This window comes from Colias eurytheme, chromosome 17, assembly GCF_061535395.1.
Source record: "Colias eurytheme isolate Ceu_HAF_F1 chromosome 17, ilColEury1 Martin Lab GWU primary, whole genome shotgun sequence".
In the NCBI taxonomy this organism is placed as follows: Eukaryota; Metazoa; Arthropoda; class Insecta; order Lepidoptera; family Pieridae; genus Colias; species Colias eurytheme.
In genome coordinates, this window is record NC_142996.1 from 9,618,481 (window position 1) to 10,195,196 (window position 576,716).

General features: G+C 34.4%; 37 protein-coding genes, 1 long non-coding RNA gene and 1 pseudogene across 49 annotated transcripts; 19 read left to right on the top strand and 20 right to left on the bottom strand.

Annotated features, from left to right (window-relative positions):
• Positions 1-11,027: 11,027 nt before the first annotated feature.
• Positions 11,028-13,745, bottom strand: LOC149901429 (zinc finger MYM-type protein 1-like; annotated as a pseudogene).
• On the bottom strand, positions 11,185-12,045 carry LOC149901430 (uncharacterized). Its single transcript, XM_090112017.1, has one exon. It carries the CDS (start codon positions 12,043-12,045, stop codon positions 11,185-11,187), a length of 861 nt encoding a protein of 286 aa, XP_089968143.1.
• A 4,702-nt stretch (positions 13,746-18,447) lies between the features above and the next one.
• On the top strand, positions 18,448-21,206 carry LOC149901431 (uncharacterized). Its single transcript, XM_090112018.1, has 4 exons — positions 18,448-18,562; positions 19,237-19,432; positions 19,830-20,047; positions 20,512-21,206. Exons 1-4 carry the CDS (start codon positions 18,448-18,450, stop codon positions 21,204-21,206), a joined length of 1,224 nt encoding a protein of 407 aa, XP_089968144.1.
• Positions 21,207-24,129: 2,923 nt separating this feature from the next.
• On the bottom strand, positions 24,130-25,847 carry LOC149901432 (odorant receptor 22c-like). Its single transcript, XM_090112060.1, has 2 exons — positions 25,819-25,847; positions 24,130-24,835 (listed from the first exon to the last, which is right to left on the bottom strand). Exon 2 carries the CDS (start codon positions 24,814-24,816, stop codon positions 24,130-24,132), a length of 687 nt encoding a protein of 228 aa, XP_089968186.1. The 5' UTR covers positions 24,817-24,835; positions 25,819-25,847.
• A 1,466-nt stretch (positions 25,848-27,313) lies between these two features.
• Positions 27,314-29,487, top strand: LOC149901433 (uncharacterized). The gene is made up of 4 exons (XM_090112019.1): positions 27,314-27,452; positions 28,116-28,311; positions 28,462-28,679; positions 28,802-29,487. The coding sequence occupies exons 1-4, from the start codon at positions 27,314-27,316 to the stop codon at positions 29,485-29,487; spliced, it is 1,239 nt and encodes a 412-aa protein (XP_089968145.1).
• Positions 29,488-29,838: 351 nt separating this feature from the next.
• On the top strand, positions 29,839-31,496 carry LOC149901434 (uncharacterized). The gene is made up of 4 exons (XM_090112020.1): positions 29,839-29,939; positions 30,059-30,254; positions 30,417-30,634; positions 30,811-31,496. Exons 1-4 carry the CDS (start codon positions 29,921-29,923, stop codon positions 31,494-31,496), a joined length of 1,119 nt encoding a protein of 372 aa, XP_089968146.1. The 5' UTR covers positions 29,839-29,920.
• A 64-nt stretch (positions 31,497-31,560) lies between these two features.
• LOC149901435 (cytochrome P450 4C1-like) lies at positions 31,561-45,672 on the bottom strand. 2 transcript variants are annotated; one of them, XM_090111503.1, is made up of 11 exons: positions 45,591-45,672; positions 42,325-42,484; positions 36,241-36,330; positions 35,780-35,890; positions 34,628-34,813; positions 34,197-34,393; positions 33,649-33,715; positions 33,194-33,395; positions 32,767-32,915; positions 32,146-32,322; positions 31,561-31,839 (listed from the first exon to the last, which is right to left on the bottom strand). In XM_090111503.1, exons 2-11 carry the CDS (start codon positions 42,482-42,484, stop codon positions 31,679-31,681), a joined length of 1,500 nt encoding a protein of 499 aa, XP_089967629.1. In that variant the 5' UTR covers positions 45,591-45,672; the 3' UTR covers positions 31,561-31,678. The 2 variants fall into 2 exon arrangements, with proteins under 2 accessions (XP_089967629.1, XP_089967631.1); XM_090111505.1 differs by lacking the exon at positions 45,591-45,672 and adding an exon at positions 45,451-45,521.
• An 11,727-nt stretch (positions 45,673-57,399) lies between these two features.
• Positions 57,400-59,243, top strand: jet (F-box and leucine rich repeat protein jetlag). 2 transcript variants are annotated; one of them, XR_016457683.1, is made up of 4 exons: positions 57,400-57,657; positions 57,721-58,187; positions 58,391-58,640; positions 58,730-59,243. XR_016457683.1 is itself a non-coding variant. In XM_090111680.1 (3 exons), the coding sequence occupies exons 1-3, from the start codon at positions 57,454-57,456 to the stop codon at positions 58,542-58,544; spliced, it is 825 nt and encodes a 274-aa protein (XP_089967806.1). In that variant the 5' UTR covers positions 57,400-57,453; the 3' UTR covers positions 58,545-59,243. The 2 variants fall into 2 exon arrangements, 1 of the variants encoding a protein (XP_089967806.1); XM_090111680.1 differs by having other exon boundaries at positions 58,391-59,243.
• Positions 59,244-61,251: 2,008 nt separating this feature from the next.
• Positions 61,252-80,752, bottom strand: enok (histone acetyltransferase enoki mushroom). Of its 2 annotated transcripts, none has more exons than XM_090111902.1 (11): positions 79,549-80,752; positions 78,494-78,655; positions 76,854-77,005; positions 75,219-76,150; positions 73,869-74,109; positions 73,065-73,462; positions 69,019-72,964; positions 68,641-68,741; positions 67,220-67,386; positions 64,210-64,318; positions 61,252-63,039 (listed from the first exon to the last, which is right to left on the bottom strand). In XM_090111902.1, the coding sequence occupies exons 1-11, from the start codon at positions 80,086-80,088 to the stop codon at positions 62,756-62,758; spliced, it is 7,032 nt and encodes a 2,343-aa protein (XP_089968028.1). In that variant the 5' UTR covers positions 80,089-80,752; the 3' UTR covers positions 61,252-62,755. The 2 variants fall into 2 exon arrangements, with proteins under 2 accessions (XP_089968028.1, XP_089968027.1); XM_090111901.1 differs by having other exon boundaries at positions 67,220-67,389.
• A 3,984-nt stretch (positions 80,753-84,736) lies between these two features.
• Adk2 (Adenosine kinase 2) lies at positions 84,737-92,689 on the bottom strand. Its single transcript, XM_090111675.1, has 6 exons — positions 92,520-92,689; positions 92,031-92,195; positions 90,542-90,685; positions 87,496-87,685; positions 86,798-86,968; positions 84,737-86,481 (listed from the first exon to the last, which is right to left on the bottom strand). The coding sequence occupies exons 1-6, from the start codon at positions 92,528-92,530 to the stop codon at positions 86,113-86,115; spliced, it is 1,050 nt and encodes a 349-aa protein (XP_089967801.1). The 5' UTR covers positions 92,531-92,689; the 3' UTR covers positions 84,737-86,112.
• Positions 92,690-93,017: 328 nt separating this feature from the next.
• LOC149901439 (heat shock protein 60A-like) lies at positions 93,018-95,102 on the top strand. Its single transcript, XM_090111579.1, has one exon. The coding sequence runs from the start codon at positions 93,165-93,167 to the stop codon at positions 94,881-94,883; it is 1,719 nt and encodes a 572-aa protein (XP_089967705.1). The 5' UTR covers positions 93,018-93,164; the 3' UTR covers positions 94,884-95,102.
• A 1,002-nt stretch (positions 95,103-96,104) lies between these two features.
• On the bottom strand, positions 96,105-99,914 carry LOC149901440 (tyrosine-protein phosphatase non-receptor type 13-like). Its single transcript, XM_090111655.1, has 2 exons — positions 99,690-99,914; positions 96,105-99,394 (listed from the first exon to the last, which is right to left on the bottom strand). Exon 2 carries the CDS (start codon positions 99,388-99,390, stop codon positions 96,196-96,198), a length of 3,195 nt encoding a protein of 1,064 aa, XP_089967781.1. The 5' UTR covers positions 99,391-99,394; positions 99,690-99,914; the 3' UTR covers positions 96,105-96,195.
• Positions 99,915-101,505: 1,591 nt separating this feature from the next.
• On the top strand, positions 101,506-106,996 carry LOC149901441 (vesicle transport through interaction with t-SNAREs homolog 1A-like). Its single transcript, XM_090111797.1, has 6 exons — positions 101,506-101,790; positions 102,183-102,241; positions 102,618-102,738; positions 103,095-103,300; positions 103,653-103,927; positions 104,431-106,996. Exons 1-5 carry the CDS (start codon positions 101,697-101,699, stop codon positions 103,800-103,802), a joined length of 630 nt encoding a protein of 209 aa, XP_089967923.1. The 5' UTR covers positions 101,506-101,696; the 3' UTR covers positions 103,803-103,927; positions 104,431-106,996.
• A 1,880-nt stretch (positions 106,997-108,876) lies between these two features.
• p115 (General vesicular transport factor p115) lies at positions 108,877-138,316 on the bottom strand. The gene is made up of 9 exons (XM_090111480.1): positions 138,096-138,316; positions 136,490-136,624; positions 135,126-136,072; positions 134,041-134,362; positions 132,972-133,116; positions 126,828-127,076; positions 124,275-124,441; positions 109,343-109,690; positions 108,877-109,077 (listed from the first exon to the last, which is right to left on the bottom strand). The coding sequence occupies exons 1-9, from the start codon at positions 138,171-138,173 to the stop codon at positions 108,985-108,987; spliced, it is 2,484 nt and encodes an 827-aa protein (XP_089967606.1). The 5' UTR covers positions 138,174-138,316; the 3' UTR covers positions 108,877-108,984.
• Positions 138,317-138,673: 357 nt separating this feature from the next.
• Positions 138,674-141,481, top strand: LOC149901443 (uncharacterized). The gene is made up of 6 exons (XM_090111557.1): positions 138,674-138,847; positions 138,932-139,181; positions 139,518-139,731; positions 140,128-140,206; positions 140,521-140,633; positions 140,805-141,481. The coding sequence occupies exons 1-6, from the start codon at positions 138,783-138,785 to the stop codon at positions 140,975-140,977; spliced, it is 894 nt and encodes a 297-aa protein (XP_089967683.1). The 5' UTR covers positions 138,674-138,782; the 3' UTR covers positions 140,978-141,481.
• Positions 141,482-141,527: 46 nt separating this feature from the next.
• LOC149901444 (serine/threonine-protein kinase RIO3) lies at positions 141,528-143,697 on the bottom strand. Its single transcript, XM_090111556.1, has 2 exons — positions 142,228-143,697; positions 141,528-142,058 (listed from the first exon to the last, which is right to left on the bottom strand). Exons 1-2 carry the CDS (start codon positions 143,560-143,562, stop codon positions 141,621-141,623), a joined length of 1,773 nt encoding a protein of 590 aa, XP_089967682.1. The 5' UTR covers positions 143,563-143,697; the 3' UTR covers positions 141,528-141,620.
• Positions 143,698-146,668: 2,971 nt separating this feature from the next.
• LOC149901445 (large ribosomal subunit protein eL34-like) lies at positions 146,669-148,739 on the bottom strand. The gene is made up of 3 exons (XM_090111544.1): positions 148,681-148,739; positions 148,483-148,554; positions 146,669-146,995 (listed from the first exon to the last, which is right to left on the bottom strand). Exons 2-3 carry the CDS (start codon positions 148,545-148,547, stop codon positions 146,701-146,703), a joined length of 360 nt encoding a protein of 119 aa, XP_089967670.1. The 5' UTR covers positions 148,548-148,554; positions 148,681-148,739; the 3' UTR covers positions 146,669-146,700.
• Positions 148,740-149,066: 327 nt separating this feature from the next.
• tkv (serine/threonine receptor kinase thickveins) lies at positions 149,067-248,921 on the top strand. 3 transcript variants are annotated; one of them, XM_090111500.1, is made up of 4 exons: positions 149,067-149,174; positions 203,552-203,642; positions 246,288-246,475; positions 246,862-248,921. In XM_090111500.1, exons 2-4 carry the CDS (start codon positions 203,576-203,578, stop codon positions 248,098-248,100), a joined length of 1,494 nt encoding a protein of 497 aa, XP_089967626.1. In that variant the 5' UTR covers positions 149,067-149,174; positions 203,552-203,575; the 3' UTR covers positions 248,101-248,921. The 3 variants fall into 3 exon arrangements, with proteins under 3 accessions (XP_089967626.1, XP_089967627.1, XP_089967628.1); XM_090111501.1 differs by lacking the exon at positions 149,067-149,174 and adding an exon at positions 190,168-190,298; XM_090111502.1 differs by lacking the exons at positions 149,067-149,174; positions 203,552-203,642 and adding an exon at positions 242,079-242,290.
• On the bottom strand, positions 183,401-192,663 carry LOC149901447 (uncharacterized). Its single transcript, XM_090112021.1, has 4 exons — positions 192,618-192,663; positions 185,764-185,799; positions 183,996-185,479; positions 183,401-183,911 (listed from the first exon to the last, which is right to left on the bottom strand). Exons 1-4 carry the CDS (start codon positions 192,661-192,663, stop codon positions 183,618-183,620), a joined length of 1,860 nt encoding a protein of 619 aa, XP_089968147.1. The 3' UTR covers positions 183,401-183,617.
• Positions 248,922-254,361: 5,440 nt separating the features above from the next.
• lark (RNA-binding protein lark) lies at positions 254,362-260,208 on the bottom strand. 2 transcript variants are annotated; one of them, XM_090111611.1, is made up of 5 exons: positions 260,046-260,206; positions 259,269-259,942; positions 258,770-259,038; positions 256,226-256,267; positions 254,362-254,637 (listed from the first exon to the last, which is right to left on the bottom strand). In XM_090111611.1, the coding sequence occupies exons 2-5, from the start codon at positions 259,932-259,934 to the stop codon at positions 254,589-254,591; spliced, it is 1,026 nt and encodes a 341-aa protein (XP_089967737.1). In that variant the 5' UTR covers positions 259,935-259,942; positions 260,046-260,206; the 3' UTR covers positions 254,362-254,588. The 2 variants fall into 2 exon arrangements, with proteins under 2 accessions (XP_089967737.1, XP_089967736.1); XM_090111610.1 differs by having other exon boundaries at positions 259,269-260,208.
• Positions 260,209-261,689: 1,481 nt separating this feature from the next.
• Positions 261,690-301,223, top strand: LOC149901449 (uncharacterized). Its single transcript, XR_016457654.1, has 3 exons — positions 261,690-261,830; positions 274,362-274,384; positions 301,194-301,223. It is a non-coding gene; the product is annotated as an uncharacterized LOC149901449 (long non-coding RNA).
• A 30,090-nt stretch (positions 301,224-331,313) lies between these two features.
• On the top strand, positions 331,314-366,322 carry bsk (mitogen-activated protein kinase dJNK). 2 transcript variants are annotated; one of them, XM_090111369.1, is made up of 11 exons: positions 331,314-331,374; positions 341,013-341,143; positions 341,736-341,890; positions 347,024-347,153; positions 348,404-348,601; positions 349,731-349,865; positions 351,572-351,701; positions 352,184-352,341; positions 352,802-352,927; positions 364,491-364,634; positions 365,956-366,322. In XM_090111369.1, exons 3-10 carry the CDS (start codon positions 341,745-341,747, stop codon positions 364,632-364,634), a joined length of 1,167 nt encoding a protein of 388 aa, XP_089967495.1. In that variant the 5' UTR covers positions 331,314-331,374; positions 341,013-341,143; positions 341,736-341,744; the 3' UTR covers positions 365,956-366,322. The 2 variants fall into 2 exon arrangements, with proteins under 2 accessions (XP_089967495.1, XP_089967496.1); XM_090111370.1 differs by lacking the exons at positions 331,314-331,374; positions 341,013-341,143 and adding an exon at positions 343,948-344,078 and having other exon boundaries at positions 341,749-341,890.
• Positions 366,323-370,033: 3,711 nt separating this feature from the next.
• Positions 370,034-371,542, top strand: Taf9 (TBP-associated factor 9). The gene is made up of 3 exons (XM_090111727.1): positions 370,034-370,537; positions 370,733-370,943; positions 371,386-371,542. Exons 1-3 carry the CDS (start codon positions 370,170-370,172, stop codon positions 371,503-371,505), a joined length of 699 nt encoding a protein of 232 aa, XP_089967853.1. The 5' UTR covers positions 370,034-370,169; the 3' UTR covers positions 371,506-371,542.
• Positions 371,543-371,873: 331 nt separating this feature from the next.
• Positions 371,874-376,005, bottom strand: LOC149901452 (hydroxyacyl-coenzyme A dehydrogenase, mitochondrial-like). The gene is made up of 5 exons (XM_090111856.1): positions 375,703-376,005; positions 374,895-375,170; positions 373,927-374,012; positions 373,001-373,215; positions 371,874-372,218 (listed from the first exon to the last, which is right to left on the bottom strand). The coding sequence occupies exons 1-5, from the start codon at positions 375,814-375,816 to the stop codon at positions 371,977-371,979; spliced, it is 933 nt and encodes a 310-aa protein (XP_089967982.1). The 5' UTR covers positions 375,817-376,005; the 3' UTR covers positions 371,874-371,976.
• A 507-nt stretch (positions 376,006-376,512) lies between these two features.
• On the top strand, positions 376,513-390,708 carry Ipk2 (Inositol phosphate kinase 2). Of its 3 annotated transcripts, none has more exons than XM_090111483.1 (7): positions 376,513-376,674; positions 383,686-383,763; positions 384,400-384,538; positions 385,365-385,610; positions 385,956-386,144; positions 388,972-389,161; positions 390,117-390,708. In XM_090111483.1, the coding sequence occupies exons 2-7, from the start codon at positions 383,698-383,700 to the stop codon at positions 390,592-390,594; spliced, it is 1,308 nt and encodes a 435-aa protein (XP_089967609.1). In that variant the 5' UTR covers positions 376,513-376,674; positions 383,686-383,697; the 3' UTR covers positions 390,595-390,708. The 3 variants fall into 3 exon arrangements, with proteins under 3 accessions (XP_089967609.1, XP_089967610.1, XP_089967611.1); XM_090111484.1 differs by lacking the exon at positions 376,513-376,674 and adding an exon at positions 382,685-382,769; XM_090111485.1 differs by lacking the exon at positions 376,513-376,674 and adding an exon at positions 383,525-383,548.
• LOC149901454 (putative 3-hydroxyacyl-CoA dehydrogenase B0272.3) lies at positions 376,746-380,905 on the top strand. The gene is made up of 5 exons (XM_090111486.1): positions 376,746-376,931; positions 377,283-377,555; positions 377,932-378,017; positions 379,065-379,279; positions 380,509-380,905. The coding sequence occupies exons 1-5, from the start codon at positions 376,821-376,823 to the stop codon at positions 380,742-380,744; spliced, it is 921 nt and encodes a 306-aa protein (XP_089967612.1). The 5' UTR covers positions 376,746-376,820; the 3' UTR covers positions 380,745-380,905.
• A 425-nt stretch (positions 390,709-391,133) lies between the features above and the next one.
• LOC149901455 (uncharacterized) lies at positions 391,134-406,392 on the bottom strand. Its single transcript, XM_090111363.1, has 9 exons — positions 405,930-406,392; positions 403,484-403,679; positions 402,983-403,122; positions 402,386-402,601; positions 400,238-400,547; positions 398,322-398,428; positions 395,432-395,726; positions 394,224-394,623; positions 391,134-393,323 (listed from the first exon to the last, which is right to left on the bottom strand). The coding sequence occupies exons 1-9, from the start codon at positions 406,108-406,110 to the stop codon at positions 393,255-393,257; spliced, it is 1,914 nt and encodes a 637-aa protein (XP_089967489.1). The 5' UTR covers positions 406,111-406,392; the 3' UTR covers positions 391,134-393,254.
• Positions 406,393-407,000: 608 nt separating this feature from the next.
• Positions 407,001-408,178, top strand: RpS26 (ribosomal protein S26). The gene is made up of 3 exons (XM_090111570.1): positions 407,001-407,100; positions 407,290-407,467; positions 407,989-408,178. The coding sequence occupies exons 1-3, from the start codon at positions 407,098-407,100 to the stop codon at positions 408,153-408,155; spliced, it is 348 nt and encodes a 115-aa protein (XP_089967696.1). The 5' UTR covers positions 407,001-407,097; the 3' UTR covers positions 408,156-408,178.
• Positions 408,179-410,111: 1,933 nt separating this feature from the next.
• LOC149901457 (PEST proteolytic signal-containing nuclear protein-like) lies at positions 410,112-411,710 on the bottom strand. The gene is made up of 4 exons (XM_090111892.1): positions 411,522-411,710; positions 411,232-411,390; positions 410,775-411,033; positions 410,112-410,585 (listed from the first exon to the last, which is right to left on the bottom strand). Exons 1-4 carry the CDS (start codon positions 411,547-411,549, stop codon positions 410,420-410,422), a joined length of 612 nt encoding a protein of 203 aa, XP_089968018.1. The 5' UTR covers positions 411,550-411,710; the 3' UTR covers positions 410,112-410,419.
• A 265-nt stretch (positions 411,711-411,975) lies between these two features.
• LOC149901458 (mitochondrial tRNA methylthiotransferase CDK5RAP1) lies at positions 411,976-417,060 on the top strand. The gene is made up of 7 exons (XM_090111493.1): positions 411,976-412,617; positions 413,020-413,170; positions 413,581-413,795; positions 414,657-414,787; positions 415,106-415,262; positions 416,237-416,364; positions 416,630-417,060. Exons 1-7 carry the CDS (start codon positions 412,080-412,082, stop codon positions 417,029-417,031), a joined length of 1,722 nt encoding a protein of 573 aa, XP_089967619.1. The 5' UTR covers positions 411,976-412,079; the 3' UTR covers positions 417,032-417,060.
• Positions 417,061-418,062: 1,002 nt separating this feature from the next.
• dgo (ankyrin repeat domain containing protein 6 diego) lies at positions 418,063-477,273 on the bottom strand. The gene is made up of 5 exons (XM_090111368.1): positions 477,099-477,273; positions 436,149-436,258; positions 421,747-421,848; positions 421,188-421,382; positions 418,063-421,038 (listed from the first exon to the last, which is right to left on the bottom strand). The coding sequence occupies exons 2-5, from the start codon at positions 436,242-436,244 to the stop codon at positions 418,390-418,392; spliced, it is 3,042 nt and encodes a 1,013-aa protein (XP_089967494.1). The 5' UTR covers positions 436,245-436,258; positions 477,099-477,273; the 3' UTR covers positions 418,063-418,389.
• On the top strand, positions 458,101-465,670 carry LOC149901460 (uncharacterized). 2 transcript variants are annotated; one of them, XM_090111794.1, is made up of 9 exons: positions 458,101-458,241; positions 458,719-458,867; positions 459,382-459,459; positions 459,649-459,731; positions 460,630-460,755; positions 462,087-462,264; positions 462,594-462,712; positions 464,583-464,740; positions 465,415-465,670. In XM_090111794.1, the coding sequence occupies exons 2-9, from the start codon at positions 458,789-458,791 to the stop codon at positions 465,638-465,640; spliced, it is 1,047 nt and encodes a 348-aa protein (XP_089967920.1). In that variant the 5' UTR covers positions 458,101-458,241; positions 458,719-458,788; the 3' UTR covers positions 465,641-465,670. The 2 variants fall into 2 exon arrangements, with proteins under 2 accessions (XP_089967920.1, XP_089967922.1); XM_090111796.1 differs by lacking the exon at positions 459,382-459,459.
• A 19,409-nt stretch (positions 477,274-496,682) lies between the features above and the next one.
• Positions 496,683-542,815, top strand: LOC149901461 (U5 small nuclear ribonucleoprotein 40 kDa protein). Of its 2 annotated transcripts, none has more exons than XM_090111861.1 (6): positions 496,683-496,764; positions 537,743-537,869; positions 538,271-538,474; positions 539,358-539,600; positions 540,454-540,632; positions 542,613-542,815. In XM_090111861.1, the coding sequence occupies exons 2-6, from the start codon at positions 537,776-537,778 to the stop codon at positions 542,790-542,792; spliced, it is 900 nt and encodes a 299-aa protein (XP_089967987.1). In that variant the 5' UTR covers positions 496,683-496,764; positions 537,743-537,775; the 3' UTR covers positions 542,793-542,815. The 2 variants fall into 2 exon arrangements, with proteins under 2 accessions (XP_089967987.1, XP_089967986.1); XM_090111860.1 differs by lacking the exon at positions 496,683-496,764 and adding an exon at positions 537,381-537,606.
• On the bottom strand, positions 518,788-525,329 carry LOC149901462 (nucleolar pre-ribosomal-associated protein 1). The gene is made up of 3 exons (XM_090111510.1): positions 525,040-525,329; positions 520,057-524,770; positions 518,788-519,831 (listed from the first exon to the last, which is right to left on the bottom strand). Exons 1-3 carry the CDS (start codon positions 525,251-525,253, stop codon positions 518,844-518,846), a joined length of 5,916 nt encoding a protein of 1,971 aa, XP_089967636.1. The 5' UTR covers positions 525,254-525,329; the 3' UTR covers positions 518,788-518,843.
• On the bottom strand, positions 525,976-533,033 carry Sting (transmembrane protein sting). The gene is made up of 9 exons (XM_090111627.1): positions 532,188-533,033; positions 532,058-532,074; positions 531,892-532,022; positions 530,923-530,973; positions 530,438-530,676; positions 529,640-529,900; positions 528,431-528,596; positions 527,782-527,895; positions 525,976-527,053 (listed from the first exon to the last, which is right to left on the bottom strand). The coding sequence occupies exons 3-9, from the start codon at positions 531,959-531,961 to the stop codon at positions 526,956-526,958; spliced, it is 999 nt and encodes a 332-aa protein (XP_089967753.1). The 5' UTR covers positions 531,962-532,022; positions 532,058-532,074; positions 532,188-533,033; the 3' UTR covers positions 525,976-526,955.
• Positions 542,816-543,443: 628 nt separating the features above from the next.
• On the bottom strand, positions 543,444-545,319 carry LOC149901464 (uncharacterized). Its single transcript, XM_090111633.1, has 3 exons — positions 545,083-545,319; positions 544,721-544,950; positions 543,444-544,308 (listed from the first exon to the last, which is right to left on the bottom strand). Exons 1-3 carry the CDS (start codon positions 545,174-545,176, stop codon positions 543,451-543,453), a joined length of 1,182 nt encoding a protein of 393 aa, XP_089967759.1. The 5' UTR covers positions 545,177-545,319; the 3' UTR covers positions 543,444-543,450.
• Positions 545,320-545,771: 452 nt separating this feature from the next.
• Positions 545,772-547,676, top strand: LOC149901465 (nucleoside diphosphate kinase 6, mitochondrial-like). The gene is made up of 3 exons (XM_090111921.1): positions 545,772-546,066; positions 546,579-546,739; positions 547,455-547,676. Exons 1-3 carry the CDS (start codon positions 545,840-545,842, stop codon positions 547,598-547,600), a joined length of 534 nt encoding a protein of 177 aa, XP_089968047.1. The 5' UTR covers positions 545,772-545,839; the 3' UTR covers positions 547,601-547,676.
• A 1,460-nt stretch (positions 547,677-549,136) lies between these two features.
• LOC149901466 (uncharacterized) lies at positions 549,137-552,488 on the bottom strand. The gene is made up of 4 exons (XM_090111720.1): positions 552,106-552,488; positions 551,322-551,939; positions 551,029-551,193; positions 549,137-549,905 (listed from the first exon to the last, which is right to left on the bottom strand). The coding sequence occupies exons 1-4, from the start codon at positions 552,137-552,139 to the stop codon at positions 549,745-549,747; spliced, it is 978 nt and encodes a 325-aa protein (XP_089967846.1). The 5' UTR covers positions 552,140-552,488; the 3' UTR covers positions 549,137-549,744.
• A 386-nt stretch (positions 552,489-552,874) lies between these two features.
• Positions 552,875-569,949, top strand: LOC149901467 (uncharacterized). The gene is made up of 8 exons (XM_090111515.1): positions 552,875-553,175; positions 553,476-553,640; positions 554,258-554,491; positions 554,902-554,965; positions 555,236-555,331; positions 559,019-559,152; positions 559,768-559,863; positions 569,801-569,949. The coding sequence occupies exons 1-8, from the start codon at positions 553,042-553,044 to the stop codon at positions 569,871-569,873; spliced, it is 996 nt and encodes a 331-aa protein (XP_089967641.1). The 5' UTR covers positions 552,875-553,041; the 3' UTR covers positions 569,874-569,949.
• The last annotated feature ends 6,767 nt before the right edge of the window (positions 569,950-576,716 follow it).

Genomic DNA, 576,716 nt, shown 5'->3' on the forward strand with positions numbered 1-576,716 from the left:
TCGCTAGTACTTTATCGAAGCTTATGTATTCCTCTACCATTGTATTATGTTTTGCCAAGTGGTTTCCTTGCAAGGTTATGACAAAGTGCGGAAGGTAGACAATCTATTGCTTCGTAATAAGTCAATGAGTATTGAGAAAACATTATAAGACATCATCATCAGCTAATCATCGTCACCTGTCTAATTGTCTATATTCATTTTAGGCTAGAAATGTTAGCCAAGTAAGGATTGATCCATGTCAAATTAAAATTGCTAAGGAAAGTTAATTGATTTTTACTTGAGAGGTGTCCATAGGCTTAACTTAATCATGTGAGGTACGCTAAGATATCGGAATTTCAATCTTATCTTTTATATATAAAAATGAATCGCAAAATGTGTTGGTAAGCGCATAACTCGAGAACGGCTGAACCGATTTCGATAATTCTTTTTTTATTATATTCCTTGAAGTACGAGGATGGTTTTTATGTAGAGAAAACGTAAATATGTACCACATGCGAAGCCGGGGCGGACCGCTAGTCTTATATAAATATTTTCTACTCAGTTTCGACAATTTCTTCTTGCTAAAAAATTTGTTTATTTCATTTTAAACTTTGCTATAAACTTAGCCAACATTTAACCAAATAAAAAGTTTTGATTAACTCGAAATAAATATCTAATTATATCGCCAATTCTTAATATCTATGGATATTTTTTATCTCTCCATTTTTGGGAACATCATTTCAAAATTCAACGTTATTTTCACATTCAGAGAGAGTCACCCTTTTAATCTTATCTCTATCAAACAAAGCATATGATGTAACCAATTAAAACATTACACTTTCATTACATTGAATGATTTTGAATGACCGAGGGGTCCTGGGTTCGATTCCCGTTGGAGACGAAGAAAAAAATGTCTTGGTCTGGTAGGACACAGAAGGAAGGATAGGCTGATCACCTACTTGTCCCTAAAAGAAAATCGATCAGTGAAACAAATGTATAATGCATCTGCCCCTTACCCCACTAGGGGACATGCAGGACTTCACACACATTGAATGACAACAACCATGAATATTTGATATTTCCAATCAAATTTCGGGATCAACTAATATCAAACTTATCTCCATGTTAAATAATTATAATGAAATAGGCTTATGTGAACGTAGTATAACCAATCGTTTAGTTTACGCGTGTACTGCTTTATTAATTTAACCTTACCGAGTCATAGACCATGCAGTGATCAATATGATAGAACTGAACGTTCATCGAATGTTAATGTGTTCTTCTATCAATACTATGAAATTATATTAGCTTTACATATAAATACTATACTAGCTTTCCGCCCGCGGCTTCGCCCGCGTTTTCAAAGAAAAACCCGCATAGTTCCCGTTCACGTGTGATTAAATCTATCCTTTGTGTTAATCAAAGTTACTGTGCTTCCGTGTACACGTGACACACGTGACACACAATATACTCAGTTCAGTAGTTTTTTCGTGAAAGAGTAACAAACATACACACACATATACATACATCCATCCTCACAAAGTATCGCATTTATAATATTAGTAGGAATAGGATAGGATAGTAGGATAGTTATTGGAAGGACTGGAGTTTCTATCAATATTCATGAGATTGACACGTTCAAACAAACAATAAAAGCTTTATAATATCAACTGATGTGTGTATATGATATAGTGTTGGACCTTCTGCGCAATTAGCCGGCATTTAATCGTCCTCTTTTCCAAAATCTGTGTTTATTTTAAAATTTAAGTGTTTATTTTATAAAACATTAAAAATAGTTCTCCCAATAAACTTGAAAATCCTAAATTTTTAAAGATTTTCATTAATTTGGAAATTTTTAAAGACTCATTAATTTTCATAAATTCATTAATTAATTCTAATAAATTTTATATTATAAGTTAGCTTGAAGAATCCAAATCATCCTGCTATTTCAGAATAGTTTAGAAAAGTATTAAAATAATCTAGTTATAATATTTTAATCACGCAAACAATGATCTCAAACCTTCCAAGAAAATAATACAGGTCAATTACGCTCCAAATTCCGATCTTGTAGCCATAAACAGATTATGCCGTATCTGAGAAATATTCTATGGCTTCAAAGCTTATACAAGATTATGTGGAATCCGCGCAATGAGCACAAAGACACGTCCAATGATTAATCACTTAATATTCAATACAAGAATTCCTTTATTACACACCTGTTTAACAATTACACGGGGAAAAAATTATGAGCAAAACCTTGCACTTATGATTGTAACTAACTACTGCTATGTTATGTTCGTAAAAGAGTAGGTACATAATATCCATACTAATATTATAAATGCGAAAGTAACTCTGTCTGTCTGTCTGTTACTCAATCACGCCTAAACTACTGAACCAATTTGCATGAAATTAGGTATGGAGATATTTTGATGCCCGAGAAAGGACGTAGGCTACTTTTTATTGCGAAATATGTACCACGGGCGAAGCCGGGGCGGACGGCTAGTTTACTATAAATTATTGAAGCTTCGTATAGTTAGTGTCTAGTCTAGTCTAGTACTTGTCTTTCGCCCGCCTAGTGAAAGGAAGTATGACTTATATTTTCAATATTTCCAGACTCTACAAAAGTCCGTTGCGACGTAAAAGAGAGACGAACAAACAAACAAACACAGTAGTAGGTACTTATACTAGCATTTCAGTCACTGTAACAAAATGTATACGCGCTTTCGGTTTTTCAATATTTACTTAATTACACCGCTCCTGTGACCTTTGCGTTTTGTAAATAATATAGTGCGTGCCAAATAGCCTTCCGTCTGTGCTTCCGTCCAAAGAGTCCTGAGTAATTAATGTTCACTAATATTTTAATTACAATCTTTATAGTTTTAAACATGAAACAACTTAAGTTGCCTATTCCACTTCCCTTCCACACATAATTTTATAATCCTAATAGAAATAACAGGCGGAATTCCAAACCAAGATTCGAAAATTCCGCATCCTTGCTATTTATTATTAGCAAAAACCTTTTACCATAGAAAACTTTAAGAAGTAGGCAATACAAATTATCATCATGATGTATATTTTGAAGCGTTAAATACATTGAGATAATATTACTACGTATGGAGGAGACACCACGAACAAAATCTGTGCGCCATTTTTTTGCTCTAACTAAGTTTTAAAAATTATTATTTAGTTAGGTACTTAACGATGAAAGTTATTCCTTTGCACTTTTCCGTATTATTTGTGCAATATCGTAACACACACGAAGGCATGTTTGATGCGTTTCACTTTAAAACCATTAAAAAAACCACTCAACATACGTCACATGACGTATGTTGAGTGGAACATAAGTGATGTAGGCGGTGTCGTCTCCTATTAATATTATCTCAATGGTTAAACATTAGATAAATAAATTGTAAAGACACCTTTTAAAACTTAATCGTCCCAAAATTATAAATTTATATAAATTTATGTCCCAAAATAGTATTAAAATCTTAGTATTACCATGGACGAATATTTATATTTGTCTATGGTATTACTTATATTTTAACATCACAAAGAAACAATTACAGGTATTTTAGATAAGGCGCGAGAAAACTAATATTTACTCAGGCTTTTTAAAGTTTTGAAGTCGTTTTATATTGTTAATTCGGTACTTTCATTGATAATTATTGAAGTTTGTAAAATTTTTCTAATTCTAATAAAAGAAAACTAAAAATGAATACCATAATATTTAAGTATCATAATTATTTGTTGTAACTACTACGAGAGATAATACCTACATATTTTCTGAAACAAGGCACAAAGCATACAAAGGTGAACAGATTTTCATATCAATAGCTAGACTTGTTTATTTTCCTGAGTGATATCTTCCCCATACGTTTCGTATTACGTACGGTTTACGCTCCGTATGAACATAATAGATAATACTTATGGAGGCCATATTTAATCCGTTCTGACTGTGACTTTTCGCGCGCCAAAACACGTGGTCGCGCCATTTTCTTTTTTTGTAAGGAATGTAGGTTCAACTTTTACCTCTTTATTTCTTCTTCCATAAATATAGTGTTTACCCCCTCTTTTTAAGGCATTGATGGACAGGATGTTTGTTATTAAAATAAGCTAGCGCAAAAACAACCGTAATAAAATATCAAGCCAATACAAATGAAAAGCTTTAGATGTTCGTATTTTTTCTCAAATATTATAAAATAAAATAGACCAATTTTTAAATCTTTTTAATTTCTCTTTTAAAAAAATATTATAATATTTTTTCTTTCAGTGAAATATTTATAGATATAAATTCCGTACATATGCACTCAATATTCCTATTATACATTAATTATAAGTGATTGACTATGTTAATGATAAATAATTATCATATTATATTGTTTTAAATTGGCTATTATAACAGATAAATACATAGTAGAATATTATAGAAATTAATTTTGATTTCCTTAATGCATACCAACACATACCGTCTAAAACATGACCTATGCATAGTGAAAATCTATCAATCTATAATATAAAATGAATCCCAAAATGTGTTGGTAAGCGCATAACTTGAGAACGGCTGAACCGATTTCGATAATTTTTTATATTCCTTGAAGTACGAGGATGGTTCTTATGTAGAGAAAACGTAAATATGTACCACGGGCGAAGCCGGGGCGGACCGCTAGTAGGTAATAAAAATACATTCAAAAACAAACTAAACGAATCCTCCTCTACAAAAAGTCTAACTCAATTAAATAGAGACTACTAAAATTTATATTCTTTCACCAAACATAAAAATCTAGAAGATTCGGCAATAAATCTGAATTGATTTGAACTTTATTAAAATAAAGCATTATAGCTAGATAAATACCACAAATAAAGAACCAAACGAGAATAAACGAGTTCGATAATATTATTTACAATGATCACACGAGGCTTGGAAACAAATATAGAAAGATCCATATCCCATTCGGATCCCGTGAACATTGGATTGACAGAGTAATTTATGATAACGTACGGGAAATATCACTAATTTTTATGACCTTTTGATATATTCCGGTTCACCAAAGATGCTACTTTATTTTAGGATAACACTGGAGATGAAACAACATTTCAAATAATTTTATAGATTTTATTAAGATGTAAAAAAAGGGACAACGTATATATATAAATCATATTAGACTAATTTTAAACAATATTATCACATTGTAACAAATACTTTTAGTTATATTCAATTAAATAATGGTGTGGTAAGCTTTTCGAAAGTTGTGTTTGTTTGAGTGTTTGAATCACATCCATATTTTTTCAGATTTTCCAAAATTCAGAGCAAAAGTTTTATGGCATGTCGGATTAAAAGTTAAAACCTATCACTTCATAAGAGAAAGCGTTCCTACAATAGGAAGAAAATTATCCTAAAGTTGGTTGCACACAATACATATTAGTATCTAAAACCGTATACACAAGGTTTGTATTCTTTAAAACGACATAATAATTAAGTCGCATTGCGCATATGTACATACGTAAGTATATAATAAATTCACTTCTGTAAACAGAACCCTCAAAAGTCAACGTCGAAACAAACAGCCCGAATTTCTATTTTAATGACGCGGTTTTACCCATAAATACGTGAAAAGTCACAAAACAAAGTTGTTTTATATTTATTATTTACCACATGTTGGGTTTGTCTTCGTGTCACACGATTTGGTACCGTGTTTATTAACTAGCAGTTTGTTGTTTCACCCGAGTTCAAAATAAAATAGAATTTTTATCAATGTATAATTAATCTGTACGAATAATTTCGTCAAAGTTCAAATCTATAAAAATCTACGAAGTTGTAACTAAAAAAGTTGTAAATTTTGCGTATACGTATAGGTAATAACTGTGAACACTTAAATTACAGGAACTATATATTTTCCTCTGGAATAAGAATAGCTGAGGCTTATCAAAATAGAATTTTAGGTGATTAATTTCTCGTTACAATATTATAACAAGATACCTTACCAATTACCATACAAACCTTAGAGATTCAAACAGATATATTGATCTTGAAACTTACTTCGATCATTCTGCAACCTATATTATCTATTTATTTTTCCAATCCTGATTCCAAGCTATCTCTACATCAAAAGTCTGTAACCAAAACTCCATCTTGAAAACAATGGAAACCTCAAAGTTAGTTGTATCATCTGTCATTCGATATGTTATCGCGACCTTAATATTATCCGAGTTCGCAATATCTATACATATCTATATATATGTATATTTGCGGAATCTTTAAGCAGTATTACTTCCAGCGTGGAAAAGAGACAGCGCTATATAGGTCGTATAGCGCCTTCCCTTTCCCACACTAGGAATAATACTGCTATAAGATGGTAACCAGGATTAGATCAACAAAACAATGGTTTGAGATGACACAAGTTTTATCTTGTTTGCACAGTTCACTCGACTTCGAGTTTTGTATTGCGTCGGATTTATAGTGGTTCAGTCATTGAGCTATACATATGGAGACGGCACCGCCTACATCACTTATGTTCCGCTCAACATACGCCATATGGCGTAACTGCACGCTCATTTTTTATTTGTTTTAAAGTGAAACGCATCAAATATGCCTTCGTGTGTGTTACGATATTGCACAAATAATACAAATAATACGGAAAAGTGCAAAGGAATAACTTTCATCGGTAAGTACCTAACTAGATAATAATTTTTAAAACTTAGAGCAAAAAAATGGCGCACAGATTTTGTACGTGGTGTCTCCTCCATACGTAGTAATATTATCTCAATGGGTTCAGTATACTATTTATCTGTGATCGTACTGTGGTATTTTGCGTAAGAAGATAGGTTTAATGCGTGTGTTTGCTTAAAGCTTGAGTTTAATTATATGATGTTTTAAAACTTTTCAGGAATAAACGTAATGTAAATCAACTAAAAGAAACCTTAATAGAGAATACAGGAAACAAGTTAGAAGACTAAATTATTGTAAAATATTATTTAATACTTAATTGGCATTCTTATTGCACATCAGTTTATATTGCACGCCTCATAAGCGAAGCGTTGAGGTGGGTACTACTGTCACTTCGCGCAAAACATCTGATTTTTCAAACTTAAAATGTCTTTATGTATCATACATTGCACTTGTAAGATAATACATACACACACATATTAAGAAAAAACACTATTTTTAACGTTCATGATATTTTTGATGTCATTTTTGTTATTTAAACTAGTTAAAAAACAGTTTAAAAAAGTTCTGTCTTGGACGTCCGTGTGTCTGTATGTGCGGATCCTTTTTCTTGTTAACACGATAGCGACCGAAATACTTTACTAATCGAGTCTTTTTTTTTCTCTTACGCTTGAGTATGCTCAGGAATAGAACCCTTTCATTTTTCAGGGTTTGATTCGATGTGGTTTAATTGTTATTAAATAAACAAAAATAATAATTAATAAATATTTATTTAAAAAAAATTATGAGGCGTGCACTTTTGGATTTTCCAAATTATTTATAACTACGATACTACTTTCTTAGATGACGATATTAGCACAACATCATCAAAACCTAAAAAATTAATTAAGTCCTCCTCAAAAAAACCAAACAACAAATATCATTTACAGCTACCACACCTATCTGATGAACCATAAAAGTAACAATCACATCTCAAACACAAAGGTAAAATTTATTACCACGAAAAGCTCAAAAACAATAGCTATTTGATTGCAGTATTGTGCGCGATCAAACGCGCAGCTCGCAATTTCCTACGTTCGCCAATAGCTCATTTCCGACTTGCCGCTTTACCTCCGTTTAATAGTAGAGCTATTAACTTTGGAGAAGGCAGTTTAGTTTGTGAGAAAGTGAATAGGCATCTGGTTTCCATAACACAAGCGAAAGCTTAGTATGGGATCAGATCGTGCTGTGTGTGAAAATTGTCCTGAAATATTTTATTTATTAGGTCAGCATTTTCAAGCGTAGAATGAACAGGTACCTTATAGGGAAGCGCGTACCATCTTTGACCACATCGCGTTGTATCAAGCGCTTCCCTATTCGCAATAATAAAAATAAATGCTCCATCCTAGACCACGCATGCCACTTTCCATCAGGCGAAGCGATGCTGCTGCTAGCCAGCAGTTTAAGCTAGATAATCTAGACTTTAAAAAATATTATATTAAACCAGAAAAATATAGGTCTTGATATGTATTCAAGAATGTGAATATGGTAAAAAAAATGATCATTAAATCATCAAGGATTAACAAGATTGTGACCGAAAATTTATGGTCACGTCCTGATGGTTGGTTTATATAATATGTTAAACTAACGAACTTTAAACCTATGGACAAAATGTGTAGATACGTCTACAAATACAACGATATCTTTGCAAATTCAACTTCAATGACTATAATTTCCCATCCGCATCACTGCTTAGTTTTTTTTTTATTGCTTTTGACAACGACTACTTAGTTTCTTGAAAGCCTTATTGTATTTGCAACCATGAAGACTTGCAAGAAATCTCTTGAACTATATTTGTTCCTTATTATTCGAATATTGTAATTCGTTTCTCAAGCAACTTACCAAACACCCCTTATTAAATAAAATTCACGCAGCATCCATTTTTTCCTACACCTCGTTCATAATATCGCTACAATACACCGTTTTGCGTTTGTGACGCGTCCGAGCCAACACCGATGATTGATCCTCCATTTATCATAGTTACCGAACTTATAGTCCAAGAGCCCGAGGGGAACCTACCTTCACCGATCTGATAACCACGTATTTTTGAAGTGAAACTTCTTTAAGCGCATTGACAATAAAATTTCAAGGTCACGTCACGGCAATACCTGCACGTCATAAAGCAAAGATTTTGGTAGCTTTGAATCTTGCCAAAAAAAGTTTCACTTTTGACGCTCAGCATACACATTACACGCATTTTTTATCAAAACAATTTATGATAACTTGCCTATCGAAAAGTGCTCATTTTTAATTAAATAAAAAGAAGGCTCAGAATGTCTATGGATAGTGACTTGCACTGTTTGAAGACCACCTGAGACGCTAATGTATGATATAAAGTGTTGAAAAAACATGGGTATAAAATATGTATGTTGGTGATATTTTGCTGATCGTACATTACTAATCGTCATGACTAAAAAAGTACTATTTAGAAATAAATATTAACATCATAATTAAATGCGATTCATAAAACGACAATTTGTACATTTTAACTAGTTAAAAGCACGGTAAAAATAGATACTACCTACCTTTAAAAACTTTATTCTTCTCTGGTTGCCTGGAAGAGATCAGTACTAAGTGATAAGGCCGACAGGCGACAAATACACTAAATTGCTTCTTATAAATAATACTATTATCGTGGTTAAAGTCTACTCAATACAATGAATAAAACAACGAATATTTTTTTCCTCATAAACCTCATTAGCAGATAGCAAAAAACGAATATTGATTTATAATAACGAACAAATGCAAAGAGACTTAACAATTAATTCACAGAAATAATAATGACGCCAATATTGTTTTAACAAATATTTGTTTCAATTGATCGTTTTGATATCTCACTATCTGGTACGGTCAGCAAAAATGATTAGTTGAATAAAATATATAAAAAAGTAATTATAATTAACGTTGAAAATGCTAGTCGATTTTCTAAAATATCAAAATGTACTTTTTATTCTGTTTCTTAAATATACAGGGTGTCCCACTATTGGTATACTAAGCGTGACTTGTAGTTTTGCATACACTGATCACGTAAAAAATACTTAAACAACAAAATTACGACAAAAATTTTTTACTAATTTTTTCCTGAAAATCCATGTTTTCTTCTCTAGCTTCGCGCAGGGGCATCATATACCGCTTCTCTAATGTGAGCATTTTGTCTATGAAAACATAATCTTAAACGATAGCTCACGTGCTGGTGGCAAAGTTGGGCGGGTTGCTTGTTTTGGGTGTACAAATAGAGTTTTAAGAATTCATATATTTGAAAAAAAATGCGTAGCTGGAATTTTATAAGTATTTTTTACGAACTCAGCGTATGCCAAGCTATAACCTCCTTTGAGCTTAGTATACCAACAGTGGGACACCCTGTATAATAACAACAAAAAAGAGTGTGTGCCGAGCACACATGACACATGTGAGAAGTAAAACTTCTTTGGCACTATTAAAAGATACCAATATGGTATGGTAATATGGTATTGCCATGAGGCGCCCTTAAAAAAGTTTCACTTCAAAAAATAAACGTTAAATCATGTAAAGTAACCGAAGTATTATAATATTATACCTACTCAAAAGGAAAATATGTTGCAATAAAGATTTTGCAATTTTGACGACTAAAATAGATAGTTAACCAATAATATAATGAAATACAATTGAGACTGACTATAAATGTAATTAGCTATAAATATTTTATCCCAGCCTTTTCCCAATCTAAATTAGAACAAGCGACTTGAAATTAATAATTCATTTAAACCTAACCTAATTAGGTCTGTCCCGTTTGTTTACAAAGAATCTTACAACTTATCTCTAAGGATAAAATTGTGTCTATTTTTAACACGCTTATATTATTAGCTTCACCTATATTTTAGTACTAGCGGTCCGCCCCGGCTTCGCCCGTGGTACCCTACATGTTTACGTTTTTTTTTTTCAAAGGAACCATCCTCGTACTTCAAGGAGATTCCGCAGCGCACGCGATGATATAATTTTAGTTAAGAAATTTTTTTACACCTTGGGTTACATTATTGCATTTTTGGTAAGGATCTCTAATTTTATTGAAAATGCAATATAGCCTATGTTGCTCAGTGAAGATACATATAACATACATACATACATATAACATAATTACAAACCTTTCCTCTTTATAATATTAATAATTATATAGATAATATAGATGTAATCTTTTGACTCGACTTTTAACGGACAGTTTAAATTCTAATTTTATACACATCGAGAATCGGTGACAATACATTAATTTTATCAGTTTATCTCAGTAAAACGTCTGTGTTTTACTAGCAGTTTGTAAACCGCGGTTTTACCCGCATTGCTCTGCTCCTATTCAGTGGCGTAGCTAGCATAGGTGGCACCCGGGGCGGATTTTATAGGTGTCACCCTAAAACTCAATCGAAACTGTTAAAATAAAAAAAAGTTATAATCATTTACGTTTTATTAAAATATGAGTACCTATTACAAATATTTGTTTATTATGTAAAACAAATTTAGTTTGTTAAAAATTAAAATTTCTTCCTTCTAGCTTTGACACTAGCGAACTCCGAAATCACGTCTTCAAAATTTATATTTTGTGTTGCTTCATGTTCTATCGTTAAAATACCAAGATTGTTTAATCTGGTTTCGGTCATTGTAGACCGCAAATAATTTTTAATTAATTTTAATTTGCTGAAACTTCTCTCACATGAAGCTACTGATGCACATATTGTTATAAATAACTTTAGTGCTACCGTTAGATTCGGAAGAGATTCTGTAAAATCCCATTCCACAATAAATTTCAAAAAGTCCAGTATCACCCAATTAGAGACAGTAATATTAGCCGCTTTTAAATGTCTTCTCAATCTTGGTATTTCTAAAAGGAGTTCTGTTTCTGATACTTCATCGTAAAGGTTAGTAAATTTTGATATAGCTAATTTTAACTGTTCAGTGTTTGCCGAAAGCAAGGTCTTTGACTGCACAACCTCAAACAATGAAGCTACGTCTTTAATGGACTTTACTCTTGTTTCGAGTTCAATATTGAATCTGTCAATGCATTCTAACATGTCCTTTTGAAGTTCCGCTCTAAGTGTAAGTCCAGCCTCGGTGGACGACGCTAACTCACCGGGCATGCGTTTCTTGCGACGAATTCGTCGTTCCATCGAAATGTTGTATTTTTCCGATTTTTGTACAGCAAAATCTATTGCCTCTTCTGCTAGATGCAACCGTTTCTCTCCAATGAATAGACGAAGTGCTTCTAGTTTTATGATTATTTCATCAACACATAAACCTTTACTTTGTAATGCGATCTGAGCATTGTTCACTTCCCTTAGCACATCATTCCAAAAGAAAAGAAAACAAAGAAATGAGAAATTGCACACAGCAGGCATAAGATTTTGTGCAGCACCTCTAGTTTCTAAATTTACGTCTTGGTCACATAGTTCCTCAATTGCAGATATTATCCCATCAAAATTTTCAGCCAATACTTTTACTGCACCGTAATGAGCACTCCATCGCGTTGTCGAAAGTCTTTTAACAGATGCTTTGCTGTGATTGAGGAGCACTTCCCAACGACTTGTGGAAGTTGAAAAAAAGTTAAATATTGTTTCCACTGCTCCGAAAAATGTAACACAAGTCACATTTTGTGCGAACGAATGTTGGCCGCATAAATTAATTGAATGATCTATACAACCAATAAAAATTGCTTTATTGTTTTTTTCTTTTATAATAGCTTGTGTGCCACTCCGTGTATACCACTCATAACTGCAGCATTATCATAACCTTGAGAACGACACATCATAATATCTAAGCCATCGTTTTCAAGCTTCTTTAGTATTTCAGCGCTTAAGTCAGCTGCTTTTTTTCCATGTAAAGGAAAGAATCCTAAGAATACTTCTTTGACTTCTACTTTTCTATTATTAATTTTTACATAACGAATCACTTCAGACATTTGATCAACATGTGAAACGTCAGGTGTGCTATCAAACATGATACCGAAATATTTTGCCGATTTAATTTCGTTTACAAGCTGACATTTTACATGATTAGCTAAAACATTTATGAACTCATTTTGTATTTCTGGCGATAAATATGTTACTTTAGGTGATTTTTCCTGCTCCAAATATAGTATATGTTCTTTGAGTACTGCATCATACTTTGACAGCAGTTTAACTAGTTCTAAGAAATTACCTTTATTAGACGACCCTTTGGTTTCATCATGTCCACGAAATGCTAGGTTTTGTTTAGCCAAAAACAATGTTATATCTAATAATCGAGATAAAAGATTTTTCCACTTCTGTTTTTCCGTATTCATTAATTGCAAGGCTGCATCATCTATTGTGGTGTGAGATTTTAATCTCATTTCCAAAGCGTTCCACTTTTCGAAATTTTCTAAATGTTCACATGAAGTTTCATGGTCCAATACTTTAGGATTTAGTTTCCACCACTTCTGAAATCCAGTTGTAAATGTTGTTTGTATGTTACTGACAGCAAATAAACGACAGCAAAAACAGTACAGGTTATTTGATATAGGAGAAAATACCATCCATGATCGTAGAATTTTTTCACCACTAGGCATCGGTTTATAAAACCATTCCTGTGAAAGATGACGAGAATCACCTTTAATCTTTGAACCATGACGAGATACAGTAGGAAACGGTCCTTCTTTGTTCTGGAAATGTTCACTGCCCTTTTTTATTATGTCAATGCGAACATTATCAGGTACCGGTAAACTCCAATGTGAAACATCTCTCAAGTGTTGAACTGATTCTTCAAAGCTAATGCTATCTCCGAAAGTAGCATTAACGGCGTCATTTTCATTATTTATTTTGATTCCGTCAAGGTCCTGGGTCGTCTTCATTGATTCTGTATTGTCGATGTTGCTATCTGAATGTGAGTCTCCAAGATGTGAATCATTACTTTCGTCAGCAGGAGACTCGGGTACTTTACTTGAACTTTGGCCGCTATCTGCTTTTGTGACATATTTGAAAAGAGAACCGGACATGCTCTGAATTTCATCCATTTTAGCCTTTTTGGCTTTTCTCTGTTGAAACCCGCTTTGTCTTTTCGAAGTATGAATTCCCCGAGGCATATTTCGTTCTGGGTATTCTAAAAAATATTTTTAGTTAGTAAGTGAAACGTTGATTTTATAAACTAATTATAACAGTAAATAAACACCTACACGTTACGTAACTAGCTTTGTGAAATATATTTTTCCCAGACGCAGGATTGTTAATTTATATTACCTAACAATCCTGCGTCTGGGTGTAAATATGTTTTTAAGTATTATTAGAAAAATATTAGTTAAAAACTCCACCGTTAATTGTGATATCCGTGCCACGAGTGCTCGAGCTGCTCATCTCGGAGCAAAATCAACGTACGCGAAGTTGTATGATATGATTATGATAACTTTCAATCAAAAATCTAAACTTAAGAGCCCCTTATACTGAAAGTTTAGGCATTTTAGGCACTGAGACGGCTCGCGCCCGCGTTGCGCAGGAGCCGGCGCGGCATGAACTCCGGTGACCTATGAAGGCGGGCGAATACGCCACAGTATAAATAAATCAGTAGTTCGATTTTATTTGCTATCGTAGGAATGTATTTGATAAATAAATTGACTACTTATCCTATACCATTAAACGAGCAATATTTGCATATTTATATATTTGTTTGTATATATACAGTGTGGAAGTTTTCGATGTGCCCTGAATGGAAAGTACTTGAAATACTAGGGGTAGCAAATTTTTCTGAAAGGTAACATTCCTTTTTCAAATTTTACTTTATTATTAAAATCGATAGAAACAATATAAAATATAATTTATTGTTAATTTTTCGTAAAAATATTTGCTCTTAGAAATAAAAATATCATGGAATCTAACATTTTTATTGTAGAATCAACATCATCTCAACATAAAGAACGCTTCTGGTTTATTGGTCTATTTTATACATACATTTAAAGTTTAAAATGAAACTCTCGTTCTGGATACATTAATTTATTTTCTTCTGAAAATATTGGTAATAATAATTAAAAGTAAAACAAATAAAAAAGGCAAAATAATATGTAATTGAATATAAGTATGTAATAAGTATGTTAGTGTATTCAACCAACTTAAAAAAGTGTATTTTACAACAATTTGAATAATAATCAATTAATGATTGAAAATGACACCCGTGACGAAAAGATGTAAAGTTTTCGTCCGCACCATCTTGAATTTTAGTTTTGACCTCATATTGGTTAATAGCTACCCCAATAACCATGAAAATGATACCCATGACGAAAAGATGTAAAATTTTCGTCAGCGCCATCTTGGATTTTAGTTTTGAGCTCATATTGGTTAATAGCTACCCCAAAAACCATGAAAATGACACCCATGACGAAAAGATGTAAAATTTTCGTCGGCGCCATCTTGGATTATTTTTTTGACCTCATATTCGTTAATAGCTACCCCAAAAACCATGAAAATGACACCCATGACGAAAAGATGTAAAATTTTCGTCGGCGCCATCTTGGATTATTGTTTTGACCTCATATTCGTTAATAGCTACCCCAAAAACCATGAAAATGACACCCATGACGAAAAGATGTAAAATTTTCGTCGGCGCCATCTTGGATTATTGTTTTGACCTCATATTCGTTAATAGCTACCCCAAAAACCATGAAAATGACACCCATGACGAAAAGATGTAAAATTTTCGTCGGCGCCATCTTGGATTATTGTTTTGACCTCATATTCGTTAATAGCTACCCCAAAAACCATGAAAATGGCACCCATGACGAAAAGATGTAAAATTTTCGTCGGTGCCATCTTGGATTTTAGTTTTGGCCTCATATTCGTTAATAGCTACCCCAAAAACCATGAAAATGACATTCATCACGAAAAAGTCAAATTTTCGTCGGCGCCATCGTGGATTGTTGTTTTATAAAAATAATATTTGTCATACTCATTGAATACAGATCAACCAACATCATAATAGTCTTTCTACTAGTACTTCAAAACTTTGCCGATATTCCTATTCAACAACCCATATAAAAGAGGATCTCAGGCAAGGTAATTTTTAAAACATTTTACAAGGTAATTTTTTTAAATCACTACATAGTATATAAAACAAAGTCGCTTTCACTGTCCCTATGTCTCTATGTCCCTTTGTACGCTTAAATTTTTGAAACTACGCAACGGATTTTATAGTTCTTTCGATTCCCGGTCGAAGAAAATGAATTTTTGAAAATCTTTGAATGCAGTTCTATTTCTTTTTAAAATAAAGGAAATTTGCTATCTCCAGTATTTCTAGTACTTTCACCCAGGGCCCATCGAAAATTTCCACACTGTATTTACAAACAAATATATTAATATGCAAATATTGCTCGTTTAATAGTATAGAATAAGAAGTTAATTTATATTTACAACAATAATCCTAGGATAACAAACAAAATCAAACTACTGATTTATTTATACCGTGACGTGCTCGCCGTTTTACTCGCCGCTCGGTTCTAATACGCGAGCGGCGACTACAACGTGGTCGGGAGCAAAACTAGCACAGGTCCTCCTTCGATGACGTCCGGCTGGACTCTGGCGGCACTGACGTGGTGCGCGCGAGTCGCATTTTACGTATTATATTTTATATAGAAAAAAATAAGGGCTAAATTATAAATCTATCCAAAAATTTCCCTGTAAAACCTGATTAGTAAATTAAATGTAAAATTTTCATAAACATAGCGTTCCCCTAATTCTCATAAAACTGATTATGCTTTCAAAATCGATGTTACTTCTGATTTTTTTTTGATCGAGTTAAATGTTTAATATTGTGTTTTTATCCAAAAAAGTCACTAGATCAAACGTTTATCTGTGCTATATATTTTTTTAGGATTTTAAATATGATGATTTCTATCCAAAAACCATGATTTAGAAACATACATTTTGAACAATGGGGCCTTAATGTATTCCGTTTTTGTAAACAAATCCCATTGCTATTAGATAGGAAAATATTAAGTAAGTTAATAATAAATAAGAATATTATTTACAATTAAACATTATTACCTAAAGTAATATCGTAAAACGTGTAGAAATATAAGTAAAATCTTTTTACACCAGCAAAGTCTTTAAAACCTATTTTAATAAATAAATACCTTTAGTAGATAAGTAATACTTGCCCAGGCTAAACAAAAAAATATTATTGCAATCCGTCTGAAATACCTTCTTTAGGTACCTATTTATCATTTAGGACGTCTCAATAATATAGTTTAAAATACACAGTAATTAAAAGAGAATAAAATTGAAGGGTTTTTCAAAATAATCTAAGATACTGCTATTAGAAACTAAATGGATAAAAAATGTAAGTATTACCTGTAATAACAAAAATAATTCACTTACCTTGTTTATTTTCTTCAAGAATCGACTTTTATACAAAAAATGTTGTTTATAATATCTAATAATTAACAAACACTTTGCACTAGACTTTCACACGTTCACGTAAGCGAATATTGAAATGAATGCGGTCGGAAACAAAAGAAGCCCAATCCACAATACAAGTGACGAGCGCTATATCGAGGGAATCCCCTGACTAGCGTTGGTTATGCGCGAACGGGGTATTAAATTTTGGGGGAATCCCTGATCGATTGACACTGTGCACATTGTTTTTTTTTAATATCAATTATTATGTTCGTGGTACGATATTATAGTTACCTAGATAATTTTATTAGTGGCGGTTATGCTCTCTGCCGCAGATTTACGATTTTTTATAAATAGAAAGAACTATAACTGATGGTCATAGTCGGGCTCGGGTGTCACCCCTAAACGGGTGACACCCGGGGCGGGCCGCCCCCGCCGCCCCCCCTTAGCTACGCCACTGCTCCTATATATTGGTCTAAGCATGATGATATCCTTATACTATAGCCCATAGCCTTCCTCGTTAAATGAACTATCTAATAGTGAAATAATTTTTCAAATCGGATCCGTGGTTCCTGGAATAAGCGCGTTCAAACAAAAACAAACATACTCTTTAGCTTTTAAGGCAATCTTGACTTCATCAGTTTCATAATACAAGGGGATGAGGAAGATAAATCACAAAGCTGACAGCTGAGGCTGAGACCTATTCGTTGACAAGGGGCTATTACACCATCAATTTACGAAAAATATGGTAATTATATTGCCTGTTTATAAAATGATTGTATATTCGAATCTTCATGGCAATTTAATTTTGTTACTTTATTTGGGTAGTAAAATATACCTACTATTTTACTACCCAAATAAAGTAGTACCCGAAGCTGTATTTTCGCTGACCGCCTAACCCCTCTTAAGGATGTTAATAAGTATAGTCTTAAATAAATTTTTTTTTTTTTTCAAACTTCCATTTTTACATACTTTTTATAAATTTGCAATTGCATACAAAGATTAATATTATTATCTAATAATATAAGCTATGCTGACCGTATTTCGCTTATAAAAACGATTGTCAGTATTAATTTTAATGGACATGAATCAAACGTCTGCTATGTTTTAAAGTGAAAAATGTTTTAATTAATATAATTATCAAAATTAACATTAATTTAGGGATCTTAATGATTCGATTTAAGTTGAAAATTGAAATTAAACAGCTTAAAATGATCCAATTATACAAATTATTTCATTAATTTCATACCTACTTATATTTTTTTTGGTCACTTAAAATGAAAGATAGCTATTTCAGAAGTTATATTTCTGGGGAGAGTGTGTGTTATATTGTGCATTTAATATAATCTGATAACCCATTGTATTCTTATACTTAGTAATATTATATTAAAAATTTAAAAGACTTCAATGATGAGTTTTCGTAAATTCGGTCTAGATTATTGTGATTTGCCAACAATGCTTGAAAATCTAGACATCCTGCTAAGAGTATTCAATGTTAAGATACATGAAAATAATGATGGCCGTAAGTCGATAACACTTATGAAATATTTTTACACACAATCTAGTTTAATTTTACACTGAGAAAATGTTATGATTATATTCAAAAAGGAGTAATTTTTTTAACTTTCTTATAAAATTCTTAAAAAATGAATTCTAATAATTAAATACCTATCAATATATTTAGCTGAGAACGATACGAGAACGAGTTTCTATTACCCCCAAAATATTTACTATACTATTCGATGCAACATTTATTTATGGAGAAATTAAATTATTGTACCCATTATTTAAAGACTAGCTTTCCGCTGGCGGCTCCGCCCGCGGTTTCAAAGAAAAACTCGCATAATTCCCGTTCCCGTGGAATTTCCGGGATAAAACCTATCCTATATTACTCGTGGATAATGTAGCTTTCGAATGGTGAAAGAATTTTTAAAATCGGTCCAGTAGTTTATGAGCCTATTCATTACAATCAAACAAACAAAGTTTTCCTCTTTATAATATTAGTGTAGACATGTTCATAACAACACAATGACTAAAGTAACTTACCTACCTATTACATTATAGCCTAATAATCGAATGCAACATTTTTGTCTTCTATATTTATTTACATTTTATCAGGGAATAAAATCCACTTTTTAATTTAAAATTCATTTTTTTTTACCATCATTATCAAATATATCCATCCTTTTATTCCAGCCATCAACATCTTCCTCTACATTCTCTGGATTATCAGTAACATCTGCTATTACTATGTATACGTGTTCTCTGTGTGTTGGTTTGTGATCGTCAGATGTCCTCAAACGGGGAACCTCATTGCTGCGTCTGTTGTGATCTCCCTGGCTATGTGCAGCCAGCCTTCCTTCATTAAAATGTTCTATATGATCATTTATAAGTGAGTCAAGTTTATTATAGTCATTTGCTGATATAACATTCAATCATTTCTGAAGAATATGGAAGAAATTTATCAAGTGAAACTTCTTTAGGCGCGTTGAGAGTTAAATTTCAAGTTCGCGCCTTATCAATACGGAAGGATTTTGGTATCTTTGAAACTTGCCAAAGAAGTTTCACTTCTGACACGTGTGTTCGGCACACACGCTTTTTTAATGGATTTGCGAATTACCTAAACTTTTTTAAAATCTCTGGAGAAATTCAAAAGCATTGGAATAAGTAATACTCTGAATACGCCATTAAACATACATAAAATGAAATTAAAATGTAGATAGTTAAATACAAGAATTTATTGCATTATTGCACGGAATTTAATAACACAGTACCTACCTTCCTTTCAGAAAAAAAGTTCAGAGCCTAATCCAAAACTATCTCCTACTGAACCAACTGGTGAAACCTGAAAGCTCATTCTCAAAGAACCTGCACATACAACTCCGATTTATCAAGAAACGTGCTACCACAGTATGGGCTACTATGGCCATCAATGGTATTTTGTACATTGCTGTACCTATATTTATGCCTGGACGACATTTGGCTGAGGATTTGCTTGTTATCTATGGTAATGTATTGATTTAATTCAGTTGCGAAAGTATTTAATTTGCGTTTTTGTTAATTTATTACTAAGTATATTATATTATGCCCATATACTGTTTTTATTTATGAGACTACTAGAGGTCCGCCCCGGCTTCGCCCGTGGTACATATTATTATTTCGCAATAAAAGGTAGCCTATGTCCTTTCTCGGGTATCAAAATATCTTCATACCAAATTTCATGCAAATTGGTTCAGTAGTTTAGGCGTGATTGAGTAACAGACAGACAGACAGAGTTACTTTCGCATTTACAATATTAGTATGGATTTATAAGAATAGAACACAAAATATAATAATAAGTTTCGATACACCTTTATTATGATATTGTATGTAAAAAATACTAGATTAAAATACTTTCACATTATATTTACCAATTAAATATTAAATTTTAAACCAAAAATCTAACTCTAAAACAATATTAAAACTTTCCAGGATTGGAACCAATGCTCGAATCTCCCAACTTCGAGATAGCATCCGCCATGATTGGAATTAGTGTGTACTTATGCGTGTGTTCTCTCGGCAGCATCACTGCTATGAATTTAATAATCTTAGGGTACAGCGAATCCCAAATGATATCCCTTAGTAAGGAACTCAATTATTTATGGCAAGACGCCAAAGACTTTACCACGTCACTTCAGAAACGCATAGTGTATAAATACGCTAAGAAAACCAGTATCATTAACGCATACATAACAGAGCGGCTAAAGGAAATCATATTCTTACATATAAGGAACATACAAGTCATAGAAGAATTCGAAAGCGTTTTTAGCATCACTAAAGCGATTGAGTTCATATTTTGCATACTGGCTATTATATCAGAACTGCTCGGAGGCATTGAGAACACATATTTACAGATACCTTTTTCATTTGTTTTGATACTGATGGAGTGTTTTGCTGGGCAAAAACTGATGGACGCTTGTGAAATGTTCGAAAAGGCAATTTATAATTGCAATTGGGAGAAGTTTAATGTCAGCAACAGGAGAACCATCTTAATGATGCTTGTAAGTGCTCAGAAAACCTTGAGCATATCAGCAGGAGGGATGGCTGTACTGAATTTTGCGTGTCTCCTATCAGTTATGAAGTTTAGTTATTCTACTTACAATACCCTGCGATTGATGGTGAATTGAAACTTGAAAGTTCTTAAGATTTTCTTCCCAAATAATGTATCAAATAATATTCAAAGTACATTCAGGATTTAAGACAAACAAAGAACATCATTATACAGGTTAAAATGATTCCCTGTTAGAACTTTTAAATGCAAGGAAGCTCGAAATAAAGAAAAGTTAAATACCGTTAACGAAACTTTGTACATTCGTTTGCAAAGTTTTTATCACCTTTGCATAAACAGAAACCTATTTCAGTAAGAATGAGAAATAAATAAATTAAACTTTCCGTTGTTTTTATTTAAGATACATTGAAATGACTGTTCAGAAGTTATTGGCAAACAATTTCCCCAAAATATGTGAATTATTAAATTTTCTCTGAAATAAATATATTTTTTTCTCAGGTTTATTTTTGTATCTCTTAGTATTTTCATCATCATCCCTTCATAGCTTTCGATGCCTTTGATTTTAAGATGGATTCTAAAAATTAGATTCAAAATCGAAATTTAAAGTTTTTGAGTTAACTTAATTAAGTAGTTAAAGCAAGCCATTTTTACGCTAAATCTAAATGATAATTGTCTATAGAATTTAAGAGAGAGCAAATAAGTTTTTATAAACCTAAATTTTTACCAAAATATACGCAGGCAATGACGTATTTTTTTATGTAACATAAAGTAACAATTAAAATTAATAATTGTTTTTCTACAACATTTTAAAGTCATTTTATGATTACATTTTTCCAAGTAAGAAAAAGGCCGAAAAGATAAAGTAAACGTATTTAAAACTTTTAAGCATTTCTTTGATGTTGCAGGAAAATTCATTGTGGAAGTTTTTGTTATAATTGTTAACTCCAAAAATCGAGAGACAGACGAGAGCGTGCATAAGTTACGCTGTTTTTTTTTTTCAAATGACAGTATCCATTTAACCACTGCTTTAAGGTGGTTTTCCACCAATAATGTGTGAGGATGTGTTGCGAGAAATATGTTTGTAAATAACCGATACTTTAAATCCAAATTCAAACTCAATGAAGCGATATGATTGTTTATTTACAAACACATGCGCTGCGGAACTGCACGATCTCGTTCCGCCATCCTCGTTCTTCCATCGATCGTCGAGGTGCACAGATTCTAGGCATCGCCATATGGTGGACGTTCCATGTACCCGGAGTAAGCGGTTCGGTTCCACATTCTTTATCCGAACCGCGAGGGACTGGAACATGCTTCCTGAGTCTGTGTTCTCCGACGAGTACAATTTGGGGGTCTTCAAGCGTAAAGTGAACAGGTACCTTCTAGGGAAGCGCGTTCCATCTTAGACCACATCTCAGCTTAACATAAGGCGAGATTGTGGTCAAGCGCTTCCCTATTACCAATAAAAAAAATAAAAAATAAAGACGGGTTGCACTCCGGGAGTGCCGGCAGAAGTGAAAACTTGATTATTAACGTTCAGCATGTTTGATATTTTGGAATGGTATCCGACTTACGCATGGAATATAAGGGCTTAAAAAAAACATCCGTCTTACGCTTTTTCGATCAGGCCACGTGTCCTGAAGCGAGTTTAAGATTTTATACCCAACGCCGCTAAAGAAGTTTTCACTTCAAAAACATTCCACATAATTAGTGGAAAAGCACCCTTAATCAATGACTATAAATGAATGACTTGAGAAAATCAATAAATCCAAAAATCTACACCGATTCTCATTAGCTAATCCACATTTGGCCAGGTCGATCATGAAACTACATAAGAAGTTATGCAGTCTGACGATTATGACGATGACGATGATAATAAAATACGAATTATATTTGCGTTTTCAAAGAAAAACCCGCATAGTTCCCGTTCCCGTGGGATTTCCCGGATAAAACCTACCCTATGTTGCTCAGTGAAGATGCAGCTTTCTAATAGTGAAAGAATTTTTGAAATCGGTCCAGTAGTTTATGCGTGAAAACCATAAATACATACATACATAATTACAAACCTTTCCTCTTTATAATATTAGTATAGATAGTATAGATTAAGGTATACATAGTCGAAAACAAACATTTTTAATATCACATTTATAGTATACCTTCGCAATAACAAAACAACTATTAATTTTAGAGCTTCTAAATTTATTGTCCAAAAAACAAATAAAAGAAAACTCAAAGAATAACGATGATACTTTGAAATGATCTTCCCATTAATGTATTTTGTAAACAAACTAATTAATCTGAGGACCGGGGTCAAATTATAATATACTAGCTGCACTCCGCGGTTTCACCCGCGTGGCTCCGCTTCTGTTAGTCTTAGCGTGATGATATAATATATCATTATAGCCTATAGCCTTCGTCGATAAAATGGGCTATCTAACACCGAAAGAATTTTTCAAATCGGACCAATAGTTCCCGAGATTAGCGCGTTCAAACAAACATACAAACTCTTTAGCTTTATAATATTAGTATAGATATAATATGGTATTCACTATTCAATTATTATTCATAACTATATAACTTTTATTTTTTTTGCAGTGATATTTTAGATACTTAATTTTAATTCATAGTTAGATAAATCTTAGTATTATTTTCTTGTTTGGCATCTGGACGACTTCATGACGTCATTTATTTTTTATATTGATTAGAAATACAAGGATCTTAAAATTAATTTAGATTCCTTATGGATGAAATTCATTGTTTTAACAAAACACGAAAACATGCAACCTTAATTTTTTAAGTAAAAATAACAATTATTGTAATATTATTTTGTCCATTTCGTTGCAATACATAAATAGTTTATAGATAGGAAGAGACAAACACATATCCCTATTATTCCTTAACTATTTAACTAAGACTACGAACATTTAAGTCATTTTGTTTCTGGTCTAAAACAGTGTTATCCTATTTAAAATTAATACACAGTACCCATAATTGAAACAGAATTTTCTTACTGAGTACAATGAATTAGATAGTTTAGGAGTCTAATTCATTGTACTCCGAAGCGTAGTATAAGCCGAATAAATAGACCTTAACACGGACATAAGGCAAGCAAAACTAAGCATCGTGATACCCCCCGCAGACAGCTTCAAAGTCTTCTGCGCATTTTGTAACATCAGCAGAACAATTTTAGCATTCTTTACATCAAAATTCTCCCACTTGCTGTCATAAACTGCCATAGCGAACGTAAAACTGGAATCCATCAGCCTCTGTCCTGTTATACAGTCCATTGCTACTTGCATCAATGCAAATGGCAGTTGTAAATATGTATTCTCTAAACCACCCAGCAGTTCTGCTATTAACGACACTATTAAAAGTAGAAACTCTATTGCTATCGCTCCTTGGAAAACATTTTCGATCCTTTTTATTAAATCTATGTTCATTGTGTGGCATTTAATTATTTCTATTAAACGTTTGTTTACGTTATTGTTTAGGATTTCAACTTGTCTTGTAGAATCTTCAATTTCATCCTGGTCAATAGTATTAAGAATATCTTTATTGGCATCATCCCATAAATGAATAAGATCTTTACTAATAGCTAACATTTGAGCTTCTGTATATCCAGCTATTATTATGAAGAATGCGCTTATGCTCGACGTTAAATAGCAGGTAAAGAAAACACCCATGGTATTAGCTAAAAAAGCAATTTGATAGTTTGGCGTCTCAAACATTGGTTCTAGTCCTGTAACAGAAATTCATTGTCTTCTTTACATTGCAAAAATTTCAGACTGCAGTTAGTGTTATTATTATCACTACATAGTATAAAACAAAGTCGCTTTCTCTGTCCCTATGTCCCGCTATGCGGTTTTTTTAATAGATAGAGTGATGCAAGAGGAAGGCTTTAGTATATAATTTATTATGTTTTAGACAAAGCGGGCGAAGCCGTGGGCGGAAAGCTAGTTTGCTATAAATAATATCTGCTCAACAATCTTTCTATTAAATTTGATATGATAATTTATACGTGGTGGTATTAAAGTTTTTAATTATCAGTAAAATCATACCTAAAAATATAAACGAGTCCTCCATGAAATGCCTTCCAGGCAGCAGGACAGCTTTTCCAATGTACACGAAACCATTACTGACGATAACACACCAAAACAGAATGGCCCGTTTTTTCACAGATCTAAGAAATTTTGTCAAGTAGTAGGATTTTCGACTGCCTGGGATCACTTCACTGTCCAAGGTTATATAACCTGCGACTATGTTCTTTATAGTTTCACTGAAATGAAAAATCATCTATATATTAATGTGGCTCTACTCTTGACTATTTCACATTTTCGTATTTAAATGCAATGAAAGCAAGATTCATTAAAAAGTAGTATAAATTCAAATACAATCAACCACACCGGTTGTTCTGTTATTCTTAATGTTACAATATGCCTTTAATAGAAATTCAGAAATTCAAATCCTAAAAAAGCTGATAATCTTGTTCTTCGTAATTATTTAGGTGCAGTACACAGAATACTAGAGCTAACGTTAGCAGTGATTCCAAATACAGAACCTTAACATACCTGTACATATACATATACAAGAGTTTAAAAGCAGCGATCTCACTAGCTATACCAAGTGAAAAGACCACGATCCCAGCGATGGTGTCACCAGTCTCCACACAACGCCAGAAAACGAACCAAACCATGGACACGATGTATACATAGAAGTAGCAAGCTGAAGCTACAAATGTCACTATGTAGGATATCAAGGGAATTTCTGAAAATGTTAAGTAAAAGAATCAACATACCTGATTATCAAAATATTTATGACAAACAAATTAATGAAGAAATATTAGAGATGAACTACCAAGTTAAGCAAATATTTTCATTGTTATAGATTTGTTAACGAAGTGTCTGTTTAAAATAAAGTATATAGAAGAATATTTATTGTTACTTACTGTTTTTATCTCGTTTATCAATATTAATCACAAGTAGGCGTAACAAAACAGACACATTCGCAATCATGGTCTGCAAGTCGCAGTGATTCAGTCCAAACTTCTTCAGTCGTTCCAACATCTCAGTCTATTTCTTTATATTTAGCAAATGCGCTTTCCTTTTTATTACTTCTTTCTTTGACTGTTACTTTAGTAATGGTTCTCTTTATTCTCGTGCCGAATTAAAGAGAGAATAAGGATCTTTATATATAATTTTCTGTGAGTTTTTCTATTAATCCAGGTCAAAGAAGTCACACTTTAATCAGTTTAAATTTTTAATCGCATAATTATCAAGCGTTTGCGACAATTTGATTGACATCGAAATTAGCATTAATTGATACACTTCATGTGAATCAAAATTATAGGTGAAAATTTTTACAAAGAATTTCATTAAGTAATTATCTTCGTATTTTTAATTATGGGTTGAATAAAAAAACAAGTTAGTACTATCTTTATTATATCATTTTTAACATGTTTTTATTTGAATACCATTTCAAAAACTTGACTACAAAAAATAACTGTTCCTTATAGTTTTGAAACACAACTGCCTTCGCATTCGTGTAATCAATGCATCATGTCATCATCGGTATAACTTCTGTTTATTTTACCGATTCTATCAGTTATTACTATACATTTGAGCTATAATAGGCCCTATTCAAGGTGCTATTTAGTTATAAACTTTCATATGTGCTTTTTCCTTTTACTCTTACCACATTACAACAGTTACAACACTTTAGTACAGCTTTAAAAACGGCAGAATTAAGTTTTATAATCAGGTATTTTGTTGTAAAAAGTTTAAGTCAGGTCTTAATAATCTACCACACTAGATATCATATCTCGTGACAATTAAGTTTGACCATACTTTGGATTCCTGTGATCATCATCATCATCATCATTAGCCCAGATAATATGTTCCCACTGCAGGGACACGGGCTGAAGGTTGAAGGCTTGAAGGTTGATACACAATTCGACTCAAAAACAAAAACACCACACAAATAGTGCAGATCTCTAAAATTATATTTCTTTCGTCCTTTACCTTTGATTGACAGTTTTAATGAAATAATTGCAATAGCTCAAGGAAAAAAGTTTTGAAAAATATATAAAAGAACAGAAAACTGAACTAAAATTAAACACTTTTAAATAGATCAAACAGAACCTTACACAATAACTTATTTGTTTTCATAAAAAGAACCAACTAGGGAAATCCAGAATTACCAGCCTAATAGTACATTTTCACCTGCAACATGACTTCTAGAATACAACGCATTATTGTTACATTAAAAACATACGGTGCAGATCACTGTGACTTAGAAACTATGTTTTTAAACATAGGTGCTTTGCTGCGACTAGTCAGCGTTAATATTTTCAAAAACAATCAAAAACGTAAGTCTATCATGTCTTTTGATGGAGCACTCAAATGCACGTATTTCACCTACAGATAATGCAGTTACCACCGCTGATACTTTTCTTAGTGTTTTTGTTTCAGATCTTTAAGCAATAAGATAAGTATTTATTTTAATGGTATATTTAAAAAACAAGCATGTGTGATCTGTTGACTTGTCACCGCCGCTTATATGTCGACAGTGCTTTTGTTTCACTTTCTTTAGAAGCGTTAATAAATACCAAATAATATACGTATGATTATTTTTCCGACCCAAATATCGACCAATAGAATTGCACCATTCGACGTCACGTGGTACAACCTACATGGTATTATACTGATAATTTTTTGAAAATTTTCTCTGGTCGTTGACGTCAAACTGAGAGGTTCAATTCAATTGTGAAATAATTGGCCGATATTTGGGACGGAAAAATAATCTCCCGAATACCACACGAGCTTCAAAATTATCTGGCATTTCCCTCAAGGTTCCCTGCAAACAAATAAAGTCGTCAAGTTTTTCAGAAAAAATCACTCGCGCTTCGCGCTCGTGATTTTTTAACCTTGACTAAAAACTTAACTCCTTCATTTGTTTGCAACGAACCTATCGGAAAATACCCGATAATTTTGAAGCTCTTGTGGTATTATAAGTGATTATTTATTCGTAGGTATGTACATCCTTTCCCACATTTTTGTCGTCATTGCTCTCTCTTGCTACATGTACGTTTATTTCTTCTCCGTATTGTGGTTTGTGTTTGTCCGGACGCCCCAAACTCAAGACTGGACAGCTGGTATGGTCGAGTTGTCCCTCGCCTTCTGTAGTGAAGTCTCAATAATCAAAATTGTGTACGCCATTCTCTTCGCGTAAGTCGTTTATAGAGAACTTTTTAACACCTAGTTATTTTTCCTCTGCTGAAGTATTATCTACGCCAGCATTACGGAAATACAAAACTACAATATACTACTACGTATATATACCTAATTACGTTATAGTCACATTTTACCATTTCGTAGAAAAAGAATCCAATCTCTTGTGGACAGCTATTTACAATTCGATGCTATGAAGCCTCCTGGACAAAGCTTTGCTATCAACCTGAGAATTAATTTAAGGAAAATAAAGAAACGTGTTATATTCATATGGTCAGCGTTGATAATTAACGGTGTAGCATACATTGTTATACCCTTAGTGACACCTGGAAGACACTTCCCAGAAGACTTATTTGTAGTTTACGGTACGTTATTTGTAGCTTGTAGCAAATCTTTTCTACTACATATTACATTACTTACTATATTTTTCAATATCCTCGGTTTATTGTTGAAATAATTATGAAACAACTCAATAATTTCCTTCCAGGCTTGGAACCAATGTTTGAAACTCCAAATTTTGAAATTGCCAACCTTATGATGAACATTAGCATAGTTTTTAGTGTGTTTTCCTTAGCTAACGTAACGGCACTTATACTGATCCTTGTTGGTTATACTGAAGCGCAAATTTTAACGCTTGGTGAAGAAATGTTAAATCTATGGGACAAAGCTAATCAACACACAGATGCTAAAAGAAAAATCGAAGGCGTAAATATAGACGATCTGAAAAATATTTTTGTGAAAACCCAGCTTGCGCAAATAGCTCATTTGCACGTAGTGAATATACAAAATATAAGAAAGCTAGAGTATACATTTCGTTTATCAAAAGCGTTGGAATTTTTGATCGGTATGAACTCCATAATAACTGAACTGCTTGGAGGCATTGAGAACACATTCATACAGATGCCGTACACGTTTGCATTAATTTATATCGACTGTGTTGCTGGTCAGAGGTTGATAGACGCTTGCCAGGTTTTTGAAGAAGCTGTCTATAGCTGTAATTGGGAGTACTTCAACGTTGAAAACATGAAGACTGTGAGCATAATACTGCAGAATTCACAAAAGACGTTGACCTTAACGGCTGGCGGTATAGCAGTCCTGGATTATGCTTGTATGGTGTCGTTTTTTAAATTCTGTTACTCAATGTATACTACTTTAAGGATGGTGGTAAATTAAAAAGTCTAATTAAAACGATATTTCAATTTCTTACCATTTTAATATCAAATCCTACATTGTTTTATGATTAAATTAGGGGGGGTTATTATGTACATATTCTCTGTAACATAAATTGAAAATGTTAACTCCTGATAATTTATTCTTAGGCTAAATTTTAAAATGTACTCGCTATCGCACCTTCTTTCATCAGTTGGTCGTTGATGGGATGAAGTAATATCCAATTTATTTAAATTATATATTTTTTTTAAACTATTTTTGTATACAATTACATTGTTCTAAAAGTTATATTGGAAACATATAGAGTAGTTCACCATGATTAAGAAAATATATTTTTAAACGGATGACCTTATCTGCGACTGTGTTTATATTTTAAAAATTACATAAAGTGAAACGTAAGTGTTGCTGTTTACGTTGGTGGGTGCTGCAAAGGAGCATGCACATTATCTGCAAATGTTAAGTAGTCGCCTCCGACACCTTTTCTATGAGCTTTTATTCCAAAGTTTTCTATCAAAGCATTAATAAATATCAAACTAACCTCAATATATGCGAATGACTGTTATTTTATTTGCAGCTATTCACATCTGTTCCCGCATCTTCGTCCTCTTTGCTCTCTCTTGCTACTTGTACGTGTATTTCTTCTCCGTATTGTGGTTTCTCTTCGTCCGGACACCCCAAACCAAAGACTGGACCACTGGCATGGTCGAGTTGTCCCTCGCCGGCTGTAGCCAGGTCTCAGTAATCAAGATTGTGTACGCCATTCTCTTCGCGTAAGTTGAAAATATGAGTGAACTTTTTTTAGTAAATATTATAAAAAGCTTGGGTCATAATGATTTTACTGCTCTAAAAACTCATGATATAGATGAATTATATACCAAATTTTAAGATATTAGTTATCAATCCGAATAGTGACATTTTTAACCATTTTGTAGAAAAAGAATTCAAACTCTAGTGGACAGCTATTTACAATTCGACGCTATGAAGCCTCCTGGAGAAAGCTTTGCTATTAACCTGCGAGTTAACTTAAGGAAGATAAAGAAACGTGTTATATTCGTATGGTCATCGTTAATTATTAACGGCATAGCTTACATATCAATACCCTTGATGATACCTGGACGGCATTTCCCAGAAGACTTATTTGTAGTTTACGGTACGTTACTTTCAGCTTGTTTCTAATATTTTCGCTTAAATGTATTCACACAACATTATAAACTGAATGCAACAGCTGTACAATCAATACTGTATTTATATTTTTACACACCTTTTTTATTTCGTTTTCACAATAATATTCACAGAATTATGTACCTACGCAATAATTCTTTGCAGGTTTGGAACCCATGTTCGAATCCCCAAATTTCGAAATCGCTAATTTCATGATGAACATAAGCGTAGTATTTACCGTATTTTCCTTAGCTAACGTAACATCACTTATACTAATCCTTGTTGGTTATACTGAAGCTCATATGCTAACTCTTGGTGAAGAAATGTTAAATCTATGGGACAGGGCTAATCAATATACAGATACAAATACGACAATCGAAGGAGTTCATATAGAAGATATGAAAAATATGTTTGTGAAGACACAGCTTGCACAAATAGTCCATTTACACGTTGTGAATATACAAAATATAAAAAATTTAGAGTACACATTTCGATTGTCGAAAGCGTTGGAATTTCTGATTGGCATGTACTCAATAATAACGGAACTGCTTGGAGGCATTGAAAACACATACGTACAGATGCCGTTTACATTTGCGTTAATTTATATAGATTGTGTTGGCGGACAGAGGCTAATAGATGCTTGCGAGGTTTTTGAAGAAGCTGTCTATAGCTGTAATTGGGAGAATTTTAACGTTGAAAACATGAAGACTGTGAGCATTATACTGCAGAATTCTCAAAAGACATTGACTTTAACGGCCGGCGGTATAGCAGTCCTAGATTATGCTTGTATGGTAGCATTTGTTAAGATGTGTTACTCAATGTATACTACTTTAAGGATGGTTGTAAATTAAAGAATCCAAATAAAATAAAATCTCACTTTATTACCATTTTTTACTTATCATACGATACATGGTTTTTAAATAAAGCTAGTAATAGCATAAAAAATAATATACATATTCTCTTAAATATAAGGCCGAGTTGAAATTCACTCGGCATAAATTATTATTAGCCTAAATTTTCAAATATATCTAGATCAATCTCGTAACCGTAGTTTCATTAGATGGCCGTTGACAGGTCGAAGTGCGAGGTCCAATTTGAATTCCATTTTGTTGAAAGTATCTTCGGATATAACTTCATACTCGCGAAGTACATGCACTAATATTGTCTTCAAAAACGCCATGGCATACCTCTTTCCTGTAAATAATATCAGTATTACTTTCCTTACCTAGCGCACCTAGTAAAATTTTATAAATTCTTAGAAATTAAAGTCTATTTTTTTTAATTTTTTGGAAATGATGGATTTGACCGTCCAACTTCCTCAAAGAAATATGTAGATCTAATGAGGTTTATTTTTTCTAGTAACTAGGCAAAAAATAGAGATAAAGGAGAGAAGAGATTAGAACTTTGCAAATTATACAATTTAAACTTATAGCCATGCTAATAGCTGAACTAAAATTACATTTGATATTGATCTAATTCCGAGCATGAATTGTTACTTGCCTATACAAGCCCTCTTGCCCGAGCTAAATGGAAGATGCGCGTAGACACTTGGATTGTTGGGAGGCAGCCATCTTTCTGGTTTGAACTCCTCAGCGTCAGATCCCCAATGCCTTGGTGACCTTGACACGCCCCAAAGATTCAGAACTATCGTGGTTCCCTTTGTTACTGTTACTGATTCTAAAATAAAGAAAGAAAATACGTTTATTCAACAAGACACAAACAAAAACAAAGAAAACTAGGGCATATATATAAATATAAAACAAAACAAGAAAAAGCAAATCTCAAAGAAATAATAACTTCAATCAGTTGATTAACCATGAAGCTATGAGTGTAAACACTTTAAAAAAAGACTTAAATTACATTCTTCGAATTGTACTGTGTACACACTCGAATTGAAATTTTAAAAGACCGTAAAATATGTAATTATTCAAATAACGAATCCAAATATCACAAATTTTAAAACATGTTGTAATCATAGGTATCTAAATATAAGGTAATCATTCAATATCAAGTCATCTTAAAAGATAGATTCATTTTAAACGAAACGTAACCATGTCTAATATCGACCACCAATGATCAAAGATAAGATATACTTCTCCTCTCATTAGAAATTCTACTTACTAAGCTTCAAATCATTATCAGCGTATCTCATCACACCAACAACTGGTGGATACAAGCGAAGACTCTCGTTAATAACAGCTTCGCAGTATGTTAGCTGCGCAAGATCTTCCTTTTGGACATCCTTCCTGTCACCCAGAACTCTTTTGATTCTAAAATGGAAGAAATAAATTATCAATTATCCTTATCTTTACTATCGTTACTAAATTATAAACACGAAATTCGTCCTTCTTTGATGTCGCAAGGGAGTGATCCTATTTTTGTCTGGAGATAGGAGACTAGAAAGTGACATAGGTTACTTTTGACCGAGAGCACATCTTATTCCCATGAAAATTTCCCTTAACTACGCGGGAAGTAAGCTAGTTCATTAAAACATATTTTATAGTCAATATGTTTTCTTTTGCTTGCAAAATATATGTGTATTTCTTACTCGTCATAAAGATTCTGCTGAACATCCTTTCGGCTTCCAATAACAAGAAGAGTATAAAACAGTGTAGTGGCAACTGTCTCCTGTCCAGCTAATATGATCGTATTGATTTCATCTATAATCTGACTTTCCGTAAAACTCGGGTCCTTTTCACTCATTTCGAGCATCAGGTCTATGAACGCTTTAATACTAGGCTTGTCTTCTTCTGAAAGTATAACAGAGAAAATTATTTGAAGTTAGAATCTTCATACAACAAGTTGTACCCGAGACTTCGTTCGTGCATGCATAGAGTGTAATTCAAATTATATTTTTCAATCTAAACTAAATTACATCTTACATATTGCCAAGGGCAAAGAAAATACAGATTCATTTTTTTGCGTGTAACCCGTACAACGGCGTTTTTATTATAGGACGATAATATATACTTACTTACTTTTATTACTTTTATTATTACTTACCATTCCTAGCTCCATCTTTGTTGGCACTCTCCTTAAGTTTTCTTGCAGTTTTCTTTTCTTTAATTACCTGCAATCATTTTTTGTACGTATTCAGTACTTTATAATAGATAACTATTAATTGAACTAACATAGAACATCCTTCTAAACTATAATGTTCATTGTACTGAATCTGAAGAATTTTTTAAATAAAGTTTCTTCTTCAAACATTTGAAACCTACTAACACTATCATATGAATATTACTTCCAATTTACGCCGAAATGAACTGACTGTATAACTGAACATATTTTTATATATTAGTTGGAAAAAACACAGATTACTTACTATTTAGCGAAATAACAATACTTGCAAAAGATGAAAATCATTAAAGGGGCTATTGATAAAAGCCTATCTATAATTTTCATAAAACTTTAAAATGTCGAAGACAGCTTTACTTACAGTACTCGACACCTTATGTAATAAAACGTTAAAATGTCGAAGACAGCTTTACTTACAGTACTCGACACCTTATGTAATAAAACGTTAAAATGTCGAAGACAGCTTTACTTACAGTACTCGACACCTTATGTAGCACAGAGACGCATTCCAACATTTCCTTGTGTGCTGCTGTGAGGCGGTAGATGAAGCCCCAATGCATGAATAGATTCAGGCCTCTAATTATAATCAGCTCTAGAGTGCGGTTAAAAGCCTTGTAATACGTGTCTGTGACGAAATTATCCGATATTTTTGACACACCAAGTCCCGCTTCTGTTGATAAATATATTTAATAGTTAGAATTTTTCATAGATTAGACTTAAGAGTATTATTGAGTATTTTTAGGAAAGATAATTAAAACTATGTTGGTAAGAAAGTTATGAATTATAATTATGATAAACATGCGGCACGATCTCATAATTTACCTTCTTTTTATACTGATAAAGAGATCAATTTTACACAGAAATACTATAAAGCCATTTTATAAGGGTATTTGAAAATACTAACGACATATTGTTTCCATCGTAGACAGAGAGAAGTGAGGCATGGAGTCAAAGAAGTCACCGTCGACTTCAGGTTTCAAATACTTGACCAACTTGTCCGCATTTTCATTGAAAATTATCTGATAGCTGTCTATAGCAGGACCGATGAACGTGCTGGCTATTTTCTTCACATTCTTCTTCCATATCCAACCTAAAAGTATGTACTTATTGGTTAAAAAAAGTAGAAAAAAATACCTGCACACCTAGCAGATATTTTTAAGAAGACTTTTGCTTTTATTCTCATAACTAGCTGCGCTCCACGGTTTCACCCGCTTGGCTCCGCTCCTGTTGGTCTTAGCGTGATAAAATATAGCCTTCTTCGATAATCGGGCTATCTAACACCGAAATAATTTTTCAAATCGGACCAGTAGTTCCTAAGATTAGCGCGTTCAAACAAATAAACAAACTCTTCAGCTTCATAATATTAAAAATAGTACAGATTAGAAATTAATGACATCGATGTAAAATTATTATCACGTCTGTTTTTCTTGTGATTTCCATAACAGATAAATAGTTCTTATGTCGAACTACATTGAAACGTGTTTATAGCTCTGCGTGGATTTAAGTGGTCCTTTCCTGTCACGTTTATAAACTAAACATATTGCTATAATGATCGTCATTTGTTTTTACGATTACCAAAACATAACAACATACTTGACAGTGACCATAAAAAGCATGACGGGTTTGACTTTAAAGCGTTTCTTCGTAACGATAGACAAAAGGCGGGTCAGTGTGCGTCGTGAAGCCGAGGCTCGGCATAGGAGCTTGTGACGTCATCTTTCTACATCCATAACCGAGTAGCTTCGCAAAGCAATTGCTTCGCGAGGCTGCTCGCTCTGTAGCCTAACCTAAGGGACCTTTTTACCAATAATGCGCGAAGATGTGTTTCGAAGAATGTGTTTGTAAGTAACCAATAGTTTCGCTTCAAAGTTCAAACTTAATAAAGCGATATGATTGGTTTTTTACAAACACTCCTCGCTACACATCCTCGCACATTATTTAGTGTAAAAGTACCCAAAAGATCCTAACTCTCGCTCTTAGAACAAAGCTTATTATTTCAAGTTGTAAAACAAAAACAGAGCATTCAAAGCTAATAGTTTTAGAGATAATTGCTCACCCGGCGCTGTCACTAATCCGTCTCCAAGCCACACTTTCGCGAAGCTGTAGTAATAAGGCTTATCCACGAACGCGTTGGATGCCACACGAATGTCGTCTGGGTCGTTGAGAACTGAAAACAATTAATTATTTGAATAAACACGAACTAGCTACCTTCTTTATCTGGGTTGGTGTAAGAAGATGAAAACTAGACGCTTTTTCCAACAGCGGGAAAGATATAAATACTAATATGGCATGCGATCTTATAGTTGATATATTAGAGTACCTAGTATAAATACTCTAAGCATACTTAAGATGTAGGTATCTTTCTAATGATAAATTGAAAGTATGATATAAAACACAACCTAAATAAACATTACATATTATAATACAAATTAATCGGCATATAGAAAATCCTTTTCAAGTACTACATGAACTTATCCGCCAGCCAAATATTCATTTGCTGTATTTTTTTAAACTCACACAAGCAGGGAACTGGTCCAAACCACAATGCAAACGGCATGTCAGTCTTCTCTGCTCTCTCCGTTATTTCAAGGAAACGTTTGAAAAAATCTAAAAACGAAAAAAACAACTAGTAAATATATTGCGCATTTTATAACGTATAACTAAACATAAGTTTGTTAATTCAAATTACGTCAATTATGAATTTATATAGTTACTAGCTTTCCACCCGCGGCATCGCCCGCGCAGTCAAAGAAAAACCCGCATAGTTCCCGTTCCCGTGGGATTTCCAGGATAAAACCTATCCTATGTCCTTTCTCGGGTATCAAAATGTCTCTATACAAAATTTCATGCAAATTGGTTCAGTACATAGAAATCTAAATAACAAGACACTAGAAGTCGTAAGCGTGCGTGACCTTGTCGCCACTCAGGTGATTTTCACATCACCAGTGCATTCGTCGCTGTTCAGTTGCTCTGGAGACGTATGAGTGTATACATGGTGTGTTTCAGCAATTCCCATTGCGGAAATTCTTCCACAAGTTGTAATTATACTTATAAAGGAATAATATTTCATCGGAAAATATTTTTTTTTAGAAATAATGCTGTTTTTCCTTAAAATTATAGAATATTTACAAGTATTACGAGTGTCACCATAGTAATCGAAATAACAATGAATGACACAGTCGACCATTCTTATTATCACGTTTGTTCGTATTGGAGCAAAAAGTCTCATATACTTAGGGATGTTATTCTAAAATAAACCGTAAATTCGTGCGTTAGGATACATATTCAAAAGCTTAATTTAATAGTTAAGTTAGTTTTCACTAAAATCAAGCTGTCCAATAAAAGGCATAGTTTACTTGTGTGTACTGTTTAGCTTTCGGTTTGAATGTGTTGATTTTGGCGACAGCGGTTTTCATACGAATTATGACATTATAGCACTTCTATGTGTCTTGTTATTTAGATTTCTATGGTTCAGTAGTTAAGGCGTGATTGAGTAAAAGACAGACAGACAGAGTTACTTTCGCATTTATAATATTAGTATGGATTTATCTTTAACTAGTGGTCCGCCCCGGCTTCGCCCGTGGTACATATTTCGCAATAAAAGGTAGCCTATGTCCTTTCTCGTTTATCAAAATATCTCCATACCAAATTTCATGCAAATTGGTTCAGTAGTTTAGGCGTGATTGAGTAACAGACAGACAGACAGAGTTACTTTCGCATTTATAATATTAGTATGGATAATTGATAGTTGTAATTGTCCTTTTTTTCCTTATACCCACCCAGTTCCATTCTACTACTAGCGTTAGCTACTATCTGTATTCGAACGGAAACCGACATTTCAAGGAATCAAAAGTTCGACGACATGTGTCATCCGCCAACTCGCATTTGGCCAGCGTAGTAGATTATGCCATGTTTTCTCATAGGAGGGCCGTGTCCCAGCAGTGGGAACGTGTATGGGCTGGTGATGATGATGATGATGAAGTATTCTGTGACTCAATTGGATTGCTAAAATACACCTACGTATGTCTTTATACGTGTTATTGAGAAGTCACTTATTCCTATAATGTGTTAAATAAGCTTAGTTCCAAGCTTCAGTAAAAACGAATAATATTTTTATTCCAGTTTTTAGACTTTTATTTGTTTACACAGGCTTTTAATGTATCCTTAATAGTCCCTTAAATTTGGGCACTATTATCGCAATTAGTATCTATTAACGTAGTATCGGATAAAACGGAAATTATTTGGTAAATTCAAATTATATTTTTTTATTTTTTTATTAATCAAACCATTAGTAAATGCTTTTCCACGACGCGGAAGAATTCTAACAAATACCCGCGGCCCCATCATTAAAGCGGCTCGACGGAACACAGTGGGGTTTTAGTCGGTAAGAATCCGACATAACCCACGGCTCCTTCCCCGGGGGCCGTGGGTATCTTTGGAAGATTGCCCCACTATAAAAAAGGGTGCTTTTCCACCAGAAATGTGCTTTGCTACATTGCTGTGGGTGCGTTTGATATCCTCCCTAAGGCTGATGAATAAAAGGAAAATTTTATATTGTGACATCTTTTAATATATAAAGTTTTTGTCTAATAGATTGCGTTCTGGGCACGCGTCATAGCATTGTCGCTCACTTTGACCACACTTTGATATTACCGCGTAGCACGACACAATTCGGCGTCATATTGCAGAGTCAGGTAAAGCTCTGACGCGCGCTAACTACGCGTGCTATCTGAAAAAAACTTTATATTGTATATGTCACAATATACATTTTTTCTTTGTGTTCGTCAGCCTTACTGACATACAATTTATACCTACTATGACATATAATTTACATTTTAATTGGAAAAAAAATCCAGAAAGAGTAATTAAGTAATACAATTAATATGTCAGAGCAAATCATGATATTTTTCAAATTAAGCACAATTATAATTTAAATGCTTAATAATCAGCTATTGTATAGGATTACAAGCAATGTTGCAACTGTCTTATAAAAAAGTGGTCAAGTGCGAGTCGCTTACATATTGCAATATTTTTCCATTCTCAAAGTGTCATAAATTTAATACCAAATATAAACCACAAGATATTATTAAAACATAAACCCGTTTCATTCAGATGACTAATAATAAAAAATGTGTTTGTTTTGTCTGTCCTTTTTTTAACGTCGCAACGGAGCGATGAGTATGACTAGATATGACCCCGGGTCCCGCATCGTGACCAATAAAACAAACAAACAAATAAACTGCTCAGTTTAAAGGTGCTCTTTCACCAGAGATGTGCCAGGATCCGGAGTGAGAGTGTTTGTAAAGAACCAATTAAGGCCTGAATCGGGTAGAATTCCCTTTTAATACCGAAAATTAACTCTAGTTATAACCGTTTTTTTCTTAGATTCTTAATATACACATCTAAAAAAAATGTATATTAAAGTTTCGAATATGATAAAGGGCATGGTTGTTTTAATTTGTTTATTTTACAATCAGGTTTTTTGGAAAAAAATCATGAACTGAGGTCGATTTTTGGACTTTAAACCAAAACGCTAAATCAATATAACGTCAATTATTGTAGTGTTTTTACAGTGTGTTTATGAAATTGAAACACAGGGCATGGTTGTTTTAAATTTTGATTCCATATACAAATATATTTTTAATAATTTTTATACGTACTTTTACTACGGTAGATTCGGGCCGCGGCCGGTCCCCCGATCCCGCCTTGTAAATAACCTAGCAAGGTCGCTAGCCCCTATTAAGGCCTTAAATCGCTTCATTTAGCGTAACTACTAGCTAGTTGAAGCGATACTATTAGTTACAAACGCATGCCTCGCTACGCATCCTCGCACATCTCAAGTGGAAACGTAGCCTTAAGCGCGTCACACACGGTGAAGATACTATAATATTTTATCTTAAGATACTGTTATATTTTATATATCTTAACGCATCCGGTATCAGCGTTCGGACCATCATTTTTCTTTTTGTCATTGCGTACTAAGACCCCTGTAGAACCGCCATCCTGTTACAAATGACGCGAAATTTTGTAGGTCATTTGTAACAGGATGGCGGTTCTACAGGGGTCTTAGTACGCAATGACAAAAAGAAAAATGATGGTCCGAACGCTGATACCGGATGCGTTAAGATACTGTGATATAAAATATAACAGTATCTTAAGATAAAATATTATAGTATCTTCACCGTGTGTGACGCGCTTTATACATTAGATTTTTGAGAAGCCTAGAGAATATATTTTACAGCGATCTCTAATCTCTAAATAGGAATTTCCTTTGACGACGAGCGAACCAATTCGCCTTGAAAAGCCACAATCTTTCCATGATCTTTATTTGCGGTTTGTTATTTAGATCCAAAAGTTAAACGGTAAAACCACACATTATACATTGTATACGTATTACTCACATATGAATGCGTAAAAAATAAACACACATTCCTTCGTTTTTTATTTTTTTATGCATTATATAAGTATTGTTTCTAAAATATTAACTTCCGCTTAAAACCCAAATACAATCTTAATCCTATTATAAAGGCGAAAGTTTGTATGGATGTATGGATGTATGGATGTTTGTTACTCTTTCACGTAAAAACCACTGAACCGATTACAATGAAATTTAGCACACATATAGAGGGTAACTTGGATTAACACATAGGATAGTTTTTATCCCGGAAATCCCACGGGAACGGGAACTATGCGGATTTTTCCTTTGCAAACGCGGGCGAAGCCGCGGGCGCAAATCTAGTGCTGTTATATATTTATTCCATTCAACAAAATATCATAATGTATAAAAAATGCTTTAAAAGTATAAAAACAGACTGTCTTACCAAAAAACTTTAGACAGGGTTTTGGTTTTGTCGTATATCATATACAGGGTGTAATCCAAAAAACTTTAAACTGATATTGAAAGCCCTTTAACTAATGAGTAAAATGACAATCATAACTTTTTAAAAATAAAACGATAAATATCTAAAAAATTTACATAAAACATCTCCCATACATTTAATTTCCCATACATTTTGCATTCAAAGCAAACGTTCAAAGTGACGTCCTCGTTTTGGAATACAATTGTATTCCGCATCGAACTCTATTTACAGTTTCTAAATGAATTTTCATTAAAATTTGCGAAGTAATTTAAGCACAAAACCAAATAAGAACCAAAATTTTCCTTATTACATGTTTGGGATAGTCATATCTCATACCAAATGTATGGGAGTGTTTTATGTAATTTTTTTAAGATATTTCCCGTTTTATTTTAAAAAAGTTATTATTGACATTTTACGCATTAGTTACAGGGCTTTCGATATTAGTTCAAAGTTTTTTTTTATATCTGCAATAGTTACGGAATAATCGCCTGTGCACGCTTTTACGATTACACCCTGTAGACAACTATAGTGACAGATCCCTGGTTTAAAGACTTAGATTAAGTTTAGACTGTGTTTAAATTGTTTTGTGGTAATACCAAGCATGTTTAAAAACAAAAGAATTTTTTTCGTAGTCAAGACATACAAAAAAATAGATTAATGCTAAGTCTTGTGATGTGCTGGTCATTAACTCATTAACTCGCTTAGGTATAATAATGAAATTTTTTGTGATTTAAATATTTAAATTTAAAATGTGTAAAATACTTGGAATTATATGAAATCACTATTTGCAATATTATTGTCGTTTTAAGGAAAACTTTATTTTATGGTGATTTTAAACTACATTGATCGTATTTCAAATATCTAGTAAAGATAATTATGTTCTTAATAAATACATATTTTTACTTTTCACAGAAATTATAATATACTACTAATATTATAAATGCGAAAGTTTGTGAGGATGTGTGTGTGTGTTTGTTACTCTTTCACGCAAATTCTACTGAACCGATTACAATCAAATTTAGTACACATATAGGGGGTAACTTGTATTAACATAAAGGATAGGTTTGATCCCGGAAATCCCACGGGAACAGGACATATGCGGGTTTTCTTTGAAAACGCGAAGCCGCGGGCGGAAATCTAGTTTGTTATATAACTAAAAATTAATTAAAAAGTTTTAAATCTACCAGAATGAACTGAGCACAGATATTTGATGAAATGTTACTTTTTTAATTTAATTTTTATACAACCAAAGTAGTTTTTTCCTCCAGTAGAAAAGGGGTACAATTTATCGGTATACAAGTTACAACATTTTTTAGTTTGTTGTTGTGCTGTTTTTGAACGAAGTCAAAATATAAATAGAGACTATGTATTTTAAAGCAGATTAAATTTAATTTTACTGTAACTTTTACTGAAAGCTTTCTCCGCTTTAAATAAATTATAAAGAGAAATTACTTAAAATATAAAACGCTCAATTTATAAGATTCAACTATGGTAATTAACATAGTAGTAGCTTTGCTTAAAAGTTGCCAAACAATATAATTTCATTGAAATGAATACATTCGAAATCATACATACAAATAAAAAAACTATGACTTGTCCAAAAAATCAAATGTTACTCAAAATTTTGGATCTAAAACTGAAATTTAATAAATACATTTCCTTAACAAAAGGTACATAAGGTTTCTATTTAATATCTTATTTTTTATTATGGCAGCACAATAAATAATAAATAATTACTCACTTTGTGTATCTCCATAAAATTTATAGATGGCTCCAATGATAGGATAGTTGGTATAGGTCGGTAAATGTGCATAATTCCTCTTTGCACGCCAGCTTAACGCCAGCGTGGTTAAATATATGCATACACATAAAATAACACACAAGTACACCCAGAGATACATCTGAAAAATACATTGTAAATAAACTAAGACATCACTTAAAAATACTTCAAATTTATAGAGACAAATACACATAATAATTGTATCTTAAAAAAAATACTTCTATAAGTTATTACATCTGGGCCCGTAGACAAAGTAACAATTAAAAAACGATAACGAAGTTAGAAAAGGAAAAATGTATGAGATTGAAGGAAAAATGTAAGGAATATGTGATATTTATCCATGTATGTTAGACGAGCAAGGTTGGATGAACCATCCCTACATCTTCTTCTTATATATAAAAATGAATCGCAAAATGTGTTGGTAAGCGCATAACTCGAGAACGGCTGAACCGATTTCGATAATTCTTTTTTTATTATATTCCTTGAAGTACGAGGATGGTTCTTATGTAGAGAAAACGTAAATATGTACCACGGGCGAAGCCGGGGCGGAGCGCTAGTACTTAGTATAAAACAAAGTCGCTTTCTCTATCCCTTAGTCCCTATGTATGCATAAATCTTTAAAACTACCCAACGGATTTTGATGCGGTTTTTTTTAATAGATAGAGAGATTTATGAGGAAGGTTTTATTATATATTTTATTAGGTTTTAGACAAAGCGGGCGAAGCCGCAGGCGGAAAGCTAGTAAAGAATATTTAAGTTAAACGTCATATCAAATACTAATATGATAAAGCATTTTCTTCACACATTCTTGTGCTAAATCTCTCTTTTTCACTAACATTTGTTTTAATTGGTAGCAAAGATTGCAAAAAAGATATTTTTTTTATTTGCGGACTTAAAAATATATGATTTTAAAAGAGCAACTATGGAGTTTCTTGCCGATTCTTCTCCATAGATACTGCTTTCCGAATCCGTGGTAAATGTTAAAAATACTTAAGTAATGACGATTCTAAAGTGCTACTTAATAGTAGTCTAATAATTGAATAAATGAATGTTTGAGTTTGAGTTTGAGTTTACAATGGTCGCGTAGACAGACTTTGCCTTTTTTTATAGTGGGGAAATCTTCCAAAGATACCCTCGGCCCCCGGGGAAGGAGCCGTGGGTTATGTCGGATTCTTACCGACTAAAACCCCACTGTGTTCCATCGAGCCGCTTTAATGATGGGGCCGCGGGTATTTGTTGGAATTCTTCCGCGACCAGACAGACTTTGCCTAGTGCGTCGTCCGCTGTTTTAATATAGCTAGCTTTTGCCCGCTTTGTCTAAAACCTAGTAAATTACATATATACTAAAACATGACTAAAACTTTCCTCAAGAACCACTCTATCTCATCAAAATCTATTGCGCAATTTTAAAGATCCAAACATACAGACACACAGTCTGCTTAATGCGACTTTATTTTATACTATTTAGTGATTTTTGAGCACCAGCATTTAGAGTAAAATTTTTTTATTATTTTCATTAAAATTTAAAGCAAATAAATATTTTTATTGTCATACAATTTGGCAAACACCGGATCTTTAAAATTTTACAACAACACAATGTCATCTCAAAAGTAAATCTCATCGGTTTTAATCACTTTATGTTTACATAATTTGAAGACAATTGTATGTTTGTATGCCGTGTTGTAATTTTGTACTTATTACATGTAACGTTGCCACAATATGTTTGATTCATTTTCAACTAAATTTATTACTTACTAGCTAACCGCCCGCGGCTTCGCCCGCTTTGGCTAATCCTACTACTATTATAAAGGCGAAAGTTTGTAAGTATGGATGTATGGATGTATGGATATTGCACGCCTCATAAGCGAAGCGTTGAGGTGGGTACTACTGTCACTTCGCGCAAAACATCTGATTTTTCAAACTTAAAATGTCTTTATGTATCATACATTGCACTTGTAAGATAATACATACACACACATATTAAGAAAAAACACTATTTTTAACGTTCATGATATTTTTGATGTCATTTTTGTTATTTAAACTAGTTAAAAAACAGTTTAAAAAAGTTCTGTCTTGGACGTCCGTGTGTCTGTATGTGCGGATCCTTTTTCTTGTTAACACGATAGCGACCGAAATACTTTACTAATCGAGTCTTTTTTTTTATTATATATTAAATAAACAAAAATAATAATTAATAAATATTTATTAAAAAAAAATTATGAGGCGTGCACTTTTGGATTTTCCAAATTTATTTGTTACTCTTTCACGTAAAAACTACTGAATGGATTTGCATGAAACTTTACCACAATATAGCTTATACATCAGAATAACACATAGGATAGGTTTTATCCCGGAAATCCCACGGGAACGGGAACTATGCGGGTTTTCCTTTGAAAACGCGGGCGAAGCCGCGGGCGGAAATCTAGTACCTAATAAATAATATACTAAAACCTTCCTCTTGAATCACTATATCTATTAAAAAAAACCGCATCAAAATCCGTTGCGTAGTTTCAAAGATTTAAGCACACAAAGGGACATAGAGACAGAGAAATCCACTTTGTTTTATACTATGTAGTGATGTTTAAATCTTGAATAGAAAAATAAATTTCAAATAAAGTAGATTTTGTATGACTACAGAAGTCCTAAACCCAATGATTTTTTGTAACACCGAAACAAGAAAAATAAACAATAAAATATCCATTTTTTATGAATAATTCAGTAATTCCTATGAAATTAGCATAAGTATTATTGATAGGTACGTAAGCTTCAAAAGTTTTTATATTCAATTGCTATAAGATCTATATCTCTATTTACTTATTATCTAGGTACATTTTTGGAAAATAACCATTGTTCAAGGTGATTTTTAAAAGTCAGTAAGTAAATATTTTAATGTAATGAATTTGGAAATTGACATTTTTTTACAAAAAATTGAATTATTAAGCAAAAATGAATGCTGCTCTTAAAATTTAAGAGAATTATAATAATATACATTTCTTAATTTAAAAATTATGAATAATACTATACTATTTCACGTGTATGAATGTCACCTTTTATAAAAATTATATTATTTCTCGTTGTCACACCTACCTTTTATCGGGGTGAAACTATAAAATTTAAAATTTTCCAGAATATATGAAACAATTTCTATAAATTAATCAACACAAGAACAAGTTCTATAGTTACAGATCTCTATATTAAATATCGTATACAAATTTTAATTTACTCACTTCTAGACGTTTTACTGTTCTAAACTTCTCAATAAGACTGCGTGCACTGTACTATATAACAAATAAAATATATCTAGTACTCTCGTGTCTGTACAGTCACTTATAGAATACAAAACTATTTTCATTTAATTTTAAATTTTTTTATTTTAACACACTTTTAATGTAAAAGTCAAAAATATTGAAGAAAACTAGGCTTTTACACTTTTTAATGTTATAATATGAATTATCTTACAAAATTTAATATTTTTTATTTCGTAAATTTATTCTATTTAAGTTGTGTTGTATTTAAGGAAAATGGGCACCGAATGAACTTCATTAAAATAAATAGTAGTTTGAACATGGTTTCCATTCTGACCTTAGAAAGAGGACAGCCTCTTTTGATTGAGGACATTTATACAAATGTAAACAAAAACGCCCTACATTTTAATAACTAGCTCGCGTGGATCTAAATTTTCCCGTAATAATGTAACTACATCTGCGATCTATGAAATGAAATATATCATATAAAAAAGATCATGAGCCGAGCTCACGTGTCAGAAGTGAAACTTCTCTGGCAAGATTCTAAATCTCGCCTTACTCCATGACGTGACGGTATTGCCATGACGCGACCTTGAAATTTTTTTTCAACGCGCCTAAAGAAGTTTCACTTTATAAACTATATTTCACACTAACGTTTCAATTTTTGTTTTGTGTTTAATGTATAATAAATTAATAACCTTACACAGCTTTATCGTAAAATATGTGTTGCAGATGTTTTTAATCATTAGGTATATTTATTACTTGTCTTCCTTAGTATTCTAAAATGTAAATATAGTTTTTCGTAGATTTCAGATATAAGTATGTAAAATATGTAAAAGAACATTTAAATTTTTGTTTTTTTTTGAAAACTTAAAGAAATAGAGTGATTAGTTTTTTAAAATACTTCTACGTGGGTACTTAAATCTACATTTCTCCAAATATTTATATTTCACTGAAGTATATTTATTTCATTTACAATTACAGACCTCCGCATTCGACTGTACTCTATACAAATTCACACTGAATTTAAATAATGAAACAAAAAATATATTTAAAGACAATAGGTACAAATCGCCTGTAAATTATTAAATAAATTACAATCGATTTGCGTGGTTTTTGCGACTATAGAAACAAAAAAAATACAATGAAGACAAATTTGTCATAAACACATATAAACACTCCAATTTTGTCTATCTTTTTACATACATATGCATTAATTTTATGCTATACTAGCTTCCGCTTGCGACTCCGTCCGAACGGATTTCGGTCTTCGCGTGGATGGTTTATTTCTCCATTTTGAGTAACTCTGACAATGACATCTTATAAATATCTATTGGACCCAAATACGGCTAGGCCTATAATAATACGCAACGTGTGTTCGCGGTTCTACAGAACAACGTCTATGGATAAAACTGAAAAATTAAGATTTATTTTTTTTCTACGTATTTTTCCAGGATAAAAAGGTATCCTATTTTACGCCCAGGATAATAAGGTATAATTAGTTCATCAAAATCGAACAGTTAGTTTTCCGTGATGTTTTCACATACAGACAGACAGACAGACAAAAATATTTTTAATAACATATTTGGGTTTGGTATCGATCCAGTAACACCCCCTGCTAGTTATTTTTTCAATATTTTCAATGTACAGAATTGACCCTTGTACAGATTTATTATAATATGTAACTACCTATAGATTTAGCTGTGGTCTGCTGCGTATAGTTTTACAAAGCTATTTTGTAGTATTGTTTTTATTTCAGTCAATTCGTGTCACTAATTTCATAACCATTTTCACGTTTTTAGCAAATATGAAATACGGTTATATGGGTAAAAACTATAAGGCTTTTTCAATCCAATGCAATTTTTTTGTCTATATGAATTACATTTTTTTCTGTACCTATATCTTCCTGCTTTTTTTCAAATCTATGAATGGGATAGAATTAATTTTATGGAACTTTAACTGCAACTATTTTTTTTTTTTGTAATATTCGTTCTTTGGAATAACTTAGGCTTAATTTGGAAACTAATTAAAACACTCAATTATCATAGACAAAGTCGCGGTCAGCATATAGTTAGTAATATTTTTAGTGTAGGTTTATACCATATATTCCATGGCTTAACCACTTACAAGGGTTTTAGGACTCGATACTAATGAAGGGAGGATAAGGGTAAGGGTAAAGTTAAATTAGTAATTAGCCCTAGGTTTATCCTAATTCACATTTTCCAAGGCTGAGGATCTAATCTAAACCATTATGGTTAATTTAAAAACCTAAATCATTAGTTCCGGCTCAGCCTGAGTTACATTTTTTTGGTTTTTAAAAAAAATCTCTGTACCCTTTCTCAGCAATGACCAGTTAATGTAGCTAGGCTTGCGTATAAATACCACCCAAAAAAGTACCTATTTTACTACCAAAAAAATTCTAAACGGTTACCAGAATGGATAAATGGTCACCAAATAATGTTTGGTGCAGAAAAACAGCATTACCAGGTTCTCGGGTGCGGGGTGCGGAGAATGGGGTTAAGAAATAAAGGTATACAATTGTAATTTTAGTCTTACATTAAATTAGTCTGGGGTCAAATAATGTATTTTGGACGACGACTTACTATTTTGGAGTAAGATTTTTGGTAGTAAGTAATATTAATCTTTGAGTTTGATAGAATTTGGTGACCGTTAATCCATTTTGGGAACCAAAAATAAAATTTGTGCGAGGTTTGCGATTTTTCTGATGTTATTTTATTTATTTTGTATCATAATATTATTTACTTTAGAGCCCTTTTAATAAAGTCAATTTATTTTTTTGGAGTTTTTTATTTTTTTTTGATGCCTCAGCTTAGAGTCCAAAAAATATTTTTGGTGATCGTCTAAATTATACCCATGTGGCTAACCCGACTTTCATAAAATTAGGTATTGTTTACTTTTAAGCTATTGCATAGTATCGCGGGCCTTGAGCGCGGGGACCGAATCGAGAAATTCCGTAACGAAAAAACCTCACGCTTGACACTCCGACGGGCACGGAGGTATGGCTTAAAGGCCTAGCATCTAAGCATAGCATGCAATAGCTTTACCGCGGCAGTCCTCGATTGCCACATGTCTTTTTTTATAATAAAAAAAAAGCAACGCACTATCCCCAGAAGGATACGGGGCTGCAACTTCCTCTATTTTATATAACATAACAATATTATATTAGATACTGATATAGAGATAGCACGAAAAAGTCTATTACTCCTGAGATTTGACGAATGACGACAGAGCCGATTGTCATATTTTTTCTTACCTTTTTTGCTTAGGCTTTTTTGATAGACATGGTCACCCATATATTTATTTTGAGATGCGTAATTCGCAGGGTCATAAGTTTAAAAAAAATCATCAAATGCGATGATGACGTTGATAATAATACGTATTAAGTTTTTGTACCTACTGTGTTGTTCGTGTGAAGTTTTTCTTTAGGCGAATTTTAATAAACGTCATCAATCACTTAAGAGTGACGTCATTCATACCCTTGTGTAATGCATTCACGTCATGAAATATCACATTATTTAGTTATTTATTAGGTAAATTAATAAAAAAATAAAGTCTAGTAACGGAAGACGGGATTTTTATGATTTATGGTTTGGTGGATTTGTCAAGATAATAACTGTAAAAGTATATAAGCTTCAAGTAAGCTTCCAAATGAAATGTGACCGGTCGGAGTCGGGGCTAATCTATATCACAGAATAATAACTAGTCTATATCTATATCTGTATAATCCATACTAATATTATAAATGCGAAAGTAACTCTGTCTGTCTGTCTGTTACTCAATCACGCCTTAACTACTGAACCAATTTGCATGTAATTTGGTATAGAGATATTTTGATACCCGAGAAAGGACATAGGATATGTTTTATCCCGGAAATCCTACGGGAACGGGTTTTTCTTTGAAAACGCGGGCGAAGCTGCGGGTGGAAAGCTATAGTATTTTATAAAAATGAAACCCGTTTTCCTTGATCACGGCATCCACGTGAACCGATTTCGATGATTCTTTTTTGATTATATTCCTTGAAGTACGAGGATGGTTTTTATGTGGAGAAAACGTAAATAAGTACCACGGCCTATGCCGAGGCGGGACATATTTCCCATAAAGCGGAAAACACTAACTAGATAAAGAATTAAAGATCTTATTTAAATTGACGAAATTATTGCCAACTCAGAATTCTACGTGTAAATAATAATGAATCCAGGATCTAACTCCAATTACATTGTGAATGCTAAAGATTTTATAATCTTTAGATAAGGAACTGCATTGAGGATAAAACTGACAAATAATTATCATCATTAGTGCAATTATCATTCAATACATAAATTAACCAGCCTATACCTACTCTGGTTGACAGTTATTAATGTTTAAAACTATTTTAACAATTTTCCCCTTGGGTTTTTACTTTTTATAAATGATCGTCATATCAAAGACTCTAAGGGCTTGTCCGCACTGCGATATAACACCGCGCGGATTTTCGCAATTTTTTAAACACATTGAATCGAAAGGACGTTTCCGCAGTGGTGGCAGAAAATTCGCGCGGAAAATAATTCTGATGTGCTGCAAATTGAAAGCGAAGCGGTGCGAACTATTTCGGCGCGAATATTTCGTGCAGTAAGGCCACAGTAAGTATGGCCACAGATAATATGAAGGCCAATTCAAAATAGAGCGGTATCCGCTACCGCCGTGGGTAGCCTATACCGCTCTTGTTTTTAATAGACCATAATACTGGTATGGCTATGTCTGCACTGGAATAAAATTCGCGTTTCGCTCAGCTGTGCTATAAGATCCATCCATTTTACACGTGTTTCTCAGCTGAGAACTGAATTCAACAAATGCATTCGCAGTGTGTGCTAGGTACAACTAAACGGAATTGAAGACACAAGAACAAAAACCTTCCGGTGAAATACCACTGTGCGGATACAGCCTAAGTCTCTATGTACGTAACCCTATTTACCTAGGTCATGGTTTAACGCGTAAGCGGCTCGACTGATTTCGCTTATTATTTTAACGTCGTATTAATTCTTATCAAAAGGAATATATATTAATAATTTAGAAATATATAGTAGAAGTTTTTAAGGCTATTTATATTTCCGCAAAAATGGTTAGCCAGTTAAGAAACAAAATTATGCATTTATTTACAATAGGTTATTAAAGGCATGACCGGAACTTTTGATATGCAGTCGGTAACTACTACCTATATTAATACAAATATGCCATCAATGACTTATAATATATGTTATTACGTGTACATGCTTATTAATTAAAAATTATACCCGTCTATATTGAAGTTATATTAAGCCCGTGCAAGTCACATTTTGCGAACCATGTGCAACAGTAATGACTGTCCACTTGACTATACACTATATTATTATTAATTTTAGTTATAGGTAATGGTGCTGTGCCTCAGTGGTGAGGACCTCGGTCTTCAAATCGATAAGTCAGGGGTTCGAGACCAGGCGAGCGTGCAGGAAATAGGAATACATGCATCGTGAGTAAACCGACATGTCGAAGAATCATCATAAGTTCGACGACATGTGTCAACTGTCAACCCGCACTTGGCCATCGTGGTGGATTATATATGGGCTGATGATGATATTAATTGTATCTTGGTGTACTTGAACACAAAGATTACTAACCTAAATAACAAAACCGAGTATCTATATTAATGAATTCCAAGAAATTATACGAAAATGGCATCGGCCGTGATTGCATATGGAAAAGTTAGTACTTATAATTAAACACTTTATGATAAAAAATATAATTAACTTGTTTGTCTACTTAATTTTTATAATTACTTGTGTTGGCGCCATAAATTGGACATTGATAATCTGTGCTAGTTACAGCGCCACCTGGCAACACTATTATTCGGGAAGAGATCTTTGATTTACATTTTACACGGCATTCTATACAATCCTTTTCTGTTATTTCTTTTTACATTTGTTACATGAAATAAAGTACATACTTGAGATTAATTGCTTTCTATTATACAACCCGACATACATAACAACTTGTTATCCATACTCACAGACATGTAGTGTCCATACTAATATTATAAATGCGAAAGTAACTCTGTCTGTCTGTCTGTTACTCAATCACGCCTAACTACTGAACCAATTTGCATGAAATTTGGTATAGAGATATTTTGATACCCGAGAAAGGACATAGGATAGGTTTTATCCCGGAAATCCCACGGGAACGGCACTGTGCGGGTTTTTCTTTGACTGCGCGGGCGATGCTGCGGGTGGAAAGCTAGTAAAATATATATCCCCATAAATCATATTCTAGTACATAATATTATCTTATGTATTAATAGCTTTTCGTAGACATAAATTACCTAAAACGTATCCAGCCGAATCGTTCAAAATAATATTTAATAAATCTTATATATAAAAATGAATCGCAAAATGTGTTGGTAAGCGCATAACTCGAGAACGGCTGAGCCGATTTCGATAATTCTTTTTTTATTATATTCCTTGAAGTACGAGGATGGTTTTTATGTAGAGAAAATGTAAACATGTACCACGGGCGAAGCCGGGGCGGACCGCTAGTCTTATATATAAAAATGAATCGCAAAATGTGTTGGTAAGCGCATAACTCGAGAACGGCTGAACCGATTTCGATAATTCTTTTTTTATTATATTCCTTGAAGTACGAGGATGGTTTTTATGTAGAGAAAACGTAAATATGTACCACGGGCGAAGCCGGGGCGGACCGCTAGTTCTAAATATAATCCGAAACTTAGGCTATTAATAAGACAGGGTATTAAAAATTCAAAATTTAATAAATAAATGCTGTTCGCAAATTCTAACAAGTTTTCCATGGAAAATTTCATCGTTGAACTATTTTGCATAAAAACACAAACATAGTTATGAGTAATGTCAATAATATTGTGGTTATAAATGTCGATAGACACTCATATATTCATAATTAATAGATTATAATATTCATAAGTTGATGCAATTATTTGGCTGGCTGTAAATAATTTGGTGCCGTGCAATTAATTAAATGGCAATCGCCATTCAATAAAGAGCCCAGCCTCTTAATAAAGATGAAAACCCATGGAGGGTTGTCGCGTAAAAACCACAGGACAGTTCTTTGGCATATTATGATATATGCAGTTACATATTTCGTAGAATTAAATTGTAATACAGACATGATATTTAAAAGAGCATCTATGGAGCCGGTTTTTCTCCATAAATACTGCTTTCCGAATCGGTTAATGACAATAATTCATAAGTGCTTCTAGAAGAATTCTAATTGAATAGATAATCATAAATGGTTGAGTTTGAATATGACTTGAAACAAGAAGACTTGAAATAATTGTTGACTACGGCATATCATCATATGCGCATATGCTAGGCATACATATATGTACATATATGTCGCATTTCACGCTTACAAACAAAATTGCACAATCGTTTGATATTTATAACTTGTTTATAACATTGTATTAAATAAGTTATTTCTTACAGACTGCTAGGAATGTGTTTACTTAAATTACTATGCATAGATATTTATCAATTTATGTTTAGTACAAATAATAAAATAGATACAAAAAAATAGTTATTTATTCATTTGTCACTGACAAAACAACAATAATTTGGGCTTCTCATTGTTAACTGAAAAAAAACATGTAGCACAAGGGAAAGTCAAATCACAATATTACTAGCTTATCGCCCGCGGCTTCTTCACATTTTGCGTCACAATGCTAGTTACCATACTCCTCCAAAACGGCTGGACCGATTTTCGTAAAATTTTGTATGTCTATTGGGTAGATCTGAGAATCGGCCAACATCTTTTTTCTTAATAAGTGACAAGAGTACGGCAGAATAACGTTTGCCGGGACAGCTAGTTTTATTCATACATAAATTGCCAACTTAACCCCATCAATTTATGTCGAGGCAAATAAGTCCTTTAATTTTTAAATCCTTAAAATTTATTAATTATATATAATATCAAAAATTGGTTGTAATATAAAAATTGGTTCCGTTAAGACGTTCTTTTATTTCGCGTCTCTGAAATGATGGGATTTATTATGGAAAAAACTAAAGCACGTTAATTAACTATAACATCCTATAGGTATAGCTGATTGCTGCACATACTTTAATACCTACTGCTCTAAACCTTTTTTTTATAGTGGGGAAATCTTCCAAAGACACCCACGGCCCCCGGGGAAGGAGCCGTGGGTTATGTCGGATTCTTACCGACTAAAACCCCACTGTGTTCCATCGAGCCGCTTTAATGACGGTGCCGCGGGTATTGGTTGGAATTCTTCCGCGACTACTGCTCTAAACCTAAGAACTCACTATGCCACTCGTAATAATTAGAAACAAATTTAAATCTATCGGTAACCTGTCAATAAATTGTTCAGAATTGTCTTGTAATTTATTTAAATGTTGCAACAAGATTTAGCAAGGATTTTACATTTATAAGTAATTATCTTAGCTCTGTTCTATTCAATAGTTTTTTCAGTAGGAAACACTTACCTTGTATATAAGAAGAAATTTCAGTTATTTTTGTAACGCATACAGCATAAACTTAACAAAAACTTTATAGTTTTAGTGCATAGTCGAATATCGCGGGTCAAAACTCAAAATCTCAACAGTATTGACCTACGCTACGCATATAAATAAAGACGTTTTTGCATCTTTACGACGGCCCACTAATCTGGCATAGTCAAAACACAGAGTAGACATAACCACAGGTCAATGGTCATAACGCATAAATATTACGCGAGTTATGATACGCAAAACAATTGTGAAGTGATATATTTGACAACATTTAATTCAACAAATAAAAGAAGTGAAGTCCCATATCCCCAAAAATGTAAAAATGACCAAAAAAAACATCACGTGATTAATGGATGGCCCCCAAGGAGGCGGTCGACCATCAAGGTGTGTTCATCAGACCTACGATTTAAATCAAAAACTACTTGACCGATTCCATAAATTCTAACAACATTAGAAATCTAAATTTTTGGCGAATAATATACTTCATACATTTATTTGAATATCAAAACACAAAAAAGGATAGATCTGAAGATCTAACAAATAACTGCGAAATTAGGTACTACACTACAATGTGTTTATTGTTATCATTTGTTATTTAAAAAAATGCCATTACAAAGTTCAAATACCATAATATGTATATAATAATTTTTATTCTCATCTTCTCATGATATAAAAAAATAATCCATAATGACAATAATCACTTGTTGCTCTATTGTTTTTGTGAGAGCGTGTTTATTGTGAGTGAAAACTGAAAACAATGTTGATTGTCATGTTATTGTTGTAAAATAATATAGTAGGTATTATTATTCATTATTTGGAGATGACACCTTTTTACTGTTTAAATTACTTAACTACACCAAGTTTTGTTAATGTATATTATTTAATCTTATATATAAAATTCTCGTGTCACAATGTTAGTCTGCATACTCCTCCGAAACGGGTGGACCGATTCTCATGAAATTTTCTGTGCATATCGGGTAAGTCTGAGAATCGGCCAACATCTATTTTTCATATGTACCACGGGCGAAGCCGGGGCGGGCCGCTAGTTATTATATGTATAATATGTACCTACTATTTACTACGTAAAGTTTTTAACGTTGCAAAAGAAGTATCTACTTTTACATCACTAATTTCTTATGGATTTATTTAAATATATTTATAGTATAAACCATAATTTATATATGAAAGAATAATTTAAGAATTTTCTTATAAATGTTATTAACTACTGGAAATAGGTAGTTATGCTAGTATGTCAAAAGAACAAAAAAAAAATATATTTTCATGCGAATACATGAATTTGAATTTGAAGGCTGAATTTTTGAGAAAAAACAACCTCTCGATTGAATTTTAATATGTTACTCTTGTATTGAATGCACCCTCATAGATATACAGGGTCATTTGTAAAACACCAGAAACCTCGCAGGATAAGATAGCTAACATCATAAGTAGGTAACAACATTTGTTCTACGACTATTGGCATAACGCAATATATTATTTTTAAATGATTTTTAAGCTTTTATTGTACTCTACTAACATTTATAAGTCTATGTTCTATTCATTATCGAAAGGACAACGCGACGCCCCCTTCCCCCTCTCGTTCACTTCTTGTTTACGTAATTTTTGGGATGACAGAAAATTAAATGAATATTTATTTTTGAATGAAAATAAAATCTAACAAATTATCAAAATTCGTAGAACAAAATGTTATTACTTATGATGTTACCTATCTTGTCCTGCGAGGTTGCTGGTGTTTTACAATTAAGTAACCCTGTATAATGTACATACATAAGTCTAAGCCTTGTAGGTCAATACAATCAAACAAATTATTGAAGTGAAACTTCTTTATCGGGGTTGGAATAAAATTTAGTGTAACATTTTTTCGTTACGCGTGACATTTTTCCGTTACGCGCCATCTTTTTCTTATCCTTACCACGCGTGATTCGACGTATTTCTGTAAAGTTGCATACTATAGTAAATTTTTTTTTTTTAAATAAGGTCATAAAGAAGTTTCACTTCTTAGGTGTGTACAGTGTACACTAGTACACGCACACATTTTTTTATTAATTGTATTGTGTTTTTACGCCAAAACAAATGATAAATTGTTCGTGTACATAAACCAGGTTGAAAATAAGTGTAACTAGGGCTTCCGACTGTAAAATAAGTTTTTGAAGAGAGAGAAACAGCGATACAAATTTAATAGGAACGGATGCTGGCAGTAACTGTCCTTTTCTTTACTTCTGTGCTTTACTCTTCGGAAACGGCTTGACCGATTTTTAAGAAATTTTCAATTTTAAATGTAAATTCAGTAGTTCCAACGAACTAGTAGAACAATGTTTGGTCAGCTAGGAATTATAATATGTTACTATGTGAAGAAAAAGATTAACGTTACCGGTTACGTGAACAGTCTGGGCAACTGGACAATACAGATATATATAATGATAACCTAGTCATTTATTACCCATCTGATACGGTATTTAAGTCTTTATATATGACAACCGTACATTATGAGTTCAATTTGAACTTACTCTACCACAAATAAGTGCACTCATGCATGAAATACGATCTAACTGGTGTAACACTTTTAAGAATAAATATTTAGTTTTATGTTTTTTCAGATTATCCAGGATGAGTTATAATAAAAAAAAATCCTTTCACAATATGTGAAAAACGTATGAATCGATGTAGAGGCTACAAGTTTTGGTGGTTCTAAGAAGTAATACATATTAAAACATGAAGTCTAGGACAAATAAATGAAATTTCTACTTAGCACTTCGAAATAAAATCAACAACATAAAAATATCTCTTTTGTGAGCATAATATTGTAGTTACTGCATTATGATTAATATTTGTTTGTAAAGTATTTCTTTGATATTGCATTTTAAAAATGCAGCAAAAATGCTTTTGTTTTCAATTAATTAATAAATATAATTAAAATAAAATGACACTTCAAAGATCTTTTTATAAAATCGCTATTGCATGCTCTGCCTTCAAGCCACACCTCCGTGCCCGTTGGAGTGGGGAGCGTGAGGTTTTTTCGTTACGGAATTTCTGGATTCGGTCCCCGCGCCGAAGGCCCGCTATAGAAGCTATGCAAAAGCCTTATTAAAGCTCGTAGTGAAAGAAACTTGAAACAATGAACGCACCCTGTTATGGACTTATGTCATGCCTTGTCAATGTGACAGGTAAATTGTAAATAGTCAAATAGACATTTGAACAAAAACACAAATGATCGATAAATCTGGAAATTGACCGAACTGCGAACATTATAAATATTTATTGTCCTATTTCTGTGCAAGCTGAATTGAAAATAAGACAAAATGAACAGGAAGAGGAAAACGCATTTATTTGATTTATATTGGGAAGACATCATAGTGGCCAAAATTATGCCCTTTCTTTCAATACAAGAATGTTTCATATTTCGATGTGTTTCACGGACTTGTCTTCAAATTGTGGATATGTATTTCTCGAAATTGAAGTCTCTAAAATTGATGAACAAAGGCTTCTCGCCTCACACATTCAATGTAAGTAAATTTTGAATGAAATGTAAATCTGTTGGATAAATAATAACAATGTAATATTTACAGGTTTTCGGTACCACTTGTACGAAGTTAAAACTGCTGAATTTAAGCAGATGTGCGACGATTACAGATGCTGAGTTGATACCGATGTTACGACGTAATACTGGGCTTATCAACTTGAATCTTAGTCAGTGCAATAACCTGAGCGCTAAAAGTCTACAGCCAGTGATCCTATATTGTGATAATTTGCAAATATTAAAGCTCGCACGATGCGCTTGGCTTACGACTGGTGCAGTGGAAGCTTTGGCCCTTCACCAGAGTAAATTGGAGGATGTAGATTTAGCATATTGTGTTTCAATTTCTGAGAGTTGTATTCTGATATTCATTAAGAAGTTTAGACAAATAAAGACTTTAAACTTAGAGGGTAATAAGCAAGTAACTGATAAGTGTCTATATACAATGTCCAAATATAGTAAATCGTTAAAACTCCTCAATTTGGGTGGATGTTGTGACATAACAGACAAGGGAGTGAGGTGAGATTACATTTAGTATTTTTAAGCACTCATATATATTTTTACATTGCAAGATGATATTGCAAGTTCTTATAACCTTGATAAAGTTAAAAACTATAGTTCCCTATTAATTAAATAACATAGAAGTTAGTTTGTTGATATTTGTTAGAAGTAATAGTAAAAGTTGAAACAATTATATAATTATTCACTTCTTAATTTTCCAGAGCTCTAGCACTCCATTTACCGCAACTAGAGGGCCTACTCGTGCGCGGCTGTACTAAAGTTACAGAGAATAGTCTCCGATTAATGAGAGACAGGGTCCACCTGGATCGGAGACCAGCTCAGGCTGTGCCGTTACCTGTTTATGTGCAAATTTGAATGGTTGTGCTATTTCTAGCGTTTATGCTTAGTGTGCAGGGTTCCTTGTAATTGATATTATTTTGGCCAACATGGTCGTCTATGTAAGCAATTGCCTATTAATCCGTCAGTCCTCGGATCACAGACACAATAGAAAATCTATTGTGTCTCGGCCCGATCGGGCCGCTCGGTGGTCAATGGGTTAATATTATGAAAATGTTTAGTGGAAAATTTCTATAATGAATATGAACTTTGCAAATGGGTTCAAATTCTCGGCATATAAGATTTAATTGCTTTGAAACATAGTTAAAAAAATGTTGTGTGGTTTTATGAAACCACGGTAAAAGTGAAACTGTTCGAACGGTTCCGAACACTACTTTGTGTAGCGCATGTCGCGTGACGGTCGGCTGCCGAGTAGGTATACCTACTCGGCAGCCGCGATACACGCGACATGCGCTACACAGACCAAAAAGTTTGAGACGATGTAATAAAAGTTTCACTTTAATAATGTTTATTTTTCCCAGTTATCATGTTGTTTTCTGAAAATTATCCTTATTTGTTGAAATGATTGATGAGTTGTGTCAACTAATATTTTATTATTGTAATTAGTGTATTCTACTTTTTGTGTTTTGTATAAGAAATAACTAGTCTTAATACTTTACTATAAATAATATATATAAGGAACCCTTGCAATGTGAGATGATATATTATAATAGTATTGTGGATAAAGTTTCTGTATTTTTTTTAATAATTTTTTATTGACTTTGGGAAGTTAAAATAATTATTTGATATTTTAAATGTCTAAATTCTGATTTTTATTTGTATTTGTAAAAATTTTAAGTTAAAAAAACATCCAATCTATGTCTTGTATAGATATTTTGCATTACAACTTTGTAAGATTTTTTTATGTTTAATGTAGTTAGGTACATTTTAGGTGGATTATAATAGATGTATTTAAGTTTCTCTTAAACATGGAAATTGGAAATATATATTTCTGCTCTATGTGGTGTTTGTTTTTTTGGCAAGAAATTTATCATCTTCTTGCCATAGAAAAGTAATTGAATAGCAGAGAATGTTACTAGTAAATGATTTATTTTGAAACTGTTTTTTGTTGTTATTAATTTGAGTGCATACACCAAATATCATAGAATGTTGACCTTACCCATAAAAAATATTTATCTTTGTTTTGTGTAATAAGTGTTGATTTTATTGAATAATATGTTGTTTTGTATTCATTTAGTTTCAAGTAGCTTTTCCGCCTGTTAGTTTTTATAACAATAGGCTTGAGATCTCAACTTTGTATATAGTACCTATAATTATTATGATGACAATATTTTTATTATATTATAGGAAATAAATAAATACAATGGACTCTTTTGTTTTATTTAATAATCGTTTAGTATACTTCTCTATCTGTATTCTGTACACGTAGGTACAAAAGTAAAATTTTATGAAATTATGCCAAAGTAAAAGTAGTTCAATGGAAATTTCCATGTCCTACAAAAGCAGAAAGCTAGTGAAATATAAAACTATTATTATCCACAATGTATAGAAATAATGACGAATGTATCTTGCATTATAAATATTATATATGAAAAAAATGTTTGTTTGTTGGTCTTTCACGTCGCAACAGAACGATTTTATGACGATTATTTTTATCTGGAGATAGGAGGCTCTACTTTATGTGAAAGTGAAACATCTCATTGTCATGGGCATGCACTAAGCGGAGGAAAAGCTAGGTATATTAGTTATGATTTTAGTTGGTTGACCAAATAAAATAAATAATACACATAGTATACATGTTTCGTCGAACTGTAGCAGGATTCAGTACCCCTAGTGTGAGTTTGATCGAGTACGAAACGTTATTATCGCGTCTGCGTAATAGCCGAATTAAGCGCGTCACACACGGTGAAGATACTATAATATTTTATCTTAAGATACTGTTATATTTTATATTACAGTATCTTAACGCATCCGGTATCAGCGTTCGGACCATCATTTTTCTTTTTGTCATTGCGTACTAAGACCCCTGTAGCACCGCCATCCTGTTACAAATGACGCGAAATTTTGTGGGTCATTTGTAACAGGATGGCGGTTCTACAGGAGTCTTAGTACGCAATGACAAAAAGAAAAATGATGGTCCGAACGCTGATACCGGATGCGTTAAGATACTGTAATATAAAATATAACAGTATCTTAAGATAAAATCTTCACCGTGTGTGACGCGCTTTAGTATGCACACACACACTTAGCACACTGAAGCGCAACTTTCTGGTTGTATTCAATGTCTCGAGCGTCCTGGCGTAATGGCTATCAAACCTAATTTTTGCCCTGGATAATGTATGTTCTACAAAATAAGTTGCCGCCATCGAGATAGTATGTAGTAGTACATATATCTCGATGGTTGCCGCTGAACTTACGCCCAGGCGAAGCTAAGATGGCATTGTGTCGTCAATAATTCAAATAGCAGGCGTAACAGTAACCATGCCGAACTTTGGCCACGTTACGCACACTTTCGTATGAATGAAGGTATGTAACGATGTTTGAACATTAAAAATCGATTATTTTATATTTCATATAAGAAATAATTTTATTCGCTTTTGAATCTACACAGCATGAAAAAGTAGTCGAGTCGTTATGCAGAATAAATTTTTCAAAAATAAAATGGTGAGGGTATGAGTTTATGTGGTAGTACACCAGGTATGAAATAAAACTGCACAAATTTTCACAAAATTATATTTTGTGTGATAACACCTGCTACAAGGTCTTAGTGTTATTGTATTTACAATATTCTTTATTCTACACATTAGTAACAAATAACATTCATAACGTAAGGAGCAGATCTTACAAATAATTTACTGTACGGACGCCTCGTCTCGCGACGACGCTCAACTAATCGTAACTTAAAATTTAATTACCGCGATTGTTAATAACATTTGGCAATAAATAACTAGGATAACACGAAAAATAACCCTTAAACGTAAAGCGTAAAAGAAATTAGCTTGTTAAAACTTATATTAAAAAAATATAAAATTAATCTTTAGGCCCGTTTCATATGAAATGGCTCACCAATCATACTCGCTAACGTGAACTAATGCTATCACATGGATAAAATTAAAATTATTATACAAATACACTAGCGTCATTGATCCTATGAATACAGCCTTGTGTTAAGTAAAGCGGTCCATTTACAATATCTTACACTGGAATTAAGCATAGTTTGGGACGAGAAAGAGGCACTTTTATGAACAGATCAGACGGACCTATGATAATATTATTACTATTCACGGACTGTACAGATAATGTATGTATATTACATCTCAATGGAAAAACAAAACAGCATATACACATAAAACATAAGCATTTTAAACAAATTTTTACATAAACGGTACAATTTCCGAATCGATTGCACGCAACTCTCATTAAAACACTTAATACTTATGATTTCTTTGGGAGTTATACAATATTAATTACATGATTTAACACGCCCCGATATATTACTGTCCGATCAAAAGATTATCACAGTTCATGTGCCGATATCTAAACTGTAAACGGATAAAAATTGCAATTGTATCCACACTTTATTGCACTATACAATTATTATGCTACATTTCATTGACGGTACAAATACAAAATAAGTCTTTAAATACATTTTTATTCAGTAATTTTGTACTTTTCTCAGCATTTCGTCAGTTTCCTCAGAGAGAATCTACATACACATTATTTTTACAAACATCGTTGCGAGTTGGGGTGGGGCCAAATTGTAGTGATCAATTCATAACAAAAACCTGAACAAATTGCCCAAAAATTAATAAAACATTACACTCTATATAAATTGATAAAATTATTAAAAATAATAAATAAACAGAAAACATAGTTACAATTACCATTTAAAAACATTTGGACGAAATTCGGAAGCATTTCATGACAGAATTATGCTATGTTAACAGCAATTAGCCCCACCCCTTACACATACGCCCTTAAACAAAAAGCTGCCCCAACTGAAACACTGACAAGGCAACTCAAGTGGTGTTACGTTTCCATATTTACACTAACATTATTTGTACTATAACTTAACACTTGTGGTCAATCAGTTCCCGCATAAGTCACAACGCAGTTAAATTTCGCGAAACCGTCCCAAACAAACGTCCGATACAATTCTTAGTACACAGTTTAATCACTATTTCTGCACTTTCACTGCACTATCACTTGCACTGTGTCTTCGGTCGAGGCTACCGACGCATGGTCGAATTTAAAGTTTGCATGGTCAAAGGTGGTGGGGGGTTGATATACCCCGCATAGGCGTACACATTAGGTTGTTGTGCCCTTGGATCTGGGGCAGGGTACTGTACACTTGGTTGTACGTTCATCATTTGCACGGGCAGGTTGTTGAACTGCTGCTGCGGAGGCACTCGGTAACCGTTTAAACTGTATTGATTGAGGAGATGCGTGTTCAAGTTCGGCGACATGCGCGAACCAGGGCCCATCGGCACGTGTTGGATTTGACTGAGGTTACCTGCAAGTATTGAAACATTATTATTGCAATTCAATTCAATATTGAAGTGAAAACTTCTTTAGCGGCGTTGGGTATAAAATCTTAAACTCGCGTCAGGACACGTGGCCTGATCGAAAAAGCGTAAGCCGGATTTTTTTTTTTTAGCTTTTATATTCCATGCGTAAGACGGATACCATTCCAAAATATCAATTGCTGAACGTTAATAATCAAGTTTTCACTTCTGCCGGCACTCCCGAAGTGCAACCCGTCTTTTTTAATTTATGGCAGTACTGCGTTGCCACAATTTTGCCAATGTCCTGTAGTGAATGGGTTTGTTCACGTCCAAAAAGTTCAAATTAGCTCCAACAGTTATTATTGCAAAGAATGAAGAATAGATTCCTTCTAGACAGACATTCAAGTAGACCACATAAATATTTCCCATCAGTTTGGATCAAGTTTGGATAGAGATTAAATATTCATTATAATAAAAATAAATAATAACAAATATGCAAAAATGATTCATTTCATAAATGCAGATAATTATATTGAAAACAAATTTACATAAGCTTTTTTCGCTTATTATGACAACAACAAAGGAAAAATACTAAAACTACAAATTTTCCATCTGCATTTTGTCTATTGAAAAATTAAATTAACAAATAGACAATTCATACATAACAATTTTTTTGTGCTTCAATTTTTTAACTCACATAAACATATGCATCCTAATAATATAATGTTAGAAATACGAAAGTTTATATGATGTTTATTTGTTTTTTGTTTGTTACTCCTTCAAGAAAAAAACTTTTGAACCGATTTTCGTGAAATTTGGCACTCATAGAGGTTAACTTGCATTAACACATAGGACAGTTTTTATGTCAAAAATCTTACGGCAACGGGAACTACGCGGGTTTTCCTCTGACTATGCGAACAAAGCTGCGGGCGAAAAGCTACTAAGTCATAACGTGAGAATTGTAAAAAAAGACGGGTTGCACTCCGAGAGTGCCGGCAGTGAAAACTTGATTATTAACGTTGAGCATGTTTGATATTCATCCGTCTTACGCTTTTTCGATCAGGTCACGTGTCCTGACGCGAGTTTAAGATTTTATACCCATTACAGAAAAAGTGCTCAACGCCACTAAAGAAGTTTTCACTTCAACAAAACAAAATAAATAAAACAGGCATACTAACTGGTAGCGTTTCTTGTGTTCCGTGGCGAGTCGAGTTGGTTATGCGCCGGCGCATAGTACTTCGGCGCGTGGTAGTGACCACTTGGCGGAGTACCCGCTTGTTGTCCGTACTGGAAGATAAGAATAAAAACATTTTTGTTAACAACTTCATAAGTACATTTATTTACACAGCAATTTTACTAGCACACATGCTTGGGTGTCGCTTCTTGTCGTGTTAGAGTATTTATTCTATGGTTTTACTGTATATCTATACTAATATGATAAAGCTGAAGAGTTTGTTTGTTTGTACGCGCTAATCTCAGAAAATACTGGTCCTATTTGAAAAATTATTTCGGTGTTAGATAGTCCATTCAGCGAGGTAGCCGCACACGGACTGCTTCAAGCAGTTGAGACCGACTGCTTGCCGCCTTAATACCAACATATTTTATCTCGTAAATATACTCCTATCTTTACTTCTGCATTTAGCACTAACTTTCGTCAAAACTCGTTTATTCTACGCGTAAACAATAACTTTAACAAGCTATCAAAACATGACTAAATCTAACGGATATTTTCCGGGACTTTTCCGGGCATTTTCCACGCTTATATCCGGAAAATGCGTGAAAATGTCCGGAAAAGCGTGGAAAATGCCTGGAAAATATCCGGAAAATGCCTGGGAAATCCCCGGGAAAATCCCGGAAAATGCCTGGGAAATGCTTGGAAAATCCCCGGAAAATGCCTGGTAAATTCCCGGAAAATGCGTGAAAATGTCCGGGAAAATCTCGGAAAATGCCTGGGAAATGCTTGGAAAATCCCCGGAAAATACCTGGGAAATTCCCGGAAAATGCCTGGGAAATGCCCGGTAAATTCCCGAAAAATGCGTGAAAATGTCCGGAAAAAGCGTGGAAAATGCCTGGAAAATGCCCGGAAAATATCCGGAAAATGCGTGAAAATATCAGGGACAAGCGTGGAAAATGCCTGGAAAATCCCCGGAAAATGCCAGGGAAATGTCCGGAAAATGTCTGGGAAATGCCTGGAAAATATCCGGAAAATGCCTGAGAAATGCTTGGGAAATGTCCGGGGAAATCCCGGAAAATGCCTGGGAAATGCTTGGAAAATCCCCGGAAAATGCGTGAAAATGTTCGGAACATGCGTGAAAATGTCCGGAAAAAGCGTGGTAAATGCCTGGAAAATCCCCGGAAAAAGCGTGGAAAATGCCTGGAAAATCCCCGGATAATGTCAGGGAAATGTCCGGAAAATGCCTGGCAAATATCTGGAAAATATCCGGAAAATACCTGGGAAATGCTTGGGAAATGCCCGGGAAAATCCCGGAAAATGCGCGGGAAATGCTTGGAAAATATCTGGAAAATATACGGAAAATGCGTGAAAATGTCCGGAAAAAGCGTGGAAAATGCCACTTCAAATTTGCGAAGTAATTAAAGCAGAAAACCAAAAAAAGAGAAGATCATTTTTTTGATATTTCTCGATTTATTTTTAAAAATTTATTACTGCCATTTTACTCATTAGGTTAAGTACTTTCGATATCAGTTTAAAGTTTTTTGTTATCTGTAATACTTACGGAAAAATCGCCTGTGCACATTTAACGATTACACCACAGTATTACCATTATTTCCTACAGTAGTGCGACGAATGTACTTGTGCAGAGAAACGGAGGGGAACTGGCGGTGGTCGGGCGACGCGGGCCGCGTAAAGCAAACACGCTTAGTTTGCTTTACCTAGCGCGAAAGGATGACGCAGTCGTATTTTTTGTGTAATAATTTTATTATACATAGGTACTTACATATTCTATTATGGCGCGCACAAACTGTTCGGTTTACGGATGTAAATCTACATTGAAATCCCAGAAGGAAACAATATTTCAGAAAGATTGTATTAATTGTATCTGTTGAATTAAAATCAAAGCTATGTATATATGTTGTCCTCATTATTTTCTAATCAGATTGTACATCCCAATGCGAATGCATTACTTAGTTAAATGTTATAATATACATTAAGAACATCCAAAAATAAAGTGTAGTCCAAATTTAGCAGTGCAATATCTGTAATTATATATTTATGAACAAATAATTACATCAGATTTAATAATCGCAATTATTTTGAATGTACATATGAATAAAGATTTCATCATAATATTAATAATCACAATTGTTTTATTTCCCATTTGTTGCAACCCTAGCGTATTTTCGTGTGGCAGCGTCATTACCTACGCTGGCGGCGGCATCGCGCGACATCAAAGGCGATTCCTTACTGTAGGAAATAATGGTAATACTGTGATTACACTCTGTATAGCCTATAACCTTCCTCGATAAATGGGCTATCTAACACCGAAATAATTTTTCAAATCGGACCAGTAGTTCCCGAGATTAGCGCGTTCAAACAAACAAACAAACTCTTTAGCTTATCTATACTAATATTATAAAGAGGAAAGGTTTGTAATTATGTATGTATGTATGTATGTATGGTTTTCACGCATAAACTACTGGACCGATTTCAAAAATTCTTTCACCATTAGAAAGCTGCATTTTCACTGAGCCGGTGACCGGAAATTCCACGGGAACGGGAACTATGCGGGTTTTTCTTTGAAAACGCGGACGAGGCCGCAGGCGGAAAGCTAGTATATTATAAGTATCAAGTTATCATTATTCACGCAATAGTAAACTAACGTATACAAAATTTTTGTTCAAGGGTGACACAAATCCAAACTATTTTCTACATCATAAACAGTTTTTTCTCGCTGTACGTAAAGTAGGTGAATCCATACTAATATTATAAATGCGAAAGTAACTCTGTCTGTCTGTCTGTTACTCAATCACGCCTTAACTACTGAACCAATTTTGCATGAAATTTGGTATAGAGATATTTTGATACCCGAGAAAGGACATCATAGGATAGGTTTTATCCCGGAAATCCTACGGGAACGGGTTTTTCTTTGAAAACGCGGGCGAAGCCGCGGGCGGAAAGCTAGTTGTCGATAAATAGATGTGTTTGATAAATAGATAGTTGAATATAACCTGCGCGGGCGGCGTGTGCGGCGGGTGCTGCGGCGCGTCGGCCATCTGCTGCAGCTTGGCGAGCGAGCACGACGGCGCCCAGCCCGCGTGGTACTGCTGCTGCTGCTGGAACCCCAGGTAGCCGCCCTGGTACCCGCCCCCACCACTCGTACTTGATTGCATCACGCCTGCTAAACATAATAATAAATAGTTTTAAAAAAAACGGGTTGCACTCCGGGAGTGCCGGCAGAAGTGAAAACTTGATTATTAACGTTCAGCATGTTTGATATTTTGGAATGGTATCCGTCTTACGCATGGAATATAAGGGCTAAAAAACGCTTTTTCGATCAGGCCACGTGTCCTGACGCGAGTTTAAGATTTTATACCCAACGCCGCTAAAGAAGTTTTCACTTCAAAAACTAAAAAACACGCTTTTTATAGAAAACCGAACTAAAAAATAGAAAATATTTTGCAAATTGAAAAATGGAATAATTTTATCCAAATTAGTGTATTATCATCGGTCCTCAATAAATCTACAAAGTTTGAACGAAATCTGGCCGTTTAAAGTGGGTCAAAATCTCGCCCAAAGAAGTCGGTTACAAACAAACTTACAAACATATAGGTGAAGCTAATAAAAAGCGTGTAAAAAGACGTGTGACATTCGAGGACTGCCGCGGTAAAGCTATTGTATGCTATGCCTTCAAGCCACACCTCCGTGTCCGTCGGAGTGGGGAGCGTGAGGTTTTTTCGTTACGGAATTTCTGGATTCGGTCCGCGCGCTCAAGGCCCGCGATAGAAGCTATGCAATAGCTCAAAAACAAACATTTATTTCATTCATTAGTTAACTTCTAGAAGCACTTTCGAATCATCAATCAGAAAAGAGCTTATTTATCCATAAATGGCCGGCAAAGCACCTGCAACACTTCTAGTGTTACAAGTGTTTATGGGCGGTGGTGACCACTAACATCAGGTGGCCCACCTGCCCCTGCCCCAAAAAAATCATACATGGTGTACTAAAGTTCGTAATTAGTGTAACGTAATAACTTAAAGTACACCATGTAAATGGTACAGACAAGTAGTGCATTCCAACAGTCTCAAGGAAATGAAAAACACACAACTGTGGAAAACGGTAAAATTATGTGGAAAATTACGATACGAAAAAGGTACAATTAAGTGGAAAAATGAAATGTTGAACATTGTACAATATAATATTATGTAGATGGAAAATTGTGATATATGTAAATTAAACCGCAGCCCGTGCTTGATTTCATCACAATTATGGAATTAGGTACAGTTAAGTGGAGAATTGCGATTTGCAGACCGAAGGATGTGAAAAGCAAAAAATTTTAATAGAGCATGAATAAACTTTTCAACAAAGTGCATATTTATTATTTTTAATTTGTTTATTATTTTCCCAAACAAATAGTAACTAAGAATCTTACCATGCGGCTGATGTGCGGGCGGCGTTGCACGATGTCTCGCGGGCGGCGTTGCCGCGCTGCGCATCGCTTTGCTCTCCGCGTTGCCGCTGGCTGAGCTGTTTCTATTTAAAGAAACAAGTCATAAATATCACGACACATTCACGAAAATATTATACATAATTGTAATTATAGAAAACTGATTTTGAAATAAAATATGTAAAGCAAGAAATTTACGAATTTATACACGTATCTATTGAATTATTTAAATAAAACTTAGGTTATATTTACTTTAGCTATAAACAAGCAACAAATACAAATTAGAATTTTTTATAGTCTACAGTTTTAAGTATATGCGAAAATATATTTTAATCATAACTGTACCAATAAAAATCAACTTACCTATTCCGATTATTGATCTTCTGTTGTTTCGGCGGCTGGTTGGGTTGGCTCATGATCGACGGTATGTGTATCGACGAGTGCGGGTACTGCGGGCTTGGCGCCGGGTGCATGTGCATCATGGAGCATGGAGACGCCAGGTCTGAGCCTATACTGGTCGGAGATTCCAGTCCCAACTGGCTAACATCTAATTCACAAGCCGGGTACTGCACTGAATGCACCGAGTTACTCGTAGAGTCCGGCGTATACACCCCCATAGACTGTAGAGCTGGACTAACAGACTCGCACATCTCTTCTTTACTGTTCTCTTTCGGAGACTCTTCTTTCTTCGAATGCTGGCGAGACTTCTTCTCGATTTCCTTCTCCTGTATGCAAGGTCCGTTCTGGTACGACTTGCAGCCCGGCGAGGTGAGAACTTGCGGGCTCTGTTGCCGGTACTCCGCGCAACTCGTCGCCACTTCGGGCTGCTTGTTCACTTGCCGCTGCATCATTTGCTTCATTTGAGCTTCGTTGTGCGACTGCGACTTCTTCGGCTCGCATTGCGTCTGACAACCGGTCGTGATTTTCGACTGTTTAGTTGGCTTGCATTCGTTCTTTTGGCTGCATTCAGACGCTTTGCTTGTCGGAGCTTTAGCCTCCTTATAGTGCGACAGCTGCGTCGTGTAAATGCTGCTAGAGAGCGCACTGTACGCGATATTGTGAAAATCTTTCTGGTTGAACTTTTGCGGCGACTTCTGCATTTGATCTAAATGCGGCAAGTTGAACCCTTGGAATTTGTCGAGGTAGGTTTTGTCGTTGTTCTTCATGTCAAGAAACCTGTTATGATCCCACGTGCTCTGCAACCTCGTCGGATCCCACGGCGGCCATTGTGGATATTGAGCGTGTGTTGTATGGTAGTTTGGGATTTGATTCATCGTATAGTCCGCCTTTGGAACGAGTTCATTGTCATATTTAAATTTCGGCAACATTTTGTTTAAATCATTTTGATCCGCTTTTAATAGCTGCGAGCTGCAAGTCTTGTCATGTTTAGCAGAAACGTTTTTTGTCTCGCATTTTGTGGTGTTAGATTTTTCTTTCTTAAAAAAATCTTGCTTCTTCGGCGCCTCACTGGATTTAGTATCAGATTTGCTCGTGACCGTGACGGAATTTATGACGTTTATTGGAACAGACGTCTCTGGCTTCCTTGCGTTTGCACTTTGGTCTGGAAAAAACATCTTCGGCTCCGGAGTGCTTCTTGGCGTATCATTTTTAGAAGGCTTTTTATCAGTTTTCTCTAATTTACTGTGCGCAGAGTTAACCCTAATGTCCCGAAGTTTACTTTTCTCTCTTGGCCTTTGGTTGGGATCGTTCTTATCTTGAGAACTTGTTTGTATTATGTTCATAGAGCCACTTAACGCAGTTTGTAGCGAGTTGTTTGCAAACGTATGATCCAAATCAGTTCTTTCCAAGCCCATATTGACAGCGGCGTTAGCGCTTTGACATCGCGGTAAAAAATTAATATCAGTCACGTTTGGGACTTTTGGTATTGATACAGGATTGACTACAGGAGATGATATAGGATGTGGAACTTCGAGTTTCGTCGTAGTTTTACTTATAACGGGTGTTGAGTCCGGCATACTTGTCATGACTCTATTTTGTTCACTAGTTTTAATAAGAACTTTGTCAGTTTGAACACCTTGCGATTCCTTAGTGACTGGCGGCCTATGATTCATATAAGTATGCTGCATCGAGTTAATAGGTTGAATTGTCATAGAATTGCTCATGGATGTTTGATAATTTTGCATGTTGGTCTCAATTATACTCCTGGATACGACAATCTCATCTTTACGAGTGTTTAATGTATCATTTCGAAACGTTATCTCACTTTCTTGGCTGGTAATCGGATTATGTAATTTACTTGTAATGTCTATGAATGAATCTGTTTTTGGTGGATCAGGCCGTTTCATACTTATAACATCTCTGTGAGGATCCAAACTTTGAATGATAGACTCAATTTTGTTGGGTGACCTTTTCTCTGTGTTTTTTGTGTCATCCATATTCTGATGTATTACAGTCTCTTTTCGTATTTCAAACTTTTTCTGTTCAGAAATACTATCAGCATTCATTTTTTCAGGTGATTTCTTTGCTTTTGGCGATTCACTTATGACGGTTTTATCGTTTTTCTTAGGAGAAATGCCTGTTTGAGGCGAATTAGGATTATCTGACTCTCCTTCCACAACTATAGTTTCTATTTGATGTATTTTAGCAACATTCGGTACAATAAGGTCTATTGATGATTTATTCCTGCTGATATCTTCAGGTCCTTTTGCATCTAAGACTATGTGCGCATTTTCTGTGGTCACTACAGGCATAACTTTGGAAGGACTTTCATTTTCTTGTATTTCCTTTGGTTTTGACTCACTATTTTGAACTGGTATGATATCATTTGCTTTAGGAGATGGAAGTGGACAACTTTGGCTATTATTATCGTCCGATTCTGAAATGATGATCGTGTCCTTATCATCTAGAACTGATTTTGCTGGTGATTTAATTTCTCCGTTCCTGGTCATTTCTTTCTCTTTTGGTTCAGGTTCACTGGCTTTGTTTTCGCTTTCATCAGCATTCACATTAAGGTTTTCCAGATTTTGTAGAGGGGGTTCACGGTCGCATTTATTATCTGTTGTTTCATTGATAACTTGATCTTTTTCCGCGATCGATTTTGGTGAATCCATGTGAATGCTATCAAGTTCCATATCACTGGTGTGGTTATCCGTACTGTTTTCCTCGATGGGTCGTGGCGTAGCGGGTTTATTTGCGACGCTCTTCCTATCTTCTCCTTCCTCAACATCCATTTCATCGTCCGCCTCACCTGACGAGTCTTCCGAACTCTCTTCCGAATTCTTAGCTTTCTCTTCAACTTTTTCATCATTGACCTGAACTGCAGTTTCTTTTTCAGGCACTGGTTCATCCTTATGATCAATATCATTCGATTTACATGTATCTTCATCGAGTTTTGTTTTCTTTGCGACGGGCGAATCGCTCCTTTTTTTGGCCTTGTTCATTCGTTGCCGCTTAGTTTGTCTTCCACGCCACACGAGTTTTCGCTTACTCTTTACTTTGCTAGCCGGAGTTACTCGCGTTTCCAAACTCTCCTGACTATCTTGACTGTCTGAAGCATACGCATCTTTACCACTCTGTACATTATTTTCAACAATTTCATTAGCTTCATTCTGTAAGACTCGCGATGATCGACGCGCCACACTTTTACTTCTCGGCCTTCTGACAACTTCGTCTTTCTTTTCTTCTTCAATTGTTTCCGATATTTTTCTGTTACTGTCACGTTTCCGTTTTCTTGTACCGTCACTAATTGTTGGCGTAGTTTGATACGTACTTTCACTGTACTTGAGCGGCCTCGTTCTTCTTCTACCTGAAGATGTAACTTCTACTTGGCTGTCGGGTGCCTTTTCCGTATTATTAACTGCACTATCCGCTTTAGATGGCATTTCAGGCTCTGTTTCAGTGTGTTCACTCTCTGTTTTCAAATCGCCTTCATCGTTTTCTGTTTCTTGGTCACCTGAATTCTCTTCTGGCGATCTGAAGGGATTCACTGTTGGTGCTAGTAGTGGAGTCCACCTTAGACATTCAGGATCAATTTCCAGTCGTGGTTTAGCCCTTAGCTTTTTCATGTGATTATCGACCCTATTCCAATCGACGCAAATGCCTAATTTGACAGTATCGTCACTTGGAACATATCTTACAAAACCAAGCAGCTGAAATGTGATAGCTATGTCATTCATATGCATTCCCGTTGTCAAGGCAATATCCTGAAATGTGAATGGCTTATCTCTATATTCATCAAGGAATTCCAGAATAACAGATTTCCAATAGGCGTGATACGATACTCTGCCTAAATCAGATAACGGTTTTTCTGGAGTTCCTGGCTGACCTTCTTCCTTCGACAGTAAATAACCTGTGAAAGAAATACCGAAATTAATACAAGTCCCATACAATTATACCCAAAAACAAATAACATTTCAGAATTAATAAAGAAAAATAATTTCACCACTCACTAAAATGTATCAAGAATCGTCCAAAGCCCTGTCTTTGATACTGCGGCATCGTCATGATGCACGACACGTTATACTTTTGCTGGCAATGTTTCTCCTTGGAAAAGTATCCAACTAGATGACATCCTTTGCTGTCATTTTTCGTCAACACATAGAAAAGGAAGGGTTCGACATCGTAGTACAGGGTTTTGTGGTCAAGGAACAATTTCGCCAAGAGACACAGGTTCTGGCAATAGCTCTTATTGGCATTTCCGTCCACTTCGAAGACGGAAATATCTCCACGTCGATATATCTCCGTGGCTGGGGGGTGTCTCCAGAGGCACTTGTCAAGATGCCGCACTAAAACTGCGCGGCTTTTCGCGTATTTAAGGCAGAACTCGCAAAGGAACAGCTTCGGTAATCTGCAAGAGGATTTTTGTAATACTTTAAGAAAAAATGTAGTAACAAAATTAAACCTAAGTTATTTCTTCTGCATTGTGTTAACTGTTTATTATCTTGTATTACAATTTAAATCTTTACACAATTAATGTCTAGTGTAACAAAAAAATTACGAACATATTTTATCCAATTCACTTTGACTTCACATTTCAAAATATTATTTACCTACTACATCACTACAAAGTCGCTTTCTCTGTCCCTATGTCCCTTTGTATGCTTAAACCTTTAAAACTACGTAACGGATTTTGATGCGGTTTTTTTTAATAGATAGAGTGATTCAAGAGGAAGGTTTTAGTATATCATTTATTAGGTTTTACACAAAGCGGGCGAAGCCGCGGGCGGTAAGCTAGTAATATACACATGACCCACCTCGCATACTCCTGCGGGAAAGGGCTCGAGTACCACGTCTCGATCTCCCACTGGCCAAACTCGATCGCCGAGGGGCACCTTGCCCCCGAACTTGCCCCTGTCCCTGAACTTGCCCCCAACCCTGCCCCCGAACTTGCCCCCAACCCTGCCCCCGAAGTCTCCTCCCCACCCCCTGCTGTTCTAGCAGCTGCAAATAATTCTGCATCCGCTTCTGTTACGCCGGGAGGGAGACGCTTCCCTTCTGTAAAATTATTTTACTTTTTTATGGTCGGTCTTTAAAAAAAGTTTTGGTACAAAAAGCTTCGATCGTTAATAACAACTAGATACACAAGCAAAGACAACGTCATCACCAAAAAAAAATAGTGAAGTTTTGGGTGCATTGTAAATTCGACAATATTTCATTTGACTCAGGTTGAATTTATTTTTTGTATATTGACCAGCATTTTTACGCTAAACTAGCGTTACAATTATCGTTTTGGTTCATTTTGTCAATATACAACAATGTTAATAAGCTTTATGTGCTTTAAAGTTTGATTCTTTGGATATAGGTACATATTTTAGGACAGTTTTAATTTCGTTTTTGTATAGGATTGAGTATCTAGTTGTTTTTAAAGATCAAAGACAGGAAGGGTTACATAAGAAAAAAAATACTTTATTTTTATATGTTCAAGTACAAAATAGTTATTGATATCATAACATCTTTTTAATTTACATAACTATTATGTGGCTCATGATTTTTAATGAGGATATTTTGTTACATAATAGGTTGTGAATATGAATGATGAGATGTATATGCAAATATTTAAGATTACAAATTCTTAGAGGAAACATGAAAAAGCCTGACAATATAAAGGTCTGAAAATAAATTGAATATATTGTGGCCACCAAACTGAACATAAAATATACATGCAGTTATTTCCACACACAAATAAAAAACATAAAATTAATAATAAAACACACACAGTAACAATATAAAGACGCGCGAGCGAAAGTGCATGTGTGGATACTGCCGAAGTGACACGTCCGAACAGAGAAAACGTACAACTCACCGTCCGAACAGGGAATAAAATAAAAGCGCAATTTAACGTAAAACACCGTCGCATTGGATCGTATCGCGACTGAAGCCCGACTCGCACGCGGCCGACTGCGAGACACCCATACCAGAACCGAGACGAGTCCATTGATATAGCGACAACATATCGAAACAGAGAATCAGAGCGCCCGCGCCGCTAAAGGCGTATATCAATGGAGGGATCGAGATCTCGCAATCGCGTCGCGCCGGCGGCCAACAATCAGAGCGAGACGGTCAGATCCACCGAACACTTTCACCGCGCCGCGAACCGATCTTACCCGTCTGATTGGTGGCCGCCAGCGCTAGGCCGCGCGATAGTTTGGCGTCCTCCGCCGCGCGCCCGCCGCCCGCGCGCTTGCCCGCCGCCAGGCTGCGCACCAGCGCGCTCGCGCTCAGCCGCACCAAGCCCCGCCCCCTCTCCTCCATCTCCCTCTCACCCTCCCTCTCTCTCTCGCCCTCCATCTCCCTCTCACCCTCCATCTCCCTCTCACCCTCCCCCTCGCATTTCTCCTTCTTTAGTGCCGCTTGATACCTCCGAAACGTACTCCGCGTCTCCTTCAACACCTGCCTGTCCTCCGCCTCCGGGCTCTCTTCGCGTTTCGGAGGCCGGGATCTGTGCCGCGATTGCGATCTAGACGCCGTCCGCACCGAATAGAATTCAGACAGGCCGTCGAATAGCGTCGAGAGCAGTCTATCACTGCATCTGCTGCGTCTCCTTTGCCGTATCTCTGCTAGATTAGGTCTCGAGGCCCGTGAACTCGGACGGGGGGAGCTCGTTCGGGGAGGGCTCGGTCGGGGAGGGCTCGGTCGGGGCGGCTCCTCCCGCAGGAGCGGCTGCTTCTGCGCTTCGGCCGCGAAGCCCCAGACGGTAGCGGGCTCGGTGGCGAGCCGCTCGAACAGGGTGGGCGCGGGCGGGGGCGGCTCGGGCTCCGGCGAGCGGCGCAGGCGCAGCTCGAGGCGCTGCACGCGGGTGACGCGCACGCCGCCCCACTGGCTGCCCTCCCAGCTGTCCTCGGACGACTCGCGCCGGCGCCGCTTGACGAGGTTGAACGCGGAGAATCTGAAGAACTTTTGTTTCTCCTTGGACATTCTCTGTTCGGACGGGACGCGGTATGGGGAGGCATTACCGTCGGACGGCTCGTCGTCGGAGTCGGCCCGCCGCGCCGCCGCTTTTGGTTTCCGTTTCTTGGGCGTCCCGCTCATTGTCATCCTGAAAATGATAAAAGTAATCCATACTGTGATAGCGACAAGTTTAACAAATTAAAAGGTGTATAAAGATTCTTTAAATAACCATTTTTTACTAGTTACAATGTTTGTAATGTGTAGATAAACTTAAAAATAAAGTGTATTTACTACTAAACTTGACAAACTAGAATAACCTATATCCCAAAATATATGCTGTTAGATTCAAGTACATCGTTAAACACGTAGTACTTTAATTTTACTCAACAAAAAAATCGTAACATTATCTTTTCTTTAAAAATTTATTCACTCGACCAACATTTAAAAAATAATATTTCACAGTTGCAAGTTACTTCATTTATCATCATTAAAAAAAATCTAAATCATTAACTCAAACATAATACAACAACAATACAATTCCATATTCATAACTAGACCAAATAGTTAATCACTTCTATCATTTTTCATAAACAAACAGCTGAAGATTTTTGACGGATTTTAAACGCGATTTATTCATTATATTATTTTCCCGACGTTTCGCACACTTTGCAGTTTACAAACCGAGACCGTCAAGACATATAACATTTCAGTCTCCCTGTGACCATGCTCGCTGCAAAATTTGCGAAACGTCGGGAAAATAATATGTATAATGAATAAATCGCGTTTAAAATTCGTTAAAAATCTATAATTTCTACACAAACAGCCGAAATTAATTAATTATACTCCCATACCTAGGCCTAGTCGCGCAGGTCTCGCACGTGAAGGGCGGCGGCGCGCAGCGCGGGTGCGCGACGCTGCTGCACGCCGAGCAGCGCGCCGCCCACTCGCCGCGCGCGCCGCACAGTGCGCACCGCGCGCACTCGCCGCAGCACCACCGGCCGCTCTACACACACAATATCGTTAAACTAGCTGCTTTGAGTTGCAAAATTAACCCATCGAGCCCCGAACGGCCCGATCGGTCCACGACACAATAGATATTCTATTGTGTCTGTGATTCCGGGGCCTGAGTTATATGTAAAACATTTTTAAAAATTGTACGGCACATGGCAGATCACAGCGGATCACTCCATACGTAATAAGTAATAACCCTTATAACCTGTGAAGAACAATAAATCATTTGATTTTGAATTTGAAAAGTTTGTATACAAATTATTATAGACCCTATTATATTATATCAGAATGGGCAGTTTTAGCCCAACAATTAATCGTCAAGGTTTGACATTATGGCGATTATGAATAATCATCTAAAATGATGTCCGATTATAGACATTTAGGCTACACTATCGTGATTGCCTCTGCTCGCTCATCGCTGCCCATCATGAAGAGGGCCAATGCGCCCAAACATAATGTTGTTTAACTAGATGATATAGTTTTCAGGGCAGATGACTACATCTTCATCAAAATTACATATACATAATGTTCAGAAACAAATTAAACTATTTATATAAAACTAACTAACCTGTCTACCCTCTTTATCAACAAATAATATAAAACCTTACTTGAATACCTCTCTATATACTACATGTCCTTAGCAGTTTTAAAAATCTAAGCATATTATATTATAGCAGGAAGAGACTTTGTTTTATGTAGTGATTTTATTTCATGATTAAAGCAGCATTGTTTTAATATGCATGTAATCTAAGAAAACAATTATGTAAATAATTGCATTACATTTTCCTGCACTGTGTATTGGAAATTGTATATATCAATCATTTGATTACATAGATTATAATAGATATTATATGTTGTTAAAAATAAACCTAACACATACTTTTGTAAATCATGCTTATCTTTATGCATTTGATGGCAATAATAATAATTAGTTTAATTAATCAAGTGAGGGATAAACAAATGATTTCTAAAAATAGATAATATTTTAGACTTAGCATTTAGTATCTGGCTGCTCAATTTAATAACTCAGGCCCCAGAATCACAGACACAATAGAAAATCTATTGTGTCGAGGACCGATCGGGCCGTTCGGGGCTCAATGGGTTAACAAAATATTTGTTGTTAAAAACCAACATTTAATTTTTTATACAAAAATAATCCATTCAATTATTTATTTTAAAGCATATTATATTGAACATAAGTGTATAATCTAAAAACCTGTTCTATTTAATTAGCATTTATGTTTTTCATTTTCTGATTCTTTTTATGGCTGTTTTATTGTTATAAAAATGTTTCAAAATACTTTTAATAAATGGTGCAATATACATTTGTATGTATATATTTGTATTACTACATAATATATGTATTCTACTAAGCATGTACTAAATAAATTAATTTAATAATATAGCATGTAAATTTTATTTTAACTCTTAAATAAATGCATTCAAATTTGAATCTTTATTAAATAAAACAAAAGCATACCTTAATAGTATTTAGGTTGACATATTCCAATAAATTCAAGCAAGTAGGGTGCGCATAGGACTTGCACTGGGTGCAGCAGATCAACGCCTCCGCAGAACCCAGGCGATTCCTTGCATCTGTCCCTAGACACTCTGCACAGACAGGCACTCCTCCAATTAGCTTCTGAAATATTGTAGTGTTCTTATTAATACTACAATATTACATATTGCACGCCTCATAAGCGAAGCGTTGAGGTGGGTACTACTGTCACTTCGCGCAAAACATCTGATTTTTCAAACTTAAAATGTCTTTATGTATCATACATTGCACTTGTAAGATTATACATACACACACATATTAAGAAAAAACACTATTTTTAACGTTCATGATATTTTTGATGTCATTTTTGTTATTTAAACTAGTTAAAAAACAGTTTAAAAAAGTTCTGTCTTGGACGTCCGTGTGTCTGTACGTGCGGATCCTTTTTCTTGTTAACACGATAGCGACCGAAATACTTTACTAATCGAGTCTTTTTTTTTCTCTTACGCTTGAGTATGCTCAGGAATAGAACCCTTTCATTTTTCAGGGTCTGATTCGATGTGGTTTAATTGTTATTAAATAAACAAAAATAATAATTAATAAATATTTATTAAAAAAAAATTATGAGGCGTGCACTTTTGGATTTTCCAAATTTTATTAATCTTGTTTTAATATTGTATTCACTTTTATCAAATTATTAACTCCATACAAGACAAAGTGGATATTGATTGTTATGAAATGGAAGTTACAGTAAATAAATAAAATAAAAGTAACTTGGGAATCTTTTTGATACAAATCCATGTGGATTGTTTGTTTATTAAAGTAAAAACCAAATGTAACTTAACTAAAAATTTTGAAAACAAAAATTACCTATAATGATATAAGTAAACAAAAACTTTAGTGAAAACATTTAGAACTTTAGTTTCACAATGCCAAACAACCAATGCTAACAAAAGTAAACAATGATTTCTAACATATAGTTTTTCTAATCAGATATTGTTTACAAAACTTTTGTTTACATTGTATCAGGTACTTACCTTTTCGGGTGACTCCGAGCTTTTCTTCAGTTTCTGACGCTCCACGCCAGCTGGACGGTCTGTGACCTGGTAGTTACCAGATACGTTGGTCAACAGCCCCCGAGCCACCGCACGCTTCGCGGCAGCTCGTAACAAAGCACGCACATCCGTGTTTTCCTCCACTGACACTTGGTATGCTTGCCGCAAATGTTTTTCAATTGTTTTCAAGTTGGAACCATCTCGTTCGCCCAACTCTCGGACCGCTTTAGCCACAACACGGGTGATATCCGCGTCTGCAGCTATCCGCAGAATTTTATTTTGCACTCCACATGGATCCTTGTACGTGCTCTGACCCTTATTATACACTTTTAACACGGCACCATCGCGCACGGCTCTCTCTAAACGCTCCGAAACAACATCTTCGTGATAGTTGTGATGCTGTCTTATCGCATGACAGATGCGTTCAACGCTCGGCCTCTGCTTTTGCGATCGTATTTTATGTATCGCTTCAAGAATCCATCGCTTCCACACTTCTTTTCCGACGTCGTCTGGTTCAATCATTTTTGTTTTAGATTATTTGTTACGGCCGTCTGAGTAACGGTACGGTATAGTCGCTTGAGATATGTCAACACCCATTGTATTTTGGCGCCCCGAGCGAAATTCCATTTTATAAAATGGAACCTCGCTGGAAGCGGCCGGAAAATTCGGCCGCGATACGAGACGCCAGCTTACAACATGCGCGCAAGGTGCTCACTCACGGATGACACATCGGGCCTCACAAGCGGGTTTTGGCGGAGCGAGTATCCAATGGCGGCCATCTTGTGGCAATTACAATTTACGTCTTGAATAAATCTACACACAACGTAAATAAAAGTCTTTATTCATAAATGCACAATCGTCCTTTTCCAGTTGGTTTTACATCCAAAACACTTTATATTTAAATCACTAAAAATAATACGTCATTACAATATTGAAATACACTTAGTAGTTGTTCCGGTTTTTTTTTCTCACAATGCGTCTTCACAAAACAAATAACACTGTTATTTTTGGCTAATGATTGCTCGTATTTAAATTTATTTTATTTTTTGTGCTTAATCAGTTGTCATGTATTTAAATTTCTGCTAATTTATCATAAAAACATTCACAAAACACCAACAAAAGGCTCTTCAAAATGGCTATCAAACCATCAATCAGATTTCTTGCTACATGAAAAAACAATTTTTATATCCTGTCGGTAATATTGTATTGCCATTTTAATTATAATTTACCATTATCTACACACTTTGTACTCGTATTTTGTTTATGGTCTAATCATTTGTTAGGTTTGTCTATGGTTATAAAAGATTAAAAATATTTATAGAATATCTGTGAATATTGTATACAAAGACGATCGTGTATTGTAATCACTTGTAATTTATTGTCCTCTATATTGCACGCCTCATAAGCGAAGCGTTGAGGTGGGTACTACTGTCACTTCGCGCAAAACATCTGATTTTTCAAACTTAAAATGTCTTTATGTATCATACATTGCACTTGTAAGATAATACATACACACACATATTAAGAAAAAACACTATTTTTAACGTTCATGATATTTTTGATGTCATTTTTGTTATTTAAACTAGTTAAAAAACAGTTTAAAAAAGTTCTGTCTTGGACGTCCGTGTGTCTGTATGTGCGGATCCTTTTTCTTGTTAACACGATAGCGATCGAAATACTTTACTAATCGAGTCTTTTTTTTTCTCTTACGCTTGAGTATGCTCAGGAATAGAACCCTTTCATTTTTCAGGGTCTGATTCGATGTGGTTTAATTGTTATTAAATAAACAAAAATAATAATTAATAAATATTTATTAAAAAAAAATTATGAGGCGTGCACTTTTGGATTTTCCAAACTATTTTTATATATTAATATTAATAAAATAACTGTTTATGTTCTTCAGACTATTCTTATCCACTCAAGTGCGGGAGCCATTTTGCAAAAATCGGGTCTTGTGCGGAACCGGCTCCCGGTGCCGCCGCAGTTGGGGTTTTTGGCGGTCCAATATTTTTTTAAAGTCGATTATCTCAGATTCCTTTATCTAGCACATTTGCAAGTATATATGTATATTCATAGATAATAAAATAGTCTATGCCTTGTCAAAACATGGTAACATTTAAATAAATAAAAACAACTTGTAAGTCAAAGCAAATGTACCCTTGTATAGTACGACATAAAAGAGATGAAATTAATTATTTTGGAACTAATTCGTTTTTCATTACCTGGCAACCCTGAATTGGCAATGTAGCTGTCAAGTTGAATAAAAATTTGTTGTTTTTTTCGTGAAGTGGAGAATTATTGAGATAAAATTGTTATTTAGAACAAGAAATTTAAATAAAAAAGGAGACATCATGAAAAAGGTTAAACGTAGCGGTGTCCGTGATGTGGTGTATAAAGTTTTTATTCGGTGTTTGTCCGGATTTCAAGCTGGAAATTTATTGACTGATTTGGAAAACGTTTACAAACGTACAGCAGAATATACCGGTGAGATTCCATTTATTTTTGCTCAGTACTACGTAAAATAGAATATTCCATTAGTAACGAGTGTTTAATGTATGTATGTATGGCGATTATTACGTTTTCGCAATTTAATTTGAGGTTATTTGTATGTAAACAAAAACTAGTTTTTATAGTGCGACCAGCACAATTTGAGTCAAGAAGTTATATCCAATCCAACCAGCCTCAAATAAAGTACCTAGTTTAGATTTTACTACATAGTATAGTGATAACTGTTTTCATACAGCTATCTATCTATTAATCAATCAAACCATAAGAAAAAAAAATCATTTACTGTATCATATTTACAGATACTGAAGATGTCCCGTACCCTCTTGCCAGTAATTCGAAACAGAGTGATGATCAGTCCTTTGAAGGAGTAGAATATTTAGATTTTGATGAATTATATTAATGTACAAAATTTATCTATAAAAAAAATAAAAATATGTGGTTTTCAAATCGCCTTGTTTTTTTCTACCCGACGGACCCAGAAAGAGGGTAATGTGTTTGAGCTGCATGTATGCTTGTTTGTTTGTATGTTTGATTCTATGTGCGCCTCTGCAGTCTAAACACTTGACCGATTTTTATAAAATAACTAATTCCAAATACATTTAAGTAAAATTTGACCTAGGTAGGTCAATTAAAATACTAATGTATTTTTGTCTTACACTATTGCTACAATGAAACAATTATAACGGTTTAAATCGCGGTATTTATTTTAGATTATATTATATAGATTTTTGGATTTTTATTCTATAGTATCAAGATCGCTTGCGTCGCAGTATCAGTGTTGCTATATGAGCGACGGTGGCGCCCTCATTTATTTTCATCTCTTTTGTGTCGCACTGTAATTTTTGTTACATTTTGTCTGCTAATAAAAAATTAAAACAGCTGTTCAGTGAGATTTTAATATTTATTGATCCTTTGTTACACTCTTCTTACGAGAAAATAAAAACATCATACCCTCCCATACATTTTTTTTACACATTCCTTGTTTATTTTTTTGTACAAAAAACTACCTACTCAATGTGTCATGAAAAGTGGGCCACTTAAATCATGTGGTTATGTTGTTATCTTGATTTATAGCTAGCCTGTTCTTTCCTTAACATGTCATATAAGTTAGAAAGAGGAAGGTTATTAGACCGTTTTATAAAGCGAACGCAAAACCCACGACTGTTGATCGACCGGGAGCCGGTCGCAACGCACAAGCCCCTGAATGTGGATCGACCGGCTCCCGGTCGTTCAGCACTTGAGTGGGTATTAAATTAAAAATAAACACACATAATTCAAATTGAAGTAAATTATGAAGATGGAAAATAAGAAACACAATGAACTCCTACCACAGAATACTTAATAGTAGCCGCCTCCTACGCTGAATATAATACTCATCCCACTAAAATTTACTTCTACTGTTACTTATAAATTTTATTCCTTTATACAAAATAAAAAAAAATTTTCACAGCCACATTAGTTCTTTTGAAGATTACTCCCAGTAAAAAGTACAAACAAACATGCAAACAATGTTAAAAAGTTTACCTTACTCTATACATATATAATTTAGAGTTTAATTAGTTAATGAAACAAGTATAGATTGAGAAAAAAAAATCGTTTCTTTTACGAAATCTATACCTACTAACTAAAATGATAAATGTGTTGAAAAGCGAGAATGGCTCGACCAATTCGGCTAATTTTATTTTAACATTTTTGTTAATGCACAAGGAAGGTTCTTATGGAGAAAAACACGAAAAGGGGGCAATAAATAGGATAGGTAGGAACAGCGTCGTGCCGGGGCAGCTGGTTCCTTAAAAAATCAGTTGAGCCCACGTTGAACCCATTGGTTTGGCCATAAGCTGAATTGGTTTGGGTTTTAAAATACATGCATGAACTGTAAAAAAAAGTCGTAGCTCTTCAATGCACACGTTGTATTGAACCTTTATTGAACAATGCATTTACTTCGTAGATTTATTAACATTATGAAGGTAGATCGAAATTTTGTTAGCCGCTCTTCAATAGACAAATTGACAACTGACAAGTATCATTAAATGACACTTGACAGAACGTTGGCGGTGAAATTATTTAAAAAATTCCGCACATTGCAGAATGCAGAGTTGCAATATTTCTTTTGGTAAATTTTGTCTCAACTATTTGTGGGTATTAATACAAACTTAAAAATATCAACATGGATTATCAATGATATAAAGGAAAGGATACGAAAAAAGTACTTATAAACAAAATAATATAACATATATTTTAAGTTGTAACTTCATAAAAAGTTATTTTATAAATTGAATTTTTTATTCGCCAAAATGCCTCGAAAGAATAGACGCAATATGAAACAACAAAGAATTGGGTGAGTGATTTGAAACTGTTGTTTTTAAACAAAGTTCTAATTTCGTAGTTTGAATTAGCCCTGAGATATGTAGAATGGTATTAAGCTCGGTGAAAATTTTATTTAATGCCTACTACTAAGAAGTAATTTGCGCCACAACCAATATGTACCTAATTTACTACCTTTTAAATGTCTAAAAATACAGTGGGCCATAGAACCTCCTTTCTTTTAAAAAAAAATTATGTACATACTAAATAATATTCTATTTAAATGTCTGTGTTTACCAGAGGGCAACATATTTAATTTTTAAACTACTAAAGAGAAAAGGAAAATAAAAATAAAATGTTCACTAGGAAAATTGTTTTATTCACATCAGCCATTATAAGTACAACCACATCTTTCTGATATCTTTTGAATATTATACTTAATATACAATTCATAAAGAATAACATATTGCCAAATATTACATAAACAATAACAATGTTTCTCAGTAGTAATTTATGCAATACATTTTCAGAAATAAAACCAAAAACGCCAAGAAGAAAGAGAAACAGGAAGCAGTCGAACAAGTACCACATTACTATTACACAATAAATCCAGACAGGAGAGTAACAAGACAGATAAGTAAGATTCTCCAAGCTATTAACAATTTTTCCTTAATAGAAGTGTATAGATGTATGCCCCTTTTGGGAGACGAGTATAACATTCCATATTGGGATGTCCATGCTGTGCGTTATTCTGTTGTTTTTGGTCATTAGTCTTATTTTCTGTAGTATTTTGACTTAAGCATTCCTGTTTTTATCCAATTTTTATACTAAGAATTACCATGCAAGGTAAAATTTGCCATATTTTTCATATAATATATTCTTGTTAATGTAGTTGTAAGCTAGTGGTAGTTTTCAATCAGTATTGCTTAGCAAAACTTTGTTAGTTCTTAAGCAAAACCTTACTTTAAGTCATTGTTGTGCCTTCATATTCTATTCGTTTAAAATGAATCTCAAAAAGTTGGTAATTTTTAAGTGTTTAGTTTTTGTAGCTGTATTTTATGACATACTTTTGTTAAATATAAAAAAACAACTTTAACTGACTGTTAAGTTTATAATGTGACAAAGTTATAAATATTGTGTTTATTTTTTCTCAAATACTTACATTTACTTTTGACATAAATGTTAACTTTTTTAAATTTTCTATCTTACATTAAAAAATAAAACATAACATGGTTATTTTATTTCTATCACTATGTATAGTTTAAAATTAATATTCACTTTTTATTCGAGTCTATGACTTTAAGATTTTATCCTCTTTATATATATAGGTACTTGAACTTGTCCAAACAAAACAAGTATTGCTGTATCATTGCATATTTCTGAAACCAGCCAGTAACAATGTTATCAAACTATATCTAAATCTATTGTCTATATTCATGCATTTTTCAATAATTATATTGGTAACATATTTAATTTAAATCTTATCCCATAATATTGCTTTAAATATTGCTCAATGAACAAATTTAGTGTAAATCTCAAACATATTTTTCAAATATGGAAGCTCGAATAGCTTTTTTCAAAACCACACACAATATTACTAGTTAAAAATTCTAAATTCAAATCATTTCAAATACAACCATTCCATCGTCTATGGTCACAAAATCCACTTACCAGTTACAACAAAACATGACAAACAATAGAGAAAAAAAATTGATTATTAAAAAAATACAATCATTAACTTTCTTGAAAGTCGCTGTCGCCGCTAAACGTACAACCGGAGTGTTGTATAATATGCGTTGCGCTGTAAATACCACATTTGACGCACGTTTCATACGATTTGTTCAGAACCATTTGGCTAAGAAAACCGCCCGCGAACGCGTCTCCCGCGCCATTTGTATCGACAATTTGTTCTCTAGTGAGGCAAATCACTGGAATGAACGTTACTTTAGTACCCTCTACTAATATAACGGGCTCTTTGCCTTGTGTGATTACTACGACACGTGGCCGCGCTTCGTTTTGTTTCGGTAGCGCTGCTATTTTCAACGCAATGTCTTTTACATTCGTTTCTGCTATGTCGAATGCTTTGGCGAACGCGTCGGCTTCCTGTAAAAATGTGAATAAAACAGGCAAATCAATGTACATGTAACTAGTATTGGAATTAAAGAAATAAAAATTTTAAACACATATTTCTATTTTTATTTATTAGGCAAGTTGATTCTTGGCATTTTTAATTTCCAATATAAGACACGAACAAGATAAAATATCAAGAATGGATTGAAAAGACAAAATTCTTTTTGATTTATTACTTATTCATTTCTTGATATTACATTTTTTTTTTTTTTGTAATACCCGTTCCCCCGTAAAATCTTAAAAACTATTTGCAACAAAAAATACGTTCACAGATTAAAAAACAACTCACCGATTCATTACCAAACAGTACATCCACATAGGGCATTATTTTCGCCAACGGCTCCTTATAGAACTGCGACACGAACGGCGCGCTCAAATTCATTATGAACGTGTGGTTGTTCGCGTTTGCGTGTTTGGCGAGCTGCATTATGGACTCAGGGGATACTGCTACGAAGAAACCCTGTAATTTTGTTAATCATTGTTATTTTAACATTAACCCTATTTTCACGAGAATTTCGCTATCTCTGATGTCAAATAGTGTGAATTTATTTTCATTTGTATTTTATTACAGTTTTTGATAAGAACATGTACTGATAGTCTATAGTCTATTCTGTCTTTCAAAAAGCATTTATTTTATATTTGACTATCACCGAGAGACATCTACATTTTTACTAACATTTAAGTCATTTTTTTATTTTCCCTGTTCAACTCTAGTAACCATGCAAATATACATAATATTGTCATAGACATTGGGGCCTTTAATAAAAGAGCTTATTTGTCCTTATAAGGCCAGCATAATACATGTAAAATCACCAGTGATAAAAGTGTATATGGGGTAAATAATTTAAATAATTTATTTTTCAGAATTTAAGTGCTATAGTTGGTTATTTACAATATAAAGGATCATTTTAAATTCATAAAAAATTATATAGCTTGCTCATATAGCTTGCTCTGAAAAAAAAATCGTTTCCAGTATTCAAAACTTACAGACGCATAAAAGAACCGCGCGCCCTCTATACTCTTCTTGCACTCGTCCTTCGCAAGATGATCAACTGTGAACTTCTGCGCCGCGGCCAGATTCGCGCACAGCGAGCGGTGCGTGCCCGTGACGAGCACCGCGCACGTGCCCGTCGGCGTGGTGTCGCATATCTGGTATTGGACTGATACGCCGTCCGCTCTGAAACGATGGGACTTGAGTATATCAGGTACCTTTCTAAATTAAAATTATGTTAAAATGACTGAAAAATTACTGAATCACGGTATTTTTTGATGACCTGTTTGATTACTTTTTTGTTATATCTCTGAAGGTGATCTTGGCATTATAAAATAAAGAAAAAATGGAAAATAATAGAAAAAATGTTGTGTGGTTTTATGAAACCACGGTAAAAGTGAAACTGTTCGAACGGTTCCGAACACTGCTTTGTGTAGCGCATGTCGCGTGACGGTCGGCTGCCGAGTAGGTATACCTACTCGGCAGCCGCGATACGTACGCGACATGCGCTACACAGACCAAAAAGTTTGAGACGATGTAATAAAAGTTTCACTTTAATAATCCTAACAAAAGTCCGTTAAAATACACGAATAATAACCATGCGATATTGTCGTTATTCAAACGGATAAAGTCTAAACACCCATTTTCTGTTCCTATCATATTAATAACATTACACAAACAGATAAGTATGTTAGTTGTTCAAATAATATGAGTATCTATGCGACTGAAAATGCTCAGACAAATAATATATGTACTATAATGTTATCAGCGAATAGATGAATTGCAAAGTAACCCATATTTGCACAACTGAAATGGTATCTATGAAATCATGTAATGTCATCAGTTTATCACACATCTAATATTATATCGGCTAAATATAACCAGTGCTGGAAATATGATGAGATATTTAAATATAAATATAGTGTTAATATGGTTTTATTATCAGTCATCTATACTGACTCGAAGGACCAAACGCTTCGACCATAATAAATAGCAAAGCGGTATCATGATGTTTAATCATTTAAATTATTGTGAATAAGAATTATATGGAAGTATCATGATTAAAATTCCAATCGTGGTATTTATAAATTACTGTGTATTGCACAGCTAGAATAAATTAGTATAAACGCTATCTTAATAAACAGCCAGTAGAACAGTGTCTACCGTATCTAATTAATATTGCTATTGGTATTAACTGTGGTGAATATATTACCACGTCTAATTCACGAACAATTTCCTTTTGTTGTTTTACGTTCAAGTATTATTCTTATCACCGTGAAAATTTTCGGAAAGGTCGGACGATAACTACTTCATTATCAGCGTAACTTAGTTACTATAGTGTGGATTATGAACTTTCTCTTAAATGCTGTTTATAAATAAAAATAATAAAAAAGATCTTTATTGACATAATAATAATACAGGTCTAGATAATGAATCCTTTGGCTCCCGAACTAGTTTAAAACTGTGTCTCAGGAGCCAGAGGCATGCAAGTAGATAATTTCTCTTTTATCTAGGGTTCGAGATCGAGAAGAAATAAAATTTTATCAACTATTTTCAGACCAAAAATGTCTTTGATAATACGAGAATTCATTCCGATAGAAGACATTTTTACAATTCTCAGATATTTTTTGAGACACGTAAAAATGACTTGCTTGGAAAAAGCAACGAAACAAATGTATTTCGTAATCATTTACTTGGAAAAGTTGCCGTACATTTATAAAATTTCAAACAATACATGGTTCAAGTTAACCAAAACCAAAGGAATGATGTAATTCGTCACGACAATGCGAGTGATATCTTGTCACGAACAAGATAAGACGGCCAAATGTTATCTCGATGGGATGATAAACAACTCCTTTAGAGAGACGCTTGTTAAGCAAGCGATATACGTGGAAATAACTTGTTTGTTTTTCACAGAAGCGTAATGTAAAAAGAGATAGTAATAATATTGCAGAGGAATAGTTCCACGCAGTATATTCAGAAGTCTACCTCTAAAAACTGCATAGTATTAATGACAGACTTTTGCGTTCAAAATTAGTAGATATCATCATATTTATTAATCTCCATTTTAATTATCTTAATAAATCTTTTAGTATCTTAACAAATATTTACAAAATATTCAGGTAAACATTTAAATTTACTAAAAATTGGTTGTTTGTAAAGTAGGTTTACGATCGAGATGTTTACGTGATTGGTACGTCTTTTTGGTGGCAGCGCTCGAGATGAGACGGGAGATCGGTCCGTCTCTCTCTCGTTATACCTGCGATCGCGCTCGTGAGGTTTTGGTGTGACACAAGTTTCTGAACATGTCACCCGACTAAAACGATTTTAAAAACATTATCACGTTAAAAAAAACATATTCTAGCAGTCTTTTTTGAAATAATAGTCTCTGTCATGTCGTGACTTTTTTTTCCCTCACATTAAATTTAATATTTAAACTACTCAGTTTACCTTTTTTATTGTTTATCTTTTGTTTGCGGTAATTAACACCTATCATTACGATAAACCTCACCTCATCTCACGAATTACCAAAATATGCCCACAAATACTAGGCCGATAATCAAAGATAACACCATCAATGCCTTATCAATCGTGTCTATCAATGGACGAGTCATTGAGTGTTCGGTTATCTTGATTGATGTGCGTCTAACATTAATGAATAATGTATTGTAAAGAAATTGTAGTATGAACTATATTAAGAACGTTTCGCTGAATCGAACATAATTTAACGCTATCTATATTTTATCTAATCTCAACTAATCCTAGGCTAAGCAAATCCTGTCCTAAGAAAACTAGAAGATATACATAGAGATATTATATAAATAATCTGTATGTATATAAAATTCTGATATTGCTTCAGAAGTGGGATCAAATGCACATTCTCTGTCAGAACATCAGGGTCTACACTCTGTCAGAACATACACCCTGATTTCAACACTAATTTCTTTGATATATGGCAATACTATACTTTATAAATAGTGCATAAAATATATTATCGCACCATAGACACCTTATAGATACGACATTTACAAAACTACTTACTCGGCTCTCTCCTTTAATATTTTGGCATAGTCATCATTTCCAACACAACCGAAGTATACACATAGCTTAGGCTTTTTTAGAATCCACTGAGCGACTCGTAGAGAGTTCTGTACACTGCCTCCAGCTATGAACTCGGCGTTATATCTGTAAAAAATATAGCAAAGTTTTGTAGACTAATTTAATAGAGACAGAAAATTACACTATATAAAATGAACGGAATACATCATAGATGGGAACAGAATCAGAATGAAATCCGAATCAGAAGCAGGGATAACATGTCTTAAAGCAGTATTATTCCAGGTGTGGGAAAAGGATAGCATTAGAAGACATCAGCTCTGTAATTTTTCCATACTGGAATTGTTACTGATTTAAGACATTGTGGTACTTAAGAAGAACAGAAAATTTTGAATTAATATTAATAATATTGGACATAAATCCCTAAACCGCTAATCCAACTTCGATCAAATTTTGGAACAGTGATAGACATAATATTACTGCATTCTGCCACTAAATCTTGACCTGATGCCAAAGAAAAAAGGATGGAAATACATACAGCTACGAGCAAAGGCACAGGAACAGCTTGTACAACACTAATATAATTTTTTGGCTATGCTGTAATACCCTACATACTTCAGATGAAGCCACTACGTCATGGATCAAAGTGCATATGAGATATAGAAATTCTCTTAAATTATAGACAAATGATTTATTGCCATTTAGATTGATACTTCTGACAATCAACGTACAACTGACATAGCAGCAAGAATACTGGGCGTTGAGCCAAGGAATAAATTGTTTGTTTGTATTTACTATTGAAACATTCAAATTAAACTCAAACTCAAACATTTATTGATTCAATAAGACTTCTTCGAGAAGCTCTTTTGAAACGTCAATACATATTTTTAACATTTACCACCGATTCGAAAAGCAGTATCTATGGAGAAGAACCGGCAAGAAAAAAATTCTTATATTTATTATAAATTTTTTATATTTTTCTTACATAAAATAATTATGACCATATATTTTTCAAATATAAAAATTTGTTATCAACTATTATAAAATATTTTTAAGTAATAATATTAAAGTTAAATGGTATCAAACAATCACGAATAACCATCATGACTATCCATGCACATAACAGAGCAATGAATAAAAAAAAATATTTTTTACTGAGTGTTAAAATATAAAAATTGTGATAAATTATTGAGTTATAGTGCATTTGAGGAATTCCAGATGTCAGGTAATTTGGAAAATATGAATACCACTTCAGGCATCGCATGAAAATAAATGGGTTTGATAACAATAATTATTCATATTTGTTTAATCAATCAATAGTTATGTTCATTTAACATTATTGCATTTACCTCGTCATCCGGAATTAACCTAATGCACCTTATAACAAAACTTATACTCTATGAACATCTATAGTAAAACGAGTACGAAAAAGTATTTCGGTCAATTAAAAAATAATAATAGAAATAAAACCTACTTCTCCATAAGTTCCTTATACAGCGGCATGTGTTTGTCCTCAGCCATGATAGCATCATCAGCTTGGAGGCCATATTTCTTGAGTAACGCTTCATCAACAATAGCAGATATATCCAACAAGGGATTACCAATGCCTACGAGGACTCCATCCCGAACACAAATGCAGCTGTAAATAATTCATATAGTAAAATATTATTGACTTTCTAAGTCTCTGTTTAATAAATCCGCCGATTTCGCAAGATTTAATAATATTTAATCTTATTTAAAATATAAGCGACAATTAATTAGGAAATAATATGTAAAAGCTGTGAAATAATATATGTATAACATAAACATATTCTAGTTTTCAATACAGATGACGTTAAAGTTCCTAGCGTGCACTTAAATTTGCTTTGTAGTGATAAAAAATTATCATTTAATTATAGTTCAATTTAAGCGAATTAATTATGGCCATCGCAAAAGGATGTCTAATAAATATGCAAAAAGTCACCTATTATCCATTATGTAATAATTGATCCCGAAGAAATAAACAGTAATCAAACGACCGAAAGCGTCGCTAGTAAGAAATACACTAAATTAAAAACAATATTAATAATTTTAGCGTAATGAAAATCACCGCATGTTTTTCTAACAAAAACGTGCTCTCAGACGTCTACGTAACTGAAGCACAGATTAAGTATTAGTTAAACTGAAGAATGCAAAAAAAAAACGAACATGAATTGTTGACATTATTGCTTTGACATATGACATGACAGCTGACATCGTTTATCTATTGGATTGCCATTGAAAATAAAAATTTCTGGGATAATATTCTAAATACTTTCTTTTAATTAAATCATATCTGTTTAATTGTTTTGTTAGAAATGCATACCAATTTTTAGAACATATTACAGATTTATAGTAAAAAGCTAGTATATAATTTAACCTTTGTATCAGAATTCTTATTGGTATTGGTATTATAAAAAGTTTATTCTACTCTATTGTCTCTGCTTTGTGACATAACCTAGAACCCGGTGCACAAAATCACGTTTCGCGATTCTTCATAGAACAGTGAGAATCTTCGAGAAGTGTGAGTTCGAAGTCTTCTGCGAAGTGCGAAGTCTGTTTTATCATTCCAGTTTAAGTTCACTTAAAAATGTTGCGCCTGCCTCGTGTTGTTCGTCAAAGCGTCTCCTTACAAAAATCGCACCAACTTTCAAGATTTTATGCCAAAGATGTAAGATTCGGTGCTGATGTAAGAGCTCTCATGCTCCAGGGTGTGGACGTCTTAGCCGATGCGGTTGCAGTCACAATGGGCCCTAAAGGCCGAAACGTGATTCTGGAGCAATCGTGGGGCTCACCAAAGATAACCAAAGACGGCGTAACAGTTGCCAAGGGAGTAGAATTAAAAGACAAATTCCAGAACATTGGAGCTAAGTTAGTACAAAATGTTGCAAACAACACAAACGAAGAAGCCGGTGATGGAACTACAACAGCTACAGTACTTGCCAGAGCTATTGCAAAGGAAGGTTTCGAGAAAATTTCAAAAGGCGCTAACCCGATCGAGATTCGCCGCGGCGTAATGATGGCCGTAGATGCCGTTAAGGACAAATTGAAGGCTATGTCGAAGCCTGTTACGACACCAGAAGAGATCGCGCAGGTAGCCACCATCTCTGCTAACGGTGATATTGCCATTGGCCAGCTCATCGCCGATGCCATGAAGAAGGTTGGACGCGATGGAGTTATCACAGTAAAGGACGGTAAAACACTCACCGACGAATTGGAAGTAATTGAAGGTATGAAATTCGATAGAGGTTACATTTCACCATATTTCATCAACTCTTCAAAGGGTGCAAAGGTTGAATTCCAAGATGCGCTCATTTTATTCTCTGAGAAGAAGATCAGCAATGTACAAACAATCATTCCTGCTTTGGAGTTGGCTAACCAACAGAGAAAGCCCTTGGTCATTGTTGCCGAAGATGTTGATGGCGAGGCTCTTTCCACATTGGTTGTTAACAGATTAAAGATTGGTCTACAGGTAGCTGCCGTGAAAGCCCCAGGCTTCGGTGACAACAGGAAATCTACACTCAGTGATATGGCCATTGCTGCTGGCGGTGTTGTTTTCGGTGATGATGCTAACCTGATCAAACTTGAAGATGTACAGTTATCAGACCTTGGCCAAGTAGGTGAGGTTGTCATTACAAAGGACGACACACTATTCTTGAAGGGCAAAGGTAAGAAATCTGACATTGACAGGAGAGCAGAGCAAATCCGTGATCAAATTCAAGAAACCACCTCTGAATATGAAAAGGAAAAGCTCCAGGAGCGTCTTGCTAGGCTAGCATCTGGTGTTGCTGTTCTACATGTTGGAGGTTCCAGTGAAGTAGAAGTAAATGAGAAGAAAGACAGGGTTAATGATGCTTTAAATGCAACCAGAGCAGCTGTTGAAGAAGGTATTGTTCCTGGTGGTGGTTCAGCCCTTCTCAGATGTATCCCAATGCTTAATGAACTGAAAACAAGTAACACCGACCAGGCCACTGGTGTAGAAATCATCAAGAAAGCTTTAAGAATGCCGTGCATGACCATTGCCCGTAATGCTGGTATCGATGGCTCCGTTGTTGTAGCTAAAGTAGAAGAACTTGGACCTGAGTTTGGATATGATGCCCTGAACAATGAGTATGTGAACATGATTGAGAAGGGAATCATTGACCCCACGAAGGTTGTGAGGACTGCACTGACGGATGCCAGCGGTGTTGCCTCGCTCTTGACAACAGCAGAGGCTGTCATTTGTGATATTCCACAAGAGAAGGAACCAAACCCCATGGCAGGAATGGGTGGTATGGGTGGAATGGGGGGCATGGGTGGTATGATGTAAGCCGTCTATAGCATTTGCAATTGCATTTAATAATAAAGGACAATTTTCTCCTAAGGTTGCAGTGAATGAGTTATGCAATTTATATGTGCAGTGAATGAATATATTTTTTATTGAGTCTGATTGTGTTAGATTAGAAAGACATCCGTCTTAGAATTATTTAGTTTAATGTTTGCTTCAGTGGAGCAAGGTGTTATTTTTAAAATACATAATGTTGTTAAATTTATGTCTTTTATTCTTCCTTCTAACCATCTGTATCATTTGACAAAAAAATATATTTTACCTTCTTATTATCTACTTCTACCTATCATGACAATGAGTTGAATTAATTTTATCTGCATGATGCATTAAAAATATAAATAGTTTAACTCCTAATATCCCTTTATTGTATTTTTTTGTACCTAGATTTATGTTTAAACTTATTTATTCGAATACCTATTATGTAATAACCGCGTGTTCGACAATAAATTAGGTATTAAGAGAAGTCAGATGGTAATGAAGTAGCTTTCTATTTAAAAAATATTTTTATGAAACGGTTGAATAGTCGCCAAGTTATAAGTAATACAAATTGAAATGCAATTTGTTGTACTTGGACAAAGTTAAAGCTCGCGATGTGTAATAATAGACTACTTAGCACATTCGGTCAATAACCCAGTAGTCAGCTATATGCAATTAGGTTCTTATATCAACCAGGAGATGGCGATAAATACATGCATACAGTCATTATTGATTAGGTAAACATAAAATATAATTGGATATCAACTTATAATCGAATAGTAGTGTTTAGCTACTATTATGTATTCTGTGCTATTAGGTAGGTCAAGGGGTAAATATTATGCCTACATGATAATGCTTTCGACATTATCTCATTGCGATAAAGCCTAAAACTCATTAGCATAATAATTAATACGCACTAGTTTGTCTCAAAGTAGAGTAGCTAGGTACCTACAATATGAATTATTACAGATTCCAATAGGTATTTACGTTACCTATGTAATACGATAAAGTATCTCAGTTAGATACCTACTTAAAATATAAATTAAATTGTCTTATAATGCTTATAACTTATCTTTTATTTCTTATCTGATACCTAGTTCATCATATAGTACGATTGTAATATTCTAATGACTTCTTATTTACCGAAAACTTTAGGTAGGTAGTAACTTAGGTATTCAAGAAAGCAATTGCTTGCAATAGAATTTAATAACAAATGAAAGACATTGGTGGTGTATAAGAATCATATTTATTTCTTAAATATTTGTCAATAAAAACTACACGTATATAATATGTACATTTATGTAAAAATAGTAAGGTACTATAAAAATATTTGATCTTCATCTGAATCACCAGTGCCGTAAACAAAATGCCTCGTCCGTACGACATCGCTGCTTACTGCTGTATTCTCAGTATTTGTATTTTTACAGGGAGTTACTGGATATTTTACTGGACCTAACCACCTTCTGCTCAACCCAAAATTACGGGGCAAAGCCACATTCTTCATAGAACCGCTATTGCCAGTCTTATCTACACTATTCAGTGAAGATTGTATAGATTTTAAAGAAGACTTCTTTAAAATATCACTGGTGTCATCTAAATAGTTATCAGGTAAATTAACATCGGACGGAATGCTTAAACTTAACGGTCGCCGCTTATACTTTGAATTAGGGACAATCCCGCGCCAAGAATTGAATTTCTGGTCATTTTTCTTAGCAGGCGAATTGTCCTGTGAAGATTGATCACCTAAATCAGATTCATCATACACTCTGTTCTCAGAGTAACATTTTTGCAAGTTACTTCTAACAGGTGTATTTTGTCTGCTAGACTTTTCTTTTATTCTATTCACAACTTTCTCTTTCGTTAACTTTATAAGTGCATATATTGTCTTCAAAGCTTCTTCATTTAAAAGTTCATCATCTGTCAGCTCAGCATCTAGAGACACAATGCTTTCTTTAAATTTGTTTTCTCTGCTTTTGCTTGTATCACTTCTGTCCTCTTGGTGTTCTGCAGTTGTACTTTTTAATGTATTTTGAAGAACTATTAATTCTACTACTTTGGGAGCCGATTGTAACAGAGATAAGGCTTTGTCATATTTTAAATTTAATAAAGTTTGTCCATTAACAGATATTATTTGGTCTCCAGGCAATAATTTCTTATTTAAATCTGCAGAACTATCAGGTGTGATAGATTTTATGTATACATTTCCATCAGAGCCCTCTGCAACCTGTAGACCTAAAGCATTATTATCATCTCTTTCTAAAACAGCTGTCACAAATACTCTTTCACCTTGAACACATTCCATATTGTCTAGTTTTTCAAAAATGGATGTATTTACACAAGATTCATTTCCCTCATTATAATTAAATACATCTGAATATACTTTTGGTGATTCCAATACATAAGCTGTAGGTGCTTGTGACATGTTTTGGCTATAAGCCCTTTCGGGTAACAGTTTCATGCTATTTACATTACAATGCTGTTTTTGTTCTGAGCTTAAGTCATCTGAATCACTCTGTGTTGCGACCAGGTCACCCTCAGAACGCATATACATATATTGTGGCGATCTTAAAGTGTTATTTAATCCTGATGATTTCATTCCATTGAAAACTCGTGTTCCCATTTTAACGCCATGCCTTCTTGGTAAGCTACTTTCAGATGATGATAAGCCATCATTAGAAGAACTACCATGACCAGGTGGACTATTTAAAATACTATCATCGCTATTTTGGGGCGACAATATTCGCCGTAACAATTCCTCAGTGTTAGGTTTTTCATTTTCTTTATTTTGCGCTTTTTTATCACCAAACAGATCTACTTTGAATCTTCGCCGTACAGGTCGTCTTACCCGCACAGGGTTTCTCACAGCTAGATTATAACTGTCCTGGTAATTGCTCACTTCTGCCTTCTTTGGGCTATCGGTTGTGAATGGACAACTTAATTCACTGGACAAATAACTGATAAAGTCTTCCTTAGCATAAAGTTTTAAATATAATCTATGATGAAGTGACGCTAGCCAGAATATAAAATAACTTTTATTGTCGGTCATTTTTAACTTATATTTAATTCCGATTTTTGATAGTCCTGAATATGCGTTAGGTACAATATAGAGGCTTTTCTTATTGTAGTAAAAATTGTGAATATGATGCCATGGTAAGCTTTGTAACACAATGCGGTTTGTACTGCTATTTGGTGAATCGAGAATCTGGCTTGTCCTTGAATATAGCGTAATTCCTCTAGGTCCTATTGACAACCAAACATCCCTACAAAACCCATCTCTCGTAGCCCAAATAGCTGAATAAAAGTGTGCACCATAATCACGAAAAGTTTGCGCAAGTGTTATATAATTTACGATTGCTCTATTCCTTTCTAAGCCCCTTCGAGATTCATGAGCTCTCTTCATCCGTAACTTAATATCTGCCATATCATTAGTGATCAGAGATTCCGGTAAATAATGTTCTAGTAAAAAATAATCTGCAGTGCCATGTTCTCTATATGAAAATTCACCAAACTCTATATGCAATGCATAACCAGCTAATAAAATGAGATTCTGTATCGTTGAGATCATTTGTCCTTCAACTGTTGCTCTCCTTAACTGCAAATATACACGATACCTCCATTCTCCGCCTTGAATATTACTGGCAATATTTTTAGGCAAGAAAAATTTAATTCTTAAAAATACTGTTAAAGAAATATCTTCATCTGCATTTTTGTGTTTCTTATTACTATTCTTATGCCAATTTTCAGGTGCTATTTTCTTTATTTTATAATCGTCGGGTAAAAATACAAAATCTCCTCCAATAAGTACAGCAATGCCTAACATGAAATTGTGCTCATATTTTTCACTATGAACAAGAGCTTCAAATATTTGACCAACTGTTACACTATTTGGGTCACATAAAATGTCTATCTTTTGTCCGTTTAATAGAACAACTGTTATTACTTTCTTATCACACAAAGCGGAAATTGTTAAATCTATACTTTTTGCAGGCTGTGATGCCCGAACAATAAATTCTGGGCCCACACAGCCATCCTTTCCTTTCAACGTCTCTGCTTTATATAAACGAGATGCTGCTCTTTGAACTGGTTTGGTTCTTCTAAAATTACTGTTTGAAAATTGCTTGTTTTTAACCAATTTCTCTTTGTGTAAGGCATTCATGGACACAGCATTTTGAGTATTAGATGTTTCTATTTGGGTGCTACAAGCAATATTCAATGTTGAGTGAGCATTGCTCAGTCCACCCATGCGTGGAGTATCAAAAAAGTTTAACACTGGTTTTCTCTGTTTGTTTGGTAATCTACAACTAGGGAATGGATCCTTTTCGTCTGGCGATTTCACGAGGTTAACATAACTCCTAGGTTTTGTACTCACTACCAAGTTAGTATCTGGAGGTTGTATATCATCTGATTTGTATGAAAGTGGCTGTTCGAAATGGTAATCGATAACAGGGCTTAAGGTTATAGACGCGGCGGAACATGAGCTGCGTCCAGAATCCTCTTCATAATTTCGCGGCATAATTCTGAAAAAAAAAATAGAATTATTTAACAATATTAATGATAATTAAATCCATAACAAAGAAACTCTAGAAACAAGAGGTCGTAAAATTACCATATACGGACAATCTATGATTTAATTATGCAAGTTAATAAGTTTAGTCATTCGCCATAGCGCAAGTAAAAGTACAAAGTTATGTAAATTTACATAAATTTAAAATCTCTGTAAATACTGAGAGTTCTCATAATAAATTATATCGCTTTACTATATCCTGATTATAATGAAATAAATCAATGAACGTTTAAAAATATTGAACTTACACATTCGTGAAACTTTTCAAACTTCAAAGAACTTCTCCAACGTATCTTGTTGTAAAGTAAATAGCAATTGTTTTATTTAATCTAATGAAACTATGAAATACACTTTCACATGGTTCTTCCGCATTGTTTACATTACAAATGATAATTTAAAGAAAAATTTATAACTAGTAAATACACCTGTTACTTTGTTTGGACGCACTTGTTCAGTTTATAAAAAAAATCCACTTGTAGTGAGCAGTGAGGAATTAATCATAGAGTTGCCAGTTGCCACTTGGCACTTGCCACTAGATAAGATTTAATCAAAAAATAATTGTTTTTAAAATATATTTAAATGCGCTTCTTTATTGCTATCATTTTAAGATTTTTTAATATTATATGGAATATGGATTAGCTTACGACATATAATTAATTACACTTCTAATAAATTAGTAATGCGAGTAATACCTAGTTGTCTATTATCAATACTTGTGGAAAAGAGAAGAACCACCGTCTTTGTACACCGTATTGCAGTGAAACTTTTTCTTTTATATATTTTAATAGATTACTAGTACTACTATACGCTACCAACGCGCGCCTAGCGCAACGCCATGCGCCATGCATGATCAACTAGTTAAAATCTTCGACTAGTCGATGTGTAAACTGAAACGAATTGACACGGTCGACCGACGCGCGACGGTATTGGTAATCGAACGTTCGTTACCTTGAACTGAGGTCTACACTCTACATGTAAAATTCCACATTCTTACCACGAAGTTATTACGAATTATAGATTTTCAAAGAATTCAATGTCAGGGTTGTCTCTAGTAAAGAAAAAGTCAGAGCTGTTTTTTAACAATTATATATTTATCACCTATCTATTACCAAGTTTTTGTTTATGTTTTAACTTGTCGTTTTAAGTCGTTAGTTATAGTCAATATTTTAACATTATTCAATATATTATTATAGGTAGGTAATCCTTATGATATGTAATAAATTAACTGAATAAAAAAATATCTTAGGTTTTTAAGACAATTCAATAATATCAAATTAATACAAATTAATCTCCTTTTTTTTCAATATTTCGAGCATTGATCATAGTAATCTCATTAAAAGTCAAACGGAATTATCGGTAAAAATATTGAACTATCAACTCGCGACGCGTCGCGTCGAAAGTTGGTAGTTGATACAAACGTGTCGACTGACGAGCCGTCTACGACGAGTCGTTTAGCCGTCTACGGTGGACTATTATACGGCCACGTCGAAGAGTTAACCGTCGCGGACGCGTTGACGATCGTTTCGACTCTTTTGTTTAGTCGTTGAATTCAACTAGTCCGTTGATGAACGATGGACTAGTCGAATCGTTGAGTGTACATAGACGGTTAATTTAACTAGTCCGTTGATTCAACGCCCTTGCCTAGTACTCTCTCCTAAGAGCGACGATTTTGGTATATTTCCGTATGTATTATATTAAATCCTGCCAAAGAAGTTTCACTTCTGACTCATGTGCTCGGCATAAAAACTCTTTTTAACGATAATTTTTCGGATAAAATATATTTATTATCACGCTATCCCATGATATTTTATTATTTCGAGAAATTATTAAATGAGTTCTTCCTACATAAAAGTCTGATCATTAAACAAAAGAAGATTGGAAGATTGACAGAATTGGGCAGAATCAATTAGAAAAAAATGAATTTGAAGTACTATATTATTATTTTTTAGCAATACATATCTTAACATCATCATCATCCATTCATCATCCGCAATCTTTGAGAATCGATGACTATTGGTTTTGGCTTTTGACATAATTTGTCAAATTAATGACAGCGGTCAGTGAGGTATTTTGATCGAGGATAGATCAAAATCTTCGAAATTTCTACAGCAAAATATAAAAATCGTTCTTAATTCGTATTAATTGCAATATAAATTTTATGAGATGCGATTGTAAGAATATCATTCCATTAATCACAATTGTGGCTTTGTGTATCGAATAATGTGTGCAGTTGTTAGTGTTTGCAATTAAATAAGATGGCTACTTTAATTCAATCATATGAACAACAATATTCAGTTTTAACTGCTGACATTACTGCAAAAATTGGTCGTCTGAAATCCGGAAACGACGGTACGTATTTATTTGATGAATATATTACATTTTTGCTTGTCGTTCAATAAATTTGTATTGTTAAATTTTAATCAACTTGGCAAATAAACTTTTGTTGATCTTAAAGTCTTAGAGGATTTGAATTTAGGGAAATTGAGTCTATTGTGTTGTAAACTATACAATAAATTCTAGTCTTTGTATGACTATCTTCCTTTATCTCAATTGGTAACTGTGAAAATTACAATTTGTGTTTTAATTGGATTTTTATCAGAGGCAGAAGAAACCATCTCTTAAACTAAGATAATAAGATTTAATTTGACCTAAGTTGAGCGAAGTATAAGTGATGTAGGCGGTGTCGTCTCCATACATAGTTATAGTATTAATGGTTCCAACTTATTTTTTTTTTCTTTCAGATGACCGTGATAAACTCTCCAGAGAGATTCAGTCTAACTTTGAAGAAGCCAATGATTTGGTAAGTACAAGAAAGAAAAATAAAACTCATTGTTGCGAATTTGTTTTATTTAATTTATGCCTTTATTTTTTATTTTACAAGGTGTTTTGGGAGAATTTTGCTTCTTCAAACTTTATATTTCGTTTTATTCATGCTATCAAATAGCGAATGATTTGATGACATTGAAAAAATGTCTTAATTCTGAAATTCAAATTCAAATTATATTTATTTGCAAGAATGTAGTTACAAATTATAAATTATAGATGTTTTAATTACAATATTATGTGGCTAATACATTCTACCCATTGATTGGGTGTGAAACGTAACAATTAGCTTTAAATATAAAAAAAAAAATATATATTAAATTTGTAAAACTGTATTTTTTTTTGCTTATAAGCTGGAGCAACTAGAGTTGGAGTACCGCGGCTCGGGCGCCGGGTCTCGCGTCGCTGCGTACCGAGCGGAGTTGCAGCGCGTGCGCGAAGAGTATCGCTCCGTGTTTAATAATTCGGCTACATGTGAGTTTTTTTGTTTGATTTCTGTAAATATTAATTTAAGAAAATAATACTACTGTGTGTGATAAAATAGTACTTGTAGTTTTATAGTAATTAACACTATTTGCAATTAATTATTATTTTATTAACGATTATGATTTTTTTCAAGGAAATATTCTATGTTATTATGCAATCATGTCCACAAACAGTAAAACAGCAGGTATTGTAGAAAAAAAAAGGTGTTTTAAGAACATAGACATGTTACGCCACGGCAAAAAATCTATGTTACCTAAATGTTAATATGACTCAAATAATAGAAATAAATTTGCCCAAGTGTAACTTACTACGACATTATATATTAATAACGCATCCATTCACAGATAATATAGACCCCGACGAGTACGAAGACTGGTCGACAGTGAACGAGCAGCGACGCAAGCTGCTCGACAACACTGAACGCCTAGAGCGAACCGGCAAGAACCTCAACGAGGGCTACCGGGTGGTTCTGGAGACGGAGCAGATCGGTGCCGCCGTGCTGCAAGACCTGCACAGCCAGCGAGAGACCATACAGCGGTCCAGGGGAAGGGTATGGACTTTATTTTTTGATTGAAAAAATTTAGTTTGTCTTTTAACAAGAAATTTTCAGTAGTATTGCGATTTTTAACATATAAAAATACAAAATTATTGAAAATTAAAAAATAAATAAAACCTCTATTCAGTTATTCTTTACTAGCAAGTAGCAACACTGCGATTGTGGTTGAAATCGGACATGACGCTCACACCAAGACGTCATTGAAGTACTGCACGGAGGAACTCTACACACTCATAACGGAAATGACCATCCTTGTAACTTTGGAAATCCTGGACGGCTTTATTCCAACAAAAACGTGCATTATTTGTACGAGTACGCGCATTAAAGCAGTACTTTTTTATTTTAGTTGCGTGAGACAGACGCGACGCTGTCCCGCTCCGGGCGCGTAGCACAGAGCATGCTGGCTCGAGCGCTACAAACGCGGCTGGTGCTGGGCGCCGTGCTGGTGCTGCTGGCGCTGCTGGCCGCGCTCGGGCTCTACCTGTACGTCACCTAGCTACGCCTGCTGCTGGGGCACTGCCAGGTGCGTGTGACATGGTGCTGGTGCTGCTGGCGCTGCTGGCCGCGCTCGGGCTCTACCTGTACGTCACCTAGCTACGCCTGCTGCTGGGGCACTGCCAGGTGCGTGTGACACGTGGTGCTGGTGCTGCTGGGTGACGTGTGTTGCCACTTGCCAGTGTAAAATTTAAAAAAAAAAACGTGGCTGTGGTGCTGAGCTGCTGGGTGACGTGCGACGGTGCTGCTAGTGTGAAAATAGAAAAAAATAAAATAAATTGCCAAAAAAATCAACTGTCATGTAATATGTCATGTCCTTTAAAGATTTGATAAAAAAAGAGCGTGCGCCAAGCATACGTGTAAGAAGTGAAACTTCTTTGACGTGACGGTATTGCCATGACGCGTCATTGAAATTTTACTCTCAACGCGCCCTAAGAAGTTCACTTCAAAAATTAATGAAAAAAAAAATAAACTAACTGTCGTGTATTGAATACATTATTTAAAAGATTTACTAATAAGGACAATTTTGTAAACCTTTATTTTTGTTTTCGTTAAACTTTCAAAACGCCTTAATTAAGAATAACGTTAAATTAATTTATTCTAATAAGTGATTTTTTTTTAATTTTCAGGAATATTTCTACCTGGATCACAGAGTCCTAGCACAGTGGATCTACTATCTCTACATGATCTGCACCAAGATATTGCCCACAGGTTTAAGGATCTTCCTGTTCGCAAAACTAGTACTTGCTATACTTCGTTTTAAGTATAAAGTTTTGCGCGGGTATTACTAGAACACTATCGTTATCTGTGCAAGTGTCAATGTCAAAAAAAAATGTGGAAGTTTTGCGCGGGAACAATATTTCTTGTCTGTGGTTGACATCGTTAAGTGACATTAAAATGTTATTAATTATTATCTGTGCAAACAAATGACAGATTTCAATTTTGCGCGGGCATTGCTGCGTAGAAAAAAAAAGCTGTTTTCACGATACAAAATAGTTTTTAACATTTTGCACACAACAGGCGTACTCAATTGACTGCAATATCTTGTAATTTGTAGATATTTTAAGAATTAACTACATACATTCTATATTCCTAACGAAATATTAGGAAATTTAATGAAATGTGTACATTCCTGGAGGCTTCACTGATCTCGGCTTTACGCATATAAATCTATAGAATCCATACTGTTTTCTTATATTTAGAACAATTGAAAAAAATAATCTTTATGCCATTGAGTTACTATGTACTGAGTTAATATGTATAACAATTTTAATCTACCATCAATATAAAAAGTAAAAATTTCTTTCGAATATTTATAAAATAATAATTATAAGATATGGATGAATGATTGAACTGGTACAGGCAATATTTGGAAGACCTTGGGGTGGATTATAGATACATATTAGAATAAGTGGGAACAAACTTAGTGAGTTTTTCAGTGTTTTACATGGTGTAAGGGAAAGTGATTGGCGTGTGATGAATTTGTACAGATCGTATAATAAAAATCATCGGTATATTTCGATAAATGACATGTAATCATAGATTTTAATCATTAAATATTAATATACTTATGTATTGGATGCATTGTGACTGACTGACATACCTACATAGGTATGAACGCACAGCCGAAACTATTAAATCGATCGTGCTGAAATTTGCCATGCTGATAGGCAGTATCATAGCAACCGCTAAGAAAGGATTTTAATGAATTCTACCCACAAGGGGATAAAATAGGGGATGAAAGTTTGTATCAAAACATTTTTTTGCGCGAGCAATGCTACTTGTATATAATCAAAGTGAAGATAGGGTGTTGGTGTCATTGTTTAAGTAATCCTTAATTAAAAAATATAATTTCGATAGTATACTTTCGCAGTAACATATTGTAATAAAGTTTATTTGGGTTAAAACTAGTTGTCATTGCTACAAAACCTAAACTATAAGAATTAATTTAATTTATCTGTCAATAAAACACACCAAAACAATGTATTTGCTTCCTTTTTGTCACGATATATACTGTTAATCATATATGTAGTAGTGAATTTAAATTATACGAATTTTTAAAATACATTCATAAAATCATCCTTATAGTCTAACCTTAGATCAGTAAGTAATGATCTAAGAGTCTAAGATACATACACTAATAGTAATAAAAATTGCTATAGGAATCATTTTTAATTCTAAATTGAAATGTTGCTTGAAATGTATTAATTTATTTATAGTACCTATACGGTTGTGCAATAAAAATGATATGTATGGCTTTAGTCTATTAGGTAACTATTTCGTTAGATGAGTATTTATTAATTAGTCTTTAGTACAAATTTATTTATCCTTTAAATTTTTCGCGACTATTTAGCCCAATTCTTATAAATCATGATTTTTTATTGTTTTACATTAAAATTAATTTTCTTTTTGCTTTTTTTTAAGGATACCTACTGTGCTATTTAAACTAATTTTTATTTTCATTTTAATTCGTTCGTTATTAAATGGTGCAGAAATATGTTTCTTTTTTTCATAATAAATCTGTAATGTTCTGTTCAATGTTAATCAAAAAATAGTATAAGTATCATTAAAATTCAATTAGAACCAGTACATTTTCATCTAGATAAACATATTTTTAACTTCATCAAAATATTTGCTTTCACCAATATTAAAACTTATCATATTTTATCGACGCGACATAATTACTGCAATCTAAATGGAAACTGACTGGAATGAAGAAGAACTATCATCTTAATTATACTCGCTAATACAATATGTACTTGTTAAGATGACTGAAATAAAATTTGTAATATGTATGTATCGTTCTTTCATCAACATGTGTTGAAACAAAAAACATTGTAAACTTATAACATAATGACTGTTAACATTAGCATATATTTTAAGAAATATTTTTCTGTTCAATACATCTCATATTATAATATCTACAATCGGATGATTAATTACTTAAACCTATACCTAGTATTATTAAAATAACGAAATGAAATTAGTCTGATACTTGAGCTATAGACCCTACAGATTCTAGTCAAGGCTTTTTATAACTAAGCTAGCCTTACACTATGCTTGCTGTCATCCTTCTTGTAAATAACACAATATTCACTATTTTATAATATCTTGATGTGAGACTGTCTGTAGTTTAGGTAGTAAATGTACTTATTGGCCTACCTTTTTCAATAAATGACTTATACTTATTCTGTGTTTTTATTTTGTTTCCTTTTCCTGATAAGTTAGGAGATTACTGCTGAAGAAATGAGTAAAAGCCGACTACAGTAGCAAGCTTGTGCATATAATAAAGTCAAAAGTGGGGTTCGATTCCCGTAATAAAAACCACCACAATTGCGGACTAAGCTTAAATTTATACTTATTTAATTTCATACTTCTATCTACATACAATAAAAAGAATGAAAACATTTATCCTCATAATGTCAATAAAATAAAACAGTAATTGACTCATAAAATATAGGGATTATTTTCTGTTCTACATATTATTATAATATTAAAGAGTAAAAAGTTAGTCAAAACACACCAATTTTGTTGCACAGTAAACGATAATGAGCATACCGAATGCTCACTATCAAAAATATGTGTGTTCTGAATTCAGAACATAAAAAACAACAAAGAAACAAAAACATGAAATGATAAAGATTTCTGCGATTGTTCGATGCTCTGTTCAGAGTAAGGGTGTTTTTCCACCAGAGATGTTCAATGCAGCTATGCTACGAAAATGTAATAGCTAATAGCTATGTTATGAAAGAATGTGACCGTTTCCACTGATACTAAGCTATGTAGCGGTGTGAGTAAGATGCGCTATGAAGATCCGTGGCTCGAGCTTAATTGTAAGGTATCAATTAATAGTAGGCACCGCACATAAGTACATAACTAAATCACTCGTGACAGCACACATCTATAGTATAAAATGGTATAAATAAGCAACCATAGCACACAGCACGCATCCTTTCATATACAGGGTGTAATCGTTAAGTGTGCACAAGCGATTATTCCGAAACTATGGATATTTCTCGTTGATGAAATGAATAATCATTAGGTAAAGTACTTTCGATATCAGTTTAAAGTTTTTTAATATCTGTAATAGTTACGGAATAATCGCCTGTGCACACTTAACGATTACACCCTGTATAAAAGTAGCTTAGCTGAATCCGTTTCCACCATTGCACCAATGAATATGATGGTGGATAACAAACGCATCCACAGCAACGTAGCATAGCACATCTCCGATCGAAAAGCACCCTAATGCCCACAAATTTAAAAATGACGAATGCTCGATGTTCCGTATAATGCTTTATTCATCAAAACCCTAATAGATTCAGAGTACTATTATATTGTATTTTTAACTAATAGTTTATGTAAGGCACAACAAAATGTTGAATGTGAAGAACACTCACACCGAGCGTCTAGTATTTGCAGGAACGTGACGTTACTTGAAAAAAAAAATATAGTACACTTCTATATCATATTCTTTACACTTGACTGAATTTAGCAGTTACACCAGGCAAAGCGCGGTTTAGTTTTGCCTGCCTTCAATACTTTTGCAAAAGTGTAACGGTGCATTTGCTAAGTCAAATTATTTTTGTGTAAACAGGCTTAGAGCATTCTTTTGTTGTTCAGTGTGTTCGAATAGATTATATGCAATGTTCTAATACTGAACAACACTGAATACGAGTTTTCGCTTTAGCTCTATGTTCGTTTGGTCTAAATGCATCAAGAACCAAAAAATACAATGCTTTACAAAATTATAGGAAGCCTTTTTTCATAAATAAAGTTAAAACCAGTAAATTAAGTCGATTACAAAAAATAACGCTACAGTTTAAACTCAGATAAGTGCACAGCTATAAGATCACAAGGATTATTTTTATGTCGTTAACTCAGTTCCTATTCATTTTGTATTCATAATTCATATATTTTATTAAAATATAGAAATATTTGATCTCAAGGCGGGATTCGAACCTGCATCTTTTGACCTTTTTGTCTTCATATTAATTAAATTTTTAGTTATTATATAATATATCCTAAGATTGTTCCTGGTTTTGGGAAATCGGGTCATTAAATAAAACACCAGATTAATAAATACAACATATATTAAAACATCATTTTATTATACATAGTGGATCGTAAAATAAATTTCTAACGAAAACGATAAATCTTATAATTTAATACATGTGTAGGCTCTACGTCAGATTGAGTTCCGTTTCCGCGGCTTCTTCATCTACATTTTGGCCCAAAGACATCAATCGCATTTTATATTCGTTTATTTTCAAATCCTGTAAAAAAAAATATTTGTAAGTGTAAAAGTTGACAAATTATTTTAGGGGTAAGAACATTTTTTCCCCGGATTTTATAAGATGTAAAAAGTGAATTTAAAAGAGCATGCAAGATTAAATAAATTCTCATTGGAGACTTATAAATGAAGTTTTGTACAGGAAAATAAACTTTCTACTCGCTTTCATAGTTTTTGCGTTTATTACAAACAAACAAAAAAGCTAGGTAATATTCTAAAGTCGGTCTAGATATTTCCAAAACACCAACCTGATCAGCGAGCAATTCCAGCAAGTCATCTTGATCCTTCCTCAATTTCTCCAACTCCTGTTCAGAATTTCTTTTCCCTTCTTCAGAACTATTCAACACCTCATTTAGTCTGTTCACTTCTGCATTCAAAGCTTGTATTTTGTTATCATATTCGACCAGAAAATCTTGGTTTGGGGCTACATGATTAGCTTGACTGGATTGGTGGGTTTGCCCCGGCGTGGCCTGGCTTGACTGACTCATTTGTTGTATTTGCATTTGGTTTGGTAATTTGGCGGAAACTTGCGCTTTTAGCAGCGTATTCTCGTCTTTGAGGAGCGAATTCGATGCTATCGAGTCGTTGAGGGCACCCTGGAAAAATAATTTATTTTAGTACGCAGCTTACAGAAACATTTTGACGATGCGTAAAGTGTCACGCAGCTTACAGCAACATTTTGTCGATGCGTGAAGTGTCACGCAGCTTACAGCAACATTTTGACAATGTCCCAAGTGGCACGGTACTAACAGCAACATTTTGACAATGCGCGAAGTGTCACGCAGCTTACAGCAACATTTTGACGATGCGTGAAGTGTCACGCAGCTTACAGCAACATTTTGACAATGTCCCAAGTGGCACGGTACTAACAGCAACATTTTGACGATGCGCGAAGTGTCACGCAGCTTACAGCAATATTTTGACGATGCGTGAAGTGTCACGCAGCTTACAGCAACATTTTGACAATGTCCCAAGTGGCACGGTACTTACAGCAACATTTTTACGATGCCTGAAGTGTCACGCAGCTTACGGCAACATGTTGACGATGTGTGAAGTGTCACGTAGCTTACAGCAACATTTTGACGATGTGTGAAGTGTCACACAGCTTACAGCAACATTTTGACGATGTGTGAAGTGTCACACAGCTTACAGCAACATTTTGACGATGTGTGAAGTGTCACACAGCTTATAATAACATTTTGATGATGGCCCAAGCGGCACGGTACTTACAGCAACATTTTGACGATGCGCGAAGTGTCACGCAGCTTACAGCAACATTTTGACGATGTGTGAAGTGTCACACAGCTTACAGCAACATTTTGACGATGTGTGAAGTGTCACACAGCTTATAATAACATTTTGATGATGGCCCAAGTGGCACGGTACTTACAACAACATTTTGACGATGTGTGAAGTGTCACACAGCTTACAGCAACATTTTGACGATGTGTGAAGTGTCACACAGCTTACAGCAACATTTTGACGTTGTGTGAAGTGTCACACAGCTAATAATAACATTTTGATGATGGCACAAGTGGCACGGTACTTACAACAACATTTTGACGATGTGTGAAGTGTCACACAGCTTACAGCAACATTTTGACGATGTGTGAAGTGTCACACAGCTTACAGCAACATTTTGACGATGTGTGAAGTGTCACACAGCTTATAATAACATTTTGATGATGGCCCAAGCGGCACGGTACTTACAGCACTATTTTGACGATGCGCGAAGTGTCACGCAGCTTACAGCAACATTTTGACGATGTGTGAAGTGTCACACAGCTTACAGCAACATTTTGACGATGTGTGACGTGTCACACAGCTTACAGCAACATTTTGACAATGTCCCAAGTGGTACGGTACTTACAGCAACATTTTTACGATGCCTGAAGTGTCACGCAGCTTACAGCAAAATTTTGACAATGTCCCAAGTGGCACGGTACTTACAGTAACATTTTGACGATGCCTGAAGTGTCACGCAGCTTACAGCAACATGTTGACGATGCGTGAAGTGTCACGCAGCTTACAGCAACATTTTGACGATGTGTGAAGTGTCACACAGCTTATAATAACATTTTGATGATGGCCCAAGTGGCACGGTACTTACAGCCACATTTTGACGATGCGCGAAGTGTCACGCAGCTTACAGAAACATTTTGACGATGTGTGAAGTGTCACACAGCTTACAGCAACATTTTGACGATGTGTGAAGTGTCACGCAGCTTACAGCAACATTTTGACGATGTGAGAAGTGTCACGCAGCTTACAGCAACATTTTGACGATGTGTGAAGTGTCACACAGCTTACAGCAACATTTTGACGATGTGAGAAGTGTCACGCAGCTTACAACAACATTTTGACGATGTGTGAAGTGTCACACAGCTTACAGCAACATTTTGACGATGTGTGAAGTGTCACACAGCTTATAATAACATTTTGATGATGGCCCAAGCAGCCCGGTACTTACAGCAACATTTTGACGATGCGCGAAGTGTCACGCAGCTTACAGCAACATTTTGACGATGTGTGAAGTGTCACACAGCTAACAGCAACATTTTGACGACGTGTGAAGTGTCACACAGCTTACAGCAACATTTTGACGATGTGTGAAATGTCACACAGCTTATAATAACATTTTGATGATGGCCCAAGTGGCACGGTACTTACAGCAACATTTTGACGATGCGCGAAGTGTCACGTAGCTTACAGCAACATTTTGATGATGTGTGAAGTGTCACACAGCTTACAGCAACATTTTGACGATGTGTGAAGTGTCACACAGCCTATAATAACATTTTGATGATGGCCCAAGCGGCACGGTACTTACAGCAACATTTTGACGATGCGCGAAGTGTCACGCAGCTTACAGAAACATTTTAACGATGTGTGAAGTGTCACACAGCTTACAGCAACATTTTGACGATGTGTGAAGTCTCACACAGCTTACAGCAACATTTTGCCAATGTCCCAAGTGGCACGGTACTTACAGCAACATTTTTACGATGCCTGAAGTGTCACGCAGCTTACAGCAAAATTTTGACAATGTCCCAAGTGGCACGGTACTTACAGTAACATTTTGACGATGCCTGAAGTGTCACGCAGCTTACAGCAACATGTTGACGATGCGTGAAGTGTCACGCAGCTTACAGCAACATTTTGACGATGTGTGAAATGTCACGCAGCTTGTAATAACATTTTGATGATGGCCCAAGTGGCACGGTACTTACAGCAACATTTTGACGATGCGCGAAGTGTCACGCAGCTTACAGCAACATTTTGACGATGTGTGAAGTGTCACACAGCTTATAATAACATTTTGATGATGGCCCAAGTGGCACGGTACTTACAGCAACATTTTGACGATGTGTGAAGTGTCACACAGCTTACAGCAACATTTTGACGATGTGTGAAGTGTCACACAGCTTACAGCAACATTTTTACGATGCCTGAAGTGTCACGCAGCTTACGGCAACATGTTGACGATGCGTGAAGTGTCACGCAGCTTACAGCAACATTTTGACGATGTGTGAAGTTTCACACAGCTTATAATAACATTTTGATGATGGCCCAAGTGGCGCGGTACTTACAGCCACATTTTGACGATGCGCGAAGTGTCACGCAGCTTACAGAAACATTTTGACGATGTGTGAAGTGTCACACAGCTTACAGCAACATTTTGACGATGTGAGAAGTGTCACGCAGCTTACAGCAACATTTTGACGATGTGTGAAGTGTCACACAGCTTACAGCAACATTTTGACGATGTGTGAAAAGTCACACAGCTTATAATAACATTTTGATGATGGCCCAAGCGGCCCGGTACTTACAGCAACATTTTGACGATGCGCGAAGTGTCACGCAGCATACAGCAACATTTTGACGATGTGTGAAGTGTCACACAGCTTATAATAACATTTTGATGATGGCCCAAGTGGCACGGTACTTACAGCCACATTTTGACGATGCGCGAAGTGTCACGCAGCTTACAGAAACATTTTGACGATGTGTGAAGTGTCACACAGCTTACAGCAACATTTTGACGATGTGAGAAGTGTCACGCAGCTTACAGCAACATTTTGACGATGTGTGAAGTGTCACACAGCTTACAGCAATATTTTGACGATGTGTGAAAAGTCACACAGCTTATAATAACATTTTGATGATGGCCCAAGCGGCCCGGTACTAACAGCAACATTTTGACGATGCGCGAAGTGTCACGCAGCTTACAGCAACATTTTGACGATGTGTGAAGTGTCACACAGCTTACAGCAACATTTTGACGATGTGTGAAGTGTCACACAGCTTATAATAACATTTTGATGATGGCCCAAGCGGCACGGTACTTACAGCAACATTTTGACGATGCGCGAAGTGTCACGCAGCTTACAGCAACATTTTGACGATGTGTGAAGTGTCACACAGCTTACAGCAACATTTTGACAATGTCCCAAGTGGCACGGTACTTACAGCAACATTTTGACGATGTGTGAAGTGTCACAAAGCTTATAATAACATTTTGATGATGGCCCAAGTGGCACGGTACTTACAGCAACATTTTGACGATGTGTGAAGTGTCACACAGCTTACAGCAACATTTTGACGATGTGTGAAGTGTCACACAGCTTATAATAACATTTCGATTATGGCCTAAGTGGCACGGTACTTACAGCCACATTTTGACGATGCGCGAAGTGTCTCGCAGCTTACAGCAACATTTTGACAATGTCCCAAGTGGCACGGTACTTACAGCAATATTTTTACGATGCCTGAAGTGTCACGCAGCTTACAGCAACATTTTTACGATGCCTGAAGTGTCACGCAGCTTACGGCAACATGTTGACGATGCGTGAAGTGTCACGCAGCTTACAGCAACATTTTGACGATGTGTGAAGTGTCACACAGCTTACAGCAACATTTTGACGATGTGTGAAGTGTCACACAGCTTATAATAACATTTTGATGATGGCCCAAGTGGCACGGTACTTACAGCAACATTTTGACGATGCGCGAAGTGTCACGCAGCTTACAGCAACATTTTGACGATGTGTGAAGTGTCACACAGCTTACAGCAACATTTTGACAATGTCCCAAGTGGCACGGTACTTACAGCAACATTTTTACGATGCCTGAAGTGTCACGCAGCTTACGGCAACATGTTGACGATGCGTGAAGTGTCACGCAGCTTACAGCAACATTTTGACGATGTGTGAAGTGTCACACAGCTTACAGCAACATTTTGACGATGTGTGAAGTGTCACACAGCTTACAGCAACATTTTGACGATGTGAGAAGTGTCACGCAGCTTACAGCAACATTTTGACGATGTGTGAAGTGTCACACAGCTTACAGCAACATTTTGACGATGTGAGAAGTGTCACGCAGCTTACAGCAACATTTTGACGATGTGTGAAGTGTCACACAGCTTACAGCAACATTTTGACGATGCGCGAAGTGTCACGCAGCTAACAGCAACATTTTGACGATGTGAGAAGTGTCACGCAGCTTACAGCAACATTTTGACGATGTGTGAAGTGTCACACAGCTTACAGCAACATTTTGACGATGTGAGAAGTGTCACGCAGCTTACAGCAACATTTTGACGATGTGTGAAGTGTCACACAGCTTACAGCAACATTTTGACGATGCGCGAAGTGTCACGCAGCTTACAGCAACATTTTGACGATGTGTGAAGTGTCAGACAGCTTATAATAACATTTTGATGATGGCCGAAGCGGCCCGGTACTTACAGCAACATTTTGACTATGCGCGAAGTGTCACGCAGCTTACAGCAACATTTTGACAATGTCCCAAGTGGCACGGTACTTACAGCAATATTTTGACGATGTGAGAAGTGTCACGCAGCTTACAGCAACATTTTGACGATGTGTGAAGTGTCACACAGCTTACAGCAACATTTTGACGATGTGTGAAGTGTCACACAGCTTATAATAACATTTTGATGATGGCCCAAGCGGCCCGGTACTTACAGCAACATTTTGACGATGCGCGAAGTGTCACACAGCTTATAATAACATTTTGATGATGGCTCAAGCGGCACGGTACTTACAGCAACATTTTGACGATGCGCGAAAAGTCACGCAGCTTACAGCAACATTTTGACGATGTGTGAAGTGTCACACAGCTTACAGCAACATTTTGACGATGTGTGAAGTGTCACACAGCTTATAATAACATTTCGATTATGGCCTAAGTGGCACGGTACTTACAGCCACATTTTGACGATGCGCGAAGTGTCTCGCAGCTTACAGCAACATTTTGACAATGTCCCAAGTGGCACGGTACTTACAGCAATATTTTGACGATGTGAGAAGTGTCACGCAGCTTACAGCAACATTTTGACGATGTGTGAAGTGTCACACAGCTTACAGCAACATTTTGACGATGTGTGAAGTGTCACACAGCTTATAATAACATTTTGATGATGGCCCAAGCGGCCCGGTACTTACAGCAACATTTTGACGATGCGCGAAGTGTCACACAGCTTATAATAACATTTTGATGATGGCTCAAGCGGCACGGTACTTACAGCAACATTTTGACGATGCGCGAAAAGTCACGCAGCTTACAGCAACATTTTGACGATGTGTGAAGTGTCACACAGCTTACAGCAACATTTTGACGATGTGTGAAGTGTCACACAGCTTATAATAACATTTCGATTATGGCCTAAGTGGCACGGTACTTACAGCCACATTTTGACGATGCGCGAAGTGTCACACAGCTTATAATAACATTTTGATGATGGCTCAAGCGGCACGGTACTTACAGCAACATTTTGACGATGCGCGAAAAGTCACGCAGCTTACAGCAACATTTTGACGATGTGTGAAGTGTCACACAGCTTACAGCAACATTTTGACGATGTGTGAAGTGTCACACAGCTTATAATAACATTTCGATTATGGCCTAAGTGGCACGGTACTTACAGCCACATTTTGACGATGCGCGAAGTGTCTCGCAGCTTACAGCAACATTTTGACAATGTCCCAAGTGGCACGGTACTTACAGCAATATTTTTACGATGCCTGAAGTGTCACGCAGCTTACAGCAACATTTTTACGATGCCTGAAGTGTCACGCAGCTTACGGCAACATGTTGACGATGCGTGAAGTGTCACGCAGCTTACAGCAACATTTTGACGATGTGTGAAGTGTCACACAGCTTACAGCAACATTTTGACGATGTGTGAAGTGTCACACAGCTTATAATAACATTTTGATGATGGCCCAAGTGGCACGGTACTTACAGCAACATTTTGACGATGCGCGAAGTGTCACGCAGCTTACAGCAACATTTTGACGATGTGTGAAGTGTCACGCAGCTTACAGCAACATTTTGACGATGTGAGAAGTGTCACGCAGCTTGCAGCAACATTTTGACGATGTGTGAAGTGTCACACAGCTTACAGCAACATTTTGACGATGTGAGAAGTGTCACGCAGCTTACAGCAACATTTTGACGATGTGTGAAGTGTCACACAGCTTACAGCAACATTTTGAGGATGTGTGAAGTGTCACACAGCTTATAATAACATTTTGATGATGGCCCAAACGGCCCGGTACTTACAGCAACATTTTGACGATGCGCGAAGTGTCACGCAGCTTACAGCAACATTTTGACGATGTGTGAAGTGTCCCGCAGCTTACAGCAACATTTTGACGATGTGAGAAGTGTCACGCAGCTTACAGCAACATTTTGACGATGTGTGAAGTGTCACACAGCTTACAGCAACATTTTGACGATGTGTGAAGTGTCACACAGCTTATAATAACATTTTGATGATGGCCCAAGCGGCACGGTACTTACAGCAACATTTTGACGATGCGCGAAGTGTCACGCAGCTTACAGCAACATTTTGACGATGTGTGAAGTGTCCCGCAGCTTACAGCAACATTTTGACGATGTGAGAAGTGTCACGCAGCTTACAGCAACATTTTGACGATGTGTGAAGTGTCACACAGCTTACAGCAACATTTTGACGATGTGTGAAGTGTCACACAGCTTATAATAACATTTTGATGATGGCCCAAGCGGCACGGTACTTACAGCAACATTTTGACGATGCGCGAAGTGTCACGCAGCTTACAGCAACATTTTGACGATGTGTGAAGTGTCAGACAGCTTATAATAACATTTTGATGATGGCCCAAACGGCACGGTACTTACAGCAAAATTTTGACGATGCGCGAAGTGTCACGCAGCTTACAGCAACATTTTGACGATGTGTGAAGTGTCACACAGCTTACAGCAACATTTTGACGATGTGTGAAGTGTCATACAGCTTATAAAAACAATTTTAATGATGATGGCCCAAGTGGCACGGTACTTACAGCCACATTTTGACGATGCGCGAAGTCTCACGCAGCTTACAGCAACATTTTGACGATGTGTGAAGTGTCACACAGCTTAACATTTCACAGATTAACATTTTGACAATGTCCCAAGTGGCACGGTACTAACAGCAATATTTTTACGATGCCTGAAGTGTCACGCAGCTTACAGCAACATTTTGACGATGCGTGAAGTGTCACGCAGCTTACAGCAACATTTTGACAATGTCCCAAGTGGCACGGTACTTATAGCAACATTTTTACGATGCCTGAAGTGTCACGCAGCTTACGGCAACATGTTGACGATGCGTGAAGTGTCACGCAGCTTACAGAAACATTTTAACGATGTGTGAAGTGTCACACAGCTTACAGCAACATTTTGACGATGTGTGAAGTGTAACACAGCTTACAGCAACATTTTGACAATGTCCCAAGTGGCACGGTACTTACAGCAACATTTTTACGATGCCTGAAGTGTCACGCAGCTTACGGCAACATGTTGACGATGCGTGAAGTATCACGCAGCTTACAGCAACATTTTGACGATGTGTGAAGTGTCACACAGCTTACAGCAACATTTTGACGATGTGTGAAGTGTCACACAGCTTATAATAACATTTTGATGATGGCCCAAGTGGCACGGTACTTACAGCAACATTTTGACGATGTGTGAAGTGTCACACAGCTTACAGCAACATTTTGACGATGTGTGAAGTGTCACGCAGCTTACAGCAACATTTTGACGATGTGAGAAGTGTCACGCAGCTTACAGCAACATTTTGACGATGTGTGAAGTGTCACACAGCTTACAGCAACATTTTGACGATGTGTGAAGTGTCACACAGCTTATAATAACATTTTGATGATGGCCCAAGCGGCCCGGTACTTACAGCAACATTTTGACGATGCGCGAAGTGTCAGGCAGCTTACAGCAACATTTTGACGATGTGTGAAGTGTCACGCAGCTTACAGCAACATTTTGACGATGTTAGAAGTGTCACACAGCTTACAGCAACATTTTGACGATGTGTGAAGTGTCACACAGCTTATAATAACATTTTGATGATGGCCCAAGCGGCACGGTACTTACAGCAACATTTTGACGATGCGCGAAGTGTCACGCAGCTTACAGCAACATTTTGACGATGTGTGAAGTGTCACACAACTTATAATAACATTTTGATGATGGCCCAAGCGGCACGGTACTTACAGCAACATTTTGACGATGCGCGAAGTGTCACGCAGCTTACAGCAACATTTTGACGATGTGTGAAGTGTCACACAGCTTATAATAACATTTTGATGATGGCCCAAGCGGCACGGTACTTACAGCAACATTTTGACGATGCGCGAAGTGTCACGCAGCTTACAGCAACATTTTGACGATGTGTGAAGTGTCACACAGCTTACAGCAACATTTTGACGATGTGTGAAGTGTCACACAGCTTATAATAACATTTTGATGATGGCCCAAGTGGCACGGTACTTACAGCAACATTTTGACGATGCGCGAAGTGTCACGCAGCTTACAGCAACATTTTGACAATGTCCCAAGTGGCACGGTACTTACAGCAATATTTTTACGATGCCTGAAGTGTCACGCAGCTTACAGCAACATTTTGACGATGCGTGAAGTGTCACGCAGCTTACAGCAACATTTTGACGATGTGAGAAGTGTCACGCAGCTTACAGCAACATTTTGACGATGTGTGAAGTGTCACACAGCTTACAGCAACATTTTGACGATGTGTGAAAAGTCACACAGCTTATAATAACATTTTGATGATGGCCCAAGCGGCCCGGTACTTACAGCAACATTTTGACGATGCGCGAAGTGTCACGCAGCATACAGCAACATTTTGACGATGTGTGAAGTGTCACACAGCTTATAATAACATTTTGATGATGGCCCAAGTGGCACGGTACTTACAGCCACATTTTGACGATGCGCGAAGTGTCACGCAGCTTACAGAAACATTTTGACGATGTGTGAAGTGTCACACAGCTTACAGCAACATTTTGACGATGTGAGAAGTGTCACGCAGCTTACAGCAACATTTTGACGATGTGTGAAGTGTCACACAGCTTACAGCAATATTTTGACGATGTGTGAAAAGTCACACAGCTTATAATAACATTTTGATGATGGCCCAAGCGGCCCGGTACTAACAGCAACATTTTGACGATGCGCGAAGTGTCACGCAGCTTACAGCAACATTTTGACGATGTGTGAAGTGTCACACAGCTTACAGCAACATTTTGACGATGTGTGAAGTGTCACACAGCTTATAATAACATTTTGATGATGGCCCAAGCGGCACGGTACTTACAGCAACATTTTGACGATGCGCGAAGTGTCACGCAGCTTACAGCAACATTTTGACGATGTGTGAAGTGTCACACAGCTTACAGCAACATTTTGACAATGTCCCAAGTGGCACGGTACTTACAGCAACATTTTGACGATGTGTGAAGTGTCACAAAGCTTATAATAACATTTTGATGATGGCCCAAGTGGCAGCAACATTTTGACGATGTGTGAAGTGTCATACAGCTTATAAAAACAATTTTAATGATGATGGCCCAAGTGGCACGGTACTTACAGCCACATTTTGACGATGCGCGAAGTCTCACGCAGCTTACAGCAACATTTTGACGATGTGTGAAGTGTCACACAGCTTAACATTTCACAGATTAACATTTTGACAATGTCCCAAGTGGCACGGTACTAACAGCAATATTTTTACGATGCCTGAAGTGTCACGCAGCTTACAGCAACATTTTGACGATGCGTGAAGTGTCACGCAGCTTACAGCAACATTTTGACAATGTCCCAAGTGGCACGGTACTTATAGCAACATTTTTACGATGCCTGAAGTGTCACGCAGCTTACGGCAACATGTTGACGATGCGTGAAGTGTCACGCAGCTTACAGAAACATTTTAACGATGTGTGAAGTGTCACACAGCTTACAGCAACATTTTGACGATGTGTGAAGTGTAACACAGCTTACAGCAACATTTTGACAATGTCCCAAGTGGCACGGTACTTACAGCAACATTTTTACGATGCCTGAAGTGTCACGCAGCTTACGGCAACATGTTGACGATGCGTGAAGTATCACGCAGCTTACAGCAACATTTTGACGATGTGTGAAGTGTCACACAGCTTACAGCAACATTTTGACGATGTGTGAAGTGTCACACAGCTTATAATAACATTTTGATGATGGCCCAAGTGGCACGGTACTTACAGCAACATTTTGACGATGCGCGAAGTGCACGCAGCTTACAGCAACATTTTGACGATGTGTGAAGTGTCACGCAGCTTACAGCAACATTTTGACGATGTGAGAAGTGTCACGCAGCTTACAGCAACATTTTGACGATGTGTGAAGTGTCACACAGCTTACAGCAACATTTTGACGATGTGTGAAGTGTCACGCAGCTTACAGCAACATTTTGACGATGTGAGAAGTGTCACGCAGCTTACAGCAACATTTTGACGATGTGTGAAGTGTCACACAGCTTACAGCAACATTTTGACGATGTGTGAAGTGTCACACAGCTTATAATAACATTTTGATGATGGCCCAAGCGGCCCGGTACTTACAGCAACATTTTGACGATGCGCGAAGTGTCAGGCAGCTTACAGCAACATTTTGACGATGTGTGAAGTGTCACGCAGCTTACAGCAACATTTTGACGATGTTAGAAGTGTCACACAGCTTACAGCAACATTTTGACGATGTGTGAAGTGTCACACAGCTTATAATAACATTTTGATGATGGCCCAAGCGGCACGGTACTTACAGCAACATTTTGACGATGCGCGAAGTGTCACGCAGCTTACAGCAACATTTTGACGATGTGTGAAGTGTCACACAACTTATAATAACATTTTGATGATGGCCCAAGCGGCACGGTACTTACAGCAACATTTTGACGATGCGCGAAGTGTCACGCAGCTTACAGCAACATTTTGACGATGTGTGAAGTGTCACACAGCTTATAATAACATTTTGATGATGGCCCAAGCGGCACGGTACTTACAGCAACATTTTGACGATGCGCGAAGTGTCACGCAGCTTACAGCAACATTTTGACGATGTGTGAAGTGTCACACAGCTTACAGCAACATTTTGACGATGTGTGAAGTGTCACACAGCTTATAATAACATTTTGATGATGGCCCAAGTGGCACGGTACTTACAGCAACATTTTGACGATGCGCGAAGTGTCACGCAGCTTACAGCAACATTTTGACAATGTCCCAAGTGGCACGGTACTTACAGCAATATTTTTACGATGCCTGAAGTGTCACGCAGCTTACAGCAACATTTTGACGATGCGTGAAGTGTCACGCAGCTTACAGCAACATTTTGACAATGTCCCAAGTGGCACGGTACTTACAGCAACATTTTTACGATGCCTGAAGTGTCACGCAGCTTACGGCAACATGTTGACGATGCGTGAAGTGTCACGCAGCTTACAGCAACATTTTGACGATGTGTGAAGTGTCACACAGCTTACAGCAACATTTTGACGATGTGTGAAGTGTCGCACAGCTTATAATAACATTTTGATGATGGCCCAAGTGGCACGGTACTTACAGCAACATTTTGACGATGCGCGAAGTGTCACGCAGCATACAGCAACATTTTGACGATGTGTGAAGTGTCACACAGCTAACAGCAACATTTTGACGATGTGTGAAGTGTCACACAGCTTATAATTACATTTTGATGATGGCCCAAGTGGCACGGTACTTACAGCAACATTTTGACGATGTGTGAAGTGTCACACAGCTTACAGCAACATTTTGACGATGTGTGAAGTGTCACACAGCTTACAGCAACATTTTGACAATGTCCCAAGTGGCACGGTACTTACAGCAACATTTTTACGATGCCTGAAGTGTCACGCAGCTTACGGCAACATGTTGACGATGCGTGAAGTGTCACGCAGCTTACAGCAACATTTTGACGATGTGTGAAGTGTCATACAGCTTACAGCAACATTTTGACGATGTGTGAAGTGTCACGCAGCTTACAGCAATATTTTGACGATGTGAGAAGTGTCACACAGCTTACAGCAACATTTTGACGATGTGTGAAGTGTCACACAGCTTACAGCAACATTTTGACGATGTAGGAAGTGTCACGCAGCTTACAGCAACATTTTTACGATGTGTGAAGTGTCACACAGCTTATAATAACATTTTGATGATGGCCCAAGCGGCCCGGTACTTACAGCAACATTTTGACGATGCGCGAAGTGTCACGCTGCTTACAGCAACATTTTGACGATGTGTGAAGTGTCACGCAGCTTACAGCAACATTTTGACGATGTGAGAAGTGTCACGCAGCTTACAGCAACATTTTGACGATGTGTGAAGTGTCACACAGCTTACAGCAACATTTTGACGATGTGTGAAGTGTCACACAGCTTATAATAACATTTTGATGATGGCCCAAGCGGCACGGTACTTACAGCAACATTTTGACGATGCGCGAAGTGTCACGCAGCTTACAGCAACATTTTGACGATGTGTGAAGTGTCACACAGCTTATAATAACATTTTGATGATGGCCCAAGCGGCACGGTACTTACAGCAACATTTTGACGATGCGCGAAGTGTCACGCAGCTTACAGCAACATTTTGACGATGTGTGAAGTGTCACACAGCTTACAGCAACATTTTGACGATGTGTGAAGTGTCACACAGCTTATAATAACATTTTGATGATGGCCCAAGTGGCACGGTACTTACAGCAACATTTTGACGATGCGCGAAGTGTCACGCAGCTTACAGCAACATTTTGACAATGTCCCCAGTGGCACGGTACTTACAGCAACATTTTTACGATGCCTGAAGTGTCACGCAGCTTACGGCAACATGTTGACGATGCGTGAAGTGTCACGCAGCTTACAGCAACATTTTGACGATGTGTGAAGTGTCACACAGCTTATAATAACATTTTGATAATGGCCCAAGTGGCACGGTACTTACAGCAGCATTTTGACGATGCGCGAAGTGTCACGCAGCTTACAGCAACATTTTGACGATGTGTGAAGTGTCACATAGCTTACAGCAACATTTTGACGATGTGTGAAGTGTCACACAGCTTATAATAACATTTTGATGATGGCCCAAGTGGCACGGTACTTACAGCAACATTTTGACGATGCGCGAAGTGTCACGCAGCTTACAGCAACATTTTGACGATGTGTGAAGTGTCACACAGCTTATAATAACATTTTGATGATGGCCCAAGTGGCACGGTACTTACAGCAACATTTTGACGATGTGTGAAGTGTCACGCAGCTTACAGCAACATTTTGACGATGTGTGAAGTGTCACACAGCTTATAATAACATTTTGATGATGGCCCAAGTGGCACGGTACTTACAGCAACATTTTGACGATGCGCGAAGTGTCACGCAGCTTACAGCAACATTTTGACGATGTGTGAAAGTGTCACACAGCTTATAAAAACATTTTGATGATGGCCCAAGCGGCACAGTACTTACAGCAATATTTTGACGATACGCGAAGTGTCACGCAACTTACTGGAACATTTTGACCTTATTCCCACGCTACCCACAGCGAAATTTTGACAATGTGGCACGCTATAAGCCACGTGTCACAAAACTAACGATATTTTGATACTACGCGTGCCGCAGCATACAGCGTGCCGCAGCACACAGCGTGACGCAGCACACAGCGTGACGCAGCACACAGCGTGACGCAGCACACAGCGCGACGCAGCACACAGCGTGCCGCAGCACACAGCGTGACGCAGCACACAGCGTGACGCACGCACCTGCAGCAGGCGGTTCTGCTGCACGAGCGCTTCCAGCTGGTGCACGAGCTCCTGGAGCCTTGCATCTTGTTGCCGGATCAGTGACTTGTACTGCTCGAGGTTATCTTCAGCAACGACCGTTTCGGGACCGTTATCTTGCTTCTGGGACACGCTTTGGATCAGCACGTCTGGAAATATGGGTATTTGGAATGAGTCTTTATTAGTAGTCATATATATAGGTCGCGTCATGTAAAAAGAACTCTGACGGTTAAGCTGCGCATTGGCGATTTATTGGTCTATTTGGTGTTATGAGGTGGTATAAGAATAACAAATATGTAGTTGCGAAGCCACGACTCGAGAACCTACTTCAAAAATAAAATAAGCAGCAAATAACTTTCGTGCTAAACTCGATACATGCCAAAACACACCCCATCGCTTTCATCCAGCGTTCTTTTTACATGATTCGCGTTATATTATAAATGAGAAAGTGTGTTTATGTTCTTGTCTCTTTTTCATGTTTAATTATATAATTTTTGTGTTTGAAGAAAATTTGACGGTAGAAAGTTAAATGGGTAATTTTACCGCGCGGTATGGTCTTATTTATGCAAATTTTCTTTGAACACGCGAGCGAAACTTATAGCAATAGCAGGCAAATGCTAGTAAGGTTTATGTCAATTGCAAATTATTATATACTAGCGGTCCGCCCCGGCTTCGCCCGTGGTACATATTTCGCAATAAAAGGTAGCCTATGTCCTCGTTTATCAAAATATCTCCATACCAAATTTCATGCAAATTGATTCAGTAGTTAAGGCGTGATTGAGTAACAGACAGACAGACAGAGTTACTTTCGCATTTATAATATTAGTATGGATGTGCTATTTATTAAATAGGTTTGAAGTCGGTGCCGAACATTAAGCATTTAGTATTAAGCCCGTGCACCGACATCAAACCTTTTTAATAAATAGCACATATCACTACATAGTATAAAACAGTCGCTTTCTCTGTCCCTATGTCCCTATATCCCTATGTCCCTTTGTACGCTTAAATCTTTGAAACTACGCAACGGATTTTGATGCAGTTATTTTTAATAGATAGTGTTTATTAAGCTTTCCGTGCGATTAGTTTTTTGTGAAAATTAAGCTCTCCGTGCGATTAGAGCCTTTAATGAAAATTAAGCTCTCCATGCGATTAGTTTTTAGTGAATATTAAGCTTTCCGTGCGATTAGAGCTTTTTATGAAAATTAAGCTATCCGTGCGATTAGAGCTTTTTGTGAAAATTAAGCTCTCCGTGCGATGAGAGCTTTTTGTGAAAATTAAGCTCTCCGTGCGATTAGAGCTTTTTAGTGAAAATTAAGCTTTCCGTGCGAATCGAGCTTTTTGAGAAAATTAAGCTTTCCGTGCGATGAGAGCTTTTTGTGAAAATTAAGCTCTCCGTGGGATTAGAGGTTTTTTGTGAAAATTTAGCTTTCCGTGCGAATAGAGCTTTTTGTGAAAATTAAGCTCTCCATGCGATTAGAGCTTTTTGTGAAAATTAAGCTCTCCGTGCGATGAGAGTTTTATGTGAAAATTAAGCTCTCCGTGCGATTGGAGCTTTTTTTGTGAAAATTTAGCTTTCCGTGCGAATAGAGCTTTTTGTGAAAATAAAGCTCTCCATGCGATTAGAGCTTTTTGTGAAAATTAAGCTCTCCGTGCGATTAGAGCTTTTTGTGAAAATTAAGCTTTCCGTGCGATTAGTTTTTTGTGAAAATTAAGCTCTCCATGCGATTAGAGCTTTTTGTGAAAATTAAGCTCTGCGTGCGATTAGAGCCTTTAATGAAAATTAAGCTCTCCATGCGATTAGTTTTTAGTGAATATTAAGCTTTCCGTGCGATTAGAGCTTTTTGTGAAAATTAAGCTTTCCGTGCGATTAGAGCTTTTTGTGAAAATTAAGCTCTCCGTGCGATTAGTTTTTAACCGACTTCAAAAAAAGGAGGAGGTTATCAATTCGGCCGGTTTATTTTTTTTTTATGTATGTACACCGATTACTCCTTGGTTTCGTTTTTTTTTTGTTCGATGCGGGATGGTGTCGAATTGGTCCCATAAAATTTTTTTTCGGATAGGCCCAGTAGTTTTTATTTTATGAACATTTTTGTCTGTACTCGATGACTAAATTGAAATGTAGCAAGTAACTTTGATTCACTTCCCGGTAACCGATTGAGCTGAAATTTTGTATACGTATGTAAATTTGATAGCGATATTTCGCATTAAAAAGTGGCCTATGTCCTTTCTCGGGTATCAAAATATCTCTATACCAAATTTCATGCAAATTGGTTCAGTAGTTAAGGCGTGATTGAGTAACAGACAGACAGACAGAGTTACTTTCGCATTAATAATATTAGTATGGATTAGGATTGTAAACTGTGCAGTTTCCTAAATTTTGTAGGTAGATATCCACAAAATAGATACCAGCGTGACAACCACAACCAATTTTTGAATCCAAAAATATTTCACACTTCGGCTTTGTCATAAAAAATATTTCACTTGATAAAAACGGTAAAACAACTGCTCCACCATAAAAATAAACGATCAACTCACTCTCCAAAGCTTTGAACAGTCTACAGAATTCGTAGTCGATCAATATTTCTGACGCTATCTTGACCCTTAACTGCGGGTGTTTTGCCGCCTTATTGTACAGTTCATGTTTGGATACTTCGCTCAGTTTCGCAGTGAAGGTCTCGACTCCTATCCTCTTGGTCAGCAGTTGCTTGAGGGATTCTTGCGAGTAACTCTCGACGGAGTCGTCGTTAAAGTGTATGCAGATGGCCAGCAGGAATGCGGACAGACCTGAAATATTAGTTACATATTGTTTTGGTAAAAAAAAAAATATTATTTAAAATTATATATTTTTGAATTTATTATATAAATTTTTGAATTGTACAATTGCAGTCTGTTTGGTTTTAGTAGAGACAATTTACAGTTCTATTTATTTATTTATTTATTTATTTATTATAAGGTACCTTACAGCTAGTGATACAATTTTTGAGATGAATAAATACTAAGCTACGCCAATTAAAAGGTACACCAATAGGTAGTAAAAATAATATACGTATGTGAACAAATACTAGTATAAGAATTTTACAAATGATAAGAGAAAAGATTTTAATTTTTTGTAGGTATAAGTAAGCATTGATCAAGCCCAATAAGTATTTATAAAGAAAGGAAATGTTTTAAATATCTTCGAATTCAAATAAATTAAAACCAATTTAATGTAAAATTAAGTAAGACCTGGTAAGTAGGATGTGATTGTGTGTGTGTGTGTGTGTGTGTGTGTGTGTGTGTGTGTGTGTGTGTGAAAGTGCGTGTATGAAAATGAGTGAGTGTAAAAAGCTAATGTATTATATTATTATGTGAGCTGAGCTTCAGTATTAATTAATTGTAAAATTTGCTTTTTAAAACTAGTACGTGATAAATAGAAGGGATCCACAGAAGAAAATTTTTTATTATAAATGTCCGGGAGCCTGTGGAACGGTGACATTTTTAGATAATTAGTTGATGTAGCCGGCACGTGGAATAGGCGTGTGTGGCGAGTACGCTGTGTGGGTACAAGATACTTCATATTTTCCAACGCTGTGGAATAGTCAAACTTGTTGTTCACGATATCGTATAACAACATAATGTCTATTATATCTCTCCTATCCTCCAAGGTATTTAACCCATAATGTGAGCAAGCCTGTTCATAATTCAACGAATAATTTTTTGTTTTATAATTCATTTTGTTCACAAATATTTTTTGTATCGCTTCCAATCTTTTAATGTGACATTTATATTGCGGTCGCCAGATCACACTTGCAAATTCGAGAACACTACGTACGTAGGCAAAATAAAGAACTTTCAAGCAAGTAATGTCGTTAAATGGATCAGCTTGTCGCAAGATGAAACCTAGATTTTTGTAGGCTTTATGAACAATAAAATCCACGTGCGTACGATATGCAAGTTTGACGTCCAGAATCACACCTAGGTCCCTTACTGAAGTAACAGCAGGTATAGATTCACTATTAATTTTATAATCAAAACAAATAATATTATTATTTCTATTACGGGTAAAACTTATTTTTTGGCATTTTTTTATATTAATTGATATTTTATTTAATTTATAATAGTCACTTAATCTATTAAGATCATCTTGAAGACATTGACAATCGTAAGAGGAAGTGACTTTTCTGAATATTTTTTTATCATCAGCATAAAGTAAGAAATTAGAATTTACAAAGCAGTTACCAATGTCGAATAAGTAAATGTTATACAATAAGGGACCGAGATGCGATCCCTGCGGGACGCCCGAAGTAATATCAACAAAATCTGATTTAAACCCCCCTAGAATCACCGATTGACTGCGGTTCCTGATATAAGACTCTATCCATCTGAGAAGATCACCCCTGATACCCACCGCATAGAGCTTACGGATCAGAACATTATGACTTACTCTATCAAATGCCTTCTCAAAATCTGTGTAAATTACATCGACCTGTGCTCCTTCACTCATGTTGTTATTTATGTAATGTGTTAAGTCTAATAAGTTAGTAGTAACGTTCCGTGATTTAATAAAACCGTGTTGTTTAGTTGGAATACATTTAAGTGTATGAGTGTAGATTTTTTGGTATACTAGTTTTTCCAGCATTTTAGCAAATATATTAAGTAGTGATATGCCCCTATAGTTAGTTATATCTTTCTTCGAGTCTTTTTTATGTATGGGCACAATTAAAGCCTTTTTCCATAAGTCTGGAAAAATACCTTCGGTTATGGAACGTTGGAAGAGTATGCGTAAAGGTGTTCTGAGACTAGTTCCACAGTTTTTAATGAAGACAGCCGGTATGCCATCGGCCCCGGCTCCCTTTCTATAGTCCAAATCCCGAAATAGCTTAATAATCTCCTGATCTTTAATTGTGATTGAGCAAAGGCTATCAGCAAGCTCAAAATCGTCTACAGTAGTAATTGGGTCAGTATTATCATCGGATTGAAAAACGGATAAAAAAAATTCACTAAACGCTGAACAAATGTCGTTACCATCAGTAAGGTTGCGTTCACGGAAAATCATACTGCATGGGTAACTAGAGTTATTTCGTTTGTCTTTAATATACGTCCAGAACTCTTTAGGCGTGGTTTTAATAGATTTTTGACAACGTAAAATGTATTTTAAGTACGCTTCGTCCTGAAGTTTTTTTACTCTAGTTCTAAGCAGTGAAAAAGATGCGTAATCGTTTGGATTTATGTATTTCTTCCAACGAAAGTGAAACTTATATTTTTCTTTTATTAAATTAATTAATGCAGGCGTATACCATTTCGGATATTGACGACGAGATGAAATCCTAACAGACGGTACGTATTTCTCTATTAAAGAATTTAAAACATTATAAAATTTATCGATGGAAATATTAATAGATGCGGAATTTAAAACGTCAGTCCAATTTATTTTACTAATTTCACGATTTATTGCAGTATAATCAGCCTTATAGAATTTTTTTATTTTTGAAAACTGGAAACGTAACGGTTGTATATAAACATCTTTTATTGTAATTACAAATGGTTGATGGTATCGATCAATATTGACTAGGGAATCGGAGGAAATAATATCATTACAATCAATAGATAAATTAGAGAACACGAGATCTAAAATATTACCACAACAGTTAGGTGAAAGGTTGTATTGATTAGCCCCCATTAAGGTTGTTAAATTCATTAGGTCCAGAGAGGCATCTAAAAGATCATTGGTACAGGGATCTGTAATAATAAAAGAGTGATCCTTCAACCAAGTAATAAACGGCAAATTAAAATCGCCCACTATCAAATATTTGTTATTAGGGTAACATTCATACAAGGACAGTAACGCTGCGTTTAAAGATCTTATATTACCAGGCAAATCAGAATTAGGAGGCAAGTACACAGCAACAATGTGAAGGTCACCTTGACTTTTACCAAATTCACAATTAAAAGACTTACCAGGTATAGTTAGCCAGACACTTTCCACGTTACCGCACACAATATTTTGGGTTAAGTAACCACAAAACGCTTTTTTAACGCATATAACAACGCCTCCGCCTTTCATTTTATGTTTCCTATCAAATCTGAAAACGTCATAGCGAGAATCACAAATCTCTGAGTCAAGAATTCCATCACACAACCAACTTTCCGTTAAGATAATAATATCATAATTGCTTAATACGATATTTTTATGCAGTTCCGGTAATTTAGTTCGCAAGCCGCGAGTGTTTTGGTAATAAATGTTAATAAAATTACGTTTGGAAGTCATTGAGAACAAGTATAAAACAATTTAAATATTAAGTAAAGTACAATAGCGAAGTAATCGATTAAATCGAAATAATATCAACTTACAAGTTATATAAAATATTATCGCGGCAATACATATACCTATCTTAGGTTTTTTTAGTAATATTACACTATTCACATGAATATTATAAAGATAATTATAGAATAAAACTATCGGAACATGACAAAAATTGTTAAAAACATTGCGGGCAGTTCTGAAAAAAGTAATGCAGTACAGGGGAGCGGAACCTTTTATAATGAAGTCGTAATAATAATTATTTATATATGAAGTTGACGTAAAATAATTTATTGAGAGCTCACGTATAATGTAAATTAAAAGGTATTTATATTGTGTAGTGTATAAGTGTGTTAAAAAATTGTAAGTGGTAGATACTGAAGATATAAAAGCGTATGTAATATTATGTAGGGCATGATCAAAACTTAAAATTAATAACATATCTAAAAGAAGTAAATTGCTATTGAAATAAATGGTTAAGGGCAGGTTTCTAAAAAATTCTTCAGGTCTTCATCCGAAGCTATGACCTTCGCCGGCGCTTTCTCATTAGCACGTAAATATATGGTGCAATTTCTGATCCAAACGAACTTAATGTTTCTTTCTTTGGCACGTTGCTTGCAGTTGTTAAGTAATAATTTATTAGCGATTGTAAGATGTTCATTAATAAATATCTTCAGGGAGTTACCCGTGAAACCAAGGTCATGTGATGTTATGCCTTTTACTTTGTTAGACTTTTTAAAGTTATTGATCAAAGTATCCTTTGTGGCTTTGTCTTTCAGTTTGGCTATTATCTTACGTGGGCTGTCCTTCTTGTCTCTGAATGATTGAACCCTTGTAATGAATTCAACATCTTCCTGGTTGAGGTTACAGCTAATAGCAGAGGCTAGACGAAGGAATACTTTTTGTAAATTTTCATTTGATTCTTCAGGCACACCGATAATTTCCACATTTAAAAATCTATTCTTTTGTTCTGTGCGACCTTGTTCAAGTTCCAGGGCAGATATTTTCGCTAGAAGAGTATTTATAGTGTTACGACTCTTAGCTGCTTCAACTTCAGACCTTTGAAAACGTTCTCCAAATCCCTTCATATCAGACTTTAACTTCTTCATATCTTCGTTTAGTCTGTCAACTATGGATAACTTGCAGTCTATATCTTCCAGTCTTTTGTATAAATCTTCAATCACATTTGCATTTATTTTGCTCGTTAAGTCGTTCAAATCACTCCTTAACTTTTCAACCTTTTCCGGCAAAGTAGAGAGCGGCGATAGCATTTCCTCAATCCTATTCAAAGATGACTGATAGGAATTAGGCTCAGTACTAGGTTTAACGGCCTCACCGGATGAGGCAGAGTTTCTACAATCAGGGCAGCACCAAGAGTTTTGTCGTTCAGTGCCAAGTCTCCGCCAGCCAATTTCAAATAAACTCGCACAGTGGAAGTGGTAAGTGTGACGGCAGCTCGAACAAAGAGCACCATCAGATACTTTTTCATTGCAGCGCTTACAATTATTCATACCGAAGGTTGGGGACACCACACAAATCTTATACGACGTACGTAGATAAGCGTTCACGTATTTCGCGCGGAGTCTCTTAGCATAAATAGCTGCGCTGTCGTAGGGTCGGACTATCGAATTAGAAATCCGAGTTCTAATCCACGCGGGCGCGGTGAGCAAAAACTTTAATTTTAAAAATTTTAAACACTTCAAACAACAATCAGAATGTCTAGTCACATACGACACCAGATCTAAACTGACTTCTAGTTGATATTTTACTTTATTACTTATTCTTGGAAAAGTATACCAGAACATGAATTTCTATTTTGGTCTATATTCTTCTAGTCTTTTTATGTATTGATTGAAAGCTTGATTAAAAGCTTCTTCAATTCAAGAGCATTACCAGACGGACTATCCAGACCTACTATCAGCAATGACCCTGCAAGAGATAATCTTATTACTCCAGCATTTCAAAATCAAACATTAATTTATTAAACTAGACTTCGTTTAGTTCTATCGTATTTTGAATCGTCAAAATGCAGAAAAATAATAATTTACCACCGGTTCAGAGTTCAGACAGCAGTATCTACAGGGAAAACTCGGCTCTAAAGTTGTTTTTGTAAGTTAGGAAGTAAAAATTCAACACAAGTTGTTTTTTGGCATCACTACATACTATAAAACAAAGTCGCTTTCTCTGTCCCTATATCCCTTTAAATCTTTAAAACTTCGCAATGGATATTGATTCGGTTTTTTTTTAAATAAATGAAGTAGTTCTCGATGAAGGTTAGTATTTTATTATTTATCAGGTTTAGATAAAGCGGGCGAAGCCGCGGGCGGAAAGCTAGTTTACTAATAAATTATTAGCTGTAATCGGTAATCCCGTCAAATATGTGGAGTAGTGCTACTCACCTTGCAGCAGATACTCGTTATCATCGTGTTCATTGGAGCAGGTCTGGTTGACGAGGTAGCCCACTCCCCCGGGCACTTGCAGGAACGCACTCACTGCGCCCGGACAGTGGCTCATCCACTGCGATAGTAGCATTAGTAGTGCTACCTGGAAAAGTGGTCATTACTTCTTCTATATATATAAAACTCAAAGGTGACTGATATAGTGATCTATCAACGCACAGCCCAAACCACTGGACGTATCGGGCTGAAATTTGGCATGCAGGTAGATGTTAGGACGTAGGCATCCGCTAACAAAGGATTTCCCGAAATTCTTGCGGGAACGGGGAAAAACGGGGATGCACGTACAACGTCGTGGGCGGTAGCTAGTATATTATAACTTATAACTCAATGCTCAACAAATAATCCTCAAAAAAATTATTAGTTCAACAAGATTTCAATTATCGTAATGTGCTGCATAATGATTTTTATTACGTAAACCTGGATATTAAACCAGAATTCAAATTAATTTCATCAAAGTAGCATACAAATCTATACTAATATTATAAAGCTGAAGAGTTTTTGTTTGTTTGAACGCGCTAATCTCGGGAACTACTAGTCCGATTTTAAAAATTCTTTCAGTGTTAGATAGCCCATTTTCGAGGAAGGCAATAGGCTATATATCATCTCGCTAAGACCAACAGGATTGGAGCAACGCGGGTGAAACCGCGGAGCGCAGCTAGTTACTATTATTATGAACTCATTGGGAAATATTTATCATGAACACTTGGATAGAATGGACGAAAAACTTAAAACCATTAGCTAAAACTAGGAAGGTCCATAAAAATATGAAACAGGTAATACATATAATGTTTATTTTAATTTAAAAAACGCTTGAAAAAAATCGACCCGGAATGGTGAAAAACGCGGGTTCGAATCCTGCACCGCGATCGAATTTTTTCTATTCTCTAAAAATTTATAATTTATACCTCAGATATAAAGCTCAGAAAATTTAAATGTGCAAAAAAAAATGTTTTCGCACGAAATATGCACCCAATTTTTTATCATAAGCGAAATATTATTCTGAACTTACTTTAGACTGCAGTTTCGTAGTCTGCTGCAGCAGCACAGTGCACTGATGCAACAGAGACACCGGCGTGCTCCCAACATTTGTGGCCAACAGTACCCTAAGTAACTGCTCCTTCTGCCCAGGATTATCTATCAAAGAGTGCATTAGAGCAACAGCAGAGAACCAATTGGATAGAACATCGGAGGAAAATAGCCCGCCACAGAGTAATTGACCACTTGTGAGGCTAGAGACATCTGTGGACGATGGTAGGAGAGTCTGTACCAGAGATGCTTGGCTCATCTCATTGTGGTACAGATAGCATTGGAAGCAGTAGAGCACTGCACACCTGGGAAAAATATGATAAATTTAATTTTAAATTCTGCGTAAATGCATATTGAGTTACACTTTGCGGTGATCATATGAAACTATTGAGATTTTGAAATAAATAGTTAGGATTTTTTTTAAAGTGAAACTTTTATTACATCGTCTCAAACTTTTTGGTCTGTGTAGCGCATGTCGCGTGTATCGCGGCTGCCGAGTAGGTATACCTACTCGGCAGCCGACCGACACGCGACATGCGCTACACAAAGCAGTGTTCGGAACCGTTCGAACAGTTTCACTTTTACCGTGGTTTCATAAAACCACACAACATTTTTTGTCATGGGGAGGCAAACAAGCGGACGCACTGCCTGGTGGTAAGCAGGTTGCGTCGCCCATAGACCATAACAGAGGTTATGGTTGTTGCCTACCAGAATAGGGTAAGGGGGAAGACTGAATTAAATGGGCTGAATTAAATGAATTAAATGGGGCATTAATATGAAGCGGCGGGAATTTATTGGCCTTTTAAGAAATGATATGCTTTTATCTTAAAAATTTCCAAATCATAGCTCCTAGGAAACACAGCAGCAATTTAAATTGTTAGAAATTATCTCGAGTTCAATTTAGTATATTAATATTTTCCGCGTAAAATGACTCGAAAAAATAAAAATATAAGGTTAATATAAGGTTGCAAACTGAAAATACGGAATTTTGTCAACTCCTGGAAACCTGTCTGAAATTGTATGTTCTATTAATGTTTATTTGTATAATCAAAGTGTGTTTGTTCTTACCTAAGAGCGAACGGTTGCTTTTCATTTACCATGGACATAAGCAGAACGACGATAGCCGGTCGCGGCGGATTTGACGGCGCCATTACGTTCCCAATGAAGTCCTGATTAGCTAGATCACCTCTTACCACTTCACCGACTGTATTTATCGTCTCCGTAAGTATATCTGCTGGAACTCCACTCGCCATCAAAATATTGCACAGAGCATTCAACAATCCAACATTTTTCATAATTTTCTGACAACTCGATATAATCTGTGCTGAATTGCTCGGAGACACCAATGTTCTCACTATTTGTAGCATACAATGAACGTTCGATACTTTCTGAGGTGACCAACCCACGTCTTCCGAATCATCGGGCGTATTGAACATCGGCAATGTCTTCTGTATATAACTACCCTCTTTAAAGAAGTTTATATTACTACTGTTATTCTTCAAAAGATTCAACATTAGTAATAAACAATCTTCAACAATGATCCCTCCATCCGAATAGCCCTCGCTCGAAACTATTTCGAACAATCTATCGAACGCGTTTTCGAAAGCGACAATCTTTTGTATATTCGCATTGCCCTTCGTCAATTTTATTAGTAGAAGGAGAGTTTCGTTACGAATAACTTCTCTGGTGTCTCCAAGTAAATCCATCATTTTGGAGACACCCATAGGTTTGACTAGAATTATTTCCTGAATGTCCTTAGTCCTATTTGTAAGAAGGGAGGTTAATAATTGAACGGCAGACAGTCGAACTCTGAAATCGTATTCATCTAAGAGATCAAGCACAAGTTGAATATTGTGCGGGTCCTTTATGAACATCTCAGTGAATTGCTCTCCGATATTCATAGGAACGTGAGGATTATCTTCCTCTTCTTCAAATTGTGACGGTGACATTATGTTATTTAGGGTGTCTAAGGCATAGTTTATTGTTTCATTATCCGCGCGATCAAGTTCTAGCACCTGTAAAAATGAAGGTAGACTCAGTTGTTTGGATACATTATGTCAAAGAAAATTAACGTTTTTATGTTCAATGCCTACAAAGAGCACTTATCAATGCGAAAAACCCCTTCAACACAAGTTATAAGCGTAGAAGACAACAGCTTTTTTTACATACATATCCAAATGTCAATCAAATCAATCATCACAAATAATTATTTTGCAAAATACAAAAAACATACATAAAAATGAATGTTTAAAAATATAAACAAGTAAGAAACATAAGTGTGGCAGTCTATTTGCAAAAATAGAAACAATTCAATACATTACTGTGCCTGCAATAACACAACCCTGAATTTCAGAGGCCCCACGTTGAAGACAGAAACTATGAAAAATAAATCCAACATACAAATCATCACAAAGACATAAACTTAACATTACCTGTTTCAATGTATCAATGCCCTGAGCGCCAACCTCCACCCTGTACTTCCTAGACATAGCTTTCAAGGCACGGCAGGCATCTCGTCGATCTTCCAGAAGTGTTGAGTTGTTGACTCTGTCCACTAGACGTTCAACCTGAATTTTGTGAATAAATATTTAATAATTATTTTTTTTAGTAGTTTTAACACGTTCGCGGACAGTAACGACCACTGGCGTCTAGACAGCTAAAAGTGATACGACAGTACGTCTGTCGACGTATCAGTTTTTACTTGCATAAAATCAGTACGCCAAACGACGAGCGATTTTTCATACTATCATAAAGAACGGCATGTTGTACTGTCATCACAGGTATAATTACGACTTTTGTACTGTCACTGCATTATTTACAAAAATTCGTCAAAGGAAGGTACTTCCACGCATACATTCATATTTTTTTACCCCTCTCCCCGGGCACACTACGCCCGTGGGCGTCATGTTTGCATACGGTTAGTCGAGTACTGCGCCGCTGCGGTGATCCCGCGTGCCGCGTGTGAATTGTTGTTTAGAAAGTGAGTATTTTGTTTCTAACGTAATTTAATTGTTTTACTCATACTGGATGTACTAATTCAAGTCTAGTTGCTTATGTAAACAACATATTTATGTTGCTATTGTTTGTTGTGAACACGATTTTGTTGAACTAAATTTGTAACGAATATTTTTTGCAGATGGCATCTTGAGACTCGTTCCAAAAAGAACAAAAACGTCTTCAAGCCCTGTTTGATGCAGCGTCTACCCCTGAATCGAGTAAAGACCCATTTGCTGATGATGGTGACTATGAATCTGACGCTGAGTACTTACGACGTTTACGCCTATATCCGTTCTGTCATATCATATGGTTTTTTAACCATGTGTTGTAACACTACGCCCCTGGGCAATGTATGAAAAAAAGTAGTGTCTCAGTAGCTGCAACCTGTAAGACATACTGTCCGCGAACGTGTTAATTCATGAATTTGATATTTTGGTTTTATGGCATTCAAATGCGTTATAAATATAAATTTTTAAAGACTAGAAAAATACAATCATGAGGAAGGATTTGAAGATGCGTCAAAAAAAATCTTAATTAATTATTATAATTTCAATTTAAACAAAGCTAAATTTGGTGTTGGTGTTACACACAAAATCATAATATAAGAGAAGTTAGCTAGTAAAACATAGTGTAATGTATTTTTTTTAAATCTGCTTTATCACAACATAGTTGTTGTATGTAAACTGCTTATGCTAAAACCAATAATTTAAAAATTAGGCTTGAAATAATAGATTTAAAATTAAGAATGCATTTAGAAAATGTCATATTTATTAATTTTAAGACATGAAAAAAAATCGATTACTACTATCTAATACACACAATCAAGCACAGGCAAAAACTAGATTGAGAAACTTGTTTATATCTCATTAAATGAATTTAATTAACAGACATTTCATAATTCCTACCATTGTATCTGTCTGAAAATTTCCACAGACTGCGATTTTCTTAAATGAAATCACCCACACATATTGCATGAACACCGAAAATACAAAAAAGTGAATATTATTAATAGTTCAAGTAGGATATTTAGAGAAAACTCACTGTTTCAGCTCCAGAAGGCAGTTGGCCGGGTTCCGGCGCCCCTAAAACAGTCTTCAACCCACTTTTAAAGAAATCCATTTTGTTATAAGTATGAATACTTTCGTTTGCACTTATTCCCTAAATATTTAATACATGAAATACATAATAATCGCGTTAATTTCCAAAATATAAGGATACGAGTACACGTCAAAGCATTTTGGATTACAACATTCAAACATCAATCAAAATAGCTGTCAATGTCAATGTCAATTGTATTGTGTACCACAGAGTAAGGTGTAAACTGTTTACAGCTGGGTGGAGCCATTAATAAAGAGAAGAAGAAGAAGAAGAAGTTTACAGCTCTAAGTAAAGCTAGTTAAATGCAAGAACTAATTATAACTGTTTTAAGAAACATATGTACTTAAATAATATTCATGGTGTTTTAGGTATAAATACGCAAATCTTATTTTTAGCTTATAATAATAGTGACAGAAGGAAAAATAAATTGCATTTCCGTAGACAGAGAATGAATAATCTGTGGTGTTTGTCATTTGTACTCAGTTATAATAATGTACTCTGTGGTCATTTGATAATTGATTGATGCACTCAGAGCGATTATTGTTTACTTATTTCATATTATTTAATTATTAAGATTATTCTTAAATCTTCTACTCTATTTTAATCAATTCAAGCGCAAAAGTTTTCATTATGTCTACAGATCTAAGTGCAAGTTTCAACGAGCAGTACATCAATATAAATACGAAACTTAAAAAGTATAGCTTTTACCTTCATCAGCTGTACAATTCTTATTAGAAAATACATAAATAATGTTATTAAATACATTGCTTCCTTTGCAGACGCTTCATGCGTAAGCCAAATGTTTCTGAAGCCACAAACGAGTTTATAGGGCTTGCAATTCAGTGTGAACATTCAGAGCAACCGTCTTTCGCTGGACAAACGTATATCGGTGCTGCGAAATGTGAAGCATCTGCTGGAAACTCACTTGGCGAAGCTGAACAGTACATAAACGCTGCTAGACAGTTTATGAAGGCTGAGAAAAAAATATCCGCTTTAAAATTGTATAGCCCTGATAGAGAAAATTTAGAGGTAAGTTGTAATATTGCAAACTATTCCATTACATAAAAGTTTATCTATCAGATTTAAATAGTGTAATTGACATTTAAAGGAGATGGTTGGATCATGTGAATCCATTTACCTTATAAACTTACTAGCGGTCCACCCCTACCTACATGTTTAAACTATCCTATCTCTCAAGTCGGATCGAACTGCACATGTGTGCGAATTTTATTACTATCGGTTAAGTGGTTTAGGAGTCCATTGAGGACAAACATTGTGACACGAGATTTATAAATTATATTAAGATATATCCATACAACTATGAGTGTCATTTAAAAATTTATAAATAAATGCTTTTCATTTCAGGCAGCAATAGGATGTTTCCTGCAAGCGTTACATAAGTATCCTGAAAAGTCACCATTACGCACTTCAATTCTGATGGAAATATCAAATGACCTTCTAGAATTAGATCATAAACTGGAAGCTATAGCATATTATGAGCAAGCGATAGACACAATTGAAGAAGAGGCTCTAAAGCTAATGTGCTTGTTTAAGCTGATGAATATGCAAATTGATGCTGGTAAGAGATTTTTTAATAATCTCCAAGTGAAGTTTATATAGAACTAGCTGCTCTGCGCGGTTTCACCCCTGTGGCTCCATCCCTGTTGGTTGTAGCGTGCTGATATATAGCCTATAACCTTCCTCGATAAATGGGCTATCTAACATCGAAAGATTTTTTAAATCGGACCAGTAGTTCCCGAGATTAGCGCGTTCAAACAAACAAACTCTTCAGCTTTATAATATTGGTATAAATTACCTACTTATTTGTTGAAATAGTCCATACTTTAGCATAAACAGTGCTAAAGAACTGAAAATAAATTATTATAATTGTTATAAAAATAAGAATTATGGCTTTTTAATGCATATTTTTTAGTTATATTCAAATTTTAAAAGAATGATAATATTTTTATTTCAGGTAAACTTGAAAGGGCTTTGATAACTGGCAATACCATTGTAGATTTTGACTACCATAAACCAGAGAGGATATTAGCGGAGTAAGAATATTAAAACTATCTATATTCTATAACAATATCAGTACAATAAGTCGCTTTCTCTGTCCCTGTGTCCCTATGTATGCTTAAATCTTTAAAACTACGCAACGGATTTTGATGCGGTTTTTTTAATAGATAGAGTGATTCAAGAGGAAGGTTTTAGTATAATATAATTTATTAGGTTTTAGACAAAGCGGGCGAAGCCGCGGGCGGTAAGCTAGTATAATAATAAATAACATAATCTTACTTTATAATTAGTTGTCAAGGTATAAATATATTAAAGGTTTTTCACTATATTATAATGTATATTTTTACAGAGTACAAGTATGCAGAATTCTCCTTGCTCTTATTGTTGATATGGACGAAGCAAACAAAACAGAATCGTTGAAAAAATTGTTATCAGATATAATGAATGATGAAGATAATGATTGTAAGTTACTTGTTGAATAATAAATTTTTAATAACATATTTCTTTTCATCTTTTCAACTAATTTATTTGTATTTGAATTTGCATAACATGTTTATTCTCTTTTGGAGTGATGTCAAACCATTAATAATTATTATATAATTAATTTTTATATCTAAATTGTGTCTATTTTAGCAATACCATTCAATCCAGACCTAAAATTGAAGTTACAGTCAATCATTATATCAACCAACATGTCAGATCAACAGGCCCTCATCAATATTTCGTCAGACACTAAACTACATTTGACAAGTCAGCAAAGTGATCTACTTGATATACTAATTGAGAAACTACAAGAAGAGCAGTAAAATTGTAATTATAATATGGAATATACATATAATAAACTAGCTTCCACCCACGACTTTGTACGTGCATCCCCGTTTTTCCCCGTTTCCGCAAGAATTTCGGGAAATCCTTTCTTAGCGGATGCCTACGTCCTAACATCTACCTGCATGCCAAATTTCAGCCCGATACGTCCAGTGGTTTGGGCTGTGCGTTGATAGATCACTATATCAGTCACCTTTGAGTTTTAGGTTTCCTCTTTTTTAAGACTGGTGAAGATAGTTTTGTCTCATTTTAGGAGGATAATTATTTTAAAGTATATTAACGAATTATGTTATTTAAGTATTAGACATTTGTTTGAATAGCATTTTAAACAGAAGTAGAATAAGATTATATATTTTGTAACATTGTTTAATTTGTTCAATTTTTATAAGCACAAATGTTACATTTTATTTTTAAGTGTTATTTTTGTGATCTCATAATATTTGTATAATATAATGTATTATGTTGAAATAAAATATTAAGAACCATTGCACATTTTTATTTGTTTTTTCTCCCATTTTTTTTTGTTCAACAGTTTTTCTTAAACAGCTTCACTAAATTCTGTTTGATTATTTTCAATACAGAGTATGTATATGTAAATTCAATTCAAAATAGAAACAATTGCGATTAAGACTTTTTATCAATACGACTACTAGTACTAGTAATCCCTTCAATTACTGTAGAAGGCTCCTTTATGACATTTCCGAAGTTTGCCTCTTTATCGACGACAATATTTTCGTCGCCAATTTTCACTTCATTCGCGAAGTTAGTAGCTATGTCAATGGCTTTATTCTTCTGAGAATGTATCCACATTTCATCAAACTCGTCATCGCTCCCAGAATCCTTTTCAGACTTGGGCTTTTCATTTGTCTTTTGCCAGCAGTACTCAAATGGATAGCTGACATTGCGATTATCATCCAGCGCAATTTCAAAACGAGATGACAAGGAGTTGTATGTTGTATGGACTCCTTCCAATAAATTGACATCGACTTCTTCAAATCCAGTAATGAATTTGAACAATTCATCAGCTGTTTTTATGTTTGGTACACCTTTCTTTTCAAAGAACTGAAAATAAATTGACACATTATTATATAAATCTTTGATTATTGATGTAATGAATAACATTGAAAGAAATTTACACCTTGGGATGATATTGTAAATTGTTATGCAATTGTTTACAATGTTGCATGCGACTTGACTCATATATTTCAAAATATAAACAATAAATACTTACATTGATAATGTTTTTACAATCCCTCAACAGGAACTCCAAACCATTAGGATGATCAGGCTGAACAGACTGCGACACATCTATGAACCAGCATTTGTTGTCCCACCACAGAATATTGTATTCAGACAAATCAGCATGCACCAGATGTCCTACATTATACAACTTGTTCATTGCATCCACAATCTCATGGTACACACTCTCCCATTGTTCTGGCTTCAATATGACATCTCTCAACTTAGGAGCAGGCTTGTTATCTTTCCCAATAAAGGACATCACAAGGATGTGCTTCTTCAAGCAAACCATTTCAGGGCAATTTAAGCCAACTTTCTGTATACGCATCATATTATGCATTTCCTTTTCAGCCCACATGTGCACAATTTTACGAGGATTCTGCTTAGAAAACCGATCTTTAAATCTATAGTCCGCTTCAATATATTTATCACGAGTTTTGAACTCATTCAGTGTGGTTTTGAACACTTTGATAGCGCATTCTTTTGGCAGCACCATATCTGGATAGGAAGGATCGCTGTTAGCATGGAGGACAACTGATTCTTTGCCGGTTGATATGACTCCGTTGATATCCTCCAGTAGACCGTTGTTGATCAGTTTGAAGAGGATAAGTCTGGTGGATTCATCGAGACCCATTTCGGCTGTAGCTTGACTCTCTTTTCTGTCTAACATTTTGTGTTTACGGGCAGTGTTCCATCTTGTATGCTCTTTGAGTTGGTTGAACACATGATTTGGTAATTTCATGTCGAATCCGGCGCCATCGCCAGTACACACTTCTGGTGGGAATGCCATCACTCTGCATGCATTTCTTCGAGCGTTTATAACGCCGTCGTGTTTTGTAACCATTTCCCCATCTTTTATAATGTAACCCCTCTTTGGCAAACTAGCGAACTCTTTTTCGTTAGTTTCAAATCTGTCCCAGTCCTTTCTTTCAGTGATTTCACCGTCGTCATCGGAGTCAGAATCATAAACTAAATGTTCAGGTACCGTCCGATAATTATCATATGATACAGACACCTTGGATTCTCCGTTCTTCTTTTTCTCCACGCGCTTTAACTCATCATCGTATTCTTTATCGAACTGGCATTGCAAAACTTTTGCAATTATAGCATCTGAGTCGCAATATTCCTTTACATTGGACTCTTCGATTTGTCTAAGAATTTCAGGGGATAGTTCATTGGATTCGGATGTAACATTGTTATCCGATATATGCTCCGCGAACTTTAATTCTTCTTTTACTTGTAATCCCTTAGCGTATTCTTCAGACATAATATCTGATAGGTTTTGCACATCAACAGGTGCTGACACTCTTTTCCACGGATTCGACATATTGCTTAAATAATAATTATCACAGATATTAGATTGCTTCAGGTTAAAATTAAAATAAAAATTGCGTATAATATTTAAAATAAAACTATTTATAGTAATTCCAAGTTCCGACCAAACAAATTGATTTGTGAATTGTGATTTGTGATTTCACAATTTTCACAATATGATGAAAAATTGAAATGTCAAAAATACAATTGACAAATCAATGACCATAGATAAAATCAAAGAATACTTATACCACAGAATACATAATAGTAGCTTTGGATGAAACGTGTTCGTTTGACGATGCAATTAACTCCTGTGATTTTATTCTAAGGATTTTATCTCACAGGATTATCTCCATTACTTCAAGAAACAAAGTTAAATTAAATTAATTTACATAAAAATCTCAGTTTTATGAAACATTTTACTATCGATGAAGAATTTATATGCTAATCTAAATATACCTACCTACAAGTCTACATACTTAGTTTAATAATTATAAAGCGAACTACATGCTCTGGATATATTTTGGGTAAAAATATGGACGCCGAAGGCTCTTTAATGTACCTAAATTATTTATAATGCTTGATATTGTATTATACATATATTCAATAATTATTTTAAACCAGAATTTACAATACTTGTATGTAGGTATACCTACTATGTAAATTATTTTTAAAACGATAAATTAAATTTAAATTATTATTATATGAGCATAGAACCTCCACCTTTTTGTTTTAGGATGAAAAAGAAAATAGTTTCACAGGCTTAGTGCTTGACAAAGTGGTGAAGTCACGTATCGATAAAAATACAATAATTATTTATTATAACATTTATCTTTTTCTTCCCTAATATTTACGTAACTATGCACATAAATATAAACCATGATTTAAACAAGATTTTTATTTTTTTAAAGTTTCCATTTTTTTTTAATAGATGCGATCTTTAAACAGACTGGACTCCTAATAGTGACTATTTGTTGATCACTTTGGTAGAAAATATGTCAACATAATTTAATACTCATGCTGCCATATCTATAGAAATTAAAAAATTGTCTCTTTTTAACTTGTAGTCAGATACGGTACATATTTACAAATACATATATTTATTGGAAGGGCTACAAACTGAAATAATCGATATTTATTTAATGTGAAGTGTATCATTGTCATCACTTTTTTTCACACATCGAAAATATTACCAACACATACAAACTTTATTCTATACTATGTATCTCTGTCATCTAAAATCTGTGGATGTCCGCTACTATCGATCCCCCTCAATACCCTTGGATACTCGTAAACACGCTTGCTTGTGTGCGTGAGCCATTTCGGACGTTTTGTATGAAGTTTCCTTAGGGCGCTTGTGCACTACAAGGAATTTTACTGTCCGGCATTCCGATTTTTTACGGTCCGGTGTGGCATGAAAAAACCGATGAATTGCTTGTGCACCTGTCCGTCTTTACTCGGATCAGTGCGGTACAGTTCAAGGAAGTATGGCGGTATAATGCTATCATAAATGATTGTTTTCGCATTTTACAAGAAACGAGTAAAAATATAGAAGGTGAAATATTATATTACTTCGTTATAATAAAAAGTAAAGTTCCGTAAGAGATTTAAAATGCGTGTTTCACTTATTTATTTTAATCGGTGACGAGGAGCTAAATCTATTCCCACTTGAACTTTAACTTACCAACACTTACTTAGATAATAATTATAGGTCAATGCTTGGTCAATGTATATAAAATAACAATACCGACTTCTCAAATCTCATTGCCAGCTAAAAGAAAGTAAAACAAGAGCTTGCTTTCAATTGGCATATGCAATAAAACCAAGCAAGTGGGCACTCGAAAACAATTATACCTACAGCGACTCGTAAACTCAAAAAACCATCCGGAATAGGGAAAAGTAAAATGTCGGACAGTAAAATTACGTATAGTGCACAGCTAGTATTTAGATTAATTGCGTGCCATACCGGACCGTAAAAAATCGGAATGCCGGACCGTAAAATTCCTTGTAGTGGACAAACGCCCTTACTGTATGTATCTGTATATTGTGCTATTATTGCAATACATAATAGACCGGACTCTCAGTGGAGTTTCGTTTGCAAAAATCGCGGACCTAAATCTGACTTCTGATATATATTGTATAGATCCCAGACATCCTATAAACAGATGTTGCCAACCAGTTTTGTGGTCCCCCTGCCCGCACCCCGGTAATTAAATATGGCATACAAAGAAAAAAATAAAAATTTCCAAAACATGCCGTGTGGGGTATCAAATGAAAGAGCTTATTGAGTAAATCACGAATATATAGCATTCTATATACATTTCTTACACTTTCTCTAAGATTTTTTAGAAAATTTACGAAAATGGTCCATTTTTGAGTTAACTTTAAACCACTATAGATTGAAAACTCATGAATATATTTTTTAAATTATTATTTTAAATAATTAAAAATAGTCCATTGTTTACGATTCAATATTTCGTACAGTGAAATAGTTGCATGGGGGAGTGGGGGGAGCATTCAAAGATGGCGAGTATATTTTCAAGTTCATATAGTATATAGTTATTTTCATCAAATCCACCACATAGCTCACTTATATTATATTACGAACTATTGAATCATAAACAATGGACTATTGTTAATTATTTAAAATAATAATTTAAAAAATATATTCATGAGTTTTCAATCTATAGTGGTTTAAAGTTAACTCAAAAATGGACCATTTTCGTAAATTTTCTAAAAAATCTTAGAGAAAGTGTAAGAAATGTATATAGTATGCTATATATTCGTGATCTACTCAATAAGCTCTTTCATTTGATACCCCACACGGCATGTTTTGGAAATTTTTATTTTTTTCTTTGTATGCCATATTTAATTACCGGGGTGCGGGCAGGGGGACCACAAAACTGGTTGGCAACATCTGTCTATAGGATGTCTGGGACCTATACAATATATATCAGAAGTCAAATTTAGGTCCGCTATTTTTGCAAACGAACATCTCCTTGGAGCCTGCTCTATAAGACTTATCAAACTGATTAATCTCTTTGTTATATTCAATGACTGTCCCTGAAACTGTATATAACTAGGTACATTATTGATTGGTGATTACAATAAAACAACTGTTGGATTTTTTAGTTATATTTACACCTTATCCTCATTTCGCGGCCTTCTTGCCAGCCCGCGCCGTCGCTTGCTGTGCCTTGAGAACTTTGACAATCTTTTGTTCTTCAATGAGGAAAGCTCTGACGATGCGTTGTTTGACGCACTTGTGGCAGAGGACTCCACCGTATACGCGTTTTACGGTTTTCTTACGGTAGCACAGTCTGGAACGTTCAGCGGGCCTGGCGGGTTGGATACCCCTGAGCTTGCTCTTGCATTGGCCACATCTCGGGATCTTCTTGGGCTTCTTGACGTATTGGTAGACTAGACGGCCACCAGGTGTTCGTACTCTGTAATTGAAATAGGACATAGATTAGTGAATGTTCATTCATAACACAATTGACTATACTAATCTATATAGTAAAAATGAATTGCATAAAGGAATGGCAAAGGCTATTTTTGTAAACTAGATCAAGCAGCTAGTAAGATTCAACAAATTAAGATGTGGAACACATAATTTATTATTTTATCAGAACAAATTTATGTAGTGGAAATTGGAATCCTATTAAGGATATTTTATTAAATTACTAAACTATAAGATGAACATCATTAGTATCACTTAGTGATACAAAAATAGCTGAAGTTTATTAAGTGTATGCAGCAAATTCCTATAAATAGTGAAATTTGTTAAAAATAAATCCCTTATTTAGATGTGTGCATTGTTGTCAGGTGAATTTATGAAAAAAAATCTCAAAAAATTGCGCCAAGATTAAAAATAATGCGAAAATATAACAGCCATATAAACTTCATGGGTTCGGCAATTTATGCGAAGACAGGATGTCTGTCGGGTCAGCTGATATACATTTAAATATTTATATTGAGTTTCTATAATTAAATAGCCCCAATAAAATCTGTTGCAATGTATAAAGTCATACATAGGGACAGACACCAGCAAGCAAATTCATTTTACTGACAGTAGAACTAGTATATTAAATCAAATTAGACATGATCGCATAATTAAAGCCAAATTTAAAGCTCAAGTTCTGTTACAGAAATAATTAATGTTTAATAATTAAAAATTTTTGACGTGACAACGTCTTATAATTCGATTGAGCCGGCTGCACGTACGAAAAAACATGACTCATGCGGTGTTACCTAACTCTGAGGCGTTCCATTTAAGGCTTGAAGTGCAAGCGAGAGCGCGGAACGAGCGACAAAGAAGCACAATCGGACGTTGTCACGTTCAACTATCGTCAGTAAACCGACTTTACAGACAACCAATTTTTTTTGATTGAGTTCGATTCATCAATTAAACTATGTTTCAAACAATGCTGGTAGCAATGTTTATAAATTATAATGTATGGAAGTGTGAGTTTAAACAATTTATTGTTGGAAGACACATTTTGTAACATCATTAAGTATATTTCATTGAAGTTTTTAAACTATTTTAAGAAAATGTGGAAAAATGTTAATTGATATAAATACTCCACAGAGGCGTATTTACTTCTTGAAGTATTTAGTGATGCATGCAAGTTGCAATATTGAATCTTTGTAATACTGTATTTGAATGTTTCATAATTGGTAGAGAAGTAAAACCGCAAGTGTTGTGAATTTTAAACGACTAAGATGAATTTGAAAAACATAGGAAAAAGCGAAGTAAAGTACATAATATATCATTCACCATCACATAGGTTAGCCGTAAACATTATAGGTTATGTATTTGTATACTTACCAAATCAAATACATTTTCATTTTAAATATCGTTAGAAATATGTATGTCATCTATTTAACTGTAAGACTGCTCATTATTACAGAATAATATAATAGATTAACTTACATTCTCCTCTGGTTTGACTTGGTATTGTACGACAATCGCCGTCTAAATGTTAGACGCTGTACCATTTTGAAGCTGAAATATGAAATAAATTATAATTAACACACGTAGATGTTTTTATTTCACCATTCACCGATACTTTTTAACGAGATTTATTATGGATTTCATTCGATTTAATTTATTTTCCACTTTGAACCGTACCTATTTGACAGCTGTTGACAAGAAAAGAAAAACAATTTCTTTTAGATGGTAACACTCGCATAAGTTTGTTTTCATTGACTCTATTTCAAAATTATTATGAATTTTTTTAGTTTATAAATCACTAAGCAAAAAGAAGTATATTTTAAGTTTTAATTTTTATCCATAGTATTATTGTATTAAATGATTATTTTTATTTATTAACATCTTAAAAATGTTAAATATAATAGAATTTAAAGCTATTGATTGAATTTGATCAATTTTTATTTATTAAGTGTTTCTTGTTTTAAGCAAATATTGTTTGTTTGATAAATAATATTAATAAACTCTTATTGAATAATCTACAAATTGTGAATTGAGAACTAACTCTCTTCTATATTTATACATGGTAACAACATTGCAAGGTTAGTAAGATGGCCGCTCGTATGTGATGTTTTGAAGTGTTTGTGTTTAAAGTAATAAATATCGTGTATTCAGTGAAATCTTTAATAGAATGGGTAAGTTGTATATTTATTACAATCTCTATTACAATATATGTACCTCAACAAACTCCTCTAGCGGACCAACACAAAGATATATGTCTAAGAAAGATGACAGGAATTTTATGAGATAACAACATTACAAAAAAATCACAACTTCTTTTCAGTGTACTATTTGTGGATGTTGTTTTACGGCCAAATAGTTTGAGAAATGTATTTTTGATTCAGTACAATTTATAAGAAAAAGTTATTTGGTGTTTGTCGTTACTTAATGGTCACATAAATCAATTTAATATATACCTACATACATTCGTCATATAAACACAAGCAGATTCTCATTATTTATTTAATTAATACTCGAATTTTGTAATACCATCTGTTTCTTATACCTATGATTGATTCCTACTGACTTTAATATACTTAAAACCCATACATTATAAAGCAATGGCAATTAATAGTTTCAGAACATACCTAGTAAATGTTCATAAATTAATATTAATTGTTCTACAAATTTGCGAGTGTTGGTTAACTATATAAATGTCTTATAAATATTGATATCTTCATAACATTGTTTAAATATTTTCTGGTTAAAATTCAAATAGGTATACCTATTAGTATTCCTTCATGTTCAGTTAAAATCGGTAATTATAAAAATTCACATTCATTATATGTCAACAACGACAAGGTCAACACAAAGATTCAATGTTTATGTAATTGTTTGCCCGCTCATTAGATTTACCACCTTCCATTAATGTTTTTGTCACTAATTATAAAATAATTATTTTGGAAAAGCAGTTGTTGATTGTTTTGGTTTAAACTCGCCCTGACTAGCTTCTTATTCAAAAAGTTGTAAGATAAAGTAGAAAAAAAAATTTGATCTCATAGAACCTACTCGGCTCATTATATTGAAAAATATCAAAGTGATTTTTCTATTGAAACATATCATTTGAGATAAAACATAAAATATTAATCAGGATGTAACATTGTCACTCAAACAAATATTTTACGGCTCAAATATTATGAAACTTCTCATTTTGTATTTTAAGTTCTCAAATTAATGTTTTCACTGTTCTCATGATTTTAAGTCTTCTTCTTTTTTTCAAATGGCAACTCCCGATCCCAGTGAGGACGGATTCTGCCAATGTCAAGTTTTTAACGGATGGTCAGTTTAAATTAATGCTCATGTTAAGCATACTCTGTGCTGAGGAAAATGCGGTGAGGATGCTGCGGTTGAGATGATTCACTTAAGATTTTAAGTCACTCGCAGTCAGTCGCTCACTTAGTAATTCTGTCACTGTGTATTCTGTAATGGGGATTCATTATTTTTGTCACGTAAAACTTTAATTTACAGTCACTCGCTTAAACACTAACCTTTATGAATTATATTTTTACTATTGGAAATAATATATATAATTTCATGTTTGCAAACAAATAGGCATACATTAGATAGTTATTTATGCAAATATTTACTTTTCCTTATTGTTTAATTTAGTTTGTACAATAAATAAACTACTTTAGTGTAAATAAACTTCCGAGATTGCCAAGTGACTTGAAAGATAATATAATGTTACTTTGAAAAACTTTCACAATTAATACCTACTTATTAAATTTTTTGTTGTTCCCCACACCATTTTATTCAGTAAAGAAATAAAGAATAGTCAAATAAGTCTTGTTTAATATTTTCAGATATTTTTTTTTAATTTCTAATGAAATTTATTACTTTATTACATACAAGTAAAATTAATAATTTAATCCCAATACTAAAAACTTCATCAGAGCATATCTGTACAGAATCTGAAAAAACCATATTGTTGAAAAAATTATAAAATCATCTATAATCCATATCTATAGCATATTTAAAGAAAAATCTCTTGATTAATATGTCTTGTTTTATAACATAACGTACCGCCATTCTCAATCAAATTTAGTTAAGGATTGCATAATAAAAATGAACAGCTAAATTTTAATTAATATCAATGTAACATTTATAACTTATACTGACAAAGTTGCGGTCGGCACGGAGATAAGGTCTCGAGATGATTCCTATAAAAAATATCGTAACAAATCAGACATTCGGCGGGTGTTTTTTTTTTTTTCTTTTAAATGTTAAACGTCGGCCGCCATGTTTCATTGGAGGTGTCAGAAATAAGCCTTTACAGCGCTCAAAGGCGCTTACGTTGTTGGTTCGGGCTTCGGGGAATTCATCGACATTGAGATGGGTCATTTTGGAATAACAATGCGGCGGAATAGGGTTGAGAAACGCTGATTTTAGGTTTTATTATTTTTATTATATTGAATATTGTTATTGAAAACTTGAATTTAATGAATGTTTATAGAAATACTTTTCTAATAATTAGTATCAGTACGTATTTTCAACGTATAACGTGAACGTTACTAATAAAACACGTTACAAATTGAGTACTTCCGAATTTTTGGATATTATGTCGGTTTGAAATGAGTTTGTTGCGGTTAATTAAAATTCTACAATTGTTCATTGAACAACCGGTAACAAATTCGTTAAACATTAGCGTTTATTTGCCAAACTAATTTCCATATTTCTGCGGTCGCGTAAAATGAATCATCGCGCACCGGACATATTTCTTACGAGTAACATTCATGAATGAAGTTAATTGTGTGGCTAATGAATAACATTGTTTTCGCTTTCGCACCGCTATTTATAGAAATTTGAACGAGTGCTACAATTATTCAGTTGTGCTATTTATAAAGTGATGTGAGATTAAGATGAGTTAGTGTTTATGGTGGCCCAATTTAATTTTTATCAAGTCAAGTTGGGTGCTCTATGATCTGTTGAATTTAGGAAATCAAATATTAAGCTCGTTTTACTTACGAATACAAATTTTAGAGAACCTAGTGTGTAAGTGTTATCCAAAAAAAGTTACATAAAGCTTTTTAATATTACCGCATTAATTTGTATTTTTTTAAACAGATGATAACGTTCACTAAGTATAAATAGTTATAACAATTACATACGTAATACAAATAAATTAAGAAATCTCGGCCGACAACCCTCATGCATAGGATCAGAGAGCGGGTTAACTTTTTTCTTATTTTCGAGACGCGGCAACACCTCGCGACAATGCGCGCGCCCTTGAAAACCACTATTGTTCATTTTAACCCGACGTCCCTCAGAACATTCTGTATTACTAATATTGTTACACCTTCGTCCGTTTTGGAGAGGAATCTCTATGAAATGATGATGTTCGTAGGATAGCAATAATTGTTGTTGCTTCCGTAGTCACTTGTGACCCCATATTTCGAACTATGTATATCTTATTCACAATTTTCCAATAATATCATCAATTTAGATATTCTAGTACGAATCTATACAAAATATACATTTAACCATACGTATTCAAATAAATAAAAAAATAGATAAGAGTTCCATTTTGGTAGAGATTGAGGAAATAAATATTTATAAATTATATTTCATCACATAGATACAATTCAGATTAGGAATACAGTTCTTCGTTGGATATATTTACGTTTCAATGAGATACATCAAATTAAGTAAAGCATAACGTTTATCAAGATGGAATAATGTAATCGCTAAAGGAATAAATAGCAAAGCTCTCATTAGGCTCGTGGGATGATATCCGTCCCACGCTGTACCACGGGGCCGGGGGCGGTAATAGATGGCTCACTCTGATGCTTAAAGGTTCTAGTTATAGGTGGAGCATGTAGGATTTATGCTAGTGATACAGGGAATAGTCAGCTAGGCTTACGAAGTTATTATGCACAAAGCTTTTGAAGATGAACATATTTTGTCACACGAGCAGGGGTACTAGCCGTCTTGATTTTTTTGCGTAGTACCCTGCTATTTGACCTTTGATTAAGGAGAAGGGAATTAGCTTATAGTTGTATATGTATTTCACATTTTAGACCATAATCTACTTTGTCAATTTCACTCAAAATGCTGAAGTGTTTTTGGGTAAAAGACGAACAAACATACATTCATCTTCACGGACTTCGAATTATACGAACCATACCATATTTATAAACGAATTTTGTGGGAATATTAATCTCGAAGGCATCATTAGAACTAATCCACCACGGTATGAAAAAGCAAAGGTGTTTTCGGGGACGCTATAACCCCATATTTTTGCCGTGACCAATCTGAAACTGACGGTAATGTGCGCCGAACACCATTAGATTATCACGCTCGATGTTATAACTTTTTGTTACAGTGATATATTTTTATATATTCAAAGTTATTTCGACCTAAGCATTAACCCTGGCCTCGTCTGTTATTTTACATAGTATTTAGAGCGTAAATGAAACGTATTACTTATACTGTAACGAGTAGGATGTACCATCCTAAAACTTTTCTAATTGTACCTATGATTCTATTAATATTTAATATATCAAAATAAATGCATCTATCAAAAAAAATTAAGTTTGTACTGTAGGTAGGTACATTTAAAGAAACTGCCTCATAACATTTATGAATAGAATAAATTCAAAGTATATTTTTTACTCGAAATATACTGTACAATCGTCTAACGTCCATCAATTTGATCCTGACAACAATAGTCGATTCGTTTTGTTGGCCATGATTTTTAGATTCTCGGCTTACGATTACAACCTATTGGAAGGCTCTTAAGATGGGACTGTGATATTTCATATAATTGAAATTTATATACGGTTTAATGCTATGCTATAAATTTCGTTTTTAAGTTAATCCGTATCATAATATATTTGAAAATGAAAAACATGTCGTAATCCCTATTGAATTATTTGAGTAATCGATACTAATAAGTGATGGTGTGTATTGTAATTGTGCTTATTACATTTATACAAGTATGCTCAATATTAGGATAAGAGGCTTCTAACAGTGCGTTATTATCTTTATTCATGATTAAAAATAATTTTCAAGTGTGAATTATGAGCACGGAATTTTTAAAAGCATCATACGCTTCGTTGATGAAAGAACGCGATTCTGTTTCATCAGTCAGGGAAACGAATCATATCTTGTATATATATATATATATTACATAAGGAAAGTGTAAGAAAACACAAACATCGCTAAATAAACAGGCAAACAGCATACAGTCACGGTTCCCGAGAGTTTGGTGCTGCTCCGAAGGCTAAAGATAAATATAGCCGAAATGAAGTGTCCACATCGATCCCGGCTTACGTCACAGCCTTACGACAGCGTACAAGCGTGCTCGTAAGAATCGCTCACGTATGTTTACAAGTCGACGACCCCAACATAAAATACTAAGAACGTATTGTTTTAAGTTTAACAGTTTACGATCTAGGGCGTTACCCCTCTAAATCGAGGTATTTATTGTAAAACAATACATTGTTTGCCGAGCAAACACGGTATCACATTCCATTCGGATTTCCTTACGAATTCTACGCAAATGTTGTTACTCATGTTCCGAAACCGTTCCCGACCGTAAATACGCCGCGTAAGGCTGGCGCTACACATTGGCTTCAAAGTTTGAGCAAACATTTGACCAAACTTTGAAGTGAAAACTTTGACGCAAACACGATTACAAATATGCCTGCTAGACTTGTTTTCAAATGTTTTACGGCACAGTTATTGCAAAGATGGCTGATAGATCGGAAGACGATTTTTGTTGTCTCTTTAATTTTTTTTAAATTATCCCTATACTGGGTTAGAAGGCTATTTCTCTTTCTTTTTAGTTCATCTACCGTAAACGGTAGTGATAAATTATTTTTTATTCGGACCCATGCGTCGTTTACAACGTTACGGTTTTTGTGGTCTTTGTATTTTGGATCCCATATGGAGGGTTCCGCTTCAAGTAGCTGAAGAAATTCGATAACTACATCATTACTCCACTCCATTATGACACTCAAAATATACACACACAAATGCTCCGGTCAGCGGCGCGCGCGTTACTAAGCATTGCAACAAGTGTGGCAGGGCGCACAAACTTTGAAGCAACTTTGAAGTTTGATTACTTTGATGTTTGCAGAAAAACCGACTCGACTCGGCAAACTTCAAATATGTGTTCAAACTTTGAACAAATAGGCAAATGTCAGTGCCACACTTCGCGACTTTGTAGGTATTTGCGTATTTGATCACATGTCTAGCGCCTGCATAATGCAAGTTGCTGCGTTTCTATTGAATGTAATTAACGCATTCGAATAACAAGGTGTCGGTAATTGCGAAGTTGAGTACACGTCTTTGATTCAAACGCTAATCATAAAATGCTGGTTTTATTTTCTACCATGTACTTTGTACAATTCAAATGCGGTCGAAAAGTAAGATAAGACTGTCGTTACTTTAAATGGCTATAGGTTTCCACGTAAAGGAGTTAACTTATCCAATGATTTAATTTGTAATTGTTTCATATTGGACATAAAGATTAGGCTCGACAAAACAAAGACCATCTTTTAAAACAATAATACAGAATTAATACGAATTACATAGTCGTTAAAATAACATCGCTGTTATAGGAACCGGCGATATTGAAAGTCGTGTATCGTTGAAATGATTTCCAACAGTTAACTAAATTCCGTTCAAATAATGAATATTAATGTTCAATCTAAATACAAAGCATGCAAGATTAGAGCCTCGGGAATGTGGGTGTGCCCTCTTGTCTTTTGTCACGAGAACTTAAGAGCTAGCGCGCACGAGCAACTTTGTCTCCGCAACTATTTTGTCTCCGCAACTATTTTGTCTCTCCACCCATGGGCTAGTATGAAAGTGCGCGCACGTAGCGACGCAACTCCCCATACAAATTGATGGGAGAGACAAAATAGTTGCGGAGACAAAGTTGCTCGTGCGCGCTAGCTCTTACTGAGATTGTATAATCGCTAATGAAACAATCGAATATTGGTTTTATTTATTTGTGGTTTACTGATCAAGCGGATTTGGACTACATGGTCTTGATCGTAGAGGTGACTTTCCATTAAAATAATAGTTTAGTGGCCTTAAACTAAATAGACAAGTGTACTAAAATTGCTAAGGTATAAAATAACGTTGAACAGTGTAAAATTAATATTTATAACGTCGAATAATTTCTAAATGATGCAATGTTTTTTGAAAAAATAACAATCTAATTGGACTTATTATTCTACTATGAAACGTATCAGTTGTAAAAATATTATTCCTAGTAGAGTGTCGAATAACACGCATCAAAGCTTATAAAGATTTAATATTATTTTTCCACATGCGCTCCAATCACTTTCCGAACCCTAACAAAACAGATCTTAAAAGCTTAACATCTGATTTACTAGCGAACCCCTATAAAAATACCTATAGATATTTGAGAAGTTTATTCAACTGCAAGGCGAGGTATTAATTTTCGGATTATCTGAGCATCTTGCGTGATCGTTGCATCTTTTGTGGCAACGACTGACTTTTGTTGACGATAACGGTTGCCTTCACTGGCTGTGTTCACGTACTCAATGTAATATCATATACCTGCATCAGATAGCAAACCAGTGTTTTATCTTGTCTATCGCTAGCAATTTTGTAAGATCCAACTGACGGTGCTTGTGCTGTGTAATTGCTATGACATTTTTGTATGATTACGTTCTTTCCTTCCAAGAGAAGATAAAATTTTCATTAGCATAATTATATGGCAGTATTAAACGCATATATGCACTTCTAGTTAGAATTTAAATAAAGAATTTTGTTAATTCTAATTACCTGAATATACCATTAGTTTTTATTTTACAAAAATACAAGATGCCAGATGTAAATAAATTATTTAGATCAAATTTATATGAGCAGTGCGTGCAGGGAATGGCAAGCAGTTTTTGCGCACGAATCCCGAGCCTCTGATATTGCCTGTAATTTGTATGTACGTGAGAAGAGCTATTACCTTCCTAATTGCAACTCGCACTCGCATTACAACCGATAATTTTCCCCGCGAAATATTCCCAAGTATCGATATTCACCGCTTTTACTGCTGCAGTGCTCTTTGTTAGAACTCCATTAGAAATAGCATGCGACTTCCTGATAAATTATGGCAATATTTTATGATTATCTCCATAGCCTATTAGGAGTACAGTGACGGTAAGTTATGGATGTGCTTATAAGGCAATAAAGCGCGGTAATCGCATCGGATTCTCTCTAAATGGCGAATGTCGAGGCGTGCTCGGAGTTTGGTTTAACTGGACGGGTACACGTCTTTTTTGTTGTTCGGGCGTTGCGAACGAAATTATGCCTCGTTCGGCGCCGAACGGCCGCATCCACTCCTCTTTTTGCTTCGCCCGCGTCGGATTTTATTATTTTTATTTAACACCTGCGTCCAGTAATCTGTATTCGACGATCTCCCGAACGCTTAACTCTTTTTGGGCGTGTTTTTAATGTCAGGATCGGATTTATAGCGTTGGAGTTTTGTTCGCCCGAAATTGTCGTTTAATTTTCCCCGCTGCACCGTTGACAATCGATTATGATTGGCCTTGATTAAATGCCCGTCTGAGCAGAGATAATTTTGATTAGGAATGTATTTTGTTTTTATTAGAGGATAGTTAAATTTAACAATTTGACATTTGATTGAAACTCGTTTTAGAAGATTTATACGTAATAAATGCGCAATAATTTAATTAATTAATGTGATATTAATCATGTTAGCATTTGTGTATGTCGACTGGTTTAATCAAATTTATGGCCAATATACAATGAGTTACTCCCGGGGTTTGTAAGTTCAATGTAACTACAAAAGTCTTTATTTAGCATTTAAATTATAACAACAAAATCGTAGTACGTTGGTACATAGTACGTAAGGTCAGCAAAAAGCTATATAACTATTCACAAAGCTTTTTGCTGACCTAAATAGTTTACCTTATTGATAACTCGTTAGTGAATTGCGTCTATATTTAACAAGCGTTTGTCATCAGTCCCATTTAATACTATTTAAGTAATTAAAGAATTACATAAATACGTCTTATACATAATGATAGTAAGGGAGGCGTCACTTAGGAGTAATTTGCCATCGCCCATCGGCTCGTGCACGACCGGCGCCGGCCGCGGCGCAGGCGACCTTGTTATCGCGGGGCACGCCACACTCGCGAAAACAAGCTATGGATAATTAATTATAAGGTTTGTAGTTTAGTGAGGAGATGACAGATAAAAAGTTTCGTTGGCGTGGTGTGGCTTGTCTTTTTAATGGCCTATTTTTATGTGTAACTTAGTGATATGAGATTATGTTTTGTTGTTGTATTACGCTATCGAGTTAATTAACAAGGAATATTTACTTGATAGTGATAATACTGGTACTATAAATTTGTAAGGTTCTTCTGCTACGTTACTTGACTATAAGTACCTAGTTTCACCTAAACTTAATTCAGTTAATGTCTTTGTCTTTAGGTATCTCCCTTGTTCTTAATGAAAAGGAAGAAGCTACTATAAGTACTATAAGACTTATAATTATTGAATTTAAATTGACTTAGGAGTAAGTGTATTTACTACGAACATAGAGCAATAAATATTAATTTAACCCATTGAGCCCCAAGCGGCCCGATCGGTCCCAGACACAATAGATTTTCTATTGTGTCTGTGGTTCCGGGCCCTGAGTTATAAATTTCCGGGGCCTGCATATAACACTTGGGACTACACTTTTACTTTTAGTTAAACATTTTATTGTTTTTACTTTACATACGTAACTTTGAAGTGCATAAAAAGGTCTCGCCTCCAATTCCTAAAATAGACATTATCTATTACGCCAACAGATAGATAGAATACTTCACGATAAGGTGTGAGTACTTACTTAGTAGTACTTACTCAGCTAATGAGTAAATATTTCCTATCTAGAGACATGAAAATGGCGATTTTTCTAACGTAATCTCGCCCTCAATACTTCTCGGTGCTGAGTTAGTTAAATATTGTAATTGAGTATTCTAGACCATCCTGATTACGTGACTGTAGATAGATAGGTGAGCTTTTTTGTGTTAGATGTAGGCTTTCTAGGTTGGTAGGTACCTACATATTGTGACTATTGCCTTGGACAAATGGTTTTAACTTTTAGGTTTATCTATACCAGAGTTTCTGTATTGCACTTGGACAATCTAAATAGTGTAAGGGATTTTTTTATATTTGTTACATATAAATTATAAACAATGATTCCTTTTAGTCTGTAAATTGTAATATAAAAGGCTACATAAATAAAAATGTAGTTACAACACGCTATATTGTTTTAAATATCTTAAGTTTGTTCTCTAGTCTAGTAAAAACGTTAAACATATGACTTTTATACCTGATGATGACATTTAGAGATAACTTGTATCTGTATATTATGTATTTTTATATACATGCTTATTTTTTGCCAAGGAAGAATAAATCGCTTCGACATAACGATTTTGTTTTCTCACGCAAGTATAAAATAGTAAATACACAGACATGAAACAACTTTGATATAACTCTTGGAAGTCTTGTCATATTATTAGGTACTGTAAACATATACGGAAGCGCTTAAATTTTGATATAATTACAGTGATTTAGTGTAAAATGGTCATTATAATTACTAACAACCATAGAAAATGGGTCTCATAGGTAAGAGAATCAGTTTTATAATTTACTAGGTTTCCGCCCGCGGCTTCGCCCGCCCAGTCAAAGAAAAACCCGCATAGTTACCGTTCCCGTGGTATTTACGGGATTGCGTCATTTTCCCGGGATAAAAAGTAGCCTATGTCCTTTCTCGGGTATCAAAATATCTCCATAACAAATTTCATGAAAATTGGTTCAGTAGTTTAGGCGTGATTGAGTAACAGATAGACAGACAAGAGTTACTTTCGCATTTATAATATTAGTATGGATGTTTTGGGTCTTATAACACTTTGGATATTTGCTGCAAAAGTTACGACATCTTTACTTTGGATGACTTGCTTTAACAATAATTACCAACTTGCATCTACATGCGAATTATAACTCAGATTTTATTTTACTGTATGTACTTCCATTAATAGGCTTCTTTTACGTATATAATTTTTGTTTCAAAAACATAGATTTATGTATTCTTCAGATTCTCTGTAATAAACACAAACATTTTCAAATCACTCCATATACGAACCATTCTTATTTCTCATGGCTAGCATTTTTTATATAATAATAACAACACAAAATGATATTTAAAAATGAGAACGACCGGTCGGATTAAGATAAACGCTCGGCTACTGTTAAATTACAAAATGACGGACGCCTGCGCCGGCGCAGGGTTTCAATGCCCTAATGTATGGGTGCACAATACGAGCCACATAAATTGATCCAATGATAGATTCCATTTGGCTGATTGTAGTCATTATTTCGAATGAGAATCCTCTACCGAATGCTTTTAGTAACAACGTAGTTTTATAATAGAGTTACGCTAATGTGGGATATCGATTTTCGTGAAAGCTTCAAGTTTAAGTGTTGTGTTTGTGAACCCTTTGGGCGATCTTTTTTATTATTGAGGTGTCGACTAATACAAGAATTTAAGATTTATTAATAATAATTCTAAAAAAAGTCGATTCCAATGTACTTAAAAGTCAAATGTACGTGTGTGAGGATAATAAAGATTCTTTAATTTATATGCAAGAAAACGGTTGCATTTTAAATTAATTGGATGTTCGGAAACAAATAAATACCGATGACACTGTTTTTTGAAACTAATAATTTTGCTTGAATTAACGAACTTGTCGACGTAATAAATAAACAAGAGTTTTTAAGGAACATTTTTTTTAATTAAAACGTTACATCGTATATTACTATGCGTCATTTACATAACTCAGCTCGATTAACATCGAATTGCGGAGATGTATCAATATTGAACGCAATACAAATAGTATACATATGCAATCGTGCACAAAAAGCCGGGTAAATAGCTCGCAATAGATGTACAAGTAACAATAAATTTTTTACAGAAAGCAACGATTCCGGACGGATCAACGACATTACCATCGCGTTATGGTCACAAACCACGCCGCATCTACCTGTGTCCGTACCCAGCATAATTGGTATTCTGATCCCGTATCGAATTATAAAATAAAATCACAGACTAAAAAAACGCACCTCGTGGCGCCTGCCCGGACCTTCGCCGTAATATTTATCTACCCGCATCCTTATTGCGCAAGAAATAAAGCCTATATTCAAGTTCGTTGGACTCAGCGATTTATGGAGCTTATAAATCAAATCAGTCGTAAGAACGTGTGTGTTTTTACACTAATATAGATGATTAAGAATACGGATGGTAGGTAGGTATTATGGCGCATTATGAAAATGGCCAAAGTTTAGTGAAGTTGATTGCTTGGTTTTGGGTTAATTGCGTTTTTAGGTTTCCGTTAATGAACTTCAAATGGTTTATGCTATTTTGAACTACTTGTAGGTGGGATATAAAGCGTATTTTTATCTGGAGTGTGTGAAGATAAGATTACGGATTTTCGTAATACTTAATAGGAGTGTTTTTAATTGATGATAAAAACAATAATATTCGAATGATTTGTTTCCGAGAACTTACTAACTTCATCTTTTCTTCTAACTTCACTGTTTATATCAAATCTACTCTAATTCCAACTTTGGTAACTTTTCTATATTAGTTTTTACAAGCACTGCTCGTTTGTATTTGTATTTCTTGGTAAATATACAATATATACTTTGTACATACAAGTAATTCTCAGCGGTATAATTCGCACAGCAGTTATAATTCGAGCGGCTAATTAGAACTTAAAAATTCCTCAGAAGCGGCAATTTTGAAAAATATTCGGCCAAAGTAACCCAAAATGCTTTAATTGCGCTTCTGGGTAAAATTCAAATTATTCAAGTGCACTGCTATGCCGCTCTCGGGTCAGAATTCACTTATCTGAAGAATGTATGCTAATTGGCTTCCGTCTGATAAAAAGGGCTTCAGAATGCCGAATAAAAATATGCGTAGCTAGACGTGTAAGTGGTGTGTATGTAATATCTGTCTTATCGTATAGTCTACGTCTAAGAAGTAGGACGTATTTTTCGTACATTACTTGTATTATTTATCAATTTAATTTTTACATTACTTTTGGCTGTAACCTTTTGCTTTGCAGCAATATTATCTGTTTCGATTCACTGTGCTTTTGCGGAAATTGGAAATAATTTTACAAGTGCCTAGTTGCATAAGTTTCGCTGAGCTTTTCACTAGATGGCGTTGGTTTACTGTCTGAGATTATATTATTATTTATTTGTAATATCTATGAAACAATTTAAACATAATATAAGTAGGTACATATGTATAGACTATAGGTGTATAAATTAACCTTTGTGTCGTTTCCCATTGCGTGTTACATAATTTTAGTAAGTACCTATTGTACCTTATATAGTTTTTTTTAAGTTTAAATGTAACGATTAATAATCATTAATGCTAATAAGTGCTAATTGCGATCCTTTACTGGATAATCTGATTATTATCTGTGAGAATCCGGATATGAGGTGCGTTTCTTGAATTTTAATATAATCCCTTTTTAACCTTATTAGTAGTTTGAATTGTTTTCGGAAACGTGTAAGTTTTATAAAACTAATTTGACTTGTTAGTGATGTCGCGCCTAACGGCAGGATATCACTTAAAGTTTTAAAATTAGGTTTCGGAAAAAATATGCTTTTATTAGTTTTAACTAAATTCCAGATGTGGCATTGAATCGTATTATCTCATTTATAAGAAGAAGCTCAATGACGATCTTATAAAGTTGTTTAAGGACGGTACGTTACGATAGAAAAGTAGATCTGAATGCTATTAATAGATAGTAGGAGAAAGATTATACTTTTTTATAAAGTATAAAATAATCTCGTACCAATAATAGCTAGAGACGAATATTTAAGATAAAAATAAATGAATACAAATACAATGTCATCGTCCTATCTACATACAGATGGAGCGGTTATTGTACAAATTGAATAGCTTTTGATTGACGGGTTTCGTTGGATCTCTTCAGATGGTACCTACATAGTATAAAGAGAAGAAGTAAGTTATCTTCGGACAAAGGTACATCGCGCCGTTTGTATGAACGCGGAGCGCTTGGCCACGACCCCCGTTCATGTACGTACGCAAGCTTGACGCACGCACACAAAGTCGCTCGGTTCCTTCTCATGGACCGTTCTCGTGAGGGCCGCGCCATTGCTGCGGTCGGTTCGTGTTTTTTTATACAATTACATATTTAAAATATCAATGTAAGAAGTGACAACCCTGCACCTCGCGAGTTTAGGTACCGTGCGCTCCTAAACACCGAGAGTTGGCCTACTTGTTCTCTCGATAGTCGATACTATGGTAACTTCGTGGGTTGCTAATGCTTTTCGAGAATACAATGCTATTGATATTAATGCGTTATTGATATCAATGGTGTGGTTCTATAGATTGTGGACTGGATTTCAAGCAGGTGTCCATTTTGTATTTATGTTCTGACGTACTGAGTTCGGGTTTAACCTTTAACATTACTTGGAACTGGATTTCAAATTAAAATCATAGTGTTTATTAAGTACAATATTACCGAGGATTGCGATGGATTGTAGAGCCTTTCATATTACGGAGTATGTATAATTTTTAGTTCTATTTATGTTAAAATATGATACTTAGTCACAATTTTCAATAACTCATTTACTAATGCATTTACATCGTATATCTAATAAGACAAATTAATATAAAGGTAGGTAATAAATTACAAAAGTTATAAATCATTATTAATTACAAAAAAGCTCTCAAAACAGCCAACCCAACCATCCCAATCCCTCATTTTTTTCAATATTTCTTTATTTGTTACCCATATTTGTCTAATAACATGAAATATTGCCGTGTCGCGTTCGAGAGGATTATTATTCAGAACACATTGGTATGCATAAATCAGATTAGTGGATACAGCCATCGACATTACTTGCGTGGTGAATGGCATTCGATACGGGACTATTACTGGGCTATGAGGGGTCATAATTTGTCCCTAAGAGGCTTAGCAGAAGCCGCTAAGCGTTGTAATGTTATGTGTATGTGTAATATGTGCTTATCAAACGTGCTATGTATTGAAAACTAATCTGCACATGTAAATGGTTAAAAAATATAGATTTTTTGATTTAAGTAGGTTGTTTAATAAAAAAAAAGTTTTCTCTACATAGGTTTATTAGATTTTTTCTAACATGCTCGTGAAGACATTGCTCACAAAATAATATGGATATTTTTGGCATCTTGAACCTTATACCTTTTGTATTTTTTTCGTTTAATCTTAATTATGTTTGAACGATAACCAGAATTCGTGCGATAAAATCAATTTGTGAGGTATTAAATAATATAAAAGGAAAGGAAATTAATTACAATTGTAACAATTATTCGCTTATGTAATATGCTTTCAGCGCAGCTCTTTCGCAAGTAATTCAATGTCGTGCCCATAATATTTGATAGTAAAAGTTGATTGATACGATATTCGTGAGCTCTGGATTATGACGATACAAGCTTTCTGGCCGCGACTTCGCCCGCGGTTTTCTAAGAAAAACCCGCATACGCATAGTTCCCCTACCCTTGGGACTTCAGGGATAAAAGCTATCCTATGTGTTAATCCAAGTTACCCTCTAGATGTGTGCTAAATTTCATTTTAATCGGTTCAGTAGTATTTGCGTGAAAGACTTACAAACACATACACATACATCCATCCTCACAAACTTTCGCATTTATAATATTAGTAGGATAGGTCATAGGATAGGATTTCCTGTGTAGAGGATAGAGTGAATTTGTTCGGATTTATTGACCTCTAAATGGTTCTTTTCGTGTGTGTGGTGTCAAAATAGGTGGGTGTTTATGGTATTGTAAATGCGTCTATAAATTTTGTATGTTCTTTGAAATGTCTCTATTCATGATGCCTATGAATAAGTGAAGATTTTGATTGATTATAATGCACCTACATGTTATAACAATAAACATTATATTTCAATACCTTCTAGATAATTAGATGTAATTTCAGAATTATTGCGTTCTTCGTATGACACAAATCTATTCAGCATTTTATAATATTGACTCTAATATCTAGGTACAAATTAGGTGTCTAAATTTAAACTTTATTTAAAATAATAATAATTTATTTAAACTTAGGTTAACTAATTTATTTAAACTTTATTTAAACTTAGGTGTCTAAATTTAAACTGTGGTTGTTCATGGGCGGCGCCAATCATCGCTTTCTGTACGGTGACGCGCAAGCTCGTTTCCCGACTTATACATAAAAAAAAAAAAAAAAAAACGTTCTGTTCTGTTTAAACCTACCTATAACAAAACTAGTATACGATAAATAACTTAGGTAATTAAACGTTACCTTTTGGAACGTGATTAAATTGCTTTGAAAATCTATTTATATATTTAGATTCTAGTTGAGATTAAGATCAAAGTCTGACCGTTGAAAGGACAGACGTGCGAAACGAGTTTTATATAAGGGAGATTAATTGTTAATTGTTGTTTTGTATTATACATGTGCTTTTATAAAAGCTGTAGTTAAGTATTTCTTGAATTACGCAGAATACGTGTCCTCTCGCTTTAGGTATCACCTTTGAAACGTATCTTCAAATTTAAAATATGCTTATTTGAAAATTTAGTCAGCGCGTGTCGATTTGATAACAATGAAAGAAGTTGTTGATAAAAAAAGTTTATATTTCATTTGATTTATTTGTATTGCAATTGTAATATTGTTATTGTACTGTACTAGTGTACTTGTTTCTATTAAACTCGATCAATCTTTTCTTTTGTCTCCCATGTCATTTTAATAACGTATATAACCTATTCCACTACACCCAAAGAGAATTCTTCCATACAACACTGAATAGATTCCATATTCATCAGTGAGATGATCCCAAACTAGTTTGAAGTTGTATTATAAACGATCCATCTTGCAGTCAATCTTCATTTGTATGTCCGTCAGTCACAATGAGTGACGCGAGGCGCCAGCAAGGATTAGTGAGGATATCACTACTTAACTGTTTTGTTTGTATGTTTGTGTTTGAATTTGCTATGTGAGTGGGTATTTTTAGAGGTCTATGGATTAAAAAATGGATATGTTCTTCGGTTTAAAGAATGTCTTTTTTTGGGTAATTTTGACCTTTTCTTGATTTAGTCGTAATCGCCTATTTTAGTTAGATCTGAAAAGGGTAGTAAATACAAGTAGAAATAAAATTGATTCGTCCTTAAAAATGCCTATATATCAAATTGTACATAGCGTTATGAAACATTTTTAACACTAAACCGCCAAAGACAATATAGATTTCAAAATGTCAATGAAACGCACACTAAATAACAATCAACGTTCGATAAAGCCATCAATCGTCTATATTTCGTAAAATATTCATGATAAAGGTGCAGTCTAATTTGAGTCTGTTAAAAATGTCTAAATCACGAATTTTATTGCCAAGTCACAGACCCGATGGTCGGAATGAAAGTTTACGTGGGCGTAACGTCCACTCTAAACAAACCGTGGACACCTTATAAATTAAAAATGTAAATGTACACTGAGCGACACAAGTACCGCAGTGGACGTTGGAATTATTTATGAAGCATGTTGCTGGTTGTTTGCGGGTTAACGATGTCAAAGTGTATTTAATATGAAGCTTAAAAGGTGCCTACAGAAAAATAGATATATACGAAAGCCCGTCTAGTCGAAATTTAACTAAAATATGGAAGAAATAGGAATGTAATTTTCTGGTGCGAGTAACAACTTCAAAAACATCAGAGATATTTACAGCAGAGTTTATCTTTAAATGCTTGATAAATGCCGTCTTATTAAATTTGAAATTTATTTCGCAAGGATCGTATTAGGCGCATGAATTCACATCGCATTAATACATCCCGCATCCGGTAAGTTCTCTGGATTTCGCGGAATATTTATAATAAGTTCCGTTAGTCCCCTTTATACTGGCTGGACCCGCTTCGGTGAATTTATTCTAATTAGTCAAGTATGAATTGTGATAAAAGCAAAATGTATGAGCAATTTCAAAGTATGCATGTATCACATATGTATATTAATTTTTATAAGTAGGTATCTAAAGAAATAAATTGATAAAGTATATAAAACAATGTCAACAACTACGATATAGTAATTCGTGACACTCGATTTAGTAAATTACACTTTGTCCAAATTCACGTCCTTATAATAAAAAAAGGCAACCTCTGATAACATCTTGCATTTATCCTAGGTGTTCATCTTCCTGTTAGCTCATAATGTTATCTCCTAACTAAATTATGAAAAAATATTACACAATTCTAACCATGACATTACACCACGAAATTTAAAAGCTCAATCGGTTCCCAGACCACGAACACGTATTAAAATGAAGCCTGAACACGAAGGGACGTTGTATTTTTCCCTATTCACTTTTTCATTCGAGTGTACATTGGCTACGGTTAAGAGGAGGCTCCCTTTCTCATTTCTGGCACTGAGAGACCGGTTACGGTACTAGACGCTAATACAGCCGTAATAAAGTTGAATATCGCGTGCGCTCTTTGATCGCGTTCGAGCTCGAAAAGTAAGTCTCAATTCTTATTTCGTCTATAACTAAAGTAATAATTGATCTAGAGAAAAAATATCTTGGGATTCGATAGTAAACTCTATTTTCTTACTGTTAACATTTATTTTAGACATAAAGTCCAAGTAAATCTTTAAAAAAATGTAATAATCCTTAAAAAAGGCATCATTTTTGAATAAAAAATGAATCGAGCGAAAATGTTACAATTATGTTTCTGTCTTGTACATCGAAAGAAAAAGACCCAATAAATCATATACTAAATTTCCATTTTGATTGTATGTGTGACTGTTTCAGAATATTAATGCAAATTCACATAAAATTTAGGGAGCTTCCCCTTAAATAATGATTTCCCGTCTAGCGGCTCACAAAGGGTCTCATTACAGAACCGAACCCGGGTCGAATCCTTTCGTTAGAGGACCATTGTGCGCTGTGGTTAGAAGAAGAAAAAATTCGGCTTATTTATCACCTCTATACATCGTTAAGAGAGGTGACATACGTGGGTTTGGAGTTAAAAGATGAAGGCTTTATGTCTGCTATTAATCACGGCTTTAATATTTTGGTTTGGCAATTTTTAGTTTAGACTCTAAGATTGATATATGCGGAAGGTTTTGGTTTAGTTAACAATTATAATAGACGGTCACAAAAACTAAAAATGAGTATTGAAAATTTACCTCATCCACCCATATAGAATTATTTTTTCAAGCATTTCGTAGCTCCTTAGCCTAATTAAACTTGGCCCAAAGAAAAGTGCAAGACTCTATAGTCTATATTGCCTATGTAAAAACTCCACAGAATACTCAATTGTTGTTTGCAAATCATCAATACTGCGACAATTGAGCCGAGGCGAGCTCTAATCAAAGTGACACACATTGTTCCAAATATTTGCTTTGCAATTGTCAGTGCTTTGCGGTGATCTCATCCTGGGTGCCTTTTGTTTCTATAGTTTTAAATGAGCTTAGTGTTTCTATTCCATCTGTGACCTCTCAGCCTTTGAAATTATCCGCGTATGTAGGTACTTACAGTTTGATTTTACTAGTATCATTCATTTAGTGAGGTACTATAGTCTATACGCGATTCATAGATTTAACATCGACGGATGTAGTTACTATGCATAACTTACTTATTTACTTATCTGATTAAGTTGATATATTGAGATAGGTGGTGATTCTCATAGATCTGAATTCGTTAATATTTCTTTAGGGTAGTAAACGTTTTGTTTCACGATAAGGTTATCGTTTTTGATAAATTTTATTTTATGGGAGTTCGTAAGTTCGCCGTAGCGTTGATAGTTTTTATGTGAGAGTATAGTTGGTTGATACTAAAAAAGATCGCAAAAAGTTTTTAGATAAGTAGTTAAACTGTTTCACAGCAGATGTGAAAAGAGGGTAGCAAGTAAAAACTTTTTGTTGGAAGAACGTTTGAGAAATTTTTATCGCAGCCCTCAAATCAAGCTGTAAATTTTCAAATTTATAAAGGGATGCTTCTTTTTGTAGACTATAAAATTTTAATTACTTTGTTTGAAAGCAGTAAAATAATAATTACAGGTATACTTATTTCTGTTTTGTAGACAATTTGATTACGATTACAAAGGCTTAATTTTTTTTAATATGACATTTAGATGATCCTTCAAATGAATTTATTATGTTTTTAATTATTCCAGTATTTGTTGATACGTAAAACTGAAATAAACTCGTTTCCTAGACAAATTAGTGTTTCCGAAATAGCATAACTAATGCAAATGTCGCAATGTAATTGATATAGCTTTCTAAAGCATATTGATTAATTACAAAATTAACGACTTAACCGACTTATCTAAAACGGCTCTATAAAGCTATTTTAATTCTAATTGAATTAGGATTATAGTTTTTGTTGAAATCGCCCAGCTTAATTCTTTAATATGTAAGCGGCGTCATCAAAGTGAATTTTATCTCCCGTTGACAGCTTACAAAATCTTTTTAATTAGTCGGGGGCTTCGACCAGCCCACACTTTACTCCCACGATCTTATTAAGATCGCACCTCTTGTTCTTATCTTTTTATGTTGCCCTGGTAGCTGGCATTAAATCTGCTTCAAATGTATTTGTGAAACGATCCATTTAAAATACTTATTTATTTATTGCTATATATTGCGGCCAATTGGCATTTAATTACTGATGAGGTGCAAAAAAATCTTCATAAACAGATTAATTAAAATCTATTCGAGAATATTCGTTGTAATAATCATCGTGTAGCTAGAAATCAGTTTAGGGAAATGCAATAAAAATTAAAATAACATTGTAAACATATTTTCTGTTGTTTATTCAAATATATTCGCTTTTGATGTTTGCTCTCAGAATTCGAATCTCAGTTACTTGGGGCAATAAGAAATTCTGTGAATTCTTTGAGCTTTCGTTGCAAGTCGATCACAAATATTAGTGTTTACTTGTTGGCTTTCTAGTGAATACTTAAATCTACTTATTACATTGTTGTCGCTGACGCCTTTGGCAAATAGCGACCAGTAAAGCAAGAGCCCTGTCTAGTTTCATCATACTACCCTAGAATATCATTCTCATATAGAAATGTAGTAAAGTTTCTAGTCTCTGTTACACTGGCCTATGAATGTTCAATGGGCATAATCGGTACAATCGTAAACTCTTATCGACTGCCTCCGTCATAAAAGTCAGTGGAGTTTATGTTTCTTTAACGTCGAGTTATTTATATATTTTGTGGATTTACTGCCGAGGAAGCCTATGAACATCCGTTCGGACCGAAATACTCATTCTCTCCCTAGATTCCGCGACGTCTCGTTGGGTCGACGACCTTGCGAATCCAACTTAATATATTTTGTCCTTCTGCACTCTGCACTGACCAAATCCTGCGCAGTATTTAGGTACATAAATGATATAAACAAACTTTAAGCTACTAAAAACGATCTCATTATAATGAAAATACACAATTTCGATTACATCTAACGATCCAAATTCCAGTCTCATATCATACATAATGTTGATTCCAATTTTCGATTCGAATCGTCAAGTGCTATAACCATTTATGGAGATGCGTTCCCGCAGTGCATTCTCTTCTACACAATGCAAGTTGGGACGGGTGGGAGCGAGAGGGCGCAGGTGTTTGGGTCAATGGTTGCGAGGATGGTGTGAAGTCCTGTGGCTTCCAATTATTCTGACGGCGGTGGTCGGCGGGCAGGCGCCTCGCCCCCTATCGCGGCTCGCCATCGATAACACAAACCGGTCCGTTTTTCGTTTATGGCTCTCAGCATCTTGATACACCTCGCCTTTCGGCTATAATCATATGAAAATAAAACGATGTTTTTTAAAAGCGCTCAGTATTCTAAGTTTTTATCCGCTTAGATTTCTGTTTGCGTCTTGCCCGAGTCAAAAAAGGCGTCAAGACTGGTCATTAATATTTATTACCTACTCGAGTCGTAGCCCCACGGGTTCTGTTATCGTGCGTATTAAAATGCCTTTACTGGTTAATTACTGTGAGCTACCTCGGACATCGATGCCGTATTGAGGTTACAAAGAAAATTCAATAGCAAAAACGGACTCGCAAGTTCGTAACAACTTTCTTTAACAATTATTTTGATCAACGGTCACTCTGCCCATTAGTAATTTCCTGTACTTGATTATAGAATTCTTTGTTTGTTTTTCTTGTAAACAGTTTCGTCGTATTTGTCCTGTGCCGAGTAGCGAACATGTTTCTGGTATTTGCAATTTTCATTCAAGAAAGTGCTCGTATGTAAGGTTCAAACGTGACATGCAATGCGGAATCACAGTAATAAACAGAAAAACGGCAATAAAATAGAAATGGAATACAATACATTGAAATAAAAAAAAAACGATTTGGTGTCTTTAAATTTCATATACCTACAGAACATTTAATAAAATGTGATCAAATAAAATATTATTGAAGTGGTATGACAAACACCGCAGCTTTGTTACTTTTGCTACACCGCACATTTTGCAACTTACACTTAGCAATATTAATGATAAGATTACAATGTTTCAAGTGTTTAAAGTTTCACAGTGCGGTTAGTGCCTTAGCGCTAACATACATTTCTACATTAGCAGAAACTACTCTGTCGCACGTTTTACCTCAACTCGGTCTAATTATAGAAACTCTGTGCACGCAGCCTCCATTATTACCAACTGGTTCCATAGTTAAGTAATATCATATCCACGTCTTGTGCTTTTTATCTAAAAACTTATCATTTGCATCGCGCACGACCAGCTATTCCGTGACTACGGAATATGGTTTGTTCACTTTTTACGTATTACTTAGTTCGGATGCAATTATTCCCACATGACCCTATTCTTCGGGCCGTGAGATAATCGCAAACGGTAGTGTCCGAGCACGTAGCTACGTCCTTATTGGGACGACAAGAGTTTTTACCAGCGCCCACCACGGGACGAGACACGACATCGGACATGTATCGCTGGTAACGTTTACTGGGAACGATTTGAACTGCCTTTTTTCTGCAGTGAATGTTTATGTCGATTCAGCGCTGTGACATTCGCAAACGCGGCGCGTAACGGACGTTGAATAATTAATTTTTGCGTAGAAATGAGAACAGCAAACAAATCTCACGATCGCAATCTGGTGAGTGATCTGTTGCGAATGTAAATTACCTAAAGACGTAAGCGATTTTTTTGAGAGGCTCGTTTTCGTTGCACTCGTTAAAGTTGAGTGCGAGAGTAATTTATGTTTTGATGTTTAATGCTCTCCGCCTGGTCAATGCAACAAATAACAAAGGCGAGGCGCCAGCGGTCCTGCAGGAACAGGTCTAAACGACTCCAGTTTTTATTCAGCACCAATATGGACCATTAAAATGGGTCGTTTCGCGACTTCGCGCTGTCATTTTCTCTTTATGTTATGTGAATAAAGAGAGTTGATAGCTCGATGCTAATTTTTTTATTGTTTTTTAAGAGTTCATCTTTATATTGTTGGATTTTAGGAGCTTTCCTTAACGGTATAAATGGCTTTGTTTTTCGGACTTTAATCTCGTCCCTAATTGCATTGATATGTAGTTCCAAATAGATAGAGGCACACGAAACGTTAAAATGAACTCCACTTAACAAATCGCCCGTATGATAACTATATTTGCATATTTCCATCCGTGTCACGCGTTTTTTTGATGGATACCGCTACACGACGATGATAAATGACTTTAATTCGAAGCCTTGCATTATAATACTACCATTTTAGGTGGGCTATAAAAGCAGATAAGGAAGCCCGGAAATGTTGTCCTCCACAAATCGGTGCCGTACTCCAAATAGGGGTGTCACCTTATAGATCAGTAATGACTAGAAGTAAGATAAGTTAACGTAGCTACTGTATCATTAATTTGCTGATGATCCGTTATTTAAAACTAACAGTATAATATTTATTTTGAGTTGAAATAGACTGATTCATCTTCTGCTTTATTTAATTCACAAAGCATTATAAATATTTTATTAATTGTGCAATAGTTTTATGTATAAAGCTTTTTAGACGACTTTATGGTTATATTAACTGATCTGTAATCTAAATATTAGTTTTGTTTTAAACACAACTATGTAATACTTTACAACAAATCAATCAGATTTGATTGATTGCACACAACATTATTAGAGACATAAGCTTCACATACACAACAAATCTAGTGATGTGACAACCCTATCGCGTGGTTCTTATGAATTATCCAAGCGCTCGCGCGCTGGCGACTCGGCGGCGCCCGCGCAGGCCGCGCAGCGCAACTGTAAACACGGGAGAGATAAACGAACGCGTGTTTTGTTCGCGAGTGTGTCTCGTCTGTCATTTGCTGCGAGTGTATTGAGAACTGAGGGTAGACTAGTAGATACAAGTGGCGTTGTTTGCGTTTTGTTTGTTATGATTTATTTTGCGAATCTTCTTATGAAGACTTCTATTCCAGTTGTAGTGCGCAACCTCCTTTTTCTGCAAAAAAATAATTGTAATTTTACTTTTGAGCATTATTTTTTCTCGTAGGCCTAAGTCAAAACAGTATTGTGAATACCATCTTCCTCGATAGTTTATTATTTATAAAATTAAATAACAAGCTCAAATTATAACTTTTATAATATTTGAAAGGTCTCGTAGATGTAATGGTGGATCTGCTGTAAATCTTAGATAAAAACTTAATCGGTGAATCTTCTAAAGTTCTAAATCTGTAAAACTTCTTAAGCTAGAGCCAAAGTATTATCTTGTTTTTCAGACACTATCAGGAGCTCATCAAGATGTACTCCTTACAAAATACTTTCACCAAAAAGTAACAGGAAAAATCTATCTCAGATTTGACGAAAATCTGTACACGTACAAAGAGATTAGGGTCTTAAAAATTATAAAATTTTCTCCAGGTTTCTTTACAAGTATAGCCATAAATTGACGGTAGTTATATAAGAAATTGTATTTCGGAAAGTATTATAATTCGCATACTCCCATAGCAGTTCACACGCGTTCCCAACAGTATTCAGAGTACGCACATGACTCTGGTCGCATAAATTCACTATGAAGTCAATTAATGCTAGTTAAGGCAATGGTGACTGCATTTAAATGGGCATTGCGATTTATTGCGTTCCATATCGATAGATTGTTGGAAAAATTGTTTTTATTATTGTATGTTTTGTTGCTAGTAGCTTCGGTAGGAAGAGTAGGTGTTTTACTAAGGGGGTAGTTGATTGATTAGAAGTTCAATTTTTAATGTTAGTTAATTTTCATATAATATATGTACTATAGGTACTTTTCGCGGTTTTCTCTCGTTCATAAATTCTGTTGTTAAATGGTTATTTGGTTTCACAACTCTATTTTGTATCAAGATTGCTTTGCGATCACCGAGTATAGTATAGTCTGCTCTAAGTACGCTTGAATAGATTTATAAAAAAATATCTAAATTGCTATATCTTCCTTTAAAGGAGTAGTTAATAAATACAAATGTGCAAATGATGAGAACTTCAAAACGGCTTACATTATGTAAGAAAACTCGTCTGCGTTCACGATTCACTGGCTATCATTGTATGCGCGGCGAATGATCATAAAATCATAAACCAGATCTCCAGAACACAGACAAATTTATACCTTATATTGCTAAATATATGTATCAAAATTGTGTGATGCACCTCCCTTGCGGTCAGGTGTATGTAGATGAGATCGGGTTTCCGTAAACGGTATTGTATCGCGCCGTGCGGTGAGAGGGGAGGGAGGGGGAGGGTTAATAGTATCTGTGACAACATTGTAGATTGTGGATTGCACTCCTGCGGCGGACGTGACCCCGGCTGATTGGTGTGATTTTATTGCACTAGATTGTTGCCGAGATTTTTGATGATTCTTTTACATAGTCGATTGTTGCTCTAGGGGTTTTTATTAACTTTATTTTTGTAAGATCTCTTAAGACTTGAATTGTTTAAAAATAATTTGCAATTTAACTTTATCTACCCTAAGATTACAGCTACCTGCAACTTTATAGTCGAGATCAATTCATGAAAATGTAAAATTCCTATGTTAATGTTATTGTTATGAGCAAAGCTTTCTCGTACAAAACGTTATTAACTACATATTATGAATACAAAATTCCATCTTAGTCGTTAATTTCGCTAATGCGTCCACATAAATTGCGTCGTAAAATTATATTATCTAAATGTTTTCGATCTAATTGTCGTTCTTCAATGGAGATATCTCAAATATCGTAGTTAGGTGAACCGTGGAAGCGTGTTACGATTTAGGTTGGGTTATCGCGGGTGTAAATTATTTATTTATTGTTTGTTTCATTGATTGGTCGTCTGGTGTCACGATGTGTTATCGTGTTCTATAATAGACTTGCAATTGTACTTGTGACGTCATAAGAGTGATTGTTTGTGTGTATTTATTTATATGGACCAGTTTGAATAATCGGGCACCTTTTGCAATGCACCTTTTCTTGATCAACTTAGTATAAGTTATCTAAATTAATAGCACAGTCACAGATTAGATAACAGTTACTCCATTTCTACTATGCAGATCGTATAGACTTAGTTCAAAGGCATTTTTAACAATTTGGCAATCAACAAACTAATAAACAATATTTTTATTCACTCCATAAATAATATTTATGTTTTATATATTCAATGTTTTATTAGGCGTGCAATAATGACGGGTTCCTGTTTATCTTACACCAGGGCAAAATCATTTGCTTTCCCCGTAACATATTCAGATCGTAAATGTTTATGTTTCCTCGCTATAAAACATAATTTCAATGTAATTTGAAAATAAACTGCGTTTTTATGACATGGACTCTGTTATGCAATTGCTGTTGCGTTGCAGTTGTTAATTTTTTGTATCGTTTATTTTTAAAGTTTATTTTTATAAGCGCAATAGCGATAGAAATAAAACGCGAAGTCGACAGCGCCGTTCCGTATAATTAGAATACATATGTATATGTTTTAGAGATAATATTTTAATATGTATTTAAATTTAGATTTATTTCTTCGTATCCTAATTTACATATACCTAACTTAAGATGGAAAAATTGGCTATTTGTACGTGCTTTCAAACATATAATTTTCTTGTAAAATTGTATATGTAAAATTCTGCATACTCCCGAAATTAATGTTTCGCTTCAATGGGTACTTAATTGGCGCGCCTACGGTAGAAATTTAAATTCTCCTATGTTTCAATGGTAATGGTAAATCGGTTTGTACAACAATTAAAATAAATTAATTCCCCATCAAGCTGCAATAAAATGAAAGTAATGAAACACTGCAGCATGTTCGTACGATTAAGATGATATCTTGGATTCATTAAAAGTATCTAATTGGTGAATTAATAGATTTGTTAAATAGAAATCAACGTGGGATGTGACGCCCACTTATATATTGCTTGTTTTCTTAATGGGAAAAAGTTATGGCAATTTGGTATGTGGTAATTAGTAATGACTCTCCATAGTAAGGTTTGGTTTAACCCAGACCAAACTTTGTTTGTTACTCTGACCTGAATCTCTGGTCATCTAATGATTAAGCAAATGTGCGAGAAGGAATATATCGGAAATAACAGTCAAAGTATGTTGAGATAGAAACGTGAAAAAAAATCCGTACGATGAATTGGTTTTAATTTAAGATAGAATCGATACGCCACATGGCAGATCACAGCGGATCTCCTCATACAATGTAATAACCCTTACTATAACCTGTGAATCACAATAAATCATTTGAATTTGAATTTGATAATAGGTAAGGTACCAGGACTGTTTGAGCTGAACTGCTTCGGTCTTTAATCCACGTATGGATTTACAATCACGATCACTTGGACGTATCTATAAAATTAAGCATTCCGAAAGTAGATCACCAAATCTTCCAAAGAAACGTAGTACTAAATCATTGGTAAAAGCCAATAGAACGGCACTATTATGATAATGACCCGAGATATCGTTTAGGGGCATTGTGAAATGGATTGTGGACGGAATGGAGGCACGAGTGGTGCCCTCTGACTTGACCGTTAGTCGCCCACGGCTAGCGCCTACGTTGGTACCTTGCTGGTCTAATAGGCATATAGTGTGTTTATGTTGTTTAGGATAATTAACAGTTTTTTCAAATCAAACATGTTTATTTGCTCGTATATGGTAATTTAAAGGTGTTATACCTATATAAAAAAAATCACATATTATACTGCCATTTAAATGGCGTGCAAAGTAGGCACGTTGAGAGAAAAATTTCCAGGTCGCGTCATGGCAATACCATCACGTCATGGCGTAAGGCGACGATTATGGTTCTTTGAATCTTGCTAAAGCAAGATTCACTTCTGACACATGTGCTCGGCACACACGCACACACATAATTACGGAAACAATTTATGTTGGGTCAACGATTTGCACTAGCGTAGTCTTAATTGACATCCTGCAACGAAATTCACTTAAGATATCAAATTATAAGTATTACCTGCATCACTATTAAACATTCTAATACTTTAATTTTTCTTGAAACTATTCATTTGCATAATGATAAGAAATAGTTGATATTTTCTATATTACACGACTTTTTAGTGGCCATATAAAGCTCTATAAAGCTCTGAATAAAACGCCTGTTGGTAATGACGCGCTGTCGAATTCTTAGCGTATTTCGGAAAAATAGGACGCAGAGTTATTTATACAATCACTTTTTCCTTAAATGTTGGACTGTTATTAACCTCAAAAACGAGGTCGACGATCTTTTTGGATCAGATCTTTGGATCAAACGTTAAAGTCCTCGGCCTGTCCCTGCATCATATAACATCAAAAGGTGCAGTATCAAAGGGCGGCCACGTATAAACAGCTAAGTTTAGATTTAGTGCCGGTTTCATTGGGTCCTGACGACATCTCGTGTCGTATATCGATCGTGAAGATAATGTGTCGTGGTGTATGGCTGTTATGTAAGAGGGTCAATCAACTTTTTTACCGACACTGAAAATAGGTTAACATTTTTTTTCTGTGTTTTTTTTATAATGGAATATTTGAATTATTTCAGTTATTTTCGGTAACACATTAAATGAATATGTGTTTTCCTAAAAAAGCAGCGAAGTTTATCGGATATTTTTCTTAAAATAGACTAAAATATCTACCCAAGTCAATTTTTTTTGTCACTTGCGTTACTAAAAAATTGATCAATTTATAAATAAAAAGAAAATCATTTTAATATATTTTTTTAATGTATTTATTTCCTCATGCAAAATTACATCATTTGGCACCTATGCCATGGTAATCATTTTACCTGTTTTACCTCAAATTATAAACAACATGTATGCTGCGTTACCAACGTTACATAAACATGCTTATTTTCTCTATTATATCTTTTCAAGATACCGTAACTTGCTTAAATTTTCTGAGATCAAAGGAAATATTCTACTATTATGATTAAAATAAAATAACAATTCTTAAAAATCAACAATACATTAATTATCATTACAACTGTTTATAAATTATGGGGACAAAACGTAACTCTAGAGACAAATTTGGTAACTCTTGTACTTACTGTGTTTATGTGTTGAACCATTAAAAATAAACCTTTATACCTCGTGAATAAGACTTAAGTATTATAACAAAATAGTATAATCTACCTATCTTTGTCAATTTATTGAAATATTCTTTGAAATCAAGTAGGAACCTATCATTTTTCAAAAACATCTATTGCTGTCTTAAACTCATAGTATGTCCTGTGACCTCTCTTGATAAAAGCAGGAGCTGGCAATATTTTATTGACATCATCGTAACTGGTGTAGCAGATATCCATCTCATCCAACCTGAATCTTTTTGCGTCTTTGGTAAACTGGAAACTGGTGAACTGGAAGGTGTGGTGGCCATAAGATTTTCTAAAGTTTTTTTGTTTTTGCGGTATTGCCGCTGTCGCAATTTCCAAATAATATTAGCATTACGCTTTTCTTTTGTAGTCAAGTCCTTTAACCAGTCTTTTAGTTTTATGATACAGTTCTCTGTGCTTTCTTTTAGCCTCTTCGCATTATTCTGGATTCTTTTTAAGTTGTATGATGTAATCTGAAAGTAATTACGTGATTTAATACCTCACCATAAACATAAAACACATCACAATTTCATTTACTGTCTCAGGAGTTACCAAATTTGTCTCTAGAGTTACCATTTCAGTAACGCAGCATACAAGTAACTCAGAAGACATTTTTTAAGTAACACCCGATTAAATAAAATTGTCGCATCATATGGTAAATTTATCCTGACCATTTAAAATTAAAACCCAACAACCTTCGAAGTTAATTTGATTATTATTAAAATATTTACCTCTTTATCGAAATAATCCGGTCACTCCGTTGACACCGAATAAACACACGCGCACTCCGCAGATAGATGGTCGGCAACTGGCGGCGTTCGGCTCACGTCAAAGAGATGCCACCGCGCCGACAAAGACTTTAGGCGACACGGGATTCTATTCGCGACAGCTAGCGACATCTAGCGTATCTTTTCTAGTAGTTTTGGCAGGTAACTCAGCATACACATTGAAATGTAATAAATTAGGGACAGAACTTTTACACTTTTTAAAAATGTAATAGAATAACTTGTTCCACTTTTTATCAACATATAATAAACTTTATTTAATCATGCAGAATATTCACGAATAAGTATGAGCTATTCCATAGAATTTCTTTTCAGCATGCAGCAATAACTAACGTTACTTCTCTCTGGGGACAGCTCCGTTTTATATGGGAGGCGAGAAATAGTATGCAGAGTTACCATATTTTTTCTGTAAATTTAATGCTTATTATCAAAATTGACTGTGCATTATAATCATTTAGGAATGTATCAACCTAAACGTAAATTATATTTTTAAGAAATATTTTAATTTTCTGTAATTTGAGACCTAAAGCAGCTGGGACATGGTAGTGTCGGTTAAAAAGTTGATTGACCCAAGAACTTTTAATTCTATACCAAAGTTTGTCAGGCTGTGAAATTTTTACATTTACGTAATGCGTGTTCGAAATAAAAAAATTCTGTTGCCATCGATGTATATGCATACAGATCTATTGACTTTAAAAATCAAACAGCAAGTTAAAGCTACATCAAGAACACATTAGTGCTAATAAAATGCCAATTTGAGATCAACTTCGCAATCGTTCAAGTGAGACCTCTATCAATGCACCAGTCGAACGCCTGTAAATCTTGTCGATCTGTCCGTACGACGGGCTCATGATCGATGACAGGCACACGTCGTGTTGATCAGCTGGTGATTAATAGATTAAAGGTGCTTTTCCACCAATACTGTGCGAGGATGTGTAGCGAGAATCGTGTTCGTAGAAACCAATCATATCGCTTCATTTAGTTTGAAGTTTGAAGCGTTGAGCGTTCGAAGCGATACTATTGGATATTAATTACAAACACATTCCTCACACATTGTTGGTGGAAAATCACCCTTAGAGCTAGCGCGCACGAGCAACTTTGTCTCCGCAACTATTTTGTCTCTCCACCCATGGGCTAGTATGAAAGTGCGCGCACGTAGCGACGCAACTCCCCATATAATTGATGGGAGAGACAAAATTGTTGCGGAGACAAAGTTGCTCGTGCGCGCTAGCTCTAACACTCTCGTTTGTTTGAACGTATTGTTCGATGTTTGGTATCCATTAATCACTTGGAACAATTGTGCGCTTCGGCGAAATGTGGATGAGATTTGATGACGTTGGCCGTGTGAAGTGGCATGAATATGAATACATATGAGATGAGGGTTCGGAGGTTATTTTTAAAGCGAAGTTTGATTGCTCGAATGTAATTTGCTCTTTAGTTAATTTTGTATGTGTTAATCGATTAATTAAAGGCGTAGGTACATTCCTGATACCACATTTTGCTCTCAATAGCAGTGCCAATTAAAGTTTACACGAACAAAAAGCTTTAAAGTGAGCACATTAAATTCGCAAAATTAACGAAAGCATGCATTTTTGAACGTTTAAATTTAAACCTTGTGAGTCAGCGCCAAAATTGCGAAAATGTACCGAAAATGGTAATTGTCCGGTCGTACAATATAGTCGAAATGTATTATAGGAGCAGCTTCAGCCAACTGCGTTTCGGAGCCAAGAACGAGATAAAATGGCGATTTTGATATGATTTAATAACTCGAATATGTTGCTGTTATGTATTAAACGTTTGAGCTTTATTCGAGACTAGCGACCCGCCCCGGCTTCGCACGGCTGCAATGCTGATACTAAAATACACTACAGAAAAACTGTGAACGTTGTATATAAAAACATAGCGGCCCGGCCGGCCGGTACCGCCGCAAACGCTACGTCCCGCAATTTTTAGGGTTCCGTAGCCAAAATGGCAAAAACGGAACCCTTATAGTTTCGTCATGTCCGTCTGTCCGTCTGTCCGTCTGTCCGTCTGTCACAGCCGATTTACTCGGAAACTATAAGTACTACAGTGATGAAATTTGATGGGAATATGTGTTGTATGAACCGCTACAAAAATATGACACTAAATAGTAAAAAAAAGAATTGGGGGTGGGGCCCCCCATACATGTAACTGAGGGATGAAATTTTTTTTTTCGATGTACATACCCGTGTGGGGTATCAATGGAAAGGTCTTTTAAAATGATATAAAGTTTTCTAAAAAACATTTTTCTTAAAGTGAACGGTTTTTGAGATATCAGCTCTCAAAGTCGTAAAAAGTATGTCCCCCCCCCTCTATTTTTATAACTACGGGGTATAAAATTCTAAAAAAAATAGAGGTGATGCATGCTAATTAACTCTTTCAACGATTTTTGGTTTGATCAAAGTATCTCTTATAGTTTTTGAGATAGGTTGATTTAACTGTAATTTATTATATTTGCTGCTACGGAACCCTTTGTGCGCGAGCCCGACTCGCACTTGGCCGGTTTTATTAAATCTGTAATATCTTCGAAAATATTCACTTAAATCATACGGTGTAAAGTGCCATATAGATCTATATTAAATGAACAATGTATTCAAGGTATTTAATTGGTTAAGGATTAATGCTGTATTGGTGAAAATCGCTTCGAAAATTAGCTATTATTTGTCGTAAAAAGTAAATGACAAAAAAATGTTATTGTGGGTTATCCATAAGAGATAGACATATACCATCGCGGACTTTTCTGTAGACCTTTTCAATGTGTATAATACTTAGTACATTATTTTGATAAAACTCGTAGGGTTCAGCCTGCGTTTGCAATATAAGCGGAAACAATGTAATTTTTTACGACATCACATTAGAAACCTCAAAAATAACAGTACTTCTCCACTATTTAATGGATGTTATTATACATATAAACCTTCCTCTTGAATCACTCTATCTATTAAAAAAACCGCAACAAAATCCGTTGCGTAGTTTCAAAGATTTAAGCGTACAAAGGGACATAGGGACAGGGAAAGCGACTTTGTTTTATACTATGTAGTGATGAAGACAATTGTTTGTTTTGTAGCGGAATGTCGGATGTCCTTTGTATGCAGTTTATTGCATAAGGTTTCTTTCTTGTTCAGTTGCGTTTATATAATGTTCATCTTTACGACGGGTTTGCTCTTTTCTTATTTATACATTTTTGTAGAATTAAAATAGATCATATCGTCACTGGAAAGCCAATACTACTGAAGCGCCAAAAGGCCTTTTTACAGTAGATCAATTCAAAGTTTTTTTTTCCACAAAACCAGACATAACTTTTTTTCTGATTTATGCATCGAAAAATGCTTAAGGAGAAAAAGTTTTGTGACATTATTACGCATCTAATAAAAATAAAACCTTCTGCATACTTATTTTAATTCAGGAAATAGCTGTCGCTTTAGTACTTTTACTTTATGAAGTTAGTAAACAGAAAGTACTTAATCTGTGAAATATATTTGGGGTGCGGTGTCAAAAAATACTAACAGCGCAGGTTTGTTAAATTGTACTAACGCAAATATTACTAACGTGCATTGCGGATTAATAATGTCTGAGGGTATTATTACTGAACGTTCTAATATGTCACTTATACCGTACGTTAAAACGATTTATATTATAGTAAGTTAGTACTATTGTGTCATAAAAAAAAACTAATGTATGAAAATATGATTTAAATTTAAATCTATTTTACTTATGGCGCAGTTAACATTAAGTAAATTAGACAAGTGGCAACAAAATAACTCAATCCTGTTTATTAGCAGTCGCGCGAGGTCTCATCCAGGTAGTTCTAGGTATATCTACGCTAAAAAAACCATAATAGGTTAATCACATAATATCGCAAAAAAATATAATGGTTTTAAAACAAAATGTACACAGTTTCGTAATAATCTTTATTGAAAAAAAAAAACGTTATTTTAATCAGTCTTGTCTTAAACTTTTTATTAAATAATTATTACTTGATAAAAAAAAACTTAAACAATGTCATTTAAAGTAAAATATAATAATCACAAATGTTAGCTTTATTTGGTATCATTTACGAAAAGATCAATCAATTAGGATGCATAATTAGATCCTTCATACCCGTATGAAGAATATGTATTTATGTAGTATTTTGAAATAATCATAGTTATAAAATTTTAGGTATAAAAAATATTATTTAACTTAATAATAATTAGAATTTTAATTTGTTGCCATTTTTTGTAATTAAACGTTGTCTTCGACATCCGTTTCTTGAAGGCTGTCCTGGATATTCATGGCATTTGGAAAATTTGCATATTCTTGATGGTAGTTTTCAGGAATTATTTTTGTTGTACAAAGTTTCCATAAATCTTCATATTTCTTTTTTGATATAGGTAGGCGACTCTTGTAAATATTTTTCGGTTGTAGATTTTTGTTTTTATTAATTATTTCAATGTTTTCCTTTGCTTCATCCGTCGCCATTGTATATTTAACTGTCATCTTCTGTGGTTCAGCTTTTTTAAATGTCGCTGTACGCACCTGTAATATTTTTAAAGTTAGAATATTTATATCAAAATAGTCTCCTAAGTGTAATTATGAAAAGACAACGATTGAGTTACCTACTTTCGATATTTTTCCCGTCAGATTTCCCTTAAAGTATTTATCTGCGACAATATCCCAGCCGCAAAAATCCTTAAATGTTAAGACATTCACATGATAGGGCTTAGGATTCTTTCGGGCTAAATTAAACACTGTCGGCCATTGAGATGGTGCCCAAACAATTGTGTTTGTAACACTTTTTTCTATAACAGAATGCATTGAGTCCACTGGCATATAAGTGTGTCCGGGCAAGAGATAATTCATTTGGATGCTAGTTATATTCTTGCATTTTTGTAGACAAATATGGATACAAGCAAGGACGATTTTGTTTTTATTTTGTCCGGGGCAGGCATCACTGTAAAACAGAAGATGTTTGATAGAGCCACGACCGTCCACCATCTTGATGTATTTTTCTAAGACAGTGCACACTTCGTTAGCTCCGCGTTTTCCTTCTGTTTCCGTCCAAGTGTAACAGTAGCCTTCTCTAGTTCCAGATTCGTAAAAAGTTAGATTATATACAGCCAATTTGCGACTGTAATACAGTAACATACTTTGGCCATACGGCGTATTCAGAACTTTCTGTAAATCAAAAGATACGCAAAGTATGTTTCCATTTTGAATTTTCTGATGCGCTTGAAATCTTTCATAAGTCTCCTCTTTGTCTTTCAGATGAGCCAAATTCTCTTCTTCTTTTTCTCCTTTTTCTTTTTCGAAACGCACACACTTAGCACATTTGTCTTCATATACTTTTCTTTTACCAGCTTCTTCTTCTTCCAAATTGTCGTCGAATCGCGAAATTACTGTTAATGAATGATTTATGGTCGGCTCTATGAACGTGTTTGACTGTATGAAATTACTTTTGAATGGGATTGGTGCCTGTTTAGAATGTATGTTATTGACGAAGGATGTTCCTTCCTGAGCATGATCTTCTATTGGTAGTAGATTATCTTGATGTATGTATATTTCTGCCTGTATCAAATCGCATGTTTGTGAGATTGATGCCTGTGTAAAATGTATGTTATGGACGAAGGATATTTCTTCCTGAGCATGTACTTGTATCGGTATTAGATTATCTTGATGTAAGTATGTTTCTGCCTGTATCAAATCGCCAGTTTGTGAGATTGATGCCTGTGTTGAATGTATGTCTTGAGCAAAAAATGTTTCTTTATGAGTGTGGTCTTCTAGTGGATTATTCGGATCGATGCATATTTCTGCCTGTGCTAAATCGCCTGTTTGTGAGAATAATGGCTGTGTAGAATGTATGTCTTGGGTGAAGGATCTTCCTTTCTGAGCGTGTTCTCCTGTTTCAAGAGGATAATCTTTATGATTGAATATTTCTGCCCGTTCTAAATCCCTTGTTTGTGAGTTCGTTATTTGAGTGGGATAGTTTTTTTGGACTAAGGATACCCCTTCTTGAAAAGTACAGTCTTCTATTTCTGATGAATTCGGATGTATAAATTGCGATAAATCCAATCCTTGTTGTGAAAAACCAGCTTCTTTCATCATACCTGTTTAAACGACAAGTATTATTAATAAGTGATTTAATGCCCCATTTTTTTTTTGTTTTTACTTTTCCATATTTATATTTTTTAATATTGTAGAAAAAAATATTATAATTATATTTCTTGTAAATAAGTATAATTATTAAATGTTGTTTATTCACACATTTATACACACGACATGACATTCACCCACATCGTCAGACAGGCAGAGTTATCTTAGCTAAAAGAATAGTATTGATAGCTTAGTGCTAGTTAAAATTTAAAGTTTAAATAAGTAACTGAAACTTCACCGTCTTTTGTTGGGAGTATCTCCAAAATTTTATATTCTTCAATACCAATGAATACCTACTTATTCTTAGATAGATAGGTAACGACAATTACGACAACGCAAACAAAGCCAGATAATAATATGCGAATAATAGATCAATAACCATACAGAAATAGTTTTGTAAAATGCAGGAATAATATTTACTTACCTAGTTTTAATTATACGAACAACTAACTCGGCCGCCGCGTAGGCGGAACAAGCAAAAATGCGTCACTCAGTCACCGCTGCTCGAAACCGACTAACAACGGTCAACTGAACCGCCGTCAAATCCCGCGCAATGTAGGTATTCTAAATACTTAAAAGATGTAACCAGAACTTATTTGAATTTCAAAAGACTAAGGTTAATCTTTATGATAAGTTTACGAACTTCTTAATACTAAACGACTAATGTAATTTTTTTTTTGTAAAATAATCCATACTAAAAGTACAATTCTCTTCAATTTCACTGATTGCAAATATTCTTACTAAAGACTCAAACAAATATTTAAGTAAAGCAAATATACTTACACTATTATCTATTAAAAAACTGTGTAAACAAAATATACTAACGCGCCACCACATCTGTTTCTACGTAAAGCAAATTTACTTAACCACCGTAACGATTTGTATTGTAAAGTGCTAAAGCGACATCAATGAATAAAATAGCGTATTTTGAGTTGCTGAACGAGCTCAGTGTGGCTAATGTCCGGTAATATAAATACTTAAACGACAAATTTTAAAATTCAAAGATAAATTGTATTATGTAAGCATTTCTCAAAAAAGCAAAGTTATGAAAAACGTCCGACATTTGAGGTGCTAAAACGCCACAAAAGTCCTCAGATCGCCATGAAACCTAGACCATTAGACGCGGAATAAAAAATCCAATCCATCGATATATATAACTCATTTTGGCCAAAGTGGCGCTAAAGTAGTTTTGGATTTTCACTGACGATATGAAGAACTATGAGTTTTGTTTATTAGGATAATAAGTATAATACTTTGTTGCGTAAGTTTGGAAATTGGAAGTAGATATTTTTAGACGTTAGAAGAAATGAATGGAGAAGATAGAACAAATGTGATGAAGATAAATTAACATTTAGATTATAAATCTCCTTTATTTCCGATAAAACAGGTATGTTATAGGAAAGCCAGACTTGCTAGAAAATGTCCGTCAGGTGGCTCTCAGATTTCTCGTTTTATTTTTTTGTACAAAATGACACTCCTTATTTGTTAAAAATAATTAAGTGTTCAGACCTCATGCTGGTCGAATATTTATTTGCATATTCAAGTTTCTTTTAATATATGAGTTTTTATTTTAATTTGTGAATCGGCGTCGTTATATCGATATTGTGTAAGCGGAAAATATTTGTCATCAAATTCATAATTGCCTCTTAATTTTACCATAATGGTGTCTAATGTTTTGTTCGACACTTCTCAGGGCAAGCATTGTTGTTTTTATTGGTTATTTGAGTTAATTTAGTGTTTGATTTAGTACACTAAAAAGGTGCAATGTTCCTTTGGATTTCATACCTGCATAAAAATTCTAAATGCTACACAGTACCTAACAACATCCACATTATTATTTGTATAAACGTTAATTAATTAAAAATATCACAAGTATTACTGGTTGTTTTTTTTATAAAAAAAATAGTATAATGATACGTCAACATAATATTATGAAATCACACGGGTAGTAATCACAATGATAATATGACATGACTGCTATTGGTGGGTCCGCCGAGTGTCGACCGCGGTGTCGGGTGGCAAAGGAGCCGCTCTATGCTGAGAAGTGATTTGTCTTACTTAGAGATGGATTGTTCTAATGTGAATTCGAGTTTCGTATTTCAAAAATAGAAATTTCAAAAATTCAAATCTCAAATTTCAAAAATTCAAATTTCGAGAATTTGAACTTAGTGTTCATAGTGAAAATTTTAATTCAAACTAAAAAAAATTTATTATGATGGACGATGGGTGATGTGTTCAATGATATATAAGACGCTCATATTAAGTCACACGGCCGGTATCACAATGATATGACTTGACTGCTATTGGTGGGTCCATAGAGTGTCGGGTTGCGAGCGGCGGTGTGCGTCCGCGGTGACGGCCGTGTCGACTGTCAGGTGGCAAAGACGCCGCTATATGGTGTGAAGTGATTCTGTGCGATTTGGAATTCAAATCAAATCAAATCAAGTCAAGTGAGAATTGAAATTCAAATAAAAATATATTATTTCGCGATGGGCGATGTGTGATTAAGGTGATTCTCATTTCAAATCGAATTAAATGCGAATGCAAATTTGAATTTTAGTTTGTCCTGGAATTAAAAAAAATATCATATGCTCATACGGAGAAACTAACATTACCCAATTAAATTAGCCACACGAGTTCGAAGAAAATCATAAGCGATTAACACGGTTGATATGTTAATTTTAAAAGACATAAGCACAATACGTAATTACAATGATATAACCGAACTAATAAGAATACCTATTTGAAGAATCACAATGCAAGCTGTCGATCAAACACGTTAAATTAAGTTTCGTTTGTTTATGATTAACCATTCAAACCATAGACACTTAGATGTTACGAAATTAAATAAGCAAAGACAATGGTGATATTTATGTTGAATTTCTCCTTCTTGTTTTTGAACTTTTGGTTAGAATACTGTAGTTGGGTAATTTCTGGCTTATTGTACAAAGAGTTAAAAATAATATAGTTAAAAAACTACGAAACACGATTTAACTCATGAAATTATTGTATTTTCAGTGATCCTTGATAAGTCTACAAAGTTTGAATTGAATCTGTCCGTTTAAAGCGAGTCAAATCAAGGAGTCGGTTAAAAAAATTTAAAGATACTTTTTATCATTTTTATTTTGCCTCCACGCAAGTTAAACTACATGTACTTAGGAATTTAAGATGCAGCATTAATTTTTTATATTTTCCACTAGAAGGCAGTTGTATCTGGTTTCTAGAATGCCACAATAAATACTTGGAAGGTTTTATTATATAAGAGCTCTTGTTTTACGAGAAAGAATCATTACAAATGTTACTACAAGGTTCACTGATTTTAATATCTGTGTCACGAATAACTAGCAAATTTTATTTTTAATTTTACGTAAAGAAACATCCTATATTGGATGAACTTTTTTCGATAAAATAAAACTATTACATATTATGTATTTCTAGAATAAAATCAACTCAAATAAACTCCTAAAATGTAAATAGAGGTTCGTATTTAATTTTGAATTTTGTAGTAAGTACATATACCGAAGCAATGTTTAATAAAATATTATAAAGAGGAAAGGTTTGTATGTATGTATGTATGTATGTATGGTTTTCACGCATAAACTACTGGACCGATTTTGATGAAATTTGGCACAGATAATCTTTAGACCCTGAGAAAGAACATAGTCTACCTTTTATTGCGAAATATGTACCACTGGCGAAGCCGGGGCGGACCGCTAGTGTTTCGTTTAATCATGATGATTGTAGAACGTATGAACGTGTAGAAATAATCCGAGCCTATAATCATTCATTTTTAGAACTCGTGTTATTTTATTATCTAATTGAATTTCATTGAATAATATCTTGACCTTACAAAACTATTCACGGGTCAAATTGAAAACCTCTGGCCTATCATTGAAATCGATTCAAATAAAGTGTGTCAAAAAATACATTAGGATCCATAAATGGTAACGTTTATTCAAAAAGCTAATAAAATAAAATAATCTGACAAATTATGCGCGACTAAAACATTTCTAAATATTATTATAATCAATTTAGTCGTTGTAGGCAGTTTTGTTCGAGCCAACCCACGCGTTACTGTATAAAGTTGGCCCTAGACGGATAATGGAGCATGACATGCGTGCATGGTGTCATGCATGAATGATCGTTTCGGTCGATGATTGAAATGAATGATATGAAAACTTCGTGTTGGCAGCTGATTGGTAAAACTATTTTCTATCCTGCAAGTTTGACTGTCATGCAGCTTGATCGAGCTTGATGAGCAAAATGTATGAATTTTGATTTCATGTAACATTACAATTCCCGTAAACGCATGCCATGCTTACATTACGGTGTAGGGGCTACTTAAAATTAACATAATGTTGACACTTGTCATCGTGTTAATATAAATCGGAATTTTAGATGAGCGCCCGCGCAGAGGTGAAATTTTAGGAATTCTTCGACTCGTTCTGATGGTGTTGAATATGAATGGAATATGTAGAATAAATGGATATAAAATACTTTTGTCGGTATAATGGAGGAATCAGGAAAAGATACAAGAGGAATTACATTCTTAGGAAATACATGGAACAAGAAGCACTTCTTACTACTTTTCGTATAATATGTATTTGACAGTTTTGTATTGTTAAAATTTTAATAACTATAAGTACAAAGAAATTTCTCTTAATGCTCTTTATTTTAATGCTGTTTAGTATTTAGCTTAATTTATAATTCGATTATTTTGTTTCAGGTACGTAAAGGGAAGTAAGCTGGATTTCCAAAAATCTATGGATTTATGTGAGTTAAATTAATTATGTATGACATTATTGAATTTACAAACACACATTTCTGTTATGTTTATTAGTATACATAAAAAACAAATCACGTATAAGGATAAAGTAGGAGTATAATGTTCTTTTTTGTATTTAACTCGAGCACTAAAGTTAAACGAAAGTTTAGCTAAAATGCACTTTTAGCACTAGACGCATGCATTTAGAGCTCCAATTTATCGCTAAACATCAACGATACATTTCGCTCTCAATAAATTGGAAGTGTAAGCAATCTAGAATCTACAAGGTTTCATTTGCAAGTCTTGTTTGCGGAATGAGATAACGATAATAATTGGATAACGCGCCCAACTGTTTTATTTTAACACAGTATAAAGAGAACAAGTAGGCCGACTCCCGGCGTAGGAGCGCACGGTACCTAAACACCTAAACACGCGAGGCGCTGGGTTGTCACTTGACACATTAATATTTTAAACTAGCGGTCCGCCCCGGCTTCGCCCGTGGTACATATTTACGTTTTCTCTACATAAAAACCATCCTCGTACTTCAAGGAATATAATAAAAAAAGAATTATCGAAATCGGTTCAGCTGTTCTCGAGTTATGCGCTTACCAACACATTTTGGGATTCATTTTTATATTATAGACTAGCGGTCCGCCCCGGCTTCGCCCGTGGTACATATTTACATTTTCTCTACATAAGAACCATCCTCGTACTTTAAAGAATATAATAAAAAAAGAATTATCGAAATCGGTTCAGCCGTTCTCGAGTTATGCGCTTACCAACACATTTTGCGATTCATTTTTATATATAAGAAGATAATTGTATAAACAAACACCGTCTGTTCACAGCAATGGCGCGACCCTCACGAGAACGGTCCATGAGAAGGAACCGAGCGGCGTTGTGTGCGTGCGTCAAGCTTGCGTACGCACATGAACGGGGGTCGTGGCCAAGCGCTCCGCGTACATACAAACGGCGCGATGTACCTTTGTTCGAAGATAACTTACTTGTTCTCTTTATACTATGTACATACAAAACGGCCGCGGCGCGATAAACCTTTGTTTGAAGATAACTTAGGTACTTGTTCTCTTTATACTATGGTTAAAATTCTACAATCCCGTTCTTAATTATATACGTGACATTAGATAATTTATTATACCTACAAGTATCGGTTTTCTAATGATGTTTGACAGAGTTGTTGGTATTAGCTGAATGCTATTTGCAGTTCTTGCTAATATTGTATGTTTTATCTATCTATAGAATCTGGATAAGTCTATAGATATCTATTTATAGCATAGAGTTGAACTAATTTTATGTTCTATAATTTGGAATGACAGATTGTTGGTCTATATTATACATACCATAAGGTACATTTGTTCGCAATTTCGAAATTTTTGTAAGTACCTACTTACTGTAAAGAGCTTCCAGTTTTATTTCTGTCATACATAATAAAAGTAAACCAATGGAAAAACTAAATATACTTTCATATCAGAAAGAAACCAGGATATTTAATTACTCAAATATCTCCAAACCATTTAAGAGTAACGAAACTAGTAGACCTAATGATTATAATTACGTAAAATATACTTCCGTTATATGAGATGTGTATTCAAAAATCAATTTGTTTGTATTCACCTAATAAAATATATGAAATATCAGTAATCTGCCGTGATGGATGGCTACCGGCGACTTTTTAATAAACAATTTGACTGCGTTGGATTATCATCAATCACTCATGTTATTATATGCTTAGGACCGGAGAAAATTTTACCAGAGCGTCGCTACCGTTTTTACAATATTTTTAATAATCTGTCATAACGAAATATGTTTGTATGTTGTATTCAATGATCAAATTGAAGATGTATAATAGATAGATGAGAATAATAGAGGATTTTTGAACTTTAAATTTAAATACATGAGTTTTAAATTATGTGTACGAAGTCACCGCCAATAGGTGCGTTGAAGAATTTTATATAGACTTGACGTTATTTAAAAAATCATCGAGTACAATTTATTTATGCTCTGAAAGAATTTATTGGATACTTAGATACTGAATGTCTTCTTGGAAAATATTGTAATCTTTGCACGCCCTGAACGACTTCTGATGTTGAAGATATCTACTAAAAACTATAGAACGTAAACAATGAATTTGTAAAGTAAATACGGTAAGTTGGCTAAAAGAATGACCACAAGTTTCAAACATATAAATAGTTAAATGAATAAGTACAGTTAATTTAACTGTACCTTTTGAATTCACTCGAACATTACCATCATGTAGTAGCTGTAATAAAATTATAGCGACGTCAGATTTCATCGATGTAACCAATTACCAATGAGACGGGCCAATTTAATTTCAATTGAGACTGTCTCCCTCATCATGATGGACGAACGGGGACCCTGGCTACCGGCTACTTGATAACTAGATACTTAAATGATTCAACTAATAATATGCATTACTAGCTGTGCCCAGCGGTTTTACCCGCAGTGCTATATAGCCTATAGCCTTCCTCAATAAATGGGCTATCTAACACCGATTTTTCAAATCGGACCAGCAGTTCCTGAGATTAGGACGTTCAAACACACAAACAAACAAAGTCTTCAGCTTTATAATATTAGTATAGATTAGAAGAATCATTGATAGCGTTGCATGTAGATGGATGGTACAAAGCTTTAATTGCTTTAATTTTTCTGAGAGTATTAGTTTGAGTGCAGCATGAATTGTTGTAAAGTTAAATATGTAGTATGGTTTAATTCGATTTTGTTTTACTTCATACACGGGGTCACTTCGATTTTCATCGCTGGAAATATGTTGTGTGATTAATGTTTATAAAGATAAGAAATAGGTAGTAGATTCGTTTTGGCTCTATTGGCTAGAAAATTTATAGTTGTATGTAGCGTATTTATCGTGCATTCAATTTATTTATAGTGAGTCTGTATAGTGTGTTTCATTTATAGTACGTCAATTAAGGCACAGTGGTGTATCGATTGAATTATTAAGTAAATTAAAGACAACAAAATCTCTAAGGTCAACCGGTGGCCGGCGTTCAATTGTCACATGCGGGTAGGTATATAATAGTGGTGTTGTCTCCATTCGCTCCAATTGTGGTGATTGCTGCAGGATGCTGCGATGGGTGGAGCGGATGAGGATCGTTTATTGAATTATGATTGATCGTAATGTGCAATGGGTGTTTGATTTTAATGTGTCGTCCCGTTGGGCGGGAAGTGGTAAAACGTTGGTCGTTTTGTCTGTTAAGACGTGTGTCTTTTGAATTGGTGATGATTGTAGCGGTTGGTTTTGATTCTAGTGTTCAAGCTTCTTATATGTACCTACCTAGATGTGATTGTATCGAACATAGACTCTAAAGCAGTGTAGTGTTAGTTATATTGTTATCTGTAAAATTAACCTTTCTTTTGTTCACACGACTATTCTATATTAATAAATCAGGGACATTTAGAAAATAAGCTATTTTTAGCACGACGACGTACCTCTTCTCATTTATGCCTCATTCCATAAAAAGCACCATAATGAACAGGTTGGACGACACGTCCCCAGCGTCTCGCAAATGACACGAACGCCAATACGAACTTTCTTCGCATCGTCATATCATTATAGCCACATGGATTCGTCTCCATCGGCGTTAATAAAACTTAATGGTGATTGATTATACGAATGCGGTATGTCCGGATAATTTCAGCGAATCGATGCGTATTGGTCAATTTGGTTTTTCACTTAATGCAGGGCCTCGAGCGATGTCGGCATCTGCAATCAGCCCTTGGCTAAAAGTGCTTTGGTACTGCATTTACGTTTATAGCTTAATGCTAGACTAGACGCGGTTTGAATTGAGGACGTTTAGGAAACGCTCTGGGCGCTCTTGTGTCGTGGATGTTACCGGTGTTCTGTAATCGGCATGTTGAGTGAGATCTGTTGTTTTGTTTTGTTGTTTTTGTGGTGTGGTTTGTACCACCTGTTTTAAATGATTTGTAAATACAAATTGCTAAATAGCCTACTTCTATTATAGTCACAAAAAGGTGCTTGTTATTTCGCTTTTACTTCCAGCAAGAAAAATTTTTCAGTGTTAAACTGATTCTACTCTTATCAATTGAAAATACGTTTGATCACAAATTCAACTACAAATTTTTACTTATAACTAAAACACTTTTAATTAATTATAACACAGACCATAACTACAATAATCAACGACAATGTTAAACCAATATTGCAGCACATAGCAACAAGGGCAACAAAAGTCAGCACATTCTAAACAACATCGCACAGCAAGCCCAAGACTAATTTAATCGTGACAGCAGCATTCAGGTGGTCGATGATAAATCAAAGCTAATTTGAATTTGTAATCAAATTGTGATTATGTTATATGCAAGTGTTGTAGTGGCCTGCATCGCGGATACGGTAGGCTTACCTTCTAAATTCTTGCACCAAGGACAGGGGAGGAATTTGCGGTTTAGGTGTTTTTCTTTTGAGAAATTTATTAGGGCGTTTTCTTGTCGAGTAATGTGGTGTCTTATGAGACTTTTTTGTCTTTCTTCGAGTAATTTTGAATATTTTAACTGATGTTAACATAAAAGACTGAGGTTCGTTGTAGCCTTTCCTGAAAGTTTACGTTTTTCACATTCCATCTTTTAATATAATTTGGGTCATTTATGTTCACTTATAATTTTTGTCTGGCCTGAAACTGCTGTTTTGTTAAGTTTGTCAACATTCAACCGTCCGTGAAGATAGTGAATCATAAATTGATTTCGTAAGTTGTTCTGTTCAAAGACTTTATACTTCAAGTAGTAAATAATCTGAACAATTATTACTAAAATTAATATTATTGAAATAATTTAATTGAGTCATATTCTTAAACACTTTTAATGCTGTGTCATACCTCACATCAACCTTGCGTTTCTTATTCGAAGGTTTGTGAAATAAATTAAAGGGAAATATGATACAGGCAATCGAGGGCACAAGAGTTTACAAATCATTTGGAAAATTAGCAGATTGATGTTTTTCAACCAATCTTTATTTATATTGTTATAGGTTAAATAATTTAGTAAGATTTTTCAGATGCATTGATTATTCAATTATGCACAAAATACGATACTAGTTTCTTTATTACGAGTTTATTATAGTTTAAACTTTATTATCAATCTCTCAAGATTTTTAAAACTATTATTTATTATTTTGAACAGAGCTCAAGCCTATCTTTTATTAGTATTTATTGTTACAAATTAGTCAAATAAATCACTATACACCCAATTCGATTAATTCAACGTTACCAACCGTGTCTAAAGCCATATAAATAAAATGTAATAAGGGAAGTAAATTGATATGAGAGGACACGAGTGGCGCAGCGGGGCTCTCCGGGAGGCAGACATTGTCATGTAAAAACCCTAGTGGTATAATATACTTCGTAAGGATATATGGGTGTTTGTTATTGTAATTTCACACGTAAATAGGTGATGGCATGTTCATGAGATTTTGCATGATGTAAAATAATATGATAAATGCATTGTGTTTAGAATGTTTTACTTGTAAATATTCTAACTGGTTCTTGGCATGGATTCATGTGTAAATTACAAAAAGGACTATGGCCGCATTAAACAAATATTTTTTTGTGACACAAATTTTTCTTATTTTTTCTTTGTTTAATAATCATACATAATATTCTCTCCTCTAGATGCGTCCATACCATCAATACAATTCAAATCGCAGTAAATACGTTCTTACTACAATTCTTCTGCCTTAAAAGCGATGTAATTTTGCAATTAACTTGCTATAATGGAGTCAATTAAATCGCATACGAGACTATACTGTTATGGACTATTGGACAGACCATTACCATCGATATGGGGTTAAAAAACACCTATGCTTGGCTGAACACGGGATAAAGTATGTATTGTGATGTAACATATTATCATTGGAGTTTTTGTGGTGGTTGGTAACCGTTTGAGGAGGGAATAGCGAATTTGTGGGGCAACATTGTATGATAGTGGGGAGAAGACAGAGATGGTATCTATTAGTAAGGATGCTTGGTATGATGCAGCAATTTGCATTGTTTAAAGTCGTAATATGTTAGGGTAAATGCTAAAACAGTTCTGTTATAAATGATTTGAGAAGACATTAAATTTATCCTCGAAACAATTATCGTGGACATTCTGAAACATGCCTTTAATATTAAAGGTGGACTGTCCACATCCAAGGATAGTACCCTAATATATGTAAGTAAAGAAACAAAGCGCATGCGCACAGAAATACCATGTATAATCCCCACACCATGTACGGCGATCGCCATCTACGTCCAGCCATAAAGCGCTTTATGGTAACGCCGCGCCGTGGATTTTGTAACACAGCGCTATTTCTGCTACACAATGAACGCTATCCGCTCGAACAATGTTACGATTTCGTAATAATAACCATTTTGTTGGTGCTTAATCGATCCGGTATCTGTAAATCAAGCGTTAAGTGCTTTAATGCAGGAATGTGGAAGTGCTTTAAATGGTTTGACACGGCTTGAGACAATTGTTTTGAGCTCGTACATTCGATCGGAATGAAATGGTTTCGTGATTGAATGTGTTGATAATGGAATTTGTACAATGTGGATAAAGTCTCTTTTGTTGTGATATTGATACTAGAAAATAGAAATAGTATAGCAAAAAATTATACCGGAAAAGTTAATATGCACAATGCGCATCACTACATAGTAAGTTTCCTAAAAACTTAAAACACAAAACGTGACATTTCGGTCATTGGTACAGTGAATTGGTACTATGAAAATTAGTAATATGAGCTATTGTATTGAAATTATCGAGAGCAGACGTGAATTTATTATTATTTAGGTAAGGAGAGCAATAATTGTTTTTAAAATAATTGGGGCAAACTATGTAAAACTACGCGACGTATTTTGATGCGGTTTTTTGATAGATGAAGTGATTCAAAAGGAAGGTTTTGCTAGTAAAATGTATAAAAACAAATATACCTAAATGTGATGTTGATTTTTAAGTGTTTTTAAAATAAATTGGGTTAAATAATTTACGACCATAGGTATTCTTTAAATAAAAATTGATGGCAAAAGGATGAAATTTCATAATTATTTTTTATTGTTTCATATTAATATTAATAAACTGTGGAAATTCAATTTACTCGGTTGAAACATTTATATTCAACAATAAAGATGGTATACCCGTGAAGGCGTAATAAATTGCAAATATACAGTAATTGGTATTACTTCTCTCGTATCTTTATAGTTCTAATGTATGGGACGCACGCACGGCGTTTTTTTATTTATTGAGAGTTGGTATTATAGTTTTTACTGTGAATATATTTTAAGATTATCCGTTTCGGATTAACATTTTTTATTTTTCGTGTTTAAAACTAACTTCTCGTAGATATTATTATTAATTACTATGTATTAAAAATGCCAGTTTTCAGTGTGTCTAGGAAATTTAAGCACCTGTGTAACTATAGGTACTTAATTTTAAGTTTCCTAGAAACTTAAAACAGAAAACGTGACACTCACTATACGTCGCCTAAAAGCTTAATATATTTTGAACTTATAAAACTTATAGAGACATGGTTGCAATTAATCAGGTAATTGTGATTGAAAATGCCAACAACCACCTCATCATCATCACATCTGTTTTACAAACGTAAACAAATATATTATTTTCGTAAAACGAAAGTTTTATTTCCTCCCGCGTCCATCAATACACAGATAGCAGGCCGCACACGGCGTGGTATTTGCTATTCGTGCGACGGCGCATGCGCGGCGCCGCGGTCACTATGTAGCCGCCCGCGCCCGCGCCGGCGCAGCTAAAACACAAGGTACAATGGTGGTTTTGTTATACATTCCCGATGGCATCTTGATTCAAAGGTTGGCGGTATGGAATATGAGTTGGGTTTTTTGGTGTGTAGGTTGCTCTGGTTCTGGTTGGTAAGGTAGGTAGGTATGGGATGGCTGAATTATCATCATTGTAAAAAATTATTTGCCCTGTATTTTGATTCAAAACCGCTCCTAAACGAAGTCTATTTGTTTAAGTTTAATAGTAAATTTTTTGATATTTAATATTGATGCGCATTCAAATTTAATTTCGGTCGGTAAGGTAATGAATTGGTACAATGAAAATTAGTAATATGAGCTATTGTATTAAAATTATCGAGAGCAGACGTGAAATTATTATAATTTAGGTAAGGACAGCAAGGAATATTGACTTCGAAACGTAATTTCATTAGGATAAATAATTTTGTCACATTTACTAACAGTTATTCATGTTAGTCAAAAGCTGCGTGCAAAACTTGATCTCTTCATCTACTCTACTTCATTAACTACTTTATTATTATCACTTAATTATTTCAGCGTTATGTGATAACTCTGTAAAAAATCTTTACGAATTCGAAAACTAAACCACCGAACGTGATTTAACCAAACCCAATAACAAAACATTACTTCCCGTCGAGCCGGCTCGAAAATCGATCGTTTAAATTCCGGCAAAGGCGAGAAGCGTGCGTGAAAAACGGGGATTGTAACAAAAATGTCGGGCGTAAGAGCAAAACCGTGTCGCTATGTCGAACACGGCAGCGCGACACGTCCGCTCAGAGTGGTGCCTTTGACGCGACTGAGCCGCTGCTATGTATAAATAGATGCATTGTTGTACATGAAGGTATTTTTATTAACCGGCGCTTTTAAGTGCTGCTTAATTATATGCTCGTTATGGACTGCTCGGATTGTCTCCTCGTTTTTGTATGGACGTGGTGGTCTGATCATTTTGTTATGTACATATTTTATAAGAATAGAAAGGATATTTGTTAATATTGCCACACTCCTTGATTTATAAGTAAATGAAATATTCGGTGTAAAAACTTAAGTCTTACATGATCTTGTGTGTACTGTATTATTTTTTGTCCTATTATTGTATGTTTTCTAATCAACAACTTTTGTAACAGAGGATTATATTCATGGGAAAATATTACGTGAGGCGAAATTTGTTACAGCGAAGATCAACAGACGATTGCGTCTAACTTTTTATGAATATTTTTTGTTATTCTAATCGTCAAAACAATTACAATATTGTCATTTCGACATACAAAACGCTAAACGAAATTAATTAATTGATATAATAAGTATAACGGTTATTCGTATGCGATTTTTTCTGTTTATAATTATGGTATATTAATATTGTATGTGAAAGCCTTTTGCGTTTGTAACTTGGAAGCGAGCAATACCGTATATAGTGCGGCCAGCGCTTTCTACAGCTCGATTATAAAATATATATCCGTTAGTTTGTAATGTCTAGTAATATCCAATCTTGGGTATTAATTAGTAGTACTTCCCTTCCCAGGTGTAATAGAATATGTACACTCACCGGCACGGAATCTTGGCCACTTACAAATTTGCCGATAAAAAAAGTTTGAAGTGTTTTTCACGATTTTTTTGTATGCAGATATGTTAACATATTATTTGTTTAATGGTATGGTAAGAAATCATTAAGTTTGAGAATAATCTTTTACCACTTTTTAAGAGTTACTCGAAATTTGTGATTTGTGCGGTTAAGCCGAAGTTACGAATTGTTCGTTTTAAACTTTTTTCGATATCGTATATGACGTTTTAAGATATTGTTATTGTTGTACTGTGGTCAATGATCATAACAAACAATAAAAAATGCCGTTAACATCTGAACAACCTGCTCAGGCCATCACAATGTCAGACCAATGACTGCCGCAACGTAAAGTACCTAATGTACAGTACGTACCACGTTCAGCGGTGCACTATGCATGGAGAAGATACCAGGAGACTGGTAGCTACACGTGCAGACCAGAAAATGAAGGCGTGAGGTGCACATCAGCTCAAGAAGACCCGTTTATTGTTCAAGAGATACTCAGAAATGGCTTTCTGACAGTTTTTGAGATACGCCACCGGCTCTAAAACACCAGGATAAGAAATGTGAGTGAGCAATCGGTGAGAAAACTAATGAAGGAAGTTAATTTGAAGGTTTGCAGACCAGCACGCCGTCCAGAACTCCTCAGACATCACAGAGAAGCACGTCTTCGTTTTGCACGAGAACATGAAAACTGGACCCACAGCCAGTGCGCTCGTGAGGTGTTCACAGATGACAGCTAACGCACTTTACGAGCTTCTGATAGCCAAGAGTCAGTATAGAGGAGACGAGAAGAGAGGTTTTCACCCATCACCACACTCAAACTGCGATTTTTCATGGAGGGTCAATAATGGTATGGGGAGGTATAAGTTCCGATGCTCGCACGGAGTTAGTTATCGTAGATAATGCCTTAAATTTGATCAGATACATTGAGGAGATTCTCTAGGAACATGTTCAGCCCTATTACAGGTTTATCAGTGAAGAAAATTTGCTACTAATACACTATAACGCACGTCCGCGTGTCGTACGATGCGTATAAGAGTACCTTCAAGAGGTTATTATTGAAAAATTGGAGTGGCCAGCTCGTAGCCCGAATCTTAATCCAATAGAACACATCTGGGACATGCTTAAAAGAAACATAAAGTTCGATTCCAACCCAGCATCAATGTTAGATGAGCTTAGAAATACAGCTGGGGCCGTTTGGTACACTATAGCTCAAGTGGACATCAAAAATATCTTCTAGAGTATGCCAGACTGGATGCAAACAGTGTTTAAGGAAAGAGAAGGAAACACCCTATATTAAAAGGTTCAATTTTTTTTATGGAAACGTTCTTTCTAATTTTTGTGCATTTTTTAAGAAATCATTTAAATTTCACAGGAAAAGCGTAAATTCTTGTTTAATTCATATCTACGCGGTAGTACTTCTTATGAACTTCCAATTATTACTAAAAGTTAGTAAAAACATTAAAGTAACTAGTTTTGATTAAATTTTTATTGAATTTTGTAGTAGAAAAGAAATAGTGTTATTTTACCCAAAAATTTGCAGTGGCCAAGATTCCGTGCCGGTGAGTGTATTTGCGTTCTTTTGCATCGAATAGTTCTTCGTGGATGGTTTGTCGAAGTTTTTACCATCGTAATATACCTTTTGTAACATGCAATTAACGTAGTATTTTTGTCGTATTTGGGTCTGTTGTTGTTGGGTTTCTTTAATATGTGAAATAAAGGTTTATTTTATGTAACATGGAAAAACCCTAAAATTTCGGAACCTACACTACTTACTCAGAACAAACAAGGCTCTACAAACCAACACTTTACCCGAAAATAAGCATGCACGCACGTGTACAAGAGTCACGTTGGTGTGTTTATTTATTTACATTGGAGCATTTACTTTGAATATCCCTATTTACTTATAGAATATTCTCGAAATGTCGTCGACATTCTTGCTAATTGGGCAGACGTCGACGGCGTCGTACCTTCAAATTGTGCTCAAATATTGTACACGCCGGGGTAAATAGAGGCTGTTTGTGTGTTCGCCTGTTTGTCTGTTTGTCCGTTTGCACAGGCCAACGAGCCGGTGTCTGTTTGCATCTATTATCTAGCTGTAGGGTGACTGTGATGCGAGACCTTACTGGACTGATTCGTTTTTGTTGAGTTTTGGCTGTAGTAATCTTTATATCATAGATGCATAAATATGAAATTAATTTTAGCTGTCGTTTTCTACGTTATAACACATAGGGTCGGGAATATACCTACTACCATACGTATATTATACTGAAATCTTATTTAGATCTTCCTTCATTAATAATCTCTCTGCTTGTTTCAACGACGGATATCAAAAAACTGAATAAGAGTTTAAATTGTTTCGTTCTCAAATATGGTAAAGTAAATTGTTATTTCTTTATCGAATTCAATCACACCCAAAGAAGCTTGCATATCGGTCCCAAATACATGGTAAAAAGTTTTATAGATAGCAAAGAAATTATAAAAAGGTACATACCAAGCATGATACATGTACACCCTACACGCTCTCTCGTTGACATATCATTTTGCCCTTTTTCTCCACATCCCTTTTAAGGTCTCTGGGAGATTGACACGTAGCTATTAAATCGTGCCCAAGTAGAGGGGACTGCTTTTTATTATTTAATTCATTGCTGTGGGAATAGCTATGTGGCGTGTAGCATAGATTGTACTAGCCATGTTTGTATGTACAGGTAAAAAGTGTTACGTTTTTGGTTTATCTGTCCCTAATATGGTACAGCCGTTGATGGTCTGTCTCCTGACCCTATTACGGGTTAATGTGGAATTAATTTATTTTAATAATCTGTTAGTTATCTCACAGTTAGATTAGATGGTGATATCGGATATCGGAGATGATAAGTTGAGCTGGGAAGATTTCGTCGGATAAAGTTCACACGATAGATTTCATAATCTAAAATAATTAAATTAAAAAATGTAGATACTGAAATATTTTAAGAATAAAAAGATGTATGGTTTTTACTCATTCACCCAAAAAGAATGCTATATTTATGAAACTTGGTACAGAGGTACATTGTAGTCTGGATAAGCATATAGGATCGTTAACCTTTAACTATTTCATTCACTTTTTAACCAGATATATATATACAATGTAAGCTAAGTCGCTCTAGTTAGCAAACTATTCATATGTGTATATTTATGATTATTTGTATAAGTATATTATGACATGCGGAAACAACAATACGTGAAGGAATGATGGCCATGTGCAATGCGTATATGACAAATATGTATTTGCTATTGTGTGTCATACGCATAGCCCATCGATGAACCGTAGCAGTGGTCATATGGATGTTTTTGCTTAGGAATCTTGTAGTACCTGCTATATATGGTTTACACTTTGTTAAGATAGATTCTTAGATGCCTCAGCCCCCGGAATCACAGACACAATAGAAAATCTATTGTGTCGTGGCCTGATCGGGCCGCTCGGTGGTCAATGGGTTAATAGCTTTGATAGTACATATAATGCTATTTATTAATTGTTTACGTTCTTCCATATGATACTTAATAGTACTTACATAGTTTACATGTTCTACGGAGTATGTACCTACGTATGTATGATAGTGCGTTGATGAGATTCTTTATGAGCAAATATTGTTGAGAAAAGGTTTTTCTGTTATGTATGTTTTAACAGTATTTCTTTCAGAAATTCATTTTGAATGGTACCTAATACAAAAATCGAGTTTATAAACTATAGACATGTCTAAACGAATGCCTTTTTGTTAATAACAAAGATTTGATTATAAAATTTTGTACTCTTTTAGTTTAGATCTGATTTTTTATTTGTATTCCATTATTAATAAATACATAGACACACACTAATTACGCATATAACTAATAGTATTTGTTTTCATTGCAGATATGTAACGGAGCCAACCCACCAATGACATTCGAACGACATATGATGTCTGCGCCGAACAAGAAGCCGACGCTCCTGCCACTGCGGAAAGGTTTGTCGAATGTTATGTCTTCATTTCTATATTAAACTAGCGGTCCGCCCCGGCTTCGCCCGTGGTACATGTTTACGTTTTATCTCCATAAGAACCATCCTTGTACTTCAAGGAATATTATAAAAAAATAATTATCGAAATCGGTCCACCTGTTCACGCGTGATGTCCAAGGGAAATATGGATTCATTTTTATATATAGAGACTAGCTGTCTCAGCAGACGTTGTTCTTCCCCATTGCTCCTGTATTGTGTTTTCTCTTCCTTCCTTGTGCCTTAAAAAAAATGTTTAAAAAAATTAGCCCAATTGGTCGAGCAGTTCTCAACGCTCAGCAACAGATTTGGCGATTCATTTTTATTATATAAAGATTTGTACCAGGTTTTTATCGTTTTGTCAGAGGATTAGGGATAAATCATTCTTATCCTTCAGAATATTTACTACCATCTTATTCTTTTCTCTTGGATAAAAAGTTTTGTCGTTTGGCACCGTTTACTTTTGGGAATAGTCAAACGGTGTATCTCATAGCAATAACATTTTCTATTTATTTCAAAATTTGTTAGGTTTATTGAGGTTTACAGTATATGTTACACGCAAGAATCGTAGTTAACTCCTTAATACATTACACTCTGTAATTGAGACATGGAAACGCGTAAGTTATGGCAATTAGTGAAATAATTTCGCATTTATATTACGTTAAATGCGTCACAGCACGCAACCAGGATGCTGGTGGTCGACCGCTAAATGATGGTTGTTAGTTTGTACCGCTTAGTAAAAGGGTTATTATAGGGATAGCTAATTATTTTGTAGAAAATAAAATTTTCTTATTTTTATTTAGATATATTTCTCTTTTCATTAGTCGTCTTGTTGAATGGGCGGGTTCTATTCAAAGATTTTTTAAAGAGTAACTATCGAGTTGCTTGCAGATTACTTAATAGAACACAGACCTTCGGAAAAGGTGGTAGTTTTAAAAAAAATGATGAAATAAACACATTTGTAGAAGTTAAGATGATTTTTTTGAGGTTGATTATTAACTTTTAAACCGTGCAGATTGTACACAAGTTCGTAACTTGGTACTTTAATACACGTTTTACCTATCGTTATAGCAAAGACAGTATTCCCGACACTCACTAGGCAATTGAAGTGCCAAATTTTGTCCATTTCAAGGATTTTTGGAATATATTCAACCGTGCACATTGTATCTACAATATTTAGTGACATAACTTGTACTTTAAAACACGTTTTACCTCATGCAATAATGAATGCAGTATTCCAAAAGCCACAAGGAAAGTGAATAACCAGATGTCCATTCTCGAAGGGAATCGGGATGTCGGAAGCGCGTCACAGCTCGGCCGGTGGATGGTTATTGCGTCCGCTCCACTGGTACACTTACGTAAATAGATAACTGCGATCGCATCTGGCACTGAGATAGATCATGGATGTAGTGATTGTTATTTTGTGTTTTTGGATATGATTTGGAAGGCAAGGCTGTGTAGGATAGACTGTATGTGATGACGCTGTGCCGTGTGGTTTTACCCGCAGTGCTCCACCCGTGTTGGTCGTAGTGTGATCATATATTGCCTTCCTCGGTAAATGGGCTATATAACACCGAAATAATTTTTCAAATCGGACCAGCAGTTTCTGAGATTAGCGCCTACAAACAAACAAACAAACAAACTCTTCAGCTTTATAATATTATTAGTACCTATAGATGATGGTGTAGATTTTGTGTGGTAACAACATGATAGATAAATCTTATAATATCGTATCTAGATAAGATGTGGATTTGATTATTGTCTCTGAATATAAATAATCTTGATGGTTAGTGTATTTAAAATGGTTTAGATATTTTTAAATATGTAGAATATGTTATTGGGTCATCTATTTCCAGTGTTTTTACTGTTTAATTATTCTAATGCAGTCCACATTTTGAATGTCGGCAAACCGATGAAAAAAAATAATTAGAAGCTTTAAATTTAACAAATGAAGTGCAAATAAAATCTAATTTAACTAGGTCATACTCATCATCCCAACCATACATACCCACGTATCATCACTATTATAAATACTAATTTATTTGTTTTATTGTCATTGTCGTCACATCGAATTATCGACTGACAATTTTTTTATCCGATGTTCTCATAACGACGGAAGGCTCTCATTTCACATATAGATAGTTAGTTAGTATCAAGAAGTTGACGGGAATCAACAGTAACAAGCAAAGCGTACGAATATGCTAACTTATTAGTAACAAGCTTTCCGTGCGCAGCTTCGTCCGCTTTGTCTACAACCTAATAAATTATATACTAAAACCTTCCTCTTGAATCTATCTATTAAAAAAAACGCATCAAAATCCGTTGCGTACTTTTAAAGATTTAAGCATACATACATACAGACGCGGGAAGCGACTTTGCTTTATACTATGTAGTGAAGACATGCAGTCTATGCCTCTCCAGCATGAGAGCATGCAGTCCGTCGACCTTGCACGCTTGATCAAGTGATTCGATTGACTGAACAATAATTAGGGTGCACTCACACACATCAGTCACCGTCACGGCACGTCACCGGACAGGATTAAAAAAAAATATGTATCAATAGTTCTAGTATGACTCTATTCCCACACGACAGTCGCCGGCACGAAATCTATCAGTGACGTCCCCGGTCAGGCACGTCAAATAATCTTTCCATACATGTATCATACTTTTATCCCCACTCACCCGGTGCCGTCACGTCTCAGTTCAGTCAGCGTCGTGCTACCGTCAATTGCTACTTGTTCTCTAGCATGACACACGTCTAATCACTGACTAACCTGATGTATGTGTTCAATGATTCAGTCAAACCGGCGACGTGACTGACGGACAACATGACGGTGACTGGTGTTTGTGGATACGTACACAAACCGTCACCGATCAGTCATCGGTGACTTGACGGTGACTGATGTGTGTGAGTGCACCCTTAGCATTGCCCGGTCATTGCGGGCTTTTGTTTCACGCTCCGTGTGAGTTACGGCCTTATTAATTAGGGTGTGTGTGTGTTTGAAAGAGAAAGATATCTTTAGAGATGTATAAGAAGAAATTTTGATATCATAATATGTGCCTTATGTTGAAGTTATTTCATTGTATTGAATCCTAAAATGCATTACCATAATATAAATGATTAAATTAAATTTTTCCAGTTTAAGATTTGTTTATTAAAAATGTGGTCCAATTTGTAAGAATTTGGTGGGTTCTAATTATTCGTTATAGTTATATTAAATTATAATTCAGGACTGATCATTTATCAAAAGTTTTGGTCTCCAAAAATATATGAGGTGAGATTATGTTTGCATCAATTAATCGACCCTTTGAAATTGATGCGATTCAATAATAATTCTGGCTTATGACAAACTTAAAATTAATTTCAGAGTAGTCAGATTATATTGAGATTTAAAACCTCCATCTGCCCAGTCATACGGAGGCGGCGTTAATGCAAAATTAATTAAATCGTGCCGGATATTTAATACATCTACACCGTATAGCATGAGATTATCTTTTAATTCAAGGCTGTATTGAAATTGTTTCATTATACTATATAACAAACTTGGCGACAGGAATTTTTCTTCTCAGCGTAAACACAAGGCTTTAACATGACGCTTTACGGGTTTAAAAATAAAAATCCAAAAGCCTAGACTACCAAGAAAGCTTCGAACGTGTGCTTGAATGTATAACATTCTCAAGTGTGAAATGTTTGTTCGCGACCAACGAAAAAAACAAGCCGCAGTTACTTGTTCAGAGAATCCAGCCTTTGTAGCAGCGATGTCTCGGAATTTCCCGAAATACCTATCCGCGTGGTATCGCGCGGGTCATCAAGTAACGCTTAATTTTATGCGCTGCGAACATTCGCCTCGTTATGTCCACTCAGAATACGGTGATAATTGATAAAATCACTATTCGGACGGTTTAGATGATGTCATAAAGATTACAGATGAATTGTTTGTAGACGCTAAACGCGACGTGGAAGACAATTTTATTCGATGATTTCGTGGAAGTTTTTAGTTACGCGCATACCTCATACGTCTAGAATAAGAAGAGGATGTGGTTATAGCTTGCACACATAAAACTGGGCAAGAATCACAAAACGTTTGTCCAACAAAGCGTTTTGTTTGTGAAATAAAAGCAAAAGCGAGTGAGCGTGTCCGAATGTCACGTGGCCACGGCATCCCGCCGCCCCGAGTCCCCGACTCTTGCTCTTTTTGCCGCGCGCCGCCATCTTTCCGAGAACGTCATGTAAAAAACCTAAAACCCAAAACGGACGGCGAAGGTGTGAATATAATTAATGGTGCATCAAACGGTCCGCCTCGATTAAAAAATAATGCCACCGATTTTGGTCGTCCTTAGACTTATAAATTGCGGTTAGAGGAACAAGCCCAGTGAGATACGCGTTATCATAATTTTGTAAAATCGTGTTTATGGTTCGGTGACAACACAATTAAGGGTGTATAAAATTATTGTTAAGTTGTTTTTAATAAGTATCGAGCGATAAAATTTGTAAGTGATATTCTGAATTTTAAATTTGTGTTTCACATTTGTGAATATATTTATGTTAATCTGTTCTTGACCTCTAGGATGTTTTAACGCAGCTTCTTCATAAGTAGTCATTAGAGTCAGATGAGGTTAAGCTAACGACAGTCAGTAATGGATACGATATGGAACATTATGCTGGCGGTTTGTTTTAGACGATCTCTTTGATTGTTATTTTGGGAACATCAATCATGCAATAATATAATTAGATTGTATTGCGCTGTGTATATTGTGTGATTGAAGATGTACACAATGTACATTATTAAGGTTGGTCGAGAGCTTATTTGAGTACTTCTTGTTGGAATTAATAGTAGATGATGATGATTATAAATTGGTCGTTATAAAAATTACGCCGAAGTTCAATAATAATCAAATACGACTAGTTATTACCTGTCCCATCTAAGCATTTTTCTTCTGTATTTTTAATGACTAGTATAAATTAATGTAAATCCTATATTTATCGATATAACTTTGGTTTAGATATGTTTCATAGTTATCTAAATATTACCGTCGTTTTCAATGTAAAGCTAGTACTTGGTACATTTCCAATTATAATTATTTGATATTTACATTTAATTAAATATTTAAAAACGATCAATTTATCATTGCTTAAAACTAGATCAATTTAATACAATAACTTTAAATTCGTTATGCTAAGCTACATATATTTGGAATAATGTATTCGTAGAATATGAATGCAAAATGTTTAGTCAAACAAGTCAGAAAAATTTGGTAATATTTTCAGAGAAAAGGAGCAAATTATAAAACTCAAAATACTCCAAGGAAACGGCTTGACCGATTATAATAAAAAAGAACGTGTTTGCCGAGAACACGTGTCAGAACTCAGAAGTGAAACTTCATTGGCCTCATCAAAGATACCAAAATCGTCGCCTTACCTCATGACGTGACCTTGAAATTTTACTCTCAACGTGCCTAAAGAAGTTTCACTTCAAAAAAGCATACCTTTAATTGATTAGGTTGTCCTGGCAGAACAACATATAGGTCAACTAGTATTTTTTTTACATAATTTCCTTTTTAACTAGTTATCAAGTAAGTTTAAAATAATTCAACAATGTAATAAAACACTTTGTCTCTAAAGCAACCAGTTTCATTACTCAACCTTAAGGTATGATAATATTATAATATATATTGTAATATTAATGAAATATGACCAGATACTTTGGTACGATCACTTTGATAGTTATTTCGGGAGCTGCATCAATCACGTTTCAGTCTGAATTAATAAGAACACTAATAAATCTGTGCGAATCTAATTTTGTGTCAGGATGGAGAGGCGATTAGCGTGTTACTCTTTGTGTTTTATTGTGAAATAATTAATTTGAATTTGAATTTTGATTTAGGTATAGGTAGGTATAGGATCTACACATGTCAAACAATTCTGTATTGTAACTTATCCTTCGTCCGCGTTGTCTAAATTTAACAAATGACATTCTAAAATATTCCTCTTGAATCACTCTATCTATTAAAAAACCGCATCAACATCTGTTGCGAGTTTTATAGATCTACCTAAGCATACATAGGTACAGACAGACAGCGGGCAGCGAATTAGTTTATATAGTATATATACTATGTAGTGCATTATATGTATAGTGTATTATATTATATATAAATTAACCATTTATTTGCACAAAATCATTTTACAAATTTAAGTGATCTGATAGAAGAATATCATTAAAGCCAAAATTTCATTATTCTGTAAACATATTTATGAGCATACCATCTACTAGTCATCTGTTCATAAATCAAAGATATCCTAGGCATCCGGACAAACTTTAGTGAAATTAAATTTAGTACTGTTGCCGGTGTGGATTGATCTTTAGCCGTTGCATAATAAGCCTGTCATCGCACGCGCGACACATCTATTTCTGCATTCCCGTTCTGTATGTGGGCGCGCCAACATCGGTTCCTGTTAAATTGCGATCGACGCGAACTGTCATCGACGCTGTAGACTGTGTGCAGATGACATTTTGTTCTAAATTCTAAATTTGATTTAAAATTTGAAATTTAAAATTTGCTCGATTGTATGTGATCTGTGATGCATTCTGTAGCCTGTAGAGATGTGACATTTTATTCCAAATTCAAAATTCGATTTTATGATTGAAATCGGCGCGAACTGTCAACTTCAATTCTATATTGTTCTCCACATTTGCAAAAATACCTTATTACTAGCATGGTAATTAAATTAAATTGACATTTAAAAGTACATTATCTGTTTTACCTAAAATTAACTGTAACTTCATTACTTTTCCGTTAATCTTCTTGCAGTGAATGTGGTTTAGGTGTAAAGCTATCGGTTGCTCGCTCGTTGTATGGAATGCACGATGGTTAAAGGGTACACTCGTTCGTTGGTATTTAACTATTAACCCTTTGCGTATCGAATTCTACGTTCCAATGTTTTAAAGAAAGTATTTATTTTGAATATCTTTATTAACTAACCACTCACTCGAATTGAACTGGGAGTCAGTTCATTTTCAGTGATTTTTTTAGTAGTTTTTTCAATTTATCCGTTACTAGCGGTCCGCCCCGGCTTCGCCCGTGGTACATATTTACGTTTTCTCTACATAAGAACCATCCTCGTACTGCAAGGAATATAATAAAAAAAAACGAAGTAGAGTAGAAAGTAATAACGAAGTAGAGAAATCAAGCGAAGAGATATATTATTTGGCTAAATGAAAAAATCATTTAGCGTTATTTCACCTAGTTTACAAGTAAAATCGCTATCTACATGATTGTCCATATTATTACAAACAGGAAAGAAACCCATGGGAAACGCGTTGTAATGATAGTGTAATAATGACAGTGTTTGGTGCAATGTTCTCGTGTTAGATTGACACTAACACTGATGTTTATCGTAATCACTAACGCGAAACGATCTTGCTATTCCGTCTGCGCTTGATGTTTAATGCGTTTGCCTTTGTGATGCAGTTTGGTCTTAGATTTATACGTAGTGGGATGTTTGGTGGAAAATAATCTAGGGAAAAATAGAGTATCTTTAATTTTTAATTTATTACTAAGTATGATGTTTAGAAGACGTTGTTTGACCTAGGATAGGGAGAATATTTAACTTGGGTAGAACTGTAGAAGATAGCATCTTAATTTTAAATGATAGGATTTTTCGAAGTGTTTTTATAATTAGATTGGCTTTATTTCAGCTTATCTATGATGATACAGAAACGGAAGACGTCATGGCAGTTCTTTATTTTGTGTTTTTTTTATCAAAAAACGAAGATATAATCTACATACTGACCTATTTGCGAAAATTCAGCTTTTAGGTCGTGAACTGATTTTATTTTCGAAGATTTCATTGGCACAATTCAAAGTCTGACTGATTTGTTTGTATATTTATAGTAATGACAATGCCTTAGGCTTAACCGATAAAGGTTGAGGCTGCCAATCAACATAAATAGAGAATTTCATTCATTTAATGGAGAGAAAAATTCAACGACTTAGCTGAGACTGAGCTTGGCAATCAGTATTTTTTCAAGAATTTGTATAATTGTCCTGAGGAACTTTTACCATCTTTTCGTATCATTATTTGTTGTACAACAATTGATAAGCTATATTACTAGAAAGTGGAAACTTTTAATGTTAGCGAATACTGTAAATTTTGTCGCTCTTTGGCTTTATCGGTGTTATCAACTCGTGCATCACCTTTGTTTCTTAATATGTTAACAATGATTACAAGGCTTGAGTATCCATAACCATTCATTAATTACCTTCACACGCTGCTAAATACTCACATACATATTATACACTATGTGGTCTGTTCGTACGGGGTCATTGGCTGGTCTCGGTGTCTTGTTTCCAGCTATCAGCGAGGTGTGCATGCATCGGATTGGATACGGTTACGTGACATTCGAGAACAGTAGGGATTTAGTTGGTAATGGTGTTCGTGTAGGTGTTGGTGCTATTTTGTTTTACCTAATATAGGTAATATGTCCTGGTGCTAAATGTAGCATTATTTTGTCCATGAAGGATTTGGTGTTACCTAAGTTATGTAATCTTGCTTGGGGATCATCCTAACGTGTTGTAATAATAGTCGTCGTTGTCTGTTGTAGTATGTCGTTAGCACCCTTAAATAAGGACAGACTGACATCTAAGTAGGTAGGTAAGCAATCACATATTTTTTATGCTATTAGTAAGAAAATAGTATTTTTTAATTAATTTTTTGTGAAAGCATATGAAGCATAACTCATTTAGATAGTAATTTTTTGCAATTAACTGTTTCGAGAATTATATCCAAAACGGATGTGCTGTCTGCTGTTAATAATTTCCCACGATAAATTAAAAGCGTGCCATAAATTCTAGGATTTATTAACTTATTGACTATCTCATTTTCCTGTATGGCATTTTTTGCGGAGTGCATTAACATCTTTTCAATTTTATTCACTTCCTCTATAAACGAAAACGATTTGAGCGTAACATAAAATATCAATAGACTTTTATTAATGCTTGACAAAAGTAATTTAAAATGTCCATAAAGCTTCTCGGACGTTTTCTATGCCCGACTAACCTTTAGAAATATTCCGAAGCTATTCACGTGTGTTTCACAAAGGAGTTTACGAGCACAGGTACATTTACAGGCACATGTGCGACAAATGCTTCGATTTCTGGGAATTTAATAGAAAACTGTACAATGGACACCTGGCAGACTTGCTGTCGGCTATGGAAGTCGAACAAAAGATTGGAGGAGCGCTTTACCTGCGTCCAATGTTATTGTCTGGTTCTATCATTTTTATGGGATTATAGTTGTGGCATTTTGAAATACTGTTGGTCGCGTATAATGGAGTTGAGTTTAATACTGTTGATGTTGATTGTATAATGCAGTTTGGTAATATCAGAGAGGTTGTGGGCGTCTTGCAAAATGTACCTGCGGCGGCGAATTGTTGTCGTTTCATTAATAATTGAAATTGTACTTGCTGTGTTATTTATGCAATTTATGCAGCGGAGCGTTCGCTTCGAGTCTTATGTTATTATAGTAGGGGAGGCCAAGAGGGGATTTTGGGATTTACTCGAGCGCGTCAGATTACTATAAGGGACGGTACCTTAGCTATTCATTAGTACCTCTAGTCAATATGAGCAGTTATGGTTGGTGGGTGCGCTCAGGGGCCCCGCTGGAAAATTTGAATAATCCATAATTCCCTAAGGTTGAGCTCGAATCGTCAGATTAGCGAAATGGGGACTTCTTATATTGTAACTAACCCCCCCATATATTAATCTGACGCGCTCGAATAATATTACTTTAATTTTTTACCCTTTCTTCATAGCGATTAAATCGCCACTTAAATCGTCAGATTAACGTTTACTTTTTTTCAGTGACGTCCTGGAGCATGCAAAATATCAATATCTAACGCGCTTGAGTATTTCCAAGCCAATTTTTTTCTTTTTTAAATTAAAAAAAATCAAAAAACCCTTCCCCACCGCTAAAAGTGAAAACATTATAGGACCTTTTTTTCTCGCTATGGTCTAATCTACCAATTCTAATAGGTTCCCGTGACGCTCGAGTAAATCCACATTTAGCATCCTGGGCTCCCCTATTATGAAGCGATTTGTCGTCTGAATTTATGGAAATGAATTCATAGATGAATGTATTGTTGTTGTTCTCAAGTTTCTTTTGTATACGTTCTTGCGTTTATGGCTCTTTGGGTGTAATTGGACTTAAGATATTGAAAAATGTATAAATGTAACACTTTTAGTTTATACTATGATATAAATACATTTAAATCTGTTTTTATAAGTTTGAAAAATTCTCTGGTTGGTAATTACTCCGTTGTATGAAAAAAAAATGTTGTAGAGATTGTGTTAGTTACTGTATATGATATATCCCAAGTAGGGAGATGAAATGGTATTTATTAAATCTTTAGGTATACTGTATACTGAATAGAGATTTATGTTGTTTTTATTGTTGTCTACATTTTATTAGTTTACAAATGTAAAAGAGGACAAAAGATTTTAATGATCAAATACCTGGATGTGTCCCTTTAGTGCAATAAAGTATCGCTTCGCTAAATTTTATAGCGATGTTTCGGGGCCATTAAATTTAGCTCGATTAATTTAATAATTTATTTATGTGAGGCGAAAAAATTAAGACGTATTGTAAACTTTTGAGTTAAGTGCGATGTAGCTTTAGTTTTTAAATAACGTTTTCAACACTTTGTTTTTCTTTAATATTATTAGTTATTACGATATGAAAAAATATCTAAAACATAGACACTTCATGTTTTAACTATATTTTTTTTATATAGTTAAAACAATAAGTGTTTCAGACTATTTTTAAATATAATATATGAATGATACTCTACCCACAAAAATTAAATCGATATATTGCGCGAAATGTAGCAGTAGTGATTAAAGGGATAGGGATTGTGGTAGGGTTTTTTTAAATTCACATGAAGCAGAGAACGCTACAAACTGAAACTTTCCGACGGAATATTGTAGGCGGCGTGTTTGGCAGAAGCGATTCGCGCCGGGCCGTCTCACGAACTTAGTGCGGTAATTAGACGCTCGCGCACCGCCCTCGCGTCTACATTGTCTTGTTTGTATAAATATAGCGTGATTGAACACTGCTACAATGTGGTGAGATTTATCACTAGTAATAATACTAATTCATTTATTTATCGAAACATCATTGGTCCACTTGTTAGTAACAATTTTCTTATACTAATGTTAGTAAAAATTTCAAATTTAATTTTATTCAAGTCAATATACATATTATAGTATTTATTGTTGGCTATTTTGGGTTGTAGTTGTGAATGTGGTTGTCTAGTTGCAGCGCTTTTGGGAATATTTGACTTGGGTATGGATTATGAATAGATAATAATCTGACGTCGAATTAGTATCTCACGTATTTTTACACGCTTTATATTAGCTTCACCTGTATGTTTGTAACCGACTTCTTTGGGCGCGATTTTGACCCACTTTAAACGGCCAGATTTCGTTCAAACTTTGTAGATTTATTGAGGACCGATGACAATACACTAATTTGATAAAAATTTTCTATTTTTTAGTTCGGTTTTCTATAAAAAGCGTGTTTTTTAGTTTTTATAAACTATTATTATTATTTGTAAATATACTGATTTGGGGTAGTTATGGTATGTGGTTGGTTGTGTGCGTTTTCGGCTTTTTGGCAGGAAATGGATATAAAATAATCCGACAGCAAATTAGTATCTCACGTGTTCCTTTATTTACAGCACTTTTTACTTTACAGATAATTTAAATCCGGTGCATTCACTGCCTTCATTGACAGTCTCATTTCTAAAATCTCACATTGACGACACAATTGTAACGGAAATGTCAGGCATGTCAAAAAAATCGTGTGAACGAGGGACGTAAAAATTTCTTTTTTATTTATCCATAGATTTGTCGTTCATATAATTAATTCAAGCAAGTGTATAGATACGCATACCTTTACAGTACCGCTATAATATAGTATCGGGAATAATTAGAGAATGTAGTATGTAAAGACATTGATCGCATTGTTTTTGTTGTGTCTGAAACGTGTGTAATTATAGTCTGTACACGACCAGACGTCTGTATCGCGATATTCTGAAAATATCTTTGTCACAGGAATGTTTGTTACTTCTAATTGTATGGTACCAGCGATCGCGATGTTTTGTACAATAATTTTTGTCTTTGATTTGATTTTTGTACAATAATTTATGATTTGACTTTAGGTTTGGAAAATTAGATACACCATGGAAAGAATATTTTATTTTACTTATCCTATAAGATCAAATAAAAAAGCATTTGTAAGATTATTTTACAAAATGTTTTTATTTTTTTTTATTTCCCGTTACAGTCGTACATACAAGTACATATTCCCCTAATTAGATTTCAACTCTAAGCATGGATTCAACCACCTCATGAGAACGATCAGGTGTCCGTCATAAACTGCAGTTACTTCATTAAGTAATCCGGGATCACTTTGTAATTAAGTCATTATGCAAATGCGTTTCTACCCGGTTTAAATATTTTATTCCATAACTATTTACTATTTAGTGCATCGAATTACACGTCAATTGAAAATAATCTCTACGTCAATAGATATAAGGTTGTTATTAGCCTATCTGATTGTAGTACACTGGACATCGGACTCGATCAGTCACAGATGCGACCGGAAACGCACACAGACGCACGCGTGCGTATGCGCAGCGCGTGTTTATGTATGTATGACGCATGTGTGTGTGTGTGTATGGCGTATGTTTGTGTGTGTGCGGGTGAAATTCAGCCATTACTACGCGAATGATGCAGCTCACGTGATGTTATGAGTTATTACTTGTGACTTAATACTGCACGAGCGAGCTGATGCATTCGCTTTGTGACCTGCGAGGTTAGATTGGTCTTGTTTGTTTTATATGTAATTCAAGTTACGCTTACGAGTTACGATAGACGAAGAGAGGTCTCAAGTCTTGAAGCGAATGTTAAAGTGAATGGGTTTTTATTCGTTTTGGCGTCAATTTAAAAATAATATATGAGCATCAGATCCTAATATAATATTATCTTAAAAGAGACTTTTATACAGAAGAACACATGAACATTTTTATAACATCGATTCTTAATATTATCTCGATATACATTCAGCTCATATATTGCTAAGAGCTCAATAATAAATCAGAAGATACAATCTCTCAAATAGCCAATTACTATTTAAAAACAGTAGCAATAGAATTATGTGACGCGTCATAGCTCGCTTGTTACACTTGCAATTGTTGAACGAAGCCATGCGAGATACGCCGGTATTTAGGTATGTTATGATTGTTGCGTGCGACGCGTACTGATGGACAGTGGACGACGCTCGACATTGACGTCACATAGATAGTGTCTTAGTTCTTACTAACTAGATGTTGTCGTAGTAATGCTGGGTACAAACTTCGAACGCACTACCCAGTACATTACTCTGTACGGTGTTAGAATCTGATCAGTTTGGGTTTGTGAGAGTTTATGGGGAAGGTGAGGAAATACAAAAAAATAAAATAAAATAAAAATCATTTATTGAACGAGTAGGTAGGTAGACAGGCATGTAAAGGCAATTCAATGTATGTAAACAAAGGTTATGTTTCCAAAAGTCATCATTACAACTATGTATGTTTACTTTTTGGATTTTAAAGAGCGTGAAATGTATGATTTTAAATCCCCTTTAAGTCTTTCGTTATGCTCATATTAACCAACCACACTAGTGGCCTTTGAATAAATGTATCTCATTAAAACTGCACCCATAAAAACCAGACGATTGATTTCGATACAAATTTCTCATCTCGAACCTGTCGAGCAATAGTGCCGCAAATCGGCGGTTCGGTTCCCAGCAACGTGAACACGGTTCGCGGGCTCATTGATCATATCTATCTATCTATCGCAGCTAATTTAATGACCGCAGCCGTCGCATAAATCGTACATCGATCACACGTCTAATCACTCATCAATCAGTTATAGACGACTGATTTAATATCCGCTGTTATATCGCGAAATCAAACTGGTTTCGTCGGGAACTGTGAATGGAGGCGCTCCCACAGACGCGTCTTGTCGAAATTTGTACCGGATGCGGTGCAGGTGGTGTGCAGAACTAGTTTTAGTTTAGGATGGTCTAGGTGTAAAACTTGAATGTATAATGGGTTATGGTATACGTGAAGACGAAAAGCTTGTGCGTTCACTCGTCTTAGATATCTGAAATGACCTAAAACATAATGTTGTGGCTTCATTACAATTTAATCTTATTTTAAAGAAACTTACCATAATAAATGTTACTATATTCAGCTAGTAAAGTAATTTCATATCGATTATATTCTATATCTATATTTTGTTCAGTACTTCAGTGATAGTTCTAATGTTGTTACAAAAGAGCTTTATTTCAGAAATCTCGATAAGTACATAAATAATGCAATACACATTCTTTTTCATGTCCATTTAATATCCAACCTTACAGCTAATACGTGAGAGGTGTATTATAATCAGTACAAATTAAAAATAGTCTCGATCACTTATCTGTTATTGACAAATGAATCTAAGATGTCCAGACAGGCGTGAGCTGCAGCTGGTATCGGTACCATTGCTATCATTGTGTTGTGTAGATCTGGATGACAAGGGTATCCGGTAGACGTCGCCGTCGCTACGAGGTGATTGCCTACGACTCTATCTATGGAGAACTGTTCATAGTTATTGTAATAGATGGTCATGTATGTTTAGGATATGTCAAATTTATACTAGAAGTGTCCAAATTTATGAATGTAATTTAATTTTTTAAGGATTTATCGTCGTCTTTGTATAATCTAATTCTTAATAATAACATAAGATAATCAAACATGAATTTTGTTATTAATAAGTGCTTAAAATGCAAAATGTTTCTAATTTATATTGACAGTTTTTTAAAATACAAATTTAAATATTATTAACATTACTGTCATAATTTTTGCGTATTATATAAGACGTCTAATAAACGCAAATGGATGACATCCGTATCGTTCACAAAGCAATTAATAATACCATTCACAAAATCCTAAATTTGACTTAGTTCTCACAAGGCGTACCATATACTAATTAAACTTTAATATATGGTCACTAGTCAGGTGTGGAATCGCGGAAGTCGTAACCACGTAACCATGTTAAATAAAGACGACGAGCTTTTTATCAATGGACGGCGAACATAATGACATGCAAGTACACCGTTATAAGCTATGTCGTCAATGGTCTCCACAGTGCTGGGGCCATATCCATTCATCTATAGAGACGATTGGGGTCGACGTAACGTAGACTTACCGGTTTGCGTGTTGGCGTGATTCATGCGCTTTTTTGGCGGAGGTTAGGTGTTGGGTAATTGATGGGTACTAACTACTAACTGGTCTTGAGAAAGAAATTCGATAACCAGGCGACGAACCCGTTGGCTGGTCTTGAAATGCTGAAGTTTGTGTGGCTTGGCGGAAGGTCATAAGATGACTTTTATTTGGGTACTAATTATTGTTATAAACTACTAGCAGTCCGCCCCGGCTTCGCCCGTGGTATATATTTACGTTTTCTCTACGTAAGAACCATCCTCGTACTTCAAGGAATATAATAAAAAAAGAATTAACGAAATCGGTTCAGCCGTTCTCAAGTTATGCGCTTACCAACACATTTTGGGATTCATTTTTATATTATAGATTATGGGGACGCGATTTCATTAATATGTATTGCTAACACAATGTGCATAATTTAGTTTCAAATCAATAAATTGTTTCTTTATGTAGTAGGTAGGCAGTTTCGATTTTATGGCGCTTGAACTTAGTTTTGAATTTAAGCGCGTAACATGACCACATTAACCTTTCCGCCTACCCGCATTTGATAATCCGACTTCCACTTTATTACGATTGAACCCAATAAAAATATCCCAACAATCTACATTTCTTGCGCCAGCGCCATTTATAGCCCCCTTGTATTTCTTCGTGTTTCGTAAACCACTACCAAATTAGTTGAAAACTTGGCGAGATCTCCGGCTCAATTAAACGACAACCGGTTCTCGAGACTGGAGCTTTTTTTCTCCATTTCGCAACTAATATTTTCACTTAACAGGTGTCTGATGGCGCCCAATATAATAAAATCTTAAAATTACCATATTTGGACGCGATTTTGGACAACGGCTCACCTTTCACGCGATGCTTTCTGAATTCTGACTCATTTGCGAATTCGGGGTTATTAATGCAATAATATCTTTTTCTGTCGTTTTTCTAGTTTATAAATCTATAAATAAGTTGTCTTTCTTTCTTGTATAGTTTGTAAGTAGGTTTACTCCGTTTTATAATGTTATTGTTTTTTTTTATATTTTCATTTATCCCAAATGTAACTTTACTATGCTCTGATAAAACGTTAGTTTATTTTGGTGTTGCAATATGTTAATGTTTAAATATTAAATTATGCATCAATATCGCATACATTAATCGATTTAAATACACATCGCACAAAATTTGTTCGGGTCATATGCATATAAGTTGGTCTCTATAATTTAATAATTGCCATACATTTAAGAGATCATAATATTCTAATGGTATTAACATTAGATATAAGTAGTGAATGATAATTTACATTATAAACGGGGCGTAAAACTACAAACATGTTTGTGACGTTAAGGGCCCGTGGAAATGCTAATCTTGCATCGTTACTGGAATCCAATAAAAATGTTTGACAGGGTCAATATTAACAAGACCTTTCGAGGGACCGTTAGTAGCAGCGTGTCGTCTGCGCATGCGCTCGTAAAGATACATTATTGGTGTAATTGATTAATTATTTATTATCTGTTGTCACCTAATGATGATGCTGTGTTGACGCACCTATATAATTAAGGGAATTTCTATAATCATAGATCTATAAAGCTTGGTAAATTTCAAATGCATTTTGAATGGAATGTCTTAATAATGGACATTAAAAATAAAATAATGAAATGTGAAAATGTTAAATCGTCACAATTGATATACATATAATTGAAGTATTTCAAGGTAGCATATCAAGTGGTATTAATATCCATCAGATTATTTCGTAATGCTTTCAATGTAAAACGAAAAGCTACGTGTTACAAAATAAAGAATTAAACAAGTAAATTTGTAAGCTTCATTTCAATTCATAGCGTTGCTCAAGCGTCTAATTAAAATATACCTTCCGTAGATAAGGGAAGAGTGAACCCATAAGAAGTGTTAAGGCGAAGACGAGTTCAAGCGTTAGCGTAGTAAAAAAAATGTTGTGTGGTTTTATGAAACCACGGTAAAAGTGAAACTGTTCGAACGGTTCCGAACACTGCTTTGTGTAGCGCATGTCGCGTGACGGTCGGCTGCAGAGTAGGTATACCTACTCGGCAGCCGCGATACACGCGACATGCGCTACACAGACCAAAAAAATTGAGACGATGTAATAAAAGTTTCACTTTAATAATTTTTTTATCATCATTGTATTAAAGTTGTTAACTGGCTTATAAATGAATTTGAATGATTATGGTCAGCAAAGCACTGCTGCCAGCAGCAAGAATTTAATTCGAAAAAAAAAAACAATATAGATTTATAAAATTAAAGCTGTTGTAGCCCAATATAGTAAATTGTATTTTAGGTTGTCAAAGTCACATTTTTGTCCGCTTTGGAAATTTTTTTGTCCACAAATTAATCACATTATTTTGTAAAAATAAAATTTTGCATACGTATCAATTTATAAAGAATATTGTCTAGTGTAAATATATTTGTTTCAAATAATATAGAAGTTTCGGCGTATTGTTTGATTTAGAATGAAAATCGTATATATCCGCACCTTAACAAAAATTCCAAAGAATTTCGACAGTCGACACCGCGTCCTAAAGCTAAACGATCGGACTATGTGCGGAGGCTGATTATTATTATTTTATGCTCGAACGGCGGTTGTGTCGCCCACCTATGACCCGGCACGCGACCATCGGAATTTCCTCATACGGGCCTTTTACTTTAATAGATTACCTTTCTAAAGTTTTATTGTTTTCGAGATATGTGGTTTATGGTTTTTGGCGGCTTCTATAGTGTTGTAAAGTGAGACAATGGTCGATTTCGGATCGGGTTGTGAAGTTTAAATTTAGGTATGGAAAGTGGATTTGTATTGTTTAAAAAAACGTGATCAAAGAGCAGAACAATAAAATTTTAAAAATAATTTTAAACTAAATAAACCAGTCGATTCATCAAATACAAATTCATACATTACGAGAAAATATTTTCCTAACTATGTCGTCAACATAAGTAAGTCATGCTAAATAAATGAATCGGAAAATCAAAATGATACGGAATTTAAAATATTCACCACTAATACCATTACAAGCCGTTCAAGTGATATCGACAGACAAAGCGTAGCTCAGTGCAACGCTTAATTGGCATGGAATGTTGAAATGCTCTTAAATAGTAAGGTTTCAGTCATTTGTATAGTTTTCCTCTATACAGTATACTCTATAGTCTATCTATAGAGTACAGAGAACGAAGTACTTGCCTCCCCCGCGAGTTAATGCGTGAACAGTCATGTATGTAATCAGTAATCACCCTTGCAAATGTTATGTAGCTTGTGGCTTAGAATTTAGAGGTTGACTTATTGAAAATGTACTTGATAGTTTTCATTGAGGTGTCGTTGAAGTATTGCAATGAAGTATGCAAGCAAGTCTTAGAAATGGCGGCAACATCCGAAAATAATAATTAGAATAAGAAAAACTTACTCCTGAATATAATAATATGAGTTGAAAACGAAAACAATGTGCTTTATACGTTATATTGGAAAATACTGGTACTTTGCGCATTTCCGCTAAGGCTCAAAATGATTGCTTTATCCTTACGCCTTGTCATCGAAGCTCCTAGCAAATTATGTAGCAAAATGATAAGTAAAATAACAATCAAAACAAAACGTATGCATCTGTTACTTATGACATAACGCAGTACCATGTACTGTAGGCGTGTGACCTCTCGCCGCGCGTGGGCCGGTCCCGTATCGCAATCTTAGATCCCTCGGATAGTGGGAAAAGTTGGCGTTGGCGGTGGATTATCAATAATTATCATCGACTAGTGAACTGTGACGTAATGCTTTGAAGTAAGAGGATTGTGGGGAAATTAGACTTTCATCGGAAAGATTGAAGGCTGTATATGATGTTTTGGAAGTGTTGTTTATAGACTGTTCAGTCTATTGTCATTGCTAAGTATGGTGGTGGGGATGAGAAGAAGTATTGAGTATCTTTTCGTCCCTTGTAATTTCCTATATGTATTGTATATGTCCAAAATGTTAAAAGTTTCAGATACCTAATACTCATGGAAAATTGCGAGTGTAATTAAGATTGTAGAAAAATTCTGTATTAACTAAGTCTTTTCTGTAGGATTTTTCTTGGCCACTGACTCGTCGCCTGTCGCATGAACCCAGCGGTGCATTCCCAGTGGGTGGCGATGTAAAACCGAATGGAAACTAATGATCATACGATTTTTATTGCCTCAAATTCGATAGTGTAATTCGAGCGGTCTTGAAAATATCAAATTTCCAATTGGTTTAGTTTTTATTAATGTCGGATAAACAGCTGTTCTTTTGTGGTTTTATGTTTCGCTCGCTCGTAGAAGAGCTTGTTTCGGACCTGTTTTAGTAAAGTGTTTTAAAAATTAACTTAATGAGCATGCCGTGAATGAATTTTTCTATTCCTGAGTGAAGATGTTAATTTATGGAGCGGATCGTCAACATAAATTACTACTACTATTATCACTAATCTATTAAAATAACGACTCGTGACAAAATAAATCTTGCATATCACATATTATATTCTCTAATTTTACGCCTAACGACTCTGCGTGGATGCTCCAAAATTTTTAACCCAAACATGCCATGCCAGTCTTATAATTTAAAAAAGTTAAAAATTATGGCCCATGTTAACACTAGAATTTACGCGTACGATAAGCCCAAAGCAAACGGCAAAGACAATGTTGTTGACAAAACTTCCAGCAGCGGCGATACGGTGACATGAATTTATTACGTCCGCCATTAAACGGCGCGTGCGCATGCCCACCGCGAATTTGTGATACGCGTGAATTTGTATGCTGTAGATCTATTCATAATAAAGTTGGCAAATAATAATTAATTCCCAATATGTCAGGTTCGTGATCTTAATAACAATAGTAAAACTACTTGAATGCTTTTTTTAAGAATAGACGATATTAAATTTGTATCTATTAATAATAATTTGTAATATTTTGCATTATCTTATGAAATGCTAATTGCCGATTCCCGCTTAAAACCATTAAATGAAAGTGCATTGTTAATTTGTTAGCCTCTGAAGACTATTCACCCATCTTTCATTTGAACTAAAATGGTCTTGTTTGTAATTCCGTATTACCAAAGCTTACTCATCCCAGTTAAATAGCTAGATTACGTAGATATTATCCTCTCAAATTTGAACAAGCTTTAAATTTCCATCATAAATTGTCGCCACCTTATCTCCCATACCCGTCAACCCTGAAACAGTGGAACTGCGCAGTAGCGTTATCTAAGCAGCCGTAATCTTAATGAGAGGGGCGCGGCCGCTATCGGCTGAGAGGTGTCTGCGATATCTGATAGCGAGCTGGTGCATCGACATCACGCGTGTGGATTGTGATCGTAGCGAGATTGCAAGGGTGGTGGTGATAGAATACGAACAGTAAGGAAACTACGTACAGACGTTGGAATGGCTCACTCAATCATGCGCATCGACGAGACTGTGCAAGCAGTCGTTGTGGTGTTGTACTGGCAAGCATTTTTTGCCTAGACAAAAGCTTATAGGGTACGCAAAGGAGTACTGGAGTGGAGTTGAAGTATTTTGTTATTTTGTATTGATTTAATTAAATCGTGTCAATTTTCGATCAGAAAATATAAATTAGTGTCATTTGTTCACTAATTACTTATTCATGCATTACTGCAATTATAAGACCTCGAATATAATGATGAAGATGCTGTAAATTAGATCTCCGCCTAATTTATTGCGTTTAGCAGCGTCATTTTCTTCGAAAAGTCCATGATTCACATATTTACAATATTTTGATATATTTTGTTGATCGGATCTCGTTCGCTGCGCAGTTGATAGATAAGCCCGGTGATGAAACAATGGCTTGATAAAGTCATTATCAAATCGATTACAACAGTTACGTGTTTAGAGCATTATTAGTTAGGTAAGTCCGTACATCGCTGTAGGTTGCTGGCTGACATCAGCAACGGTATTTGCATTTAAATTGTCAATTACACATCCATTTTATCTTCGTTTAAAGATACGTTTGTTTTTGTGGTTCTCAAATTTCCTAGTTGAATAATGAAACTTTAGACTGTGGAAGGAAATCTTTGTCATCTTGTCATTGTAACTTTATTATACTAGTTGATTGGCTTTACAGAATGAAGTTCTCTATTTCAACGTTAATAAAATAAGTGTTTATAATTACAAAGTCAGTATAACTTTCACAGTTTGATTCGAAAGAAATCCTTGAAGTCAATTGTTGTTTACTAAGTATTGATTGCTCGTTGTTAGTTTACCTTTACTCAGAATTATTGTGTCCATTATCACGTCATATTAACGACATTTTCTGTCTCGAATCAAATCACAACGCCCATACACCATGTCCCGTTTGACATGCATTAAGGTGTCAAGCGATGTCGAACAAATCGCGTGTAGGCGTCGCACGCGCATGTGTATGGCTAAATATGTACACGGGTGTGACGGTGGATATTTGCTAGGTTAAGTGACAAAAAATGAGTCGCTTGGGTGGTGGATTGGTGGCAAGAAATGACCTAGAAGTTTGGTAACTGAATTAGGTTGGGAAAATTGTTTTACCAATAGGGTAAGATAAATTTTTCTGTAGTTTTCAGGTTTTAACCCAGTTCGACCGCAAAAGTATAGAGGGAATAGTGAATAATAAAGTTTAATTTAAAAATTATTAATATACCCATAATCATGCTTTGAACACATGCTCCAGCCAATAACACTTTTTTCTTCAACCACAGATGAGTAATTTTATTAGAAAATTCTTAATGATGCATTTGAATGTGCGCTTTATAGTGAAACAGAAAATAAAATTAATCTTGTATATTAATATCAAATAAGCATTTCCACGAGACCTATGTATGTACCAGCTCTGCATCTGTAGTGACATATCCGAGCGACCCTACGCACTACTGGATTCAGTGGGCGATTTGTTATCGAACAATTATCCGACTTATAATCTGCATAATAGAGGATATATTAGCATACACGATTATTAGGATCCATATCTGTATTTGTGACAAGGAAATTTATGTCTTATTGTGTATTGAGTTGGGTGTAGTTTTGCTTGAAGTAAAGCTAATGGTACGGTCTTGGTACGGTAAAGCACAGCCGCCTACGCCCGTGAAAGTTGCGTCCACACACAGCCTGAGGGCTTTCGATAAATTGCGCTCGCGCAGGTCAACGGTTAATGGCGTGGTTTTAATATGTTGTGCATTAATGTAACAAATGAACTCGCGCCATATTGGACGGTTAATACTTAATAGCGTTATGTTATTATGTTGATCGCTAGATTTTGAGGTTATTTATTCGAATGCTAGATGTTAATTTTTGTCAATTTAATTTTGGAGCATGGTTATTTTTATTAGTTTTAAAGTTAGTGGGTTGTGCTTGAATATTAAGGCAGAGTCTATCGAGGTTAAGCAATTATAAATTAATATGAAATAACAAAAAAATATGATATTATATCGTAGTAGAATTGCATATAGCTAAGAAAAATCATTGAACTGAGAATTTGGTTAAATGTAAAGTCTGCTATGTCTCTCTTTCTGATATATTTCTCAACGTATCGTTTAACTTGCTATAACAAAAAATATAAATAATTTAAATACACTTATTTAATAACGACAATATCGTATCACAATAATGTATAACAATCAGCGCTGTAATAAATAATTCAGTGTTCTCAAGAAAACATTCCTCAAACGACTCCAGTATCAATTATAATCTTAGCGAACACAAAACAGACAAATAAGCCAGTTGTCCGTTTATAAAAACCGACCTAAGTGCTGTTGCATAAGTGATTAATTTTTCCATGTATTAATATCGATGGTAGGGCTGCCTACCTTGTATATATCAAAACCTTATTTATTATCGAGAAAAAATCGAAGAATTTGATACCTATTTATATAAAATTTTACTGTAAAAATGTAATCGTGTTTGTAGCAGGGCAGAATAAGAAAAAGACAAAAAAACACATTCGCATATCTATCATTCACATAATATCTATAGTGTCCGACCGAACTTTCGGTTTCGGTTTCGGTTTCGGCCGAGTTTCGGCCAAAAATCAAGTTTCGGCCGCAGTTTCGGTTTCGGCCAAAATCGGCCGAAACTTTTGCCGAAACCGAAACTTATTTCGCAAGTTCAGTGAACTTAGTTCACACACGTTCACACTCGCCTAACTTCGTTTTCATCGGCAACGCTTTGACGGATGCTGTCAAAGCGTTGGTTGACCCACGCTGGTGGAAACAATTTTTGATTATCTATGTTGAGATTGGAACTGGGTGTAATAGTAATTAATAATTATTATTTTTATATAAGAGGTACCTAAAAGAGACTGATTATTCTTCTAAGTACAAACATAGACAAATATAATCTAGGTACAAATACCAATCCAAAGCATTACAGACTCTTTAGTCTTTAATAAAGAGAAAGATCTCAAAATACCAAAACTTAGTACTTAAAGTAACAGTAACAATTACTGATTTGATTAAGATGACTGATTTTACTGAGAACTTAATTTGAAAAAATAATAAAAATTAAAATTGTTATTATTAATATTTTAAAAATATTATTTTTTTATTTTATATTAAATAAATGATTACACCAAATTTAATATATGTACTTTGTTTTCATTTCATGTCCTAATTAAGGCAAAATAATAGGTAAAATGCACCAAAGTTCAGTATTTTTAGAAATTTCATACTTGACCACGTGAGTTTCGGTTTCGGTTTCGGTTTCGGCCGAAACTGAAGCCACGGCTGAACATTCGGTTTCGGTTTCGGTTTCGGCCTGGAAACCAGTTTCGGTCGGACACTAAATATCTACATACTAAAAAAACACATTTTTCCAATTCTTTTTTGTAAATACATTGGCAAGCCAAAGTTCTTCAATGTACGGGTGGTGACCCTAATCCACGTGTCACAAAGCCATAAATAAGGCGTGTACATATGTACATAATATACAGGGTGTCCCAAAAAGTAGTGATGAACGGAAGCTGGGAGGTAGAGGACCTAGAGAGCTATCCGAATCACCCCCATGTATGTTATGCGATTTTTCGTATTTTCGGAGTTATGACATTTTTTTCAATTTTTCATCTATCGCTGAGTACGATGAGATTTTTATTTATGGTGACGTGACTTATTGCGCTAGATGCTTGATTTTTTTTTGTGTGGTAAGCTGAAAGATAGGCCAATTCAGTATGGTAACATTTACTATCGTTAGATCTTCGAATGGAATAAAAAAAGAATTAAATGCCAAGAAAGATAAAATTACCCAGTATGTTCACAACTTCAAGGGCCCATAAAAAAATAAAATCACATAAAAAAAGTTTTCCATTTGGCTTTTAAAAACTCGCTCTATCTATCAGGTAGCTACCCTAAAAATTTCATTTAATTATTCAGAAGGCTTCAATCGAAAAATTGAAATCTAAATGTGGTAAGTGCAAAAATTTTATTAACATGATGATCATTAAAACCAAATTAAAACCCATAAATAGGTGTTTAATTACCAGAAATTTTTAAAATAACCCCGCTGTTGCTCAATGCAAGTGCGACATCACCGTAAAAAGTTGTCTTTTAAATGTCTGAATGCCCTTTTATCATTTTTAATGGTTTCTTCTGCTACTATGAATTTCCGGGTTATTTCGTCCAAATTGTAGCATTCTCTCAAGTAGCCGAGGTCTTTTTAGTATCCCCATTGAAACAAATCAATGGGGTTTAGGTCGAGGGACCGTGCAGGCCAGGCTTTAAGGCAGGCGTCACCAGCGCATGCGCAGGCTGCAACGACCAATCCATCTTTCAGGGTATCTTTGCCCTTTAGCCTGGCCTCGACGGTCCCCGGACATAAACCCTATTGATTTTTTTCCGTGGGGATACTACAAAGACGAGAGACTGCCACAATTTGAACGAAATAACCTGGAAATTCATAGTAGCAGAAGAAACCATTAAAAACCGGCCAAGTGCGAGTCGGGCTCGCGCACAAAGGGTTCCGTAGCAGCAAATATAATAAATTACAGTTAAATCAACCTATCTCAAAAACTATAAGAGATACTTTGATCAAACCAAAAATCGTTGAAAGAGTTAATTAGCATGCATCACCTCTATTTTTTTTAGAATTTTATACCCCGTAGTTATAAAAATAGAGGGGGGGGGACATACTTTTTACGACTTTGAGAGCTGATATCTCAAAAACCGTTCACTTTAAGAAAAATGTTTTTTAGAAAACTTTATATCATTTTAAAAGACCTTTCCATTGATACCCCACACGGGTATGTACATCGAAAAAAAAAATTTCATCCCTCAGTTACATGTATGGGGGGCCCCACCCCCAATTCTTTTTTTTACTATTTAGTGTCATATTTTTGTAGCGGTTCATACAACACATATTCCCATCAAATTTCATCACTGTAGTACTTATAGTTTCCGAGTAAATCGGCTGTGACAGACGGACAGACGGACAGACGGACAGACGGACATGACGAAACTATAAGGGTTCCGTTTTTGCCATTTTGGCTACGGAACCCTAAAAATGATAAAAGGGCATTCAGACATTTAAAAGACAACTTTTTACGGTGATGTCGCACTTGCACTGAGCAATAGCGGGGTCATTTTAAAAATTTCTTGTAATTAAACACCTTGTTATTGGTTTTAATTTGTTTTTATTAATCATCATGTTAATTCAATTTTTGCACTTACCTCATTTAGATTTCAATTTTTCGATTGAAGCCTTCTGAATAATAAAATGAAATTTTCAGGGTAGCTACCTGATAGATAGAGCAAGTTTTTAAAAGCCAAATGGAAAACTTTTTTTATGTGATTTTATTTTTTTACGGGCCCTTGAAGTGGAGAACATACTGGGTAATTTTATCTTTCTTGGCATTTTAATTCTTTTTTTTATTCCATTCAAAGATCTAACGATAGTAAATGTTACCATACTGAATTGGCCTATCTTTCAGCTTAGCACACAAAAAAAATCAAGCACCTTCCGCAATAATTGACGTCACCATGAGTGAAAATATCACCGTACTCGGCGATAGGTGAAAAATTGAAAAAAACGTCATAACTCCGAAAATACGAAAAATCGCATAACATACATGGGGGTGATTCGGATAGCCCTTTAGGTTCTCTACCTCCCAGCTTCCGTTCATCACTACTTTTTGGGACACCCTGTATAATAATTCACGGCGACCACCGGCACTGCAGTTCGCTATGAGAAAAATGTTATCGCCACAATGAAGACGAGCTGGGAAAGTCAATAGTTTGGCATTTTTGTGAGCGTTTCGTAATGTGAGTCTATGTACACGTGAAGTGATGTATTGAAATAATCTATTAAATGGTTTTGTAGGATGTGATTTATTAGATACTAGCTTTCCGCCTGCGGCTTCGCCCGCGTTTTCAAAAAAAAACCCGCATAGTTCCCGTTCCCGTGGGATTTCCGGGATAAAACCTAGCCTATGTCACTCAGAAATGATGTAGCTTTCCAACAGTGAAAGAATTTTTCAAATCTGCCAAGTAGTTTCGGAGCCTATTCAATTCATACAAACAAACAAACAAAAAATCAAACCTTTCCTCTTTATAATATTAGTATAGATAGCTTCCGCCCACGACTTTGTACGTGCATCTCCGTTTTTCCCCGTTCCCGCAAGAATTTCGGGAAATCCTTTCTTAGCGGATGCCTACGTCCTATAACATCTACCTGCATGCCAAATTTCAGCCCGATACGTCCAGTGGTTTGGGCTGTGCTTTGATAGATCACCAAGATCACTATATCAGTCACCTTTGAGTTTTATATATATAGACTGTGGCCCGCGGCTTCTGTGTAGTCAAAGTAGGTAAATTAAAAAGGAACATGCGAAAAAATTGCTCTGTTACGATGTGAAAAAGACCAACAATACAACATACTTTCGCATTTATAGTTATAATTCCGCTCTCTGAGGCGGACATACCACAAACTTCGGTTCAGTCGTTCTGAATTAAACAATAGGTACTCATAATACGTACATTATAATATCCAGATTGAATTGTGTAGTAAATAATATTATTTAATATTATTAGCCAGTGAAATCGAATGGAATTTCGGTATCAGATATTGCATTTCCTCAAGATATGATTTCGTTTTTATTAATAAAATATAGTTTCACAGAAATGCTCAATGAGTTATCATTCATCGATTTAATTATACAACAAAATGATTCGGCTTTACTTGTACACAGTCATCGAATTTATCTTTAAAAACATTATGATAAGAATCTATTTATGGTAATCCCTGGTTTATTATTGTCTTACAGATATTTTTAACACGATAAAACATTTTGATATTGTAAGCCTCAATGTGTTAACGATTAAATATAGCTTAAGCCTTAACGATTAAAACACATTTAATCTCTAATTACCTTCATTATATATGTACTAATATTATTTTTCACAAAAAGACAGAGTTTATTTTTCACAAAAATTCATAAAACGAATATTTTCAAAGTATTCAGATTCCAGATTTGAAGAGTTATTCTATAAGTTCTGTAATTCGGCGATAACCTCCGAATTGTAAAACTTACATTTTAATAAATGAATGAGTTAGAATTATATTTAACTTTCATATATTATTAGGAAGATCCCCAAACATTGTTTTGTATACGAATGTCGTGTCAATGGTCTGTTGAAAGAATAATATTATAAAAAAAATAATATAACAAACGCTCGGCATGCGCTCTGTACGTGCTAACGATAAATTAATTGAATCCATTGATAATAATAGATTTAAGGCGCCAATAAAGTTTTAATTAGACACTAAAAATCCAAATAGATAATTGTTTTTTTTTTGTGTCAAGACAGATAACTAAGAATAATCTGGTTGGTAAAATTTTGTGTTAATATTTTTTAAGTGTACTATTTAGTATTTAGGTATTCTTTGATTATTTGTTTTTGTATAGTATATCGTCAGATTAAGTTGATTTTTTATATGTTGCGATTTGGAAATATAACTAGGTATACTAGAGGTCCGACCCGGCTTCGCCCGTGGTACATATTTCGCAATAAAAGGTAGCCTATGTCTTTTCTCGGGTATCAAAATATCTCCACACCAAATTTCATGCAAATTGGTTCAGTAGTTTAGGCGTGATTGAGTAACAGACAGACAGACAGAGTTACTTTCGCATTTATAATATTAGTATGGATACATATTCATATCCACATTTAAATATGGGAGTTCGAAATGCATTTTTATTTTTTACTAGCGGTCCGCCCCGGCTTCGCCCGTGGTACATATTTACGTTTTCTCTACATAAAAACCATCCTCGTACTTCAAGGAATATAATAAAAAAAGAATTATTGAAATCGGTTCAGCCGTTCTCGAGTTATGCGCTTACCAACACATTTTGCGATTCATTTTTATATATAAGAGAAGATTACCAACATTATTTTATTGAATAATGAGCTTTAATAAGAATAGCATGATATATTACTGACATAATAGGTATATATTGACATAATCAAACCTTTGAATCACTTAACAAAAAGCGACTCAAATCGATTCAATTACGCTTACTGATAATCTCGGTTAAATCAGAGTGACTCTACGTGAGAAGAAACACGTCGTGATCGACGTGACAGACGTGACAGACAAACACTCATATCTCTGTGACCTGGTTTTTATTGCTTCTTTTTATTATTGGTTAATTATTTGTAGAATTTGATAGACTTGGTTGTATTACATGTTGAATAGAAGTAGAAGAGGGTAGATTTAATGTTTGTTTTTATTTATTAGCCGCTTGCCTCGGATTTGTCCGGGTTAAAAAATACAGCTTATTGTTTTAGGTTAATAGTGTAATAATGGTATGTATAAGAAATTTTAAAATCGGTATAGTTTTTTAAGTTAAACTGTAACAAACGAACAGTAAAATCTCTTCTGTTTTAATTTTACGTACATTAAAGAAATGCAATCAACAAAAAATGAATCTGATGCAGTTCGACATCTTCACATTCGTGATAAAATATAAAGATCAACACTGAAGTTTATATCTCATTATTTTTTATCTTCGCGCTCTTAAAAATAGCACACACATTTCATCATGCACATAATATGCAAATTATATAAGCCGATAAGGGTATAGTGATACATTCGCATGTAAACAGAGTCTCGGGTTCAATCCGTCGTTAACCGATAAGTGAGGTAATAATAATTCTCACGGCAGGTAACTATGGAGATAACAGTTCTGTAAATATGTGTGTACTTGGCGAGATTGAAGTGTCTGCTATTTTTTATGAGCCTATAATTATGAGGATATTTTCTTCTATTTTATTTCCCCCTTTATAGTAATACTAGCTTTCCGCCCGCGGCTTCGCCCGTGTTTTCAAAGAAAAACCCGTTCCCGTAGGATTTCCGGGATAAAACCTATCCTATGTCCTTTCTCGGGTATCAAAATATCTCTATATCAAATTTCATGCAAATTGGTTCAGTAGTTAAGGCGTGATTGAGTAACAGACAGACAGACAGACAGAGTTACTTTCGCATTAATTATAATATTAGTATGGATGAGATAATATGTTTATACGTACTATACATTACTACACTATTAATGTGATTTAAGTATAGTACCTACATTGCAATGGATATTTAAAATGTTATTTTCTTTACTTGCTGTTCGACTATCTATGTTTATTTAGGCAAACCATTTCACTTCAGAAGAAGGATTAAAGCTACATCGCATTTTATATGCATCATATTTTTGTGTGACTAAATTATGAAAAAGCCGCACATGAGAATAAACAAAATTAATTTTATAATACTACCAGGACAGTGTGATCTCACATTAAAATATTGAATACTTCAGGGGCACAAACCAAGAAATAACTTCGGTGAAGATTCTAAAGATTCGAATCTAATTTTAGAATAGTTATGTTTCATACTCGTTTAAATACCAATAAAATATTTTATGCTAATGAAAGATTATTTACGCGTATCGTTACTTGTTGAGAAATCACAGAGCGTTCATCTTATTAATCGTTTTAAACTTGTCTACTAGTATATAAGTTAACTAAACAATACTGGCTAAGTCTGGAGAGGAAGGCGTCGACCGTCTCTAGCACAGGAATGTTCCTGTGTTTCGAAATAAACGATTTTTATTTTATTTATTTTATAACTTGTATACCTATTCCTTTAATTATTAACCTTTTGCATTATAGGAATAGGATTCAGTAGACGGGGCTATTATTATATAAATTTACGATGGTGGTAAATTTTTATACGTTGAAAATATGTATTTCTATGTAATGATCCCTACCATTACGGTGCTTTTCCATCATGTTTGTAAATAACCAATAGTATCTATCGCTTCAACCGCTAAACGCTTCAATCTAAATGAAGCGATATGATTGGTTCTTTACAAACAAATTCCTCACTACACATCCTCGCACATTTGGTGGCAAAACACCCTTAGATTTCTAGATAGTATATCTCAGTAGTTATGCCATACAATTTTTATATTCATGATGTGTGTCAAGTTTGCTGCGTCGTTCTATACTAACATCTTAATATATATAAATCTCGTGTCACAATGTTTGTCCTCAATGGACTCCTAAACCACTTACCTAACCGATTATAATAAAATTCGCACACCATGTGCAGTTCGATCCAACTTGAGAGATAGGATAGTTTAAACTTTAAACATGTAGGTACCACGGGCGAAGCCGGGGCGTACCGCTAGTATATTATATTATGTAATTACTTTTCAATTATCTGGATGTAATTATTTTACAAAGCTCTTAAACCAACGATAGCAAAACCCGGACATAACATACGCTTAGATATTTATAGTGAAAGAAAATATTTAGCAACGAGTTCAATGTTTCGTAAGTTTGTGTACGTGTGTATAGCTGGCTGATAACGAGCCGCGTTATCAACGAACGCCCGTATCTCTCCAATGATGGGTATGCTATCTGATTTTGAAATAAATAAAACTGGTTGGTTAGGGTTGGGTTACGTTTGAGGCATATATCGTGTGGGAGTAGGGAATGCTGTGTTTTTAGTTTTTACTATGGATAGTATCTCTTGGTAGTAGAGTTATTATTTCTATATTCTTCTTTATAGGTAACTAGATTTCCGCCCGCGGCTTCGCCCGCGTTTTCAAAGGAAAACCCGCACAGTTCCCGTTCCCGTGGGATTTCCGGGATAAAATCTATCCTATGTGTTAATCCAAGTTACCCTCTATATGTGTGCTAAATTTCATTGTAATCGGTTCAGTAGTTTTTACGTGAAAGAGTAACAAACATCCATACATCCATACATCCATACATCCTTACAAACTTTCGCCTTTATAATATATTATATTAGATATTAGATTATAAGTAGGTAACTATCCCCGCCTTATTAAAATATAGCCTATGATATCTACTCCGTACAGATTTCAAATGTTAAATGTGTTTTTAAATTTCGTCGAGTGTATGCTGAGTTTAATGGTACCTAGAAAACAAATTATCTTTCCTCTATAGAATACTAGATTTCCGCCTGCGGCTTCGCCCGCGTTTTCAAAGGAAAACCCGCATAGTTCCCATTCCCGTGGGATTTCTGGGATAAAACCTATCCTATGTCCCGGGGTAAAAAGTAGCCTATGTCCTTTCTCGGGTATCAAAATATCTCTATACCAAATTTCATGCAAATTGGTTCAGTAGTTAAGGCGTGATTGAGTAACAGACAGACAGAGTTACTTTCGCATTTATAATATTAGTATGGATTTACATAAACGGAGTTCTTGGAAGGTTAAGTTTTATTTAGAAAATACACTATTAGATCTTATTACCATCGCCTTTTTAGGGTTCCGTAGCCAAAATGGCAAAAACGGAACCCTTATAGTTTCGTCATGTCCGTCTGTCCGTCTGTCCGTCTGTCCGTCTGTCACAGCCGATTTACTCGGAAACTATAAGTACTACAGTGATGAAATTTGATGGGAATATGTGTTGTATGAACCGCTACAAAAATATGACACTAAATAGTAAAAAAAAGAATTGGGGGTGGGGCCCCCCATACATGTAACTGAGGGATGAAATTTTTTTTTTCGATGTACATACCCGTGTGGGGTATCAATGGAAAGGTCTTTTAAAATGATATAAAGTTTTCTAAAAAACATTTTTCTTAAAGTGAACGGTTTTTGAGATATCAGCTCTCAAAGTCGTAAAAAGTATGTCCCCCCCCCTCTATTTTTATAACTACGGGGTATAAAATTCTAAAAAAAATAGAGGTGATGCATGCTAATTAACTCTTTCAACGATTTTTGGTTTGATCAAAGTATCTCTTATAGTTTTTGAGATAGGTTGATTTAACTGTAATTTATTATATTTGCTGCTACGGAACCCTTTGTGCGCGAGCCCGACTCGCACTTGGCCGGTTTTTTTAGTATATAAGTTAGTCTTAGTTAGGTATATTAAGTTCAGAATAGATGTAGCACCTCTTTATATTTATACATATAAATTCAGTAGTAAAAAAATGTTTAACATTATGTCCTTTTTTGCTGACGATACTGCCACCTAACTCAAACTTCTATCTACAAAGACATGGTTTGACAAGCCACCTACACAAAGCCTTTCGATATGTGAACCACATATCAGCAAACCGCTAGCTAATTAATGAAGGCCTGCACCCGTTACCGTGTCGTGACTCGTGACTCCCGCGCATTCCGTGACGTGGCGAGGGTCACTACTCACTCCACAGTCCACACTCGGTACCATGCTGACCACACTAAGTGGTCAATGGAAGAGGAATTTGTGTGTGGTTCTCGTATATCGACATAAGAAGCCTGAACGTTTATAGAGCCCTTGGCTTTGTGGTTCATATATTAGCAAACCGTAGGCTAATTAACCAAGGCTGGTGCACACGTAGCCTGCTCCCGTTACCGTGTCGTGACTCGTGACTCCCGCGCATTCCGTGACGTGGCGTAGGTCACTCCGACCTCACGAATTGGTGAATGGAGTGAGCATATATTTTGTACTAGCTGTGCTCCACGGTTTTACCCGCAGTACTTTTACTTATAAATAGCCCACACCGAAAGAATTTTTCTAATCGGACGAGTAGTTCCCGAGATTATCGCGTTCAAACAAACAAACAAGCTTTATAATGTTAGTATAGATTTCAATACGTAAACGGATCCAAATTTCAAGTGTAGTGTAGTGTGGTACCACGGCTAGCAGGCGTGAGCACTAGAGCATAATTTATATGGCGGCGGGGTGGCGCGCGCGCCGCCTTCAAACTGGATTCTGGGGTTTTTTGTGCCCGGGATTTGGGAGCGGGGCCATAATACGCGCCTCGATAGATGCGACTTGACAAGCGTGTGTAATAGGAACTAGGTATGCGTCTGCGCAGGATTAGTTTGGAATATTTAGTTGAAACGAAATGTCGAATGAAAAATGAAAAGTGAAAATATTTTTATGGATGTAAAATTTTACAAATGTTTGTGATTAGCCTTTAAATTATTACCACTGCAAAATTTATTGTCTTTTTAGGGATTTATCTATTACCTTAATATTATGTATCTACTACTACTTATTATCTACTAGATTTCCGCCCGCGGCTTCGCCCGCGTTTTCAAAGGAAAACCCGCATAGTTCCCGTTCCCGTGGGATTTCCGGGATGAAACCTATCCTATGTGTTAATCCAAGTTACCCTCTCTATGTGTGCTAAATTTCATTGTAATCGGTTCAGTAGTTTTTACGTGAAAGAGTAACAAACATCCATAGATCCATACAAACTTTCACATTTATAATATTAATAGGATTATGTATTAAACTCAGACGTGATTCTGAAGAATAAACTTTATTTTGTCTAGCAATTATATTATTAGTTAATAGCTAAGTGAGGTGGGATGCTGTGATTACGTTAAATGATATTGGTTTTGTCGAGATGATTTGTGGAATGAGGGGTGTCTTGGGGGAGTTCGTTTGGTACGTGTGATTGAAAGATATCGTATTTTTTTATAAAAAAGAGTAGATTTAAAAAAACAGAATTGTTGAGATCAACTTTATTTTACCTTTTAAATTATAATTCGACTTCGTACGGCAAGCTGCAGTATTCTACCCAGTTTCGGAAGCATAGTCAGAAAATACTGTTTAAACTTTTTCAGGTTATTGACGCCATCTTGTCACGAAAACTATCTTTAAAAGTTTATTCTAACAATGATAATAGGTAGGTAATTGGAACAAAATTCGATCAAAAGCTCTTTAAAGTTTATGGAACAACTCCAATTCGTTCTGCAATCCAGTGGCACTCGTATCTAAATCTCATTGACTGAGATGCAATACATACATCACTGTGCCCCGATTCGCCTGCGTGTATACAACTAATCTAATAAATATTATAAAGGCGAAAGTTTGTAAGGATGTATGGATGTATGGATGTTTTTTTTTTTTTTTTTTGTGTGGTGTCTCTCAATGTTAGCCAGAAGGGCTTCTACATTTTAACGCGGACGCGGGGGTGAACTGAAGGTTCACCCTGGTATGGATGTATGGATGTTTGTTACTCTTTGACGTAAAAACTACTGAACCGATTACAATGAAATTTAGCACACATATAGAGGGTAACTTGGATTAACACATAGGATAGTTTTTATCCCGGAAATCCCACGGGAACGGGAACTATGCGGGTTTTCCTTTGCAAACGCGGGCGAAGCCGCGGGCGGAAATCTAGTCGATTATAATCGATACATCGGTAGCGAGAACTCGATTGCGTCTAATCGATTGAGTTATCAACTTTCGCACTCGATGTGATTGCATCTTGGTTGGAAAGTTTTGGAATTTGGATTTGGATCAGAATGATGGACGTGCGTTTGTGTTGGTAATAAATAATGTTTGCATTTTTATCATTATCAAAATTGTATTTTTTGAAGTACGAGCTAAAATGTGCCACGAAAATCCTTAAGCATATTATATTATCATACATCAGCAAATATATTGGTGAAAAGCATATTATGTCATTTAAATCCATACTAATATTATAAATCCGAAAGTAACTCTGTCTGTCTGTCTGTTACTCAATCACGCCTAAACTACTGAACCAATTTTCATGAAATTTGGTATGGAGATATTTTGATACCCGAGAAAGGACATAGGCTACTTTTTATCCCGGGAAAATAACGCAATCCCAAAAATCCCACGGGAACGGGGACTATTCGGGTTTTTCTTTGACTGCGCGGGCGAAGCCGCGGGCGGAAACCTAGTTGTATATATTTTATGACTGACTTTTAACTTGATTATAAATTGATTGTCACAGAATGTCTGCTCTTTTATTATACAAAATTATATAATAAACTTGTTTCACAATCGTCAAGTTAAATAACTCAGAACATTCTCGCCATGCTTCCCCAAATTACTGCATTTCATATCAAGGTCTTACAATTTTGTCACATTTAAAAATAAAAGATGATGTACAATCGATAACTTGTAAATTTTAATCAACCATTTTGTCCAGTCTTAATTGATGATAAGAATAACATTGTACACTCACATAGTGATAAATGTGTTTTATAAAAGTGTTACGAATTTTATACAATTTAGGGCAAACTTTTTAATCTGTAAGTGTCTGATAAGATTGCACAGATAAAAAACCCATAAATAAATGAACTACAAGTTATATCTAATACACATCAATAACAATAATATTCTAGGATTTAATATAAATTGAAAAATATATATATATATTATATCTACCGGCCGAATTGATAACCTCCTCCTTTTTTTTTGAAGTCGGTTAACAAACGTGTATTCGATTGAAGGAAATTTAATAAGAAAAGCCCCTACGATTCAACTCTGTCCAAATAATCATGGATTACCTAATTCTCTTTATCGAAACCCTTTTTTACACATAATTTTGAAAATTAGCGTGCTAATTGATAATTTTTTCATGACTGGCAAGTCACTGAACATGGCGATAGCCGATAGGATGAAGAAAATGACGATTATGTCTTTAAATTCTAAATTTGCGTAGTTTTAATATAATTCTGGCATCCACTTTATCAATTAAAACATTAATTCATTATACGAAATGCAACCCTGCGCAAAGTCCGCGGCGCATCCTTGAGATGCATTAATGGCCGATCGGAGATATTATATCGGTACCTCGGGAACATGTGCACGCCCAAATTGTGCACACAAATGTGGTACCAATAATCGAATATTTGTTAGGAGTAGGGGAAAAATTCGCGTGAATCGTGAGCGGTATGTGCAAAATACATGTATGCAAAAGGGTATTCGATTTTCGTGTGATAGACTATGGAGGAATGTATGTGTTGTTGTTTCTTATGAGGAATTGAGGCGAATTTTTTCTTGTTGTTAGTTACAGAAATCGGTTTATTACAACAATTAGTAACTTTTTTCATTGAAAATATTTCCAAGATTCTGATAGAATTCAGTATCTCTGTTTCAAATGTTAGATCTACCTGTGGCTCTACTAGGAATAGGTAGACTATACCTAGGTATATTCCATACCTATTCGTTATATTTCTAAAATTATTAAATGCGAACACTAGATAAAATTCTAAATTCTTAAATACCGTGACCCAAATATTGGCTTAAAGCTATTTTCAAGTCTACTAAACGAAAATGGTCCAATATTATAAAAAAATATTTTGAGCAGAACAAGACTATGTTCATCTACCTTTGTCACGAAAACAAATTGCGTTACATACTAGTTAATAGTTAAAATACGATGTGCATGTGAACGGAGCCACGGGAACCTAACTAGTTGATAAATAAAGATAAGTGCAACTCATAATTTTGATCGGTAGCCATTAAAAATAATGTGGGTCCAGTAGTAAAAGAATCGTTTAATGGTTGATTAGATCATAGCAATTACGTTTTATAGCGTTAGGGATACGTAGCCATAGTATAAAAAGAAGAAGTAGGCCGATTCCCGGTGTTTAGGAGCGGTACCTAAACTCGCGAGGCGCAGGGTTATCACTTGTCACGTTGATATTTTTAATAATTGTATAAACAAACACCGACCGGTCACAGCAATGGCGCGGCGCGGCCCTCACCAGACCGGTCCATGAGAAGGAACCGAGCGGCGTTGTGTCATGTGTGCGTGCGTCAAGCTTGTGTACGTACATGAACGAAGATTAAACTTACTTGTTCTTTTTATACTATGTACATAGGGATAATCGATGAGAAAATTTGGTATTAAATACAAAGCTACTTATTAGTTTGTGTTAAATGATTTATTTGTATGTCTGGTTAGGTTAGGTGTTTTGTTTATTTTATGTGTTTTGGTTGAACAGTTGTCGTTGCTTAAATTTAATTATCTGTTTAATTAGTATTTTTTTTATTAATACGACAAAATTTCATAAATCCAAATATGTATGTAGTTACAATTAGATATTATAAGTTCGCTCATTATATATGTATATTTGTATCATAAAACGAATTTCGCAATTATTATGCCACAATATGAAATAATTGATGATACACGTGTGTCTAAAAATATTATCTATAGACATTGTTATCTTTGTAATCCACCCGTGGATCCATCAAGGAAAATCTTGTAGATATAACACAATGATACATTTTGTATATTATGAAAGCTGTTCATGAACTTTGAGATAATATTCTCTGTCTGTTGTACCGAAAATTAATTTATTTATCCGACTTCCTCGTTCTTGAATAAGAGTTCTTGTGTTAGAAACAAAGATTTCTTTATATGTGTTTGTTACAAAACAGTTGTTGTGGTCGAAATTTAATGTAAGTACTTTGTACACAGTATAACTATTCTTGTATATGTTTAGATAGTTGCCCGATAAGGAATGTGAAATTGAATATTTCATTTATTCAGAATTCACTTTGAGACTTCCAAAGAAAAAGCCGTGTTTAATAGGAAAACATAAAAATTCATGACACATAAACAAACATACATTTCAAAACAATCATGATCACAGGCGCGGCGTCTTTTGATTAGTGTCGATTTGGCCGGACGCCCCGTTGTAATGTTTACGTGTACAAAATGTTGCTATTATCTCGGCAGTCAATGAATGCTCGCGCGCTATCGGCCCGGCGTGCTTCGAGCTCGAGCCATGTGGAGGCTGTAGTGCATACTGCACCGGAGAGGGCGCGGGGCGCGAGCGGGGGCGGCGCGGGGGGCGGGCGCGGGGGACACGCGGCCGAGGGGGACGCCGCGCGCCGCGCACGACTCATTCGCGCCGCATCCGTTGCGAGAGACGCGCGCGTTTAGAGTCAAACGTTCCTCTGCTGAGACTGCGTGTGTCGTGAATTATACGCGGTGTAAAAATATAGCCGGCGACAGACGGCGGTGTCCCAAGTTAAATTTAAATGATAGCGCGGACGCTTCGCCTGGACCGCTACGGATTTTCTCCGACATGAGATTACGTGAGAGTACGTGGTTTTATCTCAGATTGTCTCCATTGCTGTATTTATGTGTTGGTGTTGTGATTTCACATTTGTGTATCGGTATCGTTGGCCAGTGAGTGGTTCTATGGCTAGAGGATGAGGTTGGGTCGTTTCCTGTCTTTGTAGTTCGTTCCGAGTCGTAAGTAAGCCTAGATTATGCTAAACGTCCTCGCGAATGGCCAAGAATAAACCGTAGTGACAATAGTTCATTCAGTTTTATCGCTAAGTCGCGTCATAGGGCCAGTTTATTTGTAACATTTACGATGTATCTCACATTACATTCGATATCAGTTATTAACTAGCATAGTTTATATCTAATTATAGCTACGTTTCTGTTTTACATTGCTAGGATTCCAGCACTAATGATGTTTTATAATTGGATCCCTTCTCGTTAGATTCTTAATTATAAGATTGATTGAATACTTTGCTGTTTACAATTTTTTTTTAAACTCTGCCATGAATTATAAAATGCCGAATCTTCAGAAATAGTAATGTTTTCATCTGCCATAGGATAGGATATTAAATAATACTATGTCCAAAGATCTTTGTTATATAGATCGGAATATTTAATCAAATGCTTTACAAGAAAACAAGCCTAATAACATAATATTATAAAAATGTTACTACTTCCTAATTGAATTAATTTAGATAAAGTAGTCCACAGTTTTAAAACATCAGAGATCAGAAATAGATGAGTTTTAATACTTTGGAAAGTAAACACATCTATCCGTCTCTCAAAAGCCTACCTGCCATCGGTGCCTATTGTTGTTTTTAAGATTCACGCTGATCCCTTATATGGGTCTAAGGGCCGGGTACCTGTCGAATGTGCCAAAAAACCGGAGCCCTATTCATTCTCCGCTCAAACATCAGTTATTATAAATAGAAACTACGTTTCTTTCACATGACTGCTGCAATAAAAATATAAAATATATTCAATTTATTAGAAGGAAGGATTTGAATTCGAATGTAAATAATTATAAAATTGATCATATCCATGACAATGAAAGTAGTGAATTTGATGATATCCATGATCCAAAACAAACAAATCCAGGTGACGATAAAAATAATGAAAACGTTTCCACGATTGATTAGCGACTTATCATAACTGGGGTAATTGGAATTAATAACTCGCTCCGATATGATATAAAAATAGCATTTAATGTTAGGTGGAGTGGAAAATTTCATGAAGACGCGATAAATATCTACCTTGGACATTGCATACATGGAAGTTCGCATTTGTCGCGCAATCAATGTACGTATGTGCGGGATTGTAATTGCTAAACTATATAAATCAAGCCTCATAAGTTTTTTAATTGCCATTCTCAGCTGTAACACGACTTCTCGATATCGTATTGTTTTCCTTCTCTACATTGAAAGAACTTGATATTTTCCATCCCTTGAAAATTTGTCCCGATTCTTTAGAGAAATGATAGATTTTAGAGAATTTCACAATAACGCAATTTGTAAAGGTTGTAAAATTTTATCTTCAGTTGCATTAGTATTCCATTGTTCAAATAGATAATACAATTGTAAATCAACATTAAATATATCTTTAAATTTAAGACGAGAAATAGATTTATCTGCTCATAAATTTAAATTATTCTCCGCTACATTGACCATAGCGATTGAATGCCAGTTATTCGAATCTCATTTTCATAAATGTTTTAGTCTAGACAGTAGCAATCTTGGTTCGATTTTATATTGTGTACTTAAATAAACCTTGATAGTAATGATTTAATCGATTTAACAATTACTTTCAACTTTCAATATTACTAATTAGTTTGATAAAGCTTGCATTTATTTTCTCCGGTTTATTAGACAATAGTTAATTTGTATTGCCTTGATACATTTAAGTAATATGCTTCTAACAAGTTGTTTAAATCTGTAAAAATATATAAACATACAACTATTTATACGCAGGATGACAACAACGCAGTTTAGTAAACTGGTTGATTAGATTCTTGATATTTTTCAACGCCTCTTTATGATGTATTTGATTGTAATACCGATATAAAATAAATATTATATTGAATGAAACAAGAGATAAACACTATTTTCATAAAGATATGAACTGAAAATGAAAATAACAGACTGTCTGATCTATTATTAACTTTATGATATTCAGCCGGACTGAAGTTTGATCTATTTCTTAGTAACTATATGATGTTCAATCTGACTAGATAGATTATGACAACCGTAACCACAGTTGTTCATACTACATATCACGGTTTTCCCTATATCATAACATTATACATATCCTTTCGTATTAGTCGCAATGACGCATTAAAATAATTATGAATCGAACGTGACGTTTTTCCTCTTGCGTCGTAACGTGTGTCCCAGTAATTATCCAAGTTACCTGGAATTCATTATCATTGCCAATGTAATTACAGGATGATGTCTCTCATCCCCAATTATTGGAACGAAGTACATATTTGCTTCAGATATCGAATATTGTTTAAATTAATGAGTATTTAGAACAACAGATTTTTCTCTTTCTGTTCATCAAGATAAGACTGTTATGTTACACCAAGCAAATACCATGATGTCTTAAAGCAGTTTTATTTCCCGTGTAGAAAAATGACAGAGCTGAATAGGTCGTCTAGTGCCAGCACTTTCCCAAAACTGAAAATAAAACGAAGACATAATGATAACCTCCTGATAGTGTAACCTTAACAGCATTAAACAAAACCCCAGCTACCACGTGTTGTAACGAGATTAATTCGCCAGATTTGCATTTTGCTCGTAATAGCCTTTGTTTGATCTAAGTAATTGAATTTGTGCTCTGACACCTATCGACGGGGTAAGTTCGTCTAATAGGATCACTGTTGTTGCAGTATTTTGTTGGAACAAACAAATTATCCTGCTATCTTAGTTCCTTCTATCCTACTCCTACTAATATTAGGAACGTGAAAGTTTGTAATAAGACAGGGTGTTTTTTTATGTTTGTTATTCTTTCTCGTAAATACAGCTCATCGAGCTATCTGTATAGCTGTGGGACTCAGCTCATGAAAGTTTTAATAAACTCAAACTTAAACATTTATTTATTCAATTAGAATTCTTCTGCAAGCACTTTCGCCATATCATAGTTTTACCATTTACCACCGATTCGGAAAGCAGTTTCTACTGAGAAGAACCGTTTAAAAATAGTAGTTTGGATCACAATTCTCGTTCGTCCTGCAGATGGGAGTGACAGTCGTTACAGCACAAGTTATGTCTTTGTATGTGTTAATTCATAACGAGCAAGCTGGCGCGGGCTGCGTGCACTTCCGTGTATGGCACGTCTCCAAGTTTGCCTAGGTCAGGTTGCGGGTGTAAGTATTGTGTTATGCGCTTGCGCATGTGAGTGCATCAAGATGTTGAGACGAGCCGGCGCGGACCGGCGTTGTTCTTTTTATTTTGATATCATCATCATCAGCTGTTGTATGCATTATATGTTCCCACTAATAGGATACGGGCCTCCCATGAGATTTCAGGTTCTTCCACTACGCTGGCCAAGTATTTTGATATATAAGCATTTTGGTTTGAGAAATTAGGGTTTAACAAAATAATACTTACATCTAAATCATTATTGTATTTAAATGTGTCTGTTAACAAGTTTAAATAAATAATCTTCATGTTATGACGTACTTATCTAGACGATTTCATAATGCAAATATGGCTACAGTTTATATTCATTTCGTCTCAACCTGTTTGTAATGCAAAATAGCATATGAATGGATTAATAATTTCCTGATGTTCGACACAAGTTATAACATGTGGTTTCTCATTAATTACGAATGTCTTAAAATCTAATGTAATATAATAAAACGCTTTATGCTTTAAAAACATTTTTGATTAAGAGCGTTGGTCAAAAAAAATGTTTTTGGCTGATTTTTACAGTCAAAAGTGATTTAGTATTGACTGTAACAATGATATGCTACAGAATTTTATCGTGTTATCTATTTTCAAATATCTAACCCATACTTTGTTTATTTCGCAGGTCGGGGCATACTGTGCGAGTGCTCGGGAGCGAGCGCGTGCCCCGACGGCGCGCCCAACGGCACGTGCAGCACGCAGCCCGGCGGCTACTGCTTCGTGTCCGTGGAGGAGGTGCTCGACGACAATGGGCTGGTCGTGCTCGACAGGACCGCGGGCTGCCTGCCGCCGGATGAATCGGGGTTCATGCAGGTGAGGGGATCTTTTATTTATTTATGTTTTGAGAGGATCTACAGCTTTATTCTTAGCCATTTACAGATTCTCACGGCTAGAATAACAATATGTATCAATAACCTAAAAATGTGTTTTTATAGAATAAATACGATTTTTTTATAAAAAATTAAAGTAGGTAAAAGAAAATTAGTGTCTTGGCTGGGTAACACCTATAGGCTTAATTTTTATGAAATTACGTTTAAAGAAATTATTTTTCCGATTGAATACATGAGTTTACCGTTATGATGATATGTTATGATGATATTCTATAACCGAAAATTCATCTATAATTATATTTTTTATTATCCATAAGCATTAATATGTGAAATATAGTGTATGTAACGTGTCGATGTTATTTATTCCAGTGCAAGAGCTCGCAAGTGCCGCACCAGCACCCGAAGGTGATCGAGTGCTGCTCGCGCGACCTGTGCAACCGGCGGCTGCACCCCGCGCTGCCCGAGCCGCCGCCCGAGGTGACGGAGGCGCCGCGCGGGGCGGCGGCGGGCGGGGCCAGCCCGGGCGCGCTGGCCGCCGCCGCGCTGGGCGTGGCGCTGCTGGCGGCGCTGGCCGCGCTGTGGCTGCTGCTGCGGCGCCGCGGGCCCAAGCGGCCCCCCTCCCCGCCCGCGCCGCCGCCCGACGCCTCCTCGGGCTCCGGCTCCGGCCTGCCGCTGCTCGTGCAGCGCACCGTCGCCAAGCAGATCCAGATGCTCGAGTCCATCGGCAAGGGCCGCTACGGCGAGGTGTGGCTCGCCACGTGGCGCGGCGAGAAGGTCGCCGTCAAGGTGTTCTTCACCACCGAGGAGGCGTCCTGGTTCCGCGAGACCGAGATCTACCAGACGGTGCTCATGCGACACGAGAACATCCTCGGCTTCATCGCCGCCGACATCAAGGGCACCGGCTCCTGGACGCAGATGCTGCTCATCACGGACTACCACGAGCACGGCTCGCTGCACGACTACCTGCAGACGGTCGTGCTCGACACGAACGGCATGCTGACGATGGCGTACTCGATAGTGAGCGGGCTGGCGCACCTGCACATGGACATCTTCGGCACGAAGGGCAAGCCGGCGATCGCGCACCGCGACATCAAGAGCAAGAACATCCTCGTGAAGCGCAACGGGCAGTGCGCCATCGCGGACTTCGGGCTCGCCGTGCGCTACGTGGCGGAGCGCGACGAGGTGGACATCGCGCCCAACACGCGCGTGGGCACGCGCCGCTACATGGCGCCCGAGGTGCTCGACGAGCGGCTCGACGTCACCAACTTCGAGGCGTTCAAGATGGCCGACGTGTACTCGCTCGGGCTCGTGCTGTGGGAGCTCGGGCGGCGCTGCGCCACGGAGGGCGGGCGCGCGGAGCCCTACGCGCTGCCGTACGCGGGCCGCGTGCCGCCCGACCCCAGCTTCGAAGACATGCACGCGGTGGTCGTGCGGGCGGGCGAGCGGCCCGCCGCGCCCCCCCGCTGGGCCCGCAGCCCGCCGCTGGCGGGCCTGGCGCGCCTGGCGGCCGAGTGCTGGCACCACAACCCGCCCGTCAGGCTCACGGCGCTGCGCGTCAAGAAGTCGCTCGCGCGCCTGCGCGCCGACTCGGCCGTCAAGCTCGTGTGAGCCGTGCCCTGCCCCCCGTGCCCCTGCCCCCCCCCCCCCGCCCCGCGACCGCCGCCCGGAAATCTCAGTATTGTTAAGTTGATAGTGAATTCGAAATTGACTCCCAGTGACTCGTTTCGCCCCCTCCCGGAATCTCTGTTTCGTTCTGATGGTGTCGTCGATTTTGTTGTACATATTTAGTTCGTTCCTTAGGGCGGGACGGCCGCCGACTTTTTGTATTTATAAGATTATAAAATAGACAGATAGGCCGAGCCGGCCCGACCCGAACGATGATGTAGATTAGTGCCGGGGTTCAGCGTTGAAGTCTTCCGATAGATGGCAGCTCTGTAGACGGACGCTCGATGCGCTTTCGTCGAGTGAATTGTGATATTTCGACAATAAGTTTTACAAATGAGGTGTCGCTCGGCCGACGTCGAGCCGAAAGTGTTCATACGTGTGAGTGGCGGATGTTTCTAGGGATTGTACTTAAGAGATGTGTTAAAAGACTAAATAAAAGGCGTGGAAAGTATTAGAAACGAATGAGTCTTTGAGATGCCTTCGAGTAGTATTATTGTATGTCGGTCGCGACGCGCTTGATTCGATCCCACCCCCCTATGAAATTCTGACGTGATTGTACACAAATTGAATTATTTTCAAATAGCTGAAATATTAATCAAACGACTCTTTTAAACAATAGGCTTTTTACATTCCAATATGGAGACATTACTGAAGTTCGAATCAAGTGCCAGCGATGCATTTAATGTACAGTGTTGTGTATATATAGTGTTAGTGTAGTATCTAATACATGTTTTTAGTTAAGTTACAATAAAACATATATGGAATATTGCTGACTTTTATTTACCCTAAAATTATTTTAGTTTACCCAATGATTATTGAGACTTTGATAACTTCAACTATGCTAAAAAATGCTCTGGTGCAACCCATTTCGCTGTCTCTGTGAAAAGCACCATGACTGTTAAATTTGACATTAACCTTAACTATAACTTACAAATAGTGCCAAAAACTACCGATCTGATTTTAAGCATTCTTTTACCTCTAGAAAGCTATACAATTACTATTAACTATATCGAACTTCCTAACTTTATTACAATAAATTATTTTTTTATTCGAGGTCAAACTGGGCAAAGCACGTACAATAAAATAAATTCCATCAGTAAATAAAATCACGTAAAACTATAATATTATGATGCTACCACTAAGGTCTTACCACAAAACAATTGAAACACAGTCTAACTTTAAACCAGGGATCTGTCAATTTAATAGTTGTCTATGTGAAATACGACAAAACCAGATTAAAGAGAACCCGCGCTTAAAGTTAAACCATGTCTAAAGTTTTTTGTAGTAAGCAAGAAGCTTGTGGTAAGACAGTTATAGTTCTGCAACCAAGCCTTAGAACTTATGAGTAAAGTCTAAGCCACGAAAATAGTGCCATACTTCATTAAAATCAATTCAGTTCAAGTTATTTCAGTCTATTAATTTGCTATCATGCTAAACAAAAGTTAGGTACATATTTTGTTAAAAGCTCATTGAAATGTAAAGTATGAAATGAAAAATCTTAGTAAAATATATTTGATATTTTGTAAATGCACATCGCCTTTTCTAGTACTTGGTGTCGGTCGAATAATTCGACCGACCGCGTTGAAATCAATAGCAACGCCATCTATTGGCTACTAAATACATTAAAGTTCTAATATTCTGAATTCTCTAGCAAATGTAAATGTTTCTATTCTATCATACAAATATTAAGCTAGAGCTCAGATAATATTGTAGGTAATATTATATTGAATCTTCTGTCTAGTATTATACTAGACAGAAGATTCAAGACTTTATTTCACATAATTTAAATCAATCTACTGCTTCCTCCGGTGGTTTCACTCCTGTAGACTACAAAATTTTGTACTTCCCTATGAAGTTTTTGATGAAGAGACAGTCTGACATACTTAACAATCCATACTATCTATACTATTAATATTATAAATGCGAAAGTAACTCTGTCTGTCTGTCTGTTACTCAATCACGCCTTAACTACTGAACCAATTTGCATGAAATTTGGTATAGAGATATTTTGATACCCGAGAAAGGACATAGGCCACTTTTTATTGCGAAATATGTACCACGGGCGAAGCCGGGGCGGACCGCTAGTATAGATAATATGTAGTAGTTAATCATTTTATTTCTTACTTTTCCGTTTTTTGAAGTCGGTTGTTTTTTACGCAGTTATTTTTATTTAATACTTTTTAGAGTATTTTTCAACACGAATCAAACGAGCCCAAACTCGATAAAGTTGAGTCAATATATTACTGAGTTCCTATGGCCATCTTTCGATTCCATCATCAAATCAGCTTCATGTTATGATAATGTTTCATCGCTATCAAATTTACATGTACGTTTACAAAATTTCAGCTCAATCGGTTACCGGGAAGTGAATCAAAGTTACTTGCTACAGCCTACTTTTCAATTTAGTCATCGAATACAGACAAAAATGCTCATAAAATAAAAACTACTAGGCCTATCCGAAAAAAAATGTTATGGGACCAATTCCGCATCGAACAAAAAAAGAATCACGTACTTAAATCGGTTCAGAAACCTCGGAGTACTCGGTGTACATACATAAAAAAAATATACCGGCCGAATTGATAATCTCCTCCTTTTTTTGAAGTCGGTTAAAAACTAATCGCACGGAGAGCTTAATTTTCACAAAAAGCTCTCATCGCACGGAGAGCTTAATTTTCACAAAAAGCTCTATTTGCACGGAAAGCTAAATTTTCACAAAAAGCTTAATTTTCACAAAAAGCTCTATTCACACGGAAAGCTAAATTTTCACAAAAAAAGCTCTAATCAAAATATTCATATCTTGTAGACAAGCTACCTGTTACAAATTTTGTGTGTTGTATGCTTTTTGTTGTCATTTGACGATCAATCAAGTGGAATTTTATAAGTTTAACCAACTACCCCGGCTTCGATCGTGGTAATATGTAGCCTACAATTATTGTGAACTTAGTTTAATTTCCTGCAAACTTACTTTTCAGTTTTTCTCGTGTCAGTGTTAATTGCTCTTCAGAAACGGCTTGACGGATTTTTACTTGTATGTAATTTTGTCATGTGATTGGTATCTGAGATTAGTTTGATAATTTGACTATTTTATACCCTATTACATTATATAGGCTATATATATAGTCCGGGATACATCGCCCATTTTTGCAAGTGATTACTATCAAGCTAATTTTTCGTGAGTAGCTTTATTTTGATGAGATGCCCAATAATTTCATGAACGAAACTCTCGATTGTGGTAGCTTACAGAGGTAACAAGGATAAAAATTTTTGATTTGACGGTTCTCAAATATTTATTACGCAATTTGTAGGACAATATGTCTGTTGAATTCACAGAACAGTAAAGTAGATAGAAGTGTGATGTGGGCGTGGCCCACGTGTCAATGATAAGTTTAGATCACCTAACTTGCTCTCAGTTGTGCGCTGTGCTGCCCACCATACACTAAAGTGCAGTAACAGCAAAATCACGATTTCGAGTAAAACGCATTTAAAGTTAAGAATTGATTTTAAAAAGTCAACAGAATGATAAGCAAAAAAATTTGAATGCAGAAAGGTTGTAAAGGCATAGGTTCACACGTTAAAGCAATAAAAAAAAATATATCTTAATAACTGAATTTATTATGGCCATTTATTCTTTTTGGTGCCTATTACTGCATAGCCTTTTTTGTAAAAAAAACCATTTTAAACTTAGTAAAATGCAGCAAAAAGCCCTATTACTGCGTTTGGATCAGTTATTTTGTCAAGAAACCCAACTAACATGCAGTAAGGTCAAAAAAATACTGCATTTTAGTTAGTTTTTTAAGAAAAAAGTGTTCAATTTACTAGTGCAGTAAGAAAAATAGCTAGTTCACAGTTGCAGTATTTAAAACATTAACTGCACTTTAGCTAGGAATAATCATATCTGTGTCATTATGCTATCCAAACTAATCTGCAGTAATGCTGTATTTTACTGCGTGTTAGTCAGTTTATAATGATAAAAGAATGTTAAGTATTCACAACTAAAATGCGACAAGCTTTGATTTTACTGCATTTTAGTTGGGAGTTCGTGACAATAAATTGTATTTTCTTAATTTGCAGTAAAAATAGCTTGTATGGCGGTAAATTTTACTGCGTATTAATTTTTTTTTTAATTTTTTTCCAGAAATATAAAACTATCGAGAAGAACTGTAAAATTATATTGCTTACTGCATTTTAGTTATGAAACCTTAAAATTTAATCTGCAGTATAATTTATACTGTATTTTAGTTGGGAAATCACGCCAAATTGTTAATTTTTTTCGTTTGCAGTAAGTGAAAACTGTTAAATAAAAACCATTCTTATAGTCTTAGAAATAAGTAAGTTAATTCAATAGAAAGCTTAAGAAACCCGCTTTCAGAATCACTAATAAAACGAAAAATCACAAAAGGGCTGTTACTGCTCTTTAGTCTCTGGTGGGCAGTGTGGTTGTGCGCAGAAAAATATTCGAGTCGGTTGTCAGCTGTCAAACCTTTTTTCCATATTTATTCATTAATTAGGACGTGTTGTTCCTCGTTGTTCGGTATAAAGAGTGCAAAAATGATAGCAGACGAAATGAAGGCAATGTCTTATTTTAATTTATTTTAATTATATTTTATGTTATAACTTCGCTTGTCGTAATTTGTCAAAATTGTATACAAATATTTAGTCAAAATGAACCTTAATCCATAAGAAATTAGTACTATTATAGATTGAACAGCAAACAAGACTTTCTGGTATATTATTGCAATAAACAAACGAATGTCGCTTTAGTGATGCTTGTGGTGCATATCGACAGTATCGATACTTTAGAAAAGACAAACATTATAAATATTAAATTTTATTTTATTTTTCCTTAGCTTTCATTTGTCTCATTTATTTATAGATTTCCCAAAGAGGCTAATTTAAAAGAGAAATGGATAAATGCAACGTGACGAGTTAACTGGATGCCGAACAGTAAGTACTAAGCGGTCTAACAAAGGCCACCGATACATCAAACCTACGGCAGTTCCAAGATTTAAAATAATGCATATTTTCTGTTTGTATTTTGTAAATATAGATTTATACTATTCTGTTCCGTTTTTTATTTAATAATAATAATATAAAAAGACGTACTTAGTAGTAATAAACATACTCCAAAATGTGACGCATTATACTATACTCATATAAAAGAAAGAAAAAAAAATACACAAAAAATATTTATTTGTGAATTATCGATAACAAGGCTGACATCCCTCAGAGCATAGCATCAGATAAATATCAAGTTAATGTCATTAATGTTGAGTGACACAAATTTCAACCTTATCTCTATGTGTTGCGTTTAAAATTTATATCTATCGAAAACTAACGCCCTCTGTTGTGGAGTAGCTGAATGTTTTCGAATTTGGAATTTCTGTGCAATGAGAAACAAAACAGCTAATATACCTAGGGATGTTATACTAAAATAAACCGTAACATGGTGCGTTAGGGTACATATTGAAATGCTGAATTTATAACCTAAGTCAGTTTTTACTCAAATTAAGATGTCCAATCAAAGGCATAGTTTACTTGTAGTGTACTGTATAACTATCGGTTTAAATGTGTGGGTTTGGCGACACTGGTTTTCATACTAATTAGACATTACAGCACTTCTATATGTTTTTACTGTTCTGTGGTTGAATTATATAAGTATTAAATAAGTGATAATAAAAAAATCAGCTGGTTACTAATCATTTATGATGACTTCGTTATCGATACACATTGGAAAGGGGGACTCTTTGATCAAACCATAGATTTTGTAGGACAAATATTTTTTCGAATAATTTAGATAATTATCTTGAGATTGAACAAAAAAAAACATTCAGTTAGTAATTAATATTTGAGAACCATCAAATCAAAATATTTTATCCTTGTTTCCTCTGGTAGCTACCACAATCGAGAGTTTCATACATGAAATTATTGGGCATCTCATCAAAATAAAGCTACTCACGAAAAATTAGCTTGATAGTAATCACTTGCAAAAATGGGCGATGTATCCCGGACTAATAGATTATTATCCATGGACTTAGCATTTCACTTACGTCCTAAATACAAATATTATATAGATTATTCGGTAAGCAGATGCTTAAACTACTGCGATGACTTAGAATCAAGGACCATTTTGAAATTTTTATGAGCTTTAAAATGATTCATAAATAACATTTTTAGGTCAGAAGGAAGAAAATAAAACGAAACATGTACTTATGTGATATTTATTATCCTATAAACATTCGTTAGCATTACACTCATTCAGCAACCATACAATCACGCACAAATATTAAAAATCTGCAAATCAGTCATTTGCGGTCACCTAAACCAGTAAAATATTGTCCATATATTTTGTAAGATTCGATATCTAAGGTAGTCAAAAATAATTAGTAATCACACTAAAGGACTGTAGCTTTGTGCTCATGTAAGCAAATATTTCAGTACGGCGCGTATCTTCTGGAGGGAGACGGCCCGCGCAGTCCTGGCCTGGAACAAAATAAACACAATTAATAATCATAATTGACAGTTTAAAGGAGCATACTTTTATTTGTTCTATGGAAATGAAATGCTTTTTACATGAGAATATTTTTAAAGAATAGATAATAGTCCGGGATACATCGCCCATTTTTGCAAGTGATTACTATCAAGCTAATTTTTCGTGAGTAGCTTTATTTTGATGAGATGCCCAATAATTTCATGTATGAAACTCTCGATTGTGGTAGCTACCAGAGGAAACAGGGATAAAATATTTTGATTTGATGGTTCTCAAATATTAATTACTAACTGAATGTTTTTTTTTTGTTCCATCTCAAGATAATTATCTAAATTATTTGAAAAAATATTTGTCCTACAAAATCTATGTTTTGATCAAAGAGTCCCCCTTTCCAATGTGTATCGATAACGAAGTCATCATAAATGATTACTAACCAGCTGATTTTATTTATTTTCACTTATTTAATACTTATATAATTCAACAGACACATTGTCCTACAAATTGCGTAATAAATATTTGAGAACCGTCAAATCAAAAATTTTTATCCTTGTTACCTCTGTAAGCTACCACAATCGAGAGTTTCGTTCATGAAATTATTGGGCATCTCATCAAAATAAAGCTACTCACGAAAAATTAGCTTGATAGTAATCACTTGCAAAAATGGGCGATGTATCCCGGACTATAATGTTTGAATTAAAATTTCTTATTGCAAATGTTTATTATTTAAATGTTGTCATCTGTAAAATTTTAAGTCTGAAAAGAGATAATATAACTTATTGTACCCGGGACTTGCGAAATTAGGGAAAAAGGTACTTCAAAGTGTCCTTTACGAAAGGGGGTAAAATTTGCTTGATATTAATAATTATTCTGCTATAAAATTAAACGCTTTATGATCGTGGGAGGAAACTGAGGAGCATTTGTATGAAGAAAATACCAACCACATTTTCTTTTATCTTTTCCCCAGTGGTTTTTACATTATTGATAGACAAATATAATTCTTCTTTACTTTTGATTTGGAGTCAAAACTTTCATATTGCATAGCAATTACTCTTTAAAAAAATATTTAATTATTTAATTATTAGGCTTATTGTCCATGTTAACGTTATGCGTACGCTTTCGTCAATTGACGATTGCAAGACAAATGTCTCCGCATGACGAGCGTTTGACGCGACGTTGTAATATTATATTTAACGGTGCATTTAGACCAAACAAACATAGATATAGGGCTAGAGCAAGAGCATTATTTTGTGATCTTTTAGTGTAAATGAAAACTTGTATTCTGCGTTGTTCAGTATTAGAACATTGTATAGAATCATTTCGAACGCACTAAGAACAACAAAAGAATTTTCTTCGCCTGTTTACACTAAAATAATTTGACATAGTGGGGTTAGAATGAGCATACGATCGTTTGACCTAAATGCACCGTAAGATATTTACCTAGATTTTTTCTATGCAAAATGAAAGCATTTGTCTCGAAATCGTCAATTGACGATGATTTGCTAATTACGTGGACCTTGCTTGATGTTATAAATTTTAAATTACTAAGATGTAGGTATGAATAAAAATAAAATGTGCATTTACCTTCTGTCATCAAATGTATCTCTACTGAAGTCTTCATATAATCTGTAAATGAAAATTTATAGTTTTAAATACTATAGAAATTTGGTGTGTTATAACATAAATTGTTGTGTTGAATAAAAAGGTTTTATCATTTTACTATATTCATTCAAGAAAAATACTTTTATGATTGTGCGTATGACTTAACTCAAAAGTAACATTATAAATTAATTGTAAAAAAACAGGTTCATTACAAACATAGGCGATTATTTAGTTAAGTTGGGGAAATTACCTCATGTTTACTGTTAGAATTTTTAAAGATGTAGTCAATTATTTTGATACTAATTTAAATGTGGGAATAGGTAATATTCAAATTAAAAAATAATAAACTATATTTTTAATTTGTATTTTGTGTTAAGATTATCTGTCAAAAGTATCTTCACTCGTTCATTGTAAAAATAAGATTGTCTACGGATTGTGATTTGTAATAAGATATGGAGTGCTGTACTTTGTTGTATCCGGTAAAGGAAAAATAAATTTATTTAAGCTAATTTTGCTTTTTGATTACCACCATCCCCACATCTATACTAATATTATAAAGCTGAAGAGTTGCGTTTGTTTGAACGCGCTAATCTCAGGAACTACTGGTCCAATTTGAAAAATTCTTTCGGTGTTAGATAGCCCATTTATCGAGGAAGGCTTCAGGCTATAATATATCTTCACGCTAATACCAACAGGAGCGGAGCAACGCGGGTGAAACCGCGGGGCACAACTAGTCCATACTAATATTATAAATGCGAAAGTAACTCTGTCTGTCTGTCTGTTACTCAATCATGCCTTAACTACTGAACCAATTTGCATGAAATTTGGTATAGAGATATTTTGATACCCGAGAAAGGACATAGGATAGGTTTTATCCCGGAAATCCTACGGGAACGGGTTTTTCTTTGGAAACGCGGGCGAAGCCGCGGGCGGAAAGCTAGTATTATATAAAGCGGTTTGTATATTCTTGGTGTTTTATGTTACCAAGGTGTTTTGTAAGCAGTTGGCAGGTGTTGATTAAACTTGTTTGTAATACAAATGTTTATCATGAATAAAACTAAATGAGTATTTGAATAATAAAAAAATATTGATTTTATTTATGTATTTTAAAACTTTATTATTGGTTAGGGAGCCAGGTGCAAAATTGGTTCATTATTTCCTCTCAAGAGATAATTCGTCAGACGCATGAGAGTATAGTATTATAAAGCCTCGTGAACGTCAGCTGGCGCTCGGTTGGGGGGGTGAGCGGTTGTAGCCTCCCACGCACATAGGAAAAAAAATACATTCATTCATTCATTTCCTCTCAGCTAAAAATTTGTCAAATTGTAGCTAACCCAATATCTCAACGAAAAAAAATAGTCAGCTGGTTACAACATGGTGTATTATACGTCAGCTGGTGTCTCGAGCATGAAAGTTAAATTTAAAGAAAAATTTATTTTCCGTTATTTCCTCTCAAACAAAAATTTACCTGATGATGCTTATATGTAACTGTGGATAAGTATATATGTCAGCTGGCTGTATCTTGGTGGAAAAACCGTCAGCTGATACGGGAGGCTACAACCGCTCTTCCCCCCAACCGAGCTCCAGCTGACGTTCACGAGGCTTCATAATACTACACTTTGATGCATTTTACTAATTACCGCTTGAGAGGAACTTGGTCATAAAATCTGCTGCTGGCTCCCGGACCATATTAATAATATTGATATTTAATGCAAAAAACTCCAAAAAAATTATTTTCAATTAATTATAAGCAATTAAAAATTGATGAAATTTAAATTAAAGTCACGTGACTATAAACGCGCCATGACTGCAGGCCACGATAGATGTGACGTCAAAATGTTATAGCTGTACATTGAGATAATATTAATAGGAGACGACACCGCCTACATCACTTATGTTCCACTCAACATACGTCATGTGACGTATGTTGAGCGGTATTTTTTAATGGTTTTAAAGTGAAACGCATCAAACATGCCTTCGTGTGTGTTACGATATTGCACAAATAATACAAATAATACGGAAAAGTGCAAAGGAATAACTTTCATCGTTAAGTACCTAACTAAATAATAATTTTTAAAACTTAGTTAGAGCAAAAACATGGCGCACAGATTTTGTTCGTGGTGTCTCCTCCATACGTAGTAATATTATCTCAATGTCGCTGTATACGTTTTTCTATCAACTGCAATGAGTGAAAACTAACATTATGACGTCACACGCGTTCGGTTGACGCTTCGGGAGTTGTCGGTGTGCTTTCGGTACTGGATTCAAAGACTAATTTTTATTTTGAAATAATTTTTGAATTGCAAAAAAAAATTTAAAAAAATAGTTTTGTTATAAAACTAATATATAATCTTTCCATTTAGCACAAAAACAATTTTTTATTCAAATACCCAAATGCAACTCAACCAGCTGATGTCAATGAATTTAACAACGCACTATGCAAAATCAAGATAAGAATGTAATTGTTTTTTTCCCAGCCAAATTTACATACTGATATAAATTTTTGAAAGAATCTTGAAATCTTACCCTCTAGACATTTGTGGTCCTCTCGGGGGACTTCTGCGGCTGTACATAGCGTCATATGACGAGCGCATTGACCCCATGCTTCTACTCATGGGAGGCAAGCTGGGCATCGGCGGCATTGGCTCGCGGCGCAGTGGGGGAGACACAAAGTCACCTCTCGCTCTCGTCGCACCCATTTCTAGTCCCCTGGCACTCCCAACAGGGTATCGGCGCTCAAACAGATCCCTCGGCGAGTCAAAACGTGCACGATCATAGTAGGTGTCATACGGATCCTGGTAGAATAGACATAATCATTAACACATTATCCTACCTGTGAAATTAAACTGCACAATATTCGTACACTTCAAATTACTTCCAACTGTCTATAGCTGTTTAAACTTTTGTCAAAGCATTACAAGCCCGTGGTGAGACCCGACCCGAGATACAACCGCGTACGGAAGTCGACCACGCTCGGCATGCATTTCGGTACCGGTACGAATTACGAAATAAAACAACGCGTTACCCCAAATCCTCCCATCATGCGATCGCGGAGGAAGGGCGGCGGCGGCGGCGGGGGGTAGGGGTCGCGGCCGAACGCTCGATCGCGGAAACCGTTGCGGTCCGGGCCCATGACCTTGGGGCACTCCTTGGACCAGTGGCCGCCGCGGCCGCAGCGGTAGCACTGCTCGGGGTCGCCCATGCCCGGCCGCTGCCGCACCCGGCTCGTCGACAACTGCACCTTCATGGGCTGCCCGTCTACCATCATACCGTTCAACTCTTTAATCGCTTCGTTCACGTCGCCCGTCGCGTCCAAGTGCACGAAGCCATAGTTACGAACGATATCGCATTCCACGACCGTGCCGAACTTCTGAAACAGTTCGCGGACTTCGGGCGCGCGCGTTTTGTCCGTGAGGTTACCGACGAAGATTTTAGTGGTCGGCGTCGACGGCGCCTTTCGACTCTTGGCCGCTTCTATTTTAATCGCCTGACCATGAACTATCTCTCCGTTAAGGTTTTGAATGGCTTCGCGGCCGACTTGCTCGTTTTCCATATGCACGAAACCGTAATTTCTGACGATATCGCATTCTACGACCGTACCGTACTTTTCGAACAACGGTCTTAAATCAGCGTCTGTCGTTTTATCGGATAGATTCCCGACGAAGATTTTGAAAGTACCGGCGCCCGGCATTTTAGTTTCTGAAACGCACATAATTGGGCTAAGTGAGTCAGAAGCGTCCATTTGTATGGTCGAAGATCGGTCGGTATTGATGATCGGTCACGCTTATTCACCTGCACTTACCTTTGTATAAAAATAACACTTAAATTGATTTCTATATCACAATTGAAAAACAATCTTCACTACAAAACGTTAAATACTACTTCTATGCTAAAAACCACCACCAACGCAAAATTCACCACAAAATGGCCACCACGTTGTCAAATTACAGAGTTTCCGTGTTTCCGTAAAAATACAGTGTTGCCACTTGCCAGTAACTGATACTTGCCAGTTGCCTCTATAAAGTACATAATTAAAATATTAGACACGATACACACGAAATATTTTCTTTGTGTGTTATTTAAATTTAATAATATAAAATATGAATCCTATAGACATTGATGAAACATTTATAAATTTCAACAAACCTTCCTAGTTCCTAGTTCTTTTCTGTAAATAAAATTTATGTAATAATGTTTACATATACTGTATGCATTACATTTATAATTATTATCTATTCTAAAAGTAGGTAACTGTAGAAGTAAATTTTAACGCAAAGAAGAATGTAGATTATTTAATTTTTTAACAGGATTAAAAAAAATATTTTCTACAATTTGTAAAACTACTGAAAAAATAAGGAAAATGAACAAGTGTGACATTTACTATTTTAATCCATTTAATATTTTATATGCGAGTTACTCTGTCTGTCTGTCTGTTACTCAATCACGCCTTAACTACTGAATTAATTTGCATGAAATTTGGTTTAGAGATAATTTGATACCCGAGAAAGGACATATGCTACTTTTTACCCAGGGACATAGGATAGGTTTTATCCCGGAAATCCCACGGGAACGGGAACTATGCGGGTTTTTCTAAGACTGCGCGGGCGAAGCCGCAGGTGGAAAGCTAGTTATTCATATAAATAAAATCATCATTACTCCCTTAGATCATTAAGTAATTACTCCTCACTAAAAAAAATTTCGTCACGTTTTTTTGAATCTATAGTAGAGCCATTTAAACAACAACAACAACAACTAGGCAACATTTGACAGTTCAACAAAATTCAAAAACGTAACCTAGTAACGATGACATAGAATAACATGATATTTCGTTTTGTTAGAACTGCACATTTGCTTAACTTTTTTCAATTACGATTACATATTTATAATAATAATGACCGATGCAACTAATTTTAGGATTTGATTTTACTGATAAACCATTCTAAACATAATAAACATTTTCTTATTTAAAGAACTGACGTCGCTACAATTTTGTGTCAATAAACCTTTTTTCTTTTTAAATACCAGAGACGTTGCTCTTAAAATCGAAATCTGACATCTAGAATCGAATGCATTGATTACTTGGGAATAAAAATCATCATAAATTATTGACATGTGTTTCAAGTTCGATTGACAAATGTTTAAAGTCCGTATCGATTAATTCGCTTTAATCGATGTTTTTAAGCAGGTTACCACCCTATGAAGATAAAATTGATAGACGTCAAATGTTGCCTATTAAATTGGCTCAACTATAATGAAAAATTAAAAAGTCTTTTTTTTTCTCACAAGCTTTACATGCACAGCACACTTACAGCACATATTTCGTACATATTTAGTTATTCTATTCTCTATTACCTATCTGTCAATTACTTACCAGACTATAGTTATCTGTGTTACTTACTCTAGTCTGTGCTATCTGCATTCTGCGTTTGACAATTTAATCATTAATGTCATTTAATTTTACTGTGGTGGTCTGAAAATATTGGAAAAAGTCCTATTAGAACAAACAATATACTTTTATTTCCTGTGTTATTTAATAACGTGGTTTAATTGAACGAGTGTGCGCTTCATCTCTGTTGTATCTTCTTTGGTATGTATTGTTTATTTTCTTTTATATTGTATATTTTTAGTAAAAGCAATATGCCGATTGCCGAATAGGAGTTTCTCTTGAATGTACTAGTAAAAAAATAGGTGACTGACGCATTGAAAAATATGAACAGTTTAATAAAACGTATGAATATTTGTAGTTAATTGTCTTTAAACAGCATGTTTTTAATATTGGAAATCTTTGCTACCAACTTCTCTACTTGACATTTTGAAATTTACATTCATAATTTTGTGAAATATACTTTATAGGAATAATTAAAATATGAATTCTTAACTGTCTTTGTTAATTACCTATTACTTAATTAATATTTCTTTGGAAAGTGGTGTCCAAATTTTAAAACATCTATGTAATCAATAGTTTAAAATCTTATTGAAGGTTAATTGGTGTTATTACTGTCTTCTATACTCAATGTCATAAGTATTTTTTCAATCAGCTTCACATTATTTATATCCTTATAAATTGTGTGTTTGAAATAGGTACAATGTCTTGCTAATCAGTAAACAATTTTGTTTTTATCTTTGTACATAATTAAGTCACCACATGATAAAAAATCCCAGATTCAATGTGTTTCTAACTCAAACATTTATTTATTTAACTAGACTTCATACAGAAGCTCTTTTGAATCATCATCACTACATAGTATAAAACAAAGTCGCTTTCTCTGTCCCTATATCCCTTTGTATGCTTAAATCTTTGAAACTACGCAACGGATTTTGATGCGGTTTTTTTTAATAGATGAAGGTTCAAGAGGAAGGTTTTAGTATATAATTTATTAGGTATTAGACAAAGGGGGCGAGCCCGCGGGCGGTTAGCTAGTATACAGTAAATGCTTCAAATACTGAAAATAAGAAACTCTTGTTAATCTGTCATAATGATGGATAACATGTACCTTCATCATTATCGGCCAATATATGTTCTCACTGCTGGGACGTAGGCCTCCTCTGGGATCAGGCTATAATTACCATGCTGGCCATTGCGGGTTGGCGGATGTCAAATGTTGTCAAACTTTTGATTCTTCATCATGTCAGTTTCCTCAAAATGTTTCAAGTTTTGAGCAGTGGTGATGTTATTACATGCACAGATAAATTGTTAAATCAATTTATTACATAGCAATTGATTTTTATATTGTATAGAGTGAATACTTGTATTGATTAACCCATAGGTTATAGAGGTAAAATATGTGTTTTATAATTTAATTTTGATAAAAAGTCCATTGATTACACCATTAAAGCGACACATGAGACTTAAATTATTTAATATTAATCTCTTATTTATTTATTTATAATTTATTTAGAAAAAAGCATGACTTTTACAATTCTTAAATTATTATAAGCGTAAATCTCTTCTTCAGTATGACGCAAGTTTGGGATCCCACAAAGATGAAGATTAGCTTCTATAAACCATAAACATATCCATCAAATGAAACTGTGTTCTCCGAGAAATGCATGCAAAACAAAAAAAATGTCACATTTGAACCGAATATATCACTTTTGAGCGAAAGTGTTGAAGTCATTGCTAGTGCCATTAAACACACAAACACAAAATGTTGTACTTCTAAACCAATTCAATTTACCAAATAAATTTTTAGGATTTCACAAAATGCAGAGATGATGGAATATATAGAAATATATTGAAATAGGCCTACACATTTTTTCAAACCTTATTAGGTTAATAAGTTTAGATGTATGTATGGCTTCAGATATATATATGTATCTCTATCGCTTCTTAAGTTTATAAATTATGTGTATAAATGAAATTATTTGTTTTAAAACATTTTTGTTACATGTAATATTTTTAATAATCCATTTTATTCATGCAGTTACTAGTTTATTTATTTATTTATATTTATGATTTTCCAACAAAGGATACATCTCTATATTATTCTACATTATTTTACATAGCTTACAATTGAATACAATATGGTCTACTGCACCTTCAATAACAGGAAAATACAACATAGTACAACTAATACTAGTTATGTATATTTAAAGTTATAAAGTTATATTAAGATTATTATTATTTATCAACAGTCAGTTCTATGAACTAATCTGTTTTGATTATAAATCCCAAAAAAATATTGAAGAAGAACTGCATTTGCAAATGATTAGTATTAAATAAGAATTTGTTTAACAGGCAACAAGAGTGAATACTGCAGAATGTCTCCACCTCTTGATCTAACATTGATGGAAGCCCTCCTCAATACAACTAACTCTCTGAACAACATTTGTGTTGAATCATATTCGAAATCCGTTAATACAAGCATAGAGATAAATCAAGAATTGATACATTACATCAAATATTTATCCGATGAAAATAAGAAACAGAGCTACATAATAATGTTTCTGCTCTCTATTCTCTTTTATATTGTAATGTGCAAATTTATGTCGTTTGCAAGTAATGTAAATCGTTCTTATAAAATGCGTATGAGCATGAAGGGAGATAACACCACAAAAACTATGATCATTTAACTGAAAAATCATATATTTTATACAAAACAAAGGTTAAATAGCATTTAAGATATAATTTTTTTAATCACTTTACATTTTGATAATTTAGAGGTTGTTTTTTGGGGTATTTGGGTTTTTTATTACTAATAATAATTATAAAAAAAATTAGTACCTATGGCTTTATCATGCACAGATGACAGAGGTCTCTCCAAAACATAGATTATTATAATATAAAATTCTATTCCGTCTTTCTTGTCCAACCTTTTGCACGCCTCATAAGCGAAGCGTTGAGGTGGGTACTACTGTCACTTCGCGCAAAACATCTGATTTTTCAAACTTAAAATGTCTTTATGTATCATACATTGCACTTGTAAGATAATACATGTACACACACATATTAAGAAAAAACACTATTTTTAACGTTCATGATATTTTTGATGTCATTTTTGTTATTTAAACTAGTTAAAAAACAGTTTAAAAAAGTTCTGTCTTGGACGTCCGTGTGTCTGTATGTGCGGATCCTTTTTCTTGTTAACACGATAGCGACCGAAATACTTTACTAATCGAGTCTTTTTTTTTCTCTTACGCTTGAGTATGCTCAGGAATAGAACCCTTTCATTTTTCAGGGTCTGATTCGATGTGGTTTAATTGTTATTAAATAAACAAAAATAATAATTAATAAATATTTATTAAAAAAAAATTATGAGGCGTGCACTTTTGGATTTTCCAAATTATTTTTATATTATTTCCTTTTGATTTATTTTAGAATCCATTAATATTAATATTTTTTTAATAAAGCATTACTTTTACAATTGTGTTTGTCGTATTATAGCTTTTTGTATCTTGTTTTTATTTGCATTTTAAGTTAAAATGTTTCGCTTATTCTTGCTTAATAAATGTATGGAACATTTTGAATCTTTTTTATTTCGTAGTTTATGTTTGAGTTTCTTAGCTATCCACAAGAAGTGTCAACGCTATTTTTTTGCTTCTTTGTATACGTACCTAATAAAAAAACTCTTGAAACAATTTGACCGATTTTGGAATTCACAAGCATAAGTGTTTTGTTTAATTTAGACTGGGGCCTGGGGCAAACTGGGGACTGTCTCTATGCTTACTGCATAGTCTGCGAAACGTCGTGATAATCTATACATATAATAAATCTGTAGAAGGGTCAATTCTGTACATTGAAAATATTGAAAAAATAAATAGCAGAGGGTGTTACTGGATCGATACTAAACCCAAATATGTGATTAAAAAAATTTTTGTCTGTCTGTCTGTATATGCTGACATCACGTGAAATCTAACGGTTCGATTTCGATGAAACTTGGTATAATTATACCTTATTATCCTGGGCGTAAAATAGGATACTTTTTATCCTGGAAAAATACGTGGAAAAAAAAATAAATCTTAATTTTTCAGTTTTATCCATAGACGTTGTTCTGTAGAACCGCGAACACACGTTGCGTTACCCGCAGTGGATTCTTTTTTTTATAAGATGTCATTGTCAGAGTTACTCAAAATGGAGTCGCGGGCGGAAGCTAGTAGTACATATAATGAATAGGTACGCGTTTAAAATTCGTTAAAATCTTTAATTTCTAAATGTATACCTATATTATATTAAAAACACCTGATATTATGTCTGTTATCTATAAATACAAGAAACGAAGAAAACAATAACCAGACTTTTTCTGTACCATAAATAATTTTTTGAATAGAGTAATTGCTATGCAGATGGTAGGTATATGTAGATGTAGATTATTATCTATATGAAGAACCTAAACCAATACGTATAATACGGGGCATAACACGTAATATGTCGAGAATTCGGTATCAGGAATATTTGGTTTAATTTTTTTCCTCGTGTTTTCTCTACAAAATAAACTTCTTTGTGCCTTTAAAAACGTTAAAAAAGCAATTACCAGAATTGGTCGAGCTGTTCTCGAGATTTGCGCTTAGCAACATATTTGGTGATTCATTTTTAATTTTTATCACATAGTAGAAGTAGGATTACACAGCAATAGGACTATGTCGGCCTGCAACCGGTTCCATGTGTATCTTTGGAAAATGCTAATTGCCTAATTCTGATTTCTGAGCATCTTTCAAAATGGCGTGCGTCTGTAAACGATGAAATCATAATAAAATTACCCGCGATATTATTATCTGTTCGCGGTGTTATCTGGTGACGTCTTCAGGATATAAATAAAATAAATAAATAAATAAAATCTTTATTTGAATTCATACATAAGTTTGTCATATTGGAGTGGAGTTCATATACATTTACAAATTCAAAATTAGCTTTGTAGCTAGCTACGAAGCTAACTAAAAATAAGTAGATTTAAACTTTTAACCCGTTAGGTATTATTTTGTAATCATTTGTGTTTTTCGATTTATTTATTTAATATTTATATGTATTAGAACTAGTATTAATGGAACAGATAACCTTTGAACTGAATGGTCAGAATTACAATTTTCTTAATACGAAAATGACCTTAGTAAGTTGCACAGTTTGCTTTCGCAGAAAATTTATAGGTACATGTTAACATACAGCAAGTATGGGAATTTGTGTTTCTAATTAAATAGATAACCGTAGCAACGACGTCTTACACAATATCAATATGTAACCAACAACGTAAAACGAAATATCACAATTAACTTAATTAAGGCCAGGTCAGCGCTAGTTTTATTTATTAAAGAGGGTTTTTATTTAATTTATCTTCGTGGAAGTGTGTCGAGAGGTTGCAAGGAGGGACGTAAATAGCTCGCCTCTTGTGGGGCTTCCGCTCTGGGCACGTCAACGTTGATCAAATGTTTACTATGATATTGATGGTATGTGCTTAACTATGTAGTTGTTGTACTGTCGATTAAAGTACAATCGTAAATCTAACATATGCATAGGTATAATGTTATTTGGCGTAAAAAAATCACGATTTTTTTCCATATAATCAAATGAATCGCCAAACGTGTTGCTAAGAGCAAAACTCGATAAACTCGACCTATTCGGCCAATTTTAATTTAACGTAAAAAAAGAGCAGGGCAGCAGAGTAGAGCAGAGCAACATCTGACGGGGCAGCTAGCTAAAGCAAAAAAAAAAAGTGCCAAAATGGTTCGCATATCAGCAAGTGTTGTAGAAAAAGTAATAACGCTGATTTTGACTGACGAATGTAGCCTTTAAAATGACTTGTCAGAATGTAGATCAATAATGGCATAAAATATATGGGTTAGTCGAAGTTTAGAGTAACAACTAACGCATAGGTACAGTGGAGCCATTTGAAACAAGCATAAACGTTCTACGCCTGATACAAACTTAAAAAATTGTTTATATTACTTAGAGTTACTATCGGATTTAGTCAGATGTAATATCTTTTCTAGGATAAAAAAGATTTTCTCTACCTAGTAAAATTATGTCGATTATTCGATTGAAATATTATAATTTATAAGAAATGAAATTTCACATTCATAGTTTGAGGTTTACGAATTATACTCGGAGGTAACATTTGCCGCGTCAGAAATTCGATCATTCTTTGGCTAGCAACATCTTTTCGAGTGTCCTGATTTTTCATGCATAAACTAAGTATTTCATCCATAACCTAAATACCACTATTATAGGTACATTCACAACATGTGTATAAAGTAAAACATTTAAATAGCTGAGAACGTATTTTTTAATCAACGTACATTATAATAGTGAAACAAAAATCCGCGTAGCAACTGCTACGATTTTTATTTGGAACAAAAGAATATAATTTCCGTATAAAGTGCTGGCTTTTATTATTTAATACAATATAATAATGCGGCTATTACGAAGCCACACCATTATCTATCGCATGTTTAACAGATAATGTTGGTTCCACTATATAGGTAGTATAAAAAAAATCATAAATGAGAAAATGTATAGATTATACATTCCACCTTCGATCGATGCTGTGTCTAACGTGCACATTCTTTGCCTACGCATCCCTCTAAGTTATCTAATATCTACGTCACAGCACATCTAAGTTTTTTACTCTTTGCCCGGGTATTCGGGTTAGGTCCGCGCAGGTTGGGGCGCAGCGCCGCGGCAGTCCGCCCGCGCCGCCCGGGCCCGTCACACGTGCGAACGAACACTAGCCGCTAATAATATACCTTTGTGCAAACTGTGACATAAACAGTGCTTTGTCTGTGCTCTCGTCGTGTTCTATTCGATTTTGAAATTTGCGCGGTGAGTTTTATGTAATACGTTTAGTTCCCGCCGCGCGGGATAGATGGCGTTGGTACACCGCGTCACTATTGCAGTTGTAATGCTTTTATTTTTAAGATATTTATTACATAATGATGTTTTTATTCCATTATTGTTTATATATCGGATGTAGAACAGCAAGTAGTAGATATGACCTACTTAATTATTTTCGGTGTAACGGAAATAGCGTTCGGCCAACATGCCGGTGGAAGGAAGCCGGAAAGGCGTCGAGTCACGCTGAACCTTATAAGGTTCTATTTCTATATCTATTATAAGCCGAAATAAAATAATTTTAATTAATAAGTTATGGCGAATGAATAATACTAGAATAAAAACATTCTTTGCAATAGTAATTACAGATATTCAAAAGAACAGCTAAAAATTCCCGGAAAAGCCATCCTTTCCTACAAATACCGATTGTCATATCTTGACTGAAATAAGTGGTCAATAGCTCGTCGGGCTAACTGGCATGAATATTAAAGATGATAATTTCAACATGGAAACTAGACTTTCATATTTGATAACTTGAATAATGAAGTTAGTAAGCTAGCTAACCCGGTCCGTATTATAACTCAGGCCCCGGAATCACAGACACAATAGAAAATCTATTGTGTCGTGGACCGATCGGGCCGTTCGGGGCTCAATGGGTTAAAGTTGGTTAAACGACAGTTTAGTTATACTTCCATTAATTTTAACTTATTATATCATAAAGGTACGATCATTTGCTTCTTTTGATTTGCAAAGAGGTTAAAAATCTGCACAATACTGAGGATCTATGGAGTCACGAGTACTCACACAAAACCTTTATAATGCATAGAAAAATACATTTTACTTTTTGTCAGAAAGATCAAATGACTATTATTTCGGAGTCTTTATTGAGATTTCTGACTAATATTTTCAAAATTAGGGTCATTATCCATTCTTCCCATGAATTTCTAGGTTGACTTATCTCTTATATATAAAAATGAATCGCAAAATGTGTTGGTAAGCGCATAACTCGAGAACGGCTGAACCGATTTCGATAATTCTTTTTTTATTATATTCCTTGAAGTACGAGGATGGTTTTTATGTAGAGAAAACGTAAATATATACCACGGGCGAAGCCGGGGCGGACCGCTAGTATATATATATATATATATATATATATATATATATATATATCAAACCAAATAAAGGTTATATATATATATATATATATATATATATATATATATATATAACCTTTATTTGGTTTGAATTATATATGCGCAAAGCTGATAATTAAACCTTCTCTAATCGTATTAACAGATAATTATTGTGACCTGGTTACCAGAAAATATGTAAAGCCTTTCAGAGCCATGTTTCTAAGTCGGTATTAAAATGATTCGAATATTTTTGCCTTTTGACATTTTTTCCTATCTAGAATTTAGAGGAGAAATTTAGATTTAGGCCAGTTTTAATTGAGATATTATCCTACACATGTATTCTATCTTAAGCTGTTGTACGTCGCTTTGACCGAAATTCATGCAACTATTTTAGCGATCTCAATTGAAGGACTATTTATTTTACCAACAAATAGTCCTACAATGGAGGACATTTATTATATCGATAATTTGTTAAAAGTTTAAACTCAAAATGATAAATTGAAGATAGATATGAATTTTAGAAACAGTTCTGTTTTAATTCGTTTGCCACTGAAAGTTTGGCATTGTTAAATATTTGATTCGCCGTTAGGCACAAAGTTAGGCCAATGTTGCGTGTTCTGAAATGTATCCGAGGCGGCCACCAACGGCTGACGTAAGCCAATTCAATACATGTTACATAAATGGCCTAGGAAATTGACATTTGGAGTATGTGGTTAGCAATGTTGGCTGGTCAGTGAGATGAATTTGTCATGTGTAAGTAGATTGAAAGGACTAGGACAAAATGTTGCAAAGTACATACACAAAAAAGGAGCATATGAAGAATTATATGATCAGTTAGAAAAACATGGATGTATAAAATTATCAGAGTGGCCTCCAAGATTTTCAGCTTTGATTTCTCTTCTCTCTTGTCTTTGACAAGATATTATCTGTTTGTCTGGACGCTTTTTTACGTGAATATCGCATTGAAGTTATTTACAGGTAAAAATTTATACATCTAAATTAACAGCTTTTCTTATAAATTATAAGATATAAAAAGTATTTATTTTTATGTATACTTATACTATAATTAATTATCTGATAAAGAACACTGACAGTAGATGCGAAACATTGATAATTTTAGTTTTATAACGATGGTTAATGACCTTATGTCAAAGATTATTTTTATTCTTGCTATTTATAGAATTGTTCGACTATTATAGACCGGTATGACCTTTGGACCCTTTAAATATAAAAGGGAGTTTCTGTGGGTTATAATATCAAGTCTGATGTTTAATAATAGTACGTCAAGAAATAATGTTACGTTACTTATAAATTTATAGAATACTGCGTTAAATAAAATTCTATATTCTTTAAAAAATAACAAGTGGTAATTGAAAAGTTGTCTAGAAAATCTATTACGGATGCAATAAAGTTAGAATAAATAAACACTTGCCAGTGTATTCTTTTATTGGTACCTAATTGAAATTCAATACACAGTCTCAAACACTGGAGGGAGTTTATAAGACAGAAACTAGAACTTGTTTCTTTTGTGAAATTATTGATTTATAGCAGAATTTTATAAGCTACTAGCTGTGCTCTGCGGTTTTACCCGCATTGCTCCGCTCCTGTTTGTCTTAGCGAGATGATAAAGCCTTCCTCGATAAATGGGCTATCTAACACCGAAATAATTTTTCAAATCAGACCAGTAGTTCCCGAGATTAGCGCGTTCAAACAAACAAACAAACTCTTCAGCTTATATTAAGTATAGATACACTGTTCTGTTTGTAAATTGTAGCTTTTTTATACAGTTATTTTGTAAGTCTCTCGTAAATACAGGTGGTTAAATCTAACATATCCTATTCCTAACTTAGTAATTCATTTGACCTCCGCTCTAATAGTTTGGACCACCCCTATTAGACGCTAGTTCGAGAGTAATTAAGGGAATTAAGATCTAACGACGGTGTCAATTAGATCTAGATTGGTGTGCATTTGCTCGTTAGTGTTCGGCTTCATGTAATTTATGTAGTGGAGTTTTTGTAGGTGAATGTGGAAAGGGGACCGTTTGTTTCCCTCTTTTATTTTTACTTATGGCTACTATGTGAAGGTAGCGATGTATTTTTTAAAATAATAAAGGGTTTACAATTAGGGTTGTGCCTTGTGGAAATTTGCGGTAATAATTACGGTTGTTACAAGTTATGAGAATAAATATGTAACATAAATTTTACTTAATAGAAATGAAAAAATAATGAAAAGTTTAAAGTTACATTTCAAAGCCTTGAGTGGGTATTTAATATGAAATTATTCTAAAAAGTTTGAAGTAGTTTATTGTTATAGTGATATATTTTTATTGGAAACTACTACTCGTACTTCAAGGAATATAATAAAAAAGAATTATCGTAATCGGTCGTAATTATCGTAATCGTTATATATATATACAGGGTGTCCCAAGAAGTATGGATGAACTGAAGCCAGGAGGTAGAGGACCTAGAGGGCTATCCGAATCACCCCCATGTGTGTTATGCGATTTTTCGTAGTTTCGGAGTTATGACTCTTTTTTCAATTTTTCTCCTATCGCCGAGTACGATGATATTTTCACTCATGGTGACGTCAATTATTGCGCAAGATGCTTGATTTTTTTTGTGTGCTAAGCTGAAAGATAGGCCAATTCATTATGCTAACACTTACTATCGTTAGATCTTCGAATGGAATAAAAAAAGGAATTAAATGCCAAGAAAGATAAAATTACCCAGTATGTTCACAACTTCAAGGGCCCATAAAAAAATAAAATCACATAAAAAAAGTTTTCCGTTTGGCTTTTAAAAACTTGCTCTGTCAATTGGGTAGCTACCCTAAAAATTTCATTTTATTATTCAGAAGGCTTCAATCGAAAAATTGAAATCTAAATGTGGTAAGTGCAAAAATTGTATTAACATGATGATCATTAAAACCAATAAATAGGTGTTTAGTTACCAGATTTTTTTTAAATAACCCCGCTGTTGGTCAATGCAAGTGCGACATCACCGTAAAAAGTTGTCTTTTAAATGTCTTTATGCCATTTTATAATTTTAAATGGTTTCTTCTGCTACTATGAATTTCCGGGTTATTTCGTCCAAATTGTGGCATTCTCTCAAGTAACCGAGGTCTTTTTAGTATCCCCATTGAAACAAATCAATGGGGTTTAGGTCGAGGGACCGTGGAGGCCAGGCTTTAAGGCAGGCGTCACCGGCGCATGCGCAGGCTGCAACGACCAATCCATCTTTCAGGGTATCTTTACCCTTTAGCCTGGCCTGAACGGTCCCCGGACATAAACCATATTGATTTTTTTCCGTGGGGATACTACAAAGACGAGAGACTGCTACAATTTGGACGAAATAACCCGGAAATTCATAGTAGCAGAAGAAACCATTAAAAATGATAAAAGGGCATTCAGACATTTAAAAGACAACTTTTTACGGTGATGTCGCACTTGCACTGAGCAACAGCGGGGTCATTTTAAAAATTTCTGGTAATTTAACACCTTGTTATTGGTTTTAATTTGTTTTTATTAATCATCACGTTAATTCAATTTTTGCACTTACCACATTTAGATTTCAATTTTTCGATTGAAGCCTTTTGAATAATAAAATAAAATTTTCAGGGTAGCTACCTGATAGATAGAGCAAGTTTTTAAAAGCCAAACGGAAAACATTTTTATGTGATTTTATTTTTTTACAGGCCCTTGAAGTGGTGAACATACTGGGAAATTTTACCTTTCTTGGCATTTCATCCTTTTTTTATTCCATTCAAAGATCTATCGATAGTAAATATTAACATACTGAATTGGCCTATCTTTCAGCTTAGCACACAAAAAAAATCAAGCATCTTCCGCAATAATTGAAGTCACCATGAGTGAAAATCTCATCGTACTCGGCGATAGATGAAAAATTGAAAAAAATGTCATAACTCCGAAAATACGAAAAATCGCATAACACACATGGGGGTGATTCGGATAGCCCTCTTTAGTCCTCTACCTCCCAGCTTCCGTTCATCACTACTTTTTGGGACACCCTGTATATATATATATATATATATATATGTTACGGCTAAAGGTAGGTGAGAACATAAACTTAAGATTAGCCGGCTAAACTTAGGTTTATTTTCGACGAGGTGTTAATGTTAGTTTGTTCTATCTTTAGCCGGCTAAACTTAAGTGTAACCGCAGGCCCGTGGCTAAAAATGTCGGGGTGGGTAGATTTGGTTACTATAATACATGTAAGGAACAGGGCGAGTGTTTTCTGGCACTTCGCCGGCTGCTGCCGCAGCACGCTCGCTGCGCTCGCTCGGCTCGTGCGGGTCTTAAGAGTTCTAACCTAACCTAACCTAGCCACCAGCTTTCTGCCCTGAGTCGGGGTGGGTAGATTTGGTTACTATAATACATGTAAGGAACAGGGCGAGTGTTTTCTGGCACTGTGCGGGCCCCTCAAGCCCTCCACCGGCCCGGCGCTAACCAAATCTACCCACCCCGACATTTTTAGCCACGGGCCTGCGGTTACACTTAAGTTTAGCCGGCTAAAGATAGAACAAACTAACATTAACACCTCGTCGAAAATAAACCTAAGTTTAGCCGGCTAATCTTAAGTTTATGTTCTCACCTACCTTTAGCCGTGACATATATATATACTTTATATTAAAGTACTCTCCTTACTTATTTATTCCTTTTTTATTTTTTTTTGTATTTGATATTAATATAAATTGTTTTCTTCCACAGATACTGTGTCTGCAGCTACCCCGGTAAGTTTAAGTGCTATTTCGTTTCTCGGCAATTTCAAAGTTCTGAACGCTACGACGTAGCATGTTACGTAGGCAACTCGTAGCATTTAAACGATCGTTTATATTATACGGCAATTCTTGTATTTCTATTGAGTTTGAGTATTTCTATAGATTGGTATTATATAGTTTTCAGTTGTACCGCCTTAATACTAAAAAATGCTAGTTTTTATTCACAGTAAAAACTGAAATTAAGAATATAAATACACAATACACTAAAAATGATGTCTTGTGTTATAATATTATGAAATTAATGTTAATTACTAATATCTAATATCTTTTCCTTATTTTTTACACGAAAATGCATAATATTTATATGTTCTTTACCAAATTTTCTTACCAAAATAAAAGAAAACTCAAGTGCTTGTAAAATCAACGTAATTATAGACACAATGTCAACAATTAAAACGTGTATCTCAGCAAAGACGTTCTAGAGGGACGAGTTAGCGGCTCCCAGTGGAAATCATCAGTATTTATTGAATCCTATGAATTATTGATTGCGGAGTCAGGGCTGCTCGTTGTTAAGCAGTTGTTAAGGTTTTGATTGATTTATTCTTTTTCGAATCGGTGTTGAATGGTAAATGTTATGACGTTTCAAAAGTGCTTCTAGAAGTCTAATTGAATAAATAAATTGAGTTTGAATGTTTTTATGGTTTGACTGTATCTTTGAAATGGTTTCGTGATTAGAACAATAATTTTTGCATACATTTTTATTGTCTGGCTGATAACTTATTTTTATTAAATGTATTGAATGGTTGTGCTATTCTGTCCAAAATATATAGCCACTGTACATTATATTTTAATTTTGAAAGTATGTTTAACTAACTTTGCAGTCTATACAAAGAAGGCCCTGTTTCAATTTGAGGTTTATATTTAATTCAGGTAATGTTTCTTTCCTGCATAACGTTGAATAAATTATTGTGATGGACAAATATAAAGGAAAATTTGCGCAACTGATTGGACAGCAGTGACCCCTTTATACTTCGAGTGGCGTGTTTGTAACTTGTGTAACTGGCATTCGGAATGTTTATTTGGCATGCAAGTTTGGGACATTGTTTTTTAAACGCCTATCGCATAAGTACTAGAGTAGGTAGTGGTATTTTAACGTGGTGTTTTGAATGAATGAATGATTATTAATATCTAAGTCCATCGATGAGTTTTTTTTAAACTGGTTGTCCGCCCCGGCTTTGCCCGTAGCATCTATATAGCATAAAGCAATTTACTGCGTCGCGGTCGGTCAATCACGTACAAAGTACATAATATAAAAGTAAAGGAATTTTTAAAATGGATACATAAAATAAAATAAAAACTGATACAATATTAATTATCTGAGAAGGAGATAAATTATGTATTTTATAACCTAGTATACACTAAAGAAATACCAAAACCCGAAGAAAATATAAATGTTCGAATACCCGCCCACTCGTTAGAAAAATGAGCTCGCATACCACCTGCGAAGGCATGATTTATCACATGTACTTATATAATAATATGTTTTAACATCAATATATTTATTGTAAAAACATGGTAGGTATTTTAGAATAAAAAATATATTTATTAGTTATTCTATAATACCTAATGTACAAAAACCTATGACAAAAACATTACGATTTGATTTATCCTTTTTGGGCTAACATGTAAATAGATTTTCTCTTTCTCTGTTCAATGAATGAACAATTACAAAGGTTAGGGAACTATAATCTTTATTTATTTTATATCTCCTTTATAACAACAATTTCAGCAGCTTTTTAGCATTTTGCGATAAATATAATTTCCAAGTGAGTAATAAATAAGTTCACACAAAAGATTTGCACGCTGCAGTCTCTTGCGTGATAAAATTTTAAATTGTTTATCTCGGTTGTAAAGTGACAAAGTTTGTGAGTGTCACTTCAGCTGCGAAGTTGGTCGTATGCTCGGTCGATACGGACGCCGTGTGCATGGGTACTGGGGTGCCATGTCTTGAATCAGTGTTAATTCCAGGGTAAAACGATAGAACTATTACTATAGGTCGTCTAGCCCCATCACTTTGCCACACTGGAATTAATACTGCTTTAATCCATACTATACTAATATTATAAATGCGAAAGTAACTCCGTCTGTCTGTCTGTTACTCAATCACGCCTAAACTACTGAACCAATTTTCATGAAATTTGGTATAGAGATATTTTGATACCTGATAAAAGACATAGGCTACATTTTATCCCGGGAAAATGACGCAATCCCGGAAATCCCACGGGAACGGGAACTATGCGGGTTTTCCTTTGACTGCACGGGCGAAGCCACGTGTGGTAAACCTTGTACATTATAATAACACTTCTGGTGAAAGGAGTAGCAAAGAACATACTATTGTTGATAGATTTTTACTAAATAGTTAACCAAACCAAAATTATAATTACAAGTTCTCAGCATATTATAAAACTAGGTACGCAATTTGACGCACTTTGGATATTTGAAGTCGTACAATTTGCCTGCCACTTACATACATAATAATATATAACAATGATAGTGGATAGAACGTATTGGAATTAAAGCACTTTCCATTTCGCTGAAGTAAGCAAAATAAAGCCTTGAAAAGTGACTTATCAACTTGTTAATTACTAGCTGTGTCTGCGATTTCGTTCGTGTGAAGTCGAGACGTGGTTTTTCGCGTGATTTCTCCTGAATTCTCCGTTGCTGTAGCGTTTAAGTTTATAGATTCCACGAGATTAAGAATTTTCATTAAGAGTGCCCATGCAGAAGAGTTACACGTGATAACAGCTTTAGCATTTCATTATATAAGTGGTTAGATTTCCATTTTTTACAAATTAAAAAGGTTTCAGAAAAATCGCAACTTGAGATAAATAAGATATTCTTCAATATCAGTACGGTAACCTTATTTTACGCCTCTTTCTCAGATTAAATAAAGTTGCCACGGTATTGTCCAACTGTAACAAGGTACAAGTCAAAAGCTAATCCAAGTAACTAAAGATGGTTTCCGCTCCCCAAGTAGTAAGCGCTTATCATACCCGGATCGTTAAGTGATCTCCCTCGCAATACATAGCTAGAATACAGGATCCCCTCAAGAATGGGGTACGTAAAGCCGCGGGCTATCAGGTGCAGCCAACAAAGGAAATTTTGTTTATTACGCCCCACTAAATGTAAACAATGGGGATGAAGTTTTAATTGACGAATCGTGTTGAAGGCCAGGTATTTTGGGTTTCATACCTCTAGTAAGTAATTGTTCTGAATGTCTAAATTAGAACTATAATTGTTAGATTACTTTTCATAATTGTAAAGTATACAGCTGAATTTGTATTTTACTTATGTATTGTAAAAATAAAGTATCTTTCAACGTTTCGTTTTGATTTTGATGTCAAAAGGTGATTTATGTTACTCAAGAATTATCGAGGGTTTGTTTTAATAATTACCCTTACTAAATCAAATTACTAATTGAGCGGTTACCCTAAATAAAGGCTAGGTAGTTGATTTTGTAGGTATCGAGTTTCATAAGATTACAGATAATTTACGAAAAAAACGGAAACCCATTACAGCTATCTTTCCCCATAATTTGTACCTACTATACCTAGCAAGTTCTCGTTACACGTCTGGAACAATGCGAGCCAATGGCGGCGTAATCGTGGAAATAATTACACGAGGTATCTGCCACTTGGCTGTAACTACACAGTACCTGGGGGACAGGTGTACGGCTCCATTGTGACACGATACGAAGTTGAACTGGGCCGCCCGTGACGTGTCACGTTTTATTTGTGGTGGTTGTTGTAGGAATTGAAGAGAATTGTGATATTATTGGTTCTGATTCTGTATACGACTGTTAAACGAACCTGTGGGTATAGAATAACTAAAAAAATGAATGTGAACATAATGTATAAATAAAACTTATAGATAAATTGGGAACAACACAATAGTACGCCTCATAGCTTAAATAGATTATTTGGCTACCAAACTCAATTAAGAGAATAACAAAAATCGTATCGTGCGTTAAAATGGACGCTCAAAATAACATGTAGATAAATCGTGGCTAGGCTTACGCTCCACTAATTATAATGTAAATCCTAACCACACTACGACGGGTATATCGTCATATGTACTATGTATTAACTATGCGGTATTGGCTAAAATATTAAAGCTAATTGAAAATAAAGTTTCCTCATGTTCATTAGAAACTAGAATTTTTAAATGTTTAATTAATAATAGAATAAATAAATAATAAATAAATATTATAGGACATTATTACACAAATCGACCTAGTCCCACAGTAAGCTCAATTAAGGCTTGTGTTGTGGGTACTAGGCGACGATAAATATAATATTTAATAAATACATATATAGATAATAACACCCAGACCCAAGAACAAATAATTGAGTTCATCACACAAATATTTGCCCTGACCGGGGATCGAACCCGGGACCGTCGGCTCAGTAGGCAGTTACTTTACCACTGCGCCAACCGCGTCGTCAAAGAATAATAATTATGAAAATCTCTATATTCCATAATGTGATATATACCTACACCGCGTGTGTATTGTGTGTCTGTGTGTGTAGTTCAGTGATCAAATTTTGTTGGTTTTCACCAATTCCTGGCATAAAAGTCTAATGTCCTCTACATATAATCGATAGCAGGGACACTTTCCAAGCATTAATCAATACTTGCACTAGTTGTGTACACAACCGCAAACAAGCCACTGGTTTCCACATACCGTAGCGCGTAGCTACGTATAATTGGGTTACATATCTCACGCTACAAGAGCGCTACGAGGTATCCATGTGTAATAAATACCATGCTACGAGTGCTACGCTATAGGCTACGCTCGTAGATGTGTAGCAGCGATTACAATGTTAGTCGGTTGGCTTACCCTGTGCCTGGAAGCTGTTTGCTTATTATTTACAGTATATGAACAGGCTTTGTAAATAATATTTGGGGATAGTGAAAATCCGAAGTAATGCCCAATTCGTGTATGTGTAGTTGTTAAGGCAGAAATAAAGACTTTCGTATTTCATGCAGTTCTACTCGTATGCTTTTAATAACTTGCGTTATTTTTTACAAAAATCTTTGAAATGCTAAATCCTATCGTAAATGAAAGAAAAGGCCTAATTTATATCACGAATAAAAGCAAAAACTTCATCATCACTTTATTCTACTTGAACTAACTAAAATTACTCATTATTAAAAATAATGTAAGCATACAACAGATCCGTTCTTTACTATATTCGTTCCACAAAGTTTAACCTAATCATGTTGGACTTTTCTTTCGTGGTAATGAAGTTCGCTGGTAGTGGCTTATTTTAGGTTAATTATTTGACGTTTCTATTTTGTTTGCACCATATTTTCTAAGTCCTACTGTTTCCTGTTATTTGCAACTGTATTTTTCTCGTCAGGCCCGCCGTTTCGGCTGATTGTTGGACTATTTATAGGTGTGATGTGTGGTTCTTGTATTTGTGTTAACATTATTAGATTAAGGTCAATAGATATTCTTTATATACAAAAATATTTATCGAATGCCATATAATTTGCTCTAATAATAATAAATGTAATGCAATAAAACCTGACAAAAGAAAAATTTTGTATTAAACGAAATAAATTGATGTGGTCATTAATTTATGTGTTACCTATTCAAATATTTTCCCAAGTAACCAGTCAGTATAAAGTTGTTTCTATTATAAAGGCCTAAAACGTATGCCAAAAGATACATTAAGTGGGCGCCCCTAACCGTCCTACATAATTCGGGAGTGTCCTTCGTCATTCCCAATGTTTTGTGGCCGGCTTGACAACTGTAAAATATTAGCCCGGCTCCCCCGGGCGGGGGAATATGGGCTTTTGATGCGGGCAAACTTTTGTGAAAAGTTTTGTGTTTCAAGTCGTTACGTAAGGTTCGTTCAAGTGTATAAATGTAGTTTCGAAGTTTATTTTTGTTATGAATTTACTATAAGAGAGACGTTTTAGAGTGGTATGATTTTAATGACTTTAGACTGTGAGCTAATCTTACTCCTTAGATAAATATATTTATCTAAGTAACTCCTAACATAAACCAGTGGCTTGCTTGCTAAATTGTGAGTAGCGAGAGAGTACCGAAATTGTTAAGATAAATACATTTTAGCCTGTTAATAATTCTCAATATCAAAACTCAAATTTTACTGGTTGATGTTATCGTTAGCAACGCGTCTGCAAGAAGCCATTTTTTATTCAACGTGACGGCGCCAAAGTTAAGGGTCACGGGGATGTCAGCTGCTTAACGTCAAACTAATGTTGCCAGAAAATTCTTGAGAGAAGTTAGCTTCTTTTTTTTAAGATGTGTACCTACAGATTATGTACAGTTTTGGTGTTTATTTAACTTTAACTTTAACAATATTTTCTAGAAACAAGGAGGGTTCTCTATTCACATCATATTTTTAAGTTATGTACAAGCTTTCTTCCCGTAGTATGCAGATCACGTAATTTCGTGATTGTAGCAATTTTTATCTCCCATTTATACATGCAAGTTTATATTCGACAAGATTTATATGTCTTTCTGTAAAATACATCTATCTGCATTTAAAATCCACCCAGGATCTTCAACAAATCGATTTACAAGGTAACTATTTGTAGATTGTAAATCGATTTGTTGTAGACAGAATTACTATACTATCAATATTTCTACTTTCTGATAATTGTTTGTTTTTTATGTCTCTCTAAAATCCGTGTATCGTCATAAAAAATTATCTATAATTTTAAGTGATAGATATATTACTAACTAGCTTACCGCCAGCGGCTTCGTTCGCTTTGTCTAAAACCTAATAAATTATATACTAAAAGTTAAAACCTTCCTCTTGAATCACTCTATCTATTAAAAAAATCGCATCAAAATCCGTTTGTTACTTTGAAAGATTTAAGCATACAAAGGGACAGAGAAAGCGACTTTGTTTTATACTATGTAGTGATACATTATCACACTACCACTCAATTTCTACAGAATGATCACACTATCAATACCACAATATTTCCACAGAGACACTTTGTTCTCTTTATAATGTAATGTTGTTTTTTCTCTTCTCGCTGTTGAGTTTACAATTAAAAATTGTCAGTTTGTGTAATTTATATTTGCATGTTGTGAATACCTATAATTGTTTGTTACATTTAGAAGAATACAATAAGTCTGTAATTAATAATTAATGAAACAATGTAAACAAACGTTGGTATTTCTAATAAATAAATAAATAAATAAATAAATAAATACAAGTTAACAAAGGCATGTCTAGACAGACGCTCTGACAGTGACGTATGGAACGTGTGGAACCTAGATGGCCAATAATAGTAAATTGTCTGAGAACGTTTTAAAATGTATTCCGACATTTTTGTAAAATAGCGCTCGGATTCAGAATGGTTATGCATGTGCTGGTTGGGGTTATGGCGGTTGAATATTGTTTATTGTGATTGTATGTTTGTATATTTTTAGAAAGTTGTTAGGTTTTTCGATAAAAGTACGTTTTATATTGCGGTGAATTAATACATAATTTTTAAATGATATATTTTATAGTTTAAAATAATTCCATAACGTATACTATATGAATTATATTAGGATGTGATTTATTACTTATTTTGTATATTTTTAACATATTTAAAAAAGTTAATAATCATCTTCTTTGAAGCGAAATAATTTTCTTTCACCTCGAATTTAGTTTGAAACACTTTAATAAGCGTATATTTAGTAACTGTACACCAAGTACGAAAGTTTTCCTGCAGGACTCGAGAGGAAATAAGTACGTAACTTAAATATTCGAAACTTCTCTTAAAGGCTTTAATTTCCTTCTTGACTGCCATTGAGGCTAGTACTTAGTACTTACTTAGTACACAAAACTTCAACTTAGAACGTTGGTAGGTATTTGAAGTTTTAAATTAAAATTCATTAGTTGGGGTGGAACTGTCAAGCTAAGTTATAAATTTATAATTCACAATTACAATTTATCTGCCTTATGATTTTGTTTAACTTAAGTTTTATTGAAATTTCGATTATACAATTTTACTCATTTAGTATCTACAAGACTTCTGTCTGGTTCTGTACATGTATAAATATATTAATGTTTCAATTTTAAACCATAAATTGCGATGGTTTAGAAATAAAACAAATTTCCTGGTAGCTCCTTCCAAAGCGGTTGAGGTTCTATTATGTCCATTGTCCACATATCTATGCGTGGAATAAAAAGTGGAATAAACATTTACATAAATTATATTTAAAGATACATATCTAGTTTTATAGCAGGTATCGAATTTTAGATCTGTGACCAATTTTAAAAACACGTGCCATGTAGCCACTTTTCACAGTGCACAAACGAGTGACCTTTAACACAAAATATGTTTCGATCTTGACACGTTCTGAACAGTCTCTCAGCTGTTCAAGATTTCTATTCTCAAGGTGAGACAACCGCCCCATTGTCTAGACCGGTGGCGCCATGATCGGACGCTTTCGGTTGTCTATCGTGGGACTATTTGTTCTTATTAAACTGCAGTTTGATTTAGGGTGTTTATGAGAAATGACGGGATTCTTTGAGAGGTTGTGTTAATGGTTTTTTTTGTATTCGTTGTAGGTTAGGTTTGGTTTAGCAAAGTAGGCGTTTAAAGGGTGAGGTTTGGTTGAAGAAAGTCGGAATTTAAAGGGTTTATTACAGGCTATATGTTCTTATTAATCATCAGTTAGTTTGATTTAGGGTGTTTATCAGAAATGACGGGATTCTTTGATGGCTTTGTTGTAGGTATATCTAGATAGAGTTGGTTGAAGAAAGTGGGGTTTTAAAAAGTGTATTATAGATTTAGATATATTCAGTCAGATGTTATAGTTATATGTACTAGTGTAGACAGTTAATACTGGCCAATATTAACCGACTAAAATTTCAATAGGTAAACTAAACAATTTTCGCATTTTGAAACTAACATTTTTTCATAACTTTGCTACTATTTACATTTTGTGAAATAAAAGAGAATGTGTAGCAGCATTACACGAAATAGCACTACACCTTAAGTTATATCTTACCGCAAACAAGTAAGTGCTTCCGTTGCCAACCGTACAGGAGAAGAAAATCTAAATTTAGGTACCTATATGAACACTAGCTGTCCCGGCAAACCCTATTCTGCCTTACTCTTATCACTTAGGGGTAGGTCTTGGGGTATGAAAAATAGATGTTGGCCGATTGTCTAACCTAATCCATTTGCACACAAAATTTCATGAGTATCGGTGCAGCCGTTGCAGAGGAGTATGGTAACTAACTAATGATAGAGAAGATAGAATATAGAGATAGAGATACAAATTACCAAGAATATGTATTTTTCGTTTTACCGTATACCAATAAAGTTCCAAATAAAAGTTGAATTTGCCTAAAATGTCTGCATTACCAAAGTCGCTTCAAAAAAAAAGTCTAGTAGTGTCACAAAGCGACGAAGGGACATTGTAACCCCAAGTTATAAAATCCGTACAAATCGCAACTAGTACATACGCAAACTTGCCCATTGACACACGCGAGGGTGTTCACCCCAATATTGATTAGGTGTTCGCTGACGTCACCGCTCGCATGTCCGGTACGCACCCGAGATGGTTTTTAGTCAGTGGTTATTATAAACTAGCTGTCCTCGGCGGTTTCACCCGCATTGCTCCGCTCCTGTTGGTCTTAGCGTGATGATATATAGCCTATAGCCTTCCTCGATAAATGGGGTATCTAACACCGAAATAATTTTTCAAATCGGACCTTTCTGAGATTAGCGCGCCGCGTTCAAACAAACAAACTCTTCAGCTCTCAGATAGCCCATTTATCGAGGAAGGTTATATATCATCACGCTACGACCAACAGGAGTGGAGCCACGAGGGTGAAACCGCGCGGAGCAGCTAGTAATTTATAAATTCACTATTGCTACTTTGCGAAAAATATTCTTCGAAAATATTCTGAATATTCTGAAGTTCCTGTATGTAACATTTAAATAAGCAATAGCTTCGCAACAAACCAAATGCAAACAGTTCATGGCGCGCGGTGACAGTGAAAACATTTGCTAAGGGTTACATTACAGACACCCCTAACAGGGGCTCGTCTTGTAAAGATAGGATAGATCGAAATGTATCAATAGGTAGTCAGAATTCAAATAAGTTAACAGTTGAATGAATAATGATTTATAAACGTTTGACATACTTATTCTGCTTTTGTTTTGAAAAAGCAATAAAGCATACAACGATCTCGACCTAATTAATACATAAAAACATTTCCAATAGGGAACGTAATTGTTGAACTATACTTTCAAAAACTGCACCATAGCTGATGCATTTTGTAGCCCACTTATAACTCATTGACGTTCATTAAACAGCAATGAAAAGAAAACAAGGTTTTTCACTCGCATTCCGGTTGCAAATTAATTGACATAATGCCTTTTTGCTTTCGGATTTAAGCCTCGAAGCTTTTTATTTTATTTCGCGAGGACGCGCTGAGCACCGTCGGTACTCGGTACGTAGAAATTTTTTACTCATTATTTATTTTTATTTGCGGTTTTTGAAGTAGGTTTCATTTATGAGGGTTCTGTTGTATCGTTAGCGGACTTACATTTTTACATAAAATAATACACGTGTAATCTGCAATGGTGATTGAGTCAAGGTAATGTTATATGCAGTGCAGGAATGCGAATGAAGCCACGGGCAGTTACGAGTAGCAACAGTAGCAAGGTTGTATATACATTATTATAGCAACATACTTTTAAATAATGGATTTTTCCAAGTTAAAAGTATCTTTTAAGTCTGGAATTATAACTTCTCACCCAAAATTAAACGAAATTTATGTATTTCTCCTACTAACATACAGAAAAAAATGTGTGTATGTACTAGTGTACACACGTAAGAAGTGAAACTTTTTTATGACCTTATTTTTCAAAAAATAATTTACTATATGCAACTTTACAGAAATACGTCGAATCACGCGTGGCAGGGCTAAGAAAAAGATGGCGCGTAACGGAAAAATGTCACGCGTAACGAAAAAATGTTACACTAAATTTTTTTCCGACCCCGATAAAGAAGTTTCACTTCCAAAATATATTATTATCAAATAGTAAATCAAATTATTTCGTTCTTTAGATAAGAAACTATTTTTTTAACCTGTATGTGTTCGTAACTAATTGGAACAAACTTCTATAAATAGTTCAGAATAATACATTAATTACAAGTTCAGTAAATCATAACGATTGCGTGATCGGCTCACATTAGCTTTTTCACCTATAAGCCATTACTCCTTGTTGCTTTAACGGTATTGCTTTAGTTTAGAGATCATTATTATATGATTAAGAAACCCGTTTTTTAGGATCAGGAAATTTACAATATTTTAATTTAATTAAGATTTATTATCTTACTTAAGTTATTTCGGAGTTAGTACTCCGCCACTGGTTTCGCCAGCTTTTTGTTTAAGTAAAGAAATTATATGAGTACTAAAACCGTCGTTGAGAACCACTACATGTTTTAAGAAAATCGCATCAAAATCTGTTGCGTAAGTTTGAAGCTCTAGGCATACATAGAGACAGGAGAGCGAAAGCTTTGTTTTATACCTACTATGTAGTGAAGTGATGTTTTCTATCGCATATAAAATAATCTTATGTTTTTTATTATAAATTTATTTAAGAAGAGTATGAATAGGTTATTAAAGCATACATATGAGTTTCATAGATATTTGAGATTCTAAGTAACCCCTCATTAAAATGTAATTGTCCCATTGAGTTCTCCCTTTCCCATTAAAAGCAAGAAACATGAGCACGAGCTATCCGTGTTTGTATAATAATATTGATGGTATAGAGAAGTGCATTAGTGCATGTATACTGAGTCATACAATATAATGTTTATTTATTTATTAACTAGAGGTCCGCCCCGGCTTCGCCCGTGGTACATATTTCGCAATAAAAGGTAGCCTATGTCCTTTCTCGGGTATCAAAATATCTCCGTACCAAATTTCATGCAAATTGGTTCAGTAGTTTAGGCGTGATTGAGTAACAGACAGACAGACAGAGTTACTTTCGCATTTATAATATTAGTATGGATGTATGGTAAACAAATATAATTTCATGTATAGTATAAAGCAAAGTCGCTTCACGCGTCTGTCTGTATGTATAGTTAGATCTATAAAACTGAACAACGGATATTGATGCAGTTGTTTTTTTTTTTTTTTATATAGGGATAATAAATTAATATCCCTATAGAGGAAGGTTTAAGTACATCATTTATTAGGTTTTAGGCAAAATCGGGCGAAGCCGCGGGTGAAAAGCTAGTAAAGTATAAATCTTCATCTCATTTTTAAAACAAAACGTTTTGAACGCTCAACACGATTCGCTGAGATATTTCATCCAATTAGCTATTGTCTGCAATGTCGAGTGCATTGCCTCGGATAAAAATATTAAATCGAAATACTAGTAGTTGTTATCACTATTTATTTTCATTTGTCATTGTTTACTCGGGTAGTTGCATTACAGATATTACAAAACCTACGTCCTATTTCTTATTGTATTCATTAAAATAAGGAATATAATTGCTTGCTTTATTTTAAGAAAATCACCATTAAAAAAGAATTTCAATCTGAATAAAATTAAAATAGACAATGTTGTCTTATAAAAACTCGTGAAAAATTTCCAACAACGAATTCTTTCCGTTAATTGAGACGAGAGAAGTGCTATTTTAAATTCAATTCATTATTCTTCGGCTTAACCCTCGGGTGCACGGAAGTTTGAAACTAAAACCAAAGCATTAACGATTATAATTGCATGAATTGACAGACGGTGTAATGTTAGCGCAACGTGCATACAAATATGGTAGTTAATTACTTGTAATAAAGTCCATATTCGTGGGACGTGCTCAGTGTCATATGCTAGAATAGGGTTGTCCAAGCTATACAAATTTGAAGTCTATTATATCTGGCCAGCGAGTGACGTGAATTCATGCATAGTTCGCTCGATGACATAGACCTCGCTTTCATGGCTGCTACGTCAAATGTTTAGGTAAAATATATTTTAACAATATTGAGAGAGAAATTGAGAACATAACATTGCATGAGATACTAACTACCGTGAAAAATTAAACGTGTCTGTTTGACAAATGAGAGATATTCTTAGAATATAAGAGAAATTAGTGATATTTATATGTAATAATAATCTGTGACTTCAGAATTTTTCGGCAATGATTATATAAACTGTTGAAGATCTCGACGGTCAGCTGTTATTATGAAATAAGAAACGATTTTAGTGGGAAATATAACAGAAAAATATTAAAATCAGGAATAATACCATTCCCGTCATAGTTCATTGTTTTAGTAATGACTAGATTTCGAAAGAGTAACAAACATCCATACATCCATACTTACAAACTTTCGCCTTTATAATTTTTAATTAAGATTTTACTGCAGGCAATATTCACAGCCTTTCGACTGTATTGATAGACACAAAATAAGTCCTCTTCCGGATAGTATAGGCAACCCTTATCTAACATAATAGAAATCGAATTCAAACCTTACTCATGCAGATATAGAATTGTAATTCGCGTGGAAGGCTTGTGTTCGTAAAACAATACGGTCCGGCGCCGTTTCTATTTGCAAGGGTCCATCTAATTGGTTTCGTTTCAACATCTGCGGGTTTCGTCGGTTTTCGTGTTTTTACTTGAAGAAGGCTGCATATTGGAAAACATAAAAGGCCCCTGGGAGCGTGACGGGCTTATGAAATATGGCTGAATATTTTTCGTGGCTGTTGTAATGTGGAAATGCGTATTTATGTGAGGTGGTCGAGTAAATCTTAATATCTTAATACTATTATAAAGGCGAAAGTTTGTAAGTATGGATGTATGGATGTTTGTTACTCTTTCACGTAAAAACTACTGAACCGATTACAATGAAATTTAGCACACATATAGAGGGTAACTTGGATTAACACATAGGATAGTTTGTATCCCGAAAATCCCACGGGAACGGGAACTATGCGGGATTTCCTTTGCAAACGCGGGCGAAGCCGCGGGCGGAAATCTAGTACTGTTATAAAACTGTGAAGCAGTAGATAGAACATGTATTTTAATCGATTTTGAAAATTATTTTTCATATAATATTTTTTTTAAGCATCATTGCAAAAAAACATATTAAACAGATTATAAAAATATCTTAAAATATATCCCATTTCAATCGTAATAATATATCCAATTTAAACCCAAAGATATTTATCATTCCAACTTCACATCCTTTATTCTAAAGAACACGACTATTAAAGTTTTCACAGAAAGCTTCCCACATATGCGATCCATTACTCAACGAGCGATCAATAGTTTCTGTCTATAGTTGCAATATTGCGGTGAAAATTGAGTTTGTATTATCTCGGACTAGTTTAAACTCAATATTCCAATGTATATTATAAGCGAAAACGGGTAGGTTACTATCACTACATTCGATCATCAAAAACGGCAAACGCAAGATTAGACGTCAAAGTAAGATTGCATTTAATTATCTTGAGCGAAAGAGACAACTGAGGTAAATACTGGCTAATTAACATTTCGTGTCACTCCCGGAGCGCTAATAACCTATCTACGTAGAAATATCAACAGTAAAGTGAACAGGTACATTCTATAGGGAAGAGCGCTCCATCTTTGGTCTCATAAGCTTACCAGCAGGCGAGATCGTGTCAAAGCCGAACCCTATAGTATAAAAGAAAGCTTTTTACTTATAACATCACTAGGTTTCCGCCCGCGGCTTCGCCCACGCAGTCAAAGAAAAACCCGCATAGTTCCCGTTCCCGTGGGATTTTCGGGATTGCGTCATATTCCCGGGATAAAAAGTAGCCTATGTCCTTGCTCGGGTATCAAAATATCTCCATACCAAATTTCATGAAAATTGGTATAGTAGTTTAGGCGTGATTGAGTAACAGACAGACAGACAGACAGAGTTACTTTCGCATTTATATATTAGTATGGATTGCAGTATTCCCATATCAGACGTTTAGACTGAAATCTTTTGGGATCCTTTGGTATAACTACAGATATTGCGGCATTGCCGTAATACAATTACCCGAGTGAGCTGTCACGGGCAGAGAGATTAGCGAGCGGAGCCGTAGGAAATATTTATAGGGCCTTAATTGATTTCGTAACTGACAGGCGTGCAGGGTTGCTTGTTTTATTCAAGATTGACTGGTTGTGATTTAGTTGGAAATAGATTTGTGGATGCAAATACGTGGTTTTGTGAATGATTTAAATGTGACAGTGATTAAATAATTATGTGGTCGTAGTGAGGTTATATTGAAATAAAAACGGCCTTTTTATGGTCCTATACAAATTTTATCGTTTATTGTCATTGTAAGCTAAATGTACCTATGTGTAAAATTCTCAGTTGTTAATAATTTAATTATTGTCTTACCTGTCATTTTATTTCAGCGTATTTTTTATTTTCTTAACTTTTATGTGAATCGATAGCAGTGAATTATTTGTGTGTGTCGTAAAATAACTCTACTCTCTACCTTTCGAATTTAATCTATTAATGAACCCAAGAAAAGTATCTACAAGCTGCCTTACATTTACTTTTTTATGTATCCACAGATATACAACGAAATACCTTAGCTTTGAACAATTTAGCTAAATATAATCTAAACACGTTCACCTGTACGTGACCGCTACGCCGTAGCGCCGTAGCGTCGTAGACAAAATAAACATGTGTCGTAGTACTGCTATGGTTATTAACACGGCGTAGCGCATGATGATGCAAAAGTACTGCTTAGTGCTTAAATATTTATGTGTAAAATGTTTGGGTTGTGTAATAATTAAAAATTAATAAATGGTAAGTGAAAGTGACAAACGTGTTAAATGGCGTCTGGTTCTAAGGATAGCAATTCTAAATATTAATTAAAATGCTCTTTGTATACATATTTTTAGGTTTATTAATTTTCATCAAAGAAAGATATTTTCTTAACATACAAATTAAACTAATATACGAATACCTATATTTTAATTACAGAATATTATTCTTTGCACAAAAGCTATAATTCTATTTGATATTTAAGATAAAGGTTAATAAGCTTTTAACAAAATTTGTTAAAAGCTTATTATATTTAATATGTGTGTAATTCTATTACAAATATTTTTATTTTCCTTAGCAACATAGGAGTGAAGCTGCGTGTGAAAGTTGATCGTAAATGTAGGCAATAAAACTGAATTTTATGGCATAAACTGGCATTGACCTACAATACTGTACCGACCTGTATACCTTAGTAAGGTATACCTTGAGGTACACGATAAATCTTTTCTAGGATCCTTCTAGGAAGTAGCGACCTACATTTCTGATAAATACGGTTTAGCTTAAGAACTAGATATACACGCGGTTTTGGCTAAGTTCCTACTCGTATGATAAAATATAATAAACTAGCTTTCCACCCGCAGCTTCGCCCGCGTAGTCAAAGAAAAGCCGCATAGTTCCCGTTCCCGTGAGATTTCCGGGATAAAACCTATCCTATGTCCCGGGGTAAAAAGTAGCCTATGTCCTTTCTCGGGTATCAAAATATCTCTATACCAAATTTCATGCAAATTGGTTCAGAAGTTAAGGCGTGATTGAGTAACAGACAGACAGACAGAGTTACTTTCGCATTTATAATATTAGTATGGATTTCTATATATCCCCTACATATCACATCTGTTTTATTGACCGATTCTCTAACGGGCAAATAGGTGACCAGCCTTTGTACCCTTTTTCTCCTCTGGGATTTGAACTCTGGACCCCTCGGTTCTATACTTACATTATAACCGTTATACCAGGATGTACATTCGTTATTTTATAGATTTTATGCCAAAAATTAGCAAATAAGCGGGAATTAAGCAACTAAAATTTTATGTATATAAATTAATCCCTGCAGATAACTCGCTCAAAGGAAAAATACGTAATTAAACCTCCATTTTCCCTCAGGAAATGTTCTATTAATAGCTATTTTTCATTAATATTTGAAGGAAGTCTCGTTAATCTGCTCCCTCGTTCTTTAGTAATGAATAATTCTGCACAATAGTTGATGTCTTTGATCTCTCGTCTTTGGGACCGACATGCGATTTAAACATGATATAAATAATACATTTATACGTGACTTTAATTTTAGAATTCTCGCATGAGATGTTGTAACTTATTATGGATAATAATTTTCGTTTTTTATGTAAAAATTATGATGATGGACAAATAGAAAAATAAAGGTAAGTATATTATCTATTCATACTTGTATACGAATATTTAAATACACATTTTAAATAGATACACCTGTTTCAAACATATTTTAATTAACTTCACGAACTTCAAACAACTTCCCAACATTTGATATTATCTAAAATTTGATTCGATTATACACCCTGACGTGTGAGGAATCCCTTTACGAACAACTTACAATGTATGTATCAATAAATTATATAAATTGACATGCTAATAAGTTTACAGATGCCCTATAACAGCCCCCCTAGACAAGTGGCTTTCTATTAGCGTAAAGTTCAATAGAATAGATTATGAATGTATGAGATTGACGTAATCAATCGTCGTCGTCGTAATCAAACGTCAATCTTATACATTCGTAGTCTATTCTATTGAACTTTACGCTAATAGAAAGCCACTTGTCTAGGGGGGCAGATCGGTTATCTTTAGCCTAATGATTAATCGATACATCTTAGCTCAAGACCAACATTCCAGTTTCCATTAATATTAAACACGTAATTAGCTCAAAGCCTGATCCCTATACATAATTACACCCTTGCTAGATAGGCACTTTATCAGGGGCGTCATTGTTCTGGATATAAACAGGTAGGGTTGTCACTAGTGTGTATTTAGACATCATTGTTATTAGGCTCGACTTTTTAAACTTAATTACAGGTTGGGTACTTTTGATTTCCAAAAAACAAGTTATTATTTTTATTTTGTATTTAACAGATGTGCCAGTGTCAAAGGTAGATATCAATAGATTCGGTTTTTAAAAAGATTATGATTTAAAACACTCATCCTATCTATAACATATACTAGTTTACACAGATCAAAATCAACTTTCTATCTAAAAATAGTTACACGAGTTTTATTTGAATTGACAACCCTAATATTACCCCTTTACGTAGTGTGACGAGTACGGAGGATATGTCCATCTCGCTCACACGGATATGGAAATGCTTTTGCGTCGTATATTCAATTTGTGTCTAAATGTAAGCTGGATTTTGTGTTCTGCGTAATTATTTGTTAAAGTTGGTTAAACTTGATTAAACTTAGCGATCTTAATGAAATACAATAGAGATTCCCTTTTCATTTGTTTCCTTATTGTCATAGAACTGTAATGTAGGAATTCTTAGGATCAATTCTAAAATTAAGGACGAATATACAAGACGTTTAAGATATAAAAAAATGAATTGTCTGTAAAGTCGGTTTACTGACGATAGTTGAACGTGACAACGTCCGATTGTGCTTCTTTGTCGCTCGTTCCGCGCTCTCGCTTGCACTTCAAGCCTTACATGGAACGCCTCAGAGCGAGGTAACGCCGCATGAGTCATGTTTTTTCGGGCGTGCAACCGGCTTTATCGAATTATAAGACGTTGTCACGTCAAAAAAACTTGAGCGATGTCAAGGCACATCCGGATGAAACGAAGTGCTAAGTTAGAGAGAGACAGAAAGAGAACCACGCGCACGCCGCACGGCTTACAACTCTAGCAAAAAGTGTCGTGACAACTTTTCGTAAGGATCTAGCCCCCTTTCACAACGTGCGATAAGGAACTTCGTTCCAAAATTATTATTGGACTATTTTCGAAAATAACCGTATAAATAAAATAGCCTTGATTCATGGCGTGTGTTTATATAATTCCAGTTCATATACCCAGGTCCATTCATATTTAATAGGTAGAAAATAACGTGACAGTATCAATACAAACATACAATTTATTATGTAAGTGTGGACGCTATAAGGGGATTATATTTTAGGGGTTGTTTTCGAATGAATTTCGTTTAAAGAGACAATCAATCATAATATTCCCTTGAGGAAACTGGAAGGGGAATTTTCGTTTACTTTTCTTGAGTGTAAAATCTGTTTTAGAACGAAGGAAAAGTTTTTTTGTGAATTTGTAAAATAAATAGCTGTGCCCCGCGGTTTTATCCGCATTGCTTCGCTCCTGTTGTCCGATTTAAGCATGATGATTATGTATAGCTTATAGACTTCCTTGATAAGTGGACTATCTAACAGTGAAATAATTTTTAAACTTGGCATTTCATGATAAGGGCAACTTTTAAAAGTTGTCTATTGTTCTTTCAAAAAACATTGATGTGGTAAGACAAGTTAAAAGCCGTGATGTGCTGTGGCTTTAACAAAATGCTTAAATAATTACTCACTATGAAGTATTTTAATTTGCAAAAAAATATGCTTCAATTTTAAACCCCCTAAAGTCAATCCCAAGTTCATTATTTAATCAAGTCATTATTTGCACACCCAAATAATAGTGTACTCTGCCCTTTATAATATATGTAGTACCTAATAATAACACACTAAAAGGTGCTAAAAATATAAGTACAGTCTTGCAAAAAAAAATATTTGTATTTTGAAACTCAATTTTATTGTTTTAAAAGCTACTTTAATTTTGACTTAAGTATAAAAAATAAAGAACAATACCAATTAAGGTACTTTTTGTTTAGTATCAAACAGACTACTACTAGTAGTACATACTACTCAAGATACCCACAACGTAGTCGAGATAGCGATTAATCACGGGGGTTGCGTAAATACATGTCATCGCGTCTCCCGCCGGGTGGGTGTCGATTTAACACGGATTTGGAAACTAAATGGGAACTATTAGGGATTGGAGATATGTAGTGTTAGTGTTGATAGAAAGCCTAGTAAATTATACACATGTACTTGTACATGTACAAAATAATGGTTTGGTACTATGCAAGTCTTTTTTTTTAGGTATTAAAAAATCTAGCGGATATACAGCTACTGCGGTCATAGTAAGAATGTTTTACGGAATAGAGTATCAATTTCTTCATTTTAACAGTGTTATGACTATTTAACTACTAGAATACAAATAATACCAATTAAAAACATTACTTTAATTATCAAATTCACCTCCATACATGTAAAAGTCGACCTGAAACTGTCAATAAACAAAAACCAGCCCCGATTTCAACATTTATGAACCGCAGAATAAATAAATTCCATATTTTAATAACATTAAATCCCAGAGCACGTTTAAAATAATTTCTGTTTTAAATGGAGAGTCCAATTTATATTTCAGTCATGCGTTGATAATGTGCTCGTACGATTCGATGCGGATAAGGCGCGGTGCACACTGATAGTGGTTTCGCTTTAGAGTGAACATTAATTAATGTTTTTAATGCTGGGTAATGTTAATGGATAATTTTTTGAGTGTAGTTAGTAAACAAATATTTCAAGAAATTGTGTGCACGCTTGTGTAGCCTAAGTATTATTTAGATAAGAAAGTTAACATTGAATTTTAATATAAGTAAGGATTAAGTTCTTCGGAGAGTGTACCACATAGGTAATTGTTGTTATTATTCGACAATTAAGAAAACAATGATGTCGAATGCATATTGAAAAAAGTACTATTTTAATTTGCGGAACTCTATTTTTTACGAGCGTGTAATTTGCAGTGGTTTTTCATATATTATGAATAAGCATCCTTCAGTTTCAATTCACCATACAGTTATTCAGAACCGTCCAATTTGCGATATGAATTTTTGACGATTCCAATATTTTACTGGAATTGAGAAATACTTATAGCAGTTGTGGCTTGTTATTATATTGTATAGGTTTTACATTGTAAGAATTATGTTAAAATGAACGAACATTTAAATAACACAGTCTTTAGGGTTAAAAATAAAAAAATATTGAGCACGTGATGTTTTTCTCTTACCATAAGCTTATCCTACTTCCTCCTAATATTATAAATGCGAAAGTTTGTGAGGATGTGTATATGTGTGTTTGTTACTCTTTCACGCAAATACTACTGAACCGATTACAATGAAATTAAGCACACATATAGAGGGTAATTTTGATTAACACATAGGATAAGTTTTATCCCGGAAATACCACGAGAACGGGAACTATGCCGGTTTTTCTTTGAAAACGCGGGCGAAGCCGCGGGTGGAAAGCTAGTACTTTATACTGTAGATCTGTCACATAAATTACTAGATGCAATAAAATTCATTAAAAGTATTAAAAAAAAACTCCTAATATACACTTGAAGATTTTACGTATCGTAAAGCTATAGAGAATTTTCTGCTCAATGCATCGTCCAAAAACGGCCATTGCAAAGTTGTTAGCGGACGACAAAGTTTGAAACATCATCTCATTAATGGGCTAGCACATTCCGAGTTTAATTCTCAGTTACAATTAGTTGGATGCATTTGACCGGCGGATTAGTTAAGCTGAGATTAAGCGGATCGTGTAACTTGCCAGTTGTGGAATTTTCATTTCAATTTGGTTTAGTTGATAGTGGAGCGCCGTAAGGTTTATACCTCGGAATCCAGGGCCAGTCAATGAATCTTAATATAAACCTTGAAAATATGTTTTTAATAGTATATAGAAAAATGTTAAAAAAAATTTTTTTCGCGCTCTCAATTTTTTTAACAATTATTATAAACAACTAGCGGTCCGCCCCGGCTTCGCCCGTGGTAGGTACATATTTACGTTTTCTCTACATAAAAACCATCCTCGTACTTCAAGGAATATAATAAAAAAAGAATTATCGAAATCGGTTCAGCCGTTCTCGAGTTATGCGCTTACCAACACATTTTGCGATTCATTTTTATATATAAGACTAGCGGTCCGCCCCGGTTTCGCCCGTGGTACATATTTACGTTTTCTCTACATAAAAACCATCCTCGTACTTCAAGGAATATAATAAAAAAAGAATTATCGAAATCGGTTCAGCCGTTCTCGAGTTATGCGCTTACCAACACATTTTGCGATTCATTTTTATATATGTACATAAGAAGAAGAAGAAGATAAGATTATTAATTTTTTGGAGTTTTCATTGATTTATATTAGTCAAAAGTCATAAAGAACAACTATTACAAACTTGAAAACTTGATCTTGGATCTTTAGGGACTGCAGATATACCGATGAAGGTCGGGTTGGAGAATAGAGGGGATAACAGCAGCTGTTCGGTATTGTTCATGGGCTCATGGCGGGCCCTCACAGGATAGTACACGTTGTAACTTGCTAGACTTAATACGTAGCTGTTGTTTTCGTTCCGAAAAATATTTATTTCAGATTTTTGTTTATTAAAAATTAATGTTTATATTATTGTGCAGTGAGTGTGATAAAAGTTAATTACTGAACATTACTGAGTTTTAAAAACTTTGAAAATAGTGGCATAAATTGTAAGTATTTGTTTTTCATTTATTATGCTTTTGAAAACAGTTATAAATATTTTGTAATAAATCGATGTTAAAAGTTAGAATATAATAGTAGAATTTAATAATATAAATCATTAATTATGTAAAAGTTAGTTATTAATATTACTAATATTTGTTGTTGCAGCCACGTGTCGCAATGGGTGAACCATCCAGTATTGATGTACAAGCAAAGGATCTAGTTCTGAATTAAGCTCTGAACTAGGAGATATTATAAAAGTCACTAGAGGCATATCATCATTAAAAGCTGCATCTGCGAAAAGAGGGGATGGACTTTCTCAGTATATAAATACTCGCGACTTTGTCTACGTGCATTCGGTATGCAGACAAAAATATATTAATAAAGGATGCATTACTTAATTCTTAATTAAAAAAAGAACACCACATCTGCATGCTCTCCACCTAAAAAAAAGCTTCGAACAGCTACTTCAATTGATTTTGATTGGAAAACTAGGTGCTTCTTTTGTGAAAAAGAAGCACCAAGCTCATGCAAAACAGGATGTGGAGCATCTTGTGGGTGCAGGAAAAGTGGAATAAACTGCACTGCAGCTTGCTTAGAATGCAATGGTGACAGCTGCACTAATCCTTCACCTACAATCTATATCAACGAGATCGACGACGACGACAATAATGTACAATGATGTAACAATGTGTATAGTTAATGATAAATTTTTTTTGTAACTTATTTTTTACGATAATCTAATAAATTAACATTGAAGTTACTCTGAACATATAATTTATTACAAATAAAATTAAATTTTTCACTATAAACACTTTTTCCCCCTTCCGCCTCTCATTTTTCAGTAAATTGTTGTTAAAAATTGTTGTAAATCGAGATCGGTCAATTTTTTTTTTTTAACTTTTTTATTTGAGGTTTTAATAATGCAGTCTCATACTTGATATACAGATTCATTGACTGGCCCTGGGTTCCGAGGTTTGACCATTTTTATGCCTTACGGCACTCTACTATGAGTTATTGATAATTAGTAAAATACTGGGTTTTGTGGGATGAAGTTCGAATGAAGAGTAGGTATTGAGGTAAATTATAGAATTTGAGACTGTTGAAATAGAACTACATATATACTAAAACGTAACCATTAGTAAATAAAATAATAGTAGTTAAAAAAAACTAAAAAACACGCTTTTTATAGAAAACCGAACTAAAAAAAAAAATAGAAAATTTTATCAAATTAGTGTATTGTCATCGGTCCTCAATAAATCTACAAAGTTTGAACGAAATCTGGCCGTTTAAAGTGGGTCAAAATCGCGCCCAAAGAAGTCGGTTACAAAACACACAAACATACAGGTGAAGCTAATATAAAAAAACGTGTAAAAATAATGAATCTTTCTGTTTTGTAGAAACGCGTAAATTAAATATTTGTTTTAGAAATGGAGGTTTTATAAAAATAAAGAGTGTGGCCGTTCGATTAGATCTAGACATGTACGTATGTAACTAACAAAAAGTACAATGTACATATTAGATGTGATTGTATTAAGAAGCAGACTATGAGATTTACATATGCAACACCCTCATATAAATAAAACGCGCATAAATTTGACTATATTAAAAATATAACATGCACAAATGAACAGCTTAAAATAGTGCACATGAGTTGTTTAACTTGCAGACATCACGTTGTAAAAGCATCATGCTAAAATAACAGCCGACAGACATAAACACTAACGGCGTGCAGATTAATTTATTCACAAAGGGAGCGTCCACAAACACGTCTGGCTCATTCGATTAATTGCATCTTTGTGCACTAGCGGCTAAATGTTCAAGCTGCCCGCTAGATGACGCTGCGCAAATTGGCAGAACTAATCTGCCCCCTAGACTAGTGGCTTTCTATTAGCGTAAAATTTTATAGAATAGATTATGAATGTATGAGATTGACGTAATCAATCGTCATCGTCGTCGTAATCAAACGTCAATCTCATACATTCATAATCTATTCTATTGAACTTTACGCTAATAGAAAGCCACTTGTCTAGGGGGGCTGATATAGCTCGAGTTTATATCTTCTAAATGCACGATTTTGCATTACAAATTACTGTTTTGATATGTTCTCTAATGCTGGAAGGTTATAAATTTCAAGCGAATGTTTCTTTATTCAATAAATTGGTAGAACTAATGCGATGGTGTCGCGCTCTGACAATTCGAGTTTATGTCTTCTAAATGCAGGAATTTGCATTGCTTTTGCATGACAAATTGCTCTTTAGAACTGTTTTCTAATGCTGGTTTGAAGCGTTTGTTTCTCCATTCAATTAGTTGTATCTCTGTCTGTCACAGTGACGAAATGGTCACTAGGTGGGCAGTGCAAATTGGCAGAACGAATGCCACCTAATGCGATGGTCTCGCGCTTTGACAACTCGGGTTTATGTCTTGTAGATGCAGGATTTTGGATTTGTTTTGCATGATAAATTGCTGTTTGAACGGTTTTCTATGGTAAGTTGCATACAAACACTTGGAAATCTCTGACAGTTTCTTGTCATACATTAAGGTAGAATTCCTCTCTCTATCTCTATTGAAATATTTACCTCAAAGAAAAATTAATATTTCCCAATATCCTATACCTTGCTCCTTGCCCTTGATGGGGCAATAATATGATTAATTCTGTAAATATTACATTACGTAAAAATGACTTTCATAACTTACCAATACCTCGAAAATTATTATTTGTATGGCCTCTATAATAACGGATTGACGAGACTTCGTAATGGTGAAAGTGACTTTTATAACCTTCAGTGAGTATATAATTTTATTCAGAGTTATTGCTGAATGTCTGCCAATTCTATAGTTACGTTAACTATAGGGTTATACCTGTTATGCCATTAATACCTTATCTTATTGACAAAGCTAATGCCTTAGCAGAGCACGAATTCTACTTGCAATTTGATTTCCAATTCGTTAGCGCTTATCCATCAATATCCAACATATAATATAAATTATAATACAAAGCAAACGTTTTACTGCTAGTAGCTAGTACGCTTAGATATTACCACCACTGATCAGTCTTCCGACCTTAGACCAGATTTAAACATAAAAAAACTTCAATATCAGTTAAGCCTCTTCGGAAGAGTTTGGTTGCAAACCCTGTGAGATGGCTCTTTTTATATGTATACATGTACGCGAAAACAAAATGATAATACGAAAGACTCATAAAATAGTTAATTTGTATTTGCTGTGACAGGTGTGGCGTAGGTCAGACGACCTTCGAAGGTTCTATTTTAGGGACAAAACAAATGGAATCAATTAATTATTTATAAACGCTAGAACAAGCCTGACACCCTTCAGGGCTTCAATGACATCATCCTCATACTTTTCAAGTAACACACATAATCGTACTTTCACAGCGCAACGGCGCTACTTAAGGCTACTTTTACCGCAGTATAATATCTTATTCCTATGAAGATAGAATTTCTTTGACCACTCGTGTGAAACCGTGGGCAACAGATAGTCTTTATACTGGTATGGTAGTCGTCATTATTAAGCTTTGGTATCCTCATAAGTGCACTTTGCACGAACTATTGTTCTGTAAACTCAACAATCGAAATATGCTTCTAGATGGAAACTATCCAATTTAGTAAATATCTACGTTCCGAAGTACCATTGAATATAAGTGGATATCCAGTTAAGGTATTTTGTTTGTATCTATGATAATAAGCCAGGTTCAAAGGGTCAAAGACGCGTTAAATTTCAAAGGGCTCAAAACGCTTTTTTTTTCATCATTATAAAAAATAAGGTGAGAATTTATCGTTATTCTAGTAAATTACATGGAGGCGAACTATAATATTTATAGATATTTTCTGAATAGAGCCTTTTCAATTTAATAATTGCCTTATAAAATTATTTAGAACATGAAAACTATAAATGCAAAAGAAAATTATTAAATGTTTTTATCGCTGAATTATTAACGATGTTTTATGAAAAATGACGAAATTACAAAATGCTATCTTAAAGCTAAATTTTATACTTTTTAAAAGTCTTATTATCTCGCATCCACATTCAGTACATACACTTAAAAGAATGCTAATTAAAGTTCGTAAAGTATAAAAATCGAATTGAAAATTGTGCAGTCTGTTCGGAGCAGCACAATAAGTAGGCTAAGCCTCGATACTCCAAATGGGAATTGCTTTTATTGATATTTCTTTCGAGTATTGCACTCTGTTGGTTTTTGTTTTCTTATTGTTGAATGGTATAAAAGTTTATTGAGATTTACGTAATAAAAATACACGCGATATTTTTATCAGAAATGCTTTTTAGTATTTAAATTGAGTTGATTAGACGATTGATGCATAAACATAAAAAATGTTCGTCCCAAGAAACAAACCTAACAAAAAATTTCATAATATTGAACTCTGTATTAATTACAGCATTGTTAATTATATTATTTTTGTTACAGATAGAGAGAGCGCTAAATAACATTAATTGGTAAGTATTTCCTTCCGTATGTTAAATTTCACAAATTATGATTACGTCACAAGATTAAAAATTGTACGTTTACATTAAAACCGCAAAACTTTCAGAATATATTTTCATTTAAAAAATATACCTGTTTTTTAATAACGGTTTCTGTAAAGTTGTGCGCAGAAACAATAAAACATCTGAACCCCACTAAGTGAACCGTGACACTTTCAGGAGATGGAGGTCAACGAACCTTCACTTCCTTCCAACACCGTAAACGTTTCCTACCCTCGTTTGACACGATTTTCACACCTACATCTAGGATGTTAGAGTGTAATTTCCGCTGGCGTGTTTTATACGGTAGAGTGATGAGGGAATTTGAACTATAGCTGTATATATAGAAGGTCGTATTTCAAATGTAAAGCTGTTTGAATTTTGTGAGGGTAGAATTGTAATTGTGAGCGGATAAAGCCATGCGGTCGAACCTGAGCCAATATCGTTAAATGGTGCTTTGTTGAGTAATGTTTTGTTGAGGTAACTCAAAAATACATTGCTATATAAATATATGAGCTTATTAAGGTGAATCTTTAATTTAAATATTATGAAATAGTAAGCTAGTAGTATTGCCTCTAGTATATTACAGAAAATATTAAGCCGATATGAAATTACTTTGGATTTTGTGAAATACTTTGTGAAGGCTTAATTTTATGGCTTTTTATGCTACTTGAAGGAGTTTCAAAAACTCTGTGATCGATAAGGTTCCTTAAATTACTAATTTCAAATTAACTCTTCAAATTACTAATTCACTAAGATTTCATACAGAATATTGCCGATAACTTGATAAAAATTATTATTATAAAATATTTTTACTTAAACCTCCAATAAATTTACAGAATACGTTCACACCAAGTTATTTATAAACATCTTTTATGCAAATGTAGTCAAATGAATATAAAGATCACACACTTGACGCACTGTTTGTACAACACAAGAACCACAGACTAAATTACTTTATTCAAATTACCCTACGATAGAGTTGGGTATCTGGTTTTTTTTCAAGCGTATGTTTTTGCATCGGACCGTGAACATTGGTCGGTGATGTGAGTGAAAACGGTTGGTTTTTTAAATTCAAATTCACATTTCGAAAACGTCAAAATATTATTTATGCGTTCCATGCTGTATTATATTTTTTACGAGTAATTCATGTCGTATTTTTGAACGCAATTTCGAATGTTTTCCTGCATTTTAATTTACACGAGTAAGCCGGTAGCTATCGTCGTTGTAAATAATAGACGAGAAAATATTTATGAATTTACGAATTGCTTGTAATGTGTGTAATTTTTATCAGTTTTAAAGTAATAAATAATTAATCTTTTTAGTCTGTGAAGGTTAAGTTAGTTTTATGTTTTGTTTTATAGTTGCTACTGGTTTGATGGATTATTATCGATCCACCACCTACCGTTTCTGTTATATTTACACCCCGTAAAGTAAAAAATACCTACTAACTTAACATCATGTCTTAGCTAGAACCTGGCAAAATTGCGCAAAAGCGTAAACTTATTTACTCAGCGTATCAAATTTAGCGGTAGCCGCGTCACGTCGCGCTTATCGCGTAATCTGGTCGATGTTTCGCGAATTTTACGTGTTTATTTTGAGCTTGGTCGTGTGAGGGTGCCTCGATAATTTGGAATATAACATAATCGGATTGTTTTATGCCGAAGTTTCCGTGGTATCAGGAAAATAAGAATTTTAAATATATTTGCGATAATCATTTTGAAATGTGATAATTGTCGTGTCGTGTCGTGAGTGCGTATTTGTTATCTTTATGATAGAAGAGAAAAACTGATTTGTTTATAGAATCACTTATAATGCCGGGTCCAGACTGGTGAAACGTAACATGCAATGTAACATGCAATGAAAGAATTCACTGTCCACATTGCTGCAATGTATCATGAAAGGTAACACACTTTGTAACAATTTCTCATAGTTTGGACGTCTTGCGCGCGCGAATTGTGCATTACACGCGCATGCTACGAGCATTACAAGCCGCGCGCGGAGCGATCCGAAATTTGTCGGTTTTTCGACGAACACAAAGGGGCGCGTAGTGTGCGCGGAGCAGCCAATGTGGACGGTCGTTTGAGAACGCAACGAACATGGAGGACGAGACTGCGTGGAATGAGCAAAAGAAAGGGTCTTCGGCGTGTTGTCATGAGTTGATGTATTATTAATAATGAAGTACTGATAATCGTCATAGCAAGAACGTGGTCTTCGGACTCCATGCTTCGTGTGATCTACCGGTTTGACGCGCACGAAAAAAACGTGTATCGAAGGGCCGTGTTCGCGGCAGAATGGCGGAAACAGACGAACGCGGGATGTTCGTAGTGAATGCGCGTTATGAGCGCGCTATGCGTCCACACCAGCAGCGAACTTGCAATGAAAGGCAGAATGTTACATTGCATGTTACGTTTCACCAGTCTGGACCCGGCATAAGACTTGATTTAATTTTATTTCAAAATTTACGACTGCCAATGGAACTTAAACGTTAGTTATCGATTATACTATCATTCCCAAATACTTTGTCGTAAGATATTTTTGTATAAAAACAGTAGTCGCGAATAGGCAAACACAAAATATAAGCTGGTTACTTTCAGATTGCATTACTACAATTCCGTCAACCTATATTTGCTTAATTTTCACATAATCCCTCTCTACCGTATATATGTGCCAAAAAATATCCCAGTGTTAATGTAATCAACGTTCGCGCCGCGGTAATACGTCCTGGCAGGCTTCCACGGCTCGCAATCATTACTTGTACTGTTGCTATGTTATCAGTGTGGTACTGCAGTGCTATGTACTCTTAGTGTAATGTACTGTAATCTGTAACCCCTCGTTTTCACCAAAGTATAATACATGTATTTTACAAATTTGATGCAATGTTTTCGTTTCTCATAGACATGTGTAAAACTTGTTGTATACAAAATTTGATACATGTAGGATAACTTATATGAAACTTGTTGGTTGAAAACTTCTAGTTGCCTGATCTAAGTTGCCTACATGTTTATGATCTCTTGTTTTTGTTGTAGCAATACTTGTAGAATTCGAGACAAATTCAGTCGTACCTACTTTTATAATTTCTATTAAAAAAAAACTTGTGATATGTATGTATGTTGAAAACTTTATCCAACAAACATGGATAAAGTTTAAAACTTGTTTGTTACTAGTATTATACAGAAATTGCAATAAAATAAACAATACTTATCTAAACCACGACTGTGTTTTGTAGGTGAGAACGCTATCAATGGATCAGACAAGTTCTACCATGTCACAGACTTCAGTGTAAACGCAAATGTGTTTTATACTTGTACTAGCAATGCCCTGCGGTTTCACCCGCATAGATAGCGATATCGTTACAGTGAAAAGTCTACTATAGGTCGGACTATAGGTTTAATTTTTAATCACATGAAAATCACCTTTACCCCGTCCTGCACTACGGCCTTTTTCTTTTTTTTTGTTTTAGTGGGGAAATCTTTCATAGATACCCACAGCCTCCGGGGGAGGGGCCGTGGGTTATGTCGGATTCCTACCGACCAAAACCCCACTGTGTTCCGTCAAGACGCATATTGGTAGAATTCCTCCGTGACCCCCGCACTACGGCCTGCTCGAACAGTATACGTACTATTTTCTGTAGATTGACACTTTCAAATTCGTTATATCTTTTGAATGGAATATCCAATTCTTTTCATTTAAAAAGTATTTTGCTGGTATTGAAACAGTCTGTAATAAAACATCATTTAATGGGATAAGGATTAATATATGTGTATGGATAACATGGTTTGATTACTGTCGGCACTTCTATTTACTTTGAAAACGTAAAAAAGTTGTTGTAGTAACATAACTACTGAAGATGGACATATGGTATCGCGGACTTTCTTGTAGATATTGATCCATTCTATAATACTGTAGAACATTTTTTTGTTCTATCTTCAATAGATTCCGCAGCGCACGCGATGACAGAAGTTTTATTGAGGATTTTTTTACACCTTGGGTTACATTATTGCATTTTTGGTAAGGATCTCTAATTTTTTTGAAAATGCAATATAGCCTATGTTGCTCAGTAAAGATGCAGCTTTCTAATGGTGAAAGAATTTTTGAAATCGGTCCAGTAGTTTTTGCGTGAAAACCATACATACATACATACTTACATACATACTTACAAACTTTTCCTCTTTATAATATTAGTATAGATAAATACTTGTTGGCTACAAAGTGTGAACGAAAGAATGTTTGAGACAGTCTACATACATGTGTAAAATAAATAATTATGTTTTGAAAAGTATTCTACAAGTTTTGTATCAAACTAGTATTTAACTCGTTTCTTGGTGAAAACGAGGGGTAATGTTATCAGTGTAACTGCTATGTACTGTTATTATATTGTACTGTAATCAGTGTTGTACTGCAGTGCTTTGTACAGTTTACGAGGTATAATTTTGTGTCAATGTAAAAGCCAGTTGTCCCATAAGGTTGCTATGTTGTTAGGTAAGGATAATAAGCATATGGATAAGTCGTCCTACGTAAGGTGCAGATTTATGTAGTAGATTTAAATCTGCAAAAATAAGTGCACTATTGAACTGAAACATATTCTTTATATGCTCGAAGTAACAATAAACAACGCTATTTCATAAAAATACAATCCTTTCAAAACGTTCAATTTGATTCGTTCATTAGTTCACAAAATGCAAAAAATTCTAACATTTTTCACGCAAAATTGGCAGACACGATCGTAAAAATCAACTCGCACAATGAACGTATTCAATATGCGAAATGAAATGTGTTTTTCGGGAATAATTGTTCCAAATTGAGATAGGGTTTTGTATTTATTCGTATTCCCAACGATTTTGGAATACGTCACGTGGGAATATCATTAAAAGTAATTGCAAACACGCTCATTATTGAGTGCGCGCCGCTACGTCCAATTATTTCTATATTACTGAGATTTATACCGCTATAAATCACGTATTTTATTTTCTTCTTAGTTCATATAATGGCTGTATTTTCGGTCTTCAAAGAAACTATTGTGTGATTTATTTAGGTTTCTAATGATGTTTGTGATTCGAGAAAACAATTAAAGGTATACATTTTATATTGTAATTATTTTTAATGATTGTTCTCTAGTATGCAATATTTTTTATACAAACATTTATTTTCTCTGCCTATCCTCGGGAATAAAGTGTCCTACGTAACATACAATAAAACCCAATTGACATTATTTAGGCTCTATAATAGAACTAAAACGAAGACCTAAATCCAAAACGCTCCAGCATCCATATGGTCCAAGAGCCAGTGAACCCTGGGAGTAACGGTCTCCCTGTAAGGCTAGAAATTTGTATACTTACGATTTATGGCATTCTAAGAGCAATAGCCATGACCTGGCAGGCGTCAGCCCTGCACGTCATCAGCCCTTTTATTTTTTAAACTGTTAAAAGAATTGGTTTTCTAAACTTGTTTCTGTAAATTTGAAAATTTAATAGGACAAAGTTTATTTATTGTACATCTTAAAAAAAAATTGACAGGCGATTACAATAAGCAGAAGTATATGACAGATCAATTAGAAAACGCACAGTTGATGGGGTAAAATAAACTTTATCCTGTATACTCGAAATTTTTATATGTCTTCAAATAAACGTCTCAGAGTAAGTATGTACAATGCCAGGCGGTTTTGAACAGCATAAGACCATGACAGGCGAGGGGACAGTTGCTAAGGGCGGCGTGCAAATAAGAAATTTTACATGAACGCATACAGTAAATGCAATGTATTTTATTGTGTTTTATAATTCAAATCAAAAAAGCTTTTTAAATGTATTAAAATCACAATAAAATACATTATTTCATTTTTTTAATATTTTAAAATGCATAGGTAGGTACCTACTTCAAATAACTTTCTTTATGATGATTATGATAAATAAATATGTGAGCAATCAATGTCTTCTTAAAGTACTACCTACACCACCTAATATTTATTTTGTAATATTTTTGGAACAAGTATGTTCCATATCGCGCGTTGCGAAAGGGGGCTAGACATGGGCTAGACAGAAAAAATAAAGGCCAAAAGTTGTAACGAAGCTTTTTTTTTTTTAAATCGTGGCCGCGTCGCCACGCTATGTGATGTTATTATACATAGTCTATATTATAGTAGTGACACTACTAGCTATACAAGGTAATATAATAAAACTGAAGAATTTGCTCGTTTGTTTGCTATGTTGAACGCGCTAATATCAGGATTCAGGAACCACGGGTCGGATTTGAAAAATTATTTCATTCATTTGTTAGATGGTCTATTTATAGATCTTATAAGATAAGCGAAAACTTACAAAACTAAAATTATTTAATATTTTTGTACGTTTAAATAAAATAAATCTTTACTAATATTATAAAGCTGAAGAGTTTGTTTGTTTGTTTGTTTGAACGCGCTAATATCGGGAACTACTGATCCGATTTGAAAAATTCTTTCGCTGTTAGATAGCCCATTTATCGAGGAAGGTGATAGGCTATGTATCATCACGCTACGACCAACAGGAGTGACAGACAGAATGCACTATATGCATTCACGCAAAACCTCCCACTCGCACGCCCTTAGCAACTGTCCCCTCGCCTGTCATGGTCTTATGCTGTTCAAAGCCGCCTGGCATTGTACATACTTACTCTGAGACGTTTATTTGAAGACATATAAAAATTTCGAGTATACAGGATAAAGTTTATTTTACCCCATCAACTGTGCGTTTTCTAATTGATCTGTCATATACTTCTGCTTATTGTAATCGCCTGTCAATTTTTTTTTAAAATGTACAATAAATAAACTTTATCCTAATAAATTTTCAAATTTACAGAAACAAGTTTAGAAAACCAATTTTATTAACAGTTTAAAAAATAAAGGGGCTGATGACGTGCAGGGCTGACGCCTGCCAGGTCATGGCTATTGCTCTTAGAATGCCATAAATCGTAAGTATACAAATTTCTAGCCTTACAGGAAGACCGTTAGTCCCAGGGTTCACTGGCTCTCCAGCTAATATACAAAACGAGTTTCTGTCCCAATTACTTCGAAACGATTTTAACAAAGTACCAGGGCGGCATGAACAGCACAGAGCATCCTTTTATCTTAAGACGTATCTTCGTACGTCCATTCAGGCAACGCAAACATAAATATGTTGAGTCCTTACTGTGTACATTTATATGCTGAAATCTTTGAGATTAAAGCACTGGATCTCAATTGTTTGCTACGGGACGCCGTAGCGACGTAGCACGGCTACGAAATGTGCTACGTTGTGACTTTTTAATGTCGTTCTCAAGGTCTTAGCTATTTAATGGCGGAATCTAAGCTACTTTTGAATATAAAACTAATTAAACGTTAGTAGTCATTTATTTTGGTGTTTTAAATGTTTCGTTTGTTTTATTGTTGCTGGTTTTTATTGCCAAGTTTCTACGGAAGAAATGTGATTAATATTTATGTGTATATTTAATTTTCTCAACGTTAGACTTAGCAATTGAATATTTAACCTGAATCCATACTAATATTATAAATGCGAAAGTAACTCTGTCTGTCTGTCTGTTACTCAATCACGCCTTAACTACTGAACCAATTTGCATGAAATTTGGTATAGAGATATTTTGATACCCGAGAAAGGACATAGGCCACTTTTTATTGCGAAATATCGCTATCAAATTTACATACGTATACAAAATTTCAGCTCAATCGGTTACCGGGAAGTGAATCAAAGCTACATTTCAATTTAGTCATCGAGTACAGACAAAAATGTTCATAAAATAAAAACTACTGGGCCTATCCGAAAAAAAAATTTATGGGACCAATTCGACACCATCCCGCATCGAACAAAAAAAAACGAAACCAAGGAGTAATCGGTGTACATACATAAAAAAAATATACCGGCCGAATTGATAACCTCCTCCTTTTTTTGAAGTCGGTTAAAAACTAATCGCACGGAGAGCTTAATTTTCACAAAAAGCTCTAATCGCACGGAAAGCTTTATTTTCACAAAAAGCTCTAATCGCACGGAGAGTTTAATTTTCACTAAAAGCTCTATTCGCACGGAAAGCTTAATTTTCACAAAAAAGCTCTAATCGCATGGAGAGCTTAATTTTCATAAAAAGCTCTAATCGCACAGAAAGCTTAATATTCACAAAAAGCTCTATTCGCACGGAAAGCTTAATTTTCACAAAAAAGCTCTAATCGCATGGAGAGCTTAATTTTCATTAAAGGCTCTAACCGCACGGAGAGCTTAATTTTTACAAAAAGCTCTAATCGCACGGAGAGCTTAATTTTCACAAAAAGCTCTAATCGCATGGAGAGCTTAATTTCCACAAAAAGCTCTTATTGCACGGAAAGCTTAATTTTCACAAAAAGCTCTAATCGCACGGAGAGCATAATTTTCACAAAAAGCTCTAATCGAATGAAGAGCTTAATTTTCACAAAAAGTTCTATTCGCACGGAAAGCTCAATTTTCACAATAAAGCTCTAATCGCACGGAGAGCTTAATTTTCACAAAAAACTTTCATCGCACGGAGAGCTTAATTTTAACTAATCGCACGGAAAGCTTAATTTTCACAAAAAGCTCTAATCGCATGGAGAGCTTAATTTCCACAAAAAGCTGTTATCGCACGGAAAGCTTAACTTTCACAAAAAGCTCTAATCCAACGGAGAGCATAATTTTCACAAAAAGCTCTAATCGAATGGAGAGCTTAATTTTCACAAAAAGTTCTATTCGCACGGAAAGCTCAATTTTCACAAAAAAGCTCTAATCGCACGGAGAGTTTAATTTTCACAAAAAACTCATCGCACGGAGAGCTTAATTTTCACAAAAAACTAATCGCACGGAAATCTTAATTTTCACTAAAAGCTCTAATCGCACGGAGAGCTTAATTTTCACAAAAAGCTCTAATCGCATGGAGAGCTTAATTTTCACAAAAAGCTCTATTTGCACGGAAAGCTAAATTTTCTCAAAAAAAGCTCTAATCGCACGGAGAGCTTAATTTTCACAAAACTCTCATAGCACGGAGAGCTTAATTTTCACAAAAAACTGATCGCACGGAAAGCTTAATTTTCACAAAAAGTTCTAATCGCACGGAGAGCTTAATTTTCACAAAAAGCTCTCATCGCACGGAGAGCTTAATTTTCACAAAAAGCTCTCATCGCACGGAGAGCTTAATTTAAAAAAAAAACTAATCGCACGGAGAGCTTAATTTTCACAAAAAGCTCTTATCGCACGGAGAGCTTAATTTTCACAAAAAGCTCTAATCGCACGGATAGCTTAATTTTCATAAAAAGCTCTCATCGCACGGAAAGCTTAATATTCACTTAAAACTAATCGCATGAAGAGCTTAATTTTCATGAAAGGCTCTAATCGCACGGAGAGCTTAAGTTTCACAAAAAACTAATCGCACGGAAAGCTTAATAAACACTATCTATTAAAAAAAACTGCATCAAAATCCGTTGCGTAGTTTCAAAGATTTAAGCGTACAAAGGGACATAGGGATATAGGGACAGAGAAAGCGACTTTGTTTTATACTATGTAGTGATATGTGCTATTTATTAAAAATGTTTGATGTTGGTGCACGGGCTTAATACTAAGTGCTTGATGTTCGGCACCGACTTCAAACCTATTTAATAAATAGCACATCCATACTATAATATTATAAATGCGAAAGTAACTCTGTCTGTCTGTCTGTTACTCAATCACGCCTTAACTACTGAACCAATTTGCATGAAATTTGGTATAGAGATATTTTGATACCCGAGAAAGGACATAGGCCACTTTTTATTGCGAAATATGTACCACGGGCGAAGCCGGGGCGGACCGCTAGTAATTGTATAAAAGAATATCCATAATATTATCTTACCTTCATTAAGAAAAGAAAAAACATTAGAAATTCAATATCCATTCGCGTATAAATCCGTAAACCCGTAAAAGTTTCGTTTTATTAAAATTCTTCATTAATTAACGTAATGAAGGAGCTAGAACCCTCCCGGTAACTTTTCGTATTTATCAAATTACTTCCTTATAGAAATAAGTGAAATATTCTTGCCGAAACCTTTTATTTTAATTATTTCTTTGTTCCATAAATATCCTCCAATTAGTCGTTTCCAAATACTTAATCTAAATTGTTTGTTTACGAAGCTAAGAACAAAATAAATTACTAAATGATAAAATAGCAATATGATCATGTTATTCAATAATAATAATTTTTAACAAAAAACTAAATCGCCTTCAAATTGCTAGAACTTAACCAAATTTAATAGGGACTGGAAAACACCATGTATAAAAAAAAATATCAAAATCGTTTCACCCAGTGCAAAGTACCTACTGTCGAAATAATAATGATACACCCGCATTGAGAACCTGTTAAAAATTATACTCCAAATTATTGTACAAATAAGGTTTCAATTCTAAAAGTAGGTACGTACTAAGTCTGAAACCTGGATAAGTAAGTCTAGGGTACAATTTGTTACCACTTGATGCAGTCCTCAGGAACTCACAAGTGCCCTCTCAATGTAACTCTCCCTCTTACCATTATTAATTCACTTTGAACTCCATAATTACAAAATATGCTAGTAATTACGTGGTTTCAGAATTTATAAGTGGCAGAAGTCAGAATATCTACGAGTAAGAAGTCTTTTTACTTTGAAGATATTCAATGTTAAGACACTGTGTATTAATTAATTTATTTATAGTGTTTTATTAAATAATATTCTATGTATGAGCATGACTAAATAAATTCTACAGAAATAGCACTTATAAATAAATAAATAAATCCTTATTTGCATTTAAACATGGTATTTTAGGGTTTTATAACTTACAATATAAAATTACAGCATGTTTAGCTGTTATTTAACAGCGTGCAAATTATTTTATTACATATCTATAATCAAAGTGTCTAATTAATTTGTCCTTCATTCACATTATTCATTAAACAATAAAAAATTCAAAATTTATTATAACATACATTATAAAATATATAGTTATGTAGAAGTGCTATAATATGTGCTAAACAGTACATAGCATAAAACCAAGTCAGTTTCTCTGTCCATAATTATGTCCCTATGTATGCTTAAATTTTTAAAACTACGCAACGGAATTTGTAATGTTTCATTTTCAGTACGAAATGAAATCTGATTTTCATGGAGTCATAGACAGACATTATTCTTATGTTAAAATTACATTTATAACAATTCTAAAGTGCAAATAAACCTTTTGACAACAGTACTTTGAATTAACTTAGATTAAAGTGAAGCGACTTGGCCAAGTTATAATAATAGCTTAATTTCATCTAGAAGATGACGGAGAAGGGAATTTTCGCAGTACCCACATTTGTTACAAGTCGGCCCCATTTTACTGGGAACCAGTGCCGGATTAGCCACGTAGCAAGAGTAGCAAATGCTACGGGCCCCGCGACTCGGGGGGCCCCGCGGTCTAATACCTGTCTCTGTCTGACCGTAAAAAAATATCAATTTATAATACACGTACCGTAAAAAAATACACGTACGTACTTACCACGAGAAACGTTGGTATCAAAATCTACAACAATAATTTAAAATTTTACCACGTTTCTACAATTGAGCGCTGGCTACACCAAAAGTTGTGTTGTACTGCTTGCACTGCGCTACACGCAAGTTGGTAGCACGGCAAAACTAACAGGGGAATCCCCTGATATTGTCATCGAACGAGCTAGTCGTAACAACCCGATCAAATAAAATAGGATTCTATCGACTATCAAACCTTAGATTACAAAATAAAAGGCAGATGGAGCATGACAATCATCCATCGCCCTTGTCAAAGAAAATACGAAATCAAAAACGAATACGAAGGAACCTCCGCCAGTGCTATAGCGATTATAGTGTCATGCAATACGTCAAAAGGGGTTTGCTATTTTAGTAAAAAAATGCTGTCTTGTGATATTAAAACGCTGTAAAATTTGTTCCCGAAAACAAACAAAAAGATAAAACATCGTTTTACAGGTTCTTTGTAGATTATTTGGCTTATTTAATTTTGTATACAAATAATAATTTTGGGCAAAACGGTAAAATGGTTAAAAGATCTTCGAGGTAGTGCTGTTGGATTTATATAGGTATTGTAATTTTGAAACATTTTTTTATGTAGTTTATTTAATTAAAAATTTATCGTTTATGTAACAAAAGAATTTTTACAATATTATAAAAAAATATCATATACAAATATTTATATTAAAATCACTGAACTGCTGAAAACAGATGTGGCTACTGTTATTGATAGCAAGAAACAAGAGTCTCTGGAACTGCAATTTTATAAACTTTTATGAAATAACTAGATTTCCGCCCGCGGCTTCGCCCGCGTTTGCAAAGGAAAACCCGCATAGTTTCCGTTCCCGTGGGATTTCCGGGATAAAACTATCCTATGTGTTAATCCAAGTTACCCTCTATATGTGTGCTAAATTTCATTGTAATCGGTTTAGTAGTTTTTACGTGAAAGAGTAACAAACATCCATACATCCATACATCCTTACAAACTTTCGCCTTTATAATATATATTAGAATATTAGAATATTAGATTCCTTAGAATCGTGTTTCCCAAACTTAGAAATTGCCTTGCGCATTTATTTGTCTCTCATGATCACTAACTGCAGTGGCGAACGTTCTTTTTCAACGTTAAAACGTATTAAAAACGAGTTAAGAAACACGATGGGCCAAGAACGTCTTAATCACCTTACTTTGATGAATATAGAGTATAATTTGCTTAAAGAAGTCGATAGTGAAAGTGTTATCTCTAAATTTGCTCATATTAAATGCAGAAAAGTTTATTTGTAATAGTTTTGTTTTATTTAATACCCTTTAACTTGAGAAACTATAGCAAACGAAGGGCCTCTTGACAGAATTTGCTACAGGCCCCGCGCTGGCTTAATCCGGCACTGCTGGGAACATATTTCAGACTGAAAGCCTACTTAAAGGAATGGATACAATTGTACTGATTATATTTAAAGTATCGTTACTTTTGGATCTCGAGGATTTCGACAAACGATTGTTATAAAATGTTCTAGATGCTTTTGTATTAAAAGGTAAAAAGTATGATGATTTACAGATTGTTTTTATACGTAATTTTGATTTAGTACTTATTCGTTAATTGAAGACTAAATTGTTGCGAGGGTAAGATAACAATATTGTAAATTTTAAGTGTATGTTCCTTTCTCAGTTCAGAATATCATATAATTGTTACTATTTAGAAATTTGAAACTATTACAGTTTTAAAACACGAAGCATGTATGTCCTTTTATAATTTATAAATGCTGACTCGCATAATACCCAACACAAGTAACTATCATGACTATATACTCACATTTCAAACTCAAACATTTATTTATTCAACTAGACTTCTTCTAGAAGCACTTTTGAAACGTCATTACATATTTTTAACATTTACCATTTCATATCTCTATTACTATCTATACATAAGTATGTTCGTATAAGCACAGTTGTAGCTAACGGTTATAAAATCACATGCTGCATTTGCAAGTCATCGTTCCCGCGACCTTGTTGCCGGGGCGTTGGCCCGCGTAGGAACACCCTGTTTGTTTTGTGTTAATGATTGATGGTGTCTTGGGGTATACAGGGTGTTGTGTGAATGTACGGTGTGAAAGAGTTGTGGGTTAAATTGGTGATGTAATTAAAAATGAATTTAAAAATGATTAATATGGGGTGTTATAAGTAAGATAGTGTGAATGGAAGATATAGTACTTAGAAGTTGCTATTTTTATGAAAAGTTTTAGATACAGTAGTGGTGATATACTTTCGAAGAGCTGTTAAATATATTTACGATGAACGTACGTACGCCCGACGTAATATGTATAGTATACTATAATATACTAATATTATAAAGGTGAACTGTTAGTTTGTTTGAACGCGCTAATCTCAGGAACTACTGATCTAATTTGAAAAATTATTACGGTGTTAGATAGCCCATTTATCGAGGAAGGCTATAGGCTATATTATATCATCACGCAGTTCACGCTAAGACCAACAGGAGCGGAGCCACGCGGGTAAAACCGCGAGGCACAGCTAGTTTAAAATAAAATTTAAAAACATTTTTTACCACCTAGTTACAAAAAGTTCCATAGCTTCGCACTTTTTCTAGGCTTGTAATTGTAATGTAAATCGTAATTACATTGGAACAAAGAATACTTTTGTTCGCACGATATTAATGCCACAATGGAAGCAAACTATCGTAGCCTCAATGCGGAGCGCTCAATGACCGTTCTGGTGTTGGAAATTATACTGGACTGTGTATTATTATGTACTAGTACTATGAAGATATTGTAATAACAATAAGTTTTGTATTTTCCTTGTAAAACAGTTTCTACATCTTACCCTCATGTGCTATGAGGGGCATAGGTTTCTATACAATATGGTAAAATAGATTGTCAACGACGACATCTTTGTAAATGGATTCTCTATTATATATTGACCGATATTTTTTTAATTTCATGTTTTAAATTTAATTGTATAGAGTATAGACTATTGATTAGCTACATAATGGAGTTCATATCAGACGACCATATCTCAACTTTTCTCATAATAAATCTAATGTAAAATAAATAAACAAATATTTCAGGACAGTTATTTCACACACGGCACAATCTGATCCCATACTACGCTTTCGCTTATGTTATGGAAACCAGATGGCTGATAAACATACATATACAATTTTTAAATACAGTAGAACCTCTATAAGTCGAATACCAAGGGAGACGCCAAAAAATTCGAGTTATAGAGTTTTCAACTTATGGAGGATTTTGAACACCTGACACCAATCAAGCAAACACGTGTTTACGTGAGTCATAGATTTATTATCATTAACTCCTAAAATGTTTTCTATGAAACAATAGTGTACTTACATTGTCGGCACGTTCTTAAAGTCGGTAACTTATTTTTGTTCAAACAATAGCGGTAATAAATTTCTAATGATCAAGTTGTAAAGGTTGTAAAATAAAATAAAACGTTGCTATGTTCGACATACAGAGGTCAAATTTAATTTTTCGAGTTATAGAGTGAAAATATGTACCAAAATGGCTTGGAGGGACTCGGTGATTATTTCGACTAACAGAGGGTAGAGATTTCAAGTAATGGAGGTTTTGGTGTTTGAAGGGAAGGGAACAAAAAATTTTTTCGAGATTTGGAGGTTTTTGACTTATCGAGGTTCGACTTAACGGGGTTCTACTGTAAATACTTACATAGATAATTAACACCCAGACACAGAGCAAACATCTATGTTCATCACACAAATATTTGCCCCGGGTGGGAATCGAACCCACGACCTCTTGGCTTGGAAGGCAGGGCCACTACCAACCAAGCCACCCGGTCAGTCTAATGTGCTACAAACTTATACGAATATTCAAAAGATTGTAACAAAAATAGCCCCGAGTATTTCATTGCGATTTGTCAAGTGTAAGGAAGCGTGAACCGAGGCTTATTATCAAATAAATCCCACTTTTATCGATGATCGGATATTTGAGGGTATTCGGATAAATCTTTATCACATCTTACATTTTATCATGAAAAGGGATACGAAATGGCTAAGAGTCCAAAGATTTAACAAAACTGTAATAATAATCTGATGAAATATAAAAAATAATGCCTTAAAATAAAATATGTTAAAGGTACAAGGAATCAAGATTTAAATGATTAGAAATATACCCCAAAAACTTATAGTCAGATAAAAAAAATAATATTCTGATACTAAACAAAACTACCCTTCTAAAGTGAATATTAATTTAGAATTTCATACCAACACGACAGTTTTATGTCACAAGGAAACAACGCTGAAGTCATTTTACAATGTTGTTGTGTTAGGTCGTTGCTCTGCAGTCGATCGAGCGACTATTGCAGCGATTGTTATGAACTGAATGCGTTTTAGTTATCGGTAAAGTGTGTGTTTGTCTCTTTGATTTGTTTAAAGTGGTGTGAGGTTTGTTTTCAGTTGTATATGCAAGAAAATTTATGTAAAATATATGTAAATTTCTAAACTAAATATACCAATAATATGAGAAAAAAGTTTTTTGTAAACATATTGCGACAAAACTGTGCTAAAATAAAGAGTGTTTGTAATTTCAAGAATATAAATCATAGAAATTCATCGTTTAATAGACTACGCTGGTAGGCTACACTACAGCCAGGGGCCAGACAGCCAATATTACAAAATATTATCCAATATAAACGTATGCATAAGTTATCTAAAAAGCAATTAATTTATATACATATTCTGTTTGAAATTAAAGTGAGAGAACCATCCTCTTTAGGTCATGCATACAATTACAGTAAATATTCATTTCTATAATCGCAATGGCGTGCTGCATTTGTGAACTGAGCTTTATAGAGGGAGATAGCAAGCGGGTGTGAAAGAGACGGAGCACATGCAGGCTTCCGTGTTCTCAATGGATGCGCGTTTGACATACTTTCCTGTATTGTACGAAAATTTCTTTAAAATTACTGCTGTATTTCATTCTAATTTTATACAGTGAGCTTATAATTTCATGTTTTGTTATGTAACATTAAAAGATTCAAATAAATACCTTAATAAAGCGCACTAATATAAGGAATATGTTGAACTATAAAAGACTCTCCTACTTGACTGTATAATAAGGTTGGTGACAGCGGTAAAATCTACAATTTGTAGGAAGTTGTTCTTATTTATAGCCTGAGTGCAATCGCATTGAATATTTTATAGCCACAAGTTTAAAGTTGCAACTTAAAGCTACGTAAGCTATAAATAAGTTCGTCTAAGTCTATGCACTTTGGTTCCCCGTGGGGTTGACTGACTTGAATATTTTGATTTTAAATAAGCCTTTGTTTAACAACTATGTATGCAATGAAGTTTAACATCAATTTTACATAAAATTTATGGAAGGATAGTCACCAAAATACATTTTACTGCATTGCATCAAAATAATGAATCGTAAAAAATATACATACCTTGAATACATTGGTTATTTTTAAATAATATTTCTCTTCTGCCTCACACTACATTTTGTTGGCACACACCACCACTGTTATCGAAATATCATATTCCAAAAGCAAACCTTTTATTAATACGCGACCACGAAACGCACTCAATTGTTAATGCGAATAAGCATAATCGTATAACAGAGTGAAAATGGCGGGAAAAATGAAATATCGGCGGGGCCGTTTGACACGCGTCATTGCAAACTGTTTCAGAATTGACTGGTTATTCCATTCGTGATTTTAAAAATGAAATGGCACAGAGAAAAAATTCATTAGTAACGTATTTGAAAATGGAACAGAATTTGCAAATGTAATAGCATGTATGGTTTCCTGGCCATTAAGAAAAAAATATGTTTTTTTTTTGCGGCTAGGGTGCGTATTGATTTGTAACCGAGATTTGTAATGAGTTGTCTATGAACAGATTATATCAAAAGTAGTGCCAAGTTTTATTTTTTTCTATAAACTGTTCACTTTTATCCCTTGACCTACCATGGAATTGAGTCCAAGTTGCTATTTTATATTTTATTAATTCCCGTCTCATGTACGTTGCGGGTTCTTGCGTAAGCTTGTATTACGTCAAGCCTGTTCGTTGCAGAAAAATACATCCGTAAAGTACATAATACTTATATACAGATCAGGAACTAGGTTTATCTTTAGATATCCTTATGTACTGCGACACAGATTGGATTTTTTATAGTTTATTCGCATAAAATTTTATATTACAATATTTTCACTGGATAATAAACTATAGGTACAAATAATAAAATTTATTTTAAATAAAATTAGCAGGACATTAATAATACTTTAAGAACTATTATTCTTAAGAACAGTTCATGTAATTTGGTCGGAATATAAAAAATGTTAAATTTTTAATGCCTCGCCGCAGCCGGGCCTGAGTGTGTACAGTTCACAATTTTGCTTAAGCCATATTTTAGTTGTGGCAACCCAAGCGGTATAACCTCCCTGGTGAATTTGGTGTTGAATAGTATTATAATAATAATAATAATAAATAATAAATACACTTTATTTAGCACCAAATAAAAACAGACAATATAACAAAAGAAAAAAAAAGACAATATAATATATAGCCAAAAAGGCGGCCTTATCGCTACTGAGCGATTTCTACCAGGCAACCTATGGGTAGGATTTTGAATTAAAAAGGGGAAAAACAATAGGTGGTGCAGTAATGAAAAATTTAATTATAATACATTTAAACCAAATAACTAACTACTTATATTATAAATATATACATAATGAATATGATTTAAAAAAAAAAATACATATATAATTTATATATATTTATATATAAATACCAATATACTAATAATACATATATTTACAAAATAAATAAATAAATAAAAATAAACAAATACAGTGAAAATACTAACTATTTATCTGGGAGGAGAAATGATTGAAAATTAAATTTTTAAATATATTTAGCGATTTCGCACGTCTGATTTCTATAGGTAGAGCATTCCAAAGGACTATGGACTGTACATGGTAGGATTTGTGGTAAAATTTGGATTTGTGGGGAGGGATTTTCAATAGCAGGTTGCCAGTGCATCGTAGATTTAACTCGACATTCGAACGGAATTCAAATTTTTCTTTAAGGTAAACAGGGGCTTGGGGATAGAATAGGATTTTGTACAATGATGTTAGGATATGCATGTTACGACGTAAACGTATAGGTAACCACTTCAGCCTGTTACGATACTCTGTGACGTGATCATACTTGCGGAGGCCAAATACGAACCGTATACATACATTTTGTAGCCGTTCGAGTTTGTCTAATTGTAATTCGGTAAGGTCTGGATAGCAAATGTCGGCATAATCGAGGATGGGAAGGAGGAGGGATTGTGCAAGAGAAATTTTTGTTGGAATGGGTAAGAAATTCCGAATACGTCTTAGAGAGTGTGATGCTGCAAATACTTTCTTATTCAGTTCATTAACTTGTTTGTGCCACGATAAAGTACGATCAAACATAACACCCAGATTTTTAACCGAATCGCTTAACGGTATAATTGTGTTGTCTAAGGTAATAGGTGGAAGACTTGACCAATCGATCTTTGAAATGAAAGCGGGACTGCCGATGATAATAGCTTGAGTTTTTGACGGATTGACTCCTAAGCCATATGATCTACTCCAAGCTACTATTGAAGCAAGATCCTTGTTCATCAAACGAATGGCAGATGGTAAATCTTCAAGAGATGAACGACTATAAATCTGGAGATCATCTGCATACATATGTGAGAGCGAAGTAAGGGAGACAGTGATATTATTTATAAATATAGAAAAGAGGAGAGGAGAAAGGACGCCACCTTGTGGAACGCCAGCAGTGATGCTTGACCAAGTTGAGAAGGTGTTATCAGCTTTGATTCGCTGCCGACGCCCCAACAAGTAACTTCGAAACCATGCAATCGCCGTTGGAGATATGTTAATTGAGCGAAGCAAGCTCACTAGGACATCAAAATCGACAGTGTTGAACGCATTACTGAAATCCAGTAAGGTAAGAATAGTGAGCTGCTTGTCATCGATTCCCGCTCGAATATCGTCAGTGATCTTAGTGAGAGCAGTAGCCGTACTATGTCCAGGACGGAAGCCGGATTGACAAGGATTTAAGATACAGTTTTTGTTGAGGAAGCGGGTTAACTGTTCGTGGACTAAACGTTCAAGTGCTTTGGATAAAAAAGGGAGGATGGAGATTGGACGATAATCGGAAAAGGATGCAGGATGGATTTTTTTAGGTAACGGAAGAACGTCTGCATTTTTCCAGGCATCCGGAAATATGCCAGAGGAGATTGAAAAGTTAAATATAAAAGTAATTACAGGTATAAGGATATCAATGATGGGAAGGATCATACTACGGCTAATACTATCACCACCAACGGCTTTGGAAGAAATCGATGAAATGCTCTTCTTAACATCACAACCGGAGAATTGCCTGAAATGGAACGGTTGATAGTTAGGAGTTGGATAAGAAGAAAGATTATGTAAAGTTTGTGATTTAAAATTTGAATCGAAGGTTACAAGATTTTTAGTGAAATGTTGGTTCATTTGATCGATATTGGTGTTATTTGGAAGAGAAAGTTGCTGCTGTTTACCAACTCCTAAAGATTTTAGAAATTTCCAAACCTTGGCTGTGTCGCCGTCCTCGACTGAATTAAAGATATGACGCCGCTGAGCATCTCTACATAGTGTATTGCAGTGATTCCGGATCTTATTGTATTTGTCCCGGTTAGCAGGTGAGTTATTTGATTTTAATTTTGCCTTAGCCCTATTTTTAGAATTTATTACCGATTTAATGTCGTCAGTTAGCCATGGAGCTGGTAAGTGTTTTACTTTTACCCGTTTGACAGGTGCATGGTGGTCATATAAATTCACCAGTAAAGAATTGAACACATTTACCATTTCGTTAACGTCGTTAGCATCATACACAGGACTCCAGTCAATCTTACACGCATCCTGACTCAATCTATCAAGGTCCATTCCAGCAAAATTTCTCTGCAACAGGATTTGAGGTTTTACTTTAGGAGCACGCAGTTTATAAGATAGGAAGAGGAGATCGTGATATGAGAAAGCTTCCGCAGGATATTGGCCATGCTTAGAGACAAGGGAAGGATTTGAAACGAGGATTAAATCTAATAGGGAGGGAGAGCAGTTAGGAAAGTAATGAGTAGGATCAAGAGGTAGTATGTGGAGATTAAAAGAATCAACAATTGAGACAAACCGTTTAGCACGCAAATCATCCTTAACCAGGCAAGTATTAAAATCACCCATGAGTATTACGTGGTCATAAGAGGATACAAAATTCTCTAATAATTGGTCAAATGACGCGAAGAAATCCACATGCATCGAAGGACTATAAAATACTCCTAAGAGCATTTTGGTGTGAGAAAGGGATAACTCGACAAGGAGATGCTCGGCTACAAACTTTACGAAACACAATAGTGTATGAATATTTATGTTTCAGTTTTGTTTATGCAGTATGGCTGTTGAATAAATATCATAGAATGACTGCTTTTACTTTGAAAATATTGTTTTCAAATAAATACTGGTAAATTTATGATTTAATACGCAATACATGTATCAATATTGGCCAACAGCTTCTAGTGCAAAACCTTTCGACTCATATTGAACGCAAAATTGTAAAATGTATTTTTTTAATAGAAATCACAATATGCAAATGACATTTATTTATTATCAAAAAACTTTAAATTACGCAAACAATATAATTTCCATTTGGCCTGTCCATAACTTTTACTCAATAATCGAATCATCTACATTCTACAGCATCCTATAGCCTTGACATTTGTTATTTCACTTTGGCACCGAACCTTCATAACTGAGAGCCCAATAAGGGTGCACTCACACACATCAGTCACCGTCAAGTCACCGATGACTGATCGGTGACGGTTTGTGTACGTATCCACAAACACCAGTCACCGTCATGTTGTCCGTCAGTCACGTCGCCGGTTTGACTGAATCATTGAACACATACATCAGGTTAGTCAGTGATTAGACGTGTGTCACGCTAGAGAACATGTAGCAATTGACGGTAGCACGACGCTGACTGAACTGAGACGTGACGGCACCGGGTGAGTGGGGATAAAAGTATGATACATGTATGGAAAGATTATTTGACGTGCCTGACCGGTGACGTCACTGATAGATTTCGTGCCGGCGACTGTCGTGTGGGAACAGAGTCATACTAGAACTATTGATACATATTTTTTTTTAATCCTGTCCGGTGACGTGCCGTGACGGTGACTGATGTGTGTGAGTGCACCCTAAAACCGTTATTTTGGCAACGGTGCCAGATATCGGTACCGATACCCGTACCGATGGCGAGGGGTGTCGTTGTGACGGTATCTAAAATCTAGATGGCTTAATAACGAGTGTGCACGCGATTCTAATCATTGATTACTTTATTTTGGACGTTTTTAAGAATGTTTTTGTGTGTACCTAATTGGATAAGGGTGTATTGAAGTCGATCTTTTGCTGGTACTATGTCCTTGATTAAATTATTTGGCCTCATATTACTGACTGAATTATTCATTAATAGCAAAAGTTAAGTACCAATTATTTATTTGAATTTCGTTTATTATATTTCTTTTTCAGGGTGAAGAAGTCAAGGTCAAGGTTTTGGAGTTTTTCTTTGTATATTTTTTATGTTGAAGCTAATTAATATTTTATATTTTGATTATTCATTTTAATTTTTGTGTCGGCTAGTTAAAGTGATATTCTCAGCACAAGGATTTTATAATTAAAAGTTATAAGTGATAAGTAAACTTGATTTTATTACGTACATTTTATAATTTATTAGGTATTAAGTAGGTATAACGTACATTTTATAATTTATTAGGTATTAAGTAGGTTTATTAGGTATTAAGTAGGTATAAAAAATAGCTAATTCGTATAAAAGTCTAAACATGTTGCTAAAACGATCATCAAAGTCCACCGCCTGTTACAAAATACACGATGCAAAGTGGAATAAACCTTCATCGATTATATTCGTAACGGTACACAAATAGAATAAGACAGGAAGCCGGGGTAACAAAGGGAACAGCGCTATCTGGGAGGGTGTGACGTCAGAGTGGGGGGGACGTCTATCGAGAAATATTATAGCAGGAGATAATTATTTATAATGATATGTGTGGTTATTAAAGGTTTATTTAAACTGGTATATTCTTTTTCGTATACTTTTCGGTTTTTTTTTTAAATAATAAAACAGTGACTCGGCTTGATTTAATATTGGTCCAGACGTTATTTAAATTCGTGTGACTATATCATAATGCCAAATGTTTTTAAAGAAACATAAAGCGATCGTGAAGTGATTCGAAAGTACCTATCATACAAGCATGGACTTATTGCAGTTTTAATTTAATAAAACAAAATTATGAGATTAGCGATTGCTAGTACGAAAATAATTTACTTGAACTATTTTAAATTTCAAGTACATATATGAAAATTTCAACTTCAAACTTTACAAAATCAATGGGTTTATAACTCGACATTTCAAAGCTAGCAAAGCTTACATAGCAAGCCGTGATGAATATTGTTTCAAATGCATTTTTATCTTCGAGCAAATGCTGTTCTGGCTTTGTTATTGTTACGGATTTGTTATTGTTACGTAGAGCTAAGCTGCCTGTACACTTGTGTATGACACTGGGAATTGTGAAGGCTCACGTCAAATTGGATTCGCATGCAATTTAGTGGCATCCACTATGGGATGGTGGTTAATGGAAACCCAGCTTTAGTGTATAAAGGTATGCATGATGCTGATGTTTGTTTACTTAATATAAAGGAAGTGTCTAAATTGAATACTGTACGTTAAGAACGTCTCAAAACATGCTGGTTATTGCATAAAATGTTGTTTAAATATGTTTTGTATGCGACATAAGCTTTCTCAAATCTTAATTGATGGATATTCTTTATATTCTGTTAGTATATACCAGCTGCGCGCCGCGGTTTCACCCGCATTGCTCCGCTCTTGTTGATCGTAGCGTGATGATATAATATAGCCTATAGCCTTCCTCGATAAATGGGCTGTCTAACACCGAAATAATTTTTCAAATCGGACCAGTAGTTCTTGAAATTAGCGCGTTCAAACAAACAATCAAGCAAACTCTTCAGCTTTATAATATTAGTATAGATAATAACTTAACGAAAATAATAACAAAAATATAGCCTATGTTACTCAGACAATGCTATCTCCACTGGACTATCTACTTTATACAAATAAAAGATGTTGTTTAATCATCTAATCTATTAATTTTAAATGTACAAAATATACCAACAGACACTATTTACCAAAGTTGCGAACACACATCAATAAAACTTCCTAAATAATGCAAATCAAGGCAAAAGTTCGTCGACATGAAATGTGAGCTGAACAGGTGTTGGCCTTGCTGCTATCGATTGCTTTTTATTTGCTACGTGCGGTGTTCATAAATCAATGTCCAGTGATATTAAAAATGGCGTATTATATGTTTTGTGGGGGGAAATTTAATATGGTATGTAGTAGCCTCTTGTCTGCTAGCAAGAGGTGGCGATCACAATTAAACGTTTAAATGTAAAGAGTGCAGAAAATCTTTTCAAAATGTGTTGATTTACTTCAATTTCTTAAGTAGAATATGATGTTGAAACTGAGAAAACCATTTTTTTGCACGAAAAAAAACGATATAATATCAACTCTGATCGGTGAAGAAAACATAGTGATAAAACTGGCACACCTAATTTAAACATAGATCATATTTTCCTCTTGAAAATAATTTAATTCTTGTTGCCTTTTCCTCGGAAAATATATTTCGTATATTGGTCGTAGCGTGATTTAATATTGCTAGTAGCCTTCGATAAATGTAATATCGAGCACAAAATAATTTTTCATTTTAAACGTTCCAGAGTTTAGATTTTTAAAACAAAGAAACGCTAGGTATATAATATTTAGTCCGGGATACATCGCCCATTTTTGCAAGTGATTACTATCAAGCTAATTTTTCGTGAGTAGCTTTATTTTGATGAGATGCCCAATAATTTCATATACGAAACTCTCGATTGTGGTAGCTTACAGAGGTAACAAGGATAAAAATTTTTGATTTGACGGTTCTCAAATATTTATTACGCAATTTGTAGGACAATATGTCCGTTGAATTATACAAGTATTAAATAAGTTAAAATAAAAAAATCAGCTGGTTAGTAATCATTTATGATGACTTCGTTATCGATACACATTGGAAAGGGGGACTCTTTGATCAAACCATAGATTTTGTAGGACAAATATTTTTTCGAATAATTTAGATAATTATCTTGAGATTGAACAAAAAAAAACATTCAGTTGGTAATTAATATTTGAGAACCATCAAATCAAAATATTTTATCCTTGTTTCCTCTGGTAGCTACCACAATCGAGAGTTTTGTACATGAAATTATTGGGCATCTCATCAAAATAAAGCTACTCACGAAAAATTAGCTTGATAGTAATCACTTGCAAAAATGGACGATGTATCCCGGACTAATTAGACATAAATTTAAAAAGCTGCTGAGAGGGTGATTTCGCCTTGTTTTTTATTTATCAGGCAAATTGCTTTTACGAAAAGTAAAAGAGATAAGTTACTTTGGAAAGTAATTGAAGGACAACATGTGGACAAATGCTTAATAATTCAGATAAAACACACGAAGCTTTTCTACTGTTCAATACGGATATACCTATATTTTATTCATTCGTAAGTTTCTTTTTTACGTTTTTCTCGTTTATTGAAAAGTTTTCCGAATACACGTAAAATTATCATGGATTTAGATGAATTCTTAATTAGATAATTAGCTCATAAATTATAACGATAGAATAAGGACAAATGGAATTAATATTTTATTGTTGCATGTTTAAGTTACTGAAAATGTACCTATATTTAAAGATAATTGAATAATTATTTGATAAACTCATATACCTATTTAAAACACAATCATGTCTTATTTGTTATTTCAGAACGTTTCTTATACTAAAATGACATTGGTAGGTACATAGGTGAACCCACATTAGGTTGAAAATTTGATAAAATGGCGGGACTTATGTTTGTCTAAGATCTGAATTGTACCGATATTCATGAATAAAAATATTTGAAATTGAATTTAAAATAAAAGGAATATCCAAGAAAGATTGTGATCAAACTCTGGACTAATAAATACTGAATAATTTAGAAAAACTAGCTTCCAAAGCGACAAGTGTGCGGAGAAATGTCTACGAAAAAGCGTCGTGAAAGCTTTCAATTTCTCCCTGTAAGCTTATTTGCATAAGCTCCAAGCTCCGACGAGCTTTAAGCCCAGATATACGCAAACAAAACCAGTACATTATCTTGCAAAGATATCTGAGGATTAGTCGTGTATATAGGTAATATATAAGTGAGTCAGGGAGTGGTTCTTTGGATTCATAAATGTATGTTTTCTCTATAATATGTCGATCATTAGAACTTTCGCATAAGGTGTTTCTATCATACATACTTTATTTGACTAACGCACGTAGGCATACTTACTTACCTAAGATACTTATTGCCTTAATAAGATTTTGATATGTAAGTTAAATCAATGTTTTTATAATAAAATGGAAGAAACTTGTTTAATTTTAGATCAAGTATAAACATAAATCAACTTACAAAAATGTATTTTCATAATTTAAATTTGACCAATTTAAAAATGTATTCATAACTAGCGGTCCGCCCCGGCTTCGCCCGTGATATATATTTCGCAATAAAAAGTAGCCTATGTTCTTTCTTTGGGTCTAAAGATTGTCTGTGCCTTTCATCAAAATCGGTTGAGAGGTTAAGCGGGAAAGCGTAACAGACAGACAGGCAGAGTTACTTTCGCATTTATAATATTAAAGTAGGGATTAGTAGGGATGAATCTTACAAGTCAATGACTTGAAAGTTAATGAATAAAAAATTATGATAATGAAGTCAGAATAACCGTAATACGTAATGATACCTGCCTCATCACTCCGCCCTTAATAAACAAAATAACGTATTTATTCAAATGAAATCACTTAACTTAGCATCGAGGAAAGAAATGTTAATTCATGTTTCATTTCGACAAAGGCAAAAGACGAAACTTGCAAATATTCTACCCTCGTATATATTATCATATTTAGGCCGATATCGTTTTTACGACGCTATGCGACCCAATTATCGTAGTGCCCCTGAATAAATAGGCAATTTTTGGTGTGGGCTAGTCTAGATGTCTTGTAAAGAAGGGCTAGGAATTTTTGGAAGGCGTTTAATTTGAAGAATAGAAGGGAGAAGGGCTTTATGTTTATCTAAATTTTGATTTAAAGTTATTTTCTATGCAACTAACGTACGTTGAAACGGATCGGAGTTATTTATTATCTATTTTCAGGTATTATTTATGGGTGGATAGTAAGACTGTTGAACATTATTGAAATCACCGATTTACCTACTATTACATTAAAGTGTTAGAAATACAAATTGTAGAGATATCCTCTCGCTTATAAACGATCAAGGCAGCAGAGGCATTTTCCACTTCAATAAGCTACTAACAAGTAACAGATATTTTAAGAAACCAGTTCAATAAGCCTCTTGCAAAGTGTGTCAAAAATGATGTTAACTGGTAAACATAAATAACGGAAATTTAACGTATAAAAAATAATAACTAAAGAAACTTCCTTCAGAGATAGTCAAATATTCAAATAACTTTTCAACTTACTGCGTTCATAGATTTTGCCAGAAAGGAAAAGATAAACATTTTCAAAGCAAACACGGCAGAAATATCTCGAGATCAAAAGAACAAGTTTTATTTTTCCCATCTCAATATCGGATCAGATAATTTGGGATCCCACTTACCGTGAGTGATTGGCTTGGAGCGAAAATGTATTATAATTGTGACAAAGGAATTGCTTATCTCTTGTGAACATTGTGTGTTCATTAAAGAAAATGTAATATATTGGAAATGATTTTATATGTAAGTTTGTAAAACATTAACAAAAGTAACCAAAGCATTTGTTTCTGCTGTGTTCTCCGATTTAGAGCGGGCTTAAACAACGACTTGTTTCAAAATATTATTTGCAAATTCGAATAACTGTCGACCTCATATAGGACTGGCAATATATTATTATCATACTATAATATTCTAAAAAGAAATAGCAACGTTTAAAACACAATGAAAAATAAAGTTATCTTAACTGCATTGAAAAGGCTTTACTTTCTAACAAACTAAGAGTTCCTTTTAAAGTTGTTCCAATACCCATTTAAAAGCACAAAAAAGCGGGTAGTATGTAATAGCTCGCAATAAACATATTATTCCCTTGAACCTGGCAAAGGCGCATACCCTTTAGCGGTAAACATCAAACAATTACTCAGACCATTGGCTGTGAACTCAGTCGATATACTCGCTGGAGTAAACTCACATTGTATAAGTATCCTAAAATAAAACGCTATTAAACGCACCGTTTGATATAGTATTTATGTACTGATAAATATATACGTATTAATAGACTTTTTAGTAATGTTTGATAATCAAGTAGACTTGTAAGTTCTAATTTAGCTATTCGCCCGCGGCTTTGCCTGTTTTGTTAAATAATAAAAAAAACTCAACAAATTAAATAAAGCCTTCCTTTAGAACCACTCGATCTATTAAAAAAATTGGTTGTCTGTAAAGTCGGTTTACTGACGATAGTTGAACGTGACAATGTCCGATTGTGCTTCTGTGTCGCTCGTTCCGCGCTCTCGCTTGCGCTTCAAGCCTTACATGGAACGCCTCAGAGCGAGGTAACGCCGCATGAGTGTTTTTTCGTGCGTGCAGCCGGCTCTATCGAATTATAAGACGTTGTCACATCAAAATCTTATTCAAATCCGTTGCGTAGCTTTAAAGATCTAAGCATACAATATAGGGACAGATAGGCAGCGGGAATCCACTCGTTTTATACTATAGAGTTATAGTGATTCCTATTTATTTATCATAAAGTAAATGCAATATTTTATTCCAATACTTACAAACTATTTAAGTGTATCAAGGGCTAGCAATGCCGCAAACGAAAACTTTGCCGTCTTCAAAGCATTATTCATTATCAAGAGTTGGAAATTCAGAAACTTGGAAATATTTTGTATAGTTCTCGTTTTAGAGGGAAATTCTCTATAACAATTTGAGATTACGTGGTTACAATGTACTAGAATTAAATTCTATTGAAATACTAGCAGCCCGCCCCGGCTTCGCCCGTGGTACATGTTTACGTTTTCTCTACATAAGAACCATCGTCGTACTTCAAGGAATATAATAAAAAAAGAATTATCGAAATCGGTTCAGCCGTTCTCGAGTTATGCGCTTACCAACACATTTTGCGATTCATTTTTATATATAAGAAAAGAGGATTTAATTTAAAATTGAAATAGTATAAATCACATATAGTAATAATACTGTTTCACAGATTATTATTAGACTTCTACCGAATTGTAACCAACACATTTAAAAGGCAGACTTTTATTCTTTATTATAGAGTATTTCATGTATGTAATAAACGTATTTTCACTTTTTCCTCATAAAGAAACTCCCTTCAGACACATTCCGCTTTACCCACGAATTGCCTGCGGCAGAATGTTAAAATGGCTATGTCGGCCAAGGCGTTTGAAATAAGAAAAACCACTATATATTAACGCTATTGGGTAGCTGAAAGAAAGGAAAATAACTTTTATTGATGTACTAGTTGATGTCCGCGACTTTGTCCGGGGTACGTTCGATAATTTGCAAATCTTGAAAGTGTACGAGCGATGCATGGAGTAACATATTTTTTTCTGAAGTGAGTGTAAGCATGTTTTTATTGCAAATTCTTGAGAAATACATGCTAAATAACTGAAAAGAAATTTCCTGTCGATTTGATGAATTCTGATAGTTTTAAAGTCCACACAATTTTCCTAACACACAACGTTAAATAAAAATTGTTATAAAACTATTCCATTCCATTCATTTTACTATCACTCTAAAAGGCAATATCCTCATGCCCTCTATACATAAACCAATACAATTTTCCATCACAGAAATTGATATTTTCTAGCGAAAAATTCAATATACAGCACATCAGTGGTTGAACGCCCATAATCCGGACCATTCCGGGTGGATTAACATCAGAATATAGGATAAGATCCGTGGAGCGGTTATTGATAGATTTATGTAGCGATAGGCGACTCTATGCCTTTCTATAGGCGTCGCGGTTAGGCGTATCTTTGAGCGACGATCGTCTAGTTTGGGAATGGCTCTTTGGGGATCTATTTTAAATAATATTTCTATTTTCTAGTATTTATGGAATAGCTATAATGAAATGGGAAAAACAGCGTTTTCATATTTAATACGAGACATAATATAGATAGGTATCATGATTATATTGTAGTTTAGATTTAAATAAATATAATTTTCTTCTTATGTTTTACTGTTTACAGTATTTGTGATTCGTATACAATACATAATCTGAATCACATTTGAACTATAAAAATATTTTGAAACATATTATAGCATAAATTAAAAAAAAAAATAAAGGAACAGAAAATTACAGCATGAATAATAATACTGATATACATTTTCATTGTTTCAGACAGTAGCTGAAAACATCCAGAATATTATTTCGTTGCAAAATGGATGCATGGATCTTATGGTAAGCGAATTTTTTTTACTTTAACGAAAAAATATAAAAGAACTAATAAAATGTACACATGAAAACTTTATTTTATCAGGCAAAACATAAATGAAAAAAATTGCCTTGCCTGCACTATGGTCATTGGTCAAAATATAAAATACCTATAGGAGCATGTCCATTTTGAAATAAATTATAACCAATCAGCAATATCTTGCATCCACAAATTCTAAGAACTAAAGTGCCTCTACTCATGGAATAAATATTACAGATCTTGCGAAAATCCAATAAGTCTAATTTTAGACCTCGAACAATTATTAAAAAAGTAACAAAGTACGATTGAAGACCTTTATCAAAGATGTAACTGTATTTGATTAGGTTCACGATATTAAAAGGTTTTTAGTCGACTTTCTTGGAGATTTAGAAATCCGTAATTTTTTGTCTTTCTATCAATTTATCCACTATCGAGTGAGTGTCAACTTTTTTATTATAATAAATACATAAATGTAATCATATGTAGCATAAACCTAGTACCCTATACGCTTATTTAGCACTTTGACGTTGAATTTTTCTATTATTTGTCATTTTAACAAACAGTCAACTGAATAGAAAATTTCCAGAAGTTTTGAAAACAACCATTAAAATATTCCAACGAGTCTAATTATCTTGTATTGTTTATACAAATCTAAGCCGTCATTGCGAAGTATTCGAATGGCCCCGTCACGGCCCTGAATGGTCCCATTTCGCTGAGCCCCTAACGGGGATCGATTCTATTTTGCATATAAACGTGCTTTGATGGCCCTCGCTTGAGATAACAGTACCCTTACCATGAGTTCGCAATCGAACCTTGCGCTCTTACGGCATTCGATTGACAGTATTTCTCGAAAGCATCTGTCAAATAGGTAAATCATGGTACTCATTAAGTGTCTAGAAAACGCTACGAGATATGAACTTGCTATGAGTTACAGCTAGAGGCGTTGTATTACTTTCCTGTCCTACCTATCTCTAAATCTATAATATCCAAACGATTTCTTAAATCCCTGGTATCCTCATACCCCTACGACATGTAGGATAGGCGACCTCCTACATGTCGTAGCGATACATTTAGAATAGATACACTTTCTATACGTCATAAGAAATAATACGTCTACTATTTTGTATTTAAGAGATATCTGCCTTATTTATCATTTTATTCGCGTAACCATGCATATTTGTCAAATATACGTTTCATTGCGAAATTCTCTGTGGATTGCAGATTAAATTCCTTACATTGAGAACGTCGAATTGTGTCTATAGAATTGTTTATTTTGTATAACGTTAACAATTTAATTTCTTACGAGCTTTCAAAAACAGCTGTTAATCCAATCAAAGCTGCCTAAAACGATAGATCAATAAAATCCAATTAACCATCGCGTCAATTGTAAATATTGACTAATTATCTATAACCAATGTTAATTTGTCTTGACAATAGCGTCTCGAAGCCAGTAAAGCGTTATCTCCGCAATTTGGAGTGAAGAACATCGATCGAGGATTAGCTCCGAGCTCGGCAAATGAGCGAGCAAATACTATTGTTATAAACAGCTTTGTGATTCCGGATGAGTGTTTGATTTTGTTATATTTTGATGGTGAATTATAAGATGATTGGGTTTTATTTAAATGTATTATTTTATTTAGATAATATTGATTACTTCTGCTTCTATCATGCTATGCTATATCTATGTGCATGATTATTTTAATCGAGAGATCATAGATTCAATACTACTACAGAAAATATAATTCAGACACATAAGACACATTTTCATGAGGCAGCAACAGTGCTGCCTCATGAAAATGTGATATTGCCTCTGGGTCTGTTCTGTAAAATTTTTGTGAAAGATTAGGTTAAGTAATCTTGGTAAAAATGTTGTGTTGTAAAAACCTCACTAAAGATTGGTTTTGTTTCTATTTTAAATTGATTACAAAAGTTCCTTTATCTTGTGGACATTGCCTTTGTAAATAAACGTCTATCAAGTCCTTTTGTTCTGAAAATATATATCATCCGACTATTAAAAAGGTCAACATTGTCCAACCCATTCATAAAGTCTATAACAAACTTAATTCAAGTAGGAGTTATTTCAATGAAATGTTATTAAATAGATGCTTTAAAAATACATGAATGTCTAAACGCTAGGTTCGAGTCAAGTGAGCGTGGGTGTATTCTGACCTTTGACCTTTCAGATCTGAAAGTTTCTACCTTTTGCGAGTCAAGTATCGAATTTCTTATTTAGATAGGTCTGTCAAACACTTCTTGAACTTGAATATTTACTTGCAACTAGACTTTGAAGCGCTTCCATTTTAATGTGACTATAATATTTGAAAAGTTATCTATTCAAATTTGATATTTCAATGAATAGGTACTTGTAAATAAATACTATTGTTATAAACAGCTTTGTGATTCCGGATGAGTGTTTGATTTTGTTATATTTTGATGGTGAATTATAAGATGATTGGGTTTTATTTAAATGTATTATTTTATTTAGATAATATTGATTACTTCTGCTTCTATCATGCTATGCTATATCTATGTGCATGATTATTTTAATCGAGAGATCATAGATTCAATACTACTACAGAAAATATAATTCAGACACATAAGACACATTTTCATGAGGCAGCAACAGTGCTGCCTCATGAAAATGTGATATTGCCTCTGGGTCTGTTCTGTAAAATTTTTGTGAAAGATTAGGTTAAGTAATCTTGGTAAAAATGTTGTGTTGTAAAAACCTCACTAAAGATTGGTTTTGTTTCTATTTTAAATTGATTACAAAAGTTCCTTTATCTTGTGGACATTGCCTTTGTAAATAAACGTCTATCAAGTCCTTTTGTTCTGAAAATATATATCATCCGACTATTAAAAAGGTCAACATTGTCCAACCCATTCATAAAGTCTATAACAAACTTAATTCAAGTAGGAGTTATTTCAATGAAATGTTATTAAATAGATGCTTTAAAAATACATGAATGTCTAAACGCTAGGTTCGAGTCAAGTGAGCGTGGGTGTATTCTGACCTTTGACCTTTCAGATCTGAAAGTTTCTACCTTTTGCGAGTCAAGTATCGAATTTCTTATTTAGATAGGTCTGTCAAACACTTCTTGAACTTGAATATTTACTTGCAACTAGACTTTGAAGCGCTTCCATTTTAATGTGACTATAATATTTGAAAAGTTATCTATTCAAATTTGATATTTCAATGAATAGGTACTTGTAAATAAATTTTCAAATATTGTTTTAACAGAGCCACGTAACTAAAAACGTTTTCCATAAAAAAATAAACTAAACACAACTGAGCAAAACAGATTGTAAAGAAAATAAAAATAAAAGAAAAAGACGGTCCAGTACGTACCCTTCCAAGTATGATGGTAATTCTAACATAAGTGACAACATACTCAATTTTAAAACTACTCAAAAGCAACATCTATTATTCTCTTTATAACAAAAAGCGCCCTCCAACAGTCCGTGTTCACAGCAAATCATATCGTTATAATTGGTTCCAATATTTCAAGAGACGTTTTCCCCTGACCCCCAAATGGAATAAATCCCTGAGATTTTATTCCCGCTCCCTCGAACGCTGACTCAATGTTACTTTGATTTACGACATTTTTATCGTATAGTTCTTAAAATTGCTAAAAATAAAATCCTTTGAGGAACGTCGCTTTAGTAATGCGGAGGATTCCTGGGGAAATCTATTACGCCTCGTGTTGTCACATCGGTGACCCTTTTGATCGTTATTTGCTCTGTTTTCATGATATTACTCGAGAATTCTTGCTCATGCATGAGATAATGGTTCATGATACCTACCTATTATAGTATCAAATGCACCCATTGTCGAATAGAATGGCAATCTAGAAATGATACAATTGTCTGATCTTAGTAGGTACACAAAATACGTCGATGTCTACCCGTGGCCTCGCTTACTGTAGAATGCCTGAACTGCCGCCATAAATTAGTCATATTTTAAAATCAACGCAAAAGTTTTAAACGTATTAGGAATACATAAATATAAAAACATACATTAATTATAAAATTCCAGCATTAATATACATAAAAAGTATAAAAGTAAGCAATATTTTTATATTAGAACAATCCGAAATTCCCTACCAATACTCCCTGCGTATCGTTTCCTATCAAACCTACCGATCAAGTACCAAAATAGACCCCTAACTTTATGAATTCCTATAATTTCATGCCCGAATGGTGAAATACTGTAGATTTGTTGGTGACGAACGTGTCTAGACTTGTCCCAGGGGTCTATTAATGATAAGGGAAGTTAAGCACCCATTAAGTATGCTCGACACGTTGCTGGAAAATTATTTCTGCACGGATATTGATTGAGGATCTGCCCTGCTTAATAGAGCTCAGCTGGTGTGCGGAATGTTAGGGAATGCGGATACAATTTATCAAATTCCAGAATATATGTCGCCTAGATTCATAGTCAAAGTAGATCGTTAATACCAAATAGTGTTCATCCTTTCAATTCTTCCTTTCAATTTATTGGTTGTACGTATTCTAAAATGTATGCAGGTAATAATAAATCTGTTTTTTTTTGTTGGGTGACTTTCTTTCTGTTTGTCTTTTTATACTATGTTTTATTTTCCCTTGAAATTTCTATTCCTTGCACTTTTATAACTACACACGTTGATAATATCTCCATTCTCCTTAATACAAACGGACAACAAAGACACAAACGTTGTATTGTCCTTCAATAAATCACGCTACATCACGTCGGCGATTTTAAAGATCATAAATATCAGGATATCGTCGAGATAGTCGGCTATCACTCCAAACAGCTTATATCATAAATCGAGAAGAGCGATCGTCTGCCATCGTTGAAATGTATCTGTCAGCACTTAGAGGAGACTAGGTGGACTTAGTACTTGTAATGTTTTGGCACTAAAAAACAGGGTAGGTGCTCGGATTGAGCAATGGTGTTTGTAAAAGATGTGTAAATGGTAAGACTTTCTATAAAAGAAACACTAAATGTGACGATTATGACTATATAATAAACAAAAACCCAGAGGAATATATAAACTAATTTGTTGTTTACCGACATTCTCTAGAATAGGCTGTGAATTTAGAATGCTGTCATAAAAAATTCTTCATTTTCCTAATCTAAAACTAATGATTCGTTGCTTGAGTATTGCGGATGTAACGGTTTACCCTGATTCAACTTGCTCCCCAGAGCCTGTTCCAAAATAACTGAATGATGGACGAATGTCTGATGTAATGCGAATAGACTTGCCCGAGGGAAAATTCTGGATTCGAGGTCGTATTTGGTCTCATTTTGTAAATTTACGTGTAATGAACAGAAGTGTATAAATCGTTGTATGGGGTTTACTCAATAAAAAGCCATCTCAACTGTATAACTATACTGAAGAAGTGTCTTCGCAAATTTTTGTCATAAAAATAATGTAATCTACGGTATCTGTATGCTATTGATATTAGCAACAAAGAGGACATGATTTTCACTTTATTATGATTTCGTTGTTTTTTTCCTCTATTCTTTTAAATTAATGGTTATTGTGTTCTTTTAGTTATAATTTCTATATACATAATACATTAAACCCGATCTAACAGCCAACACTATGTTTGCCCCTCTCCTCCCCCTTGGAAGGGGGAAGGGACGCGCCAATTACGGTCGCACTTGACATACTTGCGATAGAAAGTCGTTAAAATATAAAAGGAACGCTCCTGGCCTCGTAATTTTATTAAATAGATGATCTTGTGTAGTACCAGAGATATGAGAGATTTTATGTTCCTCACTATTAAAATATGGCCTGATTTTATGACAGCCTGAAAACTATCTAAGCATCTATCCAAGAATTCTAATTGGAAAGATTTTCCTGCTGTTGCCATGTATTTTACAAAGTACGTTAAAAAATACGTTTCAATATGTTATAGGTTAGAATCGGACCTTGTCGGGGTTAAGTACTTGGAAGCCTCACTCCATGCCTCTGAATAAAATCTATAGTGAATAGTCGAAGGTTCTAGACGCAGTCACGATTTATTACACTGTTTTCTGAGACACAGGTACACCTAGTTCAGAAGACAGAGCAAAATTGCGAACTGAATATGTAAAATTTGCTAATAAATATTATTTAATTTTTTTATTTTAGTTATCTGTGTTTCTAAACTCAGTTGGTTTACCTTATTCAGTAGTTTATCACTGCTGTTCCAACCGGTCAAGAATAAGGCGATCAAACGAGTAATGTACATATAATACTTTTCTATGTTTACTGTTTCTTCTTTTCTTGTCTTACTCTAGGTACTCTTTAATTCTTGCGCACTATATTTATATCTACATCGAGTTGCTTGGAAGAAATCGCTCACGAGCGATAAAGCCGCTCTTTGTACATCTCTATTATAAGCTTAACTATGTAACAAAATTTATTACTGTGTATGTACAATAAAGAGTATTTCATTCATTCATAATACAAGACATTTATTACGTATAACATTAATTGAGAAAATAAGATTTCCTTTAAACAATATGTTAAGCTATTGCATAGCTTCTATCGCGGGCCTTGAGTGTGGGGACCGAATCGAAAAATTCCGTAACGAAAAAACCTCACGCTCCCCACTCCGACGGGCTCGGAGGTGTGGCTTGAAGGCATGCTATGCAATAGCTTTACCGCGGCAGTCCCCGAGTGCCACACGTCTTTTTATTTTTTATTCAGATAAATTCACTTCTTCTTATGTAACACAGTAGAGATTTATAAATTCATCAACAAATTAACACCGTTCCAGTTTTCTCGACATAATTTACATTTTAAATCTAAGGTTTAAAATTTTCTGAAAAGTTTAGCTTCATTTTAATTAACACATGGCTAATTTTAGTTGCGGTACAAGTGGCGCTACTTACTTGAAGTGGACACAGGGACGGACGGAATGAGGAATTTTATATATTATACATGTCTATGTTTATAGAAGTAGTCGCATCGCTGCGGTAAAACCAAAGATGTTGGTTTTTTCACACGTTATTTCTTTTATATATTTTGACATGTATTATATTATATGTATATTTTGATTTAGCAACGCTTTGGTGCTAGAAAATGGAAAATAAAAAAGTAATTTATTTACTAATTTGGATCATTCTAGAAATCTAAAAAAATAGTAATAGGAATTATAATGTTGTATTTAAAATATTATGTTGTTAATTAGGCTTTACGTTGTTAATTTGTGCCAAACATTATACCGAAAAGATTTTATTACAGGGCCTTAACCTTTTAACAGTGATAAATTCATGGAAATTTATGAGGACCGCGATTAAACACGCACACGTACCCGAAAGTACCGCCCAATTATAATTATTCTTTTTTATAAAATGCCCCACCATCCCTGTTCGCAGTTTTTTATCTAATGTTATTTAAACGTGATTATGTAAAACATCGGTTTATGTAAACTTGGTTTAAGTCCAGCTAAGTCACGTTCCGTATTGAACGAATGAGGAAGACGAAAACTTGGTTCTTATGGGATTTTGAACTGTTTAATTTATTTGGCAGTGTTCGTTCTTTGGGGAATATTCGGTTTGTAATCATAGCTTTAAATTTATTGTAGTTTGTGGTGAATATGTAGTCATGAATTAAATAGTTGTTGCTTAGAGTATGTTGATTGTTAGATAACGATTAAGACATTACTAAACAACGAAATTTATCTTATTATGGCTATCGTTAGGAACACCTATTAACCCCTCTTTAGAGATTAGGTACTTATTATGTCTTTATCACGGAAACTTTCAAAATGAACAGTAAGATATTTATGTAGACGATAAGATATCATTTATACCTAGTTACTTCTTGTTATTTATAATTTTCTTTGTCTTAGTTATTTGTAAGTACTTCATTAAGCTTCAGCTTTTTCCCATAGTTTAAACTATGTGCCTGATTTTAAACACAAAATGCATATAATATTCCGCTAAATTTAAATTACGAAACAGATTAAAAACATTAATTACGCCTACATGTAAAGCGGGCACAGATAAGCGAGCGTAATGTTGCCAGTTACAATATATCTGCAAATAATTTTCAATGAATGAAGGTTTAATTTTTAACTGCGGTGCTTTCATTGAAGAGCTTGAGTTTAACTCAAAACATGTATGTAGATTTGAATAGATGTTGATTCTGAAGCGGCTTTGACTGCGCTGGGAAATAATCCATCAATTACCTGCATTTTAGTCTATTCATTGGTGGTCTATGTAAAAATAGAATGAATAGGTTGAGTTTTGTAAATTTATAAAATACAAGACGCTTATGATAATAATTTTATTTTTCAAGTATTTAGTAATTTCAGGTTTACGTTCGAATTTTCCTATTCATTTTGAAGTAAGGCAAAAGGATTACATAAACTATTCATAATCGTTTTACGAAGTTATTATAGTATCGAAACTCGAAAGAAATTCAAAGGTATTAGAATCTTAATCCGAAACACCTTTTCCCATTTTATATTAAAAAGGAATGAATATTCAATAAAACGACTAAGCTAAATGGCCACGAAATTGCCACTTTTAAATAAAAAGTAATTTCCCGCCAAACCTAATTTTGACGGTGAGATTATCAATTATTTTTATCATTCGAGTTAGGGTTAAGGCTCCTGGCAATTTCGTTTTAAATTGTCATTTAAAATTCCTACCTACATGAGCTTTAAAGTTTATAGCTCGTTATTTTGTAGCGCAAATGTTTGTTGATCCCATATTTTTATTTTAAACTAGCGGTCCGCCCCGGCTTCGCCCGTGGTACATATTTACGTTTTCTCTACATAAGAACCATCCTCGTACTTCAAGGAATATAATAAAAAAAGAATTATCGAAATCGGTTCAGCCGTTCTCGAGTTATGCGCTTACCAACACATTTTGCGAATCATTTTTATATATAAGATTTTAAACAAAGAATTTAAACGGTAATTTTCGTTCCTATTGGAGAACATTAAAACAGGGAAAAGCTTAACGATGTCGTTCAGTAACATTTAAATTTTAAAGCAATTAAGGAATAATTTTGAATTTACAAATTAAATACTGGCTGACGGATTTATTTAACCTTTTAAAAAAAAACTTTTCACCTTTATTATCTGTGTGTGTGTGTAACATTACACCGAATAAAAAAAAATTCATCGATTTATTCTAAAGTTCTAAATTTGAAAAGGAAACGCTGAAAAACGAAATTAAGTTGTCACGAAGTAAATTATAATTGCTCAAACAATGTATCCTTCCAAGAAATATTTGTGGAAATAAAGGGCGAGTGTTTCCTTTCTGCACTAAATGTAACAAGCTTCAGAATAACTGTAATAGATGTAATGAAATGATAACTTGAACGCGGCGTGTTTGAAGTTTCGATTGCGTTAAATTATTTCATTATATTGAGTTTGTTATGTGCTGTAGCTGGTTTTAATTCTTTTATTTTTTAAATGGACATCAATTTCATGAGAGAGATATCTGTGTATTGATCAGTGATCGTATTTTAAGTGAATTATTTGCTATTTGTTGATGATAGTATGATCAAGTGTAAAACAATATAATTACTACAAATCATTTTGTAGAATTTTTTTCATGTCCCAGAAAATATACCTACTTCTTAGAATAAATAGATATTTCTATGCCTTCTATAATTATTGTTTATTTTTATTACAGACGCAACAATAGTGTTGACCTGTGAAAAGAGCCGCACGTGATATATTCAGTTCTTGGAGACGGAACTAGTTCGATACCCCGACATCGCTTTATGGAGACCAGGACAAATTCTACATTGAAGACATTTTAAGGTTCGTTTTAACAGATTTTCTGTGTATATTTGAAGACGATAAAGTATATAAAGATGCAAAATTTCCAACCCGTAAATGTTCAATTTAATTATATGTTAAAAGTGTAACAAGTATGCAGGCCAATGCTACAAATGACATACAAACATACAGGTGAAGCTGATACTACTTAACTACTTTTGAAAATGCTATTTCACTAATAAATACAGAGTAAAATAGGCAACATTACATATACTCACGTTTCACCGATCCATTTATCAAAATAATTTACATTGTTGTTTTTTTCCATTATTCCAATATAACTACCCTTTACAAATAAAATTACTACTACAATAATAATGTCACCATTTTTTTGACGTGATAACGTTTTTAAAATCGTTTTAGTCGGGTGACATGTTCAGAAACTTGTGTCACACCAAAATCTCACGAGCGCGATCGCAGGTATAACGAGAGAGAGACGGACCGATCTCCCGTCTCATCTCGAGCGCTGCCACCAATAAGACGTTATCACATAAACATCTCGATCGTAAACCTACTTTACAACCAATTTTTTTTTCATTAATAATTTTTCTCACTTATTCACCTACAATTCCAGGGGTAGTCGATGCCCCACGCGGCGCCCGCCAGCATGTCGACCCCGCCCCGCCACCCGCACTTCTACACGGTCGAGGTCGGCGACACACGCTTCACCATTCTCAAGCGCTACCAGAACTTGAAGCCGATCGGATCGGGCGCTCAGGGGATCGTGTGGTGAGGGTTTTTTTGGCATTTTTTGTAGATTTTTTGTAATTTTTTGTGATTTTTTGTAATTTTTTGTTGTTAGGAATATATTAGGATGTTTTTTCGTGTTTGTCGTTAGGGTTTTATGTGGAAGAATACTTCGTATAGGTGATTTTTCTGAGTATGTCAAATTTTTTTGTTGATAGGGGTAAATAAAATGTGCTTAGGAATATTTTTTAGGGAAAATTTTTGAGTTATCATAGTTTTTTGCTCATCATCATAGTTTCAAACAAGTTTAGGAATGTATTGTTGATAATCTTTAAGCAATTTTCGTAAATTGAGCATTTATTAATACGATATGTTTAGGATTAGACTCATCATTATCATAATATGATGGTAGAATCGTAACAATTAACTTTATCATCAAAAACAATATAAAAAAATGTTTAAAATCTTCATGTTACATAAGAAAGTACATAAAATTATAAAGTTAGCATCTTTATCTGGTTTCCTTTGTTTATTCCATGTTATTTGAAATGTCAATGTTTGTCTTTATAACTCTCGGAACTGCTTTGAATATTATTGTTAAATTTTTCATATTATGTACATCGGGTTTTTGAAATATGATGAAAGTTAACCTTGTTAAACAACAGGAATTAGAAATTTAGAATTTAGAAATTTTGAATAATTATAATAGTATACTATTTTGTCATATTTATAATATTCAATGATTGAGTATTGTTTTTCTGATAAAAATATTCAAAGATATAGGTAAGAAAATACAATATATGTACTTTTAACAGTACAACCGTTTAATCTATAAATTATAAATTGAAATTTATTTTATTCAAAAATGTAAAACATACATTGATATTCAAAAGTGTATTTAAAATTATAAGCAAAAGTTAAAATAGAAATTCTCACTCTTATTTTATTATAACTTCATTACTCTCATCTAGGAGCATAATTTATTTTTGTTTGGACGCACAGCACGCTGTATACAATCACGCCTCAACTTGCTGCATGCAAATATATTCACATTTTTGTTTATTCCATTCATGTATGTATGTACGTGTAGTGAAAAGAGCCTTTATTTTAATTTATGTAGTTATTTTGTGCCCGGTTATTCTTTAGCACGATTCACGATATATACATTCTTTTTTTGCAAAGTTACATTTATTATTTCTGGACTTTTCAATTTTTATTCTGTGTATTTATAAATAAAATTATGATTTAGCAATCATGTTGATGCAGAAGAGTGCAGTTTATTCAATAATAAGTCACGATCTTATTTTTAATTCAAGATACATACATTGTATGAATTGTAATAAAATACAAAGCAGAAACAACCTCAGCACATTATGTATTCAATAATGTCGGTTATAGATTAACGATTTCATTCCTGACCTACATTTATGGACTGTAAGTTCCTTTCTATAAATTTGTTATTTTTTCTATCTTCATTGCAAGAAGATATGACTATTAAATTTATGTTAATATCTCTATGTACAAAATACCATATTAGTTTATTATCTATGGTATTCACTTGATAGAAAATAGTCTTGTAAATTATCATGTAATTTAAAGTTAACTCAGCTTATCAAATGTCAATACTCAATAGTCAACTTCACCAAAATTATTCCAATACATATAAGACAACATGGTTAGACACAGGGTATGAGCTTTCCTATACATCACTTTTAAGTTGGTTAGATGTGTTAAGTCCATTCCGTACCCAAGATTCTCAGCTTACACAGGCACACAGGCGAACGGCGACGCAGAACTGCATAATATACATAGTAAAAAGAGAGAAGTAGGCCAACTCCCTGAGTTTAGCCACAGTTTAGTGCCGCACAAGGTTGTCACTTGTCACATTGATATTTTAAATAATTGTATAAACAAACACCGACCGCTCACGAGATCGGTCAATGAGTAGAAACCGAGCGGTGTTGTGTGCGCACGCAAGCTTTCGTACGTACATGAACGGGGGGCGTGGTCAAGCGCTCCGCGTACATACGGCGCGATGTACCTCTGTCCGAAGATAGCTAACTTCTCTCTTTTTACTATGCAATATATTTCTGTTATAGCTGATCGAGTGTATATAACCGGTAGCGATGGTTCAGTTTTACTCGGTCACACTCGGTGACACGGTGTTCACGGTACCCACGCGGTATACGGAGCTAGTGCGCCGCGGCGCCGGCGCGCAGGGCACGGTTTGGTAAGCGAGCGCTTTTTCATCGCTTTGGTTCACAGGACTAATATAGTGACTAATGCTGATTGGTGTGCCGGTTGAGGTTTTGAGTTACGGGGATAGTGATATCGTTGAGTTTTATGTGACTTAGGTTATGTATAGGGTAAGCGATGTCGGGTTTTTTATGGGATTTTGATAGGGATTCAAAACGACATAGTTTTTGCGCATATTGTAAAGTAAACGATGTCGGGCTTTATGTGGAAGTTTTAGGGAAAGTAAAAATGATGTCGAAATTTGTCGTGTATGAGATGGTTCATTGTAAGGCGGTGTAAAATTAGTTGTTGTTGCCAGTTGTATGGGGTGATTGGAAAGGGTTGTAAATTGTAGTAAGGTAAAGGGCAAATTTTAATTTTAATCTCGAAAATGTGATGTCTTTTATGAGATCGTACATTAGGTATATTCTCGTGTAAAATTAATAAAAAAGAGGAAATTGTTGTTACGTAATCGATGTCGGTATTTATGATTTGGGTTTTATTTGAATTCGTATATTTAGCGGCATTTCAAAGAAAAGATACGACAATCGCTAAAACTTTTGTATTTATTAGAATATATGAGATAATGTCGAATCGAATTGTCAGTCGTACGTTAAATATAATCGAAAACGCTTTGATGAAATATACAATGTTTATTGGATCATAAATAAAGATTTTCAGATATATTTTCAATAATACGAATGCGATAACGTTATGAAAATTTTATTAATACATGCTTCCTTCCTTCGTAACGGAACAATTTTATTAGATACGAAATTGAAGTTAAATTTTTTTCGGATGAATAAATTTGAAGTATTGATGCGTTTTATTTAATATCTCGTCATTTTTCTATTAATTAATGTCGTTTATTGGGTTAGAAATAGGGTGGGATTTAAATGTTACTATAAGAACTTCTATTGGGATCTAAAAAAGAAAACTGTTTGTAAAAGTGTGTCCGAATCTCATTAATAAAACCATACGATGTTTCGAAGCTTTTAACATATTTACCAATATTAAAAGCTCGCAAAAATAACACCTATAAAATAAATAACACAATTGATATCTTCTAACTAACTTTACTAGAGAAACCTTTCGCTATATTTTGAACACAAACAAATTTAAATGTGCTAGGCTGCTAAATATTTTTAATCATTGTCTCAAAACTATTATATGTATTATAATAATAGTATTATTTATTTATATCACACTCATTAATTTTTAATCGTATTTTCTTAGATTATGGATTGGTCTCCGCGCGCGCGCTACGACTAGATACCGCCGGCGTACTTGAAAAATGCGGCAACTTATAGTACGCCGAATTCGGCGTACCGTGGGCGTACCCAAGCCAGTTGTGTCACAAGCATTGTGTGGAGAGGGTGAACCAATAATTTATAAAGATTTTGAACAAAATCTGAAGTAGAATGCCTATTTGTGTCATAAAACTATTTAAAAATAATACAACAAAAAATAAGAAAGACACTGGGATCACGTACCATCACTAAGTATCGTATTATTCGAAATTTCTCCTTTACTTCGAAAAATTTTTCTACGAAAATACGACGCCATTCAGTGTTGCCGTATTGCATATCCAAAAAAATACACGTGGTTGAGGAAATATTTTAGCAATAATTTGAACTTTTTTTTTTCAATACTATTACTAACACATGTATAAAAAAGTATAATACAATAATTTATTTCTGTTTAACCATGTTTAACTGACTCATATAATATGTTTTTTTTTAATTTCCGCTTTTTTACTTTTAAACAACCTTTGTGACTATAGTATAGTAGCGTCGCAAGTGGATTTGACTCACATGTTCATGGATTCGATTCCCGGCCAGGTCAGGATTAAAAAAATATTTTTCAAACTTCTTTCCAAGATGCCAGATTTCCCATTTATGAGGTAAAATTTATGTAGCTGGCAGCCCAATTCTTCACACACACTAGCGTCTTTATAAATTGCCTAACACACACTACAGAAATGAGTTGCCGCACTCACAGAGCTATTGTTTTTAGGTGGGGCGGTATCTAGTCGTAGCGCGCGCGCGGAGACCAATCCTTAATCTAAGCGTATTTTGTTGCATGGCTTTTTGTATTTCTTCACATATTATTTTTTCATTTGGAGTTGGAGGCATTCAATGTTTTTAAATCTGTGTGTTGTATTCTTTTCTATATTTTATGTTTTATAATAAACTATATTATGACTGGACTAATATAAAACCTAATATAAGAAATTAAATTCGTCATTGAATACAAAATATTCAATAATGCTAATTTAGAGCTTAAAGTTTCTTTATTTAATTAATTATTACACTCTAAAATAGATATTTATTATAAATAGCAAATTCTATTAAAGTAACTTTTATCATGAATGGTTGAGAGCCAATGGACTAATAACTAAAGTTTCAGTAGCTTCTGAATTCAATCTGCCTATTTTATGTGACAAATAAAACTTACTTCTAGTTTAATATTTCAAAGTCTGTAATATTATCGACGGAATTATTTGTTAACCTTTATTCAAATTGTATAACAATAATATTATCTACAAAAAGATTTAATTTGTTCCAAAAGAAACATAAAAAAAAATATCTCTGGTGTTTATTGTTTAGCATTTAGTTTGAAAATAGTGACAAAAATCTATTTTCATATTTTTGTAACACTTAGGACCCTACTATATAACACTAATCTCTATTCTCTTAATCCTTTAAATTCAGAAACATAAAACCTTCTAATCTATGTCGTATATCTATTAAGCATTAACCCTATTCCAAGCGGAGACTATAAAAAAAGCTGAGAATCATTACAAGCACAAAAATGTCATGTATAAAAATTAAAAAAAAAACTGTATTAGAACCTCACCTTTTTTGACAGCTACTACTTGCATAGTCTGTAAAAAAAAAGTATTTTTCCCGCCATTTCACATGAGCACGTTGTCAACAGCGCGGCATACGACACGGTGACGCAGCAGAACGTCGCGATCAAGAAACTTTCTAGACCGTTCCAGAATGTCACGCACGCGAAGCGCGCTTACCGCGAGTTCAAGCTGATGAAACTCGTCAATCATAAAAATGTAAGTATATATTTTATGTTTATCTCTATAAAATATTGAATTCTAACATGATGGATTGCTGTATGTATTTGGAAAGAATGTGGGAGTTACTGGTTACAAAAAATCAGTGCTAAATGGTAAAATAACTTGAAATACATATTTAAATCAAAGAACTGAGACCTTGGCAACTAAACAAACTATGATATAAGTAGATATTATGTCATAAAAGTAATATTTTATAATTCATTCAACTAGGATTCTATAGTTGAAGCGCATTTAAATCTTCACAATACATACATAATTTATTCATGTACAGTGAAACCTGGTTAAGTGAGACATCAAGGGACCTGCAATGTCGTTTCACTTATAGAGGTATTCCACTTACCCAGTGTCTCAGATATACAGGTATAAATAAATATCTGTCTCATTTACAGAGGGTTCCATTACAGTTTTTCACGTAATGATAACGATTGTAGCTTTCGTTTTGACATTTCTTAAATAAACATCTGTATGATAGTAAAGCGAAACTAAAACTGAAGGTAATTGAAGCTCAAAATTTGTACTTATGTAATTGGAATTACGTGTGGAATTTGTGGGTAAAATAAGAATGAGTAAACAAACAATGTTATCTCAGTTACAGAGGTTTATGCATATAAAATTTACTCGCTGTCTCAGTTATAGAGGTAACTATGATGATAAATCGAAAGAACAAATCCCAGATATAGAGGTTTACCTCGTCCCACTAACAGAGGTAATTCAGTGCCAAAGTGATGGGACCTCAGCATGAGTTCCAGTTATAGAGGTTTCTCACTTATCCAGGTCCCACTTAACCAAGTTTCACTGTATATAGAAGTAGTAAGCTACAGAGAAGAGCTGCAAGTCATTCTGTAGTAAGAATTCGTATAAGTTTAACGACAATTTTTTTATTGTAAAAATATAATATTGATCCCAGATAACTGCTAAACGATAAAGTGATAACAGCTATAGCAGCAACAACATTCCTTATATATTCCATACGCAATTATAATGATATTTGTAATATTTGATATTATCTAATTAAATCAATTAGTATATTTTTACTTGCATGTAAATTTTAATTGATTTTCGATTCTATTTAAATTGTCACTGATATATTCGTGTCCGTGTAATTGTAAATGGAAGATATAGGCTCCAGAAAATTATCTTAGGAGCCTGGGTCACTTATTTGTAAAATTATTATGTGAAAATAAATTATTTATCTATTTATTTACTATCGCATCATCCTATTCCAGATTATCGGGCTCCTAAACGCGTTCACACCACAGAAGAGCCTCGAGGAGTTCCAGGACGTGTACCTGGTGATGGAGCTGATGGACGCGAACCTGTGCCAGGTGATCCAGATGGACCTGGACCACGAGCGGATGAGCTACCTGCTGTACCAGATGCTGTGCGGTATTAAGCATCTGCACTTGGCTGGGATCGTGCATCGGGTGAGCGAATGTGACTTTTAATGCTATTGCAATTGTTGTGAATTTTCATTGCTCACAGTGGATTATCATTTGAAGTGATTTATGTTACTAAAAAACTTAGAAGACGTGATCAATTATTGTTAATAGGTGATAATTTTGAAAAAATGTGTGCGTGTACTAGTGTACACACGTAAGAAGTGAAACTTTTTTATGACCTTATTTTTCAAAAAATAATTTACTATATGCAACTTTACAGAAATACGTCGAATCACGCGTGGTAGGGATAAGAAAAAGATGGCGCGTAACACAAAAATGTCACGCGTAACGAAAAAATGTTACACCAAATTTTTTTCCAACCCCGATAAAGAAGTTTCACTTCAAAAATAAAGTGAATTTAAATATTTCGGACAGTTTATAGATATAAATTGTGCAAAATTTCTAAGATTGTGTAAAAAATAAAATTAAGGTAGACATGAGACATTAAATAAATAAATAAAAAGGCATTTGGATTAAGTAATTTTTTATTTAATTTACGTTTTACAATTTTGACAGGATAATAAACAATTATTTTTATTAAGTTCTAATTAATTATTGAACTAAGTTTATATTTTAATTAAGTAATCTTTGGACGTCCCGTAAGAAAAAAAAAAACATTCTTCAATGTTCATTATTCGATCGATCGATCGTTTATTCTATACATATAAAAAATAAATAAAATTGAATTCCGAATACTATTCCCTCCATAACACACTTTGAAAGCATGGGAAAAATGGCTTAAAATTGATATTTTTTGTTTTATGGCATTCAAATGCTTTATAAATATAAATTTATAAAGAATAGAAAACAATTCGATCACGAGGCGGGACTCGAACCCGCATCTTTTCGCGCCATTCCGGGGCGGATGCCTGACCAACTCAGCCACTCTTGACCCGCCAGAGCAATCGAATTTATTCTATTCTTTTAGTTTTGTGTCTAAGGGACCTTTCCATATAAATTTATAAAGATGGCTTAGTTACCACGCCATTTGTGCATATGCCTTTTTTTGTAATAAGTATATCTTTTTCCTATTTGTGGTGTACATATATTGACTCGTGCAGGACCTGTCCTATTTGTGGTGAACATATCATCATTAATTGATTGACTCGTGCAGGACCTGAAGCCGTCCAACATAGTGGTGAAGAGTGACTGCACGCTGAAGATCCTGGACTTCGGTCTCGCGCGCACGGCCGGCACCACCTTCATGATGACGCCCTACGTCGTCACGAGATACTATCGCGCGCCTGAGGTGAGTCATCTATACTAACACTTCGGTCTCGCGCGCACGGCCGGCACCACCTTCATGATGACGCCCTACGTCGTCACGAGATACTATCGCGCGCCTGAGGTGAGTCATCTATACTAACACTTCGGTCTCGCGCGCACGGCCGGCACCACCTTCATGATGACGCCCTACGTCGTCACGAGATACTATCGCGCGCCTGAGGTGAGTCATCTATACTAACACTTCGGTCTCGCGCGCACGGCCGGCACCACCTTCATGATGACGCCCTACGTCGTCACGAGATACTATCGCGCGCCTGAGGTGAGTCATCTATACTAACACTTCGGTCTCGCGCGCACGGCCGGCACCACCTTCATGATGACGCCCTACGTCGTCACGAGATACTATCGCGCGCCTGAGGTGAGTCATCTATACTAACACTTCGGTCTCGCGCGCACGGCCGGCACCACCTTCATGATGACGCCCTACGTCGTCACGAGATACTATCGCGCGCCTGAGGTGAGTCATCTATACTAACACTTCGGTCTCGCGCGCACGGCCGGCACCACCTTCATGATGACGCCCTACGTCGTCACGAGATACTATCGCGCGCCTGAGGTGAGTCATCTATACTAACACTTCGGTCTCGCGCGCACGGCCGGCACCACCTTCATGATGACGCCCTACGTCGTCACGAGATACTATCGCGCGCCTGAGGTGAGTCATCTATACTAACACTTCGGTCTCGCGCGCACGGCCGGCACCACCTTCATGATGACGCCCTACGTCGTCACGAGATACTATCGCGCGCCTGAGGTGAGTCATCTATACTAACACTTCGGTCTCGCGCGCACGGCCGGCACCACCTTCATGATGACGCCCTACGTCGTCACGAGATACTATCGCGCGCCTGAGGTGAGTCATCTATACTAACACTTCGGTCTCGCGCGCACGGCCGGCACCACCTTCATGATGACGCCCTACGTCGTCACGAGATACTATCGCGCGCCTGAGGTGAGTCATCTATACTAACACTTCGGTCTCGCGCGCACGGCCGGCACCACCTTCATGATGACGCCCTACGTCGTCACGAGATACTATCGCGCGCCTGAGGTGAGAGGAATCGGAAAATAATATATCGATCGGTGTTTAACACAATAGCAGTTTATATAAAACTAGCTTTAGCCGCAGTGTTCCCCGCTCCTGTTGGTCTTAGCGAGATGATATATAGCCTATTGCCTTCCTCGATAAATGGGCTATCTAACACCGAAAGTATTTTTCAAATCGGACCAGTAGTTTCCGAGATTAACGCGTTCAAACAAACAAACAAACTCTTCAGCTTTATAATGTTAGTAAGTATAGATAGTGACATATTTTATTCATAAGTTTTATGCCCAGTTAATGCGGACTTAGTGCTTATCACCACTTTGCCCCAATATTGATAAGTGTAAAGTAAACGTTTACACATGGGAGATAATAGAAGGTATTAGATGTTTCCACCAGATCAAAAAGCGACATTTTGGCCATAGAATAGTTAATAGTACATGTACAGAAGAATTACTCGACAAGAAGATATAAATAAATGATCTTCGATCGCAACGCGGCTTGACCCGCCAGAGCGATCGAATTTATTATATTCCTTCAGATTTATGTGTCTAAGGGACACATGGCGCGCCATCTATTGAGATGATATTATTTGTTAATTAATTTATTTCTTTTGTCATCTTCAGGTAATCCTCGGCATGGGCTACACAGAGAACGTAGACATCTGGTCGGTGGGCTGCATCATGGGCGAGATGATCCGCGGCGGAGTGCTATTCCCCGGCACCGACCATATCGACCAGTGGAACAAGATTATCGGTGAGACATACATACAAAAAGATGTGAAAATAGCGCAAAACATTATGCACACATACACACGCATATACAAACAAAAAGATGTGAAAATAGCGCAAAACATTATGCACATATACACACGAATATCAATCACACACACACACAAACATATTACATACATGACGAAATTTAATAATGTTGCATAATAATACGCGCGCACACACACACATCACATACTAAATACATACGAAGAGAGAGTGTGAAATAAAACTCGAACATTGCTACGAAAAAGATTTTTTATTAATGAATGACCTGAACCTGTGACCTAGGTTCGAATTTTGCCTCATGATGATTTATTTTTATATTTTAAATATGTGGGGTAGTTTACAAATTTCAAATTCACGTGTTACAGAGTAATTATTTTACTCTATAAGCTTTTTTTATATTATTTAAAAATTTTCAATCTTGTGGGTAGTTTTGAATATCCTCCATTACTCATATTGCAGAGCAACTGGGCACCCCGTCGGCCGCGTTCATGGCGCGGCTGCAGCCCACAGTGCGCAACTACGTGGAGAACAGACCGCGCTACGCCGGCTACACGTTCGAGCGGCTCTTCCCCGACATACTGTTCCCCTCCGACAGCAACGAGCACAACCGGCTCAAGGTAAAATACATTTATAAATTTATAAAGAATAGAAAAAATTCGACCACGAGGCGGGACTCGAACCCGCATCCTTTCGCGCCAAACCGGGGCGGATGCCTGACCAACTCGGCCACTCACGAGTGGCCGAGTTGCGATTACTCTGGCGGGTCGTGACCCGCGAGCAATCGAATTTAATCTATTCCTTCAGTTTTATGTGTCTAAGGGACACACCGCGCGCCATCTAATGAGGTGATATACGACCATCTCAACCAACACGAAACACTTTTCAGTAAAAAATGTCTTGGTCTGGTAGGACATAGAAGGCTGATCACCTACTTGTCCTTAAAGAAAATCGATCAGTGAAACAGATGTATAATGAATCTGCCCCTTACCCCACTAGGGGACATGGGACTTCACTCACATGTCTTTCTCTTTGTTTTATGATGGGCTGATGGCTAATATCTGTATGTATGTCTGTCAGGCGTCCCAAGCGCGCGACCTGCTGTCCCGCATGCTGGTGATCGACCCCGAGCGGCGCATCTCCGTGGACGAGGCGCTGCTGCACCCCTACATCAACGTGTGGTACGACGAGGGGGAGGTCAATGCGGTCAGTTATCTATTTATTTATTTACTAGCTTTCCACCCGCGGCTTCGCCCGCGTAGTCATACAAAAACCCGCATAGTTCCGGTTCCCGTGGGATTTCTGGGATATAACCTATCCTATGTCCCGAGGTAAAAAGTAGCCTATGTCCTTTCTCGGGTATCAAAATATCTCTATACCAAATTTCATGCAAATTGGTTCAGTAGTTAAGGCATGATTAAGTAACAGACAGACAGAGTTACTTTCGCATTTATAATATTAGTATGGATTTTGGTCGACTAAAAATATTTTGTGCTGGAAATACGAATTTAAATTGTGTTCTAACAGACAGTGAAATTATATTGTGAGAAACAAGACGATTACATCGTCTTGTTAATCGAATATGAAAATGTAATAATGATACGTATGTCTTTTACAACATGCAGGTATAACTAAAAAAAACACGTGTCAGAAGTGAAATTTCTTTGGCAAGATTCAAAGATATCACATTGTCGCCATACTCCATGACATGACGGTATTGCCATGACGAGACCTTGAAATTTTACTCTCAACGCGCCTAAAGAAGATTCACTTCAAAACTTGTAACTCTCTTGAAACTTACAAAAGCTTTAGTAGCAGCCTTTCCCAATTATCAACATTTATATTATTAATTTACCGAATATCAATCATGTTAATACAAAGATTTTCTCGATCACAAATGCTGGAATAGCTATTTTAACACACATGCGTAAAACAATCTGTAAATTTTAAAAATGCTATTTGGGATTTTTCTGAAGCATTTGGCTATGTAGAACCTCTCACTTTATTGCGGAAAACTCTATAAACCTAAAGATTTTGCTTAATACCTTCGGAATACGATATAAAGTACGAACAAATCTGTGTTGTTAAGGTGATTGCAACGATCTGTTCCCAGCCAATATCCCGCTAGATGGCGCTGAATTCTACATTTCTAGTTTATTTGAGTTTTTGCGTAATTGGAATAGTCATCAAACCTAGGAATAGTCATGGCGGTTACTGAATATTATATTTTATTGAAATATGTTATATCATTGCCTTAAAATCCACCCAATTCGGTAAAATTATGCGTTTTAACATCTGTCATTGCATACAGGGTCGTTTACACACACAGACATATACAAAAGTGATAAAGATTTAACTCTAGATGGCGTGAATGTAAAGCGCGTCACACACGGTGAAGATACTACCTATAATATTTTATCTAATCTAGTAATATTTTATATTACAGTATCTTAAGGTATCCGGTATCAGCGTTCTGACCATCATTTTTCTTTTTTCGCTGTAGAACCGCCATCCTGTTACAAATGACCCACAAAGGAGAATGACCACGGGTGGTATCGGTAAAATTTTAGTTGTGCCACGTATTCGTTATATTGTTAATTCCTATTTGTATTTATAATGATCATATGTATCAATATTAAGTCTTAATTAAACCGGATAAATTGAAATAATAGTAAAAGTAAAAGTTTTTCTTTTGAAACATGTATGACTACGTATGGAATCGGTAAAATACTAGTTGTGTCACGTGTTCGTGATATTGTTAATTCCTATTTGTATTTATAATGATCATATTTATCACTATTAAGTTGTAATTATACCGAATAAATAGAAATAAAAGTAAAAGTTTTGTTTTGACACATACCTATATCTATCTCTCTTGCAAACGTCATAGTTTCTATTTGAAATGTCAAATGAATGTGTTCGACGCATTGTTCGATGTTATTTTGAAATAATGTTTAAATTACGATTTACTTTTCACATTTGTCTTGTAAATTAAAATATTACCTATGTAATAAATGTAAAACTTAACGTTCATCGTTAGTTTAAACTCGATTAAGTAGTTTTTTGAAGTGTTGAATAAAACTATTGTTTTATTTTTATTGTCGCGAACTGCGGCTTATATTTACATAAAAACTTTAATCATATCTAAAAGTACTAACATCAAGCTTTAAATTGAGCTATATTTCATCTTGACACAATAAGTTTGATTGCGATACCAAGTGCCATAGTCACTTGGGCAATCTCCTGTGGTTTTCATTTTTCTGTATGGGTAGACAAAACTTCAAAACGCCACCTGCTACGGTTTATATTATTATGAACGATTAGCTTTCCGCCCGCATTTTCAAAAAAAAACCCGTATAGTTCCCGTTCCCGTGGGGTTTCCGGGATAAAACCTATTCAATGTGTCCAAGTTACGTTCTATATGTGTGCTAAATTTCATTGTAATCGGTTCAGTAGTATTTGCGTGAAACACACACATACACATCCTCACAAACTTTCGCATTAGTAGGAAGTAGGATTGTTATAAAAATAAAAGTTATATTTGTTGGCGTAAACTATTTTATTGTAATTTTGGGAAATAAATAATGTCAAAATTGATTACCTACAATAAAACGCAGTTTTATTTTATTACCTACATTACACTATTGTTTTTTTTTTATCAAAACATGTATTTGAAGTAGCAAATATGATATTATGCTGATCCAAGCATTTTCACTCAAAACTAATATCACTAATTAGTCCATTGAATAAAAAGTTCTAGAGTGCGTGAGTTAGTAACGTAAGATGTTTCTTCGGAAACATGTCAAGAGTCCCTAGGTAATAAACATACTAAAACCCCGGGCCACTAGGAGGAGCCCCGGAGTGGGGGGAGGGGGAAAATGGGTCCATTTTTTCATTTTTCGCTTAAATCTCAAAAACGGTACATGTTAGAGAAAAACTTTCAAGGAAAAGTTGAAAGGCCATAAAATTATCTACAAGTTGTACCTAAATCATTTTTTCCTATATCCTACCGTTTCTGAGTTATACGCAGTAAAACATGATTTTGGCTCAAACAATTTCCACATCAATCGATCAAAAAATATTTCTTTCTTCCAAAAAACTCAAAAGTGCAACTTGTGACCGGTACTGATAGATTGCTCTTAATTAGGTCTATAATTGGTAAAATAAACACTTTCCTCCATGGAAGCCTTTAGGAGGAATCGATTGTCAAAATATTATATTATGGTAGTTTGAGTTACTGAACTTGATCTTTTTATTTTTTTCTTCCAAAAAACTCATAAGTGCAACTTGTGACCGGTACAGATAGATTTCTCATAATTGGGTCTATCATTGATAAAAATACCAGATTCCAACACGGAGGCGTTTACGGGGAATTGAATTTTATTAGGGTAGTTACGATACTTGAACTTTTTATTTTTTTTCTCCAAAAAAACTCAAAAGTGCAACTTGTGACCGATACTGATAGATTGCTCTTAATTAGGTCTATAATTAGTAAAATAAACACATTCCTCCATGGAAGCCTTTAGGAGGAATCGATTTTCAAAATACTATATTAGGGTAGTTTGAGTTACTGAACTTGATCTTTTTATTTTTTTCTTCCAAAAAACTCAAAAGTGCAACTTGTGACTGGTACTGTTAGATTGCTCTTAATTAGGTCTATAATTGGTAAAATAAACACATTCCTCCATGGAAGCCTTTAGAAGGAATCGATTGTCAAAATACTATATTAGGGTAGTTTGAGTTACTGAACTTGATCTTTTTATTTTTTTCTTCCAAAAAACTCAAAAGTGCAACTTGTGACCGGTACAGATAGATTGCTCATAATTAGGTCTATCATTGATAAAAATACTAGATTCCACCATGGAGGCGTTTACGGGGAATTGAATTTTATTAGGGTAGATACGATACTTGAACTTTTTATTTTTTTTCTTCCAAAAAAACTCAAAAGTGCAACTTGTGACCGGTACCGATAGATTGCTCATAATTAGGTCTATCATTGATAAAAAAACCAGATTCCACCATGGAGGCCTTTAGGAGGTATTGAATTTTATTAGGGTAGTTACGATACATGAACTTTTTAACTAACTACCCTAATAAAATTCAATTCCCCGTAAACGCCTCCATGGTGGAATCTGGTATTTTTATCAATGATGGACCTAATTATGAGCAATCTATCTGTACCGGTCACAAGTTGCACTTTTGAGCTTTTTGGAAGAAAAAAATAAAAAGTTCATGTATCGTAACTACCCTGATAAAATTCAATTCCCCGTAAACGCCTCCGTGGTGGAATCTGGTATTTTTAGCAATGATAGACCTAATTATGAGCAATCTATCTGTACCGGTCACAAGTTGCACTTTTGAGTTTTTTGGAAGAAAAAAATAAAAAGATCAAGTTCAGTAACTCAAACTGCCCTAATATAATATTTTGACAATCGATTCCTCCTAAAGGCTTCCATGGAGGAATGTGTTTATTTTACCAATTATAGAACTTATTAAGAGCAATCTATCAGTACTGGTCACAAGTTGCACATTTGAGTTTTTTGGAAGAAAGAAATATTTTTTGATCGATTGATGTTGAAATTGTTTGAGCCAAAATCATGTTTTACTGCGTATAACTCAGAAACGGTAGGATATAGGAAAAAATGATTCAGGTACAACTTGTAGATAATTTTATGGCCTTTCAATTTTTCCTTGAAAGTTTTTCTCTAACATGTACCGTTTTTGAGATTTAAGCGAAAAATGAAAAAATGGACCCATTTCCCCCCTCCCCCCACTCCGGGGCTCCTCCTAGTGGCCCGGGGTTTTAGTATGTTTATTACCTAGGGACTCTTGACATGTTTCCGAAGAAACATCTTACGTTACTAACTCACGCACTCTAGACCCCCCTTGGAGGGACTCATTCAATGGACTAAATGATTTGTAAAAGTAAATTATTTCAAAATACATTTCATAACCAACAAGTAAGAATAATTATTCATACAACAACAAATCAAAAACACTATTTACTATGGAAAAAAAACCAGGAAGGTGAAAAACATATTTACGATTTCGATGCACTCGACTTTTAGTAAAATAATAGGTAAAAATGTTATTATGGTTTTGATCACAGACATATCTGTGGTTTTGATTTTAGCTACTAGTATCAGAAAGCTGCGTGTTCAATGCACGTCGGGGTCCCACAACTGTGGAGGAAGGAAGGTAGAATACCTCCATCGAATAAGTGAAGTTTCTCGACATACTCGATTTGCCGGCCGGCCTCAATGAAGATTGTCCGAAAGTTGTATATGTGCTCTGTAACGAAAAAATTTCGCTAGCGCGATTCAGAGTGAGGTGTCGTACAATATACCTAATGAAGTTTTTCATCTTTTTATTTTACTGCAAATACAAAATAAAAATTAAACAATGGTAATGTAAATTCTAAACAAACTACTACCAAAATACAATTAGAACAAAAATCATTTGACTTGTTTATTTCACCCAGAGGCCAGAGGCGGCTCGTGACAAAATTGTATAGGTGTTCACTTGAAATAAAACAACGAAAATACAATAGCGTTCGGGATGATTTATTACAAAAAAATGAGCACCACATTTTATAAATGTCTATAACACTAAAAATTACAAAGTACAGGCTATTTCAAAACGAATTCAATGACTAGGTATCAATAATTAGTAAATCACCGAATTTGCATTCGCGAGCGTAGGTATCCATAGTGTTTGTCACTGACGGTCACTGACCTCTATAACTTATAGTTATAGAGGTCAGTGGTGTTTGTTGTGTAAACATGTATGTATTTGAGTAGTTAGTAGCATATTATATTCTGAATTTCTGATCCATGCCTATTCACTCAAAACTAATAACACTAATGATTTGTAACAGTAAATTATTTCAATAGGTAGGTATTTGAACATTTCCCAACAAGACGTAAGAATAATTATTCGTAGGTATACAAGATACAATAACAAATCTAATACACTATTTATTATTTTATTATTTACTAGCGGTCCGCCCCGGCTTCGCCCGTGGTACATGTTTACGTTTTCACTCCATAAGAAGTAATAGCTAGAGAGCTAGCGCAAAGCTACCTGTATGTATTTGACCAGACCTGGATTTTTGTGTGTTGATTCCCCTATACATGAGATGAGGAGTCACTTAGCCCAGAGTGGTGGACGGGGCGCGCGCTTAGGTAAGACAGGTGGAAATTTTTGGCGAACTTTGAAACCATTTGACCACGTCTGCCATTTTGATATTTGAAAATAGATTATTATTACTATCGGAAAATAACAATGGCAGACCATTATCACGCGGATAACATTCTGGCAGACACTTATGAAAGTGCTGAAAAAAATACAATTTTGAAAGTATTTGACCAGATCTGCCATTCATATATTTTATTTATTAGGGTCTTAAAAACTTATTTTCGAAACGGCAGACATTTTCATTGCGTACAGACTTCAGCAGACAACAAAACTTTACAGACTTCAGCAGTCAACAAGACTTAGCTTCTACATGGTCAGATGTATATATGTATTACGTTCCCTGACCTTACATCAATGATTTACTTTATTAATGTTTTTATGGTCATTTACATTTAATTTTGAAAACTATGGAATAAAATTTATAAATTTGATGATACAAAACTAAATATACATTTGTAAAGAATCTCAAATATAAAGTTGTGTTGCAAATAACAAATCATCATTTAAATATTTAGTTTATTTCTTTATTTAAGAAACAATTAACAATTACAAAACAACATAAAAAAACACGCATGCATTTATTGAAATGTTCATTCATCATCACTATCGAATGGCGTTGTGTGACTCGTCTTCATAATCCATTGAATCGGATTCTGTAAAAGTAAAACGTAAATTATATAATAAAAGAAATGAGTCATTATAAACTTACCTAGTAAGGCAATGCCTTTGATGTCGCACGATGCCGCCGCGCCGCCAGTGTAGGTACTTCTGCTGCTACATGAAAATATGCTAGGGTTGCAACAAATGGGAAATAAAACAATTGTGATTATTACTATTATGATGTAATCATTTATTCATATTATGTACATTCAAAACAATTGCTATTATTAAATCTGATGTAATTATTTTTTCATAAATATATAATTATTATTAATTACATAATATATTGCACTGTGAAATATTAACGTATCACTTTATTTTTGATGTTCTTAATTGTCTTTTATAAAATTTAAGTGACGCATTCGCATTGGGATCAACAATCCGATAAGAAAAGAATGGAGACAACATATACATAGCTTTGATTTCAATTCTACAGATACAAAATATACAATCTATCTAAAATGATACAACGGATGTTTCCTGCGTTTTCTCGTCAAAATACCGAAACAACGTAATTATTGTATAGTAGTTGGGCGTGAAAGTAAAAAAACAAATGAAAAGTGTTTTCCATATGATTATTTATTAAATTTACGCGATTAAGAATAATTTCAACGATACAATTTAGTAACCGAGAATTCAGAGGATTAAAGAAAATACCTGCCTGATCATTTTATCAAACTCTAAAAGAATTATGGTTATTTCGCATCACTCGGTTTATTAGTTTGGTAATAATTATTAAAGGTAGTTACAACCCTAGCCATTGAGTCGAACGGTAGGCAACACAATATCGACTTTGTGCGGGTACATATGGTACATTTCTTCTTGCTGTGAAGCGTAATTATTATTATTAAGATTTTTTAGGCTATTTTGAATCAGCTGTTCTAATTTAATTCTAGAAATTTATTAAAACGTGATTTTTTTAAAAGTATATTATGAGTTTATAAATACCTCAACCAATAGTTATTGTGTCCTATCCTCATTTCTTTATATCTTGGTAGTTAACTAAAGTGTTAAATTTACATAACCTCAACAACAACATTTACACTGCCACTGCACTAAAACTAAACTAACTAGCTCTCTAGCTATAAGAACCATCCTCGTACTTCAAGGGATATAATAAAAAAAGAATTATCGAAATCGGTTCAGCCGTTCTCGAGTTATGCGCTTACCAACACATTTTGCGATTCATTTTTATATATAAGAAGATAAGATTATGTGAAAATAACCAGGAAGGTGAAAAACATATTTACGAAAACATAGTAACATAATATGGCTGTCGCTACAATAATTATATTTCAATTTTATCTTTTTATACCTAGTAGAACTGGCCGACGAATAAAAAAAATCGTATTAGAATAAATACAATAAATTACGGAACAAAAAAAGGATTGTAACTGAATTAGGTATGTTTGTTTCTGGGCGCACCGTTTTCGACGACGCGACGCGCGACGTAAGCGTATAGGTATAGGTACCTACTTTGCTAAAACAAACTAATAAAATTGTGTGTCTGTCTGAAAATTCGGAAAAGCATATTTTGCAAGTTTGTAATTACTTTGATAGTTTACCGATTTATAATAATTGTAATTGTAATTGTATAATATATAATTTGCAATGTGGTGAAATTTCATAAAAATCACGGGCCAATTTTTTGTTTTGAATCCCACCGAAAATATAATTGCGTTATTAGAATAATTAATTACTATACCTACCCACGATCAATTATTACAATATAGTCTCAAATGCATACTAGAGAAATATTGCAATTTGATTCAATTAAAATGCATAGCATACAAAAATAAATTCACAACACAAGAAATTCCGCGCGCAAATCATAGCGCGTGTCAATGAAATCAAGAATGTTTTATATCAAGCCGACGCGGACGACGACGCGACGCCGAACAAAAGTACCTACGACGGACGACCACGCTTCGAGTTGCCAAACAACATGAGTAATAAATTGTTTACAAAAAAAACAAGTTTTCCATTTTTCTGTATGAGTAGACAGAACTTCAAAACGCCACCTGCTACGGTTTATATTATGAACGATTGTTATAAAAATAAAAGTTATATTTGTTGGTGTAAACTATTTTATTGATCAATAATTTTGGAATTTAAAATTGTCAACATTGATTACAATAAAACGCAGTTTTATTTTATTACGCTATTGTTTTTTTTATCAAAACATGTATTTGAAGTACCATAAAATATTATGCTGATCCAAGCATTTTCACTCAAAACTTATATCACTAATGATTTGTAAAAGTAAATTATTTCAATATACATTTCATAACCAACATGTAAGAATAATTATTATTATTCCTACCTACAACAACAAACCTAAAACACTATTTACTATGGGAAAATAACCAGGAAGGTGAAAAACATATTATTATTTACGATTTCGACGCACTCGACTTTTAGTAAAATATAGTAGGTAAACATAATATTATGGTTTTGATTTTTGCTACTAGTATAAGAAAACTGCGTGTTCAAACTACTTGTTTGTCTGTCTGAAAATTCGGAAGTACTTTGGTAGTTTACCGATTTATAATAATATTGTATATATCGTTGTTTAAAAAATATTCAAACACAATAAAATATGATATACTGATTTATCACTGGTTTCAGTGATGAACTGATGAGTCAATTATAGCCACTATACTTTCGTCATACGTGTGTATGATTGATGTGATTTGCAACGTGGTGATATTTCAGAAAAATCACGGGTCAAATTGTCCCACCGAAAATATAACTGCGTTATAAGAATAACTATACCTACGATAAATTATACATAATACAATATAGTCTCAAATGCATACTAGTGAAATATTTTATTTGAATCAATAAAATAAAAAAAAAAATAAAAAATAATAATAATACAAAAATAAATTCACAACACAAGAAAATCCGCGCGCAAATCATAGCGCGTGACAATGAAATCAAGAACTTTCGAGCCGACGCGGACGACGAAGGAGCCTAACAAAAGTACCTACAATCATAGGCGGCTCGTGACAAAATTGTATGGCCGTGTTCACTTGAAATAAAACAACGAAAATAGGTACCTACAATAGCGTTAGCAGTACAAAAAAAATGAGCACCACATTATAAATGTCTATTTATACACTAAAAATTATAGAGTATTTCAAAACGAATTCAATTATTATTTAGCAATAATTAGAAAATCCCCGAATTTGCATTCGTGAATCGTGATCGTATTCATAGTGTTTGTCTACACTAATATTATAAAGAGGAAAACTTTGTTTGTTTGTTTGATTGTAATGAATAGGCTCATAAACTACTGGACATTTTACCAATGTTTGCAAGTTTGTGATTACTTTGATAGTTTACCGATTTATAATAATTGTATACTTATATCATTGTTTAAAAATATTCAAACACAATATGATATAGGTACTGATTTATCACTGGTTTCAGTGATGAACTGATGAGTCAATGTTAGCCACAATACTAATCACTTTCGTCATACATGTGTATGAACTATGATTGATGTGATTTGCAATGTGGTGAAATTTCATAAAAATCACGGGCCAATTTTTTGTTTTGAATCCCACCGAAAATACATATATTACTAATTGCGTTATTAGAATAATTAATTACTATACCCACGATCAATTATTACAATTTACAATATAGTCTCAAATGCATACTAGAGAAACATTGCAATTTGAATCAATTAAAATGCATAGCATACAAAAATAAATTCACAACACAAGAAATTCCGCGCGCAAATCATAGCGCGTGTCAATGAAATCAAGAATGTAATTTTATATCAAGCCGACGAGCGACGACGCCGAACTAAAGTACCTACAGTACCATTTACCTTCAGTGTACAATACAGTTTACAGACCTACGACGGACGAACAATAATGAGTAATAAATAAAAAAAAACATAGTTTCTAAGGTCATTAGTTTTATTTTATTTTATTGTTATTTTCTTTGAACGATTGGAAATGAAATTACTCAATTTTTACACAGAACTTTGATTTATTAGAATTATGCTCATTATGCATAAGATAACGAACGCGAATGCACGACATCTAGCGCGTCAATGTCTAAACATCGCCTTTCGTTTAGACATTGACGCGCTAGATCTGTAATAAGTATATAGTCTATGCGCTAGATGTCGTGCTTTATGTCGTGTTTCGCTTGGCAAAAGTCACGCACACTACTGTAGAAGTGTCAAATTTTTCCGGTATTTTACTGTTGTTTTTCTAAGTAAATATTGTAAATTATTGATTAAAAAGGTCGAACGCGCACACATTTCATTATAGAGAAGTGATAAAATGATTAGTTTTAAAGAAATAGTGTCTGTGTTAAGTGTTTAGAGGTAATCAAAAATGTATGGAGGGACGGTCGGAACATCAACCTTAATGAAGAAAGATCTTGCGGTGGGTCAGTTAACATTGGTGTTCCACAGGGAATTATTTTAGGCCCTTTTTTGTATTTACTATATTGTATTAATGCCTGACCTCAAATGAACACACAAAAGTGCCAAAAAATTAATACATAATATTTATAATAAGCAACACCCACGTTTATTTCACGACGCTGAAGAAAAGCTATGACGCGTTTAGCAGAATCTGAAAATTAGCGAAATGGTTCGAAACGAAATGTCAGTTTTTCTCTCATTCCGGTAGGTACCTACATGAAAAAGATAAAGATTTTGTTGTTGTTGTAAAAATGGACAAGCGTTGTTTGGCTTACCATTAGAGCCATAACTCTAATTTCGTGTTGTGGTTCTGTCACTTGCACAACCACAACTCGTTTTGCTTTTGAGCTATTTTTCCGTTAAATGAGTGTTTACGGTCTTTGAGCGTTGTGAAATAATTATTTGCTGTGTATTTCTGTGTGTGTGTCGGATCGACATAACCATGTAACGCTAATGTCGCAGCCGGCGCCGGCCGCGTACGACCACTCGGTGGACGAGCGCGAGCACACGGTGGAGCAGTGGAAGCAGCTGATCTACACCGAGGTGGTGGAGTACGCGCCCGCGCCGCACCTCGCCGCGCCCGACCCCGCGCCCGCCATCTCCTAGGTATTACAATATCGCTCACTATAACACTCACTCGCACTCACTCACTCGAACTCACTCATTCACTCGCACTCACTCACTCGAACTCACTCACTCACTCGCACTCACTCACTCACTCGAACTCACTCACTCACTCGCACTCACTCACTCGCACTCACTCACTCGCACTCACTCACTCACTCGAACTCACTCACTCGCACTCACTCACTCGCACTCACTCACTCACTCCCTCTCTCACTTTCACTCACTCACTCGCATTCATTCACTAACTCACTCACACATTCGCTCACTCACTCGCACTCACTCACTTGCACTCACACACTCACTCTCTCACTTTCACTCACTCACTCACTCACATTCGCTCACTCACTCGCACTCACTCACTCACTATCTCACTTTCACTCACTCAAACGCATTCACTCACTCACGTTCACTCACTCACTCACATTCGCTCACTCACTCGCACTCACTCTCACTCACTCACTCACACACTCTTATTTTCACTCACTCATTCTCACTCACTCGCATTCACTCACTCACATTCACTCACTCGAACTCACTCACTCGCACTCGAACTCACTCACTCGCACTCACTCACTCACTCGCACTCACTCTCACTTTCACTCACTCGTCTTCACTCACTCACATTCGCTCACTCACTCGCACTCACTCACTCGCACTCACTCACTCACTATCTCACTTTCACTCACTCACGTTCACTCACTCACTCACTCACATTCGCACACTCACTCGCATTCACTCACTCACATTCACTCACTCACTCACTCACTCACACATACCAATCACGTATTTTCAATACTAGAGCTGTGCTCTGCGGATTAACCAGCATTGCTCCGCTCCTATTGGTCTTAACGTGATGATATATTATTATATAGCCTTCCTCGATAAATGGGCTATCTAACACCGAAAGAATTTTTCAGTAGATTAGCACATTCAAACAAATAACAAACTCATCAGCTTTATAATATTAGTATAGATGCATTTCCATGCATCCGCTGTCATTTATATAAACTATTGTAAAACATGATTTTTAACTATACTATGTAAGACGATATTCCCCCATCCCATCATCCCTTACATTACATTTTTTTTTATTAAAAACAGCAGACATTTAACCACATTTAACCGTAATCACGTTTGATAGTTATGCGTAGATGTTGTCGAATAATACTATAGAATATACCAATTTATTTATATTTGTTTCGAATTTAAATCACAATTTTCAATATTACCCTATACATTTTTTTAAACGTGTTTTTTTTATCTTTTTTTTTATTCATATAAACACTATCTAATCCCACAGGTACGACAGCCCCACCCCGGCGACATAAACATAGCACGTGCAAGGACAATAGTCGAGGAGTGTCGTCTCTGCGCCGCGGACTTGATATACTCTGTGCAATATAAAAGTGACGTACATATGATAATGTCACTCGAAAGCGGGGTTAAAATGTGATAAACAAATGGCATGAACGATCGTTTCATTATAAATGCGATACTTGAAAGCTGAGAAATTAAAAAAAAAAAGACGTGTGGCACTCGGCGACTGCCGCGGTAAAGCTATTGCTATGCCTTCAAGCCACACCTCCGTGCCCGTCGGAGTGGGGAGCGTGAGGTTTTTCGTTACGGAATTTCTGGATTCGGTCCCCGCGCTCAAGGCCCGCGATAGAAGCTATATCGATGACAAGCCGGGATTCGATCACACGTCTTTTTGCCATTCCGTGGCAACGCCTAGACGGCTACCCGAGAGAATGGCTCATTTGTAAAGCATTTATATGCTATAAAAGTTATCAAATTCAATTGAAAGCTTTCATTTGACTGACGGATGGTCAGAAAATTCGTTTAATCACAAATACAACTAGAAATAATGTATTAAGTGAAACGATCGTTCGTGCGGTTTATTTACCTAAGTGACATTGTAACCGCACTCGCTCGTGGAACGGAACGCAGCGGGTCTCACACAAGCGGCACGGACCGGCTCGTCTATTGTATTCTTCCTGTTCTTATAGTGTAAGCAACCCCCCCCCCTCCCCACACATACACCCCCCCTCCCACAAATATAGGTTCCTACCCAACGTTTTTTCTTTTCATTTGCGAAAAAGAGTGCCTTTTACTAGTAATCTGTCAGAATTGTACGAATATTTTTTATATGTACGTTTTTTTTTTGTTATTTGACGCGTAAGGGTATTTTTTTATGCGCTAAGTTTATTTATGTATTGAGCTTATGTGTTGTTATGTTATTTTTATGTGCAATCATTATTTTTTATTGTGTATCGGCTGAATGCGTTTGCGTGTGACATAATAAATTTTTTGGCAATCGATGAATTTCAGAACGAATTTTTGGTGTTGCCGCCAATTTTTTGTGAACTTTTTTTTTAATTTTGGGAAATATATTGTTGCGAATATGGATGTATATTCTGACGTGGAATGAGTCGTTCGTATCCAGTAGGACTTTTTTATTTTTGTAGAACGTAACCCGACCGACATGTTTGCCCGCAAGTTAGCGCAGATTATCCCAAAATTTCCGAACAGATAACGAAATTTTTGTTACGTCATATAGCCAGTCGGAATTTGGTGATGTTCATAGTTTTTCGTAAGTAGACCCTAGTTGCGTTGTTGACTGTATAAGTAGAAATATAAGTACATTTTTACCTAAGTAGATTATTTAGGTCGCCTCACACGTTGAGATAAATAAAAATATACGATATTATACGCAAACCTTAAGTTTTACACTCATATTGTAACAATCGATATTGTATTCGAGTAATTATTAATAATAGTACGTTTTTATCGATTGTGAGAATAATTTCCCGTTATGAATATTGAAGACCATAGATAAAATATCGATGAAATTTAACAAAACGTGTGAGGGACAGTAGGTTATTGTTTGAAACCTCACTAGGTGATATAATATTAAAATAAGAATAATGGATGACGATAGTCATAAAGGATGGTTTCATGAAGTAGCACAATTTATTAGCTATAGAGAAAACGGGCGCTAAACGGTTGAGAGAGCAAATAAGCAATAATGTTAATATGTTATCCTTCCTCACTTAGCAGTTGATTATATTTCGTCATGGAACATATCAGAGGTCGCAATAGATAGATTGTGTCGACTTAGCTCTGAGCAGTGAGCAGTAAGCAGTGAGCAGTGAGCAGTAAGCAGTAAGCAGTGAGCAGTAAGCAGTAAGCAGCCGCTCTGCAAGCGAATGTTGCTTTACTTTTGTTCCATAGAGAATGCGCGAAATGGCGGGAAATGCAACTGTCAAAAGTGTTTAACCATTTACAAGTGCATCGTATTCGTATATAACCTAAAAATAAACAAAAATATTTAATTAATTATAAGTATGTAAATATTAAGTAATCGTATAGGCTGAATGGAACGAAAGTGAAGAGCATGGGTACTATCTATAGCACATTCTGTTTCGCTATGGTAACGATGAAGTTCACACTGTACGTCCAAATTGTCCATTTATATGTTAAATGTACCTAATGCAAATTACAATAATGTAATCTTTAGATTGTATTTTAGTACACGAGGTTTAAGGTAGCGATGTTGAGAGGCCGAGCGGCGCTTAGCGGTATTCTTTGAGTTACACTTCGATGACTATCTAAAACAACTTATTTTTACTGTACACGTAAGTTATTTCATATTTTAACTGAATAAATTGAAATGGTTATTATAAGATGTGTTTGATTTTTCACCCCTACTTCACAACCTTGAGCGAATCAAGATCATTTTAAGTAAAATATTTCTTAAGCAAATGTTATGCTCTAAAATGTTATAATATCTACGCTAGCTGACTCGGAAAACGTTGTTCCACCAGTTACTTTTCACTTAGTAGGTAATGAATTCTTTACATTCAGACCTTAGTATATAAAATTTCATAAAAATTGGTCCATCAATTTTCTCACAAGAATTGCATAAGAATAATAAATGTGGTAAATATCGCTTTCAAAATGAATAGATAAATAGTTAGGAAACAAAGGAATCTTCAACCAATAACAACGTGAATAAATAAGTATGTTGTTTTTAATGATCATAAAAAGGAATTCAAAATTTCAAACCGATTTCCTTACCGATTTCATTACAATTCATAGTAATACATAGAAATATGAAAAAAAAATGGTAAAAGGATAGAAGAGAATGCTTGCGTGTTCATTAAATCGCATATGCTAAGGCTACTACACTCTAGTAAATACTAGGTGCGTCCCGCGGTTTCACCCGCGTGGCTCCGCTTTTTGGTCTTAGTGTGATGATAATAATATAATATAGACTTCCTCCATAAATAGGCTATCTAAAACCGAAAGAATTTTTCAAATCGGACGGCTTTATTTTACTCTTTCACGCAAACACTACAGAACCGATTACAATGAAATTTAGCACACATAGATTAAAAAATAGGATAGGTTTATCCCAGAATAGTTCCGGGTTTTTCTTTGAAAACGCGGGCGGAAATCTAATTGTTTATTAATGAAGAAAAATTGGTTGTCTGTAAAGTCGGTTTACTGACGATCTTGCTGACGATAGTTGAACGTGACAACGTCCGATTGTGCTTCTATGTCGCTCGTTCCGCGCTCTCGCTTGCACTTCAAGCCATACATGGAACGCCTCAGAGCGAGGTAACGCCGCATGAGTCATGTTTTTTCGTGCATGTGCAATTATAAGACGTTGTCACGTCAAAAAGGATCTCATAAATTACTTCAAAATCAAAAGAATTCGGTTATATTCGTTTTTATTCCAAAGTCAATACCTATTCAATTTGGAACTAAGCGCCAACAAACGTATTTGGAGATTGCATCGATTTTTTATTGGCTTGAAATAAAAAAAACTACGCGACACGTTCCGCTTGCGCAAACAGAGTTCTCCAAATTAGTGTTGTGTAGACTCTCTGTAAATAGACTACAGTAGACTACCCTATGGTGTAGACCAAGTGTAGACTCGCTATATAATGCTAGGCGTCCATTAGAGGCGGATCGGGCCGGGCCGCATCGCAACGGGCCGTCTCTAATGGACGCGCTGTTTGCTCCTGCGTCCACCTGTACGGGGCGCGGCGGACCGCCTAGGCGGATTTTATCTCACATCCGCCTGCCTGCGTCCACTAGACGGGTCGGGGTGGGCCGGGCCGCAGCGCGCACCGCCGGCAGAAATCCGCCTGCGAAGCGATATCCGCCAATGCGTTGCGGCCCGCCCCGGCCCGATCCGTCGCTAATGGACGATGTTTCATACAAAACATAGGCCGGCGTATTTTTGCGTTGCGATGCGGCCCGACCCGATCCGCCTAGTAGACGCCAGCCATAAAACGACATTGTGTTGACGCTGTCACCCAAACTTCAACTTGTCATTTGTCATTTGGCAATTTCTAGTTTATTGCTTGTGTACATACGAAAATAATTATCTTATTTCTATTAGTTTTGCGTTACTCTTTATTTAATTTTAATTTGTTTTGATAAATATATAAATGTTGCATTAAATTTTACTTATTTTTAACCTAATTAGCTGCCACATTCACAAAAATGTCTGAAAAAGATAAATCGAAAGCAAACAACCAAACAAAACACATCCCAAAAGATGCTCAAGTGATTATGTCTATCATGAAAGAAGTTGGTATCACAGACTATGAGCCACGGGTGGTAAATCAGCTCTTAGAATTCACCTACAGATATGTAACATCTGTGTTGGATGACGCGCGCGTTTTTGCTAATCACGCTAAGAAAAAGACTATAGATCTAGATGATGTTAGACTTGCTGTGCAGATGCAATTGGATAAGTCCTTCACGAGTCCACCGCCGAGAGAAGTGTTGCTGGAACTCGCTAGAGTTAAGAATGTTAATCCACTCCCTTTGATCAAACCACACTGCGGATTAAGATTACCACCTGACCGGTAAGCTATGAGTAAATGATATCTGAATCATATTTGATATGTTCCCCCTTCAAGTTTAATAATTGATTATAATTAAATGCTTTAGAAAGATATATTATGCATTATAAATTTACTGTATTTAATACTTAGCTAAAAAAACTTATTCAGATCTACAATATTACCAGATATGCTTTACGAACATTTTCCTATTTTCAGTTACTGCCTATCAGCCTGCAATTACCGTCTAAAATCAGTCACAAAGAAGACAACAGCCAAGCCCCCAGTTCCCACTACTCCCACGATCAAAACTGTAACCGCTCCCAAATCCTCACAGAATGTTGTTGTGAAGAGACCCCCGGGGGCCATCGTTAACGTCAGCACTAAGGCAGCTCCAAAACCTGTCCTTAAATTTACTTCTGGGAGTAAGGTAAGCTATTCCATTATCAAAATAACTATCAAAATAAAATAAAAAGTCAGGTTGCACTCCGTGAGTGCCGGCAGAAGTGAAAACTAGATTATTAACGTTGAGCATGTTTGATATCCATCCGTCTTACGCTTTTTCGATCAGGTCACTTGTCCTGACGCGAGTTTAAGATTTTATACCCATTACAGAAAAAGTGCTCAACGCCGCTAAATAAGTTTTCACTTCAAAAATTGTCAACATAGAGACAGTATGTAACAGTATGATATACTGTATAAATAAATATAACAGTAAATAACCTTTCTACTTTATAAAAATTTCAACGTGAAAGCATAGTAAAATTGTAAATAAATCTAGCTTCCTTATAACTTTGCTCAATACCACATACTAACTACCAATTATTTTGCCTCGGTGTAAGTTATACTTAAAATATGTTTTTTCATTACAGGTAGTGGCCAAGCCAGCAGTGCGTGTGACCGCTGGTCCTCCGCAACAGAACCCAGTTAAAATGGAGATCGATGAAATTTCACAGAAAAGAAAGAGGGAAGATGACGACTATGATATGTAGATTTATTTAGTTTAAGAGCAATTAAAGTACTTTTTTTTCAAGTTTAAGGATTTCTTTTCATACCTAATTTTCCTGTATGACCTAACTTATATTAAAACCTAAATTAGTCTTCAGTAAGATGCAATGAATAAATATACTAGTAAAATTTTGGAGTGTAGTATGGTACTATAAACCTATTGGATCGAATTTTATTTATTTGTAAAATTTTACTGAACACATCAATTTCGTAAAAATTGGCCCAGTTATTGATAGGAATTCAGTTCCATATATTGCTTCGTTAATTTAAAACTTGTATGAGTATAAATTATAATTCTAATAGGTACATCATTTATGCAAAAAGACACTGGTGAAATAAATAAAACAACAAATTAATAAAATTAAATATTTAATACAACACTTTCAAAAATACATCATAATATCTTCGCTTATCTATAAATGTTCAAAAAACTGTATAATCTCTTTATAAATACTCTATTTCTTTTCATATTTGTAGAAACCTTCCCCAGTCTTGACTCCAAGCTTGCCTTCAGCGACCAATTTGTTCATAATAGCAATAGGTTTGAACAAAGGTTGGTCCGGGAACTTTTTATGCCAACCATCGAGGATAAATTTGGTGGTATCTAATCCCACATAGTCAACTAATTCAATGGGACCCATCGGATAGCCCGCTCCTAGCTTCATAGCCACGTCTATGTCACGGGCGGAAGCGTCACCTGTTGAAAAATTAAAACAATTATTTGATGCTCTAAAGCATTTATTAAAGATTTCATCGGATTTTAAACGCGAATTGTCAATTATAAAACTAGCTTTCCGCCCGCGGCTTCGCCTGCGTTTTCATAGGAACCTATCCTATGTGTTAATCCAAGTTACCCTCTATGTGTGCTTAATTTCATTGTAATCGGTTCATAAGTATTTGCGTGAAAGAGTAACAAACATACACACACATCCACCCTCACAAACTTTCGCATTTAATATTTATAATATTAGTAGGAAGGATTTAACATGTTCAATACGCAGCCTTATCACTTATGAGCAATATCTGCCAGACAACCTATGTATGGGTTTTGTTTTATGAATTAGATGGTGTTTAAATAGAATTAAAACAGAAAAAAAATGTAACTAACCTCTCTCTAACAACCTTAAAGCCTCAGCCATGTACGGCACAAGCAGTCTATTCACAATGAACCCAGGTGTATCCTTGCAAGCTACACATGTCTTGCCCACTGACTTGCCCCATTGCATCATAAATAAATACCTACTATTATAAATGCGAAAGTTTGTGACGATGGATGGATGTTTGTTACTCTTTCACGCAAATACTACTGAACCGATTAGAATGTAATTTGGTATTTGGTAGCTGAAGACCCAGAATAAGACATAGGCTATTTTTTATCCCGAAAATCCCGAAGGAACGGGAAATATGCAGGTTTTCCTTTGAAAACAAGGGCAAAGCGGAAATCTAGTAAATAAAATATATGTAAATATTAAGACCAACCTCTCTCCAACAACCTTAAAGCCTCAGCCATATACGGCACAAGCAGTCTATTCACAATGAACCCAGGTGTATCCTTGCAAGCTACACACGTCTTGCCCACTGACTTGCCCCATTGCATCATTGTATTGTATGTGGTGTCTGAGGTCTCACTGCCTCTAACTACTTCGAGGAGACGCATTACGGGGACGGGGTTGAAGAAATGGAGGCCACCGAATCTGTAATTAAAAAAATGTATGCGTGTACTTAGAGTACACACGTAAGAAGTGAAACTTCTTTATGACCTTAAATATGTCACGAGTATGGTGTAACGCAAAAAGTCACGCGTACGGCGTGACGCAAAAATGTTACACTAAATTTTTGTCCAACCCCGATACAGAAGTTTCACTTCAATAATAGTAATTTTGATGGTTTGTTATGTAATTTAAGCAATGATTTTAATGTAAAAAGTTGATTATTTATAATTCACTCAGTGAATATTTTTAAAATTTCTACAATTTAACATGACACCATCTATTGTGACAAAATATATACTAAATATTATAAAGCTGAAGTTTGTTTGTTTGTTTGAACATGCTAATCTCAGGAACTACTGGTTCGATTTGAAAAATTCTTTCAATGTTAGATATCCCATTTATCGAGGACGGCTATAGGCTATATCATCACGCTAAGACCAACAGGAACGGAGCAATGCGGGTGAAACCACAGAGCACAGCTAGTAAAATATAGTGGCTAATCAACAAATCCTTGTTTTTTGTAAATATCATCCTACAATGATTTAAATAATATATGGAACATACAAGTTAACTATATGTTAGCTCATTTACTTTGTATGTACAAAGTCAGTGATCAAAATTGTACAATTTTTTGAACCATTTTGTTCATTTAAATTGTGTTTTATTGTTGCTAATAAATAAAATCCAACATACTTATCCTTCCTCTTCACGATGGACGCAATTTCATTGATTGATAATGATGAGGTGTTTGATGCAAATATAGTGTGGTCTGGGGCAGCCTAGAAATAAACAAGGGTAGTTATAAATGTGCAAAATTGAAAACATGACAACAACCATAGTCCTTCTTGTACATAAACAAAATAAGGACCGCTATTATTTACTAGCTTTGTCTAAAACCTAATAAATTATATACTAAAACCTTCCTCTTGAATCCCTCTATCTATTAAAAAAAACCGCATCAAAATCCGTTGCGTGGTTTTAAAGATTTAAGCATACAAAGGGACATAGGGACAGAGAAAGCGACTTTTGTTTTATACTATGTAGTGATTGATAATTTCCTCCACACATTCTTGTAGATACAACATTGTATGGAGAGAAAAAAATTATACATACCTACATGAGAACCTTCTTGCTTATCTAGTACCTACATGTCTTAAATATGAGAACAACTTTAAAATATTATGCTAGGCGTCCATTACAGGCGGATCGGGCCGGGCCGCATCGCAACGGGCCGTCTCTAATGGACGCGCTGTTTGCTCCTGCGTCCACCTGTACGGGGCGCGGCGGACCGCCTAGGCGGATTTTATCTAACAGACGCTCGCCGCTCACATCCGCCTGCCTGCGTCCACTAGACGGGTCGGGGCGGGCCGGGCCGCAGCGCACCGCCGGCAGAAATCCGCCTGCGAAGCGATATCCGCCAATGCGTTGCGGCCCGCCCCGGCCCGATCCGTCGCTAATGGACGATGTTTCATACAAAACATAGGCCGGCGTATTTTTGCGTTGCGATGCGGCCCGGCCCGATCCGCCTAGTGGACGCCAGCCATAACGTTACAGAAAAATTCAAGCACATATTGCAATAATTGCATACATATGATTACAATCAGACACATAATCGTCTATAAATACAGTAATTATACAGAAAACATAGAAAATATACTCACGCTATCAAGTTTCTGGAAAAGTGTGTGTTTAACATCAATATTTTCAACAATGGCTTCAATCACCAAATCCGTGCCCTGTACCGCACTAACAGGGTCTGTGGAAGTCTTAATTCTCGCAAACGACTCGGTCATAAACTTCTCAGCCTCTTGAGGATTATCTTTGTATATTTTCTTGGCAACTTTGCCGAGGCTGTTCTGAATTGACTTTTGCGATTTGGCTAATACATCTGAGTTTACGTCCACTAAGGTTACATTTTGGCCAGCTTGTGCTGTTATCTGTGAAAATAAAATAGTTTTATCAATTTTAATTTTAGATTACATAATAAATATAAAATATTGTAAAAATTCAATCATGTGGTGGAATTCGAACCCGCGACCTACATCAATGTTGATGATATTAATAAGTATACATTTTATTGATATGTATAATGAATCAATTTAAAAACATATTAAGAAACGGGGAAAAATGTTTTTTGTATAAACAATAATGTATTATGTTAATTATAGGTATAGGTACGAGCTAGGAGATAAGACTAAAATAGCTGTAGAAGGGCGTTGCTCTTTCATGGTTAGACAAAATAAATATTTCTGTATGGCCAAACTAGTAGTACTGTAGTCACATCCAAGAAAATAATTATTTATTAATGAATTACATAAGTAATTAAAAAACATTTAAATCATAAACTGAACAAATAAATAATAAAAAAACAACAGGTGTCAAGAGAGTTTAAAATGTGGGTATTTTAAATTTTTATTTTTTTAATAGAGAGGTTTAAGGTTCCTAATTAAAATGAAAATATTTAAATACCTGGGCAATTCCTGATCCCATCAATCCACCTCCTATAACGGTAACATTTTTAATTGCACTTTGAACAGCTGAGGAACTTGAAAAGTTCCTAGCGATTATTCCAAATTGAATCATTTTATAAAGTTATTAAAATACGAATAGATTTACTATAAAAACTTAACCGATCAAACAAACCGGTTTTACTGAGTACTGTATTTTAAACAGGAAAAAATATAAAAAAAAAACTTTTAAATTTAAATTAATTCCAAAGTTCAATTTCTAATCTTTGACAATCGGAAGTTGGAATAAAAACAAGTGAGTGCCACTGCCGTAGCACTGCCAACTGCCAAGTGCCAGCGCTGCACTATGTCAATTGTCAATAGACAATATTACCAGCAAAATAACATTATCTATGGCCAAATTTGCATGACATGAAAATCTATACACCATAATTGAATTGGAGTGTCTGTTTGTAACATTAAATTATCCTCTTCATAAATGAATGCGTGGATGTATACTGGATGTAGATTATGTCGTACGTAGGCTATGTTCGCCATTCAAATTAATTTGGCCGTTGGCGCTTCTACAATGCGCTTCTATAATTTATTATTTCTTTTTCTTCGGTAGATGCTGTGATATTGTAGATGAAACAAACCAAAACAATTCGTTTTATTTGCAGGATTTTAATCAAACGCATAAAAAGTATCGCTGGTGGACCCTTGATCTGTGATTGACAGAATTTAACAAATAATATATAGCTACAGAGCTACAGACATTTGACTTGATTTGACATTGAAATTTGAGTCTATGACATAACATAAATATTAAATACCAATATGACATGTAAATAAATATAAATCGAATTCTTGAAATTTATGATTTATTTTTTGTGATAAACAATACCTTATCTTTAAATTGTGTTATCAAAAATATAGCGATAGGAATGTGGTATCTTCACTGATATAATGGGGATCAACACTTTATTTACGGCAGGTAAGATAAAGCCCTACCTACAAGTTATCTAATTTATCAACGTTTTTCGCGCTGTGCCTACTCAATAGGTACTTGTAGAGCCGGTGCAAGTTCCCGGCAACTTTCTCGTCATTTGCCGAGCTCCGTCGCGTTGATAACACGTTATAATGAATAAATTAGTGGGTTTAACTAGAAATTTTTCTAGTTCCTCTTCATTAAATGCAATCAAAACTGTTACTGTGGTAGGTGGCGGGCTTATGGGCAGTGGAATAGCGCAGGTAAGTTTTTACTTAATATTTTTAAATAGGTAATCAACCAAGAGTTCACCTAGATCAGTAAGTAACTACCTAGGTCTGTATATTTTATTTACTGGTTGATTCCATTATCCATTTAATATTTATAGATAGATGTACTAGAAAACATAAATGTTACTATTGTGTTAATGAAGGAACTCAAGGGGTCAAAGGTCAAAATTGCATTTGAAAACAATTAATATTAATTTAATACGCTAGACAAAAGTACTGATTATGCAGTGCTTAATGAAAAAGTAATATTAGGTTCTTAAAATCATTAATTTTTTTTTTATTTTAATCTATATTATAATCCAGTACAAAGATATTTCTTCACAGGTTTCAGCACAAGCCGGTCAAAATGTAACACTAGTAGATTTAAGCCCAGATATATTGCAAAAGAGCCAAAAGTCTATTGAGAACAACCTAAGAAGAGTCGCAAAGAAGATCCACAAGGATGATGCGAGTAAAATTGATAATTATGTCAAGGAATCATTTGATAGAATCAAAGTGTCCACTAAAGTTGAAGATGGCGTGAACGCAGATCTCATTATTGAGGCCATTGTTGAGAAATTGGATATTAAACAGCAATTGTTTAATAAACTTGATGAGGTAATACATATAATATATCTAAGAAAAAACATTTCTATAACATTCCTAAATATTGTTTATTATTGAATAGAATATTAAAATTGCTGTTATTTATCAACTGATAGTGTGTCTGTAACCATGCAAAAGAATGATTTGTTTAGTAGTTATATATAAAGGATTTTACCTTATATTACTGTACTTATAACTTATAAGATTAAGTATAGTTATAAATTTAAATTAATTATACAAATAAAACAAAGAACTTAATGGTCAAATATTTCTGCCACACTCAACAAAAACAATGATTTATAATGACTTCACTAAATTTGTTTTATAAGTCTACATAAATTTAAATTACGAATAAGATTGTATGCAAATTATTTGTAACATTTTTTAGCTAGCTCCGCAGCACACAATTCTGGCTACAAATACATCTTCAATATCCATCAATGAAATTGGTGCTGGAATTAAGAGGAAAGACAGGTGAGATATATAGTTATAAAAAGATTCAGCACATCCTTGAGTAACTATATAGTTTACCATGGTTAGGGAGCCAGGTGCAAATTTGGTTAACTATTTCCTCTCAAGAGATAATTCGTCAGACGCATGAGAGTATAGTATTATAAAGCCTCGTGAACGTCAGCTGGCGCTCGGTTGGGGGGGTGAGCGGTTGTAGCCTCCCACGCACATAGGAAAAAAAATAGATTCATTCATTCATTTCCTCTCAGCTAAATATTTGTCGAATTGTAGCTAACCCAATATCTCAACGAAAAAAAATAGTCAGCTGGTTACAACATGGTGTATTATACGTCAGCTGGTGTCTCGAACATGAAAGTTAAATTTAAAGAAAAATTTATTTTCCGTTATTTCCTCTCAAACAAAAATTTACCTGATGATAGCTTATATGTAACTGTGGATAAATATATATGTCAGCTGGCTATATCTTGGTGGAAAAACCGTCAGCTGATACGGGAGGCTACAACCGCTCTTCCCCCCAACCGAGCTCCAGCTGACGTTCACGAGGCTTCATAATACTATACTTTGATGCATTTTACTAATTACCGCTTGAGAGGAACTTGGTCATAAAATCTGCTGCTGGCTCCCGGACCACAATTTAATTATAGTTTGTAGTCCATTTTCTTTTTCAAATTTGAAAATCCAGATCTATTTACCTGTGTTGTACATCCAAAAATCTTATTCGTCATATTTTCAACATAAAAAAAGATGTATTCATGCCTAAATCTCTTTCTTCTAGAGTTAAATTGCCAAATGAATATATATTATTTTTCTCCCATCTCCCATTTTTCTCAGCTATAGAAAATGCATGTACAAAATTAAAAAAACTAATTCTCACTGTATACAGTGAAAAAAAATATGTATACAGTTAAAAAAAAAATTCTCACTATAGAATTATTTTTTTTAATAATTTTAAGTAACTTGTATTTATATTTAAATTAAAGTAACTTGTATATAAGTTACTTTCAAATTCACACCATTATAGTGATTAGTAGCAAAAAAGATATTTTTTAGGTTTGGTGGTCTCCATTTCTTCAACCCCGTCCCAGTGATGCGTCTTCTAGAAGTTATTAAAGGCGACCATATTTCTGAAGAAACCTACCAAGCTATGATGGAGTGGGGAAAGTCAGTGGGCAAGACTTGTATCACTTGCAAGGATACTCCCGGCTTTGTGGTCAATAGATTACTTGGTCCATACAGTGCAGAGGCTTTGAGGATGTATGAGAGAGGTATATTCGATTTTTACTGTGGTAATATATGGTATAATTTGGTAATGTGTGGTAATAAGTGGTATATTTTCTTATTTGGTGCTTAATATTACTTAGGGCCGATTTTTCAATGCTTGGTTAAAACTTATCCGTCCAATAAAGTATTACACGATAATATTAAAATGTCACGTAAACTGTCAAATACGGGCAATTAAAATACGTTTTTAAAATGGTAGTTTTATACATTATTCAACGAATAAGTTTTAACCAAGGATTGAAAAATCACCCCTTAGTGAGCTATTATAGAATGATATATAATTAGATATACTGGGATGATGTTTGGTAATAAGTGGTATAATGCGGTAATAAGTACTTACAAATGGTAATGTGGGTTCTAATCATACTTTGCCAAGGTTCCAAATACGACGCTTTTTCTTCGAAAGCTTACTTATAATGTTGAAAATATTTATCTAAAAGTCTAAGTTAATTGGAATTGGTATTTAATATATTTTATATTTACGTCAAATAAAATTATTATAATTATTATTGCATGGGTGTTAAGCTAATTAAGATTGTGCATGCTACAATAAACTTATGCCTATTTATGTATGTAAGTATTATATGATTCACTTTATTTATATTTTAGCTGTATTTTGTGTTAATTAATGGTTTCCTTTATTATTGTGTGTATATATGTGCGATTTTAATCGAACCGTGTTTTTGTGTAGGGGGGGGAATATTTATATAAGTAATTTTGTGTGTGAATAGTATTTAATAATATTTTAATTTTTAATGTATTTCTCTGGCCTATTTTTTGTAGTCCGGAAGGCAGACCGGAAACATTTTTTACTCTTTCCGGAATCGAACCCAGAATATCCTTTTTAAGCTCACACGCTAACGATTTTACCTAAATAGTGGGACATGAAACCCGCTAAATATAATTCTAACTCTATTTAATAATTTGTTTAGTAGAATCATTTCTGCTTCTGTTTATAAATTGACGAAAATTCTTCCATATACTTTTTGTTAAAATCATAATAAAAAAAACATTAGTTTAGGACCTTTTAAAGAATATGGAGCTATAAACAGTCTATATATTTAGTAGAAACAATTTTAAAATATATTAAAAATCAAACTGCCAGGATTCTGCGTTCATCACAATTATAACTTTTGCTTATTGTGTAATCGTTATATGTGTTTGTCTTGTTTAAACTGCCATCTGTATTCTCTATTCATTTTTCACATTCCAGGTGACGCTTCCAAAGAGGACATTGACATTGGCATGAAGTTAGGCGCAGGCTATCCCATGGGACCGTTAGAACTAGCCGACTACACTGGTCTAGATACTAATAAATTCGTTCTTCAGGTCTTATACGAAAAGACCAAAGATCCAGTGTTCAAACCTATTCCGTTGTTGGACAAAATGGTAGCTGAGGGAAAATTGGGAATCAAAAGTGGGGAGGGATTCTATAAATATAAGAAGTAATCAATTGTATAATGTTAAATTGATTTGATCAAGATATATTTTTCCAAACATAGCTAGTTATAAGAAATGAAATGATTAAAGTTCTTATTTTTGTAAGACTGTTTTGTATTTTTACTTATTGGATTTTTACAGTTTATAATAAACGTTTTTAAAATTATAACTGTTACTTTTATTTCGTACCCAACTATGAATTTATGTTATGTCTTTCCTGTTAATGTATGACACTGAATGTAAATATACTTATTTACATAATCAATAATGAATAGGACCGACTCCAATTATCACATCATGACGTATTCGATAAAAATAGGTATATCGTTATCATAAGCACCTGACGCATTACATAATTAGATATAATCGCATTTTAAATAAAAACTAATGAGGAATGAGCCTGACATTGAATACTAAGAAATAATAAGTACACTACAGGATCCCAAATAAATCCCAAAAATTATATGTTCAAAAACTAAGCATATTTTCGTTAGCTGAGCAAAGTAGCCTTACTTGAGATCGCAAAAACGTTTTTTTTATAAATTTTAAAATGATGAGTAACTCTATTTACATAAAACTTGGTATATTATCACTTAACTTTAATTCCGCCCACAACCAACCGACCGCGACTTTAAAGGGCATAACAAGTAAAATATTTATAGCTAGTTATTCCGATCCTTACAGAGGTGACAAAACTCCACGTAATCGAAGATCCCTACTAAAATCATGTGTTTTCCTTTAAAATTCTATTCTAGGGGATGCATCAGCTGAAGACATCGATACAGCCATGAAGTTAGGCGCAGGTTATCCCATGGGCCCCCTGGAACTATCCGATTACACTGGCTTAGACAATAAAAAGGCTATTCTAGCTGTAATGTTGGAAAAAACTGGCAACCCAGTGTTTGAACCTATACCGTTGTTGAATAAATTAGTTGAAGAGGGCAAACTTGGCAGAAAATCAGGGGAGGGTATATATAAATATGAATGAATTTAAATCGAATGTAACTGGTGTAATCTCATAGATTTTGATTGTTAATTAAATGATTAGCGCTAGTTTGTGTTTTTTTTTTATTACCCTGTTAAATCACTGTTTACATAAGAAATAAGAATATTTGGGTTTCACGCCGATAAGATTAACAAGTATTCTTTGAAAGAAATTGTAAACCTTTAACATAACGAATCTTATACCTATATCTGTATCGTGGGTATGTACTTATTGCCGCCGATATACCTACGATAATAAAATAATGGTTAATATACCTACATCATGAATAAATAACAAAACTTACCATACACGTATTTAATAAATAGGTTCAATCTTTCGCATTATAAAAACGATCGTTAATTATCCAAAAAACACACAAATAAGTACCTAACTACATAATTTAATATGATTTTTACGACTGCAAAATTTTAATAAAACCCTTTACATCGGGTCAAATATTTAGTCATGGGAGAATAAATTAAGTTCACAAACACATATTTTATAATCATACTTATGTACATGAACATTGAGGATCGTTTCTCTTTTGAGACAGTCGTGCAGACATTGAATTATTTTGTAAGTGAACTATAAAGCCGATCCCTCGTGCCTCCCTCAACTTTAATCATTAATGTCGATTCTTTAAGTTGACTGTTGAGTCCTTTCAAGGACGATTCCATAATTTTCATAGTGCCCGAGATACTATTCTCAAAATAGGAAAAATGAGCCGTACCTTATTCAAATCATAAAAATAACGTACTTGAGGTCTTTTAAAAGCTTAGATCATTAAGTTACTTAATGATCTAAGTTTAAAAGTCAACATATATATAATTGTAGCAAAAAAAGTATGATATCAGCAACATTTTTTATGAACAACACGTGAATATGAATAATATTGATTATAAAATGCGAATATGGTGTTGTAAATTAGATAAGACGATTGATTTGTGTGAGATAAGATAAATAGTTCTTATTGGAAATCTTTACTTGGTCAGTCTTTACGCTTCACATTGTTAATTTCGCTCGTTCATTGCTTTTGTTTTGTGGTCAAGGTTTGTTGTTTTTTAATCACTTTTGTTTTTCAGTGTACTTAAAAACTGCGATATTATTAAAATCGCAGCTAAAAATTAGTCGTTCTCTTTTGTAAGGGATGCACTGATATAATATATTTCTGATTACATTGTATTTTGTAACATGTCGTTATTTTTAATTAAGTTTGCTTTGTAGTTTGCTATCCATATTGATGTTTCTTCACTACATAGTATAAAACAAAGTCGCTTTCTCTGTCCCTATGTCCCTTTGTATGCTTAAATCTTTAAAACTACGCAACGGATTTTGATGCGGTTTTTTTTAATAGATAGAGTGATTCAAGAGGAAGGTTTTAGTATATAATTTATTAGGTTTTAGACAAAGCGGGCGAAGCCGCGGGCGGTAAGCTAGTTGTATTATAATAGAAAATCGTGTTTTAACGTACCTACTGTAGAACATTTAGATGTCCATTATTTAAATTTATAATGTTGTGTGATTAGTTATTAGTTAATTCTATACTCACCAAATAGTCTGAATTACCTATTTATTTTATTATTGTACCTGCGATGACACAACTTTCGTTATTCATTTACGTATTATATTCGTCATGATTATTTTCCTAAATTACAACGGATTCATTGGGATTTCTAACTCGTACCTTGAATTATTATTTCTATAGGATTATATTATTTGGTACATTTTCTTTAGTCTTTCGCGTGTGTGCTGCACATTTGAATATTTATAGCTTGAAATCGTGTTTTTGACACCATTCATTAATGATAACTGCGTCGTTTTTATGCGGGTATTGTAAAGTGATTGTAAAAACCGAACGTCACGCTATATCTTTGTTTTGTTTGTGAAATAACGACTGTATTGTTTTTGGGCGATTCTTTTTTGGTGTTAGGCGTGGATTAAATAAATTATAATTGTTGTTTTTAGGTAATCTGCTAAATGAGTGATGTATCCCAACGAACGAAGGAACGGATACCACCGAGGCGACAGAGGTCCATTTGTCAGGTAAATAATGTACTGTTTTTTAAGAGTTTTTTTGGTATAAGAACAATATTTCTGAGTTGAATTATTTTAGGTACATACATTTTTTACTCAATAATTAATTGGCATTATTTTGAGGATTAAAATGTCCCTTAAAAACTTATTTTTTGTATTTACTAGCTTACCGCCCGCGGCTTCGCCCGCTTTGTCTAAAACCTAATAAATAATATATACCTTCCTCTTGAATCACTTTATCTATTAAAAAAAAACCGCATCAAAATCCGTTGCGTAGTTTTAAATATTTAAGCATACAAATGGACTCTGAGAAATGGACATAGGGACAGAGAAAGCGACTTTGTTTTATACTATGTAGTGAAGTATCAAAAAAGTGTAAAATAAATTAGTTAAAAACAATAGTTTATCCATGTAGGGCCAATAGGAACATTGTTCGTTGTTTTTTTTTGTCACTAGAATTAATTAAAAATCAGTTAGACGCATCAAGGCTTTTTCCTTCGCAATATATTTATAGGTACCTAATAGGAGATTAATTACGAACGATCGATGTTATTTTTAGTTAGTGTTGTCAACAATACAGATGACGCAAAAAATCCATATATTATTTACCAAATATATTTAAAATCTATATATTTATTACCTAAGGTGCATTACAACCTGCGCCCGCGCAACGACGAGATGACGGCCAAGCCGCTCATCCCGCCGACGGCGTCTGTGGAGCTGCAGAAGTACAGCCAGCAAGTCGCAGGCCACAAGGGAACTGATAGCGATACTAAATATTTGGGTGAGTTTTTGTAACATATGGAAATCAAGTTCTATGTACGTGATACTTCCAATTAATTTAATTATGACGAACGCGAAGTTGGTAATAGGTACTATTTATTAGATAGGTATGGGCATTAAAGAGAATTGAACCAAATACAAAGGGTACGGTCTATTACTTTTTCGCTTTTCTGCGATCATACGATAGGATAATTATTAAAAAAAATAATAAAAAAATATATAGGTTGCTTTGAGGTCATTAATTTGCCAAACCAATAGTTAGGTAGGAACTAGGAAGTAGAGAAGTTATAATACGAATATGTCTGTTTGTCTGAAAGGATATCTACCAAGATCTTATAAGGACATGGTCAAGAAAACAAAACACTTCATTAATAAGCCTTTAGAAGAATGTTGCGTATTCGTTTTCGAGTAGTAGATTATATTTATGACTAAGTACCTATATAATATTTTATACCTTTGCAAATTAGAAACTTAATTTAATCTTACTTCTAGTTAATCATTGATTACAATTTCGATTGCAACTTACTAATCACATTTATTTTTTGAGCCAACAATAGAGATAAATCTTTTATTTGTGTAGCGGAAAGATACGTAATCTACTCAACCGGTTGACTCATAATACTCCAATAAAATTCGGTGTGTGCCGAGCACGTGTCAGAAGAGAAAATTCTTTGGCAAGATTCAAAGATAAAATCGTCGCCTTACTTCATGACGTGACAGTATTGCCATCACGCGACTTTGAAATTTTACTCTCAACAAGCCTTTTTTAGAAGAACACTTCAAATAAACAATTTAGCACCTCTATTATTATCATAAATGCTGTACAGGTCTACTCCAATGTAATGATGGAACCGTTCTCAAACCAATACTCAAGGAATGCCAGCAACGGGAAGTAGACTTCTACAAGACCGTCTTCTCTTCCCGCGACGAGGATCTGGTGGAACTGCGGAAGTATGTGCCGAAGTTCTTCGGTAGTAAGAAGTTCACGTACAATGGCTTCGAGCAGGAGTATATTATCATGGAGGATCTTACAGTTGGCATGCTGGAGCCGTGTATCATGGATGTTAAGATTGGTGAGTTTTTTTGGCAACATTTGAGAATTTTTTTTGGGATGTCATTCTCTGGTATCTTTATTACTTAGTTTAAAAAAAGTTGTTTTGGTATGCTTTAAAAGAACAACAAAGTTTCTTATTGGTCTGGTAGAAACTGCATTAAACGAAACTGTGGTTTTTTTTTGTTTAATTTTTTGCCGAATGATTGAGTTTGTTTATGAGGTTATGGGTCGTTTGTATACTTAAAAAAATATGGGATAATGATTATAATTGATGGTATTCTTACGATGCACGCTCTTTTTAAACCTTTCATTTAAACCGTAATACTCAACTCCAATAACATCACGTCATAACGTCTTCTCACAGGCAAGCGTACCTGGGACCCATTCGCTTCCGAAGACAAAATAGCCCGCGAACGCAGCAAATACGCAGCTTGCAAATCTCAGTGGGGCTTCTGCATCCCCGGGTACTGCGTGCGGCGCCTGGACAGCGGCCGCCTGCTGCGGTACGGCAAGGACGCGGGGAAGAGACTGCGCGGACACATGGTCACCGCCGGTGAGACACACGCACACTTGTTTTTTGAAGTGAAACTTCTTTATCGGGGTTGGAAAAAAAATTAGTGTAACAATTTTTCGTTACGCGTGACATTTTTCCGTTACGCGCCATCTTTTTCTTATCCCTACCACACGTGATTCGACGTATTTCTGTAAAGTTACATATAGTAAATTATTTTTTGAAAACTAAGGTCCTAAAGAAGTTTTACTTCTTTCGTGTGTACACTAGTACACGCACACATTTTTTTTCAATACTACATTGGTTGCTCGGGTTGCTTGGAAGAAATTGCTTGAAGCAATAAAGCCGACCTTTGCATCAAATGTCCTGTTTTTCATGTAAAATTTGTATGTATTTTATGTTTTGTATTGTAAAGATTATAATTAAATAAACACACTTCTTTTTTTATATTATAATTAAATAAACGACGATTATAATTAAATAAACGCGCTTCATTATGTTTCTAATGCTATCAACGAAATCCAGTGATAAAAAGCAAAAAAAAAACAACCTTAGTGAAAATTTGTGTCCCTTCGTCCAGCATACTCACCACAACTCACCATGGAATCCTGATATTTCATGAATGTCAAAAAACTGTTCTGAAATAGTGCTAAATAGTGCCCAAAGGAAAAAAATAGTGCTCTTGTACTTGCGAAGTTATAACCATAGTTCGATGAGTATGCTGGACGAAGGTTTCGCCCAGCATACTCACCTCCGTCCGGAGAATCTGTATACGCTTCAAACATAATTCATACTTCAAAAAATAGTTCTCAAATAGTGCCAAACGGTGCCCAAAAAGAAAAAACAGTGCTCGAATAACTTCGGAGTTACAGGCTTCGTTCAGTGAGTATGCTGGGCGTAGGTTCTACGCCCAGCATACTCACCTCAGTGCGCGAATATCGAACGAGCTATAGGAACAATTTACGTCTCAAAAAATTGTGCTTGAAATAGTGCCCAATATCAGTCCAATTTTTGCTTGACTTTTGACCTAGAAAACCATTAAATTTGATTGTAAACTTCTACATACATTACATTGAGTACAGTCGAATACAATATTATTAACTTTCTTTCTAACAATTTTTGTCTTGTGTAAATTATTTGTTTTGTTATATTGTCTATGTAAGGGAGTATTTACTTTAGAATCGCAATATTATTAATTACACATTATTTTAATAATACTTTATAATAATATGATTAAGCCTTCGCGCGTCGCATGGGACCCCGGTAGCTAGGAACAATGATTTTATATATTTGTCTAGATCACGGCGCTTGAAGGATTAAGATATCAAATGAAGTAAATCATGCATGAAAAATAAAGTTGCTGTTATTAATGCTTACATTACAACTGACAAAATTATTCAAAATAATCATTTTCCGGATCAAGGACGGTACCACAACGTTTACGGAATTGACCTGTATTCCTCATGTGATAAAGTTCAATATAGTGTGGCAGTAATGGATGCACGTACGGTCAATAGGTATGGGGCTTACGACGCGCGGCGCCCGCGACGCTGAACATTTTTTTATATGTATATTATATACAATATTAAAACTACAATTTTTTCTATTTACATTGATTATATTATGAATGTTAACAAAAGCTGTGAACTAGTTAACTAGAATTCTGATTACTTTGGCCCTTTAAATAGGAATAAATAACGTAAGTAGTTAATTAAAAATGTTTTTTATTGCTAAACCTTTCATTGATGAAACTATTGGAAAGAGTTTTAAAAATTTGTATAACTATGTCACAGTACTAGTTTTGACTGGTTATAAGTTTTGCCTGCAACATATATACAAAAAGAAACTGTATAATTTCCTTTTTACAATTTTTCAAGATATTAATTTTATTGGCTGCAAATGACTGTTTTTATTCAGACAAACACACAATGCAATGAAGTAATAGACTTCATTTACGCTTAAAGTTTCATTCATTTATTATTATTTATAAAATATAATAATAATGCATTTAATCGAAAGTTTTTGACATGTGAGAAAATACCATAATTATTTCCAATAACATGAAGTCTACAATTAGAAAGTTTAATATTTTTGTCCAAAAACATGTGTCGACGACTGTACCCCATTTTACGTTAGTATGTAGAAGTTTACATTAAAATTTAATGGTTTTCTAAGTCAAAAGTCAAGCAAAAATTGGACTGATATTGGGCACTATTTCAAGTACAATTTTTTGAAACGTAAATTATACCTATAGCTCGTTCGATATTCGCGCACTGAGGTGAGTATGCTGGGCGTAGAACCTACGCCCAGCATACTCACTGAACGAAGCCTATAACTCCGAAGTTATTCGAGCACTGTTTTTTCTTTTTGGGCACCGTTTGGCACTATTTGGGAACTATTTTTTGAAGTATGAATTATGTTTGAAGCGTATACAGATTCTCCGGACGGAGGTGAGTATGCTGGGCGAAACCTTCGTCCAGCATACTCATCGAACTATGGCTATAACTTCGCAAGTACAAGAGCACTATTTTTTTCCTTTGGGCACTATTTAGCACTATTTCAGAACAGTTTTTTGACATTCATGAAATATCAGGATTCCATGGTGAGTTGTGGTGAGTATGCTGGACGAAGGGACACGAAAATTTTACTATTAAAATAATTTTTTGGCGCCATTTTTTTTTAATTTTGATGTCACTGACAAGACTAAGACGACTCTATTGATACCGCTAACATAAAAAATGCGATAAGCCGCTTAGGTTCTAACTTAGGACATACATATACTCGAAAAACATAACCTTCCTTCTGTCACAGTCGGATAAAAACAACTCCAACGAAACTATTTGTATTTATAAGATTATTACAATTTCAGCGATAAAAAACTACCTCAACGGTCTGGGGGCCCGGTTATGCCGTGCGTTAATACTACAATTCCTCTCGTCTCTATGGGCGCTACAGAAATGGGCCGCGAGACAAACGGCCGTGAAGTTATATTCAGCTTCCTTGTTGCTGGCGTATGATGCTGCTAAACTGAGGGAGTGCTGTGGGGATGTGGCTACCGGGTAAGGTTTTAAACTATTTAGAATTGTTTAGTGAAAGAAAGAGCAAGCAATGTATCTATCTACCTAATGTTGTGATGAGACAAATAAAGTTACATTTTATTATTATTTATTAATTGATTAAGAAAGTATGGAACTGGTTAAGTGTAAAATTACGACACATATGTAGGTAGCCAATGAGAAGAAATAATTGTATGTAATGTCAAAAACATTGAGATAATATTAATATGGAGATGACACCGCCTACATCACTTATGTTCCACTCAACATACGTCATGTGACGTATGTTGAGCGGTATTATTTAATGGTTTTAAAGTGAAACGCATCAAACATGCCTTCGTGTGTGTTACGATATTGCACAAATAATACAAATAATACGGAAAAGTGCAAAGGAATAACTTTCATCGTTAAGTACCTAACTAGATAATAATTTTTAAAACTTAGTTAGAGCAAAAAAATGGCGCACAGATTTTGTTCGTGGTGTCTACTCTATACGTAGTAATATTATCTCAATGGTCAAAAATAACGAAAACATTCTCCAGACTATATTTTTTATTTTTATTAAATAGCTGTCCCATTATTTTCTATATTTCATAAGAAAATACGGAGAATTTATTAAAACATCAAAGCACCATTTGAGTGGCAATTTATTAGCCAACAATAATTATTATTACTTGATAAATAGGAGTAATAAACAAGTTAATAATAGGGGATTAGATAAAAATACACCTTCCGCATATAACTACTGCAATACCTATAGCTGAGTTTATTTTTTTTTATTTATTTTACAATTTCGCTCCTATTTAGATAAATTTCTAAGGTATCAATACATAATACCTTCATTTGTACCATAAAAACTGGAAAAGGTAAAGGCGTTTACAAAGAATTCGAACTTTCATTCGAATTTTTCGTCTCAAAAATAATTATAAAACTAAATTATAAATATTCCACATTCTAGATCGAAAATAAAATGCCGTCCATCAGAACCGATAGGGCGTCGCAAATCCATCCACTCGATAAGCCCCGTAGCAGGCTCCAACTTCAGCGGACAGATCTCATCCAAAGGCCCTGTTTATAAGAAACTAAGCTCTGTTCCCCTAAGCCCCATGAACAGCAGAACCACCTTCTCACCCCCACCACCCATAATCTCACCCTGGACGGAAGCCCTGGACAAACTGAACCATAACCACTCCTTCGAGAACAACTATGAAGATAAATTGTGTAAAATAAAGATGAATTATCGAGCTCAATTGGACCAATTATCTCAAGAGACGCCAGCGCCTAATCCGTGGGGAACCGTCAAAGTGATTGACTTTGCTCATGCGTTCTTTAATGACGAGGAAAAATCAGTGGATTGCAATTTTAAAGAAGGTTTGGATAATTTTGTAAGTATATTTGAAAATCTGTTGAGAGAAACGGACGATCAGGTTTTTTGATTGTTCGTTTGTTGCTGAAGTATTATTATTTAAGTGTTATGAATTGTTAGTTTTTGATATAAATGTATATAAGAATACAAAATTGAAGTTAATTTCTATAGTTTTACTTGTGTTACTCAACTCATGTTATCCATATGCTTTTGATTTCAAATAAGTTTAAGTATTTTTCGTAAGTTTTGAACAACAAATATATCTTATTCAAAACTACATACATATCTTAAAAATAGCAAAATATCGAAAAATGTAACAAGTTATATTGTAAATAATAGATATATATAGTGTATATTATTAGTAATACATATTATAATGTAGAAATTGTCCAATGTTCATCCTTAAAATGATGTTATTTTGTTTCATTGTTGGTACTAACTTGTAAGTTGTAGTGTGTAAGCAAAATTTTATATTAGAGAAGTAACATTTTAAATTGTTATTATAGAAGCTCAAATGTGTAAAATGATTATATTATTATAGTTGTACATTAGATAGCATAGTTTATTTTTGTAATAAAATGTACTTATAGGTAAAATGAAATACAGATATCGCTTTCGCATTATAAATATTTTATTTCAAAATCAGCCAAAATTATTCTCCCAAATAAAATGATTCTATAAACTTAAATATACAGTCTAGTACGAAAACGTGGTTCATTTGCTCTAAATGGTAAGTGCTAGTAACAATTGCTTTTTCATATAATACATATTATAATTTCAGATATTTAAATAATCACAATTACATATACATATAATAAATAAATTACTGCCAGCAGCAATGTAACCTGCGAGTATGAGGACATTATATATAATACTAGATATATTTTAAATTTTATAGTACACATTTAAAAAGTTTTTGATTACCTTTATATTTGTGCACCAAAAGAAATTGATAAATCTTGAAAAGTTTAAATGGTTACTATGTTAGCCTCAAATATAAGTTGCCAAGTTAATAGGTTTTAATTCTTTGCCTTACACATATTATAACATATTGTTACAGAACTATTTCATTGATTTTCAATCAGACAAAATTAACGATAAAAATTGAAGTAATGCAAACTATTTTCAACACCCCAAAATATTAACAATAAAAAAGCAAAAAAAAATTGCACAGAATTGTGATTTAATTCGAAAATTCTTTGTATTTTGGTCAAAAACTGTACAAAAACGTTGCTACAATATCAAATGAACACCACTTAGAGCACAATACTCGATGTAGACGACATACAATGTTGAATAATAGACAAATTTAACAGAAGTATCAAAACTTCTACAAAAATACCCACGAGGGACTGTTCTAAATCAACATTAGAGTGAATATTAGGCCGGCGACACGCGAGCGACGACAACAAAACTCTTCGTCGCACGCGTCTCGCACATTGTACATAATCACACCGACCACAGAAAATAAAGCATTAATCTATGCATTACAATATTCAACGGAAAAATATAGAAACCGTTACAAACTAGCACAAAGCACCTCAACTAAGGTCATAACCGGAGTATTTATTTATATTTATTAATATTTATATATTTTTTTGATAATTTTTTTTTTCATTAATTATATTTAATTACGAAAACAAACACACAAATGGCATTATATAACATTTTAAACTTAATTTAGTTATATATCACATTCATTAGGTGCCCCGCCTCGCTGTAATTTTACAAATAAAATCGAGCGAGTGTCTCCCCCCCACTTTCCTTTCCCACCAATTAGTACAAGCAACTAATACGCAAAATGGGGATACACCCCGGGTCGCGCAGGAGTTTTTCAAAGTATTTATTAATCTGAAAATTATTGTACAATATAGAATATAATTATTTGCAAGCAGGGCTTATAGTCTCCAAACGTATAAACACATTGCAACCCACACTAAAACATGTTTTGTCATTAATCTCTATTTTAGGATATTTTTATAAACTTTTCATAATTTTCAAACAAATTGTAGGTACAATATAACTGGGCTTATAAATCTTCAAACACTGAGTTCTTTAGCTAACATGTTTTATGTGTGATTACAGCATATTTGAATCATAGTAACATAGCTCACACTTCACCAACAAATTAGACATATGGATAAAACCACATGATATTTTACAACATTCGTCAACAAAACAACTAATGTTTAAACAGCAGTCACTAACATGTCATTTACGGCAAGCATGTTGAAAATTTAAACATCGTTTATTTTACTAAAAAATCGTTTCAAAATACGCAAATCAAAATCAATTGGTGAATTGAACAATTCCGAGTCAACCTTATCATTACGCAACAATGTATACATGTAGTCGGAAAAACTCCCCAGTGACGTTACAGCTAATATAAACAAACAATGGATATATGTATAATTAGTAACCGTTAGCAATAAGACACTTCACGTTATGACATATCCGTCCATACATACGAGTGCGGTTGTAGACTGGTTTTGAACGGAGAAAGTATTTAAAAAAACTACTTTAAATTCCAAACACAAATGAAAAAAAAAACATTGCTACAATTAAATCGTTAAATTAGTCAAAAGATACGTACATTTCGTTCCAAAACTCATCTCGACAGGCACTTGAACAGAAATTTGAAGGACGTTACCACCTCGAGGTGGTTTTACACTGAGTGGGTCCGCACTATCACTATCACTATCACTACACAACCGCACACTTTATTATCACTCATATCTTGGGCAGCTTCGGCGCGCTAACGAGCGGGTTTGCGCGCTGCAGGTATAGATGGGCTCCCGCCTGGAATTATATATGTTTTATTTATTTAGGGCCGATTTTTCAATGCTTGGTTAAAACTTATCCGTCCAATAAAGTATTACACGATAATATTAAAATGTCACTTAAACTGTCAAATACTAGCAATTTGAATACGTTTTTAAAATGGTAGTTTTATACATTATTCGACGAATAAGTTTTAACCAAGGATTGAAAAATCAGCCCTAATACAATCAATTAGATACAATAATAAAATAAAGGAAATAAATGAATTTGAATAATAAATTATACTTCACGATGCTCCTACGTAACTGAAATAATCATATTAAAAAGCAATAAAAGTGGAATTAGTGAATTGTGTGTTTCTTTTCAAATTCTAAACTATATAAAAATTATAATTGAATCAACAATGATTAAAATAATTGATCCTGCGTCTATTTGTGACGTCACTGCAATGTTGTTAAATCAAATGAATCATTATGATAATCAAAGTTAAGAATTCAAATTTAATATTAGTCAGGCAAAATTTAATTAACTATTTAATTAACTATTACCAACAACTGCTTGAAACTTGACAGCAAAGTCCACATATTATAACTTAATTTTATTGGTTTAAAATGTTAAATATACATTACATAAATTGAAATGTCAAATTCTGTACTTCAAGAGAAATAATATGATAACTAAAGCAAGTTTTCGAAGTGAAAATTCTTTAGCAGCGTTGAGCACTTTTTCTGTAATGGGTATAAAATCTTAAACTCGCGTCAGGACACGTGTCCTGATCGAAAAAGCGTAAGACGGATGGATATCAAACATGCTCAACGTTAATAATCAAGTTTTCACTTCTGCCGGCACTCCCGGAGTGCAACCCGTCTTTTTTTTTATTCTTATTTCACGTAAATTACAATAAAAAGCTCAACCCACCTTATAATCATACGCACACCCATGCACCTCTGCATATCTATGAGGCGCACAAAATTCCACTCCACACCTACACGTGTGAACCGTCGCTATACTCAACCGCTTTTTGCAGAACGCGCACCGAATCTTTATCTTCTTCTTCTGTTCTTTCTGTTCTTTTTGTTCATTCTGTTCACGCTGTTCCTTCTGTTCACGCTGTTCCTTCTGTTCACGTTGTTCCTTCTGTTCGAGCTCCGTGATCTTGTCTATGCGCCGCTGTCGTCGCTCGCTGCCGACTTCCTTGTTCCGTGGGGGTTGTGAGGGTTGTGGGGGTTGGATAGTTGGGGGTTGGTCGGTGTCTAGACGCTCGTCGCTCAAGTGTAAGTGTTCGCGGTTACGGTGTCGGCTGAGGGCTGGCAGGATTCTGGAATTTGTGATTTTTGGATAGAAATATGTGTTATGACGTTATGGAAATGACGCAGTTCAATCAACCGAAAATGTAGGCTGTTTATTTTATATTTAACGGCAACTAGTTTGTAGTTGAATTTAATAGAAATCACGCATAAAATTACGTATGTTTTGTGTGTCAAGTTTTACAAATTACCAGTTACAAATACATTTTCTAATATTATTTACTTTAACTTTTAATAATAAACATGCTATAAAAAAAATAAAGTTTGGAAAATCCAAAAGTGCACGACTCATAATGCTCATTTAATTATAAAAAAAAAAAAAAAACTTATTGTAGTTTTCGTTTTTTATTAATTGCAATTAAACGACACTGAATTAATTAATCATTCGCATTCAGTGACCTACAATCGTCGATTAGAATATTAAAAAAAAAAATTTAACTCAAATGATGGATTTTTTCACAAGTTATAGTGTTTTCAGGTTTCACACATGACAGACAGGAAAATTTTTTGACCTATTTCGGTGTTTTTTTCCAATTCTATTGAAGTAAATCAATTTTTAAAAAGTATGGGATTAATCTCCATTAAATTATCTCGACAATAGTATGCAAAATATCTTGATTCCGTGAACTAACAAGGCTATAATAATAAGAATAGCTGCAAAAATGAAGCGAAAAAAATTTTTCGATCGTAAAGCACTCTCTGATGCTTCGCATCATGAGTCGTGCAAAAATCATGTAACTATAAGCCGAATAAGAAGAAAATATACAAAGTACTAGTCGTCATCTAGAAAAAAAATCACTTTCACTTGATCCTACCCACCTATTTCTCTTCAAATGCTCCAAATCGGACGTTGACGAAGAGAACAGCGCATCAGACAGCGGGGGCGAAGCCCTGGCAGTATGGCGGGCGCTCCGCACGTGCAACGCTGAAGACGAACCCACAGCCCCTGGAGCCAGACTACCGGCCAGTCCCCCGGCTAATGAGCCAGTAAGTCCCCCGGCTAATGAGCCAGTAAGACCTCCGGCCAATGAGCCAGCAAGACTTCCTCCGGCTAATTGCGAACTAGAGCCAAAGCCTCGGGCTCGCCAGCCACTCTCGCCAACTACTAGCGGACCTGGAATGTTAAATTATGTTGATAAAAAGAAGGCTTTGAAATTTATTAGAATTGATGAAACTTGCACCGATGCCTAAATTGGAGCATATACAACACAACCTAAAAGAAATCAAATACAAACAATATCAATTTTATGTTAATGTTTAAATTTATTCAAACATGGTATAGAATATAGACACTCTCATCTTTTAATAAAATGACATTGTATTCATTTAAATATTTCTACAATACTTATTTCATACCAAAAAAATGACCCTGTACCCTTTCTAAAAAACTCAACCACAATATACAGATACAACCAGTAGGGAATCTTAATACCAAACGTTCGAAAAGGCTCACACATACAAGCAAGCGTGTTTACGAGAATCGTAAGGGCCGGCGCAGCGCAGCGCATTTTCTTTGTCAAACTATTATCGAAATTGTTCTCATTAAAATAAAATTCAAAATCAAATAACAACAATTTATTTTAGGGAGCATCGAAGCGTCACACGCGAAAAGTAGCGTGTTGCACTTTTTGAAGTGAAGCGGGGTTCGGGTTGGAAAAAAATTTAGTGTAACATTTTTTCGTTACGCGTGACATTTTTCCGTTACGCGCCATATTTTTCTTATCCCTACCACGCGTGATTCGACGTATTTCTGTAAAGTTGCATATTATAGTAAATTATTTTTTGAAAAATAAGATCATAAAGAAGTTTCACTTCTTACGTGTGTACATTAGTACACGCACATATTTTTTGAAGTGAAACTTCTTTATGGGGTTGGACAAAAATTTTGTGAAACATTTTTGCGTTACGCCGTACGCGTGACATTTTTGCGTTACGCCATACTCGTGAAATATTTAAGGTCATAAAGAAGTTTCACTTCTTACGTGTGTACTCTAGTACACGCATACATTTTTTTGAAAGTTATTTCGATGAGGACACTGTCGATAATAGTTTGACAATTAAAAATGCTCTGCGCTGCGCTTCGCCATATCTGTGCCGGCCCTTACGGTATTCTTATATCTGTCAATTGTCGTTATTCCCTTGCGATTGTATCCACTGGTTGAATATGTGTCGTGGTTATATCGTAGATTTGCTCATTTCATGATATTATCGATCATTTCGTGAAATGGTTGCATTTCATGAAATGCTTGGATGTTTATTGGCCACGTCATGATGTGTTTTGAGCAGATCAATGATAAGAAATTGTTTCTCGATATGGCCACGACATATGTATACTGTGACCACAGAATACATAATAGTAGCTAAACGCTACAGAACGGACACTCTCCGCCTCCCGCCAAAATTAAACACTTATCTCACCCCGCACGATCACGCTAAAGATGGCCCGCATTTTTCCGTAAGGACGATACGCAACGAAGATTGACAACATTAATCAAATTGACTTAAAGTAATTTTATTATTTTGGATTTGTGATTATCGTTTTTCGTAGAAAATGGTTAGATATTGTGCTGTTTACGGATGTATTTCATCAGAAAAACGCGAATTTTTTTTTACGCTAGTCAAAAATGTGCCAACCATAAAGCGTTAACACACACATTTGCAGTCTCTACAGTGTGACTGTCAAAACGATAATTTTGTATGGAGTGTCCGGGGTGTGTCTATACTAATATTATAAAGCTGAAGAGTTTGTTTGAACGCGCTAATCTCGGGAACTACTGGTCCGATTTGAAAAATTCTTTCGGTGTTAGATAGCCCATTTATCGAGGAAGGCTATAGGCTATATATCATCACGTTAACACCAACAGGAGCGAAGCAATGCGGGTGAAACCGCGGGGCACAGTTAGTGTCATTATAAACGGATTCCACTGTAAGTAAGTAAGTAAGTAATACAAATAAAGCGTGTCACTCACCCGCGTCAGCGCGCAAGGCGAGGTGCGCGTCCCGCTCGGGCGGCTCGCCCGCGCCGCTGCTGCGCTTCACCAGTATCGGCCCGGACAGCGCGTCCGATAGCTTCAGCCTGTATGATCATTGGTTGTATCTGTATACTGTGTCACTCACCCGCGTCAGCGCGCAAGGCGAGGTGCGCGTCCCGCTCGGGCGGCTCGCCCGCGCCGCTGCTGCGCTTCACCAGTATCGGCCCGGACAGCGCGTCCGATAGCTTCAGCCTGTATGATCATTGGTTGTATCTGTATACTGTGTCACTCACCCGCGTCAGCGCGCAAGGCGAGGTGCGCGTCCCGCTCGGGCGGCTCGCCCGCGCCGCTGCTGCGCTTCACCAGTATCGGCCCGGACAGCGCGTCCGATAGCTTCAGCCTGTATGATCATTGGTTGTATCTGTATACTGTGTCACTCACCCGCGTCAGCGCGCAAGGCGAGGTGCGCGTCCCGCTCGGGCGGCTCGCCCGCGCCGCTGCTGCGCTTCACCAGTATCGGCCCGGACAGCGCGTCCGATAGCTTCAGCCTGTATGATCATTGGTTGTATCTGTATACTGTGTCACTCACCCGCGTCAGCGCGCAAGGCGAGGTGCGCGTCCCGCTCGGGCGGCTCGCCCGCGCCGCTGCTGCGCTTCACCAGTATCGGCCCGGACAGCGCGTCCGATAGCTTCAGCCTGTATGATCATTGGTTGTATCTGTATACTGTGTCACTCACCCGCGTCAGCGCGCAAGGCGAGGTGCGCGTCCCGCTCGGGCGGCTCGCCCGCGCCGCTGCTGCGCTTCACCAGTATCGGGCCAGATAACGCGTCCGATAGCTTCAGCCTGCGGACAAGTTACATTTTTTGAAGTGAAACTTCTTTATCGGCGTTGAGCACTTTTTCTGTAATGGGTATAAAATCTTAAACTCGCGTCAGGACACGTGATCTGATCGAAAAAGCGTAAGACGGATGGATATCAAACATGCTGAACGTTAATAATCAAGTTTTCACTTCTGCCGACACTCCCGAAGTGCAACCCGTCATTTTTATTGAAGTGTATGTATCAAACATTTGTAACACTATATACACATTCCAAACCACAGAACAGTAAAAACATATAGAAGTGCTGTAATGTCTAATTAGTATGAAAACCAGTGTCGCCAAACCCACACATTTAAACCGATAGTTATACAGTACACTACAAGTAAACTATACCTTTGATTGGACAGCTTAATTTGAGTAAAAACTGACTTAGGTTATAAATTCAGCATTTCAATATGTACCCTAACGCACCATGTTACGGTTTATTTTAGTATAACATCCCTAGGTATATTAGCTGTTTTGTTTCTCATTGCACAGAAATTCCAAATTCGAAAACATTCAGCTACTCCACAACAGAGGGCGTTAGTTTTCGATAGATATAAATTTGAAACGCAACACATAGAGATAAGGTTGAAATTTGTGTCACTCAACATTAATGACATTAACTTGATATTTATCTGATGCTATGCTCTGAGGGATGTCAGCCTTGTTATCGATAATTCACAAATAAATATTTTTTGTGTATTTTTTTTTCTTTCTTTTATATGAGTATAGTATAATGCGTCACATTTTGGAGTATGTTTATTACTACTAAGTACGTATTTTTATATTATTATTATTAAATAAAAAACGGAATAGAATAGTATAAATCTAAAAAAAAATAGAATAGTTTGTTTATTGCAATAATATTCCAGAAAGTCTTGTTTGCTGTTCAATCTATAATAGTACTAATTTCTTATGGATTAAGGTTCATTTTGACTAGATAATTGTATACAATTTTGACAAATTACGACAAGCGAAGTTATAACATAAAATATAATTAAAATAAATTAAAATAAGACTTACCGACGCGACGGTATGAAATGCCTTCATTGCTGATATTATTTCGTCTGCTATCATTTTTGCACTCTTTATACCGAACAACACGTCCTAATTAATGAATAAATATGGAAAAAAGGTTTGACGGCTGACAACCGACTCGAATATTTTTCTGCGCACAACTTAGGTGATCTAAACTTATCATTGACACGTGGGCCACGCCCACATCACACTTCTATCTACTTTACTGTTCTGTGTTCCAAACTCAAACATTTTTCTTCTAGAAGTTTTCGAATCGTCAGTTTTACTATTTACCATATACCAGCTGTGACTGGCGAATTGTGTAGAACATGTTTTCTCATATCACCAATGTATAACCACTTTTCTTGCGAATAAATTCATTTCATTTATAGTAAATTCATTTCAGAAAACCAAATGCGCATCATAATGGATCTTCTCATGGGCATGAAATATTTAACAATTTGAGATATTTCATTGCACTAAAAAGAAACCTATGCCACTATCTAATATGTCTAACACCAGAAAAATATCATGGCATTAAATAGCTGAAAAAAAGGTCAAAGACATTTTCAAACTGATAATATTAGTAAGGATTAACATTTTATAATAAAGTAACAATATGGGGGTCTTCAAGCGAAGAGTGAACGGGTACCTTCTAGGGAAGCGCGCTCCATCATAGGCCACATCTCAGCTTACCATCAGGCGAGATCGTGGTCAAGCGCTTCCCTATCACACAATAAAAAAAAATAAAAAAAACTTAAAAAAAACTCACCTGTCATCCGCATCAGGCAAATCGGGCTCCGAACCCGCACTAGGCGGGAGCAAAGCGTATCTCTCTCCCAATGAGCATTCCAACCCTCTCGCGCACTCAAGGCCTCGCGAGTACTCGAGGCCTCGTGAGTACTCTAGGCCTCGCGAGTACTCTAGACCTCGCGAGTACTCCAGGCCTCGTGAGTACTCGAGTCCGTGAGAATATGGGTACGAGTCCTCGGCCGGGCTGAACGCTCGGTACTCGGTATCGTCTAGTAAACTAGGGACGGATAAAATTTCTTCACTTCTAGTCTTTTGTATATCTCGTTTGCCTGCAAGAATTCATTAAAATTGTATTATATGTTGTTATGTTGTATTATATGATGTTTTTTCAATAAATAATTTTAGTGTCATAATACCATGTACATAAGATACCAATACATTCATGTTATCTTCTGATTGTAAATTATAAAAGTAACATCAAGTATTTTATCAAAAATATTTTGAGATCAAAATGTCATGTCGCTACTGCATCGAATAAGAAGTCGCTTTCTCCAACCCCATGTATGCTTAAATCTTTAAAACTACGCAACGGATATTGATGCGGTTATTTGTAATGGATAGAGTGATTCAAGAGGAAGATTTTACTATGTAATTTATTACGTTTTAGATAAAGCAGGCGAAGCCGCGGGCGGAAAGCTAGTAATATATAAAAACAAGCTATCTTTGAATGTTAAAGAAGGGTCTTTAAAACAATTAAGTGTTACTAAAGAGAACCATTCACAATGTCTAGTAAAAGTAAGGAATGTTAATTATCAAATTAAAATCAAGTCATGCAAAACATGTGGCCAATTTTTTATCCAACACTTGAATATCTTAACATGATGTATATCACTACATAGTATAAAACAAAGTCGCTTTCTCTGTCCCTATGTCCCTTTGTATGCTTAAATCTTTAAAACTACGCAACGGATGTTGATGCGGTTTTTTAATAGATAAAGTGATTCATTCAAGAGGAAGGTTTTAGTATATTGTAATTAGAGCTAGCGCGCACGAGCAACTTTGTTTCCGCAACTATTTTGTCTCTCCCATCAATTTGTATGGGGAGTTGCGTCGCTACGTGCGCGCACTTTCATACTAGCCCATGGGTGGAGAGACAAAATAGTTGCGGAGACAAAGTTGCTCGTGCGCGCTAGCTCTTAGGTTTTAGACAAAGCGGGCGACCCCGGGGGCGGTAAGCTAGTAAAAAAATAATGAATAAACAATTGGATAAACATGCAATATTAATATTAAATTTAAAAATTACTTGAAGACTAAATTAATAACAAGAATGTTGTTTACATATGTTATTAAAGGGAAATTTCTAAGTAAAAGTAGCAAATATATGACCTTGAATCTGTAACTATCTACAATCTACATGCCAATAAAAATCGATTTAGCGGTTTCACCTTGTAAACATGACACGGACAGACAAAAACATTCACATTTCCAATATTAATATTACATTACATAATATAATACTTGTGTATAAAAATATACTAAATATTTGTTAACTAATTTTTACACATTTCTAATTTCGTCACATATTTTTTCTAAGTGATTTTTTGAGTTTTATTATAAGAAACAAATTCAATCCCTCAAAGGTGAGTCTATTGCTAATATATCTTGATTATCATAAATGAATAAGTAGTATTTTTTACAAAAAAATATACTAGCCGCTCCGTTTTACCCGCAGTGCTCCGCTCCTGTCGGTTTTAGCGTGATGATATTATAGCCTATAGCTTTCCTCGATAAATGGGCTATCTAACACTGAAAGAATTCTTCAAATCGGACCAGTAGTAACCGATTAGCGCGTACAAACAAACAAATTCTTCAGCTTATAAAGCTATATATTAGTATAGATTGTTTAACACTAGTTACGCCAACGGATCCCTAAGACTTCGCTGAGTCGACGGTTCGCACGGGAACGTGTTGTACGAACGAAGCAAATTCCATTGGCGCAACGTAATTTTAAGTTTTCATTTTAAATTCAATTAGCATTATATTCATTCATATTAAGAACTTGCATCGGGCAAGACCTATTGTACATAATATTATAATTATAAAAGTATTATAAGTAGATTCGAATTTTTTTTGGGGCCTCCGGCTGTCTGAAACATAATTCACTAACCAACAGGTGTCCTAGTAGTGAGCGAGTGCATCCTCTGCCTTAGCTGCATCATTTTCGCCATGGTCACTGCGTTCTCCTGTCCCCCAGTGGCCCCAGTGGCTCCGGGGGCTCCGGGGGCCCCAGGGGCTCCGCTGGTGCTCGGCCCCGGGGCTCTGGAGGCTCCGATGACGCACTCGTCCGTGTCGCACTCCACTAGGTGGCTGAGGGACGATGAGTCTGTGAAGAAAAGAATGGATAAAAAAAAATCATTTTAAATTAAAAATAAAAAATTTCATCCCCATAATGGCGGCCATCTTGGATTTGAAATTTGACATAGCCTTTCTACATTGTATTGCTACAACGCGGCAAGAGGAATAGCATGTAGCCATGTTAGCCACAATACAAATTTCGCTAAGGTCTATCTGTAAATATCACAACTCACAACACGTGGTGAGTTCTTTCAGTAGAACACAACACGCACTCCGTTTGTGGCTTTTCAACTGCGTTCACAACGCGTTGTGAGCAATTTATTCGCTCATCAAGCGTGTTTTGTATTGGACCGTAACAACTATACCAACATTGGTATAACACCACCACCGTCACCTGAACCCAACTCACACTCACACTTATTGCTATCGATGGGCGAGTAGGTGCCGTCCTTGTTCTCCCGGACGCGCAGCATGTTCACGCGCTCCCCCTCGCGGAACACAACCACCGTCACCTTGCAGCCGCTGCCCGAGCTGCTCTCGCATTCGCCGCTACGGAATTACATGTAAATTAGTAGCTAAAAATCAAATTACAGACACATTATGTAACATTTAACATCTAGCAATCATTGAAATCTCACTTCCATTGTTTAAGAGATGCTAAAAATAGAAAAACTCTCTAAAAAGGCAGTTTATTCATGTCTTAATAATAACAGTCATGTGAACAACAATTAGCAATTAGCAAATAAACAACATATTAAAACTGGAAAAAATAAAACAAAATGTATGTAACCCAGATGTGACTTGATAAAATCACTTTTTACTTAAATTATCAATAGGTTTCTGTCCCTGCAGTATGGTGATGACGACAAAGCAAAAAAATATTTTTAATATCAGTAATAAAAAAAACTACCTTTTAGAAGCAAGCAGCCGCTCAATATCGTGCCATGGCTCGGGCGGCGGCAGGCGTCGCGTGGCCACCGGCCCGCCGCGAAGCCCGAGCACCAGGCGGAGCTTCGCCCCATCGCACACGGACTGCTCACGGAGGGAACGCGCGTCTTCAAGCTCGCGGAGGTTGTAAACTAGGTGCTGTTGCGCTACTGGGATACCTGAATATGTGTGTTAAGAAGATACCTATAGTGACATTTTTGTAAAGTCACAAAAATGTGGATGTATTAACACTACATAGTAGAAACAGAATGCTACACTTCCCGCGACTGTCATATGTATGCTTAGATCTTTAAAACTATACAATGGATTTCATGCAGTTATTTTTAATAGGTGGAATAATAGAAGATGAATGTTTTAGTATATAATTTATTAGGTTTTAGACAAAGCGGACGAAAAGTTAATAGATAGATAGAAATCCTTTCATGAAAATATCAAAGTAAGTATGTAGAATAGTAGAATTAAGGTAGAATGTAGAATGTGGTAAAAATATAGATTGGAGGAGCATTTATGTATTACAAATCAGATTAGAAGTTTATATAAAGCTTAAGCTTAAATGTGTTGTTTTGTTATTGCTGCAAATGCAAAATGATAATAAATACAACTTCTTTTGATTTGATCATTAGTTTTTAGGTCATATACATTATTTACACCATAAATTTTTTATTGTTTTAGTGACTGAAATTATCATTTCAAAAAAGGTGCTTTCCTTTTATAGAAGTGAGTTATCCCAGGTACGATTTTAGATAAACTATATTATCTCTATAAAATACAAGTGAAGCCATAGACATGTCCTAGTATAGTTTCATGGCAGGTGGTCATTCACTAGCTACACACTATCATATGCACTATATGTCACACAATGATTCACTGAATTTGGAGGAAGGCCAGATGAAATCATCACTTTCACCGCTCCTGACATTGAATTATAAAGAAAACCATTTTCTGTTTCTATGCAAATTTTATAATTTCTTATAAGTGTATTTAAAAGTATATTTTATAGATAAAGATCATAGATAAAGGGCGAAATTTAAGATAGTTAAATTGTGCAGAATAGAATATTGCAGTCTTTGAAAGAACATTGCGATGCCATTTTTTGACACTTTTACATCATGATATGACTAAAACTGTGCATTCAGAACATTCAATATTAAAACTTATGTTAATACACTTTGATAGGAACATTGATTGTGGATCAACAACAGGGGCTTCTTCAAAAGAGTTTATGTTCATATCATAGGCTTGGTTGGTTGGCCAAGCTACCACTTTACTTATAAATTAATTATTTTTATTCTATGAATCATCCTAGGCTCTTTTTTAAAGATTATTTTTATAATAGAAAACTATTATGTTATTTGTGTGTTTTATACATATTTAGTTTTAGTATTGTGGCTGTTATAATTGATATTTAAACTATATATGAATATTTGCTAGTAATAATTAAAAGCTAGTAATTATGATTGCACATGAAGAGAAGGAAATAATGCAAATTTTATGAATTACATTAACTTTTAGCAAAAACAAATATTATGTCACTCAGGAAGAAGGAAGTTGCAAAACTAATTAACCAAAAATATAGATTCAAGGACCTTTTGTTATTGTTTCTGAGTATTATGCATAACAACATTCAAAACATACAATCAAATCTTTCCTCTTTATATTATCTGTGAAATTTAGAATGATTTAATTATCTTCAAAAGTTAATGAACATAATAGAAAAGGTAGTTTTTAATTGTGGCTAAATTCAAGAAAATATTATGAAAGATCTCATATAAACTATGAGTGTGATAACCGATTACTTATTAGGTTTTACTGAATAATATATAGATTAATGAATAATATGTAAATTGGACTATTGTTAAGTTTTATTTGAGAAAGTTATTTGTACCCATAATAAGTATTTCTTTCTTTGCTTTATAAACAATGAACTTGTTTTCTTGTAGGACTCTCCAATAGATATAACCAAACAACTTTATGTTCTACAGACTGTAACAAGCATGATTAGAAAACACATTTCAAACTTATGTTATGAAATTAGTCATAGTTTTTAGATTATAATAATTTTTAATAAGTGCTTATCATGCTACATGTATTAGAATATGTGTAATAGGCACATTGTTAAAATAATTATTACATTCAATACAATAAATGCAATACAACAAATTCTTTTATTTACAATATTTAAAAGTTCAAAGTCTGACAATTTTATTGGACTATTTTGAGGATATCTACTGATATACTGACCTTAAATAACAGGGAAATAATTTAGTTCATATCAACAAGTGTTCAAGCTATACGCAATAAATTTGTATGATTTACGCAGTACAAAAGCCACGACATTCTTTGTCGAGATGACGCGTGATAACAAGAAACAATATATTGTGTAATCACATGAAAAACCCAATACTCACCTTCTACTCTATATATTTTCGACTTTATATCGAAAATAGTGTCGGAAGGCGAGACAGTGATTTCGAACGCTGTCCCAGTGAGGGTTTCCACCAAGACTTCCATGGTCTGTTGGCTGGACACATCTTCCTGGAAGCCCTTCGATGTATTCGATAGTCTCTCAGGGTATCCATGTTGTGACATTTCACACGCGGTACAAACAATTAACTACCTGCGCCACATTGCACTTCAAAGAATTTTTATAGCACTTTGATTGTGATAAAATGGTTACACACTTGATGACGAATAAAACTTAATCGTTTGCAAATCTTGAATTATTTCGTTATATGTTTAATTGAATGTTTGGAAGAAGAAAAGTAAGCAGAACAAATAAAAATTTAAAGAAACTGAGACTATTTAGCAACAAAAATAATATTACACACAACGATTGAATGAAGGAAATATTTTTACCAGCCACAGATTATAAAAATTTGATTGATGTAGAAAAACAAATTCCACGTCCAAAATTGTCTATGAACCTGAGTGGGAAAATTTAAATAAACTGTGTCCTCATCCTCAAACTTATTTTTCCACAATATTTTTCATATCAATATATTAAATTTTTAATGTATTATTGAATATCAGATATAACGGGTAAATCTAAAGCCGTATTTCTGTTTCTCTCAGTTTTGAAGAAGTTATAAAAGCAAAGCAAAGAAAAATTAAAGCACATTTAAAAAGCACATTTAATTTAGAAACAGCTAAGGATAATAGTATGAAGAGTATGCACTTTGATAAACTAGGTATGTGTATTTTAAGAAGTGTCAAGTGAAGTAACTTCTGAAACTTCTTGAAAACTGTTGAAATACCTACAAAAATCTGATCGAAATTATATTTAAGTAATAAATTATTCTATATGTTTTTCTCCAAATTATACAGGCAATGTTGAAAGGCTGAATTATTTTCAATATATTCATATTTAAAATGTTAAGGATGTATTATTTAATTTGTTATTTTATTAAATTAATCTCTCTAAACTAAATAATATAATTTATCAAATATTTTTCAACCTTATTTAATCTATGGTTGACATTAACATCTTCGGATACACCTCTACATACAATTTTCGTTGTCTATGCGTATCAAGTCTTTCTTTTCCGTGCTTCTTCGTTTACTGTAGAGGTTATAAAAATGGTGCGTAAAATTTTTAAGTTAAAAGTGGTTGATAAAAGTTAATAAATGTTAAAATGCATTTAAATTGCCACAGTTTTGAAGGAGAGCTATTATTTCATTGTAATTTCTCGTAAATGATTGTATTTGGAATGCACGCGTGGTGGTTGTCATGTCAGGCATGTGGTGTGAAGGTGTAATTTTTGGTTTCAGACACGCAAACGCCGTAACGGAGGACGAGCCAAGCACGGCCGTGGACACGTTAAGGCCGTGAGATGCACCAACTGCGCTCGTTGCGTGCCAAAGGACAAGGCTATCAAAAAGTTTGTGATCAGGAATATCGTTGAAGCTGCCGCTGTGAGAGATATAAACGAAGCCTCCGTTTACACCTGTAAGTGCTTATTGTTATTCAGTTTTAGAATGCCTGATAAGCATTAAATAATTTATTTGGTAAATCTTTGACCAAAATTCTGAAGTATCTTGACAATCGCAGCTACGAATCGTAACGTTATCGCGATCCATTGCCAGAAATTGATTTTGGAAATTGTATGTGAAAATATCATTTATTTATTGAATGTAGTTTTGTGGAAAGCCTGCCTTTTATTTATTTTTGTGTTCAATTATCATTTTATTTCTTAGAATTATAATCTACATTAGAGGTTGAAAAAGCATAGAACATAAAACACGAATTTTAAAATCTTATCTTGAACCTTTTTAGACTAAACAATGTTCAAATAAATAATGTGAACCAAGCCATTAGTCCCATTTTCCCCTTACCCTATGAGTGACTACATTACAACCTCATTTTTATTGTTTGATGAATTATTATACAAAGAAAAGAATATCCTTAGGTTAGTTTTCCACAACAACTCTTGAAAAATACCAATTGAACATAAAACCATTTTGTTACAGCATTCCAGCTGCCCAAGTTATATGCAAAGTTGCACTACTGCGTTTCATGCGCAATCCACAGTAAAGTAGTGCGCAACAGGTCTAAGAAGGACAGGCGTATTCGTACTCCACCCAAGAGCAACTTCCCAAGAGACATGCAGCGTCCGCAAAATGTACAGAGGAAGTAATTTAATAAATTTGTAAAAATCCATTGACTTGTGTTATTTTTACCCACATTCTACATAGCTTAATAATTAGTTGTAGGAGATATAATGTAAACTGGCAAAATCAAATGAGTGATATACTAGTGTTTTTACACTATTTTAGTAGTAAAAAATTTACTGCTACAATAATTAAAAAAATATATTTTTTAGAGAATAAACTTTAATTCCCAAAGTCTGTATTGATAAGAGAATTATGTCCAAGAAATTTTACAATCTTTACTAAAATAAGTACCCTTATTTTTTACATAGGTTCACAATAAAATAAAAATTAATTCAGCTAAAATTTATTAATTTCAATGTACAGGATTATACAATACAATGGAGTACCATTTAGTAAAACGAGAGCATTTTGATATACATTTTATTATCTTCATTTTTATTTTTTACATAAGGATCACTAACCCTTATAACCTGTGAATCACAGTAAATCAAATTTGAATTTTGAATCAGTTACACATTTTCATACTGTCTTCCCTATTTTGCAAAAAAAAAACATCTATTGTTATTGGTTACTATTTACTGAGTGGTTACTATAAAAATATCAATTTTTCGAGAGATCTTTTAAATGTATTGATATTCTATTTGACTTGTACTGAACAGAATCAGATATTGCAACATTTTCTATCTCTATTTTTGAATATTTTTGTGAAAATATGAACTGCATGTTCATTGAAATTAAATTTCCTGATTAACAACTTAACTGTCCCCATACAATACAAAATAACACTAGCCCACGTCCATCAGTTTTTTTTTTTCTATTAGGGTAAAAAACATTCACATTGTCTTAATAAATTATATTTTATGAAAATAGTTATTGTTTTTATGTATTTTATTCAATTTATATTTAAGCCTCATATATGAGCATGAGCGTGGGATAAAAGATTTTTTTTTCCAAGTTCAATGAGTCATATGTGTACACATCAAGTATAGACAATAAAACTTGATTGATGACCCGACGAACCGAATTTGATGAACCCGACGTTATAATAGACTATACTTAATGAAGCAAAAAAAGGTATAGATATTTCGGACCAACTAGCATCCTTTCACTCTCCTTTACGCAAAAGCCTAACTTGGTACAAAAAAAATCGCTGTTGATATTTTATTTCAAGTTGCTGTAATAAATGCTAGGTGCATTTACAATGATTTGGCATCAGGATGTCCTAAATTGTCTGTTTTGCAAGTACAAGAACATTTAGTTCGACATTTTCTAGGGCTAGCAGCGAGAACTACAGAAAATAACGTGCCTCAAAGACTTTCGCTTTCTCTGACTCCCAGATCTCCAGTTTCTAGTTCATCTCCTGGCCATAGTGTTCAAGAAATTCCGCGTAATACTACAAACAATAAGTTAGTTCGAAAGAGATGTACCGGTTGCTATGAAAAATTAAAAATTCAAGGGCAGTTGGCTCGAAAAGCTAAACAAGTGCACACAGAGTGCAAAACATGTAAAAAAGCATTTTGTTTATATTGCTACAACGAAAAACATAATATTATGTGTTGATTGGTTCTCCTAATAATACTCACAAACATACTTTTCATAATAAAACGTTTTCCTTTTCACTGTATTTTTTGTTTTATTTCGAACAAATAGGATACACACACCTACCTACCTTAGTACCTACCACAGATAATGTATAAAACTTTTGCGAAAATTTATTTCAATTTCTTGAAGGTTAGGGTTTTTGCCACACGTTCACGTAATTATATTTAGTATATCACTCCACGTTCATAACAAAAATATACGCCAAAGATTCTTGAAAAAGGAGTCACCTGTGACTCACGAACTTATTCCAAAAGTTCATCATGAGTCATATGTGACTCATTGGACAGTTAAGTTGTTAATCATAAGTAATACATAATTAAATCTGTCTATGGACATGAAAAAAAAAAAGAATTATTTTAGAAGACAAACAATATAAACTTGCAGATTGCAATCATGTAATAAAATTGGTAGGTACCTACTTTGATTTCTATTGAATAAAACATGCTTGTAAAATGGACATAACAAATAGCATTTATTAATATAGAATGGCATTTTATTACAAATAATATTCAATTACTAGTATATGGAAGTAAAAGGGTTATAATACATTGCTTGATCTTATTGTATTAGATCTCTACTTGTCAGAATATTTATTGAAATATAAAAATAGATTACTACAATCTTCATACAGCAAACTTAGCATGCCTAAATAATAAACAAGCCTACACTAATAAATTCAAATTGTTTATGGCCCTTGTAGTTTATATATAGTTTTGGGTAACTTTGTGAAGTCTGGCTTTTCAGCTGTTTCAAGGGCTTGTTTGAGGTTTTTCTCAAACACTTTTTTTGCATCACAGAAGCCTTGTTTTGTTTTGCCGAAGGAATTTGGTCCAGCGGATGTTGGCGTCTCCCTGTAAAGACATTCTAATTAGAAAAAAAAAAATACAAATAATGATAAAATACAGATTTAAATTATCACTACATACTATCGTTTTATTAAAAGACTCGACTTTTAAATAGTTCTGTACAAAATGAAACAAAAATTGACAAGTTTATATCTGAGCTTTAGGTGCAAACTTATCTCTAGCTTGGTAACATACCTGCCAATATTTCTCATCCTCATTCGAGCTTCGGCTGGCATTTCTTCAGGCTCATCATCATCATCAGTGTTGAACACTGACGCTACTGTTGGCTTAGGCACAACCATCGGTACAGGTTTCGACGACCCACCTAGAGACATCTTAATTGGTGCCTTGGGCTTTGTGAATCCAATAGATATTTTGCTAATGCGTGGCGGAGGCGGCGGCGCGGGTACTTCTTCGTCAGAATCCCATGATTCAGGTGAGTGCCTTTGTTTTTCTAAAATAGTTAGATTTTATTAAATTACATAATATTTTCAGAAGGGAAAAACATTTGAAGGTTGAATTGGTGAATTAGTTAATCTTCGTACATAATAAAGTTATTTTAATTAGTTTTAAGTATTTTCAAGTTCACGCATGTGAACTAATTACGCGTCATAAGTAAATACTTGAAAGGTAAAAGATAAAGCCATCCAACCTTCATAATATGTATCTCTGTCTCGACTCCTGCTATCGGGCGACTTCCTATAGGGGCTCCGTGAATGCTTTCGCGTCGGGGACCTCGACCTGGACCGCGTCTTTCGTCCATAGCTCTCAGCATACCTCCTAGAATCATCACGCGACGATCGAGATGACCCTGCCAATGTAAAAACACTGGCAAAGATAAATAAAGTGCATATCCGTACAAAATGGAACAATTGGCTGCTCTAGCCATCATTTTCTCTAAGTTTAGAGACAAAGTAAAGTTTACCCTTAACTATCGAATACCTTTATAATCTCGGTAACGCTCACTCATGTTTGTGCCTTATACTGTTCAATCATTAAAAAATATTTGATAAAATATTTTCATCTATTTAGGAAGGGAATTATGAATAGGTACTTGTGAAATATAAGTATTAAGCGAGCTCGTAAAATCAAGTTTTCAGCTTGGCTTTTTTTTAGATCGCCATATTTCTAGTAAACGTCAACAGGCAATGTCATTGAAACGTCAAAAAAAAATGATTCGTTCTAAAATGAATGAATGTTATTCGAAAACTTTCTAAAAAAAGAGCCATATTGTACCATATATATTTTCATGAGTCATGTTAGAATATAAATATGGCTTTCTTCATTTACACTCGAAATATTATTATAATATTACATAAATAGAATACGAACGAATCAACGAATCCAAGCTCACGTCATGATGTCATTTGTCACATCATATTTGACATCTGCGGATTGTCATACACAGCTGATAACATGTGAGGTTATTTTTATTTTGTGTGTTATTATACAACAATTTACTTATTTCAAAAGAGAGCCCATTTGCGTTAATCTTATAAAATGTTATTATTACCTCGTGGCAAGAGGTTATTCAAGTTATTAAGCCATTCAGCTTTACGATGTCGATGTAAATCTGATCAGATTAGTGCGCCGGTGAAAAACAAACTCAAGGATGGACCAAGTTTAAAGGACTTTATAACAGCTTCAACTGGAGTAACAGAAGTGTTAACACATCCTCCTCACATACCATATTTGCCAGATAGTATTCAGGATACGTCAAAACGAAAAGTTTTCTTCGATGTATTTGGATGCCAAATGAATTTGAGTGACACCGAAATTGTGTGGTCAATATTGAAGAAAGATGGTTTTGTGAGAACAGACGTAGAGGAAGAAGCAGATATATTTCTCGTTATGACGTGCGCTATCAGAGAAGGTGCTGAATCGAAGATTTGGTACCGTTTAGATCACTTGCGGGGCTATAAGCGCCGAAGGGCTTTGTCTAAGAACAGGAACAAACCAGTTAAGATCGGTATTTTGGGTTGTATGGCTGAACGGTTGAAGGAGAAACTTATTGAGAAGGAAAAAGCAGTAGATGTTGGTGAGTTTAAGTTTTAGTAAAGTTAGTTAAGTTTGTAGCAAAATATGTTGTATTTCATTTATTATCTGGAATAGATTAACAATAATAGGTACATTTTATTGCCACTTGGATTAAACCTGTATTTTACTATAAATATAAAATGTTAGTAAATTTAATGTTATAATTTAGATGAACTTTTCCTTGTTGAATAAAAGAAAGAACTTATGTAAAAATATAATAATTATGTGGTGTGTACAATAAATGGTAAATAAATAAATGAATAAAATCTTTATTTGAATTCATACATTAATTTGTCACATTGGATTTAGGTTCAGGCCCCCATGTCTGTATGTAAAATCACATAACTGTTTTTCTACAGATATAAATATTTACCAAATTGTTCAAGCACATTGCTTTTCACAGTTGCCGGACCAGATAGCTACAGAGATCTGCCGAGGTTGCTTGCTCTCACAGACAATGGACAAACAGCTGTTAATGTATTGTTATCTTTGGATGAAACCTACGCAGATGTGGTGCCTGTTAGGTTGAACCAGGATAGTGTTTCTGCTTTTATGTAAGAATTATTATTGTTTTTAATAATGTTTTTAATACACTACTATATATATATATATATATATATATATACTATATTTTAACATATATTTTTATTTATCTCTTAATTCGTTTGATTTTTAAAACAATTTGTAGGTAAAGAATTCAACCAACAAAGTGTACATTAGTCATTATAATACTTATTGCATTCAGATTTTTTTGCCTTTCTAATATATTATACCAATTTGATCAATAATGTAGATGAAAAAAATAAATTTGCAAAAGCTTGTAGAATTTTGCCAATTAAACAACTCAAAGCGTTTGTTAACTTTAATTTTTTTACCATTAATCTTACCTAAACTGTAAACAGTGGCTTCATACTAAGCAAGAAAAGTTGCTTCATACTAAACGAGAAAAATATCTTTATTTTAGTTCGATCATGCGTGGATGTGACAACATGTGCACCTATTGCATAGTGCCGTTCACGAGAGGCCGCGAGAGATCGCGTCCAGTGGATTCCGTAGTGGAGGAAGTACGGCAACTATCAGACCAAGGGGTGAAGGAAGTTACACTATTGGGACAGAATGTGAACAGTTATAGGGATGTTACGCAGAGGACTGAGAAGTTTGAAACGAATTTAGCACCCGGTGAGTTGTAAAAAAATTGAGAAACTGAATATAAATTAAAATTGAATATAAATTGATATTTTTGGTTTTATGGCATTCAAATGCTTTATAAATATAAATTTATAAAGAATAGAAAAAATTCGATCACGAGGCGGGACTCGAACCCGCATCCTTTCGCGCCATTCCTTCATCCTTCGCAATGAATTATCAGAAGGATAGAATATTGTACTACTTATTTAATATTTCAAAATGTGTTTAATGTGTAATATTTAAGGCCTATTGTCCATGGCCTGGCCTATTGCCTATTGTCCATTCGTTATGTGACGCACATAACGAATACATTCTATCTACAAATTAGGAGGCATACCTATTCCATTTTTGTTATGTTTCTGCTGCTTCATGAAATTGTCAATCATGCCAAACAATTATTCAGTTTTCTTTCAACTTGCATCACAGATTACCAAAATATAATTAATACGTAACCACGCAAATAGTATCTCAAGAGTTGGTTAATTGTAAAAAAATTAGCCGTTTAAAAACATGAAGCCGCGCGCGCCACACGATGCACGTAACGCATGACAAGCGGCTGACGCGACGTTGCCGCTCCGTGGTGCGTCCTGAAACCGGCAACGTTGCGACGCGAGTCGCATTTTGATTGTTCTATTCAAGACAAATGCTTGCGTCTTGAAATCATCAATAATTGACAAAAGCGTGCGTTATTGTGCACGATAAGCGTGCATTTTATGTGGACATAGCAATTTTAAAGTTTGTTTTTTTTTTTGTAAATTGTTTTATTTTTTGTTTTCAGTCTCTTACAATGATTTACATTATCTGTAGAATAATATGGTTTTATGAAATGAACACAGATTTATATTTGTACAGGTTTTAAAACGGTATACAAGAGCAAAAAGGGTGGGATGAGATTTGCAGATTTGCTAGACAAAGTATCATCTATAGATCCCGAAATGAGGATTCGATTCACAGCCGCACACCCTAAAGACTTTCCTGATGAGGTATGAGTTTTGATTGCTGACAAGATTGAACGTAACTATAACTAACTATCCTATTTTAAAAAATTATGTTCATTCATTCATTATTTTTTTACATGTGTTTTCGTATTTTTTAAGTGAAACTTCTTTATCGGGGTTGGAAAAAAATTTAGTGTAACATTTTTTCGTTACGCGTGACATTTTTCCGTTACGCGCCATCTTGTTTTTATCCCTACCACGCGTGATTGACATATTTCTGTAAAGTTGCATATAATTATAGTAAATTATTTTTTGAAAAAATAAGGTCATATAGAAGTGAAACATTTTTTTTTTATTAAACAGGTTTTACAAGTGATAGCCGAGCGTCCGAACATATGTAAATTACTGCACCTGCCCGCGCAGTCGGGTTCGAGCGCCGTGCTGCAGCGCATGCGCCGCGGGTACACGCGCGACGCGTACCTGCGGCTTGTGGAGCGGGCCCGCGGGGTTATACCGAGCGGTGAGTGTGAGCGAGTGAGTGAGTGTGAGTGAGTGAGTGTGGGAGTGTGAGTGAGTGGGTGTGGGAGTGAGTGGGTGTGGGAGTGAGTGTGTGTGAGTGAGTGAGTGTGAGTGAGTGATATAATTGAAGTGAAACCTCTTTCGGCGCGTTGAGATTAAAATTTCAAGGTCAATCAAGTCAATTGCATGGCAATTCCGTCATGTCATGGAATAAGGCGACGATTTTGGTATCTTTGAATCTTGCTAAAGAAGTTTCACTTCTGACACGTGTGTTAGGCACAGACAACAACAACAACAACAACAAAAATACTTTATTGTGCACCACAGAGAAAAGTACAAATAAGGACAAAATACATTAGTTAATAAAAGAGACGCTCTTTTTTCTTTCTGTATCGTCCTACTAATATTATAAATGCGAAAGTTTATGAGGATATATGTTAATATGTGTGTGTGTGTTTGTTACTCTTTCACGCAAATTCTACTGAACCGATTACAATGAAATTTAGCACACATATAGAGGGTAACTTGGATTAACACATAGGATAGATTTTATCCCGGAAATCCCACGAGAACGGGAACTATGCGGGTTTTTCTATGAAACGCGGGCGAAGCCCTAGGCGGAAAGCTAGTGTTTTTTGATATTTGTAATTGTATTTTTTTTTCTTATTTTTGGTACAGGGTGCTTACTTTTATCATTGATAACCTTACTAGCTATGCTTGCTACTTTATTTTCGTGAATCGATGAGTTTTTGCAAAAATACATAATTTTTCTTTGATTTTCGGCGCCTGTTGTTTGTAGACGTCTCAAAATATAGTTTATTAGGCTTCATAAATAAATGAGCTATCCAGCATTTAGCTTATTATTATTTTAATTACCACCAAAAGTTCCTGACGTAACCGCGTCCAAATTGAACGATCAAATATATTATATATAGCTTTATATTATTTATTTATTATGTTTCATATTTATTCCAGTGGGTCTATCTACAGATATGATTTGTGGCTTCTGTGGTGAAACAGATGAAGAGTTTGAAGAGACCCTCACTTTGATGAAGGAGGTTAATTATAACGTGGCTTTCCTTTTTCCCTACAGCATGAGAGAGGTATGTATATAGCATTTTAGGTAACATTTTTAATATTACTTTCTTTAAAAATATTATTTACAGTGCAAACATTGTTGAGCTATTATTATTTTTTGTTACATTCTCTTAAAAATCATATCGAGTGTGAATTTGTATTTATGTATAATCTAAAAAAAATCTATTATTTATTTATTTGTATCTTTATTAAAGGTGTTTTAATACGGGGTGCTTCAGGGAGCACCACTTGAGCCTTTGCTATTTCTTACATGAATTAATGACATTACAGAAAACCGCTGCCTACCGTCGCTACCAAGACGACGTTCCCGAAGAGGTTAAAAAAGATAGACATAATAGAATGATCGAATTGTACAGACGGACATGTCAACAATTAAATGAATTAGAGATTGGCAACATCCACCTAGTTTTAGTTGAGGGAGTGGTACCAAAATCTGGCAAAATTATTGGCAGAAATGAATTCTATTTGAAAGTTCTTTTCGATCAAACTTCTTTACCCTCAAGTGATGGAAAAAGAGAAGTGAAACCAGGGGATTATGTTAGTGTAAAGATAACTTCGGCTAGGTCGTCAGTGTTAAATGGAGAAGCTTTGTATCATACTAGTATTAGGGAGTTTTATAAAGGCTTTGGTTGGGCGGATAGGCATAAACTTGTAAATAATTTAGTAGCATAAGAAATAAAAATGATCAAATTAGAAATAGCCATTTTCATTATAGACCTAAGAATTAATACCATTGAAAAAGTTTACTTTACTTTTAATATTTATTTCAGCATTGATGATATGGCAGAATTAACATTATTAACAGAAGAAATTAGATACAATAAATGCAAATAACAAAATTATAGTTGTGTCACTTCAAAAGTGCATTTATTGTGTTCAAATCAGTAAAAACGTACCTTAACTGTTAAATACAATAAATATATGCTATATTACTTTACATTAACACGCATTAAAACTATCATACAAAATAAGACTGCGTTATTTTACAAGAATCAGCCTTTAATAACTAGACAAGATAGTTTATTGTGATGGCAACAATTATTAATATTTGTACTTGTGAAATTGTGATTTTTGACATGTTTGGTCAAAGTAAGTTAATAATTAATAATATAATATTATTATTGTAGGTGTTTTCATTAGGAAGTGTAGTCCATGGTATTAGAATACGAATTATTTTAGACGGATTCATTTGTGTAATGTAAGGTTAGGAAGCGTCTATTCTTCTAGTAGGTATATAGTTATGTGATTCTTGTCGGAAATCGCAAAGAGCTTTTATCAGTCTGTAATATTTTAATTCTTTTTATACTGACTTGAGTAAGTATTTACTTTGACCAGACATGTATATTTTTGCATTAGTGTTGGTGCCCGTGATATAAGTATAAAGTGAGTGCGTATTTACGCCAGTTAATATGTTTGAAAATATTTCAATAATATTCCAAATTCGGCTTACAGTGTCACTTAAAGTTTAGAAAATGCTGGTTGATAAATTCGAAGACTGTATCACTATATATCTGTATTCACTTTACTTGCAGAATTACAGAAGTATTACTTACCTACTTCATTAAACAAATGGTTTTTATATAATATATTGTATAATGTTTTCTCATCTCAAATCCACAATTCGATTTTGGTTATGAATACATCCTCAAAATTATACAAAAATAGTGACTCTTATTAGCTTATTATACATGTACAATTGTACATATATAAAAACATGTGACACAGTGTGTCTTCATACAAGATTTTATAATTGTAATCTTCTCAGACTAAGCATTTTTTTAAAAAGGAAAGCCCGTCCACAAAATATAAAAAGTGCGTATAAAGTGTGAGATACATAACTATTACTGAGATTATACAAATACATCGTATGAATACTTCAATAGAAAGTTTTTGCTTTAATTAAAAAAAAGACACATATGCATAATTCATACTTTATAATATTGTAAATTGCTTTAATGTATGTCTGAAACATAATATGTAGTTAAACATCGAAAATGCATCTTTAGAAAATAAATATTTAGAAGCGTATTCTACACAAGGCTTGAGGCGCCAATCTGTCCATCTTTACCGTTCATAACATTAACTCTTTGTCCAGAGAGATTATCTTCTACGTGTCCAGAGAGACTCGGTGACGGGCCCTGCGAACTGCCATAAACTTTTGTACTATAACCGGAGTCATTATGCGACTCTCTGTCTGTTTGGCTTTGTGTTTCTGTTAAATGCGTGTTTATAGCGAGAGACTGCAGTCTGCTGTGTAGTAAATTGTGGTCTGGCTTCCTCAATCCGTGGGGGTTTCTTCCGAAGTTGGGATACATTGGTGGACGGTTATCGTAGTAACCTCGAAAGTGCTCGTTTTGATTAGCTATTTCTACCTCTGTATTTTGATCCAAATGCTCGCTGTAGCAATGAGGTATTCTCTCTATTTCACGGATGATGTGATCCTGCATCATAGCGTTAAAAACTCCTGTTTGATGGTGGTATATAGGGTTTCGGCTTCGACTTTGCGGTTGCGCTTGAGGTAGACCCGGTTCGTTATAGTCGTATTGATTCTGGCAATTATACTGTGGCATGGGCAGACCGTTGTCGATCATGTCTCTATATGGCATTTGATGGTGAACTTGTCTATTGGGTATTTCATGGAAGTAAGCGTCTTTGGGAATCATGCGTACGTCGTGTGGATATGACTGGACTTGCGGGGCGGGTGATTGCGATTTAGTGGACATCGTTTCATAGTTTGGAAGAGGTAAAGTTTGAAGCAGATTTGTATTGCGCATAGGGCCGGGTTGATTAGTAGTCCTTATAGGATTATCTTCTTCATCACTACTTTCAGAGTTATTACCGTTTTCCTTAGGTGGACTTTGAAATGCTTTTCTCGTTGGGAACGGTATGAGATTATGTAGGCTAAATCGTTTGGTTTTCGGTGGTTTTTCCTTTAGAACGGGAGCGGGCCGCTGCGGCTGTTGTGGCATCTTCAATATTGGCTGTATCGGTTGTGGTTTACTCGGCATTGCTTGTTCTCTTTCAGGTACTTTTATAGATAATGGCAAACGTTCAGGCGAAGTACACCTTTGATGGTGTTCCACTTGCGCTACTAATTCTTGTACTGATTTTCTTGGCTCCCTTTCAATATTGCTTTCTTGTTGATTTACAGGCTTAGTTAATCTAACGTACCCGTCCTGTGATATATCTAAGGATTGTGAATTTCTATTTAATACATCTGCCATTTCTTTTTCCAACATAACTCTCTTTCGTATATCATCTGCAGTTCTTTGTAGAACTTGACTTTTCCACGCCGGCACGTTTTGGGAACTTTCATACTGACTTCTATGTTCAGTTTCAATATCATCTGTTTGACTAACGGGAGACTTCATACTGTTTGGTGATAATGGTTGAGATTGTCGACCGGGTGATACATATCTCTCTCTATCACTTACACTTGCTCCGTCAGTTGATACAGGCGATTGAGATACTGATACTTTATTTGACTTGACGTGTATTTCTGCTGTTACATTATGTGTCGAGTCGGTAATACAAGTCATATGAGGCGCTACACTTAGAGGTGATCGGGAACATCTGCTGGGTCCAGCATCTAAATGATCACTGCTTCTTGAATTCTTAAGAATATGTTTTCGCCTTGGGCTGCGAGGTGATCTATCTAAACCTTCAGTGCTTTTCGACGTGGCTTTACAATCCATATCTTTGGTATGGCATTCGTAACGGTCTGAGCCGTCGTTGAAGTTTTTAATTAAATGATTAACTGTACCCCATTCTGCATTTGCATCTAAGAGTTCTAAGCTTCTTGTCCTTTTTATCGGTGGTATGTCTAACGATCCCTTTGGACTAAAGTCTAATTTCTTTACTCTTTCTGATGCTCGGAACATCATACCTCGGGTTAACCATTGCTCTAGATGTTTATGCCTTTCTTTGCACATAGCTCGTTCTGCTGCTACGAACCGTGTTAATTCAGATATCTGTCCCTGTGTCTTCATTTCCAAATCTGTGACTTTTTGGTCTAGCCTCTCATGCGCTCGATCTATGTGTTTCTTTAAGTCTTTTTTATCTCCATTAAGCTTATCTTCCATGTGCTTAAAGAAAGGTGCACAATAACAAGTGTATCCTGCTCCAATTGGACCCTTCTTTATATTACCAGCTAAGTCCAAATAATACTGTTCGCCTTTCTTCAACGGTTCGGTGGGTAGGGAACTTAGCTTAGGTTTAGGGAAATATTTTGGATCAGGATAATAATGGCAACCGTAAGGTGACCACTGAACAGGAGGAGTTTCGAAATGAACATTCTTCTTCTTCTTTTCTTTACTTCTATCTCTCTTCTTGCCATCATCCGGTTCGTCGATGCCGCGTTCTTTGCTTTTATCTCTTTGCTTTTCTTTCTTTTTTGGTTGTTTCGCTACTGGTGTGTTGAGTATAGCGATAATTTCATCCAACCCTTTTCTAGTGGCGATATCTCTGGCGGTTTCACCCTGGTGGTTTCTTAGTGACTTGTCGCAACCAGCTTCGAGTAATATCCTGGTCAATTTCCTCCTTCCCATTGCGGCTGCTATGTGTAGAGCGGTGTCTCCGTTCTTATTTTGTTCGGAGACTCTACACTGGGCAGAAATAAGGATCCGCGTGACACCGGCGTGGCCATAGCGCGCTGCCGTGTGAAGTGAGGTGTCTCCATACTGAAATAATAAGAAAAGATGTTATATTTTCACAATGAGCTTCATATTTTACTAAAAAAAAAGAAATATCCATACATATTTAGCGAAAAAGTTTTAAAAGTCGATAGAAATATAAACTTGTTTTAAGGTTTGCACCTTAAAATACTTACATTGTTCTGTAAATCAGGCGGTGCGCCAGCCAATAGTATTTCTCTAGCAGACTGATTATGTCCGTTCTGTGTCGCGAGGTGTAACGGTGCGAAACCGGCCGCGTTGCGCACGCGCAGGTCGCAACACCGCGACAGGAGCGCGACGCAACGTGAGTAGCCTTTCCATGCTGCTTCGTGGGCTGCTGTGTTGCCGTGCTGAAAAATATGTGCATATTAAAAGATACATTAATTGAAAAAGAGCATAATTATGTGCCAAGCACACGTGACAGAAGTCATTTTTTTTCGCAAGATTCGAAAAGACCAAAATCGTCGCCTTACAAGAAAAGATAAACAACATCAATAAAAAGCATAAATTAGTTTCTGCTCACGTCTATTCCCTCATGTAACTGACTACCCTTCAGTTTAAAATGAATAATAAAATTCATAAAAATCGTTTCAACTTGTTCCAGCTGCAGCATAGAAATGCACTGTAGACATAAAATAAACAGAAAATTTAAAATGTCATTTAGATTTTAGTAGCCGAAGAAAGTCATGATTAAGGTAAATATTAGTTAATTACCAGGTTATCCTGTTTGTTTGGATCAGCTCCCTGCTCCAGCAGCAATTTGACGACCTCCACGTGCCCATCTGCGGCGGCTCTCTGCAACGCACTGCACCCATTCTGAAATTTATTCATTGAAAATGAATTTTGCATCACTGCGTAGTATAAAACAAAGTCGCTTTCTCCGTCCCTATGTCCCGATATTTGCTTAAATCTTTAAAACTACGCAACGGCTTTGATGCGGTTTTTTAATAGGAGTGATTCAAGAGGATGGTTTTAGTATATAATTTAAAAGGTTTTAGGCAAAGCGGGCGAAGCCGCGGGCGGATAGCTAAGTACTTAATATTACGACTGTGTTCTATAGTGGGGATAAAGGAATACCTAACTGAGAAAATAGTTCTTCTAATGTTCTTCTAATGTAACTATGGAAGGAAAAATACATGTCCTATCCATAATGAAATATTGCTCTTATGTAGGTATTCAATACATTGAATGTGTTTACAACGTTTTTTAAAAATAACGGTAACTAATTTCAGATAACAAGCCAGCTAACAGTGTCCATCGTTCGTACTATTTTACAAAAAACGATACATGTTTTTATTAGAGATTTAATAATAATAAATGATACACATTCCTCAACTTTCCTAATACAGTTACGTTATCAAGCTGCTAAGGCTATAATTATTACATAACTGTGTAGACGTTACGAAATGTCAGCCGTTTGACGTGTAACAAAAAACAAGATGGCGATTCAATATGGAGCACCTGTTTAACGAATTGTTTTTCCGAAGCGTAGGCTCAGAAGGAACTGTTTTGTAGTGTTGCATGTCTTAATTGTATATATTTGCAGTATTTGATGATTGTTTGCTAGTATATAAGATCGATTATTATATGTACTTGGATACAAAACAGCATCTATTAATTATTGAGGGTGCGTTGGTACTAAAATTAATTAGGTTCACAGTGCTCTACAATTTCGACGTCCTTCCTTTGATTATTATTGGCTAGATATAGGTACATAATATGATCTATTCCTTTAATTGATTAAGTAGACCAGTCTTTTGTTATTTAATTTTCAGTATGGCCTTATAATACAGGATCTCTAGGACATAAAACTCATGAGTCATGCACATAAGTTCACTAATCCATCGTTAACTTTAGTTGTGCTAATAAAGTTTTGAAATCAGAATTTCTTGAAAACTTCAATGCCATGATACACAGTAGGTACACGGTATGGTTGACATTGCAGATTTGTTGGCAATAAACAAACGTCTCCGGAATTTTCCCGACATCTGTTCTCGATCCTTCTTTTATTTAAATTATCCTTTATCCCACATAAACAATGCGAATGTTGTTTTTCAACGATTACTCGCGGCGGTAGTCGTAAACTTTGTCTGGGTTTATGTAAGGGAACCGACCATGTAATTGGGCTGTAAATCGGTCGATTCAGTGCATTTCTGAACGAGTCTGATTCGTTTAATTTATGGTGGATTAAACGGCACAATACGGTGGACGTTTTATCTATGTTACCAATTAAGAGAGGGACAACAAAAACGTACCTTACTAATAAGGGCATATACACATATGCAATTAAAAAAGGTACCTATAATCTAACTAGGTATTTAAGTGTGACATTTTTATTTATCAAATATAATTTTCCAAAAACTTCTTGACTCTTGTGACCGAATAATACTTATAAGTACTATTTTTAAGCGAAAACTTCAAAATCTGGTATATATTTCATTTTTAAATATGTGCCTAATGCTAAGGCCTAATGCAAAATGTAGATGGGTAAGTATGTAAATATTACTAGCTTCATTAGGTATTTCTATAAAAATAGAAGAATAATCGACCTTTGTATTTTTCTATATATGTGAGTTTTACATGCAGAAATTCTCGTGGGAAAGAAAAATTCCAGGCAGATTCTAATAATAAATAATAGCAGACTAGCGACGCACGGTAGAAAAATACTATTATAAATGTAATAAAACGACAATAATAGTGCTTTTAGACTAGAGTAGATAATTTTTGAAACAAAAAAAAATCGCAGTCGGATGAAACCCATTAGAAAAGGAGGGGAATATGATGAAAATTAAAGGAAAAATAAATTACGGTCAATCCGAGTTCGGGAAAAGGGAGGGGGGAGCTTTTAAGAGAAAAAAATGGTTTCTCTCGATTTCCGACAAAACTACAAGTCCTACGGAAAAAAGTTCAATGGCAAAGTTGTAGATAATAAAAAGATCTACAACTTTTGTATTGACAATTTTTTCACATAACCTCAAAATTTAGGTGAAAAATTCAAAAAACCAAGTTTTTGGTTTTTTATTTTTATCTACTTCAAAATTTATTTTTTTTCTACGAAATTTGGTGGAAACTTGCTTTATTATGTCCCAAATACACTGTAATTTATTTGACTGAAAATATTTATTTTTTCGCCTTATTTTGAATTAATACCAAAAAAACAACCTAATTTTCAATCGAAAAGTCACCCGTCAAAATATCAGCTTTTTTCAAAAACTTGGGGAGCCTTTTATTCATTGAAATCTCTACTTTCATATGGTGTAAAAAAAAATAAACATTACCATAGTAAATGTTCTCAGAAAATGCATACAAACAATGTGAAAATGAGCTTTTACTAAATCAGGCACACTTCTCAAACTACCTGAAATGTTTTTATCGACATCATTTTGTTTTTGAATATGCTGTAAAATATTATACTTAGAACAGATAATTTTTTTTCTTTTGAAATATTACCGAAAAGCCGATACAAGAGAAGATATAGAGTTCGAGAAGTGTGCCTGATTTAGTAAAAGCTAATTATGACACTGTTTGTAAGCATTTCCTGAGAACATTTACTATGGTAAGGTTTATTTTTTTTACACCATATAAAAGTAGAGATTTTGATGAATAAAAGGCTCCCAAAGTTTTTGAAAAAAGCTGATATTTTGACGGGTGACTTTTCGATTGAAAATTAGGTTGTTTTTTTGGTATTAATTCAAAATAAGGCGAAAAAATAAATATTTTCAATCAAATAAATTACAGTGTATTTAGGACATAATAAAGCAAGTTTCTACCAAATGTCGTAGAAAAAAAATAAATTTTGAAGTAGTTAAAAATAAAAAACCAAAAACTTGGTTTTTTGAATTTTTCACCTAAATTTTGAGGTTATGTGAAAAATTGTCAATACAAAAGTTGTAGATTTTTTTATTACCTACAACTTTGCCATTGAACTTTTTTCCGTAGGACTTGTAGTTTTGTCGGAAATCGAGAGAAATCATTTTTTTCTCTTAAAAGCTCCCCCCTCCCTTTTCCCGAACTCGGATTGACCGTAATTTATTTTTCCTTTAATTTTCATCATATTCCCCTCCTTTTCTAATGGGTTTCATCCGACTGCGATTTTTTTGCACTTTTTATTATTTTTAAAGGTATCTACCCCAGTGTATTTCAGTTTTATATAACTTTACATTATTATTACTTAATTAATACTTAATAATATCTACTTAATAATACCTTACATTTTTCTTAGAAAGATTGGTTTCACTATGTAACATAGGTATGTAAAAAATATTTCTAAGAATATAGTTTTGCCAAGAAGAATCGATTAGTCTCGGTATTTTTTTTTTTATAAAATCGTGTATTTTATCTAAAATAACAAGGTTAAAAGTAAGTATAAAATGTTTAATAGCTTCGTTAAATCAAACTTAACAATCAAAAAAATTTTCTAAGTTAAATAAAAACTGTATCTATTCTGCTAACTATTTTATAAAATCAATTCTCGATTCCGATTCTTAAAATATTTTTAATTAACTGTCAAGTGCTCTGATCGCAAATAATTGTAATTTAATTATTTAGAAAAAATACAAAAGTACTCGATAGTAATGTTCTGGAAGGTCTTATAATTTTTTTATTACACATCATACCTAAGTATAAGTATCATCAATTCGATAGTCAACAAATTACAGAAATAAACTAGCTGTTTCTATGTTTTCCATATTTTATTCTGACCGCTACAACGACTAATTTAGCATTATATTATCTGTGCTAAATTACGAATACATATAATAAATAATGGAAGATACTTATATAAAAACGTTAAATACACTCCAGTAAATACACAAGACATTCCAATAGTTTATATTCCAATTTCCACGTAATCCCAAACCCATTATATGAAAACAGAGGAAATTTTCTATAAATTAGAGTCGATTGACATGCTTGCGGTACTTGATGACAATCATATGCAGACATTACAATTTACAACTGTATACCTATTTGTTTTCCTTGGTAAATAGTTTTATAATAGATACCTTATAACTGAAATAATTCGAAGTACCTATGGTATATTTTAGCTGCACGTGTACTTAAATTAAAACATTTCCTTAGCAATAATTATTTCTTACTAGAAGCAGATTTGGTAGATACTTTTTGTTGTGAAAATAAAATTGCAAACAGGATGTATCAACTCAATTACATAACATTATTTAGGAGGAGAAATGCTCTAAGGAGAACCATAAGTGGTTAAAACTCGCATATTGGTAGTATTTACTATTGGTAATATTAGTTTTTAGAATGAAGAATGGGAAAAATTCCTTCATGTCTTCCATTTTATTGCGTCTTTAGAAAGCATTACACTTCAGAGCTTTATTTTAGTTAACTGAAACGCTCTTAAGAAGTTTAATCTTTGCACTTTGCATAATAATAATTGTCAAGATACGTGCAGAAATTATGAACGATCTTGTCCATACTCACATACGATAATATTTCATTCAACTCAATTAAAGATTGCTATAAAATGCTGTTATTCAATTATGAGGCCCGTTTATGAATATATTACAGGTTTTACAACAAAATGCCTTTATTATAAGTTTTTAACCTCTTTCAACACTATTTGAAAGCGACCATTAAACAAGCGGCTAATTAAAATCCGGTTATAAATTCAAATTTGTTTTTGAACGCAAAAAGGGACTCGATCAAGTTTCGGTTTTTAAATTTAAATTAGTCTATTTAGATTATGTAAAAATGTTGAAGTGTTGTTGTTTGAATTACAGAAATTATTAAAAAAATTGTACATCCACAATTAGGAAATTAGGTCGAAATAAGAGCAACAAAAGATTTACTTGTTAATTTTGATGTAATGTACCTAATATATAAAGAACGATGTCAACACTTTAGTTATCTTATGAAATGGAACGTTCTGCTCAATTCTAATAAAATATGTAGAAGCTATATCAAGAGCAAAACATACAGTTAAAAATCATGTTCGTTACATTAAAAATTAAAATGCTTCAAACGATCGTAAATGCATACATGTTTTTTACGTTTTTATTATAAGTGTTTCTCATTAGAACAGGAATTACAAGCATTAAAACTTTTTCTTTCATTCAACTAAAGTCTAAACTCTTACATAACCTTAAAATGATTTTTACGGTTGTAGGAAACGGTATAATCACTTTCATTTTCTTTAAACGGAAGCTTTTAATGTTATTAGTGAGGCTGCTATAATTGGAAGCAGAAAGCCTTTTAGTAATGGTACAAATAAATACGTTATTTGTGTTTTTAATGGGCAATGCGTGTTTGCTATTAGTTGTAATGTTTTTTTTAGTTTGTCATCACGATTACTGCATTTTGATATCTAGTTAGAGTCGCGTGGGAATACGTTTTAATTTTAGTTTCTTAAATATTTTGTAAGGTTAACAAAATAAACATCTCGTTCTCAAGAAAATAGTTTTCTTTATGAAATTTTGGTCAAACTTTGGTTTTATTACTGATTGTATTTTAAGTTTAATATAAAAAACCGTATTCATCGTACATAAATAATCATAAACAATTAGAAGAGGTTAAAAAATGGAATGAATACAGAAAAAAATAAAAGCAGTTTTTATTAAATTATCAAATGTTTTATTCATAGTACATTTTATTTCGACCACTATTAATCAGAATGACTAATTTAGGCTGGTTTTGAATTGATCGATCGCGCTGTAAGCTGACTATTCATAGACAAAGATTGTATTTTATCTGTGGCATTTTCTGGGAATTTTTAAGTAGATTATTTATATTCAACTTAAAAAATGTTAAGAATATATATCTCCGTCGTTTTTTTTTAAATGTAGCTAAAATGTTTATATTGTTAGATACATAAGAACGTAGAATAAAAAAAAATGTTTACGTACACTGAATGAGCGACATACATTAAAATGGATTTTAACTTCTTGGTTCAAATTTTTACAGCACAATATACATACATATTATCTATACTTATAATAAATCTGTAGAGAGGCCAATTCTGTACATGAAATATATTAAAAAAAAAACTATGAAGGGGTGATAAGGGATCGCTACTGATGCCAAAAATGCAATCAGTAAAATTTTTGTCTGTCTGTCTGTCTGTCTGTCTGTCTGTCTGTCTGTCTGTCTGTATATTCGTTATAGAAACAAAAACTACACGACGGATTTTAACGAAATTTGGCACAATTATTCTTCATACTCCTGGGCAGGTTATAGTAAAAGAATCATGTAAATCGGTGTAGAAACACCAAAGTTATACATGAAATACGCTATAAGTCATCGCGCGTGAATTACAGAATCATGCAGCTATAAGGATTATTTTTGTGTATCAGTTGCCGCGTTCGACGCGCTTCGCGGCGGGAGCTTTATAAAGGCGGCGGGTCCGCACCCCTTTCGCGTTGTCACGGCATCACGTGTGAACGGCTGAACCGATTTCGATAATTCTTTTCTATTATATTCCTTGAAGTACGAGGATGGTTCTTATGTAGAGAAAACGTAAATATGTACCACGGGCGAAGCCGGGGCGGACCGCTAGTATAGATAATAAAGAGAGAAACTATATGTACCTACCTATGTTTTTCATTCTTTCAAAAAACAGGTGAACGATTTGTAAGAAACTTTATACAAAGCTAGATAGTGTATAGGAATACTAGGTACATAGGCTACTTTTTTTTGTGTGGTGTTTCTCAATGTTAGCCAGAAGGGCTTCTACATTTTAACGCGGACGCGGTGGTGAACTGAAGGTTCACCCTGGTAGCGACATGCACAAGGGCGTCCCCCCTTGACGGGGATCTCGAACCTCGGCTTGGACTGTTGCTTGAGTGGAGGAGGCCAGTAGGGCCCTAATCGGACGGGAGGCTACTTTTTGCTTGAGTAGTTCCCTACCGTGCCAGTGAAGTTACGGGCTCTATAGCAATTTACGTAAGTTAGGTATATATTTAGTAACACTTCTTATGGATTAGTGTCTAACTAGTCACGAATAACACATAATCAATCATATTTGAATCAGATCAGGAAATGATGTGCAGCGGTTCTTAACACAAGATGGCTGCCTTGCAGGAAAAACATTCGATGAACAGAATTTAAATTAGGTGATTATGTTCACTGTTAAGCGTATCGATTATCGATATTAATGTTCAACATGTAGGTAAAAGTATATTTATAGTTAAGTAAATATTATCTACGATTTTTGTTGGAAAAAAAGTTTTTTATGATTGAAAATTTTAGGAAAATAGCGTAAATTTTATGACTCTATCAGAGTTAAAAAATATTAACATACATTATCTAAATATGTACAAGGTATTAGGTATATAGTGTTAATAGAATTTCAAGAATCGACACCTACCTACATGCTTACAAACCACATTTTTTTATTTGAATATCTTTGCCTTTTAAATATTGTAAAACTAATCTAACACGTGTTTAAGATAACGCACATAATTGGCATAACTACTACATATTATATTTGTATCAATTTATCATCTAATATTCTACAACCAATTTCTTCACCTGGGCTTCTATATAAGCATTGCTTTCTCGTTATATAAGAAAAATTAAGTTACCTACCACTGCTTCTTAAGAAATCTTCATAGAAAATCCGTAAGGGAAAAGACTAAGTACTCTAGTATTTAATTTAAACTACAAACGACGTCGAGGGCAGAAGCAAGCTTGTGGGATACAGACCCGTTATTTTAACGTATGATCGCAATTGTACCCGTTTCCCAGTCACTGTATTCTTAAACATGGTAATAGGGAAATAGAATAACTAACAAGATCTTATTAAAATAGTACCTATTAGTTACTTAAATTAGATTAGAACAGTGTGAAAATTAGCTTTTACTAAATCAGGCACACTTCTTGAACTCTATATCTTCTCTTGTATCGGCTTTTCGGTAATATTTCAAAAGAAAAATAATTATCTGTTCTAAGTTTAATATTTTACAGCATATTCAAAAGCAAAATAATGTCGATAAAAACATTTCAGGTAGTTCGAGAAGTGTGCCTGATTTAGTAAAAGCTAATTTTCACACTGTTTGTTTGCATTTCCTGAGAACATTTACTATGGTGGTGTTTATTTTTTTTACTTCATATGAAAGTAGAGATTTCAATGAATAAAAGGCACCCCAAGTTTTTGAAAAAAGCTGATATTTTGACGGGTGACTTTTCGATTGAAAATTAGGTTGTTTTTTTGGTATTAATTCAAAACAAGGCGAAAAAATAAATATTTTCAATCAAATAAATTACAGTGTATTTGGGACATAATAAAGTAAGTTTCCACCAAATTTCGTAGAAAAAAAATAAATTTTGAAGTAGATAAAAATAAAAGACCAAAAACTTGGTTTTTTGAATTTTTCACCTAAATTTTGAGGTTATGTGAAAAAATTGTGAATACAAAAGTTGTAGAACTTTTAATTACCTACAACTTTGCCATTGAACTTTTTTCTATAGGACTTGTAGTTTTGTCGGAAATCGAGAGAAACCATTTTTTTCTCTTAAAAGCTCCCCCCTCCCGCTTCCCGAACTCGGATTGACCGTAATTTATTTTTCCTTACATTTTTATCATATTCCCCTCCTTTTCTAATGGGTTTCATCCGACTGCGATTTTCTTTTGTTTCAAAAATTATCTTCTCTAGTCTATTAAGACTGAAATAGTAATTAATATTATTATGCGGCTTCAAAAGAGGGTTAAAATAAATAGGATTATTAACTCTCGTGATTGCAATTCCAGTTTTTAATGTGTTACAATTACACGTTATCTGTAAAAACTGAAATTTAGGTATGCTTGAAATCTTTCAATGAATTTAACGAAATCCAAATATAGATACATTATGAGCAAACACAAGATTTACAGTAGATAAGGTAACTGAATCCATATTATACCTATCTATTTCGCATAAGTATGTATATCAAAAAGCATTTCACAAAACAAACGCAGCCTTTCATTCCTCCCCCATAAATTGTAGGCATATTGAAAGAAAGCTATTCCAGACCACAGACAGACCGACAGGTCATTATAGTATTTACAAAACAACTGCCATGGAGCATGCTTCGGAATACAACTTCGGTTAATGCACACAATCTAATATTGAAAAGCACTGCAGCGTGAAACTGTGAAATACCTTCGACCACAATGTTTATTTTTATCTCAAATGCCTTAAAGGTTAATTACTTTAAATGTTAAATGTCTCAGTCCGGGCCAATACATATTAATTAAGTACCTAATTGGACATGGAAAGCTTTTTTTGTCGTTTAATTTGGAAATAAAAGAGGTATACAAACTCTTTACTTTCAAACTTTTTGTCGTGTGGATTTTTTCAAGTGTTAATGAGTGGTCCCTTTTTTAATGAAAGCCGATTAGGAATGTCGCTGATGAGAAAAAACAATAGAATATACAAGTTAGAAGCTCTTATTGTATAAAAAAATCTCACATAAAGTGCAAGTCAAAATGAAATGTATTTCATAAAAAGCTGAAAATGTTTTAACACGACAATTACAGATTATCCTGGAATGTGACTCACAAAAACCGAATCACAGTTTAGACGCTAACGTATCAAATGTATCGGTATTGGAAACTTTTATCATCTGTCATCTAGTCTCAGCTCAGTCGCAGGGCATCATTAAAAAACTAGTCCAGAAAACCGGTTACAGTCTCTTGTACTTTTTCTTCAATTTCGTTGTAACTGCGATATCGACTGCGGACACGCTCAACTTCAAGCACAGATAATAAACTGTTCCCGCCATTCCCGTTCACAGATAAAATAAATAACAAACGAATTATTTATTGCATTGTTTGCATAGATGAACCAGTTTCTCTGATCATAATATTTTATTCAAAACACATTCGCGATGGAATTTCTTATGAATATTTATGTACATGACACATCTCATATACATAATTGGCAATGTAATCTTCTTCTGTATATATAAAAATGAATCGCAAAATGTGTTGGTAAGCGCATAACTCGAGAACGGCTGAACCGATTTCGATAATTCTTTTTTTATTATATTCCTTGAAGTACGAGGTTGGTTTTTATGTAGAGAAAACGTAAACATGTACCACGGGAGAAGCCGGGGCGGACCGCTAGTTTTATTATAAAGTTTTGCAGCAATTTCGGCTTTTTACTACAGTTATGTTGAATATAAAAATTTAAAACTTTTTGCACTAGCTTTTAATTTGATGAAAGATAATAAACTGTTCTTTATAATTAGTCGAAAAGAAGTGTTTATACTTTATAGATAATCATTATATGCTAAAAAAAAGTAATCAAAGATATTATAGCCAATAAAGATTTAGTAGGCGTGTTCCTTGGAACGTAGAGCCATAAATTTAAGTGTAATTTCAAATTGGTCGCTTTATAGGCAATCTCAAGTAGAATACTTTCGGATTTAATACAGATAACAATTAAGAAGGAATTTTAACTACATTATTTTATCTTAAAAATATCAAAATATAACAGGACGTGTACACATTAGTTAAGTAATTTTCATTACATCAATCATCGAATTTTATAGCAATCTTTAATAAATATCAATATTATTCAATATACATCAAAGTTAGGTTGAGACGTTCGCTAGACTCAATTTAACGAGATTTATTTTCAATACACCACGCGATCTGTTAATCGTCACATTGATTTATCGATTATTCTATACGTATTGAGCGAAATATCGAATTTAATTATTCATACCAAATGTGGTGTGGACGCGACATGAATTGTAGTGTGTACTACCTTTATAACCGTCTAGTGACTGTGCAAGTTAAATTTAACTTTATTGTGTACAATGTAGAGTTTAAAATAGTGTGTTAGAGGTGTTTCAAGGCATTAATTCAGACTCAGTAGGGTGCCAACATTGCAGCTATGCATCGCTACTGAGTTGAATGTTGGATGTACGCCGACGTATGGTATAGTTCATTTATTAAGTTAATTTATCAGGTGATAAATTGCGAAATATTATGCCATATTGCAATTATGAGAGTGAGGGTGTGAGTTATTTTAATGGACAGGTGTTCTTGAATATTTCTACAGAATATAAAAAAAATCGATTAACCCACGATAATATATTGACACAGATTTATTCTTCACTACATAGTATAAAACAAAGTCGCTTTCTCTGTCCATATCCGTTTGTATGCTTAAATCTTTAAAACTATGGAACGGATATTGATGCGTTTTTTTAAATAGATAGAGTGATCTGTGATTCAATAAGAAGGTTTAAGTATATAATTTATTAGGTTTTAGACAAAACCGCGGGCGGTAAGCTGGTATGCTTCGTCCGCTCAAAGCACTGAAATGCTTCTAGTAGTAACTTTAATAAACGTTAATTGAACAAACGATGTGCGTAAGCTTTTGGATATTTATCTTAATAAATACCTATGTATTCAAATGCAATATATTACGTGATTTGCAAGGTACAGATAAATGATACGTTAACATAGTCTAATATCGAAGTATAAGAATCTACATTGAATGGAACAAGACGTTACTGTCTGTTTATACAGACGCTTTTCAGCATAATAATACGCAAATATCTGCGCATGATATACATTCTCTATGTAAGGCATTTGACAGATTATATTAAGCTAGTGGGTGGCCATGCAGAAATGTTACGAAATCTTACAATATTGTAGAATAAGTTGTGTATTTTTACACTAAAAGATACGTCGACTGCAATATTCTATAAGAATTTGTTGCGACACAATCCTGAAAAGCGTATTCTAATAATAATGTTCATGATGTTGTCAATTGGAGCTGTCAGACTGGTAGAGTGGATAATATCCTCTTTTTCTGTATAGATCTATATAATACCAGCCGTATATTTTATTAGAATTTACAGTTTGTAACGTTCCAGGTTATTTAGATATCTGACTTGCGCGAATATGAAATAAATACCGTTTGGTTTAGCAAGAGGGTATTCTTACTTTGTGCTATCTGACTGGAATTTCGATACATGTCTTGTTTTTAACCGACGTTACAAAAACGATAGATTCTTTGTGAGTAGTGCATATTTTCTAATGTAATAAAGATTCGTATATAAATTGAAGAGCGCAATATTAAGAGTTTTTGTTCGGGAAGATATTGTTTATTTAACACCACGTATGATGTCTGGTGTTTAAAGGGTCTGTCTTACGAACTATCATATATCATCCTACTGTCTAAGAGGTACGAACTGTTCTGCATAATATCGTGTATGATTGTGTAGCCCGGTGTAAAGTGTCTGTCTTACGAACTGTTTTACATAGTAAATATTTCAGGACAATTTTCACACACGGCACGAGCCACGATTTGATCCCATACCACAGAATACATAATAGTAGCTAAACGCTACAGAACGGACACTCTCCGCCTCCCGCCAAAATTAAACTTACCTCACCCCCGCGCGATCAGACATAAAATGGGCCATATTTTTCTGCAAGGACGATACGCAACGAAGATTGACAACATTAATCAAATTGACTTAAAGTAATTTTATTATTTTGGATTTGTGATTATCGTTTTTCGTAGAAAATGGATAGATATTGTGCTGTTTACGGATATATTTCATCAGAAAAACGCGAATTTTTTTTTACGCTAGTCACAAATGTGCCAACCATAAAGCGTTAACACACACATTTGCAGTCTCTACAGTGTGACTGTCAAAACGATCATTTTGTATGGAGTGTCCGGGGTGTGCCCATACTAAGCTTTCGCTTGTGTTATGGAAACCCGATGGCTGATAATCATACATATAATTTTTTTAAATAAATAATTATAGATAATTAACACACAGACACATAGCATACATCTATGTTCATCACACAAATATTTGCTCTGGGTGGGAATCGAACGCACGACCACAGGCTTGGAAGGCAGGGTCACAACCATAGAAATCTAAATAACAAGACACTAGAAGTCGTAAGCGTGCGTGACCTTGTCGCCACTCAGGTGATTTGCACATCACCAGTGCATTCGTCACTGTTCAGTTGCTCTGGAGACGTATGAGTGTATATGTCACGGCTAAAGGTAGGTGAGAACATAAACTTAAGATTAGCCGGCTAAACTTAGGTTTATTTTCGACGAGGTGTTAATGTTAGTTTGTTCTATCTTTAGCCGGCTAAACTTAAGTGTAACCGCAGGCCCGTGGCTAAAAATGTCGGGGTGGGTAGATTTGGTTAGCGCCGGGCCGGTGGAGGGCTTGAGGGGCCCGCACAGTGCCAGAAAACACTCGCCCTGTTCCTTACATGTATTATAGTAACCAAATCTACCCACCCCGACTCAGGGCAGAAAGCTGGTGGCTAGGTTAGGTTAGGTTAGAACTCTTAAGACCCGCACGAGCCGAGCGAGCGCAGCGAGCGTGCTGCGGCAGCAGCCGGCGAAGTGCCAGAAAACACTCGCCCTGTTCCTTACATGTATTATAGTAACCAAATCTACCCACCCCGACATTTTTAGCCACGGGCCTGCGGTTACACTTAAGTTTAGCCGGCTAAAGATAGAACAAACTAACATTAACACCTCGTCGAAAATAAACCTAAGTTTAGCCGGCTAATCTTAAGTTTATGTTCTCACCTACCTTTAGCCGTAACATATACATGGTGTGTTTCAGCAATTCCCATTGCGGAAATTCTTCCACAAGTTGTAATTATACTTATAAAGGAATAATATTTCATCGGAAAATATTTTTTTTTAGAAATAATGCCGTTTTTCCTTAAAATTATAGAATATTTACAAGTATTACGAGTGTCACCATAGTAATCGAAATAACAATGAATGACACAGTCGACCATTCTTATTATCACGTTTGTTCGTATTGGAGCGAAAAGTCTCATATACTTAGGGATGTTATTCTAAAATAAACCGTAAATTCGTGCGTTAGGATACATATTCAAAAGCTTAATTTAATAGATAAGTTAGTTTTCACTAAAATCAAGCTGTCCAATAAAAGGCATAGTTTACTTGTGTGTACTGTCTAGCTTTCGGTTTGAATGTGTTGATTTTGGCGACAGCGGTTTTCATACGAATTATGACATTTTAGCACTTCTATGTGTCTTGTTATTTAGATTTCTATGGTCACAACCAACTAAGACAACCAGTCAAAGTAGAAGCGTGTATAGCTATGTTGTAGAAGTATCTAGACCTAGTAGACTACATGGTACATACCTCGTCAGTCTCATCGACGGGAGCCCCGGCTCGCAGGAGGCTTGCGATGCGCCCCGCGTCGCCGCGCGCCGCCGCTTCCAGCAGCGCGCCACCCATACGCTATTGCATTACTGAAACAAATAAGATATTATATGTATTAGTGAACTGTGAAATAGTTAATGAACAGTCTATATAATACTGCTGGGTATTGTGAAAGTCTTAGTTGGCTGAATACTTTAATCTGTACTAATATTATAAAGCTGAAGAGTTTGTTTGTTTGAACGCGCTAATCTCAATAACTGCTGGTCTGATTTGAAGAATTCTTTCGGTGTTGGATAGCCCATTTATCGAGGAAGGCTATATATCATCACGTTAAGACCAACAGAAGCGGAGCCACGCGGGTAAAACCGTGGAGCGCAGCTAGTATAGATTATAGAGCAATGTAGAGTACGTTTAATGGACTAGCTATCTAAAAACGATAATGTCAGGAAAGTTGGATTGGTGGATAAATGAAACGGACAACGCTACAAGCATAATTAATCTAATTTCACTAACTCGTAACATTATATTGTAAACAGCTATAAAGTATAATTATAAAATTGAAAATTGTTAATTTGCATGTGTTTTAAGGTCTTTAAGAACGAAAACCCCGACCTTTTCTTTAAAGTTACAAAGACAGACAATAAATGAAATATTGAACATTCTGATACATATTCGTGCGAGAAACAGCATTCTTGTAACGAAGTTGGATGTAATTTAAAATATGATTGACGTCGAATAATGGGGTGCGGTAAAAACAGCAGAATGTGTGATGAGATATGTTTTAACAATATAGGTATTAAAAGTTAAAACGGTGGACTTAATTCTTTTAATGTAAATTCGTTCGATACTACGTGGAAATTGATAATATTTTTATTTTATTTTAAAACTGAATTGTTGACATTTTTTGTCTTTAAAGTTCATTGTCTTATTTTAATTCATTTTTTTGAAACTTTATTGTCATTTACAAAAACATTTTACGAACGCTTTGTTTTCGCAATTAAAATCACAATTTACGATTCAATACAAATATAAATATAACAATAGATTTTTTGATTCTGTTTCAAAAACTTACCATTCACGCCTAAAGTTCAACAGTATAACTAGTATATTATTTATCTATGGTATTATATTATCTGTGGTATAACAATATTATTGATCTAAACAATAGTGCAATCGTATACTCATCTTGATCTAAACTGATATCTGATCCATATATTTGACATACTTATTGATTGTATTTGTAAAATATATTCATAGCTTTGAATATAAGCGACAGCGATATAGTAGTTTTTATTGTATGTAAATATTTTTCTTAATAATTGGCCAGCTATAAATTCTAATTTATAGTTGGGAGAAACCCCATTAAAGAAATGTGTCCTTTAGGATATTAAAAATATAGACTTACAATAGTTATACCTACGTCACCATAATCTTCAATGCGCGTATTTGTATAAATTTCAATAATTTGAGAGATATATCAATAAAACAATGAATGACAGTATGTATAGGGATTAATGCCTAGAAATAATATACCTAAATACTAGCGAAAATAATATAGAGACAGAAGTCCAGTATAAAATGAAACCGTGCGTCAACAAATCCTTCTCAATATAATCTTTTATTTCTCCTTTTCAACATTTATTTACGAATTCTTCTATGAATTTATTTTAAGACTTTTTAATCACGAGTTCTATAAAATCGCGTATGCTTACAACACATATCTAGTAGTATTCTTAACAATAAGGAATTATTTACGGTTCAATGCAGACGCGCCCTCTACCAAATATTATCAGTGATTGACTGTTGAATGGCTTACAAATAAATAGGTTTATATACGTCACGGTCTTACTTTACTACCAAGTAAAGACCTTTATACAGGAAGTATAGAGATGTAAAAGTCTTATTTATCTATACTAATATTATAAAGCTGAAGAGTTTGTTTGTTTGTTTGTTTGAACACGCTAATCTCGGGAACTATTGGTCCGATTTGAAAAATTCTTTCGGTGTTAGATAGCTCATTTATCGAGGAAGGCTATAGGCTATATAATATAATCACGCTACGACCAACAGGAGTGGAGTGAGTGAGAGTTAAAATTTGTATTTTCTGTTTGTGTGCAAAAAAGCTTATGAATAAATAAATAATATCTGAGAAAATAATTTCCGATAAAGCAAGTCTTTCCACATTTCATGTTACGTTATAATATTCTTAGTATATTTACATTACAATACAAAGCCTAAAGCGCGTCACACACGGTGAAGATTTTATCTTAAGATACTGTTATATTTTATACTAGCGGTCCGCCCCGGCTTCGCCCGTGGTACATATTTACGTTTTATCTACATAAGAACCATCCTCGTACTTCAAGGAATATAATAGAAAAGAATTATCGAAATCGGTTCAGCCGTTCACACGTGATGCCGTGACAACGCGAAACGGGTGCGGACCCGCCGCCTTTTTATAGCTCCCGCCGCGAAGCGCGTCGAACGCGGCAACTGATACACAAAAATAATCCTTATGGCATGATTCTGTAATTCACGCGCGATGACTTATAGCGTATTTTATGTATAACTTTGGTGTTTCTACACCGATTTACATGATTCTTTTACTATAACCTGCCCAGGAGTATGAAGAATAATTGTGCCAAATTTGGTTAAAATCCGTCGTGTAGTTTTTGTTTCTATAACGAATATACAGACAGACAGACAGACAGACAGACAGACAGACAAAAATTTTACTGATTGCATTTTTGGCATCAGTAGCGGTCCCTTATCACCCCTTCATAGTTTTTTTTTAAATATATTTCATGTACAGAATTGGCCTCTCTACAGATTTATTATAAGTATAGATTACAGTATCTTAACGCATCCGGTATCAGCGTTCGGACCATCATTTTTCTTTTTGTCATTGCGTACCTGTAGAACCGCCATCCTGTTACAAATGACCCACAAAATTTCGCGTCATTTGTAACAGGATGGCGGTTCTACAGGGGTGGGTGGTACGCAATGACAAAAAGAAAAATGATAGTCCGAACGCTGATACCGGATGCGTTAAGATACTGTAATATAAAATATAACAGTATCTTAAGATAAAATATTATAGTATCTTCACCGTGTGTGACGCGCTTAACCGGTTGCGAAGTCTAGACACCAATTTACATGACTATTATGTGTAATTTGGTCTTATTTAGTGGATGCGTGGTTTGAATGGATGCCACGCAGTGGAGTTATTTTATTTGCATAATTATTTAATGGATGTCACCAGGAATTATTAATTTTAATATTTTTCATATCTCGATAGTATAATTAATTTTATAACTTGCAAATAACTAATGGCTACACACTTAGAATCTTTGTATGTATTTATGATTTAGGTACCTACATTTATCTCCAATACCTAAAAATCCAACTGAATAATATGTTTTTACTTAAATCTGTTTTTTATACTGTAAATAAAAATGCAAAACTAATGAACTGGATCGGATCCCAGTTAACAACTTTTTCTACATCAATAAACAGGATTTCTGCGGAAAAATGTCTGCCAATTTTCCACATCAGTCTTTTTCCCACTAAAGTCCTACCTTAATGATTTCTCCCCAATTTTAATGATGTGCACATGCCATTAACCATTACTGATGACTGATTTATGTATACCACGTTTTTAAGGAATAAAATGTTACCAATATAAAATATACAGGGTGTCCCACTATCGGTATACTAAGCGCGAAGGGACTTGTAGTCATGCATACATTGATCACGTAAAAAATACTGAAACAACAAAATAACGCCAAAAAATTTTTTGCTAAATATTTCCTTAAAGTTCATGTTTTCTTTTCTAGCTTCGCGCAGCCGGCATATAACGCTTTGCTTATGTGAGCATTTTGTCTATGAAAACCGAATCATAAACGATAGCTCACGTGCGGGTGGCTAAGTTGGGCGGGTTGTATGCGGAATGCATCTGGATTCTTTTAAGTTGCAAAACTAAAGTTTGCCAAACTATAACCTCCATTGAGCTTAGAATACCAATGGTGGGACATCCTGTATACGCTATAAAACAACATCAAATACACCGAATCCAATAATTAAAGCTGACAACAAAGTAACTTGGAATTGCAATAAAAACCCTCTTCGATCGACTCACGACCAATCCACATACATATCATTATGATAGCAAAAAACAACTCAACAATGTCACATTATCTCGTCTTCGAGCCATCAAAATTCCATCGCTTTGGGTCAAGTTAAACTGGTGATTAGAAAGACAATGAGATTGAGTTATTGACACCAGAGAGACAAAGAGATTGACTTTGAGACTTAGTCGTGACTGTGTTAGATGATATATTTGCTGTAGAGGTTTTGATAACGTTAAATAGTTTTATCTTGTTTTTATAATGGATCATTAAACTGTCATAGCCTCGTTAGTAGGTATAGTGGGTAAAAAAACGGAATAACAATTGATTTTTTCAAAGGATTTAAACAAATTATAGCTGAAGTGCCAATTAGATATTTTACAAGAGACAATTAGTAGGGTCAGTCAATAATAATATATATACATGTACAAACAAAATATCATTGGGGTCAGTACTAATGTATGTTTGTGATTCTTACAAAGATAATTTATCTATTTCTGTACAAGCGGGAAGTAGGTAACTTTTATTCGAGTATTTATATAAATTATATAATAAAGACTAAGTCCTTGTTTTTAATAATACGGTTTTATCTTAAATTAAGTGTACCTATTTTAAGACGATGTCCCAACTTCTAGATTGAAATATAAAATTTTTATGTGAATCGTTAAGATAAAAGTTTATTTCTCCATCACTTTTCGGGCTTGTTACTTTGGCTTTTATTACTTCTAACAGAGACATAAAGTTAAATTTGCATAAATATATTTTTACGTCTTAAGCCATGATTCAATAATAATAAGTAGATAGGTATGTTATTTAAAACTATAAAAAGTGTGATAGAGTGAACAAAAACTCCCTTTTTATGTATCGCTTTCAGTTTAATTCCTTCCAACAAACGTTAAGATGACACAATGATAATGACAATGCGAATTGCAATTCGTGTGAACAAAAAAAAAATATAACATAAAGTGACGGTAGGTCGAAAACATACGTCGTAAACATAGAGTTTATGATGTTATTTCGATTCGATGGTTAAAACTATAACGGTGCATTTACATCAACCGAACATAGAGCTAGAGCAAGAACATTCTTTCCTGATCTTTTAGTGTAAACGAAAACTCGTATTTAGTATTAGAGCATTGCATGGAATCTTTTAAGAAGCAACGAAAGAATGCTCTACGCCTGTTTACACTAAAAGAATTTGACATAGTGGGGTTAAAATGAGCATTCGCTCGTATGATGAACTGTTAAAGTGTGGAGCCTTAAAACTTTATTTTACTTCTGATTTGTATTCCAATATGTTTGTTAACTTACATTAAAGTCATCACAAATTCACAAGAAGCAACGAAAGAATGCTCTACGCCTGTTTACACTAAAATAATTTGACATAGTGGGGTTGGAATGAGCACTCGCTCGTTTGATGTAAATTCACCGTTAAAGTGTGGAGCCTTAAATCATTATTTTACTTCTGATTTGTATTCCAATATGTTCGTTAACTTACAGATTGAATTAAGGTCATCAGAAGAAACCAAGATGAAGCTAAATCCATAACATATTACTCAACTAGTGGACCGCCCCGGCTTCGCCCGTGGTACATATTTCGCAATAAAAGGTAGCCTATGTCCTTTCTCGGGTATCAAAATATCTCCATACCAAATTTCATGAAAATTGGTTCAATAGTTTAGGCGTGATTGAGTAACAGACAGACAGACAGAGTTACTTTCGCATTTATAATATTAGTATGGATAATTCTCAACCAATCGAACAAATAAAATTCCCATAAAAATTAAACATTCCCACGTTATAATTGACCTGTGCTAGTAACATTTGATAGGAATTAAATTAATTAACGACAGATGTAAGCCAATGTGTAAGGTTCATGCGTGACGAACGGACGCGTAGTTATGTAATTTTGTAGTTAAATGCAGAAATCGACAACTTTTGGTACATAATGATTTGATTTTTTTTTATAATCTTATGATCGTATTGATTCATTTGATGACAGATACGTCCTTAAATACGTATAAAGTAAATGTTTTTAAATTCTTAAGTCGATAATATTATTAATAAAAATTGTATTTTATTTTTATATTTTACTAGATTTCCGCCCGCAGTTTCGCCCGCGTTTTCAAAGGAAAACCCGCATAGTTCCCATTCCCGTGGGATTTCCGGGATAAAACCTATCCTATGTGTTAATCCAAGTTACCCTCTATATGTGTACTAAATTTCATTGTAATCGGTTCAGTAGTTTATGCGTGAAAACCATACATTCATACATACGAACCTTTCCTCTTTATAATATTAGTATAGATATACTACTAAACATGTAATGCTTTGTGGTAAAACGTGTTAATTACTTGCTATGAAATAAATAAAATTACAATCAAAACATTGTTTGTAATGTGAATCAAACGACTTAATTTTCATATTTTTGACTCTACTAAAAAATCATCATAAAGGTATTCAAATAATAACTTGAATGTTTGTCTGCCTCTCTTGATTTTCGATTTCCTTGACAAAATAATTACCTAATTAAAATATTTAGAATATATTATATGTAATTTATAACATAAGCATAAACCATTAGAAAAGGAATTATACATCCAAATAATGACATTAAAAATCCTAAAAAACATTTTTTTCTAAAAATCAACAGGTTTGTAACCTGTGCCTTCTGATTAATTATATTCGTAATATAGTCATTATGCAAATTATCAAACATTAGAGTTTTTATAATTAAGTGAAACCTGCGTATCGTTAATACAAGCTGTAAATTTAGTAATAATAGCAAATAGATTTAAATATATGTGTTATTTACACTTGTACATGGTATCTCCGTTTATATTTATGTGGTGTGAGCTGACGAAATCGCGTCGGCTTTAAAATACAGTGAAACCTGGTTAAGTGAGACATCAAGGGACCGGCAATGTCGTTTCACTTATAGAGGTATTCCACTTACCCAGTGTCTCAGATATACAGGTATAAATAAATATCTGTCTCATTTACAGAGGGTTCCAATAATAATTTGACATTTTTCAAATAAACATCTGTATGATAGTAAAGCGAAACTAAAACTGAAGGTAATTGAAGCTCAAAATTTGTACTTACTTACTTGGAATTACTTGTGGAATTTGTGGGTAGAATAAGAATGAGTAAACAAACAATGTTATCTCAGTTACAGAGGTTTATGCATATAAAATTTACTCGCTGTCTCAGTTATAGAGGTAACTATGATGATAAATCGTAAGAACAAATCCCAGATATAGAGGTTTACCTCCTCCCACTAACAGAGGTAATTCAGTGCCAAAGTGTTGGGACCTCAGCATGAGTTCCAGTTATGGAGGTTTCTCACTTATCCAGGTCCCACTTAACCAAGTTTCACTGTATATGAAAATTTATTGCCAGTAGTGAAAATTTTATCTCTGCATATTTCTTTGTATAAAAAAGAAACCTTTTTACTTTTTTACCGTGCTTTCTCATAAAGAAGAATAAAAAGAAAAAAAAAATGGCTCTTCTTTAAGAAATTTTTCCGTAGGATTCTTTATTTTAGGCATAGAATAATAAATAGTAACTCGAAGAATTTAAAAAAAATTCTAATCTTTTAAAATAATATTATGAACTTTTACACGTTACCAAAAAAAATATGCAATGAAGTGGGAAAGAGCTTCATTTCATTTTACATTAATATTGGAGGCATTTAAAAAGATAAATAGGTATACTAAGTAACTAGGCACATATTTCTGATTTTATTTTCCATTCCTAAATGAAAGGCAAATTGTAACACAACTATATTACCAACGATTTAGCAGATAGTATCTAGATAGTTTTTATTTGGCGCTACAACCTAGATGTAGACCTTATAAGTTAGCCCGGTCTATAATTATGGCTAAGTGCTTTCCTTACTGTAACTACGAACCGTAATAACTACTGAAAGAAATGCTTGTAGAATATATAAATATTAATTAGAAAGGATTTTTCATTTAATATTGAATCGAGTAGGTAAATAAAAGTGTATGTACATAGAGCGATTTTGCATGGTAGAGTTATTCAAGAGTATGGTTTTAGTACATAATTTATTAGGTTTTAGACAAAGCGGGTGAAGCCGCGGGCGGAAAGCAACAAGCATAATTATTTCCGTGCGAAGCTGAGGCGAGTCGCTAGTAATGTACCAAAATCCTAACATGGATGTTGGATAAACAAAATTCACATTGAAATTCCATCTGATAAATTTTGTGCGCATATTTCAAAGGATTTTTTTTTGTGAATCTTCACAACCGTACCCAGCTACAAAGCGACATATTTAAATGTGATAGTAAAATACAAATTTATGTAATAGGTCAATTTTATTTTAGATTTACTGAGCTTGCCTTGTAGGTAGGAAATCTATGGGTAATCGACTAATCGAATCCCATTTTGAGTATTCTACTCTAAAAAAACAAAATAAATGTTAAACGATAAATACTGTCATGAATAATTAAAAAACTTAATTCACATTTGCAATGACATTTACAACCAAACTTGAAAAATTAAGTTGTAACGCCTTTTCTCGAATAAAACAAATCACAAACAACAAAATTTAATGGCGATATAACCAAATAAAGCTTTTAAAAATAAATCTTCAATATATTTAAAGACATAACTCATTTATACGCTATTTTATATCTCTATGGAGCTATCAAAATGTAAAAATATTAGTGGGTGAGTAATTTATAGCTTTGTCACCTACATACATACAAAACAATGAATTACACCCACGCAGGTTATTGTTTGAAAGTGAATGTTTATCTTATTCGTGGTAACATTTCACTTTGCAGGAAATATAACTTCATATTACAAAACTACATTTTAGTTCGAAACCACGTACGATAGAGTATAAAAGATTATTTTTTATGTAACAATTCTGTTTAAATTAGCATTCTTCAATATGCAATGGTTTAGTAAAATCCATTTATTTGCTAAATACATAAAGACTAATACTTATATACATTTGTTCGTCCTTTTTTGTCGAGACGAATAAGTCATTAATCCTATCCTACTAATATTATAAATGCGAAAATTTGTGAGAATGGATGTACGTGTAAGTATATATATGTACATGTATGTTTGTTACCCTTTCACGTAAATACTACGGAACCAATTACAATGAAATTTAGCACACATATAGAGGGTAACTTGATTTAACACATATAATAGGTTTTATTCCGGAAATCCCACAGGAACAGGAACTATGCGTGATTTTCTTTGTCAACGCGGGCGAAGCCGCGGGTGGAAAGCTAGTATTTAAATAAAGCTATTTCTAAACCAACATGACTATGGAACAATAGCAATACCCGTTATAATGGAAGTAATAGCACATATAATATAACATACTATACTAGTAATAGGTATGCTAATAGTCTCGGACAATGCAAACTTAATGGTGACTTTGATAAATCGATAGTGTAATCTAGGATCTTGGTATTTAGAAATTAGAGAAATAACTTCACGTGATTTATTATTTATACGTACTGAACATAAGTGTTATATTTTTAAACACTATTTTTTAATCTAAAAATAAATGCAAAAGAGGAAATGTTTGTATGTATGTACCTATGTATGGTTTTCACCACAGAGTTTTCACGCATAAACTACTGGACCGATTTTGATGAAATTTGGCACAGATAATCTTTAGACCCTGAGAAAGAACATAGGCTACCTTTTATTGCGAAATATGTACCACGGGCGAAGCCGGGGCGGACCGCTAGTCTAAAAATAAATGCATGAAATAAAAAATAGCGTGTGTGCCGAGCACGTGTCAGAAGTGAAACTTCTTTGGCAAGCTTCAAAGATACCAAAATCGTCTTACTCCATGACGTGACGGTATTGTTATGACGCAATCTTGAAATTTTACTCTCAACGCGCCTAAAGAAGTTTCACTTCATAATCACAAATGGCACACAAAACAGTCTTGAGTGTGGAGTATTCTGCTGATACAAAAATGTGAAAATTTAAAATACTTGCATTTAAATACTAATATTATAAATGCGAAAGTAACTCTGTCTGTCTGTCTGTTACTCAATCACGCCTAAACTACTGAACCAATTTTCATGAAATTTGGTATGGAGATATTTTGATACCCGAGAAAGGACAAAGAAGAAAGGACCTAGTTCAAATATATGTGTGGATTCAAATTAGTTTAAATAAGGTTTAAATGCAACATTGAAGCAAATTATTAACGACATGTTCACACAGTTACAAGAAAGATTAACGACGACCCTTATTAATAATGCTAAAACTTTATCCAATGCGAAACAAATTGTTGAAGATAAGAATATCGAATGCTTCGTTTATCAAATTATATATTTAGTATGGGAAAATTAATTTATTCAGATCGAATAATTCGTGTAGTTTTGAAAGTTGCTACAGTTATTCCTAAAGATGTCCCGATGAATATACTAAAAGCCCCCGAGGGAGGGACACAAGCCGGCGGCGGGGGAGGGGGGGAAAGGTCTCTTTTTCAAGGTTATTGCTTGTAACTCGAAATTTTTTTCATAATATCTCTTTAGTGACTTCTACATTAATTATCTACATTAAATTTCCTATAAATTACGTCTAAACATTTTTACTGTACGATCAATACTTTAGGAGATACAGAGTATTAAAGGTAAGAAAAATAAGAAACAACATAGTTTTACAAATTTTAATTATAAAAAGAAATAACATCTTTTTTTGCACGAGTATGCCGACTTATTAGTCAAATTGTGTTTCATCTTCGTCATCTTTATCACTAACATCGATAGGGGGTCCATTAGTACAAGCTCCTAGGCAGCCGTTACAGATAAGACTACACATAATGCCCGCTTTTCGGCAACTGCATTTTCCGGAACATCCACTTTTACATCGGCAAAAAATTGAATTTAACAACGCTTCAGGAGCAGGAGGATCCAAGGTCGTGATTGGTTCTAAGTATCCATCGACTCTTCGCTTCCAACCCCATATTTCAGGAGGCAGTTGGTTCCCAAGCCACTCCTGTACTTGATGGAATACTCTGTAGGCGTGATATTTTGCTGACCCTTTGGTAGGGGGGAGGGAAGAAAGATCCGGTTTGGGCTTGGTACAAGATTTCAGAAAAACTGTGAATCGATGTCTGTTGATCTCAGACTGAGTACAGGGCGCTCGGTATACTGCAAGAAACATTTTTTCTCCGGCTTCTGCTATAACCTCCTGAGTTGACGTTGGGTCATAAAATACAGTTGCTGTTTCCTTTAGTGACGGCTTTCGATCAAAAATCTTAATAATTGATGTTTTTAAATCCTGTAAATAGCTGAGGTTGTATCACATGGAGGATGTTGTTTCTTATTTTTATCACCTTAAGTACTATGTATCTCCTAAAGTATTGATCGTACGGTAAAAATGTTTAGACGTAATTTATAGGCAATTTAATGTTAATAATTAATGTAGAAGTCACTAAACAGATATTATGAATAATTTTCGAGTTACAAGTCAAAACCTTGAAAAAGAGACCTTTCCCCCCCTCCCCCACCGCAGGCTTGTGTCCCTCCCTCGAGGGCTTTTAGTATATTCATCGGGACACCTTTAGGAATAACTGTAGTAACTTTCAAAACTACACGAATTATTCGATCTGATCGACGATTCTGAATCTAATTTGCTGTGGCTAATTATTTAATATAAATGTATTATATAATGCAATTCGGAACAGCTTAATCGAACGTACCTAACCTTATAAAAGAAAAACAAATTTATTTCAGAATTGGCTGCAACAATATTGATAGAACTTTTCTTTTTGGGATTAGGAAAGGATAGATTGGAATAGAGCAAGGGCCTTTGGCTCAGCAATTTAACAACATAGAAATGAATATCTAAATCAACAAATGGTTATTAAAAATATCGCATCAAAATCCGTTGCGTAGTTTTAAAGATTTAAGCATACAAAGGGACATAGGGACAGAGAAAGCGACTTTGTTTTATACTATGTAGTGATGAAAAGTACCTACACCTCAATATAAAAACATTCACTTGATTACCATCCAATTACGTATCTTGTATTTCGTTAAAAACATCGAGAATAAAATAAAAAAAATACAAACAGTCACATATCTGCATCGATTCATTCCTTAAAATTCCTTATTTGTAGTTTTTTTATCCTTGTTACACATTGAGTTACCATGTACTACGTACTAGAGAGGGCATCTCTAATAAACTATTTCTAACACGAGTTAGAGTCAATCGTCTCAAGCCATTTTTTTTTCGTTACATTGATTGGTTTTAATTGATAATTTTATTCATATTTTTTAATAAGATAAACAATATTTATTTGTTACATTGATTGGTTTTAATTTATAAGTAATAAAAGGCAGAATATCTACAAAGTGTCTACTGACTAGCCGGCCGGTGCCGCCGCGCTTGTTACACAGATTTTGTTCGTGGTGTCCTCTCTATAATAATACCTCAATGTTGTTACAGCGGTATTTGGTCCAACACGAACGGGCCATAAAAAACTTTAAATTTATCACTCCATTCCACCATTTACGATATATTGTTGAACACATTAAGAAAATTTATGGCGTTTGAACGTCTTATTTCAAACCTACAGTTCATATATTATTAAATGATTTATTTGAACATCAAGATGTGGTTTTAGTTTGTGGACAAGGAACGAGTTTTAGAAAGAGGTCATTTGTATGTAAAATTATAGCTTGTATTATCGTTGAGTAAAAGGAATTCACTTCAATGACATTCTATTCAGAATTTTAATTAAAAATGTGTGTATTAAGATATTGTAATCTTTGGGTATAAACTATAAAGGGACATGTGTCGGTAAAAAAACAACATGGCGCATATATACATTTTGGATATCTGTTTTTTGTAGAAATTAAGATTATTTCTAATGTAATTTAAATGTAGAACACGATTTAAAATGCGTACGTTTAATTAAAAATAATATTAAGATAATAAAATATATATTTTTCTATCTTCTAAAATGGACACTGCCTTAACTCATATCTTTTTGATACCGTAACAAGCCGTTTTATCGGTTTAAGGACATAAATTAAGTAATAAAGATACTATTTCTTTCTCATACAATATATTATTAACTTAATTTATGGGAGTGTAAGTAGATACGAAAGTCGTAAAGAACGAATTTTTTCATTCAAAATCTAGTAAAATATCTCTAACGTATATATGTCGTGGCCATATCGTAGATTTGCTCATTTCATGATATGATCGATCATTTCACGAAATGGTCGCATTTCATGAAATGGCCAACATAGTTTGATCAGATCGTTAAATCGTCAACGTTTCACGATTTGGCCATCCACATTTGGCCAGATCGTATAAAATATAAAGAGTCCATAAAATATTAAAAAAAATTTAAAATATTCTCAAAACTTGTTTAATGTCATTTAAGTTAGTGCCGCGGCAGCGGCCGGCGAATGCTAGAAGCGAATCGTTTTTGCAATAAAAAAACAGTTAGGTTAAGTTAGGTTGGACTTTGATAAACAACGCACGAGCCGAGCGAGCAAAGCGAGCGTGCCGCGGCAGCGGCCGGCGAGTGCCAGAAGCGGATCGCTTTTTAAAAAACAAACAATTAATTATAATTACTATAGTAGGATATATAAATATATATCCTAAAAGAAAAAATGCGTCTTAAATTATTTTATTTAAGACGCAGTTTTCTTCAATACATAATTTAAGATATTCACATTTTCCATAGTACTCGAACCGTCGTAAATTATTTGCTATGACTTTCTTCATATTGTTATTAAACGAATTATCAAGTTTTTAACTGCGAATAATTAAATTTTCGCCAGCGGCCGCCATCTTATCACATAAACACAGAGCTTGCAGCGCCTCTACCAATGATTAATGTAACTATTTTACGATATGACCAAATAATTTTGATCATTTCATGAAAAAACCGCGCGTTTAGTTGGCCGTATCGTGAAAAGATTTCTTATCATTAATCTGCTCAAGCCACATCATGATGTGGCCACACTAAATTGGCCATTTCACGAAATGGTCGCATTTCGTGAAATGGCAATCATATCATGAAATGAGCAAATTACCGATATGGCCACGACACATATATATTATATTGGATTTTATTACAAAGAATGCCGAAAACCAAAAATATCGTAGGTACCTACTTATATATTTTTCTTTCTTAATTTAAATAAAATATCTCATTCTAATCTGTGGTTAGTATAATTTAAATTTAATCTGGCAATTAGTTCATCATTGAAATGCAAAAAAGCAAGAATTTAAATCGACTTCAAAATATACCCATGTCTCACATAAATTATAGCATTTCATATTCACCAAAATTAAAAGCATAGTGACTATGCCGATTTATTAAACAATCCAAAATGCACCACATTCACTTGAAATAAAGTTTATTTTTCAATTCATAGCCCAGCATCCCACTTAAAGGGATCGTTCTATAATTAATACCTTGAATTAAATGAGATGATTGTATAATAAGGATGGCAGTGACTCTCCAAGCTGTCGATCATAATTTTTGTCCTATTTAGAAGGTACTATACACATAATAACCACTATAGATTCATATCTTCTATAGTACCTACTCTCTATTAATAATATCTATATCATTATTGTACTCAATTATTTTTTGAGAATTACTTTATTAAAACGAAATAAGAGGAATCACGATTTGACAGCAACACGAGGTTAACCCTATTTTTAAAAACAATAGGTCTACATGCTTAGCAATATGGTTTTAGGGAATTTAGCTATAGAAGATATTATGTTTTGAGTTTGAGTTAGAAGGTTTAGGCAATATTTCATCCTGCTGGTGAAATGCGTGTGAGTATAGGTATTATAGGATATGGATATAGTGAAAGGATTTGTTTCTAAGACTGAAAATATCTCAGTTTAAACATGGTTTAAACAAGCTGAATTACATTCATTGATATGAAAAATGAAAGTGTAATCGTTATTTAAACTTGAATAGTTTAGCGGATCTTCTGTAATAATTTATGATTCGTCTAAGAACTGACCGACAAATTTAATCCAACTTAATTTAATAGACTTTTTAATGAAAATAATAATTTATAGAATTTACGATGTATTGAAAACGTTATAATTCATTAAAATTAAATACTTACTACCGTTTCCAAAGATTTCTGATTTTAAACGCTTTTACGTGACTTTTACTTATTAACCACTAGCTTTCCACCCGCAGCTTCGCCCGCGCAGTCAAAGAAAAACCCGCATAGTTCCCGTTCCCGTGGGATTTCCGGGATAAAATCTATCCTATTTCCCGGGATAAAAAGTAGCCTATGTCCTTTCTCGGGTATCAAAATACCTCTATACCAAATTTCATGCAAATTGGTTCAGTAGTTAAGGCGTGATTGAGTAACAGACAGACAGACAGAGTTACTTTCGAATTTATAATATTAGTATGGATTTCAATCAAGGTTTTAAAATGTCAGTCCTTTATTTATTCTTCCTATTCTCAAATAAATTGATAGTGATACTGATAAGACAGATTATTTTAGGTCCCACGTGTACCCAGGTTCCTTCCTACCTGTGTATAATAAAAATAAAAACCTACATTATATTTAAAACCTGTTGAAGCTGAGTTGAAAATTCCGATTTTATGGCGTATAAATATAGGGTGTTATTGGAGATAGATCATTATTACCTACATAAAACTTTAGTACTCAACTAAATTAAATTAAATGTCCCTGTATCCATAAGTAATTAGCTATTACCAGGGATAACTTGTTACCTATGTATAAAAGTGATACTAGCCCACTTTGTAAACGCATTACGTGCCTGATTCAAATTTCAATGAATAAAAATAATACCTTATAAATACAATCAACACAGTGTTTTACTAATTCAGGAGCCTATAGATTCATATACAAGCTGTACCTACCTATTTATAATGTAAACAAAGTTTTATTTTATTTTAATTTTTATAGAACTGCTAAAGATTATGTATGTGTACCTACATGCTATGATTGTGAATAACAACACTAATATTTTAGTTTAGTTTACTTACTAGCTTTCCGCGCGCGGCTTCGCTTTGTCTTAAACCTAATTAATTATATACTAAAACCTTCCTCTTGAAACACTCTATATATGTATTAAAAAAACCGCATCAAAATCCGTTGCATAATTCTAAAGATTTATGCATATACATAGGGACAGAGATAGCGACAGAGATAGCGACTTTGTTTTATACTATGTATGATTGCACTTTAATATATGTACTATACCTACTAAACATAGTTTGAAGTACATAATTTGTTTCCTTCCGTTTCTTTTGTAGCACGCTGTTCATTCATCACGGCATTGAACGAGGCCTTTGACGGAGTGAAAAGTAGTGAAACAATTAGTTTGAACAATAGAAAGTACTATTTCACACATGCGTTCGTGACGTGTTAATTTTTCCGTTCTACAAACAAAGTTTTATTTAACATTTCTTATATTACATTGACGCGGCAAAATCGTATACCTAGTGATAGTAGATATAGAAATTTAAAAGTTTTTAACGCGATATTCCTAAGATAGTTATATGTATATATATATATTAAATGAATTTAGAAAAGACTATGATATTAGGTACTTAAAAATGCAATGTTTTTTTCGCACAAAACAATAAAACGTATTTCGCTAAAATAAGATACGAATATGGGCTTTACCAAAAAAGATAAAGCCGAGAGCGTCATCCAATCAAACAATAAAACTGCGTTTAACTGTTAACAGAATGTCACGAGCATTAACCGATCAAATAATAAAACTACGTTTAACAGGGTCAGAGTTTAATTGGCGATTTGCAAACCGGCCGTTTAATTATTTATTTCTTAAGCTAAATATAAAGATATATGAAGGATAGGGCCAGGTGAGTGACCAGGACGCCAGGGAAGGTGAAAAGGTTAACCATTTGTTCCAGACATCTGATCGCGCTCCTTTTAGGGTTGCCACAAGAAGTTTCTAGCAGATGTTTGCAGTGCGTAAAAACTGTCGAATAAGGTTTGTTGTGAGTTAAAAGTAACAAATAAGGTATTAATTCGTTGTAAGCAAATGCTATTAGAATATGTTATAAGCATTTCTTGAATTTGAAATTGATGATCCTTAATAATGTTTAATCCTATAAATATTATAAATGTGAAAGTTTGTAGGGATGTTTGTTACTCTTTCACGCAAAAACTACTGAACCGATTACAATGAATTTTAGCACACATATAGAGGGTAACTTGGATTAACACATAGGATAGGTTTTATCCCGGAAATCACACGGGAACCGGAACTATGCGGGTTTATCTTTGAAAATGCGGGCGAAGCCGCGGGCGGAAAGCTAGTGTATTATAATCACAAATGTAAACATCAATAATATTAATATAATTTATGTCCTTAAGACCCTATGATTCCTTAACGAACCAAATTTTTGTAATTATAACATATTTATTATATGATTAGACCAATAAATATAGCTTTTTATGAAGTCTAGAAAGTGGTCTGTATCAAATACAAATAATACGGCAATAAATAATAATCATAGTGGGTGTATCAAGTAGTTCTGATGCTTTACTGCCCGTGTCACATAAATTACAATTTATCATCCATAAATCTAATTTATCACGCAGCTTGAAAGAAATAAAATTAATGAAATAATCCTGCCGGTTGACAGCCCTGGGTGCATGCCCGTATTCATTGTTGTTTATGGTAGATTTAACAAGGCGAATAAAGCGTAAATTGTGCTATTGTTAGGCTCTATTTTTCACTTATTTATAATATACTAGCGGTCCGCCCCGGCTTCGCCCGTGGTACATATTTACGTTTTCTCTACATAAAAACCATCCTCGTACTTCAAGGAATATAATAAAAAAAGAATTATCGAAATCGGTTCAGCCATTCTCGAGTTATGCGCTTACCAACACATTTTGCGATTCATTTTTATATATAAAGATTTTATATGTTTGCAATTACTGCCTGACGTGTGATGTTTAATGTTTAGTTTCCGCTTCAGAATCATTTAAATGGGTGTAATCAGTTAAACGGCTTTTTTGCAATTTTCAAATTACTAACATAAATACTAGTTAAGGAAAAACACATTAAACTCGAACTTAAACATTTATTTATTCAATGAGACTCTAGAAGCACTTTTCTGTCTTATAACATATTTTTAACATTTACCATTTTCCATTAAAATAGGTTCTCATATTGAAGTTTTAATTACTAAACAACAATCATCCAAATATATTTCAAATACCTAAAAATCACCACTCTCTTAACCCATTGCTTCCCTACTCCATGCCCAATTTCAAAACACACTTCAAATTAATCACGGTTCGTTTAATCGAGCTCTAAACGGGGATAAAAACCCTAACTAATGAATTACTCCTATCACCATGGGAGGGCTTCTGAGGGAGTAATTATTTTTCCCTTTAGACCAATTAATCAGAAAAATAAAAATTCGATTCGAAACGTCAGTGTGATTTACTGATTTTTAGATGATTAGCTTACACGGGACTGGAGAATAGAGAGTACGTAATTAACATTCTTTGGTAATTTTAAGCTTAGAATGAATTATTCAGTAGGTCTTGGGAGTAGCATGGTTTTTAATTTAGTGATGTGATACGGTATATCTATTGGTTTGTATAATTCATTGCAGTATCTTGACTGAGATTAATTAACGACAAAGTATGTAAGTTACATTTGCTTTAATAAATATATGATAATGTATAATATATTCTAATTCTAATTCATTTATTAATTGCCTAGTTAATAAATACCTAGTACCTATCAGATGATTTGCGTTTTCATTATTATCACTAAAATTATGAAATAATATTAGAACGGATATATAACATAAGAAACAACATCTCAAAAAAATGTTAAGGTATCTACCATTGCCGTGTTGTTGGGTATTAAATTTTCATACAAGTAATAAAGTGACCGAATTACAGCAATTATTCAAATCGTCATATGGTATAATATTATGTTATTATATCGCTTGGAGGTCACATTGGACCTTCAAGCGATTATATCTGTCATGGTTTTGTTTTGGACAACAATTGATAATCGACAATTTTTTGCTGATACACAGAATAATTTATACTAAATTACCATAATTTATTCGTGAATTTCATAAAAATGTATTTAAATTTAAAAACTATGAAAATTAATTCATGTGTCAAATTAACCTTTTTTTTTCAATAGATATGATATAAAACAAGAAGCTTATACCTAATACACTGGAGATTTCAGTATGAACATTAACTTGTAACAAGAAAATATGACGTTGAATGACGCCTGTATGTTTTTTATCTCTTTCACACCAACTTGCCAAGTTAGGTGTGAAAGAGATAAAAAACATACAGGCGTCATTCAACGTCATATTTTCTTGTTACAAGTTAATGGTCATAGTGCAATCTCCAGTGTATTAGATATAAGCTTCTTGATATATTAAAACAAACAATGAACATTATTTTGTTTCTAAATGAAATCATTATGCCAGTTACTTACAATTTATTAAAAAAATATATAACAAGTTAAATTATATGCTACACTTGAAAATATACAACTTACAATGAATTGTCAATAGCTATACTGACCATGTGAAATTGTATAACGACCTTCTGGTCCATCTATTGCGTCACTACTAAGGCATCTTATTAAATAAATATCTACGCAATAATCCTCTCATATGCTCAAATAATAGCTTTGAAATAAAGTCAATTACTTGTAATAATATGTACCTAATGAATATATTTGTCAGAAAATGTCTTTTCAGATGGATTCCGCCACGTATTTACTTCTGATTCTTAATTAATCAGTAATCTGTATTGTTTTGTTAAAAGATTACCTATTATAAAGCTTGTTACAACGTTTTATTAACAAATAAGTAGCCTCTATCTAAATGCAAAATTTTATCCTTATTCGATCATCCATTTATGTGTGAAAGAGTATCAAACTTCTATCCATCCCTATAATATTTTGCTATAATAAGTAGGATTCTCTCAAAGTTCATCTAGTTTAATATATTTAAACCTTATTTAAACATTAAATTTCCATTTTATTACATAAATTAGAAACCGCGGTACGTTACTCCCTTGTTTATTTTAGTGAGATCTTTAATCTGACCTCTTGGAATCAGCTCATTTGCATAGAAACTTAAGTGCCTTTCACGTATATCTCTATTATATTATTATAAGCTCAAATTTAGCTAAATTCCAATAAATTTTTAATTAAATTTGTTAATTATAGGAATTTTCATAGAGATAGTTTTTCATTTCTAGATAGTTTTAAAAATGTTTTAAATGTGATGTTTTAAACACCCTTTTTAAGCAAAAGTAATTGATTAATTTAGAAGTGAATCTACGAATCCTTAAAATAATAATTAACCCTCGTTTTCGACAGTTTTATAAAACAAGTGTTAAACTATGAAGTCATATAATTACTTTTCGCGCAGTCGTTGGTATAACTAGTAAAAACCATAGACCATAGCAAAGTCCTACTAATATTATAAATGCGAAAGTTTGTGAGAATGAATGTATGGGTATGTGTATATATGTTTGTTACTCTTTCACGCAAATACTACTACTGATTACAATGAAATTTAGCACACATATAGCTGGTAACTTGCTCAATACATAAAATGTAGAGACTATACGACGAAGAGGTACATAGCAAGATTAATAAAGAGATAAACTTCCATACACCATCACTACACTTTAAAACAATGAACATAACACTTTCTTAATCTATTTCCCACGGTAAGAAAACACGGATATTATGTACAAATGTTCTCGTTCCTGTGTTTACTGAAAATTAACAAATATTTTGTAAACAATGAAAACTTCTTCGACAGAGTAATCATTGAGTTAATGCGATGAAGGTGCGACTAAAATGGGCTCGTAATTTGAAATAAAATGTTTTATATTCTCGTTTTAATTGGATTGCAAGGTAATAAAACATTTAATAGTAAAAAAAGATTGATTGTTATTATATATGAGTGATTTCTTTCTTTAATATACTTGTTTAATGTAAATTGGAATAATCAACATTAACTTTCAGTCCATTTTAGCACTATTAATAATACTTATACAATAATACTTATTTTTCACAATTTCTCTCATCTTTATTTGTTTTAATTAAAATTTAAAAAGTCGTGGTAGCAACAATTCAAGAAGAGCTGAAATATTGGTAATTTTTGGTTTGTCAAATCAAATCAAATTAAATTATCGTTATTTTGTTAAAGTAGTACAGTAAAATTTAATATATTTAATTAATTGGTTACTATTTCCTATAAGCATAATTAGAACATATCAAAATAGTAATTTAGGTACGTAGGTAACACTAATTAGTTATTTTTCATAAATTTTCAGCTCTAATATGTAACAGTATAAAGTGGGATAAAATAAGTTGTTCAAGTGACATAGAGCAGACCCTCCCGGAGGGTACAGTGTCTGACATCGGACGGTTTCCGTGGCTTGGCGTCGTACAGCATAGTTTTTGTGAGTTCTAATACCTACTTATTAGATATTTCAACAGTGTAGAGTTTAATAGTTATAAGTAATATAATAATCAGTGTATACGAAGTGAATGAGAAGAAGATTTACCAATTTATACAACAACTACATGTGTAAAACCTTTAGATATTTTGTTCTTAGAGAGTGTTAGAGACAAATAAATAAAAAATAATAATAATTAACAGTTTAAAAAGAAACATTTCGAATCAATTATACTTACTTTATTCTGCAGCTCTACTTACGTCATAAACATTCACTAAAATTTAATCATGCAGAAAAATATTGACTAAGAAATATGTTCTGTATTTTTGGGCAAGTTTTGTTTTTCATTTTAGATATCGGTGGTGCTACAAGATTCGCGATAACGGGTGGGATCCTCATCCATCCCACATTTGTGCTTGCTCCTGCTGAAGATGTAGCTAGGATACAGCCAGCCACTTTAGTGTGAGTTTAATTTACTTTAATATACCTGGATCACTAATAAGCGCGTATTCAAACGATTTAGATTTAGTTTAGAAACTTATCTATTCTTTATTTCGTTGAAAGTGTCGAAGGGAATTGTGTTAGTGGTTCTTAGAAAAGATACATCTTCCAGAATTATTTCTATCCTATAAATACAATCAAATAATCACTTAAGTCATTAAGGTTTGCATTAATTCTACCCCATAGAACAGACTAGCTGTGCCCCACGGTTATACTCGCGTTGCTCCGCTCCTGTTGGTCTTAGCGTGATGATAATATATAGCCTTCCTCGATAAATAGGCTAGCTAATACCGAAAGAACTTTTCAAATCGGACAGTAGTTCCTGAGATTAGCGCGTTCAAACAAACAAATTAACAAACTCTTTAGCTTTAAAATATTAATTATAGATGTAAGATATTATGTACCAAAGATGAATTATTATTATTTATTACTTTACAGAAATAATACGAAGTTCATAGCATGGCAGACAGCTACAAATAAATATTCTATAGACGTGGTTGATTATTACATGCACCCTGAGTATGAAAAACAGACGTTTGCTACTGTGGCTCTTCTTGAACTGTATTCCAGGAAAGATTTTGGCATTGGTGAGTTATGCTTCATGTTTATATTTACTACAAATAGCTAGAAATTATAGGGGCTTTAACAGATTTTAAACCCGATTTATTATATACTAGCTTCGCTCCGCGGTTTCACCCCTTGGCTCCGCTCCTGTTGGCCTAAGCGTGATGATATATAACTTATAGGTTTCCTCGATAAATGGGCTGTCTAACACCGAATGAATTTTTCAAATCGGACCAGTAGTTCCTGAGATTAACGCGTTCAAACAAACAAACAAACGCTTCAGCTTTATGATATTATAGATAAGTATAGATTCTTATGACCACACTCGCAGTAAAGTGTTCGAAATTTTATAAATGTAATACTTGCGTAAGTAACACACTATAATACTACTAGCTCTTAACCGCGGCATCACCTGCGTAGTTATAGGAAGTTCCCACAGCCGTGTTATCTTTCACCATTTCATTTTTCACAGACAAACATTTATATTGAAGACACGATAAGTGCCTGTTTGTTAAATGAATTTTGTTTATATTACAGCACCTCTGTTACCAATATGCATGCCAATTAGAGGTGGTGGTGCTTTTTACGACATGTATGTGGTAAAAATGACTGATGGTAAGTATTGTATATAATATAGTTATATGTCGCAGAATACTCACCACCAATTAATTCAGCCTCAGATATAACTTGATAAGTATTCAATTTAAATACTACAAATATTTGAACTCTTTGTGTTATTTTCTATTTTCATGATTTTTATCGATATCTACAAATTGTAATTCTGCTAGAAATATTTGTTCACAGAAAAGGTAGATTTAGCAAAGGAAGTAGTCAAAGTGAACTTCGTCGAGAACCAAGATTGTGAAGAATTCTATTTTCAGGCGAAGGTGCTTTTTTATTTATTACAAAAAATTACGAACAAATTCCATGTAGGGGCCCTCAGGGTATTAGCGTATATATTATATGTCCTTAAAAGGCCGGCAAAACGTCTGTAACACCACCAGTTTTGTGTTTATGAATACTTAACATCAGCTCTACCATAAAAAGATTATATTTATAACTAGCTGCGCTCCGCGGTTTTACCCGCAGTGTTCCGCTCCTGTTGGTCTTAGCGAGATGATATATAGCCTATAGCCTTCCTCGATAAATGGGCTATCTAACGCCGAAAGAATTTTTCAAATTGGACCAGTTGTTCCTGAGATTAGCGCGTTCAAACAAACAAACTCTTCAGCTTTATAATATTAGTATTGATAAGTATAAGTATAGATAATAGTTTGCTGTAATTTAGTAACTTAATTTGAATAACAGTTTCGCACTAAGTTGGAGGTTACTGGTAACAGCCAAGAAACTTTGTTATCGTCTCTACTATATAAAAATAAGTCGGGTTTTCCTTCCTGACGCTATAACTCCAGAACGCACAAACCGATTTCCACGGATTTGCATTCGTTGGAAAGGTCTCTGGCTCCGTGAGGTTTGTAGCAAAGAAAATTCAAGAAACATTTCAAAAGAAAAGCGGGAAAACCTGGAAAATCATTTTTCACATACAGCGCCTTATGTAACATTTCGTTTGGTATTTAAACATAAGGCGGCGAAACGGAGTCCGCCGGGTTCGCTAGTAACTAATAATAAGATAAATTTTTAATCAATTCAATACTTAATATCATTATCGCATTGCTCGCATTGATCCTCACTCAGTCTATTACATTAATTTTATTTAGAGTTTAATAAATATAATCAGTACTATTTAACCGTTTACATTTATATCGACTATTTTTTGCTTTTCAGTTAAATTACAAAAAAATGACGCCAGTTAAACCCTTATGTGCTAAATCAATAAACATGAAGGACCCTTGTGTTTGGGATGGTGGTTATGCTCTCATCACCAGGCAGGCTTGGGGCTTCTGGAAGTTGGTATGATTTAACTAGATATATGTATATTCGTATACCTTCAAATACTATTTCGAGAGTTATTGTATGCAATGAGGAGATAAGTGATAACTGCGAATGATTTACTTACTGATGACTTACAGCCATAGAAATCTAAATAACAAGACACTAGAAGTCGTAAGCGTGCGTGACCTTGTCGCCACTCAGGTGATTTGCACAACACCAGTGCATTCGTCACTGTTCAGTTGCTCTGGAGACGTATGAGTGTATACATGGTGTGTTTCAGCAATTCCCATTGCGGAAATTCTTCCACAAGTTGTAATTATACTTATAAAGGAATAATATTTCATCGGAAAATATTTTTTTTTAGAAATAATGCCGTTTTTCCTTAAAATTATAGAATATTTACAAGTATTACGAGCGTCACCATAGTAATCGAAATAACAATGAATGACACAGTCGACCATTCTTATTATCACGTTTGTTCGTATTGGAGCAAAAAGTCTCATATACTTAGGGATGTTATTCTAAAATAAACCGTAAATTCGTGCGTTAGGATACATATTCAAAAGCTTAATTTAATAGATAAGTTAGTTTTCACTAAAATCAAGCTGTCCAATAAAAGGCATAGTTTACTTGTGTGTACTGTTTAGCTTTCGGTTTGAATGTGTTGATTTTGGCGACAGCGGTTTTCATACGAATTATGACATTTTAGCACTTCTATGTGTCTTGTTATTTAGATTTCTATGCTTACAGCCTACTTAGTTTGAAAAAATACCTACCTAAATGCAAATAAAATGATTGAACGATCGATTTTTTTTGCGAAGATCGCTTTTGAACAACGAATAATCATTTTAATTTGTTTTTAATTTCTCGCGTTTAAGGGCCGATTTTTCAATGCTTGGATTAAACTTATTCGTCGAATAATGTATAAAACTACCATTTTAAAAACGTATTCTAATTGCCCGTATTTGACAGTTTACGTGACATTCGTGTTGGACGGATAAGTTTTATCCAAGCATTGAAAAATCGGCCCTTAATTCGTTTAAATTCGTATAAGAATGAATTTTACCAGAATAACAACTTCATCACATAGAAAGATCCTACTAATCCTACTAATATTATAAATGTGAAAGTTTGTGAGGATGGATGTGTATGTGTATGTTTGTTACTCTTTCACGCAAATACTACTGAACCGATTACTATGAAATTTAACACACATATAGAGGGTAACTTGGATTAACACATAGGCTAGATTTTATCCCGGAAATCCCACGGGAACGGAAACTATGCGGGTTTTTCTTTGAAAACGCGAGCGAACCGCGGGCGGAAAGTTAGTAATTTATATTTTTTAGATAGGTTTCGGTCTCCGTGGTCCAGGCTGCGCGGCGCCAGCTCGCTTTATCAACGTCCACGACTACCTCATGTGGATAGACGAAGTGATCACGCAGGCTCCACTACAAGAGAAATATTTGGATGAAGAGGCATTGGTGTTCAGAAGGGTGTCACCTATCAAACTCGTTATGTATAAATGTAAGGAGCGGGTTTTTTTTGTTCGAGTTTTGCTAATGGTTGGAATTTTGTTTGTGGACTGGCAATAATTATAGTTGTTCTTATAATATTAAAATTTATACTGTGTTGAATGTTTTTTTTAATTTTTTTTTTTTAATATTTTTAAATGTGACGATTTAACGATAGAGTATAAGAATCGAGTGTAAATTCTTAATTTAGCAATGTCTTATTTTTTTAAATAATATGTAATCACATGAAAAGAAGCTGTCTTTTTACAATAATTGTAAAGCTATCTAGTTAAAACCTACACGTATTCATGTGATCTTTATGATTTCTTCTAAACATTTCAGCCAAAGTGAGACAGCCAAAAAACTTTGGTCAGTGCGAGAGAAAAAAGCGGGGAAGCGTTCTTTACAAAGACAACACGGAAATTCTGGCGACCAAGAATTTTGCACAAGGCTTCTTTTTCGTAGGTTTTCCTTATATTTTTTTTTGTAAGATAAAACTTATTTTTATACATTTTGATTCGTAAAAAACACGCAGACGTTGGAGCCTTCAGTTTTTCCATGTGGATAAATGCAAGTAATGCAGAACGAACTAGTTTAGTACTAAAACACATGTTTCATAACCATATTTATTTTTAACTAGCGGTCCGCCCCGGCTTCGCCCGTGGTACATGTTTACGTTTTCTACATAAGAACCATCCTCGTACTTCAAGGAATATAATAAAAAAAGAATTATCGAAATCGGTTCAGCCGTTCTCGAGTTATGCGCTTACCAACACATTTTGCGATTCATTTTTATATATAAAGACTAGCTGACCCGACAGACTCTGTCGTGGAGAACTGTCAAATGTGTGTAGTTTGCGTTATGTTTTCTTATTTTTTGTCTGACCGAATTTCTAAATCTTTCCTTTATTTATTTATTTATTTTATTTTAGAATTTCCGAAAAAGGATACAGATTACATTTATGACATCTTATTTAAGTACGTCATAAGTCCATATTTTTTATGGACAGGAGAAGGATCTTGTGATCCTTAAAAAATACGTGTGACACTCGAGGACTGCCGCGGTAAAGCTATTGCATAGCATTGCCGGTTGGAGTGGGGGGTGTTAGGAGGCCGTATCGATTTTAGAGTGATTTTGACTTGTTTCTGTAATTCTTTAGGAGCTCGGTTAAAAAAACTAACTACTATGTTTTATGAAAGTAATGAAATAATTTAAAGTTCTCTAGAATTTTCGATTATATAGATCTGCCGTAACAGCGTTTGCGCTCCCGTATATATTCGAAAATTCTAGAGAACTTTAAATTATTCCATTACTTTCATAAAACATATAATATGTATTTTTTTATTGCAAACTTTTAAGCATAAATCTATCATTTAATGTGTATTTTTTTATTTTTTTTAACTCTGTTGTATGTACTAGAAATTCGACGCCATATACGCATAAAATTTCATCAAAGTAATGCTATTTTAACTTAGATTTTTTTTGAATTTTTGAATAAAAGTACTTAAAATTCCTCGAACACTTTTGAGAGTGTCTCAGTGTCTTTATTGTTGTATATTTTATAAGAAAACTTCTTCTTTTAAATTCTGTGTAAACTACAAAGACACGAACGCCCCGCATTGAAAAAATTGAAACACGCCTCAGGTTATTGGCTATTAAACAAACTGGACAATGAAAATCAATAAACTGTCTCGGTCACTTTTTAGATATTGAATAAATCTTTAATTTAAGATATTATAACACATTGTTACTAATTTAGTTTTCTTGCACGAGCTCCTAAAGAATTACAGAAACAAGTCAAAATCACTCTAAAATCGATACGGCCTCTTAGGTTTTTTCGTTACGGAATTTTTACATTCGGTCGCCGCGCTCAAAGTCTGAGATAAAAGCTATGCAATAACAAATATCGAAATCAGTCCAGTCGTTCATACGTGATACCTGACCAAGGGAAATAGGGATTCAATTTTATATAGAGACTAGCTTACCGCCCGCGGCTTCGCCCGCTTTCTCTAAAACGATTTGAGATTTAAACTATCCTATCTCTCAAGTTGGATCGAACTGCACATGGTGTGCGAATTTTATTAGAATCGGTTAAGTGGTTTAGGAGTCCATTGAGGACAAACATTGTGACACGAGATTTATATATATATATATATATATATATATATATTATTATATATATATATATATATATATATATATATATATATATATATATATATATATATATATATATATATATATTAAGATGACTGCAATAATCACAATATTCATGAAATCTCTTCCTTTTAATTAAGTTATAAACAACACATTAATAACTTTTTCTTCAGATGTCAGTCGCGCAAGCAGCAGAGGTGTCTTGCGCCACTGTAGTGCTAGAGGTGTCGGCTCGCAGTAACGCGGCGATCTGGGTGGAGAACCATTGCTACCAAGACCTGACTGCGGACAGGACGGGCTACCGGCTCGATAAGAAGAAGGATTTACAACCGTAAGTTAAACAGTTTGATGTAGCCGTTATTATCATACTCTAAAGTTTATTTCTTCAAATATACTCCTTCTAGCATGTTTGAATCGTTATGAGTGATGATGACGTAGTTTTGCCACTTACCACCGATTCGGTAAGCAGTTTCTACGCAGAAGAACTGGCAAGAAACTCCGTAATTGCTGTTTTAAAATCTTTTTATTTTACATAATAATGCCAAAGAACTGTCTTGTGATTCTTAAGCGACATTCCATGGATATTCATCTTCTGTATACCTTCTACCTACTTCTTCGTAAAGAAAAACAATTAGTAAAACAGCTGTAGGTATAATGCATCTGCCCCATTCCCACAAGACATGGGAATTTACTTAATCATACATCTATGACACTATCTTTGGACATCGTCCAACAAGTGATGTGGTACTCGAATAAATAAATAATTCCACAGCTGTTTTGTACAAATTAAGCACCCTGGTTAGTAGCCTAAAAGTTTTTATATATAGGTGCCTAGTTTGTTTATCATGAGATGGAATTCGAAACATTGCTTTGCAGTAGTGACGATCTTTTTAAACTCATAAGAATATATTAAGATGCCATTCAAAAAACAGACATGTTAACATTCAAACCTTTAAATTAACTCTTACTTAATTCTAAATCTTTTTTCCTTTTAAAACATTACAGGAACGAATGCTTCATATACTTCCAATCGGTCGCGTACGTCGAGTTTCGCTTCTACTTCTCGTTTCGAGCAGTTCTAGAAGTCACTCTGTACGGTAAAGTGGAGTACGTGAAGAACCTCCTACACCCTCACCGTGTCACCGTGTCTACACACGCGTGGTACCCCACGTATATATATCTGAGGACCAAATGGTTCGTGCCGTATAGTGCTTGGTGGTGGGCCATGTAGGTACGACGAAGGTTTTGTGAAAGATGTAGTGTATATGTCACGGCTAAAGGTAGGTGAGAACATAAACTTAAGATTAGCCGGCTAAACTTAGGTTTATTTTCGACGAGGTGTTAATGTTAGTTTGTTCTATCTTTAGCCGGCTAAACTTAAGTGTAACCGCAGGCCCGTGGCTAAAAATGTCGGGGTGGGTAGATTTGGTTAGCGCCGGGCCGGTGGAGGGCTTGAGGGGCCCGCACAGTGCCAGAAAACACTCGCCCTGTTCCTTACATGTATTATAGTAACCAAATCTACCCACCCCGACATTTTTAGCCACGGGCCTGCGGTTACACTTAAGTTTAGCCGGCTAAAGATAGAACAAACTAACATTAACACCTCGTCGAAAATAAACCTAAGTTTAGCCGGCTAATCTTAAGTTTATGTTCTCACCTACCTTTAGCCGTAACATATATTTAAGGTAATTTTCGACTGCCAGTTTGTTCTGTTTTTGTAAAAGTTATTGTGCAGAAAATATTGGTGGAAGATGTTGTCCACCAGATTGTCTAAAAAAGATCGCTGCCTTAGCAATAAGACCGCCTGCTGTGCCAACTCGTGTATAGACTATATTATGACTATATTATTATGTAAAAAATAAAATACCATTGACAACATTTAAATGTTTTATTTTATTATTGAAAACCTACTTAGTGCGGTATTAGAATACAGAATTTTAAAATGAAAACAAGTGATAATTTTAAATTTATTGTATTTAACTGGTTTCTAATTTAAGTAATGACTTGCCTGGTTTATTCTTATACCTGTCCAAGTGCAACTTAAGCCAGCACATTACAACCGGTTAATATTTGTACGTTTTATGTTCCGGCAATGGATTCATGAAACATTAACTGACTCGTAATTAAAAAGCATCATTCTATATAAATAGAATCTTCTTCTTCATCTTCATCACCCTTTCGATGTCCACTGCTGGACGTAGGCCTCTCCTAATGCACGCCACTGAGCCCGGTCGTTGGCTCTTTGCCGCCAGTTGCGGCCAGCAACCTTGCGGACGTCGTCACTCCACCCTGTAGCAGGGCGTCCTACGCTACGTTTGCCGAGTCGCGGTCTCCACTCGACATGTGTGCCCCAGCGCGCGGTTGTCCGTTCTGCGGCACATATGACCGGCCCACTGCCACTTCAGCTTGCTAATTCGTAAAATAGAATCATAAATCTGCAAAAGCTTAACTTCATTAATTAATTTTAATATATTTCTAAATGAACTTTCAAATGATGATAATAAATATGTATCATGGGGATTTTTACTGGGACTTAGCAACCTATCAGAACGACTTATTTTTACTGAGAATCGATTTCCTTTGCTTTCCTCTCAGTTGAAACTCGTAACCTGTATTCTAAGTGGGTGATATATCACTGTAATCTTTAAGAGAATCTCTCAAACTTCAATCTGGTTATAAAAAATGGTCGGAGTGTTTGATGCGTAGATCAAACAATCCGCGGAGTTATCAGGTTGTTCCCCGTAAAGCTACTAGTTTTACGGCAAATTGTATGCCATTATTTTTTAGTGCTGTACATTTCTTGCGGTTATAGGATGTTTTCGATCTTGCAAATTGAATCAATTTTGTTAATATTGGTCAATATCGGTCTAAGAATGTTCTTTGTTTTGTTCCACAATATAAAGTGTGGTACATAATTGTTTGATAGTATACTTTTAAATATATTTTTAAAGTGGAACTTCTTTAGGCGCGTTGTGAGTAAAATTTCAAGGTCGCGTCATGGCAATACCGTCACGTCATAGAGTATGGCGACGATTTTAATATCTATGAATCTTGTCAAAGAAGTTTCACTTCTGATACGTGTGCTAAGCACGTTTTTTTGTAGCTATAAATTATGTATTTAAATTGATGTTCAATATTCACAATATAAACACACAAATACCAATCTATATATCGACCATAAAATGCGTAAGTGAAACGAGTGGAATTAACAATCAAGTAATCAAGATGTTATCAAAGATATTTTTATATTCAAGGTTGTTTTTAACGAGAGCACGGTTTCAAGTGATCGTGTATTTTGTAATGTTTTTATGTTTGTTAATTTTGATGAAAGATATTTGCAATAAAGATATTCAAATTATTTCGTTTTTTATTTTAACTGGATTCGAAGAGTCAATTATCTTAACAAGTTAATAAAACTTATTTAAAGCAGATGTATAAATATACATACAATAATATAATATATATAAATAAGCAGATGTGTAAATACACACACAACTTATTTCCAAATCAAATTCTTTTATTTCTTTTTGTAAGTACATGTACACAACAAATAGAATTAATAAAATCAGACATATTAAAAGATAAATGATATGCAAATTTATACATATTTAATTAATTAGGCAATAATTTTATTAAAAATACATAGTTATTTAAGCTTCAAGGCTATTGTTTTCTTGACCTTATTTCTATATGTATGTTACATAATATATTTTATGTTTTGACTTTGCGCTAATCTTATATATAAAAATGAATCGCAAAATGTGTTGGTAAGCGCATAACTCGAGAACGGCTGAACCGATTTCGATAATTCTTTTTTTATTATATTCCTTGAAGTACGAGGATGGTTCTTATGTAGAGGAAACGTAAATATTATGTACCACGGGCGAAGCCGGGGCGGACCGCTAGTTATTATATAATTATTATTAAATTAGACATTGCTCAATAATGACGTTCTTAAAAGTAAATGAATATAATTAGATACCTATTTATAATCGAAAGAGTTTATGTGTGTACGACTCTACATTTTAACTTTTTAACGGATTTTAAACGCGTTATTATTTTCCTGTTAATTTACAAATATGTACTTTAAACTTAAAGCGCATTTAAAAGCGTAAAAAGAGTTATAGATACTTTACCAATATTCAGCTAGCCGACACATTTACCTATAGAAACCTGTTGATTTGACAGGAATAGCTAGAGTGTAATAAACACTATATGGTTAAAATAATGCAAACTTTTCCCGCCAATTTATACGTAAAATGAACGAGTTACTTAAACAACTGTCAACATATGTTAATAGAGTACTTGATCCAAATACTCTCAGGTAATTAATTCAGCCGTTTATCGAAAGATTTATGCTATCACGTACAAACTTTCGAAATTTATTCAATTAAATGTATCTGCTATTACAATGGGATAAGATATATATTGGCATGAAGAGAATAAGTATTGAGAATACGTAGAAATGTATCTATAGGCTGGAAATCAACGGACAGACAGAAAAAGTTGTCGAGGTGAAAGACCGCGACGCAGTAGGGCTGCCGCAACGAGGTTTTCGTGTGACAATCGTACATGAGGCTATTTTAGTACTTGGAGATATGACCGTGGCTAATTTTGCGCGTTAATTTAATAAAAACTTATTTCCTAACTTTTAGCAGTAAGTTTTGTAGTGATTACTTACTGAAACCTTTTGATTATACCTCGCTCGTACAATTGGTTATTAGACTGCTTTTGTATACATATATATTTTCTTATATCAAACGAAATTTGATAGTCACAATAACTCGATGAACGATAAACTGAGGTATCCAAGTTTAGATTATTTTATCATATTATATTTAAGACCAAAGTTAAAGAAGTATTTATATTAATGATTTCAATAATAGGAAATTCTGTTTATCCCAGCGTTAATATCAATTTTTCATGATTATAGCCTTAGTATCTTTTCTTTGCAAGAATTAGAAATTTTCAATTTATTATACTCACTACCAAGACATATTCTTGAGTCAGGAGAAACGATATTTTTTATCAATGATAAGATCTTTTATAAAGTAACAAACTTTCACATTTATAAATGCGTTAGTGGCAACCCTACATCTCGAATAGGAGATTAATTGCGTCCTATTATATCAAGCTGTTTCGCAAATCGTTTGCCTTTGTGGAGAACCTACAAGTGTGTTATGATTTTTTAAAATATCATAACACACTTGTAGGTTTTAGTTGCACGATATCTCTGTATTCTAGCAGATAAATTGTGTATAATAAATTTATATATAGATAAATTGAGTTTCTTCTTTCATATTATTGTGTTAATAAATTAAACATGATACACGTACTTAAGTTAATTTGTTCATAAAAATTATTTCTCTTAGAATTCAAAGCTCATAAAACAAGCATGCATCCTCGTTTTACATGGACACCAAATTTATAGATACGATTTCTGTTTAATCACAATGTGCTCAATAAAAATGCTAATTTTGAGTAAACAAATGCTCAATAAGCATTCAGAAAATACATTGCCATTAGATATAATTAATTCAAACATCAAATCAAACACAAAGCAAATAAAGATATAACAATAAACTTTATTGTCCAACAATAAGGGTCAAATTTCAAAGAATTTAGATTGAAAGCGATACATTACAAAGTTAATGCGTTTTACGGGCTCTGAGGACGTTTTCATGGCTTCATACAGTTTCCATTTCATTCGGATTTTATGTTCAGATTACAGTAATCTTTAAAGACCTCAGGTGTTATTTCAAGAGGTAGAAATAAAATATATATACTTATGGATATTCTATGACTTTAAATGTTGGTTCTTTGAAGATGGAATAACTCCTATAATCCTATAATCAATATTAATGCCCACGATTTGACTCGAAGTGACATTATTGGCTTAACATACTTTTTAATTTGGAAACTTATTTTTTATTATTATATTACCTGCAACTAGCTAATGTGACAAACGTTATGCTGCTGCAGGATCGGCTTCGAGGTATAAAAAAGTTTGTAAGAGACCAAACACAGGCTTATCGAACGTACACAAAACATCAAACATCTATAAAATCATTTCTGTAGTACATATTTGCTTTTTTCTGGGGTGTTTGGTTACAAACAAAATAATTTTATACATATACGTTATGTACATTGATAGATGGTAGGTATCCTACGTATATAAAATCATAATGTATTGTTTGTGTTTTTGTGCAGAGTGGACGTGTTTTCGGTTTCTTTCAAAAATCCCAGTTTAACCTCACGCAATTTTTGCCTTTAAAGTAAACTGTATCCTGCGATTATAAGTAACAAAGTCAATTGAAGATTCGTACTAATTAATTACGACCTTGACCTAATTACGTTGCGGAGGAAAGCTCCGCCTCACCTCGGGGGACAAGGACGAGCTACGATTTATTCAGCGTTTGATACGTGGTTTGATATACCTTTGTCCTTTACGCACATTATTCGCACGAAGAAACCGGTTGAACCAACGGTCACGATGAGTCACAATAGATGTAACAGCTGTCGATCACCGATAAGCGATGAATGTTTTATGGAATGCTCGAAACAATATTGCAAGAAAACATTTGATTTAAAATGTTTGAATATTGAGCGGGATTTATTCAATGCATTCACGGTAGATTATAGGAAGAAATGGGTATGTTCGGAATGTGTTGATTGTTCGAATTTGAGTACTTTCAACTCGCCCACTTTTGTTAATACGCAGCGCGGGAATCGATTGATAAGTTCCTCTCCGAGTAGTACGGATGCTATGTTGCTAGAGCACTTACTTCAACTGCGTAGCGAAATCGTTTCTCGTTTAGAAAGTCAAGACACTGCGATAAAGTATCTTCAAAATCAATTTAATGAAACGAAGTCTAGCTTAATATCTATACTGGACATCGTGCGCGCTTTAGAAACGAAAGTTAGCAATAATTTAGTTGAAAGAACCTCTATTACCGCATCAACTGGGGTATGCAAATCGCCTTCTGATAATAACAAGAAGATTATATTAAGCAACAGTACAGATAGACAAGAAGTTAACTTCACAGGGGCTACAAATAGTCGCACGGAACATTATTTGAACACAGTTACAGAGGTAACCCAGGGTTCAATATGCGAGCTTAAAAGCCCAAGAAATGAGGAGCTTAGCGAGAAAGATGACTGGAAGACTGTACAAAAAAAACCTAAAAATAAGTCTAATCAAAAGCAACTGAATAACGTACGTATGGGAAGAAATGCGGAATGTTTGACATTAAAAGGTATGGAGCGTAAGAAATACCTGCATGTGTGGCGATTGCAACCTGAAACAACAGTAGAAGCCGTAACTACTTACGTTGAAAGTATATGCGGTTCCGATGCTGGTATTAAAACTGAAAAAATTATTCATAAAACTCAACGAGACTACGCATCGTTCATAATTGGTCTACCAGAGTCACTGTTTAATAAATTAAACCAGCCGGAAATTTGGCCCATGAATGCGCAATTTAGTGAGTGGACTTGGTTTCGAAAATCAACAAAAAAAAGTGCCACTAAATAGAACTATTAATTTATATTATCAAAACGCAAGGGGTCTTCGAACAAAGGTAACGGAGTTTAGAAATAACCTAGGTTTGATGAGTGCCGATTTGTTCGCGATCACCGAATCTGGCTGCAGTGATTCCATGCATGACTGTGAACTGGTCCCGGCGGGATACCACATAGTGCGCTGCGACAGGGCTGATGGGCGCAAGCAGGGCGGCGCGCTCCTTGTGGCTGCGCCGCGGTACGAGCTGCGACAAGTATGTATACCTTTCGTGTCTATAGACTCTTGTAAGTTCGAAGTGGCCTGTGCAAACGTTTTTATAAATAATAATTATTTGTGTTTGTGTTGTGTTGTATACATCCCGCCTAATAGTCCGGAACGGGACTATCTACTTTTATTTCAAATACTGGAAGAATTATGTACTAAATATAAGAAAGTAATAATTGTTGGCGATTTTAATATGTTCTCGTGTCCTCTAAATGTTAAAAATTATTTTGAATATTTCATGCACTTTTGCGAATTCACCCAATGGAATAACGTTCCGAACAGTTTAGGCCGTCAGTTAGACTTGGTGCTGTGCGCGGGTTTTGATGAAGGGCCGGAGCCGCCGGTGTGCGTGTCGGCGGCGGATGAGACGCTCGTGCCGGTGGACGCGTATCACCCACCGCTCGCGGTGTGCGTGAGCCTTGCCCCCGTCGCCCCCGTCGCGCCCGCCGTCCGACACTCGCCGGTTCACACTAGAGATCATGACTTGCGGCCGAAGTGGAACTTTTACAAAGCAGACTATAATTCGTTATACACTAGGATTATGTCTGTCGATTGGAGCGCCCTGTATAAGATGCATGATATTGATAATATTTTAAATTATTTTTATCTGATACTAAACAATATATTAGAGGAGTGTGTTCCTAAAACAACAGTAAAAAAGGCCAACTCCAAATATCATTATCCAGATTGGTACACTGTTGACTTAATAAACAATATTAAAACTAAGTATTTTCTACACAAAAAATATAAAACAACAAAGTTAGAATGTGATTACAGAGAATTTTCAGCGTATCGAAAAATAGTAAAAAATAACATTGATGATGCTTATAAAGCATATATAAATAAAATTCAAAATCAATTTACTAAGGACCCAAATCAATTTTGGCAGTATATAAAATCGAGACGTGGTTCGTCAAATAAGGCCAATGTTATAATGAAAGAAGGGATACCTCTAACGGATGCTGAGTGTGCTGATGAATTCGCAGCCTTTTTTAAAACTGTTTATAATAAAGAACGGCCACTTCTCGATACGCAGGTAGCTAGTCAGTGCGGAGCCAGCAGCGCGCGCGTAAGTCTCAACGCTCTCACCGTTGCCGATGTAAGGAAGGCGCTAACACGGTTGAAACCGAAGCGTTCAGCTGGCCCGGATGGGATACCCGCTTTTATTTTTAAAGATTGTTCTCGAGTGCTGGCCGAACCGTTATTGCATATTTTCAATGCCTGTTTGAATGCAAATATATTCCCAAGGCAATGGAAAATTACGCGGGTGGTACCAGTGCCCAAGGGTAAAGTGAGTGCATGCGTTCAAGATTACAGGCCTGTTGCAGTACTTTCAACACCTGCAAAGGTTTTTGAAGCCGCTATACAGCACAGGATGTACGAACAGGTATCAGGGCAGCTCTGTGATGCACAGCATGGGTTTCGGCCTGCGCGTAGTACTTCCACTAACTTGCTCAATCTTATGGCTAACTTAGTACCGGCGGTGGATGCAGGAGTACAGGTAGACGTAGTATACCTGGACTTCCAAAAAGCATTTGACACCGTCGACAATGATGTCTTATTGAGGAAGTTGGCAGAAGTAGGATGCACACCGAAATTCTTGCAATTCTGGGCATCTTATATGCAAGACCGGCAGCAATATGTTTCGTTCAAAAGGTGTGAGTCCGACCCCTACCTAACGACATCTGGCGTAAGTCAAGGCAGTAATCTCGGTCCTCTGGAGTTCGTTTTAATGATTAACGACTTACCGGATGTCCTGGAGTACAGTCAGTGCCTATTATTTGCCGATGACTTGAAAGTTTTTCTACGAATAAATGAGGAGGCGGACTGCGAGCGTCTACAAAGTGACTTACGAAATATATTCGAATGGAGTCTGCGAAATAAGCTATATTTCAATATAGCAAAATGCTCTGTAGTTAGTTTCACTCGTGCAAATAAAAATATAAAACACACCTACTCGCTTGGATCCGTTCCTATTCAACGGGTGAATAAGGTGCGCGACTTAGGGGTTTACTTCACGCCGGACCTGATGTTTCGTGAGCACATCACAAACATATGTAAAAAGGCTTACAAAAACCTTGGATTCCTTCTGCGCCAAACAAAAGATTTTACAAATATTGCAACGATAAAAGTGCTCTTCAATGCGTTAATACGCAGTCACATGGAGCACAATTCAGTTGTTTGGTCCTCACACGAAGATAAATACAATGTAATGTTAGAGCGGGTCCAGAACAAATACATTAGATATCTTTATTTTAAGCTGTATGGGGTGTACCCCTTTTACCCGTTAATGTATCCTACACTATTCATTTTGGGTATGGTAGGATACAATGAACTGAGGGTACGACGGGAGTTCTCCATAGCGCTATATTTAATAAAGTTATTGAGGGGATATGCGCATAACCCTGGAGTACTCCAATCCCTCTCTCTATGTGTGCCGGACAAGTACATTGAGAAGCGCCACAGACCCCCGCTATTCTGCGTGCCTCAAGCACGAACCAAGCTGCTCGCGAAGTCTTCTCTTGTTCGAGCGCTCCGGGTTCTTAATGACCTCCATGGGAGAGTGGATATATTTACATGCAAGTTGGGTGAATTAACAAAGGTTCTTCTTTATGTCATTTGTTATTAATTATATTGTTATTATTGGATTGTGTTAATTGTATGTTCTCTTAGTAGGTTGTAAGTTATTAGTTTAAGTTGTTAGTATAAGTATTAGTAGTATTAGTTTAATATATATGTATAACATCTATAGTTTTAAGTCAGTACCGCATTAGGAAATCCTGTAATGGTATTTGATATGTGTGAATAAATAAATAAATAAATAAATAAATAAATAAATAATAAATATATGTCTGTGTTTTTGCGAGTTTAGTTAAAGTACCCAGAAAAGCTTTAAAACTCGCAAAAGCACAGACAGAGATAGGTACATCACTCGTAAGTATTAATAGCATATTATAATATTAATTCAAGTTTATGTCGATAATCAAGGTAAGACTAAAGCACCTGCTAACCATTAATTTAGCATAAAAAGTAGCTAAAAGGTGATCGCAAAGGGACTATTTAGTGTTATTTAAATATATTATTGCGAATATTCTGGTGAATGTTATACGCGTGTTTAATTTCTTATTTAGTTGTACATCTATTAAAATTGGTATTAAACTTTACGCACTTAACAAACTTTGAAGTAATACAATAATTAATATGTTCAAAGATGTATAGAGCAATCTTGAGCAATGCAAAAAAAATAGAAAAAAAATGCAATCCACAAACAGGCGGCGCTAAAATGTTTGATTTAATATTAATAAACAACGTCTAGCTGTCATTAATATTCATTCATTACGCGAATCGTTCTCACGCGTAATATTCTATCGAAAGCTTGATAAAAACTGTAAGAAACCGTTTAAAATTAACATATTACTTGCAAATGCATGGGTTATTATATTATTCGAGCGCGTTGATGTCTTTTCTATGATAACATCTGCGCCATTGCACTTACGGGAGGACTATAAATTGCTGAGTTTAGTTGATAGCTTAGAAGTTACGAGGAATTTGTATAGTGTAGAATATTGTATAATATACCTATAGTGTAATTACAATTTTTGAAGTGAAACTTCTTTATCGGGGTTGGAAAAAAATTTAGTGTAACATTTTTTCGTTGCGCGTGACATTTTTCCGTTACGCGCCATCTTTTTCCTTATCCCTACCACGCGTGATTCGACGTATTTCTGTAAAGTTGCATATAGTAAATTATTTTTTGAAAAATAAAGTCATAAAGAAGTTTTACTTCTTACGTGTGTACACTAGTACACGCACACATTTTTTTATTACTATAATATTATATTATTATTTTGTACTCTTAAGGTACGTAAACATTAAATCATATAAAAAGCGAAAAAATAATGTTTTAATAAACTGTGTATATTTAAAATGTATAAGTTAAATATTTTATATAGTTTCTTTCCTTAATTTAAACTCAAATTTGAAATTATTGTTTCCTCGACATTTAATTAAGTTTTAAGTAATTGTGTTGATTTCAGTTAGCTCTACATTTTGTATTGGAGCCAAAACTGTTGTCCTTTTAAGTTAAATAAGTCCAAGGCTCTCACGCTTGACCATTAAAAGTTCACCGTCTTGGCTTCGTTTAATGATTAATGATGATTTTTATCACGCTCCGCCTTAATGATTTAATGATTCGCCAGTACTTATGTATTGAGGTCATTTATGTGTGCTGTTAATTGTCTTTTATCATTAATTATAATGTTTTTTATTTATGATAGATTATCATATTATTAGGTAGAGAATATCTTTGTAGAGACTCTACATTGAATAGAAAAAATATGTTAGAATGAGACTCTATATTTTTTAGAATATAAATGTAATATGAATTGAATTGGGAAAGTATGAATTATGATGCTTATAAGAAGTATGAAGTATTTTTACTTTCTAACTTGATGTTGACTTTAAATATGTAATAGTAAGAATCGCATGACATGTTAGGTAGAGTCATTTTAGTATGCAAATGTCTTTAATTTTTACGTTTGCATATTATTAATAAAATATGTATAAATGGATCGATATTATAATTTGTGTATAAATAAGTGTATTTTCACTGAAAGTCTCTTCGTTTTTTCTTAAACTCTACATTTAAATGTTAAAAGTATTTATTACTTATATGCACGTAAATAAAACAGTATAAGTGAACGTTACGTATTACAAAATCAAATCATTAATTTAATTAAAACCAAGGTTGCTTATTACAAATAGGTCTAATAAACTCATCACTAGTTCATACAAATTGATCAAAACAGTGCGTTTTTTATTATCGTATATCGCTTCGGAATGTACGTTACATACTTATAAAATCCTTGACTATTTACATATAAAAACTGTTCGAACGTCTCACCTCAGATGCATCCAATAAGATACGTGCCTGCATCGAGTTCACACACAAACACACACAACACACACTGTTAAGCACAAAAAATCACACAAAAATAAACAATTTTTAATCACAATGTTTTAAAACACCACATTACATGCAACCTTCGCGTTTCGGAGGTTTTCGACAACTGACGCGTCGCCGACTCCGCTAGCACCCGTCTCGCTCACTCACGTGTAATCTGAGAGAGATAGAGCGGTTCAACGAAAGCTCTTTTTTGGCTTCTAAAAAGTTGTTGCGTTGTATAAGTGCAGCTGTGCTAAATTACTATTTGTACAAAGTTTGGTCTGTGGAAATGAATTTCTTTTATTTTAACCGCAGACTCATTCATAAGCCTCTGTGTGATATTTATCTTATCTAATCAAATGTGAGATAAGGCTTTGAGGGGACTTTAACGACTGACTGGGACGTTAGTATACGTCGCTATAATACCACGTTATTCAGTAGTAAAAAGTCTTTGACATGTCTAAAAAGTTTCACTTCATCTGGCCATTAAGTATATATAACACAACCTACGAGAAAAACAAACTTTAACGGTTTAAATGTCAATATTTTTTCAGCTAAATATAGATATGAATAGCACGTAGTAAGTAAAATAATATGAGCTTTATTTAACTTACATTTGTGTGTATGTAATATAAGTTAAATAGAGCTATACAAAACGTCTTCGACTTAGACTATTACCTAAGGCTTTGTTATATTAACTTTAGCCTTGAAACCAGGACTTTCCGGGTCGCCTTTTTAACAAGTCATTAAAAGCTGGCATTTTGGTGGCTTAGTTAGTCGTCTGAATTCTTTCGTAAGCGAATTTACAAGAAACTTTACTAGTTTATGAGAATGTTATAGCTCTATGTCACGAACTTATTATTTATTCAATAAATCAGTATTTCTTAAATATATTTTTTGACTCTACATATACGTAAATTCATTTAATTTTGCTATATATGTACGTATTATATTTCTGGTTTAATTATTGTGATGGAAACTTATGTCACAAGAGCTTACTATTTAGGTAAACTTTTTTTGCAAACTGAGTTATTGATGAAAAATTATAATTATAATTGTATAATGTATAGCAACGGTTATAAAGAAAATAAATAAATACATATATAACTCAACGTAGCCAATTATATCAATAAAAAGCATCCCTACTGACTATTTAGTTATTTACCCACTAAATAACGCAAAAATAACAAATACAATAAACGTAAACATTTTATAATTGCCATAAATATCACATAAATAACTTTATAAAAGGAATTGCTTCTAGTTTTAAAACCCCATGGGGGGTGAAATGTACTTATTACCTCTTTATGCACCCCTGATAATAAAGAAGACATATTCGTGACTTATGAGAATCCAATTAGTAGACAAATAGGGTTCGTAGCAGGACTATATATTACTAGATTTCCGCCCGCGGCTTCGCCCGCATTTTCAAAGGAAAACCCGCATAGTTCCCGTTCCCGTGGAATTTCCGGGATAAAACCTATCCTATGTGTTAATCCAAGTTACCTTCTATATGTGTGCTAAATTTCATTGTAATCGGTTCAGTAGTTTTTACGTGAAAGAGTAACAAACATCCATACATCCATACATCCATACAAACTTTCGCCTTTATAATAGTATTAAGATATGCTCATTAGTCAATACTTAGGGGCTATTTGTTATTGAACATAATTAAACTTCAAGGAATATATGCTTATACGATTTATTATTTTTTGCTTTGATTAACAATTCGCGTGCATCTTACTATCCATCGTTTTATTATGAGAGTTTGTAAAAATACAATTATAACTTTTTAATGGTTTCATTATACTTTTTTGTTGCATAAAATCTCTTATTTGTTTTATTGTTATGTATTATATATAATAATCTACATTAATATTATAAAGAGGAAAACTTTGTTTGTTTGTTTGATTGTAATGAATAGCCTCATAAACTACTGGACCGATTTTGATGAAATTTGAAAGAACGTCATTAGGCTACCTTTTATTGCGAAATATGTACCACGGGCGAAGCCGGGGCGGATCGCTAGTATATTATATTTAGTGTAAGCATGACTCTACATTTGAGCTCTACATTTTACATATAAAGACATTGAGCTGTAATAATATAAAAATTATTAAATATCAAACACTATCTGTTAATTTTACGTTATAGAAACGTCGGCAACCTTTTTTGTAGTGTGGTTTTTGTCGATAAATTTCAAATTAAAACGGGCCGATGTCACGCGCGCGGCGCTCAAAAAAGCACGCGTTTTAATATTCAAGAGCGAACTATGTTTGACCCCCGGCGCGCCTCGATACGTGACTGAGTGCTTGTGAGTCAAACTTGTTATCTGTATGACGAGAGTATTCAATCGATGTTTTTTGACATGACTGAGTAAGGAAGAAGCGACTTGAAATAAAAGTATATGCTTCTCGTTTCCGTGGATTTTATTTTGGGTCCGCGTTGCTCGGAATCGGAAGGGCTTATATTAAAAACTGTAAATATCAATTAAACACGTAAATAAAATCTGCAAACAAAACAAATTAATATAATTTAAAAATCAGTATAAAATTAACTGTTTACATGTAATTATTTTATTTTCTGACATTAAAAAATCTGAATCTATGCGAAACAATTTTGCATTACCATTACAAGGCATTAAAATTAAATGTCATGGCCTCTTAACAGGACATAAAAAATAATAATTGGTACATAATTAACACTCCTATTTTATTAAGCAATTCTGTCATCACCCCAGGCAGATCTAAGTACATACTATAAAATGCGTGCTTAACGATTTACGTACGCACTTTAATATTAAGTCATTTCCCTTTATAAGAATACATCTTTGATTATGCGTCTCGTTTATTCTTGGAACACTGTGTTCATATCAATTTACTTTTAATAATACAATCATAAAAATCCGGTCAAGCGCAAATCGGATCAGATAATAGATGGTTCCCCATGAGTGTTGTGAATTTTCTTTTGTATCTAGATTTAAAGCGTCACCCAAGAAATATTCTTCGACATCATAAAAAGGTTGAAGTTTTAAGAGTAAAAACTACAAAACCACGTTGTGTGAAAACACAACAGGGAACATAACATTCATAGACAAAGAGATTTTAATAAGATGCATTAGAAGTATTCGAATTAACTGAAGAATATACTATTCTTAGTTTTATAATATAGCCCAAGACTAACAGTAACACAATCTTCGTCCACACTTAAGACTAATAATTATTACATAACCTATTAAATCACGACAATATTTAAAAACTGTATACTGTATGCTATAATTTACAGCCAGCTCTTGAACTCGAATCGATCGGGAAATGCTAACCACTATACCATCGAGATTATTATTAAAAAAAAAACTAGAAACTAGGAAAGTTAAGCAAGACAGTTACGCTCTACAACTCTATATTTAGTTTTACATAATAATCATAGAGACTTGACAACTGTCGTGGTAATTTGACTGTCACGCTCATTACGTCTCAATTGTCGGAGACACGGATAGACAAATATAAATGTCCAATGATAGAGTTCACAGAGCGTTACCGGTGATATCTAAAGCGAATTGTTGAGTTGTTATGTTAATTTTGTACGATAGAGATTTCACTATAATTGAGAGAGGAATAAATGGTTTAGTTTGTTTCTATTAGTATAATATATATAGTGAATACTTCTATTTAATGTACGTATACAAAAGTGTGTTTTAGAACCTCTGAATTTTATGTTTTCTGTAAATCTTTAAAAAATGCCTTAAATATAATTCCATTACTAAATAAATAAATAAATAATAAATAAATATTTCAGGGCAATTTTCACACACGGCACAATCTGATCCCATACTAAGCTTTCGCTTGTGTTATGGAAACCAGATGGCTGATAAACATACATATATAAATTTTAAATAAATACTTATATATAGATAATTAACACCCAGACACAGAGAAAACATCTATGTTCATCACACAAATATTTGCCCCGGGTGGGAATCGAACCCACAACCTCTAGCTTGGAAGGCAGGGCCACTACCAACGAAGCCACCGGTCAGTCAAATCTTTCTTACACTCGTATAACCATGTAAAATCAAATCGAAACGAAAGCGTGTCGTATAAAAAGTCTATCGTCCATCACGCTGACTTACCATTTCGATTGAAATTAAAAATAAAGGTTAACTATGACCTCGTTTAAAGCAAGCATTTTTCTTCCAGTCCTACTTAACCATCAAAGCGGTTTAAAAACAAAAGGTGCAAATTAACATGAATCATAGATATGTACCTACCTCCAAATACTTCAGCCTACATCATAAAAGGAAAAGCAATGACTACGATTCACACATTTCCTTCAAACCCCCCGTGGCTTCACTCCTGTTGGTCGTAGCATGATGATATATACCCTATAGCCTTCCTCGATAAATGAGCTATCTATCACTGAAAGAATTTTTTTAATCGGACCAGTAGTTCCCGAGATTAGCGCGTTCAAACAAACAAACTCTTCAGCTTTATAATATTAGTATAGATAATATACTAGTATTATATTATCTGTTCTAGTAGCTATAGTAGTAGTAAGTTTAGAGTCTTAGACCTTAGTCCACAACCATTACATCGTTAATCTATCTCTAATTAGCATATCGAAGTTGTTACTGAGTAATTAAACGGCGCGGAGTCGATATTTGTTCAATTATTTATTCATTACATAGTGTTACATTGCTTGTAATATTAATAATATAAACTGTAATTATTCAACTGGCACTTGAAATATATATATATAAACTAATTGCAATCGTAATTCGTACTGTTTGATTTAGAATTTATTTATCAAATGGGATTATATCCAACTCGTTTCTGTTCGTAAGTTCTAATTTATAAATTCAATAGAACAAAAGAATTTGTAAAAAAGTTTGTAAGAAAGCCATAATAACTTTTTCGCATTGTTTATATTTAAATGAACGAAAACAAACAATCAAAAGTAATAATTTGGATATGGTAATAATTGTATATATACACAAAATCTATAAAATTCGTATTTTTAAATGGAATTTGTAAACTGTTATTGCGTAGTAGTTATCAGACAAACGATGATTGAATTATAGTAGTTAAGCTTCACGTCATCCATATAATTTAAATATATTGGTAATTAATTCAATTAGAATGTATCGAATTAAGATTTTATACAGCACGCTATATTTCGATTAACGGACCTATGACCATTAAAACACCAATATTTATATGTTTGGTTGGTTTTTATGAGAAAAACCAAATCTGAAAGCAATTTATGTACTTAAAATTCGTGCTGAAGCTTCGTGAGGTTAGTCAGCGTTTGCTGAGACTTCTGTTGTTTGACTTTTAATGATTATGAATAATTTTTAAATTTTTACATTAAATAAGATACTGCCGTCTGCCTCCTTGGTACAGTGGTTAACACCTAGGGGTCTTAAGTTATATTTATTGATAAAAAATTCTCGGTAGCAGGACACAGAAGGCTGACCACTTACTTGTAAAGAAAGTCGATCAGTGTAATAGATGTGTGGACACAGAACTTCACTTCATTATATAAATTTATAACTTTACTGCTAACTTAGTATTTCCTATACCCTTTCCTAACTAAACGTTTTTTTTATAAATCGTAAAGTCAACATAAAATAACTTAATGTAATCTCACACCCAATGAGCACACGTCACAATGATTAAACTATCCACTTACTTATTTAGGTTCAGCGGTTTCTGAGGTAGCTACTGACAGTTTAACAAATTGATTTCGATGTGGAAAATTACTTTTATCAACGAGGATTTATTTAAAGTGATAACGACTTGCGTCTGATTCAATTAATTTATTGCCTGCTCTATTTCTAATGGATAGGTAACGAAGGGAATTAAGTACTAGCTTCTCGCCTGGTTATATTTATGGTTATGTATACTTTAATTGGTAGAATCAAAATTTATTTAGTGTTGATTATACAGGTCATAAGCTTTTTCCCGCTAGAGCTTTTTAAGCTTTTTATTTCCAATAATAAAAAAGATTGGAACCGCTAGAGCTTTTTCGGTATTAATAAGAAATTTAAAGAATAAAGAAAAACACTCAATAGCCAAAAATTAGTTATGAATTAGAATGTTAGGTCTAATTGAAGAATATTTTGATTGTTTTTTTACGTTTAACATTATTTACGTGAAGCATTATGGACCTCACAAGGGGAAAATATTATTTCGTGGTAATAAATGAAATCTAAGTAAACGATTTTGTATCAGTAACTTCAGACTAATTTACAAGCCCACTGTATTTAGACAAAGGGCTTCACATACTATCAAGTTACGCATGCGCCCGCGCATAATAGAAGCCCAATCTGAAATCATATTTCAACTGTCATGCTGGTGCACTATGATTTGACTTGATACTTGATAGGATCTATTGTTGTTTTCAATTAATTCTCTATTATTAATGTTTAAAATTTAAGTTTTCTCAAATAAAATAATATAATATCAACACGTCAACACGTTTGGGTTTTGTTTTTTAATGATAAATAGCTGCCCCAACAGAAGCTGTTCTGCCCCTTTGCCCCTTTTTCATCTGTGTCTATGTATATGAAAAATGTAAAAAAAACCGAATTGGTCGAGTCGTTCGCAAGGTTAGCAACACACTTTGTTTTAAATATACTTTTACTATAGATTTGTGTGAAGCGATACTATAGTATGTAAAAATTTTACCCTACCATATATTTAATGTATTTGAGTTCAAAGATTATAACTGAATGAATAAATATGACTTCGAGTTAAAAAAAAAGTTTATTTGACTCAAAAACAAAAGCACAAGGTGTATACAGATCTTATTTTCAGGGACATACATTATTATTTTACATACAGAGTTTAAACAATGACCCCTATGCTAGGTTAAACCTGTGTTAAATCAATCACATCTAACATCTAACGTCAAACAAGAATATCGATAAAACCATACATTGAACAATCCACCGTGGCATATGGAAAAACACATCCTACGAGCTTGTCGCAAAGAAATAAGTTGTTTATCAAGTCCCTTCGACTAGAAATAGTTTCTAGGAATCCAGATCGAGAGCCTGGGCAGTGGGAGGCTAGCTAATTGACGCCATATTGAATTGATCGACGCTTGCGCATCTTGATTTTATTTTGTGATTCGGTTACGCTTTGATATTTTTGAAGTAATAGTAGTGTATTTTATGAATAAAGTTAAATTTCATAAATTAACTAAATTGTAATTGTCTGGCTGTATCTGTCCTACAAATAGCTTTGAAAACAAAACAAGGATAAAAAATCATATATAGTGGCACTTATTTAAAAAAAAATATATTTACACGAAAATTTACTGCAATATTACTTAATATTACTTCAAGAAAGAAAGAAATAAATAAATAAAACATTTTACAAAGACACGTTCATATTTCATAAATCAAAAGATAACAACGACTCTCACAAACCGCTAGACTTATGTAAATACCGATTCATCAAGCAAATGTGTAATTGACTGTAAAATTGTTATTTTTAACACGATTTCAACAATAATTCCTATCGACTATTAGTCTGTCGTAAATAAACACGATTCGCGTCGAAACGTGAATAAAATCCGAATGACGTAGGATTTATTTATTAATATGAAATACGATGCCAATTCATTGAGAACAAAAAGGTTGAACAAAATCATGTAATTAATATTCTTTTGTGTGTTTTTAAGCGGATATTTCATTTGGAAATTAAAGTTTAGAACCTCTTTTTTTAATATACATGTTTAAAAACTTGGATTAGGTATAATCATTGGAAAAGGTTATGAGTGTGAAATGAAATTAAATATTCGCATAATAAATCATAATTTATCAGCACGCCAAACTTCAGCAAAAATAAGAATACCTTCGTTATGCAGGCGCTAGACATGTGATCAAATACGCAAATACCTACAAAGTCGCGAAGTGTGGCACTGACATTTGCCTATTTGTTCAAAGTTTGAACACATATTTGAAGTTTGCCGAGTCGAGTCGGTTTTTCTGCGAACATCAAAGTAATCAAACTTCAAAGTTGCTTCAAAGTTTGTGCGCCCTGCCACACTTGTTGCAATGCTTAGTAACGCGCGCGCCGCTGACCGGAGCAGTTGTGTGTGTATATTTTGAGTGTCATAATGGAGTGGAGTAATGATGTAGTTATCGAATTTCTTCAGCTACTTGAAGCGGAACCCTCCATATGGGATCCAAAAAACAAAGACCACAAAAACCGTAACGTTGTAAACGACGCATGGGTCCGTTAGAAACATGCATTTTTTCAACTTACATAATATTAAACGTTATCCCTACTAATATTATAAATGTGAAAGTAACTCTGTCTGTCTGTCTGTCTGTTACGATTTCCTGCTTAAACCTCTCAACCGATTTTGATGAAATTTGGCACAGACAATCTTTAGACCCTGAGAAAGAACATAGGCTACCTTTTATAAAGAAGCTAGCTATACTTCAATTACAGGACTCGACCCGCCTTTATAAATCTATTTTTTAAAATTCTTTATTCATTACAACGTAGAAACAAGACTTTCTCATTCCCATCACAGACAGTATCACTCAAGAATATAGAGATGTAAGCTTCATATTGATTTATATTAACTATCAACTTCAAATAACACACAAAAACAGAGCTAGGTGTTTCATATATTTATTGCTGCAAATAAAAGAACAAGACACGCATGTTACGAACATGGTTTAAGAAAAATCGATTCTATGCTCAAGTTATAAGGTAGAAAGTTATTTAATTTTCCAATTAGCATAACCCTTCGCCCATGTCGTGACATCTCTATGGAGTCGAGTACTAGTTTGCCAACTCTGTCCATTTTATGTTCCCCTGGTACTGTATTGTTCTCGGCTAACGTATTCAATGCATACACACATAATACAGACAGACAGACTTTAGCTTTTATAGTCTAGGTAACACCAGAGTCTTGGTATCTGACAACGCAATCATTATACACTTTTTGTGTCGTTTTGTTAATAAAAATAAACTGTAGATGCAACCACAATACTTGGCACTTAACACCTCACAGCAAAGGTATTTGCATTCATTCAAAATAATCTACGTAAACAAAATTAAATAATTATGTTTTTACACCTTTTAACTTTGATACGAAAAAAGCACAATATGTTTTGCACGCCTCATAAGCGAAGCGTTGAGGTGGGTACTACTGTCACTTCGCGCAAAACATCTGATTTTTCAAACTTAAAATGTCTTTATGTATCATACATTGCACTTAGTAAGATAATACATACACACACATATTAAGAAAAAACACTATTTTTAACGTTCATGATATTTTTGATGTCATTTATGTTATTTAAACTAGTTAAAAAACAGTTTAAAAAAGTTCTGTCTTGGACGTCCGTGTGTCTGTATGTGCGGATCCTTTTTCTTGTTAACACGATAGCGACCGAAATACTTTACTAATCGAGTCTTTTTTTTTTCTCTTACGCTTGAGTATGCTCAGGAATAGAACCCTTTCATTTTTCAGGGTCTGATTCGATGTGGTTTAATTGTTATTAAATAAACAAAAATAATAATTAATAAATATTTATTAAAAAAATTATGAGGCGTGCACTTTTGGATTTTCCAAATTATTTTAGATTTGCAATCACGGGAATTGAACCCAACCTTTTAGCACACTAATCCATTAATTATTACGCCATTTGCTCATATTTTTTTTAATTTAATTCACCTAAACATACCGTCAAATAAATTCAAATGAAACAGGCAGCTGCATTGGTCGGAAACAGATGTTCTACACAAAACAACCTTTTAAGGCTTGAACTTTGAACAAAGGCCTTCCTTGTGTACTACCGTTTAACATACGGAACTCCGTATTCATTTTAATGAATGGCCTGTAGAACAAGCGTAGGCTTTGTGCTGGCTAAAGTAATTAAATATAGAGAAAAAGGCAATTTATTTAAATTCTAGTAAAAGAAAGCAGATCTTGAGAATTAACTAATTAATGGTCAAATCTTTTTGCTAAATCTCGACAAATGTAATCGACAATTATCTTTCATATTCAAAATTCAAAATTACTATATTTAGAAATAAAAGTAATGGTGAATCAATTGTGATAAAGCAAAGCAAAATACAATATATATAAATTATATAAAGAAATAAACGCACTATCCTATGGTTATTACCGATTAAAAAAAATCAAGTAACTAAAACGGTTAATAATTTATCGAATGAATTTCTCTTTGTGATTTTACTATCCACGTTTCATACATTATATTTAACAACCCTTAATTCTGTACATAATACCATTATTAAGTAACCCGATACATTTAATTGGACAACCATACAACTGGCTATTTACATAGAATAGATTTCGCGAACAAATCGTGACTGGTTTCCAAACAAAAAGCTGCGCCGGCGCACACCGCACCGTTACGAACGAAATACGAAAGTGAACCTGTCGCAAGACATCGTTTGTCTTGCTCTTGTCACCATGCCATTACCGAATATTTAACAATTATGGCTTAAATTGTGTTTTAACTAGCAAGGCTCATAACTTTGCTCACTGGTTATCATTTTATTTATTTTATTTTATTTTATTCATAAAAGGTACCTTACAGCTGTTGATAAGATAAATTATACTAATTACATATAAAAACGCCAATTACAAGGCACACCGATAATAGTAAAATTGTGTGACAAAAAACGGCAAACTACAAGGGCAATAATTGTTTTCTTTTACTTTAACAAAAAATACAATTATTCTTGATGAAACACAAACATAAATGAATTCAATTAAATGTGACTTCTCGATAACAAGCAATATCAACAATATAGCATTAAAGTTGAGAAAAACAGAAATGAAATTGAGCCTGTTAAGGTGACTATGTGAGAGAAAGAGTGGGTGTGTAAATGAGTGTGTGTGTTAGGGTCTGCGCGTGTGTGTGTGTGTGTGTGTATGTGTGTGTGTGTGTGTTACTTATTTAAGTTATTTATAATTTGAAGAATTGCACTTTTAAATCTAGGGCGTGATAAACTAAATATATCCGCTGAGCAAAATTTATTATTATATACATCAGGGAGTCTGAAATATGGAGAATTTTTCAGATAATTTGTTGACGTTGACGGCACTAAGAACAAATTTTTTAGTCGAGTGCCTTGACTTGGAACCCGAAAGTTTAAAGGATTCAAAATAGAGATACAGTCAAATTTATTATTTAGAATATCAAACAAAAACATTACGTCGATTAGATCTCTTCTATCCGATAATGCGTTAATATTATAATGTAGACAAGCCTGCTCATAGCTTACAGGGAAATGTTTGGATTTAAAATTTAATTTCTTAAAAAATATTTTTTGTATCTTTTCTAGCCTATCGATATAACATTTGTAGAATGGTCGCCATATTACACATGCAAACTCGAGGATACTCCGAACATATGCAAAGTATAAGACCTTTAAACATCGTATATCGTCAAAAGGTTCAGCTGTGCGCAAAACAAAACCTAAATTAGCAAAAGCCTTTTTTGTGACGTAGTCAATGTGGTCGTTGTACGTGAGTTTCTCATCCAGTATCACGCCTAAATCTCTTACTGTATTAGTGGATGGAATTTTTTCATTGCAGATTGAATATTCAAAATTTATAATATTTTTTTTATTTCTAGAGAAAGTTATTTTTTGACATTTATTAATATTAACTGATATCTTATTTATGTTATAGTAATTTGTTAATCTATTAAGGTCGTTTTGAAGTGAAAGACAATCATCTAAACTAGCTATTTTAGTAAATATCTTTTTATCGTCCGCATATAAAAGGAATTTAGAACTATGAAAGCATTTATCTATATCATAAAGATAGATATTGTACAGCAAAGGTCCCATGTGCGAACCCTGCGGCACTCCTGACGGGATATCTACAAAGTTAGACCTATAACCACCAACTGCAACAGCTTGACAACGATTTCTTATATAAGAATCTATCCATCTCAGTAGGTTTCCTTTGATATTTACATCTGAAAGCTTGCCTATTAGAACATCGTAATTTACTCTGTCGAATGCCTTCTCAAAGTCTGTATAAATTACGTCAACTTGTACGTTGTCATTCATATTAGTGTTAAGATAGTGGGTGAGATCCAATAAATTTGTTAAGACATTACGTGATTTTATAAAACCGTGTTGATTATATGGAATGTAATTCAGAGCATGTGTGTAAATACTTTTGTAGACTAGTTTTTCAAGCAATTTTGAGAATATGTTAAGCAATGAAATACCCCTATAGTTTGTTATTTCTAATCTAGAATTCCTTTTATGAATCGGTACAATTAAGGCTTCTTTCCAACGTTTCGGGAAAACTCCTTCGGTGACTGAACGTTTAAATAATATTTTTAAAGGTAAAAGAAGACCGGACTGACATTTCTTTACGAATATAGCTGGTATACCATCTGAACCAGCGCCTTTTTTAACATCTAAATCCTTCAGTAGTTTTTTTATTTCTCCATCATTACAAGGTATAGTGTGTAAGTAGTCAGTTACATCAGAATCATAGGCATTAGGCGTTACGCTAGAGGAGATGGTCCTTTGAAACACGCTGTGAAAATATTCGTTGAATGCATTACAAATATCACTACCGTTTGTGAGAACGCGTCCATTATAATTCATGTTGGATGGTAAATTAGAGTTCTTACGTTTGCTGTTAATGTACGTCCAAAATTCCTTAGGATCTTTAATAATGCTGTCTTGACAACGTGATAAATAGTTAGAATGACATTCGTCCTGTAAGTTTTTAACTCTTTTTCTCAGTAAAGAAAAGGATGCGTAGTCATTAGGGTTTTTGAAAATTTTCCATCGACTGTGAAATTTAGATTTCTCTTTAATTGCATTAATGAGAGCCGGCGTGTACCACTTAGGGTAATGGCGTCGAGAAGATATCTTTATGCATGGGACAAAAGTATCGATTAGGGTATTTATCTTGCTGTAAAATATGTCTACGCATTCGTCCAAAGAACCTATTGATAAAAGTTCATACCAATTTATTTTATTCAATTCAGAATTTATGGCATCATAGTCTGCTCTATAAAATTTCCTCATCTTAGGAAACACAGGTCGCAATTCTTTAAAACATATATCTTTTACACAAATAATCAATGGGCTATGAAATTTATCGATATTAACGAGTGCATCGGAACATGCCGTGCAGTCGACAGCAACATTCGAGAAGACAAGATCAAGAGTATTGCCACAGTGGTTCTGTGTGACGTTAAACTGCTGGGCCCCTAATAAATTTATAATATCGAGCAGATCTAATGCAGATTCTAGTAAATTTGAATTACAGTATTTGTTAATTTTATACGTGTTGTTAGTCGACCATAAAATAAAAGGTAAGTTAAAATCGCCCATAATAAGAAATAGGTCATTCGGATGCCGATCGTAAATATTACGTAAAGCTTGATTAAATATTTTTAAGGTATTATGTGCGTCTGAGTTAGGGGGTAGATAAAGTGCAATAACATGTAAATTCATTGCATCATGTGTCCTAAATTTAAAAACATTCCCTGGTATCGTTAACCAAACACTTTCAAGGTCATCAGGAACGTTATGCAAGTTATGACTCAAAAATGTTTTTTTTATACATATCATAACACCCCCGCCTTTCTTTTTGGTTATTCTGTCGCATCTAAATACATCGTAACGCCTATCACAAAGTTCCGTATCCAAAATTCCCTTACATAACCAACTTTCAGTAATAATAATTATGTCGTAATTATTTTTTTCAACATTTTTATAGAAGATTGGTAATTTTGTGCGTAACCCGCGTGCATTTTGGTAGTAAATATTTAAAGTATTGTATGTTGTCATTATTTAAAAAGAAAGAAATGTATATATATATTTAACTATAGGTATTATTTAAAAATACAGGATATAATTTCGTCTGAGATAAAATTATCGAGAAAAATATTTCTATAACATAATTACTCATATTATAATTGCGGTTACGCATCAAATAATATAATATTCTATTAATGCATGACAAACAAGTAAATTCATTATACACAAAGAACATTCGACACAAAAAGATATTATAACTGAGGGTATGTAAAAAAATTTTGTTCGATATCGTTACTGTGCGTTCACTTTTTAAAGAAGTCAGGGGTGATAAACCTATTATTACAAGAACGTTCATTGATATTTGTAAGATAATATAAAATGATTTAAAAAGTGCATTCATCTGTAAATAAAGGGTGTATAGTGTATGTGAAGAATTTGTAATGTATATGTAGAATGTATATGAAAATAAACTAATGTGATGTGGCTCATAATATAGAAGGCTATTTAATAATGACTCGATCCGAGCAATAAGCAAAAGAACTATTTTAAAGTCTCTAAAAAAAGATTTAGGTCATCTTCCGATGTTAAAGATTTTGCTGGGGACTTTTCACTGGCCCGTAAGTAAATTACGCAATTTTTAACCCACACGAATTTTATATTACGCTCTTTTGCACGTTGTTTACAGGTATTTAACAAGATTTTGTTCGCGATAGTAAGATGTTCATTAATGAAAATCTTTACAGAGTTACCACCAAAACCAAGGTCGTGCGACGTTATTCCTTTGTTCTTGTTGCATTTTTTAAAATTGGCTATTAAAACATCCTTGCTCATTTTATTATTTAATTTCGCCACGATCTTTTTAGAAGCTCCGTGTTTACCCTGTAAAGGTTGGATTCTGGTAATACAAGATAAAAAGTAAAACAACTAAAACCCAACTACGACAAAAAACGACGCTGAAAAAGTATAAAACAAAAGTTAAATTGATGAACTAATAAAGAAGCTATGAACGAAAAGATGTGAATTATATGCAATCAGCCCATGAATACAGGTAAAGTCACAAGCAAATGCTAGTAATATATATATATTCAAAATGTGCAAGTAAAAAGCTTTCAAATGATACCAAACACGGCATATTTATCTTAACTTTATTTTTTTACTCTGTATGTTTTGTCCGCTAGAGGGCGCCACATTAGATTTTGTGAAACCCCATATAGCCTATAACCAGTGGACAATTAAGACGCTTCTAATGATATGTCATTTGTCGAATTCTGATAAGTAGTTTAGAAGTTACGAGGGAACAGATGAACATACATACATACATACATACATATATACATACATACATACATACATACATACATACATACATACATAGCCTGTCAAAATCATAACCCTCCTTTTGCTTTGCCGTAGTCGGGTAAAAATCTAAGTCCTCTTTTTTCAGATTACAGTCTAAGGCAGCTGCTAAGCGTAAAAATTCTTCGACGAGGTTTTCATTGGGTTTTTCCGGTAAGCCAACTATTTCGACGTTTAAGAATCGGTTCTTTTGTTGAGTACGTCGTTGCTCGAGTTCCAATGCAGCAATAGCCTTCTGAAGGCGTGCGTAATCCTCTTTTCTGTTAGAAGCTTCGATTTCATAAGCCTTAAATTTGTTCTCCAAAGTAAGCACTTGTGATTGAATTTTTTGCATATTCTCTTTGACTTTGTCAGTTATTTTTAACTTCGAATCGATGTCCTCTAGTCTTTTATAAATATCTTCAATAACACTGGTGTTGAAAGTAGAAGTTAGTTCATTTAAATCATAACGAAGCTTTTCAACTTGTTCTGGAAGTGAAGAAAGCGGCGACAACATATCTTCAATTCTCCTTAATGATAATTGATAAGAACTTAAGTCTTCCAAGTTTTTTGTGGTACATCCAGATGACAAGGAATTTTTACAATCCTGACAAAGCCAAGAGGTTTGACGCTCATTCCCAAGCCTCCGCCAACCGATTTCTGAATATCCCGCACATTGAAAGTGGTAAGTACACCGACAGCTGGAGCAAGCGGTACCGTCAGAAACAGTCTCGTTACAACGCTTACACGAGTTCATGCCGAAGGTTGCGAATACTGGCGATACGTAGATAGGACGAAACAAGGAGCGGATGACTCAATTCACGTAGTGATTCTTAGCTTGTTTGGCGTCGCGCGCGGTACCGCGGACTGAGAAGCCACAAAGTCCAGGTTCAAATCCACTCAAAAATATTTTTAAAATTAAATTTTAAATACCACTTTACAACAGAAACTACGTTCTTGCACACGCGTATCTCAAGACTGAAGAAGACTGAAGAAGACAAGATCATAAAGTTATTAAGCTATTGCATAGCTTTTATATCAGACTTCGAGCGCGGCGAATGTAAAAATTCCGAAACGAAATAACGTATCACCCCCCACTCCAACCGGCACAGCAATGCGATGCTATGCAATAGCTTTACCGCGGCAGTCCTCGAGTGCCACACGTATTTTTTTTATTAGTAACACAGTAATTATAACACTTTAGTGTACAAACTAAGATATGACAAAAGTAATATTAGTAAAAAGGGCATCGTTTGTACACGAGGCGACCTTATCGCTAAGCAGTGGTCTTTACCAGGCAACCTGATGGGTACTTGAATGTATGAAGTTTGTGTGTATGTTGCTCTATAACTCTATATAATCTCTGTGTTATATCTTGGTGTGAAAGTGTGAAATATATTCAAATCGACCTAACAAATATAGATAAGGTAAATAGGAAAGGTAGATTGAAACCCGTTTGATAGTTTGTCTCTATTTTTTTATTTATTGCCAAAACTGTTGAAATTAATACATTTTTTATGGTAAGGGCGCTGACTCCTGATACTTGTTTTCTTAATTTGGGATACAGAGATTTCACTGCTATATTATTTATTACTAACTGTTGTCCGCAGCTTCGTCTGCGTAGTAGAAAGTAGCTTCCTATAAACACCTACATGCAAGCACAAATATCGTATCATAAAATCGCTTCATCACGACGTGAAAGACAGACAAACAAACACTTTTTCATTTATAATATTAGCAAGAATTATTAATAATAATAATATAGTCACCCTAGCAGTGTCCGTCTGTGCGGTGTAGTGTGGCTAATGGTGTCAATATCGACACATCGATACTTGAGCTAAATCGATAACGCGCTTACAGCACTATTAAGAATATAAGTTTATTGATACATTTAAATTTCTATAGAATAAATTGAGTAAAACCTGTAACTTTGCTAAAGTATGAGTATGTAAGTAGTATAGTTGTAAAACCATTTGCTTGCATACCAATGAGTGGATTTTAACTTTTTATTTTACTTTTTAATCACTTAGTTTTAATTTTCATCGTAGAAGTGAATGTTTTCGCATTGAAATAAAATAACTATATGTATTTACTATTTACATTAAGTAATAGATATAGTTAAACAGATATAATGTGTTTTATTTATGCACCCGTAACCATACTTGCTCTAAAGTACAAATATATTGATACTTTCGTCGATACGTTGCATTAAATAACTTATTACTTACTTTAAATTATTTGAATTACATATTACTTTTTATTTAACTACTCACTCTAAAAATCTTTTAAAAAGCCTAAATAAATAAATAAATGCGCTCTACATTGACTCTACTTCTAACTCAAGTTAAAATCATTCATGAAAATTACCTTAACAATTCAGGCTTTTCCTTGATTTTTAAACAATCGAAGCAAAGACGGCCCATTGCACCTGTCAACATAATTAAGCAAATATTCAGTCACGTCTCGATTATAAAAGCCGTGTGTATGTAAATTGGATAATAAATAAGGTGCTAATGTAATTTGTTTCCCTCTAATTGGATGTTAAGATGGCGTTGATATTGATGACTGTATAAACTTTGAATTAATTAACTTGTGTGATGAAACAGATTTATGAGTGAAGTTTTCTAAATAAAGCTTCGTTTGACGTAAGTAAATCATATTGCAAATTCATAAGATTTATTTATTTTTCAAATTTCATAAGACTTATTTACCTATTAGATTAATGAATGCCTACTTAATTCGCTAAATTTAATAATGACAAACTACAGAAAGAATGAATTTATATTTTATGTAGAGTTTCTCTTACTTTTGCATTTATTTGCATAAACACTCAAAAAGTCTGTAGTTTATACCCAATATTTTACCAAACTTATTTTTAATAAAAATTCAATCTTTTTCAGGACAAACATTCATCTAAAGACTAAAAACAAAATATGTATTCCTCTAGAATTGCACTATCCATCAACAATATTTCATCCTCTTCCATCCATAAAAATAAAACCATATTATCAACGAATAACATTTGCTCGAAACGGTAACTATAACAAATCGTGATACAAACTGACAGACGGATAAATCACTGGTATTTATTGTTGCCTCCATTTGGATGCCATTTATACAGATGGTGTTATGATAATAAGATAAAAAATGTGCTGACTTTGATTCTGATCGTCATCCATCAATGCGTAAATAGATGTAGCTTTGATTAATGACTGCTACAAATATAATAAAAAGTAAAAATATGGTGTTCTAAAATGTTGTTTCATGGTTAAAGTTTCAATTCTTGAATTTAGCAATTAAATCAAAAGATGCTTAGATGGAGAAAATATTACTCGTCTCGATTTATCTTAGCTTACTTATTATTAATATTCGTTTAATTATGTTGTGCAAATAAATGTTTTATTTATTTATTTATTTATTCTCCGAAACAAAATCTAGTGATATCGTGAAAGAAGTTTGACATGTGCAATCAACTCGTATTTGAGTAATTTGGGCCGCTTATACATAGGTATAAATGCTGGAAATTCCTAACTTTTTATTGTTTTAAAGAATAAATTCGATCATTTCTTAAAATTAGAGTTTCCATTTAACCAATTCTTATACTTAAATATCAAGAAAATATTTCATATTCCACTCTCAGTAAAATAAAAAAAATCTTTAAACATGACATTTACGCGTAACACGCGTTCAATTAGTTTAATTCAGAGCTAATTATATCACTGAACGGAATTTACCTCAATCAGTAGTTATGACAGCTCGTTAGCAGACAGATAATTTGCAAGTTCTTGCGATAAACCTCCGTTTCCATGGATACGAGATATTTCTAGATCTAAGGCATTGCTAATAATTATTACAAATCCATACTAATATTATAAATGCGAAAGTAACTCTGTCTGTCTGTCTGTTACTCAATCACGCCTTAACTACTGAACCAATTTGCATGAAATTTTGTATAGAGATATTTTGATACCCGAGAAAGGACATAGGATAGGTTTTATGCCGGAAATCCCACGGGAGCGGGAACTATGCGGGTTTTTCTTTCTTTTGCGTGGGCGATGCCGCGGGTGGAAAGCTAGTCTTATATAATTCATAGTGTGAAATTATATATTTGTGTCACAATTTGTGTTTATGATTGCTTTATGCGTATTTCTTGTAAAAATGTTAATGCAGGCAGTAATAGTATAGCTTCTGCTCCATGAAATTTTGAAGAAATTTGAACATCTGAAAAATAGACAACAGGAAAAAAGCAAAAGCGGGAAAAACAGAATAGCTCATGTTACTAGATACAGTCTTTATAAAGCTCAGTCTAAACAACAAATATGGTGTCTAAGTGGAAAGTCTCACCATGTGTGTAAAGTCGTCGTTATCTCAAATGATTAGACCCTTTTAAGTACTGATTGCGCGCAGTCTCAACGTTATCGAGATTCAGTTTAATTAAATACATTTTTGTGAATACGTGATATTAAAATGTGTTAGAAATGAGAGGTATTTAGGTATGTAATTAATTTATATGTATTTGCTTTCTTGCATACCTTAAACATGGATGAAAAGAAATGGAGCACAGATTTTTTCAACCTTTTTTCATAAATAATAATTATATACGATAGTTTGCATGGTATTTCTCGTTTAAAGTTTGAAAAATAAGTCGTTTTTTAACTGAAAACGCAATAAAATATAAATATATCCAATATTTTTCATGAATAATTCTGAAATTGAAAGTGTTTATTGAACTACTCTACCAAGAATAACTCAAGCCTGGTTTAACAATAATTGTCGTTTATGCTGGTACCACGCGAGAAAACCCGCATGCTGAAGACAGTATAATAATGCAAACATAAAGAAAGTGCTAGAAATACTGGAGTAACGTGAAGGCGTATAAAATGAATACATTCCTTTTGCGAGTGCATCGACTGAGCTTCGGGAAATATCTCTACAATGTCCCCGGGCGTTGCGTGGTGCAAGTTATATGACAACACGATTTTTTATTTATAATCTGTAGTTATTTATGTGACAGATGAATTAGTATCTCTATGTGATACAGATCGGATGAATTTCGATACAAAATTATATTTATAAGGTAGAAGCGTATTGGCATGAAACAATAATAATATTTTAATTGATGTCAGAATTATTAATTAATTTTAAAATTTAATTTCCTGAAAGATAGCGCGATAGCGATAGCTGATCTCGTCTCAAATTTAACAGAGCCCCTCAATAATCATAATTCCAAACAATACGATAAATCCATAGGAAATCTATTGGATACAAATTAAACTCTTATATTTTAATAGAATACAACTCTTTGTTTCAGCCATTCATATATGTTAGGATTATCTGACGTTACTCTTCACACTGTATAATTTCAGTCGCCTAATTATAATATTCTTTATTAGCATATATAATAAAATCTCCTGCCTTAAACCCCACTCCCATCAGTCCAGCCAAGTTTGCCTCCAGCGCGCCCCACCACGACCCTCACTAACACGATCCAATCGCTTGCTGACATTACAATGCTCATTGTCTACCGTAAATCGACATAATATGACATACACAACCCGTAATGGATATACCTCATGCAATAATTACCAGAGTTCAAGAATCGTTTTAAGGCAATGTAAAACAATAGGGTCGAGGACTGGTTTTTAATAGGATTACTGCTTTTTTCAACATTTACGGACGTGTACTTCATCAAAAATAATCTTACGGTATTGTGATACTGAAACATGACTGATCGGAGCTTATAGGAATACGATTAATTTTGTGTTTTCTTCTTTATTTTGTGGAAAGATAACAAACGTCTCGTTTGTTAGTTTGTTTCAGTGTTTGGTTTTAGTAATAATTTTGTTCGTGAATGTTAGAGTTCGATAAAATCTGCAAGAATTTTAATATAAGATTTTTTGCTTAGATCATAAATAAAAAATGTCATGGGATTTACAGCCCAATAGCTATTGAGGCTAAACCGCAGCACACACAGTTTTGATAAAGTTAAATAAAAAATATTTAAGAAATGTGAAAAGTCATTTTTACCTTAAATCGAAAGAAATTCTATACGTCACATTATACAATATTGTTTGTATAAACTTCCTAGCAAAATAACTTTTCTAATTATTAATTTCTCACTGACAAATTATGTTATCAACTAATAAACTTACATGAAGTAATTATATCTATTTAATCGTCCATAAAAAAGGTTCACAAGAAAATAAAAGCAGTTATCATAATAAAAAGCCATAGCAACAAAATTGGCGGGTGAAACCAGTATATTACTTAATTGAGTTTTAAACACGACTTTGCAGTTAAGCTTTTTGTGCTTTTCGAGCTACCTGGCAGCATTGTGTTTCTGTAATTAAAAATATTGCTGACGATTCAAAAAGGAATGTATGCAATATCATTAAAAAAGAAGTTATACATATTTTTTACATAGCAACACCTATTTCAATTAGTAGCGAAGTATACAAATGTCGCTTCACTACATAGTATAAAACAAAGTCGCTCTCTGTCCCTATGTATGCTTAAATCTTTAAAATTACGCAACGGATTTTGATGCGTTTTTTTTAATAGATAGAGGAAGGTTTTAGTAAATAATTTATTAGGTTTTAGACAAAGCGGGCGTTATAATTCTGAATTTCAGCATTGCAGGAAATGAACTAAAGAATTCAGAATATAAGATTAAACGTAGAAAAATAAGGTAGAATATTATGGATTATTATGCATACTTTTATTCTTATTAAGTTTTGAATTTTCACGTTTTTTTTCATACTTTTTTTATTACGCGCGTTGCAAGAAATGTCACAATACATTCGGCGAAAAGCGCGGGAACGGAGGCCATCGACCCACTGTCAAGTGTTACCTGAATCTGACATGCAGTCTTCATGCAGTAGTCATTTATTGGTGCATTACTATAATTAGCTGAGAATTTTAAATCGTCGCTAAAGTTTAAGAGTCGGTTACATAATAGAGCAATGATTTTTAAAAGATATTATGTGTCAAAATGGTGTCAAAATACAGAATTCAAACATTCTTTCAACTAGCGTTCTTCATCCTTAGTAGCTGGCTACACTCATCTCTGAATATTATAATGCTTATGGTTAACTTACCATAAAAGGAACAACTTCTTTTACGAGAAAAGCTTTAGTAGAGGAGCAGCAAGGAAAAAAATTGTAAAAATGGAAAAATTATTTGATAATATTAACTATGTGCATATGCATTTCAAACAAAATTTGGAAAATCCAAAAGTGCACGCCTCATAATTTTTTTTAATAAATATTTATTAATTATTATTTTTGTTTATTTAATAACAATTAAACCACATCGAATCAGACCCTGAAAAATGAAAGGGTTCTATTCCTGAGCATACTCAAGCGTAAGAGAAAAAAATAATTTGGAAAATCCAAAAGTGCACGCCTCATAATTTTTTTTTAATAAATATTTATTAATTATTATTTTTGTTTATTTAATAACAATTAAACCACATCGAATCAGACCCTGAAAAATGAAAGGGTTCTATTCCTAAGCATACTCAAGCGTAAGAGAAAAAAAAAGACTCGATTAGTAAAGTATTTCGGTCGCTATCGTGTTAACAAGAAAAAGGATCCGCACATACAGACACACGGACGTCCAAGACAGAACTTTTTTAAACTGTTTTTTAACTAGTTTAAATAACAAAAATGACATCAAAAATATCATGAACGTTAAAAATAGTGTTTTTTCTTAATATGTGTGTGTATGTATTATCTTACAAGTGCAATGTATGATACATAAAGACATTTTAAGTTTGAAAAATCAGATGTTTTGCGCGAAGTGACAGTAGTACCCACCTCAACGCTTCGCTTATGAGGCGTGCAATATAATACTGAACCCAATATCACCGTTGCCTCAATTGGAATTTAGTACCTACCCAAATAATAATTATTATCATTTTCTCTATACCTAGTTAATTGCATCCACTTTATCTCGCGATTTCCATTCTCTACTTGATCTGAATTAAATCGACAAAAAGGGTCGGTCTCTACAAAGGTATATAATAAGAAAGGTAAGGGCTAATCTAGGCATATAGGTATTGCACATAATCGGGTCCGTATCAAAGGTTTCATTAATATTGGCACAGATAATGTACTATAATCGTAATATTGGTTTGTATGTTACAGAGTTACTTACGCTTTTATAATATTTGTATAACCACCATCGCTATAATATAATATTCTATTATATTGGCAAATATTCCTTAAAAAACTATCGAGTCACTTAATTAAAAAGCATTTTATTCAGATCCTCATACAAATAAAACTTTAAATCTAGTAAACCTTAATCTAGTCTCTTATTTAATCTTATATATAAAATTCTCGTGTCACAATGTTAGTCTGCATACTCCTCCGAAACGGGTGGACCGATTCTCATGAAATTTTCTGTGCATATCGGGTAAGTCTGAGAATCGGCCAACATCTATTTTTCATATGTACCATGGGCGAAGCCGGGGCGGACCGCTAGTAATAATATAATTTTATTTATTTTTGTAGATATGTTTTCCTGTCGACTTACTTCATACTTGCCGATTCACTCTCTATGAGAAGTACGTAAAAGTTTATTTGAATAAACATTTTTTGAGTTTGAGTTTGGTTTGATATTGAACAAGTAAACAGTTATCTCGCTCCTCGTCATACTTAAGTAATTGTACATAATTATAAAAAGCAAATTATCTTTAAAATTGGGCGTACGTGATTGGTCAGTCGGGCCACGGAAGTTTGAAGATGCCTCCGTAATGACAATATTTATGTGGATACGTGCGAGTGCTAAATATGAAGAGCTTTAGTCGAGCTTTTGGCATACATATACACATTTTATTTTGTATAATAGGGAATGGTTAGAAATTGGAATGAAAATAAAATTATCTTTTTCCATTACAAGATAAACTAAAAACTTACTATTGACATTTTTTTAACCCCTCAGCTGTCGCGGCGCGCCGCGTCTAAAAGGTGCTGTCTGTCGGAGAAATTCGAGCGGTCGGCGCTGATTTGCCGATTTTTTTCGATATTAAAATTTGTGATATAAACTTTAACCTGTGACACTCTTGTAAATTTTGATGCTAACTAGATAACCAAACTTTATATTAGTTACCTTACTTACTCCCCTGGCATGTTTATTTTATTTATTAGAACCATTTTTTCCCACACATTTTGAAAAAATACGACATTGTTAAGAAAAATACTCATAATAAAATAATATCAAGGTATTTTAGATTTTTATTTTTGTATTTTCACACTAGAATAGACAATCTTTTGAGTGAATATAACAAAAACATAGGTTTATTTTATAAAAATTCGAGAAAGTTGAGTATGAATATCATCGTTTACGCATGAAAATAAGTGGACGCGATCTCCACATAATTATGTTCATACAAATACAGACATTACAGTCTGCTCCAAAATTAGAACATTTCAAAAATTTTTGCTACTTTTTTTTTATTTTTATTTTAATCAAAACTAGATAAAAACTAACAGTAATTTTTACTTTTTTAAAATATTTAGGTTTTTATTAATGTTTAAAAATCGTCTTATTCCTAAATGACTTCATTCTTATGGTGGACTTTGTTCTAACGTCTGTATGTATAACGTCTCCACATCAATTTTAATTTTAATTTATTTTTTCTTAAAATTAGCGATTAAGAAAATATTTTTTGTGGTAACAATAGCATTATGAAGAAATGCTTTTTTTTCTTTCATGCTCTTAATTATTATTATATAGTACCTATAAAATGAAATGTTGTCCAACTACAAATCGAAAGGCACTGTATCCATACAGAAAAATGTCTAAGCTGTACAAAAGTGAAATCTACATTTAATTATACCATAACTTAATTATAAACCGTTACATTTAACTTATAAATCAAAAATTTCGGAAATTCGAGTTTTAAATATTTTTTATAAAATACAGCTTATGTTAAGGATAAAAATCAATAAACTTAAAGATTCAAAATAAATAAACAATTATTATACATCTAAATGTTTTATTTACTTAAATAAATTTTACTTAACTGACAGAAAAAAAAATTCTTATGAAGCTTTGTGTCTGTACTATTTATATACTCATGTGGTTGTAATGTGTGGTGTTGACGCCAACATTGGCCAATAAATAGGAATATTTGCAACTTAGCATAAATAACGTTAACTTCTGTTCATTTTTTCTTATACATCGGAGTTCGGACACAACGACCGCCTCGAGACGACGATTTATTACAACGAGGTTCCACTTGAATGTGATCAGGAAAGTGATGAACGCTATCCAATCTAGTTGTACTTCAATACATGCAGTATTTCCAAGCATATTGTAATTAAGATATAAACTAATCGGTAAAATTGTATTAAAATCGGTTCAGTAGTTTAGGGAGTCCATAGTACACAAACAGCATGAAACTTAAAAAATATTTTGATTGGAATAAAGTAAGACGTGTTATGTGTAGAATTTCATGAAGAATCCTGGTATCAGGAATTAAAAGCTGTAAATTCCCAAACACTAATCGTGTTAGTATTATTATCTGTTCATTTGGCAAAATATACAGAGTTATATTTCTTGATTTCAAATACTTTTACGTCCTATTGTTAAAGTAAGCCTTGGAGTGTCTTGTCTTCCATTGCCATAAGAATCGTTGTTTGGATCCATTTGAATTCTCTTTTTTTGATACTCAAATGCTTACGAATCAGAAAAGGTTATTCTATCAAATACAAATTTTTATTTTCGAAAGAAAATTAAAATATCAAGACGGAAGTTTATTTTAGGGTTACCTAACAAATAAGTTATTATTGATTATGTAGTTTAAACAGCAATGTGATATCTTCAAATAGAGAAATTGCATTCTTCTTCTGGGTAATAGAAGCAGTTTTGACACCAAAAGGCAAAAATACAATAATTGTTATCGCTAGTCATTTACAAAATGAGAGGGTAGATTTATATTTGCAGGCGTACTGCAAATGATGCATTTAATTCTTTTTATTAAATAAGTAATGTTCCAAGGCTATTTAAAGTCATGAATGCAAATAAAAATAATCTTCAGACAGCGATCTACATCAGCTTTAACATTCGGCCTACGAATGTACTACATATAGTACCTACATAAGAATAAAAAACCGGCCAAGTGAGAGTCGGACTCGCACACCGTGGGCTCCGAACAAACCAATTTTTAAAGTGAAACTTTTATTACATCGTCTCAAACTTTTTGGTCTGTGTAGCGCATGTCGCGTGACGGTCGGCTGCCGAGTAGGTATAAGGCAGTGTTCGGAACCGTTCGAACAGTTTCACTTTTACCGTGGTTTCATAAAACCACACAACATTTTTATTATGTTGTAACTCCGAAATTTTATGTTTTTCGAAATTATTCTTCAATCTGCGCTATAAGACCTTATTTTACCCCAATTTCAAAACTCTATGTACACGGAAGGTGTCGATTCCCTTGCGAATGTCGAAATTTGCAGCATAGCCCATTGAGCCCCGAACGGCCCGATCGGTCCACGATACAATAGATTTTCTATTGTGTCTGTGATTCCGGGGCCTGAGTTAATAAACGGCCAGTGGCGTAGCTATCATAGGGCCAGGTGGTGCAGTGCACCAGGGCCCCGGAGCTCAGGGGGCCCTCAAACCTCAGCTTAGAAAAAAAAATTTTTTTTTAAACAATTTTTTTTTTCAAAAATTGAATCCGACAAGATGGTCCAGCAGGGTTAACTCAATAACTGCAGTCAAACTTCGTTTTTTCGATATCATTAAAGCATTGTCCGAAATAACGCTGAAGAGTTCCAGTAAGACGAACGTAGTGAAGCAGAGATTATAAAATCAAAAATGCTGAATTTTGAGTTTGTATTTCTTTGTGAATTCATGCACAGCATATTGAACAACATCAATTATGTTTCCAAAGTTTTGCAAAAACGTGATATCGTTTTGGATGAAGCGAGTAAGTCTTTGGACGAAACAACGGATAAATTGAAAAAGTATAGAAATGACTTCGAGTCCTTCAAATCCAAGGCCACCGAAACCGCGAGAAAATACGATATCGATTCTACCTTTCCAGAAAAGCGACGAAGAAAAACTAAAAAGCATTTCGATGAATTGGCTTCTGATCACCGATTCGAAAACCAGGAAGAAGTCTTTAGAGTAACTATTTTCAAGAATGTACTCGACATAATAATCAATCAGTTAGATGCGCGTTTTATTGGTATGAGTGCAGTTTGTAAATCGTTCGACTTCCTGATGCCAAAAAACTTGCTTAGCTGGAATGAAACGATTTTACTCGAAAAATGTGGTCAGTTTCAGAAGAAATATTGCGATATAATTGGACCCAATTTTTCGCTCCAATTTCTTAATGTATATCATCTGATTCTCCCTCTAGTGATGGAGACGTGGTCTATTCGCCAGCTTTGCAAAGAAATTATAACAAAATTTGGCGTGCTCGATGTGACCTTACGGAAGTGTATCCTACAGCGATGCTACTGTTTCATACAATTCCTGTTACTTCCGCAGCAGCAGAAAGATCTTTCAGTAAACTGAAGATTATAAAAAATTATTTAAGAAATAGCATTCGACAAGATCGCCTCCGACATTTATCGTTAATTGCAATAGAAAATGAGGCGGCATCAAACTTGGATTTGAGTGAAATTATAGACGAATTCGCAAAAATTAAAGCGCGTAAGAGATTGTGAATTGGGCGGGGAATTCTGTTAAAAAACGTTTTTTCCATTAATTAATCTCATCTAAATAATAAATATTCTAATATTGTCATGTGCGTCGTTGTTTAGGTATTAATTCCCTTTTTCTTCTATTAAACACATGGAGATTCTAATAGAGACGACGTATGGATCTAGCCTACTAGGGATAAGTTCACGTACTGTTTTCTATTCTTATTCTTATCCATAATTTTGAAGGCAAATATAAGTTCAAACTACGCGGAAAGAGGGGAGGAGGAGGGCCCGATTTTTTCCCTATGCACCAGGGCCCTTGTACCCCTAGCTACGCCACTGTAAACGGCTTTATCTTTTGATTGCGTTGGTTTATACGTTTGATTTTTTCACAGCTTCAATCGACTCAAGTAATCAATATAAATTTCAGTTTTATGTCACATCACGCGTTCCTGTGAAAATGGGTCTTGACAGACAGATGGGCAGACCCAGACCCTTAAAAACCAAACCCTTTGGGATGCAGCCATTAATGCTGCAATTTTTAGCAAATTTTGACTTTTGCAATGGAATCAAAACCGACAGGGTACTTCCCAAGTACATAAAATCTTTAAATTTGGTAAAAAGCAATGTTTTATAAAACAGATATAAGAATAATCGCAAATAACATGTTTTTTTTAATTACACTTTATATAAAAAAAAAAATAATAATTTCAACTTACAACTAATGAACGGCTACATGTATTAACTTGATATTCATATTAAAAACTCAGATTTATAATACACTAGCGGTCCGCCCCGGCTTCGCCCGTGGTACATATTTACGTTTTCTCTACATAAGAACCATCCTCGTACTGCAAGGAATATAATAAAAAAAGAATTATCGAAATCGGTTCAGCCGTTCTCGAGTTATGCGCTTACCAACACATTTTGCGATTCATTTTTATATACATATAATACTAGAGGTCCGCCCCGGCTTCGCCCGTGGTACATATTTCGCAATAAAAGGTAGCCTATGTCCTTTCTCGGGTATCAAAATATCTCCATACCAAATTTCATGCAAATTGGTATGGAGATATAAGATTTAAGACGCAATCAGAAGAAATAATATTCATATGCGGCATATTCTGAAAACCGCAACTACTAGCAAGGGAATCAAAACCTACGGGTCAAAAGTTAAGTGGACTTGGTTAAAAGCAAGGTTTTACAGCACAGATAAAGAAAAATTCACTAAAAACACTAGAAGTTAAAACATAATAAAATGTAGGTTTGTTCGGAGTCCTTGAAGCGCGAATCGTATTGAGGTTCAAAACTATAAAAAAACATTCTTCCAGTTTTAAAGAAATAACCCCAAAATATGTGTAAAAACATCTTTGGACTATCTGGGTTTCAAAAATGACAACTCCCGTGTTGTCGTTCATTTTGAAATTGTGAGACGACAGAAAAACAAAATAAAAACAGAATCAAACATAATATATGCCAACGCAATCAAAAGATACAACCGTTTATGCTGCAAATTTTCGTAATTTTCGACATTTGCAAGGTTATAAAAACTTACAATAGCAACGTCTTACAGCACAGATAAAGAATTCTAAAATATGAATTAAAAGATACCTACAGCATAATTAAAAAAAATAAGTTTGTACGAAGCCCTCGGTGCGCGAGTCCGACTCGCACTTGGCCGGTTTTTTATTTTTTCAGAAACATATGGTTCCCCAATAAAAAATAATATGTTGCATTTGTATTAAGGTAAGAATATGTTGTACAATTAATGTGTTAAATTACTTTTCCAGTTTGTCCTACACAAATTACATAGTAACATAGTCACTTTGTCCTATATATAGGTCATAGTGAAAACCATTGTTCCCGATGTAGGTTTTTTTACTATTTTTCCAGCATATAATATACACTTTTAACCATAATATACTAAATTAAAGGAATTCCATAGAGGTTACGGACTATAATTTGTATAGTTGATTATATCGTATTAAACCTGAGGACAATAAATACCACAAAAACGATACCCATCAATATAAACAAAACATATGTATGAAGACGAACAATTAAATTTTTCAATTTCATACAATATGCGAACATCCTGTACGCGAATTTTACGGGGAAATTATTGTCGGTTCTGAATTGAAAACGAAATATCTTTAAAATGGAACACAGTATCAAATTTTGAATTATATTATAAAAATCTTCATAAAATTTCTTGTAAAATGATGTAAAAAACAAATAAAATATTAAAAATAAAATACGATTAACCAGGGGTCAAAAACTAAGCAACGTACAGTGAAATGGTAGATACATATTTGGAGCCATTATTTGTGGTATAATTATTGGTAATTTTCATTATTTCGGCACATAAACATTAGGATATATAGTGAATAATAATAAAAAGAACAATAAATACTTACCGTTTATCAACTTTCCGCAAAATTTTACATTTTTTAAAACTTTAAAATTTAAAAGTTACTCGACTCAAGTATGACATAATTACTGTTATATTTCGAATATTTATCGGTCAAATTATTAAGTGATGGACTTTAAATATTCAGTAATTCATAAGCTATCAACTAAATAGTCGTTTATGCAGATTTGAACTATATTTGCGTTACAATGAGCTAATTTCCAACCGGCGATGATTTGGCTCAGATCTGTGTTCCGACAGACGAGGGTTTAATCCCCGATAAAGTGATAAAAAATAAAATAGACCTTAGGTTTATATTTAAATTAGCATATTTTCTATTTGATCCCGACCTGTAAGAAATAAAGTCGCAGAATTATGAGTATACTAAAAATTCATAAACAGAACACAATATATAAGTACTACACTTTTGTCGCATTTTTGCGAATATCACAAATTTAACGTACATATTTTTAAGTGCCATAGACATAAAGAAGAAAAGAAAGTGTTGGTTGAGACACCAGTCGATAAATAAATATGATATTGCAAGAGCCATGTCGTAAACTGAATATATTAGGGCTAAATAGTGTCAGAAACCTGTACACGAGGTATTAAATATCGAATAGATTATCTAGTGTTTGGCTTCGATTCTTATGTTACTGAGGGGAAACAACTATAATTACTATGTTTACAATGATGCTAGTATATGGTTACAAAGTTGAACAAAAATACTCACTACTAACTTTGTCTATCGTCTTATTCTATTAGTTCGTCATTAGAACTTATAACTATATAAGTTGGGAGTAAAAATAATTATGATGTACTCATAATTTATAAAAATATGATAACAGGTACGATATCCTCGTTAATGATACCAGTTTGAAAGAATCTCATCAATTTTCAACAATTTAATATTGACGGTTAAACAATCACCGAAATTCTTTTATTCATTCCATCACATTCGATATTTTGATAAGCATAAACTAAGGAACAATTTGTTCAATCAACTATGTAATAAACGCGCATAATCGACCACCCAGGACCAAGATAGACCACAAAAAATGATCTCACCATCATTCCACCACTCACTTGAATAATCGTCCGTAGCACCACCTACAGGAGCAGCCTGTTCTACATTAAATCGCAATATCAATAAATATTTACATAATTCATAGCTAATTTAATCTTTTGAGGCAGAAAAGAAGCTTTTTATAACCGCGCAGATAAAATCGGTATAATAACAATTACATGCCACCATAAATCAATTATAATTTTCCAAATCGATTAAAGAATCGAATGAGCCCTTTAATGGTGCACACCGAGTTGCCGATTTATTGTGAATCGATATTTCTTATCGATTCGCATCGATTTACGAGACGCATAGACTAGGGTATATTGAATTCTGTCTCACGAAGTAATTTATTTTTGCGTCGTACACGACTTTGTTCTTAGCTTTGCAGATAATACGGGATAGGAATTAGTTAATCGTAACCTATCTCCCTTTTACCGTAAACGTCGGTTATATTGTGAAAATACTAATGGCTCTAGTGTTTAATTCTGGCAAGAAATAATGGAATTCATTACTTTGCTCTAATTGTACATGTTCTATATAAATAATATGAATTGAATTAACAAATATTTGAATTCGGCTTTGCATCTGGGCTAGAGCCTAGAGGTTGCGTTTAAGATTAAGGAGTGAGTGACGACTGGGCTATTAAAATATGTATAACTTTAACGAAGTATCTTTCTTATTTCTACAACGGCAATAGTCAAGTTATAATAAGTTAGTTATATTTTATACTTTGGCAAGTGCTAAGCACTTACTACGTCATATACGACAGGATTAAAGTTACATAGTCTCTATTACTAACTATAAAGCGTTAAATAAGAAGCGTCTTTAACACAAGTGTACATCTTCAACCCGAGCCGAGTCAAAACAAATTATACCCACATCACAATAAGACGATTATTTTGAACAATGCATCGAGAAACGCGATTTTATTCTTGACAAGTGATTATAAATCTACGCGGACACTGCGGGTGGTGCCCATGATTCGGATTATGTTTAAAAAGGAGATAAGGCCTGTTATATACAAACTTGACAAACGCTTAATAGGGTTGTGCAAAAGTTTTGTCATAGAAATGACTATTACAACTTAGAAATGAAAAAAAAAATGGATACTGTTTTCATAAAAAGTTTATCTGTAAGCGAGAAATTGGTGGCTTTAATAGAAGAAAATTGTATAACTAAAATAATTTAATGTAAATTGGCGCTCGTTTAATAACATTCTGACTTGTTACTCGCAAACATATGCCCAGAGCCTTTGGCGACACCTTTTGGCTCATAGAGCGGAGCTATAATTTTACTTATGTGCCACCCTGCATAAATACCTACATTAATCGAACAAATCTATCTATGTTAAGATAAATCTTTTTTATAAGAGCGCTGTTATACCATCTTATAATGTTATGCCGTCCTTTGCATAACTATATAAATTGGAAGCTTTTATGTGAAGAGAGCTTTTTTAACGCATGTTAAACATTTAACAAACAATAATTAAATTAAAGAATAAGGAATTTTCTTAAAAATTCAAGATCTCATACTTTAAAACGTTACGATCTAACAGTTCGTGTATACCAAGCCTAAGCACCTGTCACGTTCCTTATAACTTTAAAGGCATTGAATGGGAATTTAATTTTAGGGCCTTTATAAGTGTTAATAGTTATTTAATGCATTAATAAACCTTCTCCAAATGGACGTAATAGTTTTTGCGGAGAATATTTCGTCGTTCGTGAAGTTAAAGTGTCGGCAATATACGTAAAATGCCGCAGTGGTTGGTAAATCTTATTATTCCATATAAAAGAAGTGTTCAACGTATTTGCGCTCGTTTTTACTTTTTTTTGCAGCACAGTTTTACATTTTTTGTTTATACTTGAGCTTTTGAAGAATATTTTAATATTTCCTTTTGAAGGCTTTAGCTAAAGAGTTGTCCTATCCCTGTTCTTACATAATTATATCTAAAAATTAACTTTATTTCATTCTGTATCATGTTTTTACCTCAACCCCTTGACCACCGAGCGGCCCGATCGGGCCACGACACAATAGATTTTCTATTGTGTCTGTGATTCCGGGGGCTTCTTGATTTCAAAAAATCTTAAGATATTGTTTGTTTATAGTCGTCGGTATCACTACCTACCTCCAACCAATAAGAATAAACAAGTAGAAAATAGAGCTGCAAATTTTTTAATAATAAAAAAAGCCTTCTCAACGCTCATAACAGGGCAATACAGTTATATCTACATAATATATAAACACAATCAATTTTAATTCAGTATAACACGCATTAACATAAATCAAATTATTATCTTTTAACAGAAAAACAGCGTGCATGATTAAAAACAATATGGCCGGTTGCAGTTATAAACCGTCAGTTATCAGCTACTTGTAAAATTCATCGAGGCATGATATACGACTTATATTTTTCAATGTATCGTAAAATTCATTAACAAGGCCGCTATAATTTGTATGTGAACCTCAATTTATTGAGCTATTAATTTTTATGAGAAAGTTAAATGTATGAAGAATTGTGTTTTGATATAAAGACAAATTACGCGTTTATGGAAATAAATAATATCACGCAACCCGTACGCACGCAATGAGTCCCATTTAATATACACGAAAAGAATGTAAATAATGTTAAAAATATGTCAATTAGGTCTATAGGTATACGGGGTGTAATCGTTAAGTGTGCACAGGCGATTATTCCTTAATTATTGCAGATATCAAAAAACCTTAAACTGATATCGAAAGCCCTATACCTAATTGAGTAAAATGACAATAATAACTCATTAAAAATAAAACGAGAAATATCCAAAAATTTTATATCAAACACGCCCATATGTTTGTGTTTGTGTTTGAACGAAACGAAAATACTATACTAATTTTGACAGTTCACCTTATCAAACCTTATTTTGTCCTCAATACGGGCAAAGAAAAATGAGCAACACAAATGTGGTTTTTGCAACATAATTCACGCTTTGTGGTCGCACAGTATCTTAACGTGGTGTAAAACGATACGACACCGATACGATAAGAACGCGGTTACGGATCGGGCCTTAAAATTGTATGCAGCGTTTTATTTAGTCTGTGCCAATTACTTGTTCTCTATAATCTGTAGCAAAACTTTTGTGTAGTTGACCATATTTGAAGAATAGAATTGAATTCTTTCATTCATGCTAAATTTGGGGGAAAATTGCTGAAATAACTTTACTGAATCAAGCATAGAGACACGTATGTTTTTGATTTTAAATCTTCTAATAACTAAAAAATTTGGAGACTATGTTCTTTCACTGATTGATTCTCTTTGCAGGCAATTACGTACGTGTCTTCCGGGAATTACCTACCCTTTTTTAATCACTACATAGTATAAAACAAAGTCGCTTTCTTTGTCCCCATATCCCTATATATGCTTACATCTTTAAAACTACGTAACGGATTTTGATGCGGTTTTGTTAATAGATAGAGTCTCGAGGAAGGTTTTAGTATATCATTTATTGGGTTTAGACAAAGCGGGCGAAGCCGCAGGCGGGTCGCTAGTACTACAATAAATGCATGCGCAATCTTGCCGCTTATTTAGTGGCCCCAATACATGTTATCGATCAAACTACATACTTAATTCAGGACGATAGGTAGGTGTGAATATTAAGTTGACAATTCAATGGCAATTTAGACTTTAGAGTGCTCTATAAAATGCATAGGTATTAAATCTTTATGCTATAAAGAGGTAGAGTTTCTAATTTTATAATTAATTAATTATAATATGTATAATGTTTTGTTTAATAAGGATTGAATAATTTTACAATGCAGTTTTGTTGAATGTATTATACCTACCACTGTAGAGACGAATTTCAAGAAAAAACAAATTAACCTATAATAGGTATCTTTGTAATATACTTAGGTAAAAAAAATCCTCGAGTTTACCCGAGGATTTTTTTTCCTAACTTTACTTTAGTAAAGTTAGGAATTATATCGTGCGATAACAAAAGCATGTGCATGTGTACTTATAAATTATACTTGTAAACATATTATGTGTGTCTACGGTACGTCTTCGGGATTATGTAAACAAGCCTAATGCCTGGCTCGATTATCTACATAAGTACATAATTTTACATAATAGCATTCTAATAAAAGTCTAGAGTGAATTATCAAGGAAAATTCTGAATCAAATAAAATATCAAATGTAAAACAACCCACGTTTGTCCTCATGTATGTAGGTACTAAATGTACTACCTAGTATAGTTGTATTATATTATCCATGGTACCTACTAAGTACCTACGTCAATAATTTCCCATTATTTGCTGAAACACGCGAAGAAGACCCCCGAGCGAAGTTTGGTCGATTGCGAATGCGTGCAAATAGACTTGAAAAGTTAAAATAGCTAAATTAGCTAAGGCATAAATATGTAGTAATAATATTGGAGCGAACGAAAATAGAAGTATTTATAGTATAAATAGTTACTGACGCGTTTTCTTAAGTATACCAACTATTAAATAAAGTATCTACTTAGGTATATTATACAATTATGAATCTACGATATGATGTTCGGCATTATAGTCATTACATATAATTATAGGTATCTAACGATAAATTAGCAATCGTACCTACAATTTGTAAATTTTTAAAACTATCCTAAGTAAATACAAATATTAATTATTTTTAATAAATTGAATAGATTTATTGTCTTGTTCAAAAATCAGTTGAAAAAATGCTAACTACACGCCCATAACGGATCTACATGGTCTTTTCCTGTAACCCTGTATATTTTAACGAAAAACAAAGTGCTACGGAGGAACTTAGTCTAGTGTAGAGATTTGTGAATTTCCATTTACCAAAACTAACTACGAACTTAATCTTATTAATTACTGACTAAAAATAGGTCATGCATGTCATAATTTATATTCAAAATAAATATATCAATTACAAATCCAAAATCTTTGAATATTTTCTGAGTATGTAATTTAGAAATTGGAATCTTGATTTCAGTGAGCTTTTAACCTCTAGAGAATCCTAACAGTTTTACCATAAATAATAGAGCATGTTCGTGTCTACATAGCACTCTATGGACATAGGTACATGCACTTCGTGATCTTAACTACGAATCGTGACACTGGCTTATTGATTGGATAGTATCTCTTTGTGAAATCGCTGTGTAGTTTCTGAATTTGTGTGTTTGGATAATTTAGGGGTGATCATTATATTAGTGTGGGTTTTTATCGTTTATATCAATATTCATTGAAGGAGTATTTACGAAAAAATTTGGCTTTTATAAATATTTTTACAGGCATACAACTCTAGGTAGGTAACTACTACTTAATTACCTAATAAAAAATGATGAAATTGAGAAAAAAGTGTTTTATTCACAGGTTTTATTGTACAATTTCTCTAATTCCTACTTTAGCAACTACATACTTACATTTTTAAATTGTATGGAATCACCCTTGGAATCACCTCAAAACTGGTGTTGATATTTCAACGGTTGCTATGACAACCACTTAATAATATTGTGTGGCGTAAAATCCTTGATAAAATCGCACAGGAACATATTTTCACACACACACACACACACACAACACAAGCAAATATAAATTATTATTGAATATCACGCTCTATGTGATCAAACATTATTAATGTTTTACTTAAAAGCATCAATTTTTTCCATATTCCATAGTTTATGCAATTTTGTAGTCTACATTAGGCAGTCCATGAGCTTACAACTGAAAATATGGGATGTTGTTTCTCTCTCAAGCGTATAAGATATGAAAAAGACATACAAATATTACTAAGATTATACCTACCAATGCCACATTGCCCGACCAATGCCAGAATACATTATATGTATATGTAGTAGCTAAACGCTACGAATGCGAAAAAAATTATAAAACTCTTTTATATTATGTTTACATTTAAAAACATAACTGCATTAAGGAATTATTACTACGTACGTAGTACATAGTAACTCAATGCAACTGTGTACATTTAATTATGCATAAAAATTGTATTAGATTGGTTTAATCCTTTAACATGTCAACTTAACGTTGTTCTAATATGTCAAATTGTCACAAAGCTGCTATAAACAAGTTTAATTTGGTTAAGCCTTCCTACTTTGCAATATACATTTACTTAAAATATAGGTACCTATTGTACATAGATATTTAGGTAGGAGGAGGATACGTAGGTATATTAGGTAGGTATATTCATGTTTTTATTTTAATAACGAACTTGATAATGATTTATTTCCTGATTAGTCTTATAATTAGGTAACACGCACACCTATCATTCCAAAAAAATATGCATTGAAAAGTGAAGTCCCATGTCCCCTAGTAGGGTAAGGGGTATTAGATATACATCTGTTTCACTGATCAATTTTCTTTAGGAACAAGTAGGTGATCAGCCTTCTGTGTCCTACCAGACCGAGAGATTTTTTTTTCTTCGTCTCCACCGAGAATCGAACGCAGGACTCCTTGGTGTTAAACTCACGCGTCGCCAAGGAGAGGGGGCAAAAAAAAATGTGTCCCTTCGTCCAGCATACTCACCATGGAATCCTGATATTTCATGAATGTCAAAAAACTGTTCTGAAATAGTGCTAAATAGTGCCCAAAGGAAAAAAATAGTGCTCTTGTACTTGCGAAGTTATAGCCATAGTTCGATGAGTATGCTGGACGAAGGTTTCGCCCAGCATACTCACCTCCGTCCGGAGAATCTGTATACGCTTCAAACATAATTCATACTTCAAAAAATAGTTCCCAAATAGTGCCAAACGGTGCCCAAAAAGAAAAAACAGTGCTCGAATAACTTCAGAGTTACAGGCTTCGTTCAGTGAGTATGCTGGGCGTAGGTTCTACGCCCAGCATACTCACCTCAGTGCGCGAATATCGAACGAGCTATAGGTACAATTTACGTCTCAAAAAATTGTGCTTGAAATAGTGCCCAATATCAGTCCAATTTTTGCTTGACTTTTGACCTAGAAAACCATTAAATTTGATTGTAAACTTCTACATACATTACATTGAGTACAGTCGAATACAATATTATTAACTTTCTTTCTAACAATTTTTGATTTGTGTAAATTATTAATTGTCTATGTAAGGGAGTATTTACTTTAGAATCGCAATATTATTAATAACACATTATTTTAATAATACTTTATAATAATATGATTAAGCCTTCGCGCGTCGCATGGGACCCCGGTAGCTAGGAACAATGATTTTATATATTTTGTCTAGATCACGGCGCTTGAAGGATTAAGATATCAAATGAAGTAAATCATGCATGAAAAATAAAGTTGCTGTTATTAATGCTTACATTACAACTGACAAAATTATTCAAAATAATCATTTTCCGGATCAAGGACGGTACCACAACGTTTACGGAATTGACCTGTATTCCTCATGTAATAAAGTTCAATATAGTGTGGCAGTAATGGATGCACGTACGGTCAATAGGTATGGGGCTTACGACGCGCGGCGCCCGCGACGCAAATGAATATGTTTATGTTTAAATACTAGATGGCGCTGCCCTAACATCTTACGATTATTAGACAAGACTGATCTGTATTTTGAAGGTGATAAGGGTCCATTTTGTGTCACAAAGCAATCGAAACGAACAAGCGCTTCTCAGTTTCTTTGTTTGTTTACTTCGTCGCACATCATTATAATAACGCAAAACCAAACAATGTGTTGGTGATGTCATTATTTACCTATATAAAATTGTGTATCTAGTACGTAATCAATATAGGAGCTGCACCCAAATCAGTAAGTATATTTCAATTTATAATAGTGGCATTTAACTAAATTGATTTTACACTCATTCATTAATTGCACTGTAAAACTAGGTAGCAAGCGAGTTGTTTTTTACAAAACACACAATGCAATGAAGTAATAGACTTCATTTACGCTTAAAGTTTCATTCATTTATTATTATTTATAAAATATATAATAATGCATTTAATCGAAAGTTTTTGACATGTGAGAAAATACCATAATTATTTCCAATAACATGAAGTCTACAATTAGAAAGTTTAATATTTTTGTCCAAAAACATGTGTCGACGACTGTACCCCATTTTACGTTAGTATGTAGAAGTTTACATTAAAATTTAATGGTTTTCTAAGTCAAAAGTCAAGCAAAAATTGGACTGATATTGGGCACTATTTCAAGCACAATTTTTTGAGACGTAAATTATACCTATAGCTCGTTCGATATTCGCGCACTGAAGTGAGTATGCTGGGCGTAGAACCTACGCCCAGCATACTCACTGAACGAAGCCTATAACTCCGAAGTTATTCGAGCACTGTTTTTTCTTTTTGGGCACCGTTTGGCACTATTTGGGAACTATTTTTTGAAGTATGAATTATGTTTGAAGCGTATACAGATTCTCCGGACGGAGGTGAGTATGCTGGGCGAAACCTTCGTCCAGCATACTCATCGAACTATGGCTATAACTTCGCAAGTACAAGAGCACTATTTTTTTCCTTTGGGCACTATTTAGCACTATTTCAGAACAGTTTTTTGACATTCATGAAATATCAGGATTCCATGGTGAGTATGCTGGACGAAGGGACACAAAAAAATAGTGCATTGAAACAAATCCAATCAGGTACTATTGTCAGCTGAAAACCTAAATAATCATTTACTACATATTATTTATATTATAGATACCTAAAGTAGTCATATTTCACATAACCTTTAAAGCCCTGGACACATCAATATATACCTACGTAAATATATTTACTCGTAACCAATAATCTCTTAAATAATCTTGATTCATGATTGCAATGGAGACAGGGAAATTACCGCTTGTCACAGGAACTATATTTATTGCTAATAACCCTTGTATTGTAAGCTTATATCCATTAGGTAAGACAAATATAAATTGAAAGTATTTACACATATCGATAGGATTTAAACGATTGAAATTTATCGAAAATTTATATCTATACTATACTAATATTATAAAGAGGAAAGGTTTGTATGTATGTATGTATGGTTTTCACGCATAAATTACTGGACCGATTTTGATGAAATTTGGCACAGATAATCTTTAGACCCTGAGAAAGAACATAGGCTACCTTTTATTGCGAAATATGTACCACGGGCGAAGCCGGGGCGGACCGCTAGTAAATAATATGTTAGTAAGATGTTTAAGAATAAATTTGAAATTGCTATAGTATCGAATGGATTCGTCAAACATTGTTTGACACAAATAAGGCTGTTCATGTAATTTGTTTTTAAATATAAATCGTTGGGTATGTAAGTATATCGAATTAATGGTGCTTAATTAAGAAGTCGGAAGCCTGGTGAATTAAGCATATTTTTATTGATTAGAACGATTAATAATTCAAATATATAGATGTGTACTAAAATTTATAACTAATAATCTCTTGATATCTATTATTGTAGGTATGTAGGCGTCTAACCTAACCGAGTCATTATAATTATTATTTAAATTTCATATTATGCACGGTCACATGGTCATCATTTTCTAATAAGTGCTACGCCTACGTCCAGAAAGTTTTGGGGTATTTAACTTTGGAGATTATGGATACACATATTAAATCTAATCTGCAGGATAAAATTTAGTTAGATAGTTGTCAAGTCAAGAAAATATGCAGTTTGCGCTACGGTTGACAATTATTAGTGTAGACTTTCCTTAAATCTATTAGGTACCTATTTGCTTATTTGTTTCAAATTTATAGCTAGAGAAGGGACAGTGTAATTGTAGCTATCGCTATCACTATCTATCGACACCTATCGACATATCCGCAAGATAACATTACATCGCAGAGTTTACAAGTTTCACCATTTCTTACCTCTGATTACAACAAGACGAATAACATCAAATGTATGTTTCTAATTGGAAAGGTACAGGCATATGTTATGCAGAACTTTATACATATTAAAATTATATACCTATATAATTAAATTGAGCTCAAAACTTGGAAGTAAAAATATCGTCAAATCTATTTGGTCCAAAAACCCAAAGGCAATGGGAAATTTACCTTCAGTGTGCGAATACTTTTTAGCGAGATTCATTATGATATTAAGTTAGATACCACATATTAAGTGACACAGAAATTATGTTTCAGAAGTGGGAATTAATATAAAAATACGCACGCATATGAAAATGATGACCGCCTCCTCGGTACAGTGGTTGACGCGTGAGCGTAGAACCGAGGGGTCCTGGGTTCGATTCCCGGTGGAGACGAAAAAATAAATGTCTCGGTCTGGCAGGACACAGAAGGCTGATCACCTACTTGTCCCTAAAGAAAAATCGATCAGTGAAACAGATGTATGAATAATGCATCTGCCCCCTACCCCACTACGGGGACACGGGACTTCACTTAGATGAAAATGATAATTTACTGGGCAATAAAACAAACTTGTTATAATACAATACTATTTATTTAATTTCTATCTTATATATTTTACAATACAATTGTTTTAGATCTATGAAATATAAGCATCAACAAGCATGTCTAATTCTCTAACCAATCTATTACCGTCGTTTTTAACAATTTTGCTCCGTAACATACTAGGATTTTTCAAAACTAGAGCTTGACTTATGATCTTAACGCTCTCGGAGCCTTTGATTTTTTCACTACATTTCTGTACCACATTTGTTACCTGTTTCTTTGTCAAAAACTTAATAGTCCTTTTAGATATTAAATTATAAAGATTAACGTAAGAAATAACATCGTCAACGTCATAACAATCCACATGATTCAATAATTCGTAAATAAAACTTAATATTTCGTATTCAACGTCGCTTCTTACTTTAACATCAGAAACTTTGAGTCTCATTTGTTTGTGGAAAGTATTGATATTCATACTCTCGATAATAGTTTTAATTAGAACAAGAATTTCTTCAACGACTACCTTATCGTCTTTAGCGATGTACCAGACAATAGAATGTAACCACGCCATAAGACCGTGCCCTTCGAGTAATATTTCAAAGGCTTTTGGTATCGCGACTATTGAATTTATGACTCTGATAATTTTAACTTTAGTCCGTTTGTCGCAGAGCACCGTCGTGTAGAAATCCATGAGCATCTTCAAACACATGCTTTTGAATACAACAACAACGTCTATCATTGTTTTTATTCCATTCGTCATCACGTCTAGTATCCAGAGTCGTCTATCGAGGCTTTCGACTTCATTATCATGGAAAAGACTAAGGAAGTCTGGGACAATAGATAGATCGACAAACTGTTTTGCTATTAAGAAGTTATTAACTGGTTTGTAGAGAGGCTCGGAGGGCGCAGTACAAACTGTCAATGCTTTGGCTAAATATAACACGCCAATCGCTGGTAATTTTGGATTCTTCAAGTCACCGAAAATACTATCTTCATTGGCTGCTTCTTTCATTGCTTTTGTTAAACTCTGGCGCAGCGTTGTGACGAAATCTGTTAACAGCAGCTTCTCATTTTTGTGTCTCCTGCAATAAATTTGATAAATATTTTAACTATATTGGAAAAAATAAACTAGAAATAGGTAATCTAGAATAGGCTAGAACTAGAAAAAAGAAAATCAAATATTTCAAATAAAATTCAAATCAAGCATAAGAAAATATAACATTCAACTATAAAAACTAGAGTTACAAAAAAATTACTGTTACGTTTAGAAAAATGAAAAATGTATGCAATCAAAAAATTATACTTACGTTTCCAACTCTAATAGCATGCAGAATCTGTGCAGAACATGGTAAGCAGCAGCCCTCATCATTGGGCAGTGTGAACCTAGTGCCACCACCGTGACCGATAAAAGACCAGTTCTGAGCAGCTTGAAACACGACGCCATAGACCCAGGAGCTAATAAATGACTCAAGAGGGGAAATAGAAAAGCTGGATCGTATATCTCGTCATCTTCATCGAAATGCGAAACCGATAATACATCACTCTCCTTATATTTATTCACAATTGTGCTGTATTCTTCTTTTTTTAACAAACCCTTTATAACTGACTCATTGTCTTGTACGGCCTCACATTTGGCAAGCTTCGCTTTTTGCTCATGTTCATTTTCCAAATACATCTTAATCGTAACATCTTTTAGCGACTCGCAGGTTTCAGGCAGCTCGAAATAGTAGTCTAATCTTTGCTCAACTGGGAAGTTACGTACTGTCTTCGCGATAATTTCTCTGTCAAATAAGTTTAGTACTTGATTCGGTGTTGGATGGCTCCATAGAGAGGCAGTACGCTTCTTCCTTACAGCGTAATAGTTAGCGGCTGAATCTCCCCAGAGATAAGGTTTGTACTCATTTACAGGTAATCCATTACTTTCGTAGTATTGTAAAATCGATAATATCAACCTATCACAAGGGTTCTTCGTGGCATGATATGCACTCAAATAAACCGGTATTTGCTGTGATTTCATAATAGATTTGTTCAAAGTAATAAGGCTATATAGAAACTGGAGCAACCTAGATTTTATCTCCAGACTGTGATAACTGAGCATAACATTTAAGAATTCGGAATGTGACGTCACCATGTCGAACAGAACAGCAACATCCTCATGATCTACAGGATAAAAATACTTGACTAATACCGTAAGTAAACACAGAAGTTTCGGTCCTAAGCTATTATCTTGATCCGCTGTTTTTACTTTCAGAGCACTTTTTAGAACCGCTTTGCAAAAATTCTTCCACGTCGCGCCATCTATTACTTTTTTGAATTCATCTTTATTGTCAACCAATTGTTTTATCTTACAGATTTGTGTTGTACTATAGACATAGGATATTGTTTCATCTAAATCATTAATTTTTTCATCTTTCAAACAATTCAACACTACATTGAGTACTGCCGAAATGTAATTAATAAAATATTCTATTTTATTTTCTTCAGCGTTAAGATAAATTTTGTACAGAATGACTTGAAGTAATTTAACATGACTCAAATCTAAGACTTCGAATTTGTGGATCTTGGAGAATATTTTTTTACAATCCGGTATCGTCATACATTCCGTCACAAGTTTCTTCAGCAACTTCCAACTAGCTATGTAAACCTGTCCCGCTTTATGGGGCTTCTCTAAATATTTACTGATATTGGACTTATATTCATCATATAATTTTTCCAAGATTTCCTTATTATTTGCCAGAAATTGACCATGATTCACAATAGCGTTTCCAAGTGGCAGTGTTAGTTCCCGTTGACTTAATATCTCTGGTCTATTTATTTCATCTCTGTATACAAAACACAATTTATTATTGAAATTCAGTAAAACTGAAGCAAGATTTGATGTAGACTTTCGTATTGTATTTGCATGGAAAAATTTCTTAAACTCTTCTTCTGTGACATGCAAAACTTGGTGTGGTTTGTTCTCAAAATAATCTGTTAATGCATTTTCTAAACCTGTTAAATTAATTGTAAAATCTTTATTTGTTATTAGATCTGTGTATAACTTCATAGATTTCGTTACAATTTCAGCTGAAAGTTCCAAGTCAATAGATTTTGAATATTTCTCAATTAAAACTCTTAATATTTCTATAACCACACTGGGTTCTTTATCATCTTTAATACAAGACTCTAATTCTGTTTTAAAAATAAGATCAAATACTTGATTGTCGTTTTCTTTCGAGAGTCCAACAATATCTAGTACTTTTATTGTATGATCACTGTTTACATTTTTTCGTTTATTTATTTTTATGAATGCCTTTACAATTTCCGTGTAAGTTTTATGTTGGAATGAGCGCAAAATGAAATGTTTTCTGTCCAAGTAATCAACTATATCTCTATTCTGTGTAATAATTTGTAACAGGAAATCAGTAACGAGAATATACGATTTCTTATTGACATCCAATGCCTTAAATATTTTGAGGAAGTGAGTATTTTTGAATAAATTTAGAAGTATATTCCTGATGGTACCTATGAAGTGATGTTTTTTTCCAATAGCAATTATCACTTGAAAATATGTTATGATTTTCTTCTGTTTCTCTGGGGTTAGTTCATCAGTTTTTGATAATCCAACTGCACAGAACATTAAATATTTCGCCCATATAAATAGTTGAGTGCTGTCTGATTTTTGTAGAGGTATTTTATAAAATAAATTATCTAGGGCAAAGTCGTAATCATCTTCAGAACTAATTAATATTGGAAATATGTCAGTAATAGTAATATCTTCGTCGTTAATAATTGAGTTGGATATTTTTAGCAAAATTTCATCTTTTACTAGTGTATCTGGTAAAGAAACAGGCTTTGTAGTCCAATCAGCCACATAACTCCTGACATCTAATTTCGAGTCTCCAATTAAAACTTCCGATAACTCTGGAGAGTAATTGCAATGCAATAAATTAGCTATAAACAACGATAAGAAACCTTTTAAACTCTTTTTTGCTTCTTTGTTCCCTTGAATATACTGTATGGATCCAATAATAAATGGAGAAGGCAATTTATTTTCCAAAAACATACTATCTTCTGTATTTTTATTATTCATTAGATCATTAAATAATTTCTCCAAATTAGCTTCATTACTCTCATCGGATATCTCGAAATTAACCATTTGATTTTTAATATATTCAGTCAAATCGTTTTTATTTTTTAAAACATATTCTACTACATCAGCAACAATGGATATAGGGTTAACTTGTGCATTGCGTAAAGAATACAACATCAAATGTATTTCGTTTTCATCGGTTTCGAAAATTTCAGTGTTTTTGAAAAAATTGTGCAATGTTTCTTTAGCTTCTATCCATGTGTCCTCTTCATCACTCGTAAAAACTTCCAGCATGATGAGAAATAGATCCTTAAACATGGGATTTTTAAGAGATATAGCTGTTTCATCCAATATCAACCACAAGGACACGACTTTAAACTTCAAAAGGGAAATCTGACCTGACGACAATGTCTTTGTAAATTCCAAAATTGTTTTCATGTCAATACTACTTTCAAGAGATTCAAAAAATGCAGGATGTACGTAATTGTATAGCAACAATAAATCTATAAGTGATAAAAGAGAATCTGCTGTATTCAATTTTGGTAGCTTATAATCTTGGGAAACTTCATCCTTTTCATTGCCACTTGTTATATCATTTATTAAGGAAACAATGACGTTTGGCGCTGGCACATGCTTCGGAATGAAATACTCAAGTTTACTTCTTAATTCCATCAATTTTATATTGGAATCTTCCAACTCCAGCAAGGCCATATAACGTTTAAGTGATTGCAACATCTTTACTAGCACTTTTATGCTGTATAATGATATTTGTGGATCTGTTCCTATACTTGCTTGCATTAATTTTAATAATGGTACAGGTAACGTCACAAATCTTATAAAATTAACAGTTTGCATTGAGTTCAAGTTCTGTAAACGAGGCACCATGTCTTCCGGTTGCAATTTATTTATGAGCGCAATCGTAAATTCCGTCGCTTTTTCCCATATCGGTGAATGTTGTGGTTGAAAACTTTGTTCAATTACATGAATTACTGCTCTGTGTAAGTCGGGACATTTAAATACAATCTCAAGAACTGTGTCACACTCATAATTATTTTCCCACGGTCTTTTTAAGCTGAGCAAAGCCTTGTACAAATTTTGATTCTTGTTTGTATCGCCTGTACCAAGATATGGATCAACAAAATACAATCCAAGTTTGTGCGATGTGAACAATGTTTTTATTATATTTGACAACAATGTTAGAATTTCTGGGCGCGACTCATTTCGTACATCATTATTTAATTCCGGAGGTCCCTTCCAATTGAACACTTTAAACAAATTGTGCAGCACCTGATGACTGAATGTTTTGAGTTTCAGAGTTTTCGATATCAATGTATTATTGATAACATTCTTCTCCAGGATATTGAGAAACATAACAACAGCCTCTGCTTCATCCTGAATTAATCCAGGTATTACTAATGGAAGCAATCCTTGCTTTTCGAGCAATGCTTTAATGAGCGGTAAGTGACCGTCAACTAGGAATGAAGTCATGAAATGTACAAAAGCTGTTCTTACATTGTCTTTCTCTTTGTAATTTGGTTTCTCAACAATGTACTGTAAATGTTTAGGTGTTAACGGTAGCTGATTTAGTACTTCTACACCTAAATCAGAACTCATTGTGACCATTGAGGTTAGTAAGTTGAGTATAATCTTTCTGTGCCGAGGCCCTGAGTTCTCACTAATCATGATCTCAACGGTAGGTATAAAGGTGTTTAAGAAGTAGCGACAAGCCTCTTCAGTAATCATAATCATTTGTGGCATTGACGATTGTACCTTAAGAATGATTAAGTGAAAAATATGAAACGTAGGAGTGGCGAGAGATAGATTTTTTTTATTGTCAGTAGATATTTGGCGAAGAATTTCATGTGAATTGCCTCCCACTCTAAGGTACTCTGCTAAGTAGTCTATATCACTGTCTGGGTTCAGGCACACCTGAAGAAATTGTGTGAGAGCTGAAATAAATAGATGTTTGAATAAATTAATAGATTACAACCTTATTTGTAGCTCTAAGTATGTTAAGATCAAACAATGTAGTGTTCAATTAGTGACTAGAGGTTAGAAATATCAATAATAGCAGGTTTATTATTTTATAAAAAATAGTAAATAGTACAAAGTGACTCTTAATGATACTTAACAAACGGTATATACTATGTTATTGAAATTATGAATCTAGTTTTAAGAAAACTTTTAGCTTATTCAATGTCTATATTAATAGCCTCACCCATTGTCTGTCCCTGTTTTTCCGCTAACTCTTTTCGGAAGTGTTTAATATCAAAATTAAGGTGCTTTTTCGTCTTTTTATTTTCATTCTCAGCATTAATTTCACTTTGAGGTTGTGCATCTTCATTTTGTTCATTGTCGTCTTCAGAAGCACTAGGTTTTTTGCTTCTTTTAACAGATTCTTCAGAATCATCGTTGTATTTTCTTTTCCCCATATTTTAAATATTTCACTATAACAATTATCTATAATTTTAAATAAAATATTCTGCTATTATACTAACATGTGCGTTTGTTATGACAATTGACAATTTACAATATCATGTCAAATCGATCCAAATTTTAAATGTCAAAAAAGACAGATAATAAATATAAAATTATCGGACTCATGGATTTATTTTAAGTAGGTTCCACATACGTAGTATATTATTATTAGTCTGTGGTTCCACATTGGTTTTCATACGACTAAATAAATAATTATAACTTTAGAGCACTTCTATTTGTTTTTACTGTTCTGTGGTGGGTTCTAAAAATCTATTAGCACAAGATAAAGGAGAGAAGACTAATTTTGGTACTGTTACCATCTTTTTTTCTTGCAAACATTGTTTAAAAATCTATAGGCGATAAAACAATACTGTTGGTGAGAAAGATGTTTTGAGTAGTCTTGAGTGATAAACTGTAGTCTGTATGCCATTCTTCCTCATGTCTGTGATTCCAGTAATTGATGTACTAAGATCACAGAACAGTAAAAATAATTAATAGAAGTGCTATATTGTTATAATTAGTATGAAAACCACCTGTGACTAGAATATATTCGTTAACCATTGGTTAACCATAATGAGAAAATGACCAAAATTTATTTTACTGAATAGGGGGGCTAACTTTGCACAGGTTGGATCTCGGGTTTTTTTTATAGAATAGTAAATAAAACTAGGTAACATAATTGTCATCATTTAATAATAACACGTATCAAAATATTAAGATAATTTCAAAATTAATAAAATTCTTATATTCGCGCCAAGCACATTAAATCTTTAGTATTCAAACTTATAAAATAGCAGGACTCACATATTTAAGCCTAGGATCTTATCACAGTCAATAAATTAATGACTACCACATCATAAAATATACTATAGTAACTTCCATTTTTTTTTTTTTATTCAATTAACAAGCATCTGTAAATTTCGCGCCAAATGCACTTAAATGTCAAAGATATTCACAGGATCTACAAAAATCTAAACTGATTATAAAATATATCGTTATTTAGCAGATAGCTAAGAAACTATGGTGCCTATGCACTTAAAAAACTATAAATTGAGGCCTTCCGTTTAAAAAATATAAAAATAGTTCTTATGCTATTCATTAAAATTCAGAACATTTTTCTTAATACTAATTTATTTAAGTATACAAAAATATATCTATATCAGGTATATACTGGCTATCTGTTGGCTAGTGACTTAGCATTCAACACCATCTTTATATAGGTAACTTCTATTTAGAAAATTTAAAATTAACATTTAAAGACAACAAATGTACCTATAAACAAACTGACAATGTAACAGGTTTATTGGCCAAAGTAATTCACTGTTAACATTCATACATGTACAGTACTTGTATGCGTTGTAATTATAGCAATTTATAAGATTTATCAATAACGCTTAAAAACAAAAGTTAATAAAAAAAATAACTTTATAAAAAAAACAAAACAATCCTATGATTAAATTTTAACATAAAAATTTGACTTATAGTCAATATTTTAAGTCTTGTTTGTCTATAGAATCTATACCTGTCCCTTTCCTTAACTTATAAATAACATGAGACTTAGCAAATAAGACTGACAAAATATAACTCTTACTCTAATTACAAAAAATATGCTTTCTCGCTTCAATAAAAGATATCTCTAAGTGATAGAAAGAGAGGTTAAAACCTGTCTTGCTTAATCATACTTTCAAACTTTGGCTCCAATTCACGTATTTTTTCTATAAGCACGTCTGCGAGATTCTGGTTTGGATCTTTATCTGAAAATAAACAATTATTATAAATACACAATATGTATTATGTACATGTCGCAAAAAACTACAACAATTATAAATTAACTACCCATCAATATAATGAAATGTCCACAGAACAGGAGCCGAATTTTTTTTAAGATTATTGAAGTGAAACTTCTAGGCGCGTTGTGAGTAAAATTTCAAGGTCGCGTAATGGCAATACCGTTACGCCATGGACTAAGGCGACGATTTTGGTATCTTTGAACCTTGCAAAAGAAGTTTCACTTCTGCCACGTGTGCTCGACATTTACGCTCTTTTTATGTTTATGTTTTATTAATCTACACTATTCACTAGTATTATAAAGAGGAAAACTTTGCTTGTTTGATTGTAAAGAATAGGCTCATAAACTACTGGACCGATTTTAAAAATTCTTTCACCATTCGAAAGATACATTATCCACGAATATAGGCTATATATCATCATGCTAAGACCAACAGGAGCGGAGTAATGCGGGTGAAACCGCGCGGCACAGCTAGTTTTTTATATAGATAACTAGCGGTCCGCCCCGGCTTCGCCCGTGGTACATATTTCGCAATAAAAGGTAACCTATGTCCTTTCACGGGTACCAAATATCTCCATACCAAATTTCATGCAAATTGGTTCAGTAGTTTAGGCGTGATTGAGTAACAGACAGACAGACAGAGTTACTTTCGCATTTATAATATTAGTATGGATTGATTGACTGGCAACTCACCATCAAAGTGCACGAGCACACACTTCCCGCGGCAGTCGGGGCTTTTCTCTATAAGCGTTTCGAGCGTCCTACAAAAGTCGTCGACAACTTCCTTCACATTTACTGTGCCGAGTTCTGAAAATATTAAAGCTTTTTTGAATACTGAATATTTGCACATTACATTTTTTGTGTGTCGAAAATGAAAGTTATTTATTTCTTAATCAAATTTTTAGGTTCAGGAATTGCCACTAAAAAAATATATACCATAAAATGAATAAATAAATCGTTTATTAGCAAGTAACACTCTTTTTTATTAAACACTAGCTGCGCTTTGCGGTTCCTATCCATACTAAATACTAAATACTAAAATTATAAATACTAATCTATACTAAATACTAATGTTATAAAGCTGAGGGGTTTGTTTGTTTGTTTGTTTGAACGCGCTTATCTCAGGAACTACTGGTCCGATTTGAAAAATTCTTTCGGTTTTAGATAGCTCATTCATCGAGGAAGGCTTTAGGCTATACATCATCACGCTAAGACCAACAGGAGCGGAGCAATGCGGGTAAAACCGCAGGAAACAGCTAGTTATCTATATAAGTATTTGTGTGAAAATTGTCCTGAAATATTTATTTATTATATTAGTATAGATAATAGGAAAGAACCTCACCCTCACAAAGGGCCCGCTTCTCTAGCACTCTATGCAAGGTGTGCAATGGGGTAGCGCACTCTACCGCGAGATACAGGGGCGGGGCTGCCCGATGAATCTTGTATGCGCTGTTACAGTATTTGCGGTTCTTCACCGCGGCCACGTCCTTCTCTATGCCCTCTAGCGACTGACCAACATTTAGTTAGGCCGCGTTTCCATCTGCAAGAAAACTTCCGCAAGAAATGTCCGACAGTCTGTCTGACAGCAGCTTGCAAGTCTACTTGCAGGTGGAAACGCGGAATTAGACTTGCAAGCTGCTGTCAGACAGACTGTCGGACATTTCTTGCGCAAGTATTCTTGCAGATGGAAACGCGGCCTTAGACTTAGATACCACATATTTGTAAACGGTTATATGGTATAAGCGACCGCCTCCTTGGTACAGTGGTTGACGCGTGAGCGTAGAACCTGGGGTCCTGGATTCGATTCCCGGTGGAGACAAGGAAAAAAATATGTCTCGGTCTGGTACGACACAGAAGGCTGATCACCTACTTGTCCCTAAAGAATATCGATCAGTGAAACAGATGTATAATGCATCTGCCCCTGACCCCACTAGGGGACATGGGACTTAACTTTTTTTTTTATTTGTCAAGGGTACGGTATATGGTATAAGCAGTGACTATATGCAACATGTGCAGTGACATAGCTCAACTCGATCAAAACATTTCAACGTTTAGTTGACTGAAGTGTACATACTCATTTTTATGGATATATAAAATGATGGATATAAAATTATCTTGGATTGACACCAGATAAATAAGTTATATTATTTATTGGTAGAGTAGCTTTCGAGTTAAATCGTTTTGTATATATATACATTTTTATATACATCTATACAAATATTATAAAGAGGAAAGGTTTGATTTTTTGTTTGTTTGTTTGTTTGTATGAATTGAATAGGCTCCGAAACTACTTGGCAGATTTGAAAAATTCTTTCACTGTTGGAAAGCTACATCATTTCTGAGTGACATAGGCTAGGTTTTATCCCGGAAATCCCACGGGAACGGGAACTATGCGGGTTTTTTTTTGAAAACGCGGGCGAAGCCGCAGGCGGAAAGCTAGTTGTAAATAAAATTATGACAACTAAATCTATATATAATTTGTAATGGTAGATTTTTATAAGGGTAGGTTTAAGCTAGTAGCTATGAAATAAAAAATCAAATACATACTAACCTGGCATGCCTCCAAGTATGGCAAGTTTTTATCCGTCTTATTGAAATGCTTTAAGTCCGGAGGGCAATACAGTGATTTGGTTATAATAATAAACAACTTTTTAACTGGAAACACCACATTGTGTCTTGCCTCATATATGTTTATATTCTCCTCAAAACCAACAAAGGAAGCTCCATCACTTGGTATAATATGAGCCAGATAACCCTCGAAGAAACTACACGCCATTCCGATACCATAATTTATGGACTTTTGTTTTTCCTCCTGGAACATCAACATTATCATAAAATACACATAAGTGCATTGATATCATCTTTACTAATATTATAAAGGTTTGTTTTAATGCGCTAATCTCAAGAACTACTGGTCCGATTTGAAAAATTCTTTCGGTGTTGGATAGCCCATTTATCGAGGAAGGCTATAGGCTAATCATGCTAAGACCAACAGAAGCAGAACAACGCGGGTGAAGCCGCGGAAATCAGCTAGTGAGGGGATAATTGATATTTCATTCTATCGTGTTTGTTTCATAAACAAAATGGATTTTTAAAATTAGCATTCTTTTCCAATAAGAACTACTTAATTGTATTAGCATTTTGAATGCGGTTTATGAGATATTTTATAATATAATAAATCGCCAATGAGAATGGCTTCACCAGTTCGGCTATTTTTTTTAACTTTTTTGTAAAGGCATAACAAAGATTCTTATGGAGATAAGATTTTTATGTACAAAATACGAAAAAGAGGCAATGGTGAAGAAAAACGTCTGCTGGGGCAGCTATAAAATAAAAATAATGCAATTACCATTTCAGTGTACTTTGTGAATAAATATGCAATGTATAAAAGAACAAAGTCTTGCTCTAACACCTTCTCCTTTTGATAAATCAATAAGCCAGCAGCAACCACTAGTACTGTCAAGTCGTTCTTGTATTTTTCTAATATTTTATCGTATTCAACTTTGTATTTACAGTAAATAACATTAAAACCCACTGAACAAATTTCGTGAAAAACTTTAATTATCAACAGACACACAATGTATCGACCTGAAATAAATAATTGAAATAAATTGTTTGAATTTACTTAGGATTAAGGTATTATTGGTATTATATTAGCGGATAGTTTAAAAAGTAGAAATCATTGCCTAAAATATATCAATAATATTTATATTTTACACAGTAAATCAAAATATTCTTACATTTCCTAATTGTTCTTATTAACATGATTCTATATTTTAAATGATACAATCAATTTGGTTCACACAATAATATCATAAAATATATATAACTCACCAATTGTGACTGCCAATTTAATATTATTACCACTATCAAAACTGCTTGAACCTATACAAAATATAAGAGTAGCACTATATTTAATCAAATCATGATAATTCATAAATGGCATGTTGATATTAGGACAATGTTCTTGTTTAACTCGAGGAACAGAATAGTTGTCAATATAATTATTTTCATACCATTCAAATGTGTATGAAAATAAAGAAATGTTCACTCTTTTAAACTTTTCTCTCAAATTTAGGACCACATCCAATGTTTTGTGGGAATACTTAACTAAGTCTTGCAAAGCAGAAATAAATCAAGCATTGTGGGATGGTTGGCGGCCATAATAGATACACATCTCAATGTTTAATGTTTTTAAAGCACTATTTCATTTGTACAATAAGGATGTTCTTATCAAAGTGTTGCATTGTTTATAAAAGTAACATAAGTAAAGGCTCCGCTTCACTTCCTGTTATAGTTTTATTTAAAATATTCTGAGAAAGCCTATCATGTAAACACACCAACTGGCATAATGGAGAATAGGTTATAAACATACATTCCTAATAATATTAAGAATCATTTTTAAGTATGATTAAACATAATATTATGTAGTACTGCGTATTTTCTAATAGTTAACGGTAATATTATATAAGTAAGTACTAGATTTCCACTCACGGCTTCACCCGCGTTTTCAAAGGAAAACCCGCATAGTTCCCGTTCCCGTGATATTTCCGGGATAAAACCTATCCTATGTGTTAATCCAAGTTACCCTCTATATGTGTGCTAAATTTCATTGTAATCGGTTCAGTAGTTTTTACGTGAAAGAGTAACAAACATCCATACATCCATACATCCATACAAACTTTCGCCTTTAGAATAGTATTAAGATGTGAAGAATGACCTATTAGGCATATTAGTCTTCAAAAAAGGCTTTCAAGATACCTACCCGAGTTATTTAAAAAAATATTATGTTTCTCAACTTACCAACAAATAATCCTAACGCAAATATAATTTCCGCCACGAAAATGTGATTTCTACCATCTCCCTGGACCATTTTTTCATTTAATTCTAAATTCCATAGCAAAATCTACATTTCTCCACATCTCTGAAGATCCGTAAGTACCAAAGAGTACTATAAACTAATAATACGGTAAGTACCTATAAGAGCTAACAAAGGGTTTGTACATTCGACAGGTTATCTGCTGAGATATAGTGGCTCTCTTGTGGGAGATATAGCTAATAGCACGTGAATAGCACTCTCACCATCCGTATATACATACCTAGTAGTCTTTGACTCTCACTAGTGAACCGATTGGTAGTTTGACTATGGTTTGACTCTACCTGCTACCAACGAGTAAACTTCTGTAATCCGTCCACACGAATAGGGAACATGATCAATGTCACAAATGATATTTAGTATACAATACATTACGGCATCAAGTTCCGTTACTCTTACAAATGCATGTAGCATAAATAATTATTGCTATAAAATACATTATCGCACCCACTGTCACATAAATCTTGCCAATCAATGTAGCACTCTTTTTTAGAGTATAAGTATTCTTTGATGTAGCACTCGTAGGCGTTGAACCAAAACGAAGACGTCACGAGAGTGTGACGACATTCGGCAAAATAAAAATATCCCCTTTGACGACATATGTTACCTCCTAAAACGCTCAAAGTACCTTGCTCGACTCCATGGTAAACATAGAACAAGTTCAGCTTTAGCAACTCAGATAAATTGGTGGTGTGAGCAAGCTTGGGTAGTAAAAAAGCGATAACACATTCCGTCACGTTATCTGCAAAAAAAACGTATTAAAATTACGATCACTGATCAGTCTCGTTTTTATGTGCGGCTCGAGGTCACTAGGTCAGTGCCCTGTGCCGCTCAAATCATTCCCAGCGATGGACGTCACAGAGCAAATAATATAGTAATGGACGTGTCGATCGGTTTATCGCAGTTTCGTTTGCCGCCAGCACACGCCGGCCGCCGGGTAACTAGTTTTTGTTTACGCTGGGAAAATCGTTTTACGGTTGCATCACGCGAAAGCATTCAATCAGGGACGTCAAGACCGAAACGTATCAGGAGTACGATATCAACCGCACTGAAAGGAAGAAAATCGTGACTAATTTATTCGTGCGCCGGGAGGGCGTAAACAACATGAGTCATTGCGGATATCAGCACGCTCAAAGCAGGCGTGGGACTTTATTGCTTCCATCATTGCGAAAAAGTTGCGAAAACATTGCTGTGTACTAACGTTCCGCAGATATTTCGCTACCTATATATAATAATATTATGTATTTACACATACCTATATTTGAATATATGTATATAATTATGGCATGTGAAAATATGGATGTAATGATAATGCAGATCAAAACTTATTTACTAGGTATATTTAACGATTGTTTATAATTTTTTATAAAATAAAATCATGTTTATTTTCGTAAGTATTAACACATTATAAAATTGACTTGTACACCTTGGACTTGACAAATAGCCGAATCTGTTATAAGTTTTCATAAAATTATATTTTAATCAACAAACAATATTATAGTTACCTATTTATAACATTTTTAAATTAAAGTATCAAAACCGGGTAAGTCCAACTTAGCAATAAAATCATTCACGCGCTTTAAAATTGAAAATTGTGATGTGTTTGACCCTTCTTCATCGAATATTTTTCTATACACATTGTAAACAACACCTCTTGCTTGTGATCGCAGCGGTTTTATGGACATTTTGAAGATTTTGAAGACAAAATCCTAAAAATTAATCATCAACACAAATAATTTGACAACCAATTTGATAGTTGTCAAATAAAGTTGCCACATGAAAATCTCGTATTTTTGAAATATAAATATGCCATCAGATTCTGGTAGACCTATAAAGGCGTTATCGCACTTCATTGTTTTTATAAGTTACAATGTCTGACTTTAATACTAATAGCGAATCCGACTGTGCTCTTGATTTATCACTTGGGGGACCGGACATTCTGACAGAAGTGACGTGTCCTTTGACGATGTTGGATCCGACAAAATCATCAGCGACTAAGAATGTTCCGGCTGCTGGAACGAGCAACAGTGGTGATAAGGAACAAGATGTCATCGGTGATTCTCCAGCAACGAAGCCAATCATACTCTTGCCGAAGAAACGTCCCTACGGTGGGCTGCAAATCGAACCAGAAGAAAAGCAGATCACGCCAATCATGGAAATCGTTGAGAAAGAAACAAAGGAAGTGACTGCTAGCTCACAAACCGAACCATTACGCAATCAAAGTGAGGTTACTGATAACAAGTCGCAAGAACCCGAACTCGCGGCTTCTGATAAGCCAAACGTGAAGCCGGCACGCGAGACTAGGAAAAAACAGTCTCAGAAAGCATCGACGTCGCAACCGTCGACATCGCAGCCATCGACGTCGCAAGCATCGACATCGAAAGCATCAACATCAAAAGCATCGACATCAAGAGCATCGACATCAAAAGCATCGACATCAAAAGCACCAACAACGAAAGCATCGACAAAGAAAGTATCGACATCAAAAGCATCGACATCAAAAGCATCGAAAACGAAAGCATCGACATCAAAAGCATCGAAAACGAAAGCATCGAAAACGAAAGCATCAACATCAAAAGCATCGCCAACGAAAGCATCGACATCGGAAACAACGAGCAAAGAGGCTGGCCCAAACTTGAAATCTGGAAACAAACCATCTGCTAGCAAGTCTGTAGCGTCTAGCAGCACCGAAAACAGAATCAACGATAGCCATTTCTGGGTTGATACAGTAATGAGTAAGTTTCGATCTAACGATTATAAAAACCTACTAAGAGAGTCCAGTTTTACTGAATCACAGGCCGAAGCATTACAAAATTTATTCTACAAATCATGTCGGAAACTCTATAACGTATCAGTAAACTGCAATCGTGTTATGAGAAAGCACCAGTGTCAGGACTGTCTGTTCTCGATATGTCATCAGTGCGTCTCTATTAATTTTTTACATCCAGGCTTGGCGAACAGTGACCTGGAGCCTACAACTTTCTTCGCGCCTAACACAATAATCAACTGCCTCTGTCAGTTTGCTTTCTTTCACGATCACATTACTAGACCATCGTGTTCCAAGACGGCCACCGAGGGCCCAAAACTTACTCCGGATCCGGTAAGAGAAAATCATGTCACAAACTTGCGTTGTGACTTGTGCGACACGATCTTAATAATCAAACATTCGCTCGTTGGAAACACTGACTGCATGTTAACAAGGTGGAGTGGTGTAAACAGCAGCAATGAAAAAAAGTTCCATGCGTATCTTATAGATTATTTGAAACCATTCACGAAGAGGAGGCTATGTTTGGAAGAGTTGTACACTTGCAACTACAACTGCTGCCTATTTTTCCATCGCTGTAACGAATAAAGTTTCAAATCAAATCGTGATTCTTCCTGCTGTCAACGTGGTTACAGCATCACAGTATCAGGCAAGTATAGTGTATGCACGTTATATGATTTTTAAAGTGAAACTTTTATTACATCGTCTCAAACTTTTTGGTCTGTGTAGCGCATGTCGCGTGTATCGCGGCTGCCGAGTAGGTATACCTACTCGGCAGCCGACCCTCACGCGACATGCGCTACACAAAGCAGTGTTCGGAACCGTTCGAACAGTTTCACTTTTACCGTGGTTTCATAAAACCACACAACATTTTTTTTTTGTGTGGTGTCTCAATGTTAGCCAGAAGGGCTTCTACATTTTAACGCGGACGCGTGGGTGAACTGAAGGTTCACCCTGGTAGCGACATGCACAAGGGCGTTCCCCCTGGACGGGGATCTCGAACCTCGGCTTGGGCTGTCGCTTGAGTGGAGGAGGCCAGAAGGGCCCTAATCGGACGGGATATGAATTTTCGATTTCAATCTTCTAGTGTTAAATATTAAAGAAAAGAAACACTTACTTATGAAACAGTATTGGCAGAATATTTTTGTAATGTAGCGATTCTTGTAGCGGTTTGACTCTAGTACACTTTGAAATGCTACGGTCATGCAGTGTTGTACTCTTTGTAAGTAACGAATACTCTCTACACGTGATTATTGAATTACCGTAGAAAAATTGCTAATAGTTGTTTGTATAGACTAGACGTGTAAGTGTTTTCAAAATGTGTTTGTGGTAGTATATTAACGAAATAAATGCTTTGATTGATATCCATTTCGTTTCTGTTCAGTAGGTGAGCGAGTTTCATCAGTGTAGAGCGTACTCTAAATGAAAGAAGTAAGACGTATATGAAGCAAGCCAAGTAAACGAACAGTTAGTAAATCTCAAGACGTAACGATTATAAAACTGCTGCAATGTAATGCGGTTTTCTTTCCGCAATCGTTCTACTCTTGACCATTTAGTAATCACCCACGGGCTGTTCGGTCAACTGGTATCCGTCCTCCAGCAATCTTATCATCCATTGCTATTCAGGTAGTCTTCCAGAGCTTAAGGACCGAGTGTAAACTTGCCACAATAGGACCTGAGGGTCATTCATATTCCCGCCCGAAACTCGTACGAGGATTCTTACATACTAAAAATATAAAAGAAAACTTACCAATATATACATAACACAAAACTATGTAAATTTACAAATATATATAATAAATACAAGTAATATTTACAAAATAAACACCTCTGACTACGAAAAAAATAATTAAAATTAAATAAGCTTTAGAAACACTCCCTCCAACTTCGAAGTTTCCCGCGCTTTTCCCTTTGGCCGTCTTCTTGTAAAACGTCATTTGATGACAGAAATCAGAATAACTCAATAGGTAAAAGAGGTAAAATCAAGGTAAAATATAACGGGTAACACAGATATATACTCTTTGGTTCATTCTCCCTCTACGACTCTTTGCGACAGATCCACAGTGTAGAGGTGTAGACAGAGAAACCAAGAAACTTCTCTGTCTACGGCGCGGGTCAACCGTCAAACTGTTTGACCCGCGCCTACGAATTACGATCCACAGAGCAAGTAATATAGGTAGACAGATCTTTGAAAGTGTTGCGTGGTGCAGTTGAAATTTTTCCCTAGTATGCAATAATTTTATTTAATCAATTTAAATAACTCAACTACCTACCTAATATATAAAAAAGAGTATATTGTGTGCCGAGCACACGTGTCTCAGAAGTGTAACTTCTATATCAAGATTCAAAAATACCAAAATCAATGCCACCCATGACGCGGACCCGGACGTGACGGTTTACTCTCAATAATTACGCGATTAAGTTATGATTAACTTCATCGCTCGTGCACGAATATTATAATATATTGACGGTCGTCGTATGCAATATATGCATATACGACGACCACGACATTGCTCTTAGACCACGACTGCATCAAGTTATGAACTGCTCAAAATAGAAAGTACATAATCTGTGGTGGATTCTCTAGTATAATATGTAGTCTATGGGTGGATTCATATTCTCTGTAATATGTATATAGTCTGTGATTCATATGTGATCTGACACTTGACAGAATTGGACTGTGGTTGGTGGAGTTGGTTTTGGAATTGCGGTGTGTTTTGTGTTTGTTTAAAAACAATAACTAAAATCAATACATTTAAAAATGCCAGAGTTAGAAATAAAACGAAAAGCTGATGAATACTCGGTTGTGCCAGCAAAAAAGACACGCCATGAAATATCTGTTGCCGGTACTAGAGAAAAAGCTGTGGTTACTGCGACGGTAATTTGATTTTGGTATTTTAAAGTGTAATGTTTCTCATGGTTACAAAACACAATCAGCAACCTCTTTCTTTAGATTTCTTTATTAAAAGAGTCGCTAAACATTTGTAACTGTCCATATTTTTTATCCTTTTTAGGTTCCACGAACATCTAATCTGTACGCGCCGATTATGTTACTAGAAGGTCATCAAGGCGAGATATTCACAGCTAAATTCCATCCAGAGGGCAAGCATCTCGCCTCTGCAGGATTTGACAGACAAATCTGTAAGTAACACAGTTCTCTAAGCAACTATATAACTGAGTAAGATTAATTTACAACTATCTACATTCTTCATCTTGCACTTATAAATTGTACGATTATTTAACTGCTTTAATTACAATTTGCCAAAAATCTAGTAATCTAAATATTAACAGATTATAATATAATCTACTAGATTTCCGCCTGCGGCTTCGCCCGCGTTTTCAAAGAAAAACTCGCATGTTCCCGTTCCCGTGGAATTTCCGGGATAAAACCTATCCTATGTGTTAATCCAAGTTACCCTCTATATGTGTGCTAAATTTCATTTAAATCCATTCAGTAGTTTTTACGTGAAAGAGTAACAAACATCCATACATACAAATCTTTCCTCTTTATAATATTAGTATAGATTTGTATTCAATTTCAGTTCTATGGAATGTTTACGGCCAATGTGAGAATGTGATGGTGATGAAGGGGCACACGGGCGCGATCATGGAGCTGTGCTTCTCTCCAGACGGCGCCCACATGTACTCATGTGCGACGGACAACACTGTAGCCGTGTGGGACGTTCCCACGGGGACCAGGATCAAAAAGCTCAAGGGACATGCAAACTTTGTTAACTCTGTTTCAGGTTTGTTTCAAATAGTTAGAGCTAGCGCGCACGAGCAACTTTGTCTCCGCAACTATTTTGTCTCTCCCGCCTATGGGCTAGTATGAAAGTGCGCGCACGTAGCGACGCAACTCTTCATACAAATTGATGGGAGAAACAAAATAGTTGCGGAGACAAAGTTGCTCGTGCGCGCTAGCTCTTAAAGTACAGATACAAAGCCAATAAAAAAAGCAACTAGAACAAGAAACTAGATTTAGTTTTGCATTGTTAATCTATACTAATATTATAAAGCTGAAGAGTTTGTTTGTTTGTTTGAACGCGCTAATCTCGGGAACTACTGGGCCGATTTGAAAAATTCTTTCGGTGTTAGATAGCTCATTTATCGAGAAAGGCTATAGGCTTTATATCATCACGCTAGCAGTGAAACCGTGCAGAGCAGCTAGTTTATTTATAAAATTTGTCTTGAGAGATATAAAATTGTAATTATTTGTTACGAAATTGTGTTTAAATATAATTATATACATTGCATAATCCAGCCTGTTCATGTTACAAAGTTAGGCAGTCATATAAAAGTGATAAAGGTAAAACCATTATCACCCTATTGTTTATAGTTTAAACTTTAAATGAATAACTGACAGACTAAATAACATATATCAACAAATGGAGCTCACATAATTAAAATCTTATGAATCATAATTTTTGAAGTGAAAACTTCTTTAGCGGCGTTGAGCACTTTTTCTGTAATGGGTATAAAATCTTAAACTCGCGTCAGGACACGTGACCTGATCGAAAAAGCGTAAGACGGATACCATTCCAAAATATCAAACATGCTCAACATTAATAATCAAGTTTTCACTTCTGCCGGCACCTGGAGTGCAACCCGTCTTTTTTTTATTAATTTTAGGGGCAAGAAGAGGACCAGAACTTCTAGTGTCAGCTTCAGATGACAATACAATAAAATTGTGGGATGCAAGAAAACGCAACCCCATCGCATCACTAGATAGTTCATACCCAGTTACATCAGTTTTGTTCAATGATACAGCCGAGAAAATCATATCTGGAGGACTCGATAATGTTATTAAAGTGTGGGATATTAGAACTAAATCGGTATCTTATAAGATTAAAGGACACACTGATACAGTTACAGGTGAGGATTTTTGTTATAGTATCTATACTAATATTTTAAAGCTGAAGAGTTTGTTTGTTTGTTTGAATGTGCTAATCTCGGAACTACTGGTCCGATTTGAAAAATTCTTTCGGTGTTAGATAGCCCATTTATCGAGGAAGGTTATAGGCTATATTTCATCACGCTACGGGCAACAGGAGTGGAGCCACGGGTGTGAAACCGCGCGGAGCAGCTAGTATGTATTTACTATGTAATATGTGTAATGTCTAAGTTTGGCTAATAATGCTTGAAACAAAATGGGAACACCGGGAAAATCAGATAGTCATTTAATCAATAAAATTTTCTAAATATCTATACAGCATTCCTGCTATTTCGTGTTACAAATACAAAAATTTTGTTTTGAAATTTACAATTTTTTTTAAACCATGCGCAATTTACTTAATTATATACACTACATAGTACCCATGGTATTAATGAATTGATGGAAGATGGTAATCCATTGATATGAACATAATAGTAACTACAGAGTTTCTGGCTAGATCTTCTAGTGCAGCTCTTAATGTAGAAACTGCTCTCCGCACCAATGACCTATTATAAAGGCGAAAGTTTGTAAGTATGGATGTTTGTTACTCTTTCACGTAAAAACTACTGAACCGATTACAATGAAATTTAGCACACATATAGAGGGTAACTTGGATTAACACATAGGATAGGTTTTATCCCGGAAATCCCACGGGAACGGGAACTATGCGGGTTTTCCTTTGAAAACGCGGGCGGAAATCTAGTAAATTATAAATTTTCCGTATTTTGACGATTCAAAAACGACACTAAAGGAAGTTTAGTTTGATAAATATTAAATTTTATGTATTTACAGGTATGGCGCTATCATACGACGGTTCGTACCTACTATCCAACTCAATGGATAACACATTAAGGATATGGGATGTAAGGCCATTCGCACCTTCGGAGAGATGTGTAAAACTCATGTCGGGACATCAGCATAACTTTGAGAAGAACTTATTGCGGTGTGCCTGGTCTCCCGATGGTTCTAAGGTTATTTTTTTTGCTATTTATTTATTTATTTATTGATTTGGTCAACCAACATTTGTTTACAATGATTCTTAAATATAATTATTATTGGTATAGTGATAAAAAAAAATTGTAATGGTATAAACTATAAAGTCAGGTAATTGCCTGACTAGTGTGGACGACCGCGAAGTAATCTGTTTTATACGTGAAATTAATTAGGCGCGCGGCTTATAAACGATTACGTCTTGAATTATACAAATCTGATCACTAGTTCATGAGTTATGAATGCTTTAAACGTCTTTATCACTTGAAGAAGTAAAAAGAGGCAAAAAATTGGTTTGTTGACTTCAATTCAAAGGAAAACCCGCATAGTTCCCGTTCCCGTGGGATTTCCGGGATACACCTTTCCTATGTGTTAATCCAAGTTACCCTCTATATGTGTGCTAAATTTCATTGTAATCGGTTCAGAAGAATTTGAGTCAAAGAGTAACAAAGACACACACACACATCCTCACAAACTTTCGCATTTATAATATTAGTAGGGCTAGCTGCGCTTCGCGGTTTCACGCGCGTGGCTCCGCTCCTGTTGGTCTTAGCGAGATGATATTATAGCCTATAAGCCTTCCTCGATAAATGGGCAGAAAGAATTTTTCAAATCGGACCAGTAGTTCCCGAGATTAGCGCGTTCAAACAAACAAACTCTTCAGCTTTATAATATTAGTATAGATTAGTTAAGGAAGGGCTTATATACTATTTCTCGATCTTCTGCTATGACTGATATTTCAATTAACTCTTTCTCTGTATTATTATTAGCCATTTACTGATATTACTTAAACAGAACATATACAGATCTTGTATAACCAGCCAAGTGTAGATTGAACCTAACATAAAGAATAAATCGTCCTTAAAAATGCGTTCTAATATTCAAACTCAAACTCAAACATTCATTTATTCAATTAGACTACTATTTAGTAGCAATTTCGAATCGTCATTACCTAGTATTTTTAACATTTACCACCGATTCGGAAAGCAGTATCTATGGAGAAGAAACGGCAAGAAACTCCATAGTTGCTCTTTTAAAATCATGTCAATATTACATAATATTATGTAATTTATATTAAATACTAGAGGTCCGCCCCGGCTTCGCCCGTGGTACATATTTCGCAATAAAAGGTAGCCTATGTCCTTTCTCGGGTATCAAAATATCTCCATACCAAATTTCATGCAAATTGGTTCAGTAGTTAAGGCGTGATTGAGTAACAGACAGACAGACAGAGTTACTTTCGCATTTATAATATTAGTATAGATTATATGTTACTAGCGACCCGCCCCGGCTTCGCACGGGTGCAATGCTGATACTAAATACACTACAGAAAAACTTTTAACGTTGTATATAAAAACATAGCGGCCCGGCCGGCCGGTACCGCTGCAAACGGTACGTCCCGCAATTTTTAAATCTGTAATATCTTCGAAAATATTCACTTAAATCATACGGTGTAAAGGGCTATATAGATCTATATTAAATGAACAATGTATTCAATGTATTTAATTGGTTATGGATTAATGCTGTATTGGTTTAAATCGCTTCGAAAATTAGCCATTATTTGACGTAAAAAGTAAATGACAAAAAAAAGTTATTGTGGGTAATCCATAAGAGATATACATATGCCATCGCGGACTTTTCTGTAGACCTTTTCAATGTGTACAATACTTAGTACATTATTTTGATAAAACTCGTAGGGTTCAGCCTGCGTTTGCAATGTAAGCGGAAAAAATGTAATTATTTACGACATCACATTAGAAACCTCAAAAATAACAGTACTTCTCCACTATTTAATGGATGTTATTATACATATAAACCTTCCTCTTGAATCACTCTATCTATTAAAAAAAACCGCATCAAAATCCGTTGTGTAGTTTCAAAGATTTAAGCGTACAAAGGGACATAGGGAAATAGGGACAGAGAATGCGACTTTGTTTTATACTATGTAGTGATTATTCCAGGTAGCAGCGGGTTCAGCAGATAGATTCCTATATATTTGGGACACAACATCGCGACGGGTGTTGTACAAACTGCCCGGTCACAACGGTGCAGTCAACGATGTCAACTTCCATAGAAATGAGCCCATCGTCCTGTCTGCGTCTAGTGATAAACAAATATATTTGGGAGAAATCGATAATTAGAATAAATACATATTTTTATCAAGTGTTTGCCTTTCATTTTTTGTATCAGGTGAATGATTTTTAGAAAAATTGGTTAAAATTGGATTACTTTATTACTAGCTTTCCATCCGCGTTTTAAACTAAAAAACACGCTTTTTGCAAATTGAAAAATGGAATAATTTTATCAAATTAGTGTATTGTCATCGGTCCTCAATAAATGTTTAAAGTGGGTCAAAATCACGCCCAAAGAAGTCGGTTACAAACAAACATACAGGTGAAGCTAATAAAAAGTGTGTAAAAACCCCGCATAGTTCAGGTTCCCGTGGGATTTCCGGGATGAAACCTATCCTATGTGTTAATCCAAGTTACCCCCTGTGTGCTAAATTTCATAGTTATCAGTTTAGTAGTATTTGTGTGAAAGAGTAACAAACATACACATACACACCCATCCTGACAAACTTTCGCATTTATAATATTAGTAGGAAGTAGGATAGGATTATCAACATACCTTTTTTTAGAAACCAGTCCAGAAAAAAAAATTGAAAGTAGAGATTAGGTGAAATCTGAAGATATTTAAAAAACCAAGTTCAAATACTAGAAGAATATAAAATTATTAAGTGGATAGTGGACCAGTCAAAGACAAAATTATGTTAATTAGTTAATTTATTAATAATCTTATTTAAACACATAAACTATGAGGTGGAGGTAATTCCGGTATGAAACCTAATTTGAACTCTGCACTGTTAAAAGCGTCTAAATCACTCCGAGACAAGTCTTCAATTTTGCTATAAACATTGCTATCGTCAACAGGCTGTTGCTGAAAAGCGTTCTTCGAAACACCAAACACATCATTTTGCTGAAATACATTTGAAGTTTGATTTTGTTGTACACCAAATGGATTCTGTTGTTGATTGTTCGAAAACACATTTTGTTGTGATTGGTTGATTGCAAACACGTTCTGTGGATTTGTTGCAAATACATTCTGTTGTTGATTTGGCGCGAAAACGCTTTGTTGTTGATTTGTAGCAAAAACACTCTGTGGGTTTGTTGCAAATACATTCTGTTGTTGATTTGTCGCGAAAACATTTTGTTGTTGTTGATTTGTTGCAAAAACACTTTGTTGTTGCTGTTGTGGTGGTCCAAAACTGTTTTGAGTGGCTTGTGCGAAAATTGATTTTGCTGTTGTTTCTTGTGGTTGCGTTTGGAATATATTTGACGGTTGTGAAGGGCCAAATATGTTCTGACGTGCTTGAGCAAAAATTGACTGTGGATTCGTGGTTTGTTGACTGAATGTGCTTTGATTTGCTTTATTGCTGAACACACCAGCTTGTTGGTTTTTAAAGGGATCTTGTTGTACTGCACTGCGGAATATTGAAGTAGCGTTAGAACCAAAACCTTGGTTACCAGATCCAAAAGGAGATGATACTGCTTCCCCATTGTACAAGCTTCTTAAAATCTTAATTATTTGAGCCGACGGTTGTACTAATTGTTCATACTTCTGTCTTGTTTCTTTAAATAAATTGTTCATATATGTGACCTGTAAATGAAATTATTAAACATTATTTATTTACACAGTAATGCATCTGTGTGTAAAAATAGTATTGAAGGACTTGATATTAGTTTGTAGGATTATCAAAGTAACATCTGTCCTATTTGTAATTTACATTTTCCACACACAAAGATTTTACCTTATCAGTTACTAGTGGTCCGCCCCGGCTTCGCCCGTGGTACATATTTCGCAATAAAAGGTCGCCTATGTCCTTTCTCAGGTATCAAAATATCTCCATACCAAATTTCATGCAAATTGGTTCAGTAGTTTAGGCGTGATTCAGTAACAGACAGACAGACAGAGTTACTTTCGCATTTATAATATTAGTATGGATGTTTACAACAAGAATTAAATGTTAATGGAAATAAATTCAACTTATTGTTGCCTCAAGTCTACTCACCGCTTGATCTAAGGTATTACTAGATTTAGCTTCGTAAATAATCAATCTAGCCTCTTCTTGCGACAAGTCTGCAATACCGGGAAAGCATGCTTTTTCTTTATATGGTGAATAACAACTCAATATCCACTGTCCTCCCTTAAGTGCCGCTTGTATATCTTGGTGTACTTGATTGATTAACTGTTCATCTGTTATTGTATTGCTTGCTGGTGCTTGCTGCTGATTTGAACCTGCTGTAAGTTAAAAATAAAATGTTAACTCTTTTAGTTTTAACTATATCCAAATCTAATGGTAATAATTCGGGTAATACAAATTACAAATGTTATTCCCCAGATAGTTATAATGTAAGGGTAATGTTTACTCACCATGGTAGGTGTATTTCGAACTATAAACATGTTCATATCTGCAATTTTGTCCATAACGACAACAACCTTGTTGAAAATATTTACAAATAACCATTTTCCTTGATTGTATTTGTTCTTCTTAAATATTTACATCATTTCTATGATTTCCCGTATTACATCAGGGTATTGATGTGTATCAAAATTAAAAAATCACAACATGTAGGTATTTGAAAATTGCAGTATTTGTAGTTTTAAAAACCGACGAGGAAACTGGAGGAAACATCAAAGTCAAAAGTCAAATAAGATGACAACTCACAACTGTCAGGATTGAGGATTGTTTTGCCGTGTAAAAATACTCATAAAAATAAGATCTATACTAATATTATAAAGCTGAAGAGTTTGTTTGTTTGAACGCGCTAATCTCGGGAACTACTGGTCCGATTTGATAAATTATTTCCATGTCAGATAGCCCATTTATCGAGGAAGGCTATAGACATCTTACATCACGCTAAGACCAACAGAAGCAGAGTCACGCGGGTGAAACCTCGGAGCGCAGCTAGTATTTTATATATTAATCGAAATTATGTACATGTTAATTGTCAGTATGTGAATGCCTTGCATTGTGTAAAAAAAAATACAAAACTAAAAAAATATTTCAAATGTCAATGTCAAGTTGCCAACTGTCAAGTGTCAAGATATTATGAATTATGATCAAATTTCAAAACAATACTCTCAAATAATTTTTTAAAATAATTAGAAAACATGGAATTTAGAGAAAATGTGTACTCATAACATAATGTCGAAATTACAGCTATCATTGGCTATTATCAAGCCTCACGCAGTAAAAAATCCAGTCGCCCTTTCATACATAAGAAACGTTATAAAAAATAAATTTGTTGTGATTGAAACGAAAAGAGTTTTCCTGGATCAAGAAACTGCCGGTAACTTCTACATAGAACATGCGGGGAAGTTTTTCTTCAACCGGCTTGTAACTTTCATGTCTAGGTAATGTTTATCCTACTACTATTATAAAGGCGAAAGTTTGTAAGTATGAAGGTATGGATGTTTGTTACTCTTTCACGTAAAAACTACTGAACCGATTACAACGAAATTTAGCACACATATAGAGGGTAACTTGGATTAACACATAGGATAGGTTTTATCCCGGAAATCCCACGGAAACCGGAACTATGCGAGACATCACGCTAAGACCAAACAGAAGCAGAGTCACGCGGGCGAAGCCGCGGGCGGAAATCTAGTTCTAAATAATTACACCCTAGCAGAAATTTATGTACTCTAGAAAAATCTTAATATTTTGGATGCTTATAAAATTACAGATTATACCTTATTCGACTAATATTACCAAATTTGAACCACCTACATGAAGAGAATGTAACTATTTTTTTCATTCATGTGTTGTAGAAAATTCTTAATTTAGGATAAGTTGTAACTAACATTATATTGTATCTAATGATCTCTTAATACTAAAAAATAATAATAAATTTTAACATTTTCAGTGGTTATATAGATTTGCATATAATCGGGCATACAAATGCTATAGAACTGTGGAGAAAGATGCTAGGTCCAACCAAAGTTTACAAAGCACAATTTGAAGATCCAACCTCTTTGAGAGGCATGTTTGGGATATCTGATACTAGGAATGTTGCTCATGGCTCAGGTATAAATAATTTATTATTTTACTAGCGGTCCGCCCCGGCTTCGCCCGTGGTACATATTTACGTTTTCTCTACATAAAAACCATCCTCGTACTTCAAGGAATATAATAAAAAAAGAATTATTGAAATCGGTTCAGCCGTTCTCGAGTTATGCGCTTACCAACACATTTTGCGATTCATTTTTATATATAAGAAAGAAGATATGAGTTACTGTATATATTAAAATTGTATATTTAAATTTTAAACTTTTAACAATACCTATGTAATAAGAAGTGTAGCTGGTATTAGTACAGACATATATACTTTTTAATAACTTTAAATACTTACTCCTTTATTAGTACATAAACCAAAGTATTTTTCTTATCTTTAAAATAGTTTTTATTATTGCCAGATATAAATAAGAAATAGACATTAATTGGTGTCCCGGCTAGCCCATGTTAAAAGCAATTTAAAATATAGCCTATGTTACTTGTTGATAATGAAGCTTCCTATTACTGAAAAAAACATTAAAATCTGTTCAGTACTTTTGGAGCCTATTTGTATTGAATAGGCCATTATTTGTATTGAACATTGAATTATTTGTATTGAATAGGCAAAAAAATATTTCCTCTATAATATTAATATAGATTTTCTTACCATTGAAAGACATAATAAAATGCATTTTTCCCAAATTATTATTTTTTATAATTTTAATGATAACAAACCTAATTATTCCAGATTCACCAACATCAGCAGAGAGGGAAATCAAATTTTTCTTTCCTGAATTCTCCTTCTACGAATGGCACACAAACAAAGAAGAGTTCTACAGAAAAGGGCCCATTATATTTAATAGGCATTTATTTCAGCATGTTAGAAAACTGTAAACTTTGTTATGTACTAATTTAATTAGTATAATGTTTGTTTAATTTTATTCATATTGAATTATAGTCTTTGTTTTAATTATTGCATATTATTTATCGATATTTAATGTCAAAGAAACACAACTGATATTTATTTTGATTTTTATGTTTTTTGCTAATGCATTCAAGATAATTTATAAATAGCTACTAATACTAGCTTCCGCCCGCGTGGTGTTTTGATAAAAGGTAGCCTATGTTCTTTCTCAGGGTCTAAAGATTGTCTGTGCCAAATTTTATCAAAATCGGTTGAGAGGTTTAATCGGGAAAGCGTAACAGACAGACAGACAGAGTTACTTTCGCATTATAATATTAGTAGGGATTGAATATTCGTAAGAAAGAAGAGCAGGAACAAAGTGGCGGATTTCGAACCCGCGTCTTTCTCTTTACCAGTGATGCCTAACAGTATCTATTTCTAAATTAAGATACCAAAATTTCATCAAATCAATTAAGTACATATTTATACTAGCTTACCGCCCGCTTTGCCAAAAACCTAATAAATTATATACCTACTAATACATTCCTCTTGAATCACTCTATCTATTAAAAAAAACCGCATCAAAATATGTTGGGTAGTTTTAAAGATTTAAGCATACAAAGGGACATAGGGACAGAGAAAGCTCCTTTGTTTTATACTACCTATGTAGTGATTTGCTTTCGGATTCTCTTATGTCTTAAAAACGACTCTTATTTTGTAATCTAAGAAAACGACTCACAGGAAGTAAGCTTAGAAAAATCCACAACTTTTTAAAGCTTATGTCAACCTAGTTTGTTATAACAGGTTAAAAAAAATGAATAGTCTGTGCCTAGTATAGTCCTATATTATCTCTGGTCTATACAATTAGTTGAGTAGTTCTCACTTCTCAAATGTATCTAAGTGAAGTCCCATGTCCCCTAGTGGGATATGGGGCAGATGCATTATACATCTGTTTCACTGATCGATTTTCTTTAGGGACAAGTAGGTGATCAGCCTTCTGTGTCCTACCAGACCGAGACATTTTCTTTTTCTTCGTCTCCACCGGGAATCGAACCCAGGACCCCTCGGTGTTACGCTCACGCGTCAACCACTGTACCAAGGAGGCGGAAATGTATCAAGTGTGTAAAAATCAAGTCTTTTCTCATATAAAATTACTATAACTTCTCAATGTTGCTATAGCTATCTATATAATTACTAGTGGTCCGCCCCGGCTTCGCCCGTGGTACCTACATGTTTAAACTATCCTATCTCTCAAGTTGGATCGAACTGTACATGGTGTGCGAATTTTATTATAATTGGTTAAGTGGTTTAGGAGTCCATTGAGGACGAACATTGTGACACGAGATTTATATATATTAAGATAGCTTCAGGTGTTGAAATATTTAAGGCAGGATTACGATGCATTGCTTATAAAGCTAGTTTTGGTGAGATTGATAAAAAAATCATTTTGGAAACAAATATATATTAAATTTCCAAAAGTTATAGACACTGTAAATCATACAAACATTAATTCACGTCATTATATTAGTTACAGGAACATAACATACATTAATTAATTAAAACTAAAATACAATAATTACGACACTACATAGCAACAAATAATTTGACTATTTCTCTTATTAAAACTAGTAATTTTAAATACTGGACGGTATTATTTAGGAATCATTTGTGATATTAATTAAAAATCTATGATACATAAAATTTAGACATTTTACAGTTAATTCAAAATATTAACTTCATTTTACAGGAAAATTTTATATAATTTAAAAAATTTTACAGGTACAAAATATAAAAGGCAAGAATTGTAGGTCCACATTCTACAATTGAGTTTAACTCAATCCAAATTCCAAGTTATTAAAAATTTACCATAAAAAAATTAGCTAGCCTTTTTCGCATCAAGTATAAAGAAATATTGAAAATACATACATAAATTACTAACAGTAAATTATGATCAGAAATATGTGCATTCTAGGCATTTGTCATCATTATAATCTAAAACATTCTTCACCATATTTATGTTACAATCTTCTCTTCACATTAATTTTTTTTTATGTTGCAGTAACATCACAAAAATTTATCAACCAGACAAAGTGTAACAAATCGTCAATCATCAATCATTTATAAAAACTACAAGTTATTCTCCAATTTTGACAAACACTTTTGGCCGAGAGAACACCTTGATGCCTTCCTCGAGTTTCGCTAGTTGCTTCTCGAGTTCCATTTTTCGATTTCGCATCCTTAACGTATCTGTTTTCACTGGCATTTTGTTTAACTCGCTCACCAGTTCCGCAAAACCTGTGGAATATGTATATTATACATATGTTGAGTTTTTTATATAACTAGCGGCCCACCCTGGCTTTGCCTGTGGTACATATTTACGTTTTCTTTACATAAGAACCATTGTCGTACTTCAAGGAATATAATAAAAAAATAATTTTCGAAATCGGTTCAGCCGTTCACACGTGATGCCGTGACATCGTGGAACGGGTTTCATTTTTATAAATATAGATGAATTGAATTTTTTTTTTGAGCATAAGATTGTTATGTACTTAATAATAACACTGCCTTTTTAACTCACTAAATGAAAATTTTCATTTATTAAATAGTATTTTATTTGCTGCTAAAGAATATTTAAAACTAATTTGTAAAACTATTACACATATCAAAAAGATATAAACAGTGGACCTAATTTAAACAATATCCTTAAAGCTCTCTTGGATTCGTACGAATAATAAGCAAAATTTGGAAAATCCAAAAGTGCACGCCTCATAATTTTTTTTAATAAATATTTATTAATTATTATTTTTGTTTATTTAATAACAATTAAACCACATCGAATCAGACCCTGAAAAATGAAAGGGTTCTATTCCTGAGCATACTCAAGCGTAAGAGAAAAAAAAAGACTCGATTAGTAAAGTATTTCGGTCGCTATCGTGTTAACAAGAAAAAGGATCCGCACATACAGACACACGGACGTCCAAGACAGAACTTTTTAAAACTGTTTTTTAACTAGTTTAAATAACAAAAATGACATCAAAAATATCATGAACGTTAAAAATAGTGTTTTTTCTTAATATGTGTGTGTATGTATTATCTTACAAGTGCAATGTATGATACATAAAGACATTTTAAGTTTGAAAAATCAGATGTTTTGCGCGAAGTGACAGTAGTACCCACCTCAACGCTTCGCTTATGAGGCGTGCAATACTTATTGAAGTGAAACTTCTTTATCGGGGTTGGAAAAAAATTTAGTGTAACATTTTTTCGTTGGTTCCCTACCACGCGTGATTCGACGTATTTCTGTAAAGTTGCATATAGTAAATTATTTTTTGAAAAATAAGGCCATAAAGAAGTTTCACTTCTTACTTGTGTACACTAGTACGCGCACACATTTTTTTCGAAACATGAAAATACTCACTATTCCGCAGCATTCGCAAAGTCTCTCGCTTCTCACTATCTGGCAGTGTGACATGACCCGGGGGACATACAATGTGATCGTCATCTGCTTTCGCTCCCTCTAGCTCCTTGGCTTCTTGCTCTTTGCGTTCTCGGAGATAACGAGGTAGTACTCCTTTTTGGTATCCTGGAATTTTAATTTATTAAATCAGATTTATGTAATTTATAATTTTTTTTATTTGTTGCACATGTTTTGAGGACACTGGTATTAAGTTTAAGTAGAAAGAAAGAATAAAAAATATAAAAAATATCAACCTGAAGGTAAATATGGGTCTTTATCTTTCTTTTCCAAAATAGAATTCAATCGACTCCTATTTCTTTCTTCCATTAAATCATCACCAGCCCGCCTGGGTGTGTGTGTCACTGGTGATAAGCTTTTGTGACGACCAGAGTCTCCGCTCGCCTTTATTTTAGTTTCACTGTCTTCTTCCCTATTGTACAACATCGTTAGTTTGGCACTTTCGAGCCGTTGCGAGAGATTGCTTTCAATTGTCTGACAGCCTATATCCCGCAACCTTCCTGATGATTCAGTTGATTTCACCTCATCATCTGATTGGTCTTCTGGTACATTAGATTGTCTTTGCTCTTTTCGCTTTAAAAATTCCGCCATATCGCCTTTCTTTATTCTTACATCTGGGAGCTTTTTACGGCCACCCAAGGCACTTGTTTTGCCAATATTGAGTATCACCTTCCCACTCTTACTAGATGGAGAGGATTTGACTTGACCTAACGTGTTCGAAGCCGCAAGGGAACTCGAAAAGCGTGGAGGATGCCCGCTTTTTAATGTATACTTTGGATCTTTAGGTGATTTGCCTTGTATAAACTTTAATTGTTTCATGTTTTCTCTAATGAAGTTCTTTTTTTGCTCCTTTTCTGTAAACAATAAACAAAACATTAGATGATGTATTTGATAATTTACCAATAAATACAGTTTCATTATAACTTTGTCAGCGAAACTTACTTTTCATTTAAATTAGGATGGCTATGAGTTGAATAAGTAAAATTCAGTGTAGTTATTTCATATAAAAACAATACTTACTGGGTTCTGGAAAAATTCCTTTCAAAGTGTACATTGTCCTCAAAAAACAGAAATTAATATCAGAAAATATACACTCATCATTTAGAGTTCTTTACACACAAATTATACACTATAAATGTAATTTCCTTTCATTTTGCAAAACAAATAACTGAAGATTAATAATTTCGAAAATCTAGCAATATGCATTCGGTTTTTGTCACTTTTATTTTCAAACATATGTCAACCGTTTACTTCATAGACAATAATGTTTTTGGTTTTGTTTCTGGCCACATAGTGTTCAAATTAGAGTTAAAATAATGTTGATATTAATTATTTTTATTATTTAAATCGTAAAGTTATCTATTATCAGAACAGAATTACAAAAAACCTGACGACTATACACTACACCTACAGAACGTTATCTTGTTATTATGTAAATCATTCAACTAGAACTTAGATAATAATAGATAAGCCCTATAAAAATATTGTCTAATGCGGGAACAAGGCGGGAACTAAAACATTTTTGCGTTATTAATATCTACCCTAGAAGAAATTGACAAGTTTTTCTGACTGCTCTGCTCAATGCTAGGAAATAAATTTCATAATAAGTACACCTAAGGCCGCGTTTCCATCTGCAAGAAAACTTCCGCAAGAAATGTCCAACAGTCTGTCCGACAGCAGCTTGCTAGTCTAATTCCGCGTTTCCACCTGCAAGTAGACTTGCAAGCTGCTGTCAGCAAGTTTGCGCAAGTTTTCTTGCAGATGGAAAGGCGGCCTTAGCCTAAAAACAAAGTTAAAACCACATGTTAAAACCTACTTTCATCGTTTATGTACACGAGTGCTTTCCATAGACATTAAAGAAAATTTATGAAATATCCACCTTTCAGTTTTTGCGGAATTGTCTAAACTAATGTAAACAATTTTTGTTGTTATCGTTTAAAATAAGATATTTTCATCATGATGAGTAGTGCTGGCAAAACCTCGCCCGACAAGGGCAAATATAAAATTTCTCGACGAGGGAAAAAGCTTATGTTGGCAGACGACCAAAGAACATTAATGGCTTTGCCCAAAGATGTTCCAGAAAGGACATGGTAAGAACATATTGTTTTAATATAAAAGTAGCGCAGATTCTGAACAGTTATCGATAAAATAATAATAGGTATGGACTATGGTTATATGCATATTTTGAAGATTTTTAATGTGGGTACTAACATTCGCTGTTTCGTCCGCGTAGTCAAAGGAGAAACCCGCATAGTTCCTATGTCCTTTCTCAGGTCTCAAGCTATCTCTGTACCAAATTTCATTGAAATCGGTTCAGTGGTTGATATAAAGAAGAACAGACAAACCGACAGAATTACTTTCGCAACGTTATAATAGAAAGTTACATTTAGGGCAGAAATACTACAAAAGGAAGAAGACGATTTGATGATACTCGATATTCGGGAAGAGATAATCGAAGAAGCTATGAAGATCTGCTATGACAAATATATGGAGCGGCAAAACGCCTTGTTTACAGCACACTGTGCTGCTAAAGCGTGGCTCAAGTTAATTGACTGGTATTTATTTATTTATCTATCTATCAAACATCCTAATTTCCTAAATTAAATGTGAATAAAAAGCAAAAGTAAGGCGGATGTTTATTACTTAATGGTCTTTCATTGAAAAATATTGGATACGTAATTTAGTACACATAAAGTTATGTTGTTGATAAGTACAATGGCTATCTTTTTAAGTTACGTTTCAAACGTAACGTTTGTGTAAATTCACTGGCGCCAGCTAGAATGTAATAATTTTATGTGTACGATAAAAACAGCGGAAAGCTTCTTCACGATTCTTTTTTTCGATGAAATATTGTTTATATTATATACTATTCTATAACATAATAAGAATTATATGACACAATGAAAAGTAGTAGTATAAAAGTAATGTATTGAAAAGCAGTATCGAATTTATTCATAGAACTATTTCTAAATCAAGATATTATATCTGAAACGATTTCCACGAATTTTGTTTGTAGATGTTTGCATATCTTAACTATTATCGTTCGCCTACATAATGAAGTACGTCGCCGTCTATTTTTATAACAAATAACAATACAAATGTACTATAAACGGTTCGTAGTTCGGACATTGATTGGTCCTTCGAGTCGGATCTATCCAAAACACGTATACAGGTACTTCTACCGACACGATCCCGGCGAGGAGCCGAGCGCGTATCCCCCCTGCTACATCCCCAAGCGGCGAGAGTCGTGGACCCCGGACACTCCACCAGACCCTTGCCCCAAGGACACTTGGTGCCAGCATGACCTAATGGTGCTAGAAGATACCCAAGAGGACGGAATTAAGAAGTGGCCCAGCAGCTCGTCGATAGATTATCCAATCGTTGATGATATACCGTCTGATTGCTGGTGAAATTAACTGATATGTTTCGAATCATTCATTCATTCGCTCACTCACTCACAAGATATTCTATTATCTATATTTATTTTTGCATGTTTAGTGAAAAAAAAATGAAAGTATCTCTGTTTACGTTTTCTCACCTATCGTTGAACGAGATTCGAATAATGTTCTCGTTATTTGGATATAAATGGAAAATAGGAATGTTCGAACGGCACCACGGGCAAAGCTATATAAATATGGATAACTCATTATCGTCAATCGAGTCGTTAATAACTACTAGATGTTTCTGACTTAGGTACTATGTATAATAATATTATATTGAGAGAAAAAAATCCAATCCTTGTGGTCGAACCAGAACGTTATAACAAAACTACATTTTTCATGATGAAAAATTAAAAATGATTATAATTTTTCACAGCTTTCCAGGTAAAGTGAATCTACCATTCGAAAGTGAGACGGATAAATATAAAACTCTCAGTTATGTAAGCATGAAGTCATTAATTAATAAGTACATAGCAGTTTTATATTCAAGTAGCCAGTAAGTTAGGTAGAGGTTTATAAACGGCCCAATGAAGTTAAAGAAGACATTGGATTCGTCTTATTGCAAAAACTGCTAAGGTTTTTTCTTAAAAAAGTTTTCACGTAAATTTGAAACTTTTTTTTAAATCTTATAATTTGCTACACATTTGTTATTTTCATTTCGTATCATATGGGAACATATTATTTATACTAAAGTTTAGTTCGTATCAAAGGATTCGAGCAGCGTAACAAGCGAACCGAATATTTGTGCAGAGAGCGAAATATTGCAGAAGATAACCGACTACAGCACTGAGGAAATATCGCATAAGGTAAGTATTAAATTTATTTCTAAAAACATATTTATGTAGTAATGTATAACTCACAGACATAGATAACTGTATATAGAAAGCTTGCGTTAAACGTAATTTTGTTGCCGGCAATTCTTAAGAGCGAGCGCCCACGAGCAACTTAGTTGCCCGGCAACTATTTTGTCTCTGTCGCTGTCTCCTCGCAAAGTTTTGAACGATGCGCACACGAAAGCGACAGCAACGCAACTTTTTCTTTAAAATTTTCTGCATTTATCAACATGAATTTCGAAGAGACGGTTGTGGTCTGTGCTCTTGTCCCGCATAGTTCCCATTCCCGTGGGATTTCCGGGATAAAACCTATCCTATGTGCTAATCCAAGTTACCCTCTATATGTGTGCTAAATTTCATTGTAATCGATTCAGTAGTTTATGCGTGAAAACTGAAAACCATACATACATTTCCTCTTTATACATATAATATTAGTATAGATATGTAATCGTAATTGAAAAAAGTTAAGTAAAACGAAATAACATATTTTTCTATGGCGTCGTTACTAGATTACGTTGCTGAATTTTGTTGAACTGTCTATGATGCCTATTAAAATGGCTCTACTATAGACAGAAAAACTACTAATAATAAAAATAACTTCATTAAAAACAATATTATTTAGATGTGTTATTTATTAAATAGGTTTGAAGTTGGTGCCAAGCACTAAGCACTTAGTATTAAGCCCGTGCACCGACATCAAACCTTATTAGTAAATAACACATCTAAATAATATGTAGTAATGATTAATATCAAACCTTTTTTATTTTTTACTTTTCCGTTTTTGAAGTAGGTTGTTTTTAACGAAGTTATTGTTATTTAATACTTTTTAGTTTAGTTTTCAACACGAATCAAACGAGCCCAAACTCGATAAAGTTGAGTCAATATATTACTAAGTTCCTATGGCCACCTTCCGATTCCATCATCAAATCAGCGCTATGTCATAATAATGTTTCATCGCTATCCAATTTACATGCGTATACAAAATTTCAGCTCAATCGGTTACCTGGAAATGAATCAAAGTTACTTGCTACATTTCAATTAAGAGCGCATATTCTATTTAACGCAAGTCAAAAACTCCGCGATCTATTACGATAGATCGCGGCTTGCGCTATCCTTTTACTATGAATAGCATAGGTCCACAGGAGAGCGCCGAGCAACATGTCCTCTCTCTGGAAAGGCTCGCTGCCGACTGATTTTAATCGGGTCACGCGCAGTGTTTTATAGTACTTTAAAAAAAATTGTAGAAAAATAATAGAGGTACCTTAGTTGATTTTTTAAATTTTATCTTATAAGTAAGACATTCTTTTATTGCAATATGTATAAATTATATTCAATAAAGTCAAATATCTTGGTGAAAATAATCATTTTGTCGACTATAATTTCTAAAAAAATTCACATTGTTCGGATTTTAATTTCGTAAGTTAGGAGCCCAAAATAAAAAAATCTTTTAACTAACTATTTTAATAAGGATCTTTGCAGTTAGTTAAAAATAATTGTGTGTTAGATCTGTCAGCAATTTCAGATATTTTTAGCTTCGAAATTGACACTAAAAGTGAAATCAAGTAATCATCGGCTCAGTTATCTTGATGGTATTCAGAAATACTGTATTAATTGAAAAAAACTCTTAACTAACTACATAGACAATAAAATTTCCTAAAATTATTAGTAATTCATATGTTTGTAAGATAAGTGGTTGATGGACAATCTAGTTTGAAAAATCACATATTTGAGCCAAACAGCGCACGGACCGCGTACACGGCCTTAAGTCATCGAGACCAGACGAAAATGCTCATAAAATAAAAACTACTGGGCTTATCCGAATAAAATTTATGGGACCAATTCCACAACATTCCGCATCAAAAAAAAAAAGAATCACGTAAACCGGTTCAGAAACCTCGGAGTAATCGGTGTCCATACATAAAAAAATATACCGGCCGAATTGATAACCTCCTCCTTTTTTTTAAGTCGGTTAAAACTACAGTGTACGAGAATAAATACGTTGACATAAATAGGTATTATCGCTACGCCGGTTACGCGGCAACTGGCCGGCGGCCGTCGCCTGGCAACATTTTTGACGCCGTGCGCGCACTTGCATTGAAACCAATAGATAGGGCGACAGTTGCGTCGCGGGCTTGTCTCCGAACCCGCGGACAAAAAAGTCTCCCGGGAGTTGCGTCGCTACGTACGCGCACTTTCATACTAGCCCATGGCTGGAGAGACAAAATAGTTGCGGAGACAAAATTGTTGCGGAGACAAAGTTGCTCGTGGGCGCTCGCTCTTATTCTTTCGTAGCTTATTATTAATGACGTCATTATGATGTAGAGTTCCGTAAATATCGGTTGAGTTTGGAAAATTATTTTTGTTTTGAAAATAAGTTGCGAGTAAAATAATCCTATTATCCGAGATTTTTTCTAATAATGGCCACTTCACTTTGTATTTATTTGTTTATGTTTATCTTACATAATGTAATGAGTTCAAAGTATTTCTTATAATCGTATTTTCTCAAGTATTATAGATCTTGAAATAAACGGTATTTAGAGGATTAAAATATGTATATTCTATATTATATACCAACCTATTATAGAATAGAACTTATATAGATAAGTCACCTAACTTCACCATGAGGCATGAGTGTGGTATAAATGTCACGGCTAAAGGTAGGTGAGAACATAAACTTAAGATTAGCCGGCTAAACTTAGGTTTATTTTCGACGAGGTGTTAATGTTAGTTTGTTCTATCTTTAGCCGGCTAAACTTAAGTGTAACCGCAGGCCCGTGGCTAAAAATGTCGGGGTGGGTAGATTTGGTTAGCGCCGGGCCGGTGGAGGGCTTGAGGGGCCCGCACAGTGCCAGAAAATACTCGCCCTGTTCCTTACATGTATTATAGTAACCAAATCTACCCACCCCGACTCAGGGCAGAAAGCTGGTGGCTAGGTTAGGTTAGGTTAGAACTCTTAAGACCCGCACGAGCCGAGCGAGCGCAGCGAGCGTGCTGCGGCAGCAGCCGGCGAAGTGCCAGAAAACACTCGCCCTGTTCCTTACATGTATTATAGTAACCAAATCTACCCACCCCGACATTTTTAGCCACGGGCCTGCGGTTACACTTAAGTTTAGCCGGCTAAAGATAGAACAAACTAACATTAACACCTCGTCGAAAATAAACCTAAGTTTAGCCGGCTAATCTTAAGTTTATGTTCTCACCTACCTTTAGCCGTAACATAAACAATCTATAGTTTTCAATAAAAATAAAATGAACATAAAAATAACTACACTTCAGGATTTAGGATTTTACAAGGGAAAGTATTGATAATGGTTTTATTATTTTATACAAATTGTAATAAATCATCTAAACATCTAAATTTGCTACATAATATATTTTTCATCAGCTCACAGCTTCAATCGGTTGAATATATTATGTATATTGATGAATGAGTTTACAGGTAGGACATACTTTTAAAAGCCTATCTAGCTTCTATCCTACTAGCCTTTAGTCTTATCATATATTTCGTTTTATCGCATTAAATGCTTTATAAATGAGAAAAATTCGCCCCGGAAAGACGCGGGTTAAAATCCCGAAGAATTTTTTTTCTTATGCTTTAAAAAAATCATAATCTACTTTTTGTGGAGAAATAATATCTGCAGAAATGATTTTTTCATCCAGGAGTCAACATACAGTGCGTTGAAAACCACCACACCCGTGGATGGATCGTTGCATGGCGCTGGTGATTCGATCGTGGACCGCCTGAGGCCCAAGAGGAAACTCACTGAGAAGAGCAAACTGTTTAGCAGACCTAGGTTTTTTTAAATAATTTACTTATGGGCTTTTAAACAATTGTTCATGGCAACCCTATTGCAACAAACAACCTTAATAAGTACAAATTAATTAAACATATAGACCTAGGTTAAACTTATGTATTTTGTTATTTAGTGATCAATGTGTTAAAAGTGAATGTAACAGTTTGTTGAATATTTGATTAGGCAAGCATTTGACCATCGCTTCGCCTGATGGAAAGCGACAAGCGTGGTCTAGGATGGAGCATGTTTGTCTAATAAGTGTCTATTCACATTTCTCTTGAATAAATCCAGATTGTACTTTTGCTTATTATAAACTGGGTGGGTAGAAGTAAAAGGATTACTAATTACCCCCTTAGGAGTATTGGAACAATATAGATAACTAAACAATTCTACTAAAATATTTTAAACATTATATTTAAGGTCAGTAAATACGTCTTAGCTAGAATTATTTCTTTGCAAATCCGATTACTAGCCGGCTTCATTGTGTTCAAGAATATAAACTGGTCGAAAATTTATTTAGTTTTTTATATTCTCGGTCATTAAATATTTTCATAAGTTCCGAAATAAAGTTTTATACGTAACTTACTATAACATATTAAATAGTATCTCTTACAGCATGATTGGAAGATCAAAGGCCACTCTTCCGCCCTTGGACGGAGATTCCCGGTCCCGAATCAGTATTATTTCTGACTGTCGATTAAGAAACTTACGGTAAGATACTACATACTTTAAAATAATATTATTATAGCGCTAAATGTGAGATATTTATATTATTTGTTTCATAGATTACACAAACATTTATTCAGGCAATTAGGTTTCTTTCAAAAGGCCTTTTTCATTCGCTCTTGAATCGTGAAATTATGCAACAATCAGGTACCTTTTCAATAGGCAATTTATACCTACAGAAATTTACCGACAAGATACTCCCCTTATTTATTCTTATTATAAAATATTTCTTAGAAATGGCAATTCAAGATGGTTAATTGCCTTATTTATTCATTAAAAATATACGATATTTTTAACCGACAGAAAAGGAGATTCTCAATTCAGCCAGTATATTTATTTATAACTAGCGGTCCGCCCCGGCTTCGCCCGTGGTACATGTTTACGTTTTCTCTACTTAAGAACCATCCTCGTACTTCAAGGAATATAATAAAAAAAGAATTATCGAAATCGGTTCAGCCGTTCTCGAGTTATGCGCTTACACACCAACACATTTTGCGATTCATTTTTATATATAAGATTTTATTTTTCTACAAAATCACCAATTGTTACCTGATAGTATAGCTAGCTAGTATAGCTGTCAGTTCATGTATACTTTATCGTATTATGAGTACCACCTCCGGATCTCAAACTTACCCATATCAGCATACATTATTAAAGCCCTGTTCACCCCAACTGTCAAGATAATGATCCAATCAGCGTTTCTAAACGTAACCCTTTGATGAAACCGGTTGCCATGGCAACTCGCGCCACGTGCAAAATGCCGGCACACCAATACAGTGACCCTCATTTCGTATTTACATGTGCAGTGACCCCAGACTGAAATATATTGTTGGGTAGAAAAAGAATTATCAATATTCCGAGTAATGTGGTGTATAATGCGAACACTTGTGAATTTGATTCAGGGTTGCTGGATAAAAGTTTTTTGGTGTCGTATCGTATCCGAAACTTGGAACTTAAAGAAAGGTTCTTTTCCTTTTCTGTTTTTGGGAATCTATGTGGCATTCGCAAAAATTTCCTTCAACAATACATATTTTTCTTACCAAGATTAGACTTATGATGGTAAAATTTCGTGACTATCATAGCGGATATTTTTAAGAATAGCTACCTGCCAGTTGCCACATAACGAATACCCTATAAGTTAAACTAAGTTTCCTGTTTTTATTGTGGATAAGTGTAGGATAGTAAGTTTTATTTGGAGTAAATGTTGTCTGGATCAATATTGGCTGTTATTTTTAGTCTTAAACTATTGTCTTTGCAATTGGGGCTTTCTTCCACGTATCTAATAACTTGCTAGGACTGCAAGGAATTCAATGAAGTTTTAAATTTATTAAAAACTAGCTTTCCGCCCGCGGCTTCGCCCGCGTTTTCAAAGAAAAACCCGTTCCCGTAGAATTTCCGGGATAAAACCTATCCTATGTCCTTTCTCGGGTATCAAAATATCTCTATACCAAATTTCATGCAAATTGGTTCAGTAGTTAAGGCGTGATTGAGTAACAGACAGACAGACAGATTTACTTTCGCATTTATAATATTAGTATGGATTTGAATAATGATTGATCAACAATCATTCCTTTCTTTCTAATTGCTTATAGGGTGAATTAGGCGATTCAATAGTATGCATATGTATAACCATTGTCTCTGCAGCTTTTGAGTAAGAAATAGTCTTCTTCAAAAGTATTCACACTAATTCATTTCTTTATGTGGTTTTATCACATGTATACAGTAAAGTGTTTACAATTTATTTATTATTTTATCAATTAAAATCGTCAACCCTGGCCTAGGTTGAGTGTCCAGGTGTGTAAGGTCAACAACCGAGCACGGGTACCCATCATCTATTCAGCTATTCAATGCGCTTAACTGCAGTGCATTGAACAATCTTCCTTGTCTTCATCTTTTATTCCTTTATAATACGGGGCCCTTAAAAACCTCAATTGTATGATTGTATGACATTTCAATTCATTCTGGCTTGGCTAGATTATGTTGGATAATGGGGCAGTACATAATGTGGAATAGTCGTCGAAATTCTGAAGTAAATAAATAGGTGGAGTTGAAGAAATAGATCCATACTAATATTATAAATGCGAAAGTAACTCTGTCTGTCTGTCTGTTACTCGATCACGCCTAAACTACTGAACCAATTTGCGTGAAATTTGGTATGTAGATATTTTGATACCTGAGAAAGGACATAGGCTACCTTTTATTGCGAAATATGTACCACGGGCGAAGCCGGGGCGGACCACTAGTATTTTATAATTGAAATTTTTTAGACTTATTTTATCATCTGAAGCGATTTCTATTTTTTGGAATGGTTTCCCATCTACATGATGTATACTGCCGGTGAGTGCAGGTACATATTTCATCCTGTGTCGTGTGATTATTACATCCTCGGTGTAATAGTAGAATTGTTTCCCAAAGTTTATGGAAACATGTTTCTCCCTATAGTACAGTTTGTTAAGTTTTAAAAGATAGTCATCATGTAGAATATTAAGTAAAAGTTGTATTCGTAGTATATTATTATTAGTCTGTGGTAATAGGTACCAATATTATATTTTCATTAGATACATATTATGTACTGAAATTAATTATCATATTATGTTTGACTGACCGGTTGGCTTGGTTGGTAGCGGCCCTGCCTTCCAAGCCAGAGGTCGTGGGTTCGATTCCCACCCGGGGAAAATATTTGTGTGATGAACATAGATGTTTGCTCTGTGTCTGGGTGTTAATTATCTATATAAGTATTTATTTAAAATTATAGAACGAAGGACGAAGTTATTCGCGTCCGTAGGATAATACTCTAGATTCCCTACACGTGTCCCCTGGGTAGTGCCAAACGAATAACCATAATTCTCTGGTGGGAGACAGTTGTCCCGGCTAGTTACCACCCTCCTGGCAAAGACATACCGCCAAATGATTCGTCGTGTTCCGGTATGATGCCAGGTGAAGCCCCTTTGGAATAATTAGGTCTGGTCAGTTGCCATGCGTCAGTGAACAAAAACCTCTTGCACCAGCGTTTCCACACCGGGCGCCTAGTCATGGAGGGTAGCGGGATCCGAAGAAACGGTTCTCCGCTGGCCGACCGCAGGTTGTAGGGGGCCCAATTAGCGGGTTAGCCACCCGTGAAAGGCTGCCCCGCCGCCTGCGCATAATCCTGGGTTGGCCTCAACGTGCCGGTTGGCGACCGGATGAGAGGACCCGTTGACAATATCCAGGGGGTTTCGGGCGTCCCCGCGGTCTCCAGGCTAGGCTACCATCAGTGTCGTACCTGGTGTACGAGCGTAGTTCTTGACACTAGGCCTCGTCCAACTTCTAATTATTCCTGCCTATTCTCAACTCACTCTATTAAAATATGAAAAAAGGTCAAAAAGGAAAAAAGTGTACACAGCGGCAGCACTTCCTCTCGCTTAATGTGCACCTCTCTAACATTCGAGGATTACACTCAAATCTCTTACCGGTCCATCACCACCTTGAGACAGAAAAGCCTCACTTGCTTTTCCTCACGGAGACGCAAATCAGATGTCCTATGGATGTGTCATACCTTGGGTATCCTAGTTATCTACTGGAACATAAGTTTGAACCTAAAGCAGGAACCTGTGTATATATACGCGATGACATCTGTGCGCAACGACTCCGTTATCTTGAAGACCCAAAATTTTCAGTTCTCTGGATCTTGGTGCAGACAAAATGTGACAAAATTGTCTATGCAAGTATTTACCGTTCACATAATGGAGATATTGACACAACTAGGCTGTTCGACTACTTGAGCGAAACAACTGATATGGCCCAACTGCGCTTTCCGGATGCTGAAATCGTACTTCTGGGGGACTTTAATGCATGTCACCGCGAGTGGCTCTTCCCGTTCCAGAAAACTGACCATGCTGGGAGAGAGGCCTTCAACTTCGCGACATCATATAACCTCTCTCAGTTGGTCAACGAGGCAACCCGTGTGCCCGATATTGTTGGTCATACAGCTAATTGCTTAGATCTACTACTTACATCTGATCCGGACCGCTATGTGGTAGAAGTTTCCGCTCCACTTGGTACATCTGACCACTGTTTGATAAAATCTGTTTCGACACGCTCTCCTCCTGACCCTACAATCGGGGCCAAAAGGAGAGTATGGAGATACAGTTTGGCTGATTGGGACGAGATGAGAAATTTCTTCGCTGCTTATCCTTGGCGGCAGGTTTGTTTTTCTACTAATGATCCATCGAGCTGTGCGGATAATGTCATCGATATTATTCGTCAGGGAATGGAGTATTTTATACCCTTCTCTGACTTGTACATCGATGACAAAGCTCGACCCTGGTTTAATGCTGAATGCGCAACGGCAGAAAGAAATAAGCAGCGTGCATACCAAGCCTGGGCCGATGCTCGAATTCGCAAAGCTCCTGACCTCCACGAAAAAAAGAAAACATTCAACAAAGCTGCCAAACTCAGCAAAAAAGCATTGAAGAAGGCAAGGTTTGACCACATTCGCCATATTGGACATAAATTAACCTCTTATCCTGCTGGAAGCAAGGCATTCTGGTCTCTTGCGAAAGTGGTTGAATCCAATTTCTCTCGACCATCAATTCCACCACTCCAAAAACCCGATGGAACACTTGCCCATTCTGCAAAAGAAAAAGCGGAGACCTTTGCTAAACTCTTTGCTGAAAACTCTCGCCTTGATTCCATGAATAAAACACCTCCATCCATACCAAATTGCGGTTCAGTTATGCCTGATATATCCATTAGGCAAAAGGATGTTCTACACATAATGCGTAATCTCGACGTGAGCAAAGCAAGTGGACCAGATGGGATACCAGCTATAGTCTTAAAGACGTGCGCACCTGAATTGTCGCCGGTCTTGACTCGCCTATTTCGACTGTCTTTAAAGTCGGGAAAAGTTCCTAAGTCTTGGAAGCTGGCAAATGTGCAACCCGTACCTAAAAAAGGAAGTCGTGCGGACCCAGCTAACTACCGACCAATTTCGATAACCTCCATAATCTGTAAGATTATGGAGCGGTTGTTGAACAACCGGCTCCTCGCGTACTTAGAGACCCATGACATTCTCAGTGATCGACAGTACGGTTTTCGTAAGAACAGATCGACTGGTGATCTTTTAGTTCACGCCACACATCTTTGGGGTCAAGCCATTGAGAATTATGGTGAGGCGCTTGCTGTGTCGCTTGACATCTCAAAAGCCTTTGACAGGGTCTGGCACGCTAGCCTATTGAACAGACTTCCCTCTTATGGAGTACCTCCCGAACTTTGCGCTTGGATAGCTGACTTCCTTAGTGAACGTTCTATCCGAGTTGTTATCGATGGATGCACATCTGACCCATTTGATATAAATGCCGGCGTTCCACAGGGGTCTGTTCTCTCCACAACCTTGTTCTTGCTCCACATAAATGATATGCTGCGGCCCAATGTATTTGGATATGCAGATGACAGCACAGTTGTGGAGAGTTACTTTTCCAATGCGCTTGCGTCTAGGGACTCGATTGAAGCTGAAAGAGAAGCCATGATTGTGCGCCTAAATAACACCTTAATGGAAATCTCCAATTGGGGTGACGCCAATCTAGTGAAATTTAATGCGTGTAAGACACAAGCGTGTTTATTCACAGCAAAAAAAAGCACACTCCAACTAACACCATCTTTTCGTGACGTGCCTATCGAAGTATCTGACCATCTTGAGTTGCTTGGCCTCTCCGTCTCATCGAACCTTAATTACGGTCATTTCATTGAATCTAAAGCTCAACTTGCAGCCAAAAAGCTTGGAATTCTGGCCAAAGTAAAGCAATATTTCACACCTGACCAACTCCTCAGACTGTACCATGCTCAAGTGCGGTCCTGTGTGGAATATTGCAGCCACATATGGGCTGGCGCTGCAAAAACCCATCTTCAAGCTCTAGATTCAATGGAAAAACGCGCGAAAAGACTTATAGCCGAACCTAAACTAATTACCAAAAGTTTTGGATCTCTAGAACACCGTAGAAGAATAGCCTGCCTTTCTATCTTTTACCGGTTGCACTTTGGTGAGTGTGCATCCGAGCTGCATAATCTTATTCCGCCATCTCCATTCCACTATAGAACCTCGCGAAGAGCGGCCGGCTTTCACCCGTTCGTAGTAGATATACCTCGATTACGCACTAAACGCTTTGAAAGATCTTTTTTAATTCAAACTGCGAAGGAGTGGAACTCCCTCCCGCCTTCTGTGTTCCCTGAGAACTATAATTTGGAATTGTTTAAAACCAGAGTGAATAGGCTTTTTCAGGACAGGCATCATTTGCGATCGACCGCATCCACGCTTACCACCAGGCGGGATCGCGGTCAAATGCCTGCTCTGTTATGAATAAAAAAAAAAAAAAAAAAATATATAATATGTATGTTTATCAGCCATCTGGTTTCAATAACACAAGCGAAAGCTTAGTATGGGATCAGATCATGCCGTGTGTGAAAATTGTCCCGAAATATTTATTTATTTATTTATGTTATTATATCCAATGTCTTAATGTTACTAATGCGTTTTGTAGCTACAGTGTGAATTATATGGTACCTGGATACATAATCTACCATGAAAAATCACAATCAATCAACCGTTTTGACATTTACTTCGCAAAGTCTGTCTGTAAAAGAACATGTACTGAAAGGTGATACCATCTCTCAGACCCGTCTTTTCTTTAACAATGCGTTCAAAGCCATTGCTACTAAATAAAATCCACTACAGCTAGGAAAAATACATGTTTTTCTGTAACAAGTATGACAGCAAACCGGTGTAGTGTCGTACATGGTACGATAAAAGGGTGGCCTGTGTCCTTTGTACTGTTAAAAGGTTTTGTTCGTCGCCTGTGATGAATGACTGGGGATAATTAAGTACAATCGGGCTTAGGGCATTTTGTTTGGCCATCATTTTGTGTATGAAATATGAGATGGTGGAAATTCAATTCACAATTGTTTTTTGAAATTCAGTTTACGATTTGTTTAATGTTTGTTTTATTGAAATATATCTTAATGGATATTTCCATGGTGACATTAATTTAGCTATCGCAATGTTTTCAAATGTGCTTGCTTCTATTTCTTTAACTAGTTCAGACACTTGTTATTTGTACCTATAATTTATCAAATTATGTAGTAAATGTACTGCTGGCATAATTAATACAGACCACTTTTACAAACTATTTAATAAAACAATGCATTTATCAGAAACAAGTAGTTATTATTTAATGTTGCGAGCATTATTTACGACTAGCTGCTGTCCGCGACATCGTTCGCTGTTATGCCAGAATTAAATCATGTCCGCCCGATTTTTTTCTCAACTGGAATCGATAAATTAAAAAAGCCCTTCGTAGTTGTCTATAAATTCAAAAAAAGAAAATTTTGAATTTATGGACAATGATCAGCCTATTAATATTACTATTTGTTGATTTAGTAATTCAGTCAACGTATGAGTAAGTCATTCTGATTTTCTAATCGTTTACAATGCTCGGATTACATTACTCTGATCCGACTTACATTGTATAATGTCCGAATTACTAGTCCATCGCCATCGATGACGTCATGGCTCTAGAAGTGTCCAGTCAATGCCACCAGGATATCGCCCTTTCACCTCTAAGTCCCCAGTTCGATTCCCGACCTGTATAATTTTAAGCCCATTATACGGCGATAAGTGGGCATCCATTAAAGAGGCATTAAAGGAAATTCTGAAGTCAGCAGTCGGACATTTTTATACGGTTGAATCACAAATGTGTCCTTTTGACTTTTACAATTTCTTCGGATTCTTTTGAAAATATGTTTATGTAAATATGCTTATGTTAATAAAAAGGTGGATATTGCTGCTAACGCGGCTCGAATGTTGGATTTTTCCTGGTAAGCGTCGATATCATAAGGGTTGTGAAGTCTGAAATATATTGCCTGGATCGTAAATTAAAGGACTAGACTCTAGAGCTTCGCTGATATTAAAAGTGGTTTCGTTAGTGGTCTTAGTATAAAACTTTCCACATTGAAATATTCAATTCGATAAAACTCTGAAAAAAATAACGTCCCTCGTTCCGTAACTAGGTAGGTACCTACCCAATAATAATACTGTCTTTATTATAACTTACAGTTTTCTGAAAAGTAATTACGGCTAGCCTATAATGAAAAGTGTCTCTATTCTTGTACAAACACCCCTAATATAAGCAATTTCAAAGTTAGATAAGTCGCCAACGAGTTTCCAACATTAATATCTCTTTCCCAGTATTGTGTACAAGAATCGGTTCCTTACCCTATAAATATTAGATGACGCTCGGATAATCCATTCAGAGTTTGTCAATATGTCGGTACGAGCGTATATTTTAACATTTAACCTTCAAATTTACTGGTCAATAGTCGGTGTGGATGCCCCCAGGTTGCTACGTTAGGAACTATTACATGGCTGGCGTTTGATTATAATTTTTATGTATTCATATTGTTTTTTACACTTTCCTGTTTCATAGTTTGGAACGTTTCCGCTTTTTTATGGTCTTCAAATACACATTTTCTCGAGTTTTCCATAGATTGCTTTTTACGTTTCGTTGAAGAGATATTTTTGTGTGTTCTCATTATTTTATTCTCGTTCCCTAAATTAATTAAATTACAGAACATGGTACCTTGTATGTCTAATAAATTACATTGTTTCTTGTATATTTCCTGGAAGGACTGCTTCTTCCTGAAACAATTTTGTTTTATGGGAGCTTTTCAAGGCATGTAAAGAAGACATACTTATAGCTTTACATAAGACTAACCGGGAGATACTGACACAAAATTTCGAGTCATTTGTAACAGGATGGCGGTTCTACAGGGGTCTTAGTACGCAATGACAAAAAGAAAAATGATGGTGTGAACGCTGGTACCGGTGGGTTAGTCGCGTGGGCGTTAGTCGAACTCGTCGGAAAAATAGCGAAAGTCAAACGATTTGTAACACAAAAATTTTAGAATTTACCGATAGCCCATAAAAAAGAAGTAGGCGGTAGTGTCATGCCATACTTTTCCGGTATGACTTACAGCCCGCCATACCGACGCGAATGTGTTGATTTAAAAAAAACAATTATTCAACCATTTGTACCAAGCTAACTTTTGCACAGGTAACCATCGTCGTGCAGCCATTTACGAAAATCGCCATGCCATACTTTTCGGACGATTCCAAATGGTCGCCATACCGCCGAAAATCTGCAAAATTTTTTTATTTCGCCTATCTTTTTGTACCAGTATTGCATTTGGCTTTTTGGAGAGTATTTGATAAAATGTGACCATTATTATATTTGCCATACTTCTAGTAGGGGGAAAAAGTGCTGTCATACTTGAAAAATAAATTTATTATTAATTTATATAAGTGAAGATTTCCAACACCTGGATCTCTGAAATTTTGTATTTATATTCGTTGATCTTCAAACTTACAGGAAAAATAAGTGCCATACTGTTACAAATCGTTTGACTTTCGCTATTTTCCGATGAGTTCGACTAACGCCCACGCGACTAAGCCGCCGGTACCAGCGTTCACACCATCATTTTTCTTTTTGTCATTGCGTACTAAGAACCCTGTAGAACCGCCATCCTGTTACAAATGACTCGAAATTTTGTGTCAGTATCTCCCGGTCTATCTGTAGTAGGTACCTTTTTAAATAATAAAGTACCTAACAAATATAAATATGCATAATGAATAATATCTTTTCGAGGAACATAATTATTGTATAATATGACGATTCAACAGCGCTAAAATTTGATGAATAAAATGTTTGGGTTTTATCTTAAGCTTCAGAAAATATATTTTTCACCATTTTAATGAAAATTGCTCTCCTATTTTCCTCGTGTACTCCCTAATTCATGTTGTTGTCGTCGAAATATTTTTTGACTACATTTTTCAAGGATCACAGATTAAAAAGGAAATATATAGATAATAATATTATAATTGTACATTTTGTAGGTTGGACACGCAATACGAAATAACATCGGAGAAGATTGACACGCCCCCGGGGGAAACCGTGAAACGGAAGTAGTATGATATGATATGATTGTAATAAAATATTGGGATTTTTGAATGTTTTTTTAGTAAGTCTTTTCCAGGAAATTGTGTTTGGGATGGTTGTTCGTTTATATTAAAAAGTATTGTTTTTCCTACAATTCTGCAATGTGTAATAATTATTACGAAATCTTTAGTTTTTTATGTTGTATCGATTGTGTCTCAATTTTGTTTATTTTTTAACTATTGATAATTTTGATGATCAATTGTATAAAATCGTGTTTAATTTATTACTTACCCTTTTCATATTTTATGAGTACCTAGACTTTTTGTTTATATCCGAATGAAATGTTTAAGGAGTTCTTATATTGAGATTGATTTTTATTTGTATTAGATTAATTTTACTCAGAAATTTTATTTTATCGTAATGTTTTTCTTTAACAATCATGGAAATTATGCCAATTCACGTATGCATTTTTTTCTTTGAATAAATAGTTAAATTATATAATTGTGTTTTATTTTTAATATAATAACCTATTTGTGATATTTTTAATACCTATATCTTGCCTTTATCAAAGATTTTATTCATCTTTGAAAGTTGAGTAAAATCTTTGAGTAAAACTTTTTTGTTTCAACACAATATGTCGTCAATTTTTTACGTTCTTGGACATGGTATTTTACATACTATTTTTCCTTCGGCATTTATACAAAGCAGTAGTGGTGAAATGATTAATGAAACTCAATTGAATTGTATAAGTAATTTAAATATTCGTGTGGTAAGTAAATAGCAATTAATGCCTTTGTGTAAACATGATGAAAACAATGGAAAAATTGTCTTTAAATCCTTAAAATTAGCTCCAAATTATTGCAACATAAAAAACAGGTTCATCTTTTGAGCGGCGGCAGTAAAGCGAGTAAAATATGAAACATCGATGGCACCGCGACTCGCATTTACATAATTATGCGCATAACAGAACACCAATAAAGTAGATTATTATAATTTTATGGCGCACGAATAATTTCCCAAGTGATATTGCGTTTTTATATATCGATTCTGTTAGCGATAGTTTCTTATTTGTAATTTAATTAACAATATGAAGTGCAAAGGTTTTATCACAAATCACATTAGGATGTTTTTGATTCAAGGATAATGTTGTTGTCTTTTGCTTGATTTGTTATAAAAGTCTTATATAAGTAATTTCCCGCTACTTTACTACTTTCTTCTTAATTTGTTCAATTTTATACACGTTACACGTTTGTCCAACAAATAAGACCTCTTTTGTTAGAAATACGTCAAGTAAGTCTTAATTTTTTTGGTAACCACCCTAATCCTTTGAACATACTAAACGAAGGCAATTAGCATCATAGCAAATTGTAATATGCTTTGTTCCTTGGTAATTTTTAAAATTAAAATTAAAAACCAAAGTGAATTAGAGTACTGATATCATTGTTCGTGAAACGTTATTGTTATTTATGAAGCAAATCAAAGCTTGACAGAGCCCTACATATATTCAATTTATTTACTGAATTCTACACAATAAAAAATCCTAATCCTAATCCCTCCATATCCGTGACAAATGCGTTCAATCCTTCATCGTTTAGTTTAGACAATAACCAGTACACAGGCAACGTGACACGCGTCCCGCGCCCCGTCACGTAGCGGGACGATGGTGAACCGACGTGACGTCATCCCGAGTTTAAATGGCTGCTGTGACCATAGATAATGGAAAGTTCTAGACTGTTCCATAGGTATTAGCATAGAGATAAGAACATTAATAGAGAACATTTTTACAATTTTCTGTTATAGCATTCGAAGAGATTTTTAGACGAAATAGTGGTAAAAGGTAAAGTAACTGATTAAGTATTGTTTCTTTAGATTGCAATATACTCTAATCATTTAGTATTAAAAGAGTCGTTAATTTTAATCAAGTATAATTATTTACAGGAAGATTCGCAGCAAAAATCATCTAGATGATTGAAGTTTTAGAAACGAGACACTGCGAATCCGTAGCAGCTTTTTGATGATGAAACGGCATGAACATATTATAAACATACATAAGTACCTATATACATATGTAGATATTTTATAGATTAAAATAAAAAAAAATACATAAGTCTGTCTGGTGTAAAAAAAAGATAATCTTTATATACTTACGAAATTTTCAACCTAATACCTCAAGCTTACATCGCCAGCCCACCCTACTAACCCTGCACTAAAATGCGGATTGCCAACCCACGTTCCAGGGATATGAGCGATCTTTACATATCCTAGCCGAGGTGTTTGACGTGAACAAATATTGTTTTTGCCGAAAAAACGTCCGCTAGTTTATGTATGAGCACTTTGGCGGATATATGAAAAAGTTCGCGCCATAATAGCGGTTTTGTCATTGACAGACCGACACTTTATTTCGTAACTGCGTAAATGGATTGTGTTTTTTAACTACATTTTAACGGTTTTCAGAAAAAGGAGATGCTTAATTTAAATATGTCTTGTATATAATATGTATAGCTATTTTATCAATAAATTAGTATCTAATCTATAGTATTCAGTAAGAAAAGGTAGGTATGCTATCTCTAATATTATGCTTTCAAATTTAACTTAAAATATTCATCAAAAGATTCAGAGATACCAAAATATTATTTAAAGTTGATTACTAAAAAAAAACAACTTCATCAAAATTTACTGCTAGTGAAACAGACAAACAATAGAAACTCGATTAATATAAAAGTAATTTGTTACAGACCCTTCGTAAAGAAGAACTACGAGGTGTATTGACGTTTTCCAAACGAAATAAATGTTATCTGTGGAGGAGGAAAGGAGCGCGGGAAAAATAAGGGTTGTAAAGAATGAAGACGTTTTATCAGTTAATAATACGAAATTATTAAATTGTTTCTTTCCATCTCTTTGTGTTATATTGATAACATATTTTTTCTCAAGATATTTTACGTTTAATATGTTACATGTTTCATGTTTGTAAATATTGTTTTGATATTTGGCAATAACGATGTGGAAATTTTAGACTTTCCAAATAACATATTATCATTATTGAAGTGAAAACTTCTTTAGCGGCGTTGGGTATAAAATCTTAAACTCGCGTCAGGACACGTGGCCTGATCGAAAAAGCGTAAGAGCGAGCGCGCACGAGCAACTTAGTTGCCCGGCAACTATTTTGTCTCTGTCGCTGTCTCCTCGCAAAGTTTTGAACGATGCGCACACGAAAGCGACAGCAACGCAACTTTTTCTTTAAAATTTTCTGCATTTATCAACATGGATTACGAAGAGACGGTTGTGGTCTGTGCTCTTGTCCCGCATGGTTCCCATTCCCGTGGGATTTCCGGGATAAAACCTATCCTATGTGTTAATCCAAGTTACCCTCTATATGTGTGCTAAATTTCATTGTAATCGGTTCAGTAGTTTATGCGTGAAAACTAAAAACCATACATACATACAAACCTTTCCTCTTTATGATATTAGTATAGATATGTAATCGTAATTGTAAAAAGTAAAGTAGTCTTTATTTAATACTTTTTAGTGTATTTTTCAACACGAATCAAACGAGCCCAAACTCGATAAAGTTGAGTCAATATATTACTAAGTTTCTATGGCCACCTTCCGATTCCATCATCAAATCAGCTCTATCTCATAATAATGTTTTATCGCTATCCAATTTACATGCGTATACAAAATTTCAGCTCAATCGGTTTCCTGGAAATGAATCAAAGTTACTTGCTACATTTCAATTAAGTCATCGAGACCAGACAAAAATGCTCATAAAATAAAAACTACTGGGCTTATCCGAATAAAATTTATGGGACCAATTCCACACCATTCCACATCAAAAAAAAAAAGAATCACGTAAACCGGTTCAGAAACCTCGGAGTAATCGGTGTACATACATAAAAAAATATACCGGCCGAATTGATAACCTCCTCCTTTTTGCGAAGTCGGTTAAAAACTACTGTGTACGAGAATAAATACGTTGACATAAATACGTACTATCGCTACGCCGGTTACGCGGCAACTGGCCGGCGGCCGCCGACAGGCAACATTTTTGTCGCCGTGCGCGCACTTGCATTGAAACCAATAGATAGGGCGACAGTTGCGTCGCGGGCTTGTCTCCGAACCCGCGGACAAAAAAGTCTCCCGGGAGTTGCGTCGCTACGTGCGCGCACTTTCATACTAGCCCATGGGAGGAGAGACAAAATAGTTGCGGAGACAAAATAGTTGCTGAGACAAAGTTGCTCGTGCGCGCTCGCTCTAAGACGGATGTTTTTTTTTAGCCCTTATATTCCATGCGTAAGACGGATACCATTCCAAAATATCAAACATGTTGAACGTTGAATCAAGTTTTCACTTCTGCCGGCACTCCCGGAGTGCAACCCGTCTTTTTTTTATCTATATAAGCTATTGTAAGTTCAGTGCAGGTTTTTTCATGATTTCATTAAATAAAAATAACAAAAAAAATATAGACCGGCCTTCATTACTTTTCAGTCTTACATAGGGAAGGTGTTACATGTCGTACTTTTTCGAAAATAAATTATGATTTTGGACTACTTACGAAATTGAGGTTATGCCCTATAGTACCTTCAAAACACAATCGCCCATAACTTAGCAGTGACCCAGCTGGTATGCTCCGTAAACATCCAAATGAACACATTATACACGAAAACGCTTTTGTTAGTTCACATTTTGTGAAAAAGCCTGCAATTTCAAGGAAAAAGGGACGTTTGAGATTGATAAAGGGCCCTGCAGGATCGGAATGAGGGGGAATCGCCAGGACCTCGGGGTAAAAATCTATTTTGCGCGAATATTCCGATAAGCCGGTATTGGAATTCAGAATTTAGATACTTCTATTTGAATAATTCGGTTTTGTTTTAGGATATTTATGGCTTCATGCGGTGTTTGGAGAAAAAATAGTATTAATGCCGCGGCCGTGGTAATAGCACAGATAATATAATAATTCCATACCTACTAGGTAATAGTACCTACCTCTATTGTTTTCAGTATCGATGCATAAAATATAGATATAGACGCATACAGTTTTTCCAGCATAATGATATGATTTACAGTTTGTAATTGTAATTTACAGAAGATTATAAAATTATAAATAGCTAATAGGTACAATTTAATTTAGTGTATTTTAAATCAAACAATGTATGTATGTACGTTTAAATGAAATAAGGAAAATTCCTATGTCGTAGCACATACCTAGAAAAGATCTAGAGAAATATTGTATTGAATTTTCTTTCTTTCACTCCAATCGATTAATATTCGTGCAAATACAGATAGAGCACGTATTCAATCTTAATAATACTATTATAAAGGCGAAAGTTTGTAAGTATGGATGTATGGATGTATGGATGTTTGTTACTCTTTCACGTAAAAACTATTGAACCGATTACAATGAAATTTAGCACACATATAGAGGGTAACTTGGATTAACACATAGAATAGGTTTTATCCCGGAAATCCCACGGGAACGGGAACTATGCGGGTTTTCCTTTGAAAACGCGGGGGAAGCCGCGGGCGGCTCTCCGTTCAGTAAAATAAATGCAGTTTTAATTTTGTATTCAAATACGGTTTCAAAATCGACATGTATTTGAGAAATATAGCATTTTGAGCATTTACATAAAGAAATATTTTGAATTGAAGAGTAAAGTCAAAAGTTAATTTATAAACTAATTTCATAAAACTGTAAACTGCACAACTTTGGGCTTAGTTATTCCATCATAATAAAACCCAATACCTTCGCTATTAAACTATATTTATGCGACAAACTTAGGTGTTTTCACTACAGCTATATATGTGACATAACATAAAGGGTTCAACATAATATAATGACACATTAAAGCACATTTTAAAGGTCATATTCACAAACTCGAGCAGTAAAATACGTGCTACGAAAATGGCTCCCTGGACGACCTTTCTACCTTAATTACTCTGCGAGAAATATTATATTGTTTTTGCTCAGGGTTACTTTATAGGTGTGGCAAGTTTTCAATTTAATTGGGAGTATTTTTATGTATGTAGAACAAGGGACAGCTTTGAGTCATGAGTGAAGGTAATCTAAATAGTATTTTTACAAGAACCTTTAACCACGCGGGTGAAGTCGCAGTTAACAGCTAGGTTAAATTATTTATCATATATTTTATTGAACCACTGAATTGATATGAATGAATAATTATAAGTAATAAGTAAGAATAAAGAATATTGGACAAAGGCATAGGTTTCATTTTGCTACGTAAATTTCAAGAGAGTGAAAAAGGGATTGCAAATTAAATAGAAAATCTGCAGCGTGATATAACGCATGAAAAGTAAAGCTGGTGTGAAAGCTAGTCTAATACAATTATATATACGGAGATATTTTCAAAGGAATTAAAAAATCAACCTGTATAACCGAATCCCGAGTAAGCCAATCCCAAATGATTAGAAAAGTGAATAATTGGAGGCGGGAAAATCAGATTTACACTCGTCAAATTACTCATTGAGTGAATTATTTGAAAGCGAAATGACATTGACGAATAGCACCAAAGGGAGATATCAATTAATTAAACATTTAATTAAATTCCCTTCCGAGTGTTATTGGACATATCCGATATCAAATTTTATTACTCCAAATGCTGTTTATTTCGGTTGAGGTTTACCACGCTGATTTAAATGGATGGGCTGTTATCCGAATCATTTTATGTTGAATTTGGATATAGGCAGACATGATGGAAAATTCTCGGCAACATTATGATAGCATGTATTTTCGAACGTGTGGTTGAGCGCATAATTGGTTATTTGAAAGCTTCTGTATCTAGTTAAAAATAAGCATTTTCTTTGATGTATTTTTTATTCTTAACTAAACACCTATCTTGAATGAAAATATGTTCCATT

Bases quoted from the DNA above. Each gene is read 5' to 3' on its own strand.
- LOC149901430 (XM_090112017.1), bottom strand. From the start codon at position 12,045: ATGCCTGCTGTGTGCAATTTCTCATTTCTTTGTTTTCTTTTCTTTTGG.
- LOC149901431 (XM_090112018.1), top strand. From the start codon at position 18,448: ATGATGAGTTTTCGTAAATTCGGTCTAGATTATTGTGATTTGCCAACA. The intron at 18,563-19,236 runs GTAAGTCGATAA...CTTTTATTCCAG, and splicing joins ACATGAAAATAATGATGGCC to CCATCAACATCTTCCTCTAC. The intron at 20,048-20,511 runs GTAATGTATTGA...AAAACTTTCCAG, and splicing joins GGATTTGCTTGTTATCTATG to GATTGGAACCAATGCTCGAA.
- LOC149901432 (XM_090112060.1), bottom strand. From the start codon at position 24,816: ATGTTTGAGACGCCAAACTATCAAATTGCTTTTTTAGCTAATACCATG.
- LOC149901433 (XM_090112019.1), top strand. From the start codon at position 27,314: ATGACTTCTAGAATACAACGCATTATTGTTACATTAAAAACATACGGT. The intron at 27,453-28,115 runs GTAAGTCTATCA...ATTTATTCGTAG, and splicing joins TTTCAAAAACAATCAAAAAC to GTATGTACATCCTTTCCCAC. The intron at 28,680-28,801 runs GTACGTTATTTG...ATTTCCTTCCAG, and splicing joins AGACTTATTTGTAGTTTACG to GCTTGGAACCAATGTTTGAA.
- LOC149901434 (XM_090112020.1), top strand. The intron at 30,255-30,416 runs GTAAGTTGAAAA...ACCATTTTGTAG, and splicing joins GTGTACGCCATTCTCTTCGC to AAAAAGAATTCAAACTCTAG. The intron at 30,635-30,810 runs GTACGTTACTTT...AATTCTTTGCAG, and splicing joins AGACTTATTTGTAGTTTACG to GTTTGGAACCCATGTTCGAA.
- LOC149901435 (XM_090111503.1), bottom strand. From the start codon at position 42,484: ATGTATCTCTGGGTGTACTTGTGTGTTATTTTATGTGTATGCATATAT. The intron at 36,331-42,324 runs GTGAGTAATTAT...TTTCGTTTTTAG, and splicing joins ATTTTATGGAGATACACAAA to ATTTTTTCAAACGTTTCCTT. The intron at 34,814-35,779 runs GTGAGCAATTAT...ACATACTTTTAG, and splicing joins CGGATTAGTGACAGCGCCGG to GTTGGATATGGAAGAAGAAT.
- jet (XM_090111680.1), top strand. From the start codon at position 57,454: ATGAACAGGAAGAGGAAAACGCATTTATTTGATTTATATTGGGAAGAC. The intron at 57,658-57,720 runs GTAAGTAAATTT...TAATATTTACAG, and splicing joins TCTCGCCTCACACATTCAAT to GTTTTCGGTACCACTTGTAC. The intron at 58,188-58,390 runs GTGAGATTACAT...TTAATTTTCCAG, and splicing joins ATAACAGACAAGGGAGTGAG to AGCTCTAGCACTCCATTTAC.
- enok (XM_090111901.1), bottom strand. From the start codon at position 80,088: ATGATTGAACCAGACGACGTCGGAAAAGAAGTGTGGAAGCGATGGATT. The intron at 77,006-78,493 runs GTATGCTTTTGT...TTGTGTGTGTAG, and splicing joins TCAACCTAAATACTATTAAG to AGCGGCCGGTGGTGCTGCGG. The intron at 67,390-68,640 runs GTAAGATTCTTA...TATTATGTTTAG, and splicing joins GCCCGCACATCAGCCGCATG to CAGGCGTGATGCAATCAAGT.
- Adk2 (XM_090111675.1), bottom strand. The intron at 90,686-92,030 runs GTAGGTTTTATT...TATTTTTTACAG, and splicing joins TATAAGGAACTTATGGAGAA to ATATAACGCCGAGTTCATAG. The intron at 87,686-90,541 runs GTAAGTAGTTTT...CCATCGTTTCAG, and splicing joins ATATTAAAGGAGAGAGCCGA to AGCGGACGGCGTATCAGTCC.
- LOC149901439 (XM_090111579.1), top strand. From the start codon at position 93,165: ATGTTGCGCCTGCCTCGTGTTGTTCGTCAAAGCGTCTCCTTACAAAAA.
- LOC149901440 (XM_090111655.1), bottom strand. From the start codon at position 99,390: ATGCCGCGAAATTATGAAGAGGATTCTGGACGCAGCTCATGTTCCGCC.
- LOC149901441 (XM_090111797.1), top strand. From the start codon at position 101,697: ATGGCTACTTTAATTCAATCATATGAACAACAATATTCAGTTTTAACT. The intron at 101,791-102,182 runs GTACGTATTTAT...TTTTTCTTTCAG, and splicing joins TCTGAAATCCGGAAACGACG to ATGACCGTGATAAACTCTCC. The intron at 102,739-103,094 runs GTGAGTTTTTTT...ATCCATTCACAG, and splicing joins GTTTAATAATTCGGCTACAT to ATAATATAGACCCCGACGAG.
- p115 (XM_090111480.1), bottom strand. From the start codon at position 138,173: ATGGATTTCTTTAAAAGTGGGTTGAAGACTGTTTTAGGGGCGCCGGAA. The intron at 133,117-134,040 runs GTAAGTTCAGAA...CCACTTTTCCAG, and splicing joins CTACGAAACTGCAGTCTAAA to GTAGCACTACTAATGCTACT. The intron at 124,442-126,827 runs GTGAGTTGATCG...CCATATTTCCAG, and splicing joins ACTGTTCAAAGCTTTGGAGA to ACGTGCTGATCCAAAGCGTG.
- LOC149901443 (XM_090111557.1), top strand. From the start codon at position 138,783: ATGTCTACAGATCTAAGTGCAAGTTTCAACGAGCAGTACATCAATATA. The intron at 138,848-138,931 runs GTATAGCTTTTA...CTTCCTTTGCAG, and splicing joins ATAAATACGAAACTTAAAAA to ACGCTTCATGCGTAAGCCAA. The intron at 139,182-139,517 runs GTAAGTTGTAAT...TTTTCATTTCAG, and splicing joins CTGATAGAGAAAATTTAGAG to GCAGCAATAGGATGTTTCCT.
- LOC149901444 (XM_090111556.1), bottom strand. From the start codon at position 143,562: ATGTCGAATCCGTGGAAAAGAGTGTCAGCACCTGTTGATGTGCAAAAC. The intron at 142,059-142,227 runs GTAAGTATTTAT...ATTTATTTTCAG, and splicing joins ATTGTAAAAACATTATCAAT to TTCTTTGAAAAGAAAGGTGT.
- LOC149901445 (XM_090111544.1), bottom strand. From the start codon at position 148,547: ATGGTACAGCGTCTAACATTTAGACGGCGATTGTCGTACAATACCAAG. The intron at 146,996-148,482 runs GTAAGTTAATCT...TTTCAATTACAG, and splicing joins AAGTCAAACCAGAGGAGAAT to AGTACGAACACCTGGTGGCC.
- LOC149901447 (XM_090112021.1), bottom strand. From the start codon at position 192,663: ATGAGGGAGACAGTCTCAATTGAAATTAAATTGGCCCGTCTCATTG. The intron at 185,480-185,763 runs GTGAAGTTTCAG...TCGTTTAAACAG, and splicing joins GATACTCCCAACAAAAGACG to GTATGATGAAAGAAGCTGGT. The intron at 183,912-183,995 runs GTAGGTAACTCA...AAAATATTACAG, and splicing joins TGACGGGAAAAATATCGAAA to GTGCGTACAGCGACATTTAA.
- tkv (XM_090111500.1), top strand. From the start codon at position 203,576: ATGACATTCGAACGACATATGATGTCTGCGCCGAACAAGAAGCCGACG. The intron at 203,643-246,287 runs GTTTGTCGAATG...TTTATTTCGCAG, and splicing joins GCTCCTGCCACTGCGGAAAG to GTCGGGGCATACTGTGCGAG. The intron at 246,476-246,861 runs GTGAGGGGATCT...TATTTATTCCAG, and splicing joins ATGAATCGGGGTTCATGCAG to TGCAAGAGCTCGCAAGTGCC.
- lark (XM_090111610.1), bottom strand. From the start codon at position 259,985: ATGGACGCTTCTGACTCACTTAGCCCAATTATGTGCGTTTCAGAAACT. The intron at 256,268-258,769 runs GTAAGATTTCAA...TTTCATTTACAG, and splicing joins GGACCACAAATGTCTAGAGG to ATTATATGAAGACTTCAGTA. The intron at 254,638-256,225 runs GTAAATGCACAT...ATTTTGTTCCAG, and splicing joins GATACATTTGATGACAGAAG to GCCAGGACTGCGCGGGCCGT.
- bsk (XM_090111369.1), top strand. From the start codon at position 341,745: ATGCCCCACGCGGCGCCCGCCAGCATGTCGACCCCGCCCCGCCACCCG. The intron at 348,602-349,730 runs GTGAGCGAATGT...TGACTCGTGCAG, and splicing joins TGGCTGGGATCGTGCATCGG to GACCTGAAGCCGTCCAACAT. The intron at 352,342-352,801 runs GTAAAATACATT...TATGTCTGTCAG, and splicing joins ACGAGCACAACCGGCTCAAG to GCGTCCCAAGCGCGCGACCT.
- Taf9 (XM_090111727.1), top strand. From the start codon at position 370,170: ATGTCTGAAAAAGATAAATCGAAAGCAAACAACCAAACAAAACACATC. The intron at 370,538-370,732 runs GTAAGCTATGAG...TCCTATTTTCAG, and splicing joins TTAAGATTACCACCTGACCG to TTACTGCCTATCAGCCTGCA. The intron at 370,944-371,385 runs GTAAGCTATTCC...TTTTCATTACAG, and splicing joins AATTTACTTCTGGGAGTAAG to GTAGTGGCCAAGCCAGCAGT.
- LOC149901452 (XM_090111856.1), bottom strand. From the start codon at position 375,816: ATGATTCAATTTGGAATAATCGCTAGGAACTTTTCAAGTTCCTCAGCT. The intron at 373,216-373,926 runs GTATGTTGGATT...TTTTAATTACAG, and splicing joins ATCGTGAAGAGGAAGGATAA to ATTCGGTGGCCTCCATTTCT. The intron at 372,219-373,000 runs GTTGGTCTTAAT...ATTTTTCAACAG, and splicing joins TTTAAGGTTGTTGGAGAGAG to GTGACGCTTCCGCCCGTGAC.
- LOC149901454 (XM_090111486.1), top strand. From the start codon at position 376,821: ATGAATAAATTAGTGGGTTTAACTAGAAATTTTTCTAGTTCCTCTTCA. The intron at 376,932-377,282 runs GTAAGTTTTTAC...ATTTCTTCACAG, and splicing joins TGGGCAGTGGAATAGCGCAG to GTTTCAGCACAAGCCGGTCA. The intron at 377,556-377,931 runs GTAATACATATA...AACATTTTTTAG, and splicing joins TGTTTAATAAACTTGATGAG to CTAGCTCCGCAGCACACAAT.
- Ipk2 (XM_090111483.1), top strand. From the start codon at position 383,698: ATGAGTGATGTATCCCAACGAACGAAGGAACGGATACCACCGAGGCGA. The intron at 384,539-385,364 runs GTGAGTTTTTGT...AATGCTGTACAG, and splicing joins TAGCGATACTAAATATTTGG to GTCTACTCCAATGTAATGAT. The intron at 385,611-385,955 runs GTGAGTTTTTTT...GTCTTCTCACAG, and splicing joins TATCATGGATGTTAAGATTG to GCAAGCGTACCTGGGACCCA.
- LOC149901455 (XM_090111363.1), bottom strand. From the start codon at position 406,110: ATGTCACAACATGGATACCCTGAGAGACTATCGAATACATCGAAGGGC. The intron at 402,602-402,982 runs GTGAGTTGGGTT...TTTTCTTCACAG, and splicing joins CGATAGCAATAAGTGTGAGT to ACTCATCGTCCCTCAGCCAC. The intron at 395,727-398,321 runs GTGAGTGACACA...TTAACATTCCAG, and splicing joins CGCCTTGCGCGCTGACGCGG to GTCCGCTAGTAGTTGGCGAG.
- RpS26 (XM_090111570.1), top strand. The intron at 407,468-407,988 runs GTAAGTGCTTAT...ATTTTGTTACAG, and splicing joins CGAAGCCTCCGTTTACACCT to CATTCCAGCTGCCCAAGTTA.
- LOC149901457 (XM_090111892.1), bottom strand. From the start codon at position 411,549: ATGAGTGAGCGTTACCGAGATTATAAAG. The intron at 411,034-411,231 runs GTTGGATGGCTT...TAACTATTTTAG, and splicing joins CAGAGATACATATTATGAAG to AAAAACAAAGGCACTCACCT. The intron at 410,586-410,774 runs GTATGTTACCAA...ATGTCTTTACAG, and splicing joins AGGATGAGAAATATTGGCAG to GGAGACGCCAACATCCGCTG.
- LOC149901458 (XM_090111493.1), top strand. From the start codon at position 412,080: ATGTTATTATTACCTCGTGGCAAGAGGTTATTCAAGTTATTAAGCCAT. The intron at 412,618-413,019 runs GTGAGTTTAAGT...TGCTTTTCACAG, and splicing joins GGAAAAAGCAGTAGATGTTG to TTGCCGGACCAGATAGCTAC. The intron at 413,796-414,656 runs GTGAGTTGTAAA...ATATTTGTACAG, and splicing joins TGAAACGAATTTAGCACCCG to GTTTTAAAACGGTATACAAG.
- dgo (XM_090111368.1), bottom strand. From the start codon at position 436,244: ATGGGTGGCGCGCTGCTGGAAGCGGCGGCGCGCGGCGACGCGGGGCGC. The intron at 421,383-421,746 runs GTAATTAACTAA...CATATTTTTCAG, and splicing joins CAAACAAACAGGATAACCTG to CACGGCAACACAGCAGCCCA. The intron at 421,039-421,187 runs GTAAGTATTTTA...TTATTATTTCAG, and splicing joins CGCCTGATTTACAGAACAAT to TATGGAGACACCTCACTTCA.
- LOC149901460 (XM_090111794.1), top strand. From the start codon at position 458,789: ATGCACCCTGAGTATGAAAAACAGACGTTTGCTACTGTGGCTCTTCTT. The intron at 460,756-462,086 runs GTATGATTTAAC...TATATTTTTTAG, and splicing joins CTTGGGGCTTCTGGAAGTTG to ATAGGTTTCGGTCTCCGTGG. The intron at 462,265-462,593 runs GTAAGGAGCGGG...TAAACATTTCAG, and splicing joins CAAACTCGTTATGTATAAAT to CCAAAGTGAGACAGCCAAAA.
- LOC149901462 (XM_090111510.1), bottom strand. From the start codon at position 525,253: ATGGGGAAAAGAAAATACAACGATGATTCTGAAGAATCTGTTAAAAGA. The intron at 524,771-525,039 runs GTGAGGCTATTA...TATTTATTTCAG, and splicing joins AAAACAGGGACAGACAATGG to CTCTCACACAATTTCTTCAG. The intron at 519,832-520,056 runs GTAAGTATAATT...AATTTATTGCAG, and splicing joins ATGCTATTAGAGTTGGAAAC to GAGACACAAAAATGAGAAGC.
- Sting (XM_090111627.1), bottom strand. From the start codon at position 531,961: ATGGTCCAGGGAGATGGTAGAAATCACATTTTCGTGGCGGAAATTATA. The intron at 528,597-529,639 runs GTTAGTATGTAT...AATGTTGGTCAG, and splicing joins CATACTTGGAGGCATGCCAG to TCGCTAGAGGGCATAGAGAA. The intron at 527,054-527,781 runs GTGAGTTGCCAG...GTTTATTTTCAG, and splicing joins TGTGCTCGTGCACTTTGATG to ATAAAGATCCAAACCAGAAT.
- LOC149901461 (XM_090111860.1), top strand. From the start codon at position 537,490: ATGCCAGAGTTAGAAATAAAACGAAAAGCTGATGAATACTCGGTTGTG. The intron at 537,607-537,742 runs GTAATTTGATTT...TATCCTTTTTAG, and splicing joins AAGCTGTGGTTACTGCGACG to GTTCCACGAACATCTAATCT. The intron at 540,633-542,612 runs GTTATTTTTTTT...TGATTATTCCAG, and splicing joins GGTCTCCCGATGGTTCTAAG to GTAGCAGCGGGTTCAGCAGA.
- LOC149901464 (XM_090111633.1), bottom strand. From the start codon at position 545,176: ATGGTTATTTGTAAATATTTTCAACAAGGTTGTTGTCGTTATGGACAA. The intron at 544,951-545,082 runs GTGAGTAAACAT...TTTAACTTACAG, and splicing joins TTCGAAATACACCTACCATG to CAGGTTCAAATCAGCAGCAA. The intron at 544,309-544,720 runs GTGAGTAGACTT...TTTCATTTACAG, and splicing joins GTAATACCTTAGATCAAGCG to GTCACATATATGAACAATTT.
- LOC149901465 (XM_090111921.1), top strand. From the start codon at position 545,840: ATGTGTACTCATAACATAATGTCGAAATTACAGCTATCATTGGCTATT. The intron at 546,067-546,578 runs GTAATGTTTATC...TAACATTTTCAG, and splicing joins CTTGTAACTTTCATGTCTAG to TGGTTATATAGATTTGCATA. The intron at 546,740-547,454 runs GTATAAATAATT...TAATTATTCCAG, and splicing joins GAATGTTGCTCATGGCTCAG to ATTCACCAACATCAGCAGAG.
- LOC149901466 (XM_090111720.1), bottom strand. From the start codon at position 552,139: ATGTACACTTTGAAAGGAATTTTTCCAGAACCCA. The intron at 551,940-552,105 runs GTAAGTATTGTT...TATTGTTTACAG, and splicing joins AGGAATTTTTCCAGAACCCA to AAAAGGAGCAAAAAAAGAAC. The intron at 551,194-551,321 runs GTTGATATTTTT...TTAAAATTCCAG, and splicing joins AGACCCATATTTACCTTCAG to GATACCAAAAAGGAGTACTA.
- LOC149901467 (XM_090111515.1), top strand. From the start codon at position 553,042: ATGATGAGTAGTGCTGGCAAAACCTCGCCCGACAAGGGCAAATATAAA. The intron at 553,176-553,475 runs GTAAGAACATAT...AGTTACATTTAG, and splicing joins GATGTTCCAGAAAGGACATG to GGCAGAAATACTACAAAAGG. The intron at 559,153-559,767 runs GTTTTTTTAAAT...TATCTCTTACAG, and splicing joins AAACTGTTTAGCAGACCTAG to CATGATTGGAAGATCAAAGG.